This window comes from Aedes aegypti, chromosome 2, assembly GCF_002204515.2.
Source record: "Aedes aegypti strain LVP_AGWG chromosome 2, AaegL5.0 Primary Assembly, whole genome shotgun sequence".
In the NCBI taxonomy this organism is placed as follows: Eukaryota; Metazoa; Arthropoda; class Insecta; order Diptera; family Culicidae; genus Aedes; species Aedes aegypti.
The window spans coordinates 306,303,910-306,844,701 of record NC_035108.1 but is presented as its reverse complement, the minus strand read 5'-3'; the positions used below and the strand labels follow the sequence as shown (position 1 = coordinate 306,844,701).

Genomic DNA, 540,792 nt, shown 5'->3' with positions numbered 1-540,792 from the left:
CTCCATCACGAAACTTTGTCCCAAACATCTGTTTACTATCAAGATTCTATGGTAGAAATTTAAAAAATACTAAAAATGGGGTTTTCGTGTAATTAAAAATATAAGTTTTATTTTATTTTTTTTTCATAAGAAAACATTACATTTTTTTCAGTGTGTATCTATTTCTTGTAGGCCAAACGATTCACTACAACTTCTCCATAGAACATTTTTCTCTTAAATCAACTGTTTCAGAGTTAGAATTTTTCAAATAAGTTGCATGCAAAAAAATTCAAGCCATTTTCAAATGTTATACCAAAAACATGTGCAAAATTTACTGCAAATCTAAGATAGTCGAGTTCTGTGACTGACCAGTTTGACAAGGAATTCGTCTATAGGAAGGCTTAGGGCTTATAGTTAAATCGACTTTTAAAACATGATTACAAAATTCTTTGTTTCTCCTATAAAGCAAAACGCAATAATTTTCCGAACCATCAAAAAATAACGATTGAACATAGAAAGCATTATGAATTTTGTTGATAAGTATTGTTTAACACATAAGTTTAAATCCTGTGGCAAATTAGGAAAATAAATTCACATATAAGCTGACAAACTTGCATATAAGTTGGTTGAAAAAGTTAAAATCTGCATATTTTAAAAAACGGTAATGGATTCAACAACCCTAAATTAAGTAAATATCGGTATTTATGTGCAAGAGCCAACAAAGTGCTCCGCAGTGAATCATTGCTCTAGTCGCACAAATTCATGGGTGATATAGAATATTGTAGGGTTACTTCCTTCCCGTCTTTGCCTGAGTCGATAATATGGAATTTTTTTCTATCTTTTGAACAAGATAAATCTCTGAAAGGTGTGGACAACATTGTTGCATTCTTTTGTTGATATCTTGTGACACAATAGACCAATTTTAAAAATGTTGATGATTATTAGAATCATTATTTATCAGAATCCTCTCAGCATTCATGTCAGAATCTTCTCAGGTTTTTTATCAGAATCACTAGATTTTTATCAGATTTCTCTCAGGATTCTTATCATGGTCATCTCAGTTTTTCATCATAATCCTAGCAGGTTTCTTACTAAAATCAGGATTCTTATCAGATTTTTCCAAGGTTTTTTACAAGAATTCTTTCAGGATTCTTATCGAAATACTCCGAAGGCTCAAAATTCTTTGAAAATTGTTTTCAGTTTCTTCGTAGGGTTGTTTTCAGATTACTCCTAGGATCGTTAATTTTCAAATTTCAAAGTTATTTTTATTAAACTCTTATTTGGATTCTCATCAGTATCTCAAAACTCTTATGAAAATCTTTTCAGATTTTTAACCAGAATTCTCACAGAATAATTCCAATATTCTTTTCACAAATTTTTCAGGATTCTCATCAGAATTCTCTCAGAATCGTTCCAAGATTCTAGTCAGTACCTTTCCAAGAATCCATTCAGAACCTTCCTTCCAAAATTCCAATCGGAATCCTTCCTGGATTCCCTGCATAATCCTTCCGGGATTACTTATCAAAACTTTTCCATATTTTTCATCAGAATCCTTTCCGGATTCCGATCAGTGTCCTTCAAGGATACTTATCAGTATCCTTCCAGGGTTCTCGATAGTGATGATAGTGATAGATGATGGTAATCAAGTAGAAAATATTATAGAAATCGATCTAAATTTGTAAAAATTATGACTATTTATTATTTTTGACATAAAAACTGTAATTTTTGGTTAATCTTTCATTGCATGCAAAAAACAGCTTATTTAATGCTTTATGTGAGAGCATAGCATTTTTCTTCTTCTTGGCATTAATTTCCTCACTTGAACAGAGCATGCTTTAGATACTGTTTAAGTCCATAGTAGGGCAAAAGTTCGAGCCATTATCCTGCGGAAAAACCTTACAATTCGCCAATATTACAGTTTGCATGAGAACATAAATTCTAGTCAAAATCTGAGAAGAGCTACAAATATCTTGAAGAATACCTTAAGTTACGAATTTCAATAAATAATAATAATAATAATAATAAGTATTTTCTAGAAGAGTCTGAAAAAGAATCCGAAGATGAATTCAGATTTCATCACGAGTACTTTGAAACACACCTGAGAAAACTCTACTCAGTGACGTGTCCAAAACATCACTCTAAGGGGTGGTTTAATTTTTTTTTCGGAGTATCATTGGACAAGCGACGTAACTTTCATTGATTTGAACCCTCTCATGTTACTTGTTTTTAATTATGAATCGTGGTTTACGGCTAACCAGCCGAGTGGAAGTTTAACAACTACCGAAAAGCTAAACATTACATATAATTTGCAATTGGATTAGATGGACAAATTGATGTGAAAATTTGCGAAAAAGTTACACGTCTTCTCAGTGAGAATCGAACTCACGACTCCCCGATCTCTAGTTGGGGCGCGTTACCACTACGCCATGAGAGGACTCATGAACGCAGAAGTTAACCTAAATTCGATTTCAGCTCAATAATCACATGGTCCTTTTTCGCAAAGTGCACCTCTTTCGGAAGAACTAGATGCCCATCCAAACACAACGCTTTCTATATATATATATCCAATGTCTAGCCCATTGGAAGCCCACACAATAGAAACCTCAGCCAGTACAGTTGCTGGCTAGTGTTGTGTGCCATTGCATTACCTAAAAAAGAATCCCATATCTCCGAACTACCCATTACCGCGAATTACAATATCACTGGCCAATGTCATTCAAGGTATGTGTGCATTCGGGGAAACAACATTCGGGGTAATGGAATTCGAGTAATGGATTTCGGAATAATGGGGTAGAATTCCTTCTGGATCAATGCTTCAGGTGTGTAATTTTAACATAGAGGAAATCATCCCTGGAGTGATGATTTCTTCTTCTTTCTCTAAGTTAAGTATATGACACATTTAAAAGTTCTGCAATACTAAGCATCTTTGTGGGTTGTGAAGTTTAAATAGTGTAGCAGGAATCTACACAAAACCGATTTTTCAGAATGTGTGATAATAACACACATGGTCTGTTGGCCCAAGAGAGATCAATTTAGTGTAACTTTAGTCATGTCCCATCCGGAATACAGCATGCTTCTCAGCTTTGTTCTCTTATGAGCACTTCTACAATGATTAAAAGTGAGCTTTCTTTCTCCAATTGACCATTATTACAACCGTACGTGGCGAACATGGGAAGATTCAAACCCGCGACTTTCGGCTTGGTTTTGCTGAATGGGTACGCGTTTACCACTAAGGCTATTTGGGCCTAACAGTGCGTTTATGCATAATGTTGAAATTTCAGTATAACTTTGCTCTATTACCTAACACAGATAAAAATATTTAAATTCCAAGGTAATGTAAACTGAGGCGTAGTGTAAAAATAAACCAAATTCATATATTTTTTACGGCATTTCGTTTATTTTTCATCCAAAGATGATTGAATGTTACATGATCGTGTAAATTTAAAGTGCATTTGATTGAAAGATATACGATTTATCGTTGACATTTAAGGGGCGATCCATTAATTATGTAAGACAATTTTCGGGGTTTTTCAACCCCCCTCCCCCCATGGTAAGATTTTTTGTATGAAAATAAAAAATAAATTTTATGGCGCGTAAGAAATTTCAAACCCCCCCCCTCCCCCCATAAACCCTTACATAATTAATGGACAGCCCCTAAGTCATTTTGATGCTCCAAATATGTGCATGAAAATAAACTTAAATTTACAACATATTTTTAGCTTGTGAAGTCTAAGTCACATTAAACACATTATGGACAATAGATGAAACTTTACTTTGAATTTGGATATACTGCAACCTTGTGTACTCGAGATAACAGGATTGTTGAAAAATGTAATTTTCAAGCTTATGACTCTGTTAATCTTTTATAAGAGGCTTTTAAGTGAACTGATTCAAGCCTCATTTCACAACGCTCGGTAATAATCCAGTTCTTCCTACCTCGCAGCATCGGAAAGGATCTTCCCCAGCGACTTGACGCGTCGTAAATAACAAGACGCACGCGCGCGCAATTTTTTTTTTCTTGGCATTCATGTGTGTTCTTCTCAAGCATGTTTCTGGCATGTTCTTCTCGTTTACTTCACTCTCGGACCGATCTTCTTCTCCGAAGACGTTCAACGACTTATGCACTCCACAGAATGCTGCACTCTGCACAGTGCCCTGGAAGATGATTTTATCGCAGCCATAAGCTCAGACGCTGATGAAAATTAAATTTTAACCACAAAATCTCCCCCAGCGAATCGCAGTGCGTTTCTGTTCACGTTCTTCCGTCGCGTCGTCTTTCGTCGGATGACCGCCAAAAAGATGAAGGTCCGCAACAGCCCTGAAGAATGTCTGGCACTTCCCTTTTTTCCGCCGCCGCCGTCGTGAAGCGCAGAACGCAACAGCAACAAGATGCACACTGTTGCTAAGGGAAAACCCCCTTGAAATGTATCACCATCACGTTTCTGCGAATTTCTTTCAGCGTCTTTGGCCGTTGCTGGATGATAAATTTTGAGACTGACTTTTTTGGAATTTCCTGCCTTAAGATGGTCCATTTTTATATGAAATAAAATCCAGCCATAAAAACCTTAAGTTCTTCTTCTTCTTCTTCTTGGCATTACGTCCTCACTGGGAAAGAGCCTACTTCTCAGCTTAGCACACTTGACCTAAACACCACTATTGCGAAGAAAAAAATCCTAGCTATGCTAATGGTTATGGACCACCCTATCGCACACACATGGATGAGAAATCTGTGCCACTCGATTCCCCCGTCGTCGGCCCCAGTCGTTGATGGAAACTATCGGAAAAGAAGACACCGACCGTCGTCTGAGGCGGTGATAATCGGGCAATAAATCTCCGTCTGAGGCGGAACTTTTTTGTCAAAAATTTGATAGCTGGACATATTTTGTTTAATGCATTCGATCGTTCGTTAATAGGTTTAAAGTAAGCTGCAAATCTGTTCAGAATGCGATCAAATTTCGCCACCAACAATTCAAACAAAGGATTTTATCCGAATCTGTGAGAACATTTTGCTTAAATGCGAATGGAAGCCCAGCACTACGCAGACAGCTCCGAATGGTGCTAATAAAATTTGGCTATAATGGATCCCGTCTAGACAGTCCTTGACATCATCCAGTGCGATGAAGGTCGAACGCAAAAAGGAATCAATGATAGGATATGGGTTGATGGGTTGAGTGTGCGCAAAAGGGTGCCACAGCCACAACCCGAGGAGGAAAGAATAACTCACAATAACTTATGCATACCATATTTTGGTATCATACCATAACTAGGTATTGTTCAGTTATCAATACCTCATTTTGGTATTATAATGGTATTTGAAAAAAAAAAAATGTTTAAAACAATTAAAAATACTTCATTTTGGTATTCGATAGGTATTGAGGACTGCTGGAGGTATTGAACTACTATTGAAAAATTTCACTTTTATATGAAAATTCATCATGTACTATTTAGGTATTACAATACCTGATCTAATTATCAGCTTGGTATTTGTAGAATATGCAGAAGGTATTATTTGAGGTATTTTACCTCTTATGCAGGGCTCATTCATACCTCATTCAGGTTGTAAGTATTAGAAATTATCTGGTATGGAATACCTCAATTTGGTATTCAGTAGTTATTTTCTTCTGCTCGGGAATTGGGAGACTGCTGGTAGATTGAAGAATGGAATAGCATTAGCGGAATGTTCTAGAACGAAACTTTGTCTGAATGGTCTGAAAAACATAGAGCAATGCGCTGATGTAAGATAACCCATTTTTTTTTTCTTTGTCTGTAATGTATGCACAGAATAAAACATTTATTGTAAAATTCAGCGCTAAATCATGCACATATAGAAAATGCCATTACGCATTACACATTAATGTATGCGAATTATCGCGTTATAGATTATATTCCATGGTTGATTACGCGATGTTCGACGGAAATTTACATGACATTAATATAGTTTAACGGAGCCTTCCTGAGTCAAGTGAGTCTCAGAATGCACAAAAAGTTATTTCATCGTTACAATGCATCTTAATCGTTTACATGCAATCTGAAGAAGAATGAAATTGGTGACAACTAAACTCCGTGATTTGTTGTATAGAAATTTAGTACAGGTCAAGGAATAACCTTCAATCACGAGCGACTAATATAAAACCGGACAGTGATATGATTTATTTCATCACACTGAATTATTTGGCTTTACATCAATTATCTTGATAAAGCCTCGCCAACAATAATTCGCCAATTCACTCGGATCATGGCCGCTTCTCTCCATCCTCGACTATGACCCACGCTCTCCAGGTCCTGGTGCACCTGGTCAATCCACCTAGCTCGCTGCGCCCCACGCCTTTTTGTTCCGACCAGATTCGTAGCGAACACCATCTTTACAGGGTTGTTGTCCGGCATTCTTGCAACATGCCCTGCCCAGCGTATCCTTCCAGCTTTAACACTTCGTTCGTCGCGCTGTTGTATTTTGTACAACAGTGGTGATAAAACCTCGCTTATCGTACACAGCGTCAGCGTGGTGGTTCTGACGGTGGCAAACCGCGCGACGACTGAAGGGTTAACTACCTTCGCGATACTGGGTTCCCCGTAGAGTTGAGTGAGCTCGTGTTTCATCCTTCGCCGCCACACGCCATTCTCCTGTACACCGCCGAAGATCGTCCTTAGCACTCGGCGTTCGAAAACCCCAAGAGCTTGCAAGTCCTCCTCGAGCATAGAGGACTACCGGTCTTATGAGCGTTTTGTACATCGTACATTTGGGGGTGCGGGGGTGAATCTTTCTTGACCGCAGTTTCTTCTGGAGCCCATAGTAGGCACGACTTCCGCTGATGATGCGCCTTCGTATTTCCCGACTAACATTGTTGCCAGCCGTCAACAAGGATCCGAGGTAGACGAACTCGTCCACCACCTCGAAGGTATCTCCGTCTATCGTAACACTGCTTCCTAGGCGGGTCCAGTCACGCTCAGATCCGCCTACCAGCATGTACTTTGTTTTCGACGCATTCACCATTAGCCCGACTCTTGTTGCTTCGCGTTTTAGGTGAGTGAACAAATCTGCCACCGTTTCAAATTTTCTCCCAATAATATCCATGTCGTCCGCGAAGCAAACAAATTGTCCGGATCGTCGTGCCTCGATTGTTAATTCCGGCTATCCGCATAACACCTTCAAGCGCAATATTGAACAAAAGGCACGAAAGTCCATCGCCCTGTCGTAGTCCCTGTCGAGACTCAAACAAACTGGAGTGTTCGCCCGAGATCTTCACGCAGTTTTGCACACCGTCCATCGTTGCTCTGATCAATCTTGTGTGCTTCCCCGGAAAGCTGTTCTCGTCAATGATTTTCCATAGCTCTACGCGGTCGATACTATCGTATGCCGCCTTGAAATCGATGAACAAATAGTGCGTAGGGACCTGGTACTCACGGCATTTCTGGAGGATTTGCCGCACGGAAAAGATCTGGTCCGTTGTCGAGCGAATGACGTAGCCATCGCCTTCGTTGTCCTGACCTTCTGTGCCTGTGTTCTCTGCGCCATTCAGGTGTTCATCGTAGTGCTGCTTCTACCTTTCGATCACCTCGCGTCCGTCTGTCAAGATGCTCCCATCCTTATCCCGGCACATCTCAGCCTTTGCGGGATGTGATGAGCTTTTGATAGAACTTCCGCGTTTCTTAAGAACGGTACAGCAACTCCATCTCTTGGCATTCCACCTCTTCCAGGCGGCGCTTTTTGTCCCAGAATTGGCGGGTTTGCTGTTTCCGCTTCAGTATATATCGTTCCACGTTTTGCCGCGTACCATGCTGCAGCATTGCAGCCCGCGCTGCCTTTTTCTCTTTTAAAACCTCCTGGCACTCCTCGTCGAACCAGTCGTTTCTTGAGCTCCGTTCCACATATCTGACAATGCTTTCGGCAGCGTCGTTAATGGCTGCTTTGACTGTCCTCCAGCAGTCCTCAAGAGGGGCCCTATCGAGCTCGCCCTCATCCGGCAACGCTGCCTCAAGATGCTGCGCATACGAATTGGCGACATCCGGTTGTTTCAGCCGCTGTATTGTACCGGAACGGGCGTCGGTACCGTACATCATTGATGACGGATAGTTTTGGGCGCAGTTTCATCATCACCAGGTAGTAGTCGGAGTCAATGTTAGCGCCACGATAGGTTCTGACGTCGGTTATGTCGGAGAAGTGCCGTCCATCGATCAATACGTGGTCTATTTGTGATTCTGTCTGCTGAGGTGATCTCCAGGTGTACCGATACGGGAGGCTGTGCTGGAAATAGGTGCTACGAATGGCCATATTCTTGGAGGTGGCAAAATCAATCAGTCGTAGGTCAGCCGGTGGGCGTTCTCGTTCGTCAGCCGGTGGGCGCTGAACTTTCCAACCGTCGGTCTGAACTCCTCCTCCTGGCCAACCTGAGCGTTCAAATCTCCTATGATGATCTTGACGTCGTGGCTTGGGCAGCGGTCGTACTCGCGTTCGAGCTGCGCGTAAAATGCGTCTTTGTCATCATCAGTGCTTCCGGAGTGTGGGCTATGCACGTTTATTATGCTGAAGTTAAAGAATCGGCCTTTGATTCTTAACTTGCACATTCGTTCATTCATCGGCCACCTTTGCATATCACTATGAATGAAAGCTGTTCTCAGCTCGCGAGTGTTGCCGCAGCTCTGGTAGATGGTATGATTGCCTCTAAACGTTCGCACCAATGCTCCTGTCCAGCCCACCTCCTGCAGCGCTACGATGTCGAAACCGCGCAAGCCAAATTATCTTTTTCTTCGCTTAATTGCTACCTAAAAATATCCGCTGCTGGTGATTTTCAAAAGTTGAATTAGTGATAAATCTATTGGAAGTACACAAAGACAATTCCAATTCCAGGATAGCTTATTGAGCACAAAGAAAACAAGCTAGTCCATTCCTCTGCAGAGAGCTACTGACTGATAACTCAACTAGCAACTGCTGTTCCTTTTATTTCATCCAGGTATCTACAATTCATTTCCACTAAGCACAGCATAACATACCTCTAAATACTACCACCGACGATTCCCGCATATTCTACCTACGGGTGCGACACTACAATCTCAACAAAATCTGTGTCTGGTGGCCGTTATTCAAAATATTCATTAAACTGTGAAATTTCGGCATAAGTAGTTTTCATCATAAAAATTTGTTTGTGATTAATTGTTATAATTACCCTTCGGAATCGACACCATGTCTCTAAACGTTAAGACCAACAAACCACTCACTCGCTCGGGTTCAACGTCGTCTGCATCATCCACCAACAATGAGTTACCAGCACAACGTGCCGTACCTGAATTTGCAACCATCGCGAGTCTGGACGATTTATGGACGAGAATGCAAGGAATGTTCGAGAGGACCTATGAAAAAATTGAGAGCAGTAAAACCGAACTTGCTGAACGCATTACTGATTTTGAGGGCCAACTAGGGAAAGTGAGAGAGGAGTGTTCTAGTAGGGTCGACAAGCTTGAAGAGACCTTAAGTGGAGTACGGCTAGATTTGGACCATACCACGGAGGCAGTACATCGTATGGAGAAAAATGACGAGTTGATCATTTCTGGGATTCCGTTTCAAAATAATGAAAATCTGGCTAGTATCCTTCTAACAATTTCTCAAAGCATTGGCTATTCTGAGGATAGCTCTCCTTTTGTAGAACTTAAACGCTTAGCTCGACAACCTATTGCCCGTGGTGCGACTCCCCCAATTCTTTGTCAGTTTGCCCATCGTCTCACTAGAAACGAGTTCTATCGAAAGTATCTTGGTAAACGTAACCTCAGTCTGCGTAACATTGGTTTCGAGAACGATAATAGTCTGCGTAACATTGGTTTTGAGAACGATAATAGAATTTTCATCAACGAGAACCTTACTAGCAAGGCTAGGTCAATTCGTACTGAGGCAATCAAGCAGAAGAAGCTATGGCGTATACAGAGTGTAACTACGCGAGATGGGGTAGGTTACGTTAAATTTAGTGGCTCTGGGGAACTTGATGCTATACACAATATCCAACAACTGAATTAATATGAAAATTGTTATACTATATCAGTGGTGGGCGTTTTTCTTTTTATCATTTAATAGCAACCCGACTAAGGGTACATAACAAAATTATATCAGCATATGTTATTATGTTCTAAGTTTTTTTCGAACATAGGTTGTTACAAACTTGATGCAGGATGTTGTTAAAATAACTAAAATTATAACAAAAAGTGTATGAATAGTAACATAAACATAACAAAATGTGTTTTAATTCTATCAAAAACATATCAAACCAAGTTATAATGTTTGATACAAAGTATCAAAATTATAATACTGTTCGATATACGATAAATATTGTATATTATTGAAATGCATAACTATCTATTTATTTTGTTATAAAGTTGTTAAAAATGAACAAAACAATATCTTAAAGGGAAATAAAACACATTATGTTATATTTCTGTTTTATTATGTTCTATGGATAACGGAGCCTAACAAAATTATAATATAATATGATATGCATATCATATTCTGATAAAATTTTATTATATTTTTGTTACAAGCCTCTAGTCGGGAATCACCGTAGCTAATTTGATTTGGCTGTAAATTAATGTGCAAACGATATTCGAACTATGATAAGCTTTAAGTTTATGTTCTCTTTTACTGTTATCACTACAAATACACCGTCTCACACTTCAAACGTGGTGGTCATTAAATTCGATTATGGATAATCTTCATACTGACGTTCACAATGCCTTGAATAATCTCTCAATACCTCGAGCCGTAATTAACTCTGCTCTTGTCGATGGTAAGCCTAATATTTGTCACATTAACGTACAGAGTTTATGTGCTCGTAACTTTAGCAAGTTTGAGGAACTGAAAAGGACTGTCGAAAATAGTAAGCTTGACGTTGTTTGCTTTACCGAAACATGGTTGAATGATACTATTAGCGATCGAATGATTTGTTTGAATGGGTTTAAGCTTATTAGAAATAATCGTAACAGACACGGAGGTGGTATATGTGTTTTCATTCGAAGTAATCTCTCTTGTCGTGTAGTGTGCAAGTCTTCTGTCAGTGATTCTCAAAGCACTTTACAAAGAACAGAATTCTTGATATTGGAAGTTGTGGTTGGTGATCATTGTCTACTTTTGGCTGTCTACTATAATCCACTAGATGTTGATTGTGCTGATATTCTGGAAACAGACTATTCACTTCACTGTTCATCTACTTTTTTAATTGGTGATTTCAATACAGATCCCCGAGAGCATACGGGTAGAGCAGTGCGCTTGAACGATGTTTTTGCCAATATGTCGTATGATGTGGTCAATCATGAGACTACTTTCTTCTTCAATTCCGGTTCATTATTGGATTTGCTCATAACGGACTCTGCCACTTCTGTGTTGAGGTTTAATCAGATTTCAATGCCAGGTATTTCAAAACATGATCTTATATTCGCATCGCTGGATTTCGATCGCGATTCTCAACAGGCTGGTTTTTGGTGTAGAGATTATTATAATTATGACGCCAACGCACTCCACTCTGAGTTTAAAAATTAGACTGGAATAGTTTTCTGCAAATTGATGACCCTGATGTTTTACTAAGTGTTCTCAACCCTCGTTTAACCAACTTGCATGAACGTTTCTTTCCAATGAAGTTCAAGAAGTTCAAGAAAAATCCCTGGTATAGCAGAGACATTGAGAAGGCTATGATAGATAGAGATCTATCATATCGTATTTGGAAAAGAACCAGAAGTAGTCAGCATAGAGCAGATTACAATCATCTGAGAAACCGTGTTAACGATCTCATATCCAAAGCCAAATGCGATTTCGACAGGAGAAGATTGAATTTGACTCTACCGTCGAAACAATTGTGGAATAACGTAAAAAGTCTGGGAGTATCTCATAAAAAGTCGTCATCGCAAAATTGTGCTCATTCATCTGATGTTATTAACGATTATTTTTGTTCCAATTTTTCTATTGATAACAGTGAAGGTTCATACGTTCGAGGTGTTTCGCCAGGCTTCGAGTTTAGGGCGGTTCAGAATGCTGAAATTGTTAATGCAATCTTTGGAATCAAATCAAATTCCACCGGACTAGACAACATTCCAATCAGGTTTATCAGAATCATTGCCCCTTATGCTATTTCTATTTTCGAGCATGTTTTCAATAGAATAATTTTCTCGGAAAAATTTCCTGCTATATGGAAACGCACGAAAGTTATTCCTCTGCAGAAGAGGCAGGGTGTAAATTCTATTTCAAATCTAAGACCAATAAGTTTGCTTAGTACCATTTCAAAAGTTTTTGAAAGGCTGATAAAGATTCAAATATCAGATTTTATCGACAGAATGAACTTCTTAAGTCCTTTTCAGTCAGGTTTCAGAAAATGTTATAGTACTGAAACTGCACTGATGAGAGTTCACGACGATATTGCACAGACAGTAGATAAGAGCGGTATTACTGTGTTGCTACTGATTGATTTCGCAAAAGCATTCGATAGTGTTGTACATAGGAAACTCGTTAACAAATTAAGTACTACATTCAGATTTAGTGTATCAGCAACTAATCTAATTAGAAACTATCTGTCAGAAAGATCTCAAGCTGTATTTTCTAATGGTATATTATCTCCTTTCAAACCTATAATATCTGGTGTTCCCCAAGGATCAGTTCTTGGACCGTTCTGTTCTCGATTTTTGCTCTGTCCACCTATTTGCAGATGATGTTCAAGTTTATCTATGTTCCAACGGAACTATTGATATTCGTTTCGTAATATGGCCGAGAAGATCAACCACGACTTGTATAAGATCGTACAGTGGTCACAAAAAATTCACTGCCAATCAATCCATCTAAAACGAAAGCCATGCTCTTGCACAAATTGAAATCTCCTCCAAATCCTCCTTTTTTGAATATCGATGGGGTTGAAGTTGAGTTTGTGAGCAAGGCTAGTAACTTAGGAGTTGTATTTAAAAATTCGCTTGAGTGGGATGGACATATAAATTCGCAGTGCTCTAAAATATACAGTTCCCTCAAACGCTTGAACCTTACTACTAGACACCTAGATATTCCAACAAAAAAACATCTGTTTAAGACATTTTTGCTCCCTCACTTTATATATGGCGACTTCATTTATTCCAATGCGTCAATTAGCTCTCTCAATAGACTACGAGTCGCCTTTAATGCGAGCGTAAGGTATGTTTATAATTTATCGAGATTTTCACATATTTCGCATCTTCATACGTCAATGATTGGTTGTCCATTTGTAAATTTTTATAAATTAAGGTCGTGTGTGACGCTTTTCAAAATAATTAAAACTAAAGCTCCAAACTTCCTATTTTCTAAACTATCACCTCTTAGAGGCATACGTACAAGAAGTTTTTATGTACCACGACATAGTTCCTTCTATTACGGCCAGTCATTCTTTGTAAGAGGCATCGTGAACTATAACAATCTTCCGAATAATATTAAATCTTGTGAATCGACCACTCGTTTTCGAAGTGAGACAATATCATATTTTCAGTAGATGTGTAGTGATTTTTGTAAAGAGAACATTAGTTGTTAAGTTACGTAAGAATTATTGTAAAACCTATTACTTTTTCACATTGTAACAATTTAAAAGGCAATGCCTTACGTTACGAAGAGTCAATAAATAAATAAATAAATAAATAAATAAATAAATAAATAAATAAATAAATAAATAAATAAATAAATAAATAAATAAATAAATAAATAAATAAATAAATAAATAAATAAATAAATAAATAAATAAATAAATAAATAAATAAATACTGGGAATATGTGAGATAAAATGTCTGGAAACATATAAGGACGGTTCCCGAAAAAAATCATAATAATCTGAAGAGTCCTTTTTGGAGGGGTCTTAGAAGGATTTATGCGAGATATGATTCGATCATAAAGAAATATTTTTTTAATTAAGAATATTAGACTAGTTTTCAGATGAATTCTAAAATAATTGCTCTCCCCTTAAAAAAATAAATGTTAGACTATTCAGTTTTAACTGGAAATCTACCAAATGCTCACGAAAAGCACTCTCAGCATTTGCAATATGTAAGCAATGAAAGTCAAACGCTAGTCGGGACACGTTACAAAATTTACTTGCCCGTTTACAGAAAATTCTATGACCTTCTGAAAACAAGACAAGTTATGAAATAGACCAAAATCAAGACATGAATCGTTATACAAACCCAGAAGTTTACAAATCTTGCCGAATCACAAATTGACTTCAGATTGGCGGAAGACTCTTCTTGGATATATGTTATTGCTTTCAAGACGTATTGAGGGGCTAACAAATACGACACCAATTGGTCAAATATCAATCGCGCATTCTCCGACGATGATAAAGATCTGAAACCGAGTTTTTGTTGGAGGTGACGTGTGTGATGGCAATAACGAAGGACGCATTCTACCATTAGTTAAGGCATTTTTTCCACATCCCGACTCTGAACGGAGCCCGACAAAAGAAAGTAATTTAATTTTGCCTATTCAACTCGCGTCGAGCATCATCATCCGGAGGAGGCCGCGAGCATAAAGCAAACAGTCTGAATTATTGAGCAATTGTGGCGAGCCTGCCTTTATTCGATGCTACGCGTGCTCGCGGTGTTGTGCGAACGAGACACGAGCGAAATTTCAACACATGTACAATGTAAGTACAGTGAAACCTCCATGAGTCGATATCGAAGGGACCATCGACTCATGGAAATATCGAGTTATGGAACAGCAATCCTTTGGAAAGCTACTTCTTGGGACCATCATAGTAACCATGAAATTTTGCTTTTAGTATGGTTCCATGAGTCGATATCGAGTCATGGAACATCGACTCATGGAGGTATCACTGTACATCAATGAGTTTAGGGAGACGACAGCAGCGACATAGAATTTGATTCATAAATAAATTATGTAGCAGAATTTTGAAAATCTTCACAGCAGAAGTCATGCAAGGTTGACTTTTCTCATGGGGGAAATTTTGCAATGAATAAATTTTTCAATTGAATGATTCTTTCTTCGATAATGCCAAATGGATTTTTGGATAATTGAAGAAAAGAAAGGCTTGTCCAACAGAACAGCTCTCTAAGAAATGATTATTAGTGAACTAATGACTTGAAAAACTTTAAATTTACTGAAATGCTGACCCATTGGTTTCTGTAACAATAATGGCATTGCCAATTGCTATTTTAAAAGTAAAACGAAGTCTTGTTCTACATGTTTGATGCTTATGTTTACACATACAATATTTGTCAAATCTGCAAATCGAACTTCAATATTCACAAAAGCATAACGTGTTTCTGTGAGGATCGAACAAACAATTCCTTTTTTGCTTGATGGCCGGTTTAACCTAAAAGCTGCAGGACCTCGTCAATTCATGCAAAAATTCTTCTGAAACTTTCTGGTTGGGAGAGATCTCTTAGCACCCTTTAACCTGAGATTTCAAATTCAAAACTTCGAAATTATTAAATGCTATTAATATTCCTAATGCTATTTCAAGTTTTTTATGCAGAACATTAGATTTAGAGACATTTTTACGGATTTTGGCATTATTTCAGTATCTTATCAACCACTCTTGAAAGATGGCCTTCACTACCGTAGACAGCCTTGAAGTGTTTCAAAGTAAATCAATTTGTATCTCAATACTATTAGTGCAGTGGTGCTTTGTTGTCAATATAAAATCATTTTTTACCTCGACAAAGGTAATTTTTGTTCAAATAGTAGATGACTGACAAAACCATCCTATTCCAGAGAGGGGAAAGAGTTTATTCAAAAAATAGATAATTTCTCACGAATTGAATTATTTAACCCTTTTGGCCTTTCGACGTTTTATATTTTGATTTTTTGTCCCTAAATGTTTTGTACCATGATCCTTGAAAATAATTATTTAAATTCGAAAAACATTTCAAAGATTTCAACGAGTTTTTTTTTATTTTGCTGATATTTAACAAATTCTAGAAATTCTTTCCCAAAGTTATTTTGGGAAAATAATTCATAAATTCCTTGAGGAACTCCTCCATTCATTTAAATTGATTTACCTAATAAAAAAAAATCAACTATGAATATTTCTAGCTCTTCTTCCAAAAAACACACCAATTTTTATTTAATTTTCACTAGGATTCCATTCTAGGTTTTTTCAAAGTTACATCGAGAATCATCGAAAAACTTTTCAAAGGCATTTCTCGTGAAATTGCTTCCTAAATCGGACCCAAAAACACATATAAAGAAAACCACAACTCATTGATGAAGTCCTCCATCAAATATTTGGAAGTCCATCAGGCTTTCCGCATTTCCTTTAACTACCTAGAAATACATCCGGCAGTTTCATCAAGAACAATTCCAGGGATAAGTTTAGATACTCATTATCAAAGTATCTTATGAACAACTCAAGGAATCACTTAATATTTCTTCCCAGGTTGTTTTATAGATATATTTGTCGAGATTACGTTACGAATTCTTTAAACAATTTTTCCTAGAAATTTACCTTCAAGGAAACCATAGAGAATTTTGATTATTTTTTAAATGTTTTCCACTTAAATGATGAATAAAAAAGATACCAGATAATCAAAGGGGTCGTCCATATTTCACGTGATCATTGATAGGAGAAGGAAGGGATCTGGCTAAATGACCAAGGTGTGGAGGAAGGTGTTGCCTGGAATCCCAAACAAAAATATACCACGTGGTTAATGGATAGCCCTGAACAAGTTTTTACTTTGTAGCCATTTGGTATGTTAAACTAACCGTTGCAAAAAAAAACACAAATTAATTGGCAACATCTATGAAAAAATTGAAGGAGGTGATTTTAAAATTCTTACGAAAATTCCTGATGTTGTTTTCACTGGAGCTTCTGGAGAAATCCGTATGCAATATTCTGGTAGAGTTTCTAAGGACTATTTAAGGAAGATCTTCAATATTTTGATGTACATTGCCAATGATTTAGAGGAACTCGACATAACAAGCAGAGGCATAGCGATGCCCTTGACGAACCCTCATTTCTGCGCCACCTATTCCAAGTCAAAGTATTTTTTTTGTTTTCATTCAGAACATTACAAAGAAATCTATAGGCATTTTTGAATATTATGAAGTTCACGAAAAAAAATAACTATACATGTGGCTAGAAACAAAGTATACAGAAACTGCTAAGCCTTCGTAGACAATTGTAGTGAAATACATTTCATTTATTTAGTTAACATCTACACATATAACACTGAATCAACAATTTCACGCCACAATACTCGGTTCGTAGCCGCATCTCTCCATTCTCGGTTCTGCCCCACGCTTGCCAAATCGATACGCACTTGATCCGCCCACCTAGCTCGCTGCACTCCACGCCTTCTTGTACCAACCGGATCCGAAGCGAACACCATCTTTGCAGGGTTGCTGTCCGGCATTCTTGCAACATGCCCTGCCCATCGTATTCTTCCAGCTTTGGCAACCTTCTGGATACTGGGTTCGTCGTAGAGTTGGGCGAGCTCGTAGTTCATCCTTCGCCGCCACACACCGTTCTCCTGCACACCGCCGAAGATCCTCCTAAGCACCCGACGTTCGAAGACTCCAAGTGCTTTCAGGTCCTCCTCGAGGTTCGTCCACGTTTCATGCCCGTAGAGGACTACCGGCCTTATGAGCGTTTTGTACATGGTGCATTTGCTGCGGGCGTGAATCTTTTTTGACCGCAGCTTCTTCTGGAGGCCATAGTAGGCCCGACTTCCACTGATGATGCGCCTCCGTATATCACGGCTAACGTTTTTGTCAGACGTCAGCAAGGATCCAAGGTAAACGAACTCGTCGACCACCTCGAAAGTATCCCCGTCTATCGTAACACTGCTACCTAGGCGAGCCCTGTCGCGCTCGGCCCCACCAGCTAGCATGTACTTTGTCTTGGCCGCATTCACCACCAGTCCAACTTTTGCTGCCTCGCGTTTCAGGCGGGTGTACAGGTCTGCCACCTTTTCAAATGTTCGGCCAACGATGTCCATATCATCCGCAAAGCAAACAAATTGACTGGATCTCGTAAAAATCGTACCCCGGCTGTTAAGCCCGGCTCTCCGCATAACACCTTCTAGATCTAAACGAACTGGAGTGTTCGCCTAAAACCTTCACACAATTTTGCACACCTTCCATCGTCGCTCTTATCAGTCTCGTGAGCTTCCCGGGAAAGCTGTTCTCGTCCATGATTTTCCATAGCTCTACGCGATCGATACTGTCGTATGCCGCCTTGTAATCGATAAAAAGGTGATGCGTTGGGACCTGGTATTCACGACATTTTTGGAGGATTTGCCGTACAGTAAAGATCTAGTCCGTTGTCGATCGGCCGTCAACGAAGCCGGCTTGATAACGGGTATGCTGTTGCCGTTTCCGTTTATAGCGTTCCACGTTCTGCCGGGTCCCTTGCTGCAGCATGACCGCCCGCACTGCATTCTTCTCCTTCAAAACCTCCTGGCACTCCTCGTCGAACCAATCGTTCCGTCGACTCCGTTCCGCGTACCCGACGTTGCTCTCAGCTGCATCGTTGATGGCTGCTTTTACTGTACTCCAGCAGTCCTCAAGAGGGGCTTCGTCCAGCTCACCCTCTTCCGGTAATGCAGCCTCGAGTTGCTGCGCGTATGCCGCTGCGACATTCGGTTGCTTGAGCCGCTCTAGGTTATACCGGGGCGGCCGTCGGTACCGTACGTTGTTAACGACGGAGAGTTTTGGGCGCAGTTTGACCATCACCAGATAGTGGACGGAGACGATAGGTCCTGACGTCGATAATGTCGGAGAAGTGCCGACCATCAATCAGAACGTGGTCGATTTGCGATTCTGTCTGCTGTGGTGATCTCCAGGTATATCGGTATGGAAGGCTGTGCTGAAAGTAGGTGCTACGAATGGCTATATTCTTGGAGGCGGCAAAATTAATTAGTCGTAGGCCGTTTCCGTTCGTCAGCCGGTGGGCGCTGAACTTTCCAATCGTCGGTCTGAATTCCTCCTCCTGGCCGTTTAGATCTCCTATGATAATTTTGACGTCGTGGCTTGGGCAGCTGTCATACTCGCGTTCGAGCTGCGCGTAAAAAGCGTCTTTATCATCATCAGTGCTTCCGGAGTGAGGGCTGTGCACGTTTATTATGCTGAAGTTGAAGAACCGACCTTTGATCCTCAACTTGCACATTCTCTCATTGATCGGCCACCACCCGATCACGCGCCTCTGCATATCACCCATCACTATAAAAGCTGGTAGATGGTATGGTTACCTCTAAACGTTCGCACCATTGATCCCTTCCAACACACTTCCTGCAACGCTACGATGCCGAATCCGCGGACCTTCAGCACGTCGGCGAGTATGCGTGTGCTCCCGACGAAGTTGAGAGATTTACAGTTCCATGTACCGAGCTTCCAATCGCTAGTCCCTTGACGTCACTGTGGTCTTTGCCAATTGTCCCGTTCGGTATTCTCTCGTTGATTATTCGTTGCTTGATTTTTTTTCGGCTGGCTTGCAGGGCCTGACACCAACCTCCTAGATTTCCGGAGGACCATTCCTCCTAAATGTTCGGAGGACCATAGTGCACAGTTTAGTTTAGAGTCCTTCTTTGGCACTCGGACGATTATCAGCCGCCCCTGACATGGGAAACAGACGCTGTTGTGAGCCGCTCCTAACATGGAGTACAAACGCTCAAGGTATGCAGAAGCAAAAGCAAAAGCAAACCCCCCCTTCCCTGTCAGCATACGACCAAAGTTCCCACCGTTGGTTGGTTACCCGATCTTCCCTAAGGTTACTTGTACTCCGGCCAGTACCGCGAGGATGTAGGGATAGGAGTTGCTGGGCAAGAGGCTAAGGACCGCACAGAGGGGTCTATTTTATTCCTGCAGGTACGCGAGGTACCAATAGTACGCCATGCCCAGCCATTTACCAACCGAAAAAAATGAAGTGAAATGCGTTGATCAATAATTAATGTTTTGAGAATCAGCAACTTTTTCATGTATTCTCTAAGACATTGATAAATTTAATTGGGGCCTTTCTTAGCCGAGTGGTTAGAGTCCGTGGCTATAAAGCAAAGCCATGCTGAAGGTACCTGGGTTCGATTCCCGGTCGGTCCAGGATCTTTTCCTTGACTTACCTGGGCCTAGAGTATCATCGTGCCTGCCACACGATATACGGATGTGAAAATGGCAACTAAGCTCTCAGTTAATAACTGTGGAAGTGCTCAATGAACACTAAGCTGAGAAGCAAGCTCTGTCCCAGTGAGGACGTCATGCCAAGAAGAAGAAGAAAAAGAATTGACAATACGGCAAATAGAAATTTACGGTGGCAATCACGATATCGATGACTGGGGCACTTTTCCGAACGAAGAGCTCCTAACTGTTCTTAAATTCACAAACCATTACATTCTGAACTATAGCTAAAAGAAGGTTGCAATTATGGCAATTGACTTAAATTCAAATGCAGCAAATCACATGGCGTAGTTAACGTCATGCGGTCGTGTCCTGTAATCCGAAACTCTGAAAAAGCTTCCAAACCAAATGACAGATCTCCATTAAAACCTCAATTATACTCAATTATACTCACAATTACAGCACCTATCATCTATCATCAAACATCCTATCATCCTATCCTATCCTAGTTTTGTCCATAGTAGTCCTACGTCAACCCTGCGGTAGTGTAACATACATTACCCACCCTAATTGTTTTTCTGAATTTTTAATCAGTTTTCGATATGAACTGTACACGTTTTAAGCATTAGCTTACAAACCTTTCCAATTTGAAACTACATGAACTGTTCCAAAGTCAATATGATGTGTACCTAAAACGAGAAGAAAATAACAATAAAAACAATAAACAATAAAAAATTTGTAGTACAATATTTAAAATTCCAATCGAGCTATTTATTTTTGAAAAATTTTGGTTCAGCATTGTGTCTTTCCATCATAAACAGGTTGAAAAACTTCCCTTCAAAATACATTGACATATTCGGTGTATTATCTAAATGTTGTCGCAGGTTCAATCTATCCCGACAATGCAAACCCGAATGCGGCCAACCAAAGTAATGCAAAAAAAACCCTTCCTGCAAACCCCAGCCACCAACAATACCGGCGCGTTCGATCGCGTTCATGAATAAAATTCGCGAACCACTCTCGAACAAATGAAGGGGATTAACAATTTGTTGTCCTTTGGCTGAATTTATAATTCACTGTTGCAGTTTTATTTTTGCCGTTCCGCCAAAGAGAGGGAGATCATTGCCCCCCTCCGATTCGTATCGTATCGTATGACGTCTGCAACACTTTTTTTTCTGCCATAAATATAGCATACATCCATCACAGGGGGTGCAAACGAAAAAGGGCAAAAGGTTTTTGCGATTATGAGAAAATGTAAATGATCCAGAGGAAGTCATAAAAGGCTCCAAGATAAATGAAGCTATTTTTCAACATAATTTATATAATGATCCATAAATAAACGAAACTGTTTCATACATAACACCAGTGGAACCTGTTGAACCACAAACTGTTTAATTAAAAGTGAAAAATTTTACTATTTTTCTAATACAACAATTTCCAAGTTTCAAATCCAACTAATGATTTTTGATTTTGATAACCGTTAAAAATCGATCGTTTGCAATCCTGTTACTTATTCTAATGAAATTTAATGACTTTGGTGTCTCTTACATTCTCACAACATCGTTAATATAAGTCGATCGAAGTACAAAACCATTTGTAATTTATTGGATAACTTAAAAGATAATGCACGCACAAGGTATCCACTTCACAAAATGTAATTTTCAACTTTGAGTCAAAAACAAGTTATGGAACATGTCAAAAAATATATATATGAGTTACTTCTTTTAGGATGAAGCAGTTTTTAATTTTCTATGAAGAATTTTCACCTTTGTATTGGTGCATTAAGTGTGCTACCAGTGCAAACCTCGTTCTCAACTGGGAAGTTTTGGCCTGCATATGCTAAGAAGACCTTCCCGAACCAGTTATGTCCTCTGTCCTGTCTGGTGCATGTCCCGCCACGCCACACAGACAGACAACTACCTTCCCCTGGACACCAACGTGCAAAATGTCGAAGGGGACGCACTTTTTTTTTTGTATGTTCAATAGTGTTTTGTAAGGTTTTTTTTGCATTCATTAATCACCAAGTGGCAAACGAAACGGGCATTGGGTTTGACTTGACAGGATCTACAAAAGGGTTGATTAATCACACGCACACAAAAACGAACACATCCGGGCAATGACTTGTGGATGGTGATTGCAATGAGATTTGTTTGTGATTTCTACAGCACTTTGACAATCCCTTACAAGTGCTTTAAGATTGCGTCGATCGATAAATCAATTCCTTAAAACGTTTCTTGAGGTCTAAAATCCAAGGGTCCATTGAAATGATACCAAATCATAGTAATAAAGTGATCGTTTTTACAGCAACTTGGTGAGATACAGCTTCAAAACTTTAAGTTTTCAGCATCATAGCTTTATGGAATAATCAGCTTATTGTCAAATGGATCTAAGGACTGTTCATTTTGTAAAGTGGGCACCTTGTGCATGCTATATCTTTTTAATTTATCAATGTCACTGATTTATTTAGTTAGAGAAAAATATTTTAAATTTCAATGGAACTGATATAAGTTGAACTTTTAGGTTTTGAGTACTTCCTGATGGAAGTTCTAATACAGTTTTGATGTGGAAAATAACCTACACCTTCATTAAGTTGCTTATATGGTCCCCAAGTCACATTAAAAGCACAATAGAAAAACAAATGCTTTATCTCAAGAAGACCTTCCAAAACACAAATAAAATTATCAAAGTTGGGAACACTGCTGTAATAAAATCGAATTTATTTGCCATGTATTTTTTTCATATTGTGTTGACATTACCCATCAAAGTATTTGGAGAAAAACATTTGCAATTTGCAGTAGATCGATAAATATGCATATAAGCTTTTAAAAGCATGCGATTTTTTGATGAAACGAGCATAAAGAGAAAAAAATATACCTAAGAATGCGGTTAAGACTCGCAATTCAGCTCGTTTATATATAGATATAGTTTCTCTAGTAATCTAAAGTAATTTTCAACACTTCAAATATATATCCCTTTTTGTATGTAAACATGTTTTATTAAAAAAGGTAACTAAAATAGATCAAACTTCTTGCCCTTACAACCACTGAGATTGGTCTGATTTCCTCATCTATTTCAAGATAGCAAATGGATGAACAGCAAAAAGCACAAATGTGAATTTGTGTAGTTTTTTTAATTAGCACCAAAGTGCCCCGGCTAATCGTAAAAGTTTTCAGGAGAAACAATAGATTCTTGTAAAATGTTTTAATGCACAGGAAATTCTTTAAATATTTAGCTGGAATTACTTCAACAATTCTGCAAACCAAGCTCTCAGAAAATCTTCAAAATCTGCTCTAAATATGTTCATCAATGATGCCACAAAATATCAGTGGAAATTTGACAAAGTCATTTTTCAGGAATTACTCAAGACTTACTTTCAGAAATTCCGGTGGCAATTCTGAATCAGCCAAGAACTTCTAGAGCAGGGCTTCCCAACCGGTGGTCCGCGGACCCCTAGGGGGGCGTGAAGACATCTTAGGTGGCCCGCAAAGTCATTTTAATTGAAGGTCATTTAAGGAAAAAATCATTGCATTCAATGCATTTCTCTTAAGAAGCGGAGGTTCAATTTTTGACTTTTCAAAAATTCAACTTGTTTTTGTTTTCCTATCCACAGAATTATTGATGAAAGTGCGAGCTTGAATTTTAAAATAATATTATGTTCATCTTTTAAATTCTTTGATAGCTTCGAGCCGAGATCGACAAAAAGTTTTCTGAAAATACCCTAGTGAGCTATTGATGGATTTTAACATATTTGATATTATTTCCTAAACCATTATCTGAACCTTTTAAAATGTTAAGTGCTTTTAAATGGTTTCAGAAAAAACGTTACCAAACCAATCACAAAATATCTCGCACAACTTATAATCTCGCCCTTTATACAATTGGTAACCATGTAGGGGAAGGGGTGGTAAAATGAACACCTTAAGGAAATCATCGTGTTTCTAATAGAAAAACAAGGAATTTGTATAGTTCTATCCCACAACATCCAAAATAGGGATGGTATCTATAGCAGCGACATGAATTCAGAATAAAAAAGATGAATTTTCACATATTTTTGTCGCTAGCAAAAAACGATGTAAATGATCATTTTACCTGTACTGTGTGGTAAAATGAACATCATGCAAAAGTCGTGAGCAAAATAAATATATATGAAAATTTATATTGCCCTACCGAAAATATATCCATTAATGATTGTAACCCATTCAAAAATAATCCTAAAAGTATCAGATTTGACATCATATGACAACGATTTTCACCTCACTTAAAAACCTCCAGTCTTCCGAGCTAAAAGTTACGTCAGTTCTAATTTTCAAACGTGGTTTTCTTAAATCTTAGTTTTCGATGATGTTTTCACTTTAATTGACTTACGTATCAACTTGAACACTCCGATTTATGCTCTAAATCGTTCGTGCGTGATGAAAATTCATCGAAATTTGTTTTTTCTCGGTAAAAGGCGCGGTGTTCATTTTACCACCCCTGTTCATTTTACCACCACTTCCCCAATGTGGCTCGTTGTTTCTGAGCATTCAAATCGATTTATACGTTATTTAATAACTGGTGAAGAAAGGGTCATTCTCTACCTACCAGTGGCTTTGCTCTGAAACAACTAGCTTTACACGTGGTTACCAATAGATTTTAGGACATTATCCCAGATTAAGCGAGAAATGTGCACTATTTTTTTTTTGAACTTATCTATTTTATGAATTGAACCAAGATGGCATTAAACAATTTGTTGGATTATCTCTACAAGATTTAAATAAAATCTAGTCCAGTCTGTCTGCACACCGATCAACTGTAGGAGTTATTCTTCAAATGTTTCTGCGAAGATTCTTGAAGGACACTTGACAATGTCAATGATGAGTTCTCGGGGATTTTTGTTTAGTCAGGGGCTCTTAAGAAGTCCATTAGCAAGATTTTTCTCATTTTCAAAGCAGGTTGCAGAGGTGATGCTTGGTGAACACCTAACTTATTTTTTTATAAAAATTTCTTTATAAATACTGCAATCTTGTAAAAATATATAAGGCGGTTAAAAAAAAAATCACTCGTGGGAATATCTCTGACAAATTTCTGGAGGGAGTTTTTGTTGGAATATTCTTAACTAGATATCATTGAGTAAATCATTCCGCGATGTTTCTCATCAAACTTTAGGAAATATATTTGAAAGTCATCTGACTAGATTCTCAGAGGGCTTAGTGGACTCCAGAGGATCACAGATTGGACTTTCTGGTGTGTCTGCCTTGGTCATCTGTTGATTCGTTATGAGATATTTTCATTTTGAGAACATTAATTTTTGGGGGTCCGCGGGATATTTGAAAAACTTTATAGGGGGTCACAGATTCAAAAAGGTTTGGAACCACTGTTCTAGAGAGTCTGCTGTGGAAGTTCTATATTTTATGAAATATATAGTATTTTAATAGATTATATTTGAGGGAAAAAATGAGAAGAAAAAAGCAATTGCTAGTATCACCATACTCGGGCTGTGGATAACACGATGCGTCTGGTCTCAAAGGTTCGTTAATAATCTTCTGATAATTTTCTATGGGTGTTCAAGAAACTTCACAAGAATTACTCCCAGGTATGCTCACAGAAATTTGTCCCAAAACATATAGAGGATTCACCGTAGTTTTTTTTTTTTTTTTTTTTTTTTTGGAGGGATTCATTGATTAATTCGGAAATGCCATAGGCATATAGAATTGCTTCATTAGCTTTTCTAATGGTTAAAAAATGTCTTGTTACAATACTTACAGTAAGTTTCCCATGTTTTTGTCTTATGGATGTACTGCTTTCAAAAACAATGAGCAGTTCAATATAGAACAACAGAAAGAACAGCCTATTTAAAAAAGGGAAAATTTCTGGTGAAATGCTTGCAGCTATGACGTATAAATTACTGTAACAACATGATTCTAAAGCACAGCATGTATATGAAAGGAAAATATTTATTAAAAACAAAATTGAAATTTAACACCACCAAGAAGTTCAAATACCGGTAAGCACGCAGCTGTTCAGCAAGACCATATTAAGGGCATGGGTTTGAATTCCATTGATGGGGGATCTTATTACATTGAAAAGTTCTTTGGCATCCCTGGGCTGAGAGGCGCATATGTACAAGAATGGAAAATTGACAAGGAAAGCCCTCAGTCAATAAAAGGCTTGTTTTGTTGAAAGCCTTTTCAGAAATATCATAACGCTGAAGGGTGTTGTGGCTGGTAGTCCTCGAAATGTTACACCCCATACATTGGCGTTATGAAATTTGTGAATGAACCCTTGAACTGAGAAAGTGCTCACTGAGCTGAGAAACAGGTACTGTCGCAGAAAGGAAAATAATAATATATTTCGAAAGAATATCGATCTTTGTTGATTTGAATTAAAAATTTCGTTCAGGAAATAACTCTTTCAAGCTATCACTTTTTTAAAGTCCTGAAATAATTGCAATGTGATTTAACCTTCTAATAAAATGTATGAATTTTTGTTTTTGATTTTTATAACTTTTAGTTTGGACCTATCATGGCTTTTTCGTTCAAAAATCGGTAAACAGAAGAGGCTTCAATCTTCTGTTTACCGATTTTTGACAATGATGAAAAAATAATATTCTCGGTACAACTGACTATATGGAATTTTTTTATGAAACATATGTTACTCCTCTTTCTAATGTATTCGAATCATCTGAGCAAAATCTTAAAGGAGAAACAAAAAGCTAGAAATTAGTACCATCTACCTTTTAATTCCACCCTAATTACTTATCTTTGACAGATGCGTGTATTTCGTAGTCTTCTTTAGTGTTAGTGGATTACGTGATTATAGACAAATATAATATATATATATATTTTTTGTGTTACACACTAAATGAGTCCCAGGCATTTTTAGGTAATGACATAAACCATAAAATGTTCCAAAATTCATAAAGAACTTTCTTGGGTGTCGTTAGTCCCATGCAATCATCTGGTAGGTTCTTTGTGTAAGTACAGCTGATTTTACGAAGCTGGATGGCCAATCAAACTTAAGCTCAAACTCAAGCCAAGAAATAGTTTGTTTTAGAATGAAACCTCAATTTTAAGAAAAGAAAAATTGACTGGAAATCAAATGCAGAAAGGAAACAACTTCGTAACCCTCCTAAATTAGGTCTCTTTAATATGCAAGAAGCCCTCCTCAGCCAAGTGGTAACGCAACTATGAAGGAAAGCAATGTTGAAGGCGTCTGGGTTCGATTCCCGATCGATCCAGGATCTTTCCGTAATGGAAATTTCGTTGGTTTTCCTTGGCAGAGCTCATCACCGTGCCAGCCCCACGATATACCAATGCGAAAATAGCAACTTTCGAAAAAGAAGCTCTCAGGTTAAAACTGTGGGAATGCTCTTGGAACATTAAGCTGAGACACAGGCTCTATTTAAGTGGGGACGTTGTGCCAACAAAAACAAGAATACCTCAATATTAAATTACCCACGCGGATTTTTGTTCCCTTCAAGAATGTGTCATCAACCGTATTTATGTTGCGTGTGTCTCCTCAACATGGCTCATTTTATGACGGCTTTTTTTTCTAAATAGAACCAATCCCACCCCGTTGAGAGCCGTTGCCGTTGGTCTCTCTGGGTGACACGAGTTGCAAGCGTTGGATCAACGGTAAAGTCCACGGTGCACAGTGGTCCAGTCCATTTTCAATTTTTACTATTTTTGGTCATAAAAAGTGTTTTGCAGCATGATTTAGAGTTGAAGACTCTATTTCGAACATATTTATAGTTTTTTGGTTCTCATGGAACAGAGTTCTAATCTGTCTAAATTTTCTAGATAAGTCTGAATTTTCTGACAAACTTGCGATTTGTAAAAAATGTCAGTATGTAAGATCATCATGGTGAGAGGTGACGGTAATGAATGAGTTAAGAAAGTTGATTTTTCCAGCTTTTTGAAAAACAGGACCTCTGTGTGGTGGCCTAGAAACCATGCGGGGGGAGGGATTGGAAAAGGCATACCACATTTATCCATTTTCTATGAACGAACATGCCTTCCGCTGCCAACCCATAACTGCGAGACTGCGCTGCTCTGCTTCAAGCCAATAATGCTTACACATGGCTCTGACCTTGGAAACGCACAGCTTGAATAGGTGACACGTGCGGCTTCATCGATCGTTCGCGAATTTTATGGTCGTTTTCCTGCTATGCTATGTGGATGGGTATCAGGATTGCTACTGCTTCTGCTATTGCCGTTTTCAAGACTAAACCTTTCAAGAAAACGTGCACCGTTTTGTCTGGAGCCGGTAGATTCAAGCAGCCGGCAAAGGCCACAGGAGAGTTGAAAGGGTAGGCGTCTAGCAGCTGCTGAAGTTTGTCTAGGAATTGAATCGTCGAATAGTCGGCAGTTGGCGAGTGTTTTGATTGCGCAGGTGGCATGGATTGTGCCAAGTTGAGTTCTGCGAACAGACCAGACGTGACAAAGCTGCTCTTTTATGATGGATGTTTTCCTGGTATTCTTCAATTATAGGAATGCAGGTAGAAAATCTCTATTATGCGTGGAATGTACAATACATTTTTTTTATACGGCAAAAGGTTTTTAATACGCAACAAGGGTTGTCATGTCTAGTACGGCTTAAACCAGCCGGTGTTTTAAAAAATATGAAGGTCGTAAAAACAAAAGTCGTGGACAAATTGAGATGTAGAATTGTGAAAAATAATAGAATCGTTATGGTGAGCTTAGATTCCACAACTCCCAATACGCTAGACTGGGCACGTTAACCAACTACACCACAGAACGGGTAACGATTCTGCAGCGATTCTGAATTTTTCAAATTTAAAGATGAAAGCAGTACCAATAAATAGTTTCAAAATACACTATAAACATTAAAGTATGCTCATTCAAAAACACATAATGTACCCATGTTCTTTAATTAATAAACATATGTTTTATGAATAAAAATAAATTTTATCCATAAAAAATCATACTACTCCATAAATTTCATGGAATCACACCATGCATATCGAAAATGCTCCATAAATAATGTCATTTTTGAATCATTAACAATTTTCCATCCAATTATTTCAATGACTTCAAATACAGTTTGTGTTTACTAGAAAGAACGATGAATATTCAAAGAAAGAGGTATTATTAGTTTTAACAACCTTAATAAACCTTTGATGAAAGTTGAAGGGGTTGTGTGCAAGACACAATCGCAGTGTTGACGTTGGATAACCTTAGGCTGGTTGAAAATTGTCTGAATATGAACCTGCTCTTGAAATTTTATTCGATAAAGGGCCAACAGTTTTGGGCCGATTGTTCACATAATTTAGTTTCACGTACCATAATTCGATTATACTAAAATTGATTAAAGTGAAATAGTGATATTCATTATTAGATATATTATTCAAAATAACTCATAAGCAAGCTCTTGGTGGTCGTGAAAAAGGCCGATTATTTCATATGCTTAATTTCACTTGTACCGATTTCACAAATCAAAATATTCAAAAGCAATCTTTTGACTTGGGATAAACAGAGAAAGATTTTGGTTTGATCAGTTTATAATATGAACATGATGTGTTTAATAATGAACGCATTCACGGTGCTCCCCTGACCGTTATTATCAGAAAAAAATCTCCATCAAATCTGTGCTCACCAGACGATTTTTATAGCTAAGCTGCATGTCTGGGCAAAATTTTAAAAAAATCGTAGGGCCCGTTTTGAAGTTACGCCCTTTTGAATGTGTAAGTCCACTAATTCAAAGGAAATCTGAGATATTTAAACGAGTTTTCATTGGCCGTGATTATCAGAATAGATATAATATTAAAATTTGAATTAAAGTTGGTTTATATAGTTATTTGTTACTTCTGGGAGGAGTTTTGAATGAGAAGATAGACGAAATTTGGAGTTACGTCTTTTTGGACGCGTAACCATTGAAAATACTAATTTCCAATAGATTATTTAGGCATTCTTATACCTTTGAGCATATTCAAATGTTTACAATGGCACATTGCACTTATATGCCGCCAAAGTATTTCACAATCAACTGATTTTCCATAGGCTCAAGTGTTTCAAGGTATTACGGAGCTAATTTCATCATGTAACCAAATAATTTCATGTGGCACAATTTTCTGACTAGTTTGGTGAACCCATGTACTCACGATTCAGATTATTTTACATGCAATTGGTTGTTACCTATTGTACAATGAAGCGAAGTATACGTCAAGAAATAATTTAAGAGTTAAGCTTTCGGTTATGGCTAGCAGTGTATGGAATAAAATAAAATTAACGACGTAGAAAGCTGCGATACAAAATGGAAGAAAACAATGTAAAGTTTAGAACATCCGTTAATATTTTGTTTAATGAAGTTCAAAGTTATATCATTTACAGAGCTTAATTTTTAATGTTTGTCTTAGTCAATTTGGAAAACTTTGTTAGGCTCCTGAAGTATGATTTTTTTTTCGTTTGTGATGAGTCATAGCAGCTGGTGAGTCTTTACTTCACAAGCACAGTCTACGATCGAAAACAAATTAAAGTTTAGATGTAAATCTTTAGTTTGAGTAGGATTGAAACCATATTCTGGTACGTAGACCAGCAGGTTATCAACAGGGCCACAGAAAAATTTACGATTTTCCGGTAATCAAAACTAGTATTTACGTAAAGTCCATGAACAACTCTGTCTTAACCATATTTTATATATCTTTTTAAAATTATAACCCTTGACTTTGAATTCCATTACCCCGAATACCCGAAAACCATCTCCGCAAGTTACAGTTTCTAGAATGGCATTTATTTGAATTCCATTATCACGGGACAATGTAATGCATGGTAATTATATATTCGGGACAATAGAATTCAGTGTCATAGTGCGTTCAGGGTGATGACACTCGGGTTAATGAAGAGAGTTTGATTTTCAAGATAGACGTGTAACATTAAGCTCTGAAAGCGTTATGATTTTAAATTCAACGAAACCAAATAATACCGAATGTTTCTTACTTTTCTTAAGCATATTTCAAGTACTGAGGCTTCCACTTCACGAGTTAGCATGAGAATGGATTGATAGATTTATACAATTCTTTCACTATTGTATTTATACAGAGCTCTTACGTTTTTGTAAAAAGACCCAGAAACCCAAAGGTAAAATTGTAGATTTTGAAAAATGTAAATGTATGCTACAAATGATCACATAATTATCGACAGTGGTCTAAAGTTCTATAGTTTAGCAAATTGTGCATTACTCAGCAATTGAAGTTCGTGTTCTGAGGCAGTACAAAATTAGCCGCAATAACCGGTAGCTTCTGCTTCTTATTATTGGCATTACGTCCCCACTGGGAAAGAGCCTGCTTCTCTACTTAGTGTTCAATGAGTTATTAACTGAAAGCTTTCTTTGCCAAAGTTGCCATTTTCGCATGCATATATCGTGTGGCAGGTACGAACATACTCTATGCCCAGGGAAGTCATGGAAATTTCCACTAGGAAAAGATCCTGGACCGACCGGGAATTGAACCCAATCACTATGGTATGGCTTTGCTTCATGGCCGCGGACTCTAACCACTCGGCTAAGGAAGGCTCCAGGTAGCTAGTTGGGCCAAAACTATATTTTATAAATAATAATAATGATACGAAAATTGCTCCGTAATGCCTTACAGCGCTTGAGCCTTTGAAAAAATAATATATTGTGAAAGACTTCGGCGACATGTAAGTGCAATGTGTCATTGAAAACATTTGAACATGCTTAACGGAATGCCTGCTTAAAAGAATGCCTAATTAATCTATTTAAAACAAGGGTTTTTAATGGTTACGCTTCCAAAAGGACGTAACTTTAAATTTCGTCTATCTTCTCATTCAAAACTCCTCCCAGAAGTAACAAATAACTATATAAACCAACTTTAATTCAAATTTTAATATTGTATCTATTCTGACAATCACGGCCAATGAAAACTCGTTTAAATATTTCAGATTTCCTTTGAATTAGTGGACTTAATTGAAAAGGGCGTAACTTCAAAACGGGCCCTACGATTTTTTTAAAATTTTGTCCAGACATACAGCTTAGCTATAGAAATCGACTGGTGAGCACAGATTTGATGGAGATTTTTTTCTCCATCAGGTCAGGGGAGCAGCGTGGCATTACAATACATGCAACTATTTATTGATCTTGACTATGTTTTGAATCAACAGTTAATGGAACTCTTTTAAATTGAGATTGTTCTCTATTATTGAACCCAGGGACTATTGTTATGATCCTCTAAAATAAGCTATTATTTTTGATAGATATGACCTAGAGCTCCTTGAAAATAAAACCTTTAGCCACTGTTATGTAAGCAATTCGGATGATGATACAGTATGCTGACAATTACGCCAGTGTATCAAATTAGATCGGAATTATAATAAAGCAAATCTTTTTGAAATCTCGCACAAAATAAATTACGTGTACGTTACATTATTAAAAGCTAGCCGTACACAACCTTGTACGGTGTGTGATAAATTATTATATTATTTGACGGAAATAAGTTGCACTAGTCAGATATTATTTATATTAATTCTTTTGTGAAATTGACGCTTATATTGAGCTGTTCGGTAATCCAATCCGCATGGTTATTAAATTAATTAACCCAAATTAAATTTGTCCATCTTTAATGAGTTAATTGATTTAATAACCATGCGGATTGGATTACCGAACAGCTCAGTGTGTTACTGCCTCTCTGTAGTAGTCATGTCGTCACTTGAGTGAGAACGACACGTTGATAGCCTTCTCATATCTTTACTCTTCCACAATACAGTTGTTGTGGAAGCGATGTAGGTACGATAGGCAAACAGTTTCAACACTAAATAAATCGCACTCGCTCTTTCCGCGTGTGTAGTAACATGAGATGGATGGATATGGGTTATGAAAGGGGTCCACGTGGTCTGTAGGGATTTGAATTCTAAACTTGTAACCAACTCAGTTATTGGGTCACCAAATGACTCGGTAGCTTAGTTGGTAAAGCGCTCGTCTATCATACAAGAGTCCTGGGTTCAAATCCCAGCCGAGCACGTGGATTTTTTTTTCATAATTTCACCCATCTTTTGTGAAATTATCTTCCGGCACTGGAAAGGGCCATTTTGTAGAACGACAATAAATGATTACGAAATTTTGTCAGTACTGTTTAAGAACTGTCTCTACAAAACAATGGCGCCAGAACCCAGCTATGTTTGTTGCCTTAGTCTAGATGATTCCATCATATTGCCAGCAGCAACAAAACGACAAAAGTTACGTAAGGTTTGGCCAATTTGTATGTTTGGTGGCGTGGATGGCGCACAACAACAGAAACAGGTAGTGATCGCAGGACAATGGAAACTCAGTTCTGTCTTGAAATGTTAAGCGATTTCACAAACCAAAAGCTGAATTGGAAAGAATTTCACACGCAAGTGGCTTTGGCGATCAACTTCTTAAAACTAGCACATACCAGCTTCAAAGTGAAAATTGAATAAAGCCAAATCTGGCGAAAGTAATTTGTTTAATACCCCTTGAACAAAGATGATGCTCCTCTTATTCGTGCTCTTCGTTTCGTTTTATGGCCCCAGTTGTGTTAATTAAAACGATGTCCTGTCTAGGTATTTAATGTCTCGTGTAAAATGCTTAGACACGTTCAGATGGAGAAGTGGTCGCCAGTTTTGAAAGAATTTGCAATTAAATTGGTAAATTCTTAATTATATTGTGTATTTGTTTCACTACCGGACCGGAGTGCGGCTTCATAATTGCGAAAATGTGAATAAAAGTGCAGAATTGCATCGAATCGTGTTGGTGTCTTCAGAGCACTTATTCTTTGTATTGTGAAAAATAAGCCCGCTGAAAACACCGTTGGTGGTTGGTCTGTTCCACAAAGTTGTTCAATTTTAGAAGTCACACAAATTTGCAGAACATACTAACATTCCACAACTTACCGTTTTCGAATTAAATTAAAAAGTCTCTCGGTTACTAACTTTTGTCTTTGAACCACCCTCTGAAATTCTATTTAAAATGACTGCAATGTAATAATTCCTTTACAGGCAAAATTTCAAGCTATTTGTAGTTCGTCATCCATATTTCAGCCAATTTGGACTACCAGAAGCTGAGATACAGCACCCCAAACTTGGACATTTTGTATGGAAAAACAGCATTTGGTTACCAACTTATGTCACTGACTGTATATCAGGGAGGAAGCTTCAGAATTATTTTTAAAATTTTAGTTCAAATCCCTTGCAGAGATTTCTTCCAAGTAGTCCATATTGGTACATCATTCAAAATGGCTGGCCTGAAAATTTGTTTGAAGATCAAAAGTTCGTTCTAAAGACAAATTTTTGATTTTCTGTTAATAAGTGGCTTGAATGCCCACAATGTGTTAAAATTGTATCTAGAATGAGCCCTAGATACTCAACTTCATCTGACCAATTTATTGAAACCACTCTCATCGTGACTACAGGTTTTATTGGAAAATTATAAGTAAAGTTTTTGAAGAAAAATATCCATATATTTTTGGAATCTACTATACATAGCAAGCAGGCATCATCCTTTAGTGGAGAGGCCCGTGTCATCCCGCAAACAAAGATTTTTTATATCCCTGAGGTAGCTCAGGTAGGTCAGATGTGAAAAAATATTGTAGAATATAGGTCCCAAAATGATGCCTAGCGGAACGAAAGCTCTTAAAGGAAGCCTTTCAGACTTGAAATTTTGATAATCAACCGAAATGTACGGTTTTATAGATAACTTTTTTAACAGATTATTCTTACAACGAATATTGAAAAATTGAAGATTTAAATATTACAATCAAGCCTTACTACCAAACACTGTGGAATGCTATTTCCATGTCTAGAAAAACCGAATAGCCTTCAGATTTGTTGAAACGAATCAAATTTGTTACTCGTAGAAGCGGATGAGTGGTCGAGTTTTGATGTTGGAATCAGAACTGTTCATTGGCAAAAACAATTCGTTGATGTGGACCATTATTCTGATCAGAAGCTTTTGTCGGCTTTTTGTCATCGCTTTCTCTTCAATTTTTTAGACAGATCAAAAGTTTAAGATCATCGTCGATAATTACGGATTTGAATTTTACTTCACATTTTGGAATTGCTATGAATTTTGTTTCAACATTGGAATTTAGTAAAATTTTAAGAGCTTTGTGAATATAAAGTTTTGTTTGCAAGTAAATGTCAACATCAAGATTACTTTTAATGCATGATTCATATGTACTCCAGTTGGCTCGTAAATAATTGAAAGTGGAGTTAATAGGATTGAGAATCGCTTCATGGGATATTTGAAATGTAACAGGGACATGATCATATCAGGATCAAAATCAGCGTAAGTAACCAGTTGGCTACAAAGGTGGCAAGAGTTGGTTAAGACCAAATCAATCTTAGAAGGGTTTCTAGAAGCGGAAAAACAAGTAGGGCTATCAGGGTATCGAATTGAGAAATATCCTAAAGAACACTCATCAAATAAATTCTGCCGTTGGAATTGCTTCACGAATTGTTCTATGACAGATGTTTGGCAATTAATTCAAAAATGATGACATATTGTAAGTCAGTCAGTATGAAGCAAATGCACTTGCTGCCTGGTGCATTGAAATATCAAAAATGTAGCTATGCAAGTATTTTCATCAAGCTGTGTTTCAACAGAAACACCCAAAGTTACAAACACTTTGGTTTTTAATATATTCTATATCATTCTATTATGATTATTTTCCTACTTTGAAGATAACCGGCTTTGAGAGAGAGTGTAATAAAACTTTTTTTTATATAAAAGGCTTTATTCTGCAGTTACAACTCAATACAATATCATGCGATGGAACAAATGCTTCCAATGCTCTTTTTACTATTTTTAGCCACCCCCCAAACAGTGGAATCATTCCAACCTCAAACCAAACAGCAAACTTCAAACAGCGGATCCTAACCGAAATACGCTTTTCTTTTTTAGAAATGTAGGTCAATGCCCGTTTGCCAGCGGGTGAGAATGCGCGTGTTCTCCCCTGTCTCGTTATGGTACATGGGCGAATTTATTTTTTGTTTAATTTTTGGCGGTTTTGGCCTAGTGGCAACAGAAATAGCTAGGTTCCGTTTAACCGCATCTTAGCCGTCATCGTCGTTGACGTCGTCGTAGTATTAGTCGTCGACATTCAGCACCCCACACGCAACTCTGACGGTAGATGTAGCGTGTATGTGGTGATCATGTAAGCGGAAAATTAGTTTTGCTTGAAGTTTTACTTTTTCGAAATTTGAAGCACTGGAATCTAACATCGTTTCAGGTTTGCACGTTTGGAAGTACTGTCTTTGCGAAATCATTGGATGACATGAAGTTATTAATCATTAAGGTGGATAAATTGCTGACATTTGCCAAGTTTGTAGCTCTTTAGACTTACCATATTATTGATAAAAAATAATAGGGTCCATGGGGCCAATTTGGGGGGCAATGCCTGCTTCACAGCTTAGTGTTCTTATAACCACATCCAAAGTTATTAACTGAGAGCTTTCTTTGCCAAAGTTGCCATTTTCGCATTCGTATATCGAGTGGCAGGAGAAATCAAAGAAATTTCCTTCGCGAGAATATCCTGGACCGACCGGAATTCGAACCCAGACACCTTCATCGTTCCTTTGCTTTGTAGCCGCGGACTCTAAACACTCGGCTAAGGAAGACCAATATTTAACTTATGAATTTATTGATCTGTGCCTCGAAAGATGTTGTGAAAATTAGATCGAAATAGATAAAGGTAATGGAGGTACGTTTCCAGCTTGAAGTTTTTATCAGACAAATAGATCAAATTATTTAACGATAACTAGAATCGTTACTCTTGCAAATGCATAATACCAGCCAGCAGCAAGTAGACATACCCTCTAATAAAACTATATTTATGTTCTCAGTAACTGTAATTTGTCAACGAATGCTGCAAACGCTTATTAACCACGACGAAGCCTCAAGCTGGTCCTTGTTGACATATTTTGCTTTCTTTTCGCCCCTCATTTAGCTGAGTTCAAAAACGGGTGAGGTCAATTTTACCCGCGGGTATGCTTTAACGATGACAATCCAAGCCGGACAATACCCATTAAGGCTCTGACAGCGAGCAAACCACACGTTCCCAAAATGCCAAACGGGCAATAAAAACACATTTAATCATACTGACCCAGCGGTTCGCTGCGTGTAGCCTCAGATATAATCCCTGTCACGGTAAGGAGTCTTCAAAACTTATTTGGACACAACGCTTGGAGCGTTATTTCCATGACTTTTGTGCGAGTACATATGCCATATTTGCATACGATCAGCGAGTCCTTTTTTGGTCAAATGGGTTGACGCCTGTCAAGGTGGGTCCCGTACAGTAGAGAAATGCAAATATATCCTTATCGAATACAATGTGAGTTTAACTTCATTCAGTTTGTGAAACATATGCAGGAAATATGAGTTAGATCGCATGATAGAATACGGCTGTGGACATAAAATAACTTTCTCCTACAGTTTCTCTTAGTGACAATGATTCCTTGAAAATTTGGACTTGAAATGAGAGTTTATTATTCCAGAGTGGTTCCATTTGAATTCGAATGTCGGTTTACTTTTGTATTTTTTGATTTGGCTGAAATTTGGCATATGCTTTCTTTATACCGAAAAATACCTATTTGCATCATCGGTTCGCCATTTTTACCCTAGCGTTACTTTTGAGAAGGGCCTATGAAAAAAAGCCTTAACAATTTTCCAAAAATTAAAACTCAGAAACTATTTGTCTGATCGATTTGGTGTCTTCCGCAAAGTTTAAGGTTATTGTTGGAACTATCTGGAAAAAATATACACTGTAAAAAAAATGTTGTAATTGTTTTTTTATTTCGAAAATAAAGCTTAAAAATCCAGTTTCTCAAAAATCGTTTTTTGATTTTTTTTTTATATTTTAAGGTAGACAAAAAATGGAGTCTTTTGCACAGTGGGTCAAGATGGAGAAATCATGGACAAAAAAGTTATGATTTTGTTAAAAAAAAGGTTGATTTTTTAATATGGTCTAAATAAACTTTTTGAATGCTTTTCGACCCGATTTTATGAAAGTATGCAAAATTTGCAACAAAAAAGGTATATGAGAAAATTTTGCTAATTGCTACCGTTTCCAAGATTCAGCGATTTTAAAAATTAAATCTACTGAAAATTCACAACTTTTAATTGTTTTCGGATGTTTTTCGAGTTGGTAAAATAAAGAATTTTTTTTCTGAAAGCATTTTATTTAATGTTCTTATACATAATAGAGCGTCCTATTTTGATACAGATTTTTCACTTTTTCATAATGTTTATCCGCAAAACGAAGCCAGTAATTGTTTTTAAAACTATTTTCATCTTGCGATATTCTCATGTGCTGGAAGGTTAGTGTCTTCGGCGAAGCTGATCTGCAGACGAAATGCCATTTGAGGTGAACAACTAATGAGATATTTATCGACTCGACAGCACTAGTAGCAAACTCTTTTCAATCTCCATAATCAAAAAATTCGGACAAGCCAAAATGTTGGTGTTTAAGACAAAGTTTTTGTACTCTAGATGTCACTTATGACATTATTAGAGTAGAGAGCTTTTCTATTTTATGAACCTGATTAGCTATAAAGTTGAAATTTTCGACAAAAATTCAGATGGCTTCAATATACTTGAATGATTTAATTGGTTTAAATTTGGTAGGATAAGTGCCGCTAATGTATTTTTAAAGAACATTCTTAGGCAGAATTGTTTAGACGACACAAATCTTTCGTATAATCGAATTGTATCTCATTTTCTATCCAGCATTTTACGCTGGCTATAAAACGACAAGGGGTGAATTAATTTTGACATTTCTTGCCTACAGATTTTAAAGCGAAGTCTTAGTAGACAATGATTTTGTTATCGAACTGTCATTAATTTTCACCTGATTTGTTATGCAGCTACAATATCTTCGTATTAAATTTGTTATACCTACATCAACCATTTTTTCTATAATCTTGAATTATGTTTCGAAGACATCCGATGTGAACGAATTTCAGAAAAATGTATTGGACAACGGGATTGAAGTAAACGCGCGAGATCACTTCGTCACTATCCCGTCAAATAAAGTCCTACCTAAGGTACCTAGAATGCTAAGTACATCAATCTAAGCAGTCAATGAATGCGGGATGTGGTACACTGCAGGGGGGGGGGGGTTTGTTTAGAAACAAAAAACAATTAGGGTATATTTAATTCAAAAATCAAAATAAAAGTTAATCGATGGAGCCTTGAGTGTAAAATTGAAAGCATTTTCGCTTGATGCCCTCTATCAAAGTCTTTACAGTGTCATCCGGTACTAGTTTCTCAGTCTTTTTTTTCCATTTCCTTAACATGTCCTTCTCGTCTTTGACTGTCTTCTTGATCTTCCGAAGTTCCCGCTTAATTATTGCCCAGTACTGCTCCACCGGGCGCAGTTCCGGACAGTTTGGCAGATTCATGTCCATTGGATCAAAATGGACATAATTGGCCTCATATCACTCCAGGACACTTTTAGAATAGTGACATGATGCCAAATCTGGCCAAAATAGCGGAGCTTCGTCGTGCTGCTGCAAGAACGGCAAAAGGCGCTTCTCGAAGCAGTCAGATTTGTAGATCTTGCCATTGACTGTGCCCCTTTGTCACGAAATATTTGAAGGCGAACTTCGACATTTTCTTCTTCTTAAATTTGTCGTCCACATCGTACTTGCTCTTGCCGGTGAAAAACTCCAACCAAAGACAAATTAAAGACCTTCATGTCCCTTGCAAATGCCCAAAATTTTATGGCTCATAAGGTAATCTAGAATGCCGTGAAAAGTGTACTGCGATGTGTCAAACTTGGGTACCTTTTGTACTACCGAGGGACCAAATGCAGTACTAGAAGTGGTACCCAATCTGAGCCCGAGTGCGACGGACCTGCTCCAACCCCCGAATTTGCTTAAGATCGGCTTTTATATACGTTTCGTCGTCCACTACACAGCAGTCATATTTTGTCTCGTAGAGCTTCCGTGCCCGAGTTTTAGCAGTCGACTGTTGCCGCTCATCGCGGTATGGGAAGTTCTGTACCTTGTATGTATGTATGTAGTCCAGCTCTCTTTTTTGCATTCTAGACGTAGTTCTGCAACATGCCGATCTTTTAAGCCAAATCACGGCTTGAGACGTTGGGATTTGCTTTAATCCTCCGCTTCACCTTTCCCTCCGTCTTTTTGTTCTCCGGTCTCGGGTTTCTTCCAGCTCCTTTGCCGTGGTCCAACGTCAACCGCTCCTGGAACCGCTTCAACACTCTGGAGACGGTTGAATGGTGAATGTTCATCATTTTTCCCAACTGCCGGAGCGACAGGTCAGGAAATTTCAGGTGTTTGGAAAGAATTTGTTCTCTCGACTCGCGTTGGTCCACCTCCATTTTCGTTGAATCGAAAAACACGACTTCGAGTTTGACATCATGTAAACAATACACATCAATGAAAAAGTGAGCAAAATTTGGTTGATTTTTACCCAATGGTAGAAAAGTTATGCCCTGTTGAATGTGTCGCAATAATTTCGTGTTCGCTTTTAGTGACCAGATATTTTTTGCTTCAATGCGGGACAAAAATGGTAAATTTTTGAACATAAGTGTAGAGTAAATTGGGAAACAATTTCGAGTGGGACAAGAGTTTCTTTTTGAGATGTCTAGCTCAATTCAAAACAAAACTTATAAATGCCAAGGTGGTTCGAATGCCATACAAGTAAGAGACTTTCACTCCAAATATCATAAGAATCAACAGAGTTTTGGAAAAGTTATGGCTATTTGTTGTTTTATGACGAAAAAATTGTAATTTTGGTCAAAGTTTCAATGCATGGAATCAAATGAAAATAAAATCTTATTCGATTTTGTATATAAAAACGTTTCTAGGCCTATCATCAGGATGTTTGGGGTGTATTAGTTTTTACATAAATGCTTGGAATCAAGTTTTGACCCATGGTAGGGCAAACGCTCGAATCAGTGGGGCAAAAGATCGACCCATATATAAATTCGCAGAAAAAATACAAATTGCCCCAAATCCACATATTAGCTTCAAATATGACAAAATTTGTCTGATCGTGCGAAAAATGTCACAAAAAATCATATTTTCGCTTAGTTTCGCGGAAAACTGCTTTTTTTGGGTATATTACAATTGATCCTGTTTTGGCAATTTTCATTCAAGGTGTTTGAAACCAATTGCCAAACAATTACAGTGGAAGCTCGTTATAACGACAACTTTTATAGCGACAAAAGCTCTCTATAACGAAATTTTTCGGTCCCTTGAAAAAATTTCCATTGTTGTAACCGTTCTCTATAACGACTTTTCCTATTACGACGGTCCCTTGCGATGTCGTTATAACAAGCTTCAACTGTAGTTCAATGTCATGGCATGCTAGTCAGCCTTATCAAAACAAACTTGCCAACTGTCATATGCGTTTCCAACATGGCTGAATGAGCGATTTCACACATTGAACTACCTCCCTTCTGAATACCTTGGTCTTTTCAATATTCTTCAGCCATTCGTTTCCGATCATGACGAATTCCATCCAGAATGAGTCGAAAAAAATAAAAATCGTGCTCGATAGTCTTCAATTTGGATTCAATTTTGCACATGTTTTTGGTATGGTAAAATAAGTGTTTTCATAGAAAAATGATCATTTTAACTCAAGTATATCTTTTGAGAATGGCCTATAAATAATGATAGATAATGGCCTTTTTTAAATGCAACTTTTTTAGAAAATTCTAACTCAGAAACTGTAGATTTTAGAGAAAAATGTTGTATGAAGAAGTTGTATTGAACCGTTTGGCCTACAAGAAAAAAATACACACTGGAAAAAATGTATGTTTTTTCATGAAAAATTGAAAAATAAAACTTTAAATTTAAATTACACAAAAACCCCATTTTAAATATTTTTTTAAATTTTCACTATACAATCTTGATATTAAAAAAGATGTTTGAGACAAAGTTTCATGATGGAGAAATTAATAATAAAAAAGTTTTTCTAAGAACAACTTTTGGTGAATTTTCAAAATTATGGTTTGTTGTCAAAATAAATACGTTTTGGTGATACATATAGTAAGCATCTTGAAATGATTCTAAATCATAATGATTATATGAATAATTTCTCTAAAAGTTATCTTATTCGAATTATATCAAGTTTAATGCAAAAAAAAATATTTAAATAATAAAATAGGCCATTTTTATTAGTTAACTTTTAACTCTCGAAAACGTATAATCATTATGCCATAATGGATCAACTCACCTAAAGGATAATCATTTTGCTCCCACCTTTGTTACATTTGTTAAGGACACCAATAGGTTGTTAAGGTGAAACTTCTCGGAATCCAAAGATGGCCGGCACAATGGCCGCCTTCTCCCCCTACTCACGTTTCAAAAGCACAAAACTGGATAAATAGTTGGCAAACGTTCCTGATCTTATTTTAAGCTTTCTGCTAGTGCACAAAGCCAAAATAAAAAGTGCACTGTTGTGGGATGTTTTCTTCGCGCGATTTGTGCCTTTGAAGTTTTAGTGCAATCTTAGAAATTGATTCCAAACTGTTTCACCTTAACACACCGAGGACGAAGCCTCAAAATCGGTTGGAACGCTAAATTCAACCCACTATATCTCAGCTGTCCTAAGTCCGATTTGTAAAATTTTGGCACTTACAGAAATGTATGGGCTTCTAGATTCATGTCAGATTTTTGAAATATTTTTGGGAACTACTGTTTGATTTGTAGTACTTAAAACACCGGAGCAAGTCCTAAAAAAATTTCTAACCGGCAGTAATTTGTAAATAACTTGGAATTTATCGCGATAACCTATAGATTTTTTTATTGTTTGATGATCGTATTAATGTAACCAAACAATTGGCATTGAATTTTTGATTGTTAGCCATTCAAAGAACTACAATATATTCACAAAACTACGTAGAATACAGAAAAAATATATTTTCAACTATAACTTGAAATTTATCGCGATGACCCAAACATTTTATGATCTTAAAATATACTCATATTTAAGGCCAACAAATTTGAAAACACTGATAATAAATTTCTGTTGAAAAAACTACAATATTTTCACAAAATATTGAAAAATACAGGAAAATACAGGTTTTCTACAGTAATTTCTTATTTATCGCAATGACTCATCAATTTTATAATTTTAAACTCTTTGTATGTTCATGAGAAACAAATTTCCTGAACATCGTTGATCGCTGTTTGTTTAAAGAACAACAATATATTCACAAAACTGCGTAGAATACAGAAAAAATACATTTTCAATTATAAGTTGAAATTTATCGCGATGACCCAAACATTTTATGATCTTAAAATAGACTCATATATAAGATCATAAAATTTTCAGAACACTGATAATGAATTTCTGTTGGAAAAACTACAATATTTTCACAAAATAGTGAAAAATTCAGGAAAATACAGATTTTCTACAGTAATTTCATATTTATCGCAATGACTCATCAGTTTTATAATTTTAAACTCTTTGTATGTTCATGAGAAACAAATTTCCTGAACATCGTTGATCGCTGTTTGTTCAAAGAACTACAATATATTCACAAAACTGCGTAGAATACAGAAAAAATGCATTTTCAATAATAACTTGAAATTTACTACGATGACCTAAACATTTTACGATCCTAAAATAGACTCATATTTAAGGCCATCAAATTTGCAGAACACTGATAATGAATTTCTGTTGGAAAAACTACAATTTTTTCACAAAATAGTGAAAAATTCAGGAAAATACAGATTTTTTACAGTAATTTCATATTTATCGCATTGACTCATCAGTTTTATAATTTTAAACTCTTTGTATGTTATTGAGAAAAAAAATTTCCTGAACATCGTTGATCGCTGTTTGTTCAAAGAACTACAATATATTCACAAAACTGCGTAGAATACAGAAAAAATGCATTTTCAATAATAACTTGAAATTTACTACGATGACCTAAACATTTTACGATCCTAAAATAGACTCATATTTAAGGCCATCAAATTTGCAGAGCACTGATAATGAATTTCTGTTGGAAAAACTACAATTTTTTCACAAAATAGTGAAAAATTCAGGAAAATACAGATTTTTTACAGTAATTTCATATTTATCGCATTGACTCATCAGTTTTATAATTTTAAACTCTTTGTATGTTATTGAGAAAAAAAATTTCCTGAACATCGTTGATCGCTGTTTGTTCAAAGAACTACAATATATTCACAAAACTGCGTAGAATACAGAAAAAATGCATTTTCAATAATAACTTGAAATTTACTACGATGACCTAAACATTTTACGATCCTAAAATAGACTCATATTTAAGGCCATCAAATTTGCAGAACACTGATAATGAATTTCTGTTGGAAAAACTACAATTTTTTCACAAAATAGTGAAAAATTCAGGAAAATACAGATTTTTTACAGTAATTTCATATTTATCGCATTGACTCATCAGTTTTATAATTTTAAACTCTTTGTATGTTATTGAGAAAAAAAATTTCCTGAACATCGTTGATCGCTGTTTGTTCAAAGAACTACAATATATTCACAAAACTGCGTAGAATACAGAAAAAATGCATTTTCAATAATAACTTGAAATTTACTACGATGACCTAAACATTTTACGATCCTAAAATAGACTCATATTTAAGGCCATCAAATTTGCAGAGCACTGATAATGAATTTCTGTTGGAAAAACTACAATTTTTTCACAAAATAGTGAAAAATTCAGGAAAATACAGATTTTTTACAGTAATTTCATATTTATCGCATTGACTCATCAGTTTTATAATTTTAAACTCTTTGTATGTTATTGAGAAAAAAAATTTCCTGAACATCGTTGATCGCTGTTTGTTCAAAGAACTACAATATATTCACAAAACTGCGTAGAATACAGAAAAAATGCATTTTCAATAATAACTTGAAATTTACTACGATGACCTAAACATTTTACGATCCTAAAATAGACTCATATTTAAGGCCATCAAATTTGCAGAGCACTGATAATGAATTTCTGTTGGAAAAACTACAATTTTTTCACAAAATAGTGAAAAATTCAGGAAAATACAGATTTTTTACAGTAATTTCATATTTATCGCATTGACTCATCAGTTTTATAATTTTAAACTCTTTGTATGTTATTGAGAAAAAAAATTTCCTGAACATCGTTGATCGCTGTTTGTTCAAAGAACTACAATATATTCACAAAACTGCGTAGAATACAGAAAAAATGCATTTTCAATAATAACTTGAAATTTACTACGATGACCTAAACATTTTACGATCCTAAAATAGACTCATATTTAAGGCCATCAAATTTGCAGAACACTGATAATGAATTTCTGTTGGAAAAACTACAATATTTTCACAAAATAGTGAAAAATTCAGGAAAATACAGATTGTCTACAGTAATTTCATATTTATCGCAATGACTCATCAGTTCTATAATTTTAAACTCTTTGTATGTTCATGAGAAACAAATTTCCTGAACATCGTTGATCGCTGTTTGTTCAAAGAACTACAATATATTCACAAAACTGCGTAGAATACAGAAAAAATACATTTTCAATTATAACTTGAAATTTATCGCGATGACCCAAACATTTTATGATCTTAAAATAGACTCATATATAAGATCATAAAATTTTCAGAACACTGATAAAGAATTTCTGTTGAAAAAACTACAATATTTTCACAAAATAGTGAAAAATTCAGGAAAATACAGATTGTCTACAGTAATTTTATATTTATCGCAATGACTCATCAGTTTTATAATTTTAAACTCTTCTTTATATGTTCATGAGAAACAAATTTCCTGAACATCCTTGATCGCTGTTTGTTCAAAGAACTACAATACTTTCACAAAATCTTGTATAATACAGAAAATTCTGAAATTTTTTCTGCAATTTATTGATTGTCTCTAGACCTTATCAATTTAAAGTTATTGTTAGATATTAAAATTATCATATTTCAAAACATTACACTAATACAGAAGAAATACGATTCTAAAAACAGTTTGATTTTTTTTTGCAATGATCCATGGTTTTAAAATATTCTCAAATTTTGGGGTTGTCAAGTTTGCACAACATGATCGATGAAATTTTATTGAAATAACTACAATATTTTCACAAATTACCGTATAATACAAAAATATTCTGTTGTTACCGAAGTTTGAACATTTTACCATCTGTATAATTTTTTAAATTGTTGTAAATTTTCAAGAAAAATAAGTGTGCCCGAAAATCATGTATAATACAGTAATGATTAAAATTTCTCCTGTAATTTTGAAATTGCCGCATTGGCTTAAAATCTCCACAGTTTAAAATTTTTCAGATTCACATATAAATTGACAGAACGTATCAAAACACAACAAACGTTGAATGACAAAACGTCGAAAGGAATAACACATCGAAAAGAAAAAAATATAGAAATATTTATTCTTTCGGAAGAGAATAATTCTTCTAAGATCATTTCGTTCTTTTCCAATTCCCACCTTTCGACGTTTTGTCAGCCAACTGCAAATCACTGATTGCCTCCAGACCATATCATTTTAGGGGTTTGGAGCATACTCATATATAAAAGTAAATATATCTACATAACATTTTTGGAGATTTTTAAAGAACTAAAACATCTACACAAAACTGTGGAAAATACCAGAAAAGTTAGATCGTAATAACAGCCTGCAATTGGCCACAATGTTCCATGGATTTTATAATTTGAAAATGTTAAATAAAATGTTATCATTTAGAGTTGGCAAGCTTGTGTAAATTAACCGATGAAGTTTCGTTAAAAAACTTCAATATTTTCATAAAATACCATGTAATACAAGAATATACTATTTCTGCTCTTGTTTCATATTTATCAAGATGACTAATTGATTTTATTTTTCAAAACCGTTATTAAGTTTTGAAAAAAAAAGAACTTTTTCAACAATTATAATGACTATTTGCTCTAAGAACTACAATATTTTCACAAAATCACGAATTTTACAGAACAGTCTCTGACTATGGTTGCGTTTTCATAGTAGTTGTGTTTACGATTTGAAATTTTCTCAACGTAATATATATAAAAAATAGAGCAGTTATAATTTCTGTTTCAAAACACGACAAGCAGTTTACAAAATTGGTAATATAACAATTTCTATTTATTGATAATATTTGCACCAATCATATCTAATTATTATTATTTATTATAATAGAAATATATCAGATTTCCGTTGCAGTATAATAATTGTGACAAAGAGTTGATGATTTTATTATATATTTTCATATCATAAACCATAAATCAACAATCTTACTTCATATTTACCGCAACGACCCATAGATTTTGTGGTTTTAAACTATTCTCATATTTGAGACTTACAACCACAAGTTGTTGCTAATCCATTATTGTTGCAATGACATCATTTTTCAATTTACTAATAATAACGCAATTATTGATATTTTACTTACATGGATGACGGTGTTAAAAAAAAAGTGGATCGCTTCAACCCTAGTTTGTCCTTATTTGTAGATTCATGTGCGGTTATAGAAATGTGCTTGGAATCTATGGTTTGTTTAGCAGTACTACAAACACTGATGCTAGTCTAAAAAAATTAAGCGTTTGTTTGTACATAACTTGAAACTTATCTAACAATAAAGTTCGAATTTACATTACCAAACATTTTTCATTGTAATTTGTACATTTAACGAATCACAACATATATTATAAACTGCGTAGCATATGGCAGAAAAAAAATAGTTTGAGCTATAGTTAAAAATAATCGCTATTACCCATGAATTTTACAATTTATAAATTTTGTCGTGTCTAGTGTAGTTTGATATTCATTGCGATGACGCAAAATTTTAAAAATCACAAAATCCATGTATCATTGCAATAAATTTCAAACTGTTGTTAGGATCGTAATTTCCCTGAATTATTCATAGTTTTGTGAAACTGTTGTAGTTCTTTAAAAAACATCAAAAATGTTCTGTAAATATATATATATTTATAACTTAAAAAACTTCAAATCTTTTAATTGATCTGGAGGCAATCAATAAATTACAGAAGAAATTCAAGAATTTTTTGTATTACACAAGATTTTGTGAATATATTGTAGCTCTTTGAACAAGCAGCTATCAACGATGTTCAGTAAATTTGTTTCTCATGAACATACGAAGAGTTTAAAATTATAAATCTGATGAGTCATTGCGATATATAAGAAATTACTGTAGAAAACCAATATTTTTCTGTATATTTTACTGTTTTGTGAAAATATTGTAGTTTTCCGTACAGAAATTTATTATCAGTGTTCTGCATATTTGATGGCCTTAAATATGAGTCTATTTTAAGATCATAAAATGTTTGGGTCATCGCGATAAATTTCAAGTTATAGTTGAAAATGTATTTTTTCTGTATTCTACGCAGTTTTGTCAATAAATTGCAGTTATTTGAACAATTTGCCAATTGTTTGGTTACGCTAATACAATCATCATACGTTAAAAAATCATCGTTAAAGGTCATCGCGATAAATTTCAAATTGTGTACAGGCATTGGCAAAATTTCGTTTTTTTAGGGACTTGCTCCGGTGTTCTAAGTACTACAAATCAAACAGTAGTTTCCAAAAATATTTCAAAAACCTGACATGAATCTAGAAGTCCATACATTTCTGTAGGTAAAAATTTTGTAAATCGGACTTAGGACAGCCGAGATATAGTAAGTTGAATTTAGCGTTCCAACAGATTTTGAGGCTTCGTCGTCCGTGTAAGTGACGAATATCTTAGGCGGACAAGTGATATGAGAATATTTGAAAAGCACAAAACCCATGGATCATTGCAAAAAAAAATTCAAACTGTTGTTAGGATCGTATTTCTCCTGTATTATTCGCAGTTTTGTGAAAATGTTGTAGCTCTTTGAAAAACATAAAAAATGTTTTAAAATATGTTAATTTTAATATCTAACAATAACTTTAAATTGATAAGAGACAATCAATAAATTGCAGAAAAAAATTTCAGAATTTTCTGTATTATACAAGATTTTGTGAAAGTATTGTAGTTCTTTGAACAAAAAGCGATCAACGATGTTCAGGAAATTTGTTTCTCATGAACATATAAAGAAGAGTTTAAAATTATAAAACTGATGAGTCATTGCGATAAATATAAAATTACTGTAGAAAATCTGTATTTTCCTGAATTTTTCACTATTTTGTGAAAATATTGTAGTTTTTCCAACAGAAATTCTTTATCAGTGTTCTGCAAATTTTATGATCTTATAAATGAGTATATTTTAAGATCATAAAATGTTTGGGTCATCGCGATAAACTTCAAGTTATAGTTGAAAATGTTTTTTTTTTCTGTATTCTACGCAGTTTTGTGAATATATTGTAGTTCTTTAAACAAACAGCGATCAACGATGTTCAGGAAATTTGTTTCTCATGAACATACAAAGAGTTTAAAATTATAAAACTGATGAGTCATTTCGATAAATAAGAAATTACTGTAGAAAACCTGTATTTTCCTGTATTTTTCAATGTTTTGTGAAAATATTGTAGCTTTTCCAACAGAAATTTTTTATCAGTGTTCTGCAAATTTGATGGCCTTAAATATGAGTATATTTTAAGATCATAAAATGTTTGGGTCATCGCGATAAATTTCAAGTTATAATTGAAAATGTATTTTTTCTGTATTCTACCCAGTTTTGTGAATATATTGTAGTTCTTTGAACAAACAGCGATCAACGATGTTCAGAAAATTTGTTTCACATGAACATACGAAGAATTTGAAATTATAAAACTGATGAGTAATTGCGATAAATATAAAATTACTGTAGAAAACCTGTATTTTTCAATATTTTGTGAAAATATTGTAGTTTTTCCAACAGAAATTTGTTATCAGTGTTCTGCAAATTTTATGATCTTATATATGAGTATATTTTAAGATCATAAAATGTTTGGGTCATCGCGATAAACTTCAAGTTATAGTTGAAAATGTTTTTTTTTTCTGTATTCTACGCAGTTTTGTGAATATATTGTAGTTCTTTAAACAAACAGCGATCAACGATGTTCAGGAAATTTGTTTCTCATGAACATACAAAGAGTTTAAAATTATAAAACTGATGAGTCATTTCGATAAATAAGAAATTACTGTAGAAAACCTGTATTTTACTGTATTTTTCAATGTTTTGTGAAAATATTGTAGTTTTTCCAACAGAAATTTTTTATCAGTGTTCTGCAAATTTGATGGCCTTAAATATGAGTACATTTTAAGATCATAAAATGTTTGGGTCATCGCGATAAATTTCAAGTTATAGTTGAAAATGCATTTTTTCTGTATTCTACGTAGTTTTGTGAATATATTGTAGTTCTTTGAACAGCTAACAATCAAAAATTCAATGCCAATTGTTTGGTTACATTAATACGATCATCAAACAATAAAAAAATCTATAGGTTATCGCGATAAATTCTAAGTTATCTACAAATTACTGGCGGTTAGAATTTTTTTAGGACTTGCTCCGGTGTTTCAAGTACTACAAATCAAGCAGTAGTTTCCAAAAATATTTCAAAAACCTGACATGAATCTAGAAGCCCATACATTTCTGTAGGTGCAGAAATTTTGTAAATCGGACTTAGGACAACCGAGATATAGTGGGTTGAATTTAGCGTTCCTACTGATTTTGAGGCTTAGTCGTCCGTGTAAGTGACGAATATCTTAGGCGGACAAGTGTTAAAAAGCCTCCTGGAAGATCCTGAATTTATATCGGAGCCCAGGTAGCCGTAGTGGTAAACGCACAACTAGTCAGTAAGATAAGCTAAGGGTCGCGGGTTCCACTCGAGGATCTTTTCGGTTCGGATGTTTTCTCAGTTAATATTTGTAGAAGTGCTGAAAGAAACACTAAGAAGCAGGCTCTAGTCCACCTGGAACGTTACCCCAGGAAGAAGAAGTTACATCTCCGCTGTAACAAAACCTGCTAATCATACCAAATATTCTCATGAACACTTCCATAGTTATTAATTCAGAGTTAGCTTAGTCAATTAATCATTTTTACATAAGTATGACAAGTGACAAGCACAAATATACTCTATGTCCTCGATCGTCGAATTTGAACCTGTCACCTTCAGGATGATCTTACTGTGCGTTAAGGGCTATGCCCATTTGTCTTCCATACGAATATTATCCTATTGATCGGTATTCCTTATCACAATACTCCACAGTTATCCATCTCAAAATATTATACTTTCGGGGTAGTAGCGTTCGGGGTAGTGTCATAGAGTCTCTGTAAATATCTGCAACTTATAAACGGTGACTAGGGTTTCAGAATATTTTGAATCAGTATCAGGTACATCTTAGTAGTGCGCACATATTTTCCGAAGACTAACAAATGAACTTTCAATCAGATTTTTCACTGCAAGTTGAACGTTGTCCTACTGAACAACTTTGCCAAAGACACGTCTCCACTAATTTATCTGGATCTCCAGATATATAATATTTATGAGCGGAAAAATATCAATCAAATTTATCACTACCATTTTATCTGCTGAACAACTTTTCCGAAGACACAACCCTTCCACCTTATCAGATTCTCGAGACATATTGAAGAAAATTTATTACTAGCGCCACCTAGCGAATGAATTCCGAAACAGGTTTGTCCAATAACACTTGATTTGTTGTATAACTTTGCCAAAGACACCTATCTTGTACCTTATCAGGATCGTGAGATATAGAAATTGAAAAAAAAAATAGATACTATTGTCACTAATTCCCAACAAAGTTTGCCACTGGCATGTAGCCTTTGAGCTGCCTAACAACATTTTTGAGGAGAACAAACTTTAACCTTATTAGAATAGATATAGAAGATATAATAATTTTTGTTATTAGCGCCACTTTGCAAATAAATTCCCAATCAAGATTGACACCGCCACATAGCCCTTGATGTGCTGAACAACTTCGCGCCGAAAACACCAATCTTATATACCTTATCGGAGTCTCAAAATATAGAAAATTGAAGAAGAATTGTAACTAGCGCCACCACGTGGATAAATTTCCAATCAGGTTTGTCTCTGCCAGATAGACAAGCGGATGACAAGCGGTTCGTCATTGCCACATACACTTGATCTGGTGTACAATTTTGCCGAAGACACCAACCATCTATCTCATCCGATTCTTGAGATAAGAAGATTAAAGAAGATTTGTCCCTAGCGGATTAACAATAAGGCGGCATCCATTTATTACGTAACGCTAAAATTGGAAAATTTCGACCCCCTCCTTTTGTATTTTTGTATGGAAATTTTTAAAATTTTGTATGAGTCGTAACGCTCGAGCCTCCCCCCTCCCCCCCTTCGAGCGTTACGTAATTTGTGGATGCCGCCTAAGGTTAGTCACTGTCAGATAGCCAAAAACTCCATTAATGACGTAGCTATAAGGAAGAGGGGAGGAAGTGTTTGAAATATTGAATGAAATGTTTTTTTTTTTCTAGAGTAGAATGTCACATTAGCACCCATTTAAGGTGCAAGGAAAGTTTCGCTTTTAGGGGTTGGTGGGGTATCGTAAGGGGTTTGACAAATGTGTGACGAATTGCTACAAGGGGGTTGTAGTAGTCCAAAAAAGCTACGTCATGTATGGACGCTCCTTTTGAACTACTGAACAACTTTGCCGAAGACATCAACCGTCTAGCTCATTAGATTATTGAGATATAGAAGATTGGAAAAACATATGTTACTAACGCTGCCTTGTGGATGAATTCCCAATCAGATTTGTAACTGATAGATAGCCTACAGAACAACATAAACACCAACCATCTAGTTCAACAGGTTCTTCAGATATCCGTTGATTGCATGACATGGGCAATATTGATACCCTATGAAAATCCTGAATAAGTCCAGAACCTATTTAGATCATATTGTCAGCTTCTTCGGATCATAAACTAGAAGAGTTTTTCGGCAAGTTCTGAAAATCTTGAGCTTGAGCTTGATTGGCCGCCCGTGGATGCTACTCCAGTATCGCCAGATCAGCTGCACTTACACAAGGAACCAACCGAATGACTGCTTGGGACTAACAGACACCCTCAGTGTATAAGTGCTGGTGATCTTCTATTTTTAGGCTATAATGGCGCCTGCCACGTCAGAATGCAGACCAATGTAGGGAAGGGGGAGGAAATGATGTTGCACTTATACCAGCTCACTGTAGACCGTGGAGTCCGACTGCATCTAAGCCAGTTCATGCGGAGTGTATGGATTGGGGGAAAGGCATGGCAGAGCCCGGTCAACCAGTCAGTGATTTTCGATAGCGATCGATATCGATTCGTTTTGAATCGTTGGCGATCATCATCACTGGACAAAGATTTATAAAGAAATTGTAACACTGGTTGATCGGGAGAGGTTTGCTTTTGTGGTTAGCAGACTGCCTATGAATCAGACGTAAGGAAAGGCATGCGCGTGGAAGAATGGAAGCGTTAGGGAAACGGTTTCTTGTCCGTCTCTGGTTCTAGCGTTTGCTATGAACGAATAGTTTGAGTGTGATAGATTTAGAATGGAAGATAGAAGCAAGTGAGAGATATACAACTACAAAGTACGAGGAAAGGGACGGGCTTGGGATTGAACCCATGACCTTCTGTTTATGAAGCAGAAGCGGTAGCCATCAGACCACCAACCCCGTCTTTTTTCGGCAAGTTCTGAAAATCTATCAGAAAACAAAAACGTTATGAGCTTTTATGTGTTTTCAAGCATGTGAAAAATATGTTGTCTGTATGAAGGTAAATGTTCGAAATTATACGTTTGGGAATTTGGGCCAATAAATTAGAACAAGAATTTTGAAATGTTCAGCGCTGACATTTCTCAAACAAGTGTGGTTAATCCTATATGAATAATGCGGTAGTACAAATATGATAAAATAGCACAACTCGCGTAGATCACCACTCGCCACCACGCCTCCCTCCAAAAATGAGATCTTTAACCGGCCCATCCAACTGATCAGTGATCTACAGCAATTCCCCGGCTTAAAGCACGAGTGTGCGAAATTTTTCACAGATCTTTGCAGTAGCGAAGGTCACGTTCACCATCGCATCATCACCGCCATCATTACCGTCATCCGGTTTCCTCCATTTAGAGAGGAACGCATGCCGACCGGCGATTCATCTCTCTCAAGCTGAATTTGGGTGAAATTTTGATTGACGGACGTGTGCGTGTTTGGTTTATTTATTTATTTAAATTTCCTCTGCCCGCGCCACGTTTCGGACCACGACTGACCCACGTCAAAGGCGTGGGAGTGGAATTCATTTTTTCGCTCATCACCAATATCATCTCCGCAACGAACAACGAACGGTGGTCAACGTTTTTGAACTATGGCTTCTGTCGGCTGGCGAGAGAATCGAAAGTAGGTCAAATTGCGACGCATCAACCGAGATGAAATATGGAAACTGTAGACAAACCTTGTCCACGATAAATGGGATGATGCGACACTAGATTTCATCATTATGAGAAATGATCCTACAATAATGGAATTGGAAGTGATGAATCAGAAACTTTTAAAAGCGTCAATCTCATAGCTATGATGGTTCGTTAACTCCTGTGACATTTTCTTGAATTATCATCTCCAATACTTGCTGGATAACAACGCTACAATGAGCGATTATCATTGGAACTTTGAGACATTGAGTGACAGAATCGACGGAACTATTTATTTGACGAGTAGCAAATGAATTCTGAACGAGAAGAATACAGGACTGGTGGTCTTGTTGCAGCTTGAAAACCATAGAAAACCACCTTCTGGCTACTTGGTTCTCCATAGAGTTGGACGAGCTCGTGGTTTATTCTTCGCTGCCACATATCGTTTTCCTACACACCACCAAAGATCGTCCTAAGCTCCCGACGTTCGAAGACTCCAAGTGATTGCAAGTCCTCCTCGAGCTTCGTCCACGTTTCATGCCCGTATAGGACTATCGGCCTTATGAGCGTTTTGTACATGGTACATTTGGTGCGGGCGTGAATATGTTTTGACCGCAGCTTCTTGTGGAGGCCATATGATGCGCCTCCGTATTTTACTGCTAACATTATTGTCAGCCGTCAGCAAGGATCCAAGGTAGACGAACTCGTCGAACGTATCCCCGTCTATCGTAACACTGCTACCTAGGCGAGCGCTGTCGATATCGGCCCCACCAGCTACCATGTGTTTTGTATTGGTCACATTCGCCACCAGTCCAACATTAGCTGCCTCGCATTTCAGGCGGGTGTACAAGTCTGCCACCTTTTCAAATGTTCGGCCGACAATGTCCATATCATCCACGAAGCAGACAAATTAACTGGATCTCGTAAAAATCATACACCGGCTGTTAAGCCCGGTTCTCTGCATAACACCTTCTAGCGCAATATTGAACAACACGCACGAAAGTCCATCACCTTGTCATAGTCCACGGTGGGATCCAAACGAACTGGAGTGTTCGCCTGAAACCTCCACACAATTTTGCACACCATCCATCGTCGCTCTTATCAGTCTCGTGAGCTTCCCGGGAAAGCTGTTCTCGTCCATGATTTTCCATAGCTCTACGCGGTCGATACTATCATATGCCGCCTTGAAATCGATGAAAAGGTGATGCTTTGGGACCTGGTATTCACGACATTTTCGGAGGATTTGCCGTACAGTAAAGATCGGCCGTCAACGAAGCCGGCTTGATAACTTCCCACGAACTCGTTTCCTACAGATGACAGACGACGAAAGATGCTCTGGGATAATACCTTGTAGGTCGCATTTAGAATGGTGATCGCTCGAAAGTTCTCACAATCTAACTTGTCGCCTTTCTTGTAGATGGGGCATATCACCCCTTCCTTCCACTCCACGTGCCTATCAGCCGGTGCAAACAAATGACCAGCCTCTCCGTGCCCAACTTTATGAGCTCAACTCCGATACCATCCTTACCAGCAGCTTTATTGTTCTTGAGCTGGTGAATGGCATCCTTAACCTCCCTCAAAGTGGGGACTGGTTGGTTTCCATCGCCCACAGTACTGACGAAGGCATTTCCTGCGTTGTCACAACCTTCATTGCCTGTGCTCTCAGTTCCTTTCAGGTGTTCGTCGAAGTACTGCTTCCACCTCACGCTCTTCCGTCAAAGGATAATTTATTATAAAATAGGATAATTTGTTATTATTGATTACAAAGTCTATATTATGCTGAGATGATCATTCAATTACCAAATCTGGGGAGCACTGTTGCTATATGATGTTCGGGGATTGTTTATCATGTCAGTGAAGTAAAACACCTACCTCCATTGGTAAATGAGCGAGAGAAATGGGTTTTATCATCGCTTTCTCCTTGAGGCTCTCCTTCCCTGCTGCTATTTAGCTTGTTACAACTTGCGAAACATTGCCGATCATGGACGAATACAGATGTGATTATTTTCTTCGCTTGCTTTGATCGTGCTCCGAAATCGACTGAGAACGAATTTTGCAATGCTTGTCCGGAACCGATTCTAAGCACTCTGATATACGAACCGAGTCATAAATGACCAGCAGAACTGGTTTCTAGTACCCCACAAAAAAGTAAATTTGAAACCAGAACGAGATTTGTTCTGGTTTCAAATTTACTTTTTTGTGGGGTACACATATCTCGTATTTTTCGACAAATTGATGAATGGATAAAAAAAAATCCGGTCTCAAACATTATCAATGACCACCGTTAGCGTTTTGGTAACAGCAATAACATTTAAGTTTAAAACTCGAGGCGAATGACTCTGTAATAAAATCCTCTCTAATAGATTGTAGCAATAATAACACTACGGAATACTTTTTTGTCTAAAGCACCGCAAAATACCGCTATTTACTCAACTAAGGGTTGCTGAATCCATTGCCGTTTTTGAAAATGTCATAGCACCTCTAGTGTTTGAGATATTGGCTGTTGAAAATGCAAAATTTGACTATTTCAGCCAGCTTGCATGCCAATTTATTTGCCATTTGCCTCAGAACTCACACTTTTTATGTATAAAAATACCTAGAACAATACTTATCAATAAAGTTTATATTTCTGTCGATGCTCAAACGTACTCCAAATAAATTAAAAAAAAAGTTACTTCTTGATGGTTAAGAAAAGTATTGTATTTTACCATAGAGGAGAAACGGATAATTTTGTATGGATACAGCAAATTTATTGAACAAATCGTTTTATTCTTAACTTTATCGTGCAATTTCGACCAAATTATATCTGAAATGAAAGTTAATGTCATCTTTTGCATGCTTGTTGAACTAGATCACCAACAAGTTTAATAAAGCATGAATCAAACTTTAATTCATGATTCTGCCGTTGCCCGTTCTGCCAGATGCCATTAAAACCTTCATAACTTTTTTGTTTCTGGATATTTTTGTACCACTCTTTCACAACTTCTCAAAAAACTTTTCTTATTTAAGACTCCATATCGATATCTGTAATTGGTGATCTGGTTTTAAATATATTCCGATGTTCCTTGGGGGACCGACAATCTCCATATAAAATGTTTTTGGCGGCCATTTTGTTTAATGTCAATTTATATAAAAAATCAAATGTGGACTATATAATTACAGGTAATAAGGAGCTGCTCTGATAAAATCATACAAATCGGTTAAGTATTCAAGGAGATATCTGAAATTTACGTGTCGATGTTTTTCGAAGTTTTAAAGATCTTTAATTGGCCAGCGTGGTACCAGACACATGAATGCTCATTACTCAAAGACGGCTTCACCAAATTGCTTAATTTTTTCACAACATACTCTAATTAATGTATTGTTCCGAAGAGTGAATATCCGAAAACGATAAAATATCTGTAGCCTGAGATATTTACGTGGGTTATGGCAAAATGCCGGTCCCCCAAGGAATTTCAGAATATCTCAGGATCCAGTTGATCAAGGATCAATATCGACATAGATTCTAAAACAAGAAGAGTTTCTTGAGAGCTTGTGAAATAATGGTGCAAACATATCGAGAAACAAAAAAGTTATCGAGATTTTAATATGTTTATTGCGGTAGAAAATGAAGCTGCCGGTAGAGGGGTTGAGTTTCGGATTTGGACATCTCTTGAAGATTCTTTCAAGACCTATTTTATACATTTTACGTGTTGTATGACGATTCTTAGCATGATGTTTATAAAGTTAATAAGGTACCGCGGGGCAAGTGGGAACGAAAAAAACGATAGTTCAAACAAATTGTTCAATAAAATTTTCAAATGTCAATATTTTTCAAATCCAACAACACAATCACGTTTTGGCATCATATTTGCTGGTGTGTGCATGGAACTAATCGAATAATTTCGAAATTGTGAAAACCTTGGAAGAAAGTTTTAGAATGAGCCAATGGACGCAGTTACCTCGCTAAGCGGGGCAAGTTGGACACATCCAGTTTCATGCGTCAATCCACATCAGTAAGTCAACCATGTTACTACCATGACGCCCATGCGTCTATGGCATGGACGTCCTCACGTCCCGAGCTAGCTCACCTTGTAAATTGCCTCTCAGGGTCGGCACACGTGCTTGAAGGTACTTACCGTGACAGACCTAAAGGTTCTCAACCTGAAATGTTTTCTTTCGGTGCATGCAAAGAACTGAAGCAAGATTCTAATTTTACAAACCAATTAACCAATAGGGCACTTGCAGCCTTTGTTTAGTGTGCCCAACGGACCCCTTTGATTTTGCTGGGAAACGTTTCGTAACGTGTTTTCCGTTTCAAACCGTTACCCAGCAAAATCAAAGGGAGCCGTTGGGCACACTTTTGTTTGCTGCAAGCGCCCTATTGTATTCAACTACGTTCGCACAAAAATATAATAAAGGGCTCTCAAACTCACTCACAGCTTGCTGCTGACGTCGTCTTCGTTGCTGGGCCGACGCTCTCGGGTACTCGCTCGCTGATGCTTCACGCTGGATCACAGGATCGCTTCACCCTTGAAGGGCTGTTCGACACTAGTCACGTTTTCGGAGGCGGGATTACCGTTACACTCGCGGAGTCACAAAACACCTAGCTCAACCGGTTTACAAATTTTCTACACCGGAAGGCGACCTCTCACACTCTGACTGGCCTCGCGTTAGCAATTAGGAGGTCCAGTTTGCCAGAATCTGGCCACTAAAAGCACTCAAATCACTTTAATTGCCTTCTCAACTGAAACTTTTCAGAGCACTGCCACTATTTTCAAGGTGATACGTTCACAACACTTTGGGTAACTACTTTGCCGAACACTTCGAAGAAACACTTCCGCTGATCTTGGCTTCCCAGGATAAAAGAGACCAGTGGCTGGCTGTCGGGCACTTTTATAGGCGCCCAGGTAGAATTTTGGACAATTGGATTTTGGTGTTACACCAATACTTCCTCGAAGATGAAGGTCATCGGGATGCTGAATTCTGAGCGGTGGAGCTCAATATCTGAGTGGTTCTACTTCCGTAGGCCCTATCGGTGGCTAGTATTCTACTACTTCAATTTTATTTTTTTATTTAGGGTGTGTCAAACATTGCAAAAGTTTAACTTTATATAAACCAAATAAGTTCTCGCATTTGTATTTACATTTACTTACATTTATATTTATTTTGTATGGCAAAACTAACACCAAACTGAAAACATTTTGGTTGGAACATTTGTCAAATGTTACAACCATTAGAATAATAGGATTGACAAGTCATAGATTTTTAATTTTAAGTACATATTTGATGTACATAAGGGATCAACCATAAAATACGTTACGTTATAGGAAGAAACCCTTTATTTATTAGTATGTCACCTCACATTTAATATTAACTGAAAATTCCTTAATAAAAGCGTATAGAGGAATTAAACATGTTCAAAATATATCATTTATAAGTTGTTAATTTGAATGTAGCACATAAACAATCAGGCCCAGATAGCCGTAGCGGTAAACGCGCAGCTATTCAGCAAGACCAAGCTGAGGGTCGTGGGTTCGAATCCCACCAGTCGAGGATCTTTTCAGGTTGGAAATTTTCTCGACTTCCCAGGGCATAGAGTATCTTCGTACCTGCCACACGATATACGCATGCAAAAATGGTCATTGGCATAGTAAGTTCTCAGTTAATAACTGTGGAAGTGCTCCTAAGAACACTAAGCTGAGAAGCAGGCTTTGTCCCAGTGGAGACGTAATGCAAGAAAGAAGAAGAAGACATAAACAATCAATAATTGACGAAATTATAAATTTGTTTTTTTTTTTTTATTATTTATATGCATGGCAGAATACCACCTTATGGGATAGAATTGTTTTCCATCACTACTTAATTTGCTAGAAATAACAAATAAAGTTCAAATAACATAGAAAAGTAATCGTTCACATGATGCATTTCAAATTTCAGCTGTGTGTTTGTTCAATTTTGAAGTCGTATTTCAAAAATAAAAAATTAATTAAAAAATAAAGAATAATAACACTTTTCTTCTCCCTCTTATGCAATTACGTAATTTGAGGCTGATCTTTTTTGATAAAAATCATGTGTTTGAATGTTTTAGTGCTAATCTCTAGCAAAATGTATGAAACGTGTACGAAAAGTTTTGATTCTGCTTTTTGTTTTGATAGGTCCCACTTACCCCAGGTACAAATATATTTTGGGGTAAGATAGACCATCGAAAATTTCATATTAAATGAAAACAAAATACTGGTTTATCGTTTGCAGCTTGTAATTATACTAATAATTATAGCTTACTGATGGAAATTCGATTTAAAACACATTTATTTTTTGCGAGTCAATGCAAGCCGTGAAACGTGTCACAATTGGTCATGCAAGTTGAAAATGGCGCTGAACTGACAACTGTTACATGAACCACATGGTAATAAAAATAACAATATGTTTAGTACTAAATACAATCCTTGTCATTGTATCTTCAACTTTCTACAAGAATACCCCCATGAAAAACTTTTTCTTGTTGAGCTATGACGAAATGCCCCACTAACCTCGGATTCTCACTTGCCCCGGGCTACCTTAAACATATTTTTAAAAGCAGACCAGCAAAAAAAAACTGTCATCGATCCAATCCAAATATCTCATCTTTCGTTTTTCGACTCAAATCATTCATAAGAGAATCAATCGTTCGAAGCGATTATAAAACTTGCTGAATATAGTCTAGTACACCGATAATTAAAATAATTAAAAAGCTTTCGAGGAAACAGTTCATCAGGGAAAATGGTTTTCAGGAGAAAATCTTTCGGGAAGAAATCCTTCAGGGAAATTGATTTTGGGAGAAATATCGGACAATCTTTTGAGCTTATTTGGAAGGGATATTCACATGTTTAATAATATAGAGCATCATTATCGATTAGTAAACTAACCAAGTTACCATCAGGTTTGCATTGAGCATTCAAAACATGTGATGTTCAAGTACTGTAAATTTGAAATCATTTTGTCAAGAAAATCAGAATTTGCTGATTTGCATTTTTATCATTATTTCTATAACGTCAAGTTTAGAGCTCAATTATATGCCATTGTTACATTGATGGACATTTATACAAATGAAAATGTATGTAGGATGACATTCAACGTTCAAAGTGTGGAACTATGGGTGCCAAACTCTTTGACATTTTCTTTCGTTAATACCGGCTTCAGGCCATCCGTAATAACGATTTTGATGAGCAATGATTTCAAATTTATTCCAAAGCAAAGATATTTTTGCATGTGATTAAAAGGGTATGCTCAATTCAACTGATGTTTTTAATAAGACGCAATATATATTTTAGTTTGATTGTTAAAAAGTATTTAAAAACAAATAATCCATTATAATGTAATTTTACAATCAAAAATTCATATGTGAAGCAAGATATTAATAAATATCTAAGTCAAAACGATATTATATTCATAATATTGAATATAATGATGCCAAAAGTTTTAAAATTATAATACAATGAATGGTTCGAATAACATACAAATAATATGGTATATCCGAGTGTCAATATAAAAAACTTAAAATTTATGTTGGCATGTATTGTAAAAAATTACTTTTTGTTTTACGATACTTAACAACCTATTCGATCCGTGATTAAAGCTTAATTTATCATTCTTTGTATGCACTCGAGGACTCAGATAGCCGTAGCAGTAAACGCGCAGCTATTCAGCATGACCATGCTGAGGGTCGTGGGTTCGAATCCCGCTGGTCGAGGATCTTTTTGTAGAGGAAATTTTCTCGATTCCCAGGGCGTAGAGTATCTTCGTACCTGCCACACGATATACACATGCAAAACATGGTCAATCGGCAAAGAAAGCTCTCAGTTAATAACTGTGGAAGTGCTCATAAGAACACTAATTTGAGAAGCAGGCTTTGTTCCAGTTGGGACGTAACACCAAAAAGAAGAAGAAGAAGAAGTATGCACTCGAGAAGTTTTTGGCGATTCAGTCGGATTTTTGGGATCGAGATACGGATGTCAATTTTTTTAAGTGAATTAAGACAGCTTTCGTTACACGATTTTTTGAAATTTACATCCGAAAAAGAGTAGACCAAGCATCGAGTTCGAGTTCGGTTTACATGTTGCGGGAATTATTTTTGTGTTTGTGTGTATCGCGTATGGCCGCTCAGTCACCGATGGATGATTAGTTTGGTGAGTCCGTTACATGTTTTTATCTTAAATGTTTGATTGTTATGAAACATATTGTGGGCTCCATGGCCGTGCTTAGTGCTACCAAGCATTTGTCTGCATCGAGTCAAAGAATGTGGGTGTGGGTTCGATTCCCGCTTCATGCGGGAAAACTTTTCGTCGGGAAAAAAATTCAACTGTGTCACTGGGTTGAATGCTAGTCCATTGTCTTGTGTGGCCTTCCTTCATATGGTAAATCGTCCACTGGAAGCAATAACGTACAGGTGTCTTTAAAAAAATATATCATGACAACGATAGGATTGTCACTCTTATGTATTTATACAACAGTATATGAATGGTTCGTCACTGTAAGTGGCGACAAAAACTCTTGTTCATGTTTAACATAACATACCTTTCCTTTTACCTAGGGTGATCAATGTATTTTGGACAGACCGTTACGCGTATATAATTTGGCCATTTACTGCAAAATCATATACGCATAACGCACTGTCCAAAATACATAAAACACCCTATTTCTTGTAAATGACAAACAAATTCCTTCCTGTGACAACCATGGAGATGCAGAGGTAGCTTGGTCTCTGGTAATAATGGATGTCACACTCATTATCCTTCCTTTCCCCGATGACCGTAGGGCCGTGGCCGACGCCGTTATTGACTTTATAATGTTTGGGGTTCTCGAAAGTGTATATTGAAGATGGAAAGCTACTCCCAAGCTACATCTGTTGGTACCTAGTACAACTTCGATTATTCTGGTCAATCACGGAGTAGCAACTACGATTAGTCACCAATGCCTATGCTTATGCTATGCTTTCAGTCGATTTTTTGGGATCAAAAACTATTGAATATTCTTCAGGGATTCGAAACTATTGTAGTTTTTTAATCGTCAAACACAATAGTTTTGAATCCCTGAAAAGGATGCAATACAGATCAAAACGTTGAAGAAGAAGAAACAAGACTATAGTTTTTGATCCCAAAAATTTGATTGAAACATTAAAAACTTCTCGAAAATATAGTTAGAGAACCATAGTGAAAGTTGGTTTGCATGGCTACCTCGATGGTCCCTAGGATCGCATTTGAATTGGTTTTGTGCTCTCTAACTCGATACATCCCTAACTCGATGGTCCCTTCAATATCGAGTAATAGAGGGTTGACTGTATATCCAAAAAGTACATTCTCTGTATGGTTCGAAAATTTCATGTTATAGTTTTCCTATCCGATACTTTTAGCATGCCTTCTATGGTATGCATATCGCTACCAATGGTAATGTTACTGTAGACTGTATGGTTATTCTACAGCTTATTTTATTCGGGTCTTTTACTGATACATTATTGTTATGTGATGGTAAAGAACATTCCCATAAGACCAACAAGCGCACGCTCCATAATAGAAAACGATAGTTTATGCGCATATGTTTGTGAATTTCTTAGATAATGTATATTTCTTTCAAAAGCTCTGTACCTTGTTATGGCGAAAATTAAATCAGTTAAAGTTAAAGACAAACAATCATCATTTACCTACCTTTGTTTGCTCTCTGTCTGATTTGTAGTTGCAGTAAAACAGCCACACATTCCATATTCCATATTTGAGAGCACTTCTGTCTTTCTACTTTTTAGAATACATTTCGTCAACCACCAAGCAAGTCAGATGCATTATTGTGAACTAACTGTTGGATCACTCAATCACGCACACATCCTTTTCTCCTTTATTAATTAAACCGCTCTCAGTTCTCATTTGTTGAACTTAATTTGTAATAATCCATTCGGTTGCGGTTTTTCGCGTTTTACACTGAAATCCTTGACTGGTATTTACTTTCCAACCAGCAGACGACAGCAGAATGGGAAGTCCTTTTCGGGTACCACTCACTTTGGGCGTAAAATCATGACTGAAAGAATAGTTGAGTCTGCGGTAGCTTTTAACAAAAGTACCCAAAGGAAAACAGTCAACTGAAAATAGGTTAGGCTCAAGGACTAAATTAGAACACTAAATACGAAATTTCCCAAAATTAAAAACAGAATTCTAAACAAGCGAATGAATTTTCCAGAGAATAACATAAAAAGTGTGACTTTCTCAGACTGGTGCCGTCTATCGAATAACAGTATGAAGTCGCTCCTGATGACGACCTAGGACGCTCCGGTAATTTTTAGGGAAGTCAAGATAAGATGACTTCTTTTTTGTTGAGCTCTATTCGGCACCGAAGGGAACACAGCTGGGGCCAATGGCCGTGGAAATTCGCTCCATCGGTATCGGAGTGCAGCGCATGGTTATCGAAGTATCACCATCACAATGTTGCTCTATGAAAACAGAATGAGCACAGCAGCAGCAGCCGCACATCTTTATGATTTCCATGGGTGCCGGTTGCCAGGAATCGGATTGCAATCTGTACGGAATCTGCTGCACAGACTCATACGACATAGTGTATTGCAGGGTCGTAGCATCGGTGACTATGAAAGATTTTGGTTTTCACTGAAAATCGACTGAAAATCTATGTAGATACACAAGTGGTGTTCAGTAATGTCCTTAGTTAAGCCTAGTCATAAAACAGGATTCTGAATTAGGTGGCTTGTTTTGTAAGTGGAAAGCAAACAGGCAAACGTAATCCATATGGACTTTTACCATAAATACGAAAATTATAGAATTAATTTCAAAAACATACGTTTGCCATATGTATTTAAGCCTCAATGAAAGTTGCCCACAATATTTGCAAGCAAAAATCATTACACCCTAACATTCCTTCCCCATCCCAACTGACTGTAAGGATCAATCACGGAGTAGCAACCATTGACATGTACAGTCAGTCTATGCTATGCTATGCTATGCTATGCTATGCTAATGAAAGTTTCCCACAACATTTGCAGTTACTTTAGTTTGGAATGGTTAGTACATATTTCAGGACAGCTAACTGTTGAATTACGTTAAAACGTAACGGAGTTACGTAATTTTGGAAAACACTACCATCAATAGGAAAAATTCAATCCCTATAAAATTATTACATGAGAGATCAATTTTCTCATGACGTTTTATATAGGGTCAAATCTAGAAGGATTGAAATATAAGCATTCAAGCTGCCAGCTGTACCGTGGTTCACAGAACTAGACCACTGGAGTGTTAAGCTGAAGATAAATCAAAGCAAAACTACTGTTCTTCAAGATCACGAATCTAAGAAATCATACATACTTTTTAGCTAAAATTTGCTGGTTGTGATCAATCGATCAATAAACTCCAATCAGGATGGTGCCTTTGAAAATTTGAGATATGGCTTTAATTCAGCTTTGAATCAGACGAAATACAGTCAACTCTCCAAAACTCGATATTGAAGGGACCGTCCAGCTAGGGAGGTATCGAGTTATAGAACACAAAATCAGTGCAAATGCATTTCAGAGGACCATCGAGGTAGCCATGAAAACCAACTTTCATTATGGTTCTCAAACTCGATATCGAGATACGGTATATCGAGTAAGGGAGAGTTAACTGTATTTGGATGCAATAAGAAGCACTTTAATGCGACGCACATTGTAATCAAATGTTAGCTCAGTAGGTAGGAAGTGAAGCATCAATTTTTGACCCATCCATACAATTTTGGCCTATACTTAGTATGGAAATCCGAAAATTGATGCGACCCTGTCGTGATCGATGCAACCCATCGCCACCCACACACGTCGCCATGGCAGTCAATGGACCTTCTGCGAAAGCTTGCATGTTGCTTCCACTATGGCGTCGTAGTGCATCGTAGCAGACCGGCATCCTTCTGATGCGCTGAAAAGCGCATACTCGTGCAACAACCGGCGAATGCACTTCGGCCAGCAGGGCGAGCGCAGCCTCAGTGCATACGATCAACCATGCGGCTCCTTTGCTTGTGCGATTGGATGCTGTTTTTATATGTGGGTTTCGTTCTTTGTGCTGCGGAATTAAAATAAAGTTTAGCATTCATCAATTTGCTCAGCCTTTGTCAGACTCGAAATGAAATGAAAGATTTTAAATATTAATAAAGTATCTCATCTCAATGCATTATTCGGTCATTTGTAGCTTTTTTTCAGTGTTATCCTAATTGAACACTTCAGTCGTCGCGCTGTTGTATTTTGTACTACAGTGGTGAAAAAACCTCGCTTATCGTACACAGGATTAGCGTGGTGGTTTTGACGGTGGCAAACTGCGCGACGACTGAAGTGTTAATGTGGTAGAGCGATCCCATTGGGTTGGAATGTTTTGGGCAGCTAGAGAAAAGAAATTGCACAGTATTTTTAGTTGGTAGAACGAATCATTGTTGTGAAAATGGAGATTTCGACGTAAGATTAGAACCAGCTTCATTATTTAGAATTAGAACCAGCTTCATTATTTAGAGTCCACAATAATAGTAGTAACGATTTTGATTACATCTTGTGTTGTTCACAGTAGCGTTGCTAGAGGGGTGCGGTGGGTGCGGTCCGCACCGGCCCCGAGCTCCTAGGGGCCCCAAAATTGAAGTGCGGATTTCTCATAGCATTAAAAGTTCGACATCGCTTGTCGAAATTTGTAAGATCTTAAAAAAATGAGCATGGCAAGCATAAGTTTTGGAAGAGACACCATCAGCGATGTACAGGAGCCCCTTGATTATCCTTTATTTTTAATACTTTAGGTCTAGGTCTGAAATGGACAGTGTGAACCGGGGGTTTGGATTCCTACATTCCTGCGTTCACAGATATTTGTTTTGTTAGTTATATTTCTTGTTGTTGTTCAATCGATTGCACGCATGAGAAAACTGAGCCTTCCAATAGTTTAACTCGGCCCTCATGTAGATACTTAAATTGGCTCAGAAACCAATTATGAAAACATAGAGTCTTATAACGGCTATGTATGTCTAAATATTTACTTCATGAATTCTGATTTCCAATCAAATCTACTTTAGTGCGTGGGCAGATTAAATCTGGAGCATTGGCGAGCTTTGAATTTTCTTACAATACAATAAAAGTAAATTTTACAAATTTCATTTTTTTTTGGGCAGTGACAAAAAAATTATTTTACGCTCTTCATGTTTTAGGTTGTATAGGTAGGGTTTAACGTGGTTTCTTGACTTTGAAAACGATCATACCCTGACAGGAATGGACAGAACAATATTTTTTCTCCTTCAAAATTTTCGAATTTTTAAGGCACGTTCTGACATGAAATAAAAGTAATATTTGTGTCAGCCTTAGCTCAAAATTAATCCTTTAGAGAAAATTAGCGTTTTTGCCATAAAGTATACCAAAAGTTTGTTAAAATTATTCAAGAAAATATATTGTTGATTCCTCGATTGGTTTTACTGAACAATTCTCAATGACGCTTTCATTAAATTTATTGTAAATCGAAATTCCTTCAGATATTATTTTTCATATCATCCAAAAATACCTATCAAAAAAAATCATCCAAATTTATTCTCGGGTAACCTTAAATAGTTCTTTAGGATATTTATTTACTAATATCTCCTGGTAGTTTATATTAAATTATGGCATGAGATTTACTAACATATTTTTCATTTAACGTATTCAGAGATTCCTAAAACAATTCGTTGAAAAAAAAACGAGAAAATACATCCAAAAATTTGCGAACGTTAAAAAGGATTTCTTCAGAATAAACATTAGAAACAATTTATGGGAACATTTTTCAGCGCTTTCATGTAGAATCTCTGCGGAATATTTTGGGCAATATCACCAGGATTTTTTTTAGCAATTGCTGAAAGTATTGTTGCGGGCGTAAAACAACTATAATATGGCTTGTAACAATCCAATCGTCCTTTTTTTCTGATTCTGTTTAGGATGAACCACTGCGACTAGTTTTCTTTGATCTTTTGTGGTACCGTAATCCTGGGTATCATTGATCAGCGGGGTAACATTGATCGGAATGACCCATCTCGTAAAAAGTTCGTATCGCCATATATTGATGGAACCTTTTCAAATCATGAATGGTCCTTCTCTTTCTTATATTCATAAGCTAATGAAAGTGAAGATTTTTACGTAAATTATCAACTTTTCGAAACAATTATTTCAATAGGTAAGGATGACACTACCGAACATTCATGTCTCACATAAGTTATGCAAACGATATGAGCAAGGAGAATGCGGTTCTTACTAAAAATGGCATCGTCGAAAACGATTCCGTTGTCAAAACTTTCATAAGTATGCTCAATTAGGCAACATTAACGAATTACTGTTAAGAATATAGAATTCCCTTAGGAAATTGCCTACCTTAAGGCGTATTCCATGGTTCGAGGTGTTTTTAATTTTGAAACAACTTAAAAATTATATAACTTGTAAGCGTTTGGCCTTCATGTTCGGCTTCAGGGACCATGATTTAAGTAAGTAACGACATTTTCAATATTACCGAACATTGTATACATAGGTGATCAATGTTACCCCATATCAGCTAATTCAAAAAATCGCTTAAAACATTTTTTTAAACATGCATGAATCTTTCAAAAAACAAAAAAAGTATATAGTCACAAGCTATGGGTGACAGTACTAGTTTTAAAAATATAAAATTTGCAACATTTGAATTTTCAAACGAAATATTTGAGAGATATTCAAAAAAATGATCAATGTTACCCCGGATAACGGTATACCTCCTTTGTTTATTGCATGTCGTTCTACTCCATTAGTATTGAGAAATAACGAAGTAGGGTAAGTGTATCAGTTATGGACATTCTTTTTCTTCTTTTTCTTCTTTCTGGCATTACGTCCCCACTGGAACAGAGCCTGCTACTCAGCTTAGTGTTCTTATGAGCACTTCCACAGTTATTAACTGAGAGCTTACTATGCCAATGACCATTTTTGCATGCGTATATCGTGTGGCAGGTACGAAGATACTCTATGCCCTAGGAAGTAGAGAAAATTTCCAACCCGAAAAGATCCTCGACCGGTGGGATTCGAACCCACGACCCTCAGCTTGGTGTTGCTGAATAGCTGCGCGTTTACTGCTACGGCTATCTGGGCCCTTAATGTATGTTATGGACATAGTGGTTCCAAATATCGCCATATGTGATTGCTTGAATGGCTTTACATTTTGAAAGGTTTTGTTTGTTGTAGTAGTAAGATTTAAGATATATCTTCATATCAGAACATTCAAAAAGAATAAAAATGTGAAAGTTATCAAAATTCACATATGTCGAAATAGAGAACTACTATGGCCATAACTGGTACAATTATCATTCTTTACCATTTTGCAAAGAGCCTCTTTAGAAAAAAGATACCGCTATTTATACCTTTTTGAGAAAACAGTTTGTCATTATTAAGATCTCAAAAGCAGGCTTCTCATTCAGGTTCGGCCACTAAGCTGGTTCAATGATACTGATTTTGACCATACATCGGTACTCTAACGTATCAAATTATTGCTTCTAATAATAAGGTTCAAAGTCGTTTTTTTGTAACTGTAACCTAGTTTCATCGCATTAGAAATTTAGATTCCTTGAAACAAGAAGCTTTCTTACAAGGTAGGGGGTCTGCTACTCCACTGATTCGGAATCGCTTACCTCCTAGATATTGAAAGATAAGCACTTGAACTGGGAAAGTACTTGTTTCAGATGCTGATTGAGTCATTTTTTAAATTTGACATCTTCATTATCTAGGACAAATAGATATATTTTTTTTTTAATCTATAAGGCAAAGCATCAAAAGTTAGCTTATGGTGAAAATCCTGGCTACACCCTCGTATGGGTGAATTTTAACGGCAAAATATTTTTTGATATTTCAATCACTTTTTTTCAAATATTCAACGTTTTCGAAAAAAAAATTGAAGGTACGTGTGAGTTCGGTAATAAAAGGCATATTTTGCAAACATCTGCTTGACGGCCCCCCAAATCCACCTACGCACTTGGCCCCCAAAACTGTAGCTACGCTACTGGTTGTTCAACCATGGGGATACAAGCTCACCCAACACCACATGACCATTTTTTTTTTCAATATCAACTGATTTTTAAAGAATTTATAGTTCCCTTCCTCTTTCTAGAAAATCTATCAGAAATCCAAAAATCTAACAAGGGAAGGTTACGATGGTGTTACACGGGGTTTTCAACCGGACTATTTTTATTAGTTTCTACATGTCGAAATATGAAAAACCCCAAAGCTTTTTGGGTGATGGACCAGCCTGGAGGGAATCTGAAAAGGTCGATTTTGTAGGAATATAATATTATTGAGTCAATTGAAAATTTTTCAAAAAGATTTTTCTCAGTATTTAGTACGATACTATTGAACAAAACTGACATTAATGTATGTTTATAATGTATTTTATGCCATTGGCGTAACTAACATGGAATATGCACACCAAAACATTTTTTTTTTCTTATAAATGGTTTTATTAGAATAGTGTATCTGATTGGTATACCCATCCCTATTGCGCCTACGGCATGGAAAAAAGAATTTTAAATATACATTAATGTCAATCCTGTTCTCTACCATCACAATAAATACTAAACAAATGTTTTTGTTAAATTTCCAATTAGGTTAATAATATAATATACGTACAAAATTGCCCCTTTCAGAGCTCCTCTTGACTACACCACTGGTCAATCACCCGAAAGGCTTTGGGGTTTTTCATATTTCGACATGAAGAATCTAACAAAAATAGTCCGGTTGAAAACTTCGTGTAACACCATCGTGACCTTCCCTTGTAAGAAAAAATACTCTAGAGATACTTTCGATTAATTTACAATTTTATGTAGTATTCCTTCCAGACGTCAAAAGCTACCATCAAAAAATTAAATCATGTTGTTAATCATCATATACAAATCACAAAAAACAGCCTAAAAGTAAGGGTTTTTTAAATTTCTTAAATCAAACTTCGAAAAATAGAATAAAAATAAAATCGAACGTTGTTAAAAAATATATTTTAATGTCTATCATATTCAATGTTATTGGTAAGTAGTATCAAATTTAAATAAATTCTTCTGTTTTATACCTAATGCGGATCAATTCCAGTTTCAATGATATACTGTAACCCACTCGATGGGGGTGAGAATGGATCAATTTTCATACTTTCATAGATTAGTGAAAACTTTACAAACATCGAATATTTTTTCGAAATTCACAAGTGCATCGTCCATAAACGTATTTCCGTAAGAAAAAAGAAGTGAAATTACGTGAGCTATCCAACCATCAACATGGACATATGCATTTTTGATCCATTCTCATCCTCGAAGACGGTATCTGAGCTATTAATCTAATTGAATCTTCTTCAAATTTCGCAGAAATAAATACGAAATTCTTCTAGAAATCACTCTCAAAATTTACTTCGATGAATAGCTTTAAGAATCTATCTATCCATCTAGTAACTTCGAAAGAATTTCATTTAAAACACAAGGAATCGCTTCGATAACTGCTACATGATCAATTGCCGAGATCTTTACAGGTATAATACTGTATGGGTTTCACTGAAATTACTCAAGGATCTTTTCAAGAATTCCTCCGAATATATGCACACGAATTCTACTAAAAGACTTAAGATTCCATAAGACATTGTTTCTGAAATCCCACAAGGCGTGATTTTTGTTCAAATGATTTCTAAGGGATCACTACAATAAGGACTGTTCATTTTATAAAGTGGACACCTTGAGCATGCGGTTTCTTTTTAATTTATCAATGAAATCGATATCGATTTTATGCACATCGTTCGACTAATGTACGATGTTATGATAATATAAAAGCCTCCAAAATTATTGATTTGCACACGAATGAGGAACAATGAATTTTGAAGATGTTGAGTAGTAATGTACAACGTAGTTACAACTTTTAAAATGGTTTAGACATTTTATTTGGAATAAATTAGGGGTGTGGTCTGCCCCATGCTCACCAAATCGATACGCACTTGTTCCGCCCACCTAGCTCGCTGTGCTTAACGCCTTCTTGTACCAACCGGAACCGAAGCGAACACCATCTTTGCAGGGTTGCTGTCCGGCATTCTTGCAACATGCCCTGCTCATCGTATCTTTCCAGCTTTGGCCACCTTCTGGATACTGGGTTCGCTGTAGAGTTGGGCGAGCTCATGGTTCATCCTTCGCCGCCACACACCGTTATCCTGCACACCCAAAGATTGTCCTAAGCACCGGACGTTCGAAGACTCCAAGTGAATCTTTTTTGACCGCAGTTTCTTGTGGAGGCCATAGTAGGCCCGACTTCCATTGATGATGCGCCTCCGTATTTCACGACTAACGTTATTGTCAGCCGTCAGCAAGGATCCAAGGTAGACGAACTCGTCGACCACCTCGAACGTATCCCCGTCTATCGTAACACTGCTACCTAGGCGAGGCTTGTCGCGCTCGGCCCCACCAGCTAACATGTACTTTGTCTTGGCCGCATTCATCACCAGTCCAACCTTTGCTGCCTCACGTTTCAGGCGGGTGTACAGATCTGCCACCTTTTCAAATGTTCGGCCGACAATGTACATATCATCCGCGAAGCAAACGAATTGACTGGATCTCGTAAAAATCGTACCCCGGCTGTTAAGCACGCCTCTCCACATAACACCTTCTAGCGCAATATTGAACAACAGGCACGAAAGTCTATCACCTTGTCGTAGTCCCCAGCGGGATCCAAACGAAATGGAATGTTCGCTTGAAACCTTCACACAATTTTGCTCACCTTCTACCGTCACTCTTATTAGTCTCGTGAGCTATTCTCGTCCATGATTTTCCATAGCTCTACGCGGTCGATACTATCGTTTGCCGCCTTGAAAACGATTAAAAGGTGATGCGTAGGGACCTGGTACATTAAAGATCTGGTCCGTTGTCGATCGGCCGTAACTTCCCACGAACTCGCTTACTGTAGGTGACAGACGACGGAAGATGATCTGGGATAATACTTCCATCCACTCCTCCGGTAGCTGTTGTGTTTCCCAGATTGTGCCTATCAGCCGGTGCAAACATATGGCCAGTCTCTCCGGGCCCATCTTTATGAGTTCAGCTCCGATACCACCCTTACCAGCAGCTTTATTGTTCTTGAGCTGATGAATGACATCCTTAACTACCCTCAAAGTGGTTGGTTTCCATCCTCCGCAGTTCCGACGAAGGCATTTCCTCTGTTGTCCATTGTCTTCATTGCCTGTGCTTTCAGTGCCAGATGTTCGTCGAAGTGCTGCTTCCACCTTTCGATTACCTCACGCTTGTTCGTCAAAATGATCCCATCCTTATCCCTGCACATCTCGGCTCGCGGCACGAAGCCGTTGCGGGATGCATTGAGCCACTGATAGAACTTGCGTGTTTCTTGCGCCTGGCACAGCTGTTCCATCTCCTCGCACTCCGTCTCCTAGGCGGCGTTTTTTCTCCCGAAAGAGGCGGATCTGCTGTTACCGTTTCTGTCTATAACGCCCCACGTTCTGCCGGGTTCCTTGCTGCAGCATGACCACCCGCGCTGCGTTCATCTCCTCCAGAATCTGCCAACATTCCTCGTCTAATCAATCGTTCAGTCGACTCCGTCGCAAGTACCCGATGTTACTCTCAGCTGCATTGTTGATGGCTGCCTTTACTGTTCTCCAGCAGTCCTCAAAAGGGGCTTCATCCAGCTCACCCTCTACCGGTAATGCAGCCTCGAGCTGCTGCGCGAATACCACTGCGACATCCGATACGATCGTACCGGGGCGCAATTCAACCATCACCAGATAGTGGTCAGAGTCGATGTTAGCGCCACGATAGGTCCTGACGTCGGCAATATCGGAGAAGTGCCGTCCATCAATCAGAACGTGGTCGATTTGTGATTCTGTATGCTATGGTGATCTCCAGGTGAGAGATTCCACGGAGGCATGCAAGTCGATTCTGATCGACCATTTCAAAAATATCTGAAACTTTGCACAGTTTTTCAATTCCATCTAAATCGTCATTTTCCGATATCAAATCTTCAAGTTGAGTCACGACAAACTTTTCAAAAGGGTGTATGTGAAAATGGTTCAAAAATATTCAAAAAGCTGCACAGCAAAAACGGTTCGTTCGATTGTTAGACAACTAAAGAAACAAAGTTAGACAACTAAATAAAGATTCCAAAAAAAATACACACAGTAAAAAATTATTATTTTTGCTTTCAAAAACATCATTTTTGTCACAAAAACTCAAATATCTCAAAACCCAACGGAATACCAACGTAATTTTTTGAGGGAAAACGGTCCATTATATTAGCTATCTACCATAAAAATTTGGTGATGGTAAGCCAATAAACAAAAAAGTTATGACATTTCAAATATTTCACAAATTTGACACTTAGTGATTTTTTTTTTTTTTCATTGTTAATTTTTTTTAGGACCGCAGTTTGTTGCTGAATTTTTTGTTAAGGGTACCACATGAGGTTAACAAGTTGTTTTCATGATATTTAATTTAATTATTCATAACTATTATAGCATCTATTAAGAAAGTTAGACGCGATCCAGTGTTGTGATCTAAAGTCTTGATAGTGTCATATTTTTTATTGTACGTAACTGAAGAAAAATTCTCTCAATAGTGTTGAAACCTTTTGATAAAAGAAACCTATAAGAAATCTAATATTGAATACAAAAGCTACAAAAAAAGTTTTCTATACAGGTGTACGACTAGTTTACCTGCAAAAAGTTTACCTCGTAGAGAACAAGGCGGGTCTATACCCAGGTGATCTAGTATACGTAAAGCAGGTCGGTTTTCTCGGCGCTGGTTTTCTCCACAAAGTTAAAATCTGATTACACCTGTGTATAGACCCGCCTTGGTAGAGAATAGACTTTGTTAATCATATTTGGGAGAAAGCGAGTAACTTCAACAACATCAAAAACATGATAGGTACATACCATGAACATACTCACGAAAAAGCTAAAAATATACTACCACTATGGTTATAAAAGATTTAATTGTAAAATTTTTCTTCAGTCAAGCAAACGACACCAAACTAGTCAGTAAAAACTTAAAAGTGATTTTGTTTATTAAAATCTAACGAGCAACATGAGTAGTCGCTTTCTCAACTGTTGCAGGCCGTTTGCAGAAAAAAAGTGTTCGAAAGAGCTACGAAATCTCACCGAAAGCACCATAGATAAACTGAAAGCGGTTATGCTCCAATGTCTACATTGAATACAAATTTACGCATTTGTACGTCCTGCCGTTTAAACGTTGACAAACGGGCAATCTGTACATCATCGGTGGATCAGGTTGCAGGAAGTTCGAAAACAACAACAACTGAGGAATTACTAGATACACCGACAACAACTGAGGAGTTACCAGAAGTACCAAGTGCAGATAGTCTTGCCACGGTACCATCAGCGACATCTGTTTCAACAAATCAATCAGAAGATGAGTGCATCCAGAAGGTCAACATCGAACGCTTCAACGAAGGGATAGCTGGAATAAAAGTGACTCCGATTAAATGGACGAAGATGGGTTACGTCAATTATCCCGAGAAAAACCGAGAGAAACCTCTTCAAATTAGGACCTGAGGATGTGGAAAATACAGACTACGATGAGGTAATTATGAATATGAAGGAAAGGTTCTCGAATCTAGCCACGACAAGGAAAGAAAAATTATTGATTTTGTCGATGCTGCCAAGCTCGTGGTCTATTCAAGACGCCATTGATGAGTTCAAAACCAATAGAAATACAGCAAAAGAGGCAAAACAATTCAAAAATAACTGTCTTGCAACCAAAAATGCTAGGTCGAGTACTTCATTAACAGATGTGACAAAAGAAAAAAATAATTCAATATTTTGAAGACGATGAAGTAAGTAGAGCTATGCCTGGCCAAAAAGATAATGTATCTGTAAAAAAAGATGGAAAGCGTCAAGCAATCCAAAAACGATTAATGATGACTACTTTGAAAGAAGCGTATACACGCTTCAAGGAAATTAACGAAATTTTAAGGTAGGTTTTTCCTCATTTGCAAGCCTTCGTCCAAGGCAATGCAAGCTTCTATCCAATTCAGAACACATAATGTTTGTGTGTGCACAACACACGAAAATATTAACCTAATCTTACATAGTTTGAAAAGAATCAATTTATCAAAGGATATTAAAATGTTAACTGGTAGTCTTTTGTGTGAAAATACAACATCAAATTGCTATCTACGATCTTGTTCGGATTGTCCAGATTCTTCATCATTGGAAAATACTTTATTCACTGAGTTTGAAGAAAATTATATTGATCAGTTATCATTTGAGCAATGGGTGACCACGGATAGGTGTGATCTAGAAACTATTGTAAAACCTGTAGATGAGTTTGTGTCATTTTTTTGCTTGAAATTAGAAAGTTTAATTCCTCACGACTTTATTAAAACAGAGCAATCCCGCTTTTTAAAAAATACGAAAAATGCATTACAAGATGGTGAATTTTTAGTCATTTGTGATTTTTCTGAAAACTATAGCTTTGTATTGCAAGATGAAGTGCAGTCCCATCACTGGAACGTACAACAAGCTACAATTCATCCATTCGTTATTTATTTCAATGGAAGTACGCAAATTTAACATTTTAGTTTTATTGTAATTTTCGAAGATTTAAGACACGACTCAGTATCTGTAAATTTGTTCATTGCCAAAATGATTAACTTTTTACGCGTTGATAAGGATAAAGAAATCAGAAAGATATATTTCATGTCTGATGGAGCAGCATCGCAGTACAAAAACCGTAAGAATTTTTCGAGCCTATGTCAATTTAAATCAAAGTACGGAATTGATGCAGAATGGCATTTCTTTGCTACGTCACATGGCAAAGGTCCTTGTGATGCTATTGGAGGAACCATAAAGCGCATGGCCACAAGAGCAAGTTTAGCCAAAGAACGTGAGCATCCAATTAAAACTGCAAAAGAACTATTTGATTGGGCGAATCGCAGAAAAGAAGAAGATTTAACAAAATTATCATTTTGTTTTACTACTACTGAAGAGTACGAATTAACGGCATCAGAGCTCAGCGAGCAATATAATAACGCGAAAACGATCCAAGGAACCCAAAAATTTCACTGTTTCATTCCATTGTCAGAAAATAAAATTAAAGCAAAACTATACTCGAACTGTACTGATAATGATGCAAAAGTGTTCGATATTGTAAAAAAATTGAATAACAATAAATAAATAAATAAGTATTAATAAAATGTTTTCATGATCTCATAACGCATACCCAAATCCAAAACTTTTAAAGTTTATATATAACATTTAGAAACTCATCGATCATACTCTAAAAAAAAATATCCTGGTAAAAAAAAAATTATTTTCGTGTAATCTGTTAATTCATTTTAATTTATACATATATACATATACATATAATATTTATACATACACATAATATTTATACATATAATATACATAATACTAATGAATACATGAAAACGACTTGTTTAATTGACGCAAGGCCCTTAACAATAAAATCAGCAACAAACTGCGGTTCCCGTAATAATTTACACCGAAAAAAAAAAAAAAAATTTTTTCTACTAAATGTGAAAATTGTGATATGTTTGAAATGTCATAACTTTTTTGTTTGTTGGTTTACCATCACCAAATGTTTATGGTAGATAGCTAATATAATGGACCGTTCCCTCAAAAAATTACGTTGGTATTCCGATAGGGTTTTGAGATATTTGAGTTTTTGTTAAAAAAATTATGTTTTTTAATGCAAAAAAATTTTTTTTTTACTGTGTGTATTTTTTTTGGAATCTTTATTTAGTTGTTTAACTTTGTTTCTTTAGTTGTCTAACAATCGAACGAACCGTTTTTGCTCTGCAGCTTTTTGAATGATAATAAATCTTCGAGCTGTTTAGTAGAATACCTATAAGTAGATGAAAAAACCGAATTTAGTACTATACCATTTAATTCCACTAGAGTTTGTATCCTTTGACAGATACGCGTATTTCGACCTCAACTGTAAGGCCGTCTTCAGTGTCGTGTACTAGACTCGACGTCGAGTCTAGTACACGACACTGAAGACGGCCTTACAGTTGAGGTCGAAATACGCGTATCTGTCAAAGGATACAAACTCTAGTGGAATTAAATGGTATAGTACTAAATTCGGTTTTAGCTTTTTGAATATTTTTGAACCATTTTCACATACACCCTTTTGAAAAGTTAGTCGTGACTCAACTTGAAGATTTGATATCGGAAAATGACGATTTAGATGGAACTGGAAAACTGTGCAAAGTTTCAGCTCAATAGAAAAAAATGAATTAAAAAATTTATAGGGGGTTGCGACTGGAAGTTGAAAACGTAAATTCTTGGATGTCGGCTATCTCAGTCTTAATCAGCAAACGTTTTAATTTATTTGCCCGACGTTTCGGCCATTTATTGTGGCCTTTTTCAAGGGAAAAATGGTCTATCGTTTTTGTCCTAAAGCTAAATCAATAAGGACAAAAACGATAGACCATTTTTTCCCTTGAAAAAGGCCACAATAAATGGCCGAAACGTCGGGCAAAATAAATTAAAACGTTTGCTGATTAAGACTGAGATAGCCGACAACCAAGAATTTATGAATTAAAAAATTTACCAAATTTTGGTGCTGTTGCTTGGAATCACTCAGGTGTATCGGTATGGAAGACTGCGCTGGAAGTAGGTGCTATGAATGGTCATATTCTTGGAAGCGGCGAAATCAATCAGTCGTAAGCAGGGATTGAATCCTGAGAAAATTGAGAGCATTTCTCACGTATCGCTCTCTGTAACTATCATAACATGCTGCACATTATGAGAGACTGTGTATCGTATACTGCTACAAGTTTGATCAGATTGGGGGGATAGTGCATGATAAAATCCCTCTAAACATGCTCCAAGCCTGGGGGGCACTGTTGTTATTGGAAGTTCGTGGATTGTTTATCGTGCCAGTAAAGACAAACACCTATCCCCAACGGTAAACAAGCGAGAAAAATGGATTTTATCATCGCTCTCTCGTTGGGGCTCTCGCTCGCTGCTTCCATTTATCAGACTTGTTACACCTTGCGATACAATGACGATCGTGGACCGCAACAGATGGGATGTTTTTCTTTGCTAGCTTTGATCGTGCTTCATTCTCAAATGAGAGCGAATTCTGCAACGCCTGGTCGTAAGCCGTTTTCGTTCGTTAGCCGGTGGGCGCTGCACTTTCCAATCAAGATTGATTGAAGGGAGGTTCAGTGATCTAAGCAGTCAGTGGGTGCGAAGTGAGGTCAGCTACAGGGGAGGTGAAAGTGACAGCTGGCGAGCTGGCTAGCTGGCGAGTATGTTTTCATAATGTCGTTTCTATGGGAATGTTAGGGATTGTTTACCACAGAAAACAAATCCTTCCGGTAAGTGAAAATTTTCTCCCGCATTTCTGAGTAACGTTTACCTTCTTCGTGTGTTTTATAAGATGTAAAATGCAAGTGTTTTATTGATTGAAGTGAGGAAAAGCTATTAGGATGCTACATTTCTACTATGCCTAGTAAAGCCGAACGAAACGGGATGGAGTGTGGCTGTGAAAAATGTTTGGAGGCACGTCTTGAGTTAGCACCTTCAAACCAAAACTAACTCGCCAGCTGTCACCTGGTATTTCAAAATGGCGAATTCAACATTCTGACACATTGAAGTACCTCCCTTTTAGATACCTTGTTTCCAATCGTCGGTCAAAACTCCTCCTCCTGAGCGTTCAGATCTCCTATGATGATGTTGTCGCAGCTCTGGTAGATGGTGTCTTCTTCTTCTTCTTCTTAGCATTACATTACTGGGGCAGAGCCTGCTTCTCAGCTTACTGTTCGATGAGCACTTCCACAGTTATTAACTGAAAGCATTTTTTGCCTAAGTTCCCATTTTCGCATTCGTATATCGTGTGGCAGGCATGATGATACTTTATTCCCAGGGAAGTCAAGAAAATTTCCATTACGAAAAGATCTTTGGCCGAACGGGAATCGAACCCAGACACCTTCAGCATGGCTTTGCTTTGTAGCCGCGGTCTCTAACCACTCGGCTAAGGAAGACCCCTGGTAGATGGTATGGTTACTTCTATACGTTCGCACCATTGATCCCTTCCCACACACTTCTTGCAACGCTACGATGCCGAATCCACGGTCCTTCAGCACGTCGGCGAGTATGCGTGTGCTCCCGATGAAGTTGAGAGATTTACAGTTCCACGTACCGAGCTTCCAATCGCTAGTATCTTTACGTCACTGTGGTCGTCGCCGATTGTCCCGGTTCGTATTCTCTCGTTGATTATTCGTCGCTTGTTTTTTTTTACGGCTGGCTCGCAGGGTCTGTTCAGAGAACCATAGTGCGCAGTTTAGCTTAGAGTCCTTCTCTGGCGATGATCAGCCGCCCCTGATATGGGGAACAGACGCTGTTGTGAGCCGCTCCTAACATGGAGTACAGACGCTCAAGGTTTGCAGAAGCAAAAGCAAAAGCAAACCCCCCTTCCCTGTCAGCATACGACCAAAGTTACCACCGGGGTTGGTTACCCGATCTTCTCTAAGGTTACTCGTACCCGGCCAGTACCACGAGGAGGTAGGGATAGGAGTTGCTGGGCAAGAGGCTAAGGACCGCACAAAGGGATCTATTTTATTCCTGCAGTTACGCGAGGTACCAATGGTACGCCATGCCCAGCCATTTACCGTGCCACAGCAGAATGATGCAAAATTTGAAATTTTGGCTCCCCAATGCTCCCAAAGATTTAAATGATTCGGAAGAAATTTGACTGTTCACTGAATAATAATGAGACAGTCATACTTAAAATAAAATATTTCACGACAAAATTATTTACAGTGATTCCTTTTTCCTTTAGCATTAACAATAATTAGCATGCATATATAATTTTTTCTATCTTCGAGATTTTCAGCCCTGGGCGAGTTAATCTCGAAACCAACGGCTTTACTTTCAATCCGAAGGAAGTCGTCACTATAACCCATATGTCGCTATCTCGGGGATCCGATCTAAGGTCCTCGGCGTGAGAGGCATGAGTTCTAACCACTACACCAGGCCCGTATCTTCAAACATATATCATGTAAATAGCTCATGTAATTCACGCATCTTCAATAACGTTATTCATGATCATCAACACTGTTGTTTAACCTTTCGGTCGTCGCGCGAATTTTTGTAACGCGAGTAGTCGCGCGTTGTACTTTGTACAACACCCTTGGTTTTGCGAATATCTCAGGAGTCTGACGACTTAGATAGATGACGTCTTCGGCAAAATTGATCAGTAGCTTAAGGGCTATCATTATTATAACCAAGAAATTCGGGATTTTGCCACTAGGCGGCGCTAGTGAGCATTAAGCTTTTGTTTCCCAGATCTCATGATCCTGACCACTTAGAAAGATGGCGTCTTCGGCAAAGTTGTTTAGTAAGTTAACGACTATCATTGTTTGAGATAGTTTATTCAAAATTTTGCCACTAGGCGGCGCTAGTGAGCATAAAACATTTGTTTCGCAGATATCTCAGGAGCCTGATAACTTAGAAAGATGGTGTCTTTGGCAGAGTTGTTCAGTAGATCAAATTCTTTCTTTGTTTAATCCTTAAAGTTCAAGATTTATTAAAATAATGATAGTCCCTGAGTTTCTGAACAACTTTGCCGAAGGTGCCTGTCTAAAAAGTCAAGATCCTGCAGTATCCGTAAAACAAAAATTTCATGCTCACTAGCGCCGCCTGATGGCAAAATATCGTATTTCTTGGCTCAAATAATGATAGCCCTTGAGCTACCAAACTACTTTGCCGAAGACACCATCATTATAAGTGGTCAGGCTCCTTTGATATCTGCAAACAAAAGTTTCATGCTCACTAGCGCCGCCTAGTGGCAAAATTTTGAATCAACTAACTCGAAAAATGATAGTCCTTGACTTACTAAACAACTTTGCCGAAGACGACATCCTTCTAAATGGTCAGGATCCTGAAATATGTGGAAAAAAAAGTAAAAATTCCATGCCCACTATTGCCACCTAGCGGTCAAATTCCTAAGTAAATGAGGTACCATCAGATAGCGCTTCACCTCCAAAACAACTTTACTAAAGACCCCAAATTTCTATATTATCTGGATTTTGAGATATGACGATTTCAAACTGTGGTTTCCTCGAACCGTACATAGTGCATGTATTATTATGCGACTTCCATGTACATTTCTTGATTTTACCGTATTATAAAGGGCCATACTGCAAATAAAAACTGTCGAGTGTTGTTCTTAAGAAGATTCTTGAGGAATACATTTTGGTTTGGTGTCGATAGATATCTTTGTTGCAAAATGATAGCATATAAATCACAACTGTTGTACAAAGTACAACAGCGCGACAGCCCGAAGGTTAAAAGTTTTTTTTTTTATGAAAAATGCTTACAGAAATCTTAACCAATTTATGTCACAATCTGTTATTTTTTTTTACAAAAGATCATGTAGGTCAACAATACAATTTTGAGAAAAACTATAAAAATGTAACAAGAAAAATAACGATGAAGGTAACCCCGTTTTCCAGTACTGTATTTGTAATAAATATGATTGTGTGTTTCTACGGGAAATGGCCAATAAGGTCAATTATGATCCATTTTGAGAAAAAAAAACGAATTCAACCGCAAGATCTTCATCGGGAGTTCTCAAAGAAACGATGTGAATTATCATCGACTGGTTCTTCAATTACAGTTCACATTTACCGTTTTGCGGTCACAGGCTCTGGTTACCACTGAACCTACATCAAGACGTCTGGAAGTACTCCACAGCAGTGTTACACTTTTGCTTTTAATGGGGCAGTTCGTTCCCATGCCAAGTTCTGCGCGCCATTTATGCCTCTCATTTATTGCGGTCCAAATCTTGGTGACGTCTGTCGCTTCGATTACGAAAAGTAAGTGGAGAAATAAAAGTGCAGTCAGTTACGAAGATGACGAGATTCGTGCGTGAGAATAAACTTGGAAGACGCGCCGGACAGTATCACCGGTTTCGGTTTGTCATTGCAATCTTAAGCACCAGATTGAACTTGAGAGCCGTGAGAATTGATGCATCTCTGAGGTTGATCTGATTCATGGGATTCGTTCGTACCATCAATTAGATCGTCAAGTCTTCACTGAAGAGTCTTTGTCGAAAAAGAAGATATAGAACATTTCCAGCTCGAAACGCAAATTAAAATGGCATTTTCAGACGGCTGTCAGTCAGTCAGTAGCAGTGAACGCGCAGCTATTCAGTTGGACCAAGCTGAGTGTCGTGAGTTTGAATCCCACCAGTCAAGGATCTTTTCGGGGTGGAAATTTTCTCGGCTTCTCAGTGCATAGAGTACCTTCATGTTTGCCAAATTATATCTTCTTCTTCTTTTTATTATTTGAGCCTGCTTCTCAGCTTAGTTGCCATAATAGACGTTTCGTATAAAGCAGTTTCTGACAAGAACACGTAGCATTTTAAGGTAGGCATATAATGCTCGTTATGCCAAACGACCATTATGCGAAACGTTCACCCATAAAATTATGCGAAATGAGGTTAAGCAAAATGTCTTTATGCAAAACGTCACACCTCCAATACGAGCAATTTGAATTGTATATATCAGCTCCGTAGCCAGGGTGGCCACCGAACCGGGAAAAACGGGATAAGCGGGAAAAGACGGGAAATTGAATCCACCGGGAAAAACCGGGAATTTGAGAAGATCACCAGGAAAATTGTTTTGAACGACAATCTTCAAGCTGTGATCTACAAACCAACCTCCAAAATAAGTTATGTTTAATGATATTGCCATGAGGCATCCGCAATTTTAAACAAATATCTTTCACCATATTCCTTAAAACTGTTTCACTCTTTTCTTAGCAATGTTTCGAAAGAAACATTTTTTTTGAATTTTTGTTCTCGTAATAACAGGGCTAAATTTTTTTAAACTTTTCGCTTTTCTCTTACTTTTTTACTCAACTTTTTGTATCAAAGTTTAATTACTTATTACAGGTTGATTTTGTTAATTGCTGAATGGCACAAATAATCTTGAAAACAAGCCTTTATTTATAATAGCTTTTAATATGTCACTAGTTATCTAATCGATAAAATTTTGAATAAAGGCTCATTTTCGATTTTAATAACGATCAAACTGTTACAGCTCATATAAAATGTGAAGAATATCTACACAAAAAGCATTAAGAGAGGATGGGTGTATGTTGAAAATGATATTTTTTGTATTATTAAAAAAGTGTGTGAGCCCTAAGTAAGTGCTTCTACATGTGTGGCCTTGTTTCATCCATACCTTAAGCCTATTTGCTTTAGAGAACTTTTTATTTTTATGAAGATAAATCAAAGGATTAAGAATTGGAAATTACGGTAATGAACTACTTGGGCATCTTGACGATTTACTTAGGCACGTGGGGCTTTTGTCGGCCAAATTATCTGATATTCAGCATTAAGATACACTTAAGATGATTATGAACCAAAGCCGACCCTCAAAATTTTAAGAGTCTAGAGAACCAAACAGAGCTCTAAGCTGAAATTTTGATCGTTTTATCATCACCAGAATGCAACCAATCTATCAAATTTTAGACGCAAAGGGTTGTCATGTTCTCTGGATCTTATAACTTGAACTTGAAAATTTGGAGTTTGGCTTAAAGGGCATATTGTTGGTAAATATGGTTCATATAGCATTCAAATTAAACCACTGTCGTGTCAAGAGAAGGATCTGTTTCATTGGCACAATTAACCATCTCTTTCCCATGATAGATAGACAAATCGATTCAGATGAATACTATACTATACCGTAGTTTACAGAATAAGATTTTATATAGATTAGAACAATCTAAAAGTCCACTTATTGTTCCAATAATGAAACCATTGATGAACAATCAAATGCTATGGAAAAACAACTAAAACAGTTTAAACCGGTTCAAAAAAATGTTGCAGTGATTTTCATAGAAACGATTTTTTATTAGAAAAAAATCAATTAAAATCGAAGGATTAAAAACCGGGAAAATTATGTAAAATATACCGGAAAAACCGGGAAAAAAGCGGGAATTTCAAAATCGAAATTTGGTGGCCACCCTGCGTAGCCTACGGATTAAAATGTTCATATCGTCCTCATAATATGTACAATTTAATTGAACCAGCACCAGTACACCATTCAAGGTTGCCTATCATTGCGACCGCTCTGCTTATTTTTAATTGTCTGATTACGATTGTCCTTCCTACTTCTCTGACTGTCTTACATCAACGTTGTTTCGGATGAGCGAGTCTTGGTTTGAGCGAAATAATTATGGAAAAAAAAACGATTGCGGTTTCTTGCGTTTCTTCGACTATGCCCATTTGGTGGCAGAAGCACGAACGAGATATCCGTATTAAATTAATTTATAATTGTGGAAAAATGTTAACGCACCTTTTAATCAAGATAGCGCATTACATGAGCGATAATATCGAGCGTGAACACAATTTCATCATTCCTTTGCCCGCTAGATATGCGCTGTCTGTAGAAGCTAAACTGTCCTATTTGTTGTTGTGTTTTATTTTCCAACTGGATTATTGAATGTTTTTCAATATTGAATGTAGAAAGCAATTCAGTTAAAATTATATAAGCTCATAAATCATCCAAAACAGAAACATAAAATAACAAGCTTCTTTAAAAAAAACATGAAAAATCATTTATATACATGTGAAAAGATATAAACCAAGATAATCAAATATGCAAATTAATGTATTAAAATCTGATGTTGATCCTCATTAATTTTGCTCTCATATAAAAATTCTTGTAAAACAAGTACAAGATGAAGTTTCTTATGTTACCGACCGTTTTGCAAATGCATAAAACATTCTTTATATTGTCTCGTAATGCCTTTAAGAGCACTGAAGTTTTCATTTCTTTGTTCGTGCAACTTTGTTGCAAAGCTAGGTCAAGTGCCCGCCAAAAACCAAGCGAGAATGCTTTGTGAAATTCTTGATAAAATAACAATAAAAAAAAAGAGTAGAAAAATACTTCACAGTGTTGCACTGCTGATCAAAGTCGTTGCGTAAGGAGGTGGAAGGAACCTAATCAGACGTTTTAACTTTCTGGAAAGTCGTACATCATGTCATCACTAGCAGGGAATGAAACCGATGAAATATAGGGTGTTGTTTGGTTGCACACCAGTGCTTCTTGGATTCATTTTGCTAATAGTTGCCATTCAGCACTATTGTATCTGAACTATGACAAAACCTCTTCTCTATAAAATTATTAAATAGTTCTTTAATATGTGCCATTTCGAGTCAAATGTCCTCAGCACATGTCACAGGAACAATTCCACCGAACATGACGATTTTTTTTTTAAATTTAATTTTTGTATTTTTTTGTATCGCCTGAAAATTTGCATACAAATTCTTGATGACCAAAAATGCCATTTTGCAACTTCAGATCGCCATTTTGAACCTCGCCTTATTTTTGAGAAGAACGTATCGGGCATAGCAAATCTTTAAAAAACTGTAACTCGAAAACGGTTTGTCCGATCGATTTAAGATCTTCTACAAAGTTGTAGGTATTGCTTAGGACTATATGGAGAAAAATATGCACGGTAAAAAAAGTTACAGATTATTTTTTATTTCAAAAACAAAATTTTAAAATCGATTTTCTCCAGAAACGCAGTTTTGATTTTTCTTCTTTTTGGATATGTTTTAGGGGACAACTTATGTGATTTATTGCACAATGATTCAAAATAGAAGAATTATGGACAAAAGAGTTATGATTTTTTAAAAAATTACAGATTTAAAAAAAAAATCGAAATAGAGGAAAACAATAATTTTTATGTGATTATTTGAAAGTACAGAAAAATTGCAATCGAAAAGTACTTAGGTAAATTTTTTCTAGGTTGCATCAATTTCGAGATATACTCATATTTATATAAAATTTTCAAATAAAACAAGAAAAATAGGCCCTTTTTAAACATATTTCGTGTTTCTCAATTCCTGAAATATTTTATTTTGATTGAGTGAATCGTAGCTGAATTGTTTATTGTTTGATCAAAACCTATATACTAATGTATTAAAAAAAGTATGCACGGTAAAAATATATAAACGAAAATTTCAAATGAAAATTTGAAGTTCATTGTTTTTAAAAACCGCAAAATTGATATTTTCAATTTTTGGATATGTTTTGCAGCATATTGTTTGTAATTTCTTGCACAATGCTTCAAAACGGAAAATTTTTGGATAAAAAATAAATCATTTAAAAAATAAATGAAACGAATTTATGTAAAACGATATTTTTGGTGTGTTTTTTTGAGTACAGAAAAATAACTATATATTTTTAAATATGAAAAATTTCTATCGAAAAATACTCAAGTAAAATTTAGCTGAGATGCATCACTTCCGAGATATACACGGTAAATCTAAACGTGGCATTAAAAATGTGATTCTATCACAACGGTGTACCTTTGGTCCCCAGGGCTAAGCCCGGCTAATGGGTAAAGCCCTCTCATTGCGGCAAGATCGTACAACCATGGAGAAGGAGTTTGTTTTTTTGTTTTTTTTTTTTATATGTATGTACTGCAATTTTATTTCTTAATTATATCAACTACTTTCTTGTTATAGTCACAGCTCGAAAATTGTCTAACTTCAATTTGTGTTTCAGAGATAGGGATAAACGAGTGATATTTCTGAGTGCCTTGAACTGTTTTTGCACTTGAAAATAGTTGGTTAAGTTCTTGTGCAATGATATCATATTCCTCAGTAGTTGAATAACAAAAGAAGATTTGCGTAAGCTGCTCTTTCTTTCCGATTTTGAGCCCAATCATATAGTTCCTTAGCATTTTTTATCGGATGTTCACGTTATTTGGCAAGACTGGCCCTGGTAGCCATACGTTTTAGTGTCCCTCCTATGGCATCGCATGGCCCTTTTCCATGTGATGTTGCAAAAAAATGCCATTCAACTTTTATATCATATTTGATTTTAAATTGCCAAAGAGTTGAAAAGTTCTTCCTATTTTTATACTGTGATGCAGCTCCATCAGACATAAAATATATCTTGTTGACAGTTAATTTGTGATCCAATCGCAAAAAATCTTTCATTTTAGATATGAATAAGTTGACAGATACAGAATCGTGGCGCAAATCTTCTGAAATTACAACAAAACTTAAATGATCGACTTTGCCATCTTGACGATAATATATTACAAACGGATGCAAAGTAGCTTGCTGAGCATTCCAATGATGGCTTTGAACTTCATCTTGAAGAATAAATGTGTAGTTTTCCTAAAAATCACAAATTACCACAAATTTACCTTCTATCAAACTGTTTTTTGTGTTATTTAAAAATGTAGCTTGCTCTTTTTTGATGAAATCATGAGGTATTAGTTTCTCCAATTTACGAGTAAAATATGATACAAATTCATCAGGCTGCTTTAAAAAAGTTTCAATGTCACACCTGTCGGTTGTGACCCACTGTTCAAATTGTAAATCGTCAATGCCATTCTCTTCGATTTCTGATAACAAGCTTCGTTCAATGGTAGTAGAATCTGAACATTTTTCACAACAACGTAAGGTGCAATCCACTGTTTTTGTTTCACATAATAAACTATCAGTAAAAAAAATTAAATCATGCAGTAAATTATATTGCTTTAAACTATGGATTATCAAATTAACATTTTCGTGAATAGTACATACGCACACATTATGTGTTCCAGAGCTAGTCAACAATTTACAATTCTTCGGTCTCAATTTTGCAAAAGATGAAAATCCTATTTGAACACCACTATGTAATTCAGTAAATCGATTAAACGACTCTCTTAATGTAGTCATCATTAACCTTTTTTGAATTGCCAGCCGCTTTCCGTCTCTCATTACAGACACATAATCACGTTGGCCAGGCATCACTCGGCTAGTTTCATCATCTTCGTAAAAGTTTACTACAATTTCTTTTGCTACATTACTTAGCCCGAAAGATGTACGAGATTTACTTGTTCCTTCTAATGACTGTTTAGCTTGTGTTGCCAAATACCTGGATGTATTAAATGTATCCATTATTTTCTGAACCGTCCATGATCTCGGCAATATTGAAAGGAGTTTTCCGTTCCTGGTGATACCGTCTTTAAAAAATTTATCTTTAAGTTGTGCAATCATTTCATCAAACTCGTTAACCTTATCTCTGTCAATTTCATCAATTGTATTTAACTTGAATATTTCTCTTCTTATTTTTTTATTAACTGCTTCATGTTTTCGCTTCACATAATTGACTCCTGACTAAGAACATTCATTTCAGTATCAGAAGTTACATGTTCATCACTGCTCCATGAGTCATCGCAACTAGATAGTTGAGTACAATTAGACAGTTTTAAACGACAAGAATCACAAATTTTAAGCTTACTATTTAATTTATTCTGTTCAGCAAATCCCAATAAAACCAATTTCTGAATATTATCTTCCGTAAGATTTCGACAATGTTTAGAACAATTTTGTTTGAACACTTTAATACATCTTGAACTGATATAACTCATTGCGAAAAAATGATATTTGTACAGCTTCACGCACAACAAAAATAAATACCTCTGTAAAACGCCTCCTTAATCCACAATATAATGCTGTATCTTCTTTCGTAGCACGTCAATTTCACAGGCAAATAAACGTCACCTACAATTAGTGTTGATACAACACTAATGCTCTCACGGTTTCAGACTTACCTTATATACTACATAGGTACTTCACACCACGAAGTTTTTGTACCGCATTTTTTTCAATGATGATTGCTACAGTGATAAATCTTGACAACATAGCGCATTATTTTTGTACCCATGAAGTACGTTTAAAAAAAGCATAGTTTTTCTTTTATTCATTTACCATGTCCAAATGTATGGATATGGGAAAAAACGTGTTTGTTCATCATACCTACTAACACAGGCAAAAGTGATGAAAACCCTTGTGGAGCCTGTTTAGTAGAATGCCTGTAAATATACAAAAAGATGAATAGTACTGTTCCTTTTAATTCTACTATTGTATCCTTCGACAGATACGCCTATTTCAGGCTCCATCCCATTACCCCGAACGCCATTACCCCGAACGCCACTACCCCGAACGCCACTACCCCGAATGGGTCACTACCCCGAAAGCCATTACCCCGAATGGGTCATTACCCCGAACGCCACTACCCCGAATGAGCCATTACCCCGAATAGTATAAGATACAGAGCGATATCTTGTTTGGCGGGCAAAAATGCATCTCTAATGAAAACTGGTAATTAATGGTACGTAAAATTCATCAGTAAAATGTTCATCACATATTTTCCCTTATTTTATATGTCAGCTATTCTTTCGAAATATCTTGTTGGTTACTGTCTTCTCCTCATTCTTTCTGAGACAGTGCCTGTTTGTCAGCTCAGTAGACACTTTCGCAGTTCTAGGGTTCATTCCCAAATGTCATATCGCTAAAAATATCCTTTTTTGACACCTACCCACCCCTTCATACCATTTTTTGTATGGAAATTCTACATATTGTGTATGGGCTGTAACATTTAAGGACCACCACCCACAACACTTGTTTGTCCCCTTCAGCGTTACGAAATTTGTGAATGGGCTTTTAATAAAATTAGGGTGGCTGATCCAGTGCACTATGGTCCAGGAATCAGTTTTACGCGGAAAGATGCATTTTGAGCTTTAGAATGAAACATTAGACAAAAACGGTCCTCTACAAAGTTGTTTGTATTAGTTAAGCCTTTTGTTTGATGTTATTGAAAATTAGGGTGGACCACATTTTCATAGAAATTGTGTAACTAACTTTCTTATTTGTAGAAATTATATTATACATGCTTCAGCAAAGTTGTAGACCATTCAATTTCAAGCAACTTTGCCGAAAAAAGTTTTTTTGTATCTCTTAAATTGACCGATTTAGAGCTTTTTTCCTACGGTGACATAGGGTGGTCCGAACAAAACTGGTTTTCTGGCTCTAGAGTTTTCAATTCAAATTTCTCATCAAAGTAGTCTATGAAACACTTTTAGAGCTTTGAAAAATGCGTAATTTGGTGAGTGAAAAAACTCGCTATCTCCTTCCGTTTAGGAGTTATTGTTGTTTTTCTCTCAAAAACATGCCTACTTTGATTGTGAATATCTCTGATTGGGGGAAACATAAAAAATATCTTTTGACGGCATTCAAAAGAAAAAATAAAATTGTATATTTTATCAAAAAATTACAGATGTGTTATTTTTGTAACTCTAATAAAACGTCTTGAAAGTCAAATATTTTTCATCACAAAAACTTTAATAACTTTTGAACTAAAATAGATATCAGCAATATTTTTGCATGAAAATTTGCGTTTTGTTAAGTTCTAAAAGTCGTTCATATACGACTTTGACGAGAAAATATTATTAAAAAAAACTAGAGTTGAAAAACTTATTTTTGTTGGACCACCCTGCGATGATTAGGAAAAAATGCTCTAGATTGGTCAAATTTTGAGCTACAGAAAAACTTTTTTTGACAAAGTTTATCAAAATTTCAAGTTCTACCGCTTTGCCCAAGAGCATATACCAGTATTTTTGCAAATAAGAAAGTTGATTATATGATATGTGTGATATTGTGGACCACCCTAGTTTCAAATGACACAGTATGTAAGCTTACATTTTAAGAAACAATTTTGTAGAAGATCATTTTTGTCTGAAATTTCATTTTCATGCCCAAAATGCAAAATAATAAAGAAATACATACTATGAAAATCTTCAAAATAGTTTTAGAGCCCTATCTTTCTTATTTCGGATTTCTCGTCAAAGCGGTCTATGAACGACTTTAAGAACTTAACAAAATGCAAATTTTCATACAAAAATATTGATGATATCTATTTTGGTTCAAAAGTTATTAAAGTTTTTCTGCTTAAAATCCTTTGTTTTTCAAGGCATTTTATTAGAGTTACAAAAATAACATATCTGTAATTTTTTGATACAATATACAATTTTATTTTTTCTTTTGAATGCCGTCAAAAGATATTTTTTATGTTTGCCCCAATCAGAGATATTCACAATCAAAGTAGGCATGTTTTTGAGAGAAAAACAACAATAACTCCTAAACGGAAGGAGATAGCGAGTTTTTTCACTCACCAAATTACGCATTTTTCAAAGCTCTAAAAGTGTTTCATAGACTACTTTGATGAGAAATTTGAATTGAAAACTCTAGAGCCAGAAAACCAGTTTTGTTCGGACCACCCTATGTCACCGTAGGAAAAAAGCTCTAAATCGGTCAATTTAAGAGATACAAAAAAACTTTTTTCGGCAAAGTTGCTTGAAATTGAATGGTCTACAACTTTGCTGAAGCATGTATAATATAATTTCTACAAATAAGAAAGTTAGTTACACAATTTCTATGAAAATGTGGTCCACCCTAATTTTCAATAACATCAAACAAAAGGCTTAACTAATACAAACAACTTTGTAGAGGACCGTTTTTGTCTAATGTTTCATTCTAAAGCTCAAAATGCATCTTTCCGCGTAAAACTGATTCCTGGACCACTGTGCAGTGGTAGTGTGCGTACCAATAATAGTGGTAGTGCGGTCTCGAGCGTGTTATAGTCAATTTTTATTTTTATGTGTATTTTTCTAACATAGCCCTTGTTAAATTAATATGAATGTGTAAAAAATTTGGTTGAAAATTAGTAAGGAAATAGTAGAAAACAATTAAAAGCCTTAACTTTTTTGATCCTTTGCACCAGTGATAGTGGGACGTTCCTATAATAGTGGGTTTCAATGAAAAATCAATGTAAACTACTATTATAGGAACAGACGTTAGCAAATGCCGCTATTACTGGAACATGTTCCAGTAATGGAGGAAGTGCTTTTTTGAAAGATTCGGTGATTTTATTATTCTTAGATTATTTTTTACGTAAAATAGAATAGAAAAGCTTTCATTTAACGTATTGAGATATGAAAAACGAGCATCCGTTATTTTCTGGCGATTTTTTATTCCTCAACCCGTTACTATTGCCACTATGACTGGTACAGACGCCCTACTCTTTTATTGACTGAAAGCTTTCCTTGTGAACTTTCCATTCTTGTACATGTGCCTCTATGCCCAGGGACTACAAGAAAATGTTAAATGCATAAGATCAGCCACCGGAGGAATTCGAACCCATAACCCTCAATATGGTCTTGCTGAATAACTGCGTGATCACCGATATTTGGACTTCTTAGTGGTGTTCAAATTTCAATTTTGTGATTAAACAAATATTTTCCTTTCTTATGAATGTACGTTGTGCTATAGCATCACGTTGTAACAGTGATCATTCACGTCATAGCTGAAAACATTTCACCAGAAATTTGGCCTTCTTTCCTAAATAAGCTGTTCTTTCAAGTTTTCGTTGGAAAAGCTAGTCACTAATATTTCCATATAGAACAGTATTTTTTTAAGGATGCACTAAAGTGAATACTGCTATAATTCTAATCAGAAATTTTCCCTTTCTTTTATCTTCTTGTATTTAAACAGACAGGTATCTTATGGATATGCTCACCACCTTCTGCTATGATAATTTCTTCATTGTCTTGAATTAAATAAAAAAGTTTTTTTTTATGATTATCTCAACGAAATCCAAATTAATGATCCCACAAAGCAACGAAAGTTTTTACTGTAGCAAAAATCAGAGGCTGCTGGTTTTTCTAACATGTACAAGTGTATTAACTTTTCCTTGCTATAGCGGAGCGGTTGTCTATCAGGCTGGTCTTCAAGCGGATTCCATAGGACAACACTTGCGACGACTATCTCAGGGTGATCTTCCATTACCATTGTTTACGAAACAAAATATTTAAGAAGAACCTAATGCTAGTAGCCCGACACCTACAAAAATGAGTAAAGGAAGTGGGTACTGACGTCCAACAAGAGACTTTACTACATCCTATATTTTGCATATTATAGCTATCCTTATCATAATAAATTCACCCTTCTTTTCGAAATTGGCTGTTCTTCAGAGTATTGCGATGTGGCTGTGTGAATCTCACCAAAATTAGAGGATAAATCCAAACGAAACGTAGTATGTAAAAATTATTTGCTGAAAATAAAGTTGCTTTTTTATCTTCTTATCTTTGAAAAATACATTGTTGAGCCAAAGTCGGTAAATACTCATAAAGAATCGTGCAATTGTCTCCTCACTCTCTAACTAGAATAAGCCTAAGAATGTCATGCATTCGGGGTAATGGCGTTCGGGGTAGTGACCCATTCGGGCTAGTGGCGTTCGGGGTAATGACCCATTCGGGGTAATGGCTTTCGGGGTAATGGCGTTCGGGGTAGTGTCATAGAATCCTATTTCAACCTCTACTGTAAAGCCGTCTTCAGTGTAGTGTACTTGACTTGACTTGGTTTGTGTTGTTGAAATCAAAATAAAATTTTCCGAAATGGAGGAACACGAAATATGTTCGAAAAGGGCCTATTTTTCTTTTTTTATTTGAAAATCTCGAAATTAATGTAACCTAGAAAAATTTTACTTAAGTACTCTTCCAATGCATTTTCTGTACTATCAAATAAACACTTAAAACATTTTTTTGTCCTTTATTACGTTTTTTTTTTCAAAATTTGTAATATTTTAAAAATTTATAACTTTTTTGTCCATAATTCTTCCATTATGAAACATTGTGCAATAAATCACATAAGTTGTCCCATAAAACATGTCCAAAAATAATAAAAATCACAAATGCATTTTCATAGAAAATCGATTTTAATTTTTTTATTAAAAAAATCTGTCATTATTTTTTACCGTGCATATTTTTTTTCCAAATAGTCCTAAAGAATACCTACAACAACCGCAAAATATATCCAAAAATTAAAAACATCGATGTAGCGGTTTTTAAGAACTATTAGCTTCAAATTTTCATTTGAAAATATCGTTTATATTTTTTACCGTGCACTCTTTTTTCAATACTTAATCATAAATGTTTTGATCAAACGCTAAACAATTCAGCTACGATTAGCTCAATCAAAATATTTTTTTTCTGGAATGGAGAAACACTAAATATGCTTGAAAAGGGCCTATTTTTCTTTTTTTTTATTTGAAAATTTCATATAAATATGAGTATATCTCTAAATTGATGCAACCTAGAAACAATTTACTTAAGTATAATAAATCTTCAAGCTGTTTAGTAGAATACCTATAAGTAGATGAAAAAACCGAATTTAGTACTATACCATTTAATTCCCCTAGAGTTTGTATCCTTTGACAGATACGCGTATTTCGACCTCAACTGTAAGGCCGTCTTCAGAGTGGTGTACTAGACTCGACTTCAAGACCACTCTGAAGACGGCCTTACAGTTGAGGTCAAAATACGCGTATCTGTCAAAGGATACAAACTCTAGGGGAATTAAATGGTATAGTACTAAATTCGTTTTTTTCATCTACTTAGTTAAGTACTTTTCGATTGCAATTTTTCTGTACTTTCAAATAATCACATAAAAAATTATTGTTTTCCTCTATTTTGATTTTTTTTTTTCAATATCTGTAATTTTTTAAAAAATCATAACTTTTTTGTCCATAATTCTTCCATTTTGAATCATTGTGCAATAAATCACATAAGTTGTCCCCTAAAACATATCCAAAAAAAAACGAAACTGCGTTTCTGGAAAAAATCGATTTTAAAATTTTGTTTTTGAAATAAAAAATAATCTGTAACTTTTTTTACCGTGCATATTTTTCTCCATATAGTTCTAAGCAATACCTACAACTTTGTAGAAGATCTCAAATCGATCGGACAAACCGTTTTCGAGTTACAGTTTTTTAAAGATTTGCCATGCATTTTCCGATACGCCCTTCTCAAAAATAAGGCGAGGTTCAAAATGGCGGTCTGAAAGTGCATAATGGCATTTTTGGTCATAAAGAATCTGTATGCAAATTTTCAGGTGATTCAAAAAATGCAAAAATAATTGGGTTTGCGAAACGCCGTGGAACCGCTCTGTACGTATTAAGAAAAAAAAAACAGATTTAAAATCAGCGGGTCAAAACCTATTTTGACCCGCTGAATTTAAATCTGTTTTTTTTTTGTTCTTAATACGTACAGTTTTTACAGAATTGGGTGCTGACATACTGTATATGCACCATCGTTCGTTCGATTACAAATTAGTTATATTAAAGTTAAATTATGGAGATAACGAAATTTCATCAAAATTTAAATTCAATTTAAATTTCATCAAAATCATTCAAAAATCAATGGGCTTGAACTATTCGCAGGAAAAAATCACTTGTTTTAATTTAGATTATATTGTGGTTATTTAGGGGACCTGCCGGATATCGGATCCGCCTAGAGTCTCTCTGTAGTCTCTCAACAGTATTTGACTTGTTTGATTTTGCTCGAACCACCGGTGGGCGGAGCCAAATGTTTGATGAACTCGTACCGTATGTAGGAATTTTGCTCGAAAACCGTCAGCATGCAGTTCCTTCAGATAGTTCACCTGGAAATCCTCATGGAATTCCACCAGGAGTGCCTCGAGGATTCAATCTGGAATTTCTCTAGGAATTCGTTAAAAAGTTCTTCCAAGGATTCCATCAGGCGAACTTCAAAAGTTTCCATCAGAAGTTATTGTGATGACTCCACCTGGAATTCTTTCATAAATTCAACTAAAAGTTCCATCAAAATTTCCTCCAAGCATTTCATTAGTAGTTCCTCTAAATATCTGGAGTTATTCTGAGGTGTTGAACACGAGCTCATCTAGGCATTTCATTAGGAGTACTTTTAAATATCCAAGCATGAATTCCACGAAGGATTCGTTCAGGAGTTCCTTCAGGGTTTTTATCAGGAGTTCTTCTAGGGATTTCACCAAAGTTCTTCTAGAGATTTTATCAGATGTTCCTCTAGGGATTTCATCTGGAATTCCTCCAGAGTTCCCATCATGAGTTCCTTCAGGGATTGCGGCTGGAACTCATCTGGAGATTCCATCAGGAGTTCCTCTAGCAATTCCATCATTAGTTTCTCCAGGTGTTCTATGAGGAGTTCTTCTTGGGATTTCATCAGAAGTTCCTTCAAGAACATCTTCAGAAATTCGTCCAAGGATTCCATCAGGGGTTCCTTCAAGGATTCAATAGGAGTTCTTATAGGTATTCTATCAGAAGTACCTTTAGGATTTTCATCAGAGTTCATCTGAGGATTTCATCTGGAGTCCCTCCAGGGATTCCATCATGAATTCCTTCAGAGATTCCACCTAGAATTCCTCCAATGATTCTATCAGGAGTTCTTCCAGAGATTATATCAGGGTCTCCTCGAGTACTATCAGGATTCTCTATAGGGATATCATATGGAATTCCTCTAGGGATTCTATGAGGAGTTTCATCAGGAATCTCATCAGGAATTCCTCCAGGGATTTCATCAGGAGCTCTTGAATGGATTTCATCGAGAGTGACTCCAATGATTTCATATGAAATTTCTTCAAGAATATCTTTAGGAACTCCTACAAGGATTTCATCAGAGGTTCCTCTGGATTCCTTCAGGAGTTTCTCTAGTGATTTCATGAAGAATTTCATTAGCATTCTCTTCAGATACTCCAACTGGAATTCTTCTAGGGTTCCTATCGAAAGTTTCTGTAGAAATTCCATCAGGAATTCCCCTGAGTCTTTCAACAGCGATTCTTGTTGAGATTTCATCAGGAGTCCCCAAGGGATTCCGTCAGGGATTCATTTAGGGATTCTTACAGGGATATTTATCAACAGAAGTTCTTATTGGGATTCAATCAGGAGTTCCTTCAGGAAGCAGTCCTCCCTGAATTCCTTAAGGGAACCGTCCCGGAATTTCTTAAAGGATTTCTCCCGGAATTAATCAAGAGACGTCTCCTGAAATCCCTCATGGAATAAATCCTTAAGTAATACTTCTAAGGGTTCTCGAGACCTATCAGAAATTCTCCAAAGCGTTTTATCAGAAATTTCTCATAAGGATGTCATCACCGGAACTACTCAAGAAATTCCTTCCGGATATTCTCAAAGTATTCCTCGCGGAATTCCTTAACAAATCAATCCCGGAAATACTCAAGAATATTTACGCAGAATAACTCCATAGATTCTTGGGGGTTTCCAGGAATTCCTCCAGCGATTTTACCAGAAATTGCTTACAATGATTTCGTCACAAACTTCTTATAAGAATTTCACCTCGGGATGCCCTAGAATTTTATCCCGTGAATCTATCTGGTGTTCCTTCTGGGATTCAAAACAGGATTTCAATAGAGGTTCCTCCGTGGATTTCGCCAAGATGAACTCCAATGATAACGAATTTCCTCTGGGATTCGTAGTTGCTTCGGAAACTTCACCAGTATTTCCTCTAATTATTTCACATGTAACTTTTCAAATGAGAAGTTTTTTAAGTAATTTCACAAGGAGTTCTTCTAGAGTTAATACTGGTAGTATCACAGGAGTTTCGCTTGAATTTCCACTAGAAAAATCTACCAGAGTTTCGCCAGAAGTTCTACCATAAAACACTTTAATGATTTACTAGCATTTCTCTTCAGGGTTATCAGATATTCCTCCGTGGAATTGACTGATATTTACGCAGAGGATTAAACAAAACATTTTTCTGAATGCCTTCAGGTTGAATACCTGAAGAAACACCTGGAAGTTTTTTTTTTTTTTTAATCCATGGGGCAATTTTGTGAGAAATCCTTGGAAGAATCACCAATGAAATCACAGGAGATATTCCCAGAGAATTTCCTGGAGATATTCCTTAGTAAAGTTCTGAAAGAACTTTAAAAGCAATCACTGAAAGAATTCCTAAAGGATTCTCTAAGGCAGGCCTGTCCAACTCTTTTGGCTCTTTTTTGACACAAACGGTTGCCGCGTTCGCAATAAAAATCCGATCTGGGAGATTTGTACCTAAACTGAATGCTTGGCTTTATATCTGATTGATCCATGTATAAAAATTCGACCCCGTTGTGCAATACTCTGTACGTAAAGGCCTCGTACGGCGCTTCGATGAGGCCGATGATTTTCTCAGGAACATCCTTGCGTCTCAGGGCATCCCCCACATTTTTTTTTGATTGAGTACCATATACAGGGACTCTTGGAATTCATTGACTTGCTCCAAGATGATACTTGATGATGATATTGCGGGGTCTGCTTTGAGCATCTCGGCTGATATGCGGCTGATAGTGCTTATGTTTCCATGAATTTTATTCATGGTTCCAGAGTATATGCTCCATGATTTGAGGATTTCAAATGACATTTTTCTTCGCGAAAAATTGAAAACGTAACGTACATCTGGCGTTACGGTACAATGCTTCATGATTTCATGACTTTTTGTCATGGTGTATTTTCATAACATGAAAACACACCTTCCTCTCGAAATCATGACTCTTTCTCCTTTTTATGAGTGCCTCATTTTTACCCGTGTATAAGCTAAAGTTTATTTCAGCTAATTAACGGTAATATACTTTTACTTACACAATCGGTTTTGAGCTCGTTTGTATCAATTCCGTAATTTCGCTCATTCACCTGTGCTGTAGGTTAGAATATGATTCATTCAGTTCTAATTTACACTTGTGGTCTGTGAATAAATGTCTTAATAACAGCGAAAATAATAATCAAAGGACTCTACAGACAAGTAAACATATTGGATGAGTCAATCTTTATAAATGGATGACTATAAAAGATCATACGTCCTTCGGAGAACCTCTCAAGGTTCAACACAGCTATAATTTTCACATCCATGAATCATGTATCGTTCCGACATAACTTAGCGATGACACACCGTACCTACTGTGAATGAGGCTCAGCCTAACCAACAAGTGACAGCGCTCACGTAACCAGCCATACTGCCCGCCACATGGTCTGGTAACTGTGTTATATGGTCTCTTCCATGGAACAGAATTCGCTGTCATCCATAAGGATGCGTGTGGCGTCTAGATTTCCAATAACCTCTAGGTTGTTGCTTTCAACTGTTGCCATTCAGCGTGCATTTGCCATCACACACATTTACATGTCGGTTGCGTTCCCAATCCACACTGGTTTCATAATCGCATTATTGGCGACAACGGGGCCATTGTAGAGGGGAATAGTATAAATAACCCCTGCTTGGAATGCTAGAATTTTTAAGCTACTGAACTGAAAATGGAAGATTTCACCTAATGCTTCCAAAACTCTGCTGATAATATTCCCACATAAAGCTCTTTATTTGGAACCTTCAAGTAGACATGTTGTCACGATGAGAGGGGTTTCAATAAATTGGTCAGATGAAGTTAAGTATCTAGGGCTCATGCTTGATAAAAAATTAACTTCCATAAATCAATTGAGGGCATTCAAGCCAAATGTAACAAATATATAAAATGTCTCCTTCCCCTAATTAACAGAAAATCGACACTTTGTCTTAAGAACAAGCTTTTGATCTTCAAAAAATCTCAGGCCAGCCATGTTGTATGCTGTACCAATATGGACTAGCTGTTGTAATACCAGGAAGAAAGCTCTGCAGAGAATTAAAATTAAAATTTTGAAAATGATTCTGGAGCTTCTTCCCTGGTATAGTACTAATGAGTTACATAGAATATCCAATGTTGGAATTTTGAAACAAATGTCCAATAAAAATATCAATAATTTAAGGCATAAATCTTTGCAATCTTCTACTGCCACAATCAATGCGTTAAATTTTTGGGTAATGTTAGGCTAAGTTGATTGGGATGATGATGCCAAATGACGCATGCGCCCTTACGAGAAGTCATCAAGCCAGCAACTCATCACCTGGTTGTTTCCTGAATTGAAGACTGATGGTAACAAAATGTATACTCAATAAATATATAAAACTAAACTTTTTTTAAATCGTAAAAATGTTATTATTTTCCGGATTTAATTGAGAAAATGTTATGAACCAAAGATTTTCTCCAGGTTTACATGCATTACATGACGTCAAAGCGTTTTAAACAAATTCCCCCTCATATAAGTGAGTCAGTAGTGCAGCCACGATAGTAAAGCAGCCGTCGTGAAGTGATTCCAGGCTGGCGTCAGAACAAATTGCCGGCGTCTTCGGCGGCGCTAGACGAGGTCACGCGCATTTACCCAACTATACAGCCGAGCTCGGTAGATAAGTCACATGTTTTCCCATGGGCAAATACTTCATCGTTTGAACTATGTAACAGGCACCAGTTATTAAATGGAAATTCCTGTGCGTTGCTAATCAACTTCCAGGAAAATCACGTTATTGATTTACAGTTAAAGTTTTTTTTTACATCATGATCATTTCTTAGTTCCTTTAAAAAAATACAATGATTTCTTATATCTAGATGTTCTGTGTTAGGCTACACTATCATCCTAATTTGGTAAAATTAAATTAAGCTATAATTAACATTTTGTTAAGAACAAATAACATTCCACTTGCCATACCACTTCAAAATGCATACAAGCTAGAACTATAAAAAACAAATTGGCAATTGAAATTGCAATCATTTTGGTATGAAATCTTTAAATAAATTATTTAACATTTGCTCCTATGTTTCATAATGGGAAATGCTTTGTAATTCATTAGTACTATACCAGGGAAGGAACCTCAGAATCATTTTCAAAATTTCGAATCTATGACAAAAGGTCGAATGAAAAAAGGTCGAATGACAAAAGGTCGTGGGTTGTAAAATGGTGAGTCGACAACCAGGAAGGAGCGTCCAACATAGCTCTGGTCCTCGCAAGTCCCTACCTCACGCTTCCTCGGGTCTAACGATGACAAAGACCGCCAGCTAAGGGTTGCGTACTTAGCTGGTAGTGCAACCTGGGCACTGTTGTCTTTTTGTTCCTTCAGCTAAAGTGAGGGGGTGCGTCCCGAGCGTCTGTTCACCAGGAGGTGCGGCTCAAACAGTGTCTGTTCTGGTATCCAGCGGCTGAGTATGAAATGTTGTATCACGTCAACTAACCTAAGGTGGCAGCCCCATCAACGTGATGTAGGTAGCGCAACCCCGGTAAGGTAGCATACCGAATTTCTCACCTACCACGAAAAATGGAGAAAGCAGAAATAACGAACGATATTTTCGGCAACCGACCTGGCAACGAAATAAGGACTATGAATGGAAACTTGGTACCTGGAATGTCAGGACGTTAAATGAACCCGGACGAGCGAGCCTTTTGGTTCGTGAACTGCAGAAGGTTGGAGTGGGCGTGGCCACCATTCAAGAAGTGCGGTGGCCTAGATCTGGAGAACGTGAATTCCGGGCGGTTGATCCCATCGCCAACACTACGTTCAAATATAACATCTACCACAGCGGCGGCGATAAGGCAGAACATGGAGTCGGTTTCATAGTGATCGGGAAGCAGATGAAACGCGTTATGAAGTGGAAACTGATTAGCGAACGAATCTGTGTACTGAGGATACGGGGCAAATTCTTCAACTACAGCCTGATCAACATCTATGCACCGACGAACGACAAACCTGATGACGTGAAGGACGCGTTCTATGAAGGCCTTGATAAGGCCTATGGAGAGTGCCCAAAACACGACGTGAAAATCGTTATCGGAGATGCGAACGCGCAGGTCGCAAGAAAAGACTTTTTCCGTCCGATCATCGGTAAGGAGAGTCTTCACTCCGTTACCAATGACAACGGCCTACGACTAGTGACTTTCGCTGCTGCCATGGGGATGGCCATCTGCAGCACCTACTTTGCACGCAAGGATATTCGGAAGCACACCTGGAGGCATCCAAATGGTGATATTTGCAACCAGATAGACCATATTCTGGTGGATGGCCGACATTTCTCAGATGTCATCGATGTTAGGAGTTTCAGGGGTCCTAACATTGACTCGGATCACTACCTCGTTGTCAGTAAAATTTGAGCGCGATTATCAACTGTAGCGAATTCAAGACCACAGCGAACAATGCGATTCAATATCCAGCGCTTCTCAGCAGACGGTGTAACAGCTGAATACCACCAAAAGCTAGACGAGCGGATAAGTGAGGTCAATGTGAGCGAAAACCTCAACAATCTATGGGATGCAATCCATGGAGTGGTGAGTGAAACAGCGCGAGAAGTGATAGGTACTGCTCGAAGACGCCCCAGAAGCGGATGGTTCGACGAGGAGTGCCAGAGGGTGACGGATGAGAAGAACGGGGCCAGACGTCGGATGTTAGTGTACAGGGTGCGGTATAGGGAAGCAAGATCAGCCGAAAAGCGAATCCATCGCAGGAAGAAAAAAGAGTTTGATGAGAACGTGATAGCCGAGGCGCAAAACTGTATGGAACAGAACGATATACGACGATTCTATGAAACTGTCAATGGCGTGCGGATAAAGTCAGCGCCGTCTCCCGTCATGTGCAACGACCGTGAAGGTAATTTGCTGACAGATAAAACGATGGTGGCTGCCAGGTGGAAAGAGCACTTCGAAACGTTACTGGAGGGAACGATAGAGTATCGGAGAACAGAATGAACACCGACAACGACGGTCAAGCTGTGGAGCCTCCATCTCTAGATGAGGTTAAGAAGATGAGCTGAAGAGCAACAAGGCTGCTGGGAAGGATGAGCTCCCGGCCGAACTTCTCAAGCACGGTAGTGAGCAGCTGCATAGAATAATTCACCATATACTACTAAGGATATGGGAGGAAGAAGAACTGCCTGCTAGCTGGATGGATGGCCTCATTTGCCCTCTCTTCAAAAAAGGGCATAGATTGGAGTGCGCCAATTACCGAGGAATAGCACTCCTCAATTCGGCGTACAAAATAATGTCACGTATTCTGTTCAACAGATTGAGACCGCTTGAAGAGTCCTTCGTCGGCGAATACCAAGCTGGTTTTCGTGAGGGCCGATCGACGTCGGATCAAATGTTTACCCTGCGACAGATCCTCGATAAATTCCGGGAGTACAAATTGCAGACTCATCATCTGTTCATTGATTTCAAGGCGGCGTACGATTCAGTTAAAAGAAACGAGTTGTGGGAAATAATGATGGAACATGGCTCTCCGACGAAGCTGATTAGACTGATTCGTGCAACGTTGGAAGGATCGAAATCAAGTATACGTGTTGCGGATGAGATTTCCACATCCTTCGTAACCTTAGACGGATTGAAGCAGGGCGATGCACTCTCAAACCTACTGTTCAACATAGCGTTAGAAGGAGCAATAAGGAGAGCTTGCGTGCATAGGAATGGCACTATTATCACACGTTCGTATAAGCTCCTTGGTTTTGCGGACGATATCGACATAATCGGGATTGATCGCCGAGCCGTGGAAGAGGCCTACGTGCCTTTTAAAAGGGAGACAACGCGAATTGGGCTCATTATCAATACCACGAAGACAAAGTACATGGTCGCTGGTAGACATCGTGGGCCCATAGGTGATGTTGGTAGTGAGGTGGTGATATATTTGAAGTAGTTGAAGAATTTGTGTACCTTGGAACTCTAGTGACTTACGATAATGATGTTACCCGCGAGGTTAAAAGGCGTATTGCAGCTGCGAGTCGGGCTTTTTACGGACTTTGTAACCAGCTAAACTCCCGCAGCTTACAGACGAAGACCAAACTCGCAATGTACAAGACTCTAATTCTTCCGGTAGCTCTGTACGGCCACGAATCTTGGACGTTGAAAGAGGTCGACCGGAGAGCTTTTGGAGCCTTTGAACGTAAAGTGCTGCGAACAATACTCGGCGGTAAATTGGACAATGGCATCTGGCGGCGTCGCATGAATCACGAGTTATACCAAGTCTATAATGAAATGGATATTGTTAAGCGTATAAAACACGGCAGGCTGCAGTGGGCTGGGCATATAGCTCGCATGTCGGAGGAACGTCAAGCTAAACAAATATTCAGCAGAGAACCAGGGAGAGGCCGTCGCCTCCGTGGAAGGCTGCGCACCAGATGGCTTTTTGCAGTTGAGGAGGATTTAAGGTCGCTTAACGTTGAGGGCGACTGGAAGCGATTGGCCCAGGACCGGGTCCAATGGAGAAGGCTTCTTCATTCGGCGTAGATTCAACGCAATAGTAAGGAATTGTTGCCCATCAAGTATCAAGTAAGACAAAAGGTCGAATGGACAAAAGGTCGAATGGACAAAAGGTCGATTGCATAAATTATCAAATGGACAAAAGGTCGAATGGGAAAAAATTCGAATGAACAAAAATAGAATAGAGGAATTATTCGGAGAAAAATCTGAACAAGATAAAAAAAAAGCTTCGGCGCGTTTGCATAGTATGATGTATCAGTGATGCATTTGAATGCGTTCAGTTCGCGTTCCAGTTCAATTTTTTGAACGGAGTGATCAAGTAGGCTTGCTCATTGTTCAGTTCAGAAATTTGAACGCTAGAGAGCAGAAAATTGAACACAGATGGTTTTGACAGATTTCACGGCATCTGAACGTGTCAAAGTTGTTTTGAAGCTGCTCAAAGCTAGAAATGCTATGCTTATTATAATTAAATGTAACTTATCATCAGTTTATGAAATATTTTCCAGGTATAAACCTAAAACCATGCTTTGATTACCGTTGTAATGTATTGCGTTCTGAACGGGCCATTCGAGAGCAACGACAGGCTCTGGCTCGAGAGTTCAATGTTTACTGCGTTCTCGTTCAAAATTTGAACGCGCTCCGTTCATTTTTGGCTCGCGTTCAGTTTAAAATGCATCACTGTGATGTATGGCATGTTAATCGCCGGTTTTTACGCGATTTGCTGCCATAAAAACAACCCCGTTGATTCTGTGTTGAACAAGCGAGGTTCTTCCACTAATGTTGTACAACAGGGTGATCATATAAGTGTTCATCACAGTTGTTCACTGAAGAAGAAAGATATGATTTATGCAATGAATTTATTCATGATTTAAAACATTAAAAAGCAGCATGTTTTTTTTCTTTTTATTTTTTTTAAACTTCTTACACTATTTACACGAATCGATTTCTTCTAATAGTCTTTCAAGATTAACGCAATGCCATGATTGAATCACTAGAAAAATTGCTGACCATCCGGTAAATTCTCGCATCTTTTTCGATTTCCTTTGAGTTTTTCTTCGAGCCAGGCAATCCTTGAAGTTCTTTCAAAATTTCTCCTTCAGTTATTTTTTGCTCTATTTGCAAACTTTCAACAGTTGAAAAAAAAAACCCTTTTCATTCGAAATGGTTCTCCAACTGTTACGTCAACCCTCTAATCTATTTGTAGTTCTAGGTTGTTGCTTCAACACGTATTGGTTCACGTTCCACAAATCTTGGGAAAATGACGGCTTATTTCTAACGAAAGATCCATCGGATTTTCGCTTTCTTATGCGGCCTAGTACATAATTTTATTCAATGTATTTGATAAACGATTGCATTTCCGGCGGCACTGTAGCAGCTATGATTTGAAATGCTCGTTCCACAAACTTTGTTGGCACAAAAGCAAGCGCCTCATTTTTTTTTAATTCATGAAAATCTGATCGTTTTAGAGTAAACGGGGAAAGACCACAGCTCTGAATGCGTTTAAAAAAAATTGCGTCAGGTGAAAAAAAACAGGAGGATGGTTGTGCTCAGTAGGAGTCTCAGCCACATGCACCGCTTTCTTTAGTCGTGTCACAACCGTTGCCTTACACAACTCCAGTAAAATGCTTCTTCAATCTGAAACGGAAAATAAAACGCAGAAAAGTCATAAAAGTGGTAACTGATTTTAAACAGTAAATGAACTTACCTTCTTGTTCAAATGGTAGCTGTATCCTTTTCTTATAAGCAACGGTTTACCTATATTAGTTTGAAGGACCGTGGTTGCTTCGGAGAATTTCGAATCATCCTGGAAGTTATGCTCGAAAGGGGCGCCAGATTCCATTCGCGTCAGCAATTAATTATTGTTGATTGGGTTCGATGGTCCTTCTAGAGCTGGGAATGCTGTGATGACGGACGAAAACTCTTGGATTTTATTCGTTGCTGACTCGGGGAAAGATTGTGGAGTTGCTGAAAACTCGTCGATATTGGTGGTTGATGCGGGCGCCGAAAGTCTTGTCCTCGAAGGATCTTGAATCATTCTGGAGGTGGTCCTCGAAACGGGCGCCAGATTCAGTTGGCTTCGGCGTTGGCGAACCTTTGTGAGTTGCTTCTTCGTCTTCGTGAGTTGCTGATATTTCGGAGGCTGTTGAGATATTCTTGCAATTGAGAAATTTCTGGTCTTGAAGGAGGGCGTCAGGTCCAGGCTCCGTTAGCGATGATATTTCGGCTACAGGGTCGCAGAAAACGAAGTCCAAGCCGAATTCCTCCCAGGTGTCCCCACCAGTTATCTGATTGGTATGGAAATCCATGACGAAATGATTTTTGTCCTCAGCACGGTGTACTATATTTAAGAAGGTGATATATTCCGAAAACTGACAGCTACTTGACGACGTCATTCCTATCCACCTCGAACAAATTTTCAAAAAAAAAAATGATCTAGTGGTCCGGATGGTATATGGTACGATAGGAGTGACGTCACATGTTTTCAACCAAACTTGATGTTTACATCAGTGAAGAGCCTGCCTTGTTAATTTTTTATGCCGTGGTCCTCAGTATATCTACATTGGCTACTGCGAAAATTTTCACTTTTCCATAGTTACCGTTGCAAGTTGACTATTGCTGTTGACTTTTTATGGTAACGTATGTGCGTCAAATATGGACCGATGCACGAGTTCACTATTTGACGTTTGAGCGGTGCCGTGTTATTTACGTGACCATGGCAACAAGTGAATTCGGCACCGCTCAAACGTCAAATTAGTGAACTCGTGCATCGGTCCATACTAAACGAAAACCAATCAAAGATAGATGTTCATTCGAGATAGAGTTGGATCAAGCTGTACTTCTGGTTTGAATTTGTGTTTGAAGGTATTGTGTTTTTGTGTTTTGGCGTACCAATTTTCATTATTTATGTTTTCAGTTTAACATGAAGAATATGTTGAACGTAATGGACCAATGCACGAGTTCACTATTTGACGTTTGAGCGGTGCCATGTTATTTATGTAGCCATGGTAACGAGTGAATATGGCACCGCTCAAACGTCAAATTAATGAACTCGTGCATTGGTCCATAGCCCGAACTAATTACGAAAGTGAATATTCTACAGATGTTTTTTTCACCGTTCAAGACGTGTGGGGACCTGTGTTTCGATGGCCAAACTACATCAAAAAAATAGTAGTCTCCCAAACCTTTAACTACTCAGAGAAAGTGAGGCCCAGATAGCCGTAGCGGTAAACGCGCAGCTATTCAGCAAGACCAAGCTGAGGGTCGTGGGTTCGAATCCCACCGGTTGAGGATCTTTTCAGGTTGGAAATTTTCTCGACTTCCCAGGGCATAGAGTATCTTCGTACCTGCCACACGAAATACGCATGCAAAAATGGTCATTGGCATAGTAAGCTCTCAGTTAATAACTGTGGAAGTGCTCATAAGAACACTAAGCTGAGAAGCAGGCTCTGTCCCAGTGGGGACGTAACGCCAGAAAGAAGAAGAAGAAGAAAGTGAGGCTCCTAGCATTTTTTTGGGTCAACGGACTTCATGATCAGGAGAAATGGCTGCAGTTTGTCATAAAAATCAAGGGACCATCGTTCTTAAGATATGCAAGGGAGATTGAAGGCTTATTTAGGTATATGCAACGGGATGATGTACAGCAAAATATTTTTCGTATTGTATGACCCATAGACGGTTCAGGTATGTTCCGTTTTTATCACGTTCCGATTTTGTCACGTTCCGATTTCGTCAACAAATTATTCCGTTTTTATCAACACAAAAAAAAATCTTTTTTTTTTAAATGATTGGAATATAAACTCAAAACTTATTTGAAGCTATTTAAACGTTTTTCAATAGCCTCAGGGTTGAATTTTCGACATTATGTTGGTGTTGATCACTTACGATAACGATTCAATAAGGTTTGATTCCTTCCTATCCGCTAATTAATTAGAGTTTTCAAATTAAGCATGGGCTGATGGACAAGATTGATGCATCTTTCGACATTCGAGAGTTGCTCTGGCCACGTCCTAGCAACCAGACTTGACAGAACTCCTCTGTGATGCAAACATGAGGCGATTTTGATGTAAAAATTGCACTCAACATTTTTAACACAGATCCTCGAACGATTCGATTGAGAGTGCAAAAAATACGAGGATTTTTTTTTCTGGTACTCTTTCTCTCTTGTTGCTAAAGTCACATTTACCCACACTTCGAAAGAACTCTTGAGTGTCCCGTCCGAACAAAACAGCACTCGCGGAGTTGTTATTGCACTTTTGTCATTAAATTTTCCTCTGTTGCTGCATCTTCCTCGCTGATTTTTCGATGCCTCTCTGCTTAGTATTTTTTCAGTCTCACGGAAAGAGGTAACGGGAGCACGCTGCTCTAGAGTATGTTACTGAACTTTGATGATGTACAGGAGTATAATCAAGCCTGCTAGCATCGTCTGGAATTCGTGTTGCAGAGACCGCTCCTTATTCTTATAAAACATGGCATCATATAAATTTCTATGTGAATGTGATAGGCACATATCAATGACAATGATCATTTCTTTGTAATAAATAATGTACCTGAGAATGAACTCAATAATATTTAAGCAATGGCAAGGAACAATATCGAGTTCATTTTATTTTTGATAAGACTGTCGATCCCGTCATATTTTTTATATTACCTTCCATCTCTCAAACTCGATAACATTACACAGATTATAGCATTATTCATTGATTAGGTCCTGTTTCAAGGGTAGGGGAAGAGGTCCAGCAAAACTTAACAATCTATTGAAATATTTGGAATCTTCATACAATAAGTATTCATCAGGGAAGATAGAAAAGGGCTGATGGCTAACAGGTTGAGAAACTGTTGATACTGAATCGTCTCACGTCACGCACGTTCCCATCCCAAATTTGTTGGGATCTTGATTTTTGAGCGGACACGCACCTCTTCGTGGAGTTCAAAAGTTTGATAAAGAGTTTATACCAACTACCTTACGCTTATTCATAAACCTTAGCAAAAGACATTCTAACCAGATTAGTGCATCCCAGTCGAAGTTGGTAGTGATAGTGAAGAAAAATCACCCAATCCACAGTGGTCCAGGAATCAGTTTTACGCGGAAAGATGCATTTTGAGCTTTAGAATGAAACATTAGACAAAAACGGTCTTCTACAAAGTTGTTTGTATTAGTAAGGTCCTTCGTTTGGTGGACCAAATTTTCATAGAAATTGTGTAACTAACTTTCTTATTTGTAGAAATTATACTATACATGCTTCAGCAAAGTTGTACACCATTCAATTTTAAGCAACTTTGCCAAAAAAAGTTTTTTTATATCTCTTAAATTGACCGATTTAGAGCTATTATACTACGGTGACATAGGGTGGTCCGAACAAAATTGGTTTTCTGGCTCTAGAGTTTTCAATTCAAATTTCTCATCAAAGTAGTCTATGAAACACTTTTAGAACTTTGAAAAATGCGTAGTTTGGTGAGTGAAGAAACTCGTTATCTCTTTCCGTTTGGGAGTTATTGTTGTTTTTCTCTCAAAAACATGCCTACTTTGATTGTGAATATTTTTGATTGGGGCAAACATAAATAATATCTTTTGACGGCATTCAAAAGACAAAATAAAATTGTATATTATATCAAAAAATTACAAATGTGTTATTTTTGTAACTCTAATAAAATGCCCTTAAAAACAAATGATTTTAAGCAGAAAAACTTTAATAACTTTTGAATTAAAAAAGATATCATCAATCTTTTTGCATGAAAATTTGCGTTTTGTTAAGTTCTAAAAGTCGTTCATAGACCGCTTTGACGATAAATCTGAAATAAGAAAGATAGGGCTTTAAAACTATTTTGAAGATTTTCATAGTATGTGTTTCTTTATTATTTTGCATTTTGAGCATGAAAATAAAATTTTAGACAAAAATGATCTTCTACAAAATTGTTTATAAAAATGTAGGCTTTCATACTGAGTCATTCAAAACTAGGGTGGTCCACAATTTCACACAAATCATATAATCAACTTTTTTATTTGCAAAAATACTGGTATATACTCTTTGGCAAAGCGGTAGAACTTGGAATTTTGACCAACTTTGCCAAACAAAGTTTTTCTGTAGCTCAAAATTTGACCAATCTAGAGCATTTTTTCCTAATCATCAAAGGGTGGTCCAACAAAAATCAGTTTTTCAATTCTAGTGTTTTTAATATTAGTTTCTCGTCAAAGTCGTCTATGAACGACTTTTAGAACTTAACAAAACGCAAATTTTCATGCAAAAAGATTGATGATATCTATTTTAGTTCAAAAGTTATTAAAGTTTTTGTGATAAAAAATATTTGATTTTCAAGGTGTTTTATTAGAGTTACAAAAATAACACATCTGTAATTTTTTTATATAATTTACATTTTTTTTTTGTCTTTTAAATGCTTTCAAAAGATATTTTTTATGTTTGCCCCAATCAGAAATATTCACAATCGAAGTAGGCATGTCTTTGAGAGAAAAACAATAATAACTCCCAAACGGAAAGAGATAGCGAGTTTCTTCACTCACCAAACTACGCATTTTTCAAAGCTCTAAAAGTTTTTCATAGACTACTTTGATGAGAAATTTGAATTGAAAACTCTAGAGCCAGAAAACCAATTTTGTTCGGACCACTCTATGTCACCGTAGTAAAATAGCTCTAAATCGGTCAATTTAAGAGATACAAAAAAATTTTTTTTGGCAAAGTTGCTTGAAATTGAATGGTCTACAACTTTGCTGAAGCATGTATAGTATAATTTCTACAAATAAGAAAGTTAGTTACACAATTTCTATGAAAATGTGGTCCACCCTAATTTTCAATAACACCAAACAAAGGACCTTACTAATACATACAACTTTGTAGAAGACCGTTTTTGTCTAATGTTTCATTCTAAAGCTCAAAATGCAACTTTCCGCGTAAGACTGATTCCTGGACCATAGTGCAATCATTCTAAAGAATAGATTTTGACATTTAAAAACACAGGAAACCGTGAATATTCATTTAAGCTTGCAAAACTATTGCAACATATCCCCACATTTAATCACCAATCGGATGTCAAATGTGAGCAAAATGGACCTAAGCAAAATAACACAAAAACCTCACAGTTGATAACTGCGGAAGCGTTTATAAGAACAGTAAGCTGAGAAAAAGGCTCTTCCTCAGTTGGGATGTAATGTCTGTATGGTAAAACGATGAGCATGGACAGAAGAAAAAGAAATTGTTTCGTGTCAAATCTTTCTTGAAAAACAAAGACAATTATCAGCTTGACCCACTTTCTTGTAGTTATTTTTACAAATATGACGCATCTCATTACATGCGTTACATTTATGTGATTATCGGTTTAATATTCCATTTTACACACAATGAATATCTAACCAACAAAACATAGACTATTAAAAATTTATCGCATTACATAATCATATTGATTGATTGGATTCTGCAATCAACATTATTTACGATATTATACGAATGAACAATGTTCATACCAATCACAGATCCGAAACATCAATACTGTTCATTTATATGATAAAATTGTGCATTATCCTGGCAAAAGTGCAATTTTGTTTTAAAATTTGTAAAATATTTTGTCTAAGAAAATTATTCCGTTTTTGTCACGCTTCCGTTTTTATCAACTGAAAATTGCCGATCGTGTTGATAAAAACGGAACATACCTGTACGAGTTTTTAGATGGAACAGAGAGGGATGTTGGATAATCATTTGTTCTGAGTAGTTGAGCTATAGAACGAAATTCGCCTTATTGGATTTATGTCTTTACTGAAATAGATAATAAAAAAGCTCATAAAATGGGAATAATAAATGACTTTTTTTTTTGTAAAACACAGAGTTCAACTCTTTTATTTCTAAATTTTGGTTCCTACCTTAAAGAACAGCATATTGAAAAAAGAAGGAATAAACTTCATTAATGTTATATTTCATCTCTTATTTTTATTAAGTCCATAAGAAATTTGTCTGGGAGTTCACCTTTTGACAATGTTTTTCATTAACAAGAAAATAGCATGTCAGAAACCTATATGTTTACATATATAAGTAGAAATATCAGAAGAATAGCACGTAACAAAGGAAGAAATGACTTGTACAAAATTTGGTTACAAAAAGTCATCTTTTTCCATCCAACCTTTTGAGCATTCGACTTTTTGTCCATTCGACCTTTTTTTCCATTCGACCTTTTGTTCATTCGACCTTTTGTTCATTCGACCTTTTGTCCTACAACCCAAAATTTCATATGGAATATTCTGCAAGGTTTTCTTCCTGGTATTACAATAGCTAATCCATATTGGTACAGCATACAACATGGCTGGCCTGAAAATTTGTTTAAATATCAAAAAAACGATCTTTTGAAAAAAAATCGATTTTCTGTTTACATTTAGCATGAATGTTCTTAATGTGATTTTTGAAAGTTAAATTTCTATCTAGCATTAGCCCTAGATACTTAACTTCATCTGACCAATTTATTGTAATCCTTCTCATCGTAACAACATGTCTACTTGAAGGTTTCAAATAAAGAGCTTTTAACTTATATTGGAATATTATCAGTTGAGTTTGGGATGCATTAGAAGAAATCTTCCATTTTTGCAAGTATGAAGAATAATATCCAAACTGTTTTGCAATCTACTACAGGTGACAGGCAGGCTTCGTCCTTTGGCAGAGAAGTCAAAGTAATCCACTAACAAAGATTTTTTACATCTCAGATGTAACTCAGGTAAGTCAGATGTGAAAATATTGTATAATATTGGACCCAAAATGCTGCCTTGAGGAACACCAGCTCTTACAGGAAGTGTTTCAGACTTGGAGTTCTGATAAAAAACCAGGAGTGTATGATTTGACAGGTTGCTTTCGAAGAGCCGAAGGATATATACAGTTGTGACGGAGAATGTGGGGTCGTGACGGACTTTGGTTTGACCATGTTGACCGATTGCGCTGCAGAATCGTTACCCGTTCTGTGGCGAAGTTGGTTATCGCGCCCAGTCTGGCGTATTGAGAATCATGGGATCGAAGCCCACAGAACGATTCCATTATTTTTCACAATTTCACATCTTAATTTGTCTAAATTAACTTTTGTGTCTATGAAATTCAAGTTTTTTTTAATGTATGGTGGAAAATAAGCATTCATTACAAACATTACACATAGAAAAACCAAACACTATCGTCGAATGGTTTTTCTATGTCTGGAAGAGCTAGACCAGTAGAATAGCCTTCAGATTTGTTAGAACGGATCAAATTTGTTACACGTAAGGACTGTTCATTTTATAAAGTGGACACCTTGTGCATGCTGTATCTTTCTTATTAATCAATGAAATTTCAATCGGTTTTTTGCACATCGTTCGACTAGTATTGTACAATGTTGTGATAATAAAAATTCTCCAAAATAATTAAATTTCACACGAATATGGAACACCGATTAGATCGGTCGAATTTTTGAGGTTATCAAAATCAATGATTGTAAGAAATTGGCTGGAAAATTCGATAATTTATATTTTCTATTTTCAAAAAAGGCTTGTTCTTCGAAAGCATCATCAATCAGAAGCCTGATGGCAAAAATCAAGTTATTTTTGGAGCAACAATTTTACAGATATAATAAAATCAATTTTCCCGTATATTTTTAAAGAAATTTTTTTTAAATTTGATGGGAATTGATATGAGTTGATTTTTTTGTGTAAAAGTACGTCCTGACGGAAGTCCTAATATAGTATTAATATGAAAAATAACTTACGCCTTCATAGAGTTACTTAGTAAGTCCCCACGTCACATTCAAAGCACAACAGAAACACAATTGTTTTATTCTTAGAAGACCTATCAAAGTACATTGACAATCATCAAAATTGGCAACACTGCTGTAATAAAATCGATTTTGTTTTCCACATATTACTTTCATAATATGTTATTCTGAGATTACCAATTGAAAAAATCGAAGAAAACTGTTTACAATTTGCTGTAGATCGATAAATATGCGTACATGATTTTAAAAGTATGAGACTTTTTAGTAAAACTACCGTAAAATTTATACTTAAGACTGTAGTTTAATCTCACGATTTAGCTTTCGTTTATATTAATATAGTTTCTTTAGTAATCCAAACTAGTTTTGAACACGCTTTTTACTTTTCTCTTTTGCTGGGAGTGAAAGGATGGTGTATCAGCAAATTTGGCCATAAATGGGTAAATCACTTAAGTTACCTAATGTCATAGAATGGTGGAATATAATTGATATTTTTAAAGGTTTACCTTTAGTAGAATAGTAAAGGATACAAACATACAATTTGTTCATAAAAATAAGGATTTTTGTTTTGCGAAAAATAATGTTAAACTTTGACGGACAGCTTTTTTTAGGGGTTTTAGAAAAACTATTTAGCTCTTCAACCAAAATCATTTTCAAAGATTTTATATTTTCATAGCATTTTAGAATAATAGGTCAACGATACACAGAAAACCGATTACGATTTTATCAATAAATAAAAAAGATATAGCATAAACAAAGTGTCCACTTTATAAAATGAACAGTCCTTAAAAGTTGATGCGTTGTCGAATGCCCATGGCGGAATCCGAACTGTTCATTGGCAAAAATTGAATATTCGTTGATGTGGACCATCACTCTGTTTAAAATAACCTTTTCAAAAAGTTCACTGATGTAGGAAAGCAAACTGATTGGACGATAGCTAGAAGCTTCTGCAAGATTTTTGTCCGGTTTTGAAATTGGTAAAACCTTGGCATTTTGCCATTTATGAGATTAATATTCCAGTTGAAAACATTTGTTGAATATATCAACCGAGAATGTTACTCTTTGGAAGTTTCTTGATGACGATGTGAAAAATTCTATCATCGCCAGGGGGGCTTTAATATTTTTAATTGTTTTAATAAGGCAGCATCCATTTATTACGTAACGCTGAAATTGATAATTTTTGAATGCTCCTGGCTTCAACAATGGAATTTGTTAAAGTTTCAAGAGCATTGTCAATATCAAGTTTTGTTTGTAAAGAAATGTTAACATCAAGATCAGAGTCAATATATGTTTCATATGTATTCCAGTCGGCTCGAAAATAATTGAAAGTGGAGATGATAGGATGATAGAGAATCGCTTCATGGGATATTTGAAACGTAACAGGGACATGATCAGAATCAAAATCAGCATGAGTAACTAATTAGCTACAAAGATGACTAGAGTCGGTTAAGAGCAAGTCAATCGTAGATGGGTTTCTAGAAGAGGAAATACATGGAGGGTCTAAGGGTATTGAATTGAGAAATATCCTGAAGAGCACTCATCAAATAAAATTCTGTCGTTGGAATTACTTTGAGAATTATTCCATGAGCGATGTTTTGCATTAATGTCACCAAAGACAATTTTTTTTTTGCTTATTGGGAGTCCATTTCCGCAAATCAGTATGAAGCATAGATATAAACTTGTTCCAAAGTGCATTGAAAAGGCAAATAGACAGTTACAAAAGTATATTTAACAAGCTGTGTTTAAACAGAAACATCCAAAGTTTCGAAAACTTTGGTTTCAAATGACGAAAATAGTCTTTATTTTTTACACTAATGATTGCAACTTCACCACATGCTCCATCCAGTCGGTCATTACGATTAACAAAAAATCAGACGGGGTTGTGTACAAGATACGACCGCATGACGTTAACTACGCCAAGTGATTTTCTGCATTTATATTTTAGTCGATTGTCATAGTTGCAGCCTTTCTATAGTTCGAAATCTAACATCATATCATGACGGTCACAACATTTTAGATTTTCAATTGACACCCAGTATATTGCCGTAAGACGTAGTTAACGTCAAAATCAGAGGGGGTTGTGTACAAGACACGACCGCATGACGTTAACTACGCCATATTATTCATTGCATGTTGATAGTTTCTGAGTTCAAATCCGTGACGATCCATGATTTCTTCATAATGTATTTTTTTTAAACGCCCGAAGCGACCTCTTGAATGTCCGATGACAAACCTGCAAGATGGACTTGAAACGATCTGTTAGCGAGGTAACTTCTTACCATCCTCGCTAGATAGTTTGGGACGTTCGCCTGCACCAGCTTATGGATGAGCCCGTCGTGCCAGACTTTGTCGAAGGCCTTTTCGACGTCCAGGAGTACCATGGTCGTGTTGTTGGAGTGTGCCTTCTTCCGGTGGATGATGTTCTCCACCCGGACCAGCTGGTGGACGGTGGAGTGTCCTCTTCGGAAGCCAAACTGTTCCGGGACGATGGTTTGATGCTCTTCGATGTGCACCATCAGTCGTTGGAGGATAAGCCGCTTGAAAAGTTTGCTGACTGCCGATAGCAATTATATGGGCCGGTAGATCGTGGGGGCAGTTGGATGCTTGCCTGGTTTCAAAATAGGGATGACTTTCCCTATCTTCCACTTGATCAGGAAGTTGTTGAGCTAGAAACATCTCGTGAAGATTGCTGCCAGGAGCCAAAACGCCTTAACGGAGAGCTTCTTTAAAGCTAGGTTGAATATGCCATCGTTTCCGGGGGCCTTCATATTCTTTCCTCGCTTCACCGTCATCGGTGACTTGGCCGGTGAACGGGACGCCATCCACTTCATCCAGCTGGTTGATGGTTCGCTGTACCGTGGCTTCATGCCAGCTCACCATGGTCGCGCCGAGGTTATGCGCTTGAACAAGCTTGCCAGCGATATCGTTTGCCGTTTCACACGATAATACCAGAATGCCACCGTTGTCGTCCTTTAGTGGGGGTACCGTAGTTGGTCGTTTCTCCAGGATTTTCGCCACCTTCCAGAACTGACGTGAGTGGTAATTCATCTGTTGGATCTTGTTGGCGAACTGCTGGTTCCGGATTGTGCTCTTCCGGTCCCCAATCAGCTTGTTGAGCAGCGAGTGTTCGTGCTTCTTCATGCGACATCCGGTGCGTTAGAATTGCTGCCTCACAGTGTTGCATTGCTGGATTAGCTGCGTAGGCGTCAATCGTGGTGAATTGTCGTCTCACCGGTACCCAGCGGATACAGGCGTCTTCTGCGGCATGCACGGCATCCTCGAACAAGCCGAGCTGGTTCTCGATCCCTTCGGAATTTTGGAGCTCTGGATCGTGAGGAAGACGGACGTCGACCAGGCGACTAAAAGTCACCCGGTTGACTTGATGATAATCCCGTCTCATCCTGTTGCAGATGTGATTTCGCCACAGGGTATGACGTGCGTTGAGACCGCTGGCTACCACAAAGCCGGTTCCACTGGTGAGCTTCTCGAGGTCCTTCGAGAATTGGATGGTTGTGCCGTCGTTGACCGTACACTGTCGGAGAGTGCAGACAGTATAAAGAGAGATGTCACCACTGAGCGGGGTTGCCACATGTACAGATTTATCTGTATTTTACAAATTTTCGCGAATATTTTGTGACCAAGAATCTGTATGTACAGATTACAGACTTTTGAAAAAAATACAGATATACAGATTCTGTATACAGAATTTGGCCACAATTATATAGATTTTTACCGATTGTTAGCAAATATGAAAATAAATATTTTTACAAACCTTAAAATTCAAGGTAAGTATAGACTATTCTGCATTTTTGTTAGAAATATTTAGCATTTTCTTGAATTTCTTGTTAAATTCTTATGATTATATAAATTCTTAGGGTTACAGATATAAAATACGGATATTTTGCTCCAGGATACAGAAATACAGATATTTCAAGGAAAAAATACAGATTTTAATGTGGCAACCCTGCCACTGAGTGCGTGGATTTTCACCTCGATTGCGATTACGCTGGTTTTCGGATGCGGCAGGATTTCGTAGCGGATGTCTTGCTTGAAAAGGACAGCCACTCCGCATCCGCCGCTTGGGGTAGGCAAAGAAGCAAGAATTGGTCTGCTTTTATAGTGCGATGCGGAACGCAACACAGAATTGGCTTGAACGCGATTTATTGTGTAAGACAGGGTTTGACATTTTCCCAATTTTCAATAGTTGATTGACTATACACGGATAAAAATCTGATCCCCACACCATGATTTACAAATCATGAAATTCATAAATTGGTTAGGTCATAATATCAGGATCACAAATCATGGTTTCTGGAGTCATAATCATGATTCCTCATAAGCGTAACATCCAGTGTGAAAACGCTAATCGGCGCACTTTGCTTCATCTCATTCGTATCGATCACCCTTAATTCAAGATGACGAAGCGGTTGAGTGGTAGAGTGCGTGGCTTACAATCGGAAAGTTCTTGGCTCGAATCTCAATGTATGCTACTTTTAACTTTTTTTTATATTTTGTCGATCATAAACGGATGCGCGACTCAGCATTTTTGGCATTTGAATCATGATTCCGAGCAATCAGCTACAAAAAACCTAACGCGTGTGTTGCGTTACGGCAATCTGACTCATGATATCATGAGTCCAAATCATGGTGTATTTTCATAAGACGAAAACACGCTGGAATCATGATATCATGAGTCATAATCTTGTTTTTGGATTCTGATTTCTACCCGTGTAATCAATAGATTTCACCACTCAAGTTAAATGTTGTAAAAATTTCCGACCGATTGGTGGAAAAATATTAAAAATCTATCAATAAATAGCTGAGTTATTAGCGTTTACAGCCTAACATAATTTAGTGACGGTCGCAACAGTTAAGATTTCCAATTGACACCCAGTAGGTGCCGTAAGACATAGTTAACGTCAAAAGTTTGGATCTCTTTTGAGTTTGGATACAGATTTCAAATAAGTTTCAGTAATAACTGCTATATGTATGTTATTAGTTGTTAGAAAATCAAACAGCTCGTCCTCTTCACCATTGAGAAAAAGAAGATTCCAATTAAAAATATTAAAAAAAAATATTTCGATCCATTAGAGAAACGTAATCCGATAACAACTTTATCAGTAAATTTTACACCAACTCGGACTGTTGCAGCCATTGTGGTGGTTTTGAACATTGCACCAATCATTTTATTCAATAGTTCAGCTGGAAAATCAAAATCAGAGGCAGACATTTTACTAGAAGTAGGTGCAGTTTCTGATGATTTTTTGTTGGAATTATCCGTTAATGAAGAGACGGAATAGGAGTTGCCTGCAGCAGCAGGGGTTTTTCCATATGATTTGAAAAAAATAGAACGGTTATCCGTTGGAAGACAATTTGAAGGGGAGGAGTTGAAACTACTTGCTACAAAATCGGCATATGAGTTTCCTTGGGTAAATCCATTCGAAATTATAAGATTCGAACGGCTACCCGACGGAAGAAGATTAGCTTGTAAATGAGCATGGTTAAAATTTACTGGGGAATTGCGAAAACGAAAAAACGTTACCGTTCATCTGCGTGGCACGAGCCTCGAAGATTCGTTTGCGCGAAGGGCAATCTCAAAAGTTATACTAATGGTTGCACCCGCAATTTGCGCATACAAACTTATCGGTATCTTCCATCACTGAACAGACGTCCTAAGCGTGAGAAGAACCTCCGCAAATCATACATTTAACAACCATGTGGCAATGTTTTGTACAATTAATCCACTTTTGGTACCGGCGACACTCAGTGGGGTTCTGGTAATTTCCTCCAGGTTTCTAGAAATGTTCTCATGTCACACGGACATCGAACATAAGTCTTGCTTTTTGGCGCGGTAAATGGCTGGGCATGGCGTACCATTGGTACCTCGCGTACCTGCAGGAATAAAATAGACCCCTTTGTGCGGTCCTTAGCCTCTTGCCCAGCAACTCCTATCCCTACCTCCTCGTGGTACTGGCCGGGGTACGAGTACCTTGGGGAAGATCGGGTAACCAACCCCCGGTGGGAACTTTGGTCGTATGCTGACAGGGAGGGGGGGGGGTTTGTTTTTGCTCTTGCTTCTGCAAACCTTGAGCGTCTGTACTCCATGTTAGGAGCGGCTCACAACAGCGTCTGTTCCCCATGTCAGGGGCGGCTGATCATCGTCCGAGTGCCAGAGAAGGACTCTAAGCTAATTTGCGCACTATGGCCCTCCGAACATTTAGGGGGAATGGTCCTCCGGAAATCTAGAGGGTTGGTGTCAGGCCCTGCAAGCCAACCGTAAAAACACATCAGCACAGGAACGTCAACGAGAGAATACGGACCGGAACAATCAGCAAAGACCACAGCGACGAAAATGGACTAGCGATTGGAAACTCGGTACGTGGAACTGCAAATCTCTCAACATCATTGGAAGTACTCGCATACTCTCCGATGTACTGAAGACCCGCGGTTTCGACATCGTAGCGCTGCAGGAGGTGTGCTGGACAGGAGCATTGGTGCGAACGTTTAGAGGTAATCATACCATCTACCAGAGCTGCGGCGACACACACGAGCTGGGAACAGCTTCCATAGTGATGGGTGATATGCAAAGTCGCGTGATTGGGTGGTGGCCGATCAATGAACGAATGTGCAAGTTAAGAATCAAAGGCCGATTCTTTAATTTCAGCATAATAAACGTGCATAGCCCACACTTCGGAAGCACTGATGATGACAAGGACGCATTTTACGCGCAGCACGAACGCGAGCACGACCGCTGCCCAAGCCACGACGTCAAGATCATCATAGGAGATTTGAACGCTCAGGTTGGCCAGGAGTAGGAGTTCAGACCGACTATTGGAAAGTTCAGCGCCCACCGGCTGACGAACGAGAACGGCCTACGACTGATAGATTTTGCCGCCTCCAAGAACATGGCCAATCGTAGCACCTATTTCCAGCACAGCCTCCCGTATCGGTACACCTGGAGATCACCTCAGCAGACAGAATCGCAAATCGACCACGTTTTGATCGATGGACGGCACTTCTCCGACATAACCGACGTCAGAATCTATCGTGGCGCTAACATTGACTCCGACCACTACCTGGTGATGGTGAAACTGCGCCCAAAACTATCCGTCATCAACAATGTACGATACCGACGCCCGCCCCGGCTGAAACAACCGGATGTCGCCAATGCGTACGCGCAGCATCTTGAGGCAGCGTTGCTGGATGAGGGCGAGCTCGATAGGGCCCCTCTTGAGGACTGCTGGAGGACAGTCAAAGCAGCCTTTAACGACGCTGCCGAAAGCATTGTCGGATATGTGGAACAAAGCTCAAGAAACGATTGGTTCGACGAGGAGTGCCAGGAGGTTTTAGAGGAGAAGAATGCAGCGTGAGCTGCAATGCTGCAGCATAGTACGCGGCAAAACGTAGAACGATACAGACTGAAGCGGAAACAGCAAACCTGCCCATTCCGGGACAAAAAGCGCCGCCTGGAAGAGGTGGAATGCCAAGAGATGGAGTTGCTGTACCGTTCTCAAGAAACGCGGAAGTTCTATCAGAAGCTCAACACATCCCGCAAAGGGTTCAAGCCGCGAGCTGAGATGTGCCGGGATAAGGATGGGAGCATCTTGACGGACGGACGCGAGGTGATCGAAAGGTGGAAACAGCACTACGATGAACACCTGAATGGCGCAGAGAACACAGGCACAGAAGGTCAGGGTAGCGAAGGCGATGGCTACGTCAGCACAGCGGGCAGCGGAAACCAACCAGCTCCCACGATGGGGGAAGTTAAGGATGCCATTCAACAGCTCAAGAACAACAAGGCCGCTGGCATGGATGGTATCGGAGCCGAACTCATCAAGATGGGCCCGGACTGGTTGGCCGCTTGTCTGCATCGGCTGACAGTCAGAATCTGGTAAACGGAACAACTACCGGAGGAGTGGAAACAAGGCGTTATATGCCCTATCTACAAAAAGGGCGACAAACTGGAGTGTGAAAATTATCGTGCAATCGCCTTCTTAAACGCCGCCTACAAAGTGCTATCCCAGATTCTCTTCCGTTGTCTATCACCTATAGCAAACGAGTTCGTGGGAAACTATCAAGCAGGTTTCATCGACGGCCACTCGACAACGGACCAGATCTTTTCCGTGCGGCAAATCCTCCAGAAATGCCGTGAGTACCAGGTCCCTACGCACCATTTGTTCATCGATTTCAAGGCGGCATACGATAGTATCGACCGCGTAGAGCTATGGGAAATCATGGACGAGAACAGCTTCCCCGGTAAGCTCACAAGATTGATCAGAGCAACGATGGTGTGCAAAACTGCGTGAAGATCTCGGGCGAACACTCCAGTTCGTTCGAGTCTCGGCGGGGACTACGACAGGGCGACGGACTTTCATGCCTGTTGTTTAATATTGCGCTTGAAGGTGTCATGCGGAGAGCCGGACTTAACAGTCAAGGCACGATTTTCACGAGATCCGGACAATTTGTTTGCTTCGCGGACGACATAGATATTATTGGGAGAAAATTTGAAACGGTGGCAAATTTGTTCACCCGCCTGAAACGCGAAGTAACAAGATTCGGGCTAATGATGAATGCGTCAAAAACAAAGTACATGCTGGTTGGCGGAACTGAGCGCGACAGGGCCCGCCTAGGAAGCAGTGTTACGATAGACGGGGAAACCTTCGAGGTGGTGGACGAGTTTGTTTACCTCGGATCCTTGTGGACGGCTGACAACAATGTTAGTCGGGAAATACGAAGGCGCATCATCAGCGGAAGTCGTGCCTACTATGGGCTCCAGAAGAAACTGCGGTCAAGAAAGATTCACCCCCGCACCAAATGCACGATGTACAAAACGCTCATAAGACCGGTAGTCCTCTATGGGCATGAGGCGTGGACTATGCTCGAGGAGGACTTGCAAGCTCTTGGGGTTTTCGAACGCCAAGTGCTAAGGACGATCTTCGGCGGCGTGCAAGAGAACGGCGTGTGGCGGCGAAGGATGAACCACGAGCTCGCTCAACTCTACGGCGAAGGTAGCTAAAGCTGGAAGGATACGCTGGGCAGGGCATGTTGCAAGAATGCCGGAGAACCCTGTACAAATGATGTTCGCTACGAATCCGGTCGGAACAAGAAGGCGTGGGGCGCAGCGAGCTAGGTGGATTGACCAGGTGCACCAGGACCTGGAGAGCGTGGGTCACAGTCGAGGATGGAGAGAAGCGACCATGAACCGAGTGAATTGGCGAAATATTGTTGGCGAGGCTTCATCAAGATAATTGATATAAGGCCAAATAAGTAAGTAAGTAAGTCTTGCTTTTTCTAAGGCTTGAATATTATTTAGATCTTTTTTGTTAGAGTGAACTAAATAATATTCTAGAAAAAATCTCTTCCGAACAATGCCAGATTGGGTTCTTTTTTTCATAATGATCACTTGGACTCGGGAACATCAAAGTAAATCATTCATTCCATTTGTGATCTCTTCAGGTGACTTATGACTTGAGAGACCTTTCAAGACGACTTTGAACAAACGTTCAGTTTAGTCGTCATAAGTTAAAAAAAAATGTGTTTCTTCTCTTCAAGATGTTTGAGAAGAAGTTCACGATCTTTAAGAGTTTACGACAAAACGCGACAGTCTTCTTTCTTCGTGAATTGGAAGGAAACCTTGATTCCCCTAATGGAGCTCAAGATATCCTGCCTAAATCCCGCAAATTCGGATCAACTGACAACAATCGTTGGCACTATTTGTTTGTATTTAAATGCAATATATTTTACGTCAAAATTATTGTAGATGTATGTGTCATGTGTATTGCAATCAGCTATTTGTAAGTTGTCTTACATGCTACAGTTGTAGCAAGTGTATGCAACTAATCAATACACTATTTCAAAAATTGACTCAATACTTGCTCCCTTTCTTCCTTATGATGATTCTCTTTGCTGTATTCGTTATCGCACGGGACCCCAAAGGTCATTCCGATGCACCTTGAGATCTACATTTGACGAATGGCTGCCAATAACCATTATCCCGGAGAATTTCCCTTGTCGAATCTTGTTCGGCCTGAGCCGAGCGGTACCGAAACTAATTGAAATGTTTAACCCACTAATTTCGTCAAGACCATAAACGAAATTGCCCTTCAGCTGGCCAAAACGCGTGCCCTCGACCATCAGAAGCCATCACTCATCCGGTCACTTCGGGAAAAATTGTCTGCACTCACGTATATTTATGTATGTACTCTACGAAGAGCTCCCAGGAATGCCAGGGTCAAAGAAACGCGCGAAGGATTTAATGATTGGCTTCTCCTGACGATGAGTGATTACCCGGGCTGGCCGGTTCATGTTTTATGAAGTTGGCTCTTGTAATCCACAGTGTCGTCGGACGGGTGCTGCGGTACCATGAATGCCAAGTGAAAAATTGATAAAAATTATCTCATTATCGGAAGGCAGGTGAAATTCGATATAGCTTTGCCTACAAGAATGGGAGACTTCATTGTAGAGCAATGTCATTTCTAGCTCAGGAATGTTTTGAAATTAATTTGTTTTACGATTTTAAACTTACCGTACGAAATCGATCTTTTTCTTTAACTTTATGCTAGTTGCTAGTGCACAAAGCTACAACAGAATTTGCTCTGGCGTTTGATGATTCTTTTCCGAGATTTGTGCCTTGAAAGTGTTGGTAAATATTGATGCTAGATTCCAAGCTATTTCACCTTAAAAGTGCTGCTTCAATGATTAGTTACAATAGCTTAGACTTTAAGGAAACAATTTTTTTTATGGAAGTCGTGAAAATTGTAACGAAGTAAATTTCTATTCTTGTTGCGTTTACTTACCGTCTGATTCCTCATCCCAAACTCAAACCTCCAATTCAATTTCTTCATCGGCAGTGCGTTGGGCTGAACCGAGAAAGTGTCCCGGTGTTGAAATCCCTGCGCAAATTGATGTTTGATGTTTCGACAGGGTTGCGTTCGTCACTGCTGCCATCGTCAGCAGCGCTACCGCAGTCTGCGTTCTGTGAAAATCTCGATTATTTCAATTCACCCCTTGAGCAGTTTGGATTTCTTGTGTTTCAGCTCCCTCTCCGGTTTTTCTCGAGTTATCCAAGGACGAGGAGACATTATCGTCTCGAGTGCCGCCAGTAGTCGGAAGAAGTCAGACACAAGTGGGTGGGTTTCACCCTCCAGTAGACGTCTTTAGATTTGTAAGTTGGATGATCGGGATGACGAATGGTGCCTGGCTGGCGATAGGAGTGGCTTTGTTGCGGGGAGTTTTCTTTCCGAGTAATTGTGAAACGATTGAATTTTAAATGACGGACCGTTTATTTTTTTTGGAGAAGGTCTTCGTTTGCCTCTGGGGTTCCGCGGATGAAAAGCAGTGCTTGATCTAATTGTGGAAAGTGGATTGGGCATTATCTTACGCACATGAAGAGATTTTCTAAGTATTCAGTACGAATTATCCTACGATTATTTTTTTCCAAGGAAGATTGGAAAGAGGTTTGCACATATATTCGGTCAATTACTTTTATGAACAATGTTTTCAAAATACTCGTTAATTTACTATGCTTATCAGTTATTAAATACTATCACATACATTAAACTAACATTATGTTTGTCTTCTGTTGGTAGAATTGGTTTAAGTTTTACCTTCGATGATAAAACAATCTGTAATATCTTCTACAATGACCAATTCTCCCTAAAAACCTTGTCACCATCGGTACATATCGTGAGAATTCAAAAGTTTTGTCGTTGTTAAACAATCAACTAGAATATGCTAAAACTAGAAAATATTTGATTACCTCAAATTGACAGACTCCACGAAGAGCAACAAGTTTGCGAAAAGCTCATTTTATAGTCTTAAACTATAATACCAATAATTGAAATTCAGAATCAATTACTGAAACCATATGGATTGTTGTTCATTCAATGACATTTTTAGATTGCGCGGCGAGCATCAGTTCTGTGGTAATATAAGACTATGAAATAAAGCTTTTCTGAAAAAATATCATTTGATGAATGGGAAAATTCACTCACTCACCCGAACGCTACCGATAAAAAATAGCAAAGTATCTGCTGTCACCGAAAGTTCAGTGACAGCCGAACGCTATGGACCGATGCACGAGTTCACTAATTTGACGTTTGAGCGGTGCCGAATTCACTCGTTGGCATGGTCACGTAAATAACACGGCACCGCTCAAACGTAAAATAGTGAACTCGTGCATCGGTCCATTGGAGTGAGTTCAACCCCGATGAATCGCAATCGATTGAGATAACCCGAAAATCAAAAGACTCACGGAGCGGAGAGAGAACCACCGCTCTTAACTGGGAGACATGTAAGAACGCGTTCACCATTCAATCACTGAATGCATTCAACTGAATGTACGGATTTCGCGTTTACTGAATCATTCCGCCGTGTGTATTTCCAGTCAGTGAGCACTCATCAGCACTGAAATACGAGTGCCACTCCTGCATAATCGGAATGTAAATAATCATTCGCTCACAATTTGGAACACTCAGCTTGGTAGGAGAAACGGCAATCTCGCTCTTGACTGCGTGTGAAAGTGAGCGAAAGTGAACGCAATAATCGAGTGAGTGTTTCCCATTCCTGGATCAGAGGTATCTAAAATTTTTGAGCTAGAAATTTTCTTGATTTGCTGAGATGTTAAGTATATTCTTTACTGCCACGCGATATACACAAAAAGGCATATTTGAAAAGCTGAGAAGCACGATTTATCCCAACTGAGAGTCTGCCGTAATGCCAAGACAAAAAATTATAGGATGAAAAATGTGCCGTAATCCGAGGTCTACCTGATCCCAGGGTTGAATTTGATCAGGTCGGTATAAAATAACAATTCCATCCAAGGATGCTGAATGTCTAGTTTGCATAACAGACATTCAGCATTCTGAATCGAGGATGTCTTTTGCTGATTTAAAACAATTTTTTTTGAGGTAAGTTTTGCGCAAAAATATTCACATTTTTTTGTAAGCAAAACTGTTAATCACTAAACTCGTTTTTGAAATTGTCTAGCAGAACCAACAGGGAAGTACAAGGGAAGTTGCCTACATTTAGGCGTATCATGTTAGTTTTTTCATGAGCAAATCGATACTGAGGTAAGTGTTCACTGCACGTTATTTTTTCGTACGGTTTCGACCAATCAAAGGCCATTTTACCCATTTTTTATGAAAGTTATTCATTCATAATTCAATATCTCTGGATTCCTTCGGAATAAAATCGATCCTTCCATCGCAAAAAAATTTTTTTTTCATGAACAAACGATAGTGAGCTAAGGGTTCACTTTATGTAATTTTTTCGTACGGGTTTGACCTATTAAAAGCCATTTTACCCTATATTCTATGGAAATTAGATGTTTACAAATTTATATCCATGGATTCCGCTGACATAGAAACGATCTGTTCGCCTCTGAAGAAAGATTATTTCATATTTGAATTGATAGTGGGACGATTATTCACGGCAAACGAGTTTTTTGCACGAGTTTGTCCGACCGATTGTCATATTACTATGTGTATGCTAGAAATTATATACTTCTTAATCAATATTTCTGAACTTTGCAGAGATAGAACCGATATTTTTGCCTCAAACGAAAGACGTTCTCAATAGCAAAACAATATTGAGGTGAGAAGGTGGGGAACTTGATTTTTGCGTACGATTTTTGCCAATTAAAGGTTATTTTTTATATCCTATTTTGTATATAAATGAGATACAGTACTGACCCGATTTTGTCAGCCCCCGATTTTGTCTGCCCCCGATTTTGTCTACCCCCGATTTTGTCAGCTTTCTGACCCGATTTTGTCAGCCTATTATAAATTTGTCAAAAAATTGTTACCGTCATGTTTTACTACGTTTACATTAAAATTGATGATGATGTTTGATGTCATGCACGCATGGGTGTAGCCAGAAGGGGCAATGGCAACGCCTTTTATAAAGTGTTAAAAATCGAAATTACCAATATAAGGGAGGGGGAGCCCCTGAAAAAAAAAAACTGGCTACGCCCATGTCCATCGCCCTCTTAATAGTCCATATAACCTTGTAACACGTCAAAATTTGAAAAACAGGAACAAAATAAAATGACCCGTATTTGTCAGGTTCCCCATTTTGTCAGCCTAAAATTCATCGAGGGGCTGACAAAATCGTGTCCTTACTGTATTCATTAATCGTTTCTTTTGATTCCGCTGAGATACACCCGATCTTTGTAATTTCATGAGTAAATTGATGGTGGAGTGAATACTTGCGGTACGTTGTTTATTCGTATAGGTTTGTCCTATCAAATGTGTTTTTACCCTGTATTTTTTAGAAAAGAGATACCTCAATAAAAACCTCACCATTGATCAATATACATAAAGTAATCACTAATTTTATCTCACTGATGATCACATGTAAAATTTGTCTAGGCTCTGGTGAAGAAATAGCTTACAATAAATTAAAAATATATCTAAATATCTGTTGATGATCATGCTAACAACATTTATTTTTGGAAATTGGCTGAGGACTAGAGGAAGCCTTTAGACTACTTTGCCCATTTTATGAAATCCGTCCATTTTCTAAGAATGGAATGGACCTGCCACACGATATACAATATGGCCCATAAAAAAATGCGAAAATGGTTTGAACGTGAATATAGCATCCACAAGCGTTATTTTCATTGTTTTTGATAGTGAATGTAATTTCTGATTATTGTAGTATATTCTGACACAACTTCGCTATCCAGGACAATTTTTGTCATATTTTTCTTACTGTTCTAAATAATGTAATAAAGCAAATAAGTTCAAAGGTTTTGTCCGCCCAAAGCTAGAAACAGCGTCTGATTGTCGTATACTCTGGTGATCAACTTTCCACCTTCGAAAATCACACTTTATTGTTGAAAATTTTAGTTTGTTTGGTATCAGAAGATGGAGGAGTTCATGGAAAACGAGTTTTTCATGATTACAATAAAATATTTTGCCAGGGTCATAGTTTTGAGGGCATTTGCGTCTTATAGGTTTGATATGACTTTATTTTTTGGTAAGATTGAATAAAAAATAAATACGGAGGCCTATAACAGATTTTTGAGGATGAAATTTGTTCCTTCGGTTAGAGACAACTTATATCAATACTAGCTCATAGGTTTCGAGCAAAATGGAGCCGCGTATCATACTTATATAAAGGTTCAATCAAAGCTCTCCAAAATGAGCCGTGTTTTCGAAAATATGTTTAAATATCTAATTAGCCAGGTATAAACCAATTCTATCATTTGATATGGGCGTATGCAGGAGGCAAGGCCTGTGAAGAATCTCACGCCATCGGTGATGTTTTAGAAACTTTCATCACACAGCTATTGAACTCGACGTCCGCATGAGAAAATTTGATGGTATGCTTCCAATTCCTCTATGGTAAGGTGAAAGTAACAGATAAAAATCATGTCCAAAGCGGAAAACTGAGTCTTAATAGATTGAACAATACAAGTAATGAATAATATTTATGTTTCATTCACGTTTTCTATGTAAAAACTACCATAAAACATGATATGACGATTTTCGCATTTTTTATGGGCCATACTGTACGAATGTCCAAATAGCAATTTTGGCAAAAAAAAACTCTAACTGTGAAAATGCTCATAAGAACACTAAGCTGAGAAGCAGGCTCTGTCCCATTGAAAACTTAATGCCAAGGAGATTTTCTCAAAATATCTGTCAAAGGTTTCATTAGGAATAACCTTAGGATCTCATCAATCTTTCATCAGGAATTAACAAAAAATAATACAAATTGAACACGTACCAATAATTCACCAAATATCTTGTAAGTTCAAATCATCTTCCACTGACTAGAAATGCTTTAAGGTCAGGAAACTTCTCACAATAGTGGTTCCCAACCTTTTAAGCTACAACCCCTTTATTAACACTACAATCACCCCTCGGACCCTTTAAATGAGATGTTCTCGAAATAAGAGTTTATGTAATCCTGCCATATATCTCATTACCAAACAAATAATTTTGGCAGGCAAACCCAAATGTTACGTCTGTAATTCATCGAATACAATTCAAGAATTTTGCTGAGATCATCTGCGGTCTACCAACCATCTTTCCAAGAGTCCGATAATAAACTTCTGAAAAGCCTTTGTCCAACAAATCCTTGCGCCATCATTTTGTGAAACTCATTACTAGGAGTACGGTGGAGATTTCTTGGCGAATCATCCTAAAAAAAAACAAAAAGGTTTTGTTAGGATATCTCCAACGGTTTCATTAGAATTCACTAAACTCCAAGCAAGAAATTTATTTCAGATATGTTAGGTATCCACAAAGCAGCACCAAATCAAGCTGCTTTGATTATTTTGTTGTTCGCTAGAATCTCTTCAATAACCTGTCACATATTCGTAAAGAATCTTCACAGTGATTTAACCAAACCAAAGCGCCTTTCTTCTAGTTAAGGCATATTCTACCCGAGCAGAGGCAAAGTTCAACCCATCAAGTTGAGATAATGGTTTGATTGACATAAGAGATCTTCTGAAGATAATATCTAAATTTTACTCCTGGAACTTCTTAGTTATAGCAGAACTTAATGTATGCATGCGCGGGTAGCGAACAGCGATAAAATGTATAATTTCAACGATATGTACCAATGGTGACCTGGTTTCAGCGAAAATAATCAAAATCTTCAGACGTAATTCAAAGCGTTATTTGTTTGATGTTCTGAAGCAGATTTTTTTCGAAATGTAGAACAATGACATGAAATTGAAAAGTCCTTTATATTTTTTTTTTTGATCATCAAAAATTACGGGGAAAAGAAGATAAGATTCTCCTTATGTTACATGTAGAACAAAAATATACAACAGGCAAATGATAGTCAAGGGTGGTAACAGAACCTATATTAAAAATGTATAGATCTTCTACACTGCGCAATAAACATCTTATTCCCTAACGTGTGTGTATAATAATGTCTGTTCCTAATTTGTACAAGTCAATACGAAATGCATTAAATATGTTAGACACTTATCAAAATTTTGAAGCTTATTCACAATTGCGCACTACCTAACCTACAGTCTACATATAATCAGTTGATTCCCCGCTCACATTTCCACTTCATTACCCTCGCGTTAAAATACGGTCTTTTGACCGTGTCCGATCACTGCAGGGCACTCGCCGCCATATAGTTATAGTTATAGTTAGCACCATAACTGTTATTGTTGTTGTTGTGGTGATTGTTGTAATGATAGCCATGATTGTTGTACGGATGTTGCTGATAGTAGTAATGATAGGGATGGTTCTGTTGCTGCAAATGGTGATGGTGAAGATGATGATGATGGTGGTGGTACGACTGGCGCTAGGAGCTTGGGCTTGAAGGGGTCGGTGCAACGAACGGCGTCCACTTCAGGCAGCTGCGATCGATCTTGGGCATATTGCCGCGCCTTTTCACCCGCTCCTCGTACTCCTCGAGAACGTCCTGCAACGAGAAAGAGAAAATGAAAGGGTTAAATCAGGGGGTTTGCAGGGCGCAGACACTTGTTGTGGCTTCACGGAGCACCAAGTGCTCCGCGGAACACGATCTGAAAACCGCTGAGTTAAACCATCAGTGCAGCGCAAATGAAAAGCAGTCCAACTGGAAGAAATGACAAGATCTCGTATTTTTTCCACTTCGACAGATGAATATGGAAAGTCCGGCGGATTATCTCAATGTGCACGGCGAAATTGTACCTTCTTTCAGTGTATGACGTGACTCTGACTGGAGCAGACTGGCCATTTAGCCTGTCAATCATCGACGCAATGGTAAAGTATAACAAATGCCTACACCAGAACCCTCACCGGTCGAATTCCGAATGTTTTACGGTGAATAAAAAGTTATAGTCTGGTTAGCACAAATTGACTTTAGTTTAATTTTCTTCATTTCAAACCAGAACAAGCTGCCGTTCAATTTTAGGAACATTTTGCCTCGCTTGCTGCAGGAGGTTATGATTATTGGTTAGGCACCTGAGAGGACCACATGTATAGACATCAAAGAAAAAAAGTCGTAAGTACGAAAAGAGCTTATTTACAATGATGTCATGGTAAACGAGATATACAAGATCCCTTCAGTTATTTGATCCCATTCAAATTACTCAAAATCTAGAAGCATTGCAATACTTGTCTAAAAGGAATACAATACATAGAGAACAAAGTTTTGATTCATTCACCTAGCAGTAAAAATGGCTTTCTAAGATGAAATTTCAAAAAACCTTTCTGAGTGATAACATTATTTCATATTTGAATTGAAAGGGAGCAAATTAAACAAATTCTTATGGTGTACGAAAATTATCGCATAACTATTCTACAGCACTAAAATGCATGCCCATATGTCTACTAAACGCGAGAAATTATCGCGAAAAAATATCACTTAGAAGCACATTGACCAAAATAACTAGGTAATCTCGTTCGAACAAGCAAATTATACCAGCAGCCGGCAGCATGTCCTTTTATTGGATCACGTCTTCAATGTGCGAATTGCATGTGCATTTTGTACATGCGGTTCTGCTACTGCGCCCCGACAATAATCGCGTGTGCCTCAATTCAGCTCCGACGAAAGCGCAACTCAAAGCCCACTATAAATGGCACCCAAGGCGGTTCGGAGAGCAAAAGCCGGCGATAAGTGCGGTAAGACCCCAACTTAATGATTCAATTTGGTGCTGAAAAATCGATTAAATTTATCATCATTCAGTCACACACGCTTATTGCAGCTCGGCTCGGTTTGGAGAAAAAAAACCTCTACGCGCAATTGATCGCGAACAGAAGATCGGTGCAGTGGAAATTTGCACGCTTCATTTTTCACGCTACTGAATTGCAAACTATGCTGCTGTTGCAAGTTACATGCCCTGCTAACTGCTTTGAAGTGTGGACGTGAGAGCACCAGCATTTACATGCGTACTGTAATTGCATGGTGCGGCCAAAATTGCCCAGATGCATTGGCATCCGAAAAAAAATGCATTTCAGCGAAAGTTTTTGCGATTATGAGCCGAAGTAGAGTGAGGTGAGGTAAAAAGTTGACCTTAGTTGTATAATCAATATTTCTAAAAAAGAAACTTTAACAGTTGAAGAACCACAAAATTCAACCATAATAATGATTAAGGAGTAGGTCGACAGCCACATTATTCTTTTTGTTATGGAGTACCATAATTTCGGGCAAAATTGATATTTTTTTACTGTCTTCAGGTCTTTTTTTTCTATAATGCTGTTATTACCAAACAGTTAAATGCAGAAACACAAGTACAAAGGTGAAACTACTTGGTTAATGTACAGAAATTTTTATGAAATAAGTCCGCGAAGCAAACAAATTGACTGGATCTCGTAAAAATTGTACCCCGGCTGTTGAGCCCGGCTCTCCGCATAACACCTTCTAGCGCAATATCAAACAACAGGCACGAAAGTCCATCACCATCCCCGGCGGGATCCAAACGAACTGGAAGGTTCGCCAGATACCTTCACACAATTTTGCACACCTCCAGCGTCGCTCTTATCAGTCACGTGAGCTTCCCGGGAAAGCTGTTCTCGTCCATGATCTTCCATAGCTCTGCGCGGTCGATACTATCGTACGCCGCCTTGAAATCGATGAAAAGGCGATGCGTTGGAGCCTGGTATTCACGACATTTTTGGAGGATTTTCCGTACAGTAAAGATCTGGTCCGTTGTCGATCGGCCGTCAACGAAACCGGCTTGATAACTTCTCACGAACTCGTTTACTACAGATGACAGACGACGGAAGATGATCTGGGATAATACTTTGTAGGCCGCATTTAGAATGGTGATCGCTCGAAAGTTCTCACAAGCTAACTTGTCGCCTTTCTTGTAGATGGTGCATATTACCCCTTCCTTCCACTCCTCCGGTAGCTGTTCTGTTTCCCAGATTGTGCCTATCAGCCGGTGCAGACAAATGGCCAGCCTCACCCGTACCCGACATTGCTCTCAGCTGAATTGTTGATGGCTGCCTTCACTGTTCTCCAGCAGTCCTCAAGAGGGGCTTCATCCAGCTCACCCTCTTCCGGTAATGCAGCCTCGAGGTGCTGCGCGTATGCCGCTGCGACATCCAGTTGCTTTAGCCCAGTGGTCCTCAGCACTTTGACCCCTGGGGGCCAAAGTATATTTTCAGAATGACTTTGCGGGCCGCATAATATTTTTTCGAGACGTTCATTTTTTTCAAACACATTTTTGGTGATTTGGAATAAATACAGTTTTTTTTAGATTTCATTATTTTATTACAGGTTTTTATCATACAGTTTTCAATGCTACAAAATTGTCCACTTTGATTCGTTACAATTATATATACAAAGGTAACTACACATTTTTTGCATTTGTATCATTACTTTTCTTGTACATTTTTTTCCTTAGCAAGCTTGTCAATGTCAATAGTTAGATTAGAGGAAGATATTCTTAGCAAATTCTCCAAATGTTGGTCTGTCAAACGGTTTCTTGCTTTTGACTTAACATTTTTCATGTTTGAAAACAGCTGTTCGCAACAATATGTAGTAGCAAAAAGGGACAACATTTTCAACGCATGTTTCCGTAGTTCAGGAAACTCATCAACGGTAATGTATTTCGAATAAAACTCGAGCAAATTCGTTTTCTTAAAAACATCTTCCAGGATAGTGTTTGTTTGAAGTTCTATTAATTCGAGCTGTAAACTACTTGGAACCGTTTCTACGTCAACTCCCCATGGCATAGACATGATTTTCAAACTTATCTCATTTGCCTTGATATCATTGAAGCGATTTTTAAACTCTTCTCTGAGTGTCACTATCATATCAACGTATTTTTTGGTATCTGTAATTGAGCAGTTGGACATACAGTTGAAGTGCGAAAAATCACGTTTTCCCAATTGAATCTCCCATAAACGCAATTTTGTTTCGAAAGCTCTCACGTGCTGCAACAATTCATGGACGAAAATTTGTTTACCCTGAAGTTTAACATTCAATTCGTTCAAATGTATCGATATGTCTGTCAAAAACGCGAAATCTGACATCCATATTGTGTTATCGAAGAACTCAACCTGTTTTCCTTTCATCTCCATAAAACGTTTGATTTCATCTTTCAAGTCGAAAACCCGTTTGAGCACTTTACCTCTACTCAGCCAGCGAACTTCTGTGAAATACGGCACATCACGATACTCGGCACCAACTTCATCCAAAAACTCTTGAAACTCACGGTGATTAAGTCCATGAGCCCGAATGAAATTTACGCTTTTCACAACATCACTCATAACATTTTTCAAGCTGATATTTTTAGCACATAAGTTTTCTTGATGTATGATGCAATGATATTGGAGGAAATCCCCGTTTCCTACCAGTTTGGCCTTTTTTCGTAAATAAGCCACTGCACCTTCATTTTTTCCCATCATGGCTGGAGCGCCATCCGTTACAGCTCCTGCATTTTTAAGAACGACCCGAATGATTATTGTAATAAACTATTTTTAAATAAGATTTACCTGCAAGATTAATCAGCTTCAACCCATACCTATCAAGAGTTGAATCCAAAGCATTAAAAATATCAACTCCTTTCGTGGTGCCTTTCATAGGGAAAAGCGCCGCCAACTCCTCAGTAATGTTGAATTTCTCGTCGATGCCACGGACAAATATTGACAGCTGAGCAGTGTCACTTATATCAGTGCTCTCATCAAGTGCTACCGAGTAGAACACGAATTGCCCAGCCTTTTCTTTCAAACGGCTTTCAAATTCTTCGCCAATTTCTTCGATTCGCCGCGTTACGGTTGGAGCGGAGAGGCTGATTTTTTCAAACACTTTCTTTTGGTTAGGACACAATATCTCAGCCACCGATACCAAGCACTCCTTTATAAATTCTCCTTCCATAAATGATTTCGATGACCGCGCTATTTTTTCAGATATAACGTAGCTTGCCTTCACCAAAGATTCACTTTCAGAGTTTTGCTTTTTAAACACACTGTGCTGATGAATCATTTGCCTCTGCAGCTCTCTCAACTTATCGGCACGCAGGTTACCCGAAAGATTTTCGAACTTGGATGCATGCTTTGTATCAAAATGCCGCTTTATATTAAATTCCTTGATCACTGCTATGCTTTCATTGCAAACTAAACAAATCGGTTTATCTTTCACCAAAGTAAAAAAATACATTTCCGTCCACTTATCTTGGAACACTCGCTTTTCATCAGAAATTTTTCTTTTCGTACCACTAGCACTGCTAGCAGCCATTTTTCGATCGAGTCACGAGTCTACGGAACACAGAAAATACGCGTCCAAGCGAAACAACGAAGTTGAATGAAATGACGATGGCTTGTGAATAACGCGAGACAAGAATGAATACTTGAGTATATTGGTGTGTATGATGAAAGTTGATAGAATGTGGAAGCAATCATACACTTGCTTCACTACTACAATAACGCAACTTCAAATCATTCATCACACACATCACAACTGTTAATGATCCACAGTTCAGAAGTCGTGCTGATGTATTTTGTACAACATGGGTGAAGCAAACACGCTCTTCGTACACAGCATCAGTGCGGTGCTTCTAGTGGTGGTCAAATGCGCTACGACCGGAAGGTTAATCGTTACATACATATATAACTGGCTTATTATACCATCAACGCAGTTCTTCAATATATACAGATATGATAATTATGTTATTTATTTTCTCCATTATGAGTGTTATAATGTTTCCAAAATCTTCCGCGGGCCGCATTTTTCAACATTCTCAAAATCGTCCGCGGGCCGCACAAAATGCTTCGGCGGGCCGCATGCGGCCCGCGGGCCGCACTTTGGTGACCACTGCTTTAGCCGCTCTAGGTCGTAGCGGGGCGGCCGTCGGTACCGTACGTTGTTAACGACGGAGAGTTTTTGGCGCAGTTTAACCATCACCAGATAGTGGTCCAAATCGATGTTAGCGCCACGATAGGTCCTGACGTCGATAATGTCGGAGAAGTGTCGTCCATCAATCAGAACGTGGCCGATTTGTGATTCTGTCTGCTGTGGTGATCTCCAGGTGTATCGGTATGGAAGGCTGTGCTGGAAGTAGGTGCTACAGACGGTCATATTCTTGAAGACGGTGAAATCAATTAGTCGTAAGCCGTTTTCGTTCGTCAGCCGGTGGTCGCTGAACTTCCCAATAGTCGGTCTGAACTACTCCTCCTGGCCAACCTGAGCGTTTAGATCTCCTATGATGATATTGACGTCAAGGCTTGGGCAGCTGTCGTACTCATCAGTGATTCCGGAGTGAGGGCTGTGCATGTTTATTATGCTGAAGTTGAAGAACCGACCTTTGAGCCTCAACTTGCATATTCTCTCATTGATAGGACACCACCCGATCACGCGCCTCTGCATATCACTCATCACTATAAAAGCTGTTCCCAGCTCGTGTGTGTTGCCGCAGCTCTGGTAGATGGTATGGTTACCTCAAAACGCTCGCACCATTGATCCCTTCCAACACGCTTCCTACGATGCCGAATCCACGGTCGACGTGCTGAAGTCGGCAAGTATGCGTGGGCTCCCGATGAAGTTGAGAGATTTACAGTTTCACGTCGCTGTGGTCTTCGCCGATTATCCCAGTTCGCATTCTCTCGTTGATTATTTGACGCCACTTTTATACGAAGTAAATTCAAGAACATCAGTACCATGACCCCACAGTTATGGATCAAATAGTGTGGAGTCCAACCTATAAAATTCAATAAAACGACATGGAAAACGTAAAATTGTAATATAAAAGCACGAATCGAATCGTTTCAAATTGGAACTTCGGTTAGTAAACTGTTTAGAGTGTAATAGTTACATAGGATTGCATAAAAATTAAAAATTGTATCGGTTCCTGAAAACCATATTATGGATCAATTTTCATATTATGGATCAAAATGTGACATATTACGGATCAGTGCGCAAAATCAAGAGATTTTCAACTCAATGCATCTGTATTGCATGGTATAGCGAAAGTTAACAATGTGTCATATATTACTGCAAAAAATAGCAGTGTTAGAGCTGGAAACAAGGGTAAAATGGCCTTTTTTGTGATACTGCATTGTAGTAACTGAGACATGAACTGTTTTCGCTATACACCAAGTTTACCACCCATTTTTGTCTGCTAAAAAATGAATTTTACAAACCTTGATGTTTTATTAGTTTTATCCTTAGTGCTATTGTCTGAAAATGTCGAATCCAATGCACAAAATAGCAGAAATCTACATTCTTTGGAAGTGATCCATAACCGTGGTAAACGATCATTTCCTGGTCCATATTATGGATCACTAGTTAGAAGTGCTAATATTCGATATTTAGAATCAGCAATCAAGAAAATTTTTTTCCAAAGATGAATTCATGCTAAATCGAAGCGAACGAGCATAAAATATGTTATAAAATTTGTATTTTACCACCTGTGGGAGCTTATGAATGCTGACGGCACTTCTTACAGAAAACGACCATATAATGATAGCTGTGTGGTACCAACTAAACATTTGTCAAATACACCGTTATTTAGCGGTCGAATGTTGTGCTTAACATTACAAATGGTAGAAGACAAATAGTATAACATGGGAAAAATATGTTTTACGTCAACGTTTATGTTTTGAGCGAGTTATCTGATGTTGAACGCCAAAGTGATCCGTCACTGTGGGTGATCCGTAACTGTGTGGGTATGGTACATTGATCTATTTGCTTATCAATATACAACTACTTACCCGAGCAACACACATGTTATAATTGTGTATTATCAACTAATATACGGTCAGTGACATAAGTTAGTAACCAAATGCTGTTTTTCCATACAAAATGCCCAAGTTTGGGGTGCTGTATCTCAGCTTCTGATAGTGCGAATTAGCTGAAATTTGAATGACGAACTACAGACAACTTGAAATTTTGCCTTGTAAGGGAATTATTACATTGCAGTCATTTTACATAGAGTTTCAGAGGGTTGTTCAAAGACAAAAGTAAGTAATCGAGATACTTTTTAATTTAATTCGAAAATGGTAAGTCGTGGAAAGTTGGTGTGTTCTGGAAATTTATGTGACTTCTGAAATTGAACAACTTTGTGGAACAGACCAACAACCCACAACTTACCGTTTTAGAATTAAATTACAAAGTATCTCGTTTACTTACTTTTGTCTTTGAACAACCCTCTGAAACTATATGTAAAATGACTGCAATGTAATTATTCCCTTACAGGCAAAATTTCAAGTTATTTTTAGTTCATCATCCAAATTTCATCCAATACGAATTACCAGATGCTGAGATACTGCACCCCAAACTTGGGCATTTTGTATGGAAAAACAGCATTTGGTTACTAACTTATGTCACTGACTGTATGACTGATTTTGGTCATATATCAGTTGATAATACACAATTATAACATGTGTGTTGCTGGGGTACGCTTGTAGATACTCAGGCCTCTATTCCGTGGAGTCCTTAGAAGCTCAAGGACATCGACACAACTCAATATAATACTTCGTTTACAAATATGGATAGTTAGGGGCCTTCGCAGTATTAAAATCTATTGATAATTGATTGGCCCAGATAGCCGTAGCGGTAAACGCGCAGCTATTCAGCATGACCAAGCTGAGGGTCGTGGGTTCGAATCCCACCGGTCGAAGATCTTTTCGGGTTGGAAATTTTCTCGACTTCCCTGGGCACATGCAAAAATGGTCATTGGCATAGTAAGCTCTCAGTTAATAACTGTGGAAGTGCTCATAAGAACACTAAGCTGAGAAGCAGGCTCTGTCCCAGTGGGGACGTAACGCCAGAAAGAAGAAGAAGATAATTGATTATTAGATTTTGCAGGACCAAAAACATCCGCACAAAACAATACAATACACAATTTACTCACATGAATGGTTAGGGACCTTTGGAGTATTTGAAAACTAACATTAAATCACTTATTACGGTCGTAGATCCCAAGGCCTTTATTCAATGCAGTCCTTGGAGGACCAAAAACATCCGTCCAAATCAATTACATAATCCGATAACTTAGATAAATGGTAAGCAGACTGTACCATATTTGAAAACTATCGATAGACCAATGATCACGCTAATAGATCCTAAGGCCTTCGATGAAGTCCTTGGAGGACCTAGGGCATCGGTACAAATTATCACGATACTCATTTTGCTGCCATGAATAGATAATGACCTTTGCCATATCAAAAAACATCAAAGTATCGCTAAATACGCCAGTACATTGCAGGTATATATTCCAGGAAGTTTTTGGACGAGAACACCTGTTGTGCTCACTTAGCTACCAAAACTCGAATCTGAAAATACAAACGATTCTTCAAAATATAACAATCTTCTAGAGCCCAGTATTGTGAGATATTCTTCAACATAGAAATTATAAATTGATCTTCATTAACCATTCATATGCCCAAACTCCAAAGAGTACTTGGATAGACTTTAACTTGCCCCCATTCTAGCCTGATTAAATATGTTGCAAAAAGACTCCACCTCTTGCGCTTTATGCGTTGCTATTCAGTGTAGTTGTAAGTCATATTTTCAACAATTGACAACTCTGATTAGTTTCAAGAGATGATTTTATTCTTGAGTTGAAACAAACTATGCTGCTTGGGATAGCATAACTGTCCCTTATTGAAAAAGTAGGCATTGAGAAAATAGCGTTCAAAGTTTGAAGTTTGTCTTCTCATACAACTATTCATAATATCCCAGTACATTTATACATGCCATAATCATTTGACGCAACATCACAGATTACTCATTTTGCTTCTATTGATTAGCGAAATATATTAACTTGTATACAATTCAAGATTTTCAGTTGCTATTTGGGTTAAAAGTTCGTATAAAGACTGTTATGCCTTTATTTTTCAATATGAGACTGCACCAACTTCATATTTTTCCTCAAAATTTTTCGAACACAGTTTGTTATTTTTATATGCCTAGTAAAGTACATATTAAAATATGTATGAGGCGACGAAAAAAGGTATTGATTCGAAAATCCAACTATGCTTTTATGGGCAGCAAAGGTCCAGCTCAAGACCACGGTCCATAAATAAAATAAAAATGAAATAAATGGAGATCAGTAAATCCGACAAAAATTACCATTTGGGCGCCTTCAATCACAAAAATTAACCCTGACCATGGACTGACCTAGTTGGAATTCGGTTGTAATCCGGTGACCCGCTGGAATAATTTCTAACCGGTGTAGAATTAGACATCCATATGATTCCATTGCTTCAAACAAATAATGCCAAAAAAATGTTTTTTTGATTGTTATCAAAATTGCAATATAGTAGAATTATGACTCATTTAAAAACAATATAAAGCAATAAGTTGCTGTTTCTTTAAAATTTAAAAAAGGAGACCAAAGATAAATTTGTGGATTACCTACTTAATAAAGAATCGACGCGAACCATTTTTTTCGAGTCTTCAAACAATATTGGTAATAAAACCTAATGGAACATTCCACACATTTGATAGACTAAATGAAAGCACAATTAACTACATCAACAAGTGTTTTTATCATCTTTTGACCTAGACCACCGACAGCTGTCTAGACTATACTCAGTAACTGGACTGGACTGCCTATAAGAAACTGAAACAACTTATGATAACAAAACAAGCTATATTACTGCCATTGTTTCTGTTTTAAGCACGTAAACTGCCGCGAAGTTCTTAATCAAATATTTGCACAACTGGTATCAAAATTTGCCCAACGGGAACGTGCCCCCGTGAGCAGGTAGCTTGCCATTTTAGACCTTAGTCACATATTCGTCGTTGAAGCGGAAACTTCACTTTATCATGCATCGGAAAACGGAAAACGTCTTTGTGGCGGCGGTCGCTATTTTGTGCTGCTCGGTATATTCGGCCGCCTTGGGGGATGAAGAACGAAAGGTAAGCTCATAAGTCTTTCTTTTAAAGTAGAAACTCGTACGACTATTGATACACGCGTCCAGCTTCATCGAGGCAGTTCAAACTATCGGCCCTTCAGCTGAGTGAACACGTTAAGTAAGCTTTCGTCGGATGCAGTTAAGCACTGCTTTGGAATGTACTTCTTGCATACGAGTGGCATCCATTGCTAAAGGTGTCCCTAAGAAGCTGCTTCGCCAAATCTGGTTCAACCGTCTGGTTAGAGTCTGTTTATTCACAACTCCGGAAACGTCCATCAAACGGAATAATTAGTCGGTAATAGACGGGAAGGCACGTGTTTGAAATGATAAAGCACACTGCACAAAGGCCAAGATTTTTCTTCAACTGTTCTTGCATGTGAATTGAGGTCCAATTTTAAATGCGTAAAAGAAAGATATATATTCATAAGCAATCAATGATTACGAAAATCGAAGCCAGGTGCAAAATTATAGCACACATCCCAAGCTGTTATAATAATTGAATTATCATCATTATCCTCAAGATATGCGACAACAACGTTTGCACTCTTCCGCAGCTTTATCAAAATGCAAACGACCAGAACTAACGTCGGCCCCAATTAGGGTTTAGTGATCATTAGCATCGAAATCATCCTGTACTGGAATGTCGTTATAGCGTGCACCGTTTTTTTTTTTTCTTTCAGAGTATCCTTACGGTGAACGATGAAGATCATCAACAGCAAAACTTATCGCTCCTGAAGCAGCGGATACAAACCTGCATGGATCGACTGGATGGCAATATCGAGTCCAGTCAAGTGCTGATCCATACACTGCTGCAGCAGCTGAATCTGGGAGACCCTCGGCGGACGTCCGTTGTTGAAGATGCCGAAGCTACCGTGCAGTTGGTTAGAATTCAAACGACAGATGACAGGGGGATGCTAATGTGAGTATGCTTTTCTGATGGGGAAGCAATAACCGTTAAATTGGGACAAATTTGAGACTAATTTAGGAAGCAGGATGCAACCGAATGCTGGCATTACCAAATTTCTAAATTAAGTTAGCATTCAAGCCGTAAACCGTTTCAGTTTCAGGTTCATCGTTTTCCATGTTTTCAATTTTGTATCAGATATACAGGATAGGTGTTTCCTTAGTAGACACTGGTGGTCCCTATAGTCGCACTGGTGGTTTTTTTACAGCCGTTTTGTTACAAATCATTGCAACATTTTTTGGAATGATATAAGGAGTTCTTTAGTTAAGTACTATTGATTCACAGCTTCATTTTGCCAAAAAATAACGGCCAATCGACAACAGAATGTGCAAGTTGAGGATCAAAGGCCGTTTCTTTAATATCAGCATAATCAACGTGCACAGCCCTCACCTAGCAAGTGACGATAACGATAAGGACGCTTTCTACGCGCAGCTCGAACGTGAATACGACGGCTGCCCAAGCCATGATGTCAAAATCGTTATCGGAGATCTCAACGCTCAGGTTGGCCAGGAGGAGGAATTTAGACCGATTATAGGGAAGTTCAGCGCTCACCAGCTTACGAACGAAAACGGCCTTAGATTGATTGATTTCGTCGCCTCCAAAAACATGGCCATACGTAGTACCTACTTCCAGCACAGCCTCTCGTATCGGTACACCTGGAGATCACCCCAACAGACTGAATCGCAAATCGACCACGTTCTGATTGATGAAAGGCACTTCTCGGACATTATCGACGTCAGAACCTATCGCGGCGCAAACATCGATTCGGACCACTACCTTGTGACGGTTAAAGTGCGCCAACGACACTCCGTTGTGAACAACATTCGGTACCGACGCCCACCCCGGTACAATCTGGAGCGACTCAAGCACCCCGAAGTCGCAACTGAATACGCGCAAAGCCTTGAGGCAGCGTTGCCGGAAGAGGGAGAGCTCACCGAAGCCCCTCTTGAGGACTGCTGGAGTAGTCTCAAAACAGCCATTAACAACGCAGCTAAAGGTGCCATTGGGTTCGTGGAAGGAAATCGACGGAACGGTTGGTTCGACGAGGAGTGTCAGACGGTTTTGGATGAGAAGAATGCAGCGCGGGCGATGATGCTGCAGCAAGGCACCCGTCAAAACGTGGAACGATATAAACATAAGCGAAGACAGCAAACCCATCTATTCCGGGATAAAAAGCGCCGCCTGGAAGAGTTGGAGTGCGAAGAGATGGAGCAGCTGTATCGTTCTCAAGAAACACGTAAGTTCTACAAGAAACTCAATGCATCCCGCAAAGGCTTTGTGCCGCGAGCCGAAATGTGCCGGGATAAGGATGGAAATATCTTAACGGACGAACGTCAGGTGATCGATAGGTTTGTTTGTTTGTTTTATTAACGACCCTTTAATCGTTTCCGATCATTCGGGTCAGAGAGTAATTCATTAAATACAATACATTTTATATTTTCCCCTTCCTTTCTAACCAAGCGATCCATTGAGTGACGTCACTGGGTTCAACATCGTCATCCAAGTCAACCGTTTCCATATCGCTATCGCCTGATGATTCCTCCTCTGCAGATAATGTAGCTTGCTGCTGTCCTGCTTCACGAATGGCTTTTTCGGTGAGATCTTGCTTCTTTCTCGGTGGTGATTCCATTGACGGGTCATTCGGGCGGCTCACTGAGCGTTTGGTTTGCTGCTCGTGTTTCTGTTGTTGTTTCGGCTTAGTGGTGGTAGGCTTACCCTTCGTCGGCTTGATCTTTATGGTACTCGATGATGATGCACTACGATGAACACCTAAACGGCGGATGAGGGAGACGTGCCAACTCCCACAATAGGCGAAGTTAAGTATGCTATCAAACAGCTCAAGAACAACAAAGCCCGCTGGAAAGGATTATATTGGAGCGAAACTTATTAAAATGGGCCCGGACAGGTTGGCCACTTGTCTGCACCGATTGATAGCCAGGATCTGGAATTCAGAACAGCTACCGGAGGAGTGGAAGGAGGGAATAATATACCCAATATACAAAAAGGGTGACAAATTAGAACGTGAGAACTATCGAACGATCACCTTTCTTAACGCAGCCTATAAAGTGCTTTCCCAGATCATCTTCCGCCGTCTATCGCCACTGGCAAGCAGATTTGTGGGAAGTTATCAAGCCGGTTTTGTGGACGGGCGATCGACGACAGACCAATTCTTTATGTTGCGGCAGATCCTCCAAAAGTGTCGCGAATATCAAGTCCTTACGCACCATCTATTCATCGATTTCAAAGCGGCCTATGATACCATCGACCGCGAAGAGCTATGGAAGATTATGGACGAGAATGGTTTTCCCGGGAAACTGACTAGAGTGATCAAAGCAACGATGGATAGTGTACAGTGCTGTGTGAAGATATCGGGTGCATTATCGGACCCGTTTGAAACACGCAAAGAACTTCGACAAGGCGATGGTCTTTCCTGCCTCCTGTTCAATATTGCGCTAGAAGGTGTTATGAAACGGGCGGGCTTCAACATGCGGGGCACGATCTTCAATAAATCCAGCCAGTCCATCTGCTTTGCTGACGACGTGGACATTGTCGGAAGAACGTTCCAGGTGGTTTCTGAACAGTATACCATGCTGAAACGTGAAGCAGATCGGTTTGGATTGAAGGTAAATACGTCAAAGACGAAATATCAGCTGGCTGGAGGAACCGAGCGCGATAGAGCTCTTATTGGCAGACGCGTGATGATCGACGGGGATGAGTTCGAGGTGGTGGACGAATTTGTCTACCTCGGATCATTGATAACGTCGGATAACAACTGCAGCAAAGAAATTCGAAGACGTATCATTGCCGGAAGTCGTGCTTACTACGGACTCCACAAGACCTTGCGGTCTGGTAAACTTCACTTCCGTACTAAGTGTACCATGTACAAGACGCTAATAAGACCGATAGTCCTCTACGGGCATGAGACGTGGACAATGCTCGAAGAGGACCTGCAAGCGCTAGGAGTTTTTGAACGACGTGTGCTTAGGACGATCTTCGGCGGAGTATGTGAGAACGGCGTATGGAGGAGAAGAATGAACCACGAGCTTGCGCAACTCTACGGTGAACCCAGTATCACGAAAGTCGCCAAAGCTGGAAGGGTAAATAATCAACGCTTAATTCGTGACTGAAAGCCGAAATCCAATTATCATCATCAAAGTCCAGTCAATCTTTGTTAACTGGAAGGGTACGATAGGCGGGACACGTTGTGAGAATGCCGGACAACAATCCCGCAAAAATGGTGTTCATCTCAAATCCGGCCGGTACAAGACGAAGGGGAGCGCAACGAGCAAGGTGGTTTGACCAAGTGGAGTAGGATCTTGGAAGTGTGGGGCGATCGAGAAATTGGAGGATAGCAGCCATGGACCGAGTTAGTTGGCGTAACATTGTGGCGCATGTCATGTCTTGAAGGACGTAGAGCCAGCAAAAGTAAGTAAGTAAAAGTAAAGTAACATCCGGATCTCCGGGGTGGTTTTTGAAGCTAGATATGTATGCCTCTCATTTAGACCCAACAGAACTAAATTCGGTCAACACACTGATTTTTGCGAGCTTTTTGGACGATCCTAAGCCATAATTTGTAACTTTTTTTTAGGAAGATCCCCTAGGGGTCATTCAAAACTTTTGTTTCCGCAAAAATAAAATTTCCCACAAAAACAATTGTGAGACAATATCAAATTGCTAGAATATTTCAATCAAAAGTAACATTGATTTGAATTTTGAAATGGGTCGAAAAAGACCCAGGGTTCTTACTAAGGTTAATTGCACATCTCTCTTTGTTTATACAGTGCCTTACCGATTTTGACAATAAGGTGTGATTTTTATGTTGCCAAAATGGGGATGTTGCCAAATTCTGGAATTTTGAAATGCTTATGTTTTTTATCATTCTAATAAAAAAAAGTAGCAGAAAATGCATGTCAACTTCTTTAGTTCAGTTTATGTTTCAAAATCAGAGACATCATGTACTGATTATATGCACCATCTGGAAAGCACACTTCTTGTCCACAGTACAAGCGTGGTATTACTTTCAGCGGTCAATTGCGACTGTTCTCGAGTGCAAATGTGCAGCTTTAAAACCAGACCATATTGAAAGTAGCAGATTTCGAGCACAGGTTCAATTGAGGATCTTTTCGGGTGGGATTATTTTTTGGGATTTCCTGAACATAGAGTGCAGTTTTAAATAAAATGTCAGGAATGAATAGAAAAAGAGAAGATGAAAGATATCCATCAGATATTCATAGTAAGGCCCGTTAAAAAACTACACGCCTTTCTTGGATCATGGCAGTTTTTCAATCGAGACTAACACCGTCATGCACTCAGAAATAGAGTTAATGACGAGATCTCATCAAGCATTATGTTGCTTGAGATTCGGGAAAAATTAGTTGCAAAATAAATGATTAGAGGATAAGAAGGAATCTCTTGAAAAAATCATGTCGAAGAAGAAATGTGTGGCGGAGTTGTTGAAGCAACTTCCTCAAACAACTCCCCCTAACATTCGAATGGGAAATTGTTGAAAGTTTTGCGGCTGAAGTTTCAATTTCATTCATTTCATCGCGTTTCCTTTTTCACGAGAATACCGTTAGATTTTCACAAATTCTTGAAGAAATTTCTGGCAAAATCTCTTTGGTACCTATTAATTTTCTCAAGCATTACACCAATTGATGCTTCTGGTAAAAATACCGTCGGTACAAGTAGGAATAAAATTTTCGATTTTATTCCTGCGGAATTTTTTTTGACATCCGTAAATCAGTGCAAAAATGGCAATAATCATTAGTTCTTTCTTCTTCTTCTTGCATAATTTTGTATTTTAAACTTTAAACTTAATTACAATTAAAAAAAATTGATGGCATTTTTAATTGTAGAGGTACCAACAAATATCAGAAGTATGCACTCAAATATTCTACTATACCACTCTCATGCTGTCGCAAAGATCTGATCAGAAAAACTTTTGATTAAAAAAACATCAATCTGATCAAATAGATTGCTAGAGAAAATTTCCAGATGTCTGTATTGGATATATGCGACAAATTTTAACAATGTCCGAAAAGTTTTGAACATGGGCTCTTCTTTTATGCATTCTTAGAATTCGAGCATGAGCATGATTGACCGCCCGCAGTTGCTACTCCGTTATTGCCAGAACAGCTGTACTTACACAGGGAACCAACAGACGCTACTCAAGATCAGTAGCATCCTCAATGTGTAAGTACTGGTGCGCTCATTATTATAACAAACAATACCGGCGCCGGCTGCGTCCGAATGCAAGTCAATTTGGGAATGGGAGGGAAATGTGTTACATGCTTTATGGAAGCCGAGGAGTCCTCTGCACTTCCACAAGAAAACACTGGGAGTTTGGATATGGGAAAGGATTCGTTTTGGTGAACAATAAAGATATAATTTTAAATGAATACGTGAACATATACACGGATGATCGATACCGATAGTGCGGTTACTATGCGATCCGGACACGATCCGAATTCCGTCGCTCGCTCACAAAGGAGCATGCAACAGATTCAACGGATCAAATACTTTTGACACGTCGTTGCTTTTTTGCACTCGCACACTTTGTTTTCGTTTTTGTTTTTGGTTTTTTGTTTTTTCTTCAGCAAAATGCGAACCGGACACAATTGATCCGGATTCCGTCGCTCACCCACAGAGGAGCATGCAACAGATTCAACGGATCAAATACAACTCCTTTTACGCGCTCTTAGAATTCCTCTATAAACGATTTCAACGACTACGTCAAAACCCATTATCAATATTTTGCTCAAATTGTCATCTAGAGTTACAAACAAAATTTGTCAATGTTTTCCTTAACAACTGTCACTACTGAGCAATTCTCGCTGAAACCAGGCCGCCATCGGCACCCATCGCTAGAATTCCAATTTTATGTCACTGATCGTCAGTTTTCGATAAAATTTAAGGGTGGTCCTTTCGGTTTTCTGAAATTGGTGGATCCCTCGTACGCCAGCTAGCTAAACAGTTTGCGAAAAAGCCCATTTTTTTGTAAATCTTGGGTATTTCTTCACGTGATATGTCTCATATTTTCCTTGGAACACATAACAAACTAAAAGGCATCGTATAGAGAAAGGATATAGCTTTCATTTGAAGTTAAAAAAATTTTGGCGGCCATTTTGAATTCGGCCGTTATCTTGAATTTTGTTAGAAAAAGCGTTTTTTCGCCATTAGCGCACCGCTCGTTTTGAATTCTGAGATCACCATCAGAAAGCTGAGGAAAAATTGCTACAAAAACAAGGTGAGCAATGGTGTTTACCCTATGAAATGAACGATTTTCTAAATCATGTTCTACGATTTGGACGTATATGGCGGGTGCAATCAATGCAAACGTCATTTTTTGTACAACAAAGAAACAAGTTTATTTTGAGTGAAAAAATCTGGTGGCCATCTTGGATTTTGACGCCATCTTGGTTTTAAGTAGTAGAATGAGTTTTCACCTGGTTATCGCTCAACATGCTGAGTTCTTCTCTTTCCTGACATTACTTCCCTACAGGAACAAAGCCAGCCCCTCAGTTTAACTAGTTTTAAAACCAAATTATCCATCCAAAAACATTGATTGAAATAAATAAGCTTTTTTAACCATGCATGCATGCATGCGTTGTTGTTCATTGAATGAATAAATGAAGTTTATAGATTGCGCGTTGGGACAGTAGTATGTCTTGTGGTAATATCTGATGTTTTAATGTGAAACATTGCCAAAAGTACATTTACTAAGAACGGGAATCTTAAGTTTTTGAGCAAAAAAATCTCTAATTTTCTGAGCCATAAAGTATCGTTTTAACTACCGCCCAACAGTGATTCCCATTCTAAGTAAATGTATTTTTGGCAATGTTATGGGTGCCGATGGCGGCCTGGTTTCAGCGAAAATTACTCCATATATCTGTAACAATTTTTAAAAGAATATCTTGAATTTACAAAGGAATAAAAAAAATACTGAAATGATTTCAAAGGTTTCATCTTAAGCGAATTATTGCAGAAATCCCTATAAACTTTCTTGTAAGTTCTTAATTAGAACTCTTGAAAAAAAAAAATCATATAACCGTGTTATTTGAAGAAAGTTTTGGTAGCACGACAAAGATACGTTCTCAAAAAATAAAACCTTGAGTTATTGCTGAAGACTCATTGAAGAAATTCGAAGTATTCCGAAAAACGGTTTCTGGAATAAACCTTGGAGTGATTATTTATGAAATCTTTGAAGTGTCGAAAGAAAAATATCTTTTTGAATTCCATCGGACAGGGAGGGGCAAGGCAAAACCAAATTCTCTAAATGACACTTGGAAAGATCTTTGCTTTTGACTACTCTTAGATTTATTACTTATTATTCAATAGGCACTCAATTTTTGATGTATGATGCATCCGGTAGAAATATAGACCAACACTTATTTAAAATTATTGTTTTCTCGGGCCCCGAGCGTCGCAGCTAATATGTGAAAAATGCGCTGTTTTCACAAAAATCGTGAGAATGCAGCGCCACACTAAAAAACTGATTTCAAAATGCGGCGAGTTGAGGCGCGTCGCGAGTCTCACTGACGCGATCCGGTTTGGTGGCTGTGCGACAATTTATGAATGCTGAAAACAATCTTTGGAAAATTGAAATAATATATTAGTAAACAACGGGCCTCCCCTGCCCCCCTTCGGCTACACCCATAGGTCTATTATAAGTGCAAGGAAGATTAAATTTTAAGCGAAACTGTTCATTCCTATCATTTTTTCTAACTAAATCGACCTGCTCCTGATCTTAATGTCGAACAATATGTTGCAACGATTTATAGTAAAACGGCCGTAAAAAGCCACTAGTGCGACTAGTAGATAGTCCCCATCTACTAAGGGAACACCGACCCTACATGTAAATTATCTACTCCATCTAGATTAATCCATTTTACACATATTTTCTTTATTTTCAGATGGACCTCGAATGGTTTCTACATATCGCTATCGTTCATCTTGTTCCTGCATTTAATGATACTGATCGTGTTCGGATTGATAAGCTTGTGTTTATCGAAAACAGCTGCCAGTGTGGTACCGAGAGTAAACGTGTAGCAAAACCTATCCAGTGGTGTTCGTAGAGCAGTTCCATCGTTGTTAATCGAAGATAACAATTTACACATGTTCTTAACGCGTTCCTGAAAGGAATCGGATGGACAGCAGTACCGAGCTGGTGCCTTCCATTTTTGTGTGATATATAAGTTCAAATTTTTCGTAAAGTTTATGACAGTCATAAAAGTTTGACATGGTTTTATGAGTGTCTTGTTGCAAAAGTGTTGCATAAACTGGTTGTTTTATTGCTAACGATGCTGAAAAGGAGTATAAATAATATTTATTGTCAAAAGTTGTGGTTTGTTTGGATTGTCAGAAGAAAATTTGAGAAACTTAACGTGTTATAAATTCGATGATTACAAAGTTGCATGCAAACGGACTTCATCGCATACAGCTGGCACCCTGCGATCAATATAATTTAATGGCAAAAGCACTGGCAAATTCTGAACTCATCAACACCGCATTGCATTTACTTGATAGCGTTTAATTCCTTTGAACACACCAATTCTCTTTTTATCAGGGCTCTAAATGTGCCTATACCAGCGCACAATGGTCCGAATCAACAATTAAGCAGAAACACTTTTTTCTCTGTTCACGTTGATTTTAGAAGTACGAAGTATACAGAGAAGTTGTTTGTAATTGAGGTTTGTGAAATTTCAGAAAGAAGTTTGATATGGTCCTTATTTGGAATTAAATTTGAATTGAACAGGCTAATGACTAATCCCGAGTACCATTCATTGAATCTGTGTGCAACTTAGATTTTTCTGGCCAATCACGGAATAGCAACTATTAATTGTATGGTCATCTCTGCTCTTGCTCGGCAGATGTAAAACTTTATTACGAACAATTCACTGCAGAACTAACGAAAACAGAGAAAAAACTTATTTCCTTCTAAATTTTAGATTCGAACCATTGTGCAGCGGAAAAGTGCAAAAAAAAACTTTGGGGAGCTCATTTATTAACCTCACGACCCCATCCAGATAGAAGAAGTTGCACGATCGATTTAAAACGAATTAACAGAAGCATAATGTATATCACTGACTAGCAATGGCCGGCGTAAATCCACCTTGCAGCCGTTAGGGTAATGCAAGGTGAAGCATTTGTTTGAGAAATTACTCTCGGCAGCTGCTCGATTTCACGGGTGGTACCGTCACGATTTAAAGGCGGCGATCATTCTATCGCGCATGATGGCCAAGCCAAGCCGCCGGCCGCACTTAGAATTATTTAATTTCGCGATAAGTCCGATCGAAGGCATTGGAGTTGATTGCGTCCAGCACACGTCTTTGCGATTTGCAGATGTTTTCGGTTCGTGCGTTTGTTGGAGATAGGTGTGCACTGTAGGTACTTTTCTTTGCGCTGTTACTAAGCCTGGCATGGTGGCCCGCTGGGAATTCAGCGGTTCTCGAATAAAGTCGACGCCGTTGAAGATGAAATGTTTCTTGAGCATTAAAAAAAATAAACAAAACTCGCATATAAATCTCGCATAACTTATGATCTTGTAATAAAAGCCATTGATAACCGGGTGTGTAGCCTGTTGTTACTGAGCAAACAATTAGATTTACACGTTATTTAACAATGCTTCATTCATTCATTTCATTTCCATTCATTCATTTGCTTGAAAACAACGAGCTACACACCTGGTTACTAATGGCTTTTAGGGGGGGACCAAAAGTTATGCGGTACATGTCGAAAAACAAGCGATTGGTAATTCAGTTTGATAGTGCAACATAATTCCAAGACCGGTCGCATCGTACAGAGTAAATCTGGTTCATAAAACACGCTTTTTACCGCATTGTATGAAGACTAATGACTAAGGGCTAAGACTAAGGAAATCTCTGTGAAGATTTCGATTAATACTTTGATGAAGGCATATGTGAAGCCTTCTGTGGAGACTTCTGTGAAGACTTCAGTGAATATTTTTGTGAAGACCTTTGTGGAAACCTCGATAGGAACTTCTGTAAAGATTTCTTTCGACATCTCTGTAGACTTCTATGGAAACTCTTATGGTTATCAATGTGGATATCACTGAGGAGAACCTGTGCAGAATCTGCATATGGGCCTCCAGAGTGCTTTCCACGACCTAAAGCAATAGAACAGTACTTCTCAGTGCTACATTCTTACGCCTATCGATCCCTTTTCGATCGTTGGTTGGACCCGTGCCTTCGATTTCTCATTGGACCCGTTAGCGAAAGCTAACGGCGGTAATCCTTCTTGAACACCATCTTGAAAGGTCAAGTGGGTTTTAAAACTCTCACAAAACGTGACTAAAATGAAAAAAATAGGTTTCTCCGGGATGCGCGCTTTTTTCCAAGTGTGATGCAGCCTCCAGCCAAAATTATTTGCTTCAAGTGGGGAAACAAAAGGTGCACCAATCGTACTCAGTTGTTCAGAATTTGGAGGATTTAGGCAGGAGATCTTGTACTCCATTATTCCCCTAAAGCTTTTTTTTTTAAATCGCAGAGAAAGGAGACTGTCGCGTTTTGCCGGAAACTCTTGAGGATCGCGAATTTCTTCTCAAACATCTTGAAGAATGAATTATGAAGACAAAACTGAACGTTTGTTCAAGGTTGTCGTGAAAGGTCTCTCAAGCGACTATATTTCATCTGAAAAGATCAAAAATGGAATAAATGATTTATTTGGATTTTTACCAGTCCAAGTAATCATTATGAAACAGGTGGCTATGGCTCAACCTGACACTCGTCGGAAAAGGCTTTCTCATGAACAAAAGTGATTTAAATAAAATTAAAGTTTTAGAAAAAGTTAAATTTATGTTCGATGACTGTGTGACATGGAAACATTTCCAGAAAACTGGAGTATATTTTCAGAACCCCACTCAGTGCCGTCGGTGCCTAAAGTGAATTCATGGTACCAGACATTGCCGCATGGATGCTTAATGCATGGTTTGCGGAGCTTCTTCTCACGATAAGGTCGTCTGTCCTGTGAAAGAAGTTACCAAAAAGTTTATTTGCGCAAATTGCGGGGGCAACCGTAAATCTAACTATTGGGATTGCCCTTCGCGCAAACGAATCATACAGGCTCTTATCAAGCAGATGAACAGCACAGTTTTACGTAGCCGGAGATTCCCAGGCAGAATCTCCAACAGTTTACATTTTTCAGTTAATGATCACTTGCTCAAAAATCATACCCATCAAATAAATTTTAATCATTCTCATTCACAAGCTAATTTTCCTCCGTCGGTTAACCGTTCCTTTTTTTAATTTGAATGGATACAACTAATTGCGAAAAAGGCTCAAAATCTTGCCGCGCATATTTTAATTTAGGACTCACTTGTCCAATTTAAAATCAAGTTGCTCAGGATTCCGAAAGCATTCAAGAGAACGTTTTCGGAAATTGCTGATTTGGAAAAGTGAGAACTATTACTAAGAAATTTCAAAATGTGACGATAATGGAATTTTTTACATCCTCATTAAGAAAATTCCAGAAATTGGTTGATTAATCGCTCTCAGAGCATCATCGCAGGGAATGGGAGAGTCGATAGCCGGTTGCTGTCTGGCTACGTTGGCCAAGCGATCAGCCTCGTTATTGTCGGTAATGCCGGCATGTCCCGGGATCCGACAGAACCGAATATTTTTATTTCGCACGATTTGCTCGATATCTCGAATCCCCGGATGCTTGGAAGATCCTGCATTCAGGGCCTGCAGGAAACTGGACTGAACATCCCGGATATACCATTATTTTGAAATGCGGCTCCTACCGTGTGTTGTGTTCACACTTTGGAACGTCAGTGTAGACGACAGTCGAGTTGTGGGAGCGAGTCGATAGAAGTTGCTGGACGACTGGGCGGACTTTCTCCTGTGGGTCACTGGCTCGAATTTTCCTCTTCACGTTCCACACAATCGACGATTTCCGTCCGTTCCATGTAGGGGCAAGAGTGCCACCCGAGGCAAGAGTGCCACCCTTTATTTTTCTTAGTAAAAACCATTATTTTGATTCGTTTGTGTCATCTATGCTTTCTTCAAGATCTTTTTATGTACCGCTATAGAATTCTTCAAAATTCATCAACAAGAAATACTAGAAAATATAGATCATATTTTAGTGGTAAACTTTCGCTTGAATATTATAAGAACATTCATTTTCAAAACAAGCACAGCGTATTCCTTCAAAACGATTCCATATGATTTGATGATTCACAAGACTATGTTAGTCTGTATTAACAGTGGTTTTGAGTTCAAAACATTTTAATTTCATTTTCTATTATCAATTTCAATAGAAATTTAAATACTGCATGTCTGGGGCAAAAAGGACACACTTGATGCGGGGCAAGAGTGCCACTGCAAGTTTAATCATAAGCTCAGTTTCACGCAAGCTACTGTCAAAAGCGAGTTTGTTTTGGAAAGTTGAGTTCAACAATGGTGCGGAATTATTGCCAAAAATCGTCGCGAAAAAAGTGGTCACCGGCGAGTATGACCGCAGCTGTCCAAGCAGTAAACGTTCAAGGATTGCCACTGAAGCGAGCAGCCCATCAATATGGAATTCCACGGAGAACGTTGAAAAACTATTTGCTGCTCTCGGATGTCAACATCGTTACTCGGAAAATGGGTCGTTTCGACACAGTTTTCTCCGCCCCACAAGAAGAAGATCTGGTGCTAAAAATATTGGATCAGGAACAACGTTTCTATGGTTTGTCTACGCGTGATATCAGGAGTTTGGCTTACCAACTTGCAGTGAAGAACAACATTACACATCCGTTCAGCACAAAAACTGAATTGGCTGGCCTTGACTGGCTGCAAGGATTTCGTCGTCGTCATCCAGAAATATCGCTTCGTACACCAGAAGCTACATCCGCAACGCGCGCCCAAGGATTCAATCATGTTTCAGTCTCTCAGTTTTTCAACGTATTGGAAGCGGCATTCGAATCCGGAGATTTCCCTGCTAGCCGCGTGTACAACGTCGATGAAACTTCCGTAATAACGGTGAGGATCAAATAACGGTAAAATGACCAAAATAGCGAATTAAAACCATTTCATACATTTTAGGTACAAACCAAGAAATCGAAGGTTATGGCTCTCAAAGACAGACGACAAGTAGGATGTTTGACTTCAGCTGAACGTGGAGTGCTGACGACTGCCTGCCTATGCATGTCAGCTACTGGTCACTACCTTCCACCATTCCTAATTTTTCCAAAAGTGCGATTAACCGAACAGCTCAAGAAAGGAGCTCCCCCTGATACTATCTTCAGTTGCAATGGAAATGGTTGGATGACAATCACTGACTTCATCAAATGGTTCGACCATTTTTTAAGAAAACAGGCATTGTACCGCTCAACCGGTTCATATTTAGTGAGGCAGATTTTGCCCCATCTCAGGTGAGTGATAGTTCAATGGAAATTGAAGTCTCAACAATGTCGTTTGAAGACCAGCATGATGAAAGTGACAATGCCTGCGATACCGCTGACAAGGATTATGAAGATTACAAACGATTGGATGAGTTAAGCCTCATTACGAACCAGAGTTATCAGTATGCAGAATCCAAAGGTAATCAAAATCTAGACTTTGACAAATCGTTTGTGATTGATATCAAATCAGAACCAAAAGACAACCAAAGTCACGGTTTTGATAAACCATCTGTATTTGATGTGACACCGGATGACATCCACACAGCTGTGCCCCGTATGCAAGCCAAACGAATTTCTAAAAACACAAAGCGTGAGAAAGCTGCCAATATAACATCGATTGAATATGTTGATTCCCTCAAGGCAGCGCAAGCGTCGAAGGACATCAACCTATTACAGAAGGACAAACGACGGTCTAAGCAGGCATCCGAAACTAAAAAACCGCGGAAGCAACGAACAACTCAAGGAAAAAGATCGAAACTCGAGAAAGTCGAAGAAGTGCAAGATACGCTGTGCGACACCTTTGGACAGGTATTCAGCGACTCGGATGATGGTTTGAAGTGGAACAAATGCCAAAGTTGTCTTTTGTGGTTCCATACAAGCTGCCAACAGGAATGCATTTCGTGCGCTTTGTAAGAACGGTGCATCGTTGGACTGGTTTGGATATTTTTTAATGAATTCGATGAATAAAAATTGATTTTGATATGAATTGATTATATTCACTAATTGTATCATATCTAAGACCCCTTTTTCCCTAAAAGAATTGCGTAGTTTGTGTAGGTTTATTGAGCTAAGACGACAATTTTGCCTCTATTGTACCAAATTTTGGGCATCTCGGACAACCATCCTATTCTGCAGACTTGAGTTCATATACAATTGTATAAGTTCGTGTAAATCTGTGATTTTGGTCAACCCTTTTTGATATCCTAAATTGTTTAGTGAATTATGAACTGCTACTTACAATGAAAATAGCTTTCTGACTATTATAACCATTCATAGCACTATTTTCTCTTCCGTGTCCTTTTTGCCCCATACAGGTGGCACTCTTGCCCCGTGCCTTCGTTTTCAAGTCTCTAAAACAGCGGTTATACAATTTAATATTTTTTATCCTTTTCGTGTCTTTTTGAGTTTAAAATCAATACCAATTCTTAGTACAAACCTAGAATTGTCACATACATGCGTTATTACAAGTTTTCAATTGAAAATTCATACAAATTTTTACATAAAACGCTTAAGGTGTCCTTCTTGCCCCTATCCCCCCAACGATCGCCTTGTCTCACAAGATGGCCTTTGCCATATTGCAATGTGGTTTGAACGTTAAACTTGGTCAACGATTGTGGTCCGCGCCGGATACCGACACGCATTAGCGCTGCTGTAAAGCACTTGCGACTTGGCCCCAAACATTGCGAAGTCGACACTTCGCCCACTTCCAGACAGTCTTCACGGCGGCCTGCAATTTCGTGTGTAGCCCTGCATTTTTAGCCTTTTTAACGATGAGGAGGATGTCGTCGGCGTACAAGAGTATGTCAACTCCATCCGGCACCACCTGGAAGATGGGCTGCAACGCCACCAGGAACAGCGTTAGGGATAAAGGCGCCCCCAGATCTAAGCGACTTTTTACGGCGACAGCGACAAAAAATCGTCGCGATTTTGCCGATGTTTCGCTGCATGCACTGTTTGATGAGCGCGTCTAAGCCACAGCGACGCGATTTCGCAACGATTCGCGTCGTGTCAGTCAAGATGGTACCATACACTGAGAACAGCGTTGCAGTTGAAAATACTATATTAGAGGGTTAAATTAAATACACAACGCCACTTGATTTGTGCAGACTAAATTTGCATTATTTCAAATATGTTGTGCATTCAATTTTACCATGGCACCATTTCGACAGTAAAAATTACTATATCATGGTTAAAAACTTGCAACAGGCTAGAATCGAACCGAGGATCTTGCGATTGTCAAGCGCGAACGCTTACCGCTCGGCTATCGTTGCGGTTGGATCGAGAGGGAACAAAACGCAAATAAAAAGCGTTCTTGATAGCTCAATCGTGATTGGAATAGTAAATTTAAAAACTTGTTCATGGTTCTCATTACTTCAACGCTTGCTTCAGTGTAGAAGAGTGCTTGCAGCGACACAACAACGAAATCGCGACAATTTGTTGTCGCGGTCGCCGTATAAATTCGCGTAGATTTGGGTAAGCCTTAACACGGATCCCTGCGGCACACTATTTTCCAGCTTGTGTTCACTGGATGTGTAACCACCCAACGACACCTGAAACGTTCGGTCCGAGAGAAAGCTTTGCAGTAGATTTATCATCCGACTACGTATCCGTCATGATTTCGGGGTGTGAAGCCAGGTGGTGTCGTATGTTTTTGACAGATCCAGAGACGTTATCAAACAGTGCTCGTCGGCGTTTGGTATCGACCTATCCAGCTCGGCGTAGTACGTGTCGGTTCCGCGCCCCCTGTGATTAGACGACAGTTGACAATTTGCTCGAGTAGCTTCGCCATGCAGCTGGTATGCGAGATAGGACAGATGTCAGTAGGGCCGGAATCTTGGCAGTTCGGTTGCGGAATTCGGATCGACGAGGGCATTCCTACAGCTGGGTGAAAACTCGCCTCTGCGCCAGATTTTGTTCAGCAGTCCTAGCAATATAAACTTCACGGAAACGGGAATGCGTGGAAGCAGCGGGTACCCTATCATGTCAGTACCCCAGTACCTGTCGAGATCCCACAGAAGTTCGGCTAGGCTAATATCAATGTTGTACGCGTCGCCGGTATTAGACGTATGTACACCGCAATCGGGAAGTGAGTGCTGCTTTGAGTGTCTAATAAGGTCCGCCAGGTGAACCTCCGAGCCAGATTCTCCGAGCAGATGGTCACATTGATCGCCAAAGTGATGTCCGAAGCAGAATCGATGCGAGTTGCTGAACCGTCATTCATTTGCTTTGTCAACGTTGTTTCAGCTATGAATCGCCCAAGCGCGTTTGATAGCTGCGATCCTCATGCGATGTGGTGAGCGTTGAAATCTCCCAGGAGCAAAATCGGACCTTCTATCTAATCGAATAGTTCCCCCAGTGTCGTCTGACACTGAGTTGAACTCGACGGAATATACACAGACATCACGATTGCATGGATCGGTGGGTGAAGGCGAGCAGCAACGAGATGTAGAGAGGTATAGCAAGGCTTACACCGTGTTGGCGTTCGTCGACTGTAACAGCAACGTGTAGTTTCTGCCAACAAAGGTGGTGGAACAACAGTCTGGTCAGGCAAAGGTACTCCTGCAAAGCTACGATGCATGGTTCGAGGTCGGAGATGAGCAGCTTTAGCTTGCTGATGTTGACCCGTAGACCATGGATATTCCACTCAAGCAGCCGCCGAAGCAACTATCAGTAGCTGATTGTGTGGTGGATGACGAGATTGATGTTCTTCGGATCGGCGGGTCTTTTTTTCCTTCTAAGCAATGGGGGGATAATCTGCTCAACAGACTCCGGGCCGAGGTCCGGGAGTGTGGGGTTGGGGACCATTTACTACATGCAAGCAGTAAACAGGACTACACCCACTAAACCATTTCCATTGCCGCCAAACCCCTCGTCTCTTCGGCATTGCTTCGGAGAGGGGCTATTGCACATCGCATCCTCCAGGTTAGCTGCGTAGCCATGCAGCAACAAACATCGATGACACGCTTAGGGGGGTCCACCAAGGTAGAATGCTGGCGCTTTGCCAGCTTCCCAGGTGGCCCTCACCTCCCATTGTCCGCTGAAGGCGGGCAGGGTCGACAACTACGCCCGCGCCCAGCTGCACCACAGGTATCAAGAACTGATACTGCGGGCTTCGCAATTTGACCTACTGAAGGCTCAGGCCCTATCAGCTAGCACCAGCTGGGATTGCTGACGAAGGGGCCTCCACCTGCCCCGAACAACCAGAGGCTCGTATCCACCCAGTAGGCCGGCGCCACGACTGCAGCGCTACCAGGATGTTCTCCCCGCGGCCACTTAAGGTGAAGATGAATCGAAGCCAAAGTTCAAATTTTCAAGAGCACGGATCTGGAGAACTAAACATCCGTTCAAGCTGAAAACTTAATCGATTGGTCACTAGCTGGTGGTGACCAATCGATTAAGTTTTCAGCTTAAACGGATGTTTGGTTCTCCAGATTCGTGCTCTTGAAAATTTTGATTTTAGCTTCGATTCATCTTCACCTTAATCGCTGTAAGGGTCGATTTCGACAGTAGGGCACCGGTATGACCTACGTAGCCGACTGCGAACCCTTGGACCACCTGTTGTTTAGCGTCTGCACTAGTCACTCCTCGAGTCCACACGCCACCTCCTTTGGAGTTCCGAGACGATGTGGGTGATAGCCGATGAAACGGCATTCCAGCCAAAGTCGTCTTCACACATCCTCTGACCAAATTGTCCGGAGTCCGGATCGGCGGGTCTGTTGTGAGTGAAAGGTCCAACAGTACCAGCTGCTGTCGAAACTATTAAACTAGGTCTGTCAATACAAACAACAGCCGGCACTGGGGAAGCGCTTTGCGATGCTGATGCTTGGTGTTGGTACAGAGTGGATGATATCTTGGTGGGTTTGCGATGGTGGTGTCTAAAGAACCTTCGCCTACAGAGGTGAACTCGTCATCAACGGGTTAGGGTAAGACAACCCGGAAGATTCCTTCAGCCTGCCGTACTTGCGTCGGAATAGGCCCAAGTAACCATGGAGCATTATATAATTGCTTATATAAAGCAGCTGCATTGCCGTAAGCCTACACTTAAAGTAGTTTGAAAGTAGAAAAAGGCCCTTATAAAGTCGAACAAATGCAAGAATGTTATTAAAGCAACCAAGCAACTCATGAAGTAATACTAGTACATTGATGCATTTGTAATGTGGCATTAATGCTCTTTTGCCTGACAGCTCTTGAAATTTGTCGAATAAAAGCAATGTCGCATCAGTATTGTTGGTATGCAGAAGAATACGTGCAATGTTATAATGCTTGGTGTTACTTGGGGGTACACCTTACACTTTCCCTACTTCCGAACCGACAAGTCTCGTTGTTCGTGTTCATGCGAGGGTCGTCGTTGTATTCTGAACGTTGTTCAGGAATGGGTTTATCGAAGACAATGATTGGGGGGTGTCTCCGATACCTCAGACTCTCCGCTGGGATACTCCATCTGAGTCAGATCATGGGTACTGGGTGCGGTTTTCTTCGTAGGCGGACTGATATCTGACGAGATGGCTGATTTGGGATAAACGAATTTCGGAGGTCTTCCGCGCTCTGTCTCCTGAACGGCCGGGAATTGTTTATTGACTGTGTCAATGGGCCAGCCGTCGAGTGGGCCACTCATTGCTCTCAGCTGTGGCGGGGCTTCTCTACGACGATGATTTCATTCACGTGGTGCGTTCTCTTTTGGCTCGACAGTTGCTTGACTTGCTTAATGAAAGCCATCATCTGCTCGATCCTGTCGTCCTTTCGTTTACTTTCTTCCTGCAGCTTAGCTATTTCCTTATCCTTCACAAATATAGCCGCCTCCTGCTCCTTCAGCTTTCTCTCAAAAACGATTCGTTGGGCCGCAACCTGGGCGTAGCTACCTCCTTGCTATTCCACGCGTTTTCTAGACTCCAGGAAACTCAAGTTTCCGCTCACTTTAAGATTGATCACTTCCACTTCTTTTTTGTACACCGGACAATAACGGTTTGTTGAACGATGGTCTCCATTGCAGTTTCGGCACAACGGAGCCTCTTCCTCTCTCTCTCATGGAAGTTATGCGAGCAATTCAGGCAGTTTTGTGGTCCAGGACAACAAACGCGAGTGTGTCCGTAGCTGACGCAGTCGTAACACAGCATTGGATTGGGGAAATACGGAGGGGTTGGAACATGCAGTAAGCCGACTTTCAGATATTCCTGGTACGTTGTCTTACAGAAAGTGAGTATCAACGCCGGAGTATTCACTCTTATGTCTCCTCCGTTATGGGTGATCCGTTGTACACGGATGATGTTCTCGCTGATCATTTCCTGTAGGATGTCCTCCTCCTCTATTTCAATCAGATCGATGCAGGAAATGACGCACCTACTGACATTCGGATGTTCCACCTAGGTTTCTACAATTAGCTTCGTTAGCTTAAGCAGCTTGGCGACTTGGGCTGGATCTCGAACTCTCAGAGTGTATTTCAAACCCTGCGCTTCGAACTTCGTGCTCTCGATTGGACCACCTGCACATGCCTCAACCGATTTTCCGGTAATTAACCCGGTGATCCCCCCGGTTGATCAGAAGTGGGAATCCGTTTTTTTTTCGGACAGCTGGAGGAACGTCAACTCACCAAATTGATTCGTTGGGTCCATCTTCTTCTTTTTGGCGTTACGTCCCAACTGGGACAAAGCCTGCTTCTCAGATTAGTGTTCTTATTAGCACTTCCACAGTTATTAACTGAGAGCTTTCTTTGTCGATTGACCATTTTTGCATGTGTATATAGTATGGCAGGTACGAAGATACTCTATGCCCTGGGAATCGAGAAAATTTCCTTTACGAAAAGTCCCTCGACCAGCGGGATTCGAACCCACGACCCTCAGCATGGTCATGCTGAATAGCTGCGCGTTTACCGCTACGGCTATCTGGGCCCCTTCGTTGGGTCCATATACTCTGGTATTCTGCGTTTAATCCAGACAATGCCTCTTCTCTTTGGAAGCATGATGGTGACTGTCGTTCGATCCGAGGTCCGACCGCAATTTAGTTCACTATGGGTTGATCACAGACAATTTAGAAATTTTGAGCATGGGAGTCGAAAGTGAAGTTTATCGATTTCATCATAACACACTAATTGTGCAAATCAATGAATCGACCAACTTGAATATGATATTCATAACGCAATATAACAATAAGTAAAACACACTGAAAACGTGTTGGGTGATAATCCATGTACCCATAGGCAGGCTTGATAGAAACTCCTCTGAGATGCAAAGAGGAGGCGATTTTGCCGTTTTTTCTAAGGAGAAAAAAATGATCTCAAAACTTTCAACACGGATCCTCAAGTGATCCGAGTGAGAGTGCAAAAAATGCAAGGATTTTTTCTGGTACTTCTCTCTCTCTCTCTCTCTCTCTCTCTCTCTCTCTCTCTCTCTCTCTCTCTCTCTCTCTCTCTCTCTCTCTCTCTCTCTCTCTCTCTCTCCTCTCTCTCTCTCTCTCTCTCTCTCTCTCTCTCTCTCTCTCTCTCTCTCTCTCTCTCTCTCTCTCTCTCTCTCCTCTCTCTCTCTCTCTCTCTCTCTCTCTCTCTCTCTCTCTCTCTCTCTCTCTCTCTCTCTCTCTCTCTCTCTCTCTCTCTCTCTCTCTCTCTCTCTCTCTCTCTCTCTCTCTCTCTCTCTCTCTCTCTCTCTCTTCTCTCTCTCTCTCTCTCTCTCTCTCTCTCTCTCTCTCTCTCTCTCTCTCTCTCTCTCTCTCTCTCTCTCTCTCTCTCCTCTCTCTCTCTCTCTCTCTCTCTCTCTCTCTCTCTCTCTCTCTCTCTCTCTCTCTCTCTCTCTCTCTCTCTCTCTCTCTCTCTCTCTCTCTCTCTCTCTCTCTCTCTCTCTCTCTCTCTCTCTCTCTCTCTCTCTCTCTCTCTCTCTCTCTCTCTCTCTCTCTCTCTCTCTCTCTCTCTCTCTCTCTCTCTCTCTCTCTCTCTCTCTCTCTCTCTCTCTCTCTCTTGTTGCGATGCTCACCATTACTTACGCTTCAAAAGTACAAAAGGTACTCTTAAGCGTCCCTCCCGAAGAAGGCAGTCCTCGGGGAGTTTTGAGAGCATTCTTTTTTGATGGAATTTTACTCTAGTGTGTTTTGTGCTGCATTTTCCCCGCTCAATTTTCGTTGCCTCTCTGCTTAGCATTTTTTTCGCTCCCTCGCAAATAGGAAAAAGGCAGCACGCTGCTCTAGAGCAAGGCTGGTTCATTGTACTCTGTAGCCAGAGGAGCTGAACCCGCCTTGCTCTAGAGTATGTAACCGAATTCTGATGATGTTGAGGAGTATTATCAAGCCTGCCCATAGGTTGACGCATAAACTGAAAGGGATAGCTTCAGGAACTTATGTGGAAAAAATATGGATTCCTTGTTGCTGGTTGATGAGTCAGTCCATACAGCAGACAAACGAATTTAATTTTTACATACGAAGTTTGTAAGTAAACCACAACAAATCGACATTAAATTTCATGTAAAGATCCAAAATTTTAATCACACGGATCAGACGTGTGGATTTTTATCAGTGCACTGAACGGTGAATGAAATCGGCCGGGGAGCCGGCACGTGCATGTGTTATGCACACTTTTTCGACGTTTCTGGCCGTTTTTCCACCGATTTTCACCAAACCTACACTGCACAGTTCGTCCACCACCGGAACGACCAATTCGTATGCGTTTCGATCGCGGAAAACTGTGAAAATTCAACTGTTTTAACTCGAGAGCGCGCACAAAGAGAAGCGGTGAACACGGTGTGTCAACGAACGAATGAAACAAAATGATGCTTCACATCAACGAACATTGCAATTTTAATTTGGATTCCGACAAGGACATTTGACTTCTACGTGTAACAAATTTAATTCGTTCCCCAACAAATCTGAAATCTCTTCTAGACATAGAAAAAGCATCCGACAGTGTTTGTCATGAAGGCTTGTACTTTCATGCATTTCGCTACATATATGTGCATAAAACGTTATTACTGTTGATTTAGCAAAATATAATTGGATTCAGAAGCGGTCCGTCTGATGCCGCAAAACTGCAAAAGGCTCGGATTTACAACTTTTTAGTGAACCTCCGAAACATAAATTGCGAACCACCGTCCCCGATGATTTACGAAGTAATCGATATCGTTGAAAGCGTCCTCTCAGCCCAGGCGATTGCTCGGTGCCAACGTCCAACAAGTGTGCCGAACGGACACCCCATCCCCATACAATGTTGCATGTGAACGGCCTCGTGCACGAACTTTTCTGAAATCGTTTCGTTCGTTCAAGCGACCTGCTGCTGCTCGGCGCGCAGGAAATTTATTCCAAATTGTAAATTAATACACCTCCAAAAGTGAATGTTAATTCACGATGCATTTTGGTCGAACAACTTTATCGTCTGTCATCCGTCGTCCGGCTGCACCGGACCGGACGATTCCAGTTGTCGTCACATCGCGTTTGTTTGCTCATACATTTCGGGACGGAACTTGAGGCGATCTCCGATCTCGTACCCTGGCAATCAAGACCCTCGGGGCGAATGACCGGCGTCGTGAGTCGAAAGCCATTAGGAGGTTCCTTCCGGCGCCTTTTTCGGTTGTTATCTTCTGCGGCAATGTTTCGATTGAGTCCAGGATCGATCGTTGGAAATGTACGGAAGCCGGAGTTCTTCGACGGAGGGAGTGGTCACGCAAAGCTTTTGTATATGGTTCGGTTAAATGGCGAAAAATGTAATTAGACAACCTGCCACATGAAGTTGAAAAGTGATTAAAACATATTCTAACGTCTCATGTGGAATGAAATTAGATCAGTTTAATGTTATACATGCTGTAACCGAAAATTTGTTGCCAATTTAATGAGTGTTGAAAGCCATGAAATAACGTTTCTTGACATCAACGAAATTTGGACTGATAATTGGTATTTGCTTGACAGAGCTGAACACGAAGATACCTAACTAATCCGTTAGAAAATTGAATTTTTTTAGTGTCTTGGTATTCTTATGAGTCAGATAAGGCTGACACATAGTTTAGTGCTTGTCATTATGTCATTTCAACTAGAGCTCAGAGAAACGAAATATAACCTAATATCTAGAAAATTTCAAGAAAAATATATATTATTTCAAACATTATATATATTTTATACATAGTTTTTCAATCAAAATTTAGTAAAGCTACATGAAGCTTTAATTAACATTTCATTTGCCTTAGCAGTTCAGAATTTTTACAGGTGAGTTAATATCACCTGTTTAAATAAAAAAAAAAACGAATCTATGACATTTGGTCGAAAGACATTTGGTCGAATGACATTTATTCGAATGACGTTTGGTCGGAAGTACATTTGGTCGAACGTACATTTGATCGAATGGACATTTGGTCGAAAAGGTTTAGTTGCAACAGAAAGCATATTATATTTGGTCAAACCGACATTTCGTGGTAGGAGTCGAAACTAAAAACTATGAAAACAAAGTTTTACGTTCACACTGACTATTGTCGAGAGTAGCATTTTGTCGCTAAAACAAGAATGATAGAGTAATGGAAAAAGTATCAGCCCTTTGACCAACATTCTATTTTGCGATTAGCAAAATTTTGTGATTCAATTTGATGAACGCTCTTATAACCTATTGCGATTTTGACAAATGCTACTTTTTTCTATCTTTATTAACGAGATTTTTAGCCCTGGACTAATTCATCTCGAGGCCAACGGCTTTACTTTTCTTCCGAAGGAAGTCGTCACTATAACTATCTACTTTTTCGTTCAGGCATGTTCTGCGATTTGGGATAAGCTGATAATAAATGGAAGCAATCCAACTTTTGTCACCTCAGTCAACTGGCCTTCCCTTGCATATATAGAAGTCACAATAAGCCAATTGGCTATAAGTAAAGTTAGCGACACCTAACATTCACTTAGCCATGAAGGTTTTACTTGAAGCATTTTTTTCCTGTCGTTTTAATTCTGGTGTCCGCATTCAAAAATCTTACCCACGTCCATAAGCTGTAAGATCCGGAATTCGAAGAAAGATCCCGAGCACTCTCTCCGCATGTTTCAATTAAGCAAAATAACTTCTTGAGCAGTTATTCAAAGAATAATGATATTTTGAGAGTATAATAAATTCACTAGAGCTAAATATTTCAGTCAGTGTGAAAAAAACTAGTTCTAAAAAGTTCATTTGAATCCTAGATTTTGGCATAACTTCAAATAACAAATAGAAGGGTGTATGAAACTTAAAAATAAGAGTACATACAATGTTGTTGATTCAGATTATTCAATAGAATTCGTTATCTTAACAACGTTGCAAAACTGAGTAGAGAATAATCAGTTTTACCAAATGATCTTTAAATAAACCATTTGAAAATAAGCTCTCAAACAAATTTCCGTTCAACTTAAGGTCATTCGACCAAAATAAATACCGAAGCAATTCGACCAAATGTCTTTTCGATCAAATGTCATTCGAATAAACGTCAATTGACCAAATATCATTCGACGAAATGTCCTAAAGCCAAAAAAACGCTTTCAATAAACTTAATCTAAACGTATAAATAACTAATTAATCTAACTCATCTACTTGAAAGAGATCTTGCTTAATCTGGGAATATTATATTTAAGTTGAGTTTTGGAACCATCAGGAGGAACTTTTTCATTTTTACAAGTATAAAGAAACAATATCCAAACATTTTTGCAATCTACTACAGATGACACGCAGGCTTCGTCCTTTGGCGGAGAGGCCTGTGTCATCCGCAAACAAGGTTTTTTGACATCCCTGAGGTATCTCAGGTAAGTCAGATGTGAAAATATTGTATAATATTGGTCCCAAAAAGATGCCAAAATGACGACCAGCTCTTACAGGAAGACATTCAGACCTGGAGTTCTGATATTTAACCGAAAGTGTACGATTTGACAGATAACTTTGGAATATTCTAACAATGTATGTTGGAAAATTTAAGTTTTTTTATTTTACAATCAATATGAATGATAATAAATGATAAACTAAGCTCTGGAAGTTTCTTGAAGAGGATATAAAAAATCCCATCATCGCCAGGGGCTTTTAAATTCATTGCTGCCCAGTGCATTGAAAAGGCAAATAGGATGCAAATGGCATTTATTTACCAAGCTGTGTTTCAACAGACTCACCTAATGTTTCAAATGACGAACAAAATAGATGTTTTATACGCCTATGGATGATGCTTGCAACTCCCCCACAAGCCCCATCAAGTCGATCATTATGATAAACAAACAAGTTTGGATCTCTTTTGAGTTTGGACCATGGATTCAAATAATTAAATAGTTTTAACTGTACAAGTATGTTATTAGCTGTTAGGAAACTAGACAGTGTCATGTCTACCTATCTCAAGTAATATTAATTATTCTACCTTTTGACTTGGTACCTTTTATCTGTTCGTACCTACGGTATTTCTGAACTATAAGTACTGGCTGCAGTTGGCGCAGAAGTGAGACTTCCCGAACTGTGGACTGATTAACATATTATTTTATTCTTTATTTACAGGACATAGAAGACAGTTCGTCCTCTTTACCATTCAAAGAACGGACATACTAATTTAAAATATTTAAAAAGCTATTTATTCGTTATCCAATAACAACTTTACTAGTAAATTTTACACAAACTTGGAATACTTTTGTCATAGTGGTGGTTTGGAACATCGTATCTATCATTTGATTCAATTGTTTATTTAAAAACTCAAAATCAGAGGGAGACATGTTACTAGAAGGAGGTACATGTTCTTGATTTTCTGTTGGGATTTTCCGTTGATGAAGAGGAGGAAAAGAAGTTACCTGCGGCAGCATACCTACCTACAATAATTATCAATTGGATTCATCAAATGCTCAAAAATCGATATATTTTCTCGACATTGCGTCAAGCAGCGATTCGAAAATTGAGTGTTTGCGGATGCCCCCAAGACTCCCCTTGTCACCACTTTTGTGGAATCTCGTAGCAGATACGGTATTGAAGCAACTTAATAATTGCGGTTTTGCAACTTATGGATTTGACGACGAATATCTAGCTTTGAAGCCTTTCGGTCAACTCGAATAAAACATCTATTTTTCTTTTTAGGGAAATACGAAACCGCGATGAAATTCGACCTTTACGTCTTTTTGGCACCGAGATTAATGTGACTGATCAAGTGAAGTATTGTCGGAGTCATTCTGAATCCAAACTTCCATGGACACCTCCCATTGATTTCAGAATCAAAAAAGCTTGCATGGCCTTCGGTCAATACCGGCAAACTTTTGGTAAAACCTGGGGCTCTAAACCCGAGTATATCAAATGGTTTTACACAACAGTTGTTCGACCAATGTTGGCATATAGATGTATGTGCAAAAGGGCGAAGTGAGAACAATCCAATCCAAATTGGGCCATCTCCAAAGGATGTGCTTGAGTGTCATTTTTCTTTCTACATCTTTCGAACATACTAAAAACAACACGTTGCTTCAGCTTCAGAGGTTGCTACATATGCTTTGAGATTGCGGAATTGAATGGTATGATTTTCAGTGCGCATCGTACCTTCGTGCTGTGCGTACACGAATTCTCTCTGCTCTTGGAAGTTTTCTTAAAAACTACCTAAAGCAATAAAACAGTACTTTTCAGTGCTCCAAAAACAGTACTTTTCAGTGCTAAAATTCAAAACAGTACTTTTCAGTGCTACTTAAACAGTACTTTTCAGTACTATTTTTTCTACTATTGATCCCTTTACGATCCTTGTTTGGACCCGTGCCTTCGATTTTTCGTTGGACCCGTTGGCGAAAGCTAGCGGTGGTAATCCTTCTTGGACACCGTCTAGGGAAAAAACCTCTCGAAGGTCACGTCTTCTTATTCACTTAACATGGTTGCAACAACAAACAAAAGGAAGGGTGAATCTCTGAATTCACAACTTCCTTCCAAAAAAGTGGGATTTAAAACTGTCACTAAACGTGACAAGAATGGAAGAAAGGACGTTTCTCCGGAATGCGTAATTTCTTCCAAGGGTGAAATTAATAATTGTATTGAAATGAGCAATCAGTTCGATGCTCTAGACAAATTTTCCGAACACCAAATCGAAGCAGCCTGATTCAAGTGAGGAAGCAAAGAGTGCCGCCTATCGTGGTCAGTTGTTCCGAATTTGCGGGATTTAGGCAGGAGATCTTGAACTCCATTAGGGGAATCAAGGTTTCCTTCCAAATCGCAAAGAAAGGAGACTGTCGCGTTTTGCCGGGAACTCTTAAAGATCGCGAACTTCTTCTCAAACATCTTGAAGAGAAGAAGCACAATTTTTTTACTTATGACGACAAAACTGAACGTTTGTTCAAAGTTGTCTTGAAAGGTCTCTCAAGTGACTATAAGTCACCTGAAGAGATCAAAAATGGAATAAATGATTTACTTGGATTTTCACCAGTTCAAGTAATCATTATGAAAAAGAGAACCCAATCTGGCATTGTTCGGAATGGACTTTCTCAAGAATTTTATTTAGTTCACTTTAACAAAAAAAGAACTAAATAATATTAAAGCTTTAGAAAAAGCAAAACTTTTGTTTGATGTCCGTGTGACATGGGAACATTTCCAGAAACCTGGAGGAAATTACCAGAACCCCACTCAGTGCCGTCGGTGCCAAAAGTGGGGTCATGGTACAAAAAATTGTCGCATGGATGCTAAATGCATGATTTGCGGAGGTTCTTCTCACGCTAAAGACGTCTGTCCAGTGAAGGAAGATACCACCAAGTTCATATGCTGTAATTGCGGGGCTAACCATAAGTCCAATTTTTGGAATTGTCCTTCACGCAAAAGGGTCATTGAGGCTCGTGCCAGGCAGATGAAAGATAATATCCGTTACGATAACGGTCGTTTCCGGAATTTGCCTGGTAGAGTATCGAACAATGCTCATTTTTCAGTTAACGATCGCTTGATCATGAATCATACCCATCAGGAAGATCATAATCATGCTCATTCACAAACAAATTTTAATCCGTCGGGTAGCCGTTCGAATCTTTCAATTTCGAATGTATCTACCCACGGAAAATCCTTTGCCGATATCGTAGCAGGAAATTCGAACTCCTCTCCTGTTCGATCCATGGCTACCCATTCTACTTGTTTCAAATCAAATGGAAAAAACCCTACCGCCACAGGTAACTCCGCATCTTCGTCTACCGGAAATTCTAATGGGAAATCACATGACATGTCTGCCTCTGATTTTAATTTTCTAACTGAACAATTGAATCTAATGATTGATGCAATGTTCAAAGCCACCACTATGACTGAAGCAGTCCAAGTAGGTGTAAAATTTACAAATCAAATTGTTATTGGATTACGTTTTTCTAATGGATCCAAATAATAATTTAAATATTTTAAATTGGAATGCTCGTTCTCTGAATGGTAAAGAGGACGAGCTGTTTAATTTTCTTACGGTCAATAACGTGCATATAGCAGTTATTACCGAAACGTATTTAAAACCTGGATCTAAACTCAAAAGAGATCCTAACTTTTTTGTTTATCGTAATGATCGACTTGATGGGGCATGTGGGGGAGTTGCAATCATCATTCATAGGCGTATCAAACATCAACTCTTTTCGTCATTTGAAACTTAAGTTTTTGAAACTTTAGGTGTTTCTGTTGAAACACAGTTTGGTAAATATACTTTCATAGCTGCCTATTTGCCTTTTCAATGCTCTGGACAGCAAGTTAATTTGCTCCAAACTGACTTGCGTAAATTGACTCGCAATAAGTCAAAATTTTTTGTCATTGGTGACTTTAATGCCAAACATCGGTCATGGAATAATTCTCAAAGTAATTCCAACGGCAGAATTTTATTTGATGAGTGCTCTTCAGGATATTTCTCAATTAAATACCCTGATAGCCCCACATGTTTTTCCTCTTCTAGAAATCCATCTACGATTGATTTGGTCTTAACCGACTCTAGTCATCTTTGTAGCCAACTGATTACTCATGCTGATTTTGATTCTGATCATGTGCCTGTTACATTTCAAATATCCCAAGAAGCGATTCTCAATCCTATCAGCTCAACTTTCAATTATTTACGAGCCGACTGGAATATATATAAAACGTATGTTGACTCTAATCTTGATGTTAACATTTCTTTAGAAACTAAACTTGATATTGACAATGCTCTTGAAACTTTAACAAATTCCATTGTTGAAGCCCGGAGCATTGCAATTCCAAAATGTGAAGTAAAATTTGAATCCGTGATTATAGACGATGATCTTAAACTTTTGATCCGTCTTAAAAACGTGAGGAGAAGGCAATTTCAACGCACTCGCGATCCTGCTATGAAAATTATATGGCAGGATTTGCAGAAAGAAATCAAGAAACGTTTTGCTCAATTAAGAAACAAAAATTTTGAAAATAAAATTTCTCAATTGGACCCTGGCTCTAAGCCCTTTTGGAAATTATCTAAAATCTTAAAAAAACCTCAGAAGCCAATACCGGCATTGAAAGAGGAAAACAAATTATTACTAACTAATTGCGAAAAAGCTCAAAAACTTGCTATGCAATTTGAAAGCGCGCACAATTTTAATTTAGGACTTACTAGTCCAATTGAAAATGAAGTTACTCAGGAGTTCGAAAATATTCTCAATCAAGAGAACGTTTTCGAAAATGCCTGGGAGACTGATTTGGAAGAAGTGAGAACTATTATTAAAAAATTCAAAAATATGAAAGCTCCTGGTGATGATGGAATTTTCTACATCCTCATCAAGAAACTTCCAGAAAGTAGCTTATCATTTTTAGTTGATATATTTAACAAATGTTTTCAATTAGCATATTTTCCTGACAAATGGAAAAATGCTAAGGTTGTTCCAATTTTAAAACCAGACAAAAATCCTGCAGAAGCTTCTAGCTATCGTCCAATCAGTTTGCTTTCCTCCATCAGTAAACTTTTTGAAAAGGTTATTTTGAACAGAATGATGGCCCACATCAACGAAAATTCAATTTTTGCCAATGAACAGTTCGGATTCCGCCATGGACATTCGACCACTCATCAACTTTTACGTGTAACAAATTTGATCCGTTCCAACAAATCTGAAGGCTATTCTACTCCCAGACAACCAAAATGTACGTATAACGAAATCACCTGGAGGCTTTATATGTGCAAAATTTCACTTATAAGATGTCGCGAAAAGGCCTTCTACGTACAAAAGTGGAGGCGATATGCGTGCATATATTATGTGATGGGCAATAACATACAATGCGAGTGTATAAATATTCTACCGAACTAACCTGTGCTCTTATGCGACTTAACTTATGATAACAAATGTAGATTTGACAGCTGCTACGGATTGATTCGACTTACTTTGTACGAGTGCACGAGACGAAACAAAATGTACAAATGAACTCAGAAAAGAAGTGTTTTATGCGAGGAAACTCATCAATCTGACGAGTTTATCCACGGTGTTTTGCGGGTTTGATGTAATTAGTATGAATAAACGAGTTGTAACGTGAACTTTTATGCGATTTCTGGTTGTCTGGGCTGGTCTTGCTCTTCTAGACATAGAAAAAGCATTCGACAGTGTTTGGCATGAAGGTTTGATTGTAAAATTAAAAAACTTTAATTTTCCAACATACATTGTTAGAATAATTCAAAGTTATCTGTCAAATCGTACACTTCAGGTTAATTATCAGAACTCCAGATCTGAAAGACTTCCTGTAAGAGCTGGTGTTCCTCAAGGCAGCATTTTGGGACCAATATTATACAATATTTTCACATCTGACTTACCTCAGGGATGTCAAAAATCTTTGTTTGCGGATGACACAGGCCTCTCCGCCAAAGGACGAAGCCTTCGTGTCATCTGTAGTCGATTGCAAAAAAGTTTGGATATTTTTTCTTCATACTTGCAAAAATGGAAGATTTCTCCTAATGCTTCCAAAACTCAACTAATAATACTTCCACATAAACCAAAAGCTCTTTATTTGAAACCTTCAAGTAGACATGTTGTCACTATGAGAGGGGTTCCAATAAATTGGTCTGATGAAGTTAAGTATCTAGGGCTCATGCTAGATAAGAATTTAACTTTCAAAAATCACATTGAGGGCATTCAAGCCAAATGTAATAAATATGTAAAATGTCTCTATCCCCTTATTAATAGAAAATCAAAACTTTGTCTTAAGAACAAGCTTTTGATATTCAAACAAATTTTCAGGCCAGCCATGTTGTATGCTGTACCAATATGGACTAGCTGTTGTAATACCAGGAAGAAAGCTCTGCAGAGAATTCAAAATAAAATTTTGAAAATGATTCTGAGACTTCCTCCCTGGTATAGTACCAATGAGTTACATAGAATATCCAATGTTGAAACATTGGAACAAATGTCAAATAAAATAATTAATAATTTCAGGCAAAAATCGTTACAATCTTCTATTGCCACGATTAATGCGTTATATGTTTAGGTTAAGTTAGGTTAAGTATATTCAAAGCGTTTTTTTTTCTCTTATAAGCAGGTGAAATCAACTCACCTGTAAAAAATCTGAACTGCTACGGCAAATGAAATGTAATATGTTGTTAACAAAATGTTAATGAAATCTTAAATTTGTTTTACCAAATTAGGATGATAGTGTTGTCTAATAACACAGAACACCTAGATATAAGAAATGAATGTAATGTTTGGAATGATACTAATAAATAAATTAAAAAAAAAAAAAAAATAAAAAAAATAAAATGGTATGATTTACTTTTGAGTAAAAATCATGGGAAAACGATATGAGTTTTAATATTTCGGAAGGTATTTTGAGTTTTGCTTAGAAACTCTGAAGTTATGGGAACATTCGCTCCGCCAATTCTGAGATTCCGGTAAGATTACCGACCGTAGCAATTTGTAATATCCGTGCGAATTCTGGCATTACGATAATTATGTCATATTCTAGAAATTTTGGGATGTCGCTGGGAATTCAGATATTTATAATTTAATTCTGAATTTTACGTGTGAATTCTGACATCTCAAATTTCCTTTATAATTCCGGAATTCCTGTAGGAACTTTGGGATTCCGATAGGCATGTCGGATTTTTAATGACAATTCTAGAATTTTAAAAGCCATTCTAGAAATATTGCGAAAAAATCAGAAATCTGGTAAAAACTCTAGCATTCGGGTGGGAATGGGATTCCGGCTATTAATCTCTTGGAATTCTGTGTGCGTCTTTGAGACAATATTTCTGTTAGAATCTATGTGATTTCGGTGTAATTACTATGAATTATTGTATGAATATTTGGAATTCTGAAAATAAATCTTTAGAATGATTATAAAAAAAAACCTTTCCATTGATCTCCAGTTCCGTTGGAAGCAAAGCTTTAATATAAACCTTCTGAATGTTGGTGAATATTTTCTAGGTCCCAATGGGATTTTTTGTGAAATCAATAAGAATTTTAATAATTTCAAAGGAAACCCTGGTGTTTTAGGGGAGATCTTCATTGAATTCTAAAAACTACCATCGGAGTCACTACAATTCCCATAAAAATCTCAACATTCTAGAAATTTCAAGGATACTTTCAGGAACCGAAACAACGAGAACATCACAGAAACACTTAGAATTTCTGAAATTCAATATGCTGTTTAGAAAACACACGGGGAGCCTCAAAATTCTACGCGATTTCACCAGAATCTCAGTACTGGTGCTAGGAAATATATGATTCATAGTTTGATAGCTGTCATCTCATGCTAAAATTAAATTCGTCGGACACTGGCGTTGGCGAAGACCGAAAACCACCCAGAAATTTTTTCGATGTACGATCATCATGAAATCATACATATAAAGAGAATACCAGACTAATCGCAAAATTACACTACAAATTTGTGCAAATTGTCGCGTAATCGATTACTCCATGCATTTCCTTTATATGCACGATTGTATTAATTTTAAGCATCACTCTGAATAGATTTTTCTTTACGTACATAATCACGCTGCACTCTGAATTGAATATTCTTAACGTGCAGCATCAGTCACTGCTACTCGTATGTAGTAAAATCTCATGTTCGAAAGCAGTACGTAGGGATTCAATGCTAGTAATGGACCCCTTAGTAGTTGAAATTCATTCTAGATGCTTTTCCGCAATGATATCTCAGACGCATATACGTTTTGTGGAGTCTAACAACAAATTCAATGTCTTTACTTCATAGTACGTCTATGAAACATACATAATCATTCGATTTTTCCAGCGAAATATGCATTTGAAATACTGTTGTCCGAATGCCTATTATGGACCCTCCCGGGGTTCATAATAGGATTGTTTACAAATTTGACGTTGCGTATTATGGACCCTCCATTTGATTCCCATGTAATCCGGCTCGCTGCCGACGAGCCTATTATGGACCCACCTGGAAATGCGTATTATGGACCCTCTTGTGTGGTTTCATTTACAAAACTGTTCAAATATCTGTATTTATGCGTCTCAAACCAAATATTTTGCCTGAAACTGCTGACTAACAATGTAATCGAAGTTCCCCCGGTGGATTTTCATAGGAATAAAGTTGCTTTGAGTGTTAATTTTATGTTTTTCTGTAGGGGGTCCATAATACGCAAAGGGTCCATAACCGGCATCGACTCCCTACTGCATGTTCGAAAGGCTTTTTATTCATACCAAAAGTGTAGCAAACTTTGTGAATTTTGTTTTTGAGTAGATGCTACATGTAGTAAAATTCAACGCTTTTTATTCATACCACCCATTTGCTTGTTATCGCATGTCGAACTCAAATTGGGGAACTCAATTCAGTCATCTCTGTAAACCTTGTATGGATACCTGATCATTCATCTATCGCAGGAAATGAATTGGCTGATGAGATAGCATGGTGCATCGCATGACTTCATTGGTCCTGAGCCAGCTTTTCCAATTTCTAAGTGCTGGGTGAAGCTTTAGATAAATTCTTGGGCGGCAACTCAGAGCAAGCAATATCGGAATACATAGTTTTAGTCGCGTCGTCAAACAAAATTGTACATTACTGAACCCTCTTCAAGGGTGGCGAAGTGTTTAACAAATCTGTCAAAGCAGAATTGCTGTCTCTTGGTTGACAGGCCGCTGCCGACTCAACTATCACATGGCAAATATGCAGCGTGCTGACTCATTTGTGTGTGATAGTTGTGACTACGATTATGGAACTTCGTATCACCTGATATGGAAATGTCCAGTTTTTGCGCAATGCTATTCCAGCTACTTGATAAACTCTTTTTAAGTGAAACTGAATTCAGAAGCCTGAATCTGCAGGATATGTTGTTTTTGTTAACCTGCTGTGGTAATGAGCTATAGGCTCTTTTTACGCTCGCGTGTTTTGCAGTGCTCTTTTCAGGGCGCTGTTCGAACCCATTGTGATATGGAGCTACATGTTCTCATTTCGCTCATGCAATCTTCCCACTTCAAGGGACCCCACTCCTATTTCATCCCATCTTTCCCTTCTCTTTTCTCTCCCATCGGGTAAATGATGAAATAGGCTGAAATGACTATACCCCATTAGGCATAAGGACGTTTGGCATAAGGACGTTAGGCATGAGAATGTTAGGCATAATGGACGTTAGGCATAAAGAAATTAGGCATAATAGACGTTTGGCATATAATACGAAAGGCATAATAAACGTTTGGCATAAAATAACATGTAAGTGGACCATTTTGGAAATTATATTTAAAGAGGAGTTTTCAACTTATGGAAACATTAAAAATTAACACACCATTGGAGAAAGGGGAAAATAATTTCATTCATACTTCCCTTGCATGTAGTCGCTTGATTTTTGACCTACTTCGCCGCGTCGCAACTCGATTATCAATAGTGCGCATAATGCTCACGGTTATTATTAGCGGAAGGCATAGACAACGCACTATACCGAAGTGACTCGCGACGCGGCGAAGTTGGTCAAAAATCGAACTTCACGCGTTGGTTCACCAGTTTTTAGCCGCGAAGCAGAATATCTCTCTCTATGTCGATAATTTACTTTGATCCCTTCAATCCGCATACGTTTCCTTTCTATGTATCTCGATTTATTAAAGAGGATATTTATTTCGAAGTGCTCTTCCCAGTTTTTTTTTCAGTATATACCCATTATCATTGGGCGATATGCCCATCATCATAGGTTACTAGACCAGGTTTTAGTGATTCTAAACAACGAACAAACTAAGTTATTTTCAAGCTAGTATTTATAACAAATTTGTTTTTGTCTCGATCTCTATATATCTCGATGGTCCCTTTGATATCGAGATGCGGAGAGTCGACTGTATCGGTAATTTAGTAATGTAGAGCATCACCAAGTTTGCTATAATAATTTTCCTATGGAGATTAATTCTTAGGTAATTTTAGACCTCTTAAGCCTGTCGCAAAAATCAAGATAAGTAATCTATGTTGTTTCCCACAATCTATTGCTAGAATATTTTCGAGTCAATGCCAATCGTCTATAATGCCTAACGTCTCTTATGCCAACCATCCGTTATGCCTAACGTATATTATGCCTATTGTATTTATACCTATCGTCCGTATGTCTAACGTATTTATGCCTAATGTATTGTACCATAATCCCACTTTTGACACCGGGTTACAGGTTTCTGGAAATGTCTTGCTTTTTCTAAAACTTCAATATTATTCAGATCACTTTTGTAAAAGTGAACTATATAATATTCTTGAGAAAGCCCTTTCCGAAGAATTCCAGATTGGGTTCTCTTTTTCATTATGAAAACCTGGGCTGGAGAGAATCCAAAATCCATTTTGTTCCATTTTTGATCTCTTCAGGTTACTTTTAGTCACTTGAGAAACATTTCAAGATGACTTTGAACAAGTTTTGGCGTCATAAGTAAGATATTTGTGCTTCTTCTCTTCAAAATGTATGAGAAGAAAAAGTTCGCGATCTTCAATAGTTTTCGGCAAAACGCGATAGCCTCCTTTCTTTGCGATTCGGAAGGAAACCTTGAGTCCCCTAATGGAGTTCAAGATCTCCTGCCTAAATCCCCCAAATTCGGAACAACTGATCACGATTGGCGGAACTCTTTGTTTCCTCACTTAAATCAAAGAGCCTGGGCTAGAGGCTGCTTCGATATGATGCTCGGAAAATTTGTCTAAAGCATCGAACTGATTGCTCATTTCAACGCAATTATCAACATTAACCATTTCACCCTTGGAAGAAAGCGATTTTTTCATTCTTGCCACGTTTTGTGACAGTTTAAAAACTCACTTTTATGGAAGGAAGTTATGAATTTAGAGTTTCACCCTCCCTTTTGTTCTTAGTTGCAACCATGTTTAGTGAATGAACGAAAAAAGGCGTGACCTTCGAGAGGTTTTTTTTCCCCAGGACAGTGTCCAATCGGGATTACCACCGCTAGCTTTCGCTAACGGGTCCAAAGAAAAATCGAAGGCACGGGTGCAAACAAGGATCAAAAAGGGATCAATTGTAGAAAAAATAGTAGGTACTGAGAAGTGCTGTTTTTTAGCACTGAAAAGTACTGTTTTATTGCTTTAGGTAGTTTAAAAAACATTCGAGAGCAGAAAGAATATTTGTACGCACAGCACAAGTTTAAGATGTGCACTGATGAAAAAAATATATATATATATATATTATTCTTCATTTCTACCCTTAGTTGAAAGTAATTTCAATAATATACGATGTTTGTTTTGTCGATGTTTGTTATAATGTAATGCATTTTTTCAACTCCCAACGTTGCAACCCAAACGGACATAATTTACCTATCCTGTAGGTTTAAGATCGTCGAATCAAGATACTACTGGTATTAAGATCGTTCCACGTTGGTGATAATAATAAAATACCTTGATCGGATTCCACCCAGTGTACACAATTCATTACCGAAGAACAACCTGGCAGCGGGCCGCCAGTTGCCATCCTCCGAAAATTCGCTCCTAATTTACGACCAATTTATCGTTCTGTTTGGAGTTCTCGTTATTTTTTGTCGATCGTATCTCGATATCAAGAGTTCCTCGACCTGTTGCATCGGTGTCATTAGTACAGGATCGGGTGTGTCGATCGATGGCCACAGTGCCAAATTACCAGGTTCTGCCTGTCATACATCGATCGTGTATGTGCTCAGACATGGCTGCAATCGAATGCTTTGACGAAGGACTTCCTTGGTGTCACTATCAATCAGATATATTCTTGTATGCAATTATTTGTATGGTAGGTTGCGGTTTCCCATTAAGTGATGCTCTGTGTTTACCGTGTTTGTTCGAATTTGTACTTCATCGACTAATTATAAGTCATAGTCTGACATAAACCATTCACACGAGCATTCGATTTTTGTGAAATTACATTGCACAATGCGATACATACCAATATTTGTCCTACTGATCAATAAAATTTTATCACAATTTGTTTATACGATTCGTACTTTTGTTACTGTATTGTTTTTATTAAAACGCGAAATGATACTTTTCAATATTAACAATATTTAGCTTAGGACTTCAGTACAAGCATGAAAACCCTGTAAGTATTCAAGTTCGATTCATTCTTCTCGTACAGTAAACTATACAATTTATTTCACTCGTATAAGGCATGGAAGAAGAGACCTTATGCTTAGTGATAAGGTCCGCGGTTACGAAGCATAGCCATGCTGAAGGTGTCTGGGTTCAAATCCCGGTCGGTCCAGGATCTTTTCGTGATAGAAATTTTCTTGACTTCTCTGGGCATAGAGTATCATCGTACATGTCACACGATATACGAATACGAAACTGGCAACTTTGGCAAAGAAAGCTATCAGTTATTAACTGTGGAAGTGCTCATTGAACACTAAGCTGAGAATCAGGCTTGGTCCCAATGAGAACGTAGTGCCAAGAAGAAGAAGAAGTATTTAAATAAAAACTAAAAAGGCACTTTCGAAATCATTACTTTTTCATGTATGACAAAACATTAAGGTGAAGATGAATCGAAGCCAAAGTTCAAATTTTCAAGAGCACGGATCTGGAGAACCAAACATCCATTTGAGCTGAAAACCTAATCGATTGGTCATCACCAGCTGGTGACCAATCGATTAAGTTTTCAGCTTAAACGGATGCTTGGCTCTCCAGATCCGTGCTCTTGAAAATTTGAACTTTGGCTTTGATTCATCTTCACCTTAAGAATCGGACTCCGAAAGATGTTGAACAGAAAACAGTTAGCGCCTCTTCGTTACACACTTCTCCCGAGTGCAGAGACAGCCAGAATCAACAACGAAACGACAAGTTAATCGGTAAACCTGACAGATAACAGATCTCAACAAGAGCAGTACAACCATTTCGGCTGATTTGCATTAGAGTTTTGAGAACAGCTGCCCATAAAACATGTTCTGCCGGGCATCGACAAGCCATCATCAGCGGAGCATCTTTCCATCTCGGAACGATCTCCGGCGATAATTTGCTAATTGGGTTCTTTAACAAATTGATAGCGTAAGGTATCATAAGTGGCAGCGCAGAGTTCAAGGTTTTGTCATTCCATTTCAATGGTCATTACATGTACGATGAACTCGGTCTGTCTTTCCAACTGATTGAAGACACAACGAAACGCCCTGCCGCAGAAAGATGATAAATTGTCCAGGGCAGTTCGTTGACATTTCCGCAATTTAAATTGACTTCTGAAGGATGATCAATTTATTACCGTTACTCGGGTGTGCGTTTCTGGACCTGCGAAGAGCCCCCGGTTCAAGAATCATAATTATCAATGTTTGCAAATGTGGCACTGTGCCATTATTGACATAATTTTATCGAGTCACATTTCCAGGCACTTGTGCCTTTCTGCTGCTGCTGCTGTTATACTTATGTTCTGCAGCCAAATGGAATGACTAATATTACCCTGCACCTACCAACGCAACGTGGTCTCTCACGCTGTGGCGACTAGCTTCTCGTCATCATTTAGGTTGGGCTCCATCCACCACATGCGCTTCTGGCGGCCAAGAACACGTGAACTGCACTGCTGTTCAACGCATAGATGTCCTATGTTACTCTTTGTCGATTTTGACTTTTTACCAATAAAAAGTATATTTTTATGTATAGTTTTGCAACGCACAAATATAAAATAAAATAAATTCGAAAAACATTACGAAATCTCTCTGATGCATGCATCCAGAAACTAAAGGCGATAAGATATTCCAAAATTTTAGAACTCGGCGTATATTATGCCAATCCACGGTGTACTATATTGAGAAAGTGATATATTCCGGAAACTGACAGCTATTTCACGGCGTCATTCCTATCCTCCTCGAACAAATTTGCGAAAAAAATGATCTAGTGGTCCGGATGCTATATGGTACGATATGAGTGACGTCAAGTGTATACAATCAAACATGATGTTTACAGCAGTGAAGAGCCTGCCTTGTTAATTTTTATGCCATGATGCCAACCTAGGACAGGACGTGACAGCTCATTTGAGACTGCCCCGTTGTTTTTCAGTCGATAACCTAGACGATACAAAAGCCAGTGCGACCAGTATCCTTTTAAAGCAAATCTTGTGAACAAATACAAATAGCGAGGCTCATAATTTGAACAGGTCCGTCCCACTCGGGCTCAGATTGGGTACCACTTCTAGTACGGTCCCTCGGTAGTGCAAAAGGTACCCAAGCATGACAGATCGCAGTACACTTTTCACGGCATTCTAGCAGTGACGTAGCGTGCGGTTGGCCAGGTTGACACCCGCCAAGGGCGCCAGCCTTAAGGGGGCGCCAAAATACACAGAATATGAATAGTCACAGTTACAATTTTTACGAAATCTTGGGAGAAATTTTCAAAGAATGATCAACAATTTGAACAATCCAGAAATAATTCTACAGAACAAGATTCCAATGGACAATTCCTCGGATTCCAGAAATATTGGCACATAACTTTGAGCAAGATTTTTGCGAGATCTTTGCTATGGTATTCACGTAATCCTCTACAACAGGTTTTTTTTCTTTCTTTATTAACGAGATTTTTAGCCCTGGGCTAGTTCATCTCGGGACCAACGGCTTTACTTCCCTTCCGAAGGAAGTCGTCACAGGTTGGTAAATCAGAGAAATTTTTACCCCAAACGAAAGCTTGATGTTATATTTGATTGATTCATGTAAAAAATGACTTTATAACAAACTCAACGCTAGTAATGCAGATAAGTTAAAAAAATATTCATTATTATCAATTATTTTCTTAAGGTGTGATTTTCAAGGAATTTATACCTACGAATCCCAAGCAGATTTTTTATTACAAAATTTCATTACAGTAATAAGCAAACGTGAGTTATAAGCTGTAAATTTAGGTATTATTTCAAAAAAGAAATTTGATCAGAATATTTCCAGTAACTGATAATTGTTTCTACGAAAATGTTCAAAATATTTGAGATGGTTGTGCGCCAACAAGTTTTAGGTTACAATATTCTATCTATGATTGAACCCGCGCTTCAAAAGATTGGGCGGGCTTGGTGAAGCTAATTCATTCGTTTCAAGAAGAGATTAAAAAGTTCGAAAACATTTAAAGTGTGAGTCTTAAAACAAGTTTGAAAGCCTGCCAACATCCTTTGTCGGTAATTTTACCTATAAAATGGAATTGCAAAATGATTCTTGATGAATCTTCTCCCCTATCATTTACAATGATTAATTGTCATTCTTGAGAAATATCATATGGAAGTGCATCCGTCTGTAAATTATCCACATTATAAAAACATGTTCTATTATTAGGAGAGAAAGTTGCTTAAAAACTCATGAAGAACTCTGAGTAATATTTTAACAGATTTTATTTAATAATGACCTCATGTTCCATTTACCTTTATGTATTATGAAATAAAGCTTTAAACTAATTTTCGGAAAAATTTCATATTCCAAACATGATCTTATACAATTCAATTTTTCTGAAAAACAAGTCTTTCTCTTTTCCTTACTCAAGGAATTTGTCTCAATTCTTGTCAATCAACGGATTAGTCTTGACTAGTAGGTCGTAATTTAATATACACCTTGAAATCTTTTGAATATTTCATCACTCTAGAATTCAAAAAAATCTTTTATGGAATATGTGATTGACATTGACATTTGGCACAAAACCCAGAATGTACCATTCGCCAGAAAGCCATTCCTCAGAATCATTTTTGTAATTCATTTTCAACCTTGATTTCAATTGATCGACAAATTTATGGAAAATTTAAGTCTACCAAATTTGTCTATATCTGTCATTTTGGTATCTTGACTACATTCACACTATTTGTAGAGCTTATACGTTTGGCACGAATTAGTTTAGCCAAATGGATATATTACGTACAGTCCCTACAAAAGTTTGGGTTCACCCCCTCAAAAACATACGAAAGTGTTCTGTCCATATCTCTGTGCTTGAACGTTCAATTCAAACTCTCTAAGCCGCATTTGAAAGGCAAAGAGCTATTCTTACTTCGTATGTATTTTTCCAAAAACATTTTTTTAATTTTGTATACTAAAATTTTACTTTCAAAAAAGGCACCTAAAAATCATATGTAATTTCCTCAGCATTAAGTCGACCAAAATTTTATACCAAAGTGTCATTACAATCGTAATCTTATATTCTTTGGAGAGACGTCACGAAATTTTGGCGGAAAAATCAATGAAACAGTCAGTCAAGTGATCGTGCAAAAGTTTGGGTTCACCTGAGCCGCACGCACATCATTTTTGTCAATATCTCTGCCATTTTTCAACCGATTTTAATAGTGTAAAGCTTTTTTGAGCGCAAATAATGGCCCGTACATGATTGGTTTGAGATTTCACAGATTTAAGTAAGTTCAGGTGAACCCAAACTTTTGCACGATACACCATACTGAGGGGTGAACCCAAACTTTTAACTTTTGCTCAATGACTTGACTGACTGTTTCGTTGGTTTTGAATACTTTCCAGATTTTTCCGCAAAAAATTCATTAGTGCTCTTCAAAGAATATAAGATTACGATTCTAATGACACCTTGTTTTAAAATTTTGATCGATACAATGCTGAGGAAAATAGCTATGTTTTTTTCAGTGTGTTTTTTGAAAAATATCACAACTTTAAGGGAAAATTTAGTACACAAAATTCAAAAAATGTTTTTGGAAAAGAAGAGAATAACTCTTTGCCTTTCGAATGCGGCTCAGAGAGTTTCAATTGGACGTGTAATGTCAGAGATATGGACTGAACCCTTTTGTGTGTGTTTTTAGTGGGTGAACCTGAAATTATGCACGGGAGTGTATATCATTTAAATTATAGTTGGAAGTTTAACGTTTTGGTCGACATCTGTTCTAGATTGAACTAAAAATTTCGCTGAGTCTCTGAGAAAGCTAATGTTCAATGCGTACTGTAGAAGTGCTCATTGAACATTAAGCTGAGAAGCAAGCCTGTTACAATGAGGATGTAATGCCAAGAAGAGAGAGAGAGATTCTGGAACATGGGACAATAATGCGTAGAACGACACTGCAGCACCACCAACTTCAGTGGCGTCGAGAATTTTTTTTTTTTTTTTTTTTTTTTTTTTTTTTTTTTTTTTTTTTTTTTTTTTTTTTTTTTTTTTTTTTTTTTTTTTTTTTTTTTAATTTCTTTATTAGTATCATTCCAAACATTACATTCATTTCTTATATCTAGGTGTTCTGTGTTATTAGACAACACTATCATCCTAATTTGGTAAAACAAATTTAAGATTTCATTAACATTTTGTTAACAACATATTACATTTCATTTGCCGTAGCAGTTCAGATTTTTTACAGGTGAGTTGATTTCACCTGCTTATAAGAGGAAAAAAAAGTTTTTAATATACTTAACCTAACTTAACCTAAACATATAACGCATTAATCGTGGCAATAGAAGATTGTAACGATTTTTGCCTGAAATTATTAATTATTTTATTTGACATTTGTTCCAATGTTTCAACATTGGATATTCTATGTAACTCATTGGTACTATACCAGGGAGGAAGTCTCAGAATCATTTTCAAAATTTTATTTTGAATTCTCTGCAGAGCTTTCTTCCTGGTATTACAACAGCTAGTCCATATTGGTACAGCATACAACATGGCTGGCCTGAAAATTTGTTTGAATATCAAAAGCTTGTTCTTAAGACAAAGCTTTGATTTTCTATTAATAAGGGGATAGAGACACTTTACATATTTATTACATTTGGCTTGAATGCCCTCAATGTGATTTTTGAAAGTTAAATTCTTATCTAGCATGAGCCCTAGATACTTAACTTCATCTGACCAATTTATTGGAACCCCTCTCATCGTGACAACATGTCTACTTGAAGGTTTCAAATAAAGAGCTTTTGGTTTATGTGGGAATATTATTAGTTGAGTTTTGGAAGCATTAGGAGAAACCTTCCATTTTTGCAAGTATGAAGAAAAAATATCCAAACTTTTTTGCAATCGACTACAGATGACACGCAAGCTTCGTCCTTTGGCGGAGAGGCCTGTGTCATCCGCAAACAAAGATTTTTGACATCCCTGAGGTAACTCAGGTAAGTCAGATGTGAAAATATTGTATAATATTGGTCCCAAAATGCTGCCTTGGGGAACACCAGCTCTTACAGGAAGTCTTTCAGATCTGGAGTTCTGATAATTAACCTGAAGTGTACGATTTGACAGATAACTTTGAATTATTCTAACAATGTATGTTGGAAAATTAAAGTTTTTTAATTTTACAATCAAACCTTCATGCCAAACACTGTCGAATGCTTTTTCTATGTCTAGAAGAGCAAGACCAGTAGAATAGCCTTCAGATTTGTTGGAACGGATCAAATTTGTTACACGTAAAAGTTGATGAGTGGTCGAATGTCCATGGCGGAATCCGAACTGTTCATTGGCAAAAATTGAATTTTCGTTGATGTGGGCCATCATTCTGTTCAAAATAACCTTTTCAAAAAGTTTACTGATGGAGGATAGCAAACTGATTGGACGATAGCTAGAAGCTTCTGCGGGATTTTTTTCTGGTTTTAAAATTGGAACAACCTTAGCATTTTTCCATTTGTCAGGAAAATATGCTAATTGAAAACATTTGTTAAATATATCAACTAAAAATGATAAGCTACTTTCTGGAAGTTTCTTGATGAGGATGTAGAAAATTCCATCATCACCAGGAGCTTTCATATTTTTGAATTTTTTAATAATAGTTCTCACTTCTTCCAAATCAGTCTCCCAGGCATTTTCGAAAACGTTCTCTTGATTGAGAATATTTTCGAACTCCTGAGTAACTTGATTTTCAATTGGACTAGTAAGTCCTAAATTAAAATTGTGCGCGCTTTCAAACTGCATAGCAAGTTTTTGAGCTTTTTCACAATTAGTTAGTAATAATTTGTTTTCATCTTTCAATGCCGGTATTGGCTTCTGAGGTTTTTTCAAAATTTTAGATAATTTCCAAAAGGGCTTAGAGCCAGGGTCCAATTGAGAAATCTTATTTTCAAAATTTTTATTTCTTAATTGAGCAAAACGTTTCTTGATTTCTTTCTGCAAATCCTGCCATATAATTTTCATAGCAGGATCACGAGTGCGTTGAAATTGCCTTCTCCTCACATTTTTAAGACGGATCAAGAGTTTAAGATCATCGTCTATAATCACGGATTCAAATTTTACTTCACATTTTGGAATTGCAATGCTCCGGGCTTCAACAATGGAATTTGTTAAAGTTTCAAGAGCATTGTCAATATCAAGTTTTGTTTGTAAGGGAATATTAACATCAAGATTAGAGTCAATAAATGTTTCATATATATTCCAGTCGGCTCGAAAATAAATGAAAGTGGAGCTGATAGGATTGAGAATCGCTTCATGGGATATTTGAAATGTAACAGGGACATGATCAGAATCAAAATCAGCATGAGTAATCAGTTGACTACAAAGATGACTAGAGTCAGTTAAGACCAAATCAATCGTAGATGGATTCCTAGAAGAGGAAAAACATGTAGGGCTATCAGGGTATTGAATTGAGAAATATCCTGAAGAGCACTCATCAAATAAAATTCTGCCGTTGGAATTACTTTGAGAATTATTCCATGACCGATGTTTGGCATTAAAGTCACCAATGACAAAAAATTTTGACTTATTGCGAGTCAATTTTTGCAAGTCAGTTTTGAGCAAATTAGCTTGCTGTCCAGAGCATTGAAAAGGCAAATAGGCAGCTATGAAAGTATATTTACCAAACTGTGTTTCAACAGAAACACCTAAAGTTTCAAAAACTTTAGTTTCAAATGACGAAAACAGTTGATGTTTTATACGCCTATGAATGATGATTGCAACTCCCCCACATGCCCCATCAAGTCGATCATTACGATAAACAAAAAAGTTAGGATCTTTTTTTAGTTTGGATCCAGGTTTTAAATAAGTTTCGGTAATAACTGCTATATGCACGTTATTAGCTGTAATAAAATTAAACAGCTCGTCCTCTTTACCATTCAGAGAACGAGCATTCCAATTTAAAATATTTAAATTATTATTTGGATCCATTAGAAAAACGTAATCCAATAACAATTTGATTTGTAAATTTTACACCTACTTGGACTGCTTCAGTCATAGTGGTGGCTTTGAACATTGCATCAATCATTAGATTCAATTGTTCAGTTAGAAAATTAAAATCTGAGGCAGACATATCACTTGAAGTGGGTCCATTTGATGATTTCCCATTTAAAATTTTCGGTAGACGAAGAAGCTGAGTTACCTGTGGCGGTAGGGTTTTTTCCATTTGATTTGAAACAAGTAGAATGGGTACTCATGGAACGAACAGGGGAGGAGTTCAAATTTCCTGCTACGATATCGGCAAAGGATTTTCCGTGGGTAGATACATTCGAAATTGAAAGATTCGAACGGCTACCCGACGGATTAAAATTTGTTTGTGAATGAGCATGATTATGATCTTCCTGATGGGTATGATTCATGATCAAGCGATCGTTAACTGAAAAATGAGCATTGTTCGATACTCTACCAGGCAAATTCCGGAAACGACCGTTATCGTAACGGATATTATCTTTCATCTGCCTGGCACGAGCCTCAATGACCCTTTTGCGTGAAGGACAATTCCAAAAATTGGACTTATGGTTAGCCCCGCAATTACAGCATATGAACTTAGTGGTATCTTCCTTCACTGGACAGACGTCCTTGGCGTGAGAAGAACCTCCACAAATCATGCATTTAGCATCCATGCGACAATTTTTTGTACCATGACCCCACTTTTGGCACCGACGGCACTGAGTGGGCTTCTGGTAATTTCCTCCAGGTTTCTGGAAATGTTCCCATGTCACACGGACATCAAACAAAAGTTTTGCTTTTTCTAAAGCTTTAATATTATTTAGTTCTTTTTTGTTAAAGTGAACTAAATAAAATTCTTGAGAAAGCCCTTTCCGACCAATGCCAGATTGGGTTCTCTTTTTCATAATGATTACTTGGACTGGGGAAAATCCAAGTAAATCATTTATTCCATTTTTGATCTCTTCAGGTGATTTATAGTCACTTGAGAGACCTTTCAAGACAACTTTGAACAAACGTTCAGTTTTGTCGTCATAAGTAAAAAATTTGTGCTTCTTCTCTTCAAGATGTTTGAGAAGAAGTTCACGATCTTTAAGAGTTTCCGGCAAAACGCGACAGTCTCCTTTCTTTGCGATTTGGAAGGAAACCTTGATTCCCCTAATGGAGTTCAAGATCTCCTGCCTAAATCCCGCAAATTCGGAACAACTGACCACGATAGGCGGCACTCTTTGCTTCCTCACTTGAATCAAAGAGCCTGGGCTAGAGGCTGCTTCGATTTGGTGTTCGGAAAATTTGTCTAGAGCATCGAACTGATTGCTCATTTCGATACAATTATTCATTTCACCCTTGGAAGAAAGTTCGCATTCCGGGGAAGCGTCCTTTCTTCCATTCTTGCCACGTGTAGTGACAGTTTTAAAACCCACTTTTTTGGAAGGAAGTAGTGAATTCAGAGATTCACCCTTCCTTTTGTTAGTTGTTGATACCATGTTTAGTTAATAAACGAGAAAGACGTGACCTTCGAGAGGTTTTTTCCCTAGACGGTGTCCAAGAAGGATTATCACCGCTAGCTTTCGCCAACGGGTCCAACGAAAAATTGAAGGCACGGGTCCAAACAAGGATCGTAAAGGGATCAATAGTAGAAAAAATAGTACTGAAAAGTACTGTTTAAGTAGCACTGAAAAGTACCGTTTTTAATTTTAGCACTGAAAAGTACTGTTTGTGTAGCACTGAAAAGCACTGTTTTATTGCTTTAGGTAGTTTTTAAGAAAACTTCCAAGAGCAGAGAGAATTCGTGTACGCACAGCACGAAGGTACGATGCGCACTGTCGAGAATATTGATGATTGTGTCATGTACCGGGTGACATTATGACGAAGACGACGGCATGATTGGTGATAATATAGGTAAAGACGTTCGGCATTATTTTGAATGAAATGAAACCACTTGTAGAGTAAAGTGGGGCAAAAGTTCGAGTGGGGTAAGAGTTTCTTTTTAAGATTTCTAGCTCAATTCAAACCAAATCTTATAAATGTCATGGTGGTTCAAATGCTATTTAAGTAAGATACTTTCAATTCAAATATCATAAAAATTGATTGAGATTTGGAAAATTTATGGTTATTTGATGGTTTCCGACGTGAATATGGTAATTTTTGGTCAAACTTTCGTTGCATGGAACCAATTGAAGATAAAATCTTTTTCAATATTTTATATAAGGGCGTTTCTAGGCCTATCATAAGGTTGCTTTGAGGTGTATTAGTTTTTGCATAAATGCTTGAAAACAATTTTTGGCCCATAGTTGGGCCAAACGCTCAAATCACCGGGGCAAAAGTTCGACCCATGGCCATGTATAAAATCACGGAAAGAATTGCAAATTGCCTAAAATCCAAATATCATCTTCAAATTAAGTTAAATTTGTCTGATCTTGCGAAATCTGTCACCAAAATTCTACATTTCTACTTAGTTTTGCGAAAACTGCTATTTTTGAGTATATTACAATTAACCCGGTTTTGGGCAATTTTTTAATGAAAATTGCCCCACACTAGATTCGAACTCTTGCCAAACCGGTGGGGCAAAAGTTCGAATAAGCCAATCAATTTTGAAACTGTCATAACTTAAAATGGGTAAATATTTTGAAGTTTGTTCAGCAAAATTATAGCCAATATGTTGAAGGTTCACTGTATAGTATTTGTTTTGTTTTAACTGCTATTGTTTCTTTAATGAATGTTCGAACCCTCTGAGCAGAATCTCAAATAGAGAAACTTAAAAGTAGATGGAGTACCGTGTTAATTCCGCTCCTAAATGCTTATCTATGACAGATACGCGTATTTCGACTACCACTTGCAGTCTTCTTCAGTGTCAGTTACTCGTATCCACTGAAGAAATCGTCGCATCTCTCTACCTTAAATACTAACACCAGATAAGTACCTACACAACCAATCTACCCAGGAAAAATAAAATTTCGATAGGAGTATACCTGTCATGTCTTTGTGAAAAATTGAAAAAGGGGGGATAATAATAACTATACAAATCCTCAACTATCTACCTATGTATTAAAGCTCGTTTATATGTCTTAGCTATTGTTTTCCTGGAAACTTTGATTATACCACTAAGGTCGAACTTTTGCCCCACCTTACTCTACCGAAGTAGATCTTCGACGTTTGAGGTACTACGTAAGATGTGTGTTAAAAGTAGTTGCGTAGTAATTAAGATTGACTATTGTATATAACTGTGTGTTCGATAAAATGATGTACATTAGTTAAAATGATGATGTCCACAAAAGCATATAATTGTATCAACCTGAAGCACTTGCATACCAATTTATTCAACATAAATAATCAACATATCTCATAATATGCAACCGAAATCTTTCTTCGAACGTTAAAACAACTCCATAAACTACAAGAGCGCCACATTAACCAAGTTTAAACATGCATTTTACCATCATAAACCCTCACAAATGGACGCAATTCATTAAAAAGTCGAACTTTTGACCAACCTACCCTCCAGGCAGGATCATCAAAAAGCAAATACCCCGTCAATTGTGGGTTACCAAAAACCGAGCGGTGCCTTTCGGTCAGGATGAGAGACCTGGATTCAAATCGGCAGCAGCTCGAAGCCAGCTCGATTGAAGCACTTCATGACCTCAATCAAGCTGGCGGCTCCGTTTTGCAAAATGAAACAGTTGACTCAATCATGTGGTATCTTCCATCCATCCTACCGCATGATGAGGCGATTCATTTACACAAATGAATATGAAACATCGAAAAGTCTAAGGAAAATATTGAATGGAGAACATTATTACTCACCTGCTTTTTCAGTATGATGTGTTTGCCCTTCCAGTATTTCATCATGCCAAGGGCTTGCAGTGTGCTCACGATGTCGTACGAATTGATGGCCATTTCCTGGAATCGAGAATAGTACAAAAGTGAATATAAGGTCTGTTTTATTTATCATTGAGAGGTTTTCTTGACCATCAAAAAATAATTCCTATAGCAATATGAACTACAAACCAATAAAGGGCAAAATTATATATTTTTTTCCTTGTATGCATCGTAAGTACGTTATGTGTATAAAAAAAAATTCTGCCAACGAAAGTTTTTAAGCAATAGAAAAATATTATTTAGTGTGCTAAACAATTGTACTTTTGAGCGGTACTTTAAAACCTACTAATCCCTTTTCGATCGTTTTAGAACTTCAAGTTTTTAATAATCAATGATCAAAACTGTATGAAAATAAGCAATAAGCTTCAATTCGATGCGGCCCCTTAGTACATACAGATTCGGTGGACTTAAGTAGAATATTTTCAACTCAATTTGGGAATCAAGATTCCCTAATTTAGTCTAAGAAAGAAGACTACCGCGTTTTTCCGGAACCCTCTAAGATTGCAAACAGTTCCGCATATTTTCAAAAATACTAACTGGGATTCCTTTTTATAATTCTTTAGATAATTTCCTTCAGATTTTTCTAGCAGTTCGTCAATAAATTTTTCCGAACATTTCTGTTGAATCTCTACAAAAAATAACAAAGGCTACCTTTTAAGATATCACCAAATATTCATTCCTGGAATCCCGACAAAAACTTCTCCATAAAAAATTGCTTCATGAGCTTTTCAAGGAACTACCGCAAATATAATACTGAGAACTTGTTGGAATTCCTTCAAGCGTTCATCTCAGATGGGACTTTAGAGAATTACTCTGCATATGTTTAAGGCATTTTCTATATTTCCCCTTTGGTTAGAAAGTATAGGGGAAGTGGTGGTAAAATGAACAGGGGTGGTAAAATGAACACTTTGCCTTTTATCGAGAAAAACAAATTTCGATGAATTTTCATCACGCACGGATGTTTTATAGCATAAATCAGAGTGTTCGAGTTATTAAGTAGGTCAATTGAAGTGAAAATATTAACGAAAGCTAAGATTTTAGAAAACCACGTTTGAAAATTAGAACTGACGTAACTTTTAGCTCGGAAGACTTGGGGATTTTCAGTGAGGTGAATATCGTTATGATATGAGGTCAAATATGATACCTTCAGAAGTCTTTTTGAATGGGTAACAATCATTGATGGATATACTTTCGACAAAGCAATAAAAATTTTCAAAAATATTTGTTTTGTTCACGGTTTTTGCATGATGTTCATTTTAACACCACCAGCTGTTCATTTTACCCACTTACATCGTTTTTTGCTAACGACAAACATTTGTGAAAATTCAACTCTTTTAGTCTGAATTCGTGTCGCAGCTATAGATAACATCCCTGTTTTTGATGTTGTGGGATAGAACTATACAAATTCCTCGTTTTTCTATCAGAAACAAGATGATCTCCTTAAGGTGTTCATTTTACCACCCCTTCCCCTAGCCAGAATTTCATTTTTTTCTTATCCCTAATAGTTTTCTCTCTTAACCCCTTGTGAAATTTACCCATTTTTAATTTCTTCTTCATATATATGTAACTTTTGAAGATATTCCTTTTGAAAGTGCCTGATAAATCTCTCGGGATTGTGAAAAATACATTTAGGAAGGTTTTTGGGTTTCTTCAAGGATGTTTGGAAAATACCTCAGATTTTTTTTTTTTTTCAACTATTCTTTCACGGATTACTCAAGCTGGTATTAATATATAAAATGATCCTAGAGCGATTTCTCTAAGGATTTCCATAGGATTCCATCGCCAATGTTTACAAATTTGTCTAATGCAACCCACAGACGCTCAGACGATATGACCAATATTGACTCCAGCCCCAAGTTTGACCGATTGGCAGTTCTTTGAAGTAGCACTTCGCATGTTTTGAATGATCTCGGCAAGTCTAGTGGATGTGTGATTGTTTTTTTTTCGAATTCTGTGGTTGTGAAGGAAATATTTGTAAAATTTTTAGGCAATAATTGTAGTAATGAAGCAGAAGAAATGGATATTTAATGAAAAATTGTCGGTGTTTAATCTGAACAGCCATCGATATGTGAATGGCTATGGGACCTTTAGTTATTCTACTTGAAAGTTCTTACAGGGATTGATGGGTTATACTAATGATTCCACCAAAATTTCTCCTGGGATTCTACCGGGAATTTTATCAACAATTCCTTCAGAAAATTATACACGCATTCCATCCACAAATTCTTTCGGGAAAAACCCTTCAGGTATACCTTCAGGAATAAATCCAACCGATCTTCCAGATTTCTTGAAGGAACCTTTCAGGAATTCCTCTAGTAGTAAGTTCCAAGGATTTCATCTAGGCTTACTACAAGAATTATAAAACGTATTCTTTCAAAACGTAACCCAGGGATTCCTCAAGAAATTCCTCCAGGGATTTTACTATGACTTTCGTCTCAAATACCTCCAGGAAGTCCTTAAGAAATTCCACCAAGAATTCTTACTTAGAAAAACACGAATTGGATTTTCTACCAACAAATTTTAACCAGGTTCAAAAATCTTCCAGTGATTCTTATAGTTATTTCACTAGGAATTCCTCCACTGATTCCTCCAGAAAATCTTTCAGTGATTCATCCAAGCAGTGATTCAACTCAGAATTCTTACAGAGAGAGAATTCCTCCTAACATTCCACTGAGGGGCCTTGAGGGTTTCCCCAAGAAATACTGCAGAAGAATTCACCAAAACTATTTTAGAGATTCAGCCAGCTCCGGGGATTCTTCTACAGAATCATCAATATTTTTTAACCCGTTTAGGCCTGAGTGAAGGCAAAAATTATAAAACCCTCACCACTCAGCGAATTCTTAATGGATTCAAATGATTTTTTGTCAGTATACATATCTAGTTTCTAGAAGTGGACAGAGGAACGCGGAAATATTCATATGGTCGGAGTTATTCCGGTGGATCACTGGGTCAGGTCGGGTGATTAGGGTACTGTGCGTTTGTGCCCCTGGAGGCAGGCAAATTTCAAGACACTGATAATTTCCGGAATCGGTTATAATGTGGCCACTATATGACAGAATTTTAAGAAAATTGCGTCAGTGTAAACCTTTTGAGAAACGATTGAATCGGATAACTATGAGTTTTGCATTTGATTAATCATACAAATGACCATTTTCGGGTCCTGGGACGCCTCAAACTTACGATAAAGAGGCCAATTTGTATCTGAACATCTGTGTCAAGCTTATGGGAACGCATTTGAGTGGACAATTACGTTTGATTTCTACTTTTCAAGCATTGAAACGGTTTAGTATCCAACGAATCCATAGCCGGTTCTTTCGGGCATTACGTCTGAATGGCCACATCCGATATATTTTAAACGGTGCAAAACTCTTCATTTATAATGTTGAATATCAGATCTTAATGATTTATACAAATAAAAATGATTGTCATTGCAAATAAAAAAGGTAACTTGGCATGTCCCAAAAAAAACCTTTTTTAACCCGACTTGACCCAGAGACCCACCGGAATAACTCCGGCCACAGGAATATTACCGAGTTCCTCTGACTACTTTTAGAAACTAGATATGTGGGTCAGTGAACTGACAAAATATCATTTGAATCCGTTAAGAATTCTCTGAGCGGTGAGGGTTTCAGTATTTTTGCTTTCACCCAGGCCTGTACGGGTTAATCAATCCTGTGTTTACTCCAAAGATTCCTTCAGGTATCCCTGAAAAAATCTATTCAGCAATTACTTCAAGAATGTACCAGAAATTATTCAAAGGATTCATAATTTATCCATCAATCGCTCCAGGAACTCCTTTCAGTATTTTTTGCAGGAATTTCTCCAAGGAATCCACCAAGATTTACCATAGAGAAGCATTTTGGAACTCTTTCAGATATTGCTTTACAAGTTCTTCCAGGGAATTTCTCCAGCAATTTCTATAATGTTTCCTCCAATGATTTCTGAACAAACTGCTCCAAAGATTTTTCCAGAAATTTCCAGTTGTTACCTCAGGGATTCAACCTGGAGGCAACCGTTTGGCCGGAAGGGTAATTTGGCCAAAATCAGCATGCATTTGTAATGTATTTCGTACTGTATATCAAAGAACAATCTATGTTTAATGAAGAATAAATCATCGTTTTTTTTATTTCTTTATTAGTATCATTCCAAACATTACATTTATTTCTTATATCTAGGTGTTCTGTGTTATTAGAAACACATTAGACATTTTACATATTTATTACATTTGGCTTGAATGCCCTCAATGTGATTTTTGAAAGTTAAATTCTTATCTAGCATGAGCCCTAGATACTTAACTTCATCTGACCAATTTATTGGAACCCCTCTCATCGTGACAACATGTCTACTTGAAGGTTTCAAATAAAGAGCTTTGGGTTTTGTGGGAATATTATTAGTTGAGTTTTGGAAGCATTAGGAGAAATCTTCCATTTTTGCAAGTATGAAGAAAAAATATAAAAACTTTTTTGCAATTGACTACAGGTGATACGCTTGCTTCGTCCTTTGGCGGAGAGGCCTGTGTCATCCGCAAACAAGGATTTTTGACATCCCTCAGGTAACTCAGGTAAGTCAGATGTAAAAATATTGTATAATATTGGTCCCAAAATGCTGCCTTGGGGAACACCAGCTCTTACAGGAAGTCTTTCAGATTTGGAGTTCTGATAATTAACCTGAAGTGTACGTAGATGAAAAACCGAATTTAGTACTATACCATTTAATTCCACTAGAGTTTGTATCCTTTGACAGATACGCGTATTTCGACCTGAACTGAAAGGCCGTCTTCAGTGTCGTGTACTAGTCGAGTCTAGTACACGACACTGAAGACGACCTTACAGTTGAGGTCGAAATACGCGTATCTGTCAAAGGATACAAACTCTAGTGGAATTAAATGGTATAGTACTAAATTCGGTTTTTCATCTACTTATAGGTATTCTACTAAACAGCTCGAAGATTTTTTATCTGAAGTGTACGATTTGACAGATAACTTTGAATTATTCTAACAATGTATGTTGGAAAATTAATGTTTTTCAATTTTACGATCAAACCTTCATGCCAAACACTGTCGAATGCTTTTTCTATGTCTAGAAGAGCAAGACCAGTAGAATAGCCTTCAGATTTGTTGGAATGGATCAAATTTGTTACACGTAAGAGTTGATGAGTGGTCGAATGTTCATAGCGGAATCCGAACTGTTTATTGGCAAAAATTAAATTTTCGTTGATGTGGGCCGTCATTCTGTTCAAAATAACCTTTTCAAAAAGTTTACTGATGGAGGAAAGCAAGCTTCTGTAGGATTTTTGTTTAGTTGTAAAATTGGAACAACCTTAGCATTTTTCCATTTGTCAGGAAAATATGCTAACTGAAAACATTTGTTGAATATATCAATTAAAAATGATAAGCTACTTTCTTCTGGAATAAATCATTGTTGATATACAAATAATAAGCTCTTTAGTCAATGCTAAAGAAGAGCAACCTAAAATCTATGATTCACTCATAATGGTAATGGCTGCCAGGAATGGTTTTCGCATTAATTTTATTCTCAGCTTTTGATAGTAAATAAAACGGTTTATGACTTCCTGGAGATCGCAGCAAGCCTTGGTGGAGTTTTGTTGCGGTTATGTTTTTGCTAAATGTATCGTTTTTTCACTAACAAAAAAAACTGTAGTGAAAAAAATTTGCCAAGTGATTCAGCAGGAATTTATAAATTTACACAGAAGAATCATCCGATCATTTGGCCGATCATTTTGAATGTTTCGTCGCTACATGTGTTGGTATTTACATTAACTCATCATTTCCATAATAAATAAAACATTCGAGTGATTCCAAGCAACAGCACTTAAATTTGGTAAATTTTTTAATTCATTTTTTTCTATTGAGCTGAAACTTTGCACAGTTTTCCAGTTCCATCTAAATCGTCATTTTCCGATATCAAATCTTCAAGTTGAGTCACGACTAACTTTTCAAAAGTGTGTATGTGAAAATAGTTCAAAAATATTCAAAAAGCTGCACAGCAAAAACGGTTCGTTCGATTGTTAGACAACTAAAGAAACAAAGTTAGACAACTACATAAAGATTCAAAAAAAAATACACACAGTAAAAAAATTTTTTTTTGCATTAAAAAACATAATTGTTGACACAAAAACTCAAATATCTCAAAACCCTATCGGAATACCAACGTAATTTTTTGAGGGAAAACGGTCCATTATATTATCTATCTACCATAAAAATTTGGTAAACCAATAAACAAAAAAGTTATGACATTTCAAACATGTCACAATTTTCACATTTAGTAGAAAAAAAAATTTTTTTTTTCGGTGTAAATTATTACGGGAACCGCAGTTTGTTGCTGATTTTATTGTTAAGGGCCTTGCGTGAATTAAACAAGTCGTTTTCATGTATTCATTAGTATTATGTATATTATATGTATAAATATTATGTATATGTATAAATATTATATGTATATGTATATATGTATAAATTAAAATGAATTAACAGATTACACGAAAATAATTTTTTTTTTACCAGGATATTTTTTTTTTTAGAGTATGATCGATGAGTTTCTAAATGTTATATATAAACTTTAAAAGTTTTGGATTTGGGTATGCGTTATGAGATCATGAAAACATTTTATTAATACTTATTTATTTATTTATTGTTATTCAATTTTTTTTACAATATCGAACACTTTTGCATCATTATCAGTACAGTTCGAGTATAGTTTTGCTTTAATTTTATTTTCTGACAATGGAATGAAACAGTGAAATTTTTGGGTTCCTTGGATCGTTTTCGCGTTATTATATTGCTCGCTGAGCTCTGATGCCGTTAATTCGTACTCTTCAGTAGTAGTAAAACAAAATGATAATTTTGTTAAATCTTCTTCTTTTCTGCGATTCGCCCAATCAAATAGTTCTTTTGCAGTTTTAATTGGATGCTCACGTTCTTTGGCTAAACTTGCTCTTGTGGCCATGCGCTTTATGGTTCCTCCAATAGCATCACAAGGACCTTTGCCATGTGACGTAGCAAAGAAATGCCATTCTGCATCAATTCCGTACTTTGATTTAAATTGACATAGGCTCGAAAAATTCTTACGGTTTTTGTACTGCGATGCTGCTTCATCAGACATGAAATATATCTTTCTGATTTCTTTATCCTTATCAACGCGTAAAAAGATAATCATTTTGGCAATGAACAAATTTACAGATACTGAGTCGTGTCTTAAATCTTCGGAAATTACAATAAAACTTAAATGTTCAATTTGCGTACTTCCATTGAAATAAATAACGAATGGATGAATTGTAGCTTGTTGTACGTTCCAGTGATGGGACTGCACTTCATCTTGCAATACAAAGCTATAGTTTTCAGAAAAATCACAAATGACTAAAAATTCACCATCTTGTAATGTATTTTTCGTATTTTTTAAAAAGCGGGATTGCTCTGTTTTAATAAAGTCGTGAGGAATTAAACTTTCTAATTTCAAGCAAAAAAATGACACAAACTCATCTACAGGTCACACCTATCCGTGGTCACCCATTGCTCAAATGATAACTGATCAATATAATTTTCTTCCAACTCAGCGAATAAAGTATTTTCCAATGATGAAGAATCTGGTCAATCCGAACAAGATCGTAGATAGCAATTTGATGTTGTATTTTCACACAAAAGACTACCAGTTAACATTTTAATATCCTTTGATAAATTGATTCTTTTCAAACTATGTAAGATTAGGTTAATATTTTCGTGTGTTGTGCACACACAAACATTATGTGTTCCTGAATTGGATAGAAGCTTGCATTGCCTTGGACGAAGGCTCGCAAATGAGGAAAAACCTACCTTAATATTTTCGTTAATTTCCTTGAAGCGTGTATACGCTTCTTTCAAAGTAGTCATCATTAATCGTTTTTGGATTGCTTGACGCTTTCCATCTTTTTTTAAAGATACATAATCTTTTTGGCCAGGCATAGCTCTACTTACTACATCGTCTTCAAAATATTGAATTATTTTTTCTTTTGTCTCATCTGTTAATGAAGTACTCGACCTAGCATTTTTGGTTGCAAGACAGTTATTTTTGAATTGTTTTGCCTCTTTTGCTGTATTTCTATTGGTTTTGAACTCATCAATGGCGTCTTGAATAGACCACGAGCTTGGCAGCATCGACAAAATCAATAATTTTTCTTTCCTTGTCGTGGCTAGATTCGAGAACCTTTCCTTCATATTCATAATTACCTCATCGTAGTCTGTATTTTCCACATCCTCAGGTCCTAATTTGAAGAGGTTTCTTCGTACAGCTTCTTTGATTTCACGGTATTTTTTCTCGGGATAATTGACGTAACCCATCTTCGTCCATTTAATCGGAGTCACTTTTATTCCAGCTATCCCTTCGTTGAAGCGTTCGATGTTGACCTTCTGGATGCACTCATCTTCTGATTGATTTGTTGAAACAGATGTCGCTGATGGTACCGTGGCAAGACTATCTGCACTTGGTACTTCTGGTAACTCCTCAGTTGTTGTCGGTGCATCTAGTAATTCCTCAGTTGTTGTTGTTTTCGAACTTCCTACAACCTGATCCACCGATGATGTACATATTGCCCGTTTTTCAACGTTTAAACGGCAGGACGTACAAATGCGTAAATTTGTATTCAATGTGATGTAGACATTGGAGCATAACCAGCCGCTTTCAGTTTATCTATGGTGCTTTCGGTGAGATTTCGTAGTTCTTTCAAACACTTTTTTTCTGCAAACGGCCTGCAACAGTTGAGAAAGCGACTACTCATGTTGCTCGTTAGATTTTAATAAACAAAATCACTTTTAAGTTTTTACTGACTAGTTTGGTGTCGTTTGCTTGACTGAAGAAAAATTTTACAATTAAATCTTTTATAACCATAGTGGTAGTATATTTTTAGCTTTTTCGTGAGTATGTTCATGGTATGTACCTATCATGTTTTTGATGTTGTTGAAGTTACTCGCTTTCTCCCAAATATGATTAACAAAGTCTATTCTCTACCAAGGCGGGTCTATACCCAGGTGTAATCAGATTTTAACTTTGTGGAGAAAACCAGCGCCGAGAAAACCGACCTGCTTTACGTATACTAGATCACCTGGGTATAGACCCGCCTTGTTCTCTACGAGGTAAACTTTTTGCAGGTAAACTAGTCGTATACCTGTATAGAAATTTTTTTTGTAGCTTTTGTCTTCAATATTAGATTTCTTATAGGTTTCTTTTATCAAAAGGTTTCAACACTATTGAGAGAATTTTTCTTCAGTTACGTACAATAAAAAAATATGACACTATCAAGACTTTAGATCACAACACTGGATCGCGTCTAACTTTCTAATAGATGCTATAATAGTTATGAATAATTAAATAAAATATCATGAAAACAACTTGTTAACCTCATGTGGTACCCTTAACAAAAAATTCAGCAACAAACTGCGGCCCTAAAAAAAATTAACAATGAAAAAAAAAAAATTTTACTAAGTGTCAAATTTGTGAAATATTTGAAATGTCATAATCTTTTTGTTTATTGGCTTACCATCACCAAATTTTTATGGTAGATAGCTGATATAATGGACCGTTTTCCCTCAAAAAATTACGTTGGTATTCCGATAGGGTTTTGAGATATTTGAGTTTTGGTGACAAAAATGATGTTTTTTAATGCAAAAAAATGTTTTTTTACTGTGTGTATTTTTTTTGGAATCTTTATTTAGTTGTCTAACTTTGTTTCTTTAGTTGTCTAACAATCGAACGAACCGTTTTTGCTGTGCAGCTTTTTGAATATTTTTGAACCATTTTCACATACACCCTTTTGAAAAGTTAGTCGTGACTCAACTTGAAGATTTGATATCGGAAAATGACGATTTAGATGGAACTGAAAAACTGTGCAAAGTTTCAGATATTTTTGAAATGGTCGATCAGAATCGACTTGCATGCCTCCGTGGAATCCCTCATTCACATTTTTTTTGCTTGTTTTTGTATGTGTAAAAATCTTTGAAAGGTTTGTCACCAGAGGTGTCAACATACTGGTGGTTTACATTACAATAAAAAAAAATGTTGTATTTGAATTGAGGTTGCATGAGTCGCATCACTTGCCAAGGTGAAGGCTAAACGTGTGGCATAATAACCCTGCCCACTAACTCAATATCCTTTCCATGACAACCGCGGAGATGCAGAGGTGATCTCGGATTCTAGTAACATCGATAGTCACACTAACAATCCTTCCCTTCCCCCTATGACCGTGAGGACGTGGAAAGCGCCGTTATTGACTTTTAAAATTTGAGCTCTCGATTTGTGCACATTGAGAATGGTAAGCTAATCCAAAGCCCCATTCATTAAATCTCTGTGCAACTCCGATTGTTCTGGTCAATCACGGAGTAGCAACTACGAATTGTATGGTCATTAGACTGATGCAAATTTTGAAGTTTTTGCTCCCCTATGCTTAAACGGTGTCAATAATGATGAAAATAATTCTCCCAAAATTTCAAGTAATTTGGAAGAAATTTGGTTGTGCACAGGCCAATTGAAGTTTCTATGGAAATTACTATGGTAAAGACAAACCTTATGTGTTCAGTCCTCTAACTGCTCGTAATATTAATTTATGGAAAAGTGAACAAACTCTACTAATGTGAAATCTTCCCAGCTACAACTTTGCCGAAGACCACATTTTGATGGGACGTAAGGATAATATGTTATTAGTGATTACAAAGTCTAAATCATGCTAAGATGATCATTTAATTACTTTCAGAGCAACACTGCTGTTTTGCTGTAGAACATAGTAGCCTGGATTACTTTGATCTATTCTACCCGCCAGGAGCACCACTGTTGCCTGCCGAGCAGTTGGTTAAGCATGCAAACTGCAAACCCAGATTATGATTAAGAATAGCAATTTATCCTTAAGTCCTATCAAAATGTGGTCTTCAGCAAAGTTGTAGCTGAAAGGATTTCACATGTGCAGAGGTTGTTCACTTTTCCATAAAACATTATGTCGTAGAGATAGACGCCTGGACACAAAAAGTTGGCGTTTTTCATAGTAATCTCTATATAAACTTCAAATGGCTTGTGCACAGTCAAATTTATTCCGAATCATTTCAAACTTTGGGGGGATGCTATTTATCATAATATAAATCGTGCAAGCATAGGGGAGCAAAAATTTCAAAATTTGCATTACTCTAATGGTCATCTATGCTTATGCTTAAGGTACCGGTGCAGTTGTGTAAGCTTCTACTGTAAGACACAGGGAAAGGGCAGAAAAGCATTCAAATTACCGCGAGAGTACCTCAAGGTTCAATCATGGGTCCGATGTTATGGAATGCGATGTACGATGACGTACTGAGGCTGTCCCTTCTGAAGGTTGTTAAGATTGTTGGCTTTGCCGACGATATCACCCTAGTGGTCTATGGCGAATCGATGGAGGAAGTAAAGTGCTGTAAAGCGCACTCTATCTCCATAGTAAGTTGAGTAATGGGTGAGGTCTAGGAAACTAGGACTGGCCCGTCACAAGACTGAGGTGGGGGTGGTCAACAATCGCAAGCCCAAGCAACGGGAGCTTATCTCGGTAGCACCATAGAGTCCAAGCGATCCCTTAGGCATCTTGGGGTAATTAACGATGACAAGCTCAGCTTCGCTAGCCACGTTGAATATGTATGTAAAAAGGCATCCATGGCTATTGCGGCGCTATCGAGGATGATGTCTAAAAGCTTTGCTGTGATTACCAGTAAACGCAAGCTCCTGACAGGCGTAGCGTTATATCTCTACTGAGGTAGGGAGGACCATTATGGTCAAACACGTTTAGAACGAGCAGAAACCTAAAGCGTTTGGTAAGCACGTAAAGGGTCATGTGTTTATTTATTTCAAGGCAGCGTACGACTCAGTGAAAAGAAAATAGCTGTGGCAGATAATGTCTGAACATGGTTTTCCGGCGAAACCAATTAGGCTGATACGTGCTACGCTGGATGGTTCGAAATCAAGTGTTCAGATCGCATACGAGGTGTCAACCTCGTTCGTGACGTTAGACGGATTGAATTTACTGTTCAACATTGCTCTCGAGGGTGTTATTAGGAGATCTGACGTGCAGAGAAATGGCACTATTATCACAAGGTCGCACATGCTCCTTGGCTTTGCGGACGATATAGACCTAATTAGAATCGATCGCAGGTTAGTGGAAGACGCCTTCGTGCCTCTGAAGAGGGAGACAGCGGGGATAGGCCTGACCATTAATTCTACCAAAACGAAGTACATGGTTGCAGGTAGAGATAGAGTCAGGCTTGGTGGTGTAGGTGCTAAGTTAATGTTTGATGTGGATGTGTTTGAAGTTGTTTACCTTGGAACACTTGTGACATGTGACAATGACGTTTCCCGCGAAGTGAAAAGACGTATTGCGGCTGCGAATAGGGCCTTCTACGGACTACGTAACCAGCTTAGGTCCCGCAGCTTGCAAACGGAAACAAAATTCGCCCTATATATAACATTGATTCTTCCGCTGGCTCTCTACGGGCACAAAGCGTGGACGTTGAAAGAGTCAGACTGGAAAGCTCTCGGTGTTTTCGAGCGTAAAGTACTGCGGACAATACTCGGTGGGAAACTGGTGTGTGGCGCAGACGCATAAGTCACGAGTTGTATCAAGTGTACAAAGATGTCAATTTATGGAGCGTGTAAAATACGGCAGACTTCAGTGGGCTGGTAACTTAGTGCGAATGATGGAAAAAAGAATTGCTAAAAAATCGGATAAAAATTATGGAAATTAGATCCTAGAGATCACAATAATTTAGTTGTAAAAATAGGTCAGGGAAATTAAGAATTCGTAAGAATAGGTCAGAAATTAGGAATTCGTGGCATATATTCTGTCAAGGAAGTTGAAAACAAAATTCTACTGTCAAAATTATTGGGAACGAATGAATCCCTCTTAAAAATAATTAAGGGGCAAAAATTGCATGTATCAATGTACTGTGAGCGTGAGTAATTCAAAACAAATTAGTGATTCTAAATTAATCTTGATAATTTACATCTCGAAATGATCATATTAGAAAAAGCGAAACTTAGGGTCGCTTTGCGAATTTAACCAAGGTCTTATGAATGCTTACCAGTCACGCAATAACTGAACTGGAGTGAACTTCACTATAACATGTATTCTCTGGAATTAAATTAAAAAACCGAACATGCGGTAGATCTCATTCAACGTTTTCCATAAAACATTTATTCACATGTTGGCGTCATTATGTCCGCTCCTGCATCAAATGAGCTCATCGCACTCGAAAGCCATACATCATTACTCGATACACGATGGCCGGTCGCATTATTCGGAAGATAATTTCGATAAATATCAATTTCGGCAACTCCTTCTCTCCTTGGCTGCGCAATCAACCTGTCTTGTGATGGAGGTCCTGGGAGTAGAAGAAAATTCAACGGCTGCTGACCACTGTCCTCGTGCTCTTGATCTGACAACCTCCCTCCCTTGCAGAAAAAAACGACGCAGTTGTGCGATGTCGGTAAAAACGCCAAGACCCAAAGGAGTTTATCGACATCTGTCATGATTTCAGATTACAACCGAAGACGAAATTACTTATGCCCCGAAAAAACCAAACATAATGACCTGAACCTCTCGTGATACACAGCAAAAAAAAAATAGTATCGACATACGTGAATACGATCATATCATATTCAGCTCAAAACATAATCGAATTCGATCGAAATCCATTTCGAGCAACAATACAGTGCTTGTAATGAATTTTATTCACTTCCTCCAGTATGGTGAGATGGTATCGAACGCGAGTCTCACTCGCTCTAGATCATGGTTCAAATCCCGGTCAAACTTATGCATCTTTTTTGTCGATTTCTCAAGGCGGATCTATCGATTACATGACCCCCAATCAGAAGTCTCCGGATGGTATTGTACACCATATTTGCAACGAGACTGACGTGATATTACAGGTTAATTTTTACTGTGAATGGCGATCATCCCCCGGTGAATTGCAACAAGCCGCATGTGCCATAAACGACGACAATTACCGTGCTGGTGCAAGATGTTCGCCGGTTTCGACTTCGAGCAGCACGACGCAGGGATGTGCCTCAAGTGCCAAGAAGGATCCTCAATCCGGTTTAGTTTGCTGCTCTGCATTATTGTGGGGCCGTTCCAGGATGATGATACTTATTATGTAGATTTTTCTACCTTCTCTACATCTTGGCTGGAAATGCTCTAATTTGAATGGATATTATCGGATGATTTTGAAGGAGAAAAAAAAGACTCGCATGGAAGGTGATAATATTATGATAAAAGGTAGCAGATGATTTTGCGTTCTTTCCGTTGCATGTTTTATTTGTGGCTAAATATATACTATCGGGCGACGGAGGAATACGTGCCTGCTTGTCAAATATAATTATGCAATTGTTGTTTTCGGTAAACATAGTAATGAGGACCAATGCAAAGTGAAATATGTATTCACTTTTCGTAGCCTCATAATGAATTTATTAAACTTGACGTTCACAAGTTTGCCAGTGCTAAACTTTGTATATATTGTATTACAATCATGTAAGGGTCTCTGAGTTTGATTATTGTGTTCTTAGATGACGATTACTTGATTTGATGATATGGATATGAGGCATGGACCATGCGGGAAGAGGCCCTGCAAGCTGACGATAGCCTGGTATAGGACGATCTTCAGCGGGGTGCAGAGAACGGCGTATGGCGGCAAAGGGTGAACCACGAGCTCGCTCAACTCTACGGCGAACCCAGTATCCAGAAGGTGGCAAAAACTGGAAGAATACGATAGGCAGGGCATGTTGTAAAAATGCCGGACAACAACCTTCGCTCTGGATCTGGTTGGCGGATCAAGCGAGCGGGCAGAACCGTAGATGGAAATTTTGTATTGATGTTCCGTACATTTGCTGAGATATTTCAAATTGTGTTTAAGCCCATTGTTTTTTACATATTTAAAGACATGGACACCGTCTTCAGCCATTTATCTGCACAAACTGTTACTTAACACTAGACAACGGACAAGCACGCTCCAGAGGTATAGCCGAAAAGTTTCAACGGCTGAAGCGGGTATCGAACCCACACTCCATGATACGATGCGCTTAAATGCCTGACGACAATAATCACCCGGCCACGAGGCCCACAAGTTAAAAATTACGAGGTTTCGTCTTGAACATTAATCTCCTGTTCATAAAGCTTTTCAGTCAAAAAATCTCACCTGCGATATGTCCTTGATGCTAAGCGTGGTCCCGGCCCGGGAACACAGATATGCCAGCAGTACATCCTTCCAGTACGATCGGTACGAGATCAGTCCCAAGTCGGACAAAGGTTTTTCCGGCGATCCTATTTTGCCCTCAACACGTGTCAGCATGTAGCCTGAAAAAGATAAAGTAACATGTAAGGCACATTAGAGACGACACGTAATGTGAAAGGGTTCATTTGCAGTAAAACAGGTCTCACTAGGGAAGAGCCTAGTTCCCAGGCAGCTTCTTTTAGTGAGGGACGGATAGCGAACATTCAAAAGATTTATTTTTAACACCCAACTGACAAACACGATTTCGCAGCAAAAATCAGTCACGCGGAGTTCTACGCCGAGGCCGACGATGCGTCACCAAGTTGCAAAGGCACGTGACGATGATTGTGGAGACATATCTATGTACAACTAATTTTAGTCGTGTCTGAGATGAACCATTCTTGACATTCCCGAGCGTCGAGACACGGTGCTCCCCAGAGTGTTCTGATCAGAAAAAAAACCTCAAAAAAAAATCCAAAAAATAATCCATTTTTTCACATCTGACTTACCAGAATTACCTCAGGGATGTCAAAAATCTTTGTTTGTGGATGAGACAGGCCTCTCCGCCAAACGATGAACTCTGCGTGTCATCTACAGTAGACTGCAAACAAGTTTAGATATTTTTCTTCATACTTGCAAGCATGGAAGTTTTCTCATGATACTTCCATAACTCAACTTATAATATTTCCATATAAACCCTCTTTATTTGAAACTTTCAAATAGACATGTTGTCACGATGAGAGGTGTTCCAATAAAATGGTCAGATGAAGTTTAATATCTATGGCTCATGCTAGATAAAAAATTTTCTTTCAAAAATCACATCAAACCAAATGTCACAAATATATAAAATTTATGTATCCACATATTAACAGAAAATCAAAACTTTGTCTTAAGTACAAGCTTTTGATATTCATGAAACATTGAATAAATGTCAAATAAAATTATTAATAATTTTAGACAAAAATCATTGCAATCATCTACAAACACGATTAATGCAATATATGTTGAAACGAGCAGCAAAGCCATAGATATCTACTGATGAGCGCTGATTTAATGGATTTTTTCCATTAATAACTGTCTGAGGAACACCTTGAGAGTAATTGTTGTGTGACCATAAATAACTTTCATAAGAAAGTTATTCGTCGCGGTTTGCTCAGCCACTCAATAGAAGCCTTCGAGACAATGTTATAAATACAAACACATATTACAGAAAACCTCTTTCAAGCAGCAGTCGCACAGTTCTTGGACCTGACAGAGAGTTACTGGTTCAAACACCATAATTTACGTTGGATTAAGTGCAACCGCGCTTCAGAAGTGCGCCGATGCAGTTCTTTTGTAGAAGGAAACAGAATCTGCAATAAACTCATATTAAGCCGAGATTTATGCGCCACTGAATGGACACAATGCCCACCAGCAGCAGGAAACGACAGTCGCATTTCTCGAAATATGGCCAACTTGTGGCAACTTAAAATTTTAATACAAAAAGCGAAACAGAGCAAGTTTTGGGAGCAACCATTTCCGCCAATTCGCACGACTGAACCCCCAAGTGCGTGTCGGTAAAGCTACAAAGGAATGTTAATTTCGTAAATTATAACATCTTTGCGAGCAACCATGTCTCTTGAATGCGGGAGGCAAACTGCACTAAGCATTTTTCCCTGTGTCCCTGATGCAGGTGATCGCTCACAGGAGATTTCGATCTTGATGCCAACCCCCCTCCAAGTGGATCAATAAATTTACACTGGCTGAGAGACATGATGTCACGTTGGATGTCGGATAGGTTGCCTTAGAAGGATATCTTAATGCAAAAAGTTGGGCTTGTGATTGAGGAAATGGCACAAATGGTACCATTTATATTTGTTCTACGCTGTATTGAATATTATATTTGAGGACATCACAAATATTATTTATATTTAAATAAGTTACAACTATCTTCACACCATCTTGTTATGTCAATTCACAGTAGTAATGATGTATTTGGAGCTTTAGAATCAAATGTTATAGAAAACTGTATTCGTCAAAATTGTTTTTATTGGTAACACACTTTTCGTTGTTCTAATATTGAGGAATTGAATTAATCAACTTTCTTATTTGTAGAAATTACGGTATGCATGCATTGGCAAAGTTGTAAACCATTATATTTAGGCCACTTTTCCAAAAAAACAACTTCTGTAGGTCTTGATTGATTGATATAAAGATTTTTTCCTATGCTGACAAAGGGTGGTCCATAAATATCTGGATTTCTGGCTCAGGCGTTTTCGATTCTAATATCTTATCAAGGTAGAAGGATTTAGAAGAGTGTATGAAAAATCAGAAAAAAAATCAAAAAATAAAACTTTAATAACAAAAAAGTGACAAAAACTAGCATTCCAAAAAAAAAAAAATTTTATTAGCAACTCCAGAATGATTCACACTGGAAAAATCCTCTGAGCAAATCCCTAAAAATTAAGAAGATAAGAATCGTGTATGATTTGTAGTTTTATATGAAATATAAAATCGTGATTGGGGTCCATTCTTTCTTTGCTGAATGTTTGCATTTTTGTTATCTTGTGGTTTTGGAATATTTAGCTTTTCCGTGCTCTGTGTCAATGGAATTTCCTGCGTAACAAACATAAGTGTATATTGCTTTCCAGAACGCAACTACAACTTTGCCTGACTTGACTTAAGCATCTTGCAAAAGATCAGAAATATTGCGTATATAACTTGAACAGCGTTGCCTGCTATAACATAATTTTGTATGCAACCAAAAGAATGGTAAACTTTATGGCTATTATGGAACATTTGATTTTGCTATCTTGCTGTTCTTTTGGACGTTAAGCTTTTATTCATTGTATGCAGTGTTGCCAGCTACATGAGCATTTAGCATCTGTAGATTGCATTGCATACAACACATACCTTACAGAACATCTGATATTGTTATCTTCAAAATTTGATGGTGGCTTAACGTTATCCCCTTCCCTTTTATAGGCTTCATATGACTAACGATCAGAGTTGCCAACCAAAGCAAGCATTTGAAATAACGAATGACCATTCTGAAGAGCTCTCAAGACATGCTTCAACTTGCCGAATACCTTAGGCCTGTATTTAAATTAAGTTTACGACCTATGTCTTCTACGAGATAGATGTTAGCAATATTAATACTAGCAGCCCTGGAATCAAAAAAGTTATGCGAAACTCCGGGATCACGTGGTAAATTTTTATAGGTCACTGATTTCGACAGCTAAAACCTGCAGTGCTTTAGATAAGCATGCGAGAGGTTTGGTATCTTCGACAATGTATTTTGGAGAAAGTGGCTCTGTATTTTGATGACTACGGGTTTAATCTAGATAAGTTTTAATAGATCTAGACTTGTTTTATTGATGCTAAGTTAAAAACTTGCTTCTGTAATGTTGTTTAATGATACATTTTTTCGACATGTACAGCTTATAAAAGTTCAGTGAGCATGTACGAGCAGAAATAGAAATGTTTGATCACGCTCAAAATTTATACTGCAAAAAAAACTAAGAGCATACATTTTTCTTCATTGTTGCCCGACTAGCTGAAGCTATCAAAATTATAACTTGATGTGCTATTTAGTTACGATCTTTTTTTGTAACACCGGTTGTTATAAATTAGATGCAGGATGTTGTTGAAATAACTAAAATTTTGTACTACAGCATATCAAAATTATAACATATTTTGTTACAAATACCGCTTTGGGTAAAAATTAATTGGGGAAAAAACTATACATATTTAATTCATTTTTTTTTTTGTAAATGTTTTTAAGTGTGTAAGTCTATTTTTAGAAAATGACAGACATGAAAAAAACAAGTCAGTAACGGTCATCGAACTGAGACATGTACCAAACTACCGAACTGGCCTGATGCCCCTACCGTTGAGGCTATTGGTACACTTGAAGAAAAGGGTGATGAAAGCTCAACTGGTTCTACGCCTTCTAAGCTCATATGAGTGGACTTGGTATTTTTTAAATTGCTACTGCGACTTAGCTGAAAAACGTGATGTCACAGTTAAAGACGTACAGTATTGGACAAAACATTTGCAACTTTTTCGATTTTCCATACAAAATGACAAACTTTGGTAAGCTAGATCTAAGTTATTTAAGGACCGATTCAAATAAAATTTGCGCAAAACATCAGACATAACTTGAATTTTAACATATGTGTTTGACTGATTTTTCCTATCACAAGTTCAAAAGCAGTAACGGCTTGACTAAAGTGAATTTTTTGACGATTTTTTATAAATTATATAATTTATTATATTAAAGGAATAGCTTCATGATATCTTCAGCAAAATTGATGATTTTATCGAGATAGACAAGTTTGCTGAACACAGTTTTTGTGTAGGGCTGTCAGATTTTAAATGTTTTGTCCAATACTGTATATAAACGACAAACTTACTAAATGGTAAATGTTCTGCATACAATAAAACACAATTATATCATAACAACCTGTGATACAATTTTGTTATAGAGTAAGGTGGGGCAAAAGTTCGACCTTAGTGGTATAATCAAAGTTTCCAGGAAAACAATAGCAGTTGAAGCAAAATAAATACCATACAGGGAATCTTCAACATATTGGCTATAATTTTAATGAACAAACTTGTGTTAAAATATTTACCCATTGTTAGTTTAACAGTTTCAAAATTGATTGTCTCAAACGAACTTTTGCCCCACCGATGGGGCAAGAGTTCGAATCTAGTGTGGGGCAAAAGTTCGCTGGCTAAAACATAATATATTGATATTTGTGTGACAGGCATAATTTATACCTGCCGTAAACTTATGTTTGCCGAAAAATACACACCCAATTTTCATCAAAAAAATTGCCCAAAGCAGGATTAATTGTAATGTACCGTTTTTTTCATAAAACTAAGTGAAAATGTAAAATTTTGGTGAAATTTTTCGCAAGATAAGGCTAATTTCGCTAGGTTTGAAGATAATATGTGGATTTTAGGCAAATTGTATTTTTTTCCGTGAGTCTTTACATGGGTCGAACTTTTGCCCCGCTGATTCGAACTTTTGTCCCACTATGGGCCAAAAATTGTTTTTAAGCATTAGCTTAGCTTAGCTTAGCTTAGACTGACTACACATATCAATGGTTGCTATTCCGTGATTGACCGGAGTCAGTGAAAATGCACAAAGAATCAACTAGAAGATCGGCTGGGATTGGCCATAATCTTCTTCAGTGTGCATAATTCAGTGCCTCTATTTATACATGGTCAATAACGGCGCCGGCCACGTCTTTGCAGTCAGGTGGGATTGGGGGAAGGAATGTTAGTGTGTAACCTTTGCTATTTGGAGACCGTGTTTGCCTCTGCATCTCCACAAAGGTTACTGGGAGGGATGTTTGTTAATGGGGAGGATCGTTGGGTCACAGGATTCACTTTGATAAGCGATTAGACCATGATAAATAATTATTGGTGAGACATAAACATGCTTATATGTAAATATTATTTTTTCATTTGATATGAACAATATCTATGTAGAGAAAAATTATGCCGACACTTGACGTGACGAACCTTTCAAAGTTTGTTAAATAAAGTGAACCCTTCGCAAGTCTACACTCGTAGTGTCGAACCATTCAAAGTTTTTTTTTAATTACAAAAATAAAGGTTAAAGGAAAAAGGTGTTTTGAAAAAAAAAATTAGACATTAATAATTTATGAATCAGAGTTTATGTCGACACTCACAGTGACGAACCTTTCATAGTTTGTTGAAAAATCATATTTACGTCTCACCGTTGCACAGTGGTCCAGGAATCAGTTTTACGCGGAAAGATGCATTTTGAGCTTTAGAATGAAACATTAGACAAAAACGGTCTTCTACAAAGTTGTTTGTATTAGTTAAGCCCTTTGTTTGGTGTTATTGAAAATTAGGGTGGACCACATTTTCATAGAAATTGTGTAACTAACTTTCTTATTTATAGAAATTATATTATACATGCTTAAGCAAAGTTGTAGACCATTCAATTTCAAGCAAATTTGCCAAAAAAAGTTTTTTTGTATCTCTTAAATTGACCGATTTAGAGCTTTTTTTATACGGTGACATAGGGTGGTCCGAACAAAACTTGTTTTCTGGCTCTAGAGTTTTCAATTCAAATTTCTCATCAAAGTAGTCCAAGAAACACTTTTAGAGCTTTGAAAAATGCGTAATTTGGTGAGTGAAGAAACTCGCTATCTCCTTCCGTTTGGGAGTTATTGTTGCTTTTCTCTCAAAAACATGCCTACTTTGATTGTGAATATCTCTAATTGGGGCAAACATAAAAAATATCTTTTGACGGCATTCAAAAGACAAAATAAAATTGTATATTATATCAAAAAATTACAGATGTGTTATTTTTGTAATTCTAATAAAATGCCTTGAAAAACAAAGGATTTTAAACAGAAAAACTTTAATAACTTTTGAACAAAAATAGATATCATCAATATTTTTGCATGAAAATTTGCGTTTTGTTCAGTTCTTGAAGTCGTTCTTAGACCGCTTTGACGAGAAATCCGAAATAAGAAAGATAGGGCTCTAAAACTATTTTGAAGATTTTCATAGTATGTATTTCTTTATTATTTTGCATTTTGAGCATGAAAATGAAATTTTAGACAAAAATGATCTTCTACAGAATTGTTTCTAAAAATGTAAGCTAACATACTGTGTCATTTAAACTAGGGTGGTCCACAATATCACACATATCATATAATCAACTTTTTCATTTGCAAAAATACTGATATATGCTCTTAGGCAAAGTGGTAGAACTTGAAATTTTGATCAACTTTACCAAAAAAAGTTTTTCTGTAGCTCAAAATTTGACCAATCTAGAGCATTTTTTCCTAATCATCGCAGGGTGGTCCAACAAAAATAAGTTTATCAACTCTAGTTTTTTTAATATTATTTTCTCATCAAAGTCGTCTATGAACGACTTTTAGAACTTAACAAAACGCAAATTTTCATGTAAAAATATTGATGATATCTATTTTAGTTCAAAAGTTATTAATGTTTTTGTGATAAAAAATATTTGACTTTCAAGACGTTTTATTAGAGTTACAAAAATAACACATCTGTAATTTTTTGATATAATATACAATTTTATTTTGTCTTTTGAATGCCGTCAAAAGATATTTTTTATGTTTGCCCCAATCAGAGATATTCACAATCAAAGTAGGCATGTTTTTGAGAGAAAAACAACAACAACTCCTAAACGGAAAGAGATAGCGAGTTTCTTCACTCACCAAATTACGCATTTTTCAAAGTTCTAAAAGTGTTTCTTAGACTACTTTGATGAGAAATTTGAATTGAAAACTCTAGAGCCAGAAAACCAGTTTTGTTCGGACCACCCTATGTCACCGTATGAAAAAAGCTCTATATCGGTCAATTTAAGAGATACAAAAAAACTTTTTTTGGCAAAGTTGCTTGAAATTGAATGGTCTACAACTTTGCCGAAGCATGTATAATATAATTTCTACAAATAAGAAAGTTAGTTACACAATTTCTATGAAAATGTGGTCCACCCTAATTTTCAATAAAACCAAACAAAGGGCTCAACTAATACAAACAACTTTGTAGAAGACCGTTTTTGTCTAATGTTTCATTCTAAAGCTCAAAATGCATCTTTCCGCGTAAAACTGATTCCTGGACCATAGTGCGTTGTAACGATTAAAGGTGCAGTCATACATATTTTATAGATTAGAAATAGTAGCATGAAACGAGCTCACCAATTGATCCGTCATCCTTGAGCAGCAACAATCCACTTTCAGCCTCACTCATTTGATCGGCTATATAAAAGCACTCAGAGAAAATAGGCGCACGACCCGAGAGGGAAAACAACTGACGACTGCTCGGGCTTTCTTGCTGCACTGCCCAGGAGCAAGTGTCAACTTCGAAAGATCAAAAAGAACTAATCGAACGCGCCACTTTTTCACTTTACCCGACCGGTCGCGCGACATGTTTGATCCTGCCCTCATCGCCGGCTCCCGTAGGAGCAAGCGTCAAGGTCGAAGGATCAAACACAACTAAACGATCACGCCACTTTTTCACTTTCACTCGACCGACGCGCGACATGTTTGATCCTGCCCTCATCGCCGGCCCCCGTAGGAGCAAGCGTCAAGGTTGAAGGATCAAACACAACTCCCAAAAATGGTTTTTAAGCATTAATGCAAAAACTATTCCACCTCAAAACATCCTTATGATAAGCTTAGAAACGCCCTTATATAAAATATTGAAAAAGATTTTATCTTTGTTTAGTTCCATGCAACGAAAGTTTTATAAAAAATTACAATACTCACATCGAAACACAGCAAATAGCCATAACTTTTCCAAATCTCAATCTATTTTTATGATATTTGTAGTGAGAGTCTCTTACTTGAATAACATTCGAACCCACATGACATTTATAAGTTTTGTTTTGAATTGAGCTAAAAATCTGAAAACGAAACTCTTGCCCCACTCGAACTTTTGCCCCACTTTACTCTAATGATGAATGTAGCAAAAATTCTGTTCCAGTTAAAACAAGATTGTAAAAAGATTTGTTATATCTTTTCGTAACATGTTTTAAAATGAATTTTAACACGTTCTGATATAATCTTTTCATGGATCATTGGAAATATTACATCATATCTATCATATCATATCTGAATTTCATCAACGGGAGATATTTATAACTAAATATGATATATTTGTGATATTATTTTGATATGATCTGTAGTCGGGTTGCTTATGATCCAATATACAGCAGTTTCTTCAACAGTAATTGGCTTATAGTATTTCACAAAACATTTTAGAGTAGAAATATAAGTTTCGATCACAGTCAAAATTTCTTTTGATTAAAAAACTAAAAAAAACTTAGATTTTCAACATGTTGGTCTATAAATCAATATTCAAGCATTATTTGGTATAAATAAGATTGCACATGTATGAATCGAAACAGAAATTAATGTTACTGAAAACCAAAAACACCTTTTTTTTAACTGTTTGCATATGAACCAAAATTCAAAGCAATTACATCTAGTTTATGCAACCATAATTTTATTGTAGAAGTTCAGAGAACATGATTGAGAGAAAATTGAAATATGTGCTTTTACGCGGAATTTCTTTAAATTCAAATGAACAAGAAGTCCTACATTTTTACCCTCTTTGCTGATAAACCAAGTTCATAGCGGATGACATGTAGTTATTTTTGGAATAAATTAGATCATAGGTTCCCATACTTTTGCAATCTACGACCGTAAGATGGAATCCACGAAAGTAGTAAGATGGAAATTTCTTGCAAAGAAAAAGAGTGGCACCAAAAACAAATAGATAGGAGTGTAAATATTAAAAATGTCCACGTATTTTGGACATTGAATATTAGTATTTCGAAGGTAACTGAGGATTTGTTTGAGAGTCTTTCTGTCAATTTAATTAAATTAATTATCTGATACTTTCGGAAATTCGAGTTTTATTTCGTATATCTATGAATTCTTAGCAATTTTCGAAGAAAAATTCTCCCATCCAAAATATTTTGTGCATAGGGGGACTCGGGACAGTATGGACACTAGGGTTAGGGCTAAAAATATTAAGATTTAGAGATGGCGCAAGCGTCTTGAAGGTAAATTTTCAAGTTATTAAAAATGGCCTTCAGTGAATTCACCATAACTTCGTAATTTTATACTCAATTTTGAAACTTTTAGAACTATTATCTTTAAATTATATTTATGATAACTTTGTAGAACACCAAATTTGTCTAAAATGAACATTTGTTGCAGGTTAAAAGTATTTTAATCCAAACTTTTCTTCATTTCACTAAAAAAATGTCTTTGTTTGGCTTTAACTTCATAAATATTCAACCGATTTCAAAGCTTTTTGCATGCTTTTGAATCTTATTCAATTGTTTCCTAACTGTTTATAAAACACATTTTACTTCAAAATTGTTTTGTTCAAATTATTCAACAAAAACTGCACAAAAATAATGATTTTTTAAGTTTTTTAAAGATGCCAGTTTTTTTCAAATTTTTGCTAGCTAAACAATATTTTCAAAGCTGAAACTGGGTTTTCCATTTGTGAAACCATTGAAAAGGACTTTGGAAAACTTTTTCAATAATTTTGATACAAAAATATGTTTGCACATGTTAAAAAATATTTGCACCATTCAACTCGTAATTAAAACAAGATGCTTAACAAACTTAAGTTTTATCGAAAAAAAAAAACCAATTTCCGGCGAAAAAAAACTTAAATAATAATGAAGAAAAAATGTTTTTCCAATCAAAAATCGTGTTTTTCGGTAGTTTTTGTTAAATAACTTAGTCGAACCCATTTTTTTAGAAAACTGTGTTGTGTGAACAGTAAGAAGACAATTTTGCTTCAAATACATGTAAAGAGGGGGCCCACATAGCCGAAGCGGTAAACGCGCAGCTATTCAACATGACCATGCTGAGGGTTGTGGGTTCGAATCCCGCTGATCTTTTCGTAATGGAATTTTCTCGATCCCCAGGGCATAGAGTATCTTCGTACCTGCCCCACGATATACACATGCAAAAATGGTCATTTGGCAAAGAAAGCTGTCAGTTAATAACTGTGGAAGTGCTCATGAACACTTATCTGAGAAGCAGGGTTTGTCCCACTTGGGACGTAATGCCAGAAAGAAGAAGACATGTAAAGAGATTTGCAATCGGTTGATTATTCATGAAGTTATGCTCAAACAAAGATGATTTTTTTAGTAAAATGAGGAAAAATTTGAAGAAAACTACTTTTAACTAAGACTTGTTTCAATTTTAGACAAATTTGATGTTCAACAAAGTTTTCGTACAATTGATTTTGAAGATAATGGGGCTAAAAGTTTAAAAATTGATTAGAAAATAACGAAGCTATGTGGACTTTACTGAATGCCACGTTTTATAACAGCGTGACACTCAAAGACGATTACATCAATTCGAAGCCTTTTTTCGTTGTCACACTTTCAGTTTTGCCTCCAGGATAGTTATATTACACGATTTTCAACCGATTTGTGATTCCGCATTATAACCATTACACAAAACAGGAAATTTCCATTTCGAAAAGGCCCTGGACCGACCGGGAATCGAACCCAGGCACCTTCAGCATGGCTTTGCTTTGTAGCCGCGGACTCTAACCACTCGGCTAAGGACGGCTTCCTGTTGAATATAAAATAACTGTCAATACGATCCTAAAGCCAGAAACAGGGTGGCCACCAAATTTCGATTTTGAAATTCCCGCTTTTTCCCGGTTTTCCCGGTATATTTTACTTAATTTTCCCGGTTTTTAATCCATTCTTTCCAACGACTTTAATAGACTTTTTCTATATCGTTTCTATGAAAAGTACTGCAAAATTTTATTTAAAACGGTTCAAAATGTTTTACTTATTTATTTTCTTAGTAATTTGATTGTTTATCAATAGTTTTACTATTGGAACAATAAGTTAACTATTAGATTGTTCTAATCTACATAGAATCTTATCCTGAAAACTATGACATGGTATAGTATTCATTTGAATCGATTTGTCTCGTGTTCGTCGAAAATCAATGAAGCCCTGGAGCTATCTATCATGAGAAAGAGATGGTCAATTGTGCTAATAAAACAGATCCTACTCTTGACACGACAGGAGTTTAATTTGAATGCTATTTGAACCATATTTACCAACAGCCCTTTAAGCCAAATTTAAAATTTTCAACTTCAAGTTTGAGGATCTAGAGAACCAGACAACCGTTCGCGAATTTGATGGATTGTTTGCATTCTGGTGATGATAAAACGATCAAAATTTCAGCTCAGAGCTCTGTTGAGAACCAAATAGACTCGTGCTCTTGAAATTGCATGGTTTGGCTTTGGTATATAATCACCTTAAGCGCATCTTAATGCTGAATTTCAGATAATATGGCCGACAAAAGCCAAAGTAGTTCTTTAACGTAATGTAAATTATTTGAATTCTTAAACCTTTGAATTTTCTTCTCTAAAGAAAATAAGTTCAAGGTATGGATGAAACAAATCCTCACATGTAGAAGCACTTACATAAGGCTCACTCACAATTTTAATACCACCGAAAATTATCATGTTTGACATCCATCCACCCTCTCGTAATGCTTTTTGTATGGATATTCTACACATTTTATATGCGCTGTAATAGCTTGATCGTTATTAAAATCGTAAATGCGCCCTTATTCAAAACTTTTGTCGACTAGATAACAAGTGACATAATAAAAACTTTTATAATTAAAGGCTTGTTTTCAAGATTAGTTGTGGTATCCAACAATTACAGAAGAGTGCTAACCAATCTGCAATAAGTGATTAAACTTTGATTCAAAACGTCAAGTAAAAAAAATAGAGAAAAGTTAAAAAAATATTAGCACTGACAGTGCGAGAACAAAAATTCAAAAAAATATTTTGAAACGTTGCTTAGAAAAGAGTGAAGCAGTTTTAAGAAATATGATGTAGCATAGTAGAAATTAAAGAATTAATGTTTGAAATTATTTCGAAATTGTGGATGCCATGAGAATGTCATTAAACATAACTACTTTCTATAATTTATTTTGGAGGTAATTTTGTAGATTACAGCTACAAAAAAAAATCGTTCAAAACGATTTTCCCGGTGATCTTCTCAAATTCCCGGTTTTCCCGTCTTTTTCCCGGTGGATTCAAATTCCCGTCTTTTTCCAGCTTTTCCCGTTTTTCCCGGCTCGGTGGCCACCCTGCAGAAACATACTTAAACTCGATTTTTTTTTTCGTTATTTTGAGCCCAAAAACATGTTTTCTGGTCGTTGAGATTTTGTCACACGCCTTGGTTAAAACTAAAATTTTGGGTGTATTTTATTTCCCTTCCAAAATCTCAGATAGGAAAAATCCCAGTGTTATAAAATTGAACCCCTGTGTCGGCTAAGTGAACGTCAAACATGATCAAAAGTGTCGAGGTTCAAATTTGGACCAATTTTTAAACTTTAAGTTAAGGTATGATATCGCCGTTATTTGAGCGGGAAAATTTGTCAATGTAGTAGCAAGAAAACGCTCTACCGTGTTATTTAACAAAATCAAGATTTTATCAGAAGTTTAAGGACCTAATGTGCTTCAAATTGACAAGAAGCATTCAACAAAATAGTCGAAAATACGAAATTTATTTTTTTGAAATTTATGCTAAGAAAACTACATTTTAACTAGAGTTTCTTGCAGTTTTATGGACTGTTCAGTTTATAAAGTGTACAATGTCCACTGGACATCTTGTGCATGATATATCTTTTTTTTAATTAATCAATGAAAACGCAATCGGTTTTCTGTACATTTTACGACAAATGTTAAAAAATGTTGGGATAATAAAAAGCAACTAAAATAATTAAATTTCACACGACTAAGAAACAACGTTTAGAACGGTCGATTTTTGGAGTTTATCAAAATCAATTATTGTTAGAAATTGACTGGGATATTCGACAATCTATATTTTTATACTTTCAAAAATGGCTTGTTCTTCGAAAGCATTATCAATCAGAAGCCTGCTGAAACATATCAAGTTTTTTTGACAACAATTTTCAAGATATTATGCAATCATTTTTCATTCATTATTTTGGAGAAATTAAATTAATTTTAAATTTCAAGGGAATAGATGTGAGCAGACGGAAGTACTAATATAGTATTAATATGAAAAATAACCTACGCCTTTATAGAGTCTACTTTACTATACTTTATTTCACCTCTCAAAGCACAAAGACAATCATCAAAATTGGCAACACTGCCGCAATGAAATCGATTTTACTTTCCAAATGTTATTTTCATAACATGTTATTCTGAGATTACCGATTGACATATTTGGAGAAAAACGTTCACAATTTGCTGTAGATGCATTAATACGCGTACATGATTTTGAAAGTATGGGATTTTTTAGTGAAAGGACCATAAAGAGTAAAAGTGCGAATAAAATTCACGATTTAACTCTCTTTTATACAAACATAGTTTCATTAGTAATGTGCACTAATTTTGAATACGCTTTACACTTAACTTTATTGCAGAAAGTTGAAGGACGGCGTATCAGCAAATTTGGTAATAAATGGATGAATCACTAGAGTGACCTAGTGTAGTGGTGGAAAATTATTGATTTTTAAAGCTCTATTTTTAGCAGAATAGTCAAGGATACCAACATACAATTTGTTAAAAAATGAGAATTTTCGTTACGCAAAAAATAATGTTTAACTTAGATGAGCAGCTTTACTAAGGAGTTTTGGGAAAAAAATATTCAAATCTTCAACCAGAAGCATTTTGTAAAATCTTATATTTTTATAACATTATAGAATAAAAAACTGACTACGATTTCATCGAAAAATAAAAAAGATACAGCATAAACAAAGTGTCCGTTGTATACAATGAACAGTAAATTAAAAGAAATTTTTATCGTAATCATAAACTTATATCATGCAACTACAGTGTACAAAAAAATGCATTGGTTTTATTGCTCTGAATGAATGTTAATGACGTTTCTTATATTCTAAACAAACTGAGGGTCCTTATATATGCTGACAACATGAAGCTATTTTTAGAAAAAAAGAATGATAACGATCATAATGTTTTTAAGAATGAGATACAAATTTTCTACACGTGGTGCTGCAAAAGTTTATTGGAATTGAATATAAAAAAAAATTAACCTCATAAGTTATAGCAGAATACGAACCACACCAAATATGTCTATTGTTTTAGGAAACGAACATGTAAAAAATGTGATAAAATAAGAGACTTAGGAGTTATCTTAGACTCAAAACTATCATTTGTAGATCACTATAATGCAATAATTCATAGAGCAGGAAATGTGCTCAATTTCATAAAACGATTTGGTCAACACTTTCGTGATCCTTACACATTAAAAATACTTTATGTTGCGTATGTAAGATCAATATTAGAATATTGTAGTATTGTTTGGTCACCTTACACAAAAAACATGAAGAACGTATAGAATCGATACAAAAGCAGTTTTTATTATACGCACTATGTAATTTAGGCTGGTCAGTACTTCCTCTACCATCATATGACTCAGGATGCATGCTTATCAATATGAAATCACTGAAAGTGCGTCGTGATTATGCTATGGTTTCTTTTGTTAACGATATTGTTTCACAGCGCATTGATTCTGCTGATATACTTTCAAAACTGAATTTTTGTACTCCTACTCGTCACTTGCGCAATCGTTACTTGTTCACAGTAGGTCATCATCGCACGAACTACGCTAAATTTAGTCCGTTGAATCAGATGATGACTATATATAATCAGCATTGTGAAATGATTGATGTTAACATGTCTCGAACAAAACTGAAAAAATACTTTTTTTGATATACAAAACAATAGTAACTGAGAAATGTATTATGAATCGAGTATACTCAACAAATTTATAGTATATAAACACATAGATATTAAGAACACAATGTAATTTAGAATGGTCTACAAGATGTTTGACGTCAAATAAATAAATGCTTAGACGGAAATTAGAATACTTCTTGGAATTTGTTTTCTCGACCGACATGGGATCGTGAAAGAATTTCGAAAACCGGTTGAACTATTGCTCAAGTATGGTTGTTTGAAATTTAAGGTACAACTAATACGTGATCCCGGGGCTCGTAGTGCTAAGATTTCAATTTCACGTGATATTCAAGACGTTCAACAGCACTGCTGGTGAGAACTTAATTGGGTGTTAGTGCTTTAACGCACTTCAAGCATAAACGTAATCAGTGAATAGATGGTACGACACAGGTTCCTAAAAACCTCCCTGGAGATCAGAAATACTCCAGCACAGCTGAACCATTCACGTTGTCGCGATGCGTTGATTTGGATTATCATGAGCGATGTTCGCAGCTGTACATATTCCGAGTGATTCACCGAAGAATGTGAAAGTTCAAAAATCAGTCTCGATACTGGTTCGGAAATCTTGAAGGCCTGTAACAGGACACAAAGTATATGAGCAAAAAAATGAACCAATCGTTATGTAAAACTTACAACTTCTTGTAGGGAATCAATCATGTAGCACCACCAATAACATTCCAATGCGTATGAAATGGCTGTTAATCCAACCACAATGAGACTTATCAGTGCGCCATCTCTGATCACAATGTATACCGTCCCGGTAACAATCATGATGACGAAGTAGTATGTCACGGCAAACGCATTGTTAATAAACGGCTGGATCATTTGGGTATGTCTGTAATTACGATCAGCAGCAGAGAATCGTGATTCATTCAACTAACTTAATTCACCTACCTGCAGAGTTTAATATGTTGTGCTAAAGTCCTGTTTAGCATACCCTTGAAATATGTTATATGATTTTGCCCTTGATTCACCATCATTCGACCGGGTATGGTTTCGAAAGCATGGAGCATAATTTCAAATTCACTTTTCAACCCCATAAGCAGCGTATCCATAACTAATGTAGAGTAGAAAATTCGGCAGTCCCAGAAAACAGCCAAAGTTCCAACGAACATCTGCTGCATGACGAAACTGAGCTCATGTCCTACTTCTTTAAATTGCTCTGGTATTCCAAACAGGCGATCACGGGCCGCATTTGGAATCCAGATAAGCAGTTGATTGCCACATAAGTACGTAAATAATATCAGCACACTGTTTCGAGTGACAAGAGCGGACCTTTTTCGAACAGATTGGTCAAAAGAAGGATCACCGGAACTGTTCGATTGATCGACTATAAACGCCTTGCACTGTTCAATAGCGACAGAATAATGCCGTATCTGATACATCCTGACGAAGCTTACAACGAAAGCGATTACTATCAAGCATGACGTGTACAATGTGATGGTTGCAGTTTCATAACGTATGTTGAAGTATGCTTTGAACAAAGCCATGCAAAACTGATAGAATCCCAATAATCGGTACAGCAACATACAGCTACGCATCCAACGATTGCCATTGCTGAACTTAATTCCTCCGCAAATTTCAATCAGAACCAAACACCGAAAATGGTTTGCGTCCAGGTATCCAATAGCTGTGTCCTTACAATCAGTCCAAAAACGTTTCGATTTTACAAGAATGTCTGTCAAGTTAACCATTTTGATGAAACGAGAACCGATGACTAGAAATTTAACTGTAATGCATGGGACTAGATAGTCGCGATATTATTTTCTTTGTTCCATAATTAATTGGTTATTAGCAAATAATTATATGTTATATGGAATGTCACAATAAATTAACCATAGTAAGCCTTCTTCTTCATTCTCTGACGTTATAAATTAACTGAGACAAAGCCGGCTTCTAAACTCAGTGTTCTAGTGTCATTAACTGAGAGCCCAATTGACCCTTTTTGCATTCATTTATCGTATGCTAAACATGCTCATTTAATACTTCGATTCTCATTATTTTGTTGTTGCGTTTGCAATTGCGGCTATTCGTGCTAGCTAGTATATCTCTGGATTGATTATTCAACGGTAATTAACTTATAACTAAATTATGAAACATTTTTTTATAAGAAAATTGTCACCTTGCAAGGTTGGCAGATCACAAGTTGCTAGATTGTTTGAACTAAAGTAATTACAGAGGGAAGAAAGTACCAAAAGAAATCATCGAGATAAAATGGGTAATGAACAATGTTGGTAGACTCATACTCGAATCTCAATCATTGAGTTCTCCCGCGAGAGCAAACTGAGCTCTGTTTCGTAAAACTCACGCATGAGATTTTGATGAGTGAAAAATCTCAATTATGAGATATGAGAATTTGAAGTTTTTGCAACGCTGGTTATAAATAGTGCATTTGGTATAAAGTTGTTTGACCTAAGTTCGTTTAGAATATTCTTTTACAATATCTGATTATATCCATAGTCTGACGTTTTTAACGTATTAGAATTTCTACTGTGGAAAATTACTTTCAGAGTTTCTCAATGAGATTTTTTCGACAGTTAATTTATCTAATTAATTATCCTGAGGAGTTTTCAAAAAGTCCCTTACGAAATCCTTACTGAAATTTTGACTCTATAATACTACCCCGAACGCCACTACCCTGCATGCATAACAATTTGAGACTAATTCTGATTAGAAGGTAGGATGATAATTATACGTTTCTTATGATCGTTAAATGACTTTGGCTTAAACAATTATTTTTTCAAATATCAGAAGATAATAATGGTGCTAGGGTTTTAGCAAATAATTCTTATACACAAAGCTTTTTTGGCATTCATTTTTTGTGAGATTCACTCAGATATAATGCAATGCTCTTTAGAACAGCCTATTTCAAAAAGAAGGGTGAATTTATTATGAAAAGTATATTTTAGCTATCTAATATGCGTAAAATTACGATGGAGTAAGGCCATTTTTTACCTCGCTACCCACTTTCTCCACACAAAATCTTTAGATTCAAGTCTGCCGGCTTCTGTCTGTCGATCTACCAAAAGATTTTGTTTCTTAAACGGTGGCAGACCATGATCACCCAGATATTATCGCTGCAAGTTTTTTTTTCTACGTGCACAAATCCTGACAACCGTTCGCGCTGAAAATTTGTACGATTAGCCACCACCAGCGAGTGACCAGTGAGTTGAATTTTCAGCACAAACGGTTGTCTGGTTCTCTAGATTTGTGATCTTTAAAATTCGGGGCTTGGCAACCAAACATGCATTGAAATGCATCTTCACCTTAAAAGTTAACCTGATAGGCAATCGTTCCACTGTTGCATAGCTGAAACACGGCGGTCTCTGATCGTTGCTACAATAAAAAAAAAATGAAATTATGATGGCAAAAAAGTGGTGAGCAGTTCCAAAAGCAACCTGACTGATTTAGCAAGTTTTAAAAATAAAAAAAAACTGTGAAGATATCCTGCTTTCAAAAGAATTAGCTGTCCTTATTAACCCGTATAGGCCTGAGTGAAGGCAAAAATTCTAAAACCCTCACCACTCAACGAATTCTTAATGGATTCAAATGATTTTTCGTCAGTATACTGGCACACATATCTAGTTTCTAGAAGTGTACAGAGGAACGCCGAAATATTCCTATGGTCGGAGTTATTCCGGTGGATCTCTGGGTCAGGTCGGGTGAGAAGGCTACTGTGCTTTTGTGCCCCTGGAGGTAGGCAAATTTCAAGACACATATAATTTCCGGAATCGGTTATATTGTGGCAACTATATGACGGCATTTTAATCGGATCGGAATCGGAATCGGATAACTATGAGTTTTGATTTTGATTAATCATAAAAATTACCATTTTCGGGTAACGGGACGCCTCAAACTCACGATAAAGAGGCCAATTTGTATCTGAACATCTGTGTCAAGCTTATGGGAACGCATTTGAGTGCACAATTACGTTTGATTTCTACTTTTCGAACATTAGTATCCAACGAATCCATAGCCGGTTCTTCCGGGCATTACGTCCGAATGGCCACATGCGGTATATTTTAAACGGTGCAAAACTCTTCATTCATAATGTTGAATATCAGATCTTAATGATTTATGCAAATAAAAATGATTGTCATTGCAAATAATTAAAGGTAACTTGGCATGTCCCAAAAAATACCCCTTTTTTACCCGACTTGACCCAGAGACCCATCGGAATAACTCCGACCATAGGAATATTTCCGAGTTCCTCTGTACACTTCTAGAAACTAGATATGTGGGCCAGTGAACTGACAAAATATCTTTTGAATCCATTAAGAATTCTCTGAGCGGTGAGGGTTTCAGTATTTTTAATTTCACTCAGGCCAATACGGGTTAATATATGAGTGACTAGCTTTCAAATTGACAACTTGAAAGAACAGCCTATTATAGAAAGAAGGGCAAATTACTGATAAAATGCTTGAAACTGTGACGTGAATAATCACTGTAACAACGTAATTATGTAGCATAAGAAAGTAAAATATTTGTTGAAAAATAAAATTGAAGTATGGTCCACCGTCAAGGAGCTCAAATAACGGTGAACAAATTGAGGATTATGGGTTGACTTCCCTGGGCATATGCTCACAAATACAAAACTGGGATGTTGACAAGGAAAGCTCTCAGCCAATAACTATATAAGTGCTTACTGAGTAGTTCCTGAAGAAACATCAATGCAAATTGACAATTTCTTGAGAAAATTTACGTAAAAATCTTGAAACTCTGAAAAAAAAAATTCCACAGAAGCTATAAATCCAATTCTTAGATGAATACATTCCGAAATACTTATAACATCCCTAAAAGATTGTTGAAGTAGTGAATAGAGGAATCTTCACTGAAATTTCTGCCATAACACATGAAGTAACTTCTTGCGATTTTAACTTCAATATATAGCAATAAATCATTTCTAAACGAGTCTCATGTTTGTAAGTGTTCGTAATTCAGTGTAGAGTATTTTTGAGATTTTATTTGAATTTGAAGCGTAAATTTTTGAAAATACAGTGTACACGGATAATAATCTGATTCCCAAATCATGGTTTGCAAGCCATGAAATTCATAAATTGGCCTCGATATGCTATCAGGAAGTCAAATCATGGTTCCTGGTGTCATAATCATAATTATTTTATAAGCGTAACATCCAGGGTGACATTACTAAGCGGTGCGCTTTGCTTTAAGTCATTCGTATCGATCACCCACAATTCAACACGACAAATTAGTAGTGTGGTAAAGTACGGGGTCTCTATCTGAAGGCTCTTAGTTCTAACCTCGCACTGATTAAATTTGTTTTTTTTTTGTTTTTATTTTATCGGATCAGCGAATTATGAAATATCTCAAGAGTGCTGGCATTCCGATAAGTAAATTTGAAAGTCGTTTGAATTTTGGATATATGGATGCATTGCCAGGTATGTTTTAGATCTCGTTGCAAAAAAAAAATGGGGCATATAAAGTATAATAGTCATCCCATGAGAAATGGTTGAAATTCTGGATTTCCGATTGGAGTTTTGGAATTTAGCTAAGAACTTCCACCGAAATCTGAAGCGGATGCCGTTTGAATTCCCAGAACTATTGTAAGGAATCCAAAAATCCAACTCAGGAGTTTTTCTGTAGAAATATGAATAATTGGAAATGAGTCTTAGGATATCAATACAAAAATTCAAGGATTCACCTGTATCCCTGAATTTTTGTATTGAAATCCTAAGACTTTTTTCCAATTTTCAAACTTATAAAGAAAATTTATCAGTTTCGCCAAAATTTTTGAACACACACTATAAAACCTGAACGTCCAATGCAGTTTAACCAAATTCCACCACACTTGTACTAAAATTTCAGAGTATCATCCAAAATTCCTAAAGCTTCAACCGTATTGTCACCAAAATTTCTGAACCATCATTCTCCCTACATTCATGTCGAAATCTCAGATTTCTAACCGAAATCCAGAAATTCCTGATAAGATCAAGGACCAATCGGAATCCCAGAAGCTCCTATCAAAATGCTATAAATCCTTCTGCAAACGTAAATATTATATGCAAATTTCACTACTTATCGCAATTCTAGCAGTCACACATAAATTTCAAAATACACACCACACGGTGTGCTGGAACACACATATTATCGAACTTGCATGAACCTCCGATCTTTTTTCACTAAAAGTTAGCCTTGATAGTCAAGAAAAGCTTGCGGAATATTAAAAAATCTTTCATCGGCAAAAAATTGAAAAAAGTCGATTTTTGTATTTTTACCCTTCTCCCATATATGAGCTCATAGGAGAATATAAGAGTTATACTAATTTTGATGCATTGCAGACTTATTTGATATACCTAGATCACGAATCGATTACAAGACGTTTCAAATTGAGCATAATTTCTACCTACATTCACACAATGTGACCAGCCCATTGTGGTATGTCGTTTATTAACGACATCGCATTTTTACATAAATTTATTAAGGTAAACATACTACAACTTATCAAGTTTCAATCAATGTTTCCTATTCTACTGAATAATTGAAATTATTGGAGTTCGTTACTGAACATGAAGCTTTTTTAAGATAACAGACAATTGTATAATTACATGCAACCATTAAATAAACCGCCATACAATTATATAGGGCAATGTACTGTTTCAATTTTGTATGGTATGTTCACTCTAGCTGATCTTGTTATTCACATTTGTTTTGATTGAAAGATATTCCTTGTATGAGTAACTTTTCAAATATTATATAATATATATTTGAAAAGTTGTCATGCCGATTTATATTGAAATCTTGCAGCCGCTGGTTGGGTGCGTTTGCTAAAACCTCACATCATTAACATATCCTTAGTTACCTTCATATACTTAAAACTAAATACATACCATAAAACGGGGTAACTTTGATAGTTTTTTTTAGAGAAAATCGATTTTTTTTTTTTGTAAAACAAGCACTGGTTTGTTAGTTATCGATTGTACATGAAAGATTGCATAACGGTTCGATCTTAATGAATCTATAGTTTTTCATATAATCGAAAGTCAGTTTTTGGTAATGGGGTAACATTGATAATGAGTAGATAAGCACATGAAAATCCAAAACAAACTATTGTTTGACATCATCACAGTTTGAATTGGATTGGAGAATGTTAATAGAGAAACTGGATTAGATTTTATCAATTAAAGTACAGAATTTATTGAACAAAAAACATCTTTAAAAGGGTTTTCAGTCAAAACAAACATAATAAACACCATTATAAGTTGATAATAATGGGTATAAACATATATCTCTGAATAGATATCTATCGATAATCATGTTTCGACATTGAATTCACTATAAATCAATCGTTTTTGGAACATGAATGAGTATAAATCGAATGAATCCCGTAAAGTACATGAGGCGTTGCATACCTCTAGGTTTTTAATGTTATATGGGAATTTGTGACTTTGATTACAAAAATGATTCCAAATTGTAAAACTGTTTTTCGCTATGAGGTTTGATACCGGATTCATGTTCTACTATAGCTAGGCCATCAAGCATACGTACCGAATTCATTATAGTTTCATGAAATAGTGATAGTAAAACAGATTGTTTGTGAGCGTTTTGAAAGTACCAAAATCTCATCATTTTTTAATATTCGAATATAAAGCCTCACATACTCTTGATTGGCACGAAAACAGCTCAGAGGTGAAGTGTCACACTGATACTCCTTAGTTTCGTATTCGTTTTGCTTAACTGAATAACATAATTTTGGTTATTTTGTTTAGTGTATGTTGCGGATCCCGCACTATCAAAGTTACCCGCATTTTCAAAGATACCTCGTTTTACGATAATAAAATTTATGTGTCCATGTTGGTTATTGAAATTGTTGTGTCTATTTCGCAAAATGTGCCCTCCATAAGTGCGAAGTCGTGAATAAAAGGGCTGGATTACGTTGGATCGATTTGTTACCGTCGCCACATTTATCCGAAGTAATCCAGCCCTTTTACTCAAAATCAGGCACTTCAAACCCCAAATATAATGTGCGCATTGCATATGAATAGATTAGTGACTGCACAAAACTTGTATCACGATGAGCTTGAGACCACCTTAAGGCTATATAAGCCATTCACTGTTAATCATGTTATTGTGAACCCGCTTTCAAGAAGTTTGCGCGTATAAGCACATGAATACAGCTTATACTGCCATGTGTATCAATTTCTGGGAATTCCTATTCTGATTAGAAAACTATACCACATACGTAAAATATTACTAATTTGATTCAGAAAGAAGAATACAAAGCGTTCGTATGAGCTTTTCTGAAGTGAAAAGTGAAATTTCCATTATATAAAATACGGCATACCACCATGGGCTGGTCATATTAAGTCAGTGTATGTAGGAAATGATGCTTAAATCTAAGAATTCATTCATGTTAAAGATATGTCATGTCAAATTGGTCATTAGGTCGTTAAAAGTCATCATATTAGTGTATCTCTAATATTATTCTATGAACTCATATATAGAAAAAGGGTAAAAATACAAAAATCGTCTTTTTTCAATTTTTTGCCGATGAAAGATTTTTTAATATTCAGCAAGCTTTTTTTGACTACCAAGGCTAACATTTAGTGAAAAAGATCGGAGGTTCATGCAAGTCCGATAATATGTGTGTTCCAGCACACCGTGCACCATAAAACAAGAATTTCCATTGGATTTTCAACTGAAATGCAGATTGTAACCGCACATTGAAAACTCAGGATTTCTCCCATAATTTTAAGATGCTTATTGAAATGACAGAATAAAATTTGAAATCTTAGGATTTTCCTAAAATATATCAGAATTATAAAATTGCCTACAAAATTTTAGATTGCCATATTTACATTAATTTAAATATCTTACTAAAATAAACACTGAAACACCAGAATCACTTTCGGAGTCTAGTAGTTTCCGTAGGAATCATAGGAGTTCCTAAAGAAAACTATTTTTTTTATCTTCCTATCGGAGTTCCAGTAAAATTTTTAGGAATTCTTTCGGAATCCAAAAATTCGCATTGAAGTCCAAGGATTTTTCTTAATATTTATTTAAACATTTCTATAGAAATTATATCAATCTCACCGAAATATTCGAATACCCAGAAGAAATGCTAATGAAATCGTGGAATTTTCAACTGGAATCCATAAACTACCGTCGAAATACAAGAATTCGTTCTGGAATCGGAAGATCGTTACCAAAATTCCATCATTCCTTCCAAAATTTCAAGATTTTTTTTTTGGAGCCGCAGAATTTTCACCGGAATTACAAGATTCTTCACAAGGCTCCGGAATTCTCAACAAAACATCAGAACTCTTATCGTAATCCAATAATTGTCTAAAACTGCTGCATTCTCACATAAATCTTAGAATACTTCCCATAAAACCAGAACATTCAATTTCAACTGAAATCCAAAAACTCCCATTGAAATCTTGGAACTCTTATCGGAATCCAAGCTTTCCAACACCTTCCATAAAACCTGAACGCTTTTTGAAGTTTCCAATAAATCTGAAAGTTCATATTAGAATTCCAGAACTCTTATAGAAGACCCAGAACCCATATAGGAATCTTTAGAGTCGCTACAAATTTCCCTCCAGAATCCTTCCAAATCTCAAAATTCCCACCCATAACAATCTCAGAACAATTTTCAGGTTCAATGACCTCCAAACCGAATCCCAGAATTCCATATGGAGACCCAGGAACCAGGGGTATCGCCATTCAATTAATGGTTTCAATCGTAGCCCCAAAACTGGCCCCCATAACTTCTACAAGAATCAATATATCTGAGGGTTCATCGAAATTACAGAGGTTTTCCATAGGTATTTCAGAATTCCTACTGGAATCCAATAAATCTCTCTAGTTCTTCGTCATCCTGGACTAAATCTCAGAATACCCACCATAAAACCAGAACTTTCACTGAAATTTCCACTGATATCCCAAAGCTGCTCCCATAAAATCTTAGATCTCCATTTTCACTCTCAAAATTCATACCGGAATCTTAGAGCTCTCTCCAGAACTTCTTCTTCTTCTTGGCATTTACGTCCCCACTGGGACAGAGCCGGCTACTCAGTGTAGTGTTCTAAAAGCATTTCCACAGTTATTACCTGAGCGCTTTCTTTGCCAATCTTGCCATTTTCGCATTCGTATATCGTGTGGCAGCAGGCACGATGATACTCTATGCCCAGGGAAGTTAAGGAAAATTCCACAACGAAAAGATCCTGGACCGACCGGGAATCCAACCCAGACACCTTCAGTTTGGATTTGTTTTGTAGCCGCGGACTCTAATCACTCGGCTAAGGAAGGCATCTGCAACCGTACATAGAAGTGTCAAATAAATTTTAAAATTAAGACTAAACATTCTCTACATATGAGCCCTGCTTAATATTATTTAACACGTGTTCATGCTACTTCCGTGATCCATTATCAATCAATATCAATCGGTAAAATACAGAGTGAAATTTTGTCAGCCATTTTCTAACACATGTTTGGTCTTCCGTCATATTTCACAAATTGTTTCAAATTTTGTATACCCCAAAGATCTAGCTTTCGCCCATATTTTAAAGCCAAGCATTTGGTTGGAAGCGTCGGCAGCAAGAAGATCATTTCAAAAAGGAGCTAACAAAATCGGATCTCAGCTGTATACAGATAATAAAAATGAGATAGTTTGTTGTATTCATCGGAACTGATCATCATTCAACCTATACAACCGATTGTAGAAAAAGAGAATATTAATCACTATCACAATCGCAAATTTCATATCCTCTTGTACTTTACAAAGCACACTGTTATGCATCAATCGCTGCAAATTCTAAAATGTTTTAAAAACGTCTCAAATTCTTTTTCTTCTTCTTGGCATTTACGTCCTCACTGGAACAGAGCCTGCTACTCAGCGTAGTGTTCTTATGAGCACTTCTACAACTGAGAGCTTTCTATGGCAAAGTTGCCATTTTCGCATTCGTATATCGTGTGGCAGGTACGATTATACTCTATGCCCAGGGAAGTCAAGGAAATTTCCATTACGAAAAGATCCTGGACCGACCGATAATCGAACCCAGATACCTTCAGCATGGCTTTGCTTTGTAGCCGCGGACTCTAACCACTCGGCTAAGAAACGTCTCGAATATGTATTTTAAAACATGGGGATTGAAAACTACTTCACTCCCTTCAGATAATCTACTGGTTCATTTTTATTTGTCATGTGATATAGCAGTGAAATTTCTTTTAAGCTTTTCAAATGATTCAGTCGCGAAATTCTTAAATTTTGACTTTAGTAAACTTTAATTCACTTGCTTCGTTACATCTTGCTCTAAATTTGGAAGAAATGCTGTCTAGACGTATATGAATTATAAGAAAGGCGGTTTTAGCAGCAGAACCAATAAATTATACAACTATTTTATATTTAAAATTTGTCGCAAATAATTTCATCGAGAAAACATTTTCCGACCGGGAAAGCCAGACAGACAAGCCTGGGTCCGGGCAATATTGGATAAATCGAGACAGACAGACGACAAAGCAAGCACAGTAGAAAATTCGTCGTGATTGAGGGGAGTCAGTCGGGTCCGGAACAAAGGGGGCGCAGTTAACGGCCAGGGTTGATGTACGATTCGGGCTGTTTTTGTTCCCTTTTCCCCCGACCACCCGACTGATCACCGACAACGGGGACGAGGACGCCGACAGGTCGGGGAAAGACAACCCAGACACCAGTCGGTCGGAGTCGGAACCCGAACCTAGGGCAACAATGCGCAACGTTGGTATGGCGCCCTCGATGCGTCGCCACGCTTTTCCTGGAAAGCCGACATCACCATCACCGGGGCGGGGAGCCGCCAGCCACCATGTGATTCCACGTAACGTATGAGTCCACATTGGCATCGTGCTGTCCCGGGGAGATTTAGTTGTGTATGTTTCCACCAACACGTGCGCAAAATCGTCCTATGTGCATCCGATGTTTGACACTGAATGGGAACCGGTAAGGATGTGTTTGGACGTGTAATAAAACGCATTTACCGGTGGGGCACTAGATGGATGTGTTCGGCCGGCGATTTCCTGTTCCTGGATTCGAGCGTCACTCACCAACACATCGACGGTCCGAATGCGCGGAAATAACGGTTTCACTGCGAAACCGTACATACACGGTTCATTGGATGCGATGTGCATTGCCATTTCCATTGCCGTAGGTTTCTCAACTAGGTGGTCAGTCACACAGCCCGAGAGTGGAACGAAATTCGTAAGGGTTTGGGATAGTGCAGGGTTTCTAGACAGGATATCCCATGATGGGGATGGGAATGTTGGATGTGACAATATTCGTCTCATCTGCTAAAACATTATGATTTTTTTGGGGTTATAGGCGATTAACCGAAAAACTTCGATTTATGATTTCTTGCCTCACGTCCCAAATGGGACAGAGCCAGCTTCTTAGCTCATGGGATGATTTCTTCTTCTTTTTTTCTTAGTCTATGACACACAAAGAAACTCTACAATACTAATCTAATCTATGTATTGTGGAGATTGAGGATAAAATCGATTTTTCTACATGTGTGAAAATGTCCAGAAGAACACGATTTGTTGTAACTTTATTTCAGAGAGCTGCGACCAGTTTTTAGATATACTGTATCATCGGTCGTATCCTAAGTTTAGTGCATTTCGTATTACTGAATTGCCATTAAGGAACAATTAAGTGTCGATTTCGATACAGTTTTTGTTTTATTTCCTCAAAAAAATCTGAAGGAATAATTTGAGTTGAAAATGTCCCGCTAGTTAGCACATATACAGAACTAATTCAACGAATTCGCAAACCTTATTAAACATAATTATTTCATTTTTTGAGCGAAACAAAACATTAGTACTGATATTTGTTTATGTATCTATCTTCATCCTTGCCCAGCTGTTGAATTATCCCCAGTAATCTACAGAAAATCCGAAACTTATCATTACCAACAAGGGCATTTTAAACTAAGAGCTTGGTTCAGTGATAAGGATTCTCGCATGTTACTTGAATACCTGTTTTAAAGGGTACATTCAGAGATCCCTAAACCATTTGTATAGCTTGTATCAAATTTAGCCTCGGTAGTCCAAGTCTAGCTACATATCTACAAGATAATGTGCAGTAATTCTTGTTCAATTCACAGACTGTTATCGGTAAAAAGAACTAAATGCTCTGAGCGTCGGGGTCTCTCAAAAGGCTCCGCAGCTTATTGATTGAAGTGCCCATCTAGCGAATAGGGAGTCGTGGGTTCGATCCCCACCACAGAACATGGTTTCTTTTCGCAGTTTCAATTTCAATTTGTACATTTGACACGTGTTTCTTCATGTACAGTGAATTTCAAAACCTTATATCAACAAAACTCATTAGGCTGGAATTTCCTAGAACTTGACAATAAATTAACTTTGCGACTAAATGCTGTAAACCCTCAATTACCAGAACAATAATCCTTAGATTAAAAAAGATGACGCTAGGGTTCGTTCTGTAAATCTTTTCACGTTACGGGACAAAGCAGAAAGATACTCTTCAAGGAAGTCGAGGATATTTTATCGGTCAAACCTTCTGAAAATTCGTTTGTATGTTAAAAAAATTGATGCAAATGGTTTTAGAAAACTACCGATTTGATTTATATTACGGACACTTAAGGACTCAATGAAGTATAACCTAGCATAGAGCATACAAAATAAATCATTCTGTATGATTCCTTAGCGCTATCGAGCGTAGGAAGCCCTTATCTTTCGAATGGTGAGTAAAGAATACGCTTCCGCAACTTGAATGATTTTAAATAAATCGAAATGTGTGGCCTTTTCATGATTCTTATTCCGGACGCATCCTCACTTTTGCCTTATATTCCGGACACTTTGAATCGAATTCCGGGCAGCTCATGATCATCATTAATGGAACAGTCAAATCATCAATTGAAATAGTCAAACCACTAAAGAGACATCTAAGGTAGTTGGGCATTATAAATTTTCGAAGATATTTATGGAAAAAGCTTACTAAAACGAGCCTAGAAATTGATAACTTTTGAACGGCAAAAATTGAAACATTTCGTGTGAAATGTTTCCCATACAAAGTTGAGTGTCCGGAATTTGAAGCTGTCCGTAATACGAATCAAAACGGTACCCATAATAAAGAGAACGAAGCTGCCGGAAAAACACAGTTATTAGGAGGACACGGGGCAGTATGGACACCCTATGAATTGTGTCTATTTTGGCTGGCAAGACATAAATATAATACTATTTTTAATATGTAGTATGCTTTTTTGAGGACATGAGCATGAGAAGGTTTAAAACAGCTTATATTTTAAAACAGCTTATATTTTTTTTTTTTGGGACGGACCTGGTGTAGTGGTGAGAACACACGCCTCTCACGCCGAGGACCTGGGATCGAATCCCATCCCCGAGATAGTCACTAAAAATTTCAGTGACGACTTCCTTCGGAAGGGAAGTAAAGCCGTTGGTCGCGAGATGAACTAGCCCAGGGCTAAAAATCTCGTTAATAAAGATAGAAAAAAAAGCTTATATTTGCTAGTCACCATAAAACTAGCGGAGCCAAATGGACACTAGCCTGGGACACGGTTATATGAAAAAAAAAAAGATTCTCGCTCCAGTCCATTTTTTGGAATGCATTTAGGTCCCATAAAATCTGTGCTAAATTTCATCTTGATCGGAGAAACTATATTTATGCACCAGCCGTTCAAAGTTTGTATGGGATTTACTATGGGAAAACATAGGCCAGAGGTCGCCCATTGACCTCTATAAAAATACTGAACACACCTCGATAGTTATTTTTACGATAAACAACATTGCCGAAGACCGAAAAGCAATCCGATGCTTGTGAAAAAAGTTATTTAGCATAGACTCTTCGGAAATTCCGACCCGATTTTGTTATTATTGTTATTCCTTTACGTGTTAATCAACGTCGCCTTACTAATAGGTTTTCATTGAATAACTTTTTTCACAAATGTTGGATTGTTTCGCGGTCATCGGCAATATTCTTCATTGTAGAAATACCTATCGAGATCTGTGTTCAGAATTTTTATAGGGGTCAATGGGCGACCTCTGGCGATTTTTCTTTGCAAAAGTATGTTTTCCCACAGTAAATCCCATACAAACTTTGAACGGCTGGCGCGTAAATATAGTTTCACCGATCGAGCTGAAATTTTTCACAGTTGTTATGGGACCTAAATGCAATTTATAGGAAAATGGTTCCGCGATCATATTTAGGACCTCCTAAAATGAAGTACACATTCAGAAAACCACAGTGAAAGGTAACTATGCCACTAAAAAATGATTGAAGCCAATTTACGACATTTTTCGTAGTAATGCTTTCAATGTTGCCTCCAGGATTAATTTCATCTACAGCTGACGATTTTAAACCGATTTGTGGATCCGCATCATACCCATTGCATTCAACACTAAATATTTTGTGTTTAAAGATATGTATTCTCTTTAAAGTTCCAGCTTTACTCTGACAGCTAGTGTCCATTTTGCCCCTACAGGAAAATATGTTTTCACATAAGTTGTTTTTTGTTTTAAAGCAGCAGAAAAAAAAATTAATTATCTTTTAGAATACAGCAAAAATATTTGAAAATTTCATCAAAAGCTACATTATCGGACAACTTTCAGTCTTGCCTCTGAAACCTTATTTGGTGAGATGTGAATATTATAATTTTTTAACTTTTAATTTTTTAAATTATGGTTTGAATATATTTTCTGAAATTTTAGTAGATGACTTACTATTTTGACAAGCAACTGAAATATTCTATGCATCTAATGTGTAATATTATTCGCGTATGCAAAACTTAGCGCCTCAAGCCATTTATGTCCATCATTTTCAATCAGTGTTTAATCGTACGTTATATGAACGTACGATAAATCCCATGATTTTTGTTTTGAAAATTTTCGTGTCTACATTATATGCGTTGCTTTTGCATAATAAAATAGTACGAGTAGTAAAAATCCGTCATAAGCATTTGCCATTATCTTGATAATATTTATTATCTTCCTGGACCATCTGTTGCCACAATGAACACCATAATGGCCAAAACATTATTGCAAAATTAATTTCCATCACTGCATAACCCCTTTCAGAAATTAATGCAAACCGGTATCATCCCGTTTCGGGGTGGGGTAGGTTCGTGCGGTGAGTGACACTCTCCGGCTAACCATCCGGTTCCTTTTCTATGTACTTCCCGGTGTATCATCGTTCGCTGCAAGCCAGCCGGTGACCGGAGAGGTTCATTTTCCACATAAAACCGTGAAAACGCAAAGGGGGTACGACGGGAACTCAACTCAACGAGCGATACCCCAATCATCGACAATTGTGCGGTTAACTATCTGCGCGAATGTGCAACCCGGCAGCGAATGAACATGCGGTCATCGGCACCAATACATTCACGAGGGGGGAATCGCTCAGTGGACGTTGTTGGCTGCTTCGTAGTGATGCACACTGCAAGTTCAAAAAACTTCTTAATCATCCGCGGGGAAATTGAATTCGACAATATACTATAAATTTGTCAGCTTACCAAATAAAAGTCTTTTCCACTCGTTGTGACGAAAAGAAACATGGATTTCCCTTGTTGTTGTCTTGAAATGGCATCGAATTATTTCTCCATATTGATGACGATGAAATGATTTATTAGACAACAATTGATCAATATCTGATTATATTCATTGAGCAAGCTTCATAGGTACAAATTTCCCACAGATTATTTTACCATTTTGCATTTCTCCGTATTTTGTAAAACAAAGTTAAATCATGTCTAGCAATTCAATCAAAAATCATATCGGGATGCATTTACAATTATTTTACAATTTATGAAAATGGATGAGTAATGATTGATAACTCACTTCAAAACAACAGTTGCGTAATGAATAAGCGTTCCACAATAGTCTTAACGCAACTGATTTCAGTTTCATAATAACTTTTACGACATTGCATAATTCAGTGCAGGAAAGTGGACCATTTCATGGTGACCGTTTTCTATAAGGATCATTATGAACCTTGAGAAACTTGAAAGCTACTTTAGATATTTTTCACTAGATATAAACATTGAAGTTTGTAAGAAATCCATTCGATACTTTATGTAGCATGAATCATACTTTTATCATAATCATACTTTTATTTCTTAGTAGCTTTTTATTTTACTTGCCATTACGTCCCCACTGGAAGTCTTTCACTCAGCTTAGTGTTTTATAACCTGAACCGCATTCATATATTACGGCTATTCTAAAAAAAAAGTTCTAAAAACTAGAAGCATTTTAATATTGATTTTGACAAAAAATGAAGGAATTTCGTCAAAAAACTACTGAGAAACATTATTTTGTAAATGAAAATTATTACCAATTTCGACATCAGGCTAAAGACTAATAATTATTAATCATAATCACTAATCATGCTGAGTTTAATCATTAATCATTGATTATACTTTGTTTTAATCATCAATAACAATCATCAATCATGGCTTCAAATTTGTTTATCATTTGGTCGGTGTTCAAACAGGACCAAGTAGTTTTTTTATGCTTTCAGCAAAACTTACCCCAGACATTAAAAATATAGAAATATTTGCCTCATTTGCTGTAATAATGGAACTTATTTATTTGAAACTACATCTGCATCAAAATAATATAGAAAAAAAAAACAGAATTGATGGAGTCGTTAACGTATCTTTGCTCTGATTTCATGACAGATAGGCGTGATGAAAAATAGCCTATTATGATGAGGTATTGCAATAGTAGTTTACGGAACAAGTTGCAGAATGATGATTTTTACAGCACGATTCGTTTAGGATTTAAGATAATTACGACGAGTGCTGTGAAAATCGAGTTCTGCGGCGTTTTACTGAAGGGTATCAGAAATTTTATCGGAATTCATTCACCATTATTTTACAATTTCTGAAAAAAATGGCGTTATGATTCATAACGCAACTCACAACAGTTGCGTAATGAATCATTACAGCACTGGCTCCAGTTGCGTAATGACTGCATACTTCAATGCAGGAAAGTATGCCGATTCATGACAGACTGGCGTGATGAAAAACAACCTATTCCGATGAGAAATCGCAAAAAAACATATTACAGTGTTGGTACTGAAGATTTTAGAATGAGAACGAAAAAGCGACATAATGAAACCTAACAGGAATCAGGAGATAAGAGTTTGATTTCCTATGTAATCTGAACGACCATGTCTCTGAAAATATTTTACAAGACTTTTAATAAATTATTTTCTCTAGAAATTTCATCAAAAATAAATTTAGGTATTTAGGCACAAAGTTTCCTTCGAATATTACTCCGAAGCTTTATCCGGAGTACATTCAGCAATTTTGTACAAAGCTCTTAAGAGATTTCTCCAAAAATGTCGTTACAGATTTCCTCAACAAATCAATCAGATTTTTTTTCTAAAGATAAGCACAAAAATTAACTCAGAGATTCTATCAAGAATTCCTCCGAAGGTTATTTCAGACTATTTTAAGGAAACCCTCCAGAAAGTTCTCCAGAAATTTGTCCAGGTATTCTTAGATCGATTTGTTACAAAATTGTAGTTCAAGATTTCTTAAAAATTTCAAACAGAAATTTCTCTTGTAGGAAATACACCAGTGATTCCTCATAAGATTCCTTCAAGAATTCCTGCAGACACCCTTTGAGAAAGTTCTCAAGGATGTTTCAAAGATTCCACGCATGCTCCCGAAGATATTTACATGAAAATGTCAATACATTTATTTATTGAACTATCAAATATATTTTCGGATAATTCGGATGATATTTCAAAAGAAAATTTTAAAGTAACTACGGATAAAACTTGTATTTCAAAAAAAAAAACATGTAACGCAAGAAGATTTTCTACAAACATTGCTAAGGTACATGAAAAAATCAATCTTAACTCTTGATACTGTCCTGACAGATTTTTTAGGAATTTCTTGAAAAAACATTGTACGGAATCTCTGAAAAATATTGTGTACGGATGATCGGAGGAACTTCTGGAATAATTACTGTAATACTGACTAGTGTGAAACCATAAATGAAGTTTTGAGGAGCTCATGGAGATTTTACTTGAAAAATTACTCGCGAAATGTTTAGAATAACTCCTGGAAAAAATTCTGATCGAACTTTATGAGGAATCCCAGATCGAATTTATTGAGAAATTCTAGAAAGAGTTTTATGTTATCCCTTGAAAGATTAGTTGGAGTAAGCGGGATGAATTCTACAAAAAATCCATATAAAAAGGGCTCGAAAAATGATGGGAGATTTTGATGAAAAAACTCATCCCAAAAGTAACAACTGTAGAAATTGTTGGAAGCATAAGTGGAAAAAAATCTTGAGTAATATCTGTGAATTAACTTTCGAGTGCTCAAGGAATTCCTTGGATAAGTAAGAATCGCTTGAAAAATCGCAGCAAAATTCTGAGAGGATTGAAGGAGGAATTTCCAGATGAATTTCTGAAAGGATCCCTGGAGAAGTCCCTAAATGTATTATAGTACAAATCTCTGGAGTCATCATTAGAAGAATTCCTGCATTGATGAATCTGAAAAAAAAACTGTTTTGTATAGGATCGACATCGACTAGGCCCTGAATCAACACAACGTAGGGCCTGGTCAACCCTGGATGAAGCCAACAATTTTTAGAAACTTGCAATCGAAAAGTGGCCAAGTCTCTAAAATGAGACCTGCGACCATCCCTGATATTAAATTTTTTTCTATTCCAATTTAGACCACATCGTCGTAAAGAGAATTGACCATAAAATAATTACAAGTTAAATTTATGTTGCTTCATATTAATCTATGGACAAAGTTTAGAAATAGATCCCGGAAGGATACTTAGAAAATATGTAGAAGAACCAGCGGCAATCTTTGAAGGAACATCCGAAGTAGTTCTCCCAAGAATATCCAAAGGATTATCCGGAGAACAAGTTGAAAACAAACTGAAAAAAATCCCCCTAAGAATAACAGGATAAATTTTTAAAAGAGTCCCTGAACGAATCCCAAATGAATTGTAAGTTGTAAGTTGTAATATCCTTGAAAAAAGCTTTTAAAGGAGTTACTGGCAGGGATTGTCTGAAAACTCAGTGCTGTGCAAAAAAAAAAAACATGATACTCCGAAATTTATTGTGTGTCTCCCATTCTTTGCTAGTAACTCATAGTAAGTTGTGAAGAAAGGGAAGTCAACCTATTTTTTGTGCGAGACAAAGCGAAGCACAATCTCTAATCTCTTCGTGCTTCACAATAAGTCACGCTAAAAAAAATTCAACAAGATATGATTTGAAATCGGACAAGCTTAATAAGTGCTCTGCAAAAACTTATAGTTGTTGGTCTTAATATATTTAGTAGAGTCAGAAACAAAAGGTGGTAATAAATTTTGTTCATCGTGTTAAGAGGTTTAATAGTTAGGTGAATATTAATGATATGAATTCAGATGGACAATTCGAGTCCACGCACAGTGCGAGTCAGCACAGCATAAAAATTACTCCTGCACGTCTCTTTCAAATTCAAGGTGCTGTCTCACAGCAGCGTGTGTTGCACTGAAAGAGATTTGTGTCTCCTATCCCTAGTTACTGGAAGAAGGGATTTTTAAACGAATTTCTGGGGAAATTGCAATCATGATTCCTTGTGAAATCCCCAAGAGGAATCCTTGAAGGAGATACTTGGAAAAGTATCTGGAGAAACATCTAAAAAAATATACAACAAGCACTTTTTGAGAATTAATGAGGAGAAATTCATGAACCCTTCTTGTGCATAGTAGACATTTTTGGTCAATTTTAGCAAGAAATAACAAAAGCGATATTTTTTTATTGCAATTGGAAAATAAAGGAATCTCTGAAGTAATAACGAAATGAATCCTGGGAACAATTCTATAGATGCTCGAATGGACTACTTGGTATAATAAAAAGGGTTCTTGAAGAAATATGGAATAAAGAAAACATGTTGCATCCTTGATGATTTATAGAGAAACGTGTACTCCATGTAATTCTCTGGAAAAATCACTGTAAGATATTTTTTGATTTTTGGATAAATACCTGTAACAGGGCTGGTAGCAACAGCATGCTTTTGAAATATGAGCTTTGGAGACCTTGTGCTTAACATAAATTACAAAAAAAAACAAACGGAAACTAAAGAGCGACCATACAGGAACCAAAAAAATTTAAAAAACAGGAACCAGGTGAATTTTCCAGAAAATACATTTTTATTAATATTTTAAATGTTTTGGAAATTATAATTTTCAGGTATTTCCCCAACAATTTCATTTATTAATTCTTTATGGCCTTCTTAAGCAATTCCCTAATAGAACTAGATCAATATACTGATCAGGATTATTTTTTCAGAGAACTCACGCAAGAAAATTCTGTTTGAAAAATGATCATGTCATAATAAATGTATATGAACTTAGCAAAAATAATTATCAATTCTCTTTTCACTGGTGCCAGCTACCTGTCATTTCTGGCCTCAGAAATATGTTATTAACTGCGAAAAAATAATGTGACAGAAACAATACAAAGCTGGAAAAGTCAACAGCTATTGCGATAGTCCCACGAAATCACGATACGAAGCACACTTTAACATTACCATTTGGTAGAGGTACATCAAAGCGTCTCCCGTTTAGCCAATTACCGCAATTTTCCACCTTTCAGAATACGCGCTTTTTCACCGTATCTTTGCTGGGACCGCATTTTTCACACATGAAGCGATTGAGTGATTAATTAGTCCGATTTTAATCAGCTTTTAGGTGAATCACGTAATTTACATATAATTTGAATTCCTTGAGTCGCTGCAATGGAAAAACTTCCCATTGCATGACTCTCTCTTTTTTTTTTTGGTTTCTTACTTCATTCTCCCCGGCCATTTGTCTACACGTTCTCAACTCGGAATATATTAGGCGGGTGCAGAATTTAAAAAAAAAAGAGTAAACCCAGACGGAAGGCCACTGCACGCGCGTGTCTTCCTTCCCGAAAGCTGCAGTCCCAATCCGATCCAGTCAGTCGGGAAACTCCGAACAATACGAATTGACCTTCGTCGAAGCACTGCATCGGTCGCCATAACCCATTATGGTGGTGCGTGAAATCCCGACTAGTGGACTATAACAGAATTGTTACTGTCTAAAATTAATAATCATTTTATTCGACATTTTTCCATGTAACTCATGTATTCTATGTAACTCATTAGTACTATACCAGGGAGGGAGCTTAAGGATCATTTTCAAAATTCTATTTTTAATCCCCTGCAGAGCATTCTTCCTAGTATTACAACAGCTAGTCCATATTGATACAGCATACAACATGGCTGGCCTGAAAATTTGTTTGAAGATCGAAAGCTTGTTCTTAAAACAAAGTTTTGATTTTCTATTAATAAGTGAATAAAGACATTGACAATTTGTTACATTTGGCTTGAATGCCCTCAATGTGATTTTTGAAAGTTAAATATTCATTTAGCATGAGCCCTAGAGATACTTAACTTTTTTTGACCACTTTATTGGAATCCCTCTCATCGTAACAACATGTCTACTTGAAGTTTTCAAATAAAGAGCTTTTGGTTTATGTGGTAATATGAGATTTAAAACGATTAGGAGAAAACTTCCATTTATGCATGTATGAAGAAAAAATGTACACACTTTTTTTGCAATCTACTACAGATGGCACGCAGGCTTCGACCATTTTGCTGTAATCACCTGATCGGGAAAAGATCCGTTGCCGAGTAGCGCCAGTTGCCTGAAATTTGCATCAGACAATGTAGCCACCGGTGGAACCGGGCGAACGATTGAAATTCACCAAAACTTCCCAAGTTTCCTAAAGAGCGGAGACCGGTGCAAGATGCCCACCTTCGATGACTGCATAGACTTCGGCTGCCGCCCAGACACTCATTCGATTTGGCTTAATTATCAAACACAGAAACAAAAAAGCAAGAAAGAAAAAAAAGCTTGATCGTGTGAATAACTGAATTATAATATTGTGTTCCAAGCGTGACGCTCATTAAGACAAATTTGCAAACTTCAGAATATATGACAATAAATTAATGTTGGCAGCCGGGTGTGTGCATTTGGGTTGACTGGTAAGCATTCTGGATTTAATGCTACAATTATGCAAATGCGGTTTTTGCTAGGTAATAATTTCTGAAGCATTCAAAAAATATAGAGCAGTGCGATCATTTCAGATAAGCTATTATCAAATTGAGCGTGAAATGGGCACAGATATAGCACAGTTGATAGCAAAAATTAAGCTTTCGGATGTTTCGGAAATTGTAAGTTTCAGTAACATAAATTTGAACACGACTAAATTTTCATCCAAAATCAAAAAATGTTGTCTACAAAAAAAATCGACGAAAAATGTTAGCGGTCGATGTCTTACAAGTAATTGTTCAAATATTGCATATAATGAATTTCTATAGCAATCTGCCAAAAATTTCGAAAGAATGAAAAAAACCTTAGATTCGCCTAGGATTTTGTATTCTCTTCTGATAGCTCCGAGACGAACTTGTCAAAGCATTGTCAGGTCAATTATTACATTCAAAAACCACAGAAGCAAATAAAAATATGTCAATTATCAAAATTCGATGGCTTTGGTAAGTTGACAATTATCATATATTGATGCTATGGATTCGCGGACCCCTCGAGGTCATCGGACCCTGGTTGAGAATTGCTGCACTGAAAATTCGTTTAGAAATCGCTCCAGAGCATTCCTCTGAGATCTTTTTAGAAATTCCTCCAGAATGTTTTCAATTCGATGAATTTTTCCAGAAATATATTATGAGACGTTCCCATGGATTTGTCTACGATTCCCTCTAAGATGTTTGCTAACATCTCATTCAAAAATTCAACACGTAATTTTTTCTAAAATTATTTCCAGATATTTCATCCTAAAAAACCATGGGGCTCTGCACAAAAATCATCTTCTCTCTTTTACTCTGCCATGAAATTAGTAAACAACAAGGCCAGTAAATGTCAAAATCCAATACAAAATCAAAACAGTCAAGTGGCCTATTGGGCAGGTTTATCTCGCGACCACCGGTTTTGCTTCCCTTCTGAAGAAAGTCGATGCCTACTATAATTATATACGATAATGGGTAATTCTCACGGGATGGGATTTGATCACAGGCCTTGGCGAATGAAGTAGGCTAACCAGTACACTTTTACTTTTCAATAAATTAGTCCACAAATTCCTTCAGTGAACAAAAACACCAGAATTACATAATATTCATAATAATCACCTGTTTTTTTTTTTTCTAAAAAATCGCAAAATGATAAAAGAATGCAAAAACCGTCATTTGAATAGAAATCTACGGTCACAATTCTGTACAGTACACGAAGGGTGAATGCAAAATATTGGAAATAATGTATTTCTAGAATTCATACTGAAATCCTAGGATCCACAATTGAATCCAATAATTCACACTGGAATCCCATGATCCACAAGAAAATCACAGAATCCATACTGGAACCCCAAGATCCATACTGGAATTTCAGGATCCACACTGTAATATCATTTGGATATCAGTATCCGCACTGAAATCCAAGGGTTCGTACTAAATCTCGAAATCTACACTGAAATCCCATGATCTACACTGCCGTTATACGCATAATTGTCCCATGTTACTTTTTGTGTATTTTGATTTTTTGTCATCAAACAGTTCATTTACCAACAATAACTTTGTTCGGAAGCTCAATGAAAAGCAAGCCAAGTCAATTAGTCCCATTGTTGTATTTCTACGCATAACAGTCACACTGTACAATTCGCTGCGCTGATCTCGAACAAAATATTCAGATGTCAGTTTTTAATTAGCTGGTGTTTGGGAAAACCTGTTTTATGTGTTTGTATTATCGGGATACATTCATCATTCATGTGAGCCTGACGTCAAATTTGATTGAAATTTTCAATATCTAAATATTATTTCACATCTATTTTTCATTGAATTTCAGTTGAATTTTCAAGGTCAATCATAAAATTCCTCTAGTTTTTGGAACCGCCGTCAACGATTAGAAATTCGCCGTAATTTTGGATTCATCACGGGGAGTACTGAAATAATCCCACTTGAAGAATCAGTAACCACTTTAATTTCGAGTCCATGGCTGGCGACAAATCAACTTCATGATTTAGCAAACCAAGCCTAAAAAAAATAATTCGACCGTTTTTGGATGACTTGGCCACATGCTGGATTGTTCCGAATACTGGTTTACTGGTGGAAGTGGCCATTATTTTGGCGAATCTGAAACCTGGCTTGCTAAATATCAATTTTAATGAATTTGCAAATCAAGTCTAAATTTGAACCACAATGTATTTGAATGACTTGACCACATGTCAAATTGTCCCGAATTCCCGGTTCCCTGGGGGAAATGGCCTCTAAACTGTCGGTTCTGAAACCTAGCTGGCAACATCAAATTTCATAAATTCCCAAATCAAGGCTAACGAAGGGTAATTTAAAGGTGACTTGATAAATTGCCAGGTTGTTTCGGATACTCTGTTCCCCAGGGGAAGGGGCCATTATATTGGCGGTCCTGAGACCTATCTTGCGACATATCAAACTTGATGAAGTCAAGAAGAAGTCAAATTCAAGTCAAAAGAAGAATAGTTCTAAAGGTTTTGGATGACCTGGCCACATACTGGATTGTTCCGCTTAATTGGCTTTTCGGTGCAAGTTGCAAAAATGTTGGTGGTTCTTAAACTTTATTTGCGATGTATCAAATATTATGATTTTGCAAACAAAATCCAAAGAAATGCCAAATTGTGTGAAGATTTATGTTGTGAATTTTGAGTTAAATACTTTGAATTTGCAGACGAGTTTCTGTCAAGTCTGCAGCTGGAAGGGTCGATATAGGAATTTATTAGATCTTATAAACTCTCTAACTTACTCATCCACTCTTTCTTTCACTAACTCCTACATTTTCTCATTATCACACACACACAGAAAACTTTGCTTTCCATCCCAAACTATAAAATCGTATTTCTTCACTTCCCCACACGTGGCTCCGTTTGGCACATGTCACTTGAGCCTTCATTAGGTGCCTTAACATAGTCTTGAGGATATACGTTTGATTTGATACAATTTATACGTAAGAACAGTCTTCTACAGCAGTATGCTTAGCACATAATTGGTCGCTACTATCAGTGGGATTGTTATGCGTAGAAATTCACCACAAAAAACCCGCATTTCTATTCATAACAGTCCCACTTTGAATTTTGTAGCTAAATTTATTTTATTCCCATAATACAAACTCTTGACTCTAATAAACACGCTCTTTATACTATTGTAAAGATTTTAATTTAATTTACCACACACCTGGCCAATACGAGGCCTAAATGTGTTATAATCTTTAAACGCGTTTTTCTTGATTGCATATTTTGGAACATGGGACGGTTATGCGTATAACGACAGTACATTCGAATGCTAAAATCCTCATTGGTATCCAAGGAATCACATGGAAATCACAGGATCCACATCAGAATCCCAAGATCCACGCTGGAATCACAGGATCCACATTGGCTTACCAGAATCCACATAAGAATCCAAAGATTCACACTGAAATGCTTAGATCCGCATTGTAATCCCAGGATCCACACTGGAATTCAAAGATCCACAAAGGAATCCACACAGGAATTCACACTGGCTATCCAGAACCCACATTAGAATCCTAAGGTCCACATTGGAATCTCAGGATCCGCAGTGTAATTCCAAGATCTACATGGGAATCACAGGATCCACACTGGCTTTCCAGAATTCATTCTGGAATCTCAGGTCATTTTTTGGCATCTCCGATTTCCAAACCACGCTTATTGTAATATAACGCGAGCGTGGTGATGCCGGCAAGAGCTGCAGACAAATCAGAACAAAACTATGAAATATTCTATGCTTCCAATGCAAATTAATGGAAGAAATTTTAACTAAAAAACCTGCGATTAGACTGCCCTTGAGCTCTCTCACAACTTTGCCAAAGATAACACCCTTCCAATTTGTCAAAAAAATAAATGCTTTCATAAAAGTAACTGATCTCAAAATAGATCACTGGGCGTTAATGGGTTAAGGTATTCCTCCAGAAATATCCCAATGAGGTATTCAAAGAATCTATGCCAAAGAGTCAAAGGGTCAATCAAATCGAAAGGACAAAGGATCGAAGAGAAGTTTAAAGAAGGGACAAACGGTAGAAACTCTGTTCGAAGAAATGAAAATTTTCCACCCAGCAATATTTTCCGAAATGGTTTTGACCTTTGCGACCTCCTTTCAATGTTTTGTCTTTCACCAATTTGTTCTTAATCCGTCCTCAAAAACCATAACCAGAAATTCTATCAGAGTTTTCTCCAGACATGTTTACAGATTTTACTTATTGTTTCGTCATTGGTAGTTTCCGAATTTCAGAAGATCCGGCCGACAAAAACACCTGTGTAAAGCGGTCGAAAATACGTAAGTTCCTAAAAATATCATGGAGAAATTTAAGAATCTCTTGAAGAAATTCATGAAACAGATATTTCGAATTCGAATCCTACAGTAAAATCCGGTAAAACTCTTGGAAAAATTTTGGATAATTTCCAACATAAGAGAGCATTAGCAAGCAATGATATATATAAATTAAATTCTAGGCTCTTATGAAAATCTTGAATGATTCTTTTGCTAAATTAGTAAGAATGTTATTGTGAAATTGTCAAACGAAACAACTAATAAAACGCTTCAGAAACTTCCAGAGGAATGTCGAGCGAAATCCCTTATGAAATTTGTGAAAAAAATAATTGCAGAAATAAAAAAAAAAAAAAACAATGTTTAAGAGTTTACTGGTGAAAGTTCAGTGTGTGGCTTTTTAAAAATCTATGAAGTTGAGAAATAGCTCAAGAATATTTTGGAAGAGACTGTAGCAGAAATTTCTGATTAAAAAATTAACAAGAACCCTGGATCGACCGAAAATGGAATCCAAACCCCTCGCCCGTTTTAAAGGAAATGTATTCCTATCAGAAACTTCAAGAAGAATCCCAGGAAATGTCTCTTGATAAATTTCTTGCTTTCTTCTTCTTTTTTCTGGCATTATTTAAAAACTAAGATAAAACTTGTTTCTCAGCCTAATCTTCCTATGAAAAGTTGCACAGTTATTCAAAGGGAGAATTATTTGCATGGGGCCTTCCTTAGCCGATTGGTTAGAGTATGCGACTACAAAGCAAAGCCATGCTGAAGATGTATGAGTTCAGTCTAGGATCTTTTCGGTAGGTCTAGGATCTTTTCGTAATGGAAATTTCCTTGACTTCCCTGGGCATAAAGTATCATCGTAGCTGGGGATTTTTTTTATTATCGTACAAATTGGGCCGAAGGGTCTCAGATTTTCATGAAACTTTTTCCACAGGCAGGGCTCATGGATAGATGAGAGTTCTGTTTGATCTTTCGACCTTGATACTTGCTTTTGCCGGGGCGAGCGACGAGGGCAGGATCAAACATGTCGCGCGTTGGTCTAGTAAGTGAAAAAATGGCGTGATCGGTGAGTTCGGTTGGAGTAACTGAAAAAGTGCCGCGATCGGTTAGTTCTGTTTGATCCTTCGACCTTAACGCTTGCTCCTGGGCAGTGCGTCAAGAAAGCCCATTCGTTTTTTTATTTTTTTTTATTATATTTTTTTTATTCGTTTTGGGTCGCGCGCTTATTTATTTTTCCTGAGTGCTTTTTTATAGCCGAGCAAACGAGTGAAGCCGAAAGTGGATTGTGGCTGCTCAGTCAAGGATAACGGATCAATTGGTGAGCTCGTTTCATGCTACTATTTCTAATCTATAAAATATGTATGATTGCACATTCAATCGTTACAAAGGTGGGATGTAAATATGATTTTTCAACAAACTATGGATGGTTCGTCACTGTGAGTGTCGACACAAACTCTAATTCATGATTTATTTATGTTTAACATTTTTTTTCAGAACACCTCTTATATACCTTTATTTTTGTAATTAAAAAACTTTGAATGGTTCGACACTACAAGTGTAGACTTGCGAAAGGTTCACTTTATTCAACAAACTTTAGATGGTTCGCCACTGTAAGTGTCGACATAATAATAAGAGTGTTCTATGATGTCCCAACCAATCGAGTTTTTTGTTTCTTTTCAAATGAGTAAAATATAATAACACATGCTTTCGTCCTGACAGCTGTAGGAATGTTACATTTAGGTATTTGTTCAACAAACTTTGAATGGTTCGTCACCTCAAGTGTCGGCATAATTTTCCTCTACATAGAAATTGTTCATATCAAATGAAAATATTATATTTTTGTATAAGCATGTATATATCTCACAAATCATTGTTTATCGTGGTCTAATCGCTTATCAAAGTGAATCCTATGACCCAACGATCCTCCCCATTAACAAACATCCCTCCCAGTAACCTTTGTGGAGATGCAGAGGCAAACACGGTCTCCAAATAGCAAAGGTTACACACTAACATTCCTTCCCCCAATCCCACCTGACTGCAAGGACGTGGCCGGCGCCGTTATTGACCCTGTATAAATAGAGGCACTGAATTATGCACACTGAAGAAGATTATGGCCAATCCCAGCCGAACTTCTAGTTGATTCTTTGTGCATTTTCACTGACTTCGGTCAATCACGGAATAGCAACCATTGATATGTGTAGTCAGTCTAAGCTAGCTAAGCTAGCTAGCTAGGCAGGGCTCATGGATAGATGAATAAAAAAAAATTGAGAAAAATTCAGGGTCGCCTATTTTTCCGGAAAACTCAGGTGGAAATTTTTTGTTTTCCCCTGACACTACTTTGAAAAATCATAACTCAAGAACGAAGCATCGTAGAAACAAAGTTTTTATATGAAAATTTAAGCAAATTTTCTCAAAAATCAAAAAAAAATATTAACTGGAAAAAGTTTTCTACAAAATTTTCCACCGTTGGGAAAATTCGTAAAGAAAAGCCGGAAAAACTATGCCCGAACTCGCGGAAAATTTTCAAAAAAATATTTTCGAGAAGGTAATTTTATCACTGAAATTTTTGGAATGCACTTTTTTTTCGTTTTTGAGTTATGGCAAATTTTGTGAAAAATGTCCAGATGTGCCATATAAGACTTTTCTTTGAAAAATCATAATTCAAGAACGAAACATTGTAGAAACAAAGTTTTTATATGAAAATTTAAGCAAATTTTCTCAGAAATCCAAAAAAAAATATGAACTGGAAAAAGTTTTCCACAAAATTTTCCACCGTTAGGGAAATTCATAAAGAAAAGCTGGAAAATCTATGCCCGAATTCGCGGAAAATTTTTATTAAAATATTTTTGAGAAGGAAACTTTTTAAACTTTTATTCTAGTAACTTTTAGGATGTACTTTTTTTTATTCCTGAGTTATAAAACACAAATTGCAAAAAATAGGTAATTTTGTGAAAAATGACCATATTAGCCTTTTCTTTGAAAACCCATATTTCAATCGAAGCATCAGAAAAACAAGGTTTTTTTTTATCAAAGCAATTGCAAATTTTCTAATATGGGATTTTTCGATATGGGATTGGTTTTAATGAAGTATAAGTCGGATTGGATTATATTTTTCATGAAACATTACACCGTTAAGCAAAGCTGAAAAAACTGTTTCTTTTCCATTCCAAGGGATTCTTTCTTTCCTATGGAACAAATAAGATTCTTTTTATATTTTTCTTTAATTTTATTTATTCAATTATTCAGTACATAACGTACATTTTATCTTAAAACTATTTATTTTTTCAACCGGGAAGATTGCCTTTGGTTGTTACCACCAGAAGATTTTTGTTTCTTTGTAGTATTAAGAACAAAGCATGCTGTATTTTCTTGGTTTTCATATGCATCTGAGAATTCACTCGCAAAAATGCTTCGTTCGTCTTTTGGAATAAATGAATGATATTTTTTGTTCCAGGAATTGGAACAAGGTTAGAAAATCTCTCCTGAAGTAATTTTTCAGCCTCTGAATAGTCATTTTCAGTTGCATAGATGAATTCCCAATCTTTTTTAAATTGGTCTTTCACCTTTTGCGACACAGCCCAGTCAAAAAATTGTTTGGCGTTATTAATTTCCGCTGACTTTCTAATACTAGCATCTCTAGCCATTCGCTTAATATTGCCACCGATACCATCACATGGACCTTTTCCATGTGAGGTTGGGAAAAAGTGCCATTCTGCTCTAATTTTAAAATCATTTTCATGGTTGCATACATTTTTGAAATTTGATTTATTTTTGTACTGCTCTCCGCAACCATCAGAAAGATAAATGATTTTTTCAAGCTCAGGAAATTTATTTTTCAATCTTGAAATTAGTTTTGTTTGAAAAGCATAAACTGATGTCGTGTTATGCTTTTTTATGTCAGCAATTACAACAAAATTTAAGACTTTGATCGAAGATTTGTCTTTGTAATAAATTACAAATGGATGTATTGTTACTTGAGGTCGTACAAAGTAATGGCTTTGAATGGAATCTTGTATCACGCACGAATAATTTTCCGCGAAATCCATCTGGCACATTATTTCTTTGTTTTCAACTAGTGATTCCTTTTTAGCTCTAATAAAATTATTTTGTTTATCTACTTTGAATTGATGCACAAGAAACTTCTCTGTGAGATTTTTCAAGTTTTCTATAAAATCATTTACATTTTCCTCTTTGTTGATAATTTCACAACGAGGAGAAATAATCCAAAAACAATACTTAACTTCTTCAACGTTGTTTTCATCTAAGCGATTGGCAACAAAATCTAATTTCTTTAATTTACAATCCTCACAGGACCTCAAGTAACAATCACCTGTACTATTTGGACATATAATTTGACTAGTCAAAAAGGTGTTAAGTTTTTTTTCTATATTATGAACTTCAAAGCAATTAGTTTTTTTCAATGCATCAACCATGAATTTCATATTCTCATGTATCATGCAAACACAAACATTCATGGCCGATGAATCCTTTGTATAAACACATTGTTTTGGTTTAAGTTTCCAGAACGATGTGAATGAGACAGATTCCTGTTCACTCTTACAGGTTTCCAAATATTGTTTATATAAACTATCCAAAGGGGCAAGCAAAAGGCGTTTTTGAACATTTTGGCGCACTCCATTGGGTAACTTAATAGATATGGTATCTTTCAAGCCAGGAAATGGCCGACTGATATCATCCCTTAGGTAAAAATTTGAAACTATGTCTTGGACATCTGATCCATGCGAGGGTCGTCCTACTTTTGAAAGTGGTTGAATCCCTAAATTGTATTTTTTTATTCAGTTATAACGTGTTGAGACACGTCAAAATGAGCTTTAACTTTGGCATATGACCAATTCCTAGGAAGTAATTTTAGAAGTTCAATTTGCTTGTCAGGTTCGGCTTTTGTAACCGCTGAGTTCAAATTTAATAAAATGGAATGAAATGGAAAATTAATTTCGTCCATAGAAGAATTGCGATAGTTACTACTAGAAGCATCCAAACGTTAAGATTTTACTTGAAAAGAAATTTCCAAGAATTTAGCAAGCTCTTGTATTTTTTGTACATTATTTATAGAACCAACTGACTCACCCGAGGAAGGAGTTTCCTTCGGCGACGCCAACGAAAATAGTGGTGAAACAAATAGGCGACCCTGAATTTTTCTCATTTTTTTTTATTCATATATCCATGAGCCCTGCCTGTGGAAAAAGTTTCATGAAAATCTGAGACCCTTCGGCCCAAACCCATACGGTAATAAAAAAAAATCCCCAGCTGCCACACGATATACGAATGCGAAAAAGGCAACTTTGGCAAAGAAAGCTCTCAGTTAACAACTGTGGAAGTGCTCATTGAACACAAATTGAAGCTGTGAAGCATGCTCTGTCCCAGTGAGGTTGTAATGCCTAAAATAAAAAGAAGATTATTTGCAAATTTATCTTTTTCGTAGATCTTCATGCACAAGATTTAAAAACCGAAAAGATCCTTGAATTTCGTAATTTGTTGGTTCAAGTTGTCCAGATATAAAATGAATTATAATTTTGTTGAATATGCAGATGCATCTTTGAAACTAATTCTGAATTCAAACCAGTGTCAGTCGAACACCGTTTCAATAATTCCAAATCAAAATGTCAATGCTCTGCCAATGCTCCTAAACTGAACTCCGTCATCGGATTGAAGATTTTTTTTACGAACCAACGTCAGCGTTCGTTTTATTGATCCACCACTCCATCTCTCTGTTTCCTCAAGTCCCAAAGTGCAGAAGCTTCAGTTTGGTCCTGTACCAATCCAGCATCGCTAGTTACAACCTTTCGAGCTGTCTGTCATCCTGGTATCGAACTGGAACGAACAGGATGGAGTTTTGGCACGCCATATCCACACACTGTATGGGCAACCCGATCAGAAAGGAGTACTCAAATTATAATAACAGGATGTGTTATTGATCATTGCCAGTTATGTGGTAAAATAACAGAAAATCTAACAAACAATTATAAGAGGCAATGATGGCAATGGGGCCTTCCTCCGCCGAGTGGTTAGAGTCTGCAGATACAAAGCAAAGTCATGCTGAAGGTGTTTGGGTTCGATGCCCGGGATCTTTTTGTAATGGAAATTTCTTTGACTTCCCTGGGCAAAGAGTATCATCGTACTTGCCACACGTTTATACGAATGAAAAAATGGCAACTTTGGCAAAAAAAAGCTCTCAGTTAATAACTTGGAAGATGTGAGAATAACAAACGTAACATCTAATCTTATAATAATTATTAGAAGTGCACGATACATGAATTCATATTAAAATATTGTATCTAATTTGTAACAACCTATGTTGTTCTCACACCTCGTTTTGTTTTTATCTGGATAAAACTGTATCAGGGTCTGTTATAATTGTGACTTGATATCGAATTTTAGTTATATTTTTTGTTATTTTATATAGATACGGATTCATAGATATAATTCATTACACATTCTAAAAATAATCAATTTGAAATAATATCAGTAGTAATCATAATTTTGATTTTCCTTTCCTTATCGGGACATCATCGATGAACATCGACCTCATCTCGGTGAATCGTTTTGATGTGATAGGGTGGTGGTTTTGGATATGGAGAGACAACCGGAGAACCCGCACACAAACCAAATACCGCAAGGCCGTAGATCCCAGCTGATGATGACGATGGTGGTTAGGTATGCTTATTTTTCGGTTGCTCCCATCTTGGGGCCGGGATGCAGTTCAGTCGTCCGAACAATACAAATAACAACTACGACGCCAACCAGAGACAAAGTCTGCAGCACACACACAGAACGGGAAAAATTGAATCAAACGAGCAGGCAAAAAGTCAACCCAACCCGGAACGGAACATACGATGCTCATAGGAGTAACTGGACAAAAATTCTTGTTATTAGCCATAATATTTGTTGTGGATTTGGCGGAGATGCCTGTGTTATCCCCAAACCAAGATTTTTGACGGGGGTAACCCGCATACGGACATTTGGCATAATGGACGTTTCGCATAAAGCAGTTTCATACAAGAATAGGTAGCATTTTAAAGAAGGCATATATTTCGCATTATGCCGAACGTCTATATGCGAAATGTCCCACCCCATTTGTGACATTTCTGAGCTAACCCAGGGAAGTTAGAAGGGAAAATATTTAAAAAAAATCTCAAAATGCTGCTTTGAGGAACACCAGCTCTTACATAAATTCTAATTTTTAATAATCAACCTAAAAAAAATATTTTAAATTTTTTTGTTTATTTTTCTGTTTGTAGATCCTGCCATATAATGATCATAGCAGGATCTCAAATGCGTTGAAATTGCTTTCTCCTCACGTTTTTAAGGCGGATCAAGAGTTTCAGATCATCATCTATAATCACGGATTCGAATTTTACTTCACATTTTGGTATTGCAACTCCTCGATTGAACAAAGAAATTTATTGAAATTTCGAGAGCATTGACCATATCAAGTATTGTTTGCAAAGAAATGTAAGCATCAAGATTACTCTCGATATATGTTTTATATGAATTCCAGTCAACTCTCAAATAACTAAAAGTAGAGCTGATAGGATTTGAAATCGTTTCATGAGATATTTGAAATGTAACAGGGACATGATCAGAATCAAAGTCAGCGTGAGTAACCTGGTGGCTACAAAAGTGACTAGAGTCGATTAAGACGAAATCAATCGTAGAAGGAATAGAGAATAAAGAATAAAAAATATATCTTCATCAAATAAAATATTAATTTAATGTATTAACCCAGTACGAAATATAATTATGATTTTTGATCCAAAGTGCATTCAAAACAACAAAATCCAAGCTTATAAATATACAACAGTCCATTTGAACGTCTTCAAGAATTTAGACCATGAAACTATTCCTGTTACTCCTCCTGTGCGATGCTGCTGGAGCTGAATTCATTGCGGCTACTGGAAGAGCCAGGATGAAGGCAGCGTGGAGTATAGGGTCCTGTCGTTGCCAGACGGAACATGGGTTCATTGAACTCCAAAGAGCCCCGGAACTAGGATTCCGTTCGTTCTGGAGTTTGGATCCCGGAATTCTCGGAAAACGCAGTTTGAGGCAGCCTCCTCGAGCGGCGGTGGGCGCATTTGGGCAAAGTATGCACACAGCTTCCTATGTACTTTCTGCCATCGTTATATATCCGTTTGCTGTTATTACATTCGAACAGAACTCGGAAGCGCGCCGCGGAATATTAGATTGGATAGGGCAAAAACCAATACAGCTAAGGCACGGCTGTAATGGAAAAAGTTACAGACTTGCAACGACTCACATCGTCGTACGATAATGGGTGGTGGCTGATGCCGCGGGTTGTTGGTTGTCTGAAGCGTCGGTTGAATGCAACAGAAGATTTCCTTGGCCGTACTTTTATCGAACTCAAATTAATAATGATTTACTTTCAATCATACCGGAGCTACGACGATTGATAATTATTAAATGACGCTAAGGCTATTTACCTGGTAATCACGCAGTACAATCTTACCAATTGGTATAGTTTGTTAGTTTGCTTTCACATATAATGATAGATAATATAAAACGGGTAGAAAAGTAAAGTGAAGTAAGTAATCAAGAAATAAGAAAAGTATATCAATAAGTAATAAAACGGAAAATTGATAAGTCGAGTAGGGTAATGAGGTGTAAGTAAGTAAATAAATAAGTTAGTAAGTAAGAAAGTAGGGACCTTCCTTAGCCGAGCGGTTAGAGTCCGCAGCTACAAAGCAAAGCCATGCTGAAGCTGTCTGGATTCGATACACGGTTGGTCCATGATATTTTTGTAATGAAAATTTCCTTGACATTCCTGGGCATAGAGTATCATCGTACTTGCCACACAATATATGAATGCGAAAATGGCAACTTTGGCAAAGAAAGCTCTCAGTTAATAACTGTGAAAGTGCTCATAAGAACACTAAGCTGACAAGCAAGCTCTGTCCCAGTGAGGACATAATGCCAAAAAAGAAGAAAAAGTAAGAAAGTAAGTAAGTAAGTGAGTATGTAATTAAGTGAGTAGGTACGTTAGAGTGTCTTTTAGTAAGTAAAAAATAAATAATGGTAATAAAACGACATCATTTAACCATCGATACACCCTTTTCTCAAGATTTTATTTGCAATAAAATTCTTCTCGCCATCGAAAAAACAAACCCCACAAGACAACACCCCCAACAAGAAACCATCCGAAAAACGTCCAGACGCATAAAAAGTCATCTGTCTGACGACGTGGCCAGCACCACATTTCATCACCCCACCTTTAACTGTTAACGCGATTGGAGTCTGGCCGTCTGTCTACGCCACCGCCGCGGCCTCCGAAGAGAAAGAGGGCGTAATAAAATCACAATCTTAATAATAATGATAATAACAATGCATAAATTTACTATATATTATTCCGATTTTTTTTTGCTCTTCGTTTTTTCTCGCTTTTCACCATTCGAGAAGGGAAGCAAACATCTTTCCAACAACGCGTTCGATATAGTCATTCAAAAGCGACGACAACGACCCTCTGGCAATCGAAGTTGGGAGTGTGGAGAATTTCTAGCAAGTTCGTTGTGCTATTATGAACGTTTGAGATGACTGCTGCATATAGAACAGAAGTTCTCGTCGGAGTAAGGTGGATCCACCCACATTAAGATATATAGAAACAAGAGTTCATAATCCAAATCCTTCAAAATCCTATTGAACTCTAACAAATATTCCATCGAAATCTGACCGATATCAATCCTCACACCAATTTAATGTCCAATAGAAATTTAATCAACTTTAAATCGAAATCCGAAAAAATATTTAATAAAAAAAAAATGACCAATATTCCATCAAACTTGAGCAATATCCAATCCAAATATGATCAATATTCAATCGATATATCCAATTCAAATACATGTAATCCAAATACAATCCAAATTCAATCCAATTTTACATCGATATCTGACCATCATCTCCATCAAAATTTGATCATCATGCATTCGAATCCTTATCAATATTCAATCGCAATCTAACCAATATCTGATCGAATCTGATAAATATCGGAGCTTGAACTAAATCTTATCGAAACTTTACCAATATGCGAAATAAATCTGGCCAATATCTCACTGAAAGCTGATTATCGGAATTCGACGAATATCCCATCGTAATTTAACCAATATTCCATTGAACCAATATTGTTTTTACCATTAAAAAAATATTCAAATCGCCATAACTTTGTTGTTTCTAATTATATTCTTCTTTTACTTGGTGTCAACGTCCCTTCTGGAATGGAGCCTGCTTCTCAGCATAGTGTTCTTATGAGCACTTCCACAGTTATTAACTGAGAGCTTTCTTTACCAATGTTGCCATTTTCGCATTCGTATAACGTGTGGCAGGTACGATGATATTCTATGCCCAGGGATGTCAAGGATATTTCCATTACGAAAAGATCCTGGACCGACCAGGAATCGAACCCAGACACCTTCACCGGGGCTTTGCTTTGTAGCCGCGGACACTAACCAATCGGCTAAGAAAGGCCCATGTTTCTCAATATATTTGCACCATTTTTTACAAGTTCTCACTAGACTCTTCTATTTTAATAACTTGTATTGGTTCTGTTTATTGATCATCTAGATCCGGAGATATTCCAAAATTCCTTGAAATCTCGAGCTACAGATTTTTTCTCATGTTCGGTTATTGGCTCTTCGAAACTATAATTTGAGGAGAGTCTGTTGTAAAAAAAACAAATCGCTGCATTCGTTTTTGAGAAATGAGTTCTTATGTTTTTGGCTCCACTCCGGCCGCAACAAGATCTTGAAAACTTCCAAAAACATCATATTGTAATTTTTGGATTTCTCGGAGGCGACACAACCGATTTGAATGATTTTTTTCAGAAAAGCTTCTTGTTACCTGACATAGTATAACCCGCATTTTATGTTTATGATGAATTGACTAAAAACAAAATGGTGGTCGAAGAAATTTTATATGGGAAATGTCGGTCTCCCAAGGAATACCGAACTATCTTCAAAATCAGATGACCAATGGACGAAACCGATACAGAATCCAACAATAGAAGAGTTCTTTGATAACTTGTGAAAAAATTGTGCAAAAATATGTTGAAACAAAAAAATTACCGCAATTTGCATATTCTTTTGTGGATAAAAAATAAAGCTTCTGGTAGAGACATTAGGAGCCCCGGGGATTAAATATCAGTACCTTTAATGGCAATCATTCAGATCAGTCATTTAGTTACCTAGACAAATAATGCATGTGAAGCAAAAAAAAAAAATATCTCGAGCATCCATGCGAGGCTGATTTTTGTAGATCGACCTTTAGTACTCTAGATAAACATGCTAGAGGTTTGGAATCTTCGACAAAGTAGTTTGGAACAAGTTGCACTACATGTTGATCCCTTTGGATTTGATCTAGATAACTTATAACTGATCTAATCACTTGTTTTAATTAATTATGATTCGTGGCCGAGCCGAGTGAAAGTTTGACAACAACCGAAAAACTAAACATTACATATACTTTGCAATTGTATTAAATGGATAAATTTATGTTGAGTTCGCGAAAAAGTTACACGTCTTCTTGATCTAATCAGTTTTATCACTTGGGAGGAACGTCCTAGTTAAAAACATTCTTCTGTCATGATGTTCAATGGACATATTTGACATTTTTTCGACACAAACTTGCTTGTAGAAATTAACATGTGATTAACATATTAACATAAATGAATAAATAAATAAATAAAAGAACTAAGAGATACCTTTTTTCCTTAACTGTTTGCCTATGATCAAAAATTTAAAGCACTGACATTGTACGTGTCCAATAGGGTGCGGCTTATTTTTGAAAAGTCCTGAAAACCGAAAATTCGGTGTTCTAGCTAATTCAAATCACATTAAAAGAGAAACCTCAAAATTTGAGCAAAACATATTAAGATTTAGAGGTGGCGTATGCGTCTTGAAAGTGAAAAGCCTTCAGTGAAATCACCATAAATTCGTCATTTTCCAACCAATTTCGAAACTTTTAGCACAATTATCTTCAAGATTAAACTCATGAAAACTTTGTAGAACATCGAATTTGTCTAAAATCCAAACCAGTCTTAGTCAAAAAAAAGTTTTCTCAAAATTTTTCCTCAGTTTACAAAAAAAAACATCTTTATTTGACCATAACTTCATAAATATTCAATCGATTCCAAATATTTTTACATGTCTTTGAAGCAAATTTAGTTTTTTTTTCCAACTGTTCATAAAGTATGCGACAATCAAAAACTGACTATTAGAGAACAAAACCTTTCACCCTTTTTTTCCTTATCACACTTACTAGGTTAACAAAAAAATATGACGAAAATAACCCTAAATGGCGAAGTCATGTTTGAATGTACAACAGTAATCAGAAATTACGTTTACCTACGAAAAGAATAAAGAAAGCATTACAAGCAAGTGCTAAATTCACGTTAGTAAAAATTTCACACTTTTTTTTGGGCCTAACTGTACATTTCGCACTTGAAAACAGAAAGAGTAGCATCTAGGATACTTTCAAACAAATCGTAGATCAGTATGAAACATCAATTTCATGATAACTCAATGATGGTTCTCGACTGCAAGAATACAATACTGATTCTGTAAGCCTGGTACTTGGAAGTGTATTGGCTATATTTCTGTTGTACGTATCGAGAATGATGCGAATTCATGATTTTAAGTGTGCTGTTCTCAGTTAAATATGTTAAATTTCAATACGTTTAATAATCTTTAATAATGAATGATGCATTATTTCGATTGGAATTCATTATCGTATAAAATTAGTGTTAAAATAAAGAGAAGGATTAACCTTTCGAAGATATCCACCATCAACATGAATACTTAGAGCAAGTAGGGAATGCAAAATAGTTTTTTTGCAAGGAAAAATGTAATTTCATTCAGCAGTATGAGGGTCAAGTAGATTGGAACGAACAGGAATTTAAGTAGTACTCGAAAATATGTAACCTGCAACAATATGCATTCTAAATCGGGGGTTAACCTGAAGGAAACTGTCAGAAATCCGTCCGTTTCGGAGGGAGGCCTGCCTGGTGAACGACCGAGGAGGACACCGAAGACGGGATACATGTGTAATATTACCGAAAAAAGGGGTGGCTTACTGCTGTCGCTGCGCTGGTGGTCCTCCAGCCAGTTGGTGTGTCTAGTTATCATCGCACTGACTGTCGTTTTCCCCCTGCCATTTTTTACGAGGTCCGTGTAGGGGGTATAAATTTAGCCGTCTAGACAGTCACTGTGCAGATCTATAATCTGAAAAGTCTCGACTCTTTCTCTCACTTCTAACCCTGGCGTTGTTTGGCGGGTTACTGTTTGCTAGTTTGGAAAAGGGATTGTTGTCTTTAGTAAACATATTTAGTTAGTTATAGAAATGACAATATTGAACTAACAACGTATGAAATTCGAACATGATTGTTTGTTAATGCTTTACATTCAATATTTTACAAGCGATGTTATAAGTAGGTTCTTTAAGGCTCTTTAAGAGTATCTCTTAAAGAGTTAACATGGTAAATTCCAATTCATGAATCCAATTTTTTAAGATTTTCTTTACTAAAGTTTTACTTTAAGCTTTCAAAGATTTCTTAGGAGAATCTTCCAGGGATTTCTCAAAGATGAATATTTGACCACAACCAGACTAGTACTAACAGGACTTCAGGAATACTTCCTGAAATGTCTTCAGAAATTCTTCCAGGAGTTTCTCCAGATTTTTCGAAACAAAGATTCCTCCAAGAATACCTCTTGAAAAATCTTTACAGAAATTTGCCCACAGATGTCGCCAGAGATTTACTCAGAAATTTTTCACAGGGATTACTCTAGGACAATTTCTATAGAGATTTCTCCAGGGATTCCTCCAAGGAATTTTGCAGAGATACTTCTAGGGACTTATCCAGGTAGTTCTCTAGAGATTAATCCAGAACTTCATCCAAAGATTCCTCTTGGAATTCCTTCAGAGATACTTTAAGAGATTCCCACAAGAACATTTACATACCCTTCTGGGAATCCTCATCACAGTTTCAGGGATTTCTTCTAGGCCTCCAGAAGTTCCTCTGTAGATTATTTTAGCTATCCCTCTCGGAATTCCTTAAAGGATTCTTCCAGGGATTCCGTCAAAATTTATCTCAAAATAACTCCTTTCTAGAAGAAAATTTCTCTGGAATAACTGGAATGTACGGAGAAATTCATGAAGTAATCTCTGGAGAGGGCTTCATTTAGCCTAATGGTAACGTCCACGTCTATGAAGGAGGAAAATCATGCTGAAGCTGTCTACGATCAATTCCCGGTCGGTCCAGGATCTTTACATAATGGAAATTTTCCTGACTTCCCTGGGCATAGAGTAGCATCATCGTACTGCCAAACCATATACGAATGCGAAAAAGAAAGCTCTCAGTTAATAAATGTGGAAATGTTCATTGAATACTGAGCTGAAAAACAGGCTCCATCCCAGTTGGGACGTAATGCCAAGAAAAAGAAGAAAAAAGTACTAAAGGAATACCTGGATAAAACCCTGGCGAAATCTTTGCAGGAATCTCGAGAAGAATTCCGGAAGGAATCCCTGGAGAAATCCCTGAAGAAACCCAGGAGGAATTTCTGGAAGAATCCATCGAACCATCTTTTCATTAATTGCTGGACGGAACTTGTAGAGCAAATTCCTGAAAGAATTTCTGGAGGCCCTTTTGGAGCCGATCTAAAAATCGGTTTATAATCAAAAGGAACTTCCTGAACAGAAGAAAATCTTGAAGAATACTTGGATAAAACTTGAAGAAATTCCTGGATTCCTGGAAATTCCACTGAAGAATTGTAATAATCCCTGTCCCCAAGCAAACTGGAGTAGTTAGAAGAATCCCTAGATCTTTTAAAAAAAAAACTGATTCCTGAGATCTCTGATAAGATCTTTAGAAGAATCCTTGCCGATATTCTGAAGAAATCTCTGGAGATGTTCCTGGAATAATCAATGCCTTGTCGTTATAAGCATATTTCTAGTATTATTACAAGTTTCTGCACCCAACCGTTTAGGTGAATTCATCATTGAACCATCAATAGCCCCTGCCTTGTAATTTCCAGTCAACTAGGTATCGGATCTATTGCCAAAATGTATGCTTTACTCAACGCAACGCAACGGTAGGATTTCTGCGTTTAGTTTCATTCGACAAAAATCCAGGGGCTCCAGTACTAAGAGACAGTACGAATGACTGTCGTCTGCACCAAAAGTTCAGAGAAAGTATAATTTCAAATAGATACCGTCACTTTCGATCTGCAGTTCAACCACCCGCCGCTAGACTAGAGAGTTTAACTTCCGAAAAGGGGAGCAACATATGCGATGACGATGTACGGGGATAGAAAACCATTCTCATGCTCGCAGAAACATATGAAAAGTGGTCCTTGTTGCTCTGCAACAGTGACTGTTGTTCTGGATTCGACAGGTAATGTCGACGACAAAACATCCCACGATTGAAGCTGGGATGGAGAACGAGTGCACCCGGTATTGTTCACAACAACCAACAACGGCTGAACTGACAAATTTGAATTCAATTTTGTTGCACACAGGAGATTCGGCGAAATGGTGATAAACAAATAGAGGTATGAGTCTCGGTGATTCCGGTGGACGCAAGTGGAGAGGGATATGGCCGTATTTTTGTTGATTCAAATCCGAAGACCCGATTGAGCGGATTTTCGAATTGGTGCCAAATCTCAATATGAGCTGTGGAAAAACATGTCCCCTTCAATAATTTTATGAACTGAAGCATTACTATATACGTCACAATACATCCCTCTAATCTGATGCATATTGGAAGGCTTCTTTTGTTCTGATTGAGAGTATATAAATCATATCAAGCAATCCTTGGGAGCTGAGGCAATACTATGCTTCCTCGCATCTACTTATACAGTAGTCGCACATTACATGTACTCATTAGCTTACATTCATCTATAAATTTATATGATTTGTGCTAACGTAAGAACAACACGACATTCAGGGCAACGCGAATTGAGACAAGACATCCCGAGCAAAGTTGGGTAACAAAAAGATAACAAGTTGTGTTATCCGATAACAAGCATTTGATCACATAGTTTGTTATCATTTTGGTTGAATAAGCAGGCAACATAACAAACGTGATAACAAAAGCTTATATTAAAGATATCATATAAATATCTCATTGTGTTATCATTCAAAACACATTGATAACAAGTTTTGTTATCCAACCAATTTCCCTCATTGATAACTCACTATGTTATCAATTAGTTATAAAGATCGAATTATGATAACAAACATTTGACGTCATTCACCCGTCGGTGGCATCCTCAATCTGACAGCTCAAAACTCGTTGATAACAAGGGTCTTCGTATTGATAACAAAATATAACAAAATGAAATCTTGATGAACATCCTGTTATCACTATGTTATCTGCTTGTTATTCGACTTTGCTCGGGATAACACTTATAGTTCTTACTATCGTCAAAAAAGCTTAAAAATTGTCGACAGAAAAGTAATTTTTAAGCTTTTTTGACGATAGAAAGAACTATAAGTGTTATGTCTTGTCTCACGTCACGTTTTTGTGAATGTTGAACGTAAATCGTTTGGTCTTTTGATAGTAGTAATCATTATTAATTTATTCATTTGATTAAACAGCCGCCGAGGATATGGAGAAGTGGCCATGAACTAAATAAATTGATGAAACATTGTAAGGTTACATCCTCGGCTGCGATCCACGCTCTCAAGGTTTTAGTGCACCTGTTTAATCCACATGTCTCGCCGTGCCCTGCAATTTATTTCCGACTAGACCAACAAACTTGCAACATGACCTGCCCAGCGTATCCTTCCTACTTTTGCCACCTTCGGCATACTGGGTTCGCAGTAGAATTGGATGAGCTCTTCCAGACTCCTAGTACTTACGGGTCCTCCTCCAACAAGGTTCAGTTCTCATGACCATAGAGGACTACAGCTCGTATGAGCGTTTTGTACATAGTATACCTACATTTGGTGTAAATGATTTTTTTTTTTCAATCGCGGTTTGTTATGGAGATAATAACACAGCGCAACAAAAATGACATTTTTGCGTGTCTCCAGAATCAAATTATGTGTCTCTAGTAGATTTGGGGTTGATGAATCTGATGCCGTTTTCAGAAATTTCCCAGCACGTCACAATTTTAAGCTACAGGTTGCCAAAGTTGTATGAAACATTGGTTTTATTGATGTTTACCTAAAATTTGAAGTATATTTTATCAAACTTTTTTGTAATCTTATCCACCAAGCACGCAAAAGAGGACTTAAACTTGGTTGAAATTTCACGATTAAATTTAGATAAAACCGATTTTTTCAACATGCTTGCAGTCTGCATACAAAATTCTTCGTTTCTCTTACATGGCAAAATACAATACTTTTCTAAACAATCAAAAAATAACTTTTCCGCATGAAAAGTATTATTAATTTTGATGAAAAGTATTGTCACAAACAGACGTAACACTGACGAAATTTCCATCGACCACTCATTTAACGATCATCTCAAATTCGCTATGTTACAAATCTCACAACCAGAGGCGCACGCATCGTTTTTCTTTGCGTTTGACGTTTCCCACTACCGCCATCTGCCGGTCTTGTTGCACGAAACACCTTTTCGTGCAACATGCTCACCAGATGATGATGGTGTAAACTGGGCGATGGATTTTGAAGAAATTTGTTCTAACTGTTACGTCTGTTTGTCTGTGGTATTGTTATAAACATAAACTTTGAATTCTGTGGCAAATTCATCAAATAATTGCCTTTCAAGCTGGCAAATTTGCATGCAAGTTGGCTGAAATAGTCAATTTTTGCATTTTCAGCAACCAATATCTCAAAAACTAGACGTTCTATGATAATTCTGTAAACGGCAATGGTTTCAGCACCTTTTAATTGAGTGCATAGCGGTATTTTGGTGCTTGCGACAAAAACGTGTTCCGCAGTGCAATTGGCGTCTGCACCAAGATCGACATAGGTGCACGGATCAAGAAGGTGAGGGCTGCGTGTATAGTGACACTGCTTCCTAAGCGGGCCCAGTCGCGCTCATTTTTACCGATTTTTGTTGCATCGAATTCGGGCAGATCTACAAACCGTTACAAATTTTCTCCCCATATCATCCGCGAAGTAAACAAACTGACCGGATCTCGGGAAAACAGTACCTCGCCTATTAAGCCCGGCTCTTCGCCTGATACCCTCTATCGCAATGTTGAGTAATAAGCATTGGATTCAAACAAACTGGGGTGATTGACCTAAATCTGTACGCAATACTACACACCGTCCATCGTTGCGCTAATCATTCTTGTGAGCTTTCCGATAAAGTTTCTCCTTTTTCTTGACATTAAGTCATCATTGAGACAGAGCCTGCTTCTCAGCTTAGTGTTCTTATGAGCACTTCCACAGTTATTAACTAAGAGCTTTCTTTGTCAAAATTGGCATTTTCGCATTCGTACATCGTGTATCAAATACGATGATACACTATGCCCAGGGAAGGCAAGGAAATTTCCAATACGAAACGATCCTGGACCGACCAGGAATCGAACACAGACACCTTCAGCATGGCTTTGCTTTGTAGCCACCAACTCTATCCGCTCGGCTAAGGAAGGCCCTCGGTAAAGCTATTCACCCCTATTCTTGTTTACGTTCGAACGCGGTTTCGATCGAAAACCGTTTCGCATTCTCGTTTACGCCAGCAAAATCAAATGGGCAATGGATTCGAACGAATAGGATTCGATCGAAAGTTGGATCCGCCGTACACAAGAATGAGGGTGATTCTCTTCCAAGATACTCACCAGTGAACTATGTATCGTATAAAAATGTGCATCTAAAATCACTTATTCATACGTAAAAAATCAGAACCGCACAATATGCCAAATTAATCGTAATGAATGTTAACACAACTGGTACATAATATCCCACTACAATTATCTGTGTTGACAACAAAACATGTCGTAAAGATGTATAAACTAACAGATCATGTATAAATCTAGATAGCTTCAAATAAAATCACAGTAGCTTAGCAAAAATCGCCACTCAAGCTTGATAGACGATGGGCTTCGAAGCATAACTAATCAAATGTCGTTGTATACGAAGTGTTGGATAGTCTCAGTTCCGGAATGTTTGGACACTTATTGACAGCAGATTCTGTTTGATCAGCTTCAATGCTGGAAATTTATTTCATTAATTATTAAAACTAAATTATCTAAATTTACAATAAATTTACATTTTAGTATTTTCTTACATTCCGAAGAACAACTCTCCGACTATCAACTTAGCTTTTACTTGATTTTCTCTCAATTCACACTGCTCGTAAATAATAATAGAATTCGTATATAGCTCCATCAGTGTTGCCAGTTTCACCAAAAATATAAAACCTCCACAACACGAAGGATATTGGCAAATAATCGCGACATCGTCATGAATTACTTGGTGGTGTAGTGGTAAGGGGTCGAGTTCAGATTTTAAAGGTCCGGTGTTCAAGAGTAGGTAAATTTGTTTCATTTTATTTTCATACATATTTTGTGGCATCGTATTTCTGACCACAGTAAGTCCGGAAAAGTCCTGCCAATATATAGACTCCACTTTGGTGGTTCCGTGCATTCAATACGAATGAATTGATTCATATAGAATGGCGGATAGGTTTCAACAGCTAGCAGCTATGGACCGATGCACGAGTTCACTAATTTGACGTTTGAGCAGTGCCGAATTCACTGGTTCCCATGGTCACATAAATAACACGGCACCGCTCAAACTTCAAATAGTGAACACGTGCATAGGTCCATAGGGACGACAGGACGATACCCAATGCAAGATGTCGTCTCTATGTCAAATGACGGTTTTGTGATAGCAAAAATTACCGACATGTTCTATTGCAGTTGTTACGCGCTGCGGAATTTTTCCACATGGTCGACAGGATGATAGCCGAACTAGCTAATCGGCAGCCAGTAGTGATAGCTGGTGACTTCAATGCATGGGCAGTGGAGTTGGGTAGCCGCTACACAAACCAAAAAGGTCTACTATGGTTGGAATCCTTGGCCGCATTAAATGTAGAGCTGGCAAATGTGGGTACAGTGAGTACCTTCCGCTGAAATGGTGCAGAATCGATTAACGACGTGACATTTTGTAGCCCTAACCTTTTAGGTACCATGAACTGGCGCGTTGATGACGGTTATACTCATAGCGATCATCAATCGATTCGTTATAGTATAATACCAGGCGGGCGGAAGGCAGCGCGATGTAACTCGACCCAAGCCCGAGGATGGAAAAAAACGCTTCGACGGCGAAGTATTCACTAAAGCCCTGAGGCGCGACGGAACACTCTGGACCTAAACGGTGAAGACCTAGTTGCTGTGATATCACGAGCGCGTGATGCTTCCACGCCGAGAAAAGCCCCTCCCAGAGAGAACAGGCCGCCGGTGTACTGGTGGTGCGAATCAATTGCAAATCTTCAAGCAATCTGCCTTCGGGCTAGACGAAGAATGCAACGCGCACGCACAGAAGCACAAAGAGAGCAACGCGGTGCAGCATTCAGAGAGGCAAAGTTGGCTCTCAAAAAGGAAATCAAGAGTCGAAAACGGGCATGCTTTGATAGTCTATGCGAGAGTGCCAATTCTAGTCCATGGGGTGACGCCTACAGAGTGATAATGGCTAAGACCAAAGGTGCCATAGCGCCCCTAGAGAAGTCGCCCGAGTTGTTGCGATCGATAATCGATGTACTCTTCCCGCACCATCCCACAAGCCCATGGGCCCAGCGCCGTATGCGGTAGATGAAGGAGAAGAAGTGGCGAGAGTGACGAACGAAGAGCTCGCAGAGGTCATGAAATCATTCGCGTCAAACAAGTCACCGGGACCCGATGGTATCCCGAATATTGCCTTAAAAACGGCAGTGAACGCGGATCCAGACATGTTCAGAACCACGATGCAACGCTGAATTGATCAAGGAATCTTCCCTGATGTATGGAAGCGACAGAAATTGGTGCTACTACCAAAGGCGGGGAAACCACCAGGTGACCCGTCGGCGTATAGACCTATCTGTCTACCAGATACGACGATAGCTGTTGGAGAAGTTGATCTTCTACAGGCTAGTACCGTATACGGAAGGTGCTGTCGCCAACCAGTTTTTTTTAAGGCACTCTGTGCTTGTGGCCACTACTGTGCCGGAATCAGTTGATCTGTAGCTTCTTCTTTACCGATACAGATCTATTTTCAACTTATCTATATTTACATCTTACATTCACTCTCTCCCACTCTTTAACTCTCACAGGTAGGAGAGAGCTCTGCTGTTAGTGAGGCTAGCTGCCTGCGAAGAGGGTCAGTTTGTCTCAGTCACCATCTGATTACTGACGGAGGATGGATGTGCTCCCCAAAGCACGGTCCTCCGTGAGGCTTCTTCTGATGGCTGGACGGTTTTTTTTTGTGGAGGGGCTGGGAATCGAACCCATGACCTTCCGCTTATGAAGCGAAAGCGTAACCTCAAGGCTACAGACCCCCCTAACAACCAGTTTGGATTTAAAAAGTTGAATCTACTCTGGACGTAATCCAGACGGTCGTTTAGACAGCTGAGGTAACAATCGAGCATCAAAGAAGCGGTACCGTTACTGCGCGGTTGTCCCTCTGGATGAGAAGAATGTGTTCAACAGCGCAAGCTGGGAAGCGATAGCCCACGCACTGAGGTGGTGGTGGTCAATAACCGCAAGTCCGAGCAACGGTAGGTGATTGCACAATACAGTCCAGGCGATCCCTTAGGCATCTTGGGATTATGTTCGATGACAAGCTCAGTTTCGCCAACCACGTTAAATATGCCTGTGAAAGGGCATCTACGGCTATATCGACGCTTTCGAGGAAGATGTCTAACATCTCTGCTGTAATTGCCAGCAAACGCAGGCTCCTAGCAGGCGTTTTTTAGTTGTTGTTCTACTGTTTATCATCCTATTAATTAGTGTTTTGGGGTAGTCGTTTGATTGGAGTTCTTGTGTGATCGTCTGGTTCTTCTCTTGTTGTGTCTTAACTGTCGACAATTTGTTTACTCTTTCGATGAGATTGTATGCAACGTTTGTTTTCAAATGGGTTGCATGCATTGAGTAGAAGTTGAGGAAGCGGCCAGATGCGATCGCCTTTTTGAACCAATCTGTTGTAACATCTTAACAACAAAAAACATCAACAAACGAACCGATACCGAAGGATTAAGTATTAGTTACACTGGAATCATGCACACACTTAAGAAACAAACAAACCACCACACCACAAATAGCAATAGAAGGAACACAACACAAACACAGTCACAAAACCAAGAACCATCTTGAGAAATTTGGAAAACTTTAAACTCGCGTACACCCGACAGTGAAACATATAGTGCAATTAAAAGCAAACAACCCCGCTACTTGAAATCAGACGATACCAATATCCGTTCAGTACCACCTACAACAGTGAGTAAATGATTTTATAGACAGACAACAAAAAACATTAATGATAACGCAACATACAATAACTTAGGATTCCACCAATGTTAAAACAATACCGACAACACGACAGGCTAAAAGTTTTAGGACAAGAGCGATCATTTCTTTGTGAGTAATATTTTTGTCATTTAGTTTTTGTTTACGTTAATGTCTTCAAACAAATGTTGTAATAGTATCTATATGTCGTGTTTAGCATAATTTGTGTGTATCTATTTGAAAATATAATTGAATAAAAACATTTTAGATCCCTGAGGAAGGTCCCAATCCAGGACCGAAACGTCGGAGCGAGTAAAATTTCGTTCGCTTGATTTTTTAACATAAGACTGCTGAGCCAATCCACTTGAAACGTTAAAAAGTATTCAGTCGTTAATTCACTTCACAGGATTTTAAAAAGGGTGTATGCATTGTAGGCGGTTTGACGCCCATCGGGCTCATCGTTAAGGAAGATGTTCAATGCTTCAGCCAAGAAGGTACCAGAGGAGTCCGCAACGCATGTAAAGAGGCAAAGCTCAGAGGTTGGCAGCACATGAATAGGACAACTAAAGGTAGATGGACCTATCGGCTAATATCAAATGTGTCAGATTGATATAAAAGAAACCATGGGGAAGTAAACTTCCACCTGACGCAGTTTCTGTCAGGACAAGGTTGCTGTACCTGCATAGGTTGTGAGAGATCGCATGCTCGCTACATGTGGAGGGGACACGTCCCCGAACAATATGATCCAAAGAATGTTTGCGGATGCCAATGCTGTCACTCACATTATGCTAGAATTGCAGCGAGAGTTTGCTGCAGAGGGTTAGCCCTGCCGAGGCTGGTCCCTTGTAACATTGTTTAAGTCGGCTAGGAGAACCCGACCAGAATCACATAACAAAATTAGAACAAATTCCTATCAGCAGCAGTTAAAAATAACAGAAGTTGATAAAATTTTGTTATCAAGATGGCTTTGTTCTCAACTTGTTATATTTTTAGTAACACATTTATAACATCATTTGTTATATTTTTGACATCGCATTTATAAGTTTGTTGCAAAAAACATCCGATGTCATAAACAGTAACATAGTTTGCAAAAATTTTGTTATTTTGTAACATCATTGCAACACATTCTGTAATAGTTTTGATATAATTGTAACAGGGATTGTTATATTTTAGTTTGATTTGGTTCAAATTTTGTTAGAATTTTTGTTATTTTAACTACTAACGGTTCATGTTTTATAACAACTGGTGATATAAAAAAAATCATATCAGGGGAACACATTCTGTTATAATCTTGTTTCTTACATCTGGTCGGGAAGCAGTTTGCCCAGGCTACTTCTGCGACATGTGTTGAACTGGCCCTCCCCAAATAAATACCGTTAGGTGGTTCCGAACAGAAAAGGGTCGGAGGCCAAGGCTTAAGTTCTATAAATTCTGTACACCACTTGAACAATTCAATGAGAATTGCTCACGTACAGTGCATGGACTGGTTTTAGTTGCTAATCTGTTGTGCGGCATCCAAACACTCCTTTAGTTACCTTCTCAGGGGGTGTTTGCAAATTTTCCTCATGTAAAAAAAATACTGGAAATTTTATCGTTTGGAGTTCATTTTTGACTGTGACACTTGATGTTGCTACAAGTTTGTCGTTTGGTGTGATGCTTCCTTTACATTACAGGGTAAACTTTCCACTTCTTCTATTCAAACTGAAAGCTCATTTACATTCTCCTAACATGTACAGCTTCCAGGATACAAAAATTGCTTATACGCAGTTTATTATCCTATTGCTTATCAGTACAATAAGAAATTGAAGATAATTGTAAGATGCACTGAAAGATTGCTTTCAAATAGAATGAAAATATATAAATGATAAAACAAATAAAATAACAACTTGAATGAAAAACTAAAATCCCTTAACACAACATTGAAGTTTCAGGCAAAAATCACACCTTTTTATGATTATCTCGGAAATCTGTAATGGGATAGTCATAATTCTTATCGGCTCTTGACATAGACATCGGGCGATTGGTAGGATGGTATATTGTTCAATTATTGACAAACTATAATTTGTTTAAAATTTATGTTTATTTTTTTTTTCACCCCTAGCACCCTATACACCGGTACTCTTCAGTACGTCCAGTAAATTAATGTCGTTGAGGTTCACGTTAAAAAAATGTACACAATTGTACAATGTGTACTACTGTCATTAATTGAGACGACTCAAGCCCACTTGTTTCATAAACGTGTATCGCTATAAATAATCTTACTTGACTGCCCGTCTGTTGATTAAGATAATGCTTACCTGTAAAAAGAGAAAAAAAAAAAAAACAACATGAAGAAAATTAGTATTGGGTCTAAATGGGCAACGGAGTGTAACAGAAGAAAGGTAATTTTCGCTGGAAATTTCCCATGTACAATAATTCAATTAAAGTAAAACACAATCTAGGATAAACAAACAAAATTGATTTATAGCTGCAAGAAAACAAACCGGCACAACAGAAGATCATCGACAGCGATTATCAATTACCGAGAGCGCTCATAGTGTTCCACGCATGGACCACGATCTACATGTACGACTTAATTGACTAACCGCCACGCTGTCATAAATCCACCGGAGAGCCCGTCGTTAACCAGCAGCAGCCCAGCTCTAGACCAGCAGGGCAAGATCAGCGAACCCTACGAACGTATAATGCTGTAATTGTGCCAAATACGATGGACGCGTATAACTCGTTTAACTTTTCGGAACTACTTTGAACGCGAACGTTCTCCATTAAACGGCAAATGATCAACTCTGTGAAGGCCACCACGGTAGGTGTAAACTGGACAGAAACCGTCCAAGCCTAACCGGAATTAAACTTGGACGCGACATGGCTATTAATTATAATACTCATTTTAACCGGTAGGAATGAAGTTCTGTTTTTCAAATCTCATTATCACGTTGGAACATTATTACATTAGTACATTAAGACAAGTTACACCAGAATAAGTTAAAATGAGTAGAGTCTGCTAGAGAACAAAGTATGGTTGGTATATCAATAAATGTTGGATTGTTTTACTTTACTGAAAATTTGTTTGGTCAACTGAACACGACTCACCAGCTCAACTCGTAATTAAAAAATTGCATTTTAAGAACGAATCTTCACACTTAGAAACAATCATTGATATTTACCTCATATGCGCCCGATATATTCAAGCAAGTTATAATGACGTAAATTTAAGTTACAAAATACGTAATTTTCCGTACCATTGCAATTGCATTGATATGTAAAATTTTAAAATGCATAATTTTAAATCATTGCACAGAATGAGAATTATACCATTAATAGTGTGAAAAGGTCTTCCAGATAGACAAAGAATAACAGCTCTCAATCGATAAGCCATCCCCCACAGCCAGATGGTGGATGCGGAGCCAGCTCGATAAAGCCTGTGTGGCGAGACAAACCATCAACCTACAAACAACAAAGCTAAAATCATTCAATCTGTTGCTGACGTCAAGCATTGCGCATCGAAACCATTTAAATGCCCACAACACTCGGCAAAGCCTCATAACTCGCCTGTGAGCCACGTCATGTTCGATCCATGATAAGCGTTTATAATCGATTTGCATAAATCGTGGAGGTTACCGATTACAGGAAATTCCATTCGTGCGCTGTGTCGTTGAACTCTGTCCGCCAAAAAAAACTGCACCATCGACTCTCATTACTTTGGCAAGCTTCAGGAACTTGGCTCCTTTTGAGGAACCTGGTTTTGGGAGATACATTGGTTGACATTTGATTAGCCGAGTTCCAATCATTGTTAGAAACACGGTTAAACAAATGTCGACCATTGTATCTGAATGACGCCTATTCGCTTTGCAGAGACTGTCAATCTCATTTAGAAATCAAATAGCCCATAATACCCAATCGTTCTTAAATAATCCATCACAGCAAGATAATATCGACTAACAGCAGTTCAATGTTCTAACCCATGCCTTAATCTTACTACATCTCCCAGAGTTTATTGGCCTCGGATCGTCCGGCAAAAACTAAAGCATAATTGAAAACGATGGTGAAACTGGAAAAAAAATTCGCACTGCCATGCTTTTTGCTACTTACTACTTCGTCCATCAGGCGCTCTGAACACTGACCGGTCATTTGGGTTGGATGTTCACAAAAAAAAAACAGAAAATCTCCGGCTCTACTCCACGCCACCACCACCCATGGGAATGTAAGTCGTCGTCGTCGTCGTCATCATCACGCTTCTAATAACTGTATGAAGTGACGCAGACCCCAGCGAAACCATGGGATCTGGGCGCAACATTGTATTATACACGAAGCGGCAAATTTTCGATCACATAATAAAGTTGGAAACAATTGCCCTGTGCTACCGTTTGGACTTTTGAGAAGGCTTGTTGTGCGAAAGTTCGCACAACATAATAATTTGCTGGGTACAGTAGTTTTTCGGCTGGATGTGCCCGTTCAAAATTCGGATATATAGAGCATTCTTTTGTATCTATGATGAAAGGGAGAAAAGTCAGAAGATCGAATGACAAAAGGAAGAAAGCTTAGCTTAGCTTAGCTTAGACTGACTACACATATCAATGGTTGCTATTCCGTGATTGACCGAAGTCAGTGAAAATGCACAAAGAATCAACTAGAAGTTTGGCTGGGATTGGCCATAATCTTCTTCAATGTGCATAATTCAGTGCCTCTATTTATACAGGGTCAATAACGGCGCCGGCCACGTCCTTGCAGTCAGGTGGGATTGGGGGAAGGAATGTTAGTGTGTAACCTTTGCTATTTGGAGACCGTGTTTGCCTCTGCATCTCCACAAAGGTTACTGGGAGGGATGTTTGTTAATGGGAAGGATCGTTGGGTCACAGGATTCACTTTGATAAGCGATTAGACCATGATAAATAATGATTTGTGAGATATATACATGCTTATTTGTAAATATAAAATTTTCATTTGATATGAACAATTTCTATGTAGTGGAAAATTATGCCGACACTTGAGGTGACGAACCATTCAAAGTTTGTTGAACAAATACCCAAATGTAACATTTCTACAGCTGTCAGGACGAAAGCATGTGTTATTATATTTTACTTATTTGAAAAGAAACAAAAAACTTGATTGGTTGGAACATCATAGAACACTCTTATTCTTATGCCGACACTTACAGTGGCGAACCATCCAAAGTTTGTTGAATAAAGTGAACTTTTCGCAAGTCTACACTTGTCAAAGTTTTTTTTTAATTACAAAAATAAAGGTAAAAAGGGGTGTTCTGAAAATAGAAAAAAAAATGTGAAACATAAATAATTCATGAATCAGAGTTTGTGTCGACACTCACAGTGACGAACAATTCATAGTTTGTTGAAAATTCATATTTACGTCCCACAATTGTAACGATTAAATGTGCAGTCATACATATTTTATAGATTCGAAATAGTAGCATGAAACGAGCTCACCAATTGATCCTTTATCCTTCACTGTGCAGCCACAATCCACTCTCAGCCTCACTCGTTTGCTCGGCTATATAAAAGCACTCAGAAAAAAAAGGCGCGCGACCCGAAAAGGAAAAAAAACTTGGCTTTCTTGACGCACTGCCCAGCAGCAAGCGTCAAGGTCAAAGGATCAAAAAGAACTAACCGATCACGCCACTTTTCCACTTACTAGACCGACGCGCGACATGTTTGATCCTGCCTTCGTCGCTAACCCGCGTAGGAGCAAGTGTCAAGGTCGAAAGATCAAACAGAACTAACTCGATCGAATGACAAAAGGAAGAAAGGAGAAAAAGTCGGAGAGTAGGTTAAAGAACAAAACAGAAAAGTTCGAAAATTTGAGTTCAAATGAATATTTTTTTATCTATCAAATCATTTTCGACCTTTTGTCCTTTCGATCGAAACACAGTACGATTTTTCGACTCTAACCCATTATTTTGCACTGGAGCAAAATTGTTTATCATGGAATTAACAAACACCAAAACTAAATTTCTATGGACAAGATATTGCAGATAGTAGAAGCAGTTTGGTATATATGATTGTAAAATTTTATGTATCTGTGAATTGATTGATTTAAAAAGATATTACGAGTGCAACAATAACCTTCATGGAAACCCAACTTGGAGTTCAGAAAATTTTTGAGACCTCCACAGCATTTTCAAAGAAATTGCATGAATTCATAGGTTGTACAGCCTTATACCATCATAAACCAGTGGATGCCTCCTTATCTTTCTATACTTTGTGCAAGTAATATGTTGTGCTTTTTCAACAGTTAGCTTGATTTTTAATGGCTTACAGTTAGCTACGTAAAATACATCCTGTCGACCTCTCCAAGTTCTCCAATAGACTCGTCGTGGCTCACTTGCTTCCATTAGCTCTTAACGTTCTTCTTTGTTTTATTCGGTGTTACGTTCAAGCTGGGTGTGAGCTTGTTTCTCAGCTTAGCATTTTTATGAACACAATGATACTCTATGCTCTGAATTTTTCATTATAAAAAGATCACTGACTTGAGTTCAAACCTGCGACTCCAAACATGTTTTTGATGATTAGCTGCGCGTTCACCACTAAGACTATAACGGCCTCAAATTAGGTTGTATAAATTAATTTTTTTGTAGATGTATTGCTTTTTTTTATTTATTTATTTATTGAAGTAGGGAAAAGCCCCTAGGAGTGGCGTTCCTTTCGAAGCACTTCTCCTAGAGGCATAAAACCTTCTCTTCTTTTCATCAAAACATTACAATAAACATGCACTTCCAGTGAGAAATAATTCTCTTTGAAGGGAGTGCGGTAAATCTAATTCAATTAATTAACTTCCTAAATTAATGATTACTAATTTACACGGCTACAAAAAATTTGAATTCAAAAAATAACAATTTGAGCAGCGAGAAAAACACATTGCGAGGATTGATGATCAGCGGTGATATCTGCAGGAAAGGTCTTCTGGCGATTCTTCCTAACCGAGCAACCAGGCGCCGATGCTGACGCACCGGTGAAGTGTGGTTGGCGTCAAGCAGTGAAAAGCTGGAGAAGTAAGTGGCGAATCTTCCTGACCGAGCAACCAGGCGCTGTTGTTGACCGAGCACCGGAGTTCTGTTGGAGCAGCGTGGGGGCGTCATGCTCAAGGATCGGGTCATCGCTTGTGTAAAGGTGCATGGCAAACTGATTGGCTTTGACGTGTGATGGAGCTGGAACCATTTGAAGACAATTTTAATGGGCGCAGTATCACTGGCTTCGGCCAGACATATACCAGTCATCATTACCTGGAAAAAGGAACTGGTGATTCTTCCTGACCGAGCCACCAGGCGCAGATGTTGACGAAACAGCTGAGTACTGTTGAAGTAGCGTGGGGACAGCATGCTCAGGGTCATCGGTAGCGTAAAGATGCAGGACAAACTAATTTCCGTTGTAGAGTGATGGAGCTGGAAAAGTAGCTGGCGATTCTTCCTGACCGAGAAACCAGGCGCAGGCGTTGACGGAACAGCGGAGTGTGGTTGGCGTTGAAAAGTGGAGGAGCTGGAACCATTTACGAGCAAATTTAACGAGCGTAGCATCACTGGCTTCGGCCAGACATATACTAGTCATCATTACCTGGAAAAAGGAACTGGTGATTCTTCCTGACCGAACCACCAGGCGCAGATGTTGACGGAGCAGCAGAGTGTGATTGCCGTTGAACAGTGGAGGAGCTGGAAAAGTAGCTGGCGATTCTTCTTGACCGCGACCAGGCGCAGGCGTTGACGTAACAGCGGGGTGTGATTGCCGTTGAAAGGAGGAGCTGGAACCATTTACGAGCAAACTTAACGAGCGTAGCATCACTGGCTTCGGCCAGACATACACCAGTCATCATTACCTGGAAAAAGGAACTGGTGATTCTTCCTGACCGAACCACCAGGCGCAGATGTTGACGGAGCAGCAGAGTGTGATTGCCGTTGAACAGTGGTGGAGCTGGAAAAGTAGCTGGCGATTCTCCCTGACCTAGCAATCTGATGCTTAGTCTACGTACGTTGCAATTTTGCTTCTTATCAGACACAGAACCATTTTTTTGAAACGCTCCATATTTCTTTCAGCTTTCATATGAGGAGGTAGAGCATTGTAACGGTTGTATCCAAAGTATGCGATGGATTTTTTCCCAGCTTCCGTTTTTGGATGGCCAATTACCAAGACTGCCTGGCTTCTGAGTGGGTATCGGGTAGATGTGTGTTGCAATTGTCGATTATGCAAGGTGCGGGGATTGGTTAAAATATTATGCATTCTAACTAGTCCTTCTTTCTCACGAAGTGCAGCAATGGGTAGAATCGCGTCGGCAGCTTCCTTGAACAATCTCAGAGTTGAAAACAGCAAAGGTCGTTGGTAGAGAATTTTCAAGCAGCGGTTTTGTGTTGATTGTAGTGCTCTGATTGCAGTTTTAGTTGCAACTCCCCAGACTGATACCAGATATTGGAGTTTCGATTGAACAAATGCATGGTACATTGCCAACAATTCTTTCTGGGGCATAAATTTAGATACTTTCCACATTACACCACACGTGGCACTTAATTCTCGCTGTAGTGACGAAATATGCTCGTTCCACTGTAGTTTCGAATCAAAGGTGAGGCCGAGATACTTGAAAGATTGGACTTTGTCAACTACAGTCGTATTTACTACCAGATCCGCATGTCGAGGAATTTTGAGGCGAGGTGAATGAAACAGCATAAATTTCGTTTTTAAGAGATTCAGTGACAACATGTTTTCAGCAAAAAAGTGGTGCAGAACGGTCAAATCTTCTTTCATATGTTGAATGATCAAATCTGGATTTGCATTCTGATACGATAGGGACGTGTCATCGGCAAACATTCTAGGGTTCCCGTGTAATTTCAGTTTTGCCAAGTCATTAATATACAGTAGAAACAGAAGAGGGCCTACATTGCTGCCTTGGGGAACTCCTACCGTCACATCACGTTCGCTACTGAATGCTCCGTTTACAGACACATATTGCTTTCTTCCAGTCAGATAGCTCTCGAACAATTTGTTTGCCAGCCCTCTTATCCCACAGTAGTTCAGCTTTCGCAATAGAACGCGATGGTCGATCGTATCGAAAGCCTTCTTCAAGTCGATAAACAATACTCCTTCTATTTTCCGGTTGTCCAGGCCATTGTAGATTTCATCAACCAACTCACTAGCCGCCGTCCATGTGCTTGATCCCTCTCTGAATCCATATTGTCGGCAGTAAAGTACATCATGTTGTCGTAGAAAGTTGTCTACCCTGGTAACTAGCAATTTTTCCAGTACTTTGCTTAGAACCGACAGGATTGAAATAGGGCGGTAATTGTTGACATCCAGTTTGCTGCCTCCTTTGTGAACAGGAATAACACGTGCAATTTTTAGACAATCGGGAAAGGTTCCCAGAGTGATACATTCGTTGAAGATATCACGCAGAAGTACAGCAAACACATTGTGATGGTGTTTCATGAACTCAGCTGAGATACCATCAACTCCGCTACTTTTACCGTTTTTCAGTTCCTTTATCAGCAGAATTACTTCTTGCTCCGTGGTAGGTTCTAAGTAGATCGACTGTCTTTGAGGAATCAATGTGTTGAACTTGTTGATATCTTGGCTACTGCGAATCGTCGCGGCAAGCTGGGGTCCGATCGAACAGAAGAAGTCGTTGAAGGCATTCGCTACGGTGGGACTATCAGTTGTTTGATGTCCATTGACAGTTAGCTTCACGTTCTCTGTTGCCCTTCTGTCTCGGCCTAGGATTTTATTGATGTTCTTCCAGGTGTTTCTTTGATTAGCGGTCGTGAATAAGTTTCTATAGTAGCTCTTCTTAGCATGATCTTTTTCCTGTTGCACTTTCTTGGAGATATGGTCCAATAACTCCTTGCAGCGAACGTTAGCTGGATTACGCCTCCAATCCCTCAGAATGTTTTCCTTGATTTTGATCAGTTTCCAAACATCGAAAGACATCCACGGACAAAATCCCTTAATTTTGGCTTCTACACTAACAGTTTTTGAAAACTGTATCTTCAACGTGTTGTAGGTGTTCAGGACGAACTGTAGTCTGCCCTCAGCACTTCCATTCGGAATATTAGCCATTGCATTTTGAAATGCCATATTCAGTTTGTGATTGAAAACAATGGTTTTCTCTAGATGCAGTTTTTTAACGGGTTTTTGTAGTGAGAACGTAGATAGCACTAAGCAATGGTCACTCATATCAGTGTAAATGCGATTTGCAGCGATTCAGAACATATTGTGTGATCAAGTACATTGCCACTAGACGGTCTTGTAGGGTAGGTGTTTGTAATAGAGAAATTATAGCAGTCTAGGAGATTTACATATTCATTTACAATGCGACATCTAGCACGATTGGTTGGGATGTTAATATCACCTATGATGATGGAGGAGCCACAACGTCCTGCTGCCGCACAGATCTGATCCAAGTTCGAAAAGAATGATGACAAGTCAAACGATGGAGGTCGGTATATTGCATGTATATGGAACGGTGATTCTCCGATGTCAAGGCGTAAGTGCACGTGATGAAATCCATTGGTATGTTCATTAGCTATCTCATCGAATGAAATTACTGATCGAACAAACACTGCTAAACCTCCACCCTGGGAATCAGGCCTACACGAGAAAATACTCTGGTATCCGTCGATGTTGTACAACTGCTGTCGATCCGATTTCACCCACGTTTCACCAATTACTATAACATCAATTACTCCCGCATACAGCTCTAATGTTTCTTTAAGCCAGTCAAACTTGTTTAATTATTCATTCCTCTTATATTAAGTTGCAATACTTTCAGTTGAAAATTAACTACAAGACTACTGTTGAAGTTTTTATTTAGTTTGGCAATAGAATCAAAATAATAATTAATCACATTTATTAAGATCAGTTTAAACAAATACAAATAATAAGAAAATTACAAATTAGACATGTTAACGTTTTGGCTGCGGGATCAAAGGTGGTGATGTGCCAGACACGTTGAGCACTCTTTTGAGGTTTGTGGGCTGTAGACTTGCCAGTTGGAGTTTGCTGGTGATCTTCTCTATTTTCGATCCGTCCTGCCTTTTCAATAGTATCTTCCCGTCTCTTCCTGGCCAGATGTACTTGATCTTCAGTGTTTCCTGCAAGCTTTTAGCTTCATGTAGTAGCTCTCTTCCATAAACCGTCAATTCATCTCGAATAGTGACCGTCCGTGTAGATCCGTTGTAAGCCGCGCATATGTTGGATGTCAGCACAGTTCCATGGACACGTTTACGCTGGAATAGTTCTTCTTTTTCTTGTTCTGAATTGAATGAAACGAGGATTGGAGAAACACCATTTGTTTGTTGCTTACCAATGATACGCCTAGCAGAAACGATCGCAGTAGCAGAGTTGAAACCACACTGCAGCAGCTCGCACACCTTTGATGCTAATTTAACGGTGTTTTCATTTTCAATCATTGGTAGGCCTAGCAGCACAGCGTTTTTAACTTTGGCTGCTCTGTTGACTCTATCCAGATCAACTTCAAGGCGATCCACGGTTCCAGCTAGTTCGCCGCACGTCTCTTGCCACGCCTTCAGCTCCATCCGGATTTTTGAGTTTTCGGCCTTCACCTCCCCTACTTCTTCCTTGAACGATTTGAAGTCCGCTTGTAGATGGTCAAACTGCTCAGCCAGAAAATCTTGGGACCTCTCTATTTGCTTGCTAGTAGCGACGATTTCGGAGATCTGTTGCTGTGATTTCTCTAGCACAGCACGAAACTTATCCGAGTCCTGTTTCACCTCATTCACAGCCTTCCCAAGCAGTTGCAGCTCACGGATGATATCGTCGTTTGTTGCCGTCTGTTTGCTTCCCCGTAGACACATCTCGCAGCACTCCACTGAGCAGAAAAACGGTTTGCTTTTTGCGCTTGCAACTGCACTTCCGTACAGTTTCTTGCATCGAAAATGAGCACATTTGCCACAGTATAAACATTCGATCAATCGCTGCGAATCCTTCTCTGCTTTTTCACAAACATAGCAGAAAACGTCGTTTTCACTTTCAGACATCATTCAGACCATATATTACGCGATGGATGGAAGAAATTTTGTTGTGAACAGTGGAATGACGATATGAAAAACAATATCAACCAAACGACAAAGCCTCAAGTGTGTTGGTGATTGTCGGAGTAAGCATGCGAGTACATCACAACACGCGTCGGAGTTCAATGTGGATGAATAGATGATATATCAGCTTACGAAACGATACATAAAATACCTTATTTTAGCAAATTCAGTTGTGAAATGCTTTACATAGCGATGGAGACCCCAGCTGCCTTGTCTTAACTTTCCACTTCCACGCAATCCTCGACCGTTTAGTCAGTATTTCCGTTATATTAGCTATTTATAGCGGAGCACTATGAAAGCAACTGTGTAATGAAAATCCAGGGCCCATTTGAAGGGCTTTGGAAAGATATTACAAGTGCACTTTTATGGTAACCCAACTTGAAGTTCACAAACTCTGTGGGACTTCCATAACACTACTTCTTCTTATTCTTCTTGGCATTAACGTCCGCACTGGGACAGAGCCGGCTACTCAGCGTAGTGTTCTTATGAGCATTTCCACAGTTATTACCTGAGAACTTTCTTTGCCTATGTTGCCATTTTCGCATTCGTATCGTGTGGCAGGTACGATTATACTCTATGCCCAAGGAAGTCAAGGAAACTTCCATTACGAAAAGATCCTGGACCGACCTGGAATCGAACCCAGACACCTTCAGCATGGCTTTGCTTTGTAGTTGTGGACTCTAACCACTCGGCTAAGGAAGGCCATAACACTAATATAGAGTTAATTGTACAATTGTATTGTAACTCGTAGGTGGGACTCTATACTTTCATACAACGGTTGTCTTCTGCTGTATCTGGAACCAGTACCGGGCTCATAGACAAAGTAGCTGCAATGCTTTGAGAAGCCCAAAACAACCGGTTTCGTTTGACGTGTCATTGGAGAGCTTTTATATACCAACCTTACCAACTAGTTATATGTTTATACTAAAATCCTGTTAGCAAGCCCCTGGCAGCCAGCATACATCAAACCTGGACCGTACACACAATAAGCGTTCACGATGACGACAGGTAACGTTCACCGCCTGTCAACCAGTGAGTAGAAGACAAATGAAGCAAACGTGAGGATAAATTGTAGCTTTTAATACGCTACACTAGGTGGACGTCTTTAAATACGGTGATCATAATTGCGGAATTAACCCCTTAAATGCCGTTGATCATGAAACCAACATCTTATAATATTCGTTTACATCTTCGGAAATGTCAAGTTGCGAAGCATACGGAAAGAGTGTAAGGGTGTCGAAGAAAAACAAGAGCTCGTAATCTAAAGTGTATGAAGTGGTCGATGGTGGTCACGGGAGTTCAAGAAGAGACGGATGCGGATCGAACATTGGCCGGCCGGATTTGTAAATCATGCAGAGGTCCCAGACACTGATGAGATGGTCAGTGTGATGAGTGCGATAATTTGCATTACTTTGCTTGCATTGGAGTCACGTAGGAGGTAGCGGATCATAGCTGGAGTTGCTCAAAGTGCGTATCGGCAAAATGGGCTCAGCGTTCAGGATCTACCTCCAGTAAAATACTTCAACCTAGTGGTGTTGAAAGGAACAGCATTGAAGCGCAAAACCCACGGACGTTTTAAGGACCAAACGAAACCGTCCTCATAGTCACGCAGATCGTCAAGAACACTTCTCATGTTACAAATGCTGAAGACACTTTTCATGTTACAAATGGGGATTTTTTTTATTATCGTACAAATTGGGCCGAAGGGTCTCAGATTTTCATGAAAAAAATTGAGAAAAATTCAGGGTCGCCTATTTTCCGGAAAACTTTTTTGTTTTCCCTTGACACTACTTACTTTGAAAAATCATAACTCAAGAACGAAGCATCGTAGAAACAAAGTTTTTATATGAAAATTTAAGCAAATTTTCTCAAAAATCCAAAAAAAACATGAACTGGAAAAAGTTTTCCTCAAAATTTTTCATCTTTGGGAAAATTCGTAAAGAAAAGCCGGAAAAACTATGCCCGAACTCGTGGAAAATTTTCAAAAAAATATTTTCGAGAAGGTATTTTTATAAGCTTTGGAATGCACTTTTTTTTCGTTTTTGAGTTACGGCCAATTTTGTGAAAAATGTCCAGATGTGCCATATAAAACTTTTGTTTGAAAAATCATAACTCAAGAACGAAACATTGTACAGTCGACTCTCCACATCTCGATGTTCTACATCTCGATATCTCTCCCTATGTCGATGATTTTTCCGGTCCCTTCAATCTGCATATATTTTCACTCTCCATATCTCGATATCTCTCTATCTCGATGTGATTATCGTTCCCGATTTTCTCTCCGTATGTCGATATGCCCATTATCAAAGGTTACTAGACTAGATTTAAGGGATTCAAAACAATTTGCGAAGACGAAATGACATCTGTTTGTTTTTGATTTTCCTAGTAACGGAGTGATTTTCAATCTAGTATTCATTAAAAAATTGTTCTAGGTCTCGATCTCTCCCTATCTCGAGGGTCCCTTCGATATCGAGATGTGGAGAGGCGACTGTAGAAACAAAGTTTTTACAGTGAAACCTCCATGAGTCGATATTGAAGGGACCATCGACTCATGGAAATATCGAGTCATGGAACAGCAATCATTTGGAAAGCTGCTTCTAGGGACCATCATAGTAACCATGAAACTTTATTTTTAGTATGCTTCCATGAGTCGATATCGAGTCATGGAACATCGACTCATGGAGGTATCGCTGTATATGAAAATTAAAGCAAATTTTCTCAGAAATCAAAAAAATATGAACTGGAAAAAGTTTTCCACAAAATTTTCCACCGTTAGGGAAATTCATAAAGAAAAGCTGGAAAATCTATGCCCGAACTCGCGGAATTTTTTTATTAAAATATTTTTGAGAAGGAAACTTTATAAACTTCAATTCTAGTAACTTTGAGGATGTACTTTTTTTGTTCCTGAGTTATGGTCAATTTTGTGAAAAATGACCATATTAGCCTTTTCTTTGAAAACCCATATTTCAATCGAAGCATCAGAAAAACAAGGTTTTTTATCAAAGCAAAAACTTTGTTTCTATGTAGTTTCGTTCTTAAGAAATTTTGTTTATGAACTTATAAATTTGTAAGTATATGGTTCAAACAGTTCATCCTCAGAGCCGTAGCGTGGCCTCACGGCGCCCTTGGCAAACATCCCTTTGGGCGCCCCTAAGTCAATTTTGTTTTCATGATGCAAGTTTGTATGTGACTAAACATACCGTAAAACACTAGTCAATTATTGTTCTCTGCAAGAAAAATCCACCGAACTTGATTGTGATTGATTGATGAGCAGTGATAATGAAAATCATCAAATGTTACATATTTGTAAAATTTGCATTATTTGCGTTCTTGGAAAATAAAAATAAATCAAGCGGGTGTGGATTTAAAATGAGCGACGGAATAGGGGGACATGGGGCAAGAATGCCACCACTATTTTCACATAGTTCAAATCACTTTTCTGATGTTTAACCCAGGATAAGTATAAACTAAGTTCTAATTGAGGTTTAATTGAGGTGTAAATACTACAGCAAAAAATTTTTACTACGAAAACTTTCAAAAATGCCGAATAGCAACGCGATAATTGAAAAATATTACAATAATGTAAGATTGGAATATAAGGTTAGAATTCCCTTTAGTCCAAAACATATTGATTTTTTTTCGCACAGCATTAATGATTTACGATTGTATGATCCAGCTGCGATGAAATTTTCGCAAAAAATTCTTTTAACATGGAGTTTTTCCTTAACAAAAATAGTATAACTTAAGGGAGTTGTGTTTGATCCTTTGACCTTGACGCTTGCTCCTGCGGGGGCCGGCGATGAGGGCAGGATCAAACATGTCGCGCGTCGATCGAGTAAAGTGAAAAAGTGCCGCTTTCGATTAGTTCTTTATGATCTTCCAACATTGACGCTTGCTCCTGGGCAGTGCTTCAAGAAAGCCCGAGTAGTCGTCAGTTGTTTTCCATCACGGGTCGCGCGCCTATTTTCTCTGAGTGCTTTTATATAGCCGAGCAAACGACTGAAGCTGAAAGAGGATTATTGCTGCTCAATGATGACGGATCAATTGGAGAGCTCGTTTTATGCTACTGTTCCTATTCTATAAAATATGTATGACTGTACCGTTAATCGTTACAACGGTGAGATGTAAATATGATGTTTCAAAAAAATATGAATGGTTCGTCACTGTGAGTGTGGACATAAACTCTGATTCATAAATTATTTATGTCTAATTTTTTTATTCAATACACCTTCTTCTTTTTACCTTTATTTTTGTAATCAAAAATAAAACTTTGAATGGTTCGACACTTCAAGTGTCGGCATAATTTTTCTCTACATAGATATTGTTCATATCAAATGAAAATATTATATTGACATATAAGCATGTTTATATCTCACAAATAATTATTTATTATGGAAAGGTTCACTTTATTCAACAAACTTTGAAAGGTTCGTCACCTCAAGTGTCGGCATAATTTTTCTCTACATAGATATTGTTCATATCAAATGAAAATATTATATTTACATATAAGCATGTTTATATCTCACAAATAATTGTTTATTATGGTCTAATCGCTTATCAAAGTGAATCCTGTGACCCAACGATCCTTCCCATTAACAAACATCCCTCCCAGTAACCTTTGTGGAGATGCAGAGGCAAACACGGTCTCCAAATAGCAAATGTTACACACTAACATTCCTTCCCCCAATCCCACCTGACTGCAAGGACGTGGCCGGCGCCGTTATTGACCATGTATAAATAGAGGCACTGAATTATGCACACTGAAGAAGATTATGGCCAATCCCAGCCGAACTTCTAGTTGATTCTTTGTGCATTTTCACTGACTTCGGTCAATCACGGAATAGCAACCATTGATATGTGTAGTCATTCTAAGCTAAGCTAAGCTAAAGCTAACATAAATAGTATAACTTAAGGGGCAAAAGGAACACCGCAATTTTCTCATATTAAACCTATGAAGTTTTGCTTTTCTTGTCTAATATTGCAATAAATTAATGTTTTATTCCAACTAAGTAAAAACAAATATCTTAAGGTGAAGATGAATCGAAGCCAAACCTTAAATTTTCAAGAGCACGAATCTGGAGAACAAAACATCCGTTTGGGCTGAAAACTTAATCGATTGGCTAGTGACCAATCGATTAAGTTTACAGCCCAAACGGATGTTTGGCTCTCCAGATTCGTGCTCTTGAAACAACAATTAATAAAAGAAAATTTGATAACAATTAATAAAATATAATTTAAGTCTTTTCTCATTTTTTAGTGGAACCAGAGAAAATTCGTAGAAGACTAGGAAATAGTTTTATTAATTAATACGCGCTTGGATAGAAGCGCAGAATTCGCTACGTATTTTTAAGCCCTGCTTATTCAATAGCCTTGTTTCGGTGTATCTCGTATGAGTAATTTACTAAAAGAAGATTGCAACTGTTCTAGATCATCCAACAGCTGGGGGTTGAGTTAGAAATGATATTGTAATGTGATTTAACATTGGTTAGTGCTTGATACGGTTCACACTAGCCAATCATGTTGCAATTAGATTGCTTTCAATTTGATTTTGAATTACCCATGAATTAGAATCCACCTCCGTGGATGTAAATCTGCATAAAACGCATTTGCATATGCCTTTGTTAGCTGTTTCTATCGATCTGCACGTCAGATCCTTTTTTCTATTCGGTATTCTATTAAACGATCAGTAAGAGTTAAGAATTGCCACCAACAGCGTGCGAATAAAGTTCATTGAAAAGTTTAGAAAAAATTTGCCTATTTCCTTAATAAATTAGTGTTCCGTTAGTTGTAAACGCGTCGTGTGTTTGAATGATTGTTACCCGAAAAATAAGCCCGTGATTCGACCCCTTGATACAACAGTGCTAAATCATTAACAGTAAATCAAAGATTTTCGATAAAAAAAATGTCAGTCAGTATAGAGTATGTACATACTAGGAACAAAATAATTTCATTCTTTACCTCATGTTTGCTCTTCACTGACACGAAATTCTCTGAAGATGTTGTTCAGGATTATATGAGAGCTTTTGTCAGATTTAGATGTTCCGAATGTTCTGTTCAACTTTAAAGAAGTTTACAAAAAAAACCGCCCGACAACCTCCTTGCATCATGTGAAAGCCCTTGTTCAGAATCTTCTGCTATGATTATTAACCGTACTCTGAACCATGTGAAAGATTCTATGATGATTTTGTGAGAATTCAACCTGTGATTCAGAGAGATTGTATTAAAAAAATACTGTTAATCAATAATTTTCGTTCACGTTTCATGGTATTTTTGTTTCGTGTTGGATTACTTTGGTGAATGCTTTCGACTGTGATGACTAATTTCTTTCTAAAGTTTTATCGGCTCTATCAGTCTTAAGGCAGCTAAAACGACTTTTGCTTCTACTTCTCCGACGTTTCGGCGTATATTTCGCCTTCTTCAAGGGTTTAGAGGCTGCGTTTTGTTGTGTGTATTGGTGTCTTGTCCGACTTGTGACCGTCTAAAATTTCTAATGGCGTCCCACTATGATCTGTGCGTATCATTCTTCGTGGCTCTCACTGTATTACGAAATGTTTCACCGGGATTTTTAAACTAGCTTTCACCTGCACCTACGCTTTTCGATAAAAGCTCTACGCGATAATTGCCCGCGCACAGTTGTTTTTTGCCTTTCCTAACGCCCCCAAAAGGCTGGCGCCCTTGGCGGGTGCCAACCTGGTCAACCGTACGCTACGGCACTGCTCATCCTAGCAATATTTGATCATGTTTTAGGAACGAAAAATGAGCGTATTGAAAAATATTGTAGGATTGGATCTTATTGATCGCTCTTTTCAAATATACTTTGTTTGAAAGCTGGAATAGCTAATCGGGTTTTCATAAACAGTGAAAAATGTCCTGGGAAACTGATTCCATTTCAAAAATTTCATATTTTTGAGATAATTTGAATCCGGTTCGACAAGTCATGATGAGTCTTGAGTCATGATTTTTAAACGAAAAGGCATGTATGGCAAATCTTTGCATTTTTTACAAAATTGACCATAGATCAGGAACTGAAGAAAAGTACATCCTAAAAGTTACCAGAATTGAAGTTTATAAAGTTTCTTTCTTAAAAATATTTTATTAAAAAATTTCCGCGAGTTTGGGCATAGATTTTCCAGCTTTTCTTTATGAATTTCCCCAACGGTGGAAAATTTTGTGGAAAACTTTTTCCAGTTCATATTTTTTTTTTGATTTCTGAGAAAATTTGCTTAAATTTTCATGTAAAAATTTTTTTCTACAATGTTTCGTTTTTGAGTTATGATTTTTCAAAGAAAAGTTTTATATGGCCCATCTGGACATTTTTCACAAAATTGGCCATAACTCAAAAACGAAAAAAAGTGCATTCCAAAAATTTCAGTGATTAAAGCTTATAAAATTACTTACTCGAAAATATTTTTTTGAAAATTTTCCACGAGTTCGGGCATAGTTTTTCCGGCTTTTCTTGACGAATTTTCCCAACGGTGGAAAATTTTGTGGAAAACTTTTTCCAGTTCATATTTTTTTTTTGATTTCTGAGAAAATTTGCTTAAATTTTCATATAAAAACTTTGTTTCTACGATGCTTCGTTCTTGAGTTATGATTTTTCAAAGTAAGTAGTGTCAAGGGAAACCAAAAAATTTCCACCTGATTTTTCCGGAAAAATAGGCGACCCTGAATTTTTCTCAATTTTTTTTATTCATATATCCATGAGCCCTGCCTGTGGAAAAAGTTTCATGAAAATCTGAGACCCTTCGGCCCAAAGCCGTACGGTAATTAAAAAAAATCCCCTGAACCCAACATTTATCGTAAACCCACGGACGTTTTATGGACCAAACGAAACCGATCAACGAAGTTCTGATCCAAAAAGTCTACAAGTAAGGGGCAACATCGACTTGAAGATAAGGATGCTAAGACCAGTGTGGCATTAAGCGACTTGTCGTCCTCATCGTCACGCAAATCGTCAAGAACACTTCACAAGTTATAAATGCTGAAGCTGGAGGAGGGGAAGTTTGCACCTCTACAGCAGGCAGCAAGTGATATGAGTTCCAAGACAAGTTTTAAAGCAAGCTCGAAGTCTAATTCTAGCATGAGTCGAGTACGCGATTGGGTGCATAATGACAACACCCATCGACAAGAGGCTGGGATGTTAGCTTGGATGTCTTCAAATCCCAACGACAATCTAGGCATGACCTGGGAGGGAGGCACCGATACTACACACGAAATATGACACAAAGTTATTTCAAACTGCAAGAAAACTCCAACTTGCCAACGACAATCAAGGCAGTCTTGATGAAAATCGCTAGTTTTCTTTTGTTGTGTACCTTAGATCTTTCTTGGCAAACATGGCAAAAGGGCCAAAGTTTTCTATGCAGTTAATTTTCCTTTTTATTGGAAAAAGTAAAATTATGAGTATTTGAATATGTTATATTCAATCAGAGTAAAAGGTGCTACCGTGGCATTACTTTTGAATCAGCATGAATAGCTTTTCAATCGATTATTTGTCACATTTTATAAGATGCGTAAATATATTTTGATGAATTACGCGCTTTTATCATGTTTGTCCATTGTTTTAGATCTGGGCTCACAGTGACAGTTCGTGACAGCAAAATCTCGGCTCACTGTGACGTAGAGAAATTTTGTATTGGTTTCTCCCTCCCAGGGCATGACCAATCGACTGTTGGGTGAACGTTTTCAATGCCAGCAATGTCAGGCGGTGCAATAGAATCGGCCGATGGAATGGTACGAGGCTTTCAGGAGATTACACGTATTAACAGCTTCCTGTTCCAAGCGCTGTAGGAGGTCCATACGTTACCGAGAACGTGCCAACGCGACTATCGGGGAGAACCACGACTTGGATTAGGATACGATGAAGCACACCCTCTTACTCAGAAGCAGCTAGCGGCTCGTCAAGCCATATGAAAGGAGCTGCCAACCATCTCAGGAAAACCTGAAGAGTGGCCCATATAACGTATCACTATTGCATCAACTCATGTCTGCTCATGCCGCCGGCTATCAAGTTGGACTGGGCCAGATATCGAAAAGCACTTATTCGAGGGTTAACCTAGCTACTTTTGGAAACTGGGTTTATTCTCTGGCAGAAGCAGCTGGTACAGCGATCATTCCAAATATTCCAGAAACCAAGTTCTATCGGACTGAGATGAGACAAGCCAAAAAAAGTACTGGATTTATTACGGCGCATTTTCTGCCGAATGAAACGGAACCGAAGTCATTGGTGGAGACTGCTGGGAAAAGCTCGACTGAGTGCCTAGTTTGTAAGTCCTGATGTGAAGCAATAAGGAAATACAAGCATTTCAACCTATGTCGGCGCTGTCTTGGAAACACGTCGGTGGATGTAAAGCCCAAGCTTGCGGAAAGAATGGTTGTACGAGAATGAATCAGGCGCTGCTCAAAATAGATAGTCAGATCAGGAACAATGTAGCTTCTGTGATCGACAAAACTCAGCCAGACAAACCGGGAACGAGCTCAGCACTCACCACTTCCATTTCAACACTTCTCTATTCCGATACCTGCCTGTAACACTACAAGGAAAAAACGGGTGCATTCAGACGCTTGCCTTCCACAAAGCTATAAAGACACGACTAGTCTGGACTACGTAGGGACGTGTCCGGCACCGTTATTGACTTTACAAGGTTTGCAGTTCTCGAAAATGTACATTGAAGAAGGTATGCTATTCCCAAGCTACATCTGATGGTTCCTTGTGCAGTCTTGATTAATTTGGTCAATCGGCGGAGTAGCAACTACGAATTGTACGCTCATCAATGCTCATACTCATGTACCATGACCCCACAGTTATGGATCAAATAGTGTGGTGTCCAACCTATAAAATTCAATAAAACGACATGGAAAACGTAAAATTGTGATTTAAAAGCATGAATTGAATCGTTTCAAATTGGAACTTCGGTTAGTAAACTGTTTTGAGTGTAATATTTACATAGGATTGTATAAAAATTAAAAACTGTATCGGTTTCTGAAAACCATATTATGGATCAATTTTCATATTATGGATCAAATTGTGACATATTACGGATAAGTGCGCAAAATCAAGAGATTTTCAACTCAATGCATCCGTATTGCACGATTTGGCGAAAGTTAACAATGTGTCACATATTACTACAAAAAATAGCAGCGTTAGAGCTGGAAACAAGGGTGAAATTCTCTTTTTTGTGTGATACTGCATTGTAGTTACTGAGACATGAACTGTTTTCGCTCCACATCAAGTTTTTCACCCATTTTTGTCTGCTAAATAATGAAATTTACAAACCTTGATGTTTTATGAGTTTTATTTTTAGTGCTATTGTCTGAAAATGTCGAATCCAATGCTTAAAATGGCAGAAATCTACATTCTTTGGAAGTGATCCATAACCGTGGTAAACAATCATTTCCTGGTCCATATTATGGATCACAAGTTAGAAGTGCCAATATTCGGTATTTAGAATCAACAATCAAGAAAAATGTTTTCCAAAGATGAATTCATACTAAATCGAAGCGAACGAGCATGTTTTATGCTATAACATTTGAATTTTACCACCTGTGGGAGCTTATGAATGCTGACGGCACTTCTTACAGAAAATGACCATATAATGATAGCTGTGTGGTACCATCTAAACATTTGTCACAAACTCCGTTATTTAGCGGTTGAATGTTGTGCTTAACATTACAAATGGTAGAAGACAAATAGTATAACATGGGAAAAATATGTTTCACGTCAACGTTTATGTTTTGACCGAGTTATCCGATGTTGAACGCCAAAGTGATCCGTCACTGTGGGTGATCCGTAACTGTGTGGGCATGGTACCAGGCTCTTAGACAAAGTTGACGCATTCTCTGATTTTCCAATAATCGTGGTTCGACCTGGTTGTATTCCTGGTATAGTTGAGGAGTGAAGTAGCATGATAAGTTGAATATCCCTATAAGAAAGTTGAATGTGATGGCGACCGGTGGATATATACTTTGATCCCACTTGGTATGGGCTATAACCTCTCTGAAGAAGGCCCAAACCAAGGGTCGAAATAGAGAGCGGTACAAGGAAGCGAGAGCAGCTGAGAAAAGAGTTCAACGCAGAAAGAAAAAGCACTATGAAGAAGATATCATTATTGAGGCGCAGAACAGCATGGAACAAAATGATATACGGAGATTTCACGAAACATTCAATAACGTGCGGGGAAAACAGCGCCGTCTCCCGTCATGCGCAATGTAATGATCGTGAAGGTACCTTGCTGACAGGCAAAAGCATGGTGGCTGCTAGGTGGAAAAAGCACTTTGAGCATTTGTTGAGCAAAGAGAACATCACCGCGTCTGAGAACAGATTATATCAGCGACGATGAACAAGCTGTGGAGCCCCCGACGCTAGATGAGGTTGAAAAGCTAATTACACAGTAGAAGATCAGTAAAACTGCTGGAAAAGATGAGTTCCCAGCCGAATTTTTCAAGCAAAGTAGTGAGCAGTTTTACGAAGAAGAACTGCCTGCTAGCTGCTGGCTGGAGGGCCTCATCTACTCTTTGTATTGCTGTGTGCGTTTGAAATGCAAATATCAAATGCGGGAACACCAAATGCGGTAAGATTTTCAACAAGGAAGGCGAAGTCAAAATTTGATTTTCTTTGCTAGGTTGGCGGTGATATGCATCATGGTTGCTAAGTATCCTTTGGTTACTTTGTGTTACCGCATTTGGAGCTCAGTTAGACTGGATTTGCACGTCAAACGCAAACAGCAATATAAGCAGGGACACATGCTGTAGTGCGCAAATTACCGAGGAATAAAGCTCCTCAATTCGGCGTGCCTAAAATGTGATGTATTCTGTTCAACAAATTGAGGCTCCTGGAGGAGTCGTTTTCGTGAAGGCTTATCAACAACGAATCAAATGTTTACCTTGCGACAAATCCTTGAAAAGTTCCGAAAATACAACTCATTATCTGTTTATTGATTTCAAGGCAGCGTACGATTTAGTGAAGAGAAATGAGTTATGACAGATGGTTTATGGACAAAAGGTCGAAAGACAAAACGTCGAAAGGACAAAAGGTCGAAAATGATTTGCTTGGTGGGAAATTTTACCTTCTTTGAAAAATGATTTTCGACCTTTTGTCTCTTCTTTTTTGTTCTTCGACCTTTTGTCTTTCGATCTTCTGTCCTTTCGACCTTTTGTCTTTCGACCTTTTGTCATAGATTCAGGACAGATAATGATGGAACATGGTTTTCCGATGAACCTGATTAGACAGATTCGTGCAACGTTATATGGATCGTAACCAGCTAAGGTCCCGTAGTTTGCAGACGAAAACAGAATCCATCTGATTGATCTATACGGCCATAAATCCTGAACGATAAAAGAGCTCGACAGGTTTTTGAGCGTAAATTGCTGCGATCAATAAGCGGCGGTAAACAATAAAATGCCTCCTGGTGGCGTCGCATGAAAAACGAGTAGTACCGAGTATATAAAGAAGTGGATATTATCAAGCTCATAAAAACGGCAGGCTGCGTTGGGCGGGTCACATGGTACGAATGCCGGAAGAACGCAAGCAAAAATAATATTCCCGGGCGAAGCCGTCGACATCGTGGTAAACCGCGCAAGCGACTGCTTTTTGCAGTTTAGGAGGACTTAAGCGCTCTTAACATTCAGGGCGACTGGAATCGATTGGCTCAGGACCGAGCATAGTGGAGGAAAACTATTTATTCGGCATAGATTCACCGCTACGTTGCAGCCCATCAAGTATTAAGTATGTGAAGACTTGAGGTGCCAATTCGGACTAAGATCTAACGGATGTAATATTTTCTGAATTTCCAGGAAGTAGTGTATAATTGTGCTTGTCAGTAATCACCAAAAATTTGCTAGTCTAGTTACGTACAATCTATGTCTCTCCTCATTTGCCGATGGGCTACATCATGGGTCAACCACTTCCACATGCTCGCTGACACTATGGGCACTTAAAATTTGCTGATTTGTACAGGCCAACTACGATAGAATTCGGATCAATCTATATTACATCAACATCATGCTGTCAAATCAAAGTGATATTAATAGCTTGCAAATGATATAGATAGTTTTAGATCATCAGCCATCAGCTGATATGATTGACATTAAGCAACTCTGACTCTGAGTATATCCTTTACGTTCTTTAAAATCTGTTTTTTTTTTAATCTAAACGTTTCGATAAACCTGATAACTGATGATGCTGCTCACTTGACAGTCATATGAACTCTATCCGACGTCACATAACTTCTCGGAGTTCAAAAGATTTGAACTTCAAGACAATTGGGTCAGACCATAAAAACCACATCACAAACATAATATCACCACCATCAACTGACATAATTTCGACGTGAAATATGTCATTCGTCAAGCCGAAATAACTCAAAAATATATATGTCGCAAAATAATGCAACAAAGCCAACTGACTACGAGGCCATTCAACGACAACCAGACGGGCAGCAGTGCAGTCGCCTTCTGACGACGGGGAAAAAAACTGGGCGGAAATAATTACCCTTGCTCGTCATTATCATCTTCACCATTATTGCGAGCGCGCGATACCCGACATTACATGCAGCCAGTGCCGAATTTGGGCTTCTGAGGACGGGGTCAAACTTATAGAATGGGGTCCCTAGCTTTGGAATGATGCAGAAACCATAATTAAAGAAAAAAAATAATGTCCTGAAACTAAAATTGCTATAACACTTAAGTAAATTTACAGAAAAATTTAAACAACTGCATAGCAAAGTATGAATTGTAATATAAATTATTCTAAATACTGAGCATTATTCCGTGAATATTGCATAGAATAGACATCTGTAAAATTACTTAGAACAACTTTAATGATCGAATCATGACGCTGTGTCGATTTGATTCGAATAACTTGGAAGAATTGAGATATTCATGAAGTTACTATACTTTAAATTTGAGCGGACTTTGTAACTTCGAGGTATTTTAACAGTACACTTAATGCTTAATGCTAAAATCCGGGCCTGTATGCAGCGCACTTCTTCTTCTTCGTTATCGTCATCGTCGTCGTATCTGCTGATGATGGTTACACTTTTTTGCTGATGGTTCTTACTCGACACATTTCTCATGATTACAACTATTATTTTTAAAATAACACTAGAGGGGCACTCTCTGCCAGGGTCTGGTGTTGGTTGCAAAAAATATGTCATTTCACTTCACTGTGGTGTGTTAGATGCGCACCGCTACATGGTTTCCCTGTCAAATGTCGACGTCGTCTGTGACGAGACGATGACAAAACACGTGTGACGTTGTTGGCTGGCTGTTTGGTAGTGATGCGACGATGGCAACACTGGTTTACACGTTTTGATAATTTTCAATGGATTTGATAGATTTCCACCGGCTGACTTCCAATCTGTTCTTATTTTTTGTGATATGATATTTTTAAATCACAAATTTTCATATCAATTTTGAAGAACAGAACACGTATAGTTTTAGAACTAAGCGGAATTCTATAGAAGTATGGAATTTTAAAATTAAAAACTTTTTTTTACATTTTCAAATAGGGGAAAAGCACCAATTTTCGACCCAGCACTAATTTTCGACCCATCCATACGATTTTGGCCTATTTCGTATGGAAATCCGAAAATTGGCACAGAATTCTTGTAGGTCGAAAATTAGTGCTTTTCCCCTAGTTGAAATTCAATTAAAAGTGCATTGTGAAGCTTAGTAAAACATCTGAAAAACATTCAACAAAAACAGGCAGCCAACAAAAAAAAAAAATTGGTGAAAAAAATAACAATTTCTCTCAAAAACTGTGCCTGAAAATTGTACATTGACATTGGTGTTTTGGACATAAAACGCTTTTTGGACAAAATAAAATGTCCCCAAAAAGCTACAAAAAAAATTGTAGCCTAGTGCATTCAAAGCTAATGCAGTAGGCAACGAGCCTAACGCCAGCAAAACAAGACAGCAGAACTGCACAGAAAGTGAATCGTCCCGTGCATTTGCAATCGTTTGTCGGTCTGCAGCAGCCAGCGGCGGGTTGCTGCAGACAGCGTCCGGGACGAGCGGATTGCGGTTGACAATTAAAAATGAGGACTCGTTTTATTTGTCGGTTTTTATTTGTCAGGTTGTAAACTTAAACGGCCAGACGTTTTCGAGGACTTATTGAAAATATGTTGGGAAAGGGTAGTTATTTGCGGCGCAACAACTGCAGCGCACATGTGCAGTTATGGGTGTACTTACTCGGGAGTCATGTTTGTTCTTGAATGAATTCCCTTCGGGTCAATGAAGATCATTTTCTACGTTATGTATTTGTTGCTGGATAGGTATTTCTTGGTATTTTTAAATAGTATGATATATTCCATATTATACACACAAAGAAAAAAACTTATATTACACATGGTATAAATATCATGGTAAGCAAAATACTCGATGTAAGAGATAAAATGACCTAAATTTGATTGTATTTACAAATACGCCATTCTTGCAAAATATGTGCAATGTGACTGAAAATTTGTGTGATCCGAACAACATTCAGTTCAATGCAGGCTTTGGAAAATTTAACGATCATTGACACTCGAGCCATAATTTCAGCCAATTAATCCGCCTGCATTCACACAACACGCATGACATGTATCGCTCGTGGAAGATAACGAGCCATGAACTAAAACAAGGCAGACACACACCACCCACTGTTTGGCCCCGATCATTGTGTGTCAAAACTTGTAACATTCGCTGACCCACACTCATTCTGATCAAGAAACAGAGGCGAATATTTTTTATTTTCTGTGCTGTTTTTGCAACCAAAAGGGTGTTCAATGGTCTAAAAGATTATAGTTAGATTGTTAAAGGCAGAAGAAAATATGAAAGTTATTACCAATTTTATGAAAAACATAAATCACCCGAATGGCTCGATACTGTTGCAGTCTGTGAGAGTTGCTGCTCTTGAACGCTCTCGTGCCACGTACCAAACGAGAGAGTGAATACATTCTTAGGGCTCTCCGAATGCGATGTGCCACGAACTGCTATGGTTCGCGAACTGTTACACTCTCCGAATACGGTTCGATCGGCTTATTCTGATCGAAATCCAAACACTGGTTCAATGTGACGGAAAATTATGTCATTTGTTACTTTGCGTTATTTAATTTGCTTTATTATGTCACAACTATGTGCACATCAGACGTATAAGGTAAGGTAGGACAAATAAATCATTTTAAGATAGGAAATCAAAAAATGTGTTTTCAATATCACGATGACTTAAAGGTTATGCATCTAGAAAGGGAAGGGGATGTGTAAAAAATATACGGATTCTTGCAAGGGATTAAGGGGATTTTTTCATTTAAGCTTTTTGATATAAAAAAGTCATTGTCTGACTCCACGTAATAATGAAAATTTTAATATTCAGTGAAGCAAATTCATGGTTAAATGTTACATATGCTTAAAGCCAGATATGATTTAAGGTGAAAGTCCACTGCGTCCGCTAGAAGGTATTTCCTAGTATTTGTGATATGGATAAAATATGTCAGCAGTATATGTAGTAGTGATATATTAGTCTATTTGAATTCAAGATCTTAGAACGTTGTTCAAATACATGGCACAACCCTAGCAACAGCCGACTGACAACCGCAAAACAAACAAACCGGTGTAATACATCCGATTCCGTGGGAACTTTTTACGCGTAGTTTGTTCGAACACAAACGTGAAAAACTAGGGGTAAAGCACTAATTTTCGACCTACAAGAAATCAGTGCCAATTTTCGGATTTTCATACAAACTAGGCCAAAATCGTATGAATGAGTCGAAAATTAGTGCTAGGTCGAAAATTGGTGCTTTCCCCCTATTAGTTTTCTGTGTCGGAGAAGTACTCCAGTCAAAAATGTAGAATGTATAGAATATTCCATCAAGAATTTGAAGTGCTGCGGTGTACGGAAGGGATGTTAAGTATACACGGAAATACAGTCGACTCTCCACATCTCGATGTTCTACATTTCGATATCTCTCCTATGTCGATGATTTCATAAGTCACTTCAGTCTGCATACATTTTCACTCTCCATATATCGATATCCTCCTTATCTTGATATCTCCATATCTCGATGTGATTCTTTTGATTTTTCGTTCTCAATTTTCTCTCCGTATGTCGATATGACTGTGGAAATTCGTTAATTAGGTCCAAGAGGACTTCCCAACATTCGCGCTGTTCCGTCGTATCCGTGGCGATGATGCACGTCTCACCGATCCGAGTGTGTGGAGGAGAAAGAGGACGCTCCAATGCTGCACGGCCGCGGGACAACTGGAACAGTGTTGGCAGTTATCTCTGGAAACTAAGTGATTGTCAATTGACAGCTAATCGGGGGATAAGCTACTGCAAACTATAACATAATCCGTAGGGTGTATCCCACAATGACCAATATCGAAGGTTACTAGACCAAAGTTTTGGGATTCAAAACAAATTAGGAGTGCAAAATGACAAATGGTTTGTGCATTACTTTCTTGGCAACAGAGTGTTTTTCAATCTAGTATTCATCAAAAATTTGTTCTTTGTATCGATCTCTCCCTATCTCGATAGTCCCTTCGATATCGAGATGTGGAGAGGCAACTGTAGTTTGTGATGTGAGAAAATACAAGCGTTGTGAGAAATTCAATAGCATTCGCGAAGTGATTTTAGTTTTGCACAAAACTAATGAATTATTAATTGTAATGATCCTGAATATCTCCCGATACAAAGAAAACACACTATTTTAATATGAGTAGCAAAATATACTTATTCTGAGCAGGTTAGTTGGTACATTTTTAATTTTTCTTGGACGTTCACTGTGTCTGTGGGAGACTATGGATAAGGGAAAGCGTTCAGAGGGAAACAGGAAGAGGGATTTGACGGGTGCTATATTTGCTGCCATATTTGAACGTTTAGGACAATGTCCTTAACCCGTAAGCAACGTAGATCTGAGTTGAAAATCGTTATTGATAATATTTCAACGTAGATCAATGGAATTTTCAGGAACGCAACGTAGTTTGCTGTAGTTTTATGTGTGATAAGGTATCATATATTTGAAGCACCGAGAACACAGTCATTCCATAATATCTCTGAGATTATGTAGGGTAAATATCACATAAACTTCCTAGTCGCACTGTTTTATTACTTGGATTCTTTTTTGATCAAAATACCAGTGATGCTCTGATGAACCAGGCGACAAAAACAAGTATAACTAATAATCCTAGATTTATTCTTAGTCTATCTAAACATCCAGAATTCCCATCCATAAGTTCAGAAATCATTTTAAAGAATATAATGTCTACACTTAACACTTTATAGACTTAACAGGCGTGTCAACAAATTTCAACATAACATCAGATATGAAAGTCATCAAATCGTCCTGGAATTCAGATCATAATGATCGATCTATAACCTCTGCTACAGTGTACTTCTATGCAATTCTTCTAATATACTGTTGTGGATTATGCTCCATGATTACGTCTCGAAAAATATACTGTTATAAATTTTAGAGCCATTTTCAGGATTTATTATTCAACTGAAATCCGTTGAAAATATTTAATAAATGCAAAATTAATTGCAAATCTTTCAAATCCCATTTCCAACTACTTAAGCAAATATATCAACATCTTTGAGTTTAGTTATTTCATTAGGTCCTTTAGGTCAAGGGAGTTCGATTCTTTCTATACTCTCTAAAGTGAAACGTTTGAGCGTGTAAAGTAGAATGGCCTATATTGCTCATAAACGCATAATTGTCCCATGTGAATAGGAAATCCAGCAAACATGGGACTGACATGTGTTTATGGGCAGTATAATGATCAAACAACAAACATATTAAGCTACAACACCCCCCATTCTCCCAATTTTGCATTTCCCTTTTAAAGTAAATAACTTAACCAACTGAAGGTGATTCCGAAAGAAAAAAAAAATAAGATTTAGGAAATTACAGCTTTGTGAAAATGCCTTGTCGAAGGTAGGGGACGTGAAGAAATAAAAAAAATCACTTAAATTAGTGAACGCACACACCTTGCGTGTGAAAAGCGAAATAGACACTAACCGAATTTGATCAGATCAGTAACAAAAATTTTTCATTCGAAGGATTCTGAATATTGCATTGATATCACAGACATTCAATATTATCACGTTTATGGATATCAAATGACGACTTTAAACTATTTTACTAGTAGTCCAGGCAAACGGTTCTCCGACATTACCCGGAAAACCTTTTCCCGGAATGCAATTTACCGGAAGCGCATTAACCGGAAAACCATTTACCGGAATGATCCATTTACCGGAATACCATTACCCGGAAGGACCATTTACCGGAAATTTATTTTTCTATTTCTCGCCTTTTTCATTAACGTCCTTTTAATCGTTTTACGGTCCTTCAGGTCAGTATTTTGACTTGAAATATTTAAAATGATCACCAACGATAATGGACATGGGATGTTCTTCCTTCAAAATACGTAAGCATCGAAGAAGAGTCTAAGATATCTTCGTACTTGATCATGTCAATATGCACCATCTTCATATATTTGCATTTCATAGATGATTCACCCTTCTTTTAAAAATAAGCTGTTCTTTCAACTTATATTTGAAGCTTGTCTTGACTGAACTGACTAAATTTAGCTACAACTATGTAACTCTACTTTTGACATTCGACCGTCGGTTCTCCAAGTGTCCAAATGTTAATTCAAGCAATGGTTAGACGATTGGTTGAGCTACTTTTTGCTGAGTTTCAATTCACCGAATGTCGTTTCTGTAAACGTCAATCAACCGAATGGAAATCCTACGTATATCTATTTTTCTAGAATGACCCATTTCGAGTCATCTGATATTCACCCTTCTTTATTTGGTTGGCGGATCTTTCGAGTTCCACCGATCTCAGCATATTTGGCAAAATGTGTTAGTCTAAAATGAGCAAATATCTTCTTTTAACGATTGCTTACTATTCTTTCTAGTATATTATCCTGGATTCAGAGTTATGACACTCGTAGAAAAATAGCAAAATCAAGGAAATTCAAAGGAAAAGATCTATTGAGGTTCAATATTCCGGAATCCAGAGATGGACGTCACTATGGCGAATAGTGTCCCTACTCTCGATCACCAAGGCACTCTTAATTTCGTCTTGTTTTTTTTTTAGATTTCCTCAAACTATAAAGGCTCCCTTAAATCAAGGCGATTTTTTATGGCGACAGCGACATGCACCTGCGCTGCATGCACAGTTTGATAAGCGTGTCTAACCCACAGCAACGCATTTTCGCAGCGGTTTTTGTATGTCACTTCCCTCGCAAGATGAGTGTTTTTTATTTTATGATACAATATTTAAAACGGATTCTAAACTGTTTTAACTGAAGGGAATAAGAAAACTGTCATAAATCCAAACATTTTCAAAGGCTGGGATGTTCCATTTACTCCAATGTACCCTACCTTGATTGATAGGCGTTTTTTTTTCGATTTACATTGACCTCGTTGATATTTGATATCAGAAATATATAACAAAAATAATTCTGTAATGTTTAGTTTTATAGTCTAAATTTGAAGACATAGTTTTTCGATCTATAGAGAGTCGGATCCTATTCTTTTGATTCACTTCGGCAGTGGGTTTTTTTTCGAAAGCTACTTAGTTCATATTTGGCCACAATGTACGTCGTACTATAGTGCCTCTTTTTGCAAAATTTCAGATAATTCGGCCGAGAGAAACCTCCCATGCCAAAGTGTCCAAGTAGCTCTGTACCCTATCAGGCGATACTTTCCTAATTAATTCGCAAATAAATGACATGTGCAATCAAATTTTGGTATCGTAATATTCGTTGCGGCAAAGTGAACCCGAGCAGGAACAAATAACTCCCCAATAACTTATGCATACCATATTTTGGTATCATACCAAAATTAGGTATTATTCAGTTGTCAATACCTAATTTTGGTATTATAATGGTGTTGAAAAAAATCTTTAAAACAACTAAAAATACTTCATTGAGGTATTGAACAGCTATTGAGGTCTGCTGGAGGTATTGAACTACTATTGGAAAATTTCACTCTTATATGAAAATCCATCAAGTATTATTTAGGTATTACAATACCTGATCTAATTATTAGCTTGGTATTTGTAGAATATGCAGAAGGTATTATTTGAGGTATTTTACCTCTTATGCAGGGCTCATTCATACCTCATTCAGGTTGTAAGTATTGGAAATTATCTGGTATGGAATACCTCAATTTGGTATTCAGTAGTTATTTACTTCTGCTCGGGAAGCTATTCAGAAAGGTCAAGCTGAGGTTGGTAGAATTGAATATCACCGGTTCAAAATTATTTCGTGTTGGCAAGTTGGACGACGTTTCAGAGCTAGAGGTCGATTGATATAGGCTCTCAGCTATTAACTGTAGAAATGCTACTAGAATAGCTTTGTCTCAGTTAAGTCTTTTTGATATTATATATTGGCTTTTCTCGATGACAACAGACAAAAACAGCATATTTTGCGTTACGCGTTTCGGCTTACTTCATATACTTATACTATACAAGTATACTAGTACCCAGTAAACACAAACTCGTATACGATAGCGCATAAGAGTACAAATGTGGAGGCGATATACGTACATGCGCCATAACGCTACGTGCAAGATGTACGTATATCGCCTCCACATTTGTTCTCTTATATCCCATTATATACAATTGTGGTTTACTGGGTATAGTTGTGACAGACCAAGCTGTAAGGTTGCGTTCAGCATGTTGCGTCTGCTGAGGGCTGAAGTGAAGTAAGCCGAAACGCGTAACGCAAAATATGCTGTTTTTGTCTGTTGTCACCGAGAAAAGCCAATATATAATATCAAATAGAAGTGGTGATCAATTCAACCAATAGTTGAGTCGTTACGCCGGCAAGAAGAAAAACATATTTGGTCCATAGCTGTTTGAAGATATCTTTTGAAAGAGTGTTTATGGAAGCTTTACATAATTCGTGCTGAGCATCAATGAAAGAGAATAAATAGTGTATACAAGTGTACTGAAAAAGGTCGTCGAAAATGGAAGATTTGGCTTTCCGGGTAATGGTGCATTCCGGTAAATGGTTTTTCCGGGTAATAGTACATTCCGGTAAATGGTATTCCGGTAAATTGCATTCCGGGTAATGGTATTCCGGGTAATGGTATAGAATCCAGGCAAACGTCGTCAATCACCGATATAAAATGACAGATCAGTTTTGACCCGTCTTACCGACTATTCTGGAGACTTTCCTGTTATTTTTTCTTCGCACGGATACGTCGCAGCCATTAACAAGAGCCATAATAAAATAATTGTGTGGACTTGCTTACCCGTTTTCACGCCATCTTGTGACATACAAATGCCATTTCATTTTTATGAATATAAATAAGCCTACTGTTGGAAGCGTCAGCAACAAACAATCCACTGGTGTTGGACGCACATGCAAACTTTAAAAGTGTTTGCAATGTTCTGTAAGCTGCAGTGTGAAAACATAGTTTGTTTAATCATAAAACTGTTTGTTCGAAACATCGGAACAACCCTGTATCGCTGAGGTTACTGCTAACCATTTGAGAAATATAGACTAAATAGTGCGATCCAACGCAGAAGCAGCGTATGTCATCGGAGTTGTCAGCAGAAACGCGATTAGAAGACACAGCAGAATGGAATAAAGAAAAAGGAATCAATGAACAGTGCGCATCGTACCTTCGTGCTGTGCGTACACGAATTCTCTCTGCTCTTGGAAGTTTTCTTAAAAACTACCTAAAGCAATAAAACAGTACTTTTCAGTGCTACAAAAACAGTACTTTTCAGTGCTAAAATTAAAAACGGTACTTTTCAGTGCTACTAAAACAGTACTTTTCAGTACTATTTTTTCTACTATTGATCCCTTTACGATCCTTGTTTGGACCCGTGCCTTCGATTTTTCGTTGGACCCGTTGGCGAAAGCTAGCGGTGGTAATCCTTCTTGGACACCGTCTAGGGAAAAAACCTTTCGAAGGTCACGTCTTCTTTCGTTTATTAACTAAACATGGTATCAACAACAAACAAAAGGAAGGGTGAATCTCTGAATTCACTACTTCCTTCCAAAAAAGTGGGTTTTAAAACTGTCACTACACGTGGCAAGAATGGAAGAAAGGACGTTTCTCCGGAATGCGAACTTTCTTCCAAGGGTGAAATGAATAATTGTATCGAAATGAGCAATCAGTTCGATGCTCTAGACAAATTTTCCGAACACCAAATCGAAGCAGCCTCTAGCCCGGGCTCTTTGATTCAAGTGAGGAAGCAAAGAGTGCCGCCTATCGTAGTCAGTTGTTCCGAATTTGCGGGATTTAGGCAGGAGATCTTGAGCTCCATTAGGGGAATCAAGGTTTCCTTCCAAATCGCAAAGAAAGGAGACTGTCGCGTTTTGCCGGAAACTCTTAAAGATCGTGAACTTCTTCTCAAACATCTTGAAGAGAAGAAGCACAAATTTTTTACTTATGACGACAAAACTGAACGTTTGTTCAAAGTTGTCTTGAAAGGTCTCTCAAGTGACTATAAGTCACCTGAAGAGATCAAAAATGGAATAAATGATTTACTTGGATTTTCCCCAGTCCAAGTAATCATTATGAAAAAGAGAACCCAATCTGGCATTGTTCGGAAAGGGCTTTCTCAAGAATTTTATTTAGTTCACTTTAACAAAAAAGAACTAAATAATATTAAATCTTTAGAAAAAGCAAAACTTTTGTTTGATGTCCGTGTGACATGGGAACATTTCCAGAAACCTGGAGGAAATTACCAGAACCCCACTCAGTGCCGTCGGTGCCAAAAGTGGGGTCATGGTACAAAAAATTGTCGCATGGATGCTAAATGCATGATTTGCGGAGGTTCTTCTCACGCCAAAGACGTCTGTCCAGTGAAGGAAGATACCACCAAATTCATATGTTGTAATTGCGGGGCTAACCATAAGTCCAATTTTTGGAATTGCCCTTCACGCAAAAGGGTCATTGAGGCTCGTGCCAGGCAGATGAAAGATAATATCCGTTACGATAACGGTCGTTTCCGGAATTTGCCTGGTAGAGTATCGAACAATGCTCATTTTTCAGTTAACGATCGCTTGATCATGAATCATACCCATCAGGAAGATCATAATCATGCTCATTCACAAACTAATTTTAATCCGTCGGGTAGCCGTTCGAATCTTTCAATTTCGAATGTATCTACCCACGGTAAATCCTTTGCCGATATCGTAGCAGGAAATTCGAACTCTTCCCCTGTTCGATCCATGGGTACCCATTCTACTTGTTTCAAATCAAATGGAAAAAACCCTACCGCCACAGGTAACTCCGCTTCTTCGTCTACCGGAAATTCCAATGGGAAATCACATGACATGTCTGCCTCTGATTTTAATTTTCTAACTGAACAATTGAATCTAATGATTGATGCAATGTTCAAAGCCACCACTATGACTGAAGCAGTCCAAGTAGGTGTAAAATTTACAAATCAAATTGTTATTGGATTACGTTTTTCTAATGGATCCAAATAATAATTTAAATATTTTAAATTGGAATGCTCGTTCTCTGAATGGTAAAGAGGACGAGCTGTTTAATTTTCTTACGGTTAATAACGTGCATATAGCAGTTATTACCGAAACTTATTTAAAACCTGGATCTAAACTCAAAAGAGATCCTAACTTTTTTGTTTATCGTAATGATCGACTTGATGGGGCATGTGGGGGAGTTGCAATCATCATTCATAGGCGTATAAAACATCAACTGTTTTCATCATTTGAAACTAAAGTTTTTGAAACTTTAGGTGTTTCTGTTGAAACACAGTTTGGTAAATATACTTTCATAGCTGCCTATTTGCCTTTTCAATGCTCTGGGCAGCAAGTTAATTTGCTCCAAACTGACTTGCGTAAATTGACTCGCAATAAGTCAAAATTTTTTGTCATTGGTGACTTTAATGCCAAACATCGGTCATGGAATAATTCTCAAAGTAATTCCAACGGCAGAATTTTATTTGATGAGTGCTCTTCAGGATATTTCTCAATTCAATACCCTGATAGCCCCACATGTTTTTCCTCTTCTAGAAATCCATCTACGATTGATTTGGTCTTAACCGACTCTAGTCATCTTTGTAGCCAACTGATTACTCATGCTGATTTTGATTCTGATCATGTCCCTGTTACATTTCAAATATCCCAAGAAGCGATTCTCAATCCTATCAGCTCCACTTTCAATTATTTACGAGCTGACTGGAATATATATACAACGTATGTTGACTCTAATCTTGATGTTAACATTTCTTTAGAAACTAAACTTGATATTGACAATGCTTTTGAAACTTTAACAAATTCCATTGTTGAAGCCCGGAGCATTGCAATTCCAAAATGTGAAGTAAAATTTGAATCCGTGATTATAGACGATGATCTTAAACTTTTGATCCGTCTTAAAAACGTGAGGAGAAGGCGATTTCAACGCACTCGCGATCCTGCTATGAAAATTATATGGCAGGATTTGCAGAAAGAAATCAAGAAACGTTTTGCTCAATTAAGAAACAAAAATTTTGAAAATAAGATTTCTCAATTGGACCCTGGCTCTAAGCCCTTTTGGAAATTATCTAAAATCTTGAAAAAACCTCAGAAGCCAATACCGGCATTGAAAGTGGAAAACAAATTATTACTAACTAATTGCGAAAAAGCTCAAAAACTTGCTATGCAGTTTGAAAGTGCGCACAATTTTAATTTAGGACTTACTAGTCCAATTGAAAATGAAGTTACTCAGGAGTTCGAAAATATTCTCAATCAAGAGAACGTTTTCGAAAATGCCTGGGAGACTGATTTGGAAGAAGTGAGAACTATTATTAAAAAATTCAAAAATATGAAAGCTCCTGGCGATGATGGAATTTTCTACATCCTCATCAAGAAACTTCCAGAAAGTAGCTTATCATTTTTAGTTGATATATTTAACAAATGTTTTCAATTAGCATATTTTCCTGACAAATGGAAAAATGCTAAGGTTGTTCCAATTTTAAAACCAGACAAAAATCCTGCAGAAGCTTCTAGCTATCGTCCAATCAGTTTGCTTTCCTCCATCAGTAAACTTTTTGAAAAGGTTATTTTGAACAGAATGATGGCTCACATCAACGAAAATTCAATTTTTGCCAATGAACAGTTCGGATTCCGCCATGGACATTCGACCACTCATCAACTTTTACGTGTCACAAATTTGATCCGTTCCAACAAATCTGAAGGCTACTCTACTGGTCTTGCTCTTCTAGACATAGAAAAAGCATTCGACAGTGTTTGGCATGAAGGTTTGATTGTAAAATTGAAAAACTTTAATTTTCCAACATACATTGTTAGAATAATTCAAAGTTATCTGTCAAATCGTACACTTCAGGTTAATTATCAGAACTCCAGATCTGAAAAACTTCCTGTAAGAGCTGGTGTTCCCCAAGGCAGCATTTTGGGACCAATATTATACAATATTTTCACATCTGACTTACCTGAGCTACCTCAGGGATGTCAAAAATCTTTGTTTGCGGATGACACAGGCCTCTCCGCCAAAGGACGAAGCCTGCGTGTCATCTGTAGTCGATTGCAAAAAAGTTTGGATATTTTTTCTTCATACTTGCAAAAATGGAAGATTTCTCCTAATGCTTCCAAAACTCAACTAATAATATTCCCACATAAACCAAAAGCTCTTTATTTGAAACCTTCAAGTAGACATGTCGTCACGATGAGAGGGGTTCCAATAAATTGGTCAGATGAAGTTAAGTATCTAGGGCTCATGCTAGATAAGAATTTAACTTTCAAAAATCACATTGAGGGCATTCAAGCCAAATGTAATAAATATGTAAAATGTCTCTATCCCCTTATTAATAGAAAATCAAAACTTTGTATTAAGAACAAGCTTTTGGTATTCAAACAAATTTTCAGGCCAGCCATGTTGTATGCTGTACCAATATGGACTAGCTGTTGTAATACCAGGAAGAAAGCTCTGCAGAGAATTCAAAATAAAATTTTGAAAATGATTCTGAGGCTTCCTCCCTGGTATAGTACCAATGAGTTACATAGAATATCCAATGTTGAAACATTGGAACAAATGTCAAATACAATCATTAATAATTTCAGGCAAAAATCGTTACAATCTTCTATTGCCACGATTAATGCGTTATATGTTTAGGTTAAGTTAGGTTAAGTATATTAAAAACGTTTTTTTTCTCTTATAAGCAGGTGAAATCAACTCACCTGTAAAAAAACTGAACTGCTACGGCAAATGAAATGTAATATGTTGTTAACAAAATGTTAATGAAATCTTAAATTTGTTTTACCAAATTAGGATGATAGTGTTGTCTAATAACACAGAACACCTAGATATAAGAAATGAATGTAATGTTTGGAATGATACTAATAAAGATATTAAAAAAAAAAAAAAAAAAAAAAAAAAAAAAAGGAATCAATGAAATTGAGAAGACACGTTTACACCGGGGATTTTCTTAACGGCTTTCAGTCTCAACGGCAATCAGAACTAAAATATTTCTTCTACGCCCAACGTTTCGATTGTATTTTCAATCTTTTTCAAGGGTTCTAAAGGAACAAATTGGACAACGTTACATACATAATTTTAACGAAAAGACACTGTTACTTACAGAAAATTTTGTTCTTTGTCTGGTGGTTTTGTTTCATGGATTTGGGTCAAGTATTTGGTCTTCATCAATTTCCTAAAAATTATTCAACAAACAGATACATTTTACAATTTAAATTTTACAACACTAAAGAGCGAACCGCTCTCCTACTGCATTCGGCCGACAACAACCATCGTTTCATTTTGGATCGAGCGGAGATATTAGATTGCCATAGGCGATACTCCGCTCTCCCCGTTTTGGAAGTTTGCCATATCATCAACACGGACAAAACGGTAAACAAACGAAGCGACTGTGATAGTTTAAGTACGACATATGCAGGAATTTTGCACACACTTAAAGCAAAAATCAAAACAAACCATGTAGATAGACAGACAATAAGTAATCAGACAAACACTAACGAGAATGATAATGACACCCAATAGACTATTTCAACCCACTTAACTTGCATACAATATTAGACACCCATCTTAACTTTTATTAAACAATCAATACAAAATGACGGTTGAAATAACATAAAATAGTGAGAAGCAAACTGAGTAGTGAACCGTTGTCCAAGTTTTCCGTCTGTAAACCAGTTAAATAGTTAGTTAATGTCTTTAGTGTTGTAAAATTTAAATTGTAAAATGTATCTGTTTGTTGAATAATTTTTAGGAAATTGATGAAGACCAAATACTTGACCCAAATCCATGAAACAAAACCACCAGACAAAGAACAAAATTTTCTGTAAGTAACAGTGTCTTTTCGTTAAAATTATGTATGTAACGTTGTCCAATTTGTTCCTTTAGAACCCTTGAAAAAGATTGAAAATACAATCGAAACGTTGGGCGTAGAAGAAATATTTTAGTTCTGATTGCCGTTGAGACTGAAAGCCGTTAAGAAAATCCCCGGTGTAACTCATAACAGTCGAAAGCATCCAACTGAAGACACGTTTATAGAGTTTGTAAAATTACCCAAATTTGCTAAATTTATTAAATTTCCTATTAATTTAAGCGTGATTAGTGACACCTAAGTTCTTACTTTTTTCACTGTGCAAGTTACTTTTGAATTTGTTGAAATTATGGCTAAAATAATGAGCGGTTACACAGAAAATGACGACTTTTTTCCCGAATTTCATTTTTATATTTTTTGATTTGAATGAAATTTTGCACATGCTTTCTTTATGCCCAAAAATGCCTTTTTGCATCATCGGTTCGCCATTTTGACTCTAGCCTTTCTTTTTGAGAAGGGCCTATGAAAAAAATCCTTAATAATTTTCAAAAAACTATAACTTAGAAACGGTTTGTCCTATCAGTTTGGTGTCTTCCGCAAAGTTTTAGGTTATTGTTGGGATTATCTGGAAAAAAATATACAGCATTAAAATCAATTTTCTCAAAAATCGTATTTTTGATTTTTTTATTTTTTTATATGTTAAAGTAGACAAAACATTAAGTCTTTTGCACAGTGAGTCAAGATGGAGAAATCATGGACAAAAAAGTAATAATTTTTTAAATAATGTTTTCAACTCGATTTTATGAAAGTACGCAAAATTTACAACAAAAAAGGTTTACGGGAAAATCAGGCTAACTTTTACCGTTTTAAAGATACAGCGATTTTAATACAAAATTATGATATAATTTTCAATTTTCGGTCATTTTCGAATGTTTTTCGAGGCTCATAAGCCTAGCAATTTGTTCATTGTCTACAGAGAGGCCTACAACTACTGTCTACTGTCTGTAGAGACCTACAACCGATTCCAGAAATTGAACACTGAAATACAAATCGGATTTTCATCCTTTGCTAAACTTCGGCCTAAAAACTGTAAACTCTTAACTAGCTCGGGCACTCACAACGTTTGTGTATGTACCATTCACGAAAATGTGAATCTCATAACCCACAGCTTAAAAAAATACGGTTTATCTAATGAATTAAAAGTGTTTACAGATAGTTTGACATGTGAAAATGCAACAGTAGATTTTTTTTTTATGCCGGTGTGAAAATTGCATTGACACAACTTCCTTAGAAAAAAAGTTATTAGAAGAAATGGATGAAAAATTTGTTGATGAAATTATTTTTGAACAATGGGTCACAACTGATAGATCCGATATAGAGACGTTCTCAAAACAGAAGGAGGAGTTTGTTTCCTATTTCATTCAAAGGTTAGAAAAAATTATACCACATGATTTTATTAAAAAAAAGCAGTCTACATTTTTGAAAAATAAAAGAAATAACTTGCAGGAAAGAGAATTTGTAGCTATTGTGATTTTTCAGAAAATTACATTTTTGTACTTCAGGATGAAGTTCAAAGTCTTCACTGGAATGCGCAGCAAGCAACTATTCATCCATTTGCGATTTATTTTAAGGAAAATGGCATGCTCAATCATTTGAGCTTTGTAGTAATTTCCGAAGATTTGCGGCATGGTTCTATATCCGTTAACTTGTTTATCTCAAAAATGATTAATTTTATACGTCAAGAAAAGCACTTAAATTTGAACAAAATTTATATCGTGTTCGATGGAGCTGCATCACAATATAAAAATAGAAAGAACCTTTCTAGTCTTTGCCAATTTAAGAAAAACTATGATATAGATGTTGAATGGCATTTTTTCGCAACATCGCATGGCAAAGGGACCTGCGATACATTAGGGGGAACAATAAAATGTATGGCTACAAGGGCTAGTCTAGCTAAAGAACGTGAACATCCCATCAAAAATGCCAAGGAATTATTTGATTGGGCTCAAAAGCGAAAGGAGGAGCAACTAACACAAATTTTCTTTTCTTATGCAACTACAACAGAGTATGAACATATCAAGGAGCAGCTTAATGAACAATATTCGAAAGCAATAACTATTCAGGGAACACAAAAATACCATTAATTTATGCCAGTTTCCATAGATAAAATAAAAGTTAGGCAATTTCCATACTGTAATGATAGAAAAAAAATTGTAAACATTATAAAAAAGTAAGAAATCTGTATCTAAATAGAACGCTCCATCATTGTATAAGAACATGAAATAAAATGCTTTCAGACAAAAATAGTTATTTATGCAACAAGTTGCAAAATTATGATTTTTTCAGCACGAGTCGTACATTTATCCAACGAGGCTCGCCGAGTTGGATAAATACGACGAGTGCTGAAAAAATCGAGTTTTGCAGCGAGTTGCATCTTCTTCTTCTTGGCATTAACGTCCCCACTGGGACCGAGCCTGCTTCTCAGCTTAGTGTTCTTATGAGCACTTCCACAGTTATTAACTGAGAGCTTTCTATGCCAACATTGCCATTTTCGCATTCGTATATCGTGTGGCATGTACGATTATACTCTATGCCCAGGGAAGTCAAGGAAATTTCCATTACGAAAAGATCCTGGACCGACCGGGAATTGAACCCAGACACCTTCAGCATGGCTTTGCTTTGTAGCCGCGGACTCTAACCACTCGGCTAAGGAAGGCCCCGAGTTGCATACAACATTTTTTGCTATTACGAAAAAAACCGTTTAATCAGGTTGTTTCTAGGATCACAAACCTATTTCAAAAGAACCCACGTGGCCATCTATGCGTCGTACAGGCTCAATATTATTTTCAATCAGGTAGGCTGTGATACATACATTCTACATGACATGTCACACATTTTCACGCTTTATTGATAGAAGCGTGGAGGTGATCAAGATTTAACAGCTACTCAAGGACAGGCCAGGTAAGATGCTGCATGCAATTTCAAACCAAATTGTACAGTCACTATTCATGTGCTAAGTTGTCTGCACGCATCGGATTTTTTTGGATTATCTAGACCATCGTTTCCAGAGCTTGGCTTTCGCGACCCCCCGACCTCTCGTCGCCTCGCTCGTTTTATCAATAAAAAGCGAACTGGTGAGACGTTAGGGGGTGGCGAAATTCAAGTTTGGGAAGCTATGAACTAGGTAACTCAACTACCTCATCTTCGTCATGCTAGATGACCCGATGCCGAATCTGAATTACACACACGAATGGTACTCGGATCGTCCAATGGATGTAGGGCAAGTAGTTTGTCATTGCTAAATACAAAACAATTCGAAGGATAGTTGTATAAGCCATTCAGATATTTAGTTGGCGATTCTCAAAACAGTGCTGAAAAGTGTTACTTTTCAGTACCCAAAATAATGCTGAAAAGTAGCATTTTTCAGTTCTGTTTCTTTTGTTAGGAAAAGTAGGCCGTTATGTTTCTCATTTAATTGCTGAAAAGTAGGCTAATAAGCAACGGAATAGCAAAAATATTCTTTATTTTATCAACTGGGCTTCGTGGCCTTGCGGTTAGCGGCGTCAGTCGTCTAGGCGTATTGTGCCACGGGGTGTGGGTTCGATTCCCGCTCCAGTCGGTGAAAACTTTTCGTTAAACGAAAAATTCATCACTGGGCTACTGGGTGTTTCGTGTTGTCCGTTGCCTAATGTTAGTGATCGTTCAGTCTGTGCAGCCTATGTGCTGAAGACGGTGTAAATTGTCTTTTTTTTTTAAAAAACTCGAAAAACATCCGAAAACAACCAAAAGTTGTGAATTTTCAATAAATTTAATTTTAAAATCGCTGTATCTCGGAAACGGTAGCAATTAGCAAAATTTTCTCATATACCTTTTTTGTTGCAAATTTTGCGTACTTTCATACAATCGGATCGAAAAGCATTCAAAAACTTTATTTAGACCATATTGAAAAATCGCCCTATTTTTCAAAAATCATAACTTTTTTTGTCCATGATTTCTCCATCTTGACCCACTGTGCAAAAGACTCAATTTTTTGTCTACTTTAACATATAAAAAAATAATAAAAATAAACGATTTTTGAGAAAATGGATTTTTAAGCTTTATTTTCGAAATAAAAAAAACACATTATACAACTTTTTTTTACAGTGTATATTTTTTCCAGATAGTTCCAACAATAACCTAAAACTTTGTGGAAGACACCAAACCGATCAGACAAATAGTTTCTGAGTTTTAATTTTTTGAAAATTGTTAAGGCTTTTTTTCTTAGGCCCTTTTCATTAGTAACGCTAGGGTAAAATTGGCGAACCGATGATGCAAATAGGCATTTTTGGGTATAAAGAAAGGATATGCCAAATTTCAGCCAAATCAAAAAAATACAAAAGTAAACAGACATTCGAATTCAAATGGAACCGCTCAATAAGATGATTAAATACACAATTGTTATAAATTTCGATATCTCGCATAATTTATGATCTCGCCCTAAAAGCATTGGTAACCATGTGTGTAGCTCGTTGTTTCTGAGCATTTGAATGGATTTACACGTTATTGAACCACTCTATCGTGAAGAAAGGATCATTCTCTACCTGCCAGTGGTGTTGGTTTGGATGCTTATTCATTAATTTGCTTAGAAACAACGAGCTACACACATGGTTACCAATGGCTTTTAGGGCGTTATCTCAGATTATGCGAGATATCATTTTCTTATTTAGGTGATTTAAATTTAGTAGAAAAGGGGCCCAGATAGCCGTAGCGGCAAACGCGCAGCTATTCAGCAAGACCAAGCTGAGGGTCGTGGGTTCGAGTCCCACCGGTCGAGGATCTTTTCGGGTTGGAAATTTTCTCGACTTCCCAGGGCATAAAGTATCTTCGTACCTGCCACACGATATACACATGCAAAAATGGTCATTGGCATAGTAAGCTCTCAGTTAATAACTGTGGAAGTGCTCATAAGAACACTAAGCTGAGAAGCAGGCTCTGTCCCAATGGGGACGTAACGCCAGAAAGAAGAAGAAATTTAGTAGAGAAGAAACTTTATTCTAAGAATGGTTTTGATATATGATTTCACCCCAGTGTGTCATCTTCCATTATTAACATTGAAGCTAATTCTACGAAATGGTAAATAATGATAAAAAATAAATTGATAGAGATAAATTAAGAAATAATATTGTCGCAATTAATTTGACAAAATCAGAATTCTTAAGGATAATATAAAAAAAGATATAAAGTGATCATTAATTTTCCCCGGCACCTTGTTTTGCATAACTCGGTTTGGCATAATATTCATTTGGGATATTAGTTATCATGCCAGTAGTCATTTGGTATACATCAACCATGATCCTTGCTTCATAATTGAGATCACTACATTCCATATAGAACAGCATGCCAAATTTCCAATGATGTCAAACAACCATTATGTCAAATGGTGACCAGAGCTGATTGCATTTTTTCAGTTATTGCAATAAGTATGTTTTTTAAGTTCCTTTATAAGAATCATTCCAAACATTACATTCATTACTTATATCTAGGTGTTCTGTGTTAGGCAACACTATCATCATATTTTGCTAAAACTAAGCTTTTATTAACTTTTGTCAAGAACTTTCATATATATTAATCCTCTGCAAAGCTCTCTACTTTGTATTGGAACGCTAGTTCTTATTGGTACAGCATACAACATGGCTGGCCCAAAAATTTGTTTGAAGATTAAAAGCTTATTCTAAAGACAAAATTATGATTTTCTGTTCATAAGTGGATACAGACAACTTATATATTTGTTTCTAGCATGAACCCAAGATACATAACTTCATCTAATAAATTTATTGGGACCTCATTCATCGTGACATCATGTCTAATTGTAGTTTCAAATAAAGAGTATTTGGTTCATGTGGGAATATTATTAGTTGAGTTTTGGCAGCATTAGGAGAAATCTTTCATTTTTGCAAGTATGAAGAAAAAATATCCAAACCTTTTATGCAATCTACTACAGATGACACGTAGGCTTCGTCCTTTGGCGGAGAGGCCTTTTCATTTTACAATCAAACCTTCATGCCAAACACTGTCAAATTCAAAAGAATAGCCTTCAGATTTATTGGAACGAATCAATTTTGTTACACGTAAAAGTTGATGAGTGGCCGAATGTGCATGACAGAATCCGAACTTTTCATCGGCAAAAAATGAATTTTCGTTGATGTGGACCATCATTCTGTTCAAAATGACCTTTTCAAAAAGTTAACTGATGGAGGAAAGCAAGCTGATTGGACAATAGCTGGAAGCTTCCGCAGGATTTTTGTCCGGTTTATAATTGGAACAACCATTTTCAATTTGTCAGGAAACATCACTAAAAATGTTAGTTTAGCTTAGAAATGATAGTAAAAACATCATTAGAAAAGTGAGTGACTTCCAGAGAAAATTTGCACAACTGTACCCGTAAAAGTTTTCCAACATCCTCCTAATACTCCCATATACACTCAACCAACATCCGGCGACTGACCGTGAAGTTCATCTCGGACTTTCTCTCCGGCACTCATCCTCCTCGATGCACCCATCAACGAGCTTTTGAAGTAATGCTTCTATTTGCACATTTTTCTATCAGGCTCGTTTACCGAACCACACGGCACAAAAGTCGGAACAACGGAGGCTCGAGTATGTGCAACAAATTACAAAAGTTCCCGGCCCTTCCGCACGCTGTTGTATATGTAGTTACACACCTGTATGTATGGAACACAGGTACACACTGCACAAAAGCACACAAACGGTTTCTCGTTTGTTCGTTTCATTGAATTTGTGTGTTTGCTGGAATAACAAAATCAGACTCCCGCAAGTCAACACGCTCTGGCTGCCTGTCGCTGTTGTGTGTGCTTCTAGTTGCGGTTGGTGCAATATGGGCACGGGCGGCGGCAGTGCAGTACTAGTTTGGTGGTTAGGGCCTTTTTTGCGTGATGCACATCCTATCAACCACCAACTTCACCGCCAGCCATATCGCACTATGGGTCAGAAATCAATGTTTTGCGACAAATTTTGAGCTCTTCAAAAATGAATCAAAATCAACCAAGAAGCTTAGCTTAGACTAACTACACATATCAATGGTTGCTATTCCGTGATTGGCCGAGATCAGTGAAGATGCACAAAGAATCAGCTAGAAGTTCGGCTCACACTAGTTGCAAGGCAAATGCTGTGAATATGGTAAATATGGTAAAAATTATGGTACAAAGTATTAACACATCGTAAATGAATTGAAAAATCTTATATTTATATTATTTATATTTCTGACATATGAAATATACTGAGTTTGTTTCCGGAAATGTACGAACAATATCCATTTTTGCCATTTTTACGACAAATCTTTCCTCAGATTGGCTGAAAATAAAGTATTTACGCGAAAGTTAGAGAACTCCATAAAGTGTAATAAAGTTCTTCAATAAATCGATGAAATCATCGGTATGCAATCATATATGTTCTCCATGTAGAAGAATTCATTCAATGAATATTGTATATTGGATTTTTGCTACAAAAGTTTGATTTCTGGCCCACAGTGCATCGTGAAGTTTATGGTTAGTTCGTAGCTACTTTCACCGGAACCGTGCAACGGGAAGGAACAACGCAGAACGGATGGTGGGCCATGGGGGAACGATGATACGAGAACTGCTGCTGCTGAATATGTTTCCGAAAACTATTTGCAGAATGTTGGGTTTTGGGTGTGGATGGGTGGGTGCATCGAGACGGCATTATCGATCGGTCGGTCGGTCGGTTGGAGGCAGTAATAGTCAGTCGACACTACGCTCTACGCTACGGTTACGGCCCTGATTCTAAGGGCGATGTCCTGACTGTGACCTGGCTTGACCTCGGATTCCCATGTGCATTGTTTGTGTATGTATTACGGGTACACAAACGCATCACGGTTCCAGAACTAGCCTTTGGCGGGCTTTTCCTCCTCGTGTTTATACATGCATGACGTTGGTTGTCTGTGGCGTATCGAGACTATTGGTCACTCACGAAGCTGTAGACTACAGCTGTATTAGCAGCGCGCGGCCATTTTAGTAGTTGTGATACGCACTGTCTGTATCTCGCCAGTGAAAACAAAATCGAGAGCAATCCGAAATGGGGTTGAGGTTACGCAGGCTTGAAGCCTGTTCCATAGCTGCTGGCTGGGTGTGCCATCAGGATTTGGTGTTCGAGTTTGTATTTTGGTGTGCAGCAGGCTCTAATATGAGTTTACGAGAGTCCATAAGCATGCGACTCTGGTAGTCTGTTGTGAACTTGTTTTCATGTTTTCAAACTCGAGTTTTCTAAAACTTGTAAAAGTTTATAAGTTTTTTTTTTTCATTTACAATAAATCAGTATAGTAGCCATCATTCCAAGTCGTGTAGCATGACGACGCCGATTTTATTTTCAATTTAAAAAAAATAATTTAAATAGGAACTAATTGATAACTTTTTGAATAGAGTATTACTTATCTCCTCTCTTTTTTTACTATGTTTACTAACGAGATTTCGTATCGAACTGTTAGCTGTTAGTTTACTTCCCTTTCGAAGGAATTCGCCACTGTAACATAAACGTGACTATATCTGGAATGGGGTTCGATCCAAGGGCCTTCTTTTTCCGAAGGAAATCTTAATATTAAACAATTGCAGTAGGAAACTCATGCAAAGATATTCACAGGAACTTTGCGAAGTCTTGGATTAATCTCTAGAAAAAATAAAAAAGAAATTTTTTTTTTCGCTTATGAAGTTTTAAAGAATTAATATGAAAATTACTTCAGATAATAACCAACAATCCTTGGAAGAGACAGCAGGAGTAATCGGTTAGGTGACAAAACGTCGAATAACATAACGTTGAATGCCATAACGTCGAAAAGACAAAATATCGAATGCTGTCACTACCCGAGCAGAAGAAAATAACAACTATATACCAAATTGAGGTATTCCATACCAGATAATTTCGAATACTTACAACCTGAATGAGGTATGAATGAGCCCTGCATAAGAGGTAAAATACCTCAAATAATACCTTCTGCATATTCTTCAAATACCAAGCTGATAATTGGAACAGGTATATAATACATGATGGATTTTCATATAAAAGTGAAATTTTTCAATAGTAGTTCAATACCTCCAGCAGTCCTCAATAGCTATCGAATACCAAAATGAAGTATTTTTAATTGTTTTTAACATTTTTTTTCAAATACCATTACAATACCAAAATGAGGTATTGACAACTGAACAATACCTAATTATTAGACCTGTTTACTTTATGAAAAATTTCTGCAATTCTCTGTGACACATCAAATTCTGAACTTATTTATCAAAACAAGTTATCTATCCAAAAATGAGCTGATTCGATAAAGTTTTAGATTTTGTGTTTTTTTTTGGACCGTTCTTCCGGAATGATATCATGAAACCCCGAAATCACTTTGCAAATGATTCGAAAATACCACTAGCCTTTCACTAACACAATGGCCTATCACTTTGCCGAAGACACTAGGGTGTTTGGACCGCTTCTTCATTATGATTTCAATGTAATTAGTCCAAAAATTTCGAAAAAACCATCATATATTTTTTGGAAAAAAAAGTGCACTTGTATTAAAACCGTGGATCTTCTGATTCTTAGACTCAAACCTTTCCTTCCAAACTATTTTGAGCCGATGGTGACGTATTGTCTGTAGGGTTAAAAGATATGACGTATAAAACATGGAAAACTGCGTTTTTCATAGACTGCATTCGTATTGGCAACCCTATGAGTTTTAAGTTTTTTTCAATTATTTTGCATTGAAAATCGATTCCCACATGAAAATGATGTACGAACGATATGTTCGTTACACTTAAATGAAATATATAGTTGAATTGGATACAAAATATAATAAGATTTTTATGCGAATTTATATGACAAACTGGAAAAATATATTGCTGTTTAAGATTTTTGGACTATTTCCGTTAAAAGCGTAATGGAGAGGTGGTCAAAACATCCTAGTGTCTTCGGCAAAGTAAAAGGGCAATATGTTACCAAAAGGCTAGTGGTATTTGCGAATAATTCTCAATGATATTTTTGAAATTTCAGGAACGCATTTCGATGAAAAGGTCCAAAAAACCACAAAATAGATTTGATACACCTCAAAAATTTTACCAAATTGGCTCAATTTTGGACAGGTAACTTGTTTCGATAAATAAGTTCGGATTTTGATGTGGCAAGGGTACCTTAGGAAAAGTGAACAGGTCTACTGATTATGGTATGATAACAAAATATGGTATGCATAAGTTATGGCGAGTTATTATTTCTTCCTCGGGTATCAATGCTTAAAATTTGCTGATTTGTACAGGCCGACTGCGATACAAATCGGATCATTCCATATCACATCAAAATCATGTTGTCTACTCCATCAGCAGTGCATTGAAGACGATAGACTGTGGATATCACTGGTGGGTTAAGTTTAGCTTTAAATTATGCAATTGAAATAGCAATTTATCAGTACGGTATTTTTGATACGGCTGCCAATGGATTGAAACTGTATGTTGATCACTGGAAAACATGAATGATTATGATCTAGAGTTCGATGTCGCATCACTGCTGTTGGTTGTCAAATCAAAGTGATATTGATAGTTTTGAAACATCAGCCATCCGCTGATATGACTAACATTGAGCAACTCTGATGCCAAAACGTCGAAAAGATAAAATATCGAAAAGGGAAATGGGCTGGCAATGGAAATTACGTGGAAGAATGTTTCGCTTCCGAAAGATTAACCTTAGTAAGGACCTTGGGTCTTTTTCAACCCATTTCGAAATTTAAATCAATGTTACTTTTGATAGAAATAATCTAGCAATTTGAAATTTTCTGACAATTTTTTTTTGTGGGATTTTTTTTTTTTTTTTTGTAGAAACCAAAGTTTTGAATGGCCCCTAGGGGAGCTTCCATAAAAAAGTTACAGGGTCGTTTTCGAACCGAAAATTCAAACATCTCGCAAAAATCAGTGTATTGACCGAATTTATTTTTGTTGGGCTTAAATGAAAGGCACAGGGTTCAAAAACCCTCTCAGAGATCCGGATTTGGCCCCTGTGGCCACCGGAAACCTGCTACATCTGAACAAAGTCCCTTTAGAGACCCTTACTTAGACAACCTGTAGTTTCGTAACTACACAAGTAATCTGAACCGTCCTCATATTGTTGAAAAGGTATTCACGTGGACTGTGAATAGAGATTCTCAAATCACTTAGTTATTCATGGATATTTTGGCATATTTTTTTCTGTAGCAAGGAACCAATAACCGGCGCATAAAAATTCGGTCCAGTATGGTCCATGCAGAACCGGTTCCTGGATTCCAGGAAGATGGTCAATCTGGACAATTCGATGAAATTACTCAGATGTATGCCCCTAAACCAAATGAATTGTACCCAATTCTTTACGATTTTCTATTATTTTTATTTAGTTGGTGTTACATCAATTAATTTGATAAAACCTCGTTAACGATGTTACGCCAATTTACTCGGTCCAAGGCTGTGTCTCTCCAACCTCGATTTTGGCCCACGTTCTCCAGATCTTGTTGCACCTGATCAAGCCACCTCGCTCGCTGTGCTCCCCGCCTTCTTGTGCCAACCGGATTCGACGCGAACACCATCTTTGCAGGATTGTTGTCCGGTAGTCTTGCAACATGCCCTGCCCAGCGCACCCTTCCGGCTTTCGCAATCTTCAGGATACTTGGTTCGCCGTAGAGCCTAGCGAGCTCGTGGTTCATTCTCCGCCGCCACACACTGTTCTCCTGCACTCCGCCAAAGATCGTCCTAAGCACCCTTCGTTCGAACACTCCAAGTGCTTGCAGGTCCTCTTCCAGCATGGTCCATGCTTCATGGCCATAGAGTACCACCGGTCTTATAAGCGTTTTGTACATGGTACATTTGGTGCGGGGGTGAATCTTTCTCGACCGCAGCTTCTTCTGGAGCCCATAGTAGGCGCGACTTCCACTGATGATGCGTCTCCGTATTTCACGACTAACGTTGTTATCAGCCGTTAACAAGGATCCGAGGTAGACGAACTCATCAACCACCTCAAAAGTATCCCCGTCTATCGTAACACTGCTTCCCAGGCGGGCTCTGTCGCGCTCGGTTCCGCCTATCAGCATGTACTTTGTTTTTGACGCATTCACCACCAGGCCGATTTTTGTTGCTTCACGTTTCAGGCGGGTGTAGAGGTCTGCCACCGTTCCAAATGTTCTGCCGACAATATCCATATCATCCGCGAAGCAAACAAATTGGCTGGATCTTGTGAAAATCGTACCTCGGTTATTGAACCCGGCTCTCCGCATGACACCTTCTAGCGCGATGTTGAACAGCAGGCACGAAAGTCCATCACCCTGTCGAAGTCCCCGGCAGGATTCGAACGAACTGGAATGTTCGCCCGAAATCTTCACGCTATTCTGCACACCGTCCATCGTTGCTCTTATTAGTCTTGTGAGCTTCCCGGGAAAGCTGTACTCGTCCATGATTTTCCATAGCTCTTCGCGGTCGATGCTATCATAAGCCGCTTTGAAATCGATGAACAGGTGATGCGTTGGGACTTGGTATTCACGGCATTTCTGGAGGATTTGCCGTACAGTGAAGATTTGGTCCGTTGTCGAGCGGCCGTTGATGAAACCAGCTTGATAACTTCCCACAAACTCATTTGTTATTGGTGATAGACGACGGAAGATAATCTGGGATAGCACTTTGTAGGCGGCATTCAGGATAGTGATCGCACGATAGTTTTCACATTCCAGTTTGTCGCCCTTCTTGTAGATGGGGCATATGACCCCTTGCTTCCACTCCTCCGGCAGCTGTTCGGTTTCCCAGATTCTGACAATCAGCCGGTGCAGACAGACGGCTAACCTCTCCGGGCCCATTTTGATGAGTTCAGCTCCAATACCATCTTTACCAGCGGCCTTATTATTCTTGAGCTGGCTGATGGCATCCTTAACTTCCCTCAATGTGGGGGGAGGTTGGTTTCCTTCATCCGCCGTGCTGACGTAGTCACTTCCTCCGCTGTCGTGACCCTCGTCGCCTGTGTTCTCCGTGCCATTCAGGTGTTCATCGTAGTGCTACTTCCACCTTTCAATCACCTCACGTCCGTCCGTCAAGATGCTTCCGGCCTTATCCCTACACATTTCGGCTCGCGGCACGAAGCCTTTTCGGGATGCGTTGAGCTTCTCGTAGAACTTTCGCGTTTCTTGAGAACGATGCAGCTGTTCCATTTCTTCACATTCCGCTTCTTCCAGGCGGCGCTTTTTGTCCCGGAATAGGCGGGTTTGCTGCTTCCGTTTTCTTTTATATCGCTCCACGTTTTGTCGCGTTCCTTGCTGCAGCATTGCAGCCCGCGCTGCATCCTTCTCCTCCAAAACCTGCCTGCATTCTTCGTCGAACCAATCGTTACATGTCCTCCTTTCCACGTACCCGACGATGCTCTCGGCTGCGTTGTTGATGGCTGCTTTTATGTTGCTCCAGCAGTCCTCAAGAGGGGCTTCGTCAAGCTCGCCCTCTTCCGGCAACGCTACCTCGAGATGCTGCGCGTATGCGGCAGCGACGTTCGGTTGGGCCAGTCGCGCTAGGTTATACCGAGGCGGGCGCCGATACCGTACATTGTTGATGACGGATAGTTTTTGGCGCAGTTTCACCATCACTAGATAGTGATCAGAGTCGATGTTAGCGCCACGATAGGTTCTGACGTCGGTAATATCGGAGAAGTGCCGTCCATCGATCAAAACGTGGTCGATTTGTGATTCCGTCTGCAGTGGTGATCTCCAGGTGTATCGATACGGGAGGCTGTGCTGGAAGTAGGTGCTGCGAATGGCCATGTTCTTGGAGGCGGCAAAATCTATCAGTCGTAGGCCGTTCTCGTTCGTCAGCCGGTGGGCGCTGAACCTTCCAATCGTCGGTCTGAACTCCTCCTCCTGGCCAACCTGAGCGTTCAAATCACCTATGATGATCTTAACGTCGTGGCTTGGGCAGCGATCGTACTCACGTTCGAGCTGCGCGTAAAATGCATCTTTGTCATCATCAGTGCTTCCGGAGTGAGGGCTATGTACGTTTATGATGCTGAAGTTGAAGAACCGGCCTTTGAGCCTCAACTTGCACATTCTTTCATTGATCGGCCACCACCCGATCACACGCCTTTGCATATCACCCATCACTATAAAAGCTGTTCCCAGCTCACGTGTGTTGCCGCAGCTCTGGTATATGGTATGATTACCTCTAAACGTTCGCACCATCGAACCTGTCCAGCACACCTCCTGCAGCGCTACGATGTCGAAACCGCGGATTTTCTATGTTTGGATGTATTTTGCCCATAAGGATGAATGGATGGTTACTCTGGTTCTTTTGGAGCACCGGGATGGCCACCGGGAAACCCGTAATATGGGACTATCAAGTTTCATGATTTTGATTCCCTGTGACTCTTCTAGTTCAATTATAGATGAATGACTACTTTGGTACTTCTGGGCCACCGAAATAACCCAGGAATGGCCACCGGAGTTATCCTTATTGTAGAATATTTTAGGTTTTTAGTGGTTTCAAAAACTAGACATGTGTGCCTTTCATTTAAGCCCAACAGAACTAAATTCGGTCAACACACTGAATTTTGCGAACTGTTTGAATTTTCGGGTCGAAAACGACCCTAGGTCACAATTTGGCATTCGACGTTTTGGGATTTGTCTTTCGACATTGTGTCCCTAAACTAACGATTCTACTCCAACCCCTATGAAAACTTACGGAAGAATTATTTTAAAAAAAATCCTCGAGGGATTCTTGCCTGGAAAAATTTTTAAACGATTTTTGTCAATCCTATAAAGAATACGTTGTGGATTTTCCAGGAAAAAAACCGGTAGGAATTTTCGAAAGAAGTCCTAAAAAGGGAGCTTGAGAAACCAATGGGTAAAGTGGAAGAATATATAAAAAGAAATCTTGGGAGAACCACTTCGGAAAAAGGGAATCGAACCAGTGCTTCTTGACACAATGCAGCAAACCTCAACACTTTTTCTTAACTTTTCTAGCAATTATTTAATTATCAGATGCAAATTTGTTGCTGAAATTAATTAATGGTTTGGGATTAAGAAATTGCCATTACAAGAATGAATTCTTATTCGTTAGGTAGGTTTGGGATTAAAAAATTGCCATTAAAAGAACTTCATGAAAAAACTATGAAATAGTTTCGTGAGAATCTCTGAAAACACATCAACATCTACACAAGGATTAACTGTCGGATGAAAATTGTATTGAAAGGCCATTTTTCATAAAAAAAAAAAACTTCAGAGACCATCCATTATAATAGAGACTTTTGAGAGATTTGCATTAAAATACTAACCAAGTCTCTAAAAAGAGACATGGCTGCACAACCTGTTTAATTAAACATTTTCTGGAGGATATTTGGATAATATTTTGATAAGACCTATAAGAGGATATTTCTAGAAATTTCCTTGAGGGTTCCTTGTGACATCACTCCAAATTTATTTTGTAAATTCTGAAGATTTTTCTAAAAATTCAACAGAATGGAATTTAGGTATTTATATAAAGCTTAACCCTCTAATACCCAACCCCGCCTTTAGACGGGGTACACTTTGGAATTTTGTATATTTTTTCGTAGCTCGGAAATCAAAATGTTTTTATTTTTGGCTTATATTTTGACTCATAACAGGCATATTAGAAAAGATTTTTATGACTTTTGAAACTTTTTTGTATTTTTAGAAATTGTTTGAAAAATTGCATTCTTATATAACCTACAAATACCTGGGGTTCATTTAACATGTAATATAAAAAATCGTACCTTTTATATTTTTCTACGATCAACCTATCACAAAAGAAGAGCCTGGTGGTATTCATATTATTTCAAACCTGTTTTTCCGTTAGTTACACGGAAAATAAAATACGCTTCGAAAAAAAAATAAAAAATTTAACATACAAAGATATCGACCGTGATAATTTTATTGTGAATTTGTTTATCGGCATATCGGTCCATTTTGCTCGAAGTAAGAGGGAGCATGGAGAAGAAAGCAATGAACACTAGATGGATAGGTACCGTAAGGGAACGGCGAGAGAAATTGGATTAGATGTTGAAGAGGGCATACCATATTAAACAGTATTACTTGAAACGTCACTTCCTTGTGGCTAACGTCCCCTATGGGAACGGCTTGGGTGTGTTTTGAGAATGACACTACCAAGACAGCCAAAAGGTAGGAGGTTTCAAGCGCCCTAATACTGTTTGGTGACCGATATGCCGATAAACAAATTCACAATAAAATTATCACGGTCGATATCTTTGTATGTAAAACAACAAACGGCTTAAAACAAAAAAACGCAGTTCATAAATAAATGATCATATGTGTGGCTTATCGGGGAGAAATACACATGATATGGACAAACTATCCATGATTGTGTAATGATTCCCCAATAATATAAGCCATCGATCGATAGAACCTGCTTGATCGCCAAACAGTATTAGGGCGCTTGAAACCTCCTTCCTTTTGGCTGTCTTGGTAGTGTCATTCTCAAAACACACCCAAGCCGTTCCCATAGGGGACGTTAGCCACAAGGAAGTGACGTTTCAAGTAATACTGTTTAATATGGTATGCCCTCTTCAACATCTAATCCAATTTCTCTCGCCGTTCCCTTACGGTACCTATCCATCTAGTGTTCATTGCTTTCTTCTCCATGCTCCCTCTTACTTCGAGCAAAATGGACCGATATGCCGATAAACAAATTCACAATAAAAAATTTAATGTTTTTAAAAGTGCCGTAAAATTTAAATTTTTATTATTGCCAAAAATCAACAACTAGAAAAGGCTTCAAGAAAAAATGAAAAAAGCTAGGGATGTTCAAAAATAAAAATTATAAAAATCAAAAACCAAAATTTAAAAATTTGCGAATACAAATAAATAATTGCCCAAAACGTGTTAAGAACGATTTTAGATAACGAAAAATAATACTTAAATCGAAAATAAAAATTTGGGTATTAGAGGGTTAATTCAAGTATTACTCTGAGGATTTCCCAGTGAGTTAATTCAGTGTTAATATCGCAGGAAACTTCCATTCCATACGGAATTCTTCGAAGCTTTTGTTGAAAACATCTTAAATATCTGAACTAAGAGTTTTCCCAAGGATACCTCTACAAGTTACTGCTTAGAGATTCATTCAAATATTTCTTCAGAGAGTTCAGGAGTTCTAACAGAAATTTCTCAAGGAAGTGCTCAGCTCGCGTTGAATCCGTCCCACGATGTCCTCCCAGATTTATGTTCAGGACTTCTTCAAGAACTCAGTCGGTAGTTTCTCTAGGGATATCTTCATAAAGTACTCCAGAGTTTCCTCCGGGAGTTGCTGAGGTTTTCTTCTAGAATTTGTAATCATAATTTCTTCAATATATCAACCAGAAATTTATCTTGCAATGCCTTGAGAATTTACTTGATATTTATCCCAAAATTCCTTTTTGAATTTCTAACAGATTTTTTATCAAATTTTCCAAGAACTTATCTAGACATTCTACAAGTTTTTCGTGAGCCATCCTTGTATGTAAAATAACCTGTTCGTTTGTCCAACAGATCAAATTATGTATCTCCAGTAAATGTAGGGTTGCTGAACTCGTTTCAGTCGCAATGTTTTGCTACAGATCTGAAAATTTGTTCAAAATGCTGATTCAAATTGTATTAAAGCTTTTATTTAATGAAAAAATAGCATTTTAATGTACTGAGCATGCAAAAGAGATCATCATTTTTGTATAAGACATATTTTGATTGTAATTGTAGGATTACAGTCAGGTCTCCTATTACACACTGCCACCCACTTTACATTCACCGTAATTTATCAGCTGTCGTCCAATCGATTCAGGAGAAACTCGGTAGGTAATAGGTTCAAACTATGCGTCAGCTTCAAACAAAAATTCAGGAGCATACCATTATAAACAGCTGGAAAATTACGGTAAAAGGAAAGTGGGTGGCAGTATCTTATAGAAGACCTGTATGTATATTTGCATTTAATCGAATTTATGAGCATACTTCTACCTCTACACAAAATTGAGAGTTTCCTTTATATGGTCAGATGCAATACTTTTCCAAATTATCAAAAATTACTTTTTCACCATCGAAACTTTGATTCGTATTATTTAGCACCTTAAAACTGATTTCAATAGCAAATTAAGCACATAAACCAGCATACAAGCTGGTAAACTAGCATACAAGTTGATTGAAATCAATAAATAATGTATTTATTTTTTTTTTTCTAAAACCAGACTTGCTATGACATATTTGAAAACGGCAATAGTTACAGCAACCTCAAGTTGAGTAAATATCGATATTTTGAAGATTGAGGCAAAAAATTGTTCCACTGTGTTTTTGGAAGTAAGGTAGATTTTTCTAAAAGAAGGGATCGCAGCAGGCTTTGCGCGTGGGTTGACGTATCAAATTGTGAGAAGAATGTGTTGATTCAGCAGAAAATTGTTTCGATTACGAGTCATTTTAAAGTTCGACCAGTGAAAAATTGAATCGACTGATGGTGCTATGCCACTCGGAAAGCAATGTAAACAAAGTTACTTGTGATGTGAAAACAAATGCTGATAGATGTTTTATGGCAACGGAATTGATTCAACTAAATACGTGCCAGTGTCGAAAATCTAATTTTCGACTCGGGAAGTGTGAAATCATTTCAGATATCCAATTGATATCTGGGTGCTTTCATGCGGGGCTTGCTGTGATGAAAACAACCTCAGAATGTGTGTGTATGAACAGCCATTCTTGAAATGGGTCGTTGGAATTGCAGTAGAGCTATCACCTTCCATCTCCAGTAATAAGTAATTTCTAGGTGAAATGCTGGAAAAATCTGTAGAGAAAATTCATGGCGAAACTTCATTAGCAATTCCTGGTCGCATTTGAGGATTAATTCAGCAAAAAGCTCCTAATATATTTCGTTGAATAATCCCAAGAAGGATTCATTTTAATTTATTTTAATTTTATTTTATTGATGTACAAGGGGGTCAGGGTCCAAGTCTCCAACATAAGTTTAAAAACTCACACCTTCCATAACACTGCGGAACACATTTTTGTCTCCAGCATCAAAATACCTCTATTTACTTAATTAACGGTTGCTGAATCCATTGCCGTTTACAGAACTATCAAAGCACGTCTAGTTTTTGAGATATTGGTTGTTGAAAATGCAAAAATTGACTATTTCAGCCAGCTTGCATGCAAGTTTCCCCGCTTGTAAGGCAACTTATTTGCTTATTTTGCCACAGAATTCAAGTTTTATGTGTATAACAAAACTTATCATCAAAGTTTATAATACTTTTCATGCGAAAAAGTTATTTTTTGATGGTTTTGAATAATATTGTTTTTTTTTTTTGCCATATAAGAGAAACGAAGAATTTTGTATGGAGACTGCAAGCATGTTGAAAAAATCGGTTAAATCTAAATTTAATCGTGAAACTTCAACGAAAATACATCTAAAACGAAAGTTTAAGTCCTTTTTGGCATGCTTGGTGGATACGATTACAAAAAAGTTTGATAAAATATACTTCAAATTTTAGGTAAACATCAATAAAACCAATGTTTTATACAACTTTGGCGACCTGTAGCTAAAAATTGTGAAGTGCTGGAAAATTTCTGAAAACGGCATCAGATTAAGGTGATTATAAAACGAAGCCAAGCTTTAAATTTTCAAGTGCACAAGACGAGAGAATCTGACCACAATTCGCGTTGAAAATCAATCAAATTCCTTGCTTGCTGGTTGTGACCAATGGGATAAATTTTCAACGCGGAGCGCTGTTTGGTTCTAAAGTCTTGTGCTCTTGAAAATTTGAGGTGTGGCTTCGTTCTATAATCACCTTAAGCAACCTCAAATCTACTAGAGACACATAATTTGATTCTTGAGACACGCAAAAATGTCATTTTTGTTGCGCTGTGTAATACACCGGGGGTTTTAGAGTTTGGGAAATAGGCAACGCAACATCTTTGACCAGAAGATTCTTTAAGTTTTGCTTCTACTCTAGACTTCCACTACACGTATGAATGATGCAAGGTCATAAAAACATGGAATCAGTCATACATGTAGCGATAGTGAAGTGTTTTGCCTAAGGATTTGGGAAAGGAGGGATTATGTGTGGTATTTTGTAAATAGCTCTGTGGAACAAATTTGTCAATAAATATTATACTCATTGTTTCTCGGCCATTACGCTGCCATGATAAGGGATATCCTTCCTTTCCGATGGCATGTTTCTCCTTCTCTCGGTCAATACGTTGCCATGTCTTTTTTCTCCGATGATTTTTTCCTTGTTGTAATGGCGGGTTAGATATGAAAACAAGGATAAGGAGTTCTTGGTGATATTCTCACAACGGCCATTCAGAATGGTTCGACGGATGTAGATAAAAGATCATTATGACAAAATTAATGCGACATGTTAGTAAACTCAGAACGATTATTGTATTTGCAATTGTTAATTTAGATAGTTAAGCTAAGGGTCGGTAAATGTATGATGTAGATGTAGATAAGCAGAAGTAAAGCTCGAACGCGAAGTAATGACCTTCCATCCCATCTTCAAGTGCTTCCCACAAGGACAACACTTTATTCTGGCACTTTAGAACGTCCATGTTGTAACTTGCTCACACAAGAACGAGTTGGCAGAACGCGCCCATACCCCTTTCTGAACCGAAGGACAGGGTTGAATAATCCCAAGAAGGATTCATGGAGCAATTCCTGGAAGAATCCATTCTAGAAAGAAGCTCTATGAAAATGGCCAGAATTATTAAAAAAAATATTGCAGTAGGAACTTGTCGAGGATTTTTCCTGAAATAATTTCCAAAATTTGTTGTGGATTCCCAGAGATTACAGAGAAAAAAGAGAGATCATTTTAGAGACTATTTCGTCAAGTTCTGCCTACAGTGGAACACGAACGGCTTCTTCAACAACGTAGCGGATATTGAACTTCTGGTGAGCAACGAATCTCCTTGGATCCTGGCACTACAGGAAGTCAACCGTGTTACAATCGAGCAGCTTAACCCTCTAATACCCAACCCCGCCTTTAGACGGGGTACACTTTGGAATTTTGTGTATTTTTTCATAGCTCGGAAATTAAAATGATTTTATTTTTGGCTTAAACCATGACTCATAACACGCATATAAGAAAAGTTTTTTATGATTTTTGAAATTTATTTGTATTATTAAAAATTGTTTGAAAAATTGTATTCTTATATAACCTACATATGCCTGGGATTCATTGAACGTGTATTATAAAAAATCGTACCTTTTATATTTTTCTACGATCAACCTATCACAGAAGAAGAGCCTGATGGTATTGAAATGATTTCAAATCTATTTTTCCCTTAGTTACACGAAAAATAGAAAAATGTTCCAGAAAAAAATTAAAAATATCATATTTTCAAAAGTATAGTAAAAATACAAATTTTTATTATTGTCAAAAATCAGTAACCAGAAGAGGCTTCAAGAAAAAAATTAATAGGATAGGGATGTTCAAAAATAAAAATAATAAAAATCAAAAACCAAAATTCATAAATTTGCGAAGAAAAATAAATCATTGCCCAAACCGTGTTAAGAATGATTTTAGATAACGAAAAATAATATTTAGATCGAAAACACAAATTTGGGTATTAGAGGGTTAATCGTTCCCTTGCTGACAAATACGTGTGAGCCTTGAAACGAGAAGGTAACATTCGCCGTTCTGTTGCCCTAGGGCAACTCTCAACTATCAGTTGTCGGAGTAAAACTTCAGGGAAGTATCTGTAGCCTGCGTGTACATATCATGCGAAAAATCCATAACCTACATGGAATGGTAGAGATTTTCATCCGTCAGCTTCCAGAACCAAGATTGATTATCGGAGACCTTAACGCCCACCATCCAGCCTGGGGCGGGTCCCGCTCCGACGCAAGAGGCATTATGTCGCTTGATCTTTACGAGGATAGTGATCTCACTATTCTTAATGACGGCTCCCCAACATTTTTAAAGGGCTACCTTGACGTCTAAGTCGTAACTCGGTCAGATTCCAGTGGAATGTCAACTCGGATCCATGTGAAAGCGACTATCATCCTTTGCCGGCGAGGCTCCTGCCCCAACCAGACGACTCCGCTGGTTATATGACCAAGCAGATTGGGCCGCCTATAACGACAACATTTGCTGTTGTTGTTTTTATTGTTATTGTTTGAGAGGGACTTTAATCCGAAGGTCATTCGTCCCTCTCAAACAATATTTGCGCAGATTACGCAACTATCAACCAAGTGGCATATCTGAGTTATCCGATATCTATACCCAAACGGCAAGCATTTCAATTCCGAAAACTAGCAACACATCCGGCCGAAAGACACTTCATTGGTGGTCGCCCTTAACGGTAAATGATCCGTTACGGCAATAATACAGCGGACTCGACCGTTATTGCAAACGGCCTAGGCAAATACTTTGCCAGCCTCGCTGCCTTCGATAACTACGACCCGGAATTCTTCCGACGATCTGACGCTACCGCCGGCGACATAGTAAATTTTTACGTGCCTGCAAACAACTCACAGCTCCCCATCAACCTACCTTTTTTAGCAGGAGAACTTCAGCATGCCTTGAGCCGAAGTAATGGCCAATCCGCCGGCCCGATGACATCGGCTATCCTATGCTAAAGAAACTGGAGAGACCAGAGCTTGTTTTGCTCGAATAATTAATAATCTATGGCCGAGTGACACCTACCCGATAGAGTGGCGAGAGAGTTTCGTGGTGCCGATACCTAAGCCCGGAAATCAGTGAGAAGACCAACAAGCTACCATCCGATTGCTCTCACTTTCGGCCTTTCGAAGGTAGTAGAGCGAATGGTGAACCGCCGGCTAACACACCATTTACTGCTACACGGTCTACTCGATCACCGGCAGCACGCCTTCCGGTCTGGGTATGGCATGATCACCTACTTTGCGACTCTCGATGAAATCCTGCAAGAGATCTCACTGGACATCTCTAAAGCCTTCAACCGGACTTGGACACCATTTGACTTAGAAAAGCTAATCAGCTGGGGCATATCCGGTCATATCCTGCACTTCCTCAAGAACTTCCTCACTAAGCGATCCTTTACGGTGATTATAGGGGATGCCAAATCCACCACCTTCAATGAAGAAACCGGCGTACCACAGGGATCAGTCTGTTTCTGGTCATGATGGACGGCGTATTCGATGACCTGCCAACAGGAGTGCAGATTTTCGTCTATGCGGACGATATAGTCATCGTAGTATCTGGACCGACAATGTTAGTAACACGCAGAAAAGCACAAGCAGTCGTTTCTCGTGTGGCCAAATGGGCTGCCTTCGTAGGTTTCACCATGTCGGCATCTAAAAGAGTTCGATGCCACATTTGGGCATAGGGCCTGTGGGCCTCCGATCGTAATCAACAACCAGACCATCCCTCATCGTAAGTTCCTTCCAAGGCCCACTGTGAAGCAGTCAGAGCCAACTGTCGTAGCCGCCTGAACCTAATAAAATCTCTTTCGAGACACCGCAGTTAGCTATTCGATTCCGTGTCGCCGCAACACTTGTCGTAGTCGACTGTTTTACGGTCTAGAAACCACACGCCATTCTTGGCGATGAACAGATTGATTGACACACTGTCTCCCATCTACGTGCGAATAGTTTCGGGTCTCCTCCCCTCTACCCCGGCTGACGTAGCCTGCGCCGACGCCGTCCTTCTGCCTTTCAGTTTCTTAATTACTGCAACACTTTGCACGAAGGTGGCCACCTTCACAGAGAAGATTTCTGGTAACACTAGAATACGCCTTCTAGAAGAGGCCGACAACCTGCTCGACAGCATAACTGGCACGAAACTACCCCCACTCGCCAAGGTCCACTGATACGGCGAGCGTGACGCGCTGCGCATCACTCAAATTCGACGGTAGAATAAAAAACAACTTCAGGGCAGGAGACTCGTCAACGCGGCTGCGATAATCCGTCGCTGAAGTTTTGTGGACAGACTATGCAGCACATCAGCGGCGCTATACAGATGGCTCTCTATCAGTGCACGGGTTAGGAATAGGCATCGCGGACGACGAACTCGCGGTAAGCCTCAGTCTTCCCGGGCAATGTTTGATTTTCTCCGCCAAAGCCATGAAGGACCAAAAATTAATCTCCAGGTTAAGAACTGGTCATACAAGGGTTTCCCACAACCTAGGGGGACACCTTTCCATCGATTCTGCGAGATTTGCAGTACAAACAATTATGTCGAGCACGTCATTTGCGTATGCCCGCTGTACGAAAATTCGAGACAGATGCACGGGATTCCAGGCAGCATCCGAGACGACCTTTCCTCGATAGCATCGTTGATATTCTTCGTCAAAGAAGCTGGATTATATTTTAAGATTAATACTTTCGGCAATCGGTTTTAATGTTTGCTTTAGTTACCCCACTATATGTTAATTTGCTGTTTTTAAGTTCCTTGGTTTCTGTTCGTTCTGAATTTTAAACCATGTGTGAACCTTTTGTTATCCCCACACGCTCAAAAAAGAGTTCTGGAAAACGTGAACTGTCAAAAATACACCATGAACTACCATCATGTTTACCCAAAAACATGACCTAGTTCACGGTGTATTTCTGCATGTTGACGAGTTCACGTCTGCTGTTCATGGATACGAGAACGGATTTTTTTTTCTGTGCATATATTGTCGTGTGATTTTGTTTTTGTTGCTTTCATCTTTGAATGGTCCCTGAAATAAACTCTGTAAAGATACTAGATTTGAGCCAAAATACTTTGTAGCTGTTTCCCAGACGAGCCCATCTGGTCCATAGAACTGCAAACTATGAATCTTCAGAATCTAATTCAGCATTACCAGTAACCGTGATTAATATATGATTCTCATTGGTACATTTGCCATACATGTACCACGTTTGATCCTCTTTAGTCCCTCTCGCTAGCACCTTTGATTTCATTCAACCTAACATCCAAAGCGATGTCGTAGGTCAGCATCGTCTCCTGCAGGCAAGTAAACCCTTATCCATAATGCTCAACTCATCCCTTCTTATGTAGCCAACAACGATTTTCATCGCCATCAACTCGTCATCCACCACAACGGCTGAAAATGTTTCGTCAGGGGTACCGTCATAATTAAAATTCAATTTATCGCTCAAGCATCTAATGCAAATTCGATTTCCCCTTATTCTTATGTACATCGAATTAAATAACTGACCAATGGGATGTTCCGTTTGGGTTTGGATTCCGGCCCATCTCGGGATAACCAGCAGCAGCAGCAGCAGTTTGGGAGGTAATGCACTTCTACCAGGCCCGTCCCGTCTGTGAATGCATGACTGCTGCTGCCTGCTTATTGCACCTTCTCATTAAAGCAGTAATTCCCAAAATTTTAAAATTTGAGTTCTCGATTTGTGCACATTGAGGAATGGTAAACTAATCGCAAGCCCCATTAATGAAATCTCTGTGCAACTTCGATTGCTCTGGTCAATCCCGGTGTAGCAACTATGAATTGTACGGTCATCTATGGTCATGCTCATGCTCAGGCTAGAAACAATCATCTTTGATAATATTTTTCTACGATTCTTCAAATTTTGTAACATCGTCTTATGCAGTTTTTGAATTTGTTTTGAATTTTAATTTATCTGAATTTCCAATCCCCATGTGATTATTACAAAGAAAAACTTAAGATACATGTTTCAATAATCAAAATCACATGAAATGCTCCATTTCCAGTGATATTTCTAAATACTAAAAAAGCATCTTATAATCGTAGGTTATGCACACTTATCATTTTATACTGGTGAGCCTCGCCATTCCCAAAAATTTGGTAAGGGCACCAAAAATTTCAAAAGGTTTGAGAACCTCTTCCTTAAAGAGAGAAAAACCATTTGATGCATCATATATCCACCAGAAAGTTTCGGAAGCGCATCCCGATCCCTTGGCAGTCATTCGCATAACCATACTGACGACGCCATGTTATTTCAAGCTGGGTGCTCCACCCCAGACAGAGAGCAGAGACCAGAAGCGACCCTTCGCCTGGCCACTGACTATACATTTTTGAGTGTGGAAAGGGAACTTTCAAAGTTTATTGAACCTGGATGGATAGATTGCCCCGTTGTTTGCTTGCTTATGGAAGTTGAGCATCGCTGAACGAGATGCCGATGATGACGATGGCGATGATGCATGGGACAGGTTGCCTAAATTGCATTTTGCATGATAACTTCTGTCCCAGGGGTATTTAGGTCTGATCATTGAACGACTGTACTAATTAATATAAATTGTTTAGCTTATATAGGAGCAATATACAATTTAGAAAACATTGTTACGGTAGTTATATATGTTTCAATACAGTTTTTTGCGTTAAACCAAAAAAAAAAATCGAAGAAAATATAACATGATTCCAAATTTTATGTTTCTCGACATCAAAATTACCAAAGCAAGACAGTAAATAGACGCAGCGGTAAACGCGCAGCTATTCAGTAAGAATGTTCCTGAAGATTTATACATTTTTCTGTCCATCCAAGCAATCTCCAGCGATGTTTCCAAGAACCCCTTGCTTCTTGTAGGACGCTTCAGGGATTTCTCTATGAACTTTCAAAAAAAGTTTTACATGAAATCCATTAGGCACATCGCCAGGAATTTATCTAGATTATTTTCAAGAAATTAAAGAATTTCTCCTGAGTTCCTAAACAACTGCTTCTGAGAATTCCTTCTAGCATTCTTCCACAAAGTCGTGCGAAGATTTGTCCAAAATATTTCCGAGAGATTCCTACAGAAATTTTTCCAATGATTTTTGGGTGAATTCTGCAGAGATTAAATCAAGAATCGAATTCCATTGATGATCCTTGAAGGGATTCCAAGGGGCTCCATAAGGAATCCGCTCTGTGATTTCATTAAAAACCCCTTCCAGGGATTTCATTACAAATCATTCTAGAGATTCCAGTGAAATTTCTTTTAGAAGCACTTCCAGGAATTCCATTAGATATCATTACAACAGGCATTTGATTGACTATCAAACCAGGAATCCTTCCAGGGAATCTTTAATTAATCATTCATAGGGTCCTTCTAGAAAACCTTCAAGAGATTTTATTAAAAATCCTGGCAGGAATTTTATTGATGATAAATGGATTAGGAATCCTTTTAGAGATTTCTTTGATAGCCCTTTTATGTTACCTATTAAAATGCCTTCCATTTGGAAACCTTTGAAGAATTCAATTCAAGAATTGAAACTATTTCGGGATTCCATTGGGAATCTTTTCAGGAATTGGGAACGCGTCCAGGGAATTCACTCGGAATTCTTCCAAAGATTCTATTCAAAATACTTTTAGGGAGGCTATTCAAAACCTTTACAGAGCTTTCGCTTGGATTTCTTCCAGGGATTCATCCTGAATCATGCCAAGGATTACATTAAAAATCCTCACATGGATTCCATTGAAAATCCATCCAAGGGTTCCAATTAAAATCTTTCAAGAGTTTCCATTCGAAATTGTTCCACGAACTACAATCGTAATCCTCCCAGGGGTCCCAAAAATAAACCTTGATGGCGTTCCATCCGGATCCGTCAAGCAACTCCACTCAAAATTCGTCCAAGGATTTCATTGAAAATCTTTTTAGCAATTTCATAAGGAATCCTTTCTGAAATTCCATTGTAAAACCTTTAAGGTATTATATTGAGAATCCCTTAAGAGATTCCATTAGAAACTTTTTCAGGAATTCCATTGGGAATCCTTCCAGAGATTTCATTATGTATCCCTCCAGGGATTGCATTCAGAATCTTTTCATACTTTCCACTTGTAATCGTTCCACATTCGTTCCACAATAAAAAATCTTCAAAGGATTCCATTACAAATCCTTTCAGGAATTCCATTAGGAATCCTTAATGTAATTTAATTGAGAATCCTTTCAAGGATTACATTGAGAATCTCTTAAGGGACTCCATTAAGTATTCTTCATCAAAAGTTTGTCAGGAATACCATTAGGAATCTTTCCAGAAATTTCATTAGGAGTCCATCCAAGGATTCCATTTGAAATTCTTTTAGAATTTTCATTAGAAATCGTTCCACATCGATCTCATTCGTAATCCTTCTAAAGATTCCATAAGTAATCCTTCCTGGCGTTTCATAAGGAATCTTTCAAGGAAGTCCAATAAATCTAAAGATCCCATTGAAAAACATTTCAGAAATTCCAGTAAGAATCCTTTTTGCAATTCAATTAGGAACCCTTTCAGGGATGACATTGAGAATTTTTTTAGAGATTCCATGAGGAACTTTTTCAGGAATTCCATTAGAAATCCTTTCAGGAATACAATTAGGAATTTTTCCAGAAATCTTATTATGAATCCCGCCAGGGATTGCATTCGGGATCCTTTCACAATTTCCAATCGTTCAACTAATTTCATTCGTAATTTTTCAAGGGATTCCATTCAAAGTCATTAGTGGCATTCCATTTAGAATGCTTAAAGGATCTTCTAAGAATTCCATTAAAAATCCTTTCAGGAATTCCATTAAAAATCCTTTCAGGAATTCCTAATTAGGAATCCTGTCTGCAACTCCATTAGGAAACCTTTCAAGGATTACGTTGAGAATTCCTTGAGTGATTCCATTAGGAATTCCATTAGAAAGCCTTTCAGGAATACCATTAGGAATCCATCCAGAGATTGCATTATTATTCCCTCCAAGGATTCCATTCGAGATCCTTTCACAATTTCCAATCGAAATCGTTCCACGAATTTCATTCGTAATTTTTCAAAGGATTCCATAAGTAATACTTAGTAGATGAAATGCCGGAATGCTTTAAGGAACTTCAAAGGATTCCAATAGAAATCCTCTCTGGAATTCCATTAAGAATGTTTTCTGGAATTCCATTAGGAATCCTTTCATGGATTACATTGAGAATCCATTGAGGGAATTCTTCCAAAGATTTCATTATGAATCCCACCAATTTCCACCAAATCATTCCACGAATCACATTCATAATCCTTCCAAGGATTCCATGAATAATCCTTCCTGGTGTTCCATTCGGAATCTTTCAAGGAACTCCACTAAAAATTCTTCTAAGGATTCCATAAAAAATCCTTTCAAGAATTCCATTAGAAAGATATTCAGGAATACCGTTAGGAATCCTTCCAAGGATTTTATTATTAATCCCTCCTGGGATTTCAGTTGGAATCCTTTCACAATTTCCACTCGAAATCTTTCCACGAATTTCATTCAAAATCCTTCCAGGGGTTCCATTCGAACTCCTTTCAGGGTTTACATTCTAAATCCATTGAGTTGAGGAATTCCAATAGAAAGCCTTTCAGAAATACCATTAAGAATCCTTCCAAAAGGGATTCAGCTCGAATTATTTACGAAGATCCCATTCGAAATCTTTACAGGGTTTACACTAGGAATTCTTCCAGGGTTTCCACCAGGATTTTTACTAAAATCCCCTCACCAGATTTCAATAGGAAATCTTCCAGCGATTTCATTAGGAATTCTTGCAGGAATTCTACTAGAAAACTTCTTGGTATTTCATCCCCAGAGGGACAGAGTATGTTTCTCAGCTATGGGTTATGGTACTTTATGCCAAGGGAAGCCAGAAAATATCGTTTACCAAAAAGAAGGAATGCATCAATGATATAATAAAGGGGACGGACCTGGTGAAGTGGTTAGAACACACGCCTCTCACGCCGAAGACCTGGGATCGAATCCCATCCCCGAGATAGTCACTAAAAATTTCAGTGACGACTTCCCGAGATGAACTAGCCCGGGGCTAAAAATCTCGTTAATAAAGATAGAAAAAAATTATATAATAAATAAATAAATATATTATGTTAACTATCATCAATTCTACAACCCTTAACTTATTCAGCTTCAAGCTTAAGACTGAATAAGGGCAGCAAATTATCTGTGAAAAACAAAAAAAAACACCTGCACTTGGATAATTTATTCTAGCTAATAGAAGAATGCTCTAAAAGTAGGAGTTCTAATTGATTGTACCCCGTTTGGCATAAGGTCGTTTTGCATAAATCCGTTTGGCATAATGATCGTTTGGCATAATGGCCGTTTGGCATAATGATTGCCTTAGAATGAATATCGGCATTTTCGCTTTTACCGAGATCTACACCATGGTTAACATTTAGCTTAACTTTATAATAAAATATAAAACAGTATAAATATAAAGAACAGCCAATTTTTAAAAGAAGGCAAAATTCATGATTCAGCCCGAATGCCCGAAATGCCATTTCTCCGAATGACCTTTTTCCCAGAAAAGTGTTGCAGTTTGAACAGGTGCTATAATAGTCTTCAGTTGCTGGATGGTGAACGAGAAAGAACGATCAGCAATCAAAAGAAGGAGGTATTCTGTCATTCTCGACTATACACATGTTCGCAAAAATGCTGAGGATGGTAAAACTCGAAAGAACCGCCAATTAAATAAAGAAGGGGTGCATATCAGATGGCCAGTTCGTTCACCACCCTGAAATGTATAAAGTTACGACAATTATGAATGCCAAAAACTTTTCGGAGAAGCGGGATATTCGGGGAAATGGCATTCGGGGAACTGGCGTTCGGAGTAACGACATTCGTGGAATCAACAATGGGGGAAAAGTAGCATAACCCATCGAAGAAACTGCAGTTATCGATTTCTCTTTTCGCTCATAACTTGAGCAGATTAATGTTATCGATTGCCACCCTTTTGTTAGTTGGGAACAAAAAAAATATATAAACAATATAGCTCCAAAGAACAGCCTATGCATAACAGATGGTGAACTTCACTTAAATTTAATTTCAAATCAACGGTTTCTATGCCTACAATTATGATTACATCATATTAATAAAAAATACATAGAATGTTAGAAAAAAGGGTAAATTTGTGTTAAATAAATCAAAATCTTCAGTGCAAAAATTTATTGTAATGGCGGAATTCACAAAAAGAATTAATATTTGCAAGAAAAAATTCTGGATTAATATTAAAATAATATTGGCAATAACTTTCTTAATATGCTTTAGTTTATTCAAGAGCATATGATTGTTGAATAAAGTGACATTTTGTATCAATTGACTCCACAACAAGCCTGTTATCATCAGAAAGATTCAACAGAAACGTAAAAAACGAATGTCATCTTAAGAAATTCTTGGTTTCAGACTCATTATGCCAAACAACTTTATGCAAAACGACTTTATACCAAAGAGCCTACCACCGTTCTAATTGTAGGACAGCTCACAGTTAGTATTTAAAATTTGCTAATTCTCATAAGCATGTTTTGCTAAATTTATGATATAATATCAATATCCGGAAGTAAAACATAAGGTTCTTGTTATATAAGGATGTCTTATTATCCCGAAGTATTTTCTTTTAAATCGATTCACCAATTCCACTACGTTGTGATAATCGAAGTGATAATGAGGTTTCATAGCTGCCTCTTCCCCCGCCCCCCCCCATCAAGGCACACATATTAAGTTAAGGTCCCTTGGCGGCGATTGCCCATCAGTGTGTCCATGTTAATTTTAATAGTCCTCATTTAGAATAAAAACCGAAACCGAAACCGAAACCGGTCCACGACGATCCGATGAATTTTCTTCGCATTCGCCGAGTAGATAATAGCATTTTGAAGTTTTACATTATTTATTACATGCGTAATCAACACCACACCTGACCAGCTGGTAGCGCATTGCTAGTGCGCTTGGTAGGGTCCCCAACCAGGGAGATAAGTTAACGATAACCGGCCTAAATGGGGACCATAAACAGCTCATCGTGCGATCGTTAATTAAGGTCCGCTTCCGAAGGTCATAATTAGCCACATTAAAATGGTAGTCGAGCGCATCGGTAGGGCGAAGGGAGGGCGCCACGGAGGTCCAGTTTTGAAAAAGCTGGCAAAACCCCAATTTCCAAGCATACAATTAAGTAGTTGATAAAAAAATCAAATGTTCAGATATCAGATTGTTAAGATAAGAAAATATACGAACATTTTAAAGGAAAATTGTTTTTCTTCTCGTTTGGACTCAACATGGGTACAGATGTCCAAAACAATTTTTGCTTTAAAACTCAACAGTTGCATCTTTACCAAAACTCGTGTAAATTTAGTTTCCAAATTTCCAGCATATGCTCTTCTGATAGGTAGCTCATTTTCACCTAGTTTCCAAATTCCTTGATGCAATTTTATTTTCATCTGTTGTTAACCCTATTACATTAAAAGCTATTATTAACCTTCGGGCTGTCGCGCTGTTGTACTTTGTACAACAGTTGTGATTTATATGCTATCATTTTGCAACAAAGATATCTATCGACACCAAACCAAAATGTATTCCTCAAGAATCTTCTTAAGAATAATACTCGACGGTTTTTATTTACAGTATGACCCTTTATAATGCGGTAAAATCAACAAATGTACATGAAAGTCGCATAATAATGAATGCACTATATACGGTTCAAGTAAACTGCAGTTTGAAATCGGTATATCTCAAAATCCAGATAATATAGAAACTTGAGGTCTTTAGAAAAGTAGTTCTGGATGTGAAGCGCTATCTGATGGTACCGCATTTAATTCGGAATTTGACCGCTAGGTGGCACTAGTGAGCATGGAAGTTTTACTTTTGTTTTGCAAATATATAAGGATTCTGATCATTTAGAAGGATGACGTCTTCGGCAAAGTTGTTTAGTAAGTTAAGGACTATCATTGTTCGAGCTAGTTGATTCAAAATTTTGCCACTAGGTGGCGCTAGTGTGCATGAAACTTTTGTTTGCAGATATCTCAGGAGCCTGACCACTTAGAAAGATGATGTCTTCGGCAAAGTAGTTCAGTAGCTCAAGGACTATCATTATTTGATGGAAGAAATAAAATTTTTGGCCACCAGGCGGCGCTAGTGAGCATAAAATTTTTGTTTTTCGGATACTGCAGGATCTTGACTTTTTAGACAGGCACCTTCAGCATAGTTGTTCAGAAGCTCAGGAACTATCATTATTTTACAAAATCTCGAACTTTAAGGATTAAATAAAGAAATAATTTGAACTACTGAACAACTCTGCCGAAGACGCCATCTTTCTAAGTGTTCAGGCTCCTGAGATATTTGAGAAAACAAATGTTTTATACTCACTAGCGCTGCCTGGTGGCAAAATTTTGAATCAACTAGCTCGAACAATGATAGTCCATAAGTTACCGAGCAACTTTGCCGAAGACGCCATCTTTCTAAGTGGTCAGGATCCTGAGATCTACGATACAAAAGTTTCATGCTCACTAGCGCCGCCTAGTGGCCAAATTTTGAATTTCTTGGCTCAAATAATGATAGCCCTTGAGCTACTGAATAACTTTGCCGAAGACGTCATCTTTCTAAGTGGTCAGACTCCTGAGATATTCGCTAAACTAAGGGTGTTGTACAAAGTACAATGCGCGACTACTCGCGTTACAAAAATTCGCGCGACGACCGAAAGGTTAAAGGTGTATCAAATAATAAAAGAACAACTTCTCAAAATCGTACAAATCTCTCATCGTCACTCCTCGCGGAGATATCATGCTGAAATGCTCTTTCAAATCAAAGAAATCGATTATCGAAGAATCCTTTTGTCTAAGTTTGCCTCAACAATCGTGTTGTAAGAAGTTGAGAGCCTTAAAATGTATTGAAAACTTCAAGTTTGTTAAAATTTTGTTGAGCATTGATGACTATACGATTCGTAGTTGCTACTCCGCGATTGATCGGAATAATTGCACTAAGAAAAAACAGAGGGAGATTCGGATTAGCTTACCATCTTCAAAGCACAGTTTTGACAATTCCTAACATTAAAGAGTCAATAACTACGCCGGCCACGTACTTACGGTCAATGAGGTAGGGAAGGAATGTTAATGTGGCATCCATAGATGCTATAGACCGAGTATACCTCTGCATCTTCATGGTTGTCACGGAAATGGAAATGTTGTTAATGGGAAGGAATCGGAAGCTACAAAAGTTGTGTCCAAAATAGGATCTACAACCCCAAAACATGTTCCTCAACACTTGTCATGATCAAAACTTATAAAATACTATGCATGCGTAATTTTTGTCATAATTTTTTCTCGACCTGGACCACTGTGGAGCCGCCGCATTTTTTTTCTCCCTTGGTAACTATCGACTGGAAAATGCGTTGCGCGTAAGGTGCGTTAATGGGTGCGTCTGGCTGGTTTTATTGTGCTTAATCTTGCTGTTTTATCCCGAGAGTTTAAATTAATTGGATTCGGTTAACATATGTTGCCGACAGGTACCGGTTCGCCGGTGATGTGTCATCACCAATTAAATGAAGATCTGAACAAAATGTGTTCCCCACCGAAGAAGCACTTTAAAGTGGGGTTCGGGTATTGCGAGTGGCAGAAGAGAACGAAAGTCTAACAATGTTAGATGGAAATTTCCTTTGACTGGTAGACGAATTAATTATCTGTTAGTTAGTGAGAAACCTCTCGTATTTATTTCCGGTTAACGATTTGAGATTTTTTAGGGTCTACTTTTTTGTGAAATGCATCTTTTTTTTACTTTGTAGCTTTTCAAGAACTTGCTGATTCAACGTGACCATGACGTATCAAATAAATTGAGAGGCGTACACCTGTTTAAGCTATTTCGTTAGTCCATCTTCATTCTTTGAAGCCTTTGCTGGAAGGAATATGGTTTCGCTACGTAGAAAATTTTCTTTGGTAGCTCTAAGCTTAACGGGGTTTTCTTAGATCGTTCCCGATGATAAGGTTCATAGTCCTGCTTAACAAAAAACCTTTCCTAGGGGAAAAATGAGAAAAATCTTATTCATTGCATTCTAAGAAGACTTGGTATCTCTAAAGGTTCTTATAACCAAACCCCTGCTGCATGTATTAGAACAATCTAAAAAAGAACTCTTGGAGGAAATCATACGGAAATTTCAGAAACTTTTCTAGGAATCACATGATAAATCTCTGAAGCATCCTGTGCAAACTCGGGAAGAATTATTTTGTGATGGAATCACAGCGAGAATTTATGGAAAAAGGCATTCCTGCAAAAAAAAATCAAGGAACACAAATTTCTACATAAATTTCTACATCTCTAGATGAATGATTACAGATTTTGTGGAAAAAATTCTGAAGCAGCCCATAGGGTAATCCTTGGTCCAATTTCAGAAGTTATTCTTAAACTTATTACTCAGAAACCAGTAGACAGATTGCTGCAAGATTAGATATTAGTGTTAGATCTTGTCAGTGGCATCTGAAAAAATGCCCGCAATAGTCTCGTCTTTTTCGTCGTACTTTGTAGTTGTATCTTTAACTTGCTTCAATCTTCCACTCTTAATCTATCACTGTAGATCTATCTGTTCATAGCATTTGCTAGAACCAGAGATAGACAAAACGCAGTTTGCTAACTAAACAGCAAACCTTTCTGTCATAAAATTACCACCCCTACACTTTTCCGCATGAACTGGCGTAGATGCAAGGGTATATCCGGTCTACTGTGGGCCAGTTATAAATACACTATTAATTCCCCTCTCACCCTTTCTCTCATTGGTCTGAATTCTTACGTGGCAGGCGCCATTGTATCCTGAAAATAGAAGATCACCAGCACTTATACACTGAGGGTGCCTGTTAGTCCCAAGCAGTCATCTGCTTTGTGTAAGAGCAGCTGATCTGGAGATACTAGCGCAAAAACCACGGACGGCCAAGCTCAAGCCATGAAATTATATTAAATCTTAATTGATGTTTATTATATTTGAAGTGAAAGTCTCTTACTCGAACCTCTATAACAATCGTGTATATAACTAGAAATTGTGAAAACAAACTTGTGTCCTACTCGAACGTTTGGTCAACTTTACTCTATATTGCAATATTACGACAAATAATGCGATTATAGTGTTACCTCAAACACTTGGAGTGCAGGGTCCGAGAATCATCAAAAACTACTTAGTCCGATCTGGCCGGCTGTCGAGATCAAGCAATCGTTCAAATCCGTTACTGACCCAAATAAGGAATGATTCAAATTTCTCGGTTCCATCAAACCATCGCAAAAACTTTGCAAACAAGCTATCTTTTGCCAACTGACCATCGCCATCAGCATCATCGTTGTTCCAAAGTTTGCTTAACTGCCAGTCAGTCAGTCATGCAGCGCAGCAGAAAGGCTGCTTGCTAATAATGGCGAAAAAGGTACACAAACCGCAATAATGTGATGACGCTGCTGCTGCTGCTGCCGCTGTGAGAAGATCCAACCTATAGTCAATGACCGCAGCGTGGACTTTTAAGTCTTAAGCTCGTGTTCAAATTGTTTGCGTTTCTCCACATGTGCATGTAGGTAGGTAGGTATCCAGCCAGCAGCGGCAAATGTAAAGATCGTTCATAAATCGAGATTCGTACGTCATACACACAGTCGGTAAAGTCGTTCCGCCACCCAAATCCGTCGACGATGCACAATGGTCGGCAGGAAATAGGGGTTGGCCAAAACTAGTTTGATCGTCTTAATCGGTAAACTGTATAGTCTTGATATGCTGTTTGGCATTTTTTATTGTTTTTGGAGGAACTATCCACATATTACGTAACTATTTTGAATAGTGCATTTATGTATCGATTTTATTAGAAAGACAATCAAATACGTCTAAAACCAAAAACTTCGAAAAAAAAATTATGTTTTACTTAAGTTAATTTGACGACAAAAAAGTCATAGAACTTTTAATTTTAGTGCAATTTCAATTAAAGATCATCAGAATATAATGAATAAGATAGATATTCTTTAAAACATTTACATAAATATATAAACATCTTGACAGCATTTTTGGTAGTTTTGGCCGCCTCTTTGTATGGAGCCCGCCCATTGTGCTCTGGCGGCCGCACGTGCGGGGGATGTAGGATGACCGTTGGGTGCATGGGGTACTGTACTGGGTTATGGGATTTTCGCTTCCCATGTTTGGTTTCCACGTTTGCATGGTTTTACTCGCGTGCAAAACTTTTTTTTTCTTTTTCTGGAACGGGCAATACCTACTGATTCGGTAATGACGAGCCCAGAAATTGAGCGTGAGATAAATGGGCGTATGTGGTTACCAGATTAAGCGTTACTTTTCTTGAATTCAGTGCACATCGTACTCTCTTTCTAAAGTTATAAAACAGTACTTCGCAGTGCTACTTCTAATACCTGCTAATTCCTTTTCTATACTTTTTAAGACCCATGTCTTTGAATTTGCTAATCTTTCATGGACACCGTCTTGGAAACCTTCAGGAAAGTAACGTTCGTGAATATAATTGCAGACAAATGTAAGGGTGAATCTCTGAAATCACAACTTCATTTCTATGAGGAATTTGAAACTGTCACTAAACGTGGCAAAAATGGAAGAGAGGACGTTTTCCGGAATGCGCGCTGTCTACCAAGAGTGGTATGATTAATTTTGATAATTACATCAAATGAGCAATCAGTTCGTTGCTTTAGACAAATTTTCCGAACATCAAATCGAAGCAGCCTCTATTTAGCCCACGCTATTTAATTCAAGTGAGGAAACAAAGAGTGCCACCAATCCACACTCGGCCAAGAGCAGAATTTAGCCAGACAAAACCTCTAGCGCTTTAGGAGTGCATTTTTTCGGGTTGGTGTCAAAGGAGACTTATCTTGAATTTATTTGTTGTTTAATTTGATGATAAAAGTTAGTTGGAAATTTCGCCGCATAGGTGGCGCTGCGATGCAAACTTTTTTGTTTTGCGTCCTAGAGCTTTCGCGTCTTGGGCAATGTTTTAGAACGTGTAAAAATACGACAAGTTGTCGAAGACACCAAAGTTCTAGGACTTCAAATAACAAAGTTCTGGTAAAAAATATGTAAATTACTTAAATTTTATATTTTTTCTACTTTATACGTCAAAATCGTAAAATGTTTCATTTTTAAAACCATGCATGGCTTAATTTCGATAACATGCATGTACTGTATGAAAAAAAATCTTATTTTTATATAAATATTTGAATTTTTGAACAAATTATTGTAAAAATATCATATTTTTTTAACATAACTTTACTCAAAAAATTGCAAGTTTTTGCAAAAACTTATCGAAGTTCCGAAATACGCTATATTTCATCCACCAATTGTCAAAGTTTGCCAGATGTATATTTTGATATATTTGAGTTACCATAACCATCTCTTATTATTGAAAAAAAATCTCCATCAAATCTGTGCTCACCAGACGTTTTCTATAGCTAAGCTGCATATCTGGGCAAAACTTTCTAAAAATCGTAGGGCCCTTTTTGAAGAAAAACTGATATATTTAAATGGGTTTTAAATCAAAGTTGGTAAATATAGTTATTTGTAACTTCTGGGTGGAGTTTTGAATAAAGATGAAAAAAATGAATCCAATTGGAGTTATGCCCTTTTCAAATAGAATAATTAGGCATTCTTAACCGTTAAGCATGCTCAAATATTTTCAATGACACATTGCGCTTACATGCCGCAGATGTCTTTCACAATCAGCTGGTTTTTCATAGGCTCAAGTGCTTTAAAGCATTACGGAGCTAATTTCATCATGTAACCAAATTCGTTCTTGTAGCATAATATGACTAGTTTGGTGAACCCATTTACTCACAATTCAGATTATTTCACATGCAACTCATTGCTACATGTTGTATATCGTAGCCCAAGTATACAGACGTCAAAGAATACTTTCGGACATGAATTTTGGGTTAGGGGCTGTCCAATAATCATGTAAAATAATTTTCGTGATTATTCAAACCTCCATGGGGAGGGTAAGATTTTTCCCCCTCCCCATCCTACCATAACCCCTTACGTAATTAATGGGCATCCATTTATGGGTAGCAGTGTATGGAATAAAATAAAATTAGCGACGTAGAAAGCAGCGACACAAAATCGAAGAAAATAATACAATGTTGGAAGACTTCATCTAAACTATTTAGAGACAAATCCAAGACTCTTTTGATGTTCGCGCAAACGGATCATGCTTGGGTGACTCTTGCAACAAACCAATCCAACAATCCCCGTCATGAAGCAGAGCTACAGGCAGTTTAGCTGATGGTGGGCAGCAGCTTCGAACAACATCATCCAACAACAGGTTCAATACCTCTCTATAGCCCGTAGGTAGTTGCGCTTTCTGCCTTCAACATGGCGCGCACATTTGCGTGCTGCAGTGTTTATTTATCCAATTATCTATCTCATTTGGAGCACTCTGTTAAATAAATTAAAAACCAACTTATGGTGGGCCAGCCCCGCCGCCATAAACGCCTCGGCTAGTTTGTAACATTTTTTTTCTGGAGGGGTACAAATGTGTATTCAGAGAAGGAAACAGTAAAAATGGCGAATTTCGTACAGAAAATTATTAGTTGTCTTGATATCAGTTATCACTTGTTACGTGTCAAGATTTTTTTAGATTACTAGCTTGTGTATATTTTTGGTGAATAGGTGAAGACTACCATCAACTAACGTCAACCAAGCCGGGAGCAAATGCACAAGCACCGATTATATCTACAGCAGCCATGGAAATAGAGTGCAATGTAGGCGGAATGCGCGCCACTACTATATAGCATCTGCTTCACTCAGTCGTCCCATCAATGGGAGATTGAGCGGAAAAGCACATCTATTTCCAGCGACAAAGCGTATTAACTATTTTATCGGATCTTTGACATTCAGAGAAGCGAAAATAGCACAGTGCCAGTGCCAACAATGCAAACATCCTGCGGCGTAGTTTTACTCGGAAGTCACCATCGTTACTCGCCGATGCGCCATTTGCCTTGAATCCGATATGGGTGGAGTACAAAAAAACTACAAACTATAAAAATGAAAAAAAAAACGGACTTTCGTCCTGATGATGCACAGGCATGTAGGTAACTCTTTCAAAACAAATGCTGTAGATCAAATTGTTGGAACCTAGTATTCGTTTTTCCGAAAAATATTATTCTTTCAATTACATTGTGCCAAAATTGAACCCAGCGAATTTTGAGCAGGATTGTCCCAAATCCTGAGAACTATACTAGACGATTTAATACAAAATTAAATGGCACAGACAATCTTTTGTAATCCTGAAATCGAAAATACAAGCAGGTTTTTTGAAAATCTTTTTGTGAGTCCTGAGCAAGATTGCTCATTGTTCTTAGTAGCATTCCTTAGAATCCTGAGCAAGATTGTTTATATTTCTGAGGGAGTTGCTTAGAATTCTTACCAGGATTATTCAGAGTTTTTAAAAGGATTGCTCAGACTTCACTGAAGAAGCAGGTTTTTGAGCATAAATACTCAGGTTTTTGAGCAGAAATTCTCAGACTTCTGAACAGAATTGCTCAAACTTTTGAGCAGGATTACTCAAACTTCTGAGCAGGATTGCTCGAACTTCTCAGACTTCTGAGGAATTCTCAGCCTTCTGAGCAGAAATGCTCAGACATCTGAACAAAAAAACTCAGACTGCTGAGCAGAAATGCTTAGATTTCTGAGCAAACATGTTCAGGCTTCTGAACAGATATTCTCAGACCTCTGAGCAAAAATGTTTTTACTTTTGAGCATGATTACTAGAACTTCTTAGCAGGATTTTTCACACATCTGAGCAGGATTGCTCGGATTTCTGTGCAGGATTGCTTAGACTTTGGAGCAGGATTGCTCGGTATTCTGAGAAGGATTGCTCGAACTGCTGAGCAGGATTTTTTAGACATCTGAAATTCTCAGACCTCTGAGTAGAAACGCTCAGTTTTTGAGCAGGAACTCTCAGACTTCTGAGCAGAATTATTCAGACTTCTGAGCAGAAATGTTCAGACTTCTGAGCAGAACTGGTCAGGATTCTGGGCATGAATTCTCAGATTTCTCAGCACGATTGCTCAGGTTTCTGAGCATGATTGCTAAGACTTCTGAGCAGGATTGCTCAGACTTCTGAGCATGATTGCTTAGACTTCTGAGCAGGAATGCTTAGACTTTTGATCAGGATTGGTCAGGCTTCTGAGCAGGGTTGATCAGACTTTTGAGCAAGATTTCTCACACTTCTGAGCAGGATGGCTCGAATTTCTGTGTAGGATTTCTTAGACTTTTGAGCAGGATTGCTCGGTCTGCTGAGCGGGACTGCTTAGACATCTGAAATTCTCAGACTTCTGAGTAGGAACGCTCAGGTTTTTGAACAGGAACTCTCAGCCTTCTGAGCAGGATTGCTCAGACTTCTGAGTAGAATTGCTCAGGCTTCTAAGTAAGATTGCTATGACTTCTTAGCAGCATTGCTCAGACTTCTGAGCAGCATTCGTCAAATTTCTGAGCAGGATTTCTCAGACTTCTGAGCAGGATTGCTCAGACTTCTGAGCAGGATTGCTCAGATTTCAGGACAGAAAGCCTCAGATTTCTGAACAGCAATGTTCAGACTTCTGTGCAGGAATGCTCAGACTTTTTCATTCATTTATTTAGTTAACATCTAGACAGATAATACTGAATCAACAATTTCACGCCACAATACTCGGTTCGTGGCCGCATCTCTCCATCCTCGGTTCTGTCCCACGCTCGCCAAATCGATACGCACTTGATCCGCCCACCTAGCTCGCTGCGCTCCCCGCCTTCTTGTACCAACCGGATCCGAAGCGAACACCATCTTTGCAGGGTTGTTGTCCGGCATTCTTGCAACATGCCCTGCCCATCGTATCCTTCCAGCTTTGGCCACCTTCTGGATACTGGGTTCGCCGTAGAGTTGGGCGAGCTCGTGGTTCATCCTTCGCCGCCACACACCGTTTTCCTGTGCACCGCCGAAGATGGTCCTAAGCACCCGACCACATAACATAAGTGGAACTCGAGCTCAAAAAGTGGCACCCACTTTAATATTTGCATGCTGGTATAAGGACATCGAAATGTCAAAAGAGTTATACCACCAATACATCAATCGACATTGTACATTGGGCCAGACCGCAAAATTAGATGAAAAAATATATTTTGATTATGAAGATGATCTTTTAGAACAAAAATGGCTTAGGCAAAAATGTTACATATGATGAGAACTACATTTCGACATTAAGTGACATTGAGGTGGTCCAACAAAATACGGAAATATTTTTGCTAACTTTTATGCTCTACAATTAAATGCTTTGAAGTGTTCTATCAAGTTGACCATTGTTTAATTTTGAACAACTTTGCCGAAGACGCCAATCTTGTAAGACAAATGCGCGGCCGACAATGTCCATATCATTCGCGAAGCAAACAAATTGACTGGATCTCGTAAAAATTGTACCCCGGCTGCAAACAGGCACGAAAGTCCATCAGCTTGTCGTAGTCCCCGGAGAGATCCAAACGAACTGGAGTATTCGCCTGAAACCTTCACACAATTTTGCACACCTTATATCGTCGCTCTTACCAGTCTCGTGAGCTTCCCGGAAAAGCTGTTCTCGTCCATGATTTTCCATAGCTCTACGCGGTCGATACTGTCGTATGCCTCCTTGAAATCGATGAAAATGTGATGCTTTGGGACCTTGTATTCACGACATTTTTGGAGGATTTGCCGTACAGTAAAGATCTGGTCCATTGTCGATCGGCCGTCAACGAAGCCGGCTTGATAACTTCCCACGAACTCGTTTACTATAAGTGACAGACGACGGAAGATGATCTGGGATAATACTTTGCAGGCCGTATTTAGAATAGTGATCGCTCGAAAGTTCTCACAATCCAACTTGTCGCCTTTCTTGTAGATGGGGCATATTACCCCTTCCTTCCACTCCTCCGGTAGCTGTTCTGCTTCCCAGATTGTGTCTATCAGCCGGTGCAGACAAATGGCCAGCCTTTCCGGACCCATCTTTATGAGTTCATCTCCGATACCATCCTTACCAGCAGCTTTATCGTTCTTGAGCTGGTGAATAGCATCCTTAAACTCCCTCAAAGTGGGGGCGTGTTGGCTTCCATCGCCCGGAGTACTGACGAAGGCATTTCGTCCGTTGTCCCTTCCTTCATTGCCTCTCAGCGCCATTCAGGTGTTCGTCAAAGTGCTGCTTCCACTTTTCGATTACCCCACGCTCGTCCGTCAAAATTCTCCCATCATCGGCATCTCGGCTCGCGGTACGAAGCCGTTGCGGGATGCGTTGAGCTTCTGATAGAACTTGCGTGTTTCTTGAGACCGGCACAATTGTTCCATCTCCTCGCACTCTGTCTCCTCCAGGCGGCGTTTTTTCTTCCAAAAGAGGCGGGTCTGCTGTTGCCGTTTCCGTCTATAACGTTCCACGTTCTGCCGTGTCCCTTGCTGCAGCATGACAGCCCGCGCTGCGTTCTTCTCCTCCAAAACCTCCAGGCACTCCTCGTCGAACCAATCGTTCCGTCGACTCCGTCCCACGTACCCGACGTTGCTCTCAGCTGCATCGTTGATGGCTGCATTTACTGTTCTCCAGCAGTCCTCAAGAGAGGCTTCGTCCATCTCACCCTCTTCCGGTAATGCAGTCTCGAGGTGCTGCGCGTATGCAGCTGCGATATCCGGTTGCTTAAGCCGCTCTAGGTCATACCGGGGCGGCCGTCGATACCGTACGTTGTTGACGACGGAGAGTTTTGGGCGCAGTTTGACTATCACCAGCTAGTGGTCAGAGTCGATGTTAGCGCCACGATAGGTCCTGACGTCGGTAATATAGGAGAAATGCCGTCCATCAATCAGAACGTGGGCGATTTGTGATTCTGTCTGCTGTGGTGATCTCTGGGTGTATCGGTATGGAATGCTGTGCTGGAAGTAGGTGCAACGAATGACCATATTCTTGGAGGCGGCGAAATCAATTAGTCGTAGGTCGTTCGTCAGCCGGTGGGCGCTGAACTTTCCATTAGTCGGTCTGAACTACTCCTCCTGGCGTTTAGACCTCCTATGATGATTTTGACGTCATGGCATGGGCAGCAATCGTCCTCGCGTTCGAGCTTCGCGTAAAAAGCTTCATCATTGCTTCCGGAGTGAGGGCTGTGCACGTTTATTATGCTAAAGTTGAAGAACCGGCCCTTGAGCCTCAACTTTGCACATTCTCTCATTGATAGGCCACCACCCGATGACGCGCCTCTGCATATTACCCATCACTATAAAAGCTGTTCCCAGCTCGTGTGTGTTGCCGCAGCTCTGGTAGATGGTATGGTTGCTTCTAAACGTTCGCACCATTGATCCCTTCCAACACACTTCCTGCAGCGCTACGATGCCGAATCCGCGGTCCTTCAGCACGTCGGCGAGTATGCGTGTGCTCCCGATGAAGTTTAGATTGTTACAGTTCCACGTACCGAGCTTTCAATCGCTAGTCCATTTCCGTCGCTGTGGTCTTCGCCGATTGTCCCGGTTCGTATTCTCTCGTTGATTATTCGTTGCTTGATGTTTTTACGGCTGGCTTGCAGGGCCTGACACCAACCCCCTAGATGTCCGGAGGACGTTTCAAATCAGCTGATCGGAAAGCTCTTTGACAGTTCTTCTATGGAGATGACAGTTCCGTGTTATCACCGGTCCTTCACCGATGTAAACAAATGCATAGACGGACCTGTCACATGAAAAGACCTATTATTAAATTGCCTCAATAGCGTATCTGCAAAGAGATTGAAAAAGTGGTGCTGAGACTCCTTTTTTTTTGGGGACATACGCTAACACACCATTTTCGAATCGCAACTTGACGAATGTTAAGAACAGATGTCGGTTTTTGAGCATTTGATAAATCCAATAGGTAATTTCATGCAGCTCCAATATGCCATTGAAAGGTTCAAAAGCAATATCCTCGATATCGTATACAACTTCGTTAAAAAGATTCACAGTTGACTTTCTAGATTGATAAGCATGTTGATTCACCTGAAGAGGCATGTTTGGAAGACGTTAATCCCTGATGATCGATAATTTGTTCCGGGCATTTGAGAATCTAAAACGTCAGATTGGATTAAAATTATTTACTTCTTTAACACATCACGCAAGGATATAAGAACACATAGGACAGCAATATCAGTTTTGCTGACTGATATATACTTAAATCCTTGGGTGATATTATGAAGAAACATATAACTTCAGACCAATCAGTCTGATCTAAGTGATATTTTCAAAATATGTTTGATAGTCATATTTCTTCTGTATCACGACAGGACACAATTCATTTGTTTCTGCTGATTTGAACGGGAAAAACTGTTGACTGTAATTTAGATATCCGCATCCTGAAATTATTCTAAATATATTCATGACCAAGGGATAGTGGCTTATGGAGGCTATTCAGCTTAATGGAACGATGGATTAAATTTTTGTTGGTAAGTTCATTAGAGGTGCTCTAAGAATGAAATCACAACGTAATACGAATTCTTCTAAGAGTCATGCTGTATAGAATATAAATCGTCTGTTTTACATGTGCTGATTAAACCCAAACCCTTTCGAACCAATTCACGACTGGACCTTCAGTTGAAGTGGGTCGCATTTCCAGTAGATAAAAAAAAGTGGTTCGGATAAATCGCAAAGGTTCAAGAACCTCCACCACATGGAACACCATACAGCGCAACGATCGAACTACGAAACAAAAAGAGAACCCATCGACTTTAATGATAATGATTGACGACGTTGATGATGGTCGATTCCCTCTTAGGGAAGCCCACCATACCCCAACTACAAATCGACACACCAAACTCGTGCAACGACTTTGTGGTGATTGCGTTTATATGCAAACGAGTCAGCGTAGTTTGTTGGCCAAATAAAATTAGCAGAACGTCTTTCAATCGACGTGTGGGTTATACTCCCCCTTCTACGCCCCCCACTTCACTCATAATCATTATCGTAACCAGGATAGCACCTTCCTTTACCTGTCCCCTTGACATAACTCTTTCACTGGAAACAGGACTGTTCATTTTATAAAGTGGACATCTTGTGCATATTACCATACCCACACAGTTACGGATCACCCACAGTGACGGATCACTTTGGCATTCAACATCGGATAACTCGCTCAAAACATAAACGTTGACGTAAAACATATTTTTCCCATGTTATACTATTTGTCTTCTACCATTTGTAATGTTAAGCACAACATTCAACCGCTAAATAACGGTGTTTTTGACAAATGTTTAGTTGGTACCACACAGCTATCATTGTATGGTCGTTTTCTGTAAGAAGTGCCGTCAGCACTCATAAGCTCCCACAGGTGGCAAAATTCAAATGTTATAGCATGTTTTATGCTCGTTCGCTTTGATTTAGTATGAATTCATCTTTGGAAAACATTTTACTTGAATGTTTATTCAAAATACCGAATATTAGCACTTCTAACTAGTGATCCATAATATGGACCAGGTAATGATTGTTTACCACGGTTATGGATCACTTCCAAAGAATGTAGATTTCTGCTATTTTATGCATTGGATTCGACATTTTCAGACAATAGCACTAAGGATAAAGCTAATAAAACATCAAGGTTTGTAAATTTCATATTTTAGCAGACAAAAATGGGTCGAAAACTTGGTGTGGAGCGGAAACAGATCATGTCTCAGTTACTACAATGCAGTATCACAATAAAAAGGGCATTGTATCCTTGTTTCCAGCTCTAATACTGCTATTTTTTGCAGTAATATATATGACACATTGTTAACTTTCGCCATACCATGCAATACAGATGCATTGAGTTGAAAATCTCTTGATTTTGGGCACTGATCCGTAATATGTCACAATTTGATCCATAATATGAAAATTGATCCATAATATGGTTTTCAGGAACCGACACAATTTTTAATTTTTATGCAATCCTATGTAAATATTACACTCAAAAGAGTTTACTAACCGAAGTTCCAATTTGAAACGATTCGATTCGTGGTTTTAAATTACAATTTTACGTTTTCCATGTCGTTTTATAGAATTTTATAGGTTGGACTCCACACTATTTGATCCATAACTGTGGGGTCATGGTATATTTTTAGATTTTTGAATGAAATTGCAATCCTTTTTTTGTACATTGCTTGACTAATATTGAACAAGTTTAATGAGAATAACACTGTTCGACAAAAAAGTCGATCTGAATGCACAGAGAGCGGACAACCCGGGCTTGGCAGTATAAAAATAAACAAAAATAATGGCGTTTTCAGAATGTTCGTGTCTGCCCCAGATCATTTTTAAAATATACTTGAACTTTTTGCATTTTTTATTTAAAAATCTAATCTGATCAATAAACCGACACAGTGTTTTATATTCAGGACAGCGGAATTCATGTACTATATAATGTTTAAAACGTTAAGTCCAATATGAAGAGTTGTAATAAGATTTGCAGGAAGCCCTCCCCCCTTTTTTTGCACCCTTCCCATTTTTAAAGTATCGCAAATGATGGAATATTTGATATACAGGGGGTTGTCAAAATAACTGGGACAGGCAAAAATTGGGCCAACTTTGGAATGCTGTAACTTTGACAATTGACCGATTTCAATTCTTTAAGAAGTAATGGACGGGTCAACTAATCTAGTTTTGAGGTGCATCCACGGAGATGAACTATGACCACCGGATACCGGTGATAATCCGGATTTCCGTAAGCATGTCTTATGCAGTAAAATTATGACATGTTTTTAGCAAAGGTCTCGGCTAAAAATTCAAAATTTTATTACACATTTTATTAGCTTATCATAAAATACCCTATTATAAATTGAGAAAGAGTCTTGTACAGATTTGGCCACTCATGGCGCCGCCAAGTGCCCCGGGGGAACCTTGCATAGGGGACATTTCGATTTCGACACCAAAGCATATCATGCGACGGCTCATTCTTCATGTCTTGTCGTAAATAGGGCAACTGTAGACTCAAAACGGATAGTTGACTACAGTGACTACTTCCGGGACCACCGGATGTCCCCGAGGGAACCTGTAATTAGGGACAATTGAAATTGAACTCCAATACATATCGTGCGACGGTTCATTTTTCATGTCTCGTGCTAAATAGGGCTAATGTAGACCTAAATGGATAATTGACTACAGTGGCCACTTTTGGGACCACCGGAATTTCCCGGAGGAACCTGTCATTGGGGACATTTCTGTTCTTACACCAAAACATATCATGCGACGGCTCTTTCTTCTCATGGCGGCGCCATGAGTGGCCAAATCTGTACAAGACTCATTTTCAACTTATAATAGGGTATTTTATGATAAGCTAGGGAGAAAACAATATTGCGCGACATATTTTGAGTGAATAAATTGTTTGATTCCAATTCGGATCCACTACCGGCACCGATTCCGGGGAAATGGCCATATCTTGGTTGTTTCTGTATCGATCTTAATACTTGGCGCACCAATCGTTTCAGAATTCGATCTTCTATCTTCATGTGTAGTAAAATTTTGAATTTTTAGCCGAGACCTTTGCTAAAAACATGTCATAATTTTACTGTAAAAGACATGCTTCCGGAAATCCGGATTATCACCGGTATCCGGTGGTCATAGTTCATCTCCGTGGATTCACCTCAAAACTAGATTAGTTGACCCGTCCATTACTTCTTAAAGAATTGAAATCGGTCAATTTTTGTCAAAGTTACAGCATTTCAAAGTTGGCCCAATTTTTGCCTGTCCCAGTTATTTTGACAACCCCCTGTATATCAAATATTCCAGCATTTGCGATACTTTAAAAATGGGGAGGGTGCAAAAAAGGGGGGAGGGCTTCCTGCAAATCTTATTACAACTCTTCATATTGGACTTAACGTTTTAAACATTATATGGCACATGAATTCCGCTGTCCTGAATATAAAACACTGTATCGGTTTATTGATTAGATTAGATTTTTAAATAAAAAATGCAAAAAGTTCAAGTATATTTTAAAAATGACCTGGGGCAGACACGAACATTCTGAAAACGCCATTATTTTTGTTTATTTTTATACTTTCAAGCCCGGGTTGTCCGGTCTCTGTGCATTCAGATCGACTTTTTTTGTCGAACAGTGTAATAGTACTACCAAGAAAATTGGATTTTGAAAGATCTATTCTTGAAGGTTATCACAATCAATAGTTATTAGAAATAACATAGCATAGACTGATTTTACATGACCAAAAACGGCCCCGGTCAAATCCATACAGTCAGGAGGGGGGGGGGGGTTAGGAACGTTAATATGTAATGATTGTTGGTTCTAGATGCTGAGAATACCTCTGCATCTCTACAATAACCACGAGAAGGGTGTTTATTAGCGAGGAAGGAAAAGGATCCCGAAGTCACATTTGGTCGGTGGTGCGATCCTTGGATAAGAAAGTACGACTTTTAATTAAAACTAGTTTTGCATTTTTGTACTAGTAAAAAGACATTGGGAAATGATTGAAAAATACGTCAACATTCAAAATGTAGGAATATACAAAAGTTACTTTAAATAATCACGTGAAAAGAAAGCTAGGTATAATAAAATTATATAAAACAAGAACAAGGGTTTATGCCGACATTTGAAGTGAGGAGCCATCCATAGTTCGTTTGAAAGCTACATAAATGAAATGTTGCCACGAAAATGTCATCATGAAATGAAACAAGCTTGATAATCCATCCTTGTAGTTAAACGATATACAGAAAACTGATTCATAAATAAATAAAAAAAGGTATATCAAGAAGAAGGTTATAAAATGAACAGACCTTAATGCACACACAAACAAGCTAGAGGGTGGGAGTGCTATCGGTAGCCCCAACGAGAAATTGCGTTTCAATTCCAAACGGGAGGAACTCTCGAAGGCACAAAACAATCCCCGTCCGGAGTCAACATTCGATTATTGCCCGCCACTATTGGCCCAGTGTCGTTAAGTGTTATATATGTTTATTATGTTTCATTTTTTGCGCTGGTAATATGAGTCAGGGTGAAAGACCGCACCACTTCCAATCCGAGCACGAAGATATTCACCCCGGCCCGGTACGCATTAGTTGGCCAAATTCGGGTGCCCCACACGTACGTGTGCTAATATTGCGAGATTTGAAGGGTTAGATAACCATTTATTTTCCATTTTAGAAATATAAAAACAAACTTTCCCCTTTTGAGGGTCATTACCCGCGCGTTTTGCAACGGGTTGAAATATGGCTACACTTTTGTATGGCAAAGACTCGCCGAAGAACCAAATTGGAAGATGATAAGTAGTCGTTGGTTGTATGTTTTACATTTGAATTAATTATTCTTCACTACGGTAGCGAAACTGGTTCATTAATTTCAGTTGTTCTCGTGTGTCAAATGGACATTAATTTTGGGCCACTGGATTTTTCCATGACAGTTTGTCTGTTTAGATGAAATATTGACGATATTTTGGGGAAAAATATAACAAAGATTCTACAACATTTGCTCATACAGTTAATTAGCGTAATGATGAACTCGATAAGCCATCTGTTCAGTGCTTTTCATAAGATAATTGCAAAATGTCGAGAAGATATAGGTTACGTTATATTTAAAGATGTTGAATACAGAAAAACACAGGAGAGTGGGAATAATTTGGATGAAGAAAACTGTTCTACGTTATAACACGTCCAAACTATAATGATCCGATTTTATGCATACCTCATAGAAAGCATTTCACAATTGAATTGTTCGTTGTGTTCAGGATTCGGAACAATCCTGTTGAGGATTTGGAGCAATCTTGCTCATGATTCAGAGTACTTTTGTTCAGCATTCGAAGCAATCCTGTCCAGGATTGCATCCTGTTCATGATTCGGAGCAATCTTGTTAAGAACTAGGAGCCACCCTGCTCAGGATTCGGAGCAACCCTGTTCAGAATTTGGAGCAACCCTGTTCAGAATTTGGAGCAATACTGTTAAGGATTCGGAGCAATACTGTTAAGGATTCGGAACAATCCTTTTAAGGATTCGGATCAATCCTAATCAGAATTCGGAGAAATCTTGTTCAGGATTTGGAGCAATCCTGTTAAGGATTCGGAGCAATCCTGTTCAGGATTCGGAGCAATCCTATTCAGGATTCGGAGCAATCCTAATTAGAATTCGGAGGAATCTTGTTCAGGATTCGGAGCAATCCTGTTCAGGATTCGCAGGAATCCTGTTCAGGATTCGCAGGAATCCTGTTCAGGATTCGCAGGAATCCTGTTCAGGATTCGCAGGAATCCTGTTCAGGATTCGCAGGAATCCTGTTCAGGATTCGCAGGAATCCTGTTCAGGATTCGCAGGAATCCTGTTCAGGATTCGCAGGAATCCTGTTCAGGATTCGCAGGAATCCTGTTCAGGATTCGCAGGAATCCTGTTCAGGATTCGCAGGAATCCTGTTCAGGATTCGCAGGAATCCTGTTCAGGATTCGCAGGAATCCTGTTCAGGATTCGCAGGAATCCTGTTCAGGATTCGCAGGAATCCTGTTCAGGATTCGCAGGAATCCTGTTCAGGATTCGCAGGAATCCTGTTCAGGATTCGCAGGAATCCTGTTCAGGATTCGCAGGAATCCTGTTCAGGATTCGCAGAAATCCTGTTCAGGATTCGCAGAAATCCTGTTCAGGATTCGCAGGAATCCTGTTCAGGATTCACAGGAATTCTGTTCAGGATTCACAGGAATTCTGTTCAGGATTCGCAGGAATTCTGTTCAGGATTCGCAGGAATCCTGTTCAGGATTCGCAGGAATCCTGTTCAGGATTCACAGGAATTCTGTTCAGGATTCACAGGAATTCTGTTCAGGATTCGCAGGAATCCTGTTCAGGATTCGCAGGAATCCTGTTCAGGATTCGCAGGAATCCTGTTCAGGATTCGCAGGAATCCTGTTCAGGATTCGCAGGAATCCTGTTCAGGATTCGCAGGAATCCTGTTCAGGATTCGCAGGAATCCTGTTCAGGATTCGCAGGAATCCTGTTCAGGATTCGCAGGAATCCTGTTCAGGATTCGCAGGAATCCTGTTCAGGATTCGCAGGAATCCTGTTCAGGATTCGCAGGAATCCTGTTCAGGATTCGCAGGAATCCTGTTCAGGATTCGCAGGAATCCTGTTCAGGATTCGCAGGAATCCTGTTCAGGATTCGCAGGAATCCTGTTCAGGATTCGCAGGAATCCTGTTCAGGATTCGCAGGAATCCTGTTCAGGATTCGCAGGAATCCTGTTCAGGATTCGCAGGAATCCTGTTCAGGATTCGGAGCAATCCTGTTCAGGATTCGCAGGAATCCTGTTCAGGATTCGCAGGAATTCTGTTCAGGGTTCGCAGGAATTCTGTTCAGGGTTCGCAGGAATCCTGTTCAGGGTTCGCAGGAATCCTGTTCAGGTTCGCAGGAATCCTGTTCAGGATTCGCAGGAATCCTGTTCAGGATTCGCAGGAATCCTGTTCAGAATTCGCAGGAATCCTGTTCAGAATTCGCAGGAATCCTGTTCAGGATTCACAGGAATCCTGTTCAGAATTCGCAGGAATCCTGTTCAGGATTCACAGGAATCCTGTTCAGGATTCGCAGGAATCCTGTTCAGGATTCGCAGGAATCCTGTTCAGGATTCGCAGGAATCCTGTTCAGGATTCGCAGGAATCCTGTTCAGGATTCGCAGGAATCCTGTTCAGGATTCGCAGGAATCCTGTTCAGGATTCGCAGGAATCCTGTTCAGGATTCGCAGGAATCCTGTTCAGGATTCGCAGGAATCCTGTTCAGGATTCGCAGGAATCCTGTTCAGGATTCGCAGGAATCCTGTTCAGGATTCGCAGGAATCCTGTTCAGGATTCGCAGGAATCCTGTTCAGGATTCGCAGGAATCCTGTTCAGGATTCGCAGGAATCCTGTTCAGGATTCGCAGGAATCCTGTTCAGGATTCGCAGGAATCCTGTTCAGGATTCGCAGGAATCCTGCTCAGGATTCGCAGGAATCCTGCTCAGGATTCGCAGGAATCCTGCTCAGGATTCGCAGGAATCCTGCTCAGGATTCGCAGGAATCCTGCTCAGGATTCGCAGGAATCCTGCTCAGGATTCGCAGGAATCCTGCTCAGGATTCGCAGGAATCCTGTTCAGGATTCGCAGGAATCCTGTTCAGGATTCGCAGGAATCCTGTTCAGGATTCGCAGGAATCCTGTTCAGGATTCGCAGGAATCCTGTTCAGGATTCGCAGGAATCCTGTTCAGGATTCGCAGGAATCCTGTTCAGGATTCGCAGGAATCCTGTTCAGGATTCGCAGGAATCCTGTTCAGGATTCGCAGGAATCCTGTTCAGGATTCGCAGGAATCCTGTTCAGGATTCGCAGGAATCCTGTTCAGGATTCGCAGGAATCCTGTTCAGGATTCGCAGGAATCCTGTTCAGGATTCGCAGGAATCCTGTACAGGATTCGGAATTATCATGTTCAGGATTCCGAGCAATCTTGTTCAGGAATCGGAGCAATCATATTCTGGATTCGGAGCGAACCTGTTCAGGACTCGAAGCAATCCTGTCCAAGACTCGAAGCAATCATGTTCAGAATTTGAAGCAACGTGGATTGGAAGCAATCCAGTAAAGGCTTCTGAGCAATCCTGTTCAGGATTCGGAGCAATCCTGTTTAGGATTCAGAATATTCTTGTTCAGAATTCGAAACAATTAAAAAAAGGACCCTGATCAAACCTGTTCAAGATTCGGATAAATTTTGTGCCTGACTCAAAACTATTCTTACCAGGATTCGGTGCAATCCTGTTCAGGATTCGAAACAATCCTTCTCAATTATTAGAATAATACTGAATTCAGAACTAACCTGCTCAGGAGTTACGCATTTAAACATATTTATGCAAAAACGGTCTACTATAATCATTTAAATTAACGGGACCTTAGCAGTCTCTGGAATAAATGGTTTATGTTTTCGCCTCAAGGAATCCGGAGTATTTTGTCTCCAAAACGAGGGCACTAAATAACACCCTTTTGCACAAGTTACCTCAACGAGTCAACAAGCTCCACTCGGTAATGATATTGTTGGCCACTACGGAGAGACCCCCACAAATGATCCCTTACACAGTTATCAATAATCTTGATCGAATCTTGTCGGTAGCTGCTGCGGCGTCCCTAATTGGCACTACCAGCCAGAGTGGCGATGCGTGCTAGACACCTACTTAAGAAAGGCTGGTAAAACCAGGACCAGAAGTAATTTTAATGTGCATACTGAAATGACACGTTTCGTAGCAATGGTGTACTTACTGAAATCTATTAGCAGCCGGCCGTAACCCTTGCGCTGGTAGGGCGGTAACGTCAGTATGCAGGACACGTTGTAGTTCAGGAAGGAATTTTTCTCCTGCGGGTAAGAAAGAGAACAAGGAAAAGTGGTTGATTGTTATTGTGCATGTGTGATTGCAAGTTTTTGATAATAGAAGGTATGTGTGATGATGGAAATAATGACTGATATTTAGCGATTCCTAATAATAACGGCATAAGATATTTTAATGTGTACAAAGCTGTGAAAAGACACCACATTATTTTTTTGGGGTTCGAACCCACGACTCCGTTCGTCGACAACTACGTTAGACAACTACACCACAGAGCAGAATTCCAATTGAATTTTTTGAAAGAAATCAAAAGGATACTTGAAGGAAATTATTGATGAATCCAATGAGTGGAAGAAAAAAAACTAAAACACTCCACCGCTAATACTAATGATTGTCCCTCCATTCCAAAGTTAACCAATGGAAAATTTTCCAGGCCGTTGAGTGTAAATTGCTGCTCGCGGAAGGAAGCAGATAAAAATAGAAAATAATTCCTTTCAAACTTGACCATCAGTCCATGCAATCAACCAGCAAATCACCTTTCGAGGTGTGCAATGCTCGCAATTGTTTCTGCCGAAGGTCACACGTTATGAACAATTTTTCAATTATTGGCAATCCATGGCCAAGTTCATAGAATACTTACATGCATCAGCATCAGCAAGAAAAAAGCAGTTTAGGTTGTTAAAAATCATTCAAGTGGGTACGCTACTCTGTCGGATCAGCCCAGGGTTGGTAGCGACTAAGGGTCTTGAAAATAGGCACTTTAGAGAATGCTTGCCTGAAGAAGATCCCTAACAGGAACTAAGAAGAAACGAAATAACTTACAGGAATCAGGAGATAAGGTGTTTATTCCTCAGATAATCTTACCAAACATTACTCTAAGAATATTTTTAGGATATTCATTGGTTTGGGAAATTTTCTTGACATTACTATAAGTATAACTGTTCATATTTATGTATGTCATATTCGATGTATTTTCTCCAGGAATTGATTTAGGTATTTGAACAAAATTTCCTTCTGCAATTACTCCAAAGACATCTATTGAAATTTAAATCAGTTCTAAAGTAACCATTGGCCCAATTTCATATTCGTACAGGACACTGGCGTCACATCATGTAAGTAAAAAAATATTAAATGATATATTGAGTTTGAAATGCTTTATCTATATTGATGGCCATAGGTGTCATATATTATTTGACAGTCATAAAATATTTCCATTTACATTCATCTCTGGATTAATGAAAAAGTATTGAATTTGTGTCTAAAATTCACCCAATCCCATATTCGTACACCTATCAAAATTCAAACATACAACATTCAAAACTGAATTTGATTGCTGTATTTTCTTGCTTAAGTGCTATTTTATGTTGTTCAGACGTAGTAGAGTACATTTGGACAATTTATAAGCGGACATATATAAAACTTAGGTAAAATTATTAAAAATACCAGTTTTTCAATGATTTTTGCTATAAAACTCAATAATTCTAACAATAGTGTTTACTTTTGTTGTAGGAATCAATCTAAAAAATATAGTCATGAGCACTGAAAGAGTTTTGGTGAAAATATATTTAGTTTACAGAAATCGAAAAAAGTTTTTATCTCCCTTGAGTTTATAAAATTGTTATGTTATAACTTCAAAACTCTTCTTAAATGTTATTTTCAAACAATGTAAACCAAATTTTTGTTCTAAACGACAGTAAAAGGTTAATTTCACACTAGTATGTAGAAAGAATTTTAACTAAGAACTTCGTTTTACAACAAAGTACCCTACACTTCACATAATTGATGTTATATCAATATTCTGAATTCATATTCAAATTTTATTCAAAATAGGACTCTATTCTGCGGTTTATTTGTTTTATAATATAAATACAAGATATTGCGAGTGAGCGGAGAACAATAATATACTTTTTACTAGAATATAACCTGTTGTTTTCATCATTTCAAATAACGTATGTATTATAGTGACGGCAATAATATATATTCTATTGATCTCTATGATATTGTTTGGTAGTTAAATATGAAATAAACATAATAATTGCGCAATTTTAAGATATGAATATTAACTATTGATAATGTACATCCATTTAAGAGCTAAACTGAAAGAAATTGACTATAATTGTTGGTTTCAGATTGTTTATAAATGTTATATTAACCAAGATTGTGAAGTATGATATACCGATATCCACTCGTAAGTACTCTAAAACTGATTATATGTTTTTGAAACTCGTTCAGTATTCGTAGTAATCATTGTTAATGAAGTGTACATGAAAAAATTGCGTTATTGTTCGACTTACTAGATTGTTTTTAGCAAAAAACATTAAAAAAGTGGTATTTTTCTTAAATTTACTTAAGTTTCAAATATGCCCGCTTATATTTTTTCTAAATGTACTCTACTACATCTTAACAACGTAATGAAGATATTGAGCAATCATTTAGCACATAAAAAATAGTTTTAAATGTTGTTTGTTTGATTTCTGTTAGGTGTACGAATATGGGATTGGCTCAAATTTAAACACAAATTCAATACTTTCCCAATATTCCAAAGATTTTAGAGAATAAATAGAGTTTATGACTGCTGACCAATAGATGACACCTACGATCTTCGTAATTGATAAAATATGTCGAAGTCCGTAAATCATTTAATAGCTTTAATCCTACTTGATATGGACACAGTGCCCCGTATGAAAATGAGGTTGAGTCACTGTATTTGTGCTTATTCCACGACTGGGGTGAGAGGAGTCGAGAATAGTCACTTCGCTCTCGAATGAACTTTTTATTGCGATTCCGAGAGTCGACTCGAATGAGGTGACAAGTTCATTTTCATGCGAGTGACAAAGTGGCAGGTGAGACGACTGGTTCATTACACAGCGTTCATTCGGAGAACTGTCAAATTACAAATGTTTCTCGACAACGCTGCGATAAGGGCGTATTATTTTATTACTGGTTATAAAATATACTTGTAATTGAGTTAATTTCCGAAATTTTCAACTCATACAAAGCTATATGTCCAAAAATTAAATAAATTTGATGTTTAAAGATGGCGTGGAATATAATCAAACAGTTTTTAACGTTTCAAATTATTATTAAGTTGACACAATCCAATTTCATTATGTGGCCCTTTTCCAAGTGCGATGTTGTTTTGATTCGTTTCGCTTCGCGGTCGGTTAGAAAAATGTTTTCAGAGATGATTTCTTGAATTCATAATTGAAAATAGTTTTTATTTCGCAAAATGTGCGTTTGGTTTAGTGATGAAGACAATTTTAATGGAAAAAGGAGAAATTCGGAAAAAAATGCTGATCGTTCCGGAATTCCTTCGCGGAATGCTTCCAAAAATTCCGCCGGCGATTCCTTCCAGGAATTTATTCGGGTGTTTTCTACAGGAATTCTTCCGTGTTTTCCCTCCAGGTAATCTAGCAAAGTTCCTCCAGGAATCCAGAAAATTTCAGGCATCTTTCCGAAGTTCCTCTGGTAACTCCACCAAAGTTCTTTTAGAGATTTCTCCGGAGTTGTTCCAGGAGCTCCATTGCAGTTCCTCCGGGATTCCTATAGCAATTCCTTCAATTATTTCTCCAAGACCTTCTCAGTATTTTTTCCAGGAACTCCTCCGGAAATTTTTTGGTACGTTTCTAATAGAATAAGAGAAATTCCAAGTGAATATTTTCAGAAATTCCTGGAATGTCCTAAATAATTCTGGCGGGTTTAGAAATTCTTGCTGAAACTCCCGCAAAATTTGTTGAATGAACATCCGAGAAGGGAAACCTCAGAAATGTTTTGAGAAACTTCCAGGAGTACTGCTGAATAATTTTTTGGTGAAACTTCTCTCAAATTCCAGGAGGAACTCTGGGATGAATTCCATGACGAACTTATCGTTTAGGAATAATAGGGATCCTCAGAGGAAATGTGTTGGATTTACGGGAAAACCACAAGACGAATCGTTGATGGGACTTCCTCCGGCAACTTCTTCAATATTTTCCCCAAACATTTCTCCAAAAACTCTTGGAGGAATTCCTGTGGAATTTTTCGGAAAAGGTGCTAAGAATTGAATTGAAGAAATTTACATAGGAATTCTCAGAGGAATTTCTGGTGTTCTTAGGAATTCTTGGAGAAAATATATACAAATTCTTAGAGAATTTTCCGTGAAGAAATCCTTTATAAATTCTTGTAGGAACTCTTGAAAGGATTTTTGGAGGAATCCCCACTATGATTCCAAGAGAAACTTCCGGGAAGATTTGGAAAGGAACTCCCGGGAAGATATAAGAAGGAACTCCCATTGACATTTTTGGAGGTTTTCCAGTGAATTTCCTGTAAGAACTCTGGGCAGATATTTCTAGAAGGATATATCAATGTTTATTTGGGATTATGACAAGCATTATTGCTCTTTTTACAGTAGGGGCAATGGGGGCAATATGAACATACGGGGCAATATGAGCCACCCCGGTTTTGACCTCAAAAACAGTGTTTTAATAACTACCGAAAAGCTAAACATTACATATAATTTGCAATTGGATTAGATGGACAAATTGATGTGAAGATTTGCGAAAAAGTTACACGTCTTCTCAGTGAGAATCGAACTCACGACTCCCCGATCTCTAGTTGGGGCGCGTTAACCACTACGCCATGAGAGGACTCATGAACGCAGAAGTTAACCTGAATTCGATTTCAGCTCAATAATCACGTGGAAAGAGGACCACGTGATTATTGAGCTGAAATCGAATTCAGGTTAACTTCTGCGTTCATGAGTCCTCTCATGGCGTAGTGGTTAACGCGCCCCAACTAGAGATCGGGGAGTCGTGAGTTCGATTCTCACTGAGAAGACGTGTAACTTTTTCGCAAATCTTCACATCAATTTGTCCATCTAATCCAATTGCAAATTATATGTAATGTTTAGCTTTTCGGTAGTTGTTAAACTTCCACTCGGCTGGTTGGCCGTAAACCACGATTCATAATTAAAACAAGTATTTATCGAGCAACGGACTCATGTTCCGTAACCGGTCGTTTGAGAACGTCGCGACCCATTGGAAGCCCACACAATAGAAACCTCAGCCAGAGCAGTTGCTGGCTAGTGTAGTGTGCTATTCCTATATCTAAAAAAAACAATGCGCTCTCGGGCTAGGCATTGGATATATATAGAAAGCGTTGTGTTTGGATGGGCATCTAATTCTTCCGAAAGAGGTGCACTTTGCGAAAGAGGACCACGTGATTATTGAGCTGAAATCGAATTCAGGTTAACTTCTGCGTTCATGAGTCCTCTCATGGCGTAGTGGTTAACGCGCCCCAACTAGAGATCGGGGAGTCGTGAGTTCGATTCTCACTGAGAAGACGTGTAACTTTTTCGCAAATCTTCACATCAATTTGTCCATCTAATCCAATTGCAAATTATATGTAATGTTTAGCTTTTCGGTAGTTGTTAAACTTCCACTCGGCTGGTTGGCCGTAAACCACGATTCATAATTAAAACAAGTGTTTTAATGTCTAGTGTCATTATGATCTGCTAAAGGATGCCTCAAATAGCCACCACAATAAAAACCGTAAGAATATTCGTTTGAACACTCAAGATATTTACAAAAATGTACAAATTTGTCCTTCGTCATGGAGAGCTTATAATTTTGGCAGTTTTCAATTAAGCCTATCAGACAATCATATTTATAATTCTGTTTAATTTTAACAATCCATTGAAACTTCTGATAATAATGAACAGTTCGTAAGCGAAAATAGATTTGTTCGTAAACAAAATTATTGGAAAACAATATATTATTTTCAAGATGAAGGGGCGGGGCAAAATGAGCCACCTAGATTTAAGCAGAACAAACGATGTTTTGAACATAAAAATGCATTGCCTAAATATACCAGATTATTTTTTTACTGCATAGTCATCTTTATGCACCATTACAAGTCGAACACTTTGCCAGAAAATACGTTGAACCAAGTATCGCAATTCAGTACTAATATAACATGATCTGTTTGCTATGTATTATATATCTTTAAAAAATAAGCCGCTAGAGTCAATAATTTCAAGCAAAGCTAATACAATTTCCTTTCCAATAATGTACTCTTCACCACTAACTCTTCTCTATACTGTTTTAAATAAAAATCATTCGATTGCATGAAGTGCCTCATACTGCCCCGTAGGGTGGCTCATAATGCCCCATATGGTTGATGACCACGTAGAAAAACATGGTTTTCCAAAAAGTTCCTGAGATAATTTGCAAGTTGATGTTAACATTAATTATCGATGTAACATGGAAGATAACATTTTATAGCACAAGTCACTTGCATTTAAACCATAATTTTTGCTGTTTTTCTATGCATTCCATGACGTTTTCCTTAGGCGGCCCATATTGCCCCGATCACCCCTACGTACTTTCGTGATTTTTCCACGAATTTAATCAGAATCTAATTCAGATATCTACTTTATGTTTCATTCAGTTATTACTTCCAAGATTAAATTTTCAATTATCTTCTTCAGTAATTCTTATACGAACTTCCTATGGATTTACTCCAAGATTTTTTTGTAAGATAGATTCAAGAATTCAACCTGGAATTTTTCTATGAATATCCCGGAAACTTGTCCAAAGATTCCACCAGGAATATCTTTAGATTTTTTTAAATGTTCTTTTGTTTTTCAATATTTTTTTAAATCCTCGAGCAATAGCTTCTGGAGGAATTTTTGGAGCAATCTGTGAAAGGCTTCAAGAAGAAATTCATTTAATCCATTGTCTTTGGGTTACCATTAAATCACCACCTAGTAAGCTGAAAATTTCACAGAACACTATTTTTATTATATGGATGGTAAGGGAGATCTGGGAGATTGTATTGTCGATTTTTTTTTTCAATTTTGAACCGTCCTAGGCCACACTAGGGAAAATCTGTAAATGCGGGAAAAGTCGTGAAATTTGCAGGGAAAGGTCAATCGGCAAATTCAGATAGAAATGAAGTTGCAGCTGATTTTTTTTTCTGTGGAATTTAAAGTCAAATAAAATTATTGACATTAGAGACATGATTTATGGACAAAAGGTCGAAAGACAAAACATCGAAAGGACAAAAAGTCGAAAAACAAAAGGTCAAAAACGATTTGTGGGATGAAATTTTTCCTTTAAAAAAGATTTTCGACCTTTTTTTCCTTCTTTTTTGTTCTTCGACCTTTTGTCCTTTAGACCTTTTATCTTTCGACCTTCTGTCCTTTCGACCTTTTGTCTTTCGATATTTTTTCAATCTAGGACTTCAGAGACATTATTAATACTTTTACAAACTGTTTGCATGTAAGGTATGTTGGGGTAAGTGGATACAGATAAATCAATATTTAAGTTCATCTTTATATTGAGGTAACGTGAATAATGTAATTACATTTTACATTACATTCAGGTAAATTGCTTAAGAAGATTTGAAGAAGAATTCTATTGCCTTTTTTTATATTTCGACAGGAATACCTTTTAGAACTATTTTCCAACTTTAGCTAAAGTTTAGGCCTAAGCTAAGTATGCTGTTCCGCACAAGAAAAGTAAAGAAATTTCTTGACTTAATGGGTCACGAAATTTCCTACAGAGCCTCATTTGAAATGACATTTCTTCTCAGCTGTGTACTGCGGTCAGAAAAATGTGATTTTTTTGACAATTTCATACGCAAATACAATTTTCCACAGCAGCAAATCAGCCTTTAGATAGTTTTACATTTCACAACACTCATTTTCACAATATAAAATTTAACAAAAAAAAAATTGATTCAGAAATCACTCTAAGAATAAACCAAGGATATGACCAGAAATTACACTAAAAATTACTCTATTTCCTAATAAATTCCTACAAGAATATTATTAAGTATTATGGCATTTCCCTGAAAATTCATCCGGAAATTCTTTCATCGAAATCTTCTTTTTCAAGATTTTATAGGAATGTACCCCAGATTTCTAAAATATATTACTTATGAAGATTTTCAAGGATCTGGCAGAATTCTAGAAAATTCTTCTATACTACTTTTTTTTTTAATTTCTTTAAGAAACTACACAACCGAATTTTGCAGAAATTTTCACAAAAATTCTTCAGTGATTCCATTAAGTTTTTTTTCAGGTATTCTTCCAGGCAGAGCTCCAAAAACAAAAATCCTTAAAGAAATGCCTAGAATTTCTCAGCATTTTTAAACAAAATCCACAATAAATCGATAAAACAACTGATTTAATAGGTAATTGCTAAAAAAAAATTGGAAAAATATTGGTAGATATAGCACAGTAACAGTGCAATTTCGAAAATCCCTACTGTTGTGTTTAAACATATTTTTAGAGTGGTAATTTTCATGAACAATTTACCAAGAAATGCTTATAACTATTATGGGCCTCATTGTTTATCATGGCAACGAACTCTAATCATTCATTGAGGTTTGAGCGACCAGGACAGCTAGCTGTTGAAATTCTCTAAGTAATCCTTGAATGAATTCCAGAAGGAAATTGCACGATAGACACACTCAGGCAAATGGACTATCGATAAACATAGGAACCCCTTATGAAAATTCGCCACAAGGAATCGGGTTGAAATTCATAAATTTGCCTTATGAAACCGAAATTGGAAAACAAAAATAGTTTTCGCGGCAACCTGGAATCGAACCAGGGACCTTGCGACCGATAGGCTCGTGCGTACACCTCGCGCCTATCGACGCCTTGATATGGAGTGATGCTAAAACGATACATAAAGCGTTCGTATTGCGATAATTGTTCCATCTTTCATAAGGCAAAATGTATGAATTTCGATAGTCCAGTTCGCTGCGTGCAGGACACAATCAACTACTCCACAAAACGAGTTTCGATTCTGCAGTGTAGCTGGCCAACCTGAAAATTAAATCTAGCACAACTCCTTTTGGAGGAACCATGAAGGAAATCCGAAGGAGAGCTACTCCTGAAGGTATTTCCAGCAGAGCTCCAAAGAAATAACCGGAAAAAATATGAAGCAATTTATGAAGGAACTACCGAAGGAATTTTCGGAGGAACTGTCACGGGAATCCTTGAAGGCACTCCCGGAGTAATTTTTGGAGGAACTCCCAGTGGAATTCTTGAAAGAACTTACAAATAAATTACTGGAGAAACTCTTAAAGAAATTTTTGTAGTAAAACATGAAGGGATCCTTGAAGGAATACGATGTAATTGCTGCGGGAACTCAGGAGGAATTATTTAAGGAACACTGAAGGAATTTCTGGAGGAACAGCGAAGAAAGCTTTGAAGAAATTTTCGGTGGCACACCAGAGGAATCCCTTGAGGAATGCTTGAAGCAATCGTTTAAAGAACTTATGTTATAACCCCGGAATTTCTGGATTACTTCCCGAGAAATGCCTCGTAGAACTCCTGGAGCTTACCGTAAAAATCGTGAAATCTTCGGAGAAATTATTAGTGGAATTATACGAAAACTTAAGCAAATTTTGGAGGAACTCTCGGAATGGTATTCCTAAGTAATTCTTGAAGAAATTCTGAAGTAATTTTTGTAGGAATTCCCGGGGATGCCTAAAGGTACTTTGGAGAGATGTTTTAATTAACTCTGATGGAACTTCCGAATAAACCCCGGTGAATTTCTTGAGAAACTGCGGAGTAATTTGCGTTGGAATTCCAGGAAGAACTTTTGATGAATTGCTGGTGAAGCTTCAAGTGAACTCCTGGGAAAACTTCGAGAAAAATCCCGGAGAAGCTGTAGAAAAAACCGACGGAAATTCGAATGAATTCCCGGTAGGGCTCCGGTAAAATTCCCGTAGGAACTCTGAATTAATTCTTCGAGGTACTCCGGTGGAATTCCCAGTAAAACTTCAGAGAAATTGCTGGATGCAATCCAGATGGATTGTTGGAGGAACTCCGGATGAATGTCTAGACTCTATAGGAACTCCGAAACAATCGGTGTAGGAATTCCGAAGTGTATGTTGACGCACATCGCGGAATTCAAATTTTAATGGATCTTTTTCACTTTTTCTTCAAAATTTCACGTAACAACATCCTTGCGAATATAATGAGGAATTCCTAATAACAACAATTGCAGGGTTTGTACAGGATCATATCTTCTTCTTCTTGGCAATACTGGATCATATCTACAGTGATTAACTATTATAAAATTTATATTCGGCAGCATATGTTCAGTATATCTCTCAAATCTTTTAAAGGATTATCTACTGAATATTCTTTTCCTTACAGAAATCCCTGGAGGAATTTTCCATAAATGCAAAAATACTAGAAAGAATCTTCAAGATATTTCTTTGTAAAATTCTTTGAGATTATCTGAAGTTGTGATATTTCGTCGATGAGGGTGTGAATGAGTCAGAACGTAGCCTGAAATATCTCAGCGAATATGGAAAAACCAATGTACAATTTAAAAGATAATTTCTCAGATTTCAAATGTTATAAACAAAATAAAATAATTTTGGGATAAGTAGCTTCTTTTAATAAATCACCGAAAAAATATTGAAAACTTTATTATTTTGTGTGAAATTTGACTTCCCTGGACGTAGAGTATCATCGTACCTGCCACACGACATACGAATGCGAAAAATGGCAACTAAGACAAAGAAAGCTCTCAGTTAATAACTGTGGAAATGCTCATAAGAACACTAAGCTGAGAAGCCTGAGGAAATGACGCGCCACCCTTGAGCAAGGAATGATTCAAATATTTCAAAATTTTCTTCCGGACCCCTCTTTCGCACTTTTTTTCCATGTCACACATGTCACACTTTCGTAAACCAATCGCCCCACCACCCCCCAAATGATGGACGGCATTTTTGAATGATCAAAATTGTTATTCTCTCTTACGAATCAAGTAAACGGGGTGAGAAAAATGTGGGGACCAGATAGCCGTAGTGGTAAACGCTCAACTATTTAGCAAGACCAAGCTGAGGGTCGTGGGTACGAACCCCAAGGGTCAAGGATCTTTTCGTAAAGAAAATTTTCCCGACTTCTCAGGGCATAGCATATCTTCAAGATATGCTCATGATATACACAGGCAAAAATGGTCAATTGGTAAGGAAAGCTCTCAGTTAATAACCGTCGAAGTGTTCATAAAAACATCAAGCTGAAAAGCAGGCTCTGTCCCATTTGCGACGTAGCGTCAGAAAGAAGAGAGGTGCGGCCCGCCATCCCCCCGCGTGAAATTTTGGCAAATACCCCAATAGATTTACCTACTTTGTAATGCACAAGCCTGAATTCAAATAATTTGAATGAAACTTACATCTTCACATTCAATTCTTAGCCAGTCGATAAGCCAGGACGTTACGACTCTCGTCGGGATGGAAAACTCACGAAACAACGACCACAGTCGATGTACACCGACTCTCGGAATACAACGAGAGTTCACTCGAGTTCATTCCTAGTGACCATTCTCACTGCATTCGACTGTCGGAATCGCTCACTCTAAGTGAGACGACTATTCTCCCCTCACGCCAGTCGTGGAATAAACCCAATTAACTCCCACAAGGTTTTCTGAAAGAAAACCTTAGCTCTTCAAAAAATCTTCGAGAATTTCCTAGACCATGATTTCCAAACTAGGTTTCCGCGACCCCGGATTCATCGTCTCGTCAGCTCGCTTTTCATAGTACAGAAAAGTGAGGCGCTCACAAGTTGGGAGGTTGCGAAAACTATATTTGGGAAGCGATGCCCTAGACAAATTGCTAAAATAATAAAAAAAAACTCTGGAAGAAATTTGTTTAGGAAAAATGGGAGGAATTATTAGAATCATTACTGTAATATTGTCTAGTGTGAAACATCAAAGTTACATTTGAATAATCCATTACAATTAAATCTGTGAAATTACTTTAGAAACTACTTGGAAGAACTGCAAGAGTAATCCTTGAATAAAATACTGGAGAAATTTCTATAGACATTTCTGGAGGAACTTCAAGAGAAATCCTTTAAAATTGTACAGCAGGATTACCTGCAAACTGAATAAGGAAAACTGTGACTTTCGAGACTATTTTGATTAAAATCGAGTTTTTCGAGACCTTCCGTTAAAAATAAAGACTTTTTAGAGACTTGCTTCAAAATAGAGATCAAGTCTCTAAAAAGAGACCTGCTACCAGCCCTGGATCAGCCGGTTGTGGTCACGCCTGTACTGATATGTTTGCCACTCGTCTTCGCACCAACAACCGATCAGAATGAATGGCTAATGAGTTAAACTTCAAATTGATCAATTAGCACTTCGTTAACGAATTTCCACAAAGAAGGCAGTTACTGCTGTTCATGCTTCAACAACGGACTAGATGATAGTCTATGTTGCAGCCGTAGTCTTCCGTCGTCACAGACACTGGAACTGCGGTGCGATGCAGTCATTAACCAGCAGGTGTGATCATCGGTTTTATGCATTCGAACAGACCCACAGTTCTAGGCCCTTCCATGATTTATGGACTTGAAGTCTTCCCGCCTGCAGGAGGAGTTCCTTCCAAATGAAGTTTAATTGAGAAATAATTAATGAACGCATCACAAACCTACACCCCATTTGCATTTTATGAAACCACTGATCATAAATTAATTATCCACGAATATACAAACTAAGCAAATATTTGCAAATTAAGTTACTTTCCGGTGACTAGTTTTACTGCCTAGTTCCTGTCCTAGAAACGAGACGAAAGCAGGTGATGTATCTTTACGATCTGGCGTCAAATGTGCGCTCGCACTTCAAAGCATTAATGTTGTAATAAAACTTGGGCAGTGGGTGGAACCTTTCAAAGCTAAGTGTATAGTTTTTGGGCTTTTAGTGCGTGGAATTTTACGCTAACAGTTAAAAGTGTAGTGTATTGGGGTCATAAAATTATGAGGCATAATAGCAACCATTTTTTTCCGAAGGAGTAGATTCAAGCTATTCACTACTGCCAATCTATTAAATCGATAGATTCATGAAGCATAATTTAACCTGTAAATAATTTATTTAAATCAATAGTTATAATTAAAAACCGAATTCAGCAATTACACTCCCGTGCAAAAGTTTGGGTTCACCCCTCAGTATGATGCAAATCGTGCAAAAGTTTGGGTTCATCTGAGCCACACGCACATCATTTTTGTCAATATCTCTGCCATTTTTCAACCGATTTTAATAGTTTAAAGCTTTTTTGAGCGCAAATAATGGCGCGTACATGATTGGTTTGAGATTTCACAGATTTAAGTAAGTTCAGGTGAACCCAAACTTTTGCACGATATACCATACTGAGGGGTGAACCCAAACTTTTGCACGATGACTTGACTGACTGTTTCATTAATTTTGAATACTTTTCTGATTTTTCCGCAAAAATTTCATGAGTGCTCTTCAAAGAATATAAGATTGTGATTCTAAAGACACCTTGTTTCAAAATTTTGGTCGACCCAATGCTGAGGAAATTAGATATGATTTTTCAGTGTGTTTTTTGAAAAATGTTACAACTTTAAGTGAAAATTTAGTATACAAAATTAAAAAAATGTTTTTAGAAAAATACATACGAAGTAAGAATAACTCTTTGCCTTTCGAATGCGGCTTAAAGAGTTTGAATTGGACGTGTAATCACAGAGATATGGACTGAACACTTTTGCATGTTTTTTTAGGGGGTGAACCCAAACTTATGCACGGGAGTGTATACCATTTAAAACCACTAGAGTGTGTATCCTTTGACAGATAGGCGTATTTCGACACTGAAGACCAGCTTACATTTGAGGTCGAAATACGTGTGTATATCAAAGGATACAAAGTATAGTGAAATTAAATGATGCAGTACTAAATTCGGTTTTCAGTTATTTAATGGTATTACACTAAACAGCTCGAAGATTCATCATCAATGTACCGTTTTGTCTCAAATACCGAATGGCGGTTCGGCTGAAATGTTTCGCTGAAATATGTCATCAAATCGCCAGGAAATGGCAATCATTTGGGAATTAATTTTAATGTCCTATATTTTACTTATACTTTAGGAACAATGATTCTATAATTCGAGGTCAGTAGAACTAGTTTAGATAATTTTTTTATATTTGAATACGATTAAACTTTAGGGGAACTAACATATTCTCGGCAGCCTAAGCCGATGCCGCGCTTCTTCTGTCATTTTCTCGGACGTCGGCAGACAAATTACGTGTTTGTCTGTTTACATTTATGCACTGCTCAGTTATCTATCGACTCAAACCAACAGACTTGATAAAAGCTTTTGAGAAACGTTTTTACAACGCTTCGATTCGAACATATCTTGTCAGTGTGACAATTGTCGGCAGCCTCATTCTCTTCGGCAGCTTTCCCATAAGAACTGCAGGCGAATATCTTTGGCAGCTTCAAATCAGTCGCATTATGGGACGTATTCATATGAATTGATAACATCTCTGGCGATATTGGGCAGTGTCCATTTATTACGTAACGATAAAAATAAAAAAAATTTGACCCCCCCTCCGTAACGCTTTTGGTATGATTTTTATTTTTTATTTTTGTGTGAGTCTTAACGCTTGAGTCTACTCCCCCTCCCCCTAGAGCGTTACGTAATTTGTGGACGCCGCCTTGGTTGTTCAGTCTCGGAAATCTTGTCAGCGGTAAGATGACCGAACAAAGAATCATCTAAATGTTTTCATTGGTGTTCACGATCTTAATTTCGTCTCAAGCTCCACAGGAGCGGAGCATACAACAGATGCAACGGGTCACTACTTACACTATGTACTCTTACGTCCGATCATTGATACGTGTCGGTTGATATTATTTTTTTTTTACTGTGTAACGATGCCCCGCTCAAAGACTGCAGTACAGAAGTACAAAGAAATGATTTTTCGACGCATTCGAGAACATTATCTGGTAGAGCAGAAATGAGACTTGCTGGAGAAAAATATTCACTTTACACATTTTTAATTATTACGTCCATTCTTTTTACGACGTTTCTGTTTACGACCGAAATTAATACGAAAGAAAAATTTTCATAAATAATAAGGGGTTGAATTCTGAGAAAATTGAGATAATCTCTCACTTATCGCTCTCTGTAACAATCATGATCCGTAAAAATCATCGTCTACTGCTACAGCTCTGATTATATCGGGGGTTAAGGTGAAGATAAATCGAAGCCAAACCTCAAATTTTCAAGAGCACGGATCTGGAGAACCAAACATCCGTTTGAGCTGAAAACCTAATCGATTGGTCACTCGCTGGTGGTGACCAATCGATTCACTTTTCAGCTCAAACGGGTGTTCGGTTCTCCAGATCCGTGCTCTTGAAAATTTGAGGTTTGGCTTCGATTCATCTTCACCTTAACTCATTTGAACAAGCTTCAAACCTGGGGAACAGTATTGCTATCAGATGTTCGGGGATTGTTTGTCATGCCAGTTTAGTCACCTACCCGCAATGGTAAATAAACGAGAAAAATGGGTTTAAACATCATTCTCTCTTTGGGCCTCTCCTTCGCTGCTGTTATTTATCAAGTTTGTTACAACTTGCGAAATGGTACACATCATAGATCAGACGCGATATTTTTTTTTTTTTGTTTTCTTTGATCGTGCTTCGAAATCAATTGAGAACGAATTCTGCAATGACTGCAAATTGTCAATACCTTGATGTTCATTATGATTCGTACAGTTATGAAGTAATTAATAAATCTTATAGAGCAGACGTAAATGATTTCTTTTCCTGCTTTTAGATGTCAACACTACTTATTCTAAATTTGTTGAATTCGGCAGAAAGGATAACCGTGCTCAAATTCAATCCTAGCATGGCTCCCTGGTGGAAAATATATTTTACAAGATTTATTTGCAGATGTTTCAGGGAGTGTGTGTTGATGATCTTCATCGACCTAATAAAACCATCGCAGGATGTCCATTTCAGTGCTGTAAATATTCGACACTTGGCGTAACGTTCGTTTCGTTGGCTTGGTGAGCTGTCATTTTTTTTTTCTTCATTTATCTGCTACCGTCACCTCTCACGCAGAGCACGAACGGTAGAATGAACATCGAGAAACACAAAAAAGCTAACAATTGAATGTCGATTGACACGATGGAATTTGCAGAAATCATAAGTTTTGCATAGAATTCAGCCATAACGGATCATAAAAAAATATGAATAGTTTGATCTTGCTTGTTATGTCAGAAGTGACACACATACAGTGAGAGCAGCGACTATTACGAAAAATGACAGAAACAAACCAAGGAACTAAATATCCATTAATTATTTTGGCATTTATACTATGGCTATTTAAGGAAAATGAGCACTACTATATTGTCCGTCAAGCATATTTACAACAATAGGAATGATTAAATCAATCATGACATTGACCCAACTTTAAGAGAATATTAAATATGGTTTTGATTTATTTCCTGTATAGTCGTTACATTAAAGATTTCGTCATAAATTCCTTAAGGATCTCAATATAAATTCAGTTAGAATTTCTGGAAGAATTCGCTGTAAATCTGCAGGAATACATACAAAATCTCGTCAGAGATCTTACAATGACATTGTCATAAATCAACGACTAGTCGAGCTAGTCATCCAAAAGAGTCATTATCAAGAATCAGTATTAGTATCTCCAGGAATCTTCCAAATATATTTCTAAATGAATCTGTTTGGATTTCAGTAGAAAACCATTTTGTCATCCGAATTTTTTTTTTCGGATGGGGGTGAGCGACGGAACCAAGACCAGTCGTGTTCAGTTCGGGTGGTGCGAGTGCGAAAAAAGAATCGCGTTTATTAGTTAGTCCGTATGCAGTAGCTAAAGCTGAAAGGGGATTGTGGCTGCTCAATCGAGGATGAAGAATCAATTGGTGAGCTCGTTCCATGCTGTTATTCCAAAACTGTAGAATTTGTATGGCTGTACATTAAATCGTTACAACGGTGGGATATAAATATAATTTTTCAGCAAACTATGGATGGTTCGTCACTGTGAGTGTCGGCATAAACGGTTTATGGACAAAAGGTCGAAGAACAAAACGTCGAAAGGACAAAAGGTCGAAAGACAACAAGTTGAAAGGACAAAAGGTCGAAAATTATTTAAATCTCACAAAAAATTGTTCATCATGATCTAATCGCTTATCAAACTGAATTCTGTGACCCAACGAACCTTCCCATTAACAAACATCGCTCCCAGTGACCTTTGTGGAGATACAGAGGCAAACACGGTCTCCTGATAGAAAGAGTTACACACTAACGGCCGGCGCCGATATTGACCCTGTATGAATAGAGGCACTGAATTATGCACACTGAAAGAGATTATGGCCAATCCTAGCCGAACTTCTAGTCGATTCTTTGTGCATCTTCACTGACTTCGGTCAATCACGGAATAGCAACAGCATTGATATGTGTAGTCAGTCTAAACTAAGTTAAGCTAAGCGAAAATTTGCTAAGTATATTTTTTCGGATCTGTTAAGACAAATTAACAAAAAATCCTCTACAGAATCCACTACAGAGCTTATTAACTGTCAGGATACGGTGCTGAAAATTAGCGTTACACAGACTTTTGAACGGCCATTACTCTAAAGCTAGTCATGCGATTTCAAATTTATTTTCACAGTCATGAAGCTTGACTCTTCAACTGATAAATAATAATATTCTACATAGTCGTAGCATGGTACAAAGAGTCTTAAGGTGGGGGGGGGGTGAAAATAAGCTCCCTAAAACAAAAGCGTTACACTCAGAGCTCATGTCTCAGCCATCAGACAAAAGTATTATAATGTTATTTCATGGTTGGAAACATTCAAGACCGGCATAGTAGGGAAAAATATCAAACAGAGTCGTAGCAAGGCAAATGGAGAATAGGGGGCTCCCATTTGGAATATTTACCAAACTTATACAAAATGTGCAATATTATTTATCTCCGAAAGACATAATTTTAAGCATTCAAATGGTAAAATAAAACCAAGAGTCTGTTTGTTCATCATAAAGTTATGATTTTTTTAATTTTTATTTATGGAAGCCCCTTACTGCTGTTTTTCCTAGCTACACTAGAAGATCTACACTAGAAGTGTCGAATCGTGAAACAAAATCAAAATTGGATTGCATAGCGGCACTGAAATATTAAAAGACACTACACGATAATGCTTCCAGTGGGCTATTTGCCCTTTGAAGGAAGCACCACACTAGACAACGGACTAGCATGCAACGCCCAGTGGCACAGTCGGAAAACATTCCTCTCGAAAAGTTTTTCGGTCTGAGGCGGGAATCGAACCCACACTCCTTAGCACGATGCGGCTAAGTGCCTCGGTGACACTAACCGCACGGCTACGAAGCCCACAAAATATGATTTCTCCATGGAAATATTTTCCATTCTCCATTTGCTAGCTACAAGTCTGTTTGATATTTTTCCTTGAGATGCTGGTCTTGAATGTTTCCAACGGTGAAATGAAATTATAATATTTTTGTTCGATGGCTGAGATATTGGCGCTGAACCATTGTAACGCTGTTTTTTTTTTTCTGGGGATGCTCAGGTTGCTTTGCTCGGCCCCCTACGGACCGTCTACCTTGCTACGACCATGTGTGTAATTTTTCTATAAGCGTTTAACCACAATATTTTCGTTAGTGAAAAACTTTCAGCATTTGGACAAATATTTGTAAAGTTATGAAAAATCCGTGTGACGCTTTTTTGGGGTCACCGTCGTGTACGGTTTTTTTTTCTCGCAGTAGCTTGACAGTTAACAAATCACTTATTATCTTTTCAGCAATCTTTCAAAGAAGTTTTTAATAACTGCTCATTTTACGCCTTCCCGTTAGGATTCCTGCAAAGATTTCTTCGAGAATGTGCCAACAATCTTAATGTAAATCTATCAAGCATCTCGTCAAAAATTTGGCCAGGAATTAAAAAAAAAACCCTACTGAAAAAATAAAGGTTTTCAATTACGTTCCATGAGATCTCATTTAGATCCGCTAAGTATCGTGCTATAAATTACAACAAACCAGTATTTTTTATGTTTAAATTAAATATTTTCCCGGTATGTTGTTCAATTTCTACAATTTTCCCTGTATTTCTCTGTTTTTCCAGTCATTTGAAATTGACGTGTTTTTCCTGCTTTTCAAGTATGTATTCCCCGTTTCCGGAGTGGTGGTCACGTATTTCTTGAGCAGGAAATAAGAACTCATTGAGAACTAACTTAGATGTACCATGGATAACTCAATATGACTAATTCAGATCAAATTACCGACAAACAAAACAATAAATGAGATCAAAATTTTGTATGAAAATAAACATATTAATAAGAAATATTGGCAGTTCTAAACTGCTCATAAAAGCATAGCTGTCCCATATTGATTTTCAAACCAACACCTTTTTGTAGAATTAGGTGCAGTCTCGTATTGAAAGATAAAGACAGTTTCTATATGAACTTTCAACCCAAATAACAACAGCAAATCGTGAATTGTGTTCAAATTTAAACTTTTTGCTTATCAGTAGATGGAAAATAAGATATCTGTGTGGTGCTGCTATATGATTATGGCGTGCAAGAATGTACAGAAAAATAATGAACATTTGTATGAGAAGACAAACTTTTAACTTTGAGCGTCATTTTTTCATTGCCTACTTTTTCCATATGGGACAGTTATGCCTTTATGGGTAGTAAACAGCCCTTGAATTTTTAAGTTTATCTTCTTATACAAATGTTCAGGATTTTGAAGTAAATTACTGTATGTCATACTCGCTTAATACCATCGTGCATATAACTCATTTTGCTTCTACTGAGTAGCAGAAAATATAAACGTTTCGTTGTTGCTATTTGTGTTAATATTTTATATACAGACTGTAATGCCTTTATTTTTTAATAAATGAGAAAAAGTGTTGATTCGAAAATCTATACATGATGGTTATGCTTCTACGGACAGTATATCAAAGCGTAAACTTCTTCTTCTTCTTTTCTGGCGTTACGTCCCCACTGGGACAGAGCCTGCTTCTCAGCTTAGTGTTCTTATGAGCACTTCCACAGTTATTAACTGAGAGCTTACTATGCCAAAGCGTAAACTTATCAACCCTTAAAAGACGTGGTTAAATTTAAATATATTTGGAATGTATTCATATTGAAGGATATGAAACACATGTGTAACATTTTTGAGACACAATAATCACATGTTCAGATATAGGCAGTCAGGACCCAAAACTAATGAAGATTTCCACACTGTGACATATAGTTATAAAATCGCATTTACTCGACAAAAGACGAGCTTCGCAAGCAAGCCTGGTCATTTTGAATGAAGGTGACCATTTTAGGTCCACATTAAGAACTCCATTTTTGATTTGAAAAGACTAATTTTTATCTTTAGAAAAAATCCATTTTGCGAAAGAACAAATAACAAAGTTTCAGCAAATTGAAACCTTTAGAGGTAAAATTTGACATTCTGAACGTACATGGGCAATTTTTGAGTTTTGCTCAGTAGCTCCGATATTTGATACCAGAATGTAAATTCAAATGTATAAGAAAGAGTTATGTTGCGGCACAAACATGCCAATTTGAAGGAAAAACTCATCTTGAAAAATATAAAATCCAACTGTTTTGTAAATATGTATAAACAAAGTTCCACTTTTTTAATTTTACACGACTAATGCTTTATTTTTACATTATTCCATTCACGTAAATGTAAATTACATGAATCGCGGTTCCAGTGCATAGTCAATCGAATGGAAACAAAACAAAAGCCGAATGTTTGGAGGAAGCAAAACAGAGGGCTAAAAGTCGTGCAACATGAACTCCACACCCTAGGTAATTTGACACGTGTTGAAGCATCGAAGACACTAATCTAGCTCCATCAAACCAGCGCCGTTTTCCCCCACCGTAACGGGCACCGAATGTTTCCAATTCATTATCCCATTGGTTTTGCTCACATTGGTCGATTTCTTAAGCTAAACACAAGTTTAGAGGTGCTCCGGGTTAAGTCGTTTGCGAATCATTGATTTCATGAATCTTTCATATTCTCAGCCTGGCATATCATGGAGCGGCGCGGACCTAATAGCACAGATAAACAGACGTAACACAAGCTAAATATCCATTGACCACGTTTTAAACGGTTATTTCTAATCTCCTATGTTTAAAACCTCACAACCAGAGGTACATGCATCGTTTTTGACGTTTCACTCTAGCGCCATGTTGTGATTTGTGAATATTTCTGTGCTTTGGTGCGGAAGACAAAAGAAAAACGTGGTGGAGGAGTCAACCATAAAATTTTCTTCTTATTTCAGAAAGCGAGTAAAGGCGCTTTAGCTAGGCTTCCGAGCCAGGACATAAAGAAGCAATTCCTGTGTCCCATCCCTGGAAACACCGACAACAATGGAATGTGCATTAACCTTCTTAGTCACGGCATTCCGAACGATTTAAACTTTCCCCCTAAAATGAGACGGTTGGTACGGTTGTCCCCATATGTCCCTTAAAACAATTCAAAAATTTACGTTTATCTTAATATTCATAAGTGGATAATCTGATCGCCGTGAATTTTTGAGTTATCTTCAAAATCAAGTCTGCACAGTTGGCCTGGCCATTTTATGTTTGTGTCTTATCACCAATATGCTGCAAATATTAATCTAACAAGAAAATACTAGAAGAAATTACAGTATGCTCTTCTTGATTAGGTTAGATTAGATTAGATTCACTCTAGCGCCTTGTTGTACATAATCGTACTTCCTACAATATCACCAGATGATGCTTGTGTGAAATGGGCGATGGATTTGAAAAAAGTTTGTTACTTCTGTTTGTCTGTTCTAAACCTGAAAGCGTTCCTTGGGTTCGAATTACGGAATCACCGCTCATCCATCCGGAATGATTTAATTCCACTTTGCCACGGTCAAACGGTGCGAGAGGTCTACGTGAGAGAGACGGTTCGGATCACACCGGTCAAGATTTACGACACATCGGGTCAAATTAACGATGAGTTGGGAGGTACCTGCGGCCAGCTACCGAATTCATGACCGTGGGCCTAAGAACGGAACGGGCCAACGGCGGTTCTATTTCGCAATCATTAATGCGATTTTTTAACATTTTAGAACCTAATTCTCTTCCGTCTGCCTTCCGGGCGCTTTCCGGGGCTAGATGTGTGCGAAGAACAGTGGCGCGCCGAACACGTCCGAACAACAGCAGTTAATATTTATGAATGAACCCTGGCGTTACAAATGGGTCGCAGTGTTTGAACAATTGACCGTGAACCGTAGAGCCGCGCTCGGCCGGCCTGATTTACATTTTTATGAATGAAACACCCGTACCGGCAGTGCATACCTGTTCGAGCGCATGGGTTTGAATAGAAGAAATATATTAACCAACTTAGAGACTAGCGCAGAGCTAGTGTGTGCCCACAACTATTGAAAATTTGGAACGGCTTCTCCTTCGTGGTTTGCAGCCCACATTGTGTACGAAAATAGTTTTCTGTCTATTTTTATAGTTTGTGACGTTTAATGAGGTCAGTGCCGGAAATTTTTAGTACAATCAGCTGCAAATGGGAACTGATTTTTCGCTAATATTCATTAAGATGAGAGGCGATTAAATCAGCGTGTTCATGCAAAATATGGTAAACCTGCTCCATTTTCGTTGGTTTTGGCTTTGGGCGGTACTTCTACAATTGATCCAAACGAACGTTTAAGATTCCTAGAATCTTCTCCACTGCATACAGCCAGCTTATTTGTGACCAGTGTTTGGATTTTGATCCGTATAAGCCGATCGAACCATATTCGGAGAGTGTAACAACTCGCGAACCATAACAGTTTGTGGCACATCGCATTCGGAGAGCCCTATGAATGTAAACATTCACTCTCTGGTTTGGTACGTGGCACGAGAGCGTTCAAGAGCAGCTCTCACAGACTGCAACAGTATCCAATCGTCCGGGTAATTTCTGTTTTGCATAAAATTGGTACTAACTTTCATCTTTAATAACCTAATTATAATCTAATGGACGTTCAATGGACCCCTTTAGTTGCAAACATAGCAGAGATAATAAAAATATTCGCCTCTGTTTCTTGATCAGAATGAGAGTGGGTCAGCGAATTGTACAAGTGTTGACACACAGTGATCGGTGTCAAACAGTGGGTGCTTTATGTCTGTCTTGTTTTCTTTCATACGTCGTTATCTTCCATGAACGATAATTGTCATGCGTGTTGCGTGAATGGGATGAAATTATAGCTCGAGTGTCATTGATCGTTGAATTTTCCAAAGCCTGTTTGTGACATTCTTTGAAACCGCCGAAATTTACATCTGTTTTCCTGCTCAATACTGTTTTCGATTTTTTTTTCTTCCGATTTTTTTTCTTCCGATGTTCACAATAAGTAACCATCCCACTGAAGGCTGCCGTATTTTATTCGCTTCTTTGTGCACTTGATATGTTGAGGTCTAGAAAGCTTTAACTGGTCTATCAAAAGACTGAGGTAGTGAAGGTCAACAAGCGCAAGTCTGAGCAAAAGGAGTCTAACTCGATGGGTGATTGCATCGTACAGTCCAAGCGATCCCTTATGCATCTTGGGATAATGATAGATGACAAGCTCGGCTGCGCTAGTCATGTTGAGTATGCCTGTAAAAGAGCATCACGACTATAGCGCCGCTTTCGAGGATTATGTCCAACAGCTCAGTTTCACAAGCCCATGCCCCCCAGCGCCGTATGCGGCAGATGAAGGAGAAGAAGTGGCGAAGGTGACGTACGAAGACCTGGCAGAAGTCGTGAAATCATTCCCGTCAAATAAGGCACCAAGACCCGATGGTATTCAGAATTATGCCTTATGCGGCAGTCACTTCGAATCCAGAGATGTTCAGAACCGCGATGCAACGCTGCATAAATCAAGGAATCTTCCCGGATGTGGAAACCACCAGGTAACCCGTCGGTGTATAGACCTATCTGTCTAATAGATACGACAGGCAAGCTGTTGGAGAGGTTGATCCTCAACAGGCTAGTACGGTATATGGAAGGTGCGGACGACCTATCCAACAACCAGTTTGGATTCAGGAAAGTTAAATCTACTCTGGACGCTATCCAATCGGTCGTTCAGACAGCTTAGGTGGCAATCGAGCATAAAAGAATCGACATCCGTTATTTAGCGGCTGTCACTCTGGATGTGAAGAATGTGATCAACAGCGCAAGCAGGGAAGCGATAGCCCACGCACTTCATCGCCTCAAGGTACCGGTGCAGTTGTTTAAGCTTCTAGAAAACTAAACTCGACGGTAGAATTCTACTGTACACTCAGGCAAATGGACTATCGAAATACATAGGAACCACTTATGAAAATTCTCCACAATAAATTGGGTTGAAATTTATAGCTTTGCCTCATGAAACCAAAAACCTAAAGCGGTTGGTAAGCACGTATAGGATCATGTGCTTAAGAGTAGCAACGGTTTCTAAAGAGGCCGTGTGCATCATAGCCGGGAGGACGCTCATCGGGCTCATCATTAGGGAAGATGTTCAATGCTTCAATAAAAGAGGTACCAGATGAGTCCGCAACGCGTGTAAAGAGGCAACGCTCAGAGGTTGGCAGCAAGAATGGGATAACTCCACTAAAGGTAGATAGACACATCGGCTAATACCGAATGTGCAAATGTGTCATCTACATGCACTGGCATCCAAAGTAATATCGTAAGGTGGTACCTGGGAGGAAAGGTTCTGAGGCCAAATGCATTGCCCATTTTTTACTCATACATGCGGAGAATGTCATTAGTTATAGTAGGTCGATCGAAAACTTCAATCCCACACTACACAGAAAGAAAAATCCACGTAAATATCAGCGTAAAATCATGCACATGAAGGGAATGCCAGATGTGTCGCAAATTTACGCGTCACATCGCGTAAAATTACAAAGGAATCATGTAAGTTTCCGCTATATATCGTGTAATCTAGCATGGGCTCTAACCGATTACGCGACAATTCGCATAAATTTACATGAGGTTGATGTAATATTACACGATGTGTCATGTAAATTTGCGACAAATCTGGCATTCCCTTTATGTGCATGATTTTACAGAGTTCACCATTGTAAAAAAACTGTTTCAGGTACATATCCCAGCGGAGCATGCCATATTCGAATCTCACAAGGACTTTGCGTCGCCAGCCAAGATGTGCAGGCATTACAATGGGAGCATCTTGTAGTTGAAAGGTGGAAGCAGCACTTCAATGAACACCTGAATGCGGGCTTCGTGACCGAGTGGTTAGTGTCGCCAGGCAGTAATCTCTTCGTGTCATGGGTTGTGGGTTCGATTCCCGCTTCAGCCGTTGAAACTTTTCGTCAGGAATGTTTCTCGGCTGTGCCACTGGAGCATGCTTGTCCGTTGTCTAGTGTTGAGTTACAGTCTGTGCAGCTAAATGGCTGAAGACGGTGTCCGTGTCTTTTTAATGTTGCTATTATCGTTGGCAATTACGGCTAAGACAACGGAGAAAATGTCCACCTCAGTTCAGCGGACGATAGAAATTTTGGAAGGAAAACAGTTACCAGGAAACTACAGTTAAACCTCCATGAGTCGATGTTCCATGACTCGATATCGACTTATGGAACCATACTAAAAACAAAATTTCATGGTTACTATGATGGTCCCTTCAAACAACTTTCCAAGGTTTTCGTTTCCACGACTCGATATTTCCATGAGTCGATGGTCCCTTCAGATATCAACACATGGAGGTTTTACTGTATGACTTACTTACTTATTTGGCTTTACATCAATTATCTTGATAAAGCCTCGCCAACAATATTTCGCCAATTCCCTCGGTTCATGGCCGCTTCTCTCCATCCTCGACTGTGACCCACGCTCTCCAGGTCCTGGTGTACCTGGTCAATCCACCTAGCTCGCTGCGCCCCACGCCTTCTTGTTCCGACCGGATTCGTGGCGAACACCATCTTTACAGGGTTGTTTTCCGGCATTCTTGCAACATGCCCTGCCCAGCGTATCCTTCCAGATTTAGCTACCTTCACGATACTGGGTTCGCCGTAGAGTTGAGCGAGCTCGTGGTTCATCCTTCGCCGCCACACGCCGTTCTCCTGCACGCAGCCGAAGATCGTCCTTAGCACTCGGCGTTCGAAAACCCCAAGAGCTTGCAAGTCCTCCTCGAGCATAGTCCACGCCTCATGCCCATAGAGGACTACCGGTCTTATGAGCGTTTTAAACATCGTGCATTTGGTGCGGGGGTGAATCTTTCTTGACCGCAGTTTCTTCTGGAGCCCATAGTAGGCACGACTCCCGCTGATGATGCGCCTTCGTATTTCCCGACTAACATTGTTGTCAGCCGTCAACAAGGATCCGAGGTAGACGAACTCGTCCACCACCTCGAAGGTATCCCCGTCTATCGTAACACTGCTTCCAAGGCGGGTCCTGTCGCGCTCAGTTCCGCCAACCAGCATGTACTTTGTTTTCGACGCATTCACCATTAGCCCGACTCTTGTTGCTTCGCGTTTCAGGCGGGTGAACAAATCTGCCACCGTTTCAAATTTTCTCCCAATAATATCCATGTCGTCCGCGAAGCAAACAAATTGTCCGGATCTCGTGAAAATCGTGCCTCGACTGTTAAGTCCGGCTCTCCGCATGACACCTTCAAGCGCAATATTGAATAACAGGCACGAAAGTCCGTCGCCCTGTCGTAGTCCCCGCCGAGACTCGAACGAACTGGAGTGTTCGCCCGAGATCTTCACGCAGTTTTGCACACCGTCCATCGTTGCTCTGATCAATCTTGTGAGCTTCCCGGGAAAGCTGTTCTCGTCCATGATTTTCCATAGCTCTATGCGGTCGATACTATCGTATGCCGCCTTGAAATCGATGAACAAATGGTGCGTAGGGACCTGGTACTCACGGCATTTCTGGAGGATTTGCCGCACGGAAAAGATCTGGTCCGTTGTCGAGCGGCCGTCGATGAAACCTGCTTGATAACTTCCCACGAACTCGTTTGCTATCGGTGATAGACGACGGAAGAGAATCTGGGATAGCACTTTATAGGCGGCGTTTAGGATGGTGATTGCACGATAATTTTCACACTCCAGTTTGTCGCCCTTTTTGTAGATAGGGCATATAACGCCTTGCTTCCACTCCTCCGGTAGCTGTTCCGTTTCCCAGATTCTGACTATCAGCCGATGCAGACAAGCGGCCAACCTGTCCGGGCCCATCTTGATGAGTTCGGCTCCGATACCATCCTTGCCAGCGGCTTTGTTGTTCTTGAGCTGTTGAATGGCATCCTTAACTTCCCCCATCGTGGGAGCTGGTTGATTTCCGCTGTCCGCTGTGCTGACGTAGTCATCGCCTTCGCTGTCCTGACCTTCTGTGCCTGTGTTCTCTGCGCCATTCAGGTGTTCATCGTAGTGCTGCTTCCACCTTTCGATCACCTCGCGTCCGTACGTCAAGATGCTCCCATCCTTATCCCGGCACATCTCAGCTCGCGGCACGAAGCCTTTGCGGGATGTGTTGAGCTTCTGATAGAACTTCCGCGTTTCTTGAGAACGGTACAGCAACTCCATCTCTTGGCATTCCACCTCTTCCAGGCGGCGCTTTTTGTCCCGGAATAGGCGGGTTTGCTGTTTCCGTTTCAGTCTGTATCGTTCCACGTTTTGCCGCGTATATATGCAATGCAGCATTGCAGCCCGCGCTGCGTTCTTCTCCTCTAAAACCTCCTGGCACTCCTCGTCGAACCAATCGTTTCTTGAGCTCCGTTCCACATATCCGACAACGCTTTCGGCAGCGTCGTTAATGGCTGCTTTGACTGTCCTCCAGCAGTCCTCAAGAGGGGCCCTATCGAGCTCGCCCTCATCCGGCAACGCTGCCTCAAGATGCTGCGCGTACGCATTGGCGACATCCGGTTGTTTCAGCCGCTCGAGATTGTACCGGGGCGGGCGTCGGTACCGTACATTGTTGATGACGGATAGTTTTGGGCGCAGTTTCACCATCACCAGGTAGTGGTCGGAGTCAATGTTGGCGCCACGATAGGTTCTGACGTCGGTTATGTCGGAGAAGTGCCGTCCATCGATCAAAACGTGGTCGATTTGCGATTCTGTCTGCTGGGGTGATCTCCAGGTGTACCGATACGGGAGGCTGTGCTGGAAATAGGTGCTACGAATGGCCATGTTCTTGGAGGCGGCAAAATCTATCAGTCGTAGGCCGTTCTCGTTCGTCAGCCGGTGGGCGCTGAACTTTCCAATCGTCGGTCTGAACTCCTCCTCCTGGCCAACCTGAGCGTTCAAATCTCCTATGATGATCTTGACGTCGTGGCTTGGGCAGCAGTCGTACTCGCGTTCGAGCTGCGCGTAAAATGCGTCCTTGTCATCATCAGTGCTTCCGGAGTGTGGGCTATGCACGTTGATTATGCTGAAGTTAAAGAATCGGCCTTTGATTCTTAACTTGCACATTCGTTCATTGATCGGCCACCACCCGATCACGCGCCTTTGCATATCACCCATCACTATGAAAGCTGTTCCCAGCTCGCGTGTGTTGCCGCAGCTCTGGTAGATGGTATGATTACCTCTAAACGTTCGCACCAATGCTCCTGTCCAGCACACCTCCTGCAGCGCTACGATGTCGAAACCGCGGGTCTTCAGTACATCGGAGAGTATGCGAGTACTTCCAATGAAGTTGAGAGATTTGCAGTTCCACGTACCGAGTTTCCAATCGCTAGTCCATTTTCGTCGCTGTGGTCTTTGCCGATTGTTCCGGTCCGTATTCTCTCGTTGACGTTCCTGTGCTGATGTGTTTTTACGGCTGGCTTGCAGGGCCTGACACCAACCCCCTAGATTTCCGGAGGACCATTGTATGACAAAAGGTCTAAAGAACAGAATGTCGAAGGGTTTTAAAGGTGATGTGTAGCAACCACTGTGAAGATAGTTATCACCGATCAAAAGATTCCTGTGTTTGGTTTTGTTAGTGAGTTAAAATTAGCCAATGAAATATGTACCCATGGTATCAATTCATGTAAATGTTATGCTATCATCCTTTTAATCGTATGTTTCTAGATTGCGTTTGATTATTCAATAAGACCAGAGGAGTCCGTTGAATTATATCAATAATGAAAACAAACAAAACACAAATGGTCGAACATCTTATTTCAAAGGAAAAACATCAGACCAAGCAAATCATTTTCTACCTTTTGTTTTTCGACCTTTTGTCCATAAACGGCTATCGGGGTTAAGGAACAAAATGTCGAAAGACAAGTGAATCGTTTGGACTATAAGAAAAAAAAATATTCACTAAAATAATATTATTTAAATTTTCATAAAAAAAATCAAAAATAAAACTTAAATTTTAAATTACACAAAAACCTCATTTTTAATATTTTTTCATGAAAAAACATAAATATTTTTTTTGTGTGTATTTTTTCTTGTAGGCCAAACGTTTCACTACAATTTCTTAACAGAACATTTTTCTCTAAAATCAACAGTTTCAGAGTTGGAATTTTTCAAATAAGTTGGTTTGTTACCCTTTAGAGTACTAGGTGACGAAAACAAATTATCAAAATTCTGTATCTTCGCCATCGTTTGATCGATTTTTTAGTAAAAAAAACTCATATGAGTTAATTTTTCAATCCATGCATAAAAAAGTTGAATTCGGTTATGATTCCGGATTTAGGTCCGAATTTGTTAGGGTACCTAGGTATTTCAGAATGAAAATTTTGATGATATGTAATGAACTCCCTCAAACAATTTCAAAAATCAATGGAACATTGATTTATTTGATAGAATGTAACACCTATTTTCGTTCGGAAGCTATTGTGGGAACATGGTCACCGGATATCGGATCCAGTCGGGACGCTAAGGGGCCACATCCAGAATATCACGCACTGATACCTTTCCACGACACAACAATATGTGATTAAATAACGTGTCATGAACTATAATGTGGTTCTGACCATTTTTGAACACTCGGCGTCAGGATCCAATAGGGCTCCAAATGACTGGTTTTGGAATCTCTTCTGCTGTCATGTTTGTCTGTCAAAATTGAATTTTATGACTTTCACATTAAAGTAAATAGACATCATCTCATATACTTCCTCTTAATTCTGACGTAGCATCTCACTAGATCAGAGTTTGTTTCTCAGCTTATTATTTCACGAGCAGTTTCACATTATTGACCTGAGAACTTTCCTTAAAAATATACCACTTTTTGCATTTATGTGCAACAGTCTCCAAACTGGAACAGGTGATACCTTATGTCAAATCGATGAATTTACAATAATTAAAAATTGATAAGGTATTTTGTATTTCCCCATCATTTCAATTTAGAAATACCTTAAGTACCCCAACCAATTCGTACCTAAGTCTGAAATCTTCATTAAATTCAAAATTTTCAATGCGTGCGTCAAACATATAACTCAATTGTAATTTTCCTTAAAATCTCACCAAAATCGATCAAACGATGGCGAAGATAAAGAATTTTGAAACTTCGATGTCAATACCCAGTACTTTGAAAGTTAATAATGTAGAGGTTGTACAAATTGCAAGTGATATAAAATTTATGAACCTAATTCAAGCAGAAATTCATTTTCTAATTCTTGAAACTGCAATAATTCCCAACAACTTCACGTAGTATCTTTCTTTCTGTCACCTCGTAGGCTTGTAAGAGTAGATAACTGAAGCATGCCAAAGATGAGCATTTTGTATGAAAATCGACATGCGCTGATATTATTCATAACAGCACTGCATATGAGCTGTAAATGATCTAAATTATCTGTTTATCTTGTAAGAAATGTTCAGCGTTCATTATTCATTTTAACTTCAATGGACCCACTATGGCAAAAATAAATCCATCGTTTAGTTCACCGACCCCAACAGAGTGGTAACATCAGCCGCTCAGTTCACCCGGTCAAGCAAACGAAAATGGATGAAAATGGCAATCAAATGGTGCGCCAGTAGTGTGACTCACGCGGCTGCTGAAGTGCAAACCCCCATTTCACCAAGCCAAACTGATGGGGGTATTTCCCTGGTATCCATTTGCCAACGTCTGGTGGGCTAGCGCTGAATGACGAAAACCAAAATGGATCGAAAAAAAACCTGCTCAAATAAATGGAAACCGAATCCTCTTGGCTGTAGATGGAGAGTGAAATTTGTTTTTTCCCCAGAAATACTACGTAGTACTTTACTCTGAAATCGTCGACAAGGAAAAAATAACCGGGCAGATCAACTGATTTTCATACTCCCGGCGAGAATTTTCGTCTCGAGACAAAAAGCAATTCCCTTTTGGCTCGATGATGACGATTACAGTGCTCGACGTCGTCTTCGTAGTCGTAATGGGGGTTGTTGGGTCGTCGTTCGGGGCGGTCTGTATCTATTTGTATTTATTTCAAAAGGTCAGACGGGTTTAATCACTAATGTTTCAGATTGAGTCTATGCAAGTTGTTGGTGCGTAAAAAAAACTTTAAAGGATCAACTCTACACTAGCAGCAAAACTGATAGCGACTGAGTGTCCTAAAAATAGGAACTTTAGAGACCTCATGTTTGAAACTGAGACCAAAAAGAGATCATACAAGAACCAACAAACTTCAGAGGTTCCAAAATAAATTTCTTCAAGAATTTCTCAAAATATTCTTTCAAAACATCCTTAATAACATCCTACGTTCTTCAGGAGTTATTTCACTGATTCTTCCATTGATTTCGCTAGAATTTCGTCCAAGATTTCGTTTATAACATCTTTAAGAATTCAAGCATTATTTCCTCCAAAGATGCTTCCACCGATATCTTAGAATTTACTCCAAAATTGTCGTTTAGACTTTGTTCAAAACTTTGAATACTTTGAGTTGAAAGTGTTGAAAGTATCAACGTTCTCAAAGTAGTCCTTGATTCCTTCACGAAATTCCTCGAACTTTGCCAACTGAAAACATTTGTTAAATGTATCAACCAAGAATGATACGCTACTCACTGGAAGTTTCTTGACAAGGATGTAAAAAAATCCATCATCGCCAAATCAGTGCCCCAAGCATTTTCGAAAAAGTTCTCTCAATTGAAAATGCTTCCGAAATCCTGAGTAACTTAATTTTCTTTTGGACTAGTGAATCCTAAAATAAAATTGCATTGCAATGCCCCTTGCTCCAACAAAAAGATAATGAAATCAGCTGAAAATTGTGGAAATTGGAGCCAATCAGGAGAAAACTGGTTTTGTAGAAAAAAAAATATCGCAATGTACATATTCCAAAGCCTAATTCAGACCCCCATGCACAAATATTGCGTCAAAATCAAGAAATTAATTCTTCTACCTTGGTTGGTACCGTTGAAATACAAGCAAGCATTTCACCGCCGCCCACATCCATGCTGATAAAAGTAGCAAACGGCGAAAGACAAACGACAATTCACGGCTTTTAGTGCAATGCAACCGACCGGAGGCGGAAAACCGAAAAGTTGTCAGGTTAATTATGAAGCCAAAATTTATTTGTACGTTCATATACCTTCTATTTGATTCATGTCCTTATTGTTCGTATTTCTGACCAAATGGCGTGGTCGTGGGTAAGCGTTAAGCACGCTGCGCACACAGGATTTATGTGACTGGCTGCTTACCGGATGTCATCCTTCCATGGTCAAAGTGAAACCGTGAAATGATCCATTACAGCGAAAAAGAAGCACCACTCTTTTTGGCTGGATTTACATTTAAGCCGCAACGCAGAATTGTGATTGTTCGGTTCTGGAGCGGTGTGAAGAATTGCAAGTAAATCAGCGGTTTTATGACACCGAGCCCAGGTGTAGGCAGCTGACCACCGCTAAGAACTGCCCCCGCTTGTGACAAATTGGGTGCCATTAATCTTTACGCACCGGGAATGGGAATCGAAATGTGGGCTCCTTAAGAGATTAATTTTTATGCACTGAATCAGGAACGTTCCATGCAACTAGCTATGTAGCAGTGATACAGTTTGCTGATGATACAAGACTCTTTTATTTATGCGAGTTGTGTGGGCTCAAAACCCACACTGAGAAAAATCTACACGTCAAGGTCGTGTGTTTTACTTATAGATTTGCGCAATGAGGAAAACCACATGATTTGAGTGTGGTAGCCATATGGATTTCATCATTGATTTCACGGTATGATAGCATGTGTATCAACATTAGGTTGTCATGTGAAACAAACATGAATTTCCAAATATTAAATCATGAAAACCAACTGATTTGCTTACTGAATTCGAAATGTAGTAGCTTTAGATAGTCATGTGTGATAGAACATAAATGTCAAGGGACTGAAAGAAGAAATTTGGTAAAAAAACTTTTGCTCCCCAAAATATGGATCTGAGGCTCCTCTGCTTGTCGCAAGCTCTCTTGATTTTTTTTCAAACCCGTGAGTTAGCAACAAGCGGGGCGCCGCAAATCCATAATTTGGGAAGCCAGGGATAAGCATATTCCATTTTTTTCGAAACTGAAAGCCAGGAAAATCTGTTAGTGGAATCCGATTTTTCTACTAAACTATACATTATAATCAATGTTTTCTTATAGAAAGGTAGAACTCTCGTACATCGGTCAACTTCACTAATAAAAGAAAAATCGAATTCACAAATTTTCATCTAACACTTTCAGCTTCAAAATTTGCTTCTTCTCTTTGGAAGCATGATGATGACTGTCGTTCGACACGAGGTCCAACCGCAATTCAGTTCACTATGCATCCCAGGGGTTGATCACAAACAATCTATAAGCTTTGAACATGGAAATCGATAGCATAGCTCATGGATTTCATCATAACAATCTCATTGCGCAAATCAATGAATCGACCAACTTGAACATGATGATTATGACACAAGATAACCATAAGCAAAACACACTGAATCCGTGTTGGAGTGATGATCTATGCGTCCATAGGTTGACACATACGAATCTGAAGAGAAAGCTTCGGGAACTTATGTGGAAAAAATATGGAATCCCTGTTGTCGGTTGATGAATCAATTCATGAAGCAAAACACAGGAATTTAATGTGTAACACACACGAAGTTTGCAAGAAAATCATAGCAAATCGATATGGATGTTCATGAATCGATCCATAATTTTAAACACACAGATCGAGCGTGTGGATTTTTATCAGTGCACACTCGGGAATGTGACAAAGCGACAGTTGAGTGGATAACTGATTTCGATCGCCCATAAGCCTATGGGAATAGGGGTCCTCCAAAAGCCACGGGATATCTTAAAGATTTCCATATATTTGAAAATGTTGAGATACCATGCCCACACAGTTACGGATCACTCACTGATATGGACCCAACTTTCAAAAAAAAAAATGTGATTGCATGTTTATACACAACCGCCATTGCCCATGTTTGCATAGTTAACGAAAGCGCCATTTACAATAGGGTCCTAAAGCACTGTCCCAATTTTAGTGCCAAACGCTTAAGTTTAGGCTAAAAACACATGTCTACTCAATTTTGTAATGTTTTCCGTTGGTTTAAGTCTAAAAAACATGTTTTCATGTTTCTTTAGATTTTGTCACACCCCTTGGCTTAAACTCAAGTTTTAGGTATATTTTGTTTTCTGTGTCCCTTCTTAAATGTCAGATAGGAAAAACCCCAGTGGTCGAACTAAAACCCCTGTGGTGTTTTTGTCGACTAAGCGAACGTCAAACATGATCAAAAGTGTCAAGGTTCATTTATGGACCCAATTTTAAAATTAAAGTTTAAACATGATATAGCCCAACTAGGGTTGTCATGTCTATTACGGCTTAACCAGCCGACGGTGTTTTGAAAAAACCTGAAGGTCGTAGACACAAAAGTCAATTTGGACAAATTGAGATGTAAGATTGTGAAAAATAATAGAATCGTTCTGGTGGGCTTCGATCCCACGACTCCCAATACGCTAGACTGGGCGCGTTAACCAACTACGCCACAGAACGGGTAACGATTCTGCAGCGCAATCGGCCAACCTGAAACCAAAGTCCGTCACGACCCCATTTTCTCCTTCACAACCCTACACCTCCTTCGGCTCTCTGAGATGCCCAATTCGACTCTCCTAAGCGTGCCTACGACCAACAGTGAGAGATTTTATTTTTAGCGTCGCACTGTTGCCTTGTTTGTGCCACACTACTCATTAGCCAACGTTGGCTCAATGAGATGGTTAGTATGGGTCCGGCTTTCGACGTGGTCGTATCTCGTCATATCGACCCCTTTTGCGATAGAGAGATCGCCGCTCAATTTTACTCAACTAGGGTTGTCATGTCTATTACGGCTTAACCAGCCGACGGTGTTTTGAAAAAACCTGAAGGTCGTAGACACAAAAGTCAATTTGGACAAATTGAGATGTAAGATTGTGAAAAATAATAGAATCGTTCTGGTGGGCTTCGATCCCACGACTCCCAATACGCTAGACTGGGCGCGTTAACCAACTACGCCACAGAACGGGTAACGATTCTGCAGCGCAATCGGCCAACCTGAAACCAAAGTCCGTCACGACCCCATTTTCTCCTTCACAACCCTACACCTCCTTCGGCTCTCTGAGATGCCCAATTCGACTCTCCTAAGCGTGCCTACGACCAACAGTGAGAGATTTTATTTTTAGCGTCGCACTGTTGCCTTGTTTGTGACTTTTGTGTCTACGACCTTCAGGTTTTTTCAAAACACCGTCGGCTGGTTAAGCCGTAATAGACATGACAACCCTAGTTGAGTAAAATTGAGCGGCGACCTCTCTATCGCAAAAGGGGTCGATATGACGAGATACGACCACGTCGAAAGCCGGACCCATACTAACCATCTCATTGAGCCAACGTTGGCTAATGAGTAGTGTGGCACAAACAAGGCAACAGTGCGACGCTAAAAATAAAATCTCTCACTGTTGGTCGTAGGCACGCTTAGGAGAGTCGAATTGGGCATCTCAGAGAGCCGAAGGAGGTGTAGGGTTGTGAAGGAGAAAATGGGGTCGTGACGGACTTTGGTTTCAGGTTGGCCGATTGCGCTGCAGAATCGTTACCCGTTCTGTGGCGTAGTTGGTTAACGCGCCCAGTCTAGCGTATTGGGAGTCGTGGGATCGAAGCCCACCAGAACGATTCTATTATTTTTCACAATCTTACATCTCAATTTGTCCAAATTGACTTTTGTGTCTACGACCTTCAGGTTTTTTCATGATATAGCCGTTATTTGAGCGGGAAAAATCGCTAAAGTAGTTGAAGTAACATGCTCTTTCGTGTTATTGAATAAAAACAAGATTTCATTAAACATTTTAGGACTCAATTATTCAAATTTTAACTAAATTATACAGCGTATGATTGCAAACAAAAAAATATTAAAATTTTCGTCAGTTCCCTGGTTTTTCCCGATTTTCCAAATTTCTAGGTGTTCTGGTCACCCTTTAAATCAAATGAAAATGACGAGAATTAGTTGTAAATCGTTTATGAAAAATGTCATACGTCATACAAATTTTCAAAATAATACGTCGAGGGTGAAAACGGGTCAAAAACTCATATTTTCATGTTAATAGTTGAGTAACTCTCGTAATTTGGCTAGACATATTATTTCTAGTATTGAAATACGTAGGCAATGCATTTACATATGGTCGGGGTTCTGCTAAACCGCACCAAGTGCCAAAAGCATTATTTTGAGATATTTAACTTTAAAGTTCACTCAGCTGCGTGTAAATCGCAAATAACTCTTTTGAAAATTTCACCGTTCACAAATGACTAACAGCGTCCAAGAAGTAACTCAAGATAGAATATTCAAAAAAATCGTCAAATATTTTCCATTGAATTAGATTTGATTTCAAATCAAGATGTAGGTACTCAGTTCACTCTGGCTGAACAAAAATTGAAGAAAATGGTTTTCAGTTCGGTATGGCTGAATGTGTTTCATGATTTCCAGGAACACAGGAGAAAGAAAGAAATAAAAAGGGTTCATATCATCGCCATGCATGTTGGAATGCTTGTCACAAATGTTTCTGCACTGTGAACGGAAAAGATTTGTAATTTTCCATAGAACTGTCCACAATGTAGTGGTATGAACTGGTACAAGCCAATTCGTATTCTAACGTATTCTACCGACTTTTCCTTGATGAATTATTTATTTCAACAGAAGAGTTATCGAATCAAGTCCGTCACGCATTCGAAGATTCGAAAAAGACAATAATGATGTAGTTAAAGAATGTGCCGATCGAATAAAACCATGAATCAGTTCTGCCAGAGCGCACCAAGTTACTCGCATTTAATACACTTTGGCTGAACAAGTTCACCATTATTAAATTTTATGTGAAGTGGATACCAAGAATGGCCTGCGTTTCATCATTCCCGTTGTACATGAAACTGCTTGTGTTTTATTGTTCAAAAATAGTCATAAAAGCTGAAAGTTGATTGATTTTATATGACTCTCTGTTAGGGCCAACGTAAAAAAATATTAGTCGGCATTCGAACTCGTGTCCTTCGAGTGGTGATAAGGCGTGCTACCTCTCGGTCATTTAGAACTGTTGAAATGAGAGCGAATAACTCGAAACAAGCTGTGCGCGATCTGATCTAGGAGGCTTGATGATGAAAACAGGTGAAAACGTCATTTTCTGAACAGCTAAAGCGCACCAAGTGCTTCCAAATTATTCAGACAACATCAAATTTAAATGTCTTGTTATTTCATCACGGCACCTGCATGGACCCATCGACATATTATATATAAAGCGAAGATAAGCGTCTGGCGAATGTTGATATCTTTTCTTCATACAAAAACAATTTTTTTATATAAATGGTACTTAGTGCGGTGTGACTGAACAAAATTTCAATGATATTAGATCAGCACCACCGAAACAATACTGTATTTTACAAAGCCGTTAACTTACATGACATACTAAAATCCTTTGGTGTTGTTACTGTATGTTGTCCGGAATGGCCACTTAGCAATATTTTAGGAAGAATTTAAAAAATGCCGTCTTTAATCAGAATACTAAATAACCTCCAATGACAAGCTAAGGTTTATGGTTCGCTCTGGTTGGATACAATTTCAGTTTTACATATCCTGCTAGAGAAAATTTTTGAATTTACTCAACGAGGGATGGTTCAAATTATTCGATATCTTAAATGTACCCTCTAGTGTAAATAACTCATTTTTGAAAAAAATGGCGTTTGGTGCGGTTTAGCAGAACCCCGACCATATGATGGAAAAATGTTTGAAATTCTTTTATTTTCCACTGATCCACAATAGAAACGATACTACTTACAAACATAATAAATATTAGTGGAGAGTTCTGTATAGCCGGACAGCCTCTATGCCCGGAAACTAGACGTTTTTCAGAAACCATGAGTAATTTTGAAAGTTTAACAAGAAAAGAAATCACGTGCTCCTGTGGGGATCGAACCCACGACTCCCTATTCAACAGATGGGCGCTTCAACCTACAAGCAGCGGAGCCCCTTGAGAAGCCCCAGGGGTAATAGAGTTCAGTTCGCTCTGAAACTCTATTACCCCAAAACACATGGTACCATCATTTTTCAGTCTAAACTTCCTTCGGATGTACCTACTAGCTTTACCACTAGACTGAGAAAAACTCCATAATGACACATTTATCATACCCTCCATAGAAGTATATAGTTGGAACAACAGGAGAGGTTTACTGCCCATAAAAGCATAACTGTCTCATATTGATTTTCGAACCAACACCTTTTTTTCATTGCAATATTCATGTTATACTAAATACTTTACTATGCATATGAAAATTGACACACTTTGTTCGAAAATATTAAGCATAAGCATAAGCATTGATGACCGTACAATTCATAGTTGCTACTCCGTGATTGACCAGAATAATCGAAGTTGCACAAGGAACCAACAGATGTAGCTTGGGAGTAGTTTTCATCACCAATGTAAACTTCCGAGAACTCCAAACATTATAAAGTCAATAACGGTGCCGGCCACGTCCTTACGGTCATCGGGGAAGGGAAGAAATGTTAGTGTGACATCCATTGTTACTAGAGACCGAGATCACCTCTGCATCTCCATGGTTGTCATGGAAAGGAGTTTTGTTAAGAGGAGGGATTATAGCATGATCAAGATTCACCTTGGTAAGTGATGCGATTCATGCAAGCTTAGTTCAAAAAATCACCTATCAGTACTGCAAAGACAACGCGAACATACGGTAAGTCGACACTTTTAGTGTTGAACCGTTCAAATAGTTTTTTTTCTTTAAAATAAATATAAGGTTTGGTACTTTAATCAGCATGCTCATTGCACAAACAAAATAACTCCGGCGATGCGAAAACTCGAAGTCGACTGCTTGGACCATCGAAAAGCACTCAGAATGCGTGCAAAACAAAACGAAACAAAACTTTGGCGACGACAAAAATAAACGAAATTTTTGCTTGGGCTTCAACGAACCGAAAAAAAACTTCCACGCCGAAGCGAGAAAAACGAAACGAAAAAATAACTCGACTGCTACGCGAAAAAAACGAACGTTCTGCTTGGGCTTTAACGAAGCACTTTGTTCGAAAATATTTTGGAAAAATATGTAAAATATGAATAGTGTAGTCCCATATTGAAAAATAAAGGCACAACCGTCTTTGAACTTTGAATCCCAATAGCAGCTGCAAACCGTCAATTATGTTCAAATTTATATTTTTACTAATCAGTAGAAGCAATACAAGTAATCTGTGTGGTTATGTTAAATGAATATGGCATGCGGAAGTGTACTAGAAAATTATGAAAATTTGTATGAGAAGGTGAACTTTCAACTTTTCTCAATGCCTAATTTTTCAATATGGGATAGTTATGCCTTTATGAGCAGTTTAGTGATAATGCATTTTATTATTGTTACACGGCTTAACGATTCAACACTTAGTGATAGAGTAAGGTGGGCCAAAGTTCGACCTTGGTTCGAGTTCGAGTAGGTATAATCAATTTTTCCATAAAAACTACAACAAGAAGATAAATACCACACAGTGAACCTTCAACATACAATGTGGCTCATAAGAAAATGCGAAAATCGTCTTATTATGGTACTTTTTATATGGAAAATGTAACCGAAAATTTTTATTCATTAATAATTGTTAATCATAGTGATGAAAGCTTTTGAAACGCAAACGATTTGGTGTAATTCTTCATAGGCCATGTCTCAAACATACGTCCCTAACAAATGATAGAATGGACTTATACCTGGAGCGCGAAAGACTTAAACATATTTAAGAATAAATGGCTCATTCTGAAGAACCGTGGTTGGACCTTCAAATAAGTGTGATAAGCGGCTCTGTTTGGCTCAAAACATATGAGCTAGTATTGATCCAACTTGTCTCTAACCGAAGGAACAAACTTCTTCCTCTAAAAACTTTCATAGGATTCTGTATTTTTTTTATTAAACACTAGTGGTCCCAGCAAACTTCGTCTTGCCATCAAGTAGGCTGTTGGAAAACGTTAAGAAATCCCCCATACAAAATGACACCTTATTCTTCTCCCATTTTCCCGATTATTCCGGAGACTTTCCCGAACTTTTTATTCACACAAACACGTCGCATTCCTTGGGGAGTACAATAGTGAAAAACTTGCGTTAATCCGTTGATCCGTTCTCAAGCCATTTCGTGACATACAAACACCACCCCATTTTTATTTATATAGATTAACAAAAAATGAAGACATAAGACGCAAATGCCCCTAAAACCATGACCCTGGCAAAATATTTTACTATAACCATGAAAAAAAAGTTTTCAAACAGCACATTCATTCTCTGATATCAAACAATAGAATATTTTTAAAAATTGAGTGTGATTTTTTTAAGGCGGAAAGTTTATCTCCAGAGTATACGACGATCAAACGGTTTTTCTGACTTTTAGAGAAGAAATTTTTCAAACTGTTTTGCTTTAGTACACTATTTAGGCTAGTAATAAAAATATGACAAAAATTGGCCAATAAAGCGAAATTATCTCAGAATGTACTAGAGTAATCAGAAATTACAATTACTTATGATAACAATGAAAATAACGCTTGTGGATGCTAAATTCACGTTCTAAAAATGTTCGCATTTTTTATGGGCCATACTGTATTGGCTACAATATTGCTGAACAAACTTGGGTCACAAAATTTACCCAGTTATTAAAACCTATGGCAAAACATCCAATCAAGTGTAGGGCAGTAGTACAGGTAAACCTCAATTTAGTGGACATCCTGATTTGAAAATTGCATTGCATTGGTGCAAGAATGCATCATTAGCGCTTGGAAACTAATTTTCAATACAGAAGTTGCATTCTAATACAAGTTGTGTTCGCTTTTCCATTAGAACACCGTATTAAACGACAAAACTTTTTGAATTTTGTAAAGCTTATGGGTTTATTTCAAGGCTCAAGCGCCATCTATCCATAATGGAGCCGAAATCATTTGAAATTGACCGAGGTTAGACTTCGTAATATTTTGATGGGTTTACTGCTGAATAACGAGGAGCGGACACATTGACGACCTTTAAAGACAACGGTGCGCATCGTACCCTCATTAGACAGTTTCATAAAAAAAAAAACAAAATGTCTGGGATTCAACCAGTCACCCCCTAGTCCTAGTTGCAATACTAAAACAAACTACCAGACAAATTTTCATTCAATTTGGAGAAGATTTGGAGGTGCCTCAAGCCGAATTTGTGTTTTTTGGCTATTTTTTACATTCAAAAAATTCTAACGAGAATTTGGAAAAACGAAAATCAAAATAAATACCACTAGTTTAACGTATTATTAGTACTTTTCAACTTTTGAAAACACTGTATGCCGATTGGAGATGGTTTTGACCTCATAAAATTGATTTCTGTGCATTAAAGTACCTGTAAAACATACATTTCTCTACAGTTTTTGTTCTACAAGATTCTTAATCTCATGCCTAATCATAAAAAATCAACCGTAGTATCATTCCTTTGTCATTTCTGAACATTATTGTAGTACATCATTTTTGTATCCGAATTACAGATAAATTGTAAAAAATCGTCGGAAATACGACATTCCTCATTCCCCTGCATTTAGAGCTGCTCTAAATGGCGCAATTGCTTACATGTTACAAAATTGAACATAGTAGCTTTGCTTTTTCAATGATAGATGATGATTGCAGAAAACAGCTATCTAATGTCATCAACGCAGTCGTGTTTCAAACAACATTCGCATTTGATGCCAAGCAATTACATATGTGATATAGCCCCGAGGTCAAGCTTCTCGACTACTGATCTTGAGTTTTCTATGACTACGAAGATGATTGATAACTATATCTTTTGAATGCCGAATGTAAGTTCTATAGACATTTGTAAATTATGTACACTAATATAACAAAGCCATATATATAGGCTCGAATTTAAACTTCATAGAAATAATGGTCAATATACAAATCACTGTAATTTCTTATTTTCTCGAACAAATTATCTCAAATTTTCAGAAAGGATGCTTAGGTATCACATGTTTTGAATGATCAATGCAAAGCTGATGGTTACTTGGCAAGTTTATAAATTAATAATGATGTACCGTTGAGGAATATTGTTAAGCATGTGAATATCCCTTCCAAAATAGCTCAAAACCGTCAAATCACGATAACTTTTGATACCCTCGTTAGAATATTTTCAAATTCACGGAGAAGATGCTTGAATGCTATATCTTTCGAATGGTAGGTGTCAAATTCTTGGACATTTTTTTTCGTTAATAACGGTATCTGGCACACCGTGAGGGCATCACCCTTGCCATCAACATTCCACAACATCCCGTAACATCTATGAGAGGTCGTAGAGTTCTCTGCATCTTTCTTAAGTAGGTGTTCAATCAATCATCCTTTCCCATTCCCCAGCTTTCGCAAAGACGTGGCCAGGACAGCTCTCGACTGTTGGAGGATGCGTCAATCTTGTCTAAGAGTTAGAGGTTAATCCCAATTTTCTGACTTTGATAACGGATAGGAAGGAGGCAATGCTCATACAATGTTCTATGACTATACCACCTACGAATTTGTGCGAAATACTTAATGCTAATGCTAATGTTGACAATAAGTTTTACTGAAAATTGTTATTCTACAAACTTGTTTGTCTTATCAAATTGCACAAATTCGCAGAAGCGCATATTGCTACAAATATTTCCATTTAAACATTATTTTTTATTCTAAATTTCATATTTTCTGAGATTTGCGGTAGCTTAAAAGTTTGTTTATGATAATTTTCTTATTGTCAGCTTAACTGAGGATACTTTTAAGCTGTGGTGAAAATTTTAGTTCAATGATATTTCTAGAAGCCTCCAAGCTTGACCGTTTTGTATGGAAAAACGGCCAATGTACTTTATTCTGTCCAATACTGTATATCCATCAATAGCTACGTTATAAATTTAATAATCATTAATGATCAACAATGAAAAAAGTTTTTTTTTAGTTTAGCTAGGTATTACAAGAAAAAAAATCAATAGAATTAAGTATTGTTCACATCCCAACCAACATTCTTTATGTAAGCTTACATGTTGAAAATTTCGTATTTTTCGATAAAAATGTGTAATTTTGTCAATAATCCGACACAGTATGTAACTTTATGTTTTAAACTTGAATTTCAATTGGTGTACTAACCCTTCAGTCGTCGCGTGGTTTGCCACCGTCAGTACCACCACGCAGATGCTGTGTACGATAAGCGAGGTTTTTTCACCACTGTTGTACAAAATACAACAGCGCGACTACTGAAGTGCTAAGTAGAGTATGAACCTCTCCCCCTTTTGAAAGTATCGAAAATGATGGCTTATTTGATATAATGGTAGATATGAGAAATATTAAAATTCACTAGCTTTCCCTCCAGAAATATTGTAGTTTAAGGACAACCTTTTGACCACACTATGGAGCCGTCCATAAATTGCATGATCATTTTGTTGGAAGAAAGGGGGTTTGTGCAAATCATTTTCGATAGGGGAAGGGGTGGTAAAATGAACACCTTAAGGAAATCATCTTGTTTCTGATATAAAAAACGAGGAATTTGTGTAGTTCTATCGCACAACATCAAAAATAGGGATGTAATCTATAACTACGACATGAATTGGTCGGCGTTAAGTCAGAGGGGACCAAGTACAAAACTTGAAAAAATTGGATTATTCTCTCATTAGATGCGAAATTAACTTATCTCCGTTACACTTTGATCAGATTTGAAGAATGCTGTAAACTGCGAGAGATATGTAATAAATTTTCTTTGGATGATCAACAAAAATCGATAAAGTGTGCAGTCAGAATGGACCAAGTGCTTATTACCATAACAGCGAAAATGATCAGCGCGCTGAGGAATGTGAGGAAATGAAAAACATTTCAGGAAATTTGTCTGAATTTTCGACATCGAATCATTCTTCTACTTATCCATCAATAGAAATTTACAAATATTGCTTAATTCGATGCATTTGAATTTGATTTTTGACCATTTACCATATTCGGATGGGTGGTCAGAAATTGCAACAAATTCTGTGCAGACAGAGCGGACCAAGTGTTGAAAAGCAATAAAATGATAGATTACTGCATTTTTTGAGTCAATTTCAGAGTCCGATAGAAGTTTACGGTAGTTCTATGGTGTATGTATGGCATGTCCTAGGACCCGCTTATTGGACCTGCATATTTTGGCCAGTACTAAAGATTTTCACTTGGTCCACTCTGACTGAACGCATATTTGAATATTTCTGGTCTTCAATTCCCTGACCCTGAGAAACCTTCATTTTCAAGCTATCGTAATGTCACTGATTTTGGTATTTACTATATGGATTATTTAAGAATTCACGATACTCGTGTCGAAGGGTCTCGATAATCTTAGAGATATGCACCCAATTTCACTATGCAAGCATTAAATGATTGTTATTTTCCTAGAAATTGTTCAGTCAGAGTGAACCAACTCACTGAACGGTGGTCTTTAGTTCAGTCAGAGTGGACCAAGTACACATAGTCCATCAAAAAACCGTTCTATTAGAGGTTTGGATTATGATTTTTCATGATTATCACTTCACATTTTATTGTTTGAAAGTAACATAAAGGCGTGTAGAAATATTGAACCAAAATTTAAACGAGTTTAAAAATTACAGAGCGTTAGACTTTAAACCCATTTTTCTCAAAATTTCAAAAATGTCACTTGGTCCACTCTGACATAACGCCGACCAATTCAGACTAAAATAGGTAAATTATGACATACATTCATCTCTATCAAAAGGCGATGCAAATGTTCATTTTACCTGCACTATGTGGGTAAAATGAACAGCGGTTGGTGGTAAAATGAACACCACGCAAAAAACGTGAGCAAAACAAATATTTCTGAAAATTTTCATCGACCCACCCAGAATGCATTCATTAATGATTGTAACCCATTCAAAAAGAATTCTAAAGGTATTAGATTTGACGATATTCACCTCACTGAAAAACCTCTTCCGAGCTAAAAGTTACGTCAGTTCTAATTTTCAAACGTGGTTTTCTAAAATCTTAGTTTTCGTTGATATTTTCACTTCAATTGACCTACGTATCAACCCGAACACTCAGATTTATGCTCTAGATCGTCCATGCGTGATAAAAATTAATCAAAATTTGTTTTTTCTCGGTAGAAGGCACGGTGTTCATTTTACCAGCCCTGTTCATTTTACCACCACTTCCCCTACTTAAAAATAGGATGGGGGCATATTAATCGTAATACAATTCTCCACATTGAAAATTAAGTTTAAGTTCAAATTCAATTTGGACGTAAACTTTATAACAAGGCACTCTGAAACTAACATCTTTATATGATCTCTGGTTTGCCTTGGGAACGGCCAAATATCCTTTTCAAATAGCCAGTCAATCAAAATATATCATAGTCATAATTATATGAATAACAATCATCCCTGCAGTCTGAATACACGCTTTTTAAACAACTGGAAACGCGACTCAGGTGAACGACACAATAAATCCGATAGTCAACCACCCGAAACGAAGTGCCCTTACTGCCGATAAAATCTGCCCTCCAATCCATTACGACATGGCAATCAATTATGTCGAAAGTAGCCATTACAAAATGAGGCACTTGAGCTTACGGAGAGATTGCTTTGGCAAAAGATTCTACGCCACGCCGCTGGTAGCAGTCTATCTGTCTGTAGGCATGTTTCACCAGCCAAAGTCGGCAATTTTAAGAAATTTTCCGATTCCAGACAAGGATAACTCTCCCTCCAACATGCGGAATCGGATCGGAGTTTCCCATAGTCGTAGGCCGAACGAAAACGGGCAGACAGTGGTAGGATGAGCTAGCCGGAGCATAGAACAGAACGCCGCATAGTTCACAATAAAGAAAGATTCCACCGACGACCGACCGTCAGCATCATCACCCGCAGCATCCTCGCGGTCGGCACAGCCAATTGACAGTGGTACGATCGAGAACAAATGTCGGTCAAAATCTTCAATTCTAATTTAAATGGTTAAAATTGTTGTATTTTTGCTTAACTTATATATTTTACATTTTTCGGTGTATTCATGCATTAAGGACCTTTATTTTTCAATGTTTCTTGTTTTGCACACTGAAAAAAAGTTAATATAATTATTCATGCTAGCATTTTAGTTTAATTTGTTTACCGGCATATCGGTCTATTTTGCTCAAAGTAAGAGGGAGCTTGGAGAAGAAAGCAATGAATACTAGATGGATAGGCTCCGTAAGGGAACGGCGAGAGAAATTTGATTAGATGTTGAAGACTGCATACCATATGAAACAGTATTACTTGAAACGTCCTTCCTTGTGGCTAACGTCCCCTATGGGAACGGCTTGGCGTGTTGTTCGAATAACACTACCAAGACAGCCTAACATTTGAGTAGTTTGAACGTAATCCCTACAGCCAAAGTAAGCTATTAAACACAAGTTGAACAACAACTTAAAACTAAACATTAAATATACTTTGCAATTGGAATAAATGGACAAATTGATATAAAATTTACGAAAAGGTTACACGTCTTCTCGGTGAGAACCGGATTTAATGAAATGGCTTCAGAATTTGGATTTAAACCACAAAAGTGTGAAGTAGACTGGCCCTTAAACAAAAAAGTTGTAAAACTCAACGGGGCATCCCCTAGATATGAGCCTTAGGGTAAGAGAAACGTTCTCTCAAAATTTCAACTCAATTGGTTGCTCCACCAGCTGGCGCATTCGATTTTAAGTTTGTATGGGATATTCGTCTCAAATATATTGAAAATTGATCCTATGTCACTGTTTCGTTCCGTATACTAATTGTTCACGTTCAAATAAGCCCAGAATGACAAATACACTAGTTGATACCCTAATGAACATTATTGCAGAAGATTGTATCTGGATTTAATCTCATTTTCATTACTCTTTCAGTTGTTGAAAGTTGGGCTTAGATCAGCACTCCCGTACAGTCACTTATATGCATGCGACATGTGCCTTAGCTCGCCCAGCGTCATAGGTGGCTATGATGCGCTTAGTGGCTACCTCCAAGCTATGTTGAAGAAATACAAGCAGTATTGCATGATATACTTCAGATGATTGAAACACAAACTTTATTAATTTTGATCATGGTACAATCTTCTACAATATTCTTCGCTATTACATCAAGTAGTGTTTTTGACATTCTGGGTCCAATTGAACGCGATCATTAATTTTCCTGAACCAAACAGTAGATGATGTGCTGTTGCTCATATGTTTGAGCTGAAAATCCCATATTAATTTAAATTCAAATGCGCCAGCTCATGGAACGACCAAATGAGCTGAATTTTTCAGAAAGGCTTCCTCTAACCCCAAGAAATAATCCTGGGGGGTGCCCCGTGGAATCATAAAACTTTGTTTTTCTCCCATACTGAGCTGGGCCAGTTTAGTGTGAAGGATGCTGAAAAAACCGGTTCGTAGAAAACTATTTGGATTTTCAGGTTTTGGCCGCCTTCGAACCACTGTCCAATGGTCTCGTTTAGGAGGGTTTACAATCCGAATGGGGATGAACACAAACAAGGAAGCAAGGAAAAAACCGGCATCAAATTTTATTATTCTGTTCCTGTTTCCTGTGTTCAAGGAGACTGCAAGGAGGTGGCCGCAGCAGCAGCAGCAGCAGCATCCAGGAAAAACCGGCTTCGACGCTTGACGGTCCCGGCAATCCATCCATGTAGCCAACAGCGCCGAACGCCATCAACCGTTTATTAAATATATGTATTTATAACAATATATATTCGTGTCTAGATTTCCTGGTTCATAGACATACATGCGATGCGTACGCATTCCCGGACCTGGGAAGTCCCATAGAAACGCACCACCACGCCGAGAGATGTTTCCCGGGAACCATCGAAAAAGCGAACGATTCCTCATCCTCGAAATGTCTCCGCACCTCAAACTCCCACCGTCTGGCTGGAAGGTGGGAGGCGGCAAAAGGCATCGTCAACAGAACATCAGAGCAGCAGAACTGGAACGAGCCGGGCTTAGGACGGTATGGGCTCAGGGTTGGTAGCGACTAAGGGTCTTGCAAATGGAAACCTTAGAGATTTCTTGCCTGAAAAAAGGCAAACGGGAACTAAGAAGAGACCAAAAAGTGATCAAATAAGAATCAAGTAAAGAAAAATAACACTAACAGGGTCTAGGAGATAACATTTATTCCACCGAGATTATACATTCTCTTAATTTTTTTTAATTTATTTTGAAGTCAATGTCGATACATCGAAATCAACCAATATCTAATCAAAATATAACGTTATACAAATACTTATGAACTAACAATGTCAGTGAAGTTTGTTTAAGCTAGAAACAATTTTGGAGATGTTTTTTTTTTCTCTAAGTTCCGTATTTGAAAAAAATTAAAAAAAAAATCGTAGGACCTGTTTTGAATTTACGCCCTTTTGAATGTGTAAGTCCACTAATTCAAACTAATAAAAATGGACTATTTTATTATTTAATAATATTTTTTGCATTAAACTTGATATAATTCGAAAATGGCTACTTCTAGAGAAGTGATCATGATAATCATGAAGGTTAATTAACACTTTTTTATTTTGACAAAAAAAAACAAATCAACCAATTATTCTTAGAAAACTTTTTAATTAATAATTTTTTATCATGCAACTTTGTCTCTAACTTCGGATTCTCATCAAGATTCTGTGAAGAAAATTTAAAAAATATTGAAAACTAGTGGTCCCGGCAAACTTCGTCTTGCCATCAAGTAGGCTGTTGAAAAACGTCAAGAAATTCCCCATACAAATGATACCTTAGTCTTCTCCCGTTTTCTCCATTATTCCGGAGACTTTCCTGAACTTTTTCCTCGCACGAACACGTCGCATCCCTTTTGGAGGGCAACAGTGAAAAACTTGCGTCTATCCGTTGACGCATTCTTGAGCCATTTCGTGACATACAAACACCACTCCATTTTTATTTATATATATAGATCGATAGATGGGGTTTTTGTGGTCCAACTGGTTCCCTACAACTTCTTCATAGAACATTTTTCTCCAAAATCAACAGTTTCGGAGTTAGAATTTTTCAAATAATTTGCATGCAAAAACTTATTGGCCATTTTCAAAAGTTATGCTTGAGTCAAAATGATCAATTCGGAAACACTTATTCTACCATACCGAAAAAATTTAAAAATTTAAAAATTTAATCCAAATCGAAGATTATCGAGCACGATTTTTTATTCGACTCATTCTTGTGGAATTTTTCTGAAACATAAAACAAGAAGAAAAGTGATACGCGCGCCTTTGGATGTGAAGTTTGAAACAAAGCTAAATTAAAATGATAGTTAAATGAGTTCTTTATGGAAACTTTGTCTGTGTTCTATCATCGTTTTATGTAGGATTTCAAGATTCTTGCCTGGAACATCTTCTAGAATTCAAACAGTATTTTCCAGTATTTCCTACAAAAGTGTCAACTTGAAACAATTCTTAATTGATTCCTACAAGGTTTTTAGAAAGAATTCCTGAACTTCTTTTTAGACTGAAAAATAAGACAAAACAGCAACAAAAAAGAGACCAAAATGAAACCACAAAAAGAATCCGAAACTGAGATAAAATTCCTTATAGAATAAAACCAGACATATCTCTAAGAATATTTCATCCTTTTTTCAATCTTCACAGCTTTACGACAAGTATTACAGCTCGTATTATTGTATGTATTTTGTCTAAGTTTCGCCAGGAATTACACCAAGATTAACTCAATACTCACTCAAAGTTCTTTTAAGATATTACTCCGAAAGTTCATTTACTAATTTTTAAAAGAAGAATTTAGTTTGAGATATTTTCAAGAATTTAATTTGTTTTTGTTTCTAAGGATAACCACAAAAAATATTTAGAAGATTCCATCAGAAATTCATCCAAGGATTCTTACAGATTGTTTGACAAGAAGGTCCTAAGTATTCCAGTAATTAATCTAGTGTTTCATCTATCAATTTTCTACAGATTTTCTCCCAGATTTTCGTTTGGAATATCTATAGGAATCCAACCAGTAGTTTTTGAGCAACGGAATTTTTCAGATTTTCCTTAAAATTATCGTTCAGGATTTCTTTAACATTTTTTAACAAGGAATTTCTTAAATGATACCTGCAGTAATCACTCCACAGATTCCTTCAGATTTTTTTCTTAAAAACTTCCCAAGAAACCTTCAAAGCATTTTTCGAGGGAAATCCTTCCAGCTCCAGGGAAATTCCAAGGATTTTTGGCGGAATTTATTGGAGAAATTTCTGAAAAAATCTGGGAGGTTTTTCTGAAAAAAATCCTAAAGTACTAAATGTTCTAAAGTAAAAAAACTTGAAAAAAATTGGTGTCTCCAGGAAGTTGTAGAGAGTTTTTCATTTCAATTGCTTAGATAATTGAAAAAAGTAATCAATCGAATCTCTGGAAATTATCCTGCAGAATTTTCTAAACATCGGAGGGAATCTCCGAAGAAATTTGTGACGGAATGGTTGAAATAATTGCAGAAGTATGAACTAGTGAGCGTCCATTTGAATTCGAATGTCGGTTTACTTTTGTTTTTTATTTGGCTTTATACCATATTGAAAAATCAACCTTTTTTTAACAAATCATAACTTTTTTGTCCATGATTTCTCCATCTTGACCCACTGTGCAAAAGACTTCATTTTTTGTCTACTTTAACATATAAAAAAATAAAAATACGATCAAAAATAAAAAAAAATCAAAAATACGATTTTTAAGAAAATTGATTTTTAAGCTTTATTTTCGATATATAAAATATACAACATTTTTTTTACAGTGTATATTTTTTTCCAGATAGTCCCAACAATAACCTAAAACTTTGCGGAAGACACCAAACTGATCGGACAAATCGTTTCTAAGTTATATTATAATGACCGAAAATTGAAAATTATATCATAATTTTGTATTAAAATCGCTGTATCTTTAAAACGGTAAAAGTTAGCCTGATTTTTCCGTATACCTTTTTTGTTGTAAATTTTGCGTACTTTCATAAAATCGAGTTTAAAAATATTTAAAAAGTTTATTATGATTATTTTCAAAAATTCACCTTTTTTCAAAAAATCATAACTTTTTTGTCCATGATTTCTCCATCTTGACCCACTGTGCAAAAGACTTCATTTTTTGTCTACTTTAATATATAAAAAAATAAAAAAATCAAAAATACGATTTTTGAGAAAATTGATTTTTAAGCTTTATTTTCGATATATAAAAAATTACAACATTTTTTTTACAGTGTATATTTTTTTCCAGATAGTCCCAACAATAACCTAAAACATTGCGGAAAACACCAAACTGATCGGACAAACCGTTTCTAAGTTATAATTTTTTGAAAATTATTAAGGACTTTTTCTTAGGTCCTTCTCAAAAGTAAGGCTAGAGTCAAAATGGCGAGCCGATGATGCAAAAAGGCATTTTTGGGCATAAAGAAAGCATGTGCAAAATTTCATCCAAATCAAAAAATATAAAAATGAAATTTGGGAAAAAAGTCGTCATTTTCTGTGGAACCGCTCTAGTGTGAACCCTTAAATGAACTTTTGATTAACCTATAGAGATTTCACGAGAAAAATTACTAGGTAAATGAACTAGAACTGCAGGAGTAATCCTTGTATGATATTCTGGGATATTCCTTGAGAAATATTTATGCATTCCTGGAAGAGTTCTAAACAGATTTCTCCCGAATAATCCCTGGAGAAATTTTTTAAGCAATTTATACTGCCGTGAATCGCAAGTCAGTCCCATCTGTAACAAGTAGGCATTGAGAAAATGGGCTGTGAAATTTTCAAATTCGTTTTCCATACGATTATTCAAAAAAATCCAGAGGATTGGAACGTGTTCAAATCATAATGAAACTTTTGAAAAACGTAAATAAATGTTTTCAAGAACTTTTTATCAATAGTACGGTCAGACATTTCTTCACAGCTATTTCTACAAGTTCTTCCTTCAAACTCCTCGTGGCATTACGACAAGAATAACTGTACGTATTACTGTATGCAGGTTTGCCTGATTTTCTCCTGGAATGTTCGTTCCTCATGGAATCAAACTTTCCTTCTCTCTGAAGATTTTTTACATTGACTATTGTATCGATTTTCTTAGAATTTCCACCGAAATTTCCTTGCGGAATCCTTTTTTTAAGGTTCGATTTATAATACTTTCAAAAATTACTGTGCGAAGGGGTAGTTTACATAAAACTAAACTTTCTTCGATAAAGATTTGAAACAGGGGTAGGGCTACTATGCTGCAAGTTGATTAGTTGGAAATTCCACCACTTGATGGAGCTATCAAGAAAATATTATTTTCCAATTCCCCAAAATTAATAATTAAAAAAATTAACTTTCAAGATATTTGAAAAAAAATCATGTGCGAAACAAACAACTCGTGGATCCCTTAATATTGACCCCAGAATACTGACAAAGGGCTAACATTCCTTCGAAGCATTTATCCAAAAATGTGTCTATCTAACGAATTGAAAAGGATTTTTTTTATTCACTTGATAAATTTATGAAAAACGTCTGGGAAATATTTCGAAAGAAAATTATAAGTAACCTCTTATGGAAATTTTGAAAAAAAAAACCTAAACTCCAGCATGGATCTCCGAAAAAAAAACTTGATAAATTAGTAAGATAGTTCCTGGATGACATCCCGCAGGCTTATCTAAAAAAATGGTTGAAAAACATCGTAAATCCCTGAAGAAATTTGTGAAAGAATGATCGGAGGAATAAAAAAGAAATACGAAATTAGTAGATAATATATACGATTGTACCCCGTTTGGCATAAAGTCGTTTGGCATAAGGCCGTTTGGCATAAAGCCGTTTGGCATAAAGTCATTTGGCATAATGGTCGTTTGGCATAATGGTTGTTTGGCATAATGGTCATTTGGCATAATGGCCGTTTGGCATAATGATTGACTCAAAATAAATATCGGCATTTCTTAAGCTTTTACCGAGATCAACACCACCGAGCCCATAGCAAAAAAATTTGGTAGGTTCTAAACAAGCGTGGTGTTCGTTCAGAGATTTTCCAAGCTAAGAATTTAAAAACTTGTTGTGAAATTAGAGAGCATTACTAACTAAAACTCGTGACGGGTCTCTACATCTCAGAAAAAAGAGTATCTTTGAGCTTGTTGCGATATACATATTTGAAAACAGTAAATTGGCAAAGAAAGTTCGCAGTTATTCATCAAGGGAACGCTCATAGAACATTTCGCTGTAGATCAAGCTCTGTCCCAGTTTGGACGTAACATTCGATGATAATTACTTGATAAATGAATGGATTTTTTTTTGCAAAATATCAAAAGCTCTAATCCAAAGATCTATCAATGCGACTTAATGCAAAAATTGCCTTTATACGAGAGCAGATTATTTTTCGTGTAAAATGTTTGAGGCTTTAACGCAAAAAAATCTTTTTACAGCATAGATCAAATCAACAACACATCTTTTAAACAAAATATATGTGGCAAAACTTTTGAACGGTTCAATATAAATTCTATGAATATGAATATGAAACACCAAAAACATCGTCTATTTTCGGGAGAAGGGAAATTTTGTGATTGAAATAAAACAACAAAATATAATAATGGTTAACATATAGCTTTACAAAATAATAAAATTTGAAACAGTATAAATATAAAGAACAGCCTATTTTAAAAAGAAGGCAGAATTTATAATTGAACCAATAGAAGAATGGACGCCAAAAATTATTGCGGCATAATAAAACGAAAAGACATAAAAACTGCGTTCAGAATCATCAAAGTGATTGTGCTACTTTTCCCCGAAAAGTGGTGACGAGAAAGAACGATAAACAGTCAAAAGAAGGAAGTATTTTGTCATTCTCGGTTATACACATATTGGCAAAAAAGCTGAGGACGGTAAAACTCGAAAGAACCGCCAATTAAATAAAGAAGAGTGCATATTAGATGGTCAGTTCGTTAACCACCTCGAAATGTATAAAGTTACGACAATTATGAGTGCTAAAAACTTTTCCAGGAAGTGGGCTAGTGGGGGAAACGGGATATTCGGGGAACTGGCATTCGGGAAAACGACATTTGGAGAAAAGTAGCACAACCCATCGAAGTAACTTATTATTATAGCTTTCTTCTTCTTTCTGGCATTACGTCCCCACTGGGACAGAGCCTGCTTCTCAGCTTAGTGTTCTTATGAGCACTTCCACAGTTATTAACTGAGAGCTTACTGTGCCAATGACCATTTTTGCATGCGTATATCGTGTGGCAGGTACGAAGATACTCTATGCCCTGGGAAGTCGAGAAAATTTCCAACCCGAAAAGATCCTCGACCGGTGGGATTCGAACCCACGACCCTCAGCTTGGTCTTGCTGAATAGCTGCGCGTTTACCGCTACGGCTATATGGGCCCCTATTATTATAGCTTTATTAAGGAGATTTTCAGCCCATCGAAGTAACTGCAGTAATCGATTTCTCATTTCGCTGATAATTTGAGCACATCAATGTTATTGATTGCCGCCCTTTTGTCAGTTGGAAACAAAAAAAAATACTTAAAAAATATTACTCCAAAGAACAGCCTATTCATAAAAGAAAGAAAATTTATTGAAATTTTAAATCAACAGTTTTCATACCTATAATTATACCTATTTAGAAAAAAAAGAACAATTAAAAGAAGGGTAAATTTGTGGTAAATATGTATAAATCATCAGTGCAAAAATTTGTTCCAGTAGCGAAACTCAAAAGAAGAATTAATAATTGAAAGAAAGGTAATTTCTGGATAAATAGTAAAATACTTTCGGCAAATTTATTCAAGAGCGAATGATTGTTGAATAAAGTGTAATTTTGTATCAAGCAACAAGCCTGATGTCATAAGAAAAATTCAATAGAAACGTAAAAAACGAAAAATTGAGAAATTCTTGGTTTTAGGCTCATTATGCCAAACGACTATTATGCCAAATGACCATTATGCCAAACGACCATTATGCCAAACGACTTTATGTCAAATGACCATTATGCCAAACGGCTTTATGCCAAACGGCTTTATGCCAAACGGCTTCATGCCAAACGACTTTATGCCAAATGACCTACCACCAATATATACTAGATAAATTAGTAAGATAGTTCCTGGATGGGAGGCTTTTCTACCCTTGTGTTGACCCTTGCTTAGATTATTTTACGTATTCTGGTGAAATCTCAATAGCTTATCGCTTCGGTAATAGAAAGTTTTTCACAGTTTTTCTGATTTTTTTTACGAAAATACGGTATTTTGATTTACCAAACTGTTCAATACTGTGGGAAAATTTCTCTAAGCTTCCCTTTGAGACATCGCTCGAGAAATTTCTGAACGAATTTTTAAGAGAATTGGCGGATAAATTTCTAGAAGTATTGCTTGGGAGATCCTATGACAAGTCCCTGAAAGTTCAGATTTAGATACCATTAGATACCATTTTAGTGAAAAAGGAGACTTTAGAGACCTTCCTTCAAAAATAGGGAGTTTTAAGACATGTTTTTAGATACCAGACCTGAACATGCTACCAACCCTGTACAGCCAGACGTCGACGTCCTCCACAGCGTACAGCCAGAGCAGCAGACGCCCGACACATTAAAAGGGCAATGACCGAATTTCAAACAAGCAATGCTATCGTCGCCGTGGTCGTAACCATCGTCATCAACAGCAGCAGCAGCATCATATTGCCAAACCTTTCAAACCCTCGGACCAGCATCGGAGTCTGGCTCAGGGAATCCCAGAAGCCAGCTGGCTGACAATTCTACAGTAGTGATGGCAGAGCAGAGAGCAACCAACTCGGCGGACGAACGACGGCACCCAGGGATCATTGTAGCCTTCATACAACCGGGGTGAAAAGATAGATAACTCTTCCGATACGAGGAATCATCACACCAAACCGCGCGGCGGACGGACATTGAGGTAAGGTCGGAGGTGTCGGAGGGACCAGACGTACAACGTCTAGCGTACGATGGCATCGCAGAACCTACCCGACGGCGCCCATCATCCGACGAACAGAGCATCAGCCTCCTCAACCAAGTTCTGTTCTGATAGCTTTGTTATTTCAACACAACACATTCAAACCGAAAGCGTAGATACTATCAAAACAAGGACGAGGAACAGGGATCCAGACAGCCAGCAGCTACCACTACAAATCCAGCACAGCATCACCCAACACAGACTTCGGGCATTGCAGTACATAACTAGAGACCCATGGAAGCTCGAGAATGGGAACGTTTACTGAGCGCTCACTCTCCTCCGCTTGCGTGACTCGAGCACCTAACCCCGGGGCGTCTGTTTTTCTATGCAGTGATGACGAGTTGCCGCCGTCTGAGTGTCACTTTTCCGCACTGTGAGTGCCATCGGAACAAACAGCAACCAGCAGCCTCATCGCGGAAAGTTCAATGGCACTCGATGGGTGTGAAAATTTTTCAGATGGAGGGTTGTAATTTATCCTGTCGCGACTTTCGCCATCCCACAAAACGGTACGGCGCTATGTGAGGAACAGGTTGTGACAGGATTTGAAATTGGTTACGATATGAATCGGTAAGGTAACGTTTATCTGGGAAAAATCAGATATCTCAAAGTGAATATAAGCTTTTCTACCTTTTGTAAGAACTTTGAATCTTTTTCGGTTTATTGCTGCTTATATTTACTTTATTTTTTATGCAAAATCCTAGAAGTTTGAAATTTTTTTTTCAATACTTTTTTTGTGGGAAACATATTTCTGTAATAAGAATATTGAAAGATCCTCAAGGGTGGTCCCATAAAGAAGTTACAAATAATGGCTCAGTGTCGTTTTCTAGTCAAAATTTCAAACAGCGTAAATTAGTATCTTGGCTGATTTCACTTCTTTTGTGGTACCGTAAATTCGGGTGAAATTGATCAATAGGGTGAAATTGATCATCGTGTCACTCGATTTTATTTCTTCCTATTGGAGCACAAATATCAATGTAACCTGCAGTAAATGAACGTTGTTTGTCGTAACTATTGTTGAATTGTGTGTTGTAAAGTGTTTTGCGTTAAAAAATGTTTATTCCTATGAAAATAATGTAAAATTCCAATATCATGTGCGGTGCAATATTGACAAACATCCATAAACTTCTAGTTCTAAACAAGAATTTGAACATGTTATAAACCTGAAAGTTTGTGAGGATGCTTGAGATATATCCCCAAACCAGATTTCATAACCAAAACTCGTATCAATTTGGTCATTCGGTGGAAATAATTGAATTTCTGTTAGATATCGAGATATTCCTTAGTAAATTGCATACATTTAGGCGTTTTTTGCGTAATTCTTGAAATTTAACTATTCATTATTTCTATAATTATTGTATTGTTGAGAATTTAGCAAGCATATTCGGATTCAGGGACCTCAAATTTATTATATAGAGTTGGTTTGAAAACTAACAATAATCGCATTGACAAGTGATCAATTTCACCCCGAAATGAGATTTCCCGATTTTTTATTTTAGAGATATTTCTTAGCACTAAAATGACATTTGTTAAAAAAATTCGGTACATGAGTCAATGAGACTCACCTTCGTACTTGTTTTCCTGCATTCAATTGTTTGGCATTGTTAACATTATAGAAAACGGACAAGAAAAACCGTGAAAAATGATCAATTTCACCCGAAATTACGGTACCTAGAGAGGGTTAGAAGTAAAGGGGTGTAAGTGATAAAAACCTAGTTTTGAGAAAATCGACTTTGAAGTTTTTTCAGCCATTTTTCGTTCCATACAAATTGTATGATAGGAGAGAAACAAGTCAATTTTCTACGAATTACAGTCAACTCTCCATAACTCTAGGACCATTGAGTTAGGGAGGTATCGAGTTTAGAACACAAAACCAGTGGGAATGCGATCCAAGGGACTATCGAGGTAGCCATGAAATGCAACTTTTACTATGCTTCGCTCGAGATATGAAATATCGAGTAAGAAAGAGTTAACTGTTATTATTTATTTCTACTCAACTAAAAAATCACCTCAAAATACCATTGGAAAGCTCGACAACAATACTTTATTTAGTATACAGAATCGGACATAACATTTGCAACTTTTCTAATTTTCCATACATAATGTTCAACTTTGGAAGGTTACAACCTGAGTTATTTATGAACCGATCTCAATGAAAATTTCAAAGTTTTTCAGACATATCTTGAACTTTAACGTACAATTTTGAGTGATTTTTCCAATCATGAGTTCAAATGTAATAACGGTTTGGTTAAAGTGAAATTTTTGACGAATTTTCACAATTGACATAACTAAACAAATTGAAGGAATAACTTCATGGTGCATTCAGCAAAGAAGTAGATTTTTAATAAATGAGCAAGTTTTCTGAAGACAATTTTTGTGTAGGGTTATTAGATTTTCAGATAAATAGTTTTGAATGTTTCGCCAAAAAATAAACTTCATTGAAATCGTTATTACTTTGGAACTTGTGATTGGAGAAAAGTATTCAAAAATATATGTTGAAATTCAAGTTATGTCTGATGTGTTGTAAAAATTTTAGCCAAATTGGTCCACAAATAACTGAGATCTAGCTTACCTAATTTGATCATTTTGTATGAAAAATTAATAAAAAAAAGTTGCAAATGTTTTGTCGAACACTGTACTTAGTTTTCCGATTCCAGGATTTTTCTCGGGTGCCTGCAAACTTAACACCGGATGACATCATGTGCAGTATGTTCAAATACAAATAATTTTTTTTTTCTCAGTTTGTGTTCATGCAGCTCAATAACATTAGAACACCATTTTTTTTATTTATATAGATTGCCTAATATTTAACAAACCTTTTCACTTCCACGAATGCTTTCGAAATTATGGGAGGCTTTGGGAAATTTTTTCGATATAATGCAACTCTCGGTGGAAAGCAGAGATCTTCCTTATGGAAACATTCATTTTTTCTCCAATGAAGTTTTTCTTGAAGAAAACACATAAATTCAGAAATGAATATTTTTAGTAATCCAGCAAAGATTTGGCCAAGAATCTCCTTAATAACTTAACAAAAATTTACCTAAGAATATCTATAAAACCTCTCTATTAATTCATCGATCAAAGATCTTGCTATCAGATCCCACAAAAAATGCTGAGCATGGCTGGAAAAATTGCTACCTAACTGTATCATTTACGAACTTTGTCGTATATTATAGATTAGTGAATATAATAATCCAAAAAAAATCATCAAGTATTAGAGTCAGTATCCTCAGTAATCCACCAAACAAAAATCCTTGATGAATTTGTCCAGGATTTCAGTAGAAAGCCAATGTGCTAAGCTTTTCATCAAAAGCTAGAAGCCTCCTAAGAATTTCAAGGAAAATAAAATATTCTAAAGAATCCGCTCAAAACTTCATTACTTATCCATTTCGAATTTTCCGAAAAAAAAAACTTTGAAGCAACAGGTCAATTATCATCTCGATTCCCGTTTGGATTCCTTACAATCTTATCAAGAATCTTAAAATATATTGAACATCTAATCAAGCACCTTGCCAGAAATCCATAAGCACCCTTCTAGAAATTTGCTAAGGATCCCAATAATGTTCCAACATGTCCCCAGAAGCCAAAAAAAATCGCTTCAGGAACATTTTTTTTCATAGGATTTCTCCATAAAAATACTATAAAACGCTAACTATATCATTAACAACACACTGAAACTTAGTCATGATGCGAGTTGTGCATCTCCTGGCAAAATATTCTAGTTCATCCTATAGTGCTTAAAATTGAAACTACCGGCTTGTTTCTTATGTCTGAAATTAATATTTTCCCCATTCCTGTCAACATTTTAAAGTTGTTCATGATAGGGTTTCGCTTCTTTCTAGAAGAATGTTAAATAGAATAGTTTCTAAATTCCAATTCAAACTTTTTTATTCACACTTTTATGTGATTTTATTTTTAAGAAAACTTGAAGAAAATGATACCGTTCTGGTTCAAATTTCGGACAGCTTCAAATTTCAGACACTCTACTCTGGGGAAGGTTTCAATTGAAATGTTTCAAAATTTGTCGTTCTAAAGCTCCCAATTTGGGGGCTCGTGTTAATAAGCTTTTTTCATAGCAAACAATGAAAATTTACAATGCAGAACTAGATTTTGCATTTCTAACTTTGCGAATCAACTATGCGAATTGTCCAGAATACGAAGCAAAAGTGAGGTGGTGTTCGGAATAAGAATCGTGAAAAGGGCACACATTACTATTTATTTAAGGTTATTGAAGTTATGGAATTTAAATCTTCCATACAGAAGGTTAGTGTTTTTATAGCTTAATGAGCCAGCATGTAGAATGATTAAATTTATATACTTTTACATGAGTTATACTTCAAAAACGTCCGTAATGTATCGTAATATCAATCAAAACGGTATTTCAAGCAACTTTCATGAAGATACAGAAGATTCTAGCACAGACAAACAGATGTGAAACAGATGAAATTTCTATCAGCCACATATAACGATCGTTTCAAATTCACTATGTTTCAAACCTCACAACTAGAGGCGCGCACAGCGTTTTCCTTCGTACTTGACGTTTCACACTACCGCCATCTTGTTGCACAAGTCACACTCCCCACTTTGCGTTATCGCAGAAAGCTGTGCTTTTTTGTGCTGTAGGATGAAGAATCACTATATCTTGCATCATAAAAAAGAAATTTTACAGATTTATCTAATTTAGCGAAGTTATTAGCGAAAGAGAGACTCGATGAAGAGAACTAGGTATTGTTATCCGCTACCGTCACCTCTCACAAACAGCACGAGCGGTAGAATGAACATCGAGAGAGGCACAAAAAAATGTCAATTGAATGCTGTCTGACACGATCACATTTTCTCAGAAGTTGTGCATAGAACTCAGATATATCGAACTATACACAACCAAGAATACTTGTTTTTAATTATGAATCGTGGTTTACGGCCAACCAGCCGAGTGGAAGTTTAACAACTACCGAAAAGCTAAAGATTACATATAATTTGCAATTGGATTAGATGGACAAATTGATGTGAAGATTTGCGAAAAAGTTACACGTCTTCTCAGTGAGAATCGAACTCACGACTCCCCGATCTCTAGTTGGGGCGCGTTAACCACTACGCCATGAGAGGACTCATGAACGCAGAAGTTAACCTGAATTCGATTTCAGCTCAATAATCACGTGGTCCTTTTTCGCAAAGTGCACCTCTTTCGGAAAAATTAGATGCCCATTCAAACACAACGCTTTCTATATATATCCAATGCCTAGCCCGAGAGCGCATTGTTTGATCTTGCTTGTTATATCGAATGTGGCACACACAGTGAAAGCAGCGCCTATTACGAAAAATGTCATACATAACCGTAAAGTTTCAAGAAAAGCTATCGTAGTCAGAGGCATTTAATTGACATTTTTATCCCCGACAATCGTTTGATTGTTCGTGTTGTGAATGTTTAAGGGAAGCTCTGCTAAATATCAGCGAAAACGTGTCAACTACCGTCATTGCTTACAACTGTAGAAATATTAACCTTAGAACGCTAATGTCGCGGCTGTTCGTGTTACTAACATCTAGGTTGCCACGTGCTGACAACATGAGTACCGGGCCTAAAAGTTTCAAATAGGTTATAAAAATCATAACAAACGATCCTCTCTGGCGTTAAACAAACTATGAAAAAATACAGTTGAAGGTAACACTGCGGAACACGTTTTTGTCTCCAGGATCAAAATATCGCTATTCACTCAATTAAGGGTTGCTGAATCCATTGCCGTTTTCAAAAATATCATAGCACGTCTAGTTTTAGAGATATTGGTTTGCAAAATGGCAAAAAATTACTATTTTAGCCAACTTGCATGCAAGTTTGCCAGCTTGTAAGGGAATTTATTTGCTTAATTTGCCACAGAATTCAATCTTTATGTGTATAACAACACTTATTAACAAAGTTATTTTTTGATGGTTTCAAAAAGTATTGTATTTCCCCATATAAGAGAAACGAAGAATTTTGCATGGAGACAGAAAGCATGTTAAAAAAATCGGTTTAATCTAAATTTAATCGTTTGATTTCAACCAAATTATATCAAAAATGGAAGCTTGCATGATTGGTGGATTAGATCACAAAAGAGTTTGATAAAATATACTTGAAATTTCTTGCAAACATCAATAAAACCAGAGTTTTATTCAACTTTGGCGACTTGTAGCTAAAAATTGTGACGTGCTGGAACATTTCTGAGAATGGCATCAGATTCAGCAACCCCAAATTTACTAGAGACACATTATTTAATCCTTGAGACACGCAAAAATGTCATTTTTGTTGCGCTGTGTAATAATAAATAAGTTTTGTGGTAACAACGCCACTAGCGTTCTATTTCTTATATTTATATTCTTACAGCACTGACTTGTACATTTGCCAGCTTGTATACTTATAAGCCTAATTTGCAACAGAAATCAGTGATTAGGTGTTTAACAAAAAATGAAATAATGATGTTTGTAATACTTTCTCCATTGAAAAGGTACTTTTTGATGATTTGGAAACGTATTGTGATGCAAACATGTTCGGAAATTCGATGAAATCGATATCAAAACGTACGATTATGTCTTACTGAGCATGCTATGTGGATTTAATTCCCAAAAAGTTGAAAAAAACATAGTTTAAATTCCAGTAAAACATCAATAAAATCAATATTTGACCACAGAATTGAGACGTGCTAGAATATTTCTAAGAACGGCACCGGATTTAGCAATCCCAAATTTTCTAGAGACTCGTAATTTGATCTTTGATACACGCGAAAAGGTTAAAAAATATTGTGACAATTTTTCGTGGTTCTAGAGAGAAACATTTTCAATAGGAAATCAGACTGACCAAATAGAAAGGGAGAGATTTTTTGAGAATTTAGTGAAGGAATTCAAGCATTTTTTGACGATACTTTTTGAGGAATGTGCTGCGAGAATTTATGTTGACATGAATGCTGAATAACTCTTTTCGATTTCTACAAGAAAAACTTGTAAAGTTCAAACGACCAACGCTGTGTTGAGTTTTTTGTGATTTGCTTGAGATTTTGAGATTTGCTTGAGATTGTGATTTAATCAATTTTTGAAACGGTCGTTGATCTGAACTTTTATTCTGAATAGAACCGTCGTGAAAGTATTGGCTTCAAAAATAGTGGACGTCTACCTAGAAGCAAGGTTGGATCCATAGCTTTGAAAGTATTTGCTTCATGTTTCAAGCGAAGGTCATGTCAAAAAAACTCAATTATTGTACTAAGGCTATAAAGCAAAAGATAAAAGCACATTTATCAAAAATTTGAATGAACCCAAAAGAATCCCTCTCAAAGCCCTCGAAGAAAGATTTAGCGGGTTCTAAACAAACTCCAGTGTAAAGCCAATTTAATTTGTTTCGCTTCTCATCAACAATTCATTCACCGTACCAACAACCTATGTATCCAGCAGCAAAAATACTATCTTGATGTAACTCACGCCATCATACCACAGCTCTTATTCTATATACAACAAAACATAATCTCTGAGTTCCACGTGGTCATATAGCTACCGGCATCACACATAGGCTAACCTCCCCCCCGAAAAATGGCACTCTTCACCACTACATCGAAACTTCATCTCCTGATGCCGCGTTTTGATCCTGTCGCCTCGCATTCTCATCACGCCCTCATCCAGACAGCAGCCAGCCAGCCAGCCAGCTAGCAGGGCACAGACGTCAACGACACCATTAGGAATTCGTAGTGCGTGGTTATGGTTGGCGTGTCTGGCCGTCTGCTCCCATTCTCACCGGCTCTTCTGTCGGCAGTCGAGCCGACCAACAACAACAACGGCAACGACTAGGGAAAAGTGGTCCAGAATGCACTCGTGGGGTAAAATGGCCCAATTTATATTTCAATAGTAGTATTATAATAATAGTATTGAACAGTGATCTTTTGCTATTCCACTTTCACAGAGAATTATTACAGGACTTGGTAGCTTTTCGTAAATTCGTATCAAACACAGATCCGCAAAAAAGTTTTTTACGCTAGCAAGATTCATAAGACTACTTAAATATATTCATACATTGCATCATCTTACTTTAATTAGTGATTCTGTAAGAATTAATAAGGAATTCCTCCAGAACGTACTTTAAAAATCCCTTCTCTCAAATTTACATTGGCTCGATTTCAGACTTCTTTTGCAATGAAACATCAGTAAACTAATGAATATTCAGATATTCTCAATACGTTGTGATGTCGATACGTTTCCTTAGATATTTGGAATCAAACATGATGTGGATAGAATCGAGTTTCAAGGCCATTTGGGTGATTTTTAATAGGGGACATACCACATACCAGATAGCAGATATCAGTAAAACCAGTTATGACCCCCTCTTTTCATTATGACCCCCTTTTATATTATGGCCCCCTTTTTATTGAATAAGAAGAATTCTAATAGATATCGAGTTATGGAGACAAATGTGCCTTAAGCGCGACATCGTCTACTAGAAGAAACATCGAGTTATGAACATTCATTATGACCCCCTTTTTACTACACAACAATATCACAATAAGCTTTTATACTACGGTATCATAATACTGCTTAAATATATTCATATACTGCTTTATCTTGCTCTAAGTAGTAATTCTGTTAGAATTGATGAGAGATTCCCCAAGAACGTACTTCCAAAATTTCTTCTTTTATATTTACATTGATTCGATTTCAACCGTTTTTAGCAACGAAATCAATAAATTATCTATAAATAAAGCATTAGATATTCATCAATTCTTAATAGGTCGTGATGTCGATACGTTTCCTTAGAATTTCAAAACATTCCGAATCAAACTTAAAGTTGGTAGAATCGAGATTCAGGTCCGTTCGAGCGATTTTTTATAGGGAGCATACCAGATACCAGTGGAAGCGTAAGGGAGAAAGCAGATACCTATCTATGTCCTCTTGACGTCCCTAGTATTCAACAATTCAAATATCTCCAAATTTTCCTAAAATATAATATGACCCCTTCTTTATTATGACTCTTGTCTATATGACCCCGTTTACAATTATTGCCCCTTTTTTTACTCCCTTTCATGAAATTTAGAGGAAGTTTAACAATGTCCGAAAGGTTTTAGGAGGACAGAAATTGTGTTCCAGAGTTGTTTGAAGGTTCACCAGCAAAACGGGGAACACTAGGTTCCAGTAGGAGCATAAAGGGAGACTAGCTGGTTTTTCATTTTTATATATAAATCAATTTATTTTTCGAATATCTTCGAATTCTCTTAACATACATTATGACCCCCTTTTAACTGCCCCTTACGAGGTTCAAAGGTAGTTTATAAGTGGGACAAAATTGTGTTCCAGGGTTATTTGAAGATTGTGCTACTTTTCCCTGATTGTCATTTATGCGAACGCCAGTTCCCCGAATGCCGTTTACCCGAATGTCCCATTGCTCCGAAAATGCAGCTAGGTACACACTTAAATTATTTTACGGATTCCTGTGGAATCTCAACAGCTGAACAGTTCGGTGAAATAAATTAACGGAGTACGGTAATTTTTTACAGTATTCGGTAAAAAAATCGCCGTCATCTGTTAAATTCCTACGAAATACGGTGTTTTATTTCACCGAACTGTTCAGCTGTTGAGATTACGGTGAAATTCACCGTAGTGTGTTTAGTGTGTAGGGAGCTAGAAGCAATTAATAGAAAAACCTTTTTTAGGTTATCGAGATGTGGGAAGTCGACTGTATTTCTCCATGAAATGCGATTTTGCTTTAGTTTGCATTTTAAATCATCTTCCCCTACGGCACTAGCCATTTTTGGCAGTTGTATAATCAACATCATCGCTCGTTGTCGGGATCAGATCAAAAAAGTTTATTTGTGTAGGTAGGTGCTGCGTAATAATAGTACGCGAAGCCATACATATAGACTTCCTTCCCCGTCCGTCCGTCCGTCCTTCTGTGATCGTCCAGGATATCAACTGGTATACCGAGAAGGTCTCTAGCATCTGTCTGCGAACTGTGCGACGCGCGGCGGTGTGGAGCGAAGCGGGGATTGAACCTCTTCCAGTCGTGCCGCAGTTCGTTCACCTTCCTCTGTTCCCCACCCCGGAGGCCTGTCTGCGATCCGATGTGTGTGTTTTTTTTTTATTTTGTCTTCTATTTGCCAAACTCATCCTTGCCTAACGTCCTTGCAGTAACGAGCGTCGGGACAGAAACGGCTAACGTATGTAAGCAGGTTTGAAACGATAGGGGGACAAATTGGTTGTTTTTTTGGGCCTTAGATGTGATGGTTTCTCATAAAAACCAAGAACAGTAAACATAAAATTCTGTTGTTTTTTGAAAAAGCACTCGTTAACAGATTGAATTTGGGACAAGAGAGCAAAAAATTGTAAATTTGTAACAGTGCATGGAGTTTTTTGTTAGTTCTAGTATAAGACTTCATCATGAATTAAAGAACAATCGGGTCATCGTTTTTGCTATAGAAACAATGATTGGTCTTGTAAAGCTTCACGTATACTGGTCTAGGGGTACCTTTGTAGAACAAAAAAGGCGGAACAAATCAAATAATATCTTTATCTTTTACCAAAACCAATTTTTTCCCATATTTAAACTCCAAGTGTTTTCTTGTGGAAGTGCAGAGGACTCCTCCGTTTCGATAAAGCAAGAAACTTGTCAACATTTCCCTCCCATCCCCAAATTGACCTGCATTCGGACGCAGCCGGCGTTGTTATTGTTTGTTACAACTATGAGAGCTCCAGTGCTGACACATTGATCCCGAGTAACGTCTGTTGGTTCCTTGTGTAAGTACAGCTGTACAGTAAGCACACTTTTTGTCCATAACTTATGAAAAAAAACAGTGGAAAAACCACAACTTCTTCAAACAAAATTTTAATAGATGTCTTTTAAGACATTGCCCATATTTTCTAATAAAAATACTAAAACTATTGTAAATTGAGCGATCACCCATTCCATGGCTTCTGCAATGCAAGCTTTAGCCTCTGCACACCAGTGGCGCAAATCTTTAAGAGGGTTTTTGGCTTTTCCTCGCGACCCTTTTCCACGCCACCCAGTTCATCGTGGAAAAATAAACACGCGCCCTCGAACTGTGACGTCGTCGTCGCCTGCTTCTATTTCCAACTTCTCCAAGGCGACATTTCCGAAAGACGACGACGGTTGACTTTCGCACAACAGAGGAGAGTCAACAAATTGATATCGATACAGCGCATTTGGCGCTGAAAATGTGTACCGATCGTGCTGTGGGGTCAATGAAATTTTCATGTCGACGGCGAGACGCGCCAATGGACCATAAATTGCCAAACAAAAACATAGACGCGCACGCAGACAATGGGGGCGAAAAACGCACAAAATGCCGTCACCCGAAATTTGAAACCGATGCCTGTTTGCTCAGGATCTTCTATCCATAGGTACCCTTTTTCGATTGGAACAGACAAATTTAGACGCGGATGACAAAAACAAACCCCGCTCAAAGTTCTTTTCGTCTCGTTCCAGGCAGGACTGGTAGCGAATGAGTATCTAAAAAATAGGAGCTTCGAAGAACTAAACTTATGCCTGAAAAAATGAATCGAACATGAATAAAAAAAACAAGAAAAAAACAAAAGAGACCAAACAAGGATCAAAGCAAAAAAAAACTAACATGAAACAAGGAACACTTCAAGAATTTTAACGAGGATTCATCAGAGAATTTGAACAGCGTATATCTAAGAATCCTGCGTGATATTACTCTCTGTTTTTTTATAAGATTAACTACGAAAATTCCATCAAATATTAATACAGGCTTTTATATAAAGTGTCTTCAGATATACATTTATTCATTTTTCTTAAGGAAATTTCATGAATTTATCCATGACTTATACCGATGAGTCTTTCATATAAACCTTCAGATATTACTCCAAAGGTTCTTCCAGAAGTTGATCTAGCAATTTCATGGTCAATGTTGCATCCAGTGTATCTTTCACAGATTTACTTCAGGATTTCCTTGGAAGTCCAAATGGAATGTGTCGTTGAATTCTTCCAGGATTTTTTTTAATTAAAGAGCTGAATTTCAATAAGATTATTAAGAGATCAGTTCAAAGTATACAAACCAATAAAGAATTGTAGAAATTTTTTTTGAGAAAACCCGGGACGTATTTCTAAAGGACATTGTAAAGTAATCTCTGATGAAACGCTTGAATAAACCCTAATCAACTCCTGTAAGGGTTTCTGAAAAAATAGATACTTGGTACAGCCTGGGAAAAGTTCATATTAAAATTTTGAAGGAAACTCTAGTCTAGAGCAATTCCTGGAGAAATACTTGAAGCAACTCCTGTTAAAATATTTGGAAGAACAGATGAAAAATCTGCGTAGGAACACGTTAAGCAATTCTTGTAGGTTCTAAGTTTAAATCCAGAACGATTTTTTTTCCAAATTCCTAGATTGAATCTTTGTACATTCTCCTGTGAATCTTTGGAAGATTTCCTACAGTATTATACAGTACAGTAATTGATACAGTATCCGTTAGGTTTTGACAACACTTTGAAAAGATCAATGTTGCCAAAAACGAACAGTGCCAAAACCAAAGGGTATTTTTGCAATACATTTTTTTTATACAGCGCCCGTTCGGTTTTGGCAACATGCCAAAAAAAAATTATGTTGCTAAAATTGAACCGTTGTTTTTATCAAAGCTTTTATCACCGTAATAATGTTCACGAATTAAATTTACATACTCTGGACAAGACAATCCTCAAAAAGGCCCACAGGAACATTGAGATTACCAGGATCATGATCCATTTTTTGTAAATACATTTCCGTGTTGTCAAAAGCGAACGGTTTCATTGCCAAAATCGAGCCGTGCCAAAAACGAACCGTACCAAAATCATACGGGCATTGTACTCAATACCAATTTTGATCTCATAGTAGAAACTGTTAATAAACCTAACAAATTTTAAAAATGGGGCAAAATTGAACGCTTAATGTACGACTCGACAATTTAGCAGAAAAAAAAAGTTTTCTCTGTTCTCGTTGAATTAAGACGTAGAATGTCTTCAGAAGAAATTGGAGAGGAAGTAATGATACACATTTTTGCTGAACATTGCAAGTTTGTAATTCGTGTGATTTTAAAGTTTTTTTTTTTTTGGCTCCCACTTATTTTTCTGTTTTTTATTAAAAACATAATTTATAAACTACAATGAACATTCTTCAAAATTCAAACACCAATGAATACTAAATCAGAACAATGCACAGTGGTACCGCCCATAGGTCATAAATCAAAAAACAAAATGTCTTGTTTGTCACTTCTTAACCTTTTCACGGATCATTTATGATGTCAAGATTGAGAAAACATAAACATTAATGGCGTTCCTGTATAATATTCATCGTAGAGCTATGAAGGATGGAGTGTATTTTTCCTGTGTTAAAAATACGTTGAAAATTGAGCGATTTCAGCACTTTGTTCAGTTTCTTCGCAAACCAAAATCAATTGATTTTTCAATCAGTTTAGATTACAGAACCTTAGTACAGATGTATAACTATCACTTCCAATTCATTTTAGAGTGTTATGTGACATCTAGGAGTCAGTATTGATGTGAGTAATGAGGATAGAAATATACTCACTTGTTAACTACATCACTTTTTTTGAAGTACGTTTTTGCAAATGTTCTTAATCACATTTAATCAAACTACTGCCATTACATGATAATGTTTAAGTAGGAAAATGAACCTGTGAAGGTTCTAGCTGCAAATATTTGCAAATAAGTTAGCAGCGTGCCTTCAAAGTTGTTAGTTTTACCAATAATGGCAATGATAAAAATATTCAAAAAAATTATTACATACCATTATAATTGTAGCTAACTGGAATTAATGCACAAAATAATAAAATTTTTACTACTAATACTTCAATTCACTATGAAAACACATGCAACATTGTACTTTGATTTAATGAGTAGTTTTAGTGAGAGCGCTGAGACAATAAAATCCTAATATATTAGTAATGGTACAACAGCCATTCCAATATATATGTGGGAGGTGTGGGAGGAACAAAATGAAAATGTTATTTATTTTGAACATCAAAACAAGATCAACAAAATTCCAGTATCTATAGATCCAGCGCTAAAAAAATAAAACTGTGAGAATAAAAAGTATATATAGAAGCAACAATATATTAACAAATATTTCATTAATTATTTCTTAGTTTTAAGTATTTGAAACATAAGGTTAATTACATTAGGTGGAATGTTCGTTATTTGGTTTTGCTAGAGATTTGATGTGAAACTGGCTTTATCAATTAATAAATATTTCAAGTATTTATTTGGTGTATACATCTCCGGCTCTTAGAAAAGTGTTCAATAGCTCTTTATATCCCACTCCCACTGGAACCAAGCCTGTTCTTCACTTCAATTTTCTATTAAAACTTTAATAATTACTGATTTAGACCATGCACTCAAAAAAACTAGATGTGAATCAGAGTCTTGTGTGTCGTCCGGCAAAGCTGTCATCGCCAATCCATTTAACGTATATTTTTTTTTTTCTACAAATGCTTAAGAAAATATTTCGCTATTGTTTTAGGAATTCAGACATATATTTTTCAGTTTCTCCAAGAATTTGATGTTTCTCTTGGAATTTTTCCTCGGATTTCAACTAGAATCATTCCGAGAATACCTATTTTTTTCCGGCTAAATTGTCGATTCGGACCATTGTGCAATGATTTCTCCATTGACTCATCCTCAACCATACTGATATTCATATATAAAAGTCAAAACTTCTTCTTCTTGGCATTACGTCCTCACTGGGACAGAGCCTGCTTCTCAGCTTAGTGTTCTTATGAACACTTTCACAGTTATTAACTGAGAGCTTTCTTTGCCAAAATTGCCATTTTCACATTCGTATATCGTGTGGCAGGTACGATGTTACTCTATGCCCAGGGAAGTCAAGGAAATTTTCATTACAAAAAGATCCTGAACCCAGACACCTTCAGCATGACTTTGCTTTGTAGCCGCAGACTCTAACCACTCGGCTAAGGAAGGCCTCTCATAAAAGTTAAAACATATTCTTTAAATAATTACAACAGGGATCTCTCAGAAATACCAATAATAAACCCACCCGATGTTCATGTATACAAATTCTGAAACTTTCTTCAGAAATGATTTTAGGGATCTTTAGAGATTCCTTCAAGAGTTTCTAGGAACATTTGATGATGAATTGATGTATTGACTTAACAAATTCCCGTCTTAAGAATTATTTGAGAAATTTCATCAGAAAATTCTTATTGAATTTCACCAAGAAATGGTACAAATATTCCTCCAGGAATTTATCCACAACATGTCCAAGAACTGTTTCCAAGGTATTCTGCATTCTAGGAATTTTAAATCCAAGGATTTTGAATTTCTTTGATAGTTTTATTTTTTTATATATGGTCGGCGTGAAGTCAGAGGGGACCAAGTACAAAACTTGGGAAAATTGGATTATTATTTCATTAGATGCGAAATTATCTTACCTCCAGTTCACTTTGATCAGATTTGATGAATGCTGTAAATTGCGAGAGATATGTAATATATTTACTTTGGATGATCAATAAAAATCTGTTAAAGTATGCAGTCAGAGTGAACCAAGTGCTTTTTATCATAACAGCGAAAATGATCAGCGCGCTGAGGAATGCGAGGAAATGAAGAACATTTCAAAAGATGTCAGATTTGAATTATTCTTGTACTCATCCGTCAATAGAAATTCATAAATATTACTTTGTTCGATGCATTTGATTTTGATTTTTGGTCATTTACCATATCTGGATGGGTGGTCAGAAATTGCAACAATTTCTGTGCAGACAGAGCGGACCAAGTGTTGAAAAACAATAAACTGATTGACTAGTGCATTTTTTGAGTCGATTTCAGAATCCCATAGAAGTTTATGGTAGTGCTATGGTGTACGTATGGAATGTCCTAGAACCCGCTTATTGGACCAGTATATTTTGGTCGGTACTCAAAATGTTCACTTGGTCCACTCTGACTGAACGCATATTTGAAAATTTCTGGTCTTCAATATCCTGACCCTGCAAAACCTTAGTTTTCAAGCTATCAAAATGCCACTGATATAGGGATTGACGATATGGATTATTGAAGAATTTACGATACGATCGGTGTCGAAGGGTCTTGATAATCTGTTTATCTTAGAGGTATGCACTCAGTTTGACCATGCAATCATTAAATGATTGTTATTTTCCTAGAAATTGTTCAGTCAGATTGAACCAACTCACTGAGCGGTGGTCTTTAGTTCAGTCAGAGTGGATCAAGTACACATAGTCCATAAAAAAAATCGTTCTATCACAGGTTTGGATTATGATTTTTCATGATTATCACTTCACATTATATTCTGTAAAAGTAACACAAAGATGTGTAGAAATATTGAACCAAAATTTTGACGATTTAAAAAATTACAAAGCGTTGGACTTTAAGCCCATTTTTCTCAAAATGTGAAAAAGGTCTCTTGGTCCACTCTGACTTAACGCCACTACTGCAGTGCTGGAAAAGATCGCATCACTCGGAACACGTTAAGCAATTCTTGTAGGTTCTAAGTTTAAATCCAGAACGATTTTTTTTCCAAATTCCTAGATTGAATCTTTGTACATTCTCCTGTGAATCTTTGGAAGATTTCCTACAGTATTATACAGTACAGTAATTGATACAGTATCCGTTAGGTTTTGACAACACTTTGAAAAGATCAATGTTGCCAAAAACGAACAGTGCCAAAACCAAAGGGTATTTTTGCAATACATTTTTTTTATACAGCGCCCGTTCGGTTTTGGCAACATGCCAAAAAAAAATTATGTTGCTAAAATTGAACCGTTGTTTTTATCAAAGCTTTTATCACCGTAATAATGTTCACGAATTAAATTTACATACTCTGGACAAGACAATCCTCAAAAAGGCCCACAGGAACATTGAGATTACCAGGATCATGATCCATTTTTTGTAAATACATTTCCGTGTTGTCAAAAGCGAACGGTTTCATTGCCAAAATCGAGCCGTGCCAAAAACGAACCGTACCAAAATCATACGGGCATTGTACTCAATACCAATTTTGATCTCATAGTAGAAACTGTTAATAAACCTAACAAATTTTAAAAATGGGGCAAAATTGAACGCTTAATGTACGACTCGACAATTTAGCAGAAAAAAAAAGTTTTCTCTGTTCTCGTTGAATTAAGACGTAGAATGTCTTCAGAAGAAATTGGAGAGGAAGTAATGATACACATTTTTGCTGAACATTGCAAGTTTGTAATTCGTGTGATTTTAAAGTTTTTTTTTTTGGCTCCCACTTATTTTTCTGTTTTTTATTAAAAACATAATTTATAAACTACAATGAACATTCTTCAAAATTCAAACACCAATGAATACTAAATCAGAACAATGCACAGTGGTACCGCCCATAGGTCATAAATCAAAAAACAAAATGTCTTGTTTGTCACTTCTTAACCTTTTCACGGATCATTTATGATGTCAAGATTGAGAAAACATAAACATTAATGGCGTTCCTGTATAATATTCATCGTTGAGCTATGAAGGATGGAGTGTATTTTTCCTGTGTTAAAAATACGTTGAAAATTGAGCGATTTCAGCACTTTGTTCAGTTTCTTCGCAAACCAAAATCAATTGATTTTTCAATCAGTTTAGATTACAGAACCTTAGTACAGATGTATAACTATCACTTCCAATTCATTTTAGAGTGTTATGTGACATCTAGGAGTCAGTATTGATGTGAGTAATGAGGATAGAAATATACTCACTTGTTAACTACATCACTTTTTTTGAAGTACGTTTTTGCAAATGTTCTTAATCACATTTAATCAAACTACTGCCATTACATGATAATGTTTAAGTAGGAAAATGAACCTGTGAAGGTTCTAGCTGCAAATATTTGCAAATAAGTTAGCAGCGTGCCTTCAAAGTTGTTAGTTTTACCAATAATGGCAATGATAAAAATATTCAAAAAAATTATTACATACCATTATAATTGTAGCTAACTGGAATTAATGCACAAAATAATAAAATTTTTACTACTAATACTTCAATTCACTATGAAAACACATGCAACATTGTACTTTGATTTAATGAGTAGTTTTAGTGAGAGCGCTGAGACAATAAAATCCTAATATATTAGTAATGGTACAACAGCCATTCCAATATATATGTGGGAGGTGTGGGAGGAACAAAATGAAAATGTTTTTTTTTTTTTTTTTTTTTTTTTTTTTTTTTTTTTTTTTTTTTTTTTTTTTTTTTTTTAATATCTTTATTAGTATCATTCCAAACATTACATTCATTTCTTATATCTAGGTGTTCTGTGTTATTTGACAACACTATCATCCTAATTTGGTAAAACAAATTTAAGATTTAATTAACATTTTGTTAACAACATATTACATTTCATTTGCCGTAGCAGTTCAGTTTTTTTTTTTTTACAGGTGAGTTGATTTCACCTGCTTATAAGAGAAAAAAAAATGTTTTTAATATACTTAGCCTAACTTAACCTAAACATATAACGCATTAATCGTGGCAATAGAAGATTGTAACGATTTTTGCCTGAAATTATTAATGATTGTATTTGACATTTGTTCCAATGTTTCAACATTGGATATTCTATGTAACTCATTGGTACTATACCAGGGAGGAAGCCTCAGAATCATTTTCAAAATTTTATTTTGAATTCTCTGCAGAGCTTTCTTCCTGGTATTACAACAGCTAGTCCATATTGGTACAGCATACAACATGGCTGGCCTGAAAATTTGTTTGAATATCAACAGCTTGTTCTTAAGACAAAGTTTTGATTTTCTATTAATAAGGGGATAGAGACATTTTACATATTTATTACATTTGGCTTGAATGCCCTCAATGTGATTTTTGAAAGTTAAATTCTTATCTAGCATGAGCCCTAGATACTTAACTTCATCTGACCAATTTATTGGAACCCCTCTCATCGTGACAACATGTCTACTTGAAGGTTTCAAATAAAGAGCTTTTGGTTTATGTGGGAATATTATTAGTTGAGTTTTGGAAGCATTAGGAGAAATCTTCCATTTTTGCAAGTATGAAGAAAAAATATCCAAACTTTTTTGCAATCGACTACAGATGACACGTAGGCTTCGTCCTTTGGCGGAGAGGCCTGTGTCATCCGCAAACAAAGATTTTTGACATCCCTGAGGTAGCTCAGGTAAGTCAGATGTGAAAATATTGTATAATATTGGTCCCAAAATGCTGCCTTGGGGAACACCAGCTCTTACAGGAAGTCTTTCAGATTTGGAGTTCTGATAATTAACCTGAAGTGTACGATTTGACAGATAACTTTGAATTATTCTAACAATGTATGTTGGAAAATTAAAGTTTTTCAATTTTACAATCAAACCTTCATGCCAAACACTGTCGAATGCTTTTTCTATGTCTAGAAGAGCAAGACCAGTAGAATAGCCTTCAGATTTGTTGGAACGGATCAAATTTGTTACACGTAAAAGTTGATGAGTGGTCGAATGTCCATGGCGGAATCCGAACTGTTCATTGGCAAAAATTGAATGTTCGTTGATGTGGGCCATCATTCTGTTCAAAATAACCTTTTCAAAAAGTTTACTGATGGAGGAAAGCAAACTGATTGGACGATAGCTAGAAGCTTCTGCAGGATTTTTGTCTGGTTTTAAAATTGGAACAACCTTAGCATTTTTCCATTTGTCAGGAAAATATGCTAATTGAAAACATTTGTTAAATATATCAACTAAAAATGATAAGCTACTTTCTGGAAGTTTCTTGATGAGGATGTAGAAAATTCCATCATCGCCAGGAGCTTTCATGTTTTTGAATTTTTTAATAATAGTTCTCACTTCTTCCAAATCAGTCTCCCAGGCATTTTCGAAAACGTTCTCTTGATTGAGAATATTTTCGAACTCCTGAGTAACTTCATTTTCAATTGGACTAGTAAGTCCTAAATTAAAATTGTGCGCACTTTCAAACTGCATAGCAAGTTTTTGAGCTTTTTCGCAATTAGTTAGTAATAATTTGTTTTCCTCTTTCAATGCCGGTATTGGCTTCTGAGGTTTTTTCAAGATTTTCGATAATTTCCAAAAGGGCTTAGAGCCAGGGTCCAATTGAGAAATTTTATTTTCAAAATTTTTGTTTCTTAATTGAGCAAAACGTTTCTTGATTTCTTTCTGCAAATCCTGCCATATAATTTTCATAGCAGGATCGCGAGTGCGTTGAAATTGCCTTCTCCTCACGTTTTTAAGACGGATCAAGAGTTTAAGATCATCGTCTATAATCACGGATTCAAATTTTACTTCACATTTTGGAATTGCAATGCTCCGGGCTTCAACAATGGAATTTGTTAAAGTTTCAAGAGCATTGTCAATATCAAGTTTAGTTTCTAAAGAAATGTTAACATCAAGATTGGAGTCAACATACGTTTTATATATATTCCAGTCGGCTCGTAAATAATTGAAAGTGGAGCTGATAGGATTGAGAATCGCTTCTTGGGATATTTGAAATGTAACAGGGACATGATCAGAATCAAAATCAGCATGAGTAATCAGTTGGCTACAAAGATGACTAGAGTCGGTTAAGACCAAATCAATCGTAGATGGATTTCTAGAAGAGGAAAAACATGTGGGGCTATCAGGGTATTGAATTGAGAAATATCCTGAAGAGCACTCATCAAATAAAATTCTGCCGTTGGAATTACTTTGAGAATTATTCCATGACCGATGTTTGGCATTAAAGTCACCAATGACAAAAAATTTTGACTTATTGCGAGTCAATTTACGCAAGTCAGTTTGGAGCAAATTAACTTGCTGCCCAGAGCATTGAAAAGGCAAATAGGCAGCTATGAAAGTATATTTACCAAACTGTGTTTCAACAGAAACACCTAAAGTTTCAAAAACTTTAGTTTCAAATGATGAAAACAGTTGATGTTTTATACGCCTATGAATGATTATTGCAACTCCCCCACATGCCCCATCAAGTCGATCATTACGATAAACAAAAAAGTTAGGATCTCTTTTGAGTTTAGATCCAGGTTTTAAATACGTTTCGGTAATAACTGCTATATGCACGTTATTAACCGTAAGAAAATTAAACAGCTCGTCCTCTTTACCATTCAGAGAACGAGCATTCCAATTTAAAATGTTTAAATTATTATTTGGATCCATTAGAAAAACGTAATCCAATAACAATTTGATTTGTAAATTTTACACCTACTTGGACTGCTTCAGTCATAGTGGTGGCTTTGAACATTGCATCAATCATTAGATTCAATTGTTCAGTTAGAAAACTAAAATCAGAGGCAGACATGTCATGTGATTTCCCATTGGAATTTTCGGTAGACGAAGAAGCGGAGTTACCTGTGGCGGTAGGGTTTTTTCCATTTGATTTGAAACTAGTAGAATGGGTACCCATGGATCGAGCAGGGGAGGAGTTCGAATTTCCTGCTACGATATCGGCAAAGGATTTACCGTGGGTAGATACATTCGAAATAGAAAGATTCGAACGGCTACCCGACGGATTAAAATTAGTTTGTAACTGAGCATGATTATGATCTTCCTGATGGGTATGATTCCTAATCAAGCGATCGTTAACTGAAAAATGAGCATTGTTCGATACTCTACCAGGCAAATTCCGGAAACGACCGTTATCGTAACGGATATTATCTTTCATCTGCCTGGCACGAGCCTCAATGACCTTTTTTCGTGAAGGACAATTCCAAAAATTGGACTTATGGTTAGCCCCGCAATTACAACATATGAATTTGGTGGTATCTTCCTTCACTGGACAGACGTCTTTGGCGTGAGAAGAACCTCCGCAAATCATGCATTTAGCATCCATGCGACAATTTTTTGTACCATGACCCCACTTTTGGCACCGACGGCACTGAGTGGGGTTCTGGTAATTTCCTCCAGGTTTCTGGAAATGTTCCCATGTCACACGGACATCAAACAAAAGTTTTGCTTTTTCTAAAGCTTTAATATTATTTAGTTCTTTTTTGTTAAAGTGAACTAAATAAAATTCTTGAGAAAGCCCTTTCCGAACAATGCCAGATTGGGTTCTCTTTTTCATAATGATTACTTGGACTGGGGAAAATCCAAGTAAATCATTTATTCCATTTTTGATCTCTTCAGGTGATTTATAGTCACTTGAGAGACCTTTCAAGACAACTTTGAACAAACGTTCAGTTTTGTCGTCATAAGTAAAAAATTTGTGCTTCTTCTCTTCAAGATGTTTGAGAAGAAGCTCACGATCTTTAAGGGTTTCCGGCAAAACGCGACAGTCTCCTTTCTTTGCGATTTGGAAGGAAACCTTGATTCCCCTAATGGAGTTCAAGATCTCCTGCCTAAATCCCCCAAATTCGGAACAACTGACCACGATAGGCGGCACTCTTTGCTTCCTCACTTGAATCAAAGAGCCTGGGCTAGAGGCTGCTTCGATTTGGTGTTCGGAAAATTTGTCTAGAGCATCGAACTGATTGCTCATTTCGATACAATTATTCATTTCACTCTTGGAAGAAACTTCGCATTCCGGGGAAGCGTCCTTTCTTCCATTCTTGCCACGTGTAGTGACAGTTTTAAAACCCACTTTTTTGGAAGGAAGTAGTGAATTCAGAGATTCACCCTTCCTTTTGTTTGTTGTTGATACCATGTTTAATTAATAAACGAAAGAAGACGTGACCTTCGAAAGGTTTTTTCCCAAGACGGTGTCCAAGAAGGATTACCACCGCTAGCTTTCGCCAACGGGTCCAACGAAAAATCGAAGGCACGGGTCCAAACAAGGATCGTAAAGGGATCAATAGTAGAAAAAAAATAGTACTGAAAAGTACTGTTTTAGTAGCACTGAAAAGTACCGTTTTTAATTTTAGCACTGAAAAGTACTGTTTTTGTAGCACTGAAAAGTACTGTTTTTGTAGCACTGAAAAGTACTGTTTTATTGCTTTAGGTAGTTTTTAAGAAAACTTCCAAGAGCAGAGAGAATTCGTGTACGCACAGCACGAAGGTACGATGCGCACTGAAAATGAAAATGTTATTTATTTTGAACATCAAAACAAGATCAACAAAATTCCAGTATCTATAGATCCAGCGCTAAAAAAATAAAACTGTGAGAATAAAAAGTATATATAGAAGCAACAATATATTAACAAATATTTCATTAATTATTTCTTAGTTTTAAGTATTTGAAACATAAGGTTAATTACATTAGGTGGAATGTTCGTTATTTGGTTTTGCTAGAGATTTGATGTGAAACTGGCTTTATCAATTAATAAATATTTCAAGTATTTATTTGGTGTATACATCTCCGGCTCTTAGAAAAGTGTTCAATAGCTCTTTATATCCCACTCCCACTGGAACCAAGCCTGTTCTTCACTTCAATTTTCTATTAAAACTTTAATAATTACTGATTTAGACCATGCACTCAAAAAAACTAGATGTGAATCAGAGTCTTGTGTGTCGTCCGGCAAAGCTGTCATCGCCAATCCATTTAACGTATATTTTTTTTTTCTACAAATGCTTAAGAAAATATTTCGCTATTGTTTTAGGAATTCAGACATATATTTTTCAGTTTCTCCAAGAATTTGATGTTTCTCTTGGAATTTTTCCTCGGATTTCAACTAGAATCATTCCGAGAATACCTATTTTTTTCCGGCTAAATTGTCGATTCGGACCATTGTGCAATGATTTCTCCATTGACTCATCCTCAACCATACTGATATTCATATATAAAAGTCAAAACTTCTTCTTCTTGGCATTACGTCCTCACTGGGACAGAGCCTGCTTCTCAGCTTAGTGTTCTTATGAACACTTTCACAGTTATTAACTGAGAGCTTTCTTTGCCAAAATTGCCATTTTCACATTCGTATATCGTGTGGCAGGTACGATGTTACTCTATGCCCAGGGAAGTCAAGGAAATTTTCATTACAAAAAGATCCTGAACCCAGACACCTTCAGCATGACTTTGCTTTGTAGCCGCAGACTCTAACCACTCGGCTAAGGAAGGCCTCTCATAAAAGTTAAAACATATTCTTTAAATAATTACAACAGGGATCTCTCAGAAATACCAATAATAAACCCACCCGATGTTCATGTATACAAATTCTGAAACTTTCTTCAGAAATGATTTTAGGGATCTTTAGAGATTCCTTCAAGAGTTTCTAGGAACATTTGATGATGAATTGATGTATTGACTTAACAAATTCCCGTCTTAAGAATTATTTGAGAAATTTCATCAGAAAATTCTTATTGAATTTCACCAAGAAATGGTACAAATATTCCTCCAGGAATTTATCCACAACATGTCCAAGAACTGTTTCCAAGGTATTCTGCATTCTAGGAATTTTAAATCCAAGGATTTTGAATTTCTTTGATAGTTTTATTTTTTTATATATGGTCGGCGTGAAGTCAGAGGGGACCAAGTACAAAACTTGGGAAAATTGGATTATTATTTCATTAGATGCGAAATTATCTTACCTCCAGTTCACTTTGATCAGATTTGATGAATGCTGTAAATTGCGAGAGATATGTAATATATTTACTTTGGATGATCAATAAAAATCTGTTAAAGTATGCAGTCAGAGTGAACCAAGTGCTTTTTATCATAACAGCGAAAATGATCAGCGCGCTGAGGAATGCGAGGAAATGAAGAACATTTCAAAAGATGTCAGATTTGAATTATTCTTGTACTCATCCGTCAATAGAAATTCATAAATATTACTTTGTTCGATGCATTTGATTTTGATTTTTGGTCATTTACCATATCTGGATGGGTGGTCAGAAATTGCAACAATTTCTGTGCAGACAGAGCGGACCAAGTGTTGAAAAACAATAAACTGATTGACTAGTGCATTTTTTGAGTCGATTTCAGAATCCCATAGAAGTTTATGGTAGTGCTATGGTGTACGTATGGAATGTCCTAGAACCCGCTTATTGGACCAGTATATTTTGGTCGGTACTCAAAATGTTCACTTGGTCCACTCTGACTGAACGCATATTTGAAAATTTCTGGTCTTCAATATCCTGACCCTGCAAAACCTTAGTTTTCAAGCTATCAAAATGCCACTGATATAGGGATTGACGATATGGATTATTGAAGAATTTACGATACGATCGGTGTCGAAGGGTCTTGATAATCTGTTTATCTTAGAGGTATGCACTCAGTTTGACCATGCAATCATTAAATGATTGTTATTTTCCTAGAAATTGTTCAGTCAGATTGAACCAACTCACTGAGCGGTGGTCTTTAGTTCAGTCAGAGTGGATCAAGTACACATAGTCCATAAAAAAAATCGTTCTATCACAGGTTTGGATTATGATTTTTCATGATTATCACTTCACATTATATTCTGTAAAAGTAACACAAAGATGTGTAGAAATATTGAACCAAAATTTTGACGATTTAAAAAATTACAAAGCGTTGGACTTTAAGCCCATTTTTCTCAAAATGTGAAAAAGGTCTCTTGGTCCACTCTGACTTAACGCCACTACTGCAGTGCTGGAAAAGATCGCATCACGAAGCAGCTCACGAGTGTATACCTACACATAACAAACATCACAGACTCGCAAACTTGCTAGGTGTGAGTAAGTCCGCACCCGCCTACTCGGGAGAACATGTCAAAAGAAGTAGCAACAAGCTCGGGATCGTTTACTCGCGAGTAACCGAGTAAGTTGTGATTTATTATGGTTCTGACAGACATATTAATTGCATGACCATCAAGTCGACAGTAAACTACTAATTTGTAGTCAAAAACCCTTGTAAACCATAAATCTAGGAGGGAAAGCAGCTTTTTCCCCAAAAACACAATTTGACTCTGAACTGCTCCGAACACGTTCGCGAATCACTTTTAGCTTCGGTTACTCGGGAGCACGACGGATGCGAGTAAACCAGCGCTCTGACGCTCGGGAGCGTTTGGTTTTGTTTTTGTTCTAGTTCAGCAGAAGTGTTCGCCACTTTCCATCACTGCACTACTGTGCCTTTGATGAAGAAGTTCACCAAGTGATTTCTCCAAAATATAAAGTGGATTCGACTACGAATTCTTTAAATCATTTCGCCTACGATGCTTTAATTTTTCCGGAGTCTAAAGATTCATGAATTATTCCAGCAATTTTTAATTCCAAAAAAACGTACAGGCACAAAAACCTAAAAACAATCTTCTCGGAATATCCCCTGCAATTTTATCATGAATTTTTGCAGAACTTTTCTACAAATATTTATGCAAGAACCATTCTATTTACTACTTAATTTTAGTCAAGGATTTTATGTGGAACAAAATCCTTTATTAATTCCATCAGGAAATTCTTAAGGAAATTCTCTATGTTTGTTTTAGTTGGTTCTCCAAGTAATGCTTGAAGTGCTCGTCTAGAGATTTTTATGCGTTCTTTTTTATAACAAAAATACATTCAGGGATTTATCCAAAAACTGATCAAGTTCCCCAGATCCCCCACAAAATTATCCTAAAACACTGCCGATAATCCCACCACGTAATCCTTCAGAAACATGTTCATGGAAAACCCCTTAAGCATAGTTCTTGTTTTTAATGGAGTTTTTCTAGTGATGTCTTTATTTTCTCTTATAATTTTTTTAAAGAATTCATGGGAAATCTATCCCAAAAATTCTGTCAAAAAATTACGAAAGTATTTGTTTTGAGAATTTTGCTACAAGTTCCTTATAACAAAAATCTTGATGTTCCATAATTGCCTGCTATAAGGGTTCATGGACTGCTCAACATTACCTTTTATTGAAGATTTTCGAAAAATTTCATTTATGACTTTCTTTAAAAGTTTCTCTAAGTGTTCAAGAATACCTCCAAAGATTTTTCCGGAATATATTTTATTTAGGATTACTGCAATAGAGATATAAAAGACACTGTGTATGTATTCGGTCACAATAATATCAATCTCAATGACAAAACACTTAAAGTTTCAAAAGATGCATTGGCACCATTTTTTTCATTTTGAATGTGAACTGTACCACTGAGTACATAAAAAGTAATAATAAAATCGCAAAACCATACAAAGTTTACAAAAACAACTAAGCGACTAATAAAAAATTACTATAAAACTTAATGTTTCATAGAAATAAATACAAGGTGATCTTCATCTGAACCGTATCATCATTTATACATTTTTTGTTTGATATTTTGTCAAAAAGTTGTGTATCAAAAAGTTGTTGGTCTAGTTAAAACCTAAAATTTTCCTGAAGGCAGCAAACCGGTAAGTTTTAAATCTTGTGAGCTTCAGGCAAATTGCGAGTTTTCAGGTCTATTTTTGTAGTGAATTTTCTCAATTTACAAAAATGACGTTCTCACAGTTTTGACAGTAAAAGTTGCCTAATGTATAGCCTTTAGAATGACGCGAAAATAATAATTGTATCGCACCAACTTTATGAGTTATGAGTATCTAACGATTTCATAGCTTTCCACCCAAAATTTGCTAATAACTTCAAAATCTGGAAATGTTCAGCAAAAATGTGTATCATTACTTCCTCTACAACTTTTCTGATGATCATATGCACTTAAATCTGAAAACAAAAAAGTTAGACAAAAAAATTGATTTTTCGGGTCCACTCTAAGTTGAAACTTGCATAGGGTCGATGTACCAATAGCCGCATAGCTAAGAACAAATATTCGTATAAAATCGAAAAATAACGCTAGCGTAATTATTTTTATATCATCTGAAAGCTTTTTATCTTGGTTTTGAGGGAAAAATATGAAAACTACTAAAACTCATATGTTTGTATTTATTATCACTTGTGCCACTATAGGAATACATGTGCCTATAGTAGCACTATTTCTAATTTCTGTTCCTATAGTAGCACTAGCATCACGGCGTTGGCAAAATACTAATCAAAACCATATTTTTACAAAGCTTTTATATTTTTCCTTCAAAGTGTGGATCAAAAGCTTTTTTTTGATGTAAAAAAGTTCTTAATTCATTGATTATTTCGTATAATAAAAAACAGTTTCTCTCAGTAGTGCTACTATAGGAACAATAGGTTTACTATAGGCGCAAGGGAGCTAAAATTTTAAGCAAAACTAATTATTTCGATCATTTTTTGAACAAAATCAAAATGTGTATCAATGGCACTTAGATAAATAGCTCCTGACCATGTCAAAAAATATTTTCAATAGATTCATAGCAAAACGGCCGTAAAAAGCCACTAGTGCGACTATAGGAGACTGTCCACTAAGGGAACACTGACCCTAATCAATTTACTTATCCCAAATGAAGAGTTAGATCAAAAGTGTCTTCTACAAAGTTGAACAAAATAACATTTTTAAAAAGATCGCAGAAGAGCGTAATCACAAATTTCCCCAAACAAAAAAGTATGTGTCAGAATTAAATCTTAAATCAGGGCCAACCTGAATTAAATCTTAAATCTAGGTCCACCAACTTTTTTCTTATAAAATACAAATCTCAATTACGAACGACTTCTCCCAGGACATCATACGTCTAAAATCGACGTGAACTGAGAAAACACGTTTTTTCCTGGTAAAATGTTGATTCGGACCATTGTGCAATGTATATTAGTGGAATCTCTGATGAAAATTTTAGAAGCACTTCAAGAACAATCTTTGTGGAAATTATCTGAGGTTTCAGCGTTATACTGCTGAGAGATTCTGACAGAATTCCTTCAAGCATACGTAGAAAAATCATTGGAGATTTTTTTCAAGGATGCCTGTAAGGGTTGCGAAAGAAAGGGATTCATGTAGGAATCCTTGGACGACTCCCTGAATGTATTTTAAAATAATCTGAAAAAAAACTGAGATAATTCTTGTAGCTGTTCTTCGAGGAATCTATGGAAGAGTTTTGCAAGGATTCTTACATGTTTTTTTTTGTAGAAATTTCAATATTTTTTTTCTTCACTATTTCATGTAACAGTTTCTTTTCGGATTTTCTAAAAAAATCAAATCAGGATTAATTTGTGTCGTCCATATGTTGCTTCGTGATATTGGCAGATAACATCGACAAGAGATTACTTCAAAAATGTGGAAGGAAAAAGTAGACTCTTTCTTATAGTTTTACGTGGGTTAGAAAGGTGTCAAAATAGTCGTGTTCCGTAAAACTTGTAAACTTCCTTTTTCTTATTTTTCTCCTTTTTTCTTCTTTTTATTTTTCCTTTTCTTATTCTTCTTCTTCTTCCCCACTGAAACAGAGGCTGATTTTCAGCTTAGTGTTTTTTTATTATTTTCACTGTTATTAATTAAGAGTTTTCTTCAGGAATTTACAAAAATACTACGTCCTTCTGGAGTTTATCCAATGATGCTACCATCGATTTCGATATGATTACATTTGAGATTTCCGTTCAGAATATCTTCAAGATTTCGAGCAGTACCCCAGAGATGCCTCACTGATTTCTCAGGATCTCCTCCAAAATTGTGCTTTAGGATTTCTTTGAGATTACAACCAGGAATTTATCTAAGTAGTCCTTCAGAAAGCATTTCAAAATTACATTATTTCAGACTTATTTCAAAGAGCTGCATGAGCAGTTAGTGAATGGAAATTTGATTAACTGTTGAAGAATTTTTTTAGAGCAACTTAAACGGTACCCCTAAGCAAATTTTTAAAAATTATTGAGAGTGTTCTTGATAGATTTTCTGGATTAATCCCTGGAACAATTGCTGATACAACTGAGTGTGAGCACATAACTCAGCCCATATAAAAGTGGGTGCACAGAAAAAATTCCGTGAACAGCAGAAGTGAACTCGTCAACAAGCAAAAATACACCGTGAACTAGATCATGTATCTATGAACGCGTTGCTTAGTTCCGTACAATTAGTTGCTTGTAGGATTTCCTGCAAAAAATCTCTTACCAAATTTGTACAAAAACTTTAGAATTAATCTTTGGTTGTTTTGAGGTTATGGCGCTCAGTCTGGTATGCTCAAGAGTAGTGTGTGGCCTTTTCAATTCGTTGCAGACGAGCGACGGAATCAAAATTAATCGTGTCCGTTTCACGTTGCTCGAGTGCGAAAAGATTCGTGTTCAGCCGAGGAAGGATTACCAACTGGTGAGCTCGTTTTATGCTTATGATATAACACATTTTCATCGTTGCAACGTAACGTTTATGTAATTTTCAAACAAACTTTGAACGGTTCACCACTACAAGTGTCGAAATAAACTCTTATTCCTGTTTCATATAACTTCATACATACATACTTTTCTATTAACGTCATTACTAAAAATAACCTTTGAATAGTTCAACATTATGAATGTCGACGTGCTTTTTCAATCTTCTTCCAATATATGTTTACCGCAAGACAAAAATGCAAAACTAGTTCTTCCCCATCTCGACTGAGGGCAACGCCGGCAACAGACGACTTTGATATTGATCAATAATATGAGATGTGCTAAAATGTGCACTTCGAGAATAAGCGGTAAGTCCCATCCCTTATTCATTTGAATCAAAGTGTAATTCTTATGAGGCCAAATAGACAATAGAACGGTATATGAAACAGTGTGATCACAGTCGAATTGATCAATAGAGAACGTCTGTAGGAATCTTTAGTAGATCGCAAGAGGAACTACTAAAGCAATCGGTGGACTAATTAATTGGAAATTTCTGGAGGAAATTTTGGAATTGTATCTGGGAAAAATTTTAGAGTAATCATTGAGAAAATTACTTTGTACATTTATTGAAAACCTTTGGAGGAATTTTTGGACGAATTTCTATGACGAATTGTGGGAAATCTCTAGCATAATTTCTGGAGGGTTGCCTGGAGGAATCCCTGAAGGTATTTCAAAATAAATCTCGAAAGAAACCATTAAAAGAATTCCGAAAAACTTTTCCACTAGGAATTTTGCAATGAATCCTGCTGAAATAGTGACTTAAGAGACTATTATTATAAGGAAAGAGTCTTTGAAGATCTTCCCTTAAAAATAGAGGATTTTTAGAAATTTGCATTAAAAGAGACCTACTACCAACCCTGTAAATGGTGAAAAACTTTCCACCGTAGTAAATTTTTTACTCAAACAAATCCCTCAACCGTTCCAGAGTTCGGCTCAACCCAGACGTCTGCTGTGCGGTATACGTGCTAGCTGTACCTACTGTCTGCCGCCACAGCCCAGACCCCCCAACTCCTTACAGCCTTGCTTCGCAGCATCCATCCCAGACAAGGCCCAGAGTTCAATGACCAAAACATTGCCATCGTCGTCTCTGCCCCCTGCCACCGTCCACCGTGTGCCCTGCCCAGCCAAACCAGACTTTCCGGGTTGGGGAACTCCTGCCCTGCTGATACCATCGTCATCGTCATCGTCGACGAGTGTAACCCATACTGCTACAATGACAGGATGAACGAAATAACGAACGCTAACAACAGAGCAAGGGCCTTCCCCAACGCAACGCTCTGCGGTGCCTGGCTGAACTGTGGGCAGTTTTCAAAAAGGCTAGCGGCTTTTTTGTGATTGAAATTCGTTGTTTTGTTTTCAAAAACATTGTTTTCGAGACAAATTTTTGAATAGAGCCTTAGTTAAACAAACAGTTTTGTTACTAATGACCACGTATGCGATTATTGTTGTGAAAACCATCATCAATATTGGACATTAAACAGTTATGACGATATGAATCATGTTGCGATATTCAAACATCTTCTGAAGTGATCTTTAGCTGTTTAGCTAATATAGCTTTTTGAGTAAGTTTTCGAACAGTGTATCTGTATAACATTTTACGATAGTTACAGTCCATTCTCCTTTACTCAATATTCCGTATCTCGATATCGAATTAAAAAACCATAGTAAAAGTTTGTTTTCATGGCTAACTCGATCGTCCCTTGGATCTCAGTTGCACTGGTATTGTGTTCTGTAACTCTATATCTCCCTTAATCGATGGTGCCATCAATATCGAGTTCTAGAGAGTTGACTGTTAGTATATTTCATTCAAGAAACATCTGATGTTTGAACTTTTTCCATTTTTGTTAAAAACACCAACTTTGGCAACGAAACAACAAAATATTTAGCTCTGACATTCCAGGTATACCTTAATAGAAGTATTCACCATGGAATTATGAACAAGAAACCCCTATCAAAACAAGTAATTCTCACGATTTTGGCCACCTGATTGCCCACAGTGGGCTGGCTGGCTGGATGGCTGCTGGGATCGCAGCCAGCAAAGTACTTTGTCCTTTTTAGGGGTCGGTCGGTTGAGTCACAGACCGCCATGCCACCACCATCGAAAGGCTACGCCGCCCCATCGCAGTATATAAATCAAGTTGAATGGTCCAAAACCGATTTGTGCGCCGGCGGCCGCAGTGATGATGCCTTTGTCTGGCTCGGGCGGTTGCGAGAGGATGAGGAAGCATAACGACAGCGTCAAGTACCGGGCGTCTGCTACACACCTGAAGCTACACACCTGATGACGGTGGTGGGACATGGCGTGGCATGGCGGATTGAACTGTATCGAGATGTAATTGCTGATTAGTTCCAACAAGGGTGACTGTAATGTGGGGACAATCACTGCAAAAGTTGGTTTTGTTTGCGGGATAACGGAGAAGGGTGGATTTGTCCCAAGTAGAGAAGCCATGAAATATAGAAGCTACTGATTCCTAGAAATAACAATTTATTAAAAAGGATATTTTGCTTGTTTTCTTGGGAAAAAAAGCAGAATGTAGAAAACAAAATTAAGTTTGATATAGAATTAATATATGAATACCAAAATCAAATGAAGATTTGATAAATTTAAAAACTTTTCAAGCTTCCAAGATTTTAACGGAGAACTTTAGCTTGTACATTAGCGAATCAGATAATGAACTCGTGAATTGAATTGAATCGTAAAACGTAAAGATTCTAATATGTGTGTTTTTTTTTAAAGACACTACACGTAAAATGCTCCCAGTGGGTTATTTGCCCTTTGAAGAAAGCACCACACTAGACAACGGACTAGCATGCAACGCCCAGTGGCACAGTCGGAAAACATTCCTGTCGAAAAGTTTTACGGCCTGAGGCGGGAATCGAACCCACACTCCTTAGCACGAAGCGGCTAAATGCCTTGGTGACACTAACCGCACGGCTACGAAGCCCACATAATATCGTCCCATTGATGCTACAACTAGATAACACGAAATTTGAAATTTTTGACTTCAATATGTGTTGATGGTTTTCAATAAGGCATAGACGGCAAAACTTTCACATAAAAAAATAATAATAAAAAAAAATATTGCAAACAGTTATGTGGATATTTTGGTTCTCTAAGGTTTGCTCTTCATAAAGATCATCAGAGAGTTTTCCAATGGTCTTCACAGACATCCTTACAAATATATCAATAGATCTCCACAGAAATTACGATAGAGGTCTCCATACAGGTCAAAGAACCTCATAGAGGTCTATGCAGAAGAGATTACATAAAACTCATTAGATGTCTCCACAGATGTCTCCACAGAAGGTCTCCACAACTAATTCACAGAGTAATCCAAGCGAACAGGCTTACGAAGCATACGGAGAACGAGGACGGTCAGTCGAAAATGCAGTTCGGCTCCTAAGCCATCTAAGAAACAATGAAAAGTCAATTATCAAATTAGGTTGGGGATTCGTGAATTTAATTGGTTTATAAAATAAAGGGAAATTAATTCGTAAAAAATTGGAATGCAATAGATGTTCCAGATCATACAAGAACTTCCAGGAATATAGGCACTAAATCTTCAGGCGCAGTAAGTGATCTTTTGGTGGATAAGAATTTAATATAATAATGCATAGACCTTTCAACACTTCATAGAAGTAAATGAAATATTATATAGAGTTATACAGATGTTCTCATTGGTCATCAGAGTTTTCAGCAGTTGTCTTCATAGATGTCTTAGTAAGCATCTCCACAGAAATCCTAATAAAGGTCTGCATAAAGGTATTTACGCAGGTATCGACAGAACTCTAAACAGAGATCCCCTTAGAGGTTTACACAGAAGACTCTACAAAAGACTCCACAGAAATCTTCACATAGGTGTCCATCTCCACAATTGTTCGAGAGAGTAATCCTCAACTAGCTTGCGAAGCAAGCAGAGAGTGAGAACGATCTATATCATCGACCTTACCATACGATACACGAATTAAAAATTGGCAACTTAGGCTGTGAACAGTTTCACCAGTTCGTTTAACTATTAGTTAAAATTTGACATTCCAATAGTAATTTTCCCCTCAAATGGTTAAATTGAACATCGCAGTCGACCCATTTGAGCTTTGACAGTCGAGTAGTTATTTCAGAACAAAGTTGACAGATGATTAGTTATTCTCAAATTCACGGGAGCAAAAAATAACTTTCGAACTGTCAAGTTTAACCATGCTCCAGAGCAGGGTTATTTCTAACCGGAGGGGAAATAACTATCGAGCTGTCAAATTTTAACTAAAAGTTAAACGAACTGGTGAAACGGTTCACAGCCTTAGGCAAAGTAAGCTCTGAAGTCCTAGACGTATCTTTGAAATAGGAAAATATCATCTAGTCCGGTCTGGTCGAACACCGACCAATTGTATTATGAGACGCTTAGGGATGTATTGAGTTTAAAATGATGATAATACATAAAAAAATTGAAAAAAAAACCTTGTACCTTCAAACGTAAAGAAAAATCTTCTGAATCAATTTACATGACTCTCATGGTTACTCATGGTTAGAAAAACTCGTCAGTAGTTCCGTTCTTTTATTTTGTACAATATAGTATAGTGGGAAAACTTCGCTTGTCATACACAACATCTACGTGGCAATTCTGACTTCGGTGGATCAGGCCACTACCAAAAGATTAACCGTCTAGCTGTCGCTAGATTGGTTACCAGCTAGAATTGTGTGCGATAAGCGCAATTTTCGTCTATGTTTTATCCAAAAATTAATTCCGGAATATGTTTCCGGATTCAACTAAAAAAATTACTTAAGCTTTCAAAAGTTTTCCCTCACAATTCCTCCAAAAAATCATTGATCCTGTCAAATCTTATGCTGAGATATTTCGCAGAAAGTTCTACTAGCAAATCCTCTGTGAATTTCTTTAGAGTTTTTACAAAAATTGTTTTACAAATAGTTTTGCGAAGTCATCAAAAGTCCTTCAGAAATATTTCCAAAACACATCACAATTTGCGTCAGAAATTCGTCTATGGATTTTATTCTGGCAATTCTGCTTCAAATTTTCGGATTATACTAAAAAATATCTACGAAAAGTGTTTTTGAAATGTTCCTTGCCTTCGAATCTTCAAAATTGGTTGAAACCCACAGGAATTCTTTTGTTTCCAAAATAATATAGTAATCCTGGAAGAATTTCCGAAAGTTTTTCTGAAAGATTTGTTGAAGAAATCTGAAGAGAAAATTTAGGAAGAATGTGAAAAGCAAAGCAAGAATGTGAAAAGCAAAGCAAGAATGTGAAAAAGCAAAGCAAAGCGAGGTAAAACTGATTGAAAGAATTTCTAAAACATTATCTGGCGAAACTTTTCAAGAATTTTTAAAGCAATTTGATAGAGATTCTTCGAGAAATTTACTTGTAAGATCAGAAGCCTATAAAAACTTTAGGAAAAATCTGTTGAATAATAACTACTAATCCAGGGAACAGTTTTCCATGAGAATCCCAGGGCGAACTCAGTGAAAACTGGTAAAAGAGTTCTTGAAAAAGGCACTGATAAATTACGAATATAACACAGGCAAACAGACAAACCCCTACGGAGAAATTGCTGTGAAAAATTTTATTTACAAGTGACATAGCCCTCGACTCGCATGTTATTGCATTTGGCATCCATCGTGTGGTAATCCATTCTTTACAGATGTACCAACATTCACTTCCTAGTCGTTTTAGATAAACAGCAGTGAATCAAATTGTCATCAAAATAGACGAAAAACAAACAACAAAGCAAGCTCGCTCACAACCGTTTGTCGTAACCTGGGAGGGAGGCACAGATACTACACACGAAATATTGAACAACACTTTTCCATATTGCAAGATAACTGCCGCTCACCAACGACAATCAAGGCAGGCTTGGGAAAACTCGCTAGTTTTCTTTTGTTGTGTACCTTCGACCTTTCTGGACAAACTTGGAAAAAGGGCCATAGTTTTATGTGCATTTAATTTTAATTTTGATTGGAAAAGAGTAAAAAGATGCGTGTTTCAGTACTTTATATTCGATCAAATTAAAAGATGCTATCGTGGCATTGCTTTTGGGTGTGCAGGAATTGATTTTAAACTAATTGTTACCAACGTTGTTGAAATGCAAAAATATGTTTCGATCAATTACGCGCTTTTTTCATGTTTGTCCATTCTTTAAGATCTGGGCTCACAGTGACAGTTCGTGACAGCAGAATCTCGGCTCACTATGACGTACATAAATTTTGTATCGGTTTCTCCCTCCCAGGTCGTAACTGTTGTGGATAAGGACACAATCAAAAGCAAATTGTCATAACAACAACAGAGCGCAACATTCTTGCAACTATTTCAACTCGCGATTAACCAGTTATTTTAAACACAAAACCAAATTTGTTTTATGGATGCTGTTTGATAATGTGTCAATGTTTACCAACACGGAGAAAGTTCTTGAAAATTGCAATGCGAAGCCCAGAAAATTACTCCGCATATGGTGATCGATATTTGTCATATTCTGTTCAAGTGATGATAAACTAATGTTGCGAAACAAAATTGAATTTCGTTGAAAGATCACAAAGGAATGTTCCTCGTGAGTTTTGTAAAAGTCTTGACAAAATTGTGAAAATTGTAATTACGAAAAGTGTAAAAATCGTGATTATTCTATAAAACAAGGCCCCCTCGATCTCCTCTAGAAAAAATCTTAGCTCCGCCATGAATATAAAACAATTGTTTTGCAAAATTTTGTAAGCTGAGGAATATGTCATTCACCGCTGTCCCTAAATGCTAGGCCCTAAGGTAACGGTCGTATATTGGACCCCCAAAGGAAGTGATTTTAGTTTTTAGTTCCAATTAATTAATTGCGCAGCACAACAAAGAACATGCCGAAATGTAGAGAAAAACTTCCTCTACGAGATAAAAATGCCCATACGGTAATGTAGGATCCAAAAACGTCGAAAATAATTGAATTGTGTTTTTCATTATTTTGGGCACACCGGTACATTTTGGACCCGCAAAGTATAAATATATTTTGGACACCCGGCATTTTTATCGTTTGGCGACAAAGTCCACGACACTGGTTGTATAATATGCTTGCCCATAGTCTAATCAATCGATTGACAATGAAAAACCTACGCTTTTAGTTCAGAAATTTGAAAAAAAAAATTGTTCACATTTGAAAACGGTTGCATGGTTAGATAAAATAAACACATTTTCTATGTACAAACGGTTGATGGAAGTGCGGAATAGTCCTATCCTTCCAAATCGCATGCGAATTGAGTCGGTCTTTCGAATTAAACTGGGAAATTTGCAGGAAAATGGCCCAGGGGGTCCAAAATATATTGGTTACCCTATATCGGATCTCTTTGACAAAACCCCAAATCCCTTATGCTACTGAACCTCATTTTCTCAGCGTTCGTCATGTAATTTTTAAAACACTTTTGCAAGCCTAATATACCTCGCGACGGTGGAAACTAATAATGTTGCCAAAATCAGAAGAGCCACTCACTGTGTTGCATCCACCCGCAATTTATAATCATATGAGGAAAACACAAAAGTTATCTTCCCATTATGGCAATTTCAAACACCTAACACAACAAAAGCGCACAACGCCCAGCATCCTTAATTACATCCATCATCCCTGGGAACAGTGGCTCTGGGATGTCGTCTACCGCCAAGCTTTCGTGTGCCATTGACTTTTCGCTGTTTTCCATTCTGGTGGGTTGAGAAAAGTTCTCACTAGCTATCTACTGGCCACAAGGAGGAGAATTGTGGAAAGAACACACTCACTCGCAGGCACTCAAGGTACATCGTACTACGGGTAGGCAAATTACATCAAAGACCACCGACCGAAGAAAGGACACGGCCAGGACGACACTGGCCGAGGTCAATGACAAAACCAGTCACCGCAGCCAAAATCCTCCCGATGCTGAGCTCAGGGAGAGGATATGCCAAAGATGCAATGTCTCGTCGGTCGTTGTATCAGAGTCAGTTCTGAAGGATGAGAGCAGCAATAAAACCGTCCCGGAACTAGGAAATGGCTTCACACATTGCTGGTTCCTTCTTATGTAAGAAGGCGCCATTCGAGAGATCGGGAGGACCTACAGAGTTCGCGCATCGCGCTGGGATGCTGGTTCTGCCTTTGACACTGCATTTCCTTCTCCTGTCAGGGGGTTCAAATCCCCGGGAAAGCTTCCATCGAGTAAGTCAAACACCTTGCTGGGTACAAACAGTCAGAGAAAGGACCGCCGCGATGAACCGCGCTGTTCTGGGGGCCTCGTCTTGGATCGTGCGCAGGTTTGGGAATTCCGTCTGGCGCTGGCTACGGACGGATACGACGACGGTTGACTGTACCTTTTATGTGCACGTTGACGGCATTCACAGGCAACCAGCCAGCGGGATGATATATTGCTTGTTTCCAACGATTTCCGGGATAGCGAAGAATGGGATTGGATGTGATGACGTGAAGCGGAGCGGTGCTCGAGATGAAATTAAAGTTGAGATAAAAAGTTATTACGTCTCGTTTCCAGAGAACGCTTTCGAAACGTGTTTGTTCTTCGTTCTTCTCTGATTTATTGAAATTAATAGTATTAATCTGGAATGGGTGTCGATATGCAAATTTATGCAATTTAGAACCCAGGATTTGATGGTTACTGACACCGCTTCAATTTGTATTAAAAAAAAATAACAAGGTAAAACCAAATATTATTGATCAATAGTAAGAAAAGCTCAAAATTTTTCGCATTAGGGTGGTTCAAAATCTCCTATACATTCCTTAACACCCTAACCATAAAAAAGTGTTCTACGAAATGTTTAGCTTTTTAGGTGGTGATTTGAAGGTGGCCCAAATATGATGCAGTTTTATATGGAAATTACTATGGAGAAATTTTGGAAAATGTTCCAAACACGTTAGTACTGTAATGGAAGCACAAAATTATCATCAAATCAGGGCCGGATTTACAAATGTGGAGGCCCGGGGCCCTATTCCAAGAAAAACATGTTGATATCTTAGAATAGATAAAATATTTTAATATTCTTCGTAAAGTTTTCATTATCATAAGTCAACCTATTTTAATACGTTCAAAAAATGCTTTGAATCCCTTATAAACGTTAATAAACTTTAAATTTAAATTAACGAACAATTCTCGCTAAAACCAAGCCGCCATCATTAGAATTCCAATTTTATGTCATTGATCGCTAGTTTTCGATAAAACTTAAGGGTGGTCCTTTCGGTTTTCTCAAATTGATGGACACCTCGTACGCCAGCTAGCGAAACTGTTTGCGAAAAAGCCCATTTTTTGATAAATCTTGTTTTTAACAAACTATGATTCGTGGTTTACGGCTAACCAGCCGAGTGGACGTTTGACAACTACCGAAAAACTAGGGTTTTTTCTTCCGAAAGAGGTGCGCTTTGCAAAAAAGGACCACGTGATTATTGAGCTGAAATCGAATTCAGGTTAACTACTGCGTCCATGAGTCCTCTCGTGGCGTAGGGGTAACGCGCCGTAACTAGAGATCAGGGAGTAATGAGTTCGATTCTCACCGAGAAGACGTGTAATTTTTTCACAATACTTCACATCAATTTGTCCATTTAAATCCAATTGCAAAGTATATGTAATGTTTAGTTTTTCGGTAGTTGTCAAATCTTGGGTATTTCTACACGTGATATGTATCATATTTCCCTTGGAACACATAGCAAACTTAGTGGCATCGTATAGAGAAAGGGTATAGCTTTCATTTGAATTTAGAAAAATTTTGTCGGCCATTTTAAATTTGGCCGCTATTTTGAATTTCGATAGAAAAATCGTTTTTTCACCATTGGCGCAAGGCTCGTTATGAATTCTGAAATCACCATCAGATAGCTGAGGAAAAATTGCGTAAGATAGGCTACAAAAACTAGGTGAGCAATGGTATTTACCCTATGAAATGAACGATTTTCTAAATCATGTTCTACAATTTTGACGTATATGGCGAGTGCAATCAATGCAAACATTATTTTTTGTACAACAAAGAAACAAGTTTTCAATCGTTGGCATTTTATTCGAGTAGTGTGAAGAATAGAGTATTATTTTGAGTGATAAAATCTGGTGGCCATCTTGGATTTTGACGCCATCTTGATTTTAAGTAGTAATTTTTCACCTTGATAGCACTCAACATGTCGAATTTAGAGGCTGATTGTAGTGAACCGTGATGAAAAATTCTACAGGCTCCAGAGAAAAACATCAACTTTAACGCGGCTATTTATCAGATTTACCTTTTTTTTTTCTTATCACTATACTAGGAATTCCTCCAGATATTTTTTCATTAATCCTTCAACCGAATTCTACGGATGTTACTCTAAGAGATCTCACAAAGATTTTTTGAAGATGTAAACGTAAATCTTAGAGGAGAACTAAGGAAATCAATGGAAGAATTACCGGATAAAATCTTGAATAACTTAGGTCTTCCTTGAAAAATACCCAACAGATTTTTTGGAGAATTCCTGATGGAATCTTCTAGGTAGTTTCTATGGTTATCCTAGAAAAAAAAACAGATTACATTCTTGAGATAAGGTACCGCGGGGCAAGTGGGTAAATGGGGTAAGTGAAAATAATTGGTATACTTTACTGAATATGTGAATTAACGATTTAAACTCGTGCGTAAACCTTTGAGGCCATTGAGAACATTCCAACGATAGCCATTATTGCATAATAGAGCAACAGTTCCGAGAGAATCATGAAAAAATACTCAATGTAATACTGTCGTCAGGAAGGATCACTGTGTCAGGAGGAGTCACAAAAAAGAGGCCTGATTGAATGATGAAGTATAAAACTCTTATCTTTTGATTCCTTTTAGGTTGATTGTTTTTTTTGGTTTCTTTTTAATTCCTTTCTGGTCATTTATTGGTCTCATTTTTCAAATTGCTGTATTCAACGCACATAAACACTACCAGCCATGCAGGGGATCGATGGAGTCATTTTCATAATAATTATCTACAAAAATACCAAACTAAAATAGCTCAAAAGGGGTTTGTTTCTTCAGCAACATCCTTCATTAAGGGCCCTATTTTATAAGTCGAGTCGACCAAAAACGACTCAACTGGAGTCACTGTCGACCAAAAATGTTGCTCGACTCGGCTTTGTCACTCGAGTTTTTCGACAGCCCTCACTCTATGTGACTGGATTACTATGGGAGTCGACGGGTGACATCTGAAATATGCATGCTTACTTTGATCGACAGTGATTACAGACGAGTCACTTGAATCAGCTCGATTTACAAAATAGACCCCTAAGCTTTGAAGAATGAGTTTTCACTATGGGATTGTAATGCGGGTTACTTAGATAGTGCGGAAACCATAACATACTAAGCGAAATGATATATTTTCTGTTAATCAGTTAAGCCAAACGAATGCAAAAGTAGAAAGCATCATGTCAGAGCTATTTTCGATGCAATCGAGAACATTTAAGGATTTATATTCAAATATTGGTAATTTATGAGATTTAAGCATTTTTGAAACGCCTACAAAAAATCAGTCCTTAAGATTTTGATACCAGACCAAGTGCCTTGCCCGATCTCTGAAGCTACAATATCATTACAAAATTTACTAGTGTCTCAACGCGCAATCCGTAAACTCCATTCAATAAACAACAATGCATATGGTTCAAACATTTGTTTATTCATTTCTATCAACAGTTTAAGACGGTTTTCATTCATTGAAAGAATGAATGCTATTCCTGAACTCCTGTTCCTAAGAATCATTCTAGTCTATACAGGCTTTGCAGAATTCGCTCTCATTTGATTATGAACCACGATCAAAGCAAGCAAAGAAAAACATCCCATCTGTTGCGGTCCACGATCGTCATTGTATCGCAAGGTGTAACAAGTCTGATAAATGGAAGCAGTGAGCGAGAGCCCCAAAGAGAGAGCGACGATAAAATCCATTTTTCTCGCTTATTTACCGTTGGGGATAGGTGTTTTTCTTTACTGGCACGATAAACAATCCACGAATTTCCAATAGCAATAGTGTCCCCCAGGCTTGGAGCATGTTTAGAGGGGTTTTATCATGCACTACTATCCCCCCAATCTGATCAAAGTTGTAGCATTATACGATAAACAGTCTCTCATAATGTGCAGCATGTTATGATAGTTACTGAGAGCGATACGTGAGAGATTCTCTCAAATTTTTCAGGATTCAATCCCTGAGTCTATATAAGCATTATAAAAGAAAACTTATTTTTAATATCCTGTTTTTGGAGCAGGCTCTGTGTCAGTAGGAACGTAAGGCCTGGATGAGAATAATAAGAAGAAGCGTAACCATTTTTCACCAGTAGCCTAAAAGTTCAACATGTTGAGTGCTAACAAGGTGAACAACACATTCTACCAGGCTTGAGAAATGTGACCGTTTTTGGGCAGCCATCTCGGGGTGAATGATTGAAAAAAATGTTCAATAATTCAATCGTTAATATTTCGCTTGCGTTTTCAACTAATTGAAATCTATTAGCGCTAACAGCAAGAGCACAATCATTCCGTTGCGATACATATAAACAAGTTCAATTTATGCTGCCTTTATCGAGCAAAAATGCAAAACCCCGAAAACCGCAAAAATCGCGTCACCACTGTGCTCGAGTCATTTCGCATTCGGGTTTGAAAAACGTTGGGGAGAAGAAGATTACAGTTTTGAAGAGCCGTGACATTTTTTTGTTTTGAACTGTCATGGTTTGCTTTGGATTTTGATGGTCGTGTAGAAAAATGTGAATGTCGAGGTGGTAAATGTTTGCTACAGTACATTTCACATCCCTGCATTCTTCTACTTAAAATCAAGATGGCGTCAAAACCCAGGATGGCCGCCAGATGTTTTCATTCCTGTTCTTTACTTGACGCAAAGAAAATACCAACGGATGAAAACTTGTTTCTTTGTTGTACGAAAAATTAAGTTGGCATTGATTGCACTCTCCTTTTACGTCAAAATCGTAGAACATGGTTTGAAAAATCGTTCATTTCATCGGGTAAAGACCATTGCTCACCTAGTTTTTGCAGCCTATCATACTCAGTTTTTCCTCAGCTTTCTGATTCTGATGATCAGCGTTCAAAACGAGCGGTTCGCTAATGGTGAAAAAAAACGATATGATAAAAGGTGCGAGGCGACCTTAACTTAACATTTATGAGCACAACTTTTGATAAATCATTATAAGTATGTAAAGGATTTTTCATTTTTCCTCCAATTATAGTGTAAATTTATCCTTCATATTAGAATTGCCGTTCGCAATAAATAAATTAGTCTTTAGCATTTATATTTATACAATAATTACGTCTTGGTTTATTTCTTGAATAATTTTTAGAGTTCACCAAAGTCTATTTTTCAGCCAAACATAAGGTTTCATAAACAGTACGCAATATAGCATGAGAAGAATTTACTAAAAATCTATTATGGAACTCGAAAGGTTTATGGCAAAGATCTGCCAAGTTATCTTAAACCGAATTCATCCAGAAATTCATCTGAGAATACACCGGTTCCAGTTGTTTTTCTTCATATTCTTCAAGGAACTTCTTCAACAATCACTACAGGATTTATTTCCAGAAATCATTTCTCGGTGTGCCTCCTATTTCCCCAACGAGTCGTCAGCAGTACCTCAAGGTATGCATCTTTGGCATCCTGCCAGGAAGAATGCAAGAACAATTGCTTCAGGAATTGTTTCAAGCGTTCTAGCAAGAAGTTTATAAGGATTCCTTCAAGTATTCTTTTAACATGGCACTTTTGGGAATTCTTCTGTGTATTTCTTATATTTTTTTATGCATTTTACAAGAAAATTCAGAAACTTCAATTTCTTTTGATTTTTTTTACAGATTTTACACAAAACTCTTTTTTTTTATAATCTGTCTGGGGAATTACACCAGAAGCTAGGAACAAAAATGATGCAAGGATTCGGTCAGCAGATTGACTAGGAACATTTTCAAGCATTTCCTTAGGCAGGAATTGTAAATGCTCTAGGGAACCTTAAAATTTGCTTTGAATAGTTTGTGGATACTATCCTGAAAATTTATCTTTAAGCTTTTTTAAATAAAAAAATATCTTTAAGCTTTTTTAAATAAGCTTGCAAAATACTTCCGATAAATGGAGTTTGTTTAGAAATTTCCCCTGTATATTGTTTGGATAGTTTTCCGAATTATTCTATGAACTACTCTAGGTATTACATAGAAAGATCCTAGTGCAATGCATGCAGAAATGTCTGCAAACAATTCTTCGGAATTTCATCAGAGATTTTTCCAAGAATTCAATCTATAAGTTCTTTCTAAAGTTCTCTTGAGGACTTTTCAATAAGGTCTCTGAATATTCTAATAGAAAATTAGGAAAGCTTCAAGAGTTCCTCCGGAAAAATAAATCATTTTTCAAAGAATTTGATCAGAAATAGCTCAAACGATATGATTCAATTTTAAACAGCAATTACATATCTGAAACGTATCGCATTGATTTGTCCAGTAATTAATCTTGAGCAAAAGCCTCATGAAGTCATGAGTTTTTTCAGGACTCCTCACACTAAGCTCATTTAACCGAAAATCGGTGAATTTCACCGTAATCTCAACTGCTGAACAGTTCGGTTAAACAAAACACCGTAATTTCGTCAGAATTTTACGGATTCCGGTGAATTTTTACCGAACACTGTAAAAATTTACCGTACTCCGTTAATTTATTTTACCGAACTGTTCAGCTGCTGAGATTTCACAGGAATCCGTAAAATAATTTAAGTGTACTCCATATATGCAAACAAGAATTCTTCCAATGATGCATTAGGAATAATTTCAGGAATTTTTTTGCAGGACTCCATCTGATGCTTAGTTCCGGCAATATCATTTAATCGGTAATATCTATGAACACCTCTAAGAACACCAAAAAAATCATCAACGGATTTCAAAGGAGATTTCTTAACATATTGCTTCTTAGATTCCAGAAGTTTCTTCAAGGCCTAAACTAAAATTGATGGAGGAATTCCTGAAAGATTTCCTGCAGTATTTCTAGATGGAATTCCGAAAAGAAAAACCGGTATGAATTTTCCTAAGAATCTCCAAACAAATTCCAGAGAAATCGATGAAAGAACCACAGACAAACAGACGTCACACTCTCACCGATGTCCATCGACCACCTTTTTAACGGCCGATTCACTACCGCCATCTGTTGGTCCATCGGCCAAACACACCGATTTTAGCATTGGGCGTACATGTCATCGTGACTATGATTTTGATCGGGATTTGTTCTAAGTGTTACGTCTGTTTGTCTGTGAAAGAACCTTGTTAGAATTATGGGAAGTTTATTGCAGTATTTAATATAAATGATTAATCATGAGTTGAAAAGGTTGCAACCATGTTGCACCCTGTGATTGTCATGACACTTTTGCTTTTGATTGTATCCCTATCCACAAAAGTTTGGACATACGGTTGTGAGCGAGCTTGCTTTGTTTTGTTTTTCGTTTGTTTTGATGGCAATTGAATTTGATTCACTGGTGGTGAATATGACACATTTCAAGAAGTATATGTTCACCACTAATTGGTACAGTACGATATGTGAGGGCGCTAATAATTTGGATGTCTGTTCTGTGTGCCTCTATGGAGATTTTTGTGCAAAATTATGAGAAAACCCCCACAAGGACTTCTAGAGAAACTACTGTAATATTCTCTATGAGAACTTATGTGAACCTTCCTTGTGAAGACTTCTTTGAAAACTTCTGTCAAGTATTATGTGAAGCTTTTTAAAGCTTCCTGAAGAAAGCTATATAGAGATTTTAGGAGAAATCTCTATGGTTTGTTCAGGAGATTTTTGTGAAATATTTTATGGAGAGTTCTGTAGAGATTTATGTGGGAACAGCTGCGCCTCTTTGAAGACTTCAGTGGCGACCTCTGAGGGCACCTTCAGGCTTTGTGCAGAATTCTAAGGTAGGTACATCTTATGGGAATGTTGATTTGTGTAGACTTCTTTAGACGCCTCTATGAACACCTCTGTGAAAACTTTTGGGGAGATCTCTATGGAGACTTCTATTGGTATTTTCATGCAAACCGTCATGAAAACTTATATGAAGACTTCAACGAACACGTCTGTAGAGGCTTAAGTGAAAGTTATTTGAAGATTATTATTGAGATTTAATAAATATTCATATAAGAAAGAATGAAAATACAATCGAAACGGTTCTAATTGCCGTTGAGATTGAAAGCCGCTAAGAAAATCCCCAGTGTAACTTAAAATAGTCAAAAGCATCCATCTATATGAAGATCCGTATGATTTTTTTGAGGGAACCTCACCTTTTGTGGGTAATTGTTTGAAAACCCTAGAATTGGTGAAATCTTTTAAGTTTCTAAATTACAAAAGCGTTGCCTTTTTACGCTTTTCCTTCTTTTACATTCATCCAATAAGGAGCGAAAAAAAGGTGTTGTTGTAGTAGTTGAAAGATACATTTGTCATCGTGGTTTTCGGTAAATCATAAAAAGATACGCTTTTTGCCTACTGCACTTAAATTTATGAGGTCCACCTTTTATATCATTGTTAAATATAACATCACTAGTCCAATCACTCACCTTGCTGAAGTATCCCACAGTGTGACATCCGTCGCTGTCGGCCAGTGTCATCACGTAGAACAGGAACGGTTCCACATCGTAGTACAACGTTTTGTGGTCGAGGAAAAACTTGGCCAACAGACACAAGTGCTGGCAGTACTGTTTGTGCCGTTTGCCATCCACCTGCCACACGCCGAGCTTACCCTTGCGGTAAATCTGAGGAAAGAACAGAATGAATTAGTTTTGATTTGGCGAAATTATTGAACCAGGGCTGGTAGCAAGTGAGTGTCTTGAACATGACCTTTTGTCAGAAAAAAGAGACAACACAGGAATCAAAAAGAAATTGGAATTAAGAAAACAAAAAGCATATACTGGGAACTGTATTCTTCAAAGTAGAGACTTTAGAAATCTTGCATTAGAAATAGAGACATGCATTAATAAAGTGACCAAGTCTCCTAAAAGAGACCTGTAGAACAAATCGACTCACCTCATCGCCCGGTGGATGTCTCCAAACGCACTTCGCTGCATGCCTCTTCATGCCGACCTCCGACTTTTGATACCGCAAACAGAACTCACACAAGTACAGCTTCGGTAGCCGGGCGACATCGTCCGGGTAGGGACTCTGATACCACACCTGCATGCAATTACGTCCCATCGAGATGTAGCGGGTGCCCTTCCCGGTGACCATTTCTCTTACTTCGTTTTCGAAACTTTCACTGGCCGCAGCTTGAGCCTCGCGGAACAACTGCAGGTCGTAATCGGGAACGATCCCATCCAGCCGAGGTTCCAGATCGATTTCGTTCTCCAACCGTTCGGACATCGGTCGGGGCTTTTCCACCGGATGCGGATTGGGCTTAAATTTGGCGCGCATGTCCCGAATTTTTTGCATGTAGATTTTCTGCTCCGGCGTTTGGACCTTCTTGGAGTTTTCGTAGACCGGAACGGCTTTTTTACGGTCCTCTTCGCGGCGTTTTCGTTCTTGAAGAAACTCTCTGGTCTGCTGAGCGGACATATTGTGGAACATGGGGCAAGCTTCGAGGGTGAAATGCCGCTCGAATTGACCACCCAAATGACCTGTTGAATCGCAATGCAGCAATGGGCAACGATTCTCCACCGGTTCCGGTTCCTCAATGAGCAGTTCCTTTACCACGGCATCCTTTTTCTTGCTGCTGTTCTTAGCTTTGCCCTTGGTCGCCACAATTGGCGCCTTCTTCACAGGGCTCTTAGAGGCAGACCTTTTGACACTGTCCGCATCCGAATCCGTCTCTGAGGCATTCTTTCCAATAAGATGTTTGGATTTGCGAGTGCTAGACGACCGAGTCAGCTTCCGAGTTTGCTTATTCGAGTCCCCTTTTTCGCCCTCAGAATCGGTAACACCTTCCTTGACCTCGGACTTTTGTGGGGTGCGTTCCAGAGGACGCTTCACGCCACTGTTGCTCTTCTTCAGCTGCTGAGCAGCAGCAGATTGCGATGGAGACGAATCCTCCGATGAGTCCGAATCCGAATCCGATGACCCGGAAGTAGTTGAATCCGTAGAGGAAGTAGTGGCCGAAGAGATGTCCTCTTCTTGTTTCTGGGCTTGTGAAGGCTGTGGCTTCGGTGCCGTTGAAGCGGCCGCTTTTGCTGGTGCTGCCGAGACTTGGGGTTTGACTTGTGCGATTGGTTTCGCTACTGGACCGGAGGAAGCGGCGGCCGGAGTTTTTCGTGGACGGCCACGACCTCGTTGCTGCTGTTGGGCTGTTGTTCCACCTGACGATTGAGCCCCTGAAGCGGTCTGCTCTTTGGGGGGCTGTGTTGCTGATCCACCTGAAACAATGGATATAAAATTAAAATTATTAGAATATTGGAAGATGCGTTTAGCAGGTATTTGTTATTTAAGTTTTTTTTTTAATTTGACCAGAGATCCCACATTATTCTACAATACCCTATGTACCACCCTATATTCCACCACACTATATCCTGACTATATAATTTCAGGGTCTACCCCGTTTAACATAATGCCATTTGGCATAATGCCGTTTGGCATACAGTCGTTTGGCAACAGTCATTTGGCATAACAGTTATTTGGCATAATAGCCATTTGGCATAATGATCGTTTGGCATAATTTGAAAAGGAAGATACTGCAGTGGTGCAGTAATATCTGGGGCCATAAGATGCGTCATAAAATATCATGTTCCTTTTTTTTTTCAAATAATATGGCGTAATTAGGCGTTGGACACATTTTTTGTTAAAAATACGTTATAATTCCCATTATGTCCCGGAAGTCATGTATGATGCAATTCTAAAAGAACTTTATTCGATATTGACTGTTTAACGATAAACTTGCGACGATCGACGCGCCACCATATTTCATATAACGGAGGCTATTAGAACTAACTTGGAGGTGATGATTTGGAGGTTATTTGGCAAGTTGGAGGTTAAAATCACCTCCAAACACTAGCGATTTTGCGGTGGGATGTTGACGTTTGATCACGAATTGGTTTCCTTTAAAAAATGAAGATTAGAATTATGTCCTATCAACAACTGACAACGGAATGCACGATCGCGAGCAGTTTACCCACACCCCTTTCCTTAATGGGAGGAATTTGATCATAATCAATGTATTACAAAATTATGCCAAACGACCGTCATGCCAAATGGCATTATGCCAAACCACAATTATGCCAAACGACTGTATGCCAAACGGCATTATGCCATATGGCATTATGCCAAACAGTGGCGATTCTATAACCTCAAATCTACCTGTTCCACGAATAGAAATTCTTGAATTTCAGCAACAAATTTGCATGTAATGAATAGAGATTTGTTAGAAAGGACGATTTCAATAATTATCTTTTTGATTTGTAATCTAAATTTGTCGAAATAGTCATTTTTAGAGTCATAGAACAGGTAGAAAGTGAGGTTACGAGTCGCCACTGATGTCAAACGGGGTAGACCCATAATTGCATCCCTTTTATCCACTGCATTCACACTACACGCATGACTTCTATTGTTCGAAGAAGATAATGAGTCACGAATGATAAAAAGAAAGGCACACACCATCTTCTGTATGGTGCCGATCAATGTGTGTCACCACTTGTTACATTCACTGATACTCATTCATTCTAATAGAGAAACATAATCGAATTAAAGGGATGTTTGATGAATCAACAGATTATAAATAAGTATCTACGGGTTGCATTATCAGAAACACAAGGATGTTTTCATAAAATAACTGTGAAAAAATACTCTGTGACGAGTGCTTGTGATATTATTGTAAGCTTTTTTTTTGGAATCTGAAAAAAAATCCTAACGAATTCCAAAATCCTGGGGAAGCTCCTGGTGAGGTGCTTAATGAATTCTTTCATACTGTGAATTCAAAAGCAACATCAAAAAGCTTACAGAAATTAATTTAGGCATTTGGATAAAATTTTCGTAAACAATTTCCTCCGAAATTCATATAGTTATACCTTAACGGATTCCCTACAAGTATTCAAACAGGAATTCTTTTAAAGATAGGTACCTACCATCAAAAATTACTATAAGGATTTATCTAAAGATTTTTCCAGGAACAAAGAAATCCCCTAGGAATTTACCCACAGAATTCAAGGGGTTTCCTCCAAAGTTTCAGTTTATAAGTTCCTATAACAATTCATTCAAATTATTTGTAAGAGGGGGTTGTGTACAAGACACGACCGCATGACGTTAACTACGCCAAGTGATTTTCTGCATTTCAATTTTAGTTGATTGTCATAGTTGCAGCCTTCCTTTAGTTCAAACTCTAACATAATATCGTGACGGTCGCAACACTTTAGATTTTAAATTGACACCCAGTATATTGCCGTAAGATGTAGTTAACATCAAAAGAAGAATGAGCGAAGAAGCAGAAATTAGTCTGCTTTTATAGTGCGCTTCCCAACCCACGTGTTTGAACGTGGGTCGACATTTTCCCAATTTTCGACAGTCCATCGTTAAAAATCAAAAGTTTTCTCCATTAAGCTAAGTATGCTGTTTCGCTCAAGAAAAGTAAAGAAATTCCTTGACTGAATGGGTCAAGAAATTTCCTACAGAGAGCCCACTTTGAAGTGACATTTCTTCTCAACTGCATACTGTGATCAGAAAAATTAAATTTTCTTGACCATTTCTCGGAAGAAATTTTCCACGCATCGAGATAGGCAATTCCATTTCTTGTCAGTAGCAAACCAGCCTTTAGAGTAAAATGTTGCATAAATTTCCGACCGATTGGTGGGAAAATATTGAAAATCTATCGATAATTGCAAGGCTGGTAGCGAGTCACTTTTAAGTGACTTGGTCACTTTTTTGAGGCCAGTCACTTTAAAGTCTCTTTTTTGAAGCCATTTCAACTAAAGTCACTTTTTTCGTCAAAAAGTCACTTTTTTCAACTATTTTGAGCTCATTTTTCGGGAGAAAATTTTGAATCGGCCTTCTTAATTTAGGCTAAGTTTTAAGTTAGCAGGATGTCTACTACCTGAAAAATCCTGGATTTATCAGGGAATTTTATTCAACCTGGAAAAAACCTGGAATTATCAGAAGATTTCGGCTATACGCTGGAAAAATAACCTCGAACCAGTAATTATTATGGCAGAATACCTATGTCCTTTTTGTAACACAACATTTCTTCAATCAAAAAAAAAAAAAAATAGAAAAATTCGGCAGCGCCGCTTGTAAAACTTGAAGTATTCAATCAATTCACTTTAAGTTATTTCCAATATTCCGAATAACTTGTTTAAATAAGGAAGTAGGACTTAGAATTGCTAAAATGGGAAAGGCAAATACGATTCCCAGTACTAGTTGGGTATCTTTCATAAGCATATGAAATAAATAATAATTGTAGGAAAAGATTAAAGCTAGTAAAAATAGTATATTTTCAGGTAAGCAGATCTTTTTTAAAGGCTTGGATACTATTTCAATGCATATCTCTAAAAAGTGTTTATTTTTAGTTAAGGTCTCTAAAGACATTATAATCAATATGGTATTTAAAGTAACTTTTTTGCGATAACCCTCTCTTTCCCATGGTAGCTCCAGAGCTCAATTATTTTTGACGAACTTGAGGCAAACCGAACCAGAGGAATACTATGCATTAGTTTCTACAGTCAACTCTCCATAACTCGATATTGATGGGGCCATCGAGTAAGGGAGGTATCGAATTATGGAACACAAAACCAGTGCAAATGCGATCCAAGGGACCATCGCAGTAGCCATGAAAACCAACTTTTACTGTGGTTCTCTAACTCGATATCGAGATACGAAATATCGAGTAAGGGAGAGTTAATAGTAGATTATGATTCTATACTTATCAGATCAATCCAAAAGTCAACTAACTTTTTAAATAGTAAAACTATTGGTAAGCAATCAGTTTACTATTGTAAAACAACCAACAAATTTTAAACTGATTTTGGAAAAAATAGACCTTTTGAAATATTTTTTTTTTGAATTACTTTTTATAAAAACGCTTTTTTATAAAGAAACTATCGATTAAAGTAGTCGGAAATAGAAGGTTAATCTGCTGGCAATGAATTCTGGTGCAACATTCTAGAGGCTCCAGAGAAACCTTCAGAGACTATTACGTAACTATTTTTCCAGAGATTCGATCTGGAATGCTTTCAAGAACTCCACCAGGAATGCCACCAGCAATTTTTCAATAGAAGGCATGCCCTACAGAAGTTTTTTCCCAAAGGTTTATTATAGATTTTTCGAAAAAAATCGACATTTTTACAATAATTCCTACGCCTTTTTCATTTAATCCAGGCATTTTTATAAGGATTCTCTCAAAAATTCATCCATAATTACTCTCCGGAATTTCTCAAAACTTACTTAAGGTATTATTGGATAAAATATTTTCCAAGAATTGCTCGATGAATTGCATCTGGGATTCCTCATTAGATTCCTCAAGAAATTTCTTCAGCATTTTTTCAAAATATTATTACTGCGGCTCAAACACATCACTGATATTTTTCAAATACAGTTTCCAGACCTGCATAGATTCTTTAAAATTTCATTCAAGGTTCCACACTAGTTAATACTACAGCAATTATTACAGTTACTGCTCCGACCATTGATGGATTAATATGCTTTTATTATCATAGCAATTTATCAAGAAATATATTCATCGAGAATTCCAGAGATCTTTCAGTGATCCTCGTAAGTATTCATCATTATAACTTACACAAGTTTCATCAGAAATTACACTAGGATATTTTTTAGAAATTCCTCGTGGATTTTTCAAAATTGTTCACAAAAAATATAAAATTGTTTTAAGTTTAAGTTTTTTCGTTCGTTGTTTTTCTTAAAAAAATAAAACAGATTGAATACATGAAGATATATAAACGATTCATAGAAAAATTACATAAAAAGTTCGTAAAAATCACAAAACAAACTCCTGAAGAGGTCTTCGAAGTAATAATAAATTTACGGCAAAACGAAAAGTTACTTGTCGTAATTGCATGAGGAAGTCTTAGAATGTGAATACCTTCCATTAAACTTACTGATGGAAAATTTCTTCCTTAGTCGGCGTTTAAAGGACGCGGTTTAAGTAGTATTCCAATCAAATTCGATCTTCTGTCATCATTTTTTATTTGAAATATCGATTAATGCATAAAAATATTGACATTATTAGGTAGAAAAGCTGGAGTTTAAGGTGACACAGTTTGGAATCAACTCTTAAGATTGCACTGAAACTTCAAAGGCACAAATCTCGCAAAGAAAGCATCCAACAACAGTGAACTTTTTATGTTGGCTTTGTGCACTAGCGGAAAGCTTAAAATAAGAAGATCAGGAACGTTTGCCAACAATTTCTCCAGTTTTGTGCCTTCAAAAACGTGAGTAGGGGGAGAAGTCGGCCATTGTGCCGGCCATCTTTGGATTCCGAGATGTTTCACCTTAAATGGAAATGTGAAATGACAAAAATTTTAATTTTACAAATGTTCCAAATTCTTATTAAAATTTACGATATAAAATACTTTGGTAATATAAAAGACACAAAATTTTGAAAATATTGAAAATCTAATTAAAAATAATCCTTTTTTAGTAGATTTTCAGATTTCAGACGTAAATATAAACTACCCTGTTTGAAAAAATTCTAGGTGATATCTTGTAAATTTGGAAGCACAATTAAAATGTTCAAATATGGTACTCAACTAGACCTACTACCTGAAGAAGATCATATGGAATATTCCCTATCATAATTGATGTTGATCGTAAAACAGTATACTAGAATTGAAATAAAATTGATTACGGCTTGCTTTTCAAGTCACTTTTAGTCACTTTTTCGAGAATAGAAAGTCACTTTTTAGTCACTTATTTCTCAAATTTGGTCACTAAAATAACTTTTTTCGGTACCAATTCTTACTACCAGCCTTGTAATTGGTTGAAATATTTTGTTTTTTTTAATCTTTATTAACGAGATTTTTAGCCCTGGGCTAGTTCATCTCGGGACCAACGGCTTTACTCCCTTTCCGACGGAAGACGTCACTGAAATTTTTAGTGACTATCTCGGGGATGGGATTCGATCCCAGGTCCTCGGCGTGAGAGGCGTATGTTCTAACCACTACACCAGGTCCGTCCCCGGTTGAAATATTAGTATTCAAAATCTTACATAATTTCGTGACTGTCGCAATATTTTAGATTTTCAATTGACACCCAGTATATTGCCGTAAGACGTAGTAAACGTCAAAAATTTCCTTCAAAATTTATTTTGGAATTTTCGTTAGAATGTTAATCATACCATTTGCGATTCCTTAGGATTGGCTCTAAAGCTGTCATTTAGGATTTCTTACAATTTCCAATCATGAAAGGCATTCTGGAGTAATCGAGGGCTACCATTGATAGGGGCGGTTTGGCCAATGGGGTGGAACGAGCACCCCTTGAAAACTGCATAAAATCTTGAAATTTTATCTGAAATAACATGCAGCCCCAAAGTTGACAAGGAAATGAAGTAAAGTAAGTGTTCTAAACTCAAACAAAAAGAAATAAATGAAGTTCGAAAAAACTGCCCATGTTGTCTTGAAAGACTCTTTCAAAATTCATCATTTTAGAAAGATGATGTTTGACTGTTAGAATTGTCGTTAAAATTTATAATTTTTTTGCACAGAGTGTTCATATAAATATCAATAACTTTCGAGTGTAATGAAAAAAAACAAGAATTTTTAGATTATATTAGATAACAGATTCAGATTCACAACCAAAAGTAGGGTTCTAATTTTACCCCATAGATAAAAAGTCATGGAAATGGATATCATGCAAAAATCCGGATATTCCATACCATTTTCAGCACTTTTATCGACTTTTCCTTAAGGTTGCCAAACTGCCCCACTTTCCCCTACTCTTTCAGAAATTAGTCAAGGAAGTCTTATAAGAATTAAAAATCTAGAAATGTACAGAAATTCTTTCAAAAATTTCAATTGAAATTCCTCTTGTGAATTTCTAAGAAATGCTTCCTTAAATTATTGAAAAAATAACTGGAAAAATCCGAGAGTAATTACAGAAACAAACTTTGTATAATAAGTAATAAACCAATGATTTTTGAAATTGATTTTTTTTTTTGAAGAATATTAAAATATCTGTTGAACTCTGACAGAAAACTCTTAAATAACTTATGGGCGCTTGAGCAAGCCTTGTGAGACATCTAGGTTAATTGATAAAAAAATATATGGAAACAAAATCATCAAACTAAATTTTAGATTTTTCCGAGCAATCTCAAGAACCTCGAATGGAACCTCAGGAGACACTTTTTACGATAAAAATTGAAGAAATAAAAAATAATATATATATAATAAAAAATACTGAAATAATTACACTGCGGAACACGTTTTTGTCTAAAGCACTAAAATAAGGCTTTTTACTTAACCCTTCAGTCGTCGCGCGGTTTGCCACTGTCAGTCAGAACCACCGCGCTGATGCTGTGTACGATAAGCGAGTTTTTTTCACCACTGCAGTGCACTGTTGTACAAAATACAACAGCCTGACGACTGAAGATAACAGATGTTTAAGTCCGATTGAAAAACTGTGTAAGACAATTAAGGCGAAGTAGGCCGTCATTGAAATCTGTACGCGTCGTTGATGATTGTTGCTAATTCATCTCACGATTTCGAATCAAAGAAAATCAGTTGGTTTTGCACTGACACAGCTGAAAAAGTATCAGCATACTTTATGCATGTTAGCGCGAACAGTGAAACTTTTTCAAGTCAATATAAATTATCAAGACTGAGTTTTATCATTTTGAAATGCAAGCTGAAAAGTCATCATTGTTGCCAAAATGAATGACGGGCTACTTAGCCTTAATGGTCATTTTAAGTGGCAACACAAGTAGCAACATCGTGGTGGCGCTGTTATCGTTAAGTTCCCATGGCGATGTCAGTGGTGAATATGAAACATTTCAAGATTCTTATACTCACCACTGATTGCAGCAATACGTTGTGTGGCGGCGCTAGTGTTTTCAACGTGTTTTAGTTTGAATATTTACACAAGTTTTCAGAAGATTTTTGTTCTAGCATAAACATCTGTTATCTGTGACTGAAGTGTTAAAAAAAGGGATGCTGAATCCATTCCCGTTTTCAAAAATATCAAAGCACGTCTAGTTTTTGATATATTGGCTGTTGAAAATGCAATATTTCTCGATTACTTTTTCAAATCGACGTAAGTAACTTTCATACGGTTTTGAGGAAGTAATTAGGAAGAATCACAACCTGTCTTCTAAAACTGTTTTAAAATGAATCACTTTTTTAACATTTTTTTACCGTGTACATCGCTTAAATGTTGCATACAATCAGTTTCGTTCAAAAACTAGGTAGTTTCCATTATTTCACACAAAAAAGTTATGAAAAAATGTAAAGCCGTTTCATTCAGTTACTTTCGACGGTTTTGTACCAGTGTAAAATCGGCTCAAGTAGTGTTTTGTTTTGATTCGTGGTTAAGTCACTTTGTCTCCCCGTACAACGGAGCGGTGAAAGTAGCGGTTGGGTTGCGAATGTTGAAGTTCTTACTTTCGCCATTTTGTAATTCCGGTATTAAACGTTCTAAAAGTGAAAAATCAAGTTGAGTATGAGCGGAACGTGTGGAATTTCGTCTGCGAAACACGTAGGATCGATAAAGTAAGTTTGTTCACTTTTCTGACTTGAGACTATTTTGTTTTCGAGATTTGACTATTTCAGCCATTACTCGAGAAATATTTGGAAGCGTCTGCTGCAATAATACCTTGATGAAGTACATACTAGAAAAGATCGTAGAGAAGTGTTTCTGGAAGAACATTATGAGGAATCATTGAACGAATTCAGAGAAGTCAAGACTAACAATTGATAAGGCCCCTTCCAAAAAGTAAACAATAAGAAAAACGCCATCTTGGTTTGTCAAACAAAAAATCAAATTTATATTATACATTAAAGCATTGTATGTGATTTTATCGTCCAGAAAGTCGCTGAACAAATTGATTTATAGCAATGAATAATCATTACTATCATTTTAGCCAAAAATCCTACTAAAAAAACGAATTGAAGGTAATGTGGCTTTTATTTCACCAAAAGCTTTGCAGCCCTTTTGATGTGTGCCCATAGACGCCGGCCAACGCTGATGAGGCTAGTGAGTTGACGCCTTTGTTTACTCTAAAATGTATTGAGGCATTCTAGTTGTGGCTTATTTTTTCACCATCCTCAGATGTGGCCTTTTTTAAATAATTAAAAATTGATGATAGAATAAGAATTGAAGTGTAGAAGAGTGTTAAGTGGTAAAGCAAGGTACACGGGAATGTCTGCAGCAAGAAAAGATTCATGCGGTCAATTATATATGTGATTTATTCAATCATCGTCATCCATGAACATAACGTATGTTCTACGCGACTGTGTCGTCGAGAAATTGTATGGAAATATTAGTTCAATTGATATTTCAATTGGGTTGTTTAGTGATGAAAAATTCACAGTTTTTTGTAGCTTGATCGAAAGAGCACATTTTTCTAAGTGTAACACGATTTTATTGCGCTTTAATATCTGAATTTTGATATAGTAAATGATTAAAAAAGATTTCGTTCCGTCGACTCAATGACATTTCAATTTACATAATGACAGCTCGTCTCGAAGTAAAACCTTCCGAGGGGTGATTCAAACGCGATTTCCATACTAAATTCAAACTTGTTTTAAAAATAGTTCCAGTGCACGGAAAATTATGAAACTTTGGATTCTGGCTCAGTTTTTAACGTAGAATCAGAATATGTGAAAAACAGGATACCCCTAAACAAGCCAATTGAGCGTTATTTTTCATGCAATTATAACCAAATCGTGTTTTTGTTAGCAAGTCGTGAAGTACAGACAGGCTGACACAGGTATTATTAGATAGTATGATACAACATACATCACTCCACAGAAACCCGACGGGAAACCTGATAATGTTCGCCGTTGAGACAATCGCTGGGTCAAATAATATAAAGAGCGGAGCGGCTGTAGTATAACTTGCATCTGCCTAGTGAATTTGGAACGTTTTTCGCGATCTAAATTGCAATTTGGATGTTTGTTTAATAGGCCTCAACTCGGTCCCAGTTGAATATAGAAATGAGGCCTTTTTAGAAAAAGGCCGCATTTGCGATGAATATCCTAGTTAGTGGGAAATGAGATGGGGCCTTTTAGAAAAATGTTATTTAATCAACATTCATGCATATTTTTGAATGGCTAATGTATGTTTCAGTAAGAATAGACTGTTTTATACTAAAACCAGCAGAAACCAGATTTGTTTACATTTTGGACCTGAGGCCTTTTCAATTGTTGGTCTTGAAGTATTCTGTAAGAATATCTGTAGGAATTTCTGGAAAACCTTTTGTAAGAATGCTTTTGGTAACTAGCAAACTGTGGTAAGCCCTCTTTGTAATCATGCAAGCAATTGGCAATTGTATAAATAATGCCTTTCTGAAATACATTTAAATGGACTCAGCAACTTTATTTCTAATAAAACTATTTCCCGATTGAAAAACAAATTTTCGCTTTTTCCCGCTGGGCTGGTAGCGACTGAGTGCTTTCAAAATAGGAACTTTAGAGATATTATGTATGCAAAAGAGCAAGCAGAGACTTTATTATCTTAATATTATATACACTGAGATTTCATAACGAACATACTAAGGATGTAAACCGTTTCACCGATTCGTTTAACTTTTAGTATTATTATTTATCTTTATTTGAGTGGCTTTTCACCCTTGGCGAGTTCGCCACTAAGTTTAACTTTTAGTTAAAATTTGACATTTCGATGGTTTTTTTTCCTCAAATGGTTAAATTGAACATCGCGGTCCTTCCATTTGATATTTGACAGTCGAGTAGAATTTCAGTACAAAGTTGAAAGATGGTTAGTTATTCTCAAAATCACCGGAGCAGAAAATATCTTTTGAACTGTCAAGTTTAACCATGCTCCCGAGCAGGGTGATTTTTAATCGGTGGGGAAATAACTATCGAACTGTCAACTTTTAACTAAAATTTAAACGAATCGATGAAACGGTTCACAGCCTAACCAATGCATTATTTCTAAATTCGCAACGGGCTGAAAGTCTCACAAATAAAGTCTTGTGCTTTTCAATAAATGTAATGTCAGGTTGTTGCTAGAAGAAATCCGGAAAAATCAGTTTACTTTTTTATTTATTTTACAATAATGGGGGCATGAGCGGTTACTGATGCACTGATGGTATTTTTTGTCCATAGAATACATTTATTGATTGTAATGGCCTTCTAACAAAATTTCCCCATTAAAAAAGTGTATATACCTTCAAGAGTTCAACTTAGATTTTTTCAGGACTACTTCAGAAACTGCAACATGAATTTCTTCAAGAATTATTCCAAATATTTTTTCACGATTTTCTCCAGAAAAAAAATCCTAGAGTTTATCCAGTCAACAATCGATTTCATTAAGATTTCGTCCAAGATCAGTGACAGTGACTTCAAAATTTTAACTTTTTCGCAAAGTAGAACTGTTAACTGTCGGGTGTGACGTTAAAAATGAAGATTTATTTATTTTAGTACCGTTTTATGTTAAACTATGAAGCAAAATTTTGATTCAAATGTTCGGCATCTGTCTCATCTCACTTCGAACACCTTGATTCAAATTCCGAAAACAACGAACATATCGTAATAATAATTATTATTATTATTCATATAAATTCATCTGGACTAGTTTGACTGGTTTTTAACTAGAGAATCATTATAACTTCCAAATGACAAAATAGATTGAAATACATTAAAATTGAATTGCAATTGACTGTTTTGTAATTGTAATTGCTCAATCCACACCCTGGCAGACAATTATCCGCCCATCTAGACACGGGCTGGGTGAGGACCTACCAAGCCTCCCCCGTTAACATGTCCTATACCGTTTAGCACACCGGGATCTTCCACAAGCAGGCGCCGGAATTAAAGCGGTCCCACAAGCTTCAGATACATTAAATAGATATAGTCCCTCTGGCACTAAACCGAATGGCGCCCTCCGCTTCACCACTAGTACTGCTTCCCCACACGCCAAGCACAATATCGAAAGTAGCGCGTTGTATAGCAAATACAGTACACCACCTCCGACACTATGCCAAATGTACAGGAAAAACAGCACCAGTAAGAAAGCGGAAGGCGCACCACTCGGTTCAGTGCCAGAAGGACTATAAGTATAACGAAGAAGAAATGAAAAGATAGTACAGTAGGTTCGGTTATTTGATTGCTGAAACGAAAAAAACAGAAAAAACAGAAACAAAGTGTTAACATTAAAACGGGGTTTTATAATTGATAAATGAATCGATAGTTTCTCATCTGTTACGTTTCCTTATCGTAGCGCTGTCGATTTTTTCCATCTCCAGGGTGTTCGTCTCCGCTCGAGCAGTGAGGACCATGATGAAATGAGAATATAAAAATGTGAGCATTAGTGTTGATCTAGTAATAGATTAATTTAAACTGCTTTTCATGTGCTAAGTAACTTGTAAACTCCTACTCAATTATGTTTTGTTGGCCTACACGTTTTATTTAGACACAATTTTTATTTAGAAAACTATTTGGATCCGAGATTTTAGGTGCAGATTGAGCATGTTTGATAAAACAAGCATCCTGTTTTCAGTTAAAGAATGTTCAAGAAGTTGATGATTCTGTTATTTATACTGGCTACATACAAGAATTCACTATTGATGTAATATATGGATATTGAAAGTTCCAACGCGCGATTATAATACTTCAGTTTTCGTGCTGTTGTATTGGTGTAAGTAGTGGGAAACCAATCAGTTTGGTGATTCTAACGGTAACAAATAGCGAGACGAAAGGAAAGTTGATAATCTATCATCATTATGATTTCAGTCCTAATTTCATGATCCGTTTAATAAATTCCGCGTATGATTCGGCAATTTTAACAATTTATACATGTGTATTCGAAGAAAACAGACTACGAGCATTTATTACCTGTTGCAAGGTTCCTAAGTGATCAGATATTTATCATTTTCTATAGCCTAATTTAATAATACCTACATTGGGTTGTAACAAAAATTTGATCTTGGGATGTTGATTTGCCTCCTAATCATAGTTTCGACAATAGTCACATGCTTACTATCCCTTATGACAGTGTTGTTGATTCTATTGTCTATCGCTCATCAGTTTCGCGCCACCCGGCAGGGACTTGGTCCTATGTACCCAATACTCTGCTGTGTCTTAACTTCACGCAATACATTCTGTAGATGTGTGATACAGTTTGCGGAATATTATGATTTATCACTTCGTTCAGATGGAAAATTCTGTTATGGTACCATATTCACATATCAGATAACTCCCACCTGGAACGATGTAATACATCGGAGACATGTAGATTCAGATGTATGTATACGATCTATGCCTAGTTCGGCTCTGATCGACAGGCAATCAGTGTATTCAGTTTTTCAACTAGCTTGAAGCGATGAACGTTTCAAGACAAGCTCTCCACTATATCTGCTAGCAATCACCGGTCGTCGATAGACATTTCGGTTCTTTTCTGCTAAAGAAAGATCCGATTGTATGCCAAAGACTATGGCTCATGCTTTTCAATACAGCTGGAAAAACAAGAACTACACCCAGCACCAAATAGTACGTAACTATGAGGCGGACCGGAAGGTTTGATGAGCAATCCCCACCAAAATTGAATTGCAATTGACTGTTTTTTTCTGAAAATTTTATATTATCAGCGAAACATTTCAACCAAATCGCCAAACAAAAACCGAGTGTTCGGAATATGAGTCTGTTCGAAATTTAAGTAAATGCAATCAACGCAAACATCAATTTTCGTACAACAAAGGAAAAATATTTCAATCGTTGGTGTTTTGTTCGAGTCAAGTAATGAATAGGAGTATTATTTTGAGTAAAAAAATCTGGCAGGTTTTGACGCCATCTTGATTTAAAATATTAGAATGAGTTTTTCACCTTGTTGGGACTCTATATGTTGACTCGTCCCATAAAATTGATTTGTAGTTTGAAGTATTTCCTTTCAAATCCCGATTTTATTTTGTAAAAAATGTTACTTATAATTCGCTTGGAATCAGTTTTAAAAACTTTTTTGTGGGTAATTTTAAACGACACGGGGCAGAATGTTCCCCCCTGAAACTTCAAATTGTATGTTTTGCTGACAGTTCAATAATTTATGGTTCTCAGAGCGTTACGAACGTTGACATTCAAATAACTTTGACCAATTATAGAATTCTGGTACCGCTCAGAATCATACGCGGCAACGATATTGCAACAAAACTGTAAAAATAGCAAGTATTGACCACTTATTTTCGTGATGAGGTGACTTTGTCAGGCTATGGCCATATTGTCCCGTTTCTACAGTTGTGACTAGTTAAAGTCTCCTTTATGAGGTCTAAAGTTATCGGAAATAAAATCCATTTTCAATCTCAAATCAGAAGTGGCCCATATTGCCCATATGAATTAATATAAAATGGCTAGAGGCGTAGGAATTGAGAAATTCTTGTAGTTTCCTGAAAAACCTTTAGTGGTTTCTATGGTTCAATCGCCGCGAACTCGATTCTCCATTGGTTCATCGATGAACCAATGGAGAAGGAAAAACCTTTAGCGAATTTCTTCAAACACTTTGGAACTTTCTTGTAAAAACTTATGTACGAATCTTTGACAGAACTACTACAGAAATCAGTGGAGAAATCTTTGAAGAAATTCATGGATACCATTTTAGAAAATTTTCAAAGTAATTCCTGTGCAAATTTCTGGTTTATAATTACGAATCGGAAATCATCAAAAGTAGAAGGAAAATAGAGACTTTCCATCACAAATAGAGGCGATATAGGCCGTCATTGTAATTTGTACGCCTCGTTGATGATTGTTGCTAATTCGTCTCACGATTTCGAATCAAAGAAAATCGATTGGTTTTGCACTAACACAGCTGAAAAAGTATCAGCATACTTTATGCATGTTGGCGCGTACAGTGATACTTTTTCAAGTCAATATAGAGAATGAGTTTTATCACTTTGAAATTGCACGCTGCAAAGTCATCATTGCTCCCAAAACGGATGACGGGCTACTTCGCCTTAAGATACTTGCATTGTAATAGATACCTTCTTCTTCTTAGCATAGCGTCCTCACTGAGACAGAGTTTGCTTCTCAGCTTAGTGTTCTTATGAGCACTTCCACAGTTATTAACTGAGAGCTTTCTTTGCCAAAGTTGCCATTTTCGCATTCGTATATCGTGTGGCAGGTACGATGATACTCTATGCCCAGGGAAATCAAGGAAATTTCCATTGCGAAAATATCCTGTGCCAACCGGGAATCGAGCCCAAACACCGTTAGCACGGCTTTAGACGGCCCCTACTTGTAATATTAGAGCTTTAAAATTGTAACTATTAATTAATCTTATGAGGCTGATTATGCTACAGAGCGCTGTTGGACACTTACCAGCAGATCCCGTTCCAGCGTTTCCCACCGAACTAGAACTCGACGTACGGCGACCTTTCGGTTCGTGCTTATCTTTGCCATCATCGTCCGACTCCGAGGAATTGACCGGTGAGAAAATGCTCTTCTTTTTTGCTTTGGTAGCGGGCGCCGAAAGCGCCGGACTTGGACCTTTTTTGCCGATCGGAGGGTTGGCTTTGACCGCATCCTTCACAACAATGCCTGCCTTAGCTGCCGCCTTAGTCATGGGAGCTGTTTTATGCTGTTGCTGTGCATGCTGCTGAGCTTGTTGCTGTTGCTTAATGACCGAAGGGGGAACTTTGCCACCGGTTATCGGAGGGACAATTGCTGTCGGAGCATTCCCATGTGAAGCAGATTGCTTTTCCTGTGCACGCTTCTTGGCCGCTTCCGCTTGTTGGACCTTTTTCTGCACGATCGGATGTGCAACAGGCTTACTATCAGCCAGCAGGTCATCGTCACTTGAAGAAATCGAACTCTTGGAAAGCTTTTGCTGCTTGGCGGCCGCCTGTTTTTGAGGCGCTACTTTCTCAGCGTCTTTCCCTGCAGCTGGAGTCGTTGCAGGCACATGATGCTTGCCTGCTGATGCCGCAGTTTCCGAACTTCTACGACGCATAACTTTCTCGTTCGTTTTCGGAGCTAAAAATAAAACCGAGATTTTGTAATTCAGTCCCCCTAGACCTATCTTTAGAAGTTTCTGCCTACCATTAGCATTAGAGTTATTCGTGCCCATGCGAGTAGTGGTCGGCTCCTGAGAGCTAGAGGAATCACTTTCGCTGCTGGAGCTTCCGGAATCGCTTCCACTCGAGCTACTATCGCTGGAACTCGAATCCGATGAGCTGGCGGTGCTGGATTCCGTGCTGCTTGTGGACTGCAAAGTTAACACAAAGCGGTAAGTACTTGAACTATACATTGAACGATAGCAAGAATTACCTTCTTACGAGGTGGCATCTTTAGTCTTTAATATAGTTTAGGGTACCGATACCGACGAAACGAGAACCGCGGATGAACGACCAAAAAAACAAAAAACTAAACGCGACCAAAACGATCTCGGCGATGACGCGAAAACCGTAAACAAACGAGCAAAACAATCGATCCAAACAGAACTGAATTGAAAATCAATCAAAATCACGAGAACTTTTGAGCTTTACAAACACGCACTGATATCAGAGAACACTTTATCACCACAAGTACACACAAATTTCACAAAATCTTCACGAAATACACGATTTTTCCAGAAAAATTATCACCGAGAGCCAACTTTTCCGAAGTTTACGCGTCCGTCGAACTGTCACAGTCAAGGTTTTTTTTCTCGCGCAGCTTGACGCTTGAAGGTAAACATATGCCCGCAACTGAAACTTAGATGAAACATATAAACAAGAGAATCTCACGATAAAGGCCCAATCAACAAATCGAAAACAATAAGCCATTTTATGAGACGTTTCAAATCATATGGTTTCCGTTTGTTTACCAGCTTTGAAAGTTTCTGGCGGGCCGATATATTTACGTTTCTTCTAGCGCTACATTTGGAAGGAGCATATTCAACAATGGCGCTGGTGGCAATGCAACAAAGTTTTTAATATTCGCATGTAAAATGTAAATCAGTAGGCAGGGAAGATGTTTTTCATCTACGTTACCTGTAATACATGTAAACCGGGTAGAAACATGCGCTGAAAGAAACGGGGAAGTCATCGACAACAAAAATGTGACCAGCGTCATTCAAATATCATGCTAGTTTTTTGAACAACAACAATGAGCGGCCCGCCAGAAAACGTCATTCGAACGTCTCGTAAAATGGCTTATGCATCGAAACAAATGCACCCATGGATGGTATGAATATAATCTTGCTTGGTTGGGTTTTTTATTTATGTTTTGTTCTCAAAGGTTGTCAAATTTTGCTTCCACTTGATAGCTGGACGTTTTCTGAACGTGATGGTATTTTTCAAATTTTTCGCTCATCTAAATCGCGAGAAATCAATACACATCACAAAACTAAAATTTTGCTCACTGAAGAATGCTTAAAATATTTAATTTTTCAACGTTCAAGAAAGAGAAATTTTACTTGAGCGCTTTACGTTTCAGGTGCATACCACGCATAAAACGTTATAAAATTTGTGAAAGGGTCCTAAGGGCCCATTCACAAATTTCATAACGCTGAAGGGGGTGGGTGGGTGTTCTCGTGCTGTTACGGCTCATACAAAATTTGTAAAATATTCATACAAAAAGCGTTACGAGGGGGTGGGTGGGTGTCGAAAATGGCCATTTTTAGCGTTATGAAATTTATGAACTAACCCTAACCAGCCGCTTCGAATTTTACGTTTCACCAGTCTTACCAACATAACGGCAAATCACCTCCTTTGATTCGTTTTACTGGCGAAGATCTATAATGCGTGGTATGCACCTGAAACGTAACCCTGGCAACATGGATATGCCCGGTAACTCACTTCGAAATATGCTGAAAATATACAATAAAATATGTTCTGAATATGACCTATAGACGCGAAAATAATTTTTTGTGCTTACCAGTATTCCATATCTCTAAATTTGTAAAAGCAATGAGTATCAGATGGAAACGTCGTCTGAACTGTACATTCTGAAGACATTTTGCACCCAATAATGGATAAGTCATCGGAACTTGTAAATGAGTAAAGAATACCCAGGTAACCATTAAGCACTGTTATAAGCGGTATATGGGCCGCTTAACATATTTTCAGTGCCAACAGGCTTTATATAAAATTTTCAAGTGCTTTTAGGCACTGTGACCTTCGGGCACTGAAACAAGCCGTAAATGGGTTTATAACGCTATTCCACAGTGCTTGTAAGCGTTGTGCCTGCAAGCAGCATACAAAGGCAGTCAATGCTGTTAAGAGGCTGGTGTACATGACGTTTATGCCACCCGAATCAAATTTGGCTTCGTTCAAAACAAATCACGAACGATGATGCAATTTGTCAAGAATGACAAAATAGTATTGAATAACAACAAAATTGTTATTACGAATGATTAAAAGAAAATACGTGGTGCCGTGATCCTGATCGCAATTCTCGCAATTGGATTAATCCAGATGGTCTCCGGATTAACGGGTGGTTAGTGATTATCTGAATCTACCGCAACGAACGAAAAAGTGTGAAACTCTCGCATTCCAACCGACCCGGAGACCGTCCGGATTGCGATAAGGGTTGCGATACCGGGAAATACGGAATACGTTGATTTTGAATGCTCTCAGGGGTTTTCCAAGGAATGTATAATTCCTTTAAATGTGTTTTTGCGATTTTTTGTTTTGGTTTTCGCCAAAATGTAGAATAGATTATGCAGGTTCAACTACATGCAATGTATGCCGTCACCCAGCATCCATAATGTTTTACTTTATGTACGATTCTGAGCAGGGTAAATCAGAAGAGCAACGATGGAGCAGATGGGAATGTGGCCGGAATCATCAGATAGTAGGAGATGGGAGAACATTAGTTCGGGCCGCAGTCATTCAACAAAAAAATACAACTTGGATGAGACAGAAATAGAAAGAAAAGTACATGAGATAAACAAACTTTTTTTCCTTTTTCCTCCACCCACGTGCTATAAAATTTTTGACATCTTTCACTTCAGGGACTCGGAACGAATAGGCCGTTTATCAGCCGAATAATTCGCCAAAAGTGGCTTTTGAGCGGCCCTTAATCACGATATAGTTCCAATAAGCCCTGTTGGCCATGCCTTTAAATCGACTATAGAACTGATTTGATGTTGATTTTTACGGCTTATTGGTTACTTGGGTACCCATTATTGATAATGTGTAAATACCCACTAGTTTGACCGCTCTATATATTTACAAAAAGTAGGCATTTTTTGCCCATGGATCAATGCATGAGTACATTATTTGACGTTTTAACGGTGCCATGTTATTATGCATTAAATTAATGAAAACGTGCATCGATCCATTGAACGCTGAATTTACAGTGTAAATATTCTACAAGCACCCCTTCAGCGTTATGAAATTTGTGAATGAACCCTTACAATTTTGGTCAAATTCTAATTTTCGTGTAATGCAACTGTTGCTTTTTTCAGTGTAGCTTGACCGACAAAAGTAAACAAAACAAGTTCAAAAAGCAAGAACATTTGGGTGAAGTATATTTAATAAGCAAAAGAAGGTAGTTTTGTAAAAATAAGTGACTTCAGCTGTGATTTTTCGAAGGCCGAAAGCAACAATGTTGAAGGTCTTTACTTCTATGGGAGTTAGAACCCTTTTGTCAGCACGAATATCCGGTAAGTTGTGGTACAATCCATACAAAAAAAAAAACAAATTATATTTATATTTATACTCGAAGTATTTTGTATCGGTATCTGTTCCTGCTTATTGCATCGCAGTAACCGACTATGTTTATTGTAGCAACCAACTGTCCTAGTAGTCCAAAAACAACGGAACAACCTTCAATTTTACTATAAACACTGCTCTAAATTTGTACTAAAGCTCTTTGTTATTCAAACCACCAAAGCGAATATCTACATCCAAAGTTAATACAAACTCAAAACGACTTATTCAATTCATCTCTCCGCTATCGAACATAAATTTTGTACTTCGAACCATGGTTTCACCAGAGAATATGTTTATACTAGAGAAACGCGGAGAGGATTTTAACTTTGTTTATAAACAATATTTGCAATGACTATCAATAATTGAGGTCATTCAAACAATATTTTAGTGTGCGTGTCATCCTGTCAGTCGCCATAAGAAACCAACACACATTCATCGTCTCTTTGGCATAACATCTCTTTGAGTCTCATTGAATTTGCTCGATTGGAACCACGTTTGACGGTTCAATTGGAACCTTTGGTTTCAGAATCCGCGCTTCTCTATACAGTCGACTCTCCATAACTCGATATTCAAGGGACCATCGACTTATAGAATTATCGAGTTATAGAATGTACCGAAACAAAAAATCACAAAATCGAAGGAAAAAAATTCTGTATTTCTATTACATTAATGATCACCTCTGCAAGAAAGTAATATTATTTTGTTGATTGTACTCTAAAAACCATTGTTTGGAAACTTTTTTCGAAATGCTCGAAAAATCAAATTATTTTGACTGACAATATTTTTTCTATTTTCATGTTTTTTCAACTTTTATTAGAACTTGCAAGTATTTTTTCATCTCTAAATAAGAATTAAACCACGTTTCCCCAAAAAAGAAAGATTTTAAAATAAATATCGAGTTATGGAGAGAAATTTCTCTCTCAAATGACATCGACTAGTGGAGATATCGAGTTATAGAAATATCGACTTATGGAGAGCACGATGTATGGAAATTTGAAGGGACCGAAAAATCCATCGAGTTATAGAGTATATCGAGTTATAGAACATCGAGTTGTGGAGAGTCGACTGTATAAACAAATTCTCTGGGTTTTACAACTTTTCTAGGAAGATAATTTCATAATATTTAAATAACCGAGGGCCTAATAGGATATTAAACCACGCACTCAAGTCTTCGCATCTTTAACTGCTCGAAAATTTAAGCATCCTCTACTGATACAACATTGATATATATTTTTTCTAATAAAATTTTTATCATTTTCCATCAAGAACGTATCAAACGAAATTGGCTTGTTTAGGGGTATCCGTTTTCTTACATATTCTGAATCTACGCTAAAAATTGAACTAGAATCCAAAGTTTCAGAATTTTTCTTGACCTGGAACCATTTTTAAATCACGTTCGAAATTAGTATGGAAATCAGTTTTGAATCACCCCTCGGCAAATTTTACTCCGGGACGAGCTGTCATTATGTAAATTGAAATGTCATTGAGTCGACGGATTGAAATCTTTTTTAATAATTTATAATATCAAAATTAAGATATTGAAGCGCAATAAAATCGTGTTTTACTTAGAAAAATGTACTCTTTCGATCAAGCTACAAAGAACTGGAAATTTTTAATCTCTAAACAACCCAATTGCTAGATTAGGCTGAATATGTAATTAAAATTACATTTTATTACAACATTACAATTTTTTATATGAATTCCGTTGCTCTGTTTCCGCAAAGTTAAAGTTAGGTATGCAATGATCGTATTTTGGAAATACTAACATACTGTACAAACATAGCCGAAACATTGCTTAGCACGAAAGTGAAATGACGTAGTTTAATTTATTATGTAGATCAATCCACCCAGCCGATCATACAAATAAATTTGCACTGAAGGTATACTGCAAATCATAAATATCATGAGGATGAGAGAAATCCATATCAGTAAAAATCATAGCTAATAGTGTTGACTAGGGCAGCAGATGCATTGTTTTCAGTTGGGATTTGTCCAAAGGCATTCAAATTTTATCGACATTGAACGTAACTATGACTTGGAAAACATTATGCACCTAAATGTAGTTTGTAGCAGCTATCATCATATCAAAGCCACACGCAAAAAAATTGTGCGGTAAACAGTCTTCCCAAACGAATACCGAACACGTTGGTTCAGGCGGTTTCTATACTCTCCTTGTACTCTGTTTTCGTGTGCAAACCGAAACGCTCGAAACTGATCCTAAACCCAAACATGTGTAAAGTGAACATCGGTGCAAACGCCGGTTCGAAAACCGGTCCATTTGTACCTCGATTGCAACCGCGGTTCAAATTTTGGTGCAAATCTTCGGTTGCATTCGAGCTTCTGAACGATGACACAAACGGAGAGACAGAAAATTGTTGATATCCACGCTTATCAAATTCTACTTATCGTGTCTTGTTGTTTGATATAGTAAAATCCTTGTTTTTTTCATAAAGTTACCACTGAATGTTACTCAAAGTATTGATCTCAATTGATCTGCTTAAATGAAACATTTATTCAAGCCTCAAGTGTCTTGCGATTTGAACCAATAAGTTCCATATATGATCGTAGAAATTTATCCGCGTGGATTTTAACCGTTCTCTGCCTGCCTGCTTTGTGCCATTATTTGAACCAAAGTTTGAACCGAAGTACACAAGTACCGGGTTCGGTTTGTTACACTGGTACAGAGACGAAGCGCGTTTGTGGCTTAACACAAGTTGCAAGGTTCAAACCAAAGTTGCACATCGGTTCGGTTCATGGGAAGACTGACGGTAAATACTACCATTTTAGGGGGTTAACTTAAGCGCTCGCGCCGGCAGTTTTCAGCAGACCAGAAATGCGCTTGATTTTACCATGTCCGTAGTCGAAATCAGATTGTTGTAAATTATTTCTGTCAAATGCACCAGTAATGTAGTGGCATGTACCGTAAACATAGTAATTTGGTCTGAAATTCCATGGTAGTTTCAAGAATGGGCGTAGTCAGCTAAAATCGTAATTTTTACCACAGATTTATTCCCGTGCATTCATGTAAACCAAAATTATGTTTTATTACACAATATAAAAAACGTTTTTCCGTGCCATGGAAACACCCAGACATTTTTTGAATCATTTTTCCGGTTATGATACTCCAAAAGCATACAATACGTTGCAATAATCTCTTAAAAATAATGAAAATTACTGTGGACGTACGGTCGACTCTCCATAACTCGATATCCAAGGGACAATAGACTTATCCAGCTGTTTAAACACGCTAATGGCTGCCGCAAACATGCTCACTTTCTGGTTCTGGTGATCAGTCGATTTGACGTATGGCTTGGGTCGTTTTACATTGAACGGACCCAAGCCAAACGTCATATCGACTGATCCCTACCTGAAAGCGAGCCTTATTGCGGCAGCCATTAGCGCTTGTAAAAACCTGGATAGAATTATCGAGTTATAGAACATATCGACACTAAAAATCCCTTCATCAAAGTATCAAATTTCTGTATGTATTTCTGTTTTCCGATAGTTTTATGATCACTTTTGTAAGAAAGGAATATTATTTTGTTGATAGCATTTTGAAAAATCTTTTTCGAAAAACTTTTCTTCGAGAAATTACTTATTTTTCCTGAATTTCATTTTTTTATTTTTATTTTTTTAACATTTATTACAACTTACAAGTCTTTATTCACTTCCAAACAAGAAGTGGTCAATGTTACCCTATATAAAAGTGTTTTAGATAGATATAGTTATAGAGGGAAATTAGCTTCACACGTGACATCGACCAGTGGAGACATCAAGTTATACAAATATCGTCTTATGGAGAGCATGATGTGTGGGAATTTGAAGGGACTGAAAAAAAAACCATCGAGATGTCTAGTTATGGAGAGTCGACTGTAATTCTGGGTATGAATGAATGACACATGATGTAAATACAATGCATCCTTTTCTTTTTAACCACGTCAACGTACACTCAGAAATAAAAATAGTCACAGAATTACTAAAGTTTATGCATTAATGACTATTTTCTATCTGCCTCTCTTTCATTCTGTGTGAATTTCTACATTAAATGTCATTTCGTCTGGGTTGAAGCTTAGCGATGCTTCAACCCAGGCAAATTGACAAATAGGAATAAAATTCCCTGCAGAATGAAAGAGAGGCAGATAGAAAATAGTCATAAATTACTAAAATTTAGTAATTCTGTGACTACCCGTGTTTCTGAGTGTACATAACCTTTGACACTCCACATTGCAGTTTCCGTGTCTTGGAATTTGTGTGAGCCATTCCTGAAATCTTCCCATTGAAGTCTTACAAATACATGACATGTATTTCTTATAAATTTCCTTTGCTAAAAATGTATCCTAGAATATGTATCACCGTCCCCTAAGAAGCACTTGCGGACAAAGAATTAATCAAAATTCAGAGCATCTCAAATTTGTAGAACGAGAGACAAACAAGAAAAACATTACATATTTCAATGCTTGCTGGGAACGATTTTCCGTAATTTCAGTTCATTGAATTTTTATGACATGCTAGTCTAGTAGTATAGCACGTTTGGCACGCTTGGCGCACTCTTGCGCTCTGAAGGCACACTCTGCCGAATGAAGTGCGTAGAGTGACCTCCCCCTTGGTTGATACTTTTTCAGCTTTGTGAGTGCAAAACCAACTGATTTTCTTTAATTCCAAATCGTGAGATGAATTAAGAACAATCGTCGACGACGCGTACATATGTCAATGATGGCCTACTTAACTGTTTATCTTGGTTTCCATATTCACGATTTTTCTAAGCCTGCTTATCATACGATTAAAAAAAGTAAAGAAGGCAACCTTTACTTTTTAACAGGCTGATACGTCTTTCTCTGTTCTTGAGAACATTGTTGTTGCGAAAGAAGCAAAACAATCCAACTCCGGGTAAAAACTGAATGCAGGCGAAATAGGCCGTCATTGAAATTTATACGCGTTGTTGATGATTGTTGCTAATCCATGTCATAATTTTGAATTGAAGAAAATCATTTTGCATTGCATTGACGCTTCTGAAAAAGTATCAGCATACTTTCAGCATGTCAGTGTATATAGGGATACTTCTTTGGATCATTATTAACTTAGAGGACCGAGTTTTATCACTTTGAAATTGCGAACTGCAATGTCAACATGGCTGCCAAAACGAATGACGGGCTATTTAGCCTCAATTTGTTAAAAGCTTTTTTTGGGCAGTCGAATTCTCCGCCCCATTAAACATTTGACAGTTCAACAGCCGACTAAATTTGTTGAAAAATCGGTCGATTGTTGCACCGACGCTTATGGAAGATTAACACAGGTATCAACCGAATATCACCCGATTTAATAGGGTGGGCCGACGTAATCCTACTAAATAGGTGGACAAATCGGTATATCAAGTAAAATCCAAGCAAGTTGACCTACTAAACACCAGATTTCGTCGGCCACTCGATTTAATCTGGCGATTAGTCAGTTGATCGCTGTGTTAAACTTCCATAAGCGTCGGTGCAACAATCGACCGATTTTTCAACCAATTTAGTCGGCTGTTGAACTGTCAAATGTTTAATGGGGCGTGTTGGTTTTTAATAAGTTTTCGGTAGCGGGCATTTGTTGACAGTTGTGATGCTGTCGGTGCTGTCTGTCGTCATTCGCTCTTTCGATGCACATAGTCTGTGACTGCAATCATCGTAATCATTATCATTAGTGTGGGTGAAGAAGTCGCGGTGAGGGTGTTTCTCGGATGCAGCTGTTTCAGGTCCCCCCTACATTTGCACTAGCCCCATTCGTCACACACAAATTAGAGCTCTTCAATGCCGAAGCAGTGTCGCAATCTACCAGGGCCATAAATAATTTCCTATCCGCAGAACTGTGATTAGCAGCTTGTAACTGTTTTGCTTATCAGCAGTGTTCTAAGCTGAGAAAGAAAATGCCACGACTTCATTCCGTATACTTTCTTCTAGCTGTGGTTCTCTTGAAAACTTCCAGCCGAGCCCATACGGAATCCGACGAGCTCAAGCTGAAACGGGTAAGTTCCTTTGAAGTTGATTCCCAGGACTTGAACAATACCTAATTAGTTTTGCTTCACAGGATAACCATCGTCCCAAGGAAATTTCCGTTTCCGGCCTTCAGCACATCTCTAATCTTTCTCAGAAAAGTGGATTGAATGAGATACTTAAACACCTGCTGGTGGAACGTGTCGTGGGGACTCCGGGTCACGAGAATGTCAAGAACTACATTGTGGACTACCTGAGGAAGTTGAACTGGCAGGTGGATCTGGACGAGTTCGAGGATGAAACGCCCACCTTTGGGAAGCTGAATTTCGCCAACATAATCGGGACCCTGAATCCGAATGCCGAGCGATTCCTAGTGCTGGCTTGCCACTACGATAGCAAGTACTTCAAGGATCAGGTGTTCATCGGGGCCACGGATTCGGCCGTTCCCTGTGCGATGATGCTGGACCTGGCGGAATCGTTGAAGGCCCAGTTCAGCAAGAAGAAGCTGGACAATTCGTTGAGCTTGCAGCTGGTATTCTTCGATGGGGAGGAAGCATTCCACCAGTGGGGACCGAAGGATTCCATTTACGGCGCACGACACTTGGCAGCCCGGTGGGAGACGGAGGACAAACTGAAAAAGATCGATATGCTGGTTCTGCTGGATCTGCTTGGAGCTCCTGATCCCAACTTCTACAGCTACTTCAAGAACACCGAAAGCTGGTATGCCCAATTGATATCGGCCGAGGAACGCCTGGAACGGGCAGGACATTTAGAACGCTACTCGTACAGTAGCGTGGCCCCGAACCAGCAAACGATTCGGTACTTCCAGCCGCATTCCTACTATGCCTACATTGAGGACGACCATATTCCATTCCTGCAACGGCAGGTTCAGATCCTGCACGTGATCCCAAGCCCATTCCCGGACGTGTGGCACAAGCTTTCCGACGATGCCAGCGCCGTGGACATTAACACCGTGCAAAACCTGATCAAGGTCTTCCGCGTGTTCCTGGTGGAGTATTTGCACCTGTCCGTATGACGAAGGGCCAGCGAAAGGGGGGACGAGCTTTGATAGTTTCATTCTGATTCCATTGTTCCCGTGTTAGTTCGTGTCGTTTTGCTTGGGTGATGGGCAAAGTTTGCTTTTTACTTACTTGGTTAGTGTTAATTTGTTTTATGACCATTCTTCTTTATTAGCGACAATTTTGTGCAATTTGCTTTTTCCCCTGTTCAACTTACCTACTTTCAAATGTGATTGTGTTTATGAAAAGAGTTTTAGCTCGAACCGATGAGTAACTTAACTGAGGCAGCCATAATGCTGACGCCATCCACAACATAAAAAGTGATAATAGTATTGTACAGTAATATGTAGGTATGATATAGTAGCAATTTCCTAGCACTGTGATGATTGTAACATTTTAAACATAGCATAAAATCAGAGAGCATCACGTTGCAATAAAGACATTTGTCATTTTGAGATATTTGGACACTGTTTAAGGGGACACGGGAGACCGTGTTATTTTCCCTGTCTTTCGTCTCACTCTAACAATAATCATCGAAATTTTGTGAAAGCAAATCTCGAGTTTTAGTGAACCGATGAAGCTGAAAATTTATCGGGTTGTGCACTACATATATAGAATCATAGTGATACATTTTTGCATCGATATATGGAGTGGTTCTTCGGATTTGCTTCTTGAAATGGATAGGGTGATTATGATGACGTCCCGTGCGGCCTTAAGTTATTACTGAAGAAATCCAAACTAGTTTTAAGCTAGGTCATCCCCAGAACATCTTCATAGCACTTCCAAAATATTGGTCTTTGTAAAAAATATTGCAAATTCTGATGATTCCTAACAATGCTTTTGTTCATATGGCGTAAGTTCACGGTTATTAAGTTAAATTTCATGTTATTCTTCTTAAATTGCAATTTGAATATTTCGTGGTAGATATTTGACAGAGCCTGCTTCTCAGCTTAGTGTTCTTATGAGCAAATCCACAGTTATTGACTGAGAGTTTTCTTTGCCAAAGTTGCCATTTTTCCCATTCGTATATCGTGTGGCAGGTACGATATACTCTATGCCCAAGGGAAGTCTAGGAAACTTCCATTACGAAAAGATCCTGGACCGACCAGGAATCGAATCCAGACACCTTCAGCATGGCTTTGTTTAGCCGCGGACTATGACCACTCGGCTAAGGAAGGCCCCATCGGATGTTCTATTTTAAAAATAGGAACTGCTCATATTCGCATAACAGTTCCATTTATGTAGGAAATCCCATAGAATATGGGGTTGTTATGCTAGTAAGGGCAGTAAACTGTGTTACAGCTTGGCTCGTTCGTAATCGACCGACAGCTTGCTCACCTGTAGACGGACACGGAATCAGGATAACTGCTTATTGGGAGAGAGGATCACCAGTTCTGGCTTCAACCAGGTTCCACGATATGCAGCATCTCAAACACGTGTAGACTCAAGTGAAACAACTCATTCGAATCGAACAACTAATGACTATTATTTGGAATGTTGGCGGATATGTAACTAAAATCGAATTTTTAATCTCTATTACTAATTTTATAATCCATTTTACAAAGATTAACAATGTGGAAAATGCTTCCTTCTTCAATGACATGTTTTTCACTTCTCATTTTTTATTTGAATTTTCCAGACTTTCGCGCTTGCTACGATTGTCACGGCAACCTGCTCACGTGGCTGCGACGACGAGTTCGACGTCGGGTGACTGCGGTACCCGAGTAAAAACATTGAACATTGATTTCATTTAAATGTGATTCTGTCTCATATCGCTGCACACCAATGATATTTTTAAGTCTAATTTTTCACTACGGAAAATATTAATTTGGATTAGACAAATAATCCAGCAAAAAAATTCTTCACCGATTCTTCCGAACAACTCGCGAGGAGTATCCTTTCACGAACTTTCCAGTGATGCAACCATGTGCTTTTAGGAGATTAAAAAAATACACCGACATGTTAATGCTTCCAGTGAGCTTTATATGCCTGTTGAAGGGAGCACCACACTAGACAACTGACTAGCATGCAACGCCCAGTGGCACAAACGACAACATTCCTCATGATAAGTTTTTCGGCCTGAGGCGGGAATCGAACCCACACTCCTTAGCACGATACCGCAAAATGCCTTAGGGTTGATTTCTTCACCATGGCTTAAGCCGTAAACCACGCTTACCCATATAGTTAAACTAGTTTTAAGACCTAAGCGGTGGTGAAGAAATCGGCCCTTAGTGACACTAATCGCATGGCTACGAAGCCAACAAATTCCTCTGAACATTTTCACGGGAACTTCTTCATGAATTATTTCTGTACCGTTTCAGTGCTTTCACAAAGAACTCTTTTACCAGTTTTCACCGAATATTTATTTAATTATTTCAAACAAACAATTGGAATTCATATGTAATAAGTACATATTTTTTGATTTATTAACGTGAATTTTAACACATATGGCTACCCAAGTATACAAAACAGCTGTATTGCCGTAAGCCTAAAGTAAAGTAGTTAAAAGGTGGGAAAGGGCCATGATACAGTCAAACTAATGCAAGATTATTAATAAAGCCACCAAGCAATTCATAAAGTAATATTAGTGCATTGATACATTTGTAATGTAGCGTTAATGCTCTATCGCCTGACAGCTCTTGAAATTTGTCTAATAAAAGCAAAGTCGCATCAATATTTTTGATATGCAGTAGAATACCTGCAATGTTATAATGCTTGTGGTTACTTGGGAAGCATCCAACAACAGTGCGCTTTCTAGTTTGGCTATATGCACTAGCAGAAAGCTTGAAATAAGGGATTGTTCAAATATTACGTAACGCAACAAGGGGAGGGAGGGGGTCTGACATAGTGTTACGGTTCATACAAAAAATTAAAAATTTCCATACAAAATCTGTTACGTGGGGGAGGGAGGGGGTCCAAAATTGGTAAATTTTACGTTACGTAATATTTGAATGAACCCTAAGCAGATCAGAAACGTTTGTCAACTATTTCTCCAGATTACTTACTTGATACTAGATGGGCTACAATTCGCTACGATGAATCTGCGTCGAATGGATGAGTCTTCTCCACTGGGCTCGGTCTGAGCCAATCGCTTCCAGTCGCCTTAAACGTTAAGTGCCCTTAAGTCCTCCTCAACTGCAAAAAGCCATCGTGTGCGCGGCCTACCACGAAGTCGGCGGCCTCGTCCGGGTTCTCTGTTGAACATTATCTTTGCTTGTCGTTCTTCCGGCACTTCAGCTGGTAACGGAGCCCGTAGAAAGCCCGACTCGCAGCTGCAATACGTCTTTTCACCTCACGGGTAACATCATTATCACATGTCACTAGTGTTCCAAGATACACAAACTCTTTCACCACTTCAAACTGTTCACCACCTAGCACCATTTCGCCACCACTAACACGTTCTGACCCACGTTGACCACCAGCTATCATGTACTTCGTTTTTGTGATGTTGGTCGTGAGCCCGATCCTCGCTGTCTCAAGGCACGAACGCCTCTTCCACTGCCCGACGGTCAATCCCGATGATGTCGATATCGTCCGCAAAACCAAGGAGCATATGAGAACGTTTGATAATGGTACCGCTTCTCTGCACACTGGCTCTCCTGATAGCACCTTCGAGCGCTATGTTAAACAGCAAGTTAGAAAGAGCATCACCCTGTTTCAATCCATCTACGGTTACGAATGATGACGAAATCTCGTCCACCACCCGCACACTTGATTTCGATCCATCAAGCGTTGCACGAATCAGTCTAATCAGTTTCGCCGGAAAGCCATGTTCGGACATAATTTGCCACAACTCGTTTCTCTTCACTGAATCGTACGCTGTTTTGAAATCTACAAACAGATGATGAGTCTAAGTTGTACTCCCGGAATTTATCTAGGATTCGACGCAGGATAAACATTTGATCCGTCGTTGATCGGCCTTTTCGAAAACCAGCTTGGTATTCGCCGACAAAGGACTCCTCATACGGTCTCAATCTGTTGAACAGAATTCCAGACATGATTTTGTATGCCGAATTAAGGAGTGTTATCCCTCGGTAATAGGGTCCTAAAGCCCTGTCCCAATTTTAGTGCCAAACGCTTAAGTTTAGGCCAAAAACACATGTTTACTCAATTTTTTAATGTTTTTCGTTGGTTTAAGTTTAAAAAACATTTTTTCATGTTTCTTTAGATTTTGTCACACCCCTTGGCTTGAACTCAAAATTTGGGTACATATTGGATTGGATCCATTTTTTTAATCAAAGTTTTAATATGATATATCTGTTATTTGAGCGGGAAAAATTGCTAAAGTAGTTGCAGTATCATGTTCTTTCGTGTTATTAAATAAAAACAAGATTTCATTAAACATTTTAGGACCCTATTGGCGCACTCCAGTCGATGCCCTTTCTTGTACAAAGAGGACATGAGACCTTCCAACCAACTAGTAGGCATTTGTTCTTCCTCCCATATCCTCGAAATTATACGGTGAAAGAGTTCGTGCAGCTGCTCACTTCCGTGTTTGAGAAGTTCGGCCGGGAGCTCGTCCTTCCCAGCAGCCTTGTTGTTCTTCAGCCCATTGATAGCTTTCTTTACCTCATCTAGCGTTGGAGGTTCCACAGCCTGTTCATCATCAACGATTTGAATTCTGCTACCAGATCCACTTCCGTTATCTCCGTTTTATAATGACTCCATGTACTCTTTCCACCTGGCGGCCACCATTGTTTTATCTGTCAGCAAGTTTCCTTCGCTGTCGTTGCACATGGCGGCGCTGTTTTTCTCCGCACACCATTTACAGACTCGTAGAACCGTCGCATGTTGTTCTGTTCCATAGCTTCTTGCGCCTGAGCAATTACTACCTCTACATGCTCCTTTTTCTTTCTGCAACGGATCCGTTTTTCGGCTGCCCTTGCTTCCTTGTACCGCTCTCTGCTCTGACGAGTACCAGACACCAGCATCCGGCTTCTAGCCAAGTTCTTCTCGTTCGTCATTCTCTGGCACTCCTCGTCGAACCAACCGTTTCTTGGTCTTCGTTGAGCAGTACCTACCACTTTCGCGGTACTGTGCTCACCGCTCCGTGGACTGACTCCCACAGATCGCTGAGGTTGACGCTTTCGTCGATTTCGCTAATCCGCTCGTCGAGCTTTTGATGATAGTCCGCTGCTACGCCATCTGCTGGCAGGCGTTGGATATTGAAACGCAACGATCGGCTATTTCTAGAACTCGAAACGGTTAAAAATCGCGCTCGAATTTTGCTTTCAACGAGATAGTGGTCTGAGTCGATATTAGGACCCCTGAAAGTTCTAACATCGATGACATCGGAAAAATTGCGGCCGTCTACCAGAACATGGTCGATTTGGCTGCAAAAATCGTCATTTGGGTGTTGCCAGGTGTGCTTGTGGATATCCTTGCGTGCAAAGTAGGTGCTACTGATGGCCACCCCCCTGGTGGCAGCAAAGTTCACTAAACGTAGGCCGTTGTCGTTGGTAACAGAGTGAAGGCTCTCTTTACCAATGATAGGGCGGAAGAAGTCCTCTTTTCCGACCTGCGCATTAGCGTCACCGATGACAATTTTCACGTCGTATTTTGGGCATTCTCCATAGATCTTGTCGAGACATTCGTAAAACGCATCCTTCACGTCATCGGGTTTGTCGTTAGTCGGTGCATAGACGTTCATCAAGCTGTAGTTGAAGAACTTGCCCTGAATCCTCAATACGCAGATCCGCTCGTTGATCGGCCTCCACCTAATAACTCGCTTCATCTGCTTCCCGATCACTATGAAACCGACTCCATGTTCAGCGGTGATTGTGGTAGATGTTGTATTTGAATGCGGTGTTAGCGACGGGGTCTACCGCTCTGAATTCACGTTCTCCAGATCTTAGCCAACGCACTTCTTGAATAGCAGCCACGCAAACGCCAACTTTTCGCAATTCACGAGCCAAAAGGCTCACTCGTCCAGGTTCATCTAAGGTCCTGACGTTCCAGGTACCGAGTTTCCAATCATAGTCCATATTTCGTTGCCAGGTCGGTTGCCGAAAATAACGTTCGTTTCTTCTTCTTTCTCCATTTTTCGTGGTGGATAATGAATTCGGTAAGCTACCTAACCAGGGTCGCGCTACCTACATCACGTTGATGGGGCTGCCATCTTAGGTATAGCTGACGTGATACAGCATTTCATACTCAGCCGCTGGATGCCAGAACAGACGCTGTTTGAGCCACACCTCGTGGTGTACAGACGCTCAGAACGTACCTCCTCACTCTAGCAGATGTCAGAAGGACAACAGTGCCCAGGCTGCACTACCAGCTAAGTACGCAACCCTTAGCTGGTGGTCTTTGTTAGAGTGCCTGTAAATAAGAGTGACGTCATGTTCCAGTTTTGACAGGTCTCCTGCTCGATTGGAACGCGGATTTGTATGGAAATGACAGTTCGCCGCTGTTCCAATTTTGACATTGACGCCACTCTTATCTAGATCCACTCTGGTCTTTGTCATCATTTGACCCGTGGAAGCGCGAGGTAGGAACTTGTGAGAACCAGAGCTGTGTTGGTCGCTCCTTCCTGATTGTCGACTCAACATTTTACAGTTCATTTGCATTTCTCCAGATTAGTGCCTTTAAAAACGTGAGTAGGGGCACAAGTCGGCCATCTTTGGATGCCGAGATGTTTCACCTTAATCGTAATTGAACTGGATCAAAATTGATAATAAATCTTCGAGCTGTTTAGTAGAATACCTATAAGTAGATGAAAAAACCGAATTTAGTACTATACCATTTAATTCCACTAGAGTTTGTATCCTTTGACAGATACGCGTATTTCGACCTCAACTGTAAGGCCGTCTTCAGTGTCGTGTACTAGACTCGACTTGAAGAAAACCATCGTATGCACACATTATATATTAACACTAGGTATAAACCTATTTCCCTACCCACTATTATTATTATTATTATTATTATTATTTTAACTTAAAATTTATGAGCTTTAGGTACATTCCATCCCTCTTTTGTTGAAACTTTAAATGCTGAAAGGTACATCACGGGAACGATTAGTAGGTACCAAGTTGAATAGCCATGTATTGCCGTTGCCGTTGTCTCTGTTGAGTAGCGTCGTAGGTACCTGTTTGCAAATTTCCAGACTCTCCGCCACATCCAGTTTCCAAGGAGAAGAAACATTTCTCAAAATTTTGATATCGGCCGTCGTAATTGTATGTCCTTCTGAAAAGATATGTTCTGCCACCTTAGATTTGAAATCGTATGTCATCCCCTTGTCTATCGTCTTCTGAGCTTTTCCTATTTCCGCTAAGTGTTCCTTGAATCTAACCTCTAGAGACCGCTTTGTTTGACCAACGTAGACCTTGCTGCAGTGGGAACAGCTGATTTTGTAAACACCAGCCTTGTTTAGTGTGTTTACCGGATCCTTGGTAGAGCCTAACGAAGTTCTAAGTTGGTTGTCTCTGCTGGAAAATACCAAATCGATTCCGAAATTCCTTAGCTTTGGGCGGAGCTGTTTGCTGATGTGTACGTCGTATGGGATGGAGACTCTCTTCGTGGGTTCGGTGATAGGGGTTAGTGTCGTCAAAGCATTCCGAATTCGCTGTCTTTCCTTTTTGTCGATGATAGCTTTTATCGTCCTTTCCTTGTATCCGTTGATCCTTGCCGTCTCGTAGATATATTCCAGTTCCTTGGTCTTTCCGTCTTCGCTGAGGGGTAGAGTCTGCATCCTGTGGATCATGTGGTGAAACGCTGCCATCTTATGCTGGAACGAATGATTCGATGTGTAAGGGATAACTCGCTGGGTGTTTGTAGGCTTCCTGTAGATTTCGAAGTTGTAAGTTGAACTTTCTTCCCTGGTGACAAGTAGATCCAAAAATGGTAGTTTTCCATCCTTCTCCTCCTCGTGGGTGAACTTGATATCCTTGTGTACGCTGTTGATTGTATCCAAAATTTTAGCCAGATCGTTCCGCTTGATAACGCTGAAAATGTCGTCGACATATCTCCACCATTTATCCGGTAATACTCCTTGTTTCTTTAAATTTTCCTCAAAATTCGCCATGAATAGTTCGCACAAAAACGGGGAGAGAGGGTTTCCCATGGGGGCTCCTTTCGTCTGTTTGTAGAAATTTCCTCGAAATTGAAAGTAGTTTTCGTCCATGCACAATCTTGCCAACCTCATGTATGTCCTGACCTTTCCTTTCCATGCTGCATCCGTCCTTTGGGGTAGTAACCAGTCCTCGAGAAGATTTAGGGAATCCTTTACTGGAACGCTGGGGAAAAGAGCCGCTACGTCGAAAGAAACCATCATCTCGTCATCTTCGATGTGTCCTGACTCTAATAGTTTCTGGGAGAACTCCTGGGTGTTTTTAACTGACCTAGTGGGGAATGGATTCGGCATACTCTGGAATTCCTTGACTAACCATTTCGCCAGTTTATGAGTGGGGGATCCGTCGGCCGAGATGATTTCTCGCATTTCCTTTCCTGGTTTGTGAATCTTCGGTAGTCCTTTAATCCGTGGAAGAATGGGGTTTGATTCTTTCAAACGAGCCTCGCCAATAATTGCCTTGCAGTCCTTCAGGGTTTTGTCCGTGAGCTTGATGAGTCCGGGTAGTGGATCCACTCTCAAATGTCGGTAGGGGCCTTCGTTGATCTTTTTCGCCATTTGTTCGTCGTAATCCGTCTTGTCCATGATGACGACTGCGTTGCCTTTATCCGCCTTGATGTAGAATACTGGTTTATCCTTGAGTTCTTTCACGATCCTCGTCTCGTCCTTGTCTGCCTTGCTTCGTTGTCCTGTTGTAATGGCCTTTGCTACGATGTTCCTCGTTGTGTTCTGGTCCTTTATTGGTACGTTTTGGATGATTGCTGTTTCCATGTCTACGATGATTTTCTCCACATCAGGCTTCGTAGTCACCGCATATCCTAACCCCTTGTTGAGGTGTGTCAATTGCTCTACTGTGAACTGCTGAAGGTGAGGACATACATGAGGTTGGCAAGATTGTGCATGGACGAAAACTACTTTCAATTTCGAGGAAATTTCTACAAACAGACGAAAGGAGCCCCCATGGGAAACCCTCTCTCCCCGTTTTTGTGCGAACTATTCATGGCGAATTTTGAGGAAAATTTAAAGAAACAAGGAGTATTACCGGATAAATGGTGGAGATATGTCGACGACATTTTCAGCGTTATCAAGCGGAACGATCTGGCTAAAATTTTGGATACAATCAACAGCGTACACAAGGATATCAAGTTCACCCACGAGGAGGAGAAGGATGGAAAACTACCATTTTTGGATCTACTTGTCACCAGGGAAGAAAGTTCAACTTACAACTTCGAAATCTACAGGAAGCCTACAAACACCCAGCGAGTTATCCCTTACACATCGAATCATTCGTTCCAGCATAAGATGGCAGCGTTTCACCACATGATCCACAGGATGCAGACTCTACCCCTCAGCGAAGACGGAAAGACCAAGGAACTGGAATATATCTACGAGACGGCAAGGATCAACGGATACAAGGAAAGGACGATAAAAGCTATCATCGACAAAAAGGAAAGACAGCGAATTCGGAATGCTTTGACGACACTAACCCCTATCACCGAACCCACGAAGAGAGTCTCCATCCCATACGACGTACACATCAGCAAACAGCTCCGCCCAAAGCTAAGGAATTTCGGAATCGATTTGGTATTTTCCAGCAGAGACAACCAACTTAGAACTTCGTTAGGCTCTACCAAGGATCCGGTAAACACACTAAACAAGGCTGGTGTTTACAAAATCAGCTGTTCCCACTGCAGCAAGGTCTACGTTGGTCAAACAAAGCGGTCTCTAGAGGTTAGATTCAAGGAACACTTAGCGGAAATAGGAAAAGCTCAGAAGACGATAGACAAGGGGATGACATACGATTTCAAATCTAAGGTGGCAGAACATATCTTTTCAGAAGGACATACAATTACGACGGCCGATATCAAAATTTTGAGAAATGTTTCTTCTCCTTGGAAACTGGATGTGGCGGAGAGTCTGGAAATTTGCAAACAGGTACCTACGACGCTACTCAACAGAGACAACGGTAACGGCAATACATGGCTATTCAACTTGGTACCTACTAATCGTTCCCGTGATGTACCTTTCAGCATTTAAAGTTTCAACAAAAGAGGGATGGAATGTACCTAAAGCTCATAAATTTTAAGTTAAAATAATAATAATAATAATAATAATAATAGTGGGTAGGGAAATAGGTTTATACCTAGTGTTAATATATAATGTGTGCATACGATGGTTTTCTTCAAGTCGAGTCTAGTACACGACACTGAAGACGGCCTTACAGTTGAGGTCGAAATACGCGTATCTGTCAAAGGATACAAACTCTAGTGGAATTAAATGGTATAGTACTAAATTCGGTTTTTTTGGATCAAAATTGACAACATTTTGACTTTCAAGTCATTTTTTTTTGACGTTGGATAACGTCTTACGGCAACATACTGGGGTACAATTTTGAAAAACGAAAAATCGCTCGCGTCACGAAAAGTGGTTAGATTTTGACTGTTAATAACTTACTAACGCCCGGATAGATTTTCCAGATTTTTGCACAAATCGATTGGAAATCTTTCTACGAATCTACTCCAACAATGAAAACTATTGATTTTCATGACTAAACTATTGAAAAATTGGGAAATATCAAGGTATGTCTTATTTTTCATAGAAAAGCACATTTTTCTTGCTGTTATAAGGTTTTGAAGTTTTGAAGTTAACATGTACCTAACACGCAACTTTAACATCGATTTGAGCAAAGAGGAGAACATAGAGTTCGCGGTTCATGGAGAAGTACCACAACCTCAAACTGGCTTCGAAACTCACTAAAGCAGCCAACCTTAGTGGATCATGCGTGGATCTAACGTTCAACCGGAATCTTTGTTTAGGGAGCAAGAGTTAGGGGGACTGGGGGTAGTTTGTCCATATTTAGGAAAGCAGCGATTTTAGATGTGAAAAACATTATTTTATGCTCTTTGTTAATGATGAGCGGATAAACAAACATGTTTTCTATCAAATAGTGGAAACAGCTATCCATTTTAACTTTTCTGGGTTTTATAAATCATTTTTTTTTAAATGCTTGCTTTACTGCATAGGGGAAGACGGGGTAAGAGCGCCTGCCGGGGTAAGACGGACCACCTTCCGTTTGGCATAAAAATAGCGGTTTTCTTGAAAGTTTATCAAGCACTTTGCAAAAAGACAAGATTTTTGTCATTCCGAAGCATTTAGGATGATATTTTTATGAAATTTTCCATAACAAATATCAAAAACAAAGTTTCTGCTTGTCAATATTGAATTTGATCTAAATTTAACAGATACTCACTTAAGGATTTCGGAAAGGATTTTTTTGTAAAAACATTACAAATTACCCGTCCATGCTTGAACAACAATGTGAAATGTGCATTAGTGAAGTGAGAATTGAATCGTAAATGTTTAGCTTTGAAATAAAGCCATAGTTCTGAAATTTGCGTAAGTGGGGTAAAACCGACCACTGTTGATGGGGTAAGACCGCCACCCCTAATTTATACCAAATCAAATGTCTAAATCATTTTTAAAGTTGTAACTACGTTGTACATTACCATTCCAGTAAAATTAATCAATTTTGGTAAAAATTCAAGCCAAATCCGCAATATGGGTGTTTTAAGGATATGATAAATATATACCTAAGTTTTTTGAACTCATAAACCCTAAAAATGATTCAATATCCACATCCCAACTAACAATTCAGAGCCACAAACAAGCATGCATGTTTAATTATTGTTCAATAATGGTAATGGCAGCTGAATAAAAAAAAATGCTCTATAAAGAGCTGAGAAGGTGCTTCTTTAACACAAGCTTAGATCAATGTTCAACGTTATGCATTAGAATGAACAAAATTTGAATCGCCACTTATTAAACGTTTCCAAAGATTCTCATTCGACTAGTCAAGATTGTTCTACAAATGAGCTGAACAAGACATGTTTCCCCCAATTAAAAAGCCAATATTCCACTAAACAAATGTATATGTATAAAAGGATATTCAGAAGACGAACTAACGTTTTACTTGCGTCGCACTTCAGCTATTCCCACATGTTTAACATAAGCATGAATAAGAGCTGATTAAGTATCTTATGAAATCCTAATTCAGCTTCAGTATAATATAAGAACAGTTGATCCAACAGAGGCCAAAATGACGATTAACAAACACATTGTTCAGCAATAAATAAGCCTTGTAAAAGCGATCACACTATAGCTAAATTTCATAAAATGGACAAAATATCCGAAATTCGTGTTGAGTTCCGAATGCATTTCAAAGCTCATAAATTATGCTTTCTTAAAACATTTGAAATAGCTGTTCAGAAAGTAAACATGGTCAGTCTCCAGAAATGCAGAATTATTGTGAAAAACAAAAATAAACATTTAAGCTAAGTATTCCGAGTAGGAGCAAACTGACAAACTTACAAACAAAGCGTGATATTGACTTTATTGACATAAGAGATAAAATATCTGAAGACAATATCAAAATTTTGTTCCTGGAACTTCTAAACCTATGAAAAATTTGATGTACGCAGATCTAATGAATAGCTCGCAGCTATTGGTAAAATCTTACAGAATCTAAATATGACATGCCAATTTTGTTCTAGTAGTTTATTTCAGAAATCATTTCCAGATATTTTATATCATATATCTATCAAGTTAATATCACTTTTAGCTATCCATATTATATTTTCTATTGCTAAGCTTTTTTCGCCTGCTCGGGATGTTTTTCCGTACAAGAAAAATTGAAATTTCTTTGACAGAATTGATTAAATAAATGTCTATAGCCAGCTACATTTGAAATGACATTTCTTCACAACTGAATAAATACTGCGCCCTAAGAAAAATGATTTACTTGGTCATTTCCGAAAATATAAATCGCATCATTTTTCGAATATTTTTCTATTCAGGTGGGTTCTGAGGACTAACCCTTCAAATGATTCAAATATATTCATACAGAGAACTTTTACTTCAATGAATATGTAACAGGTTTATGAAAAATACAAATAAAAAAATAATCAAACTATAATTTATAAAATTATTTAAGATAATTAATCAGTTTTGAACAAATTAAAACTTAATATGAAATTAGATTAATCATTTCAGACTGTTTTTACTTTGTGTAAATAAACATTATTTTGACCAACATCGACATAAATTTTCTCACTGTGCGCTAAAAATAGCCGACTGAACTCAGCTTGGATCAGCACTAAACAGCAGCTGAATAATATGCTTGTTCAGTTGTAGATTAGCGTACCATGTGTTGATTAGACGTTGTCGAATAGAAGCTCGAACATGGTCAATATTCAGCTATGAGAAGTTTATATTTTGCACTGGACGGTACAATCATCAATTCAAGGATGACGCAGATGGCAAGGTATACCGCTGACGATTGGAAGGTCTCGTGTTCGAATCCAGTATACAGGCGATTTTTAAATAAGATTGTTAGACTATCATTATAATAGTGCACACTACATTTATAAAGTGCCTAGAAAAATATTTTTTTGTTTTTATTAGTCTTTAATTATTTTTAGACCAGCCGTATAAAAGCTGAACTAAATGCTTGTAAAACGTTTTTAAAGCTGAAAAATAAAGTTGGTATTCAACGACATGCTTTGATTTTTTTCTCCAAATTTGTGTGAACAATGCTTTAACAAAGGTTGGCCATGGAAATTATTAAAATGTTATAAAACATGATGCTGGATAAAACTGCCATAATGGTGTTTGTTAAATGAGTGAATGTTAGTTGGGATTAATCAATGTAGAATTCATAAAACGTTATATTTTTTAGAATCACAGCGAACTGATATATTTTTTTGCAAAATTGTGTACGAAAATCGTGGTGGTCGCTTTTACCCCGTGGGTGGGCCACGGTGCTCCCCTGACCGTTATTATCAGAAAAAAATCTCCATCAAATCTGTGCTCACCTGTCGTTTTCTATAGCTATGCTGCATGTTTGGGCAAAATTTTAAAAAAATCGTAGGGCCCGTTTTGAAGTTACACCCTTTTGATTGTGTAAGTCTACAAATTCACTGGGAATCTGAGATATTTTAACGGATTTATACTAGTTATGATTATCAGAAGAAATATACCATGGAAATTTACTTCAAATTTGGTGTTTTTAGTTATTTGTAACTTCTAGGTAGAGTTTTGAATGAGAAGATCAACGAAATATGGAGTTACGCCCTTTTGGAGGTGTAACCATCAAAGACACTAGTCTTATATATATTAAATAGGCATTATAATAACGTCAGACACGTTCAAATGTTTTCAATGACACATTGCTCTTACATGCCGCAAAAGTCCCTCACAATAAACTGATATTTCATAGGCTCAAGTGATATAAGGCATTACGGAGCCGATTTCATCATGTACCAAGTTAGTTTTCATATAACAATATTCTGGATAGTTTTGTGAAGCAATGAACTCACGATTCAGATTATTTAACATGCAATTCATGTTATGTATCGAAGCGTAAATTGACGTCAGAGAACACTTTCGGACTTCAGTTTTCGATTATGGGTAGCAGGGTATGGAGTAAAATGGAATTAACGAAATAGAAAGCAGCGATATAAAATAGAAAAATATAATGTAAAGTATATCCGTTATCATTTTGTTAAATATAATTTGAAATCGTAGCACTTACAGAGCCTAATTTTAAATATTTGTTTTTGTTACCTACCGTCGTTGGGGGTGATAATGGGTCAAAACAGGATATGTTCGAATTATTTAGTGTAATTTAACTTCAATAAACTTCAACAACTGTCCAAAAAATAATAAATAAAAATATTTATCCATTGCAGCATTACAAGTGAATGATATCTCCACAGACGGAAAGACATTGTAATTTAAATTTAAAAACAAGTTGAAGATATGATTTCGAAACCATTCACAGCTGAAAAATATTGATGAAATCCGATGCAAACAAGACGAAATGACATTTAAGATGTTTCACAAGCACGATAAACCCTTTTAAAAGTACGATTATAAAAAAAATGAATAGCAATGTAAATAGTATGGAAAAGCAGCATTTATCGAATTGAATTTTTCATTGAATTCTTTTCATTGTTTTCAATGCATGGATTCCACAAGTAGATTGTTTGATGTTTCAGCAGAATGGGTTGATCGATTCATACAATTCTTTCGCTGTGGTATGCCATAAATTACCACAAAAGCACAGACGTAACAGCTAGAAAACTTATTTAATTAAAACATAGTCACGTGAGCATATACGCCCTTGCTAAAAATACTACATTTGAAAATAATAGAAGTGTTATGTCTGTTTGCCTGTGACTAAAGTATTGACAGTGGTCTTAAGTGCCAGAATTTGGCCAATACTGCATTACTTAGTAATTGAGGTTTGATTTCTGGGGCAGCACAAAGTTAGCTAGAATAGCCGGAGGCATCTTGTTGGGTATTAACAATATTTTATGACTAGTGATAACAATACAAAATTGGTTCCGTTATGCCTTGATCGCATGAGCCTATGGAAAATCGATTCATTGTGAAATACTTTGAAGGCATGTAATTGCAATAAGTAATTGAGAACATTTGAACATGTTTACCGGTATTAGGATGCCTAATTAGTGTATTTAAAATAAGTGATTTTAATAGTTAGACTTACAAAAGGGCGTAACTCAAAATTTTGATAATATTCTCATTCAAAGCTCCGCCCAGAGCTTACAAATAACTAAAAACACCTACTTCAAACTAAATTTTGATAGTTTAGTACTTCTGATAATCACGACCAATCAAAATCCGTTCAAATATCTTAGATTTTCTATGAATTTGTAGACTTATACAATCAAAAGGGCGTAACTTCAAAACGGGCCCTACGATTTTTTTTAAATTTTGCCCAGACGTGCAACATAGCTATAGAAAACGACTGGTGAGCACAGATTTGATGGAGATTTTTTTCTGATAATAACGGTCAGGGGAGCACCGTGTGGGCGGTTTTACCCCGTCGCTAAAAATAATCGTGATAAGACATCACTTTTTCAAGCTTCAAGAAATAAATAAATTTTTATAAATACAACACCTGTGATATTTTTTGATCATACCTAAGGCTTCAAAAAGCGACATGCCAAGTAGAAAAATAATTTATTGATTCTTTATTTTTACATATGAATTAAATTGCTTAGGCGGGCGGTCTTACCCAGTCTTCCCCTATGTATTGTTTTGCGGGGTAAAACGCCCCGCTTGAGTTCGGTGTTACTCGTGCTGTAAACGTACCCACACAATCACGCCTGCTTATATGCTGCATACAACCGGGCGTTTGTTCAGATGTTATTGTTCAATAATAGTATACATGCTGATGCGAAAAATGTACATTTGTATGGTTCCACATTGCGCGTAACTCCAATATGGCATTACGTTTGGTACGTTTGGTAGAATTTGAATTCAAATGGCTGTTTTGATGTTATGAAATAGGGATGGTACACAAATTATGTCACGCTAAATTTCAACTTTTTTGACCACCTCCCCCCCCCCCCCTTTGTCACGTTTTTTGTATGAGTCCTCCGAAATTTTTGTATGGCTTGTCACGCTTGGCTTGACCACCTCCCCCCCCCCCCTCGGAGCGTGACGTAATTTGTGCATGACCCCATAGGGGTGGGCGTTTTGCCCCACGAGTTGATTAAAGTTTAGGTCCTTTAATAAGCTTTTTAAGGACAAATTTAACATATTTTTTGGATGTGATACAAACTATGACAGTGCACAAGTTGGCTCTCGACGATAGTTTCAGAAATTTATTTATTTATCGACCTATAATATGACCTTGACAATCGCATAAAATTGCAACGAAAACAGCGAAAAACGTTTCTACGATTTTCTTGAGAAAAACACAAAAAAATATATTAAGAGAAGCATTTTTATCAATTTTCTATAACCTAGGGTGAAGAGAGGAACATGGTCCAAGACGCACTAATGGGGTAAAATGGCTCACCACATTAAATCATTCCTAGAACGTTTCAATTTGTATTCTTTGCCAAACGATGTTAAAATATGTTTACCCAAGAGTTGCCGCCACAACCCTTGGAAATAAACTCGTAGATTTTTCCTTGATTTTCCGGTGAAATTCAATAGTTTTCCCTTTTTTGGCTAGATATTAAGGTTTTCCGATGATTGGATGAACATGGTTGCTAACTACTAGTTCTCCATACTAAATGGCATTCTACCCCATCCATTTGGTCATTTTGAACCACCCCCATTTTTCAACCAACTTTCCTACAAGATGTACACCCGTTAAAAAACTCAAATTGGGAAAATGTTTTCATGATGGTTGCTAGCAAATATTGTAAAGTTACTGTTAAGACTTCGAATGGCGTTAAAATGTGGATCTCATTAGGAGAAAACGACGCAAATCCATAAAGTGGCATTTTGGACCATTTGACCTTACTTTTTCTAAAACACATCGTTCGTCCAAATCGAGGGTGGCGCGTTTTGCCCCCTATGGGTATTTCCCTTACCGCTCATACTTCTTCTTCCATCGACCGATTCTATCGGTGTTGAAGTGGTAACCGAATTAACCAAATAATAACACACAATGTCCATAATACGTCAGAATTGACATGCAACAAATAGTATGGAAATTGATTGGATTTTTATAAGAAGAAATCTTTCATAAGTTCGTGACGGACTCAAGTCAGGAAATATAAAAAGCTAACGTTATCCAACGTCAACTTGGCGGTCGAATCTCGGAAACAACCTCTTACTTTTTAATGAAAGTCCCTGTACACAGTAAAAGTCAAAAGAACAAAAGAATTTAGAGGCTCATTTCCTTAAACCGGATCACGAAAGTAACTATTTTTCGTACCACTTTTCGTTTTCAGTTCTGAAAAGGTCTTCGGACTTGTGGAACTTTGAAACACCGTCGTATGAATTATACAACTTTATTTACAATAACTACAATCGCAATCTGATTTCAAACCAAATTCCCCGCATCGTACCGCGCCATCATTTTGACCTTCTCCACGTTCCCGAACACCAGCTCGTAGTACATTTTGAGCATCTTCAGGTGCGGCACCACAACCGGATGGGTGCAAGCGCTCATGCAAATTTTGCCCTTCTCGTAATCGCCCATGGTAAACAGGGTCACTGCCAGATTGTAGTGCATCACGGACTGGGCCGCTTCCAGCGTGTTCATGCTCCAGTTGGGCGATCCTCGGGTGGTGAAATCTTCCCCCTTGAAGTCCTGCATTCGCTTGGGGTCCAAATAGACTAGCGCTTCCGGGATGCGATCCATCATGATCAATGCTTCGGCGCAATACATCGAGGCAAGTGTCTGATGAGTTTCTGGGAGATCTTCGATGGTGAGCGTTTCCTGTGCGTATTTTAGGGCCATTGTGTATTCGCCTAGGCACAGCTGGACGTAACTGTAGGCACTAAGGGTTGCTATGCGAAGCTTTTCTAAGCTCGCCGGTTTCAAGGGTTGCGATGGGCTGCAGGGTACGCCTTCGTACACTTTGTCCCACGAAGCTGGTTTTGAAGTAGCTTCCAGCTGTCTGGTCATTTCCTTCGTGTGATAATCAATTAACGTGACTGCGTTCCGAAGGCACAGAGAAGCAAATTCCAACGAAGTACTCGGAATAGCTGCCGACTCTTCTTCACAATTGAACGGTCGCTTCTGCAGATGCTTCCGGTGCTGCAAAACCGTCGTTACGTTCTTCATCTGCTCCTTTTGCATTTGCTGATGGGCCATTATGCAACATTCCGCCAATCGCAACCAAAGCCTGGGATTATTGTGGTACGAATTCAATACCACCAACAGACATTCGAAAGCTTCTTTGGGCTTTTGCAAATGAAGGAGCGTGATTCCGTGATTGTACAGAATCTCCGGTCGCTTTGTCGCTCCTACACAATACAAAGGTGACCCTTCGACCTTTTCCGTAGCAGATTGATCAAAGAGCAATGCCTGCTGGAAGAATCGAGCTGCCAGAGCGTAATGCTTCACCGCAAAATGAATCAGCCCCATATTGTTGGCCAAACACGTATTCTGATCTTCCCCATGCGAAGGCACTTTGTTCGGTTCGTTGACAAACCTCTTCGACAGTTCCTTCGCTGCCATTTGATAATCGTTTCCCAGATAGTACTGGTGCCCTTTGAGAATCGAATACTCCGACGTCTCTTCGCAAGGGATCGTGAAATGTTTCTTCCCGTTCAGCAGATTCGATCGAATCAGAATCAGCCGGAACTCTTTCCTAAACTCCTCGAACTGAATCTCCGATATATCCTTCCGGCTTTCGTTGTCCACAACCTTCTCCTCCTCGTCGTCCGGGTTCAGAATCTCCTGCACCCGGATGCTCAACCGTGTCTGCAACATCCCCAGCAATACATTGGCCTTCCTCGGTTGATTCGTGTCCAACAGCAAGTGCACCGTAAATATCCCGGCTTTTCGAAGCAGATAATCATCCAGCTGTTCAAAGTGTCCCATCACGGCCATCATTATCTTCAACGCGGCCAACGGTTGCCTAAAATGGTACAGGATCATCGCTTGGTTGACGTAGGCCGCGGCCAGTTCCGGCTGTTTCACCTCCACCGAGTGCTGAATCTCGCCCACCAGTTCCGTGATTTGGACCATCGTCTTCCGGAATTGTTCGTACTTCCGCAAATCGCTCAAATAGAACTCTGCCACCGCCCGGTTGTGAACGACCTTCGGATTGGCGTCCTGCGTTTTCTGCAATTTGAGCAATGTTTGCAGACAGGATGCGTAATCCGCCCTGTAAGAAAGCACCATTTAAGTACACTAATCAGTACAGAAATTACTAAGCTATACTGTACTTTTGAAATTCATTGAAAGCCACTATTTCCAACTCGTGCTCCTGGTCGGAAATTTTCGGTTTGTTTTCCACTGCTGGGTCGGACATTGTTTGATCTTGAAATACGCTTCACAAGTTCAATGCATCTATTTCTCGTTAAAACGAATATTTAGCTAGATAACAATGTAAAACTTTGTCCAAATATCGAAAAATAGGCAGAAATATCACACAGAAAGGATAAATCGTGCGTGTAATGTTTTGATTATTACGAAAACTGTCAAATTGGTCTGTTTTTAACACGGGTATCGTTTCGAATAGGACGAATACAGCTTTGTGCCCAAAATTCGCTTCCATCCCACACTGAAAAAAATCTCTAGTTAAAATCGTAAAATTTTCGCTTGACCTTCCAGTCGTCGCGCGGTTTGCCACCATCAGAACCACCAATAGAGGTACACCCGGATAAAAAATACAATACAAAAACAATATAACGTATTGAAACAGTACCATTCAATATATTGGAAATACAATACAGTATTTTGTGAAATGACAATACAATTACAGTACAATATATTGTTTTCAACAGTTCACTGTATGGTATATGAGATTTTTGCAATATAATGTATGGGTGGTTAAGTATCGTAACAATACAAATATAGATATTTTCTCATACAAATATTTTGAAAACACAATATGATATATTGTTCATGTATTGTCTTGATAAGCAATTCGTGTATTGTTGTACAATACAAAAACAATTCAACAAACTGTATCATGGTTGCATGTCAGCTAATGTCAAGTGACTTCTAAAAAACTACTTATTTTGACTTTTTGAATATTTTCCACCCAACATTTCTTGCTTTTTGAACTTGTTTTGTTTATTTCTTTCAGCAAAGCTACATAGAAAAAAGCAACAGTTGTTTTACGCGAAAATAGGAATTTGACCAAAATTGTAAGGTATAAAACCAATTAAAAACAATACAATGTTCTGTTACAATATATTATATTGTTTTTGAATTGTATATCCAAACATGAATAATATTGCTTCGACATTCAATTACAATACGCTGTATTGTATCCAATACGTTATATTGTACATTAATGGTTTATTCCATTTACTGAATGATACGTTTTTATCCGGGCATCCATCCCTATCAAGGCACTGCAACCGGACGAACTGGATCTGGACATCACGGAAGTGGTCAACGTGCACCGTAAAATGGCGGATAGCTGGTACGAAGGCGAGCGATAATAAGAATGTTATCAGTCGGTTATCAGTACGCATCGTACCTTTGCGCTGTGCGTACACGAATTCTCTCTGCTCTTGGAATTTTTTTTAAAACTACCTAAAGTAATAAAACAGTACTTTTCAGTACTACTTTTTCTTCTATTGATCCCTTTACGATCCTTGTTTGGACCCGTGCCTTCGATTTTTCGTTGGACCCGTTGGCGAAAGCTAGCGGTGGTAATCCTTCTTGGACACCGTCTTGGGAAAAAACCTCTCGAAGGTCACGTCTTCTTTCATTTTTTAACTAAACATGGTATCAACAACTAACAAAAGGAAGGACGAATCTCTGAATTCACAACTTCCTTCCAAAAAAGTGGGATTTAAAACTGTCACTAAATGTGGCAAGAATGGAAGAAAGGACGTTTCCCCGGAATGCAAACTTTCTGCCAAGGGTGAAATGAATAAATATATCGAAATAAGCAATCAGTTCGATGCTCTAGACAAATTTTCCGAACACAAAATCGAAGCAGCCTCTAGCCCAGGCTCTTTGATTCAAGTGAGGAAGCAAAGAGTGCCGCCTATCGTTGTCAGTTGTTCCGAATTTGGGGGATTTAGGCAGGAGATCTTGAACTCCATTAAAAAAAAAATTGAAACCTTTTTTTACTTATGACGATAAAACTAAACGTTTGTTCAAAGTCGTCTCGAAAGGTCTCTCAAGTGACTATAAGTCACCTGAAGACTTCCTGTAAGAGCTGGTGTTCCTCAAGGCAACATTTTGGGACCAATATTATACAATATTTTTACATCTGACTTACCTGAGTTACCTCAGGGATGTCAAAAATCTTTGTTTGCGGATGACACATTCCTCTCCGCCAAAGGACGAAGCCTGCGTGTCATCTGTAGTCGATTGCAAAAAAGTTTGGATATTTTTTCTTCATACTTGTAAAAATGGAAAATTTCTCCTAATGCTTCCAAAACTCAATTAATAATATTCCCACATAAACCAAAAGCTCTTTTTTTGAAACCTTCAAGTAGACATGTTGTCACGATGAGAGGGGTTCCAATAAATTGGTCAAATGAAGTTAAGTATCTAGGGCTCATGCTAGATAAGAATGAAGTGGTGAACTCGCCAAGGGCGAAAAGTCACTCAAATAAAGATAAATAATAATAATAGATAAGAATTTAACTTTCAAAAATCACATTGAGGGCATTCAAGCCAAATGTAATGAATATGTAAAATGTCTCTATCCCCTATTAATAGAAAATCAACTTTGTCTTAAGAACAGCCATGTTGTATGCTGTACCGATATGGACTAGCTGTTGTAATACCAGGAAGAAAGCTCTGCAGAGAATTCAAAATAAAATTTTGAAAATGATTCTGAAGCATTGTCCCTGGTACAGTATCAATGAGTTACATAGAATATCCAATGTTGAAACATTGGAACAAATGTCGAATAAAATCATTAATAAGTTCAAGCAAAAATCGTTGCAATCTTCTATTGCCACGATTAATGCGTTATATGTTTAGGTTAAGTTAGGCCTAAATAAATTGAAAACGTTATTTTTTTCTCTCTTATAAGCAGGTGAAATCAACTCACCTGTAAAAAATCTGAACTGCTACGGCAAATGAAATGTAGGGGGGGACGGGGCAAGATGAGCACCCCTCAATTATGAGACTATTTGAATGAATTTTATTAAAATAACGTCATACACTGTTGAATTGAAGTTAATCCAAATGCCATGATTGATAAAAATTATTAGAAATAATAAGAATTTGAAAATATGGATAAATTATCAAAATTTGTGAAAATATTGCATTTTCTTATAACAAATGACCAAAACACAATAAGAATTTTGACGTCTAACAATATTTGGACCAAATTTCTGATTCTCAGCCAACATTTCAAACTATTTGGAGAGTCTTTTAGTATATAAAGAAAAAAAAAAAATTGTTACAGTGCTTTACTTGGTTTAAGTTATTTTTATAAGTCGGGGCAAGATGAGCACCCCTTATGGAAATAGGAACATTATTTGGAAATCATTAAAATATGCTGAGCAATGCTTGGACTAGTTGCCTTAGCTCTATTACATTTGCTGATTAGCTTGTATTCATAAAATTGAGTCGTTATATAGTCCTTTCTCATCTTTTTCTTCTATTTCTAGTGAAATAAAACAAATAATGCATTTATATCTTCTAACTGAGAATGGATTCAACAATTTTCTACACAAACTTTGAAATGCATAGTTTGATGTAAAATATACGATGCTTATCAATGATAACTTACTGATAATTAAAAAAATGCAATTTAAGAGAGTGCCCTTCTTGCCCCGCAGGGGTGCTCATCTTGCCCCGCAGTGTATTTAAGCCACCTGAAAAACATCTATCTTGTTTAGTCATTTTATTCAATCAAATTTTCCTTTTTTTGAACCCGTTATGTTTATGGGTGATAGAAAACATGTTTTTATAAAATGTTCCATGTCATTTGCAATAAAAAATAATGACCACATTCAGTAAAATAGGTTTATCCTTAAGGTGCTCATCTTGCCCCACCCTACCCTAATATGTTGTTAGTATGAAGTATGAAAACCAAAATGTTATATTTAAAGTCTTTAGTTTTGGTTTTTTTGTGTTCTTAGTGGTATTTATAAATGACATTTGATGAAGTGGTGAATGAATATCTGAAATTATGCATATGCCTATGGGATGAATAAATGCATAAACTCTTAATTCCTCGTCGAATTATGGAAAAATCTCGTAAGATGATTCATGTAAGAATCCTTTAATGATCTTAGCAATTTTGCTAAAAATTCAGAAGTGAAATTTAAGGAATTTCTCAAGGAATCTCTAAGACAGTTTTGAGAAGAATTCTGAAACTATTAAAAGATGTTTTATAAGTCGAAGACCAAACTCTTTGAAAAATATTCTAAGAAAGTTTCAACAAAATGTAATTTTGAAAAAAATATTTCAAGTGCTCATGGATTTATTCAAAACAGAATCCCAATAAAACATTAGGATCAAATTTTAAAGGATTGTTTCGAAATATTACTGGAAAAAGTCCGAAAGAATATTACAAGAAGTTAAAGTAGATGAAGTTCTAGACGAGTTCAAGAGGGAAGAAGAATTTTAATCCTGGACGAGTACTTTAAAAAATCTCTTTAGAGTTTATTCAAAAAATTTAATAACGCTAAAAATGTCCATTTTAGGCACCCACCCACCCCCTTGTAACGCATTTTGTATGAATATTTTTCAATTTTTGTATGAGCTGTAACATCTTCGGGACACCCACCCACCCCCTTCAGCGTTATGAAATTTGTGAATGGGCCCTTAATGCACCCAGTATGTTTCTGGGCCTTCCTTAGCCGAGTGATTAGAGTCCGTGGCTACAAAGCAAAGCCAAAATCGGGTCAAAAAGCTGACAAAATCGGGGGCAGACAAAATCGGGTCAGTATTGTATTTCTTTTCTATTTTTGTCTACAGAGTTAACTGTTTGTTATTCTTTTCGATTAGTTCATTATTCAACAGTTAAACCTCCATGAGTCGATATCTTAAGGGATCATCGACTCATGGAAATATCGAGTCGTGGAAACAAATGCCTTGGGAAGCCGTTTGAGGGGATCATCATAGTAACCATGAAATTTTATTTTTAGTATGGTTCCATGAGTCGATATCGAGTCATGGAACATCGACTCATGGAGGTTTCACTGTATAACAAGAGATTTCAATAGAACTTCATTAAATATATTAAATGATCAGGGATAAACTAAATCTTTTAGATTTTTTTTTATAATATGCTAATATTGAGGGAAGTTTATTAAATTGATTATTATTGTTTAATCCTGAAATAATTTGTTTACCTTATTATTGAAAAAAAAACATTAGTCTTTATTATATTATAATTTTAGATTTTTTTTTTCTGGAAGTATATGATTTATACCATTGATTTCTTCTATAGGAGTAGTAAAGTGACCATTATTTTAGGAATACATTCTTATAAGATATTTGATCAAGGATTAAGTGAGTATTTTGGGGTCAAATATTGCATAATAAATAAAAAAATAATTCATTATATGTTCAAGAATTTCAAAATACCTAGTCATTTGAAAAAATATTTATTAAGTTATATATTATAGGAAATTATTTTAGTAAGAATAATAAATAAAATAAATTTGAAGCATAACATTGAAAAAGTTAGGGAAATTGTTGTGTTTTTAATATTTATTAAATAAAAATTTTAGTTTTACAGTGAAAATATTGTCCCAGCCGTCGAAGGTTTTTAACGCCTGCCCTTCGAATGTACGGTTTTCCAGTGACAGTTGGTGACGGGTTCCCTTGACTTTTGGGAGGTCGCAATCTAAGCCAGCTGTCTCCTCTCTATCAGGTTTAGCAGATCTTTTTAAATGCAAATAAAATGTTATAATTAACTATTATCCCAAAACATGGATGAATTTCACCTAAGACTAGGCCGAAACTAATTGCAATAAATCGCATCATATTTATTTATTTCATTCAAAAGCTTCTTGATTTTATTTATGTTATTATCCAATAAATAAAATAAAAATAAGAATAAGCTAGTTATCGATTAATTATTTAAATGTGATGTTTTAATTAAATACTAATAAAATATATTCCATCAAATTATTGAGTTATTAAGAAAATTTAATGGTAGAACAATTTCGATAATACTCGAGTTTGTTGTCCAGGTTTTTCCATCAAGTTGAGCTTTGATATATCAAAACAAATCGATGAAATGATTGGGTGGAGATCTTCTGCAACATTGAAAGCATTATTCACGGAATAAATATCTTGTTTTAATGTGATATGTGCCAAAACGAACATATGTTTTTTTTAAAGAAATAAGCTCTAACAGAAAATATGAATAAAACTAAAACAATGTTTTCCAAGTCGTTAAAACGTTGATTTTTAACTATTTTTTTAACGTTTAATTTGTTTGTTTATAAATTAATTTATTAAGACATGAATAAATACATAAACTAATTTCTTAGGAAGTTTGAAACAAACCTGTGTAGAATATCTAGAAAGAAGGAACTTCAAGGTTGAAAATATCTGAAGAAAATCCTGAGACAGTCTCTGTGAATCTACTGGAGGTAGAAGCGTTCAAGTGCTCAAGGATTTCCTAAAGCAAATTCTGAAAAAAATCCTTCTAAGCTAAAGTGATCAGATGTATTTTGCTCCAAAGCGGGACAAAATTTCACATACTTTCAATAACAGCATGAAAGAATTGTACACACCAATGATCTACAATGGGAAATATGACGTAAATAGTGCAACTTTAGTTAAGATTAAAAAAGAAAAGGATTTTGAATGGAGCTCAAATATTTTACAAAGCAGCGGTTTACTAACGTAAATAGTTGTTTCAAAAGTCTTGGACAAGGTTGATTTCATATAATGTTGTTGTTGTTGTTCTTCTTCTTCTTCCCTCTGGGACAGAGCCTGCTTCTCAGCTTAGTGTTCTTATGAGCACTTCTACATTTTTTAACTGAGAGCTTTCTTTGCCAAAGTTGCCATTCTCGCATTCGTATATCGTATGTCAGGTACGATAATACTTTCATATTTATTTTTTTCTCCATTTTCTCTAATTGACAACCGTTGAGTATAAAAAATAGGGAATAATAATAATAGCTCTGAAAATATGGGACATTTTGATGATTCAAGTGAAAAGCGGGACATTTCCACTTTTTGGCGCGGAACAAATGGTCAAAATGCGGGACGTCTGGTCATTTTATTCCAAACATCCCTTGAAATAACATTCGCGAATCACTGTAGAAATCCTAGTAAGTTTGCTAGGAGAAACCTAACGCAATTACTAGCTCAATTCCTGAGACTTTTCCTCCGATGAATCTGAGAAGAAATTTATGAAAAACCTGTGAAATAGTCTCTGATGGTTTCTCTGGATCCTCTAAAATGTGGCATCAGGACTCAATGCAAGCAGATTACTACCATTGTTGGATTCTCTTTATTTTAGGTGTCAATACGCAATGTGAAGCCGTATCAAGCTTTTAAGTGGTGGATCGAACCCCGTTATTTTTCGTAATCCTTAAACATTGGAGTAGATCCTCACGGGTGTTGCTAGTGGAAAAGCACCAATTTTAGACCCAATTTTCGATTTTGATCTACTTTGTATAAAAATCCGAAAATTGGCACAGATTTCTTGTAGGTCAAAAATTAGTGCTTTTTCCCTACTTAGTAAATGCAAAAAGCACCCGAAGGCGATGGCTTGCCATAATTTACTTTTCCTCCTGCTTGGAATAAACCAGTCTCAGATGGCGCTTGCCGCAGTAGTGATGATCTTCGTGGGTGGCAATGAAGACTCCGGCACAGCAGGTCTCGATGGTGCACTCACGACGCAAACGTTGGATCTAGCCGTTTTCGTCGACCTTGTAGTACTTGAGGACGACGCGTTTGACCTTCTTCCTGCGGTGCTTGATTTTGTGGTGGAGGTGGAGAAGAACTTCCTGCGCTTCTTGACACCACCGCGGAGGCGCAGCACTAAGTGGAGGGTGGACTCCTTCTGGATGTTGTGTTGTATGTTCGGTCAATCGTTAGAAAATACATTTCGCCGAAAATGGATTTGTCTCTGTATCCATGCAAGATACCTTACTTCGGAAGTAGGGTGCTTCTGGATGCGAATCGAAAGCACCACTTCCAAAGTTTGGTTTCTCGCATAGATTCTGAGAAAAATGCAACATTGTCGAGAGACTGATTCTAACTTCATACTGCGCCGACAACAGCCGGACATGGTGCGGCCACTTTCAAGCTGCTTGCCGACTAAATTCAAACGCTACTGCTGATCTGGCACGATTCCATCCTTGTCCTGGATTTTGACCTTGGCATGTCTTGCTTCACCAGGAACGAGTTGGGTAGATTTCGGCCTGTAATTAAAACAAATCGGATTAATTATTAGTGAATTTAATAAAGAAAGTCCATAAAATACTTACATTTTTCCGTCTGTTAAAATAAAAACGAGAAAACAAAAATAAAACAATAACAAAACATATTTGAAGTTTGACAACGAACCGTCAAAAATATAAACGTCAAAGAGACAACTCGAAGTGCACTGAAGTAAAACTACACTGAAAATGTTTTTACTGGGTACCCGACTGGTCCCCCAAATTGAAAGGCGTTTCTTCGACAGTCCAAGGTCTTACTCTTTAAGTCTATGATGTTACTGCAACTATTTTAGCAATTTTTCCCGCTTAAATAACGGCTAAATCATATTTAAACTTTAATTTAAAAATTGGGTCCATAAATAAACTTTGACACTTTTGATCATGTTTGACGTTTGCATAATCGACAAAAACACCACAGGGCTTTTAGTTTTAACACTGGGGTTGTTCCAATCTGACATTTCGCAAGAGACACGGAAAGTAAAATACACCCAAAATTTAAGTTTAAGCCAAGAAGTATGGCAAAATCTAAACAAATGTTTTTTGGACTTAAACAAAAGAAAAACTTTAAAAAATTGAGTAAACTTGTGTTTTTGGCCAAAACTTAAGCGTTTGGCATTGAAATTGGGACAGGCCTTTAGGACCCTATTGCAGCTTCCATTGGAATGCATCAATCTAAACAGTATGCTGACGGACGATAAAATCTTCGTCCCCAGTTTGCTGCCGGGCACAGGGTCGTTGGGGGAGCAGAACCCCAGCAGACTATCGCGGAGCACGGCAGAGGTTTCCGGCGGGAAGATGAAGGGGTTATTTGTTATGGTCGTGGAGGATATTTCGGGGAGATCTAGGAGTGGTAAAACGGGGAAGTATATGCATACTCCATTGGCCATATGGTTGCGGAACAGTTTGACCACATAAGCAGCAGATATCGAACGGTAATTGCTATCCGTTATGAGTCTTAGATTTCTACGAAGTTGTCGGGTCGTCGTGTGCTTGATTTGAAATTGACATTTCGTTAGGTCTACAAACGCTTAACGCAGGGGTGAGATTAAAAGTTGTGGAAAAATCTCCACTTTGTTTACCCACAGGGTTGAAACAACTGTGCCGCACTACTCAAAATGTGATGAATTCTCAAGTTTAAAAAATATTATAATAAAATCAGGAGAGCATATAAATTAAATCTGAAAGCGTCAATAATCATTAAAAATAATCGTCTTTCGAAGAAAAATATAAAAATAGGGGGTAAGATCTGACGGAAATGGTCTATTGTGCGGTAAAAACTACCATTTTAGGGGGTTAACTTAAGCGGTCGCACCGGCAATTTTCAGCAGACCAGAAATGCGCTTGATTTTGCCATGTCTATAGCTGGAATCAGATTGTTGTAAATTGTGTCTGTCAAATGTTCTAGTAATGCGGTGGGGTGTACCGTAAACATTAAAATTTACAGTAAATTGGTCTGAATTTCCATGGTAGTTTTAAGAATGGGCGTAGTCAGCTAAAATAGTTTATTTTTCCCGTGCGGGAATGGTCCTCTTACGGTCGAATGTACCATTATGGATATGGTGAAACATGGAAAATAGACCTATGTGATGATGTTTTCCTAAGGTTTGGATTTATGCGGGTTATTGGATTATTTCATTCACTGAATGATAAAAAGTTTTCATCTGGTCAGCATTGAAATATTTATTAAATTATTTCGATTTTGTCCGTACTAAAGAGTCTAAATTATAAAGAGACGAAATCTGATCATATTCAAAAATCAAAATAAATCAGCTAGCAACTATGCCAAATCTATTACGCAGCACTGCCAATGTTGATTCCCACGCTAAAAGTGAGTCACAGTTTTGATGTGTTGAATTTTCATAGGTTTGGGTAATGAATGAAGAATTGGCTGAATGTATGGAAAACCAATGTAATGAGTAGAGCATTCTTCATGCAAAGCATGAAAATTGCAACCGACACTCATGTATTCAGAAAATATATATACTACTTCAGAAGAAGCAAAATTTTCGTGGGCGGTAACATTTTTGTGTGAGCCGTTTTCAGCTTGTGTGAAAAAGTGTTTGACAAGTCTCCTGCTCGATTGGAATGACATTGACAGTAAACTCGGAATTCCAATTGGAACATTTCGCTTCTTTGCTTATAGTTTCTTTAGTCCGTACCTGAGACGTCCGTACCACTCTAATGAGGCACGGCATCATCATATCATTCGACCTGCGTGACCGATGCCTCAGCGCAGCAAACTGTCATGTTCAACTGTCGATGACCTCCCTCAGCGCTGTTTTGATTGCTGTTTTCCGTCCTTTCTGCTGAGTTAGCTGAAGTTTTTCGTTTCCAGAAGATGATGGCTCGATAAAACAATATTAAAACAATTTCCGGTCGTGCAGCGTAAAGTACGATCAATGCTCGACGCATAGAAGAAAAGAGTAGTGATGTCCGCCCTCATCGAGTACTTGAAAAGCCCCGAACTGGTGGTCAAAGTTCAACAGTTCTTCGGCATCGAATATCTGCAGCGGGATGAAAAAATCGATCCGTCTACCGGCAACGGGGTTGGCCCTGTTCGTGAGGATTCCGTGTCCAGGAAGACGATGGTTAATGGGGATTTGAAGACGAATTACGATGAGGACAGCAGCGGCAGCAGTAGCGGCGGAAACGACTCCGAGAAGTCTCCTCGTATTGACGCGGGAAAAGAAGATCCAAAGCCGTATCGGATTACGAATAAGTTTTGGTATTATCTGTTCATCATCGGAACGGAGCTGGGCGATGAAATCTTCTACGCAACGTTTATTCCTTTTTGGTTCTGGAATATCGATAGCGCTGTGGGACGGAGAGTCATCATGGTCTGGTCGGCTGTTATGTACGTAGGTAAGGGACGGTGTTGGATCTGGTTGGAGATTAAGGTCTGAATTTAAATTCGATTTATTTTAGGACAAAGCATGAAGGACGTCATTCGGTGGCCCCGGCCAGGATTTCCCGTAAGCAGATTGCAGAAGAAGTGGGCCCTGGAATACGGAATGCCCTCGACGCATGCAATGGTTTCGGTGGCGATTCCCTTTTCGGTGCTAATCTACACTTATGAGAGGTAGACAGCGATACAGAAATGTTTTTTGAGGATGTTCTAAACGTAATGGCCATTTCAGATACATCTATTCATTGCCAGCGGGTTTGGCATTTGCGTTGGTGTGGTGCGCAGTCATTTGCGTCAGCAGAGTTTACTTGGGAATGCACAGCGTGCTGGTAGTTATAAAGTTAGCAGTAATTAGATAATTGTAATAATCCTTATTTAACGTATTTCAGGACATCATTGCCGGTTTGGCATTGGTTGTAACTCTTATGATTCCGCTGATCCCGATTGTGGACAAATTGGATTACATGATAGTTACCAGTAAGTGGTCGCCTATCCCGGTTCTGGCCATTTCCGTTCTGCTGATTGTGTTCTACCCGGATTCTGGAATTTGGACACCCACGAGGTAAGATCTTCAGGTGATTGATTCAATACTTATCACACCGCCTATTTCTTCCAGAGGAGACACCGCCCTGACGGTAAGCGTTTGCGCCGGACTGGAAATCGGAGCATGGTTGCATTACATTCTGGGTGATTTCCAGCCTCCGGCCAATCCACCCCCGTACGAAATCATTTGGCCATCGTATGCCATGCTGGGAATGCTGCTGCTTCGGACCGTCTTGGGTCTTTGCTGCGTTGTGGCCACGCGTGCCTTCGGGAAGTCCCTTTCCTATGCGTTTGTGTGCTTCCTTTTGGGGCGGGACAAAAACGAGCTTCGTCAATCGGAAAACACCTTGCAGAATAAGAACAAAATCATCGTCGAGCTGTCGTACAAGTTCTTCACCTGCGGTATGATTGGTTTCAACACGCAATACTTACTGCCGAATGTGTTCAAGCTACTGCGAATAGGTCGTCCGGATTTCTACACCGAGATCTGAGCTTGGAATGTTGGTACTTGGTACCCTCCAGTCAGAAAATATAACATTCCTTTACGTCGTAGCTTTATAGAATACCTTTCACCATGTTCTGAGTTTTTGGTGTGAATCTGGTTTTTGTCATCTGGTAGACATCCTTCACAAATGTCTAACTCCACTTAGTGGCCTAGGGCTTGACAATGAATCTAATCATTATATTTAATCGAATTATCTTTCTCGTAGTATTTCCAACTCTCGTTACGCCTTTCTCAAACAACTAGTTGACTCCACTTTTTAACTTCATCACGCATCTGCTTTAAGACATTAAGCGACGCACTTGTGCACTTTGTACCAATATCGAGAAACAGGTCTCAAATCTTCCTCGTATGCATAATCTCAAAAGTGGGTTGTGTTTTCAGTAGAATATCATATTTTCTACGAAATACAACATTCTAGTCCATGAATGCGACGAACTACAACTACAACCGATACAGTGAGTTAGACGAATTCAAAAACTTTTAGACTGACTTGGAATTACGCGCTTTGAGAAGTTGCAACCGGAATTGCCAAGCATATGTTTCAAACCAGTCTAGGACTTTTGCATGTTAAGATACCGACGCATAGAAAATAGGCCTTATCGTACAACTAGGCGTCATGCATAAATTATCCCAACTGTAACACCTTTGTCAAGTTTTTATTAGTGAACATTAGTATTTTGAACGATTCTTAACATATGAGGAGTGGCATAATTTATGCATGACCCCTATTCAAAAAACTGCTAAAAAGAAACAATACGCATGGATTACAACAACAATTTACTCTGGCGAATGTACAGAGGAACAAATTAAAACTAAACTTCCATTTAGTAGAATAAATGTCTGTGTTAAAATTTTGATTCCGATATCACAGCCAAATGCAAAGTAACATATCTAGGAGCCTAGGGACTAATTTCTCCACCTTCGCTTAAGCCGTAAACCACGTTTACCCTTCTGATTAAACTAGGTTTAAGACCTATGCGGGGATGAAGAAATCGACCCTAAGCTAGGCAGTCATTAAGGGAACAAAATGTCCCAAGGATTTTCAAAAAACCTTGATCAGTCCATAGTTTACAAAAATGTGAGAGTTTAGCATTTATTTATTTATTTGGCAAATACTTGCTAAGTAAGGTACAACCTTTTAAATTGTAGCAATCGGAATTCAATAATACTTTATCGATCTTTTACTATTCAACTGCTTAAAAAACTACTTAATTCCTTCTACTATGATGGTGTATGCACTGCCTGCGGAACTCTTTAATATTGGTACAGGCACAGATAACAGATGTTTATGTCCGATTGTAAAACTGTGTAAGACAAATAATGGTGATTTTAAGTGGCAACACAAGTAGCAACATCGTGGTGGCGCTGTTATCGCTAAGTTCCCATGGTGATGTCTGTGGTGATTATGAAACATTTCAAGATACTTATATTCACCACTGATTGCAGCAATACGTTATGTGGCGGTGCTAGTGTTTCCAACGTATTTTAGTTTGAATATTTACACAAGTTTTCAGAAGATTTTTGTTCTGGCATAAACATCTGTTATCTGTGGTACAGGATTTAACATAAGTTGGAAGCTGATTCCAATATACAATACCACGAACGAAGAATGAAGCCCCATAATGCGAAGCAATATTGCGGTATAACAAAGTTATTTACGCGAGTGCTATGAAATGGCTGTAATTTGTCAAACAAGAAACGAGGTGTTTTGGTATTAATTAATTTAAAGAATGTTGTGGTTGTTCTTATTTTGAATAAAACGTAGAATCCACATCCAAGTATTTCTGGCTCAAGGTGAGTGACACTTGCGTAGGGGGTCGTCCATTAATTAGGTTTATGGAAGGAGGGGGAGTTTGAGATTTCTTAGGGATGGTACACAAATTATGTCACGCTAAATTTCGACTTTTTCGACCACCTCCCCCCCCCCCCTTTGTCACGTTTTTTGTATGAGTCCCCTGAAAATTTGAAAGGCTTGTCACGCTTGGCTTGACCACCTCCCCCCCCCTTGGAGCGTGACGTAATTTGTGCATGACCCCTTACGCGCCATACAAATTATTTTTAATTTACATACAAAAAATCTTACTATGGGGGGGGGGGTCTAAAAACCGCCAAAATTGTCTTACGTAATTAATGGATCGCCCCTAGGAAGACAAATTGAAGATCCAACGTACGCAGCAATTTAAAGCAATCCTAAGTCATTCGAGCGCTCTCAAGGAAGCATTGAAGAATAGTTCTAAGCCATACATAAAATGAGGTAATAAAAGAGATTTGAACAAACGTAGTTTCACTTGTGTGGTTAACATACTGCCAGTTTGTTCCAGGTGGCGTAAGCTACCAAAAATTCTTCCGCATAGAGCATCTATATGAGCATCCCACTCTTAATTATTCTGAAAAATGATACCGTAAAGTGCCCTAATTCAGCGCATTGCCTAATTTCGCGCATTTTATACAAAATTATTTAAATATGAAAATACACATCAATACTGCAGCAACTTTTAACGCCATTTGATGCTACTTTGATTTAGAATAAGTTTGAATAACAAATAAAAGCAAATAGAGCAATTTTTCGCGGCATAAAAAAATAATCAGTGGAGGCCCGTCTGAGAAGACGCCATTTTTTCAATTTCCTTAGCGTCCGTGCTAAGACTGTAGGACACAAACAAACGTGATTTCTATATTGAAAATGTTTTGTTATTTATGCAATATTCTATGAAACTACTTGCTTCAGATGTGTTTCATGATGCTTCTATGAAATCTTATCAAATATTAGCATAATTATTGAGATTTATCCCAAAAAGTATTGCGCGGCATTAGGGCACGTCATTTTTCATAAGTCCCTTATTCCGCGCACTGCTATTTACAGAACAACAAACAAGTAAAACATGCTATATTGGTCTTCACAGCTGAATATTTATCTGAGGAAGTATTTTCATGCATAAATACGTTTCGCAAACAACCGGAATATCGGGAAAGCCCACTTACAGGGAAACTAGCGGCCGTTCAGAAACCACGTGGTCATTCATGGTGGGAGGAAAAGTTTGTCCAAAACAAAGGTCCATAAACATTTGTTATTGTATGAACAATGCAGAATACGAATATACAGACTTAAATTATTTTACAGGAATCCGTGAAATTCAACGTAATCCCAACAGCTGAAAATTTCGGTGAAATAAATTAACGGAGTACGGTAAATTTTTACAGTTTTCGGTAAAATTTCACCGCAATCCGTTGAATTTCGACGGAATTACGGTGTTTTATTTTACCGAACTGATCAGCTGTTGAAATTACGGTGAAATTCACGGATTACACGGTAAAATAATTCAAGTGTGTAGAGGTAGTCGGGGCGATTTCGCCAAACTGCATATTTTTTTGAAATTTCTTCTGGAATAACATGCAACCCCATAGCTGACAAGGAAAAGGAAAAAATATCAACGTCTCCGCAGTCGCGAAATGTCCAAATGCTGAAAAATTGAAAAGTATTGTATTCAAAATAAACTGTTATAAAAACCTCAGTGTTTGGAGCAGTTTTCCAAAGCTGCTGATAAATCTAAACACAAGACTATAGTTATTTCAAATGTATGCACATTTTTCTGGCATAAAATTTCACTTCAAAGGCTTTTTATGTTGAGCGGTTCCACGCGAAATCGTCCATAAAATGCTGAAATCTGACATGTACCATTCCGATTTGGATGAAACTGCGCAGAGATACGAAAATTATCTCATAATTGGGGATCGTTTAGAATCGAGAGTAACTTCTGATAAGGGCGTATGTATTTTTGGCATCACCATTTAAAAAAAACTGTACCTTGGAAACCGTTTGTTATAGAGAAATAGTGTCTGAGGAGGGATGGTAGACAATCAAATAGGCTTTGTAAAAAAAAATACACTGAAAAAAAAATACTTTTATTTTCATGAAAAAATTGAAATTAAACCTTAAAACACAAATTGCAAAAAATAGGTATCGTCGTTTTTTTTCAAATTTTTTCTGTAAAATTTCAATGTAAAACCAGATGTTTTAAGCACAGTTTCAACATGGTGCAATCTAAAATAAAAAAAAGTTTTTCTAAGAGCAACTTTTGGTGCATTTCTGAAAATTCAATTTCTGGCCGTAGAAAAGACGTTTTGATGCTGTAATATGATTCTTCACCCAAAAAAATTCAAAATGCTAATATCAATGATCTTCCTATAAGTAACCGCTTCAAGATATTTGGGATTGAATTATATTAATATCATAAAACTTAAGAAAATACGCCCATTTCTTACATTATTCCAGATGCTCCATCAACAATGTTACGTTAATCTCTTAAGAAAATGTATACTAGATTGCTTAAATACCATTCTAAAACCATATTCGGTCTATTCACTCATTCGAATGCATTTTAATGGTTTAAGCATTGCTTAGTATAAACGGATTTTATATCGGCAAATGATTTTTCGAGAATTATGCATTTAATGCTTAAAGCTCCAAAATCATGTACAATGTATTAATTAAGCCATTTTTCTCCAATTTCAGTAAACAAAAGGAATGCAAATGTAAAAAAAAAAACGATTTTTGAATGCAACGCGTTTATTTTCATATAAATCATATCTCGGTGTAAGTGACTCTGCTACCCATGGTTAAGGTTTCTTCAAATTTGTTCCGCGTTGATCAAAATCTGTTTGCCACATAACTGTCGCAGCTGTTTCCGAACTGCTCACGACAACCGGAATGGAGCTCACCCACAAAATAACCTGGAAACGTTTGGATGATGACGAAATACCAATATGATTACGATAAATGAACATCGGATCCATATTTCACTAAATTCTGAGCTTCTAATCTCTTCCTGTGATGAATTTCCTGAGACAAATGTCCTTTGAGGATGGCGTCTCTGATAAGGTCCGAGCACGCCACAATTGCGGGAAAGTGTTATTAGGACTGCCAGAACAGATCCGCTGCGGGCATTACTGTTTTTCTTTTTGGGCTGGATTTAGACAACACTTAGATTGTAAAATGAACTGGTATGATGCGTATTATTCGAGGAAATACTTAATAACACGATGTGATTTCGATACCGAGCCGAACAAACTGAACAAGTCCCAAGGGTAGCGTGTTTCACTATATAAGCACCACTAAAAATAAATCACGGATAAGCTTGGCAAGGTATAAAATAATAAGCTTCTCAATGATTAATAGTGTATAATATTGAGAAAATAATATATCGTACACTAACTAGTATATTCGCTCATTATCGAAGTGTGCGGTGATTGAAAACGGAAGCAAAAATGTTTTGCTCCGTCAGTTTTCTGAAAATTGTTTTATTTTGCCTAGATTAAACGAGAAGAACAGTTTTATCAAGTTAATTCGTGTTCATTCTAGTTCGTTTAGTTCAGGATGTGATATGTAAGCCTATGTATTATGGAGTTATACCGGTATGGATCGTCGGCCGCTGATCATCCCTTTTGAATGGTTCCCAAACGAGGAGACGCTTCAGTTGAAAGTTGTATCCGGTGAGTTTGTTCCGATTGAATCTTGCATGGTTAGTGATTGCTTGAGGGCCATTGGTGATCGGATGTGGTTAACGCTCTAAACTCAGAAGCGACAAACTGTACAATCGATGACCATTTGTTTTTAAACATTTCATGAAACATGCGAGAGTTATCCTCATGATTATTCTGCCGTTCTTCATTTTATGGCAGGAACGACATCATACAATTTGTGTACTGATCACGCACGTTAGTGGTGATTTGGTATTACTGTTGTACGCAGTTTTTATTTTTTTAAACTATAGGTAAAGTCTTTGTTCGCAGCGTTGTAAAAATGTTTCCAACAGGGTTGCGATGGATCTTCTTCGCGAACGGTGATCGACGCATCTTCGCGATCCAATATTCGCCAAAATTCATTTTTTATTTTTGCGTCACGAAGAGCATAAAAAAAGCTATACTTTGGGTCATCCCTCGGATGATGAATCTAAATACGAAGGCAACGAACATGGGTACAAAGAGGTAAGATACTTTAATAACACTATATATGATATATTACTATATATTGGGTATTGGGGAGGGGTAGCCTAAGGGAGTTAATTGAACTGTTGACTGGATGAAAGTGCGTGGGGTCGCCAGCCTTTTGTCATGAGAAAACAGCCTTAGTGTTGTCTTCCAAAGGTCTTCAAAGATATTAACTAGCTCTGCTACAACAAACCATCAGGTAGATCATTCCATCCCGGTATGATTCTGCAGCCATAGGTAATCCTTGCGCTGATGGTGGCTAAATTATAATCATCATCATCATCATCACTAGCTAGTATATTCGCTTTTCTCCGTGTATAATATATACTTCCTCGCATATTTCCACAGAGATAATATGTCTGTGATATTTCTTTCACCACTGGACTATCGCAGACGTTTTTAGGGCAACTTCACCGGTGGTCCAAATCACCGGTTGGTTCCAAATTTTTGGACCATTTTCAAAATTGGAGCTTGCACCGGTGTTGCAAATTATGTTCCAATTCTATTTTATACCAGTTTTCTGGTCTATTTTTTTGGAACAGGCTAACTGCCTGGTCCATTTTTGGTCGGATTTGGAACAAGATTTGAGCTGTTCCAAATCTGATTTGACACAGAAAAACAAGGAGAGAGATATTTTTGTTTTTTTTTTCACGCACGCGATGACAGTTCCTTACGAGTTTTTCCGTTGGTGCGTGGTGCTTTGCTTTGCTTTGTGGAATCTATTTTTCCTACGAAGTGAAAAAAGTGATAAGAAGGAATTCCTCTTCCAAATATTCGTCCGGGATTTGCTGCAAGAGTTTCGCCAGGGATTTGCTCCAGGAATCCCTTCGGGTAAGTAGTTTCTTAAGAAATTTCTTCCGTCGATTTGCACCAGGAATTCTCAGGATTTCCTCCAGAAAATCATTTCCACCAGGATCCCTCCGTGGATTTTCTTCCGTTGGGAATTTTCTCCAGGAATACCTCCGGGGATTTCCTCTAGAAATCCCTCCGGGTTTTTTTCAGGAATTCTTCTGGGGATTTATACAGGAATTCTTTCGGAAATTTCAGGCATTTTTCCGGAAATTGCTTCGGGGCTTTTTTCGGAGAATTCATCCGAGAATGTTTCTAGGGATTTGCAGCATGAATGTTTTCGGGGATTTTGTCTAGAACAACAGGAGTGTTTGGGATTTTACACCAGGTATTTCTCCACGGAATGTCGTTCTTCTGGAAATTCTTCCCCCTGACAATTTCGGAGTTCCTGTAGGAATTCTTCCAGACTTCCTCTGGAAAATCCTCAAGAGTTCTGCCGGGAATTCTTCCAGAGTTACTCCGAGCATACCCCCAAGAATTTCTTCGGAATTCCTACAAGGTATTTCTCCACGGAATGTCGTTCTTCTGGAAATTCTTCCCTCTGACAATTTCGGAGTTCCTGCAGGAATTCTTCCAGACTTCCTCTGGAAATTCTTCAAGAGTCCTGCTGGGAGTTCCTCCAGAGTTACTCCGAGCATACCCCCACCTCCTTCTGTCGGGTACGAGATCACTGCGTCCATTTTTTTAGAACTATTGTGATGTACCCTTTTGCTTTTACAAAGACCCAGCATACCCCCAAGAATTTCTACGGAATTTTTCAGAGAATTCATCCGAGAATGTTTCTATTGATTTGCAGCATGAATGTTTTCGGGGACTTTGTCTAGAAATTCCTTCGGCGATTTCATTATGAAATTCCTCCAGACATTTTATCCAGTGTTTCTGGAAATTCTTCCCTCTGACAATTTCGGAGTTCCTGCAGGAATTCTTCCAGACTTCCTCTGGAAATTCCTCAAGAGTTCTGCTGGAAGTTTCTCCAGAGTTACTCCGAGCATACCCCCAAGAATTTCTACGGAATTCCTTCAAGATTTACTTCGGAGTTTCTCCAGGACTTCCTTCGGAGTTTCTCCAGGAATAATTTTTGAGTTTTTCCAGGATTTCCTTTGGTGGTGGATTTCCTTCCGTCGGGATTTTTCTCCAGGAATACCTCCGTGGATTTCCTCTAGAAATCCTACCGAGGATTTCATTCAGGAATTTCTCCGGGTTTTTTTTTCAGGAATTCTTCTGGGGATTTATACAGGAATTCTTTCGGAAACTTCAGGCATTTTTCCGGAAATTGCTTCGGGGCTTTTTTCAGAGAATTCATCCGAGAATGTTTCTATTGATTTGCAGCATGATTGTTTTCGGGGATTTTGTCTAGAAATTCCTTCGGCGATTTCATTATGAAATTCCTCCAGACATTTTATCCAGAAATTCCTTCGGGGATTTATTCAGAGAATTTATTCGGAGATTTCCACCAGGAGTGTTTGGGATTTTACACCAGGTATTTCTCCACGGAATGTCGTTCTTCTGGAAATTCATTCCTCTGACAATTTCGGAGTTCCTGCAGGAATTCTTCCAGACTTCCTCTGGAAATTCCTCAAGAGTTCTTCCAGAGTTACTCCGAGCATACCCCCAAGAATTTCTTCGGAATTCCTACAAGATTTACTTCGGAGTTTCTTCAGGGCTTCCTTCGGAGTTTCTCCAGGAATAATTTTTGAGTTTTTTCCAGGATTTCCTTTGGTGGTGGATTTCCTTCCGTCGGGATTTTTCTCCAGGAATACCTCCGTGGGTTTCCTCTAGAAATCCTACCGAGGATTTCATTCAGGAATTTCTCCGGGTTTTTTTTCAGGAATTCTTCTGGGGATTTATACAGGAATTCTTTCGGAAACTTCAGGCATTTTTCCGGAAATTGCTTCGGGGCTTTTTTTCAGAGAATTCATTCGCGAATGTTTCTATTGATTTGCAGCATGAATGTTTTCGGGGATTTTGTCTAGAAATTCCTTCGGCGATTTTATTATGAAATTCCTCCAGACATTTTATCCAGAAATTCCTTCGGAATTTATTCAGAAAATTTATTCGGAGATTTCCACCAGGAGTGTTTGGGATTTTACACCAGGTATTTCTCCACGGAATGTCGTTCTTCTGGAAATTCTTCCCTCTGACAATTTCGGAGTTCCTGCAGGAATTCCTCCAGACTTCCTCTGGAAATTCCTCAAGAGTTCTGCCGGGAATTCTTCCAGAGTTACTCCGAGCATACCCCCAAGAATTTCTTCGGAATTCCTACAAGATTTACTTCGGAGTTTCTTCAAAGCTTCCTTCGGAGTTTCTCCAGGAATAATTTTGGATTTTTTCCAGGAATTCCTTCGGTGTTCCTTTAAAAGTTCCTCCAGGAGAGTTTTGCCGGAAAATCCTCCAGAGTTACTCCGAGCATACCCCCAAGAATTTCTTCAAGATTTACTTCGGAGTTTCTTCAGGACTTCCTTCGGAGTTTCTCCAGGAATAATTTTCGAATTTTTCCAAGAACTCCTTTGTCGTTCCTTTAAAAGTTCCTCCAGGAATTTCTTAAGAGTTTCTATGGGAATTTCTACAAGAATATTTTCAGAGTTTCTGCAGCAATTCCTACGGAGTTCCTGCAGGAATTCTTCCAGACTTCCTCTGGAAAATCCTCAAGAGTTCTGCCGGGAATTCTTCCAGAGTTACTCCGAGCATACCCCCAAGAATTTCTTCGGAATTCCTACAAAATTTACTTCGGAGTTTCTTCAAAGCTTCCTTCGGAGTTTCTCCAGGAATAATTTTGGATTTTTTCCAGGAATTCCTTCGGAGTTCCTTTAAAAGTTCCTCCAGGAATTTCTTAAGAGTTTCTATGGGAATTTCTACAAGAATTTTTTCAGAGTTTCTGCAGCAATTCCTACGGAGTTCCTGCAGGAATTCTTCCAGACTTCCTCTAGAAATTCCTCAAGAGTTCTGCCGGGAGTTCCTCAAGAGTTACTCCGAGCATACCCCCAAGAATTTCTTCGGAATTCCTTCAAGATTTACTTCGGAGTTTCTTCAGGACTTCTTTCGGAGTTTTTCCAGGAATTCCTTTGGTGTTGTTTCTTTAAAAGTTCCTCCGGGAATTCTTCCAGACTTCCTCTGGAAAATTCTCAAGAGTTCTGCCGGGAGTTCCTCCAGAGTTACTCCGAGCATACCGCCAAGAATTTCTTCGGAAGTCTTTCAAGATTTACTTCGGAGTTTCTCCAGGACTTCCTTCGAAGTTTCTCCAGGACTTCCTTCGGAGTTTCTCCAGGAATAATTTTTGAGTTTTTCCAGGAATTCCTTTGATGTTCCTTTAAAAGTTCCTCCAGGAATTCTTCCAGACTTCCTCTGTAAAATCCTCAAGAGTTATACCGGGAATTCCTCCAGAGCTACTTCGAGCATACCCCCAAGAATTTCTTCGGAATTCCTACAAGATTTACTTCGGAGTTTCTTCAGGACTTCTTTCGGAGTTTCTCCAGGAATAATTTTTGAGTTTTTCCAGGAAATCCTTTGGTGTTCTTTTAAAAGTTCCTCCAGGAATTCTTCCAGACTTCCTCTGGAAAATCCTCAAGAGTTCCTCCAGAGTTACTTCGAGCATACTCCCAAGAATATCATCAAAATTTACTTCGGAGTTTCTCCAGGAATAATTTTCGAATTTTTCCAGGAATTCTTTTGTCGTTCCTTTAAAAGTTCCTCCAGGAATTTCTTAAGAGTTCCTATGGGAATTTCTTGAAGAATATTTTCAGAGTTTCTGCAGCAATCCCTACGGAGTTCCTGCAGGAATGCTTCCAGACGTCCTCTGGAAAATCCTCAAGAGTTCTGCCGGGAATTCCTCCAGAGTTACTCCGAGCATACCGCCAAGAATTTCTTCGGAAGTCTTTCAAGATTTACTTCGGAGTTTCTCCAGGACTTCCTTCGAAGTTTCTCCAGGACTTCCTTCGGAGTTTCTCCAGGAATAATTTTTGAGTTTTTCCAGGAATTCCTTTGGTGTTCCTTTAAAAGTTCCTCCAGGAATTCTTCCAGACTTCCTCTGTAAAATCCTCAAGAGTTATACCGGGAATTCCTCCAGAGTTACTCCGAGCATACCCCCAAGAATTTCTTCGAAATTCTTTCAAGATTTACTTCGAAGTTTCTTAAGGACTTCTTTCGGAGTTTTTCCAGGAATTCCTTTGGTGTTGTTTCTTTAAAAGTTCCTCCGGGAATTCTTCCAGACTTCCTCTGGAAAATCCTCAAGAGTTCTGCCGGGAGT

General features: G+C 37.8%; 6 protein-coding genes, 2 long non-coding RNA genes and 1 other non-coding gene across 10 annotated transcripts in view; 5 read left to right on the top strand and 4 right to left on the bottom strand.

The window, feature by feature from the left end:
* Positions 1 to 32,920: 32,920 nt before the first annotated feature.
* Positions 32,921 to 32,991, top strand: Trnad-auc. Its single transcript has one exon. It is a non-coding gene; the product is annotated as a tRNA-Asp (tRNA).
* Positions 32,992 to 130,908: 97,917 nt separating this feature from the next.
* Positions 130,909 to 487,894, bottom strand: LOC5573805 (histone acetyltransferase KAT7). 2 transcript variants are annotated; one of them, XM_021845622.1, is made up of 9 exons: positions 487,506 to 487,892; positions 487,278 to 487,443; positions 486,558 to 487,211; positions 470,182 to 471,500; positions 469,716 to 469,910; positions 367,134 to 367,227; positions 207,922 to 208,079; positions 192,669 to 192,764; positions 130,909 to 132,129 (listed from the first exon to the last, which is right to left on the bottom strand). In XM_021845622.1, the coding sequence occupies exons 1-9, from the start codon at positions 487,521 to 487,523 to the stop codon at positions 132,010 to 132,012; spliced, it is 2,820 nt and encodes a 939-aa protein (XP_021701314.1). In that variant the 5' UTR covers positions 487,524 to 487,892; the 3' UTR covers positions 130,909 to 132,009. The 2 variants fall into 2 exon arrangements, with proteins under 2 accessions (XP_021701314.1, XP_021701316.1); XM_021845624.1 differs by lacking the exons at positions 130,909 to 132,129; positions 192,669 to 192,764; positions 207,922 to 208,079 and adding an exon at positions 275,133 to 275,319 and having other exon boundaries at positions 487,506 to 487,894.
* Positions 142,194 to 151,786, top strand: LOC23687489. The gene is made up of 3 exons (XM_011494742.2): positions 142,194 to 142,500; positions 143,177 to 143,415; positions 151,374 to 151,786. Exons 1-3 carry the CDS (start codon positions 142,408 to 142,410, stop codon positions 151,507 to 151,509), a joined length of 468 nt encoding a protein of 155 aa, XP_011493044.1. The 5' UTR covers positions 142,194 to 142,407; the 3' UTR covers positions 151,510 to 151,786.
* Positions 223,339 to 225,014, bottom strand: LOC23687847. The gene is made up of 3 exons (XM_011494935.2): positions 224,185 to 225,014; positions 223,924 to 224,125; positions 223,339 to 223,863 (listed from the first exon to the last, which is right to left on the bottom strand). Exons 1-3 carry the CDS (start codon positions 224,982 to 224,984, stop codon positions 223,630 to 223,632), a joined length of 1,236 nt encoding a protein of 411 aa, XP_011493237.1. The 5' UTR covers positions 224,985 to 225,014; the 3' UTR covers positions 223,339 to 223,629.
* An 8,615-nt stretch (positions 487,895 to 496,509) lies between the features above and the next one.
* LOC5573804 (glutaminyl-peptide cyclotransferase) lies at positions 496,510 to 498,320 on the top strand. The gene is made up of 2 exons (XM_001661002.2): positions 496,510 to 496,874; positions 496,937 to 498,320. The coding sequence occupies exons 1-2, from the start codon at positions 496,776 to 496,778 to the stop codon at positions 497,876 to 497,878; spliced, it is 1,041 nt and encodes a 346-aa protein (XP_001661052.1). The 5' UTR covers positions 496,510 to 496,775; the 3' UTR covers positions 497,879 to 498,320.
* Positions 498,321 to 515,743: 17,423 nt separating this feature from the next.
* On the bottom strand, positions 515,744 to 517,914 carry LOC5573803 (CCR4-NOT transcription complex subunit 10). The gene is made up of 2 exons (XM_001661003.2): positions 517,648 to 517,914; positions 515,744 to 517,586 (listed from the first exon to the last, which is right to left on the bottom strand). Exons 1-2 carry the CDS (start codon positions 517,731 to 517,733, stop codon positions 515,792 to 515,794), a joined length of 1,881 nt encoding a protein of 626 aa, XP_001661053.1. The 5' UTR covers positions 517,734 to 517,914; the 3' UTR covers positions 515,744 to 515,791.
* A 6,892-nt stretch (positions 517,915 to 524,806) lies between these two features.
* Positions 524,807 to 525,894, bottom strand: LOC110676708. The gene is made up of 2 exons (XR_002500641.1): positions 525,808 to 525,894; positions 524,807 to 525,741 (listed from the first exon to the last, which is right to left on the bottom strand). It is a non-coding gene; the product is annotated as an uncharacterized LOC110676708 (long non-coding RNA).
* A 2,103-nt stretch (positions 525,895 to 527,997) lies between these two features.
* Positions 527,998 to 530,549, top strand: LOC5573802 (sphingosine-1-phosphate phosphatase 1). The gene is made up of 5 exons (XM_001661004.2): positions 527,998 to 528,621; positions 528,685 to 528,838; positions 528,897 to 528,993; positions 529,054 to 529,226; positions 529,281 to 530,549. The coding sequence occupies exons 1-5, from the start codon at positions 528,189 to 528,191 to the stop codon at positions 529,696 to 529,698; spliced, it is 1,275 nt and encodes a 424-aa protein (XP_001661054.1). The 5' UTR covers positions 527,998 to 528,188; the 3' UTR covers positions 529,699 to 530,549.
* A 5,820-nt stretch (positions 530,550 to 536,369) lies between these two features.
* Positions 536,370 to 540,792, top strand: part of LOC110675739 — a 10,252-nt gene continuing 5,829 nt past the window's right edge. Inside the window, exon 1 of the long non-coding RNA XR_002499749.1 lies at positions 536,370 to 536,531. This is a non-coding gene — a long non-coding RNA (uncharacterized LOC110675739). The remainder of the gene's footprint in view (positions 536,532 to 540,792) is intronic.

Excerpts from the sequence above, each read along its gene's own strand:
- LOC23687489 (XM_011494742.2), top strand. The coding sequence starts at position 142,408 with ATGCATCGGAAAACGGAAAACGTCTTTGTGGCGGCGGTCGCTATTTTG. Across the intron at positions 142,501-143,176 it reads TGGGGGATGAAGAACGAAAG|AGTATCCTTACGGTGAACGA; the intron begins GTAAGCTCATAA and ends TTTTTCTTTCAG. Across the intron at positions 143,416-151,373 it reads GATGACAGGGGGATGCTAAT|ATGGACCTCGAATGGTTTCT; the intron begins GTGAGTATGCTT and ends CTTTATTTTCAG.
- LOC5573804 (XM_001661002.2), top strand. The coding sequence starts at position 496,776 with ATGCCACGACTTCATTCCGTATACTTTCTTCTAGCTGTGGTTCTCTTG. Across the intron at positions 496,875-496,936 it reads ACGAGCTCAAGCTGAAACGG|GATAACCATCGTCCCAAGGA; the intron begins GTAAGTTCCTTT and ends TTTGCTTCACAG.
- LOC5573802 (XM_001661004.2), top strand. The coding sequence starts at position 528,189 with ATGTCCGCCCTCATCGAGTACTTGAAAAGCCCCGAACTGGTGGTCAAA. Across the intron at positions 528,839-528,896 it reads CTAATCTACACTTATGAGAG|ATACATCTATTCATTGCCAG; the intron begins GTAGACAGCGAT and ends TGGCCATTTCAG. Across the intron at positions 528,994-529,053 it reads TGGGAATGCACAGCGTGCTG|GACATCATTGCCGGTTTGGC; the intron begins GTAGTTATAAAG and ends AACGTATTTCAG.
- LOC5573803 (XM_001661003.2), bottom strand. The coding sequence starts at position 517,733 with ATGTCCGACCCAGCAGTGGAAAACAAACCGAAAATTTCCGACCAGGAG. Across the intron at positions 517,587-517,647 it reads GCTTTCAATGAATTTCAAAA|GGCGGATTACGCATCCTGTC; the intron begins GTACAGTATAGC and ends GCTTTCTTACAG.
- LOC23687847 (XM_011494935.2), bottom strand. The coding sequence starts at position 224,984 with ATGGTTAACTTGACAGACATTCTTGTAAAATCGAAACGTTTTTGGACT. Across the intron at positions 224,126-224,184 it reads CAACATATTAAACTCTGCAG|ACATACCCAAATGATCCAGC; the intron begins GTAGGTGAATTA and ends TCGTAATTACAG. Across the intron at positions 223,864-223,923 it reads TTGATTCCCTACAAGAAGTT|GCCTTCAAGATTTCCGAACC; the intron begins GTAAGTTTTACA and ends GTCCTGTTACAG.
- LOC5573805 (XM_021845622.1), bottom strand. Across the intron at positions 192,765-207,921 it reads GCATCAAGGACATATCGCAG|GAAATGGCCATCAATTCGTA; the intron begins GTGAGATTTTTT and ends TCTCGATTCCAG. Across the intron at positions 132,130-192,668 it reads ACATCATACTGAAAAAGCAG|GACGTTCTCGAGGAGTACGA; the intron begins GTGAGTAATAAT and ends TTCTCGTTGCAG.